Consider the following 576,716-nt stretch of genomic DNA (forward strand, 5'->3'; position numbering starts at 1 on the left):
AGTCATTCCACTCTTGGCATCTTCTCATTATGAGGAATTTCTAGGAATAGACTCCCCAGTATTTTCATTAGTTGTCTCTTTATTTTTTTCTGTATGCCACTGCTCAATCTTTCATTTCCTTCTAACACTGCACCTCCCTTATTTTTAATTTTTTTTTTTATTTTTAGTAGAGACGGGGTTTCACCATGTTGGCCAGGCTGGTCTCGAATTCAAGTGACCCACCTGCTTCGGCCTCCCAAAATGCTGGGATTACAGGCATAAGCTACCGCGCCCAGCCTCCCTTATTATTATTATTATTTTTTAATGTGAGGTACAGCTCATGAGCATTTCCATGCACAAAGATATCTATAAAAGTGAACTAAAATCTTAATTGACAGTTCCGTAATAACTATCGGTTTGTACAAAGGATAGTAAAGTTTCCTGAAGGCTGAAAGTGATCTGCAGACTATCCAGCTTATAACGCTCTGCAGGATTACCTTTGAATAATTCCCCTACCGCCCACCCCAGCAGCCCTAAATCATTACCCATCATGTTTTATAGAGCTCCAGAGAGGACTTTTGAGACAATTTTGCAATGTTAATGTTTAATATTCCATAAACTATTGTCAGGGTAAAATAAAATTCTCTTTTCTATTTAACTTACCTTTTTAGCCTATTTTGATATAAATTTTCCCTGAAGGTGGCTATTGCTCATTAAGTTCATTCACATTCTTTTGAAGGTTATTAATAAAAGGCATGAAGCTTATGTTTTTAATCTCAATGCTCAATTTTCGGTGGTCATTTACTTGATCACTCAGCAGCATTGGCACAAATGACCTGTTCCTTCCAAGTTGTCCTTTCTCCACTTGGCCTGTTGTACACTTCATTATTCTGGGTTTCTGTTTGTTTGTTTGTTTTGTTTGTTTGTTTTTCCTGCTACCTACGTCATTAGCCATTCCTTTTCAGTCTTATTTTCTGGATTATTCTCTACTTTTCCACCCACTAAATGTTGGAGTGCCCCAGGGCTCTGTCCTTAGACAGTGTTTCTTCTTTATCTACACTTTTTTTTTTTTTTTTTTGAGACAGGATCTCACTCTGTTGCCCAAGCTGGAGTGCACTGGTGCCATCTCGGCTCATTGCAACCTCCACTTCCTGGGTTCAAACGATTCTCGTGCCTCTGCCTCCCGAGTAGCTGGAATTAACAGGCAGGTGCCACCATGCCTTGCTAATTTTTTGTGTATTTTTAATAGAAAGGTAGTTTTGCCATGTTGGCAAGGCTGGTCTCACACTCCTGAGCTCGTGATCCACCCACCTTGGCCTCTCAAAGTACTGGGATTACAGGTGTGAGCCACCACACCTGGCCTATCTACACTTTTTCCATAGGTGATATCATTCATTGGCCTTAGATATTATCTACACACTGTTGGCTCCCAAATTTATATCTCCCTCATAGACCTGTTCCATGAGTTCCAGACTGATATATTGCACTGCCCCCTTGGCAGCTCAAACTTAACACACTCAGCATTGAGCTTCTGAATCTACCCTCTCCCTCCCAAACTGCTCTTTTCTCATTGTTTCCCATTGTAGTCAATGGAACCACCATTCGCCAGTTTTTCAGGCCAGAATCCTTGGAGTCATTAGTGACTATTTTCTCTCATAATCCTCAAACAGTGTATTAGGAACTCCTGTGGGCTCTACTTCCAAAATGTGCCCAAACTATCACCCCCTTTCACCACTACCAACACTACTACCTTTGTGTAATCTACTATCATTTCTCACTTGAATTATTGTAATAGATTTCTAGCTAGTTCTCCTGATTCCACTTTTGTCCCTTGATAGTATATAATCCACAGAATATTCATATTAAACTTTCTGCTATGGACTAAATTTGTCACCCCTCACAAATTCATATTTTAAAGGAGTAACCCCCAATGTGACAGTATTTGGAGATGTGACATTTGAAAAGTAATTATGTTTAGAAGAGTTCATGAGGGTGGGACCCTCATAATATTAGTGCCCTTATAAGAAGAGACACCAGAGAGCTCAAATCCTCTCTTTTAATCCACCTGCATGCACTGAGGAAATTCTATGCAAGGACACAGTAAGAAGGTGACTGTCTGCAACCTAAAAAGAGAGACCTCAGCAAACATTGACCGTGATGCTGCCTTAATCTTGGACTTTCAGAACTTTGAGAAATTTTCTTTGCTTAAAATACTCTGTCATATTTTGTTGTGGTAGCCTGAGCTAAGACACTTTATAGAAATATATGAATTAAATTATGTAATTTCTGAGACCAGCCTGGGCAACAAAGTGAGACCCCATCTTCTCAAAGATGCCTTTCAATATCTAAAATAGCCACATTTCTTTTTCTTTTTTTTTTAATAGCCACATTTCTACACCATTACTTTTTATCCTTTAACCCTGATGAGTCTTACTTTTTTTGTTATTTTTTTGCTATTGTTGTTATTGTTGTAGGTTTTAGGTACAGGATCTCTGTCACCAAGGCTGGAGCGCTGTGGAGAGATCATAGCTCACTACAGCCTCCACCTCCTGGGCTCAAGTGATCCTCCCACCTCTGTCTCCAAAGTAGCTAGGACTACAGGCATGGGACACCATGCCCAGCTAACTGATGAGTTTTTACACACTTCTCAGTAACTATTCTCTCTGTCTCTCCTTCTCTGTAATTTATTATATTTTACTCCTACTAGATGATAAGGTAAGTTTTATAGAGTTAGGAACTGTGTCTCTTTTCTTACTATTGTAGTCTTGTACATAGCAGGTGTTTAATAAATATTTGTCCAACGAATAAATGAATGAATTCGATGTTACAATCACTGCTCTCCACTTAGTTCTTTTCTTTAGCTCTGAAAGTTAAGGTAAGGAAAAGATAATCTGGAGTGACTTAGAAAGTAAAGCAAGAGAAACATTTAGGTTGGTGCAAAACTAATATATATATTAGGACCTCACTTTCAATATAATACTAACCTTTTTAAAATTTTATTTTATTTTAACTTCTGAGATACATGTGCAGGATGTGCAGGTTTGTTACAAAGGTAAACATGTGCCATGGTGGTTTGCTGCACCTATCAACCCATCACCTAGGTATTAAGCCCCACATGCATTAATACTAACCTTTTTAAAATGCAATGCTTTGCCACACAATTAACTGCCTTGCTTTTATATCCTGATAAACATATGCTTGTGGTTAGGTGGTCTTTATAGTTTAAGATGATGTAAACATCAGATGCCTGTGGAACTGAATTAGGATCCTTTTCAACTTTCCATTTAGGCAAATCGTGTCATGTATTTATTAAATAAAAATTGAATATTTGGAGTAGCACTTATGCTTGGAAACAAACTTCATAAGGCACAGTTAATTCCACTGAGGAACACACAGTTTTTTTCTTGCATTTAGTATTTAAATATTTTTTCTTCATTTTTTAAATTTTACTTTTCATTTTTGTGGGTACATGGTAGGTGTATACATTTATGGGTACATGACATATATTGATAGACATACCAGGTGTAATAATCACATTGGGATAAATGGCGTATCCATCACCTCAAGCATTTATTATTTCTTTGTCTTATAAACAATCCAATTATACTCTTTTACATGTACAACAAATTATTGTGTATATCAACTAATAGATCTTATTGTGCTATCAACTAATAGATCTTATTCATTCTAACTACATTTTTGTACACATTAACTATCCCCATTTCCAGCCCTCCACTACACTTTGCAGCCTCCGGTAACCATTATTCCACTCTGTATCTCCATGAGCTCAGTTGTTTTAATTTTTAGCTCCCACAAATAAGTGAGAACAAGTGAATTTTGTCTTTCTGGGCTGGGCTTATTTCACTTAACATAATGACCCCTAGGTCATCCATGTTGTTGCAAACGACAGGATCTTATCTTTATGGCTGAATAGTACTCCATTCTGTATATGTACCACATTTTCTTTGCCCATTCATGTGTTGATGGATGCATAGGTTGTTTTCAAATCTTAGCTACAGTGAATAGTGCTGCAATAATCATGGGAGTACAGATATCTCTTTGATGTACTGATTTCCTTTAAGTATATACCCAGCAGTGGCATTGCTGGATCATGTGGAAGTTCTACTGTAAGTTATCTTGAGTTACCTCCAAACTGTTCTCCATAGTGGTTGTACTAATTTACATTCCCACCAACAGTGTACAAGGGTTATGCTTTTTTTTTTTTCTATAGCCTCGGCAGCATTAGTTTTTGCCTCTCTTTTGGATAAAAGTAATTTTACCTGGGATAAAATTATATTTTATTGTAGATTTTATTTACATTTCTCTGATGATCAATGATGTTGAACACGTTTTCATATGCCTGGTTGCCATTTGTACATCTTTTGAGAAATGTCTATTCACATTTTTGTCCATTTTGTAATTGGGTAATTACATTTTTTCCCTGTAGAGTTGTTAGAGCTCCTTACATATTTTGGTTATTAATCCTTTGCCAGAAGTATAGTTTGCAAATATTTTCTCCCATTCTACGGGTTGTCTCTTGACTTTGTGGATTGTTTCCTTTGCTGAGCAGAAGCCTTTTAACTTAGCATGATCCATTTGTCTATTTTTGCTTTGGTTACCTGTGCTTGTGGGGTATTTATTACTCAAGAAATCTTTGCCTAGTCCAAAGTCCTGGTGAGTTTCCCCAATGCCTTCTTGCAGTAGTTTCATAGTTTGAGGACTTAGATTTAAGTCTTTAATCCATTTTGATTTAATTTTTGTATATGGTGAGAGATAGGGGTGTAGTTTTATTGTTTTGCATATGGATATCCAGTTTTCTTAGCCCCATTTATTGAAAAGACCGTCCTTTTTCCAGTACACGTTCTTGGCACCTTTGTTGAAAACGAGTTTACTGTACATATGTGGATTAGTTTTTCGGTTCTCTATTCTATTCCATTGGTCTATGTGTCTCTTTTTATGCCAGTCCCATGCTGTTTTGGTTACCATAGCTCTGTAGTATAATTTGAAGTCAGGTAATGTGATTTCTCCAGTTTTGTTATTTTTGTTCAGGACAGTTTTGGCTATTCTGGGTCTTTTGTGGTTCCATATAAATTTTATGATTGTCATTTTTTATTTCTGTGAAGAATGTCATTGGTATTCTGATGGAGATTGCATTGAATCTGTAGATTGCTGTGGGTAGTATGAACATTTAACAATATTGATTTTTCCAATCCACAAACATAGAATTTCTTTCCTTTTTTCTTGGTGTTCTCTTCAGTTTCTTATATCAGTGTTTTATAGTTTTCATTGTATAGATCTTTCACTTCTTTGATTAATTCCTAGGTATTTAATTTCATTTGTAACTGTTGTAAATGGGGTTACTTTCTTGATTTCTTTCTCAGATTGTTTGCTGTTGACATATAAATACTAATGATTTTCTATGTTGATTTTGTATCCTGCAACTTTACTGAATTTTTTAATCAGTTCTAATAGTTTTTTGGTGGAGTCTTTATGTTTTTCCAAATATAAGATCATATCATATGCAAACAAGGATAATTGGACATCTTCCTTCCCTTTTGTATGCCCTTTCTTTCTTTCTCTTGTCTGATTGCTGTGGGTCTGTCATATATACCTTTTTTGTGTTGAGCTATGCTCCTTTTATTCCCAGTTTTTTGAGAGTTTTTACTGTAAAGGCATGTTGAATTTTATCATATGCTCTTTTAGCATCAGTCAAAATGATCGTATGGTTGTCCTTCCTTCTGTTGATATGATGTATCACATTGATTGATCTGTGTATATTGAACCAGCCTTGCATCCCTGGATCAAATTACACTTGGTCATGGTGAATTACCTTTTTAATGTTTTGCTGAATTTGGTTTGCTAGCATTTTGTTGAGGACTTTTGCATCAATGTTCACCAGGGATATTGGCCTTTAATTTTCTTCTTTTGATGTGTCTTTGTTTCATTTTCGTATCAGAGTAATACAGGCCTCATAGAATGAGTTTGGAAGTATTTCCCAGGTCCTGGAATTTTCTTTGCTGGGAGAGTTTTTTTTTTTTTTTTTTTTTTTTGAGACAGGTTTTCACTTCTTTACCTAGACTGGAGTGCAGTGGCAAAATAATGGCTCACTGAGGCCTCGACCTCCCAGGTCCAAGTTAAACTCCTGCCTCAGCCTCCTGAGTTTGTTTTTTTCTTAGTCTGGCTAAAGTTTTGTCAATTTTGTTTACCTTTTCAAAAAAAAACAACTTTTTGTTTCATTTATCTTTTGTATTTTTTTATTTCAATTTCATTTATTTCTTCTCTGATCTTTATTATTCCCTTTCTTATACTAATTTTAGATTTGGCCTGCTCTTACTTTTCTAGTTATTTAAGATGTATCATTAGATTGTCTATTTGAAGTTTTTTACTTTTTTGATGTAGTTGCTTATTGCCATAAACTTTTGTATTAGTACTGCTTTCACTGCATCTCATAAGTTTTGTTATGTTGTGTTTCCATTATCACTTGTTTTAAGATATTTCTAAAATTTCTTCTTACTTTCATTGACTCACTGGTAATTCAGGAGCATATTGTTTAATTTTCATGTGTTTCTGTAGTTTCCAAAGTTCCTCTTGTTATTGATTTCCAGTTTATTCTATTATGGTCAGAAAAGATACTTCATATAATTTCTTTTTGGGGGGAATGTTTTAAGACTTGTTTTGTGGCCTAACATATGGTTTTATCCTTGAGAATGATCCATGTGCTGAGGAAAAAAATGTGCATTTGGCAGCCATTGAATGAAATGTTCTGTAAATATCTATTAGGTCTCTTTGGTCTATAGTGCAGATTAAATCCAATGTTTCTTTGTCAATTTTCTGCGTGAATGATCTGTACAATGTTGAAAGTAGGGTGTTGAAGTCTCCAGCTGTTATTGTAGTGGAGCCTGTTTCTTTCTTTAGCTCTAATAACATTCACTTTATCTATCTCGGTGTTCCAATGTTGGGTACATTTATATTTACAATTGTTATATCCTTTTGCTGATTTGACTTCTTTGTCATTATATAATGGCTTTCTTTGCCTCTTTCTATAGTTTTTGTCTTAAAATCTATTTTGTCTGATGTAAGTATAGTTACTCCTGCTTCTTTTTGGTTTCCATTGGCATGAAAAAGCTTTTTCCATTCTTTATTTATAATCTATTTGTGTCTCTACAGGTTAAGTGTGCTCTTTGTCATTAACAGATCATTGGGTCCTGTTTTTCTTTTAAATCCATTCAGCCCCTCTATGTTCTTTCTTTTCTGAGACAGCGTCTTGCTCTGCCACCCATGCTAGAGTGCAGTGGCACAAATACAGCTTACTGCAGCCTAACCTCCTGGGCTCAAGCAATCTTCCCACCTCAGCCTCCTGAGTAGCTGGGAAAACTCTATGTCTTTATAGAGTTTAGAACATTTATGTTCAGTGTCATTATTGATAAGTAAGGACATACTCTTGCCATTTTGTCATTTGTTTTCTTGTTGTTTTGCAGTTTTCTCTTCATTCTTTCTTTCCTGTTTTCCTTTTAGTGAAGGTGATTTTCTCTTGTGGTATGTTTTAATTTATTATTTTTTATTTTGTGTGTGTGTGTATCTGTTGTAGGTTCTTGATTTGAGGTTACCATGAGGCTTGCAAATAATATCTCATAACCCATTGTTTTAGACCGATGACAATTTAATAAAGATTGTATAAACAAACAAATTAACAAATAATCAAACAGGAAACTAATAAGAACTCCAACTTTGTTCCCCCAATTTTAAAATTCTTGTTGTTTCTATTTAGACCTTATTGTGTTTTCTATGTCTTGAAAAGTTGTTGTAGTTAATATTTTGGAGAGGTTTATCTTTTAGTCTTTCTACTCAAGACAAGGGTAGTTTCTACACTACAATTACAGTGTTGTAATACTCTGTGTTTTCCTGTGTACTTACTATTACCATGTTTTGTATCTTCTGATTTCTTATTGTTCATTAATATACTTTTCTTTCTGATTGAAGAACTCCTTTTAGTATTTCTTGTAGGACAGGTATGGTGCTGATGAAATCCCTTAACTTTTGTTTGTCTGGGAAAGTCTTTATTTCTCCTTCATGTTTGAAGTATATTATTGCTGGATAAACTATTCTAGGATAAAAGTGGTTTTTTTCAGTACTTTAAATATGCCACGCTCTTCTGACCCATAAGCTTTCCACTGAGAAGTTTGCTGCCATACATATAGGAGCGCCTTTGTATGTTATTTCTTTCTTTCTCTCTTGCTGTTTTTAGAATCCTTTCTTTATCCTTGACCTTTGGAAGTTTCATTATCAAATGTCTTGAAGTAATCTGATTTGGGTTAATTCTTCTTGGTGTTCTACAACATTTGTATATTTGAATATTGATATCTTTCTCTAGGTTTGGGAGGTTCTTTGTTATTATCCCTTTAAATAAACTTTCTATTTTTCTATCTCCTCCTTAAGGCCAATAGCTTTTAGATTTGCCCTTTTGAGGCTATTTTCTAGATCTTATAGGCATGCTTCATTGTTTTAATTCTTTTTCATTTTGTCTCCTCTGACTGTGTATTATCAAATAACCTGTCTTCAAACTCACTAATTCTTTCTTCTGCTTGATCATTTCTACTATTAAGAGACTCTGGTCCATTCTTTAGTATGTCAATTGTATTTTATAGCTTTAGAAGTTGGAACTCACAGACATAAAGGACAGGTAAATAATGAGATAATTTCAATATAATGTCATAAATGCTGGTGTGGAATTGAAGGTACAGTGTGGAAGCCTAAGGGAAAACAGTTCTACAGCTGCCTGGAAAAGTCAAAGAATGCTTCGCAGAGAAGGTAGAATTTTAACTGAGAGATGGAAAGTTGAATGAACATGATACCAGGCAAAACATGCTGATAAGATTTCTTGATGGATTTGGCACATAATGTGAGCCCTGGTAAAAGGTGTGATGGTGTAAAAGTGAATCTACAAAGGAGGAAATAGCATGAGAAAAGGCACAGTCACATGGTCTTTAAAAATACAGGATTGGTTTGAATGATCACAAGTAACATGAGTGTATTGAAAGATATGGAAGATTAGGCTAACAGCTAATTGAAGCTGTTTCTGTGATATCTAGAGGAGCTAACTAGGAAAACATACTGTTACATTTCCAGTCCCACAGTGCACAGCTGGTTATCAGTTAAGAAGAAAATTTAAAAAACCTAGCTAAACTACAGTATGCATAACTCACTTGTTATTGTTCGCAGAGATATTTAAATTTTATAAGAGGATGTCCAGAGAGAACAATGCATTAGATAGTAGAATTTTTGGCACAGGGACATAGATTAGAATTAAACTGAGGAGTTTCTAGAAAGTTTTCCTGCCCTTACAATGTCGTTTCTATCTGGCATGCTAACTCACTGCCCTAGCAGATTTTAAATTCTTCCTTCAGTATTTTGTTTAAAAGAGACAATACATTTAGTTTTTAGGAACACAAAATAATCATTCTTTTTTATTGGAATTCCAAATACCCCCAAGATATAAAAAGAAATAACGTGGTTTAGAAAATACTTGGTTAAAAAAGGAATTAAATCAGCCATTCTTTACCTGTCAAAGCAAAGAATAATACATAAAGAAAAAAAAAACTCCATCTGTTTTGAGTCATGAAGTCATCCTCCAGGCTCCACAGAGAGCTTATATCCAAGTGGGAGAGAAAGTGAATCTTACTATGAAACTCAATTCCAAAGAAGAGGATCTTTTCCTTGAGGCCTCCTGAGGGGATAGATCTTCTCCTCTCATCATTCTAGGTTACTAAGCTACAGATATGTGTAAAGGTTAAATTGCAATACCTCAACCAGAACATTTAAGGCCTGTTTATTGTTCATATCCTCAGCATCAAACTAAAAAACAGTGCTTTAAAAACAGAACTTGAAGAACAGCTATTAAATAAAACAAAGTAAAGTGAAAACGAGTTCAATGTAGAAACATGAAGCAAGTAAAACAATTTGAGCATTTAAATATGACTCTATAACCATTTAGAGAATAGAAAGTTTAATGCACCTGCATTTTCATGTCAAATTAGCTCTATCTTAAAACCAACTGAGGTTTCTATATATTTATTATTAATATTAACATACATATATTTACAGATATTTCAACAAAGTTTTTAAATAAATTATTGGATCTTGAGCACTGTGTTAAGTGATTGGTGATGATGAAAGGATTCTTTCTCTTTTGCTTAGAATCTAACTAAGGAAGCAAGTCATGTACTCGAAGATATGAAGTAATGTATGGAAGTCATTTGGTACACATGTATGTATTTGAGCTGCAGATATTTCAAGTAAGGGAATGGTTACTGAGTGACGGGGTTAGATTGGACAGTCTTTATAGAGAAGAACCTGGATCTTCAAAAGAAGGAAATTTTGGGTTTTCAATGGTGGAGACAGAAGAAAGAAAGCATTTTAGATATAGGGAGGAGGAATGAGTGAAATGGAGGCAGGAATGTGGTATGTGAGCGAAAGAAGGCCGGTTTGACAGAGTTGGAACCAGTGATCATGTTGGGGATTAGTGAGTGTTTAGGATGAATAGGTAAGGTGGAGACAGTTGATGGAAGAACTGGAATGCCAGGTTGATAAGTTTTGACTTGATCCTACAAGCAAATGGATGCCCTTGTAGGGGAGTGTCATGCTGAAAGAAGTGCCTTTTATTTTCTTCAATTCATTTGTTGACATTATCATAATTTATTTTAACTCTTCCTTTTTCTAATTCAGCATGCCACTCTGGGGGAGCTGGAAAGGAGACAACTTTCAGGGTATGTGTCACCCTCCAACCACCTAGTCCTCTGGTCCGTGGACATCCATACTCAGTGGTCAGGAGAGGTCTTTTTAAACAGCCTTATGATTAATTTGTCCATTCCCTGGGGAAGATGTGAATCATTCAGCCTGTAATTGTCAAAGGCACATAGGTCTGGCTTGGTGACTTGCTTTAGTCCTCAGCATGAGTGTAAACTGGGTTGCTTTTCATTTTCTTCAACACTACCTCTTCCCAGTATGACTTCATCTGAAATTATGCAAAGTCCTAATATCTCAGACATATCCCTATTGAAATGGAAATACAAACATGCATCAAAATGCCAAATAGGGATTAGTTGGGGATTATCCATTTTATTGTTCCCCCCAATTCAATTCAGGTTAGCTCAATAACTATTTATTGAACACCCCACCAGGAATTTATGGACTGCATAGAGACAAAATTTTATCCACATAAAATAAACATATAAGCACACAAAAATGAACAAACCACACAGTTAAATATCAATATGGAATGCATTTGATTAGGTGCCAGGATATGTGGCACAGACAATTGTAAGAATGGACTACAATAATCATTTATTTAGAAAGACATAGCCCTCCCCCACCAAGTGGTATTAATGTTATGGATGCTAAATCACTTACTGTATCACATCTTTGAATATCTCAAATCTGGTATCAGCACAGATGAAAATTCACAGCGAATGAACTCATTATCAAAAGAATGTTTCCAAATGGGCTTTTTCTTCTTGCTTTTGAGTTTTGCCTTTACAACATTCCTTCCGAGTAGAGCTGAATAGTCCTTTCATTGAGTGCCATTTTTTTCCTTACAAGTAATAGTCTCAATTTCTCACTAAATATATTATCTGGGTGCTTTTATGCAACAACCTCATTTTCATTTGAAGAGTAGACTTTAAGGTTATGAAGGAAGAGAATGGAGAGGTGGAATAAGATGGTTGAATAGAAGCCTCCACTGATCATCCCCTCCCTCTCCGCACAGGGACATCAAATTTGACAACTATCTACACCATAAAGCATCTTCATAAGAACCAAAAATCAGGTGAGCAATCACAATATCTGAATCACTGATGCAACCTCTCCCCCATCCTCTAGTGGTAACCCTGTCATGCAGAGACAGAATCAGTGCACCTAGAGGAGGGAGAATGCAGCAATTGTGGGACTGTTCGTTGAATGCACTGTTGCCCTGTCACAGCAGAAAGCAAAACTGGACTGAATTCATCCAACACCCACTGACGGAGGAAACATTTAGATGAGCCCTAGCCAGAGGGGAATCACTCATCCCAGTGGTCAGAACTTTAGTTTCTGCAAGCCTTGCCACCACAGGATGAAGTGATTTGGGGTCCTAAATAAACCTGAAGGGCAATTTAGGTCACAAAGACTGCAATTCCTAAGGCAAGTCCTAGTGCTAGGCTAGGCTCAGAGTCAGTGGACTTGGAAGGCACATGACCCAGTGAGACACCAGCTGGGGCAGCTAAGGGAGTGCTTGCACCACCCCCTCCCACAACCCCCAGCAGCATGGCTCATAGCAATGAAAGTGACTCCTTCCTTCTGCTTGAGGAGAGGAGAGGGAAGAGTAAAGAGGACTGTGTCTTAAAGCTCAGCCCCAATAGGATAAGGCACTGGGTAGAGTCATGAGGCCTCCTTTCCAGGGCCTAGCTCCAGAATGACATTTCTAGACCAGAAGGGAACCCACTGCCCTGAAGGAAAGGATTCATTCCTGGCAGTATTCATTAGCTGCTGATTAAAGAGCCCTTGGGCCCTGAATAACCAGCAGTGATACTCAGGTAGTATGCCATGAACCTTGGGGGAGATTCTGAAACATACTGGCTTCTGGTTAGACCTAGCACATTATCAGCTGTGGTGACTATGCAGAGAGAATCCTGCTTGAGAAAAGCAGAGGGAAAAGTAGAGGGGATTTTGTCTTAGATCTTAGGTACCAGCTCAGTGACAGTGGGGTGGAGCAACAAGCAGACTCTTGGGGTCCCTGTTTCTAGGACTTGGCACTTGGACAACATTTCTGGACCTGCCCTGGGCCAAAGGGGAGCCCACTTCCCTGAAGGGTGAGCCCCAGGCCTGTCAGCATTCACCATAAGCTGAAGAGCTCTTGAACCTTAAGTGAAAATTGGTGGTAGTCTGGCAGTATTCCTCAAGGGCCTGTGATGGTGGTGTCGGTGGGGAACATTTCAGTTGCCTGTGGAAAGGGAAGGAAAGAGTGGGAGAGACTTTGCATCATTGTTTAAGTGTCAGCTTAGCCACAGTAGAATACAGAACCAGGTAGATTTCTAAGGTTTCTCACTCCAGTGCCTGGCTCCTGGATGTCATCTCTGAGCATGGCATGGACCTGGAATAACTTGCTGCCCTGAAGAGAAGGATACAAGCAAGGATGGCTTTGTCACTTGCTGATTGTAGTGTCCTAGGGCCTTGAGAAAACATAGGCAATAGCCAGTAGTGGTTACAGCAGGCTTTGGGAGAGAGGCCCAGTACTGTGATAGTTGCAGATATGACCCAGCATAGTCCCAGTAGTGGTGGCCAAAGCGGTGCTTCTTTTCCCTGACCCACAGCTCCAGGTGGCTCAGCAAAGAGAGAGAGAAACTCTGTTTCTTATGGAGAAAGTAAGGAAAGAGAACAAGAGTTTCTGACTGGTAATCCAGATAATTATTCCAGATCTTATCCAAGAACATCAAGGTGTTTGTTACCTCTATGAATCTGCGAGAACCACAGCATTACTAGGATTAGATTGTCCCCTAATGCAGATAAAGCTTAGATTACAACACCCAAGTCCCTTCAAATACCTGGAAAACCTTTCCAAGAAGGACGGGTACAAACAAGCCCAGAATGCAAAGACTACATAAATAACTCTACAATGCTCAGACACTGACAAACATCGACAAGCATGAAAACCATTTAGGAAAACATGCCCTCACCAAATGAACTAAATAAAGCACAAAGGAACAATCCTGAAAGAAACAGAAATATGTGACCTTTTGAACAGAGAATTCAAAATAGCTGTTTTGAGGAAACTCAAAGAAATTCAAGAGAACACAAAGAAAGAATTCAGAATTCTATACAAATACATGGAATTTAAACGCTCTTGAATAACCATTGGGTCAATGAAGAAATGAAAAAAGAAATGGAAAAGTATCTTGAAATGAATGATAGTGGAAACACAACCTACCAAAACCTATGAGATACAGCCAAAGCAGTACTAAGAAGGAAACGTACAGCTGTAGGTGGAAAAGAACAACTTCAAATAAACAATCTAAGGATGAATCTTCAAGAGGTAGAAAAGTTCTTTAAAAGAAAGAGGATCTAAATAATTAAAATCAGGGGTGGACAAGGAGACATTACAGCTGATACTGCAAAAGTTCAAAGGACCATTAGTGGCTATTATGAGAAACTCTATGCCAATAAATGAGAAAATCTAGAAGAAATGGACAAATGCCTAGAGACATACAGCCTACCAAGATTGAACCATAAAGAAATCCAAAACCTGAACAGACAAATAACAAGTAATGAGATTGAAGGCATAATAAAAAGTCTCCCAATAAAGCAAAACCCGAGACACAATGGCTTTACTGCAGAATTCTACATAACATTTAAAGAATGACTAATACCAATCCTACTCAAACTATTTCAAAAATTAGAGTAGTGAATACTTTCAAATTCATTCTACAAGGCCAGTATTAATTACCCTGACAAAAACCAGATAAAGACACATAAAAACATTTTAAAAATAAAGTTAAAAAAACCCTACAGGGCAATATCTCTAATGAATATTGACACAAAAATTGTCAACCAAATACTAGAAAACTAAATTCAACAATACATTGAAAGGATTATTCATCATGGCCAAGTGAGCTTTATCCCTGGTATACAAGGATTGTCCAACATATGCAAATCAATTAATGTGATACATCATGTCAACAGAATGAAAGACAAAAACCATATGATCATTTGAATTGATGCTGAAAAAGCATCTGATAATATTCAACATCCCTCCAATATAAAAACCCTCAAAAAACTGGGGAACATACCTCAACATAATAAAAGCCATATATGTATGGCAGATTCACAGCTAGTATCACACTGAATGAGGAAAAACTGAAAGTCCTTACTCTAAGCTTTGGAACATGACAAGGATGCCCACTTTCACCACTGTTATTCAACATAGTGATGACAGTCCTGGCTAGAGCAGTCAGACAAGAGAAAGAAATAAAGGGCATCCACACTGAAAAGGAAGAAGTCAAATTATCTTTGTTTGCAGATGATAAGATCTCATATTTGGAAAAACCTAAAGACTCCACCAAAAAACATTTTGAACTGATGAACAAATCCAGTAAAGTTACAGAATACAAAATCAATATACAAAAATCAGTAGCATTTCTATATGCCGAAATGAACAAACGGAAAAAGAAATTGAAAAGTAGTCCTATTTACAAGAGCCACAAATACAATTAAATACCTAGGAATTAACTTAACCAAAGAAGTAAAACATCCCTATAATGAAAACAGTGAAGAAAGCAATTGAAGAGAACACCAAAAATGGAAAGATATTCCATGTTCATGGATTGGAAGAATCAATATTGTTAAAATGTCTATACTACCCAAAGCAATCTATAGATCAGTGCAACCTCTATCAAAATACCAATGACATTCTTCACAGAAAAAGAAAATCAATCCTGAAATTTATATGGAACCACAAAAGACCCAAAATAACCAAAGCTATCCTAAGAAAAAAAAAAAAAAACTGGAAGAATCACCTTACTTGACTTCAAATTATGCTACAGAGCTATAGCAATGAAAACAGCATGGTACTTGCATAAAAACAGACACATAGACTGTATTAGTCAGTCCTCACACTGCTGTAAAGAACTACCTGAGACTGGATATCCAAAATACAGGTAATAACTAATGCTGGCAAGAATGTAGAGAAAAGAGGACCTTTGTACACTGCTAGTGGGAATGTAAATTAATACAATCACTGTGGAGAACAGTTTGGAGGTTCTTCAAAACATTAAAAATAGAGTTAACATGTGATCCAGCAATTCCACTGCTGCATATATACCCAAAAGAAAGGAAATCAACATTGATCAAAGAGATATCTGCACTTCTGTGTTTGTTGCAGCACTGTTCACAATAGCCAAGATTTGTGTCCATCGACAGATGAATTGATGAAGAAAATGTGATACTTATACACAATGGAGTACCATTCAGCCATAAAAAAGAATGTGGTTCAGTCATTTGCAACAACATGAATGGAACTGGAGGTCATTATGTTAAGCGAAGTAAGCCAGGCACAGAAAGACAAACTTCACATGTTCTCACTTATTTGTGGCATCTAAAAATCAGAACAATTGAATCCATGGAGAAAGAGAGTTGAAGGATGGTTACCAGAGGCTAGGGAGGGTGATGGGGATTGGGATGAGGGAGAGATGGGGATGGTTAAGGGGTACAAAAAATAGAATGACTGAATAAAGCCTACTATTTGAATAAAGCCTACTATTTGATAGCACAGCAGGGTGACTATTGTTAATAATAATTTAATTGTACATTTAAAAATAACTAAAATTTGGGAGGCCGAGGCAGGCAGATCATGAGGTCAAGAGATTGAGACCATCCTAGACAACATGGTGAAACCCCATCTCTACTAAAAATACAAAAATTAGCTGGGCATGGTGGCATGTAGTCCCAGCTACTTGAGAGGCTGAGGCAGGAGAATTGCTTGAACCCGGGAGGCTTAGGCTGCAGTGAGCTGAGATCACGCCACTGCACTCCAGCCTGGCGACAGAGTGAGACTCCATCTCAAAATAAATAAATTAAATAAATAAATAAATAAATAAATAAATAAATAAATAAAAGAGTATAATTGGTTTGTTTGTAACATAAAGGATAAATGCCTGAGGGGATGGATACCCATTCTCCATGATGTGATTATTATGCATTGCATGCCTGTATCAAAGAATCTCATCTACCCCACAAATACATACACCTACTCTGTACCCACAAAAATTAAAAATTATAAAAAGAAGGAAATTAAAGAAAAAGAATGTGCTTGCTTCACCTGTAGATTGAGGCAACACTGGGATTTCTTATGGTGCTGCAGCTACAACTGGATATAAAATTTCTTTTTCGTGCCATTAAATATGTGCTTGTGCTCAGAGAAATATCTTGAGGTTGCTGAGTTTTTCTTGGCAGGTATGAGAATAGGTGGGATTAATTGGAGTGACTCTCTAAAGAAAACTGTTTTGGAATTATTTTGACAAGAAAGGATTTGCTAGAGTAGAAAGAGAAGCTGGTGTTTGAATAGTGTTAAAAGGCATTAGGTTCCTTGGCCTATCATCTCATAAGTACTCATCAATCATATCTCAATAAAGCCAAGAGATATAAACACAAGGAAAACAAAAATAAGCTCTGTGTGTTCTGTGGATGCTGCCTGGTTGTGAGCAAGGGCCTGAGGGAAAAAGATTTAGGGGATGATGAGAATTATAAGAGGAAAATGAGACAGACAGAAAGAGAGAGAGAGAGAGTGGGAAAGGGAGTTGCTTGTGCTGGAGTTTGCGGTATTGACAAGGCAATAGAGCAACATAGCATTTCTTGGAGTTTCAGAGGATTATTCAAAGGGGTAGGGTGTGAGAGTAGAGGACATGGATGATAGACAAAAAAACTTAGCTCATCTAGATAACTAAAATATTGCTTGATTCTCCAAAGTCCTTTTCTTTTTTTCCATGTCTGAAATATACAATGCATTCAAATCACATGAAAGGAGAACATTCTGGGTCTGCATTCACCCTGGCTGTTGCAATGTGAGGGTGGTTGGAGCTCTTCAAGGTATCAAAAAAGTATAATTGCAAAAGAGTGAAATACTTTTGAAAATTTATTGCTCAGTAACTACATTATATATGATGATGTAGGCAATCCCTATACTTTCTCTATAGCAAGATGCTTTTAAGGCTAACGAGGCAAGTTGGTGCATAAAATACATTCATATATAACCTAGTTACTAAGCAATTCTATTTTGAAAATATTTTATTTTTGAATAATATTGAATCTCCTTCCCCTAGTCTATCTTTTTTCCTAGTATTCTAAGGCAAGCCCCATTCCACACCCTAGCTATAAGCTCTCTTTATTCTTTCTCCAATCAAGCTCTTACATACCAAGAAGACATTAAAAATGCAGAGATGAATGTAGGGGGAGTGAGGAAGATGGGACAACACAACCCTGTCTGATTTTTCCTGGTCCCTGCTCCTAGGGAAAATCTTACTGGACAGGTCATGATTAATTTGTGTGGATTTCTAGAAACAACATAAAGTCAAGACATAATAGTCAATATTTTCCTTTTTGACATAAACAACTAATTATTTTACTAGTTTAGTCTAGCTAAAATATGACTGTAATTTAACTTCCAACAATTGGCTACATATCATTACATATCTTGGCTTATCTAATAGCATTCCTAGCTGTGGTATCATCCCAATATCACTAATTGAAAGTCTCAAATTAAAAATTTTTAGAGTTGCACCAATATGAAATGAGACCTAGAAGGCCATACAAGGCATCTGAGGGATATGCAAGGTTAGGTTGTTATGACTGAAAGACTTTCACTTGGATGAATATGGTAAAACTAGGAAATGTTCTAAGTCAGCATTAAAAATGCATGCTTTTTGGAGTTTGAAACACTGGAGAAGAGATTTCTTCTTGTATCTTCTTGATTTTCCTTGTCTTTATAGGTCTAGAAGGGTTGCCAGGATTCACACAGAACTCTGGAGCCTCCAGGGACTTTGGGGGCAACCCGACTTTTTATTTCTCTGCCTTCATAAGAAATCTACACGGAACTGAATGTAATGCTTTTTATTACTTCTAAGATGATTTTTTTCCCAAAAGTTTAATGAGACAGATGGGAGAAATAACTTTTTTCAGAGTAGCAGAGATAAGGGGTTATTTCCTATGTAACTGTCTCAACAAGACTCAAAAGGAAAGAAAAGTTCTGATTTAACTTCAGAAAGGAAAAGTAACTGTCACCTCTTGTTGATTGAATTTCATCATCTGTAATTCTGCCTTCTTTAGTTCTCACAGTCAAAGCAACATTTGTCAAGGAAGTGTAATGTAATAGTTGCTCCTTCTGTGGCCATGGATCAAATGTTAGCTTTCTGTTATGAAGAGAGCTCCAGTGTTCCCAGAATTTCAAAGGCATAAGTTTATCTCAGGTTCTGCAGGAAAGCTTTTTATTTATTTATCAAGGAATCTCTGTAGTAAAGGTTATGAAAATTCATAAAGTACTACGTGTAATATTCTGTCTGCCATGGTAAATAATCTCTTACAAATTTTCACTTGATGGAATAATCTTGAACTAGATTTGCTGTTAATGGAAATATTCTTTTTTTTTTTTTTTTTTTTTTTTTGAGATGGCGTCTTGCTCATCGCCCAGGAAAGGATCAGAAGAACTTTATTATTCACGACTCTTTGTAGAACTCATTAGGACATTGTTTTAACTCTTTATTTTTAATGTACCAGGGTACACTGGTGTGATGTACTGAATAATAGCTCAGTGACCTGGAAATATCATTGTAGTTTAAAATTGGATCTCTTCAGTCTTATAGGTGAGGTTGGCAAAGCTCATCTTTTTGTTTGTTTGTTTAGTTTTTTTGGGATGGAGTCTCGCACTGTCCTCCACGCTGAAGTGCAGTGACGCCATCTTGGCTCACTGCAACCTCTGCCTCTCAGGTTCAAGCAATTCTCCTGCCTCAGCCTCCCGAGTAGTTGGGATTACAGGTGTGCACTGCCACCCCCAGCTAATTTTTTTGTATTTTTAGTAGAGACGGGATTTCGCCATGTTGCCCAGGCTATTCTCAAACTCCTGACTTCAAGTGATTTGCCGGCCTTGGCCTCCCAAAGTGCTGGGATTACAGGCGTGTGCCACCATTCTTTGCCATCACTTTCAATGCTTTTTTTCATTGAAAACATGAACTGTATTTAATGTTGTATGTATTGAAAACATTTGTATGTAATACAAACACTGCATGTAATGTTTTATGTGTTTTCAATGCTTTTTCCCCACTGTAAATTCTTTATATTTAAAGTATGATTAGTTGTGGAATATTTTAAAAATCAATTTCAAGTGCACAGCTTGATAAATTTTGGTAAATTATACAATTTTGTAAACACCACCACAATCAATAAACAAAATGGTTCCATAATCCCACAGAGGTTTCTCATGTTCCTTTAGCTTGATCCCCTTTTCCCATTTCTGGACCCAGGTTTATCTGTTATGTGTCACTATAGCTTTACCCTTTCTAGAAATTTTTATAAATGGAATCATACTATATGAAATGTTTTATGTTTGACTTTTTTTTCCATTTAGCACCAGGTTTCCCAACCTTAACACTATTGACATTTGGGCTGGATAATTCTTTATTGTGAGGAGATGTCCTGTGCTTTATAGAATTTTGAGCAGCGTTTCTGACTTCTACCTACTGAATACCAGTAGTATCCCCTCCAAGTTGTGGCGACTAAAAATGTCTCCAGATATCACCAAGTGTTCCCTGGGGAGCAAAATCATTCCTGGTTGAGAACTACAGACTTACCATATTTTTTAGATGTATTGATGTTGTTGCATGTATCAATAGGTTACTCTTTGTTATTACTGACTAGTAATCCTATGTGGGCAAACATCTGGGTTATTTTCAGTTTGGGAAAATTACAAATAAAGCTTCTAAGAACATTCACATATGCATATTTGTGTGGGTTTATGTTTCCCTTTCTCTTGAGTAAATAGGAGTGGAATTGCTGGGTCATTTGGTGACTCTATGATTACCCGTTTCAGGAACCGCCAGACTGTGTTCCAAATGAGTATGCCATTTTCCATTCTCATCAGCAATGTTCCACATCCTCACTAACATTCGTTTTTCATCAGTTTGATTTGAGCTATCCTCTTGGTTACATAGCGGTATTGCACACAGTGGTATTGCATTGTGGTTTTGATTTGCATTTCTCTGATGACTAACAATGCTGAGCATTTTTTCTTACGTGCTTATTGGTTGTTTGTATATCTTCTTTGTCTTCGTATATTCTTGATACAAGAGCCCTTTGTCAGATGTATGTTTTGCAAACATTTACTCCCAAGCTGTGGCTTATCTTTTTGTTTTCATAGTTCTAGACAGCAAACTTTATTAATCTTGATAGAGTCCATTTCATAATTTTTCCCTTTTATACTTTGTATTATTGATGTCTGATTTAAATAATTTTACCTAACCCAATATCACAAAAATATTCTCATGTGTTTTCCTCTACAGTTTAATAGTTTTAGCTCTTATATTTAGATATATGATCCATTTTGAGTTAATCTTCGTGTATGATGTGCAGTAAGAGTCAAGGTTTATTTTTTCTATGCACCTATATACTTGTCCCAGTACCATTTGTCAAAAAGACTATTTTTCTCCATGAAATTACCCTGACTCATTTGGCAATATTAGTTAACTATATAAGTACAAAAAGTACCATATGCACTGAAAAAAATGTGTATTCTGCCATTTCCATGTGTATTATTTAAATATCAATTAAATTGAAGTGGTTGATAGTTTTGTTCAGATCTAAGGTTTTTGCTGATTTTTTTTTCTGCTTGTTCTATCAATTTCTGAGAACATAGTGTTAAAATCCCCAGTATGATTGAGGAATTACCTGTTTACCCTTTAATTTTGTCAGTTTTGCTTCATACATTTGGAAGCTTTGTTATTGGATGAATACACACTTATGATTGTTATGTCCCATTGAATTTACCTTTTAATTATGGTAATAATATTTTCATCTTTGGTAATGTATTTTGTTTTAAAATGTATTTGGTTGGATATTAGTATAGGTACTCTAGGCTTCTTGTGCTCACTGTTTGCATGGATCCACTTCAAGCTTACTCACATGGCTATTGGCTGAGTCTTCAGTTTCCTACCATGTGGGCCTCTCCATAGAGCTCTCATGACATGCCAGCTGGCTTCCCCCAGAGTGCGTGATCCAAGAGAGAAAGGGTATGAGTCATCAAGATAGATTTTTTTTAAAAAATTATCTTAGTAAGCATTTTTTTGTACTGAAAACTATGAATTTATTTATTTTTAGATTTTTAAATTTTTATTTGGGGGTACAAGTGCAGATTTTTTACATGCACATATTATGTAATGGTGAAGTCTGGGTTTTTAGTGTGCCCATCACCCAAATAGTGAACATTGTACCCAACAGATAAATTTTCAACCATCATCCCCATGATAAATTTTATAACTGAATCTCAGAAGTGCTGTAATTATTTTGACTATATTCTGTTGATCATCCAGACAAACCCTAGTACAATTAGGGACCATTTAAGAGTGCGAATACTAGAAGGTGGGGGTCACTGGGGCTAGCTTGGAGGCTGGATCCTAAAATGGTCTTTGAATACTCGCCTGGATAATGAATTTTATACTTAGAGGTCTTGATTCAAAGAATAATTTCTTTTCTGCCTAATGTTCCTCAGAAGCCCACAGTTGTATCACTCAGTCACTTGTAAGAAGATATTTAATAAACATATACTTACAAAAATTTACACTTTTGACATCCTCAGTATTGTGCTAGAGCCTATATTTGGGAGAAAGGTTTGTAAGAAATGTAAAATTTAACATAGTTTTAGCTATCAAATAAATCAACATTCAGTTGAGACAATATTAACATTTCTCTAATTACCATTAATCTAGTACAGACCCTCATTTTATTTCCCACTGCAGTGACATCTCCACTAATTTCCTTGGTTCCAGACAATGCCCCTTGAATCTCTCCTTTATTTTGCTGTCTGATTTATTTTTTCATAGGTCTGATTGTACAACTCTCTTATGTAAAATATTTGATGTTTCTTTATTTCCTATAGAAAAAAACCCAAATCTAATATCTTTGCAAAGTTATTAAAGATCCTTTAAAAAATCTGACACAAATATTTGTTTCTAGATACATAATTCACCACTTCTCCCACAATGCAAATTATATTGTAGTCTCATTTTTTCTGAAGTGTTTTCTGTAGAACCTTAGCTCTGATAAAGCTCTGTCATTAGCTCTGATAAAAAAAAGTTTCCATGGTCATATAAGTTTGGAAACTACTGCACACTATATTTCCTTCTTAGAAATGTATGCGAATCTGGCCGGGCGCGGTGGCTCACGCTTGTAATCCCAGCACTTTGGGAGGCCGAGGCGGGCGGATCACGAGGTCAGGAGATCGAGACCATCCTGGCTAACACGGTGAAACCCCGTCTCTACTAAAAATACAAAAAAATTAGCCGGGCGTGATGGCGGGCGCCTGTAGTCCCAGCTACTCGGGAGGCTGAGGCAGGAGAATGGCGTGAACCCGGGAGGCGGAGCTTGCAGTGAGCCGAGATTGCGCCACTGCACTCCCGCCTGGGCCACAGAGCGAGACTTCGTCTCAAAAAAAAAAAAAAAAAAAAAGAAATGTATGCGAATCTAATAGTATGTTAAACACTCTTAAAAAATCCTTCAGGCAAGAGGTCTATTTACCATTAATCAATTGTTTCAAAATTTATTTGATCACGAATGTATTTTTAATTTTTAATTTTCATGGGTACATAATAGGTGTGTATATTTATGGGGTACATGAGATATTTTGATACAGGCATACACTGTGTAATAATCACTTCAGGATGAATGGCATATCTATCACCTCAAATGTTTACCCTTTGTGTTACAACAATACAATTATACTCTTTTAGTTATATTAAAATGTACAGTTAAATTATTATTGACTACAGTCACCTTGTTGTGCTATCAAATCCTAGATCTTATTCATTCTTTCTATTTTATTTGTACCCATTAACCATCCTCAATTTTATCCCAGCCTCCAAGTAAATACCCAGCCTCTTAACCATCATTCTACTCTCTATCTCCATGAGTTCACTTGTTTTAATTTTTAGCTCCCACAAATAAGTAAGAATATATGAAGTTTGTCTTTCTGTGCCTGGCTTATTTCACTTCACATAATGACATCCAGTTCCATGCATCTTGTTGCAAATGACAAGATCTAATTATTTTTTATGGCTTAATAGTACTCCATAAGTACCACATTTTCTTTTTTTAAAAAAGTGGGGTACATGAGAAGTTTTGATACAGGCATGCAATGTGAAATAAGCACATCATGGGGAATGGGGGCATCCATCACCTCAAGCATTGTCGTTTGTATTACAAACAACCCAATTACACTCTTTAAGTTATTTTAACATGTGCAATTAAGTTATTATTGACTATAGTCATCCTATTGTGCTATCGAATAGTAGGTATTCATTCTGTGTGTGTGTGTTTCTCTTTTCCTTTTTAACATTTATTTTAAGTTCAGGGGTACATGTGCAGGATGTGCAGGTTTGTTACATAGGTAAATGTGTGTCTTGGAGGTTTGTTGTACGGATTATTTCATCACCCAGGTGTTAAGCCTTGCATCCATTAGTGATATTTTCTAATCCTCTCCCTCCTCCCACTCTCTGCCCTCCAGTAGGCCACAGTGTGCATTGTTCCTCTCTATGTGTCCATGTGCTCTCATGATTTACCTCCTACTTACATGAGAACATGTGGTATTTGTTTTTCTTTTCCTAAGTTAGTTTGCTAAGGATAATGGCCTTCAGCTTCATCCATGTTCCTACAAAAGACATGATCTCATTTTTTTAATGGCTGCATAGTATTCCATGGTGTCTATGTACCACATTTTCTTTATCCAGTCTATCATTGATGGGCATTTAGGTTGATTCTATGATTTTGCTATTGTGAATAGTGCTACAATGAACACACAGATGCATGTATCTTTGTAATAAAATGATTTCTATTCCTTTGGGTATATACCTAGTAATGGGATTGCTGGGTCAAATGGTATTTCTGTCTTTAGGTCTTTGAGAAATCCCCACACTGTTTTCCACAATGACTGAAACAATTTACACTCTTGCCAACAGTGTATAAGCATTTCTTTTTCTCCACTACCTCACCTGCATCTGTTATTAATATTTTTTGACTTTTTAATAATACCCATTCTGACTGGTATGAGATGGTGTCTCATTGTGGTTTTGATTTGCATTTCTCTAATAATCAGTGATGTTATGCATGTTTCATATGCTTTTCAGCTGCATGTATATCTTCTTTTGAAAAGTGTATGTTTATGTCCTTTGCCTACTTTTTATTGGGGTTGTTTGTTTTTTTCTTGTAAATGTGTTAAGTTCCTTATAGATACTGGATATTAGACCTTTGTCAGGTGCATAGATTGCAAAAATTTTCTCCCATTCTGTAGGTTGTCTGTTTACTCTGTTGATAGTTTCTTTTGCTGTGTAGACACTCTTTAGTTTAATTAAATCCCATTTGTCAAAGTTTGCTTTTGTTACATTTGCTTTTGGCAGCTTCATCATGAAATCTTTGCCTGAGCCTATGTTCTAAATGGTATTGCCTAGGTTTTCTTCTAGGGTTTTTATAGTTTGAGGCTTTACATTTAAGTCTTTATTCCATCTTGAGTTAATTTTTGTATATGGTGTAAGGAACGAGTCCAGTTTCAATCTTCTGCATAAAGCTAGCCTGTTCTCCCAGCACCATCTATGAAATAGAGAATCCTTTCCCAATTGCTTATTTTTGTCAGGCTTGTTGCAGATTAGATTGTTGCAGGTGTGTGGTCTTATTTCTGGGTTCTCTGTTCTGTTCCATTGGTCTACGTGTCTATTCTTGTACCAATACCATGCTGTTTTGGTTACTGTAGCTCTGTAGTATAATCAGGTAGAATGATGCCTCCAGCTTTGTTCTTTCTGCTTAGGATTGTTTTGGTTATTTGGGCTCTTTTTTGGTTCGACATGAGTTTTAAAATAGTTTTCTCTAGTTCTGTGAAGAGTGTCAATGGTAGTTTAATGGGAATAGCATTGAATTTATAAATTGCTTTGGGCAGTATATTATGGTCATTTTAACAATACTGATTCTTCCTAGCCATGAGCATGGAATGTTTTTCCATTTGTTTGTGTCACCTCTGATTTCCTCGAACAGTGGTTTGTAGATCTCCTTGTTGAGATCCTTCACTTCCCTTGTTAACTGTATTCATAGGTATTTTATTCTTTTTGTGGCAATTGTGAATGGCATTGCATTGCTGATTTAGCTCTTGGTTTGACTGTTGTGGGTGCATAGGAATGCTAGCAATTTTTACACATTAATTTTGTATCCTGAAACATTGCTGAAGTTGCTTATCAACTTAAGAAGCTTTTGACCTGAGACAATGGGGTTTTCTAGATATGGGATCATGTCATCTGCAAAAAAAGACAGTTTGACTTCCGCTCTTCCTATTTGAATACCTTTATTTCTTTCTCTTGCCTGATTGCCCTGGCCAGACTTCCAATACTATGTTGAATAGGAGTGGTGAGAGAGGGCATCCTTGTCTTGTACTGGTTTTCAAGGGAAATGTTTCCAGCTTTGCCCATCTAGTATGATATTGGCTGTGGGTTTGTCATATATGGCTCTTATTATTTTGTGGTATGTTCCTTCAATACCTAGTTTATTGAGAGGTTTTAACATGAAGGGATGTTGAATTTTATCAAAAGCCTTTTCTGCATCTATTATCATGTGATTTTTGTCTTTAGTTCTATTTACGTGATGAATAACGTTTATTGATTTGTGCATATTGAACCAACCTTGCATCCCAGGGATGAAGCCTACTTGATCATGATGGATTAGCTTTTTGATGTGCTGTTGGATTCGATTTGCAAGTATTCTGTTGAAGATTTTTGCATCGATGTTTATCAATGATATTGGCCTGAAGTTTCTTTTTTGTCATATTTCTGTCAGGTTTAAGCACATTTTCTTTACCCATTTATCTGTTTATGGATGCTCAGATTGCATCCAAATCTTGGCTATTGTGAACAGTGCTGCAACACACATTGGAAGACAGATATTTCCTTGATATAGTGATTTTCTTGCTTTTGGGTACATACCTAGTAGTGGAATTGCTGGATCCTATAGTAGGTCTATTTTTAGTGTTTTAAGGAACCTCCAAACTGTTCTCCATAGTTGTTGTACTAGTTTACATTCCCACCAACCATGTATAAGGATGCCCTTTTCTCCACATCCTCGCCAGCATTTGTTATTGTCTTTCTTTTGGATATAAACCATCTTAACTGGGGTGAGATAACTCACCGTAGTTTTGATTTGCATTTATCTACTGATCAATGATGTTCAGTACCTTTTCATATGCCTGTTTGCTACTTGTATGTCTTCTTTTGAAAAATGTCTATTCAGATCTTTCATCTATTTTTTGATTTAATTATTATATTTTTTTCTTACAGAGTTGTTTAAACTTCTTATATATTCTGGTTTTTAATCCTTTGTCACATGGGTTGTTTGCAAATGTTTTCTCCCATTCTGTGGGTTTTCTCTTCACTTTTTCTTTCTGTGCAGAAGAGTTTTAAATTAACATGATCCCATTTGTTCATTTTTGCTTTGGTTGTCTGTACTCGTGGGGTATTACTCAAGAAGTCTTTGCCCAGTCCAATGCCCTGGAGAGTTTTTCCAATACTTTTTTATAGTAGTTTTGTAGCTTAAGATCTTAGATTTAAGTCTTTAATCCATCTTGATTTGATTTTTGTATATGGCAAGAGATAGGTGTCTAGTTTAATTTGCCTGCATGTGGATATCCATTTTTCCCAGCATCATTTATTGAAGAGACTCTCTTTTCCCCTCTGTAGATTCTTGGCACCTCTGCCAAAAATGAGTTCACTGTAGGTGTGTGGATTTGTTCTTGGGTTCTCTATTCTGTCCCATTGGTCTATGCATCTGTTTTTATGCCAGTACCATGCTGTTTTAGTTACAATAACTCTGTAGTATAATTTGAAGTCAGTTAATATGGTTCCTTCAGTTTTGTTCATTTTTCTTATGATAGCTTTGGCTATTCTGAATCTTTTGTGATGCCACATAAATTTTAGGATTTTTTTTTATTTCTGTGAAGAATATCAATGGTATTTTGATAGAGATTACATTAAATGTGTAGATTGCTTTGGGTAATATGGACATTTTAACAATGTTGATTCTTCCAATTTAGGAACATGAAATATATTTTCATTTTTTGTTTCTCCTTCAATTTCTTTCATCAGTGTTTTATAGTTTTCATTGTATAGACCTTTCATTTCTTTAATTAGTCCCCAGGTAATTAATTTTCTTTTTGTTTACTGTAAATGAGATTAGTTTTTTTTAAAATTATACTTTAAGTTTTAGGGTACATGTGCACAACGTGCAGGCTTGTTACATATGTATACATGTGCCATGTTGGTGTGCTGGACCCATTAACTCTTCATTTAACATTAGGTATATCTCGTAATGCTATCCCTCCCCCCTCCCCCGACTCGAGATTAGTTTTTTAATTTATTTTTCTGATTCTTCCCTGTTGGCATATAGAAATGCTACCGGTTTTTGTATGTTGATTTTGTATTCTGTAACTTCACTGGATTTGTTCATCAGTTCGAATTGTTTTTTGGTGGAGTCTTTAGTTTTTTCCCAAATATAAGGTCTTGTCATCTGCAAACAAGGAAAATTTGACTTCCTTTTCAATTTGGATATACTTTATTTCTTTCTTTTGTCTGATTGCTCTAGCTAGGACTTCCTGTACTATGTTGAATAACAGTGGTGAAAGTGGGAATGCTCGTTGTGCTCGTTGTCTTCCAAATGTTAGAGAAAAGGAGTTTAGTTTTTGCCATTCAGTATGACACTAGCAGTGGGTCTGTCACATATGACTTTAATTATGCTCAGGTATTTTTCTTCTATACCAAGTTTTTCTTTAGGGTTTTTATTATGGAGAGATGTTGAATTTGATCACATGCTTTCTCAGAATCAATTTAAATGATCATAAGGAGCTGGGCATGGTGGCTCACAACTGTAATCCCAGCACTTTGGGAGGCTGAGGCAGGTGGATCACCTGAGGTCAGGAGTTCGAGACCAGCCTGGCCAACATGGCAAAACCCCGTCTCTACTAAAAATACAAAAATTAGCTGGGTGTGGTGGTGCATGCCTGTAATCCCAGCTACTCTGGAGGCTGAGGCAGGAGAATCACTTGAACCCGGGAGGTGGAGGTTGCAGTGAGCCGAGATTGCACCATTGCACTCCAGCCTGGGCAACAAGAGAGAAACTCTGTCTTACTAAAAAAAAGAAAGAAAGAAAGAAATGATCATAATGTTTTTATTCCTCATTCTGTTTATATGATACATCACATTGATTGATCTCTATATGTTGAATCGCCCTTGCATCCCAGGGATAAGTCCCATTTGGTCATGATGAATGATCTTTTTAATGTTTGTTTAATTTGGTATAGTGATATTTTGTTGAGGATTTTTGCATCAATATTTATCAGAGATACTTTAGTTTTTTTTTTATTTTGATGTGTCTTTTTCTTGTTTTGGTATCAGGATAATACTGGCCTTGTAGAATGAGTTTGGAAGTATTCTCTCTTCTATTTATTAGAATAGTTTGAGTAAGATTGGTATTGGTTGTTCTTTAAATGTTTGATAAAATTCAGCAGTGAAGCTATTGCATCCTGGGCTTTTCTTTACTGGGAGGCTTTTTATCATGGCTTTGATTTTATTACTTATTATTTATCCTTTTAGGTTTTAGATTTCTTCATCTTTCAATTTTGGTAGGTTCTATGTATCTAAAAATTTATCCATTTCCTCTAGATTTTTCAATTTATGACATATAGTTGCTCATAGTAGTCACTAATGATCCTTTGAATATCTGTGCTATGAGTTGTAATGGCTCCCTTTTCATTTCTGATTTTATTTATTTGGGTCTTCTCTCTTTTTTTCTTAGTCTGGCTAAATGTTTGCCAATTTTGTTTATCTTTTCAAAAAAAACTTTTCATTTCATTGATCTTTTATATTGTTTTCTTTGCTTTAATTTCATTTATTTTTTTCTCATCTTTATTTATTTTTATCTACCAATTTTGGGTTAGTTTGCTCTTCCTTTTGTAATTCTTTTAGGTGCATTGTTAGGTTATTTATCTGAAGGTTTACTACTTTTATAGTGTTGGAACTTATGGCTATAAACTTCTCTTTTAGTGGTTCTTTTGCTGTATCCTATAGACTTTGGTAAGTTGTGTTTCCATTATGATTTGTTTCAAGAAATTTTCAAATTTATTTTTAATTCCTTTATTGACTTACTGGTCATTCAGGAGCATATTGTTTAATTTCCATTTTTTTTTTTTTTTTTTTTTTTTTGAAACAGGGTCTCACTTTATCACTCATGCTGGAGTATGTTGGCATGATCTCAACTCACTGCAACTTCAACCTCCCAGGTTAAAGTGATACTTCTTCCTCAGCCCCCTAATTAGTTGGGACTACAGGTGTGCACCACCACGCCCTGCTTATGTTTGTATTTTTTGTAGACACGGGGTTTTGCCATTTTGCCCAGGCTGGTCTTGAATTACTGAGCTCAGGCAATTCTCCTGCCTTGGCCTCCCAAAGTGCTAGGATTACAGGTGTGGAGCCACCATGCCTGGCCTCCATGTGTTTGTTATTGACCTCTAGTCTTATCCTACTTTGGCCAGAGCAAATACTTGATTATTTATTTTTTTTGAATGACTTAAAACTTGTTTTGTTGCCTAGTGTATGGTCTATCCTTGACAATGATCCATGTGCCGAGGAGAAGTTTGCATATTCTGTAGCCATTGGATTAAATATGTTGTAAATATCTGTTAGTTCCATTTGGCTGATAGATTAAGTCAAATGTTAGTTGATTTCCTGTGTGGATTGTCTGTTCAATGCTGAAAGTGAGGTGTTGAAATCTCCAGCTATTATTGTATTAGGGTCTGTCTTTCTGTTTAGCTCTAATAATATTTGCCTTATATATCAGGGTGCTCCAGTGTCACCATATGTGTGTGTGTGTGTATATATATATATGTAGATATATATATACACAATTATTATATCCTCTTGCTGAAATGATGCCCTTATCATTATATAATTCTCTTCTTTGTCTCTTTATTTATTTATTTATTTTGAAATCTATGGTGTCTGATATAAGTATAGCTACTGCTGCTTTTCTTTTTTTGGTTTCCATGGAATATCTTTTTCTATTTCTTTATTTTCTGTCTATGTATGTCTTCATAAGTGAAGTGTGTTTCTTGTAGGCAACAGATCTTTGGGTCTTTATTTTTTATTCATTCAGCCACTCTGTCTATTTAGTCCATTTACATTCAGCATTATTATTGATAAGTAAGGACTTACTCCTGCCATTTTGTTATTCTTTGTTTTCTGGTTGTTTTGTTGTCTCCTCTACTTTCTTTCCTTCCTTCCTGTCTTCTTTTTAGTGAAAGTGATTTTCTCTTTAGTATGTTTTAATTTCTTTCTTTTTATTTTTTATGTGCCTGGTTTGGATTTTTTGATTTGAAGTTACCATGAGATTTGCAAATAACATCTTATAACACGTTATTTTAAACTAATGACAACTTAACACTAATTGCATAAACAAACAAACAAACAACCAAAGAGGAAATTAATAAAACCTCTACACCTTAATCCCCCCAATTTTAACTTATTGTTGTTTCCATTTATATCTTATTGTTCTATGTCTTTAAAAATTGTTGTAGTTCTTATTTTTGATAGGTTCATCTTTTAGTCCTTCTACAGAAGATATGAGTAGTTTCTATATCACAATTACAGTGCTATAATATTTTGTGATTTTCTTTGTATGTACTGTTACCAGTGAGTTTTGTATCTTCAGGTGATTACTTATTGCCCATTATCATTCTTTCTTTTTAGATTAAAAAACTCCCTTTAGCATTTCTTGCAGGACAGATCTGATGTTAGGGAAATCCCTTAGGTTTTGTTTGTCTGGAAAAGTCTTTATTTCTCCTTGATGCTGGAAGGATAATTTTGCTGGTTATACAATTCTAGGATGAAAGATTTGTCCTTCAGCACTTTAAATATGTCATATCACTGTCTCCTAGCCTGTAAACTTTCAACTGAGATGTCTGCTGCCAGATGTATTGGAGCTACATTGTATGTTGTTTGTTTCTTTTCTCTTGCTGCTTTTAGGATCCTTTTTTAATTCTTGACCTTTGGCAGTTTGATTATTAAATGTCTTGTGGTAGTCTTCCTTGGGTTAAATCTCCTTGGTGTTCTATAACTTTCTTGAACTTGAATATTGATATCTTTCTCTAGGTATGGGATGTTCTCTGTTATAATCCCTTTCAATAAAATGTTTACCCATATTTCTTTTTCTACCTACTTTTTAAGGCCAGTACATCAGATTTCCCCTTTTATGGCTATATTCTAAATCATGTAGGCATGCTTTATTATTTTTTTAAATTTTGCTTCCTCTGAGTGTTTATTCAAATAGGCTGTCCTTCAAGCTCACTAATTCTTTCTTCTGTTTGATCAATTCTATTATTAAGAGACTTTGACACATTCTTTAGTATGTCATTTGCATTTTTCAGCTGCAGAATTTCTCCTTGATTCTTTTTAATTATTTTAATCTCTTTGTTAAATTTATCTGATAATTTTCTGATTTTGACTGGGCATGGTGGCTCATGCTTAAAATCCCAGCATTTTGGGAGGCCAAGGTGGGCAGAGCACTTGAGGCCAGAAGATTGAGACCAGCCTGGCCAACATGGTGAAACCTCATCTCCACTAAAAATACAAAAATTAGCTGGCCATGGTGGTGCACACCTGTAATCTCAGCTACTCAGGAGGCTGAAGCAGGAGAATTGCTTGAGCCCGGGAGGTGGAGGTTGCAGCGAACAGAGATTGTGCCACTGCACTCCAGCCTGGGCAACAGAGAGAGACTCTGTCTCAAGATAAATAAATAAAATAAAATAAGTTTCTGAATTTCTTCTCTGTGTTACCTTGAATTATGTTGAATTTTCTCAACACAGCTATTTTGAGTTTTCTGTTGAAGATCACCTATCTCTGTTTTTACAGGATTGATCCTTGGTACCTTACTTAGTTAATTTAGTGAGGTCATGTTTTATTGGATCATCTTGATGCTTGTGGATGTTTGTAGGTATCTGGGCATTGAAGAGTTAAGTCTATATTGTAGTCTTTGCAGCCTGGACTTGTTTGTACCCATCCTTCTTGGGAAGGCTTCCCAGGTATTAGAAGGGACTGGAGTGTTTTAATCTAAGTTTTTGGTCTTTGCAGCTGTATTTGCATTAGGGGTAACAATAAGCTCAGTAATGCTGTGTCTGTTATAGACTTGTAGAGGTAACTCCTTGGTGGTCTTGAATAAGTCCCAGAAGAATTCTCTGGATTACCAGGTGGAGACTTTTGTTCTCTTTCTTTACATTTTCCTTAACAGAGCTTCTCTCTGTGTGCTGGGCTGCCTGGAACTGGTGGAGGGGTGACACAAGCAGCCCTGTAGCCACCACCACTTAGACTACAGTAGGTCAGACCTGAAGCCAGTATAGTAGTGGGTTTTTCACAAGACCTGCTGTAACTACTGCCTGGCTACCACCTATGTAAGCCCCACTGCTCTACAATCAGTGGGTCACAAAGCCACTCAGATTTGTGTCCTTCCCTTCAGGATAGTGAGTTCCCTGCAAACCCCAGGTGGATCTAGAGATGTTATCCGGGAGCCAGGGCCTGGAGATGGAAACCTTAAGAATCTACCTGGTGCTCTGTTCTATTGCCACTGAGCTGGCACCCAGGGCACAAAACAAAGTCCTCCCCCCATCTTCCCTTCTCTTTCCACAAGCAGAAGAGTCTCTTCCTTTAGTCACAATCACTTTAGGTCCACAGTGAGTACTGCCTGGCTACCGTTGATTTTCACTCAAGACCCAAAGGCTCTTCAGTCAGTTTGTGGTAAATGTTGCCAGGCCTGAGACTCATGCTTCAGGAAAGTGGGCTCTCCTCTGGCTCAGGAAATGTCCAGAAATGCCATGCAAGAGGCAAGGCCTAGAATCAGGGACCCCAGAGCCTACTTGATGTTCTACCTGACTGTAGCTGAGCTGGTACCTAAGCTGCAGGACCATATCTCCTTACTTTTCCCTTTCTTTTTTCTAAAGCATGAGTCTCTTCCCATAGCCACCACAGCTAAGAATGTGCTGGGTCACATTTGAATCCAGTACACCTCTGAGTCTCACTAAATGCCCAAGGTGGAGTACGGCCTGGGTATCCCTGCTGATTATTTAGGGCCTAAAGGTTTTTTAGTCAGCAGGTGATGAATTGTGCCAGGATTGGATCCTTCACTTCAAGGCAGTAGGTTCCCTTGTGGCTTAGGGAGTATCTAGAAATGTCTGGGATCTAGGTCTTAGAATGGAAGCCTCAGAACCCTGCCTTGTGCCCTATGCTACTGTTGCTGAGCTGGTACACAAGATGCAAGACAAAGTCCTCGTTACCTTTACCTCTCCTCTCCTCAAGCAGAGGGATGGAGTCTCTCCCAGAGTTGCAAGCTGGGCCCCTTGGGGTTGGGAGAGGGGTAGCACAAGCACTCCCTTGGCTACCCCAGCTGGTGTCTTACTAGATTGCATTCCCATCCAGTCCACTTGCTCCAAGCCCAGCAAAGCAATAGGAATTGCCCAAGGATTGCAGTGCTTGTGGCCTAGACTGCCTTTCAAGTTTATTTCAGACCCCAGAACCCTTTAGCCTGTGGTGGTGAGGCTTTCAGGAAATGAGGTTCTGACTGCTAGGATGGATGATTCCCCTCTGGCTAGGGCTAGTCGAAGTGCTCCTTCTATGGGTGTTGGCCGAGTTCTGCCCAGTGTTTCTTTCCTCTGTGACATGGCAGAACTGAGTTTCAATGCAAAGTCCCACAATCACTGAGCTCTCCCTCCACCAAGTGCACAGAATCTTTCTCCGTGACACATGACCATTGCTGGGTGATGAGGGAGGGGTGGTGTCCATAATTTAAAACTGTCTTTCTGATCCTCTTTAGTCTGATTTCAGTGATATGAAGTTAAAAACCAGGTACTGTGAGTGCTTACCTGATTTTTTGGTTCTTATGAAGGTGCTTTTTTGTGTGAACATTTTTTCAATTTCATGTTTCTATGGGGAGGACCATTGGTGAAAGCTTCTATCTTGCTCTGCCTCCTGCCATATGAAAACAATTTTTGAAGACAGTCTTTTAACCTCTTGCATAAGACTTTCTCATGGAACACAATTTGGAAAGTGCTGCTCTGTTGCACTGGACTACTTGCAAATTCCAGAATATTTGTGTTTTACAGATGTTTTTTGCACAAGGTAGAAGATGGGTGCATCTGGTAAGTCATACTTAGAAGTAGAAATCCTACAATACCTTTTCCCCTCTTACTAACTCAGAAAACTTACATATTCATGTAAGCCTAGCTGCTCATGTTTAATCTTCTATAATACCTCTGTCATGCCTTACATTTTTCTGTAAGGCAGAATTAACTGATTGTTCCTTTATGTTGTCACAGTACATTGCTTATAGCCCTTTAATATTACTTCTCACATTTTGAGTGTCTGCCTGCCTTCCCTGGGTAGACATTGTGGGCTTCTTGAGGAAAGGGGTCATATCTTGTGCACTTTTCTATCTTGAGTGCCTAGCACAGTGCCAGGCATTTCAGAGGCATAGTCAGTTAACATTCATTAAATATACATAAAATCATTATCCCAATGTAAGTCCTTATGTAAAAAGACTGAACTATATACTACACACTAAGTGCTACTAGAATTCAAAAAATGAACTCAATGAGGAATGGAATAATTAAGAAAAGTTTCATAGAAGAAGTGAGTCATGAACTAGAATTTGAAAGATGAATAGGATTTGAGCAAGATAAACCCTCTAAATGAAGACAGTGGCAGAGGCAGTGCCAATCCTGGTATTTTAGTGGCCTAATAAGAGAAAATAGTGTATGCTGAGGAGTAGAAAAAGTTAAGGTTGAGTAGTTAGAATGATAACATCATAAAAAGCTTTGAATGCCAAGTATAATAGTTTAATGGCTGTTGATTAAAGGATTAAGTCAGGATGAAAGCAGAATTTAGCAGAGATTAAACAAAAACATGTATTCATTTAAATTAAGGTCTCTGTTCATTATTAGAGTCACCTACCCTTGTGTTTGCTCATTGATCTCTGCAATTTACATATATAAAGTATTAAATGTCATTTTTGAATTCATAACAGAAAATTTGTGATTTATAGATGAAGTGTTATCTTGAAAGCAGAATCTTTCTCCTTTTCCAAAATATCTTTTTTTCTTATAACATGTTTCTCTGTGGAACTATAAACATAGTCCTCATAAACTCAAGCACTAGAGGTGACCCTTGTTCCTGGGCATTAATCCAAGTTCTCTGGTTTTTACACCTTGAAATTTAGATGGAGTTATTTCAACCCATTGGAGAAAATCATTCCTAAGCAAAGAAGCAAAATTATTTTTTTAATTAGCATTCATTTTTCTTTAGTTCTAACTCATTAAAATAGTGTGAAATTAGTTTGAAGGCCATCATATTGAGTTTTTAGTATACCTATTGTCAAAAGATTTTTTTCCTCTTAATGAGATTGTAAGTTTCAGGAGAATATTTTAAATCTAATAATTGAATTTTGGATTGACTTATTTCAGGAATATATTTTGTAAACTTTTCTGAGTTCTATTAAATGAAGTTCTGAAACATTTTCAATCTAAGTTCCACTTTGTTGGAACAGGTGAATCCAAACCTGCTTGCTTATTTCTAAATCAAACTTCTAGTTTTGATATATCTTTAAAGTATATTATTAAGAAATTTTTCAATACTATAAATGAACAAGAATGGTCACAGAAGAAAAATTTAATGTGTACTTTACGTAGTTTTAAATTATAATATATATTAGAAATATAAGATAAACCTGTAGTGGTAATGTTTTTTCTTCGGACTTGTGTCTTTGGTTTGTTTAAGAACTTAATGTTATGTAAGAATATTTTTCATATTTTGCAATATTTTTCACTAATTCTGTTCAATATTGGAGATTTAATTATACATGATGCTTAAGACAGCAAGTAAAAGATTATGTGTTCAGTAATGTGTCCTTAAAATATCATCTTTCTAAGTAATTATTTAAATTTACTATTTTGAACATCAATGAATAATAAATTACCAACTTCAAATAAGACCCTGCTACATTCACATATATATATTTATTTACATAGGCACAGGTTTCTCCTTTATTGTGATCTACATGCTATTAATAATAAAAATATATTACTGACTGTATCATAGCTCATAAGAAATGAATGGTAAGCACATTATAATCATTGTTGAATTTATGTTAATTGAATATTTTGTGAGAATAGTACAGCTCAGTAAATACATTTCCAAGAATAACATATTAAGAACTTATGAGCTCTCTTAAGACACAATGAAGGTGCCTTTGTATACAATGAACATATTCAATATTACAGTGCTGTTGAAACTTCATTTCTGGCTTAGGAAACAGCAATTCCTTCCCAGTAATTACAAACTTGGTATAAAATCGCTATTTCAAAACTTTCCAAGTAATGAATTTTTTGACTCAATGAACAAACTTGGAATTGAAATTTTTATAATCTGACAATTGATAATTTCAACAGAGGTCTTGATAAAGTGTCTCAAAGAAAGTATTCATATGCAAATGTTGCAATTTAGCTTATTTGGATATTCATTGCTCTATTAATTTTATATCTAAGAAAATAAACTTGCTACACTTACTAAACAAAAATTAAACTTTACTTTGTCAGGAAGATGGTTTGTTGCCAACAAGAAAGCCCCTTCTGGACTATCATATTGAAAACAATTACTTTAGAGAAAATAAGTTGGAAAGAATCCTAATCCACTTAACCTTGTCTCACAAAGAGGAATTTATTCTTTTTTTTTCTCTTTTCTTTTTTGCTAAACTGCATCTGGAAGTGCTGAAGTTTCTTATTCATATGAAATGGGCAATTAGGGTTTCTCATTCAGTCACAAAACTAAAGATCAGAGATCTTCACCAATGTCTTGCCTCAAGCAGAGAAGTTGGATCAGTAATTTTCAAGTTTCTATTTGTGTGATAATATTACCCTTTAAATCAAAATGGCAAAAGTAACCTTAATTTTTTTAGATAATCATTTTAATACAGTTTAATACCTACCACTTGGAAGAAACATTAAAAATAAGCTGTTTTAAATAGTCTCAGTTACATAGTTCTTAATTTAAGGTATAACATATAGATGTACAATTTAGCCAGAGAAAAACAGTATTTCAACAAAATTAGGAGAAAATGTCCCCCCTGCATTATTATAAAATATAATTAGTTTCAAAATTATTTAAACCAAACTGGACATTTAAAGTATATTTTAAAAACATAGCTTTTGGCAATTAGGTAAGAAAAAAGATATAAAAGGCTTACAGATTGGAAAGGAAGAAGTAAAATTATCCCCATTCAAGCATGACATAATCTTATATAGAGAGAATCATTAAAATTATCCCCCAACACACAAAGCACTATAGCATTAATAAATGAGTTCAGCAAAGTTTCAGAATCCAAGATCAATATGCAAAATGTGTTGTATTTCTATACATTAACAATGAACAACCCAAAAGTGAAATGAAGAAAACAATTCTATTTACAATAGCATCAAAAAGAATAAAATACTTAAAAATAAATTTAAACAAGGAGATGTGAGATGTGTACACTGACCATTACAAAACATTATTGAAAGGAATTAAAGAACAATATAAATGGAGAGACAACTAATGTTCATGGATCGAAAGAGTCAATATTGCTAAAATGGCAAAATTGATATACAGATTAAATAAAATCGCTCTTAAAAATTCTAATTGCTTCTTTTGCAGAAACAAATGGGCTGATCCTAAAATTCACATAGAAATGGCAGGACCCCTGAATAGCCAAAACAATCTTGAGAAAGAACAAAATTGGAGGACTCACAGCTACAGCACTAAATACTGTGGTATTGCTATAAGAATAGACATTTATTTATTTATTTATTTATTTTTGAGACAGAGTCTTGCTCTGTCACCTAGGCTGGAGTGCAGTGGCACAATCTCAGCTCACTGAAACCTCTGCCTTCCAGGTTCAAGTGATTCTTCTGCTTCAGCCTCCTGAGTAGAAGGGATTACAGGTGTGTGCCATGATGCCAGGCTGATTTTTGTGTTTTTAGTAAAGACAGTGTTTTGCCATGTTGGCAAGGCTGGTCTCAAACCCCTGACTTCAAGTGATCCACCCACCTCAGCCTCCTAAAGTGCTGAGATTACAGGTGTGAGCCACCATGCCTGGCCAAGAGTAGAGATTTAGATCATTGGAATGGAATTGAGAATTCAGAAATAAACCCATATACCTATGGTCAATTAGTATTTGACAAGGGTGCCAAGCTCCTTCAATGGGCAAAGAATAGGCTTTTCAACAAATGATTCTGGGAAAACTGCATATTCACATGCTAAAGAATAATGTTGGATCATTACCTCACAACATGTACAAAAATTAGCTCAAAATGGATTATAGACCTAAATAAAATGGCTAAAACTATAAAATCTTTAGAAAGAAATTATAGGTAAAAATATTTGTTACCTTGAATTAGGCAATGGTTTCTTAAATATGACCCCAAAAGCACAAACAACAGAAGAAAAAAAAGATATATTAGACTTAATAAAAATTACAGACATTTGTGTATCAAAGCAGACTATCAGGGAAATGAAAAGATAATTCACAAAATAGGAGAAAACATTTGCAAATCATATTTGAAAAGGGCCTAGCATCCAAAATATATTTTAAAAGTTTTACAACCTGATAACAAAACACAAATAAATCAAATAAAAAATGAACATAGAGGTAGAAGAGACATTTTGCTAAAAAAAGATTCATAAATGGCCAAAAAGCACATGAAAAGATACTCAATATCACTAGTCATTAGGAAAATGTAGGTCAAAACCACAATCAGGTACCATGTCACGCCTATTTGGTTGTCTGTAACTTAACAATTTAGAAAATTACAAGCGTTGGTAAGGATGTAGAAAAATTGGAATTCTTGTATATTGGTAATGTAAAATGATTCAGCTGCTATGGAAACCAGTTTAGCAGTTTCTCAAAATTTTAAACATATAGTGACCATATGACCCAGTAATCTCACTTTTGGCTAAGTACCCAAGAAAATTGAAAACATATGTTCAAATAAATATATGTGCACAAACTTTTTTGCATCATTATTTATAATAGCCCCAAAGTAGAAACAACCCAAATGTCCATCCACTAATGAGTTGATAAACAAAATATGGCATATCTACACAATGGAATACTATTCAGCCATAAAATGAAATGAAGCACTGATCAACATGCTACAACATAAGATAACTCTTCAAAACATTATGCTAAGTAAAATAAGCTAGACAAAAAAGACCATAGACTATGATTCCATTTATATAAAGTATTCAGACTGAGCAGAACCATGGAGATAGAAAGTTGTTAGTGTTTGCCAGGGGTTAGAGAGAGGAGAGAATTGGAATTGACTACTACCAGGTATAGGGTTTCTTTTTATGGTGATGAAAATGTTCTGTTATTAGATAGTGATAATGGTGGGACAATATTTTGAATGTATATAATGGTTGCACATTATTGTAAATATATTAAAAACACTGAATTGTACACTTTAAGTTATTTAAATGGTAAATTTGTGTTGTGGAAATTTTATCTTAATAAAAACACTTGAAAAAATATTTTCTGGCTTTTACTGGTATTATGGAAATTCATTGAACTTAATCTCTAAACTACGAGGAGGCAAAGTCTAGAAAATGTTCATTAAATGTGATTCAAACAAATGTTATAAGGCAATCAAGGAAACCTAACTTTTGGAATGGCAATGTGAAGAGCTCAAAAAATTCCATGAAACGACATCTATTAAAGTAAAAATTAGCAAATACAGTCACCCAAAGTCTCTGAAGATTGACCAGAAGGTTTAAAATAAACAAGCTTTATTCAACAAAATCTATGAAAATGCTAAGAACACTGGGAGAGCATGAAATTTTACTCAGGAACTACACCCATATTCTTATACCTCTGCATTGTGGAAAAGTTTTTTAAGTAGATTTAACAGCCAAGAGGTATTTACTGTCTCTCTGACCTTTGATACCAATGGTGTCACTGGAGACCAAATGAAGAGTTTGGACTTCTACCACAACCTGGCAGTAATTAGGTTTTCCTCCCACTCCCAGCTGTGGTGCTATCAGAGGAGGCCTGGTGGAGAGTCAGTACGTTCACCCTCACCCAGAAATAATAAAATCACCCCCAAAGTGGTGTCATCAAAGACCACGTGGGGAGTTAGAACTTGCATCCTTATCCAGCAGTAATGAGGACACCCTTCAAGGATCAACAGATGTTGACTGGAGAACATGGACTCCTACTTTAACCTGGTAGTAACAAGGCAACATCACATCTCCAGCCAGAACCACGTCAAAGAAAAACAGCTAAAGTAGAAGATTTAAATAACACCCAGTGTTTCATAACATAATACAAAAATATGCATGTTTCAATAAAAAATTAGTCATCATATCAAAACCAGAATGATCTCAAACTGAGTGAAATACAATCAATTCATATCAACCTCAAGATGTTGACAGGTTAAAATTATTTCACAAAAATTTTAAATAAGCTGTCATAAATATACTTCAATGAAAAATGTCAAACATGCTTGAAACAAAATAATGGAAAGCCTCAGGGAAAAAAAAAACAGATAGTCTTGGAAATAATTAGAACATATATAAAGGAATCAAATGGAGATTTTAGGGATGAAAGTTATCATGACTTAATTAAAAAGTTCAGTAGATGGCCTCAACAGCAGAAGAGAGGGAACAGAAGATAGCATTAGTAAATAGAAAAATAGAACAGCAGATATTACCTTATCTGAAGAACAAAGAGAAAATAAACTGAAAAAAACTAGAACAGATCTACATGAACCTGTGGGATCATTCCTAAATCATTCTATGTGGCCAGGATCACCCTAAGACCAACACCAGGAAAGGACATAACTAAAAAAGAAAACTATAGACCAATATCCCAACGTAAACGCAAAAACCCTTAACAAAATACTAGCTAACTGAATCCAACAACATATCAAAAAGAGAATCCACCATGATCAAGTGGGTTTCATAGCAGGGATTCAGGGATGGCTTAACATACACAAGGTAATAAATGTGATACATCACATAAACAAAATTAAAAACAAACATCACATGATCATCTCAATAGATGCAGAAAAAGCTTTCAACAAAATCCAGCATTCCATTATGATTAAAACTCTCATCAAAATCAGCATACAAGGGACATACCTCAATATAATAAAAGCCATGTATGACAAACCCACAGCCAACATAATACTGAATGGGAAAAAGTTGAAAGCATTCCCTCTGAGAACTGGAGCAAGATAAGGATGCCCACTCTCACCATTCCTCTTCAACATAGTACTGGAAGTCCTAGCCAGAGCAATCAGACAAGAGAAAGAAATAAAGGGCATCCAAATCGGTAAAGAGGAAATCAAACTGTCACTGTTTGCTGATGATATGATTGTATACCTAGAGAACCCTAAAGACTCCTCCAGAAGGCTCCTAGAACTGATAAAAAACAATTCAGCAAAGTTTCTGGATACAAAATTGATGTACACAAATCAGTAACTCTTCTATACCCCAACGGCAACCAAGCTGAGAATCAAATAAAGAACTCAACCCCTTTTACAATAGCTGCAAAAAAAAAAAAAAAGGAATTTACATAACAAAGGAGGCAAAAGACCTCTACAAGGAAAATTACAAAACACTGCTGAAAGAAATAATAGGCAACACAAACAAATGGAAACACATCCCATGCTCATGGATGGGTAGAATCAATAATGTGAAAATGAGCATACTGTGAAAAGCAATCTACACAATCAATGCAATTCCCATCAAAATATCACCATCATTCTTCGCAGAACCAGAGAAAACAATCATAAAGTTCATATGAAACCAAATAAGAGCCTGCATAGGTAAAGCAAGACTAAGCAAAAAGAAGAAAGCTGGAGGCATCACATGACCTGACTTCAAACTATACTATAAGGCCATAGTCACCAAAACAACATGGTACTTGTATTAGTTTATTTTCATGCTGCTGATAAAGACATACCTGAGACTGGGCAATTTACAAGAGAAAGATGTTTAATGGACTTACAGTTCCACATGGCTGGGGAGGCCTCACAATCATGGCAGAAGGCAAGGAGGAGCAAGTCACATCTTAAGTGGATGGTGGGAGGTAAAGAGAGAGAGCTTGTGTAGGGAAACTCCTCCTTATAAAACCATCAGATCTCATGAGACTTATTCCCTATCATGAGAACAGCATGGGAAAGTCCTGCCCTCATGATTCAATCACCTCCTACTGGGTCCCTCCCACAACACATGGGAATTCAAGATGAGATTTTGGTGGAGACACAGCCAAACCATATCATTCTGCCCCTGGCCTCTTCCAAATCTCATGTCCTCACATTTCAAAACAAATTATGTGTTCCCAACAGTCCCCCAAAGTCTTAAATCATTTCAGCATTAACTCAGAAGTCCTTAGTCCAAAGTCTTATCTGAGACAAGGCAAGTTCTTTCTGCCTGTGAGCCTGTAAAATCAAAACAAGTTAGTTACTTCCTAGATACAATGGGGCTACAGGCATTGGGTAAATACAGCCATTCCAGATGGGATAAATTGGCCAAAACAAATGGGTCTGTTTTCTCTTTTTTCTTCAGATAAGGTAATATCTACTTTCTTATCTTCCTGTTTACTAATGCTATCTTCTGCCCCTGCAATTCTGCTGTTGAGGCCATCTACTGAACTTTTTAATTAAGTTACGGTAACTTTCTACTTTTTAAAAATTTTTTATTTCCGTAAGTTATTGGGGAACAGGTGGTGTTTGGTTACATGAGTAAGATCTTTAGTGGTGATTTGTGAGGTTTTGGTACACCCATCCTCCGAGCAGTATTCACTGCACACAATTCATAGTCTTTTATCCCTCACCCTTTTCCCACCCTTTCCCACTGAGTCCCCAAAGTCCATTGTGTCATTCTTATGCCTTTGCATCCTCACAGCTTAGCTCTCACTTATGAGTGAGAACATACAATGTTTGGTTTTCATTCCTGAATTACTTCATTTAGAATAGTCTCCAATCTCACCCAGGTTGCTGTGAATGCCATTAATTAATTCCTTTTCATGGCTGAGTACTATTCCATCATATATATATATAAAGAGAGTATATATGTATATGTGTATATATATACACATATACATATATACATGTTGTATATATGTATATTTTTATATATACATGTTGTATATATGTATATTTTTATATATACATATATATTTATATGTAGATATACATGTACATATATGTATATATACATATAAATTTATACATATATGTATATGTATATATGTGTGTGTGTATATATGTATATAATCACAGTTTATTTTCTACAAGAAATGCTAATGGAAATATTTCAATCAGAAAGAATAGAATGTTAATGAGCAATAACTAATTACCTGAAGGTATAAAACTCACTGGTAAGTAAACAGAAAAATACAGAATATTATAATACTGTAACTGTGGCATGTAAACTACTCTTTTCTTTTTTTTTTTTTTTTGAGATGGCGTCTCACTCTGTTGCCCAGGCTGGAGTGCCGTGGTGCGAGCTCGGCTCACTGCACGCTCCGCCTCCCGGGTTCATGCCATTCTCCTGCCTCAGCCTCCTGAGTAGCTGGGACTACAGGCACCCGCCACCATGCCTGGCTAATTTTTTGTTTTTTTTTTTTTTTTAGTAGAGACAGGATTTCACCGTGTTAGCCAGGATGGTCTCGATCTCCTGACCTCGTGATCTACCCTCCTCGGCCTCCCAAAGTGCTGGGATTACAGGCGTAAGCCACCGTGCCTGGCCAACTACTCTTATCCTAACTGGAAAGAGTAAGTGATGAACCAATAAAAAAGAACAACTGCAACAAGTTTGCAAGACATAGACAATACAATAAAATATAAATGGAAACAACAAAAGGTTTAAAAGTGGGAGGACAAAGTTAAGTCTCAGAATTTTTATTTGTCTTATTTTTGTTTGTTTGTTTATACAAACAATGTTAAGTTCTTATCAGGTCAAAATACAGGGTTGTAAGATTGTATTTGCAAGCTTCACAGTAACCTCAAACCAAAAACACAATGGACACACAAAAAATAAAAAGCAAGAAACTAAATTATACTACCAGAGAAAATCACTTTCACTAAAGGAAGATAGGAAGGCAAGAAAGAGAAGAGAACACCACAAAACACCCAGAAAACAAATAAAATGGCAGGAGTAAGTCCTTACTTATCAGTAATAACACTGAATGTAAATAGACTAAAATCTCCAATCTGAAGATATGGAGTAGCTGAATGGGTTAAAAAACAAGACCCATTAATCAGTTGCCTTCAAGAAACACACTTCAGGTAAAGACACACATACACTGAAAATAAAGGGATGGAAAAAGATATTCCAAGCAAATGGAAACCAAAAAAAGAGCGGGAGTTGCTATACTTATATCAGACAAAATACATCTGAGATAAAGTTGAAGTATACACTACTAAGCTAGAAAATATTTGTAAAACAACAAAAATAAATTCTTATTTCTTCAGAAATTTCAAAGGAAATGGTAACAAGTGGGATCAAGATCCTGAAGCATTTCTTTACAGAATTGTAACAGGAGATGAAACAGGGCTTTACCAGCATGATCTTAAAGACAAAACACAATCAAAGCAATGATTATGAAGAGGCAGAAGTGGTGCAGTCAAAGCTAAAGTGGGCCTGTGTAATGCAAATGTCACAGCAACAGTTTTTGGGATGCTCAGGGGATATTGCTAGTCGACTTTCTGGAGGGCCAAAGAACAATAGCATCTGTTTATTATGAGAGTGTTTTGAGAAAGTTAGCCAAAGTTTTAGAAGAAAAATGCCCAGGAAAGCTTCACCAGAGAGTCATTCTCCACCACGTAAATGTTCCTGCTCATTTATCTCATCAAACAAAAGCAATTTTATGAAAGTTTTGGTGGGAAATCATTAGGTATCCACCTCAAATTTCTGATTTGTCTATTTCTTACTTATTTTTGTTTTCTAATCTGAAAAAAATCTTTAAAAAGCACCAATTTTTCTTCAGTTAATAATGGAGAAGAAACACTGTGTTGACACAGTTAAACTCCCAGGATCCTCAGTTATTTTTTTGTTTTTAACTTTTAAGTTCAAGGGTACATGTGCAGGTTTGTTATATAGGTAAACTCGTGTCACGAGGTTTGTTGTACAGTTTATTATGTCACCCAGGTATTAAGCCTAATACCCATTAGTTATTTTCCTAATCCTCTCTTTTCTCCCACTCTCCACTTTCCAGTAGGTGCTAGTGTCTGTTGTTTCCCTTTATGTGTCCATGTGTTCTCATCATTTAGCTCAACTTATAAGTGAGAACATGTGGTATTTTGTTTTCTGTTCCTACATTAGTTTGCTAAGGATAATGGCCTGCACCTTCATCCATGTTCCTGCAAAGGATATGATTTTGTTCCTTTTTATGACTGCATAGTATTCCATGGTGCATATGTACCACATTTTCTTTATCCAGTCTATCATTGATGGGCATTTAGCTTGATTCCAGGTCTTTGCTATTAGGAATAGTGCCGCAATGAACATACACGTGCATGTGCCTTTATGGAAGAATGACTTATATTCCTTTGGGTTTATACTCAGTAAAAGGATTGCCTGATCAAATGGTCATTCTGTTTTTAGCTCTTTGAGGAACTGTCACACTTCTTTCCACAATGGTTGAACTGATTTACACTCCCATCAACAGTGTATAAGTGTTCCCTCTTCTCCACAGCCTCACTAGCATCTGTTATTTTTGGACTTTTTAGTAGTAGCCATTCTGACAGGTAAGAGAGGGTATCTCATAGTGGTTTGGATTTGCATTTATCTAATGCTCAGTGGTGTGTTTTTTGTCATATGCTTCTTTGCTACACATATGTCTCCTTTCAGAAAGTGTCTGTTCATGTCCTTTGCCCACTTTTTCATGGAGTGGTTTGTTATTTTCTTGTAAATTTGTGTAAGCTCCTTATAGATACTGGATATTAGACATTTGTCAGATGCATAGTTCGCAAATATTTTCTCCCATTCTGTAAGTTGTCTGCTTACTCTGTTGATAGTTTCTTTTGTGGCACAGAAGCTCTTTAATTAGATCCCATTTGTTAGGTTTTACTTTTGTTGTGATTCCGTTTGTTGTCTTTGTCATAAAATCTTTGCTCATTTCTATGTCCAGAATGGTATTGCCTAGGCTGTCTTCTAGGGTTTTTATGGTTTTGGGTTTTACATTTAAGTCTTTAATCCATCTTGAGTTGATTTTTGTGTGTTTTCTAAGAAACAGGTGTAGCTTCAATTTTTTGTATATGGCTAGCCAATTATCCCAGCACCATTTATTGAATAGGGAGTTCGTTCCCCATTGTGTGTTTTTGTCAGGTTTGTTGAAGATCAGATGGTTGTAGCTGTGTACCTTATTTCTGGGTTCTGTATTTTGTACCATTGGCACATGTGTCTGGTTTTGTACCAGTACCATGCTGTTTTGATTACTGTAGTCTTGTGGTATAGTCAGGTAGAATAATGCCTTCAGCCTTGTTCCTTTTGCTTAGGATTTCCTTGGCTCTTCTGGCTGTTTTCTGGTTCCATTTGATTTTTAAAATAGTTTTTCTTTCTAGTTATGTGAAGAATGCTTTTAGTAGTTTGATAGGAATAGTATTGAATCTATAAATTGCTTTGGTCAGTATGGCCATTTGAATGATATTGATTTTTCCTATCCATGAACATGAAATGTTCTTCCATTTGTTTGTGTCATCTCTGATTTCTTTGAGCAGTGTTTTGTAATTCTCATTGTAGAGATTTTTCACCTCCCTGATTAGCTATATTTCTAGGGGTTTGTGTGTGTGTGTGTGTGTGTGTGTGTGTGTGGCAATTGTGAGTGGGACTGCATTCCTGATTTGGCTCTCAACTTGACTATTGTTGGCGTATAAGGTTGTTAGTGATTTTTGCATGTTAATTTTGTATCTTGACACTTTACTGAAGTTGTTTATCAACTGAAGAAGCTTTTGGAACTAAACTATGGAGTTTTCTAGCTATAGAATTATGTCTTCTGTAAACAAAGATAGATTGACTTCCTCTCTTCTTATTTGGATGTGATTTATTTCTTTCTCTTGCCTGATTGCTCTGGCCAGGATTTCCAATACTATATTGAATAGGAGTGGTGAGAGACGCATCCTTGTCTTATGCCAGTTTTAAAGGGGAATGCTTCCAGCTTTTTGCCTATTTAGTATGATGTTGGCTCTGGGTTTGTCATAGGTGGCTCTTATTATTTCAAGGTATGTTCCTTCAATACCTAGTTTATTTAGAGTTTTTAACATGGAGGGCATTTATTGAATGCCATTTCTGCATCCATTAAGATAATTATGTGGTTTTTGTTTTTAGTTCTGTTAATGTGATGAATCACATTTATGAATTTGCATATGTTCAACCAACCTTGCATCCCAGGGATAAAGCCTCCTTGATCACAGTGGATTAGCTTTTTAACATGCTGCTCGATTTATTTTGCTAGTATTTTCTTTAGGTCTTTTGCATCAACGTTCATCAAGGATATTGGCCTAAAGTTTTCTTTATTTGTTGTGTCTCTGGTAGTTTTTTGTATTAGGATGATGCTGGCCACATAGAATGAGTTGGGGTGGATTCCCTCCTCCTCAATCTTTTTGGAATAGTATCAGTGGGAACAGTGTCAGCTCTTCTTTGTACATCAGGTAGAATTCATGTGTGAATCTGACTTGTCCTGGGCTTATTTTGGTTGGTAGTCTATTTATTGCTGGCCCAATTTTGGAGCTCATTATTAGTCTTTTCAGGGATTCAATTTCTTCATGGTTCAGCATTGGGATGCTGTATGTGTCCCAGGATTTATCCATTTCTTCTAGATTTTCTAGTTTGTGTACATAGAGGTATTCATAATATTCTCTGATGATTGTTTGTATTTCTGTGGGATCAGTGGTAATATTTCTTTTGTTATTTCTAATTGTTTTTATTTGGATCATTTCTCTTTTCTTTATTAGTCTAGCTACTTGGCTATCTATTTTATTATTTTTTTCAAAAATCCAACTCCTGGATTTGTTGATCTTTTGAATTTTTTTATGTCTTTAGGGATGAACTTAAATGCCTGGCATCATCACAAGAGTGTCTTGAACTTAATGGAGCTTATGCTCAGAAATAAAGTTATTTTATTTTTATCTTGTAATTCAAATTTTAATGAACTTTTTGAGGTCTCTTTGTATGTTTTATTTATCAAAAATGTTTAAAATCTAGTAGGAAGAATAAGGCATCTCTACAAAATATCATAGTACTTTAATTAGAAAGTATAAGAGACATCAAAGCACATGCATGGAACTACAGAGGAAGAGGAATGCATACCTATTGGTCAGGAGATCTTTGTGATGATTTCATTGACCCTGGAAGTTGAAGGATACATAGTATTCAATCTGAAAAATGAGAGTGGGGTTTTTATGAATTTGACACATCATGAGCAAAGATATAAAGATGAAAAGGTGAGAATCCTTTTCTACTTTTCAATTTTTCGCTAACAGTCTGTGTAATAGTATATGGATCCAGTAACTAGAAGACAAATGTTTGGAGATGAAGAAGATCATGGCGGATGGGAGGCGGGACTAGATTGCAGCTCCTGACAGAGCAGCATGCGGGGGCTTGCCTTGTGAATTTTAGCTCCAGATCGACTGCAAGAACAAACCAGCAATCCTGAGAAGACCCACAGACCCTCTGAAAGAAGCAGACTGCTCCTGTAGGACCCAGGGGACACCCCAAATACCGTGAGTGCCCCAGCTGAGGAAGTGGGAAAAGGAGACCCTCCTCTCCTGAACACACACCCCCACTGGAGAAACTTACGGTCTGTTTGCAGGAGCAGTTTCTGACTTTATCTGAAGTTGAGTCAAGTTATAGAGCTGAGAGAAATACAGGGGTAGAGGATGCAGCAGAAAGGCCCTGGAATCTCACTAGGTTTCCAAGCAGCCCATTCCTGCCTGGCACCACAGGGATCCATCTGGAGGGTGGCCAGAGGAGCAGGGGATAAAACTCCGCAGGCAGAAGTAATTCTCTAGCTGAAATTTGTAACAATTTAAATGGGGCAAGAAGCCTGGCCAGAACTTGGGGGAAGGGCATTAATCAGGTGTGCAGACTTCACAGGCAGGGGAAGAACCAAAGTCCTTTTCTTTTGCAGCTGGGAGGCAGATAACCTCCAGGAAATTTTCAAGCCTGTCTCACTCTCTGCCTGGAAACAGACTCAGGGTTGTTGCAGGGGGCACAGTGGGAGTGAGACCAGCCCTTCGGTTTGTATGGAAGCTGGGTGAGGCCTTGACTGCTGTGTTTCCCCCACTTCCCTCCGACAACCTGCATGACTTAGCAGAGGCAGGCATAATCCTCGTAGGTACACAACTCCAGTGACCTGGGAATCTCACCTCCATCCCCCACACCAGCCACAGCAAGACCCACCCAAAGAGAGTCTGAGCTTAGACACAACTAGTCCCGCCCCTACCTGATGGTCCTTCCCTATCCAACTTGGTAGCAGAAAACAACGGGCATAAAATCTTGGGAGTTCTAGGGCCCCACCCACCACCAGTCCCTCTTCACACTACAGCTGATGCTTTCTGGAAAGGGCCACCTCCTGGCAGAAGGCCAACCAGCACAAAATAGAGCATTAAACCACCAAAGCTAAGGAACCTCATGGAGTCCATTGTAGCCCTCTGCCACCTCCACCAGAAAGGCAAGGTATCTATGGCTGACAGACCCATAGATGGTTCACATCACAGGACTCTATGCAGGCAGCCCCCAGTATCAGGTAGACTCGCTGGGTGGCTAGACCCAGAAGAGAGACAACAATCACTGCAGTTCAGCTCACAAGAAGCCACATCCATAGGAAAAGAGGGAGAGTACTACATCAAGGGAACACCCTGAGGGACAAAAGAATCACAACAACAGCCTTCAGCCCTAGACCTTCGCTCTGACAGAGCCTATTCAAATGAGAAGGAGCCAGAAAACCAACACTAATAATATGACAAAACGAAGCTCTTCAACACCCCCCAAAAATCACAGTAGTTCACCAGCAATGGATCCAAACCAAGAAGAAATCCGTGATTTACCTGAAAAAAAAAAAAAAAAAAAAAAGTCAGAAGGTTAGTTATTAAGCTAATCAGGGAGGCACCAGAGAAAGGTGAAGCCCAATGCAAGGAAATCTAAATAATGATACAAGAAGTGAAGGGAGAAATATTCAGGGAAACAGATAGCTTAAAGAAAAAACAATCAAACTCAGGAAACATTGGACACACTTTTAGAAATTGGAAATTATCTGGAAAGTCTCAGCAATAGAACTGAACAAGTAGAAGAAAGAAATTCAGAGCTTGAAGACAAGGTCTTCAAATTAGCCCAATCAAACAAAGACAAAGAAAAAAGAAAAAGAAAATATGAACAAAGCCTCCAAGAAGTCTGGGATTACCCAAACCTAAGAATAGTTGGTATTCCTGAGGAAGAAGAGAATTCTAAAAGCTTGGAAAACATATTTGGGGGAATAATTGAGGAAAACTTCTCCAGTCTTGCTAGAGACCTAGACATCCAAATACAAGAAGCACAAAGAACACCTGGGAAATTCATCACAAAAAGATCTTCACCTAGGCACGTTGTCATCAGGTTATCCAAAGTTAAGATGAGGGAAAGACTCTTAAAAGCTATGAGACAGAAGTACCAGGTAACCTATAAAGGAAGACCTATCAGATTAACAGCAGATTTCTCAGCAGAAATCAAACAAGCTAGAAGGGATTGGGACCCTATCTTCAGCCTCATCAAACAACACAATTGTCAGCCAAGAATATTGTATCCGGTGAAACTAAGCATCAGATATGAAGGAAAGATACAGTCTTTTTAAGACAAACAAATGCTGAGAGAATTTGCCATTACCAAGCCACCACTACAAGAACTGCTAGAAGGAGCTCTAAATCTTGAATGAAATCCTGGAAACACATCAAAATAGAACCTCTTTAATGCATATATCACACTATAAAACAAAAGTACAAGTTAAAAAACAAAAACAAAAAAACAAAATGAAAGTACACAGGCAACAAACAGCATGATGAATGCAAGAGTACCTCACATTTCAATACTAACATTGAATGTAAATGACCTAAATGTTCCACTTAAAAGATACAGAACCACAGAATGGATAAGAACTCACCAACCATCTGCTGCCTTCAGGGGACTCACGTAACACATAAGCACTCACATAAACTTAAAGTAAAGGGGTGGAAAAAGGCATTTCATGCAAATGGAAAGCAAAAGTGAGCAGGGATAGCTATTCTTATATCAGACAAAAAAACTGTAAAGCAACAGAGGTTAAAAGAGAAAAAAAAGGGACATTATATAATCATAAAAGGCTTTGTCCAACAGGAAAATATCACAATCCTAAACACATATGGACCTAACACTTGAGCTCCCAAATTTATAAATTAATTAGTAACAGACCTAAGAAATGAGATAGGCAGCAACACAATAATAGTGGGAGACTTCAATACTCCACTGACAGCACTTGACAGGTCATCAAGACAGAAAGAAAACAAAGAAACAATGGATTTAAAGTATACCTTGTAACAAGGGGACTTAACAGATACGTACAGAATATTTCATCCAACAGCCACAGAGTACACATTCTATTCAACAGAACATGGAACTTTCTCCACGATAGGCCATAAAACAAGCCTCAATAAATTTAAGAAAATTGAAATTTTATCAAGCACTCTCTCAGACCACAGTGGAATAAAAGTGAAATAAACTCCAAAAGGAACCTTTAAAACCATGCAAATACACAGAAATTAAGTAACATGCCCCTGAATGAGCATTGGGTCAAAAACAAAATCAAGATGGAAATTAAAAAATTATTTGAACTAAATGACAATAATGACACAACCTCTCAAAACCTCTGGGATACAGCAAAGGCGGTGCTAAGAGGAAAGTTCATAGCCCTAAATGACTACATCAAAAAGTCTGAAAGAGCACAAACAAGCAATCTAAGGTCACACCTCAAGGAACCAGAGAAACAAGAACAGACCAAACCCAAACCCAGCAGAAGAAAGGAAATAACAAAGATCAGAGCAGAACTAAATGAAATTGAAACAAAAAAAAACCATAAATGATAAATGAAACAAAAAGCTGGCTCTTTGAAAAGATAAATAAAATTTATAGACCACTGGCAAAATTAACCAAGAAAAGAAGACAGAAAATCCAAATAACTTCACTAAGAAACAAAACAGGAGATATTACAACTGACACCACTGAAATACAAAAGATCATTCAAGGCTACTGTGAACACCTTTATGCACATAAACTAGAAAACCTAGAAGAAATGGATAAATTCCTGGAAAAATACAAGCCTCCTAGCTTGTATCAGGAATAATTACATACCCTGAACAGTCCAATAACAAGCAGTGAGTTGGAAACGGTAATTTAAAAATTACCAACAAAAAAAATCCAGGACCAGACAGATTCACAGCAGAGTTCTACCAGACATTCAAAGAAGAATTGGAAGCAATCCTTTTGACACTATTCCACAAGACAGAGAAAGAAGGAACACTCCCTAACTCATTCTATGAAGCCAGCATCACCAAAACCAGTTAAGTACATAACCAAAAAACAAAACTATAGACTGATATCCTTAATGAATGTAGATGCTAAAATCCTTAACCAAATACTATCTAACTGAATCCAACATCATATCAAAAAGATAATCTACCATGATCAAGTGGGTTTCATACCAGGGATGCAGGGATGGTTTAACATGTACAAGTCAATAAATGTGATACACCACATAAAGAGAATTAAAAACAAAAATCACATGATAATGTCAATAGGTGTTGAAAAAGCATTCAACAAAATGGAGCATCCCTTTATGATCAAAACCCTCAGCAAAATCGGCATACAAGGGACATACCTCAATGTAATAAAAGCCATCTATGACAAACTCACAGCCAACATAATACTGAATGAGGAAAAGTTGAAAGCATTCCCTCTGAGAACTGGAACAAGACAGGATGCCCATTCTCAGCACTCCTCTTCAACATAGTAATGGAAGTCCTAGCAAGAGCAATCAGACAAGAGAAAAAAATGAAGGGCATCCAAATCGGTAAAGAAGAAGTGAAACTGTCACTGTGTGCTGATGATATGATCGTTTCCCTTGAAAACCCTAAGGACTCCTCCAGAAAGCTCCTAGAACTAATAAAAGAATTCACCAGTTTCCAGATACAAGATTAATGTACACAAATTAGTAACTCTTCTATACACCAACAGTGACCAAGTAGAGAATCAAATAAAGAACTCAACCCATTTTACGATAGCTGCAAAAAAAAAAAAAAAATACTTAGGAATATACCTAACAAAGGAGTTGAAGGACCTTTACGAGGAAAACTATAAAACACTGCTAAAAGAAATCATAGATGATGCAAACAAATGGAAACACATTCCATGCTCATGGATGGGTAGAATCAATATTGTGAAAATGACCATACTGCCAAAAGCAATCTACAAATTCAATGCAATCTCCATCAAAATACCACCATCATTCTTCACAGAATTAGAAAAAAAATTCTAAAATTCATATGAAACTAAAAAAGAGTCCACATAGCCAAAGTAAGACTAAGCAAAAAGAACAAATCTGGAGGCATCACACTATTTGATTTCAAATTATACTCTAAGGCCATAGTCACAAAAACAGCATAGTACTGGTATAAAAATAGTCACATAGAACAATGGAACAGAACCCAGAAGTAAACTCAAATACTTACAGCCAACCGAATTTCCACAAAGCAAACAAAAACATAAAGTGGGGAAAGGACACCCTATTCAAAAAATGGTGCTGGGATAATTGGCTAGCCACATGTATAAGAATGAAACTGGATCCTCATCTCTCACCTTATACAAAAATAAATTCAAGATGGATTAAGGACTTAAACCTAAGACCTGAAACTCTAAAAATTCTAGAAGACAACATTGGAAAAAACCCTTATAGACATTGGCTTAGGCAAGGATTTCATGACCAAGAACCCAAAAGCAAATACAATAAAAACAAAGAGAAATATTGGGACCTAATTAAACTAAAGAGCTTTTGCACAGTGAAAGGAACAGTCAGCAGAGTAAAGAGACAACTCACAGACGGGGAGAAAATCTTCACAATCTGTATATCTGACAAAGGACTAATATCCAGAATCTACAACGAACTGAAACACATCAGTAAGAAAAAAACAATCTCATCAAAAAGTGGGCTAAGGATATTAGTAGACAATTGTCAAATGAAGGTATACAAATGGCAAACAAACATTTGAAAAAATGCTCAACATCAGTAATGATCAGGGAAATGCAAATCAAAACCACAATGTGATACCACTTTACTCCTGCAAGAATTACCATAATCAAAAAATCAAAAAACAGTAGATGTTGGCATGGATGAGGTGAACAGGGACCACTTTTCCATTGCTGTTGGGAATTTAAGCTAGCAGAGCCACTATGGAAAACAGTGTGGAGATTCCTTAAAGAACTAAAAGTAGAACTACCATTTGATCCAGCAATGCTACTACTGGATATCTACCCAGAGGAAAAGAAGTCATTATTTGAAAAAGGTAACTTGCACATGCATGTTTATAACAGCACAATTCACAATTGCAAAATCGTGGAACCAACCCGAATGCCCATCAATCAATGAGAAGATAAAATGAATGTGGTATATATATATATATATGTATATGTATATATGTGTATATATGTGTATATATGTATATATATGTATATATGTATATATATATGTATATATATGTATATATGTATATATGTATATATATGTATATATATGTATATATGTATATATGTATATATATGTATATATATGTATATATGTATATATGTATATATATGTATATATATGTATATATGTATATATATGTGTATATATATATATATAGTGGAATACTATTCAGCCATAAAAATGAATTAATAGCATTTACAGTGACCTGGATGAGATTGAAGACTGTTATTCCAAGTGAAATAACTCAGGAATTGTAAACCAAATATTGTACGTTTCTCACTATATACAAAAATTAACTCAAAATGGACTAAAAACTGAAACTATAAATCTGCTAAAGGAAAAAATCGGGGAAATGTTTCTTGACGTTGGACTGAGCAATAATATTTTGGATAAGACCTTAAAAAGGTGACAAAAGCAAAAATAGGCAAATGAAAATACATCAAGTTAAAAAGCTTCTATACAGCAATGGAAAAAGTCAACAGAGTGAAGAAACAATATGCAGAATGAGAGAAAACATTTGCAAATTATGTGTCTAACAAGTGGTTAATACCAGAATATATAAGAAACTCAAACAACTTAATAGCAAAAATAAATTTGATTTAAAAATGGGCAAAAGACGTTTCTTAAAAGAAAACATGCAAAGCGGCAACAGATATATGAAAAAATGCTCAGTATCACTAACCATCAGGGAATTGCCAATCAAACCCACAGTGAGTTATCACCTCACCTCAATTAGAATGGTTATTATCAAAATGACAAAAGATAACAAATGCTAGTTAATGTGTAGAGAAAAGAGAAGACTTAATACACTGTTGGTGGGTATGTAAATTAGTGTAGCTATCAGGAAATCTGTATATGGGTTCCTCAAAATATTAAAAAGAGAACTACCATTTGATCCAACAATCATATATGCATATATGCAAAGGAAATGAAATCAGTATGTCAAAGAGATGTACGCAGCCAAGTTTGGTGGCTCACAACTGTAATCCCAGCACTTTGGGAGGCTGAGGCAGGTGGATCACCTGAGTTCAGGAGTTTGAAACCAGACTGGGCAACATGGTGAAACCCCACCTCTACAAAAAACATAGCCAGACATGGCGGTGTGCAACTGTAATGCTGGCTACTTGTGGGGCTAAGGTGGGGGGATTGCTTGGGCTGGGATGTCAAGGCTGCGGTGAGCCATGTTTGCACCTCTGCACTCCAGCCTGTGTGACGAAATGAGACCTTGTCTCAAAACAAAACAAAACAAAACAAAAGAGCTATCTGCACTCCCGTGTTTCTTGCAGCACTATTTATAATAGTCAAAATATGGAATCAACCTATGTGTCCATCAACAAATGAATGAATAAAGAAAATGTCACATACACACACAATGGAATACTACTCAGTCATAAAAAGAATGAAATATTGTCGTTCATGGCAACATGGATGGACTTTAAAGACATTATGTTAGGTGAAATAAGCCAGGCACAAAAAGCCAAATACTGCATGATCCTACTCATATGTGGAATCTAAGAAAATTGATTTCAATAATCAGAGAGTAGAAAAGTGACTATTGTAGACTGGGTAGTGGAGGGAGAAGGGGAATAGGGAAAGATTGGTGAACAGGTACAAAATTATAGTTAAAGAGGAGGAATAAGTTTTGGTGTTCTATCATGCAGTAGGGTTACTACAGTATACAATATTGTATTTTATATTTCAAAATAGCCAGAAGGGAGGATTATGAATGTTCTTACCACACAAAAATTATAAATGTTTGTAGCAGAGAGGGTGGAGTAAGATGGATGAAGAGAAGCATCCACCAATCATCCCCCTCACAGGAACACCAAATTTTCATCTCCTCCCAGGTAAAATGGCTTTTATTCTAAAGACAGGCAATAACAAATGCTGGCGAGGATGTTGATAAAAGGGAGCCCTTGTTCACTGTTGGTGGGAATGTAAATTAGTACAGCCACTGAGAGAACAGTTTGGAAGTTCCTCAAAAAACTAAAAATAGAGCTAACTTACAATGCAGCAATCCTACTGCTGGGTATATACCCAAAAGAAAGGAAATTAGTGTATCAAAGACATACCTGCACTCCCAAGTTTATTGCAGCACCATTCACAACAGCCAAGATTTGGAGGCAATGTAAGTGTCTATTAACAGATGAATGAAGAAAATGTGGTACTTATACACAATGGAGTACTATTCAGCCATAAAAAAGAGTGACATCTTGTCATTTGCAACAATATATATGGAACTGAAGGTCATTATTAAGTGAAATAAATGAAATAAGCCAGGCACAGGAAAACAAACATTGCATGTTGTCACTTATTTGTGGATCTAAAAGTTAAAATAACTGAACTCATGGAGATAGAGAGTAGAACAATATTTAGTAGAGCCTGGGGAGGGTAGTGGGGGGGGTAGAGGAAAGCGAAGATGATTAATGGGTACAAAAATTCATTAGAAAGAATAACATTTAATATTTGATTGCAAAACAGAGGGTCTATAGTCAATAATAATTTAATTGTACATTTTCAAACAACTAAAATAGTATAATGGGAATATTTGTAACACAAATGATAAATGCTTGAGGGGATGGATACTGCATTTACCATGATGTGATTATTATGCTTTCAATGCCTGTATCAAAACATCTCATGTACTCCATAAATATGTACACCTAGTATGTTTCCAAGAAAATTAAAAATTAAAATAAAAAAGTCCTCAGTGATGCATATGCTACATACTGTATTTTGTTGGTTACACAATGTATACCTGTATCAAAACATCACTTTGTATCCCATAAATATGTAAAATTAGTATGTCAATTAAAAATAAAACATTAAAAAATATGAAACAAGATTTAACTGATTCAAAAGACTACTCCAAATGTAAAATTTTAAACCATAACTTCTTTTCTCAAGTTTTCTACCTCTCCCTCTAAGCAACCGTTATCCTCACTGAGAATACTAATGCTTGCCTTTCTTTGTTCTACCTTATTCACCACTTTTTCTCAGCATTTCATTATTTTTGCCTTTGTTATTACTTTTAATTGATACATAACAATTGTACATATTTATGGGATACAGTGTGATATTTCTATACATGCATACAATGTATGATGATAAAATCTGTGTAATTAGCATATCAGTTACTTCAAACATTTATTATTTCTTTGTGTTGGAAACATTCCACATCTGCTCTTTCCTGCTATTTGAAAATAAACAATAAAATGTCATTAATTCCAGTCAGCTTGTGGTACTATAGACCAGTAGAATTTATTCCTCATGTCTAGATGTACTTTTATGTCCATTAACCAACCTTTTCAGCCACTTTAAATATCACATACTTCTCTGCCAAGTATGAATACTCCTATTGGCACTCAAACCCTGTGTCTTCTTATTTCCCTTACCTCTCCTACTCTCCTATGCATATGCATACCTAGGTCAGTCCAATCATCCTTTTTTTTTTTTTTTTTTGCCTCTCCTCTCAATTTGTCCGGTCCTTGAGTTGCTTGTGATGATTACATTGTAAAACAATCTGACATCACTAAATATGTATTGTTTCACCTTTCTTCAGCTGACAGTATTGGTTAGCAATCTTTTTCTTTTTCCTTTTTTTTTTTTAATCTAGAGAGAGAGAAAAATTTATTTTAAGAAATTGGGTTAGGTGTGGTGGCTCACGCCTATAATCTCAGCACTTTGGAAGGCTGGGGCAGGAGGATCACTTGAGCCCAGTTGTTTGAGACCAGCCTGGGCAACAAGGTGGGACCTTGTCTCTACAAATTTTTTTTTTAATTAGCTGGGCATGGTGCTATGCACCTGTAGTCTCAGCTACTCAGGAAGCTGAGGTGAGAGGATCGCTTGAGCACAGGAGCCTAAGGCTGCAGTGAGCCATGATAGCACGACTGCTCTCCAGCCTGGATAACAAAGACCCTGTCTCGAAAAAAAAAAAAAAAAGAAAAAGAAAAGAAAAGAAAGAAAGAAAGAAAAAGAAAAGAAAAGAAAAATAAATTAATAAATTGGATCACACAATTGTGGGGGCTGGCAAGTCTAAAATCCATAGGAGAAGCTGGAGATTTAGGTAAGAGTTGATGTGGTATTGAGTCTAAAGGTAATTGGGAAAGGATTGATTATTTAATAAATGGTGTGGGATGGCTGGCTAGTTAACATGTAGAAGAACGAAACTGCACCCCTACTTTTCACCATATACAAAAATTGACTTAAGATGAATTAAAGATTTAAATGTAAGTCTTTAAACTATAAGAATCCCATAAGAGGACTTAGGAAACACCATTCTGGACAGAGGCATATTTTTGAGACAGGCATATTTTGTGTTTCAGTCTGGAGTTAGTGTTCTTTCTTCAGTAAGCTTCAGTTTTTGCTCTTAAGATTTTCAACTGACTCAATGAGGACTGTGAACATTATTAAAGGTAGCCAACTTTACTCAAAGTCTACTGATATTAGAGGTTAATCACATATTAAAATACAATTACAGCAATATCTAGACTAGTGTTTGTTAAAACAACTGGACGCTGTAGTCTAACCAAGTTGACATATAAAATTAATTATCTTGGGGCTCACACAGGTATACTCTTCAGTGTCATCCTGGATAAAACACAAATGGTCAGAGAGGTCATAGTTCATTCTTGTGAAAAGGGCATGGGATTCAGCCTCAGCTGCCTGCCCTCTGAAGGTTGTCCCTACCTCCTTATCAATATATCTGTATTTGCTGAACTTTGGGAATGAATAAGGTTAACCCAACCAAGCAATATAAATGTTTCTGACTGATTTACATATTTTGACATTTCTCATGAAGCAGATTTTTTTTTGTTTTCTTGTAGTGCTTTTTGTTTTAGTTTATTATTTTTATTTTTAAAGTAATTTTAACTTTTATTTTAGATCCAGAGGGTACATGTGCAGGTTTGTTACATGGGTATATTGCATGATGCTGAGGATTGGGCTACAAATCATCCCATCACCCAGATAGTGAATGTAGTATCCAACAGTTAGTTTTTCAACCCTTTACCCGCTCCTTCATTCCCCCCCAATTAGTCCCCAGTATCTATTCTTGCAATATTTATGTCCATGAGTACACATTGTTTAACTCCAACTTATAAGTGAGAACATGCTGCATGTGGTTTTCTCTTCCTGTGTTAATTTGCTTGGGATAATGGCCTCCAACTGCGTCTATGTTCTTGCAAAAGACATCATCAGTGTATGTGCCTTTGGATATGAACCCAGTAATGCAATTGCTAGGTCAAAGAGTAGTTCTGTTTCCAGTTCGTTGAAACGCCTCCAGACTGCTTTCCACAGTGGCTGAACTAATTTACATTCCCACCAACAGTGTATAAGCATTCCCGTTTTTCAGCAGCCTCGCCAGCATCTGTTGTTTTTTTTGACTTTTTAATAATCATCATTCTGACTGGTGTGAGATGGTATTTCCCTTTGGTTTTGATTTGCATTTCTCTGCTGATTAGTGATGCTGAGCATTTTTTCGTATGTTTGATGGCCACTTGTATGTCTTCTTTTGAGAAGTGTCTGTTCCAGTTGTTTGCCCACTTTTTAATGCAGTTATTTGTTTTTTGCTCATTGAATTGTTCCTTATAGATTCTAGATATTAGACCTTTGTCAGAGGCAGAGTTTGTGACTATCCTCTTGCATTCTGTAGATTGTCTGTTTATTCTGTTGATAGTTTCTTTTGCTGTGCAGAAGCTCTTTAGTTTAATGAGGTCTCACTTGTCAATTTTTGTTTTCATTGCAATTGCTTTTGAGGACTTAGTCATAAATTTTTTGCCAAGGCCAATGTTCAGAATAGTGTTTCCTGGGTTCTCTTCTAGGATTCTTAGAGTTTAATTTCTTATATTTAAATCTTTAATTCATCTGGAGTTGATTTTTGTATACGGTGAAAGGTAGGGGTCCAGTTTCATTCTTCTGCATACAATTAGCAAGCCATCCCAGTACCATTTATTAAATTATGAGTCCTTTCCCCATTGCTTATTTTTGTCAAAAATCAGATGGTTGTAGGTGTGAGGCTTTACTTCTGGGTTCTCTATTTTGTTACATTGGTCTATGTGTCTGTTTTTGTACCAAGTACCATGCTGTTGTGTTTACTGTGGCCTTGTACAGTTTGAAGTCAGGTAATGTGATGCCTCTGGCTTTGTTCTTTTTGCTTAGAATTGCTTTGGCTATTCCCGCTCTTTTTTTCATTCCATATGAATCATAGAGTGTTTTTTTAATCATTCTGTGAAAAATGGCATTGGTTGTGTGCTAGGAATAACGTTGAATCTGTAGATTGCTTTTGGCAGTGTGGTCATTTTAATGATATTGATTCTTTCAATTCGAGCATGGAATGCTTCTCCATTTGTTTGTATCATCTATGATTTCTTTCAGCAATGTTTTGTAGTTCTCCTTGTAGAGCTCTTTCATCTCCATGGTTAGATGTAGTCTTAGGTATTTTATTTTTTGGTAGCTATTGTAAGTGAGATTTCATTCTTGATTTGGCTCTCAGAATGAATGTCATTGGAGAATAGAAATGCTACCGATTTTTATACATTGATTTTTTATCCTGAAACTTTACTGAAGTCATTTATCAGTTCCAGAAGACTTTGGCAGAGTCTTTAGTGTTTTCTAAGTACAGAATCATATACTCAGTGAAGAGAGGTAATTTTACTTCCTCTCTTCCTATTTTGATGCCTTTTATTTCTTTCTCTTGCCTGGTTTCTCTGGCAAGGACTTCTAATAGTATGTTAAATGGGAGTGGTGAAAGCGGGCATCCTTGTCTTGTTCCTTTTCTCAAGGGGAATGCTTCCAGCTTTTGCCCTTTCAGTATGATGTTGGCTGTGGATTTGTCCTAGATGGTGCTTATTTTGAGACAGATTCCTTTGATGCCTAGTTTGTTGAGGATTTTTATCACGAAGGAATGTTGGATTTTATCAAAGTTTCTTTTTGCATCTATTGAAATGATCATATGGTATGTTTTTAATTCTGTTTATATGATGAATCATATTTATTGATTTGGATATGTTAAACCAACCCTACATCCAAAGCCTACTTGATCATGTTGAATTAGCCTTTTGAAGTGTTTCTGCATTCGGTTTGCTAGTATTTTGTGGAGAATTTTTGCGTCTATGTTCATCAGGGATATTGGCCTGTAGTTTTATTTTTTCATTGCTTCTTTGCCAGATGTTGGAATCAGGGTGAGGCAGGTTTTGTGGAATGAGTTAATGAGTACCTCCTGTTCAATTTTTAGAAATAGTTCAGTAGACTAGGTAACAGCTCTTTGCATGTATGGTAGAATTCACCTCTGAATCTATCTCGTCTGGGGCTTTTTTCGTTCATGGGGTTTTTGTTACTGATACAATTTCAGAACTTGATATTCATCTGTTAAGGGTTTTAATTTCTTCCTGATTCAATCTTTTGAGGTTGTGTGTTTCCAGGAATGTTTCCATTTCCTCTAGATTTTCTGTTTGTGTGTATAAAGGTGTTTACAATAGTCTGTGAGGATGTTTTGTATTTTGGTAGGATCAATTGTAATGTCACATTTGTTGTTTCTGATTGTGTTTATTTGTATCTTCTCTCTTTTTTTGTTAATCTAGCTAGCAGTCTAATGATCTTATTTCAGAAAACAACTTTTGGTTTTGTTGATTCTTTATATGGATTCTTGGGTCTTAGTTTTGTTCAGTTCCACTTTGATTAAGTTATTTCTTTTCTTCTGCTTGCTTTTGGGTCACTTTGTTCTTGTTTTTCTAGTTTTCTAAGTGTGATGTTACATTGTGAACTTGAGATCTTTCTAACTTTTTTACGTAGGCATTTAGCTCTATTCACTTTCTCTTAGCCCTGCTTCTGCTGCATCCCAGGTATTTTGGTATGTCATATCTCTGTTTTCATTTATTTCAAAGAATTTTTTATTTCTGCCTTAATTTCATTATTTATGCAAAAGTCATTTAGGAGCAAGTTATTTAATTTCCATGTAATTTTGTGGTTTGGGGAGACATTCTTGGTATTGATTTCTATTTTTATTCTACTGTGATATGAGAGTATGTTTGGTATGATTTCAGTTTTTTGAATTTATTGAGACTTGCTTTCTGGCTAAGCATGTGGTCAGTCTTTGAATATGTTCCATGTAAAGATGAGAAAAATATATATTCTCTGATTGGTGGGTGGAATGTTCTGTAGATGTCTGTTAGGTCCAATTGACCAAATGTTGAATTTAAGTCCAGAATTTCTTTGTTGGTTTCTCATGTTGGAAATCTGTCTAACACTGTCAGTGGGGTTTTGAAGTCTGCAACTATTATGGTGTGGCTGTCTAAGTCTTTTTGTAGGTCAAGAAGTAGTTGTTTTATGAATCTGGGTGCTCCAGTGTTGGTGCATATATATTTAAGATAGTTAATTCTTCTTGTTGAAGTGAACTCGTTATCATTATGTAATGCCCTTCTTTGTCCATGTTTACTATCATTGGTTTAAAATCTGTTTTATCTTATATAAGAATAGCAACCCCTGGTCTTTTTTTATTTTCCATTTGCATGATAGATCTCTCTATAACCCTTTACTTTTAGCCTATGGGTGTCATTATATGAGAGATGGATCTCTTGAAGACAGCAGAAGGATGGGTCTTGTTTATATATCCGACTTGCAAATCTGTGCCTTTTAAATGGAGGCATTTAGACTATTTACATTCAGGGTTAATAATATGTGAAGCTTTGATCAAATCATGAAGTTGTTAGCTGCTTGCTTTTTAGATTCTATTGCGTGGTAGCTTTATAGAGTCTGTGGGCTATGTACTTAAGTGTGTTTTTGTGGTAGCAGCTATTCTTTTATTTTCATGTTTAGAATTCCCTTAAGGATCTTTCATAAGGCTGGTCTAGGGGTAACAAATTCCCTTAGCACTTGCATGTCTGTACAAGGTTTCATCTCCCCACTTATGAAGCTTAGTTTGACAGAATATCAAATTCTTTGTTGGAATTTCTTTTCTTTAAGAAAGCTGAAAATAGGTCCACAATCTCTCCAGGCTTGTAAGGTTGCTACTGAGAAGTCTGCTGTTAGCTTGACAGGGTTCCCTTTGTATGTGGTGTGACTTATTACCTTGCTGCCTTTAAGATTTTTTTCTTTATCATTGACCTTGGACAGTCTGGTGACTATATGCCTTGGTGATGTCATTTTACATAGTATATTGCAGGTGCTAGATTTCTTGTATCTGGATATTTACCTCTCTAGTAAGATTAGTGAAATTTTCTTTGATTATTCTCTCAAGTATGTTTTCTAGATTGTTTACTTTTTCTCTTTCTTTCTCAGGAATGCCAATAATTTGTAGGTTTAGTCACTCACTTTACATAATTTCATATTCCTCAAAGACTGTTTTTTTTTTTCTTTCTTTCTTTTTTTTTTTTTTTTTTGAGATGGAGTCTTGCACTGTTGCCCAGGCTGGAATGCAGTGGCGTGACCTTGGCTCACTGCAACCTCCACCTCCTGGGTTCAAGCGATTTCTCCCGCCTCAGCCTCCTTAGTAGCTGGGATTACAGGCGCCTGCCACCACGCCCAGCTAATTTTTGTATTTTTAGTAGAGACGGGGTTTCACCATGTTGGCCAGGCTGGTCTCGAACTCCTGACCTCAGGTGATCGACCCACCTTGGCCTCCCAAAGTTCTGGGATTACAGACGTGAGCCACTGCACCCGGCTGTATTTTGAAAATTTTTAAGGCAGCTCTTCAATTCAAGAAACTGATTTATTTCTATTTAAAGTGTTTATCTCTTCCTTCATTTTCTGGATTGACTTAGAAGTTTCTTTGTGTTGATTTCCAAACTTGTCTTGGATATTGTTGAGCTTCCTTACAATCCATGCTTTGAATTTTTTATCTGTCATTTTTGAGTTCCATTTTGGTTAGGGACTATTGCTAGAGAGCTAGTATGATCCTTTGGTGGTATCACTGTCTCTACAATCAGATTTTCCATGGTGCCAGAATTCTAGAAATTTTTTTTGTCCTTAGCGATCTTTCTTTTCAAGTCTTCAAGATTGCTGTTTCAAAACATCACTTTGTTCAGGACCTTATTTCCTCCCACCCCTATCATGTCAATATATTCAAATTATTTAAACTCTTGCACCATAGAAGACAAAGGACCTCAGTTATTTTCCCTCTCCTTTCTACAAATTTATGTACAGTTCTACCTACCTGATTCCTTTCCAAGGCTGATCTGTGCCCTTTATCCTATTTCCTCTGCACAACCCAGCCATCCCATCTCTTCACCAGGATCTCAATTTGTCAATTTTCAAATCTCTCTGCTGTACTCCTACCCTTCTTCCTCTACTTGTCGTTTCCTTTCAGCCAGCGAAGAAGTTCAAGTTGTTCACCTTCAGACCCCAATAAATAAAGCAAGCAAAGAAAATAGTAATCCTTTGTTTGACCCAGCTTCTCCCTTAGGCTGCAGCCTTCATTTCTCTAACACACTTCTTAAGGGAGCATTCTATATTTACTTCATTACTTTTGACTCATGCCATAACTTGCTGAAATTTTTTCACTTTGTCACATATTCTGAAAACATACTAGCTTGAGATTTATCTGAATTGACAAGTACAAATACTTCTGGGGAAGCTGGGGAAAGGAGAATGAGTATCATTATTTATTCCCATTGTTTTGTGACAATTTCAATTGGATTGAGTACTTATAATACTGTGCAGCTCTTTTGAGATCATGTCATTCTTTTATAAGTGGGCAGCAATAATTTTGGTAGTTAAGGCTCTTAGAAGAGTAAAAAAATCTAAGTGAAATTCCGCACTGGTGGTGATGAGGTATTTATTGGAGCACTTAGAGTGCATTATGAGGGTGGAGGTCCCTGTGTGATGACTTTAAAAAGGCTTATCACACAAAATGACAGAAAGGCAAATGAAAGGAGATGTGAAGGCCTTAAAGAAAAGTTGTTCTTATTTAGCAGCTTGCCTCAGTACAATTGCAACAAACAGTTAAACCAATGCAGTGCCACAGGGTCAAAGGTACTATGTTTTTGTGGATTTTGTAAAATAATTTTTCCTCATTTCTGGTGCAGTGGGCTTATCAGAGAGGTAAAAGTTGAGAGTTAAAAGGTGTTTGGAAATTATGAAATAATTGTCCTCATTCCGTACTTCTGCTCAGAGGTCATAAACATTAGATGTTTTTCCTCAGGTAAATTGTGAAACACTAGAAATGTGTAATCAAAAACATTTTGGGGACTCTAGGAAAGTCACCTAAAATAGGGATTGAACACACTTGACATTATTAAAACTTTGACATAGTAAACAGTAAGCTTTCCCTTCATCTCCTTTGGTTCAGTGTTTGAGGTGGGGCTGAGGATTAAATTAAACAAATACAGATTAATAGAAGAAAAGGTGCACAGTTTTTATTATTATTTACAGGGATGGGAGTTCACATAAAAGAAGTAAAAGTCAAACAAGCAGCTAGATTTGGGGACCTATATATCCTTAAAAAAAAAAAAGAAAGGTGGTTTGCTCTTTAAGGGATGACAAATCGTTGGGAAGTGACTAGGAAAAATATGGAGAAACTAATAGAAGGTAGTGCTCTTTTGGAAAGGTCTTTTAATGCAAACTCATCTTGGTATTAACTCCCTGTCTTTTTTCTTCTTTTTTTGGTAAAGGCGGAGACACCTTCATGAGGAGAAATTTAATGCCCTCCTTTTAGGTAGATAAGGGGAGAGAAGAGGCATCTTCTTGCATCTGTTGATTCTCAATTGCATTCAGCTCAAAATAATTCTTATGCCAATGTGGTGTATTATGGGGTGGCATATCCTGATCCTCTTCAATACCAAAGCTCATTATTTTTTGACAAATAGGTAACAATTTATTAGAGATTTAAAAATCCTAATATGTTTAATTCAGCATGAAAATGGAAAGATTAAAATAAGTTTAGCATATCATTTTGATATATTAAAGTCTAGGAAAAAGCTTGGGTTTCCCCAAGCTTTTTTTTCTTTTTTTTTATAAGATGAATGAAAGTGAGGGTGAGAGAGAAGGTAATAGATAAAATATAGAAATGGAGCCAGGTGTATAGAGATGCATTGAATGAACTCTTTGTGGTAGGTGAATGCCAGAGTGCCAGGCTGCTGGGCAGAGCTTGTGAGTATGGAAGCTCCTAGGATGTAAATCAAAGGAAAGACTTTTCTTGGGGGAGACAGCAATGAATTATTTCATCCCTTTTGAAATTTGTTTTGGAGTAAGCTCTTCATTTGAGAACCCAGAGTATTTCTATGAATATTGAAGAAGGCTTCCATTTCTTCTTTTGTTCATTCATCCTTTCTCTCTTCTTCTATCAATGTCTCCTCCTCCCCTTCTGTCCATTTAATATATTATGCTTCAGATGTAGGTGGCATAAATAATATAAAAATGCTCCCTTTGAAAAGCAAAGAGCCTTGGTGAGATGGCTTTTCCTGTCCTTCCTGCTATTTATGCATCTGTAAGAAATGCAAAATTCTTAGTTTGACTGTCAGAGTTTGGTTTAGACATCTTTGATGACTTCTTCATCATTTTGGTAAGGTAAAATACTGTAATTATTCTAAAAAGTGTGATTCTTTTAGTATATACATTGTCTCATATTATCTAGCATTGTTCCGGAAAAGGCACTGCTAAAGTGGCTCATCATCGATTGCCAATAGCTTAACTAACTTTACTATTTGACTTTACCCTCTGATCACAATAGTGTCAAGGCACTAAGCTGACTATTCACACTCTAAACACTTTGTTAACACAGCCAAGCCAATTTCCTTAGTTTTGCTCCTGCCCGCAAGATCAGTCAAGACTTGTGTTTCCAAACATGTGTAATGAATGTGTATGTCTTTTTTCATTGAATATAATTTGTCTTTTTTCATTGAATATAATTTGTCTTTTTCTTTCTTTTCACTATAACGACAACAACAGTAACAAAAGATCCACAGATGAAAGGGGTTTCTTATTTCTCTGAGATCTGTCAGGTTAAAGTCATAGTTAGGTCTATTCATGTGAATGTGTTTTATTCTTCCTCTTTAACCCAATCCATTCACAAGCCATTGTATTTAGGGATTGATTGGAGGTGGAACCGACGGCAAAAAGGCAGGTCACAACTCGTTCATGTTTCCCTTGCAGATGATAGTTGTCTGTAGATACAGCCTGAGTGGCTTTATTGTTTAAGATAAGGCAATGGAGCTGGGCGCAGTGGTTAATGCCTGTAGAACCAGCTACTCTGGAAGCTGAGGCAGGAGAATCACTTGAGGCCATGAGTTTCAGGCACTAGTATCATTCTTGTGAATAACCACTTCACTCCAGACTGGGCAGCATAGTGAGACCCTGGCTCTAATTAAATGAACAAATAAACAAAATGATAGGGCAGTAAATGTTCTTCAAATTCAGACATTTTTTAGATTTAAATTTAAACTTTGTATATGTGAAATATATATTGGATGGAGAAATGTTAAATTAAAGAGAAGCAATGTAAAATAGTATTTAGGAGTGTAGATCTGGGTTCATAACCCACTTTCCACTTGCCAACTCTGACAATGGGCTAACCTGTTTGTGTTTTAGTTTTCCATCTATTAATGGAAATAATAATTATGCCTATGTCATAAGGTTGTGAGATTTGATGAGAAACTATATAAAACATGTGGCACATTATTAATGATCAACAAATGTTTATTATTGTTTTTGTATCATTATTTTAAAAGCTCTTTCCCAGCTCATCGTTATATGTTTTCATCTAGTACTTTTATATTTTCAATTTAAAAAGTGTTTAATTTGTTAACTCAGTGATTGTCAGCCCTTTTGATGTCAGAACCCCTTTATACTCTTAACATTATTGAGGACTCCCCAAGAACTTTTGTTTACATAGGTTATGTCATATTTGAGATTGAAGTTGAGAAATTTGAAAAACTATCCATTTATTTAAAAATAATATTAAATCATATTTTTACATATATTACATATTAAAATACACATTTTATTAAAAGTATCTATCTTTTCCAAAACAAAGATAAATTTAGTGAGAAGAGGTCATTATTTTACACTTTTGCAAATCTCTACAATGTCTGGCTTAATAGAAGACACATCAGGTAGCCTCTGGAAAACTCCATGGTACACATGTGACAGAATAAAAATTAAAATGACAAATAATGCCTTAATATTTTTATGGCAATTGTCTTTATTTTGCAGACTTTCTGCAAGAGTCTCAATAACCTCCAGTTGTTCTCAGGCCACACATTGAGAACAACAGGTTTAACTCAATAAGCGTATGACATAGGATGTTCTTTTTCTAAATATCCTAGCTCCAGATATTGGAGTCCTAATCGTTAGGGCTCTTGCTCCACTCCAGATACGAAATGTTACCATTATTATTTGCTCAATGTAAGATAAAACATATACATGGTTTGTTTCTGAGCTTTCTGATCTCTTTTGTATTGGTTATCTTTTTGCATTAGAACTATCCTTTAACTACTTTAAGTTTATATAATTTTAATGTCAGCAGTATAAATTTCACTTCCAATTCTCTCTTCAAGTCATTGTAGTAGGATTCTTTTTATCTCCAAGACTCTACTGAAACAGCTCTTATCAGGGCCATCAATTATCTATATATTGCCAAAGCCAATGGCCAATTTTCTGTTATTATCTTAACCTTTCAAATGCATTTGCCATGACTGACCATTTCTTCCTTTTTGAAGCATTTTCTTCTCTTGGATTCCATGACACTACACTTACCTGGTTTCTTCCTACCACACTGATAGTACTTTTGGAGTCTGATTTGCTTGATCATACTCTCCTATATGACTTATAACTGTTAAATATTTAAGCTCTATTTTAGGCCTTCTTCTCTGTCATCATTGTCTCCTTGGGCATTGCAAGCAGTCACAGAACTTCCAATTCCATTTAAAGGCCAACGACTCTCAAATTCACATCTTTAAAGAATAGTCAAGATAATTATAAAGAAAAACAACAAAGCTGTAGAAATACAGTATCAGATATTAGGACTTTCATGCGCGTCCATGTGAAGAGACCACCAAACAGGCTTTGTGTGAGCAACAAGGCTGTTTATTTCACCTGGGTGCATGCAGGTGGGCTGAGTCCGAAAAGAGGGTCAGTGAAGGGAGATAAGGGTGGGGCCGTTTTATAGGATTTGGGTAGGTAAAGGAAAAAGGGGCGTTGTTCTCTGGCAGGCAGGGGTGGGGGTCACAAGGTACTGAGTGGGGGAGCTTTTTGAGCCAGGAAAAGGACTTTCACAAGGTAATGTCATCACTTAAGGCAAGAACCGGCCATTTTCACTTCTTTTGTGGTGGAATGTCATCAGTTAAGGCGGGGCAGGGCATTTTCACTTCTTTTGTGATTCTTCAGTTACTTCAGGCCATCTGGGCGTATATGTGCAAGTCACAGGGGATGCGATGGCTTGGCTTGGGCTCAGAGGCCTGACATTCCTGCCTTCTTATATTAATAAGAAAAATAAAACAAAACAGTGTTGAAGTGTTGGGGCGGCGAAAATTTTTGTGAGGTGGTATGGAGAGAGAATGGGTGATGTTTCTCAGGGCTGCTTCAAGCGGGATTAGGGGCGGCGTGGGAACCTAGAGTGGGAGGGATTAAGCTGAAGGGAGGTCTTGTGGTAAGGGGTGATATTGTGGGGTTGTTAGAAGAAACATTTGTCATTTAGAATTATTGGTGATGGCCTGGATATGGTTTTGTATGAATTGAAAAACTAAATGGAATAAGAGAAGGAGAAAAACAGGTATTAAAGGTCTAAGAATTGGGAGGACCCAGGACATCTAATTAGAGAGTGCCTAAGGAGATTCAGCATAGTCCTGCCAGCAAAGATTATTTATTTACTTTAAGAGTTAAGAGTGGCGGTTTGGGGATAGCACCAGGAGATATCAGCTGTGATGGCTTGGAGAAACAGTGTAAACCGGCAGTGTAAACAAGAGCAGGGCATGTATGAGTCGTTGAGAACGGTGAATAGGAGTATGACTAGACAGAAGATAGTAGGGATGACAAGTTTTTTGGGGCACAGTCCAACTTGGTTTGGTGTCTGGAATGAGACTGGGGCCTAATAAAAAGGAGCGTCCAAACAGGAGCTCAAACGGGCTGTACCCTGTGGCATTCCAAGGACAGGCCTGAATTCTGAGAAGGGAAAGTGGTAAAAGTATTGTCCAGTCCTTTTTAAGTTGGTGGCTGAGCTTGGTGAGGTGTGTTTTTTAAAGACCATTAGTCCGTTCTACCTTTCCTGAAGACTGAGGACCGTAAGGGATATAAAGGTTTAACTGAATACCAAGAGCCTGAAAAACTGCTTGGCTGATTTGACTAATAAAGGCTGGTCCGTTATCAGACTGTATAGAGGTGGGAAGGCCAAACTGAGGAATTATATCTGACAGAAGGGAAGAAATGACCGCAGTGGCCTTCTCAGATCCTGTAGGAAAGGCCTCTACCCATCCAGTGAAAGTGTCCACCCAGACTAAGAGGTATTTTAGTTTTCTGACTTGGGGCATATTGAGTAAAGCCAATTTGCCAGTCCTAGGCGGGGGCAAATCCCCGAGCTTGATGTGTAGGGAAGGGAGGGGGCCTGAATAATCCATGAAGAGTAGTAGAATAGCAGATGGAACACTGAGAAGTTATTTCCTTGAGGATAGATTTCCACGATGGAAAGGAAATGAGAGGTTCTAAGAGGCGGGCTAGTGGCTAGTACTATAGCATAGTCTGCCTTTGCTGGTGAGTGGTGATTAGGCCTGGTGGAACTGCCATCAATAAACCAAATGTGATGAGGGTGAGAAACAGGGAAGAAGGAAATGTGGGGAAATGGGGTGAACGTCAGGTGGATCAGAGAGATGCAGTCATGAGGGTCAGGTGTGGTATCTGGAATAATGTGGGAGACCGGATTGAAGTCCGGGCCGAGAACAATGGTAATTGTGGGACTCAACAAAGAGTGGGTACAACTGAAGGAGCCGGGGGAGCAGAAAGTATAAGTGTCAGGTGTGAGGAAGAAAATAGATTTTGGAAATTATGAGAACTGTAGAAAGTGAGTTGAGCATAGTTTGTGATTTTGAGGGCCTCTAAAAGTATTAGAGCAGTGGCAGCTGCTGCACGCAGACATGAGGGCTAGGCTAAAACAGTAAGGTCAAGTTGTTTGGACAGAAAGGCTACAGGGTGTGGTCCCGGCTCTTGTGTAAGAATTCTGACCACACTAACCATGCCTAGGAAGGAAAGGAGTTGTTGTTTTGTAAGGGATTGAGGTTTGGGAGATTAGTCAGACACAATCAGCAGGGAAAGCACGTGTGTTTTTGTGAGAATTATGCCGAGATAGGTAACAGATGAGGATGAAATTTGGGCTTGACTGAAGTAATGGGGGCTGTCTGTGAAGCCTTGCGGCAGTATAGCCCAGGTAATTTGCTGAGCCTAATGGGTGTCAGGGTCAGTCCAAGTGAAAGCAAAGAGAGGCTGGGATGAAGGGTGCAAAGGAATAGTAAAGAAAGCATGTTTGAGATCCAGAAAAGAATAATGGGTTGTAGAAGGAGGTATTGAGGATAGGAGAGTATATGGGTTTGGCACCACGGGGGTGGATAGGCAAAACAATTTGGTTGATAAGGCACAGATCCTGAACTAACCTATAAGACTTGTCTGGTTTTAGGACAGGTGAAATAGGGGAATGGTAAGGAGAGTATATAGGCTTTAAAAGGCCATGCTGTAGCAAGTGAGTGATAACAGGCTTTAATCCTTTTAAAGCGTGCTGTGGGATGGGATATTAACATTGAGCAGGGTAAGAGTGATTAGGCTTTAATGGGATGGTAATGGGCATGTGATCAGTTGCCAGGGAAGGAGTAGAGATGTCCCATACTTGTGGGTTAAGGTGGGGGGATATGAGAAGAAGATGCAAAGGAGGCTTTGGGTTGGGGAGAAGGGTGGCAATGAGATGCAGCTGTAGTCCGGGAATAGTCAGGGAAGCAGATAATTTAGTTAAAGTGTCTCAGCCTAACAAGGGAACTGGGCAGGTGGGGATAACTAAAAAGGAGTGCTTCAAAGAGTATTGTCTAAGTTGGCACCAGAGTTTGGGAGTTTTAAGAGGTTTAGAAGCCTGGCCGTCAATACCCACAACAGTTATGGAGGCAAGGGAAACAGGCCCTTGAAAAGAAGGTAATGTGGAGTGGGTAGCCTCCATATTGACTAAGAAGGAGATGGACTTACCCTCCACTGTGAGAGTTACTCAGAGTATTTGTGATGGTCCTGTAGGCTTCCGAGGCGATCGGGCAGCGTCAGTCTTCAGCTGCTAAGCCGAGAAGATCTGGGAAGGAGTCAGTCGGAGAGCCTTGGGCCAGAGTTCCAGGGGCTCTGGAAGTGGCTGCCAGGTGAGTTGAACAGTCCAATTTTCAGTGGGGTCCCGCACAGATGGGACATGGCTTAGGAGGAATCCCGGGCTGTGGGCATTCCTTGGCCCAGTGGTCAGATTTCCGGCACTTGTGGCAAGCTCCTGGGGGAGGAGGTTCAGGCGTTTGGAGTTCTTGTGTGCTGGAGATGTGGCTGGGGTTTGTCTCACAGTGGAGGCAAGGAATTGCAACTCAGAAATACATTGCTACTTGGCTGCCTCTACTTTATTATTGCACACCTTGAAGGCGGGGTTAATTAAGTCCTGTTGTGGGGTTTGAGGGCCGGAATTTAATTTTTGGAGCTTTATTTCATGTTGGGAGCAGATTGGGTAAAAAAAATAAAATGCATATTGAGAATAAGACGGCCTTCTGACCTTTCAGGGTCTAGGGCTGTAAAGCGTCTCAGGGTTGCTGCCAAATGAGCCATGAACTGGGCTGGGTTTTTCATATTTGATGAAAAAAAGCCTAAATGCTAACTGATTTTGGGAGAGGTCGGATAAAGAAAAAGGAGCGTTAACCTTGACTGTGCCTTTAGCTCCAGCCACCTTTTTAAGAGGAAATTGCTGGGCAGGTGGGGGAAGACTAGTCGAGGAACAAAACTGTAAGCTGGACCCGGTGTGAGGAATGGAGGTGATAAAAGGATTATAGGGTGGGGAGCAGAGGCTGAAGAAGAACTGGGACCTGGCTCGGCCTGGCGAGGAGGTCAGATGGGTCTGTAGAAAAGGAAGATTAGAAAGACTCAGCGACATTTGGAGTTGTGACTGAGGGGACAGGCAGGAGGGAAAGAAGGAGGATTTGGGACGAGTTGCCTTGGGAACAGAGACTAGGGAGGGACTGATGTGTAAAAGAATGCCTGGACGTCAGGCACCTCAGACCATTTGCCTATTTTACGACAAGAATTATTTAGATCTTGTAGGATGGAAAAATTGAAAGTGCCATTTTCTTGCTATTTGGAACCACTGTTGAGTTTGTATTTTGGTCAAGCAGCACTGCAGAAGAAAATAAGGCATTTAGGTTTTAGGTCAGGTGAGAGTTGAGAGGTTTTAAGTTCTTAAGAACACAGGCTAAGGGAGAAGAAGGAGGAATGGAGGGTGGAAGGTTGCCTATAGTGAAGGAGGCAAGTTTAAAGAAAAGGGAGAGTAAAGACATGGAGGGAAGGGGTTCAGGGGTTCTTACCTTCCAGAAAAGCAGGAAAGGGGTCGGGGCATGGAAATAAGGGGTTGGGGCACAGAGATAAGAAGTCGGGGTGCAGAAATAAGGGATCGGGGCACAGAGCGGGGTGTGGAAATAAAGGATCGGGGGGTTCTTGCCCCCAGAAAAGCAGAGAAGGGGTAGAGACACAGAGAGAAGGGGTTGGGGGGTTCTTGTCCCCCAGAACAGTGGAGAAGGGGTAGAGACATGGAGAGAAGGGGTTGGGGGGTTCTTGCCCCCCAGAAAAGCGGTACTTGCTGCTAAGGGTGAAGGACCAAGGCAGGCGTCCCCGCGTGGTCAGACACCTCTGAAACGTGGGTAATAATCAGGCAGTTGTCCCCGTGTGATTAAACACCAAGGGAAGACTGTCTTCCCAAGTCCGTGACCGGCGCCAGAGTTTTGGGTCCACGGATAAAACGTGTCTCCTGTCTCTACCAGAAAAGGAAAGGAATTGAAATTAAGAGAAGGGAGAGATTGAAGGGTGGCACCAAGATTGAAAGGAGAAAGTGGTTGAGGGAGAGTGAGAGAGGTTGGAGAAGAGAGTAAGAAGAGGCCGCTTACCCGATTTAAAATCGGTGAGATGTTCCTTGGGCTGGTGGGTCTGAGGACCCGAGGTCATAGATGGATCTTTTTCACGGAGCAAAGAGCCGGAGGACAGGGGATTGATCTCCCAAGGGAGGTCCTCCGATCCGAATCACGACACCAAATTTCATGTGCGTCCGTGTGAAGACACCACCAAACAGGCTTTGTGTGAGCAACAAGGCTGTTTATTTCACCTGGGTGCAGGTGGGCTGAGTCCGAAAAGAGGGTCAGTGAAGGGAGATAGGGGTGGGGCCGTTTTATAGGATTTGGGTAGGTAAAGGAAAAAGGGGCGTTGTTCTCTGGCAGGCAGAAGTGGGAGTCACAAGGTACTGAGTGGGGGAGCTTTTTGAGCCAGGATGAGCCAGGAAAAGGACTTTCACAAGGTAATGTCATCACTTAAGGCAAGGACCGGCCATTTTCATTTCTTTTGTGGTGGAATGTCATCAGTTAAGGCGGGGCAGGGCATTTTCACTTCTTTTGTGATTCTTCAGTTACTTCAGGCCATCTGGGCGTATATGTGCAAGTCACAGGGGATGCGATGACTTGGCTTGGGCTCAGAGGCCTGACAAGGACCTATTATAAAACTGTAGTTAAAAACTGTACTGATTAAACTAAGTATAAGAATGGATAAACTATCAAATGGAACAGAATTCAGTGAAAAACAACAACAATACTTTCCTTATATAAAGTCACCTGATTCATGACAAAATGAAACTGTAGTGCATTAGGGGTAAGATGCTCTTTTGAATAAATGGTGTTAGCTCAATCAGATATCCAAGTGGGAAAAACTGAATCTTGACTCTTACCTTACACCATACACAAAAATCAATTCCAGATGTATTATAGGTGAAATATAAATCAGTGAAAGATTTTAGAGGAAACCATGATAAAATATCTTTTTTATCTTGAAGTAGGCAAAGATTTCTTAAAGAAGCTAACCAGAAAAAAATGACAAATTGTACTACATTAAAATTTATAACTTTTATCAAAAAATCCATTCAGAGAATTAAGAATTAACTCACTAAATGGGAGATATTTGTGAGACAACGTAACTAACAAATGACTATTAATAAGAATATATAAATAACTCTCACAAATTAATAGAGTGCTAAAAATAGAAAAATGGGCAAAAGATTTAAACAGATATTTTACAATAGAGGATATCCGATGACCAATAAAAATAAGAAAAGTTACTCAACTTCATTAGTCACTAGAGAATGCAAATCAAAATCACAATACAATACCAAATAACCAGTAGAATGACCTAAAGTCAACAAGAACGACAACAACAACAACAGGAAAAAAAAAAAAAAAGGTCTGGTAAGAATATAGAGCACTAATGTTTTCTAACTACGCTAGCAAAGGTGTCAATTCCCATCTTAGTTTATTTTGTCCTCCTATAATAGAATACCACAGACTGGGTTATTTATAAAGAACAGAAATGTGTTTGCTCAGCCTTATCTATTTGGATGTGGTTAAAAAAATTTCAACCAAAGACAGGCACCTAAACCTGAAAGGGGTATGGGTGTCTTGAGTTTTACAGGTGCTATTGTTAGGACTCCTTCAATTACTGGCTATTCTTTCTATGCTGCTTATTTACAACCCAGTTATTGAATTCTTAGAGCTAAGTAAATCATTTTTTTTAGTTGAAAAATAACAAATATATTTGCTCCCAGTTGCGGAGGCTGAGAAGTCCAATATTAAGGACTGGTGCCTGGTGAAGGCTTTCTTGCTGTGTCATTTCATGGCAGAAGGGCAAAGAGGCAAAGGGGATGAGAGAGGGAGAGAGAGACAGAGCAAGAGAAGATTGAACTAATTCTTTTGTAAGGAACCTGCTCTCATGGTAACAAAATTAGTCCATTCATGAGGGCAGAGCTCTCATGGCCTAATCATCTGCCATTAGGCCCAGCCTCCCAGCACTGTTGCATTGGGGATTGTTTCTGTGGGGACACAGGCTTTCTGTGGGGACACATTCAAACCATAGCAATTGATATAATCACTTCGAAAAACTGTTTAATAGTACAGTGGTGGAATATGTTCTATGTTCTATGACCCCCAGTGGATGCCAGGTAACATGGATAGAACTGTATCCTATGTATACTATATATACTATGTTTTTTCCTATATGTACATGCCTATGACAAAGTTTAATTTATAAATTAAGCATAGTAAGAGATTAAAAGCAATAACTAATAATAAAATAGAACAGTTATAGCAATATACTGTAATAAAAGTTATGTGAATGTCGTCTCTCTCAAAATATCTTATTGTACTATACTCATCCTTTTATTTCTTGTGATGATGTGAGATGATAAAATGCCTACATTATTATCAGATGAAGTGGAGTGAATGATGTAGGTATTTTGACATAGCATTAGGCTACTATTGAATTTCTAACAATACATTACAAGAAGGTTTGACTGCTTTGGGTGATACTGAGTTATCGAACGATCATGGTGTTGATGGTTGGATGTCAGGAGCAGATGTCAATGGCTAACAGGCAGATAGCAACTATAGCTTGTATATGCTGGACAAAGGGATGATTCACATCCCAGGCATGACAGAGCAGGATGACGTGAGATTTCATCAAGCTACTCAAAACAGCGTACAATTTAAAACCTATTAATTGTTTATTTAAATAATTTTCCATTTAATGTTTCTGGACAAGGTTGACCATGGGTAAGTGGAACTAAAGAAAGCAAAATCACAAAAAAGAGGGGACTACTATACTAATACAACTGAATAAATCCATACTCATAACAGCAGTTCCACTCCTAGGTAGATACCAATGGAAATGCATACATATGTTCAAGAGAAAACATGTGCAAAAATGTCCATAGAAGACTAAAGTAGCCAAGACTGAAAATTACATGAACAGTAGAATAAATAAATAAATGGAGAAAAATTCACCAATACGACACAGTCATAAAAATGAATGACATTATTTATGCATCTCACAAATATAATGTTGACACAAAATACATTACAGTTTCATTAATAAAAGAGCAAAACCAGATAGAACTAACATTTGCCATTAGATATCAAGGTGGTAGTTACTCTGGGAATGAGAGGACTGTCCAGGAGGGGGTACAAGGAGTGCTTCTGTACTGCTGATCATGTTGTGCTTCTTGATCTTGGTGTTGACACCTACTTGCTTAAACCAAAACCTAGGAAACATTCTTGATTTCTGTCTTTCCTTCACAGCTCACATCCAATCTTTCAAGTCCTCTTGGATTTATCTGCAAATCATATCCTAATTATGACCACTTCTCACCATTTCTAATGTTAAAATATTACTCCAAAACACCATTATCTCTTACCTGGACTTTGCTGCAGCCCTCTAATTAGTTTTCCTGCCTTTATACCTGCCGTCCTTGAGCCCACAGTCCATCTTTCTAAAGCGTAAATCAGATCTTATCACTCTACTGCTTAACACCTCCTAATGAGTGTATTTTAGGGTTCTAAAATAACTGTAGTTTATGAGTGAAACTTCTCCTTTTCAGAAGAATTCCAGCCAAAAATGGGAAAGAAATGATAGATTATAAAATAACTATTGTGTAACATGTAATGAGATCATTGATTTAGGTAATTATCTTTGATGGATGGAAGTGTAGGGGCCAAGACTTGGCCCTCTGAAGGTTCACTAGAAAATCAACTCATGAAAGGCAGGTTAGTAGGAGAAAAGGCATACAAAGGAGTCTTCAGAATGAAGACCCAGAGATACAGAGGAAATTGTCCATTTTAATGCTTAGGTCAACAAAGTATGGACACCCATGTAGAAATATGGTTGGACAAAAAGGATATGATCAAATGCTTATAGACTGAGTGGGGAAACTCAGCAAGGCCTCTCTGTCTAGGTTCTTCTTGACCTCTCTGAGCAAGCATTCCTTCCTTCTGGGTGTGAAGCAGAACCCTCTCTGGAATAGGGGTCTTATGACCTACAGCCAAAGAAGATAGGTAGGATCATTTCTTTATGACCAGTTTTTACACAGAAAGTTGGAGGGAAAATTAAAGCAGTATTTTTAAGTTTTATGGCTGGGTGGAGAAAAGAGCTTCTGGTTTCTCTGACCCACCTTCGAGAAAAAGGATTCTAGTTTCTATGGCTAGCCTCAGGGGAGGATGGGACTGAGAGACACGAGAGCAAGAGAAGGTCAAAGAAAAACTTTTGCTTCTGAGGCTGCTTCTGAGGCCTTCATTTTGTGGGATTATTTTCTGAGCCACAACAGAAGCATTGAATGAAGGACTTACGGGGAACTTTACAATGGAGGGATCAGGCTGCTACCACATGAACCCACTGATCAATCACTAAAAATGACACCCAGAAACTAAGTGTTCCCTCAAGGTGGATTACACAGTACAGTCTATAAAGTAATTTTGTCTAAAAGTGGAACCTGAAACCAATTAAGAAGTAGTTTTCATTTAAAGAAATGTGGGAGTTAGTGGGACAAGTTAACAGCATCACAATTCATTGACTCCGTTATATTGGAGCATTCACCAAGAAAAGAGACTCGTATTCTTTTATAAGTCAGTAACAGGAACAAAAGGAGGGGGTTATTGCTTTAGGGTGGAAAATGAATAAAAACAAATGTAAAGAGTGGAACTTGTTTGGATCCTGCTTTAAATAAAGCAACAGTGAAAAGTGATTTGTGACCTAACTGAATAAATGTAATTATTGTTTAGTTATTAGATGACGATAAAGACATTGTTTTCTAAGTTAGGTGTGACAATGGCATTGTGGTTATGTCAGAAAATATTCATACTTTTCAGAGATGGATGCTAAATTATGTATATAGAAGTGAAATACCATGAAGTCTGGGATTTAATTTAAATGCTTAAGTAAAGCAAAGAAGACAGATGAAGTAAATATGACAAAATATTGATAATTATTAAATTTGGTTAATAGCTCTATGAGGATTATTATGTCATTCTCTCTTTTATAAGTATGTTTGGAATTTTTGATTAAAAACAAATCTCCAATGACTCCTCATATCCACTTATAATAAATTACAAATTCCTCATATACATCTTACAAGATTTACATAATTTGTCTATTTCTCTGACTCATCCCTCTCTACTCTTCCCCCAGTTCACTACCTTTCAGCCACTCTGCTGACCTTTTTATTCTTGAACACAACCAGCTCTTTCCTGTCTCAGAGTATTTGAATTTATTGTTTCTTCTTCTTAGAGTACTCTTCCCTCTCTGGTTACCTCCTCCTTATCATTGGCAGTTCAGCTTATACATCACCTCCTTGGAGGCTGTGCACAGTGCTTCATGCCTGATATCTCAGCATTTTTGGAGTCTGAGAAGGGAGAATTGCTTGAGCCTGGTGTATAGAGGCCAACCCAGGTAACATAGTGAGACCTCGTCTCTCCAAAAAATGAACAAAATTAGCCAGGCATGGTGGCACACACCTTTAGTCCCTACTACTGGGGAGGCTGAGGTGAGAGGATTGTTTCAGCCTGGGAGGTCAAGGCTGCAGTGAGCCAAAATGCACCACTGTACTCCAGCCTGGGCGACAGAGCAAGGCCCTGTTTCAAAAATCTCCTTGGAGAGTTTGTTCCTAACAATCCTAGCTAAATAAGTCTCCATATTCATATTCTACTACAATAGCCAATCGGGAAGATCAGATGATTGTTCAGCAAATACTCACTACCCACCTTTTGGAAGGTTTCCAATCCTATTCTATGTATTGCGAGGTAAGATAAAGAAACTTTGTCAGCGAAAGGGAAAGGTCAGATTTCTTGGCTTGTGGTAGCTTGCATTATGGACTTTAGCTGCCCTCTAAGAATGCTCCTAAATCCTTACTGTGGAGAAATGCACAGTCTCATTCAGCCAACAGTATTCTTGACACTGTGAGAAAATGGCTAGAGGAGAAAAAGTAATGTAGATATGGTATGGGTAGGTCTTTCCATGAGATAGTTATCTTATGATTTATTTGTATTTTCTACCGTAATGTAAATTTTTGTAGTCACAGAACAAATAGTAATGTGCCTCTTATTTTAAAATCCAGAAAGCTTTCATATACCTTTGACATAATTTTTTTCCTCTCTGATGTAAAGATATTATGTTGGGAAATAATAGGCCCCAAAGTGTCCTGTGCTTCTATTTCAGACCCTTAGGAAAGTTGTATTTAGGAATCAGGTAATTATTCCACATGTAAATGAATGATGGAAAATTTTCTGCATTTCCCATGAATTTCTTCCCATTCTGTCTTGTAAAAGTATCCCCCTAGGACAGAAAGAGAAGGATGTAGATAATGAAGCATTATTGATAGGCTTGAGTGCTTACTAACTCTCAGAAATGAGTGGAAAGGGCAAACAAAATTAATTTCTTGCATGTGCTAAAATCGCAATATCAGCTGATGTAACATACATTTACAGTTATGATTATTTTAAAATGTAATTCTTAAAGATCATGGTTTACTTTGAAAGTTACATTGCTGTAACATAGGATTGTGTACCATGGGCTAATTCAATTAATCACTAGTAATTGTTAGCCAAGCTATTTTAAGAACCTAAACGTCCACCAACAGGTAAATGGGTGAAGAAAATGTGTTATACAATACAATTGAACACTATTCAGCCTTTGAAAAGAAGGAAATTTGGCCATATATGTGACAACATGGATAAACCTTGCAGATATTAAGCTATGTGAAATAGGCCAGCCACAGAAAGATAAATTCTGCATGAGTTCACTGATATCAGATATCTAAAATAGTCAAATTCATATAATCAAAGAGTAGAATTGTGGTTACCAGAGGCTGAACAGAGGGGAAAATGAGGAATTACTAATCAATGAATGTAAAGTTTGAGTCAAGCTAGATGAATCTAGAGTGCTCTAGAGTGCTGTTGTATAACACTGTACTTGTAGTCAACAGTAATGTATTGAAAATGTAATGTAAAGAAATGTGGCACATATATACACCATGGAATACTATGCAGCCATAAAAAAGGATGAGTTCATGTCCTTTGCAGGGACATGGATGAAGCTGGAAACCATCATTCTCAGCAAACTAACAGAAGAACAGAAAACCAAACGCTGCATGTTCTCACTCATAAGTGGGAATTGAACAATGAGAACACATGGACACAGGGAGGGGAACATCACACACTGGGGCCTGTTGGGGAGTGGGGAGCTAGGGGAGGGGTAGCATTAGGAGAAATACCTAATGTAGATCATGGGTTGATGGGTGCAGTAAACCACTATTGCACATGTATACCTATGTAACAAACCTGCACGTTCTGCACATGTACCCCAGAACTTAAAGTATAATAAAAATAATAAAAATTTAAAAAGTAAAAAAGAAAAAGAAAACAAAATGCCATCTAAGAGAAATCCTCAATTCTTTTTATTTAATCTGATAGCTGTTCTGCTTATTTATGTGTTTTTTCTTACCATTTTTCTTCATTCCTCCCACCCATCCCCATACTTTCCCATTTGAATCATGCTGACTCCAAAATCCAGTGCATGTTCCAATCTAATGTCTCTTTATTTGTTTATAAATATTTATTGAATACCTGTTATGAATAAAGCATTGTGCTGGATACTGGATCTTAAGATAAAGCAAGAGTTTTAGTCTTCCATTCCTGGATGTTTTTCAATCTAGCTTTATGGTTAGCACTTTAATGCTTTTCTGGGCCAATAACCCACTGTGTTCTTTCAGTTACTAAAAGTTTCTTTTATGGGATTTTTTTTTCCTTGCTATTTGTACGGTATATCCCAACAATTAATCATTGACCCCATGGGTAAAGAATGGAAAATGTTTGAATGTTAGTAGGATGTAAATGCAGGTCTGAGTTGGGGGCTAGAAAGAGAAGAAGCACAGCATATGTTAGAATAATCTACAGAAGCTGGTGAGCATGTAGTTGTCTCCTGTGAACTCTACCACTGAGCTTGGATGTAGACCTATCCCAGAAACTGTTCCATAGTGTTTTGGCAGTGGTAAAGAAAAATCAGCCTTAAGCTGGCATCAAGGTTTTTGGAGTTTTGAAAAGCTTATAGTCACTGATAATGCTTGAGAGAAGAATGACAGTGCTTTTTAGGTTGCCAAAATTTTACTCTTCTCAATTTAACCTTCCTTATTAAAAACAAAACAAAAAATCCTGTAGATTAATTTTGTCAAGAGACAGGAATTTTATTTCTGACTCTGTCAATAACTAGTTGTCTCTTCTTTATCTATTTCTTCTGTAAAATGAGGAAAGATTTCTAATATTTCTTGCAATGATGATATTCTCCATTTCTATGGGCATATAGTGAGCCCTAGAAAGATACTAGCTTTTGTATAGATTTACATGACATGTACAATTAGAGCTAAAGAACACTGAAAATGGAAACCCATGACTCAAGACGTGGGACATCATAAAATGTCATAAATTTATTATTGTCCTTTGTAGTCACTTTAATAAATGTTTTATGTCTCTAACACATGCATATCTGTTTGTTTAAACAACTGGTCACTAATCTAGCAATAATGTCCTGAGGTAATTAGGGAGCACCCCTCCCCGTGCAAAATCATAAGATATAAGAATTGAGAGGGTTAATTATTGCCATGTGCCTCATGTGAAGAGACCACCAAACAGGCTTTGGGTGAGCAATAAAGCTTTTTAATCACCCGGGTGCAGGCAGGCTGAGTCTGAAAAAGGAGTCAGCAAAGGGAGATGCGGTGGGGCAGTTTTATAGGATTTGGGTAGGTAGTGGAAAATTACAGTTAAAGGGGGTAATTCTCTTGCGGGCAGGGGCAGGGGTCACAAGGTGCTTGGTGTTGTGGTTCTAGGACTCATTGTCTAGGAGAAGGAATGTCACAAGGTTAATCAGTTAGGGTGGAGCAGGAACAAACAGCAATGGTGGAATGCCATCGCTTAAGGCAGGAACTGGCTATTTTCACTTCTTTTGTGATTCTTCAGTTGCTTCAGGCCATCTGGATATACACGTGCAGGTCACAGGGGATATGATGGCTTAGCTTGGGCTCAGAGGCCTGACAATTATTTATAAAGTAATTGAAGAGTGGAATACACTGATCATTCTTTTTCAAATTGTATCTTATTTTCCTCTTGAAAAAATAGTGAGTAAGAGCTTTTATTATACATAGAAGAGAATGCATATTGAATTTTCAAAACACTCCAAAGGCTTTCATTATATGGGTTATATAACCTCAGAAATGACAGAGAAGGCTTGGTGACAAAGAAATGGAGAATGTGAATGCTCTAATTACTAAAAATATTTAGCCATAATGAAGCAGAGCTGATATAAAGTCTCAATGACCAAGCAAAGTGGTAGCTAGAATTGTCTCTTTCAACAAAGCATAAGTGAACCTTTTGTGCCAGTAGCTGAAACCTTGTCCTACTCCTTTTTCCCCATAAAAGCATTTGAGGGCTGGAAACATATTAGTGTTCTCTATGAGTGAAAGCCCTGCACTGACGTTCAGTTTACAGCAGAAAAAAATACACCTTTCAATGTAATTTTTGTGCTATCAAAAAGGCTTATAGCACAGAGCAGTTAAGCTCTTCCTACCTATCCTTTAAGGCTCAATTTAAATCCTGTCTGTATGGTGAAACCTTTTCTGATGAATTCTCCTTTCTTTCCTCTCTTTTTAAAAAAAATATTTATTGTATATATTGTAAAATAGGATCTTATTGTTTACTTTTGACATCATAGACTTTACTATATACTTACACATTTTTTATATACTTTATGAGTGTGTAAGTCTTCTCAGCTAGTTTTCAAGTGCTTCAATAACAGGATTTTCTTTGTCTACTTCCTATGATTTCCTACAACATCTAGCATGCTTCTGTGCACATAGAAGGTGCTTGATTAAATGATTGATTAATCAATGTGGCTCGATGAAAAATGATACAAAATGACATGGACTATGTGCAAATTTGAGAAAACAAATGTGACACTTGGATGCCTTGAAGGATGTGTTATTAGAATGTCTGATTAATGGAGAAACTTTAATTCATCATCTTCTCATCATTGACAAGCAGGCATACAACGTCAACATAAATGCTGCAGAAAATTTTATTTCAGGAATATAGCAGTGTCAGTTATATTATAAAATAAAAAATGGGATCAAACTTGATCAAACTGCATTTATTTTAATTGTTCAAACAGGTTCTATTCATTTTTATTTCTATAAAATGTCAAACATCTGGATATTCTTAGGTTCAATACTAGTTCATTAGTTCAGTTCATTTGGGCCACTTTAATTGTTGCTGTACAAATGTAACAGAGCTATCTCCTTATGGTTATTATCTCACAGAGTCTGGTAGGGTCTGGGATGGTTAATTTTATGTGTCGATCCTGACTAATACAGGGTCTCAGGTGTAGTTGGCCTTGTAAAGAACCACTCCTGCTTCACCCCAATCTTGCTTTGGGCTGGCTTAGCACAATGTCACATCAGAAGTAGGTAACTCTACTAGAGCTTAATGGGATTTAAATTCCATATGCCAGCTCTCATATGCTGGCTCTTCCTTGCTTTCCTGAGCCTGACTCAGGACTACTGCCTTTTTAGTTGTATAGATTTTTAACTGCATTGAAGCACCAGGATGAGTGGAGGAAATGGAGTCTGGCATGGGGATTTATTGCCTGGAGAAACAGGATTCTTAATAATTTGCACAAAGGCACTAGCAGTGGCACTGACCTGACTATTGTAGGGGCCAAGGAAAAACCTCCCCCTAGTTCTATGAAAATTCACTGAAAAATCAACTCACAAAAGGCAGACTAATAGGAGAGAGGGCATACAAATTTATTAACGTACACCAGAGAACCGTGGAGTGATTATCTCAAACCCCAGGTGGGGTACAGAAACTTATATGCCATCTTGAGGTTAGAGATAGAATGGGGGCTTAGAACATGGCCAAAACCAGGTTATGTTGGGAAATCAAGTTGTAATGGTAAGACAGGTTATGGGAGGGGAAGAAGAGGCCTGGCTAGCAAAGGTGGTCTTGTTATGTAGATGAAACCTCACAGGTAGCAGCCCTCAGAGAGAGTAGATGGCAAATGTTTCTTTCAGACTTTTAAAGTGACAGACTCTCAGTTAATCTTTCCTAGATCTGGACAAAAGAGAGCCTCAGAGAAAGCCTGGCTGTATCTATGCAGATTCTCTACATATGCAAATCTCCCTGACAAAGGATAGCTGTGCAGGGCTACTTAGGTTTGCAGGACCTGGAACAACCAAATCAAAATATACCAAAGAAGTATATTTTGGGGTGAAGTATTTTGATTTTCTTAACTATGACTCAGTTTTCATCTGTGGTTTAATTTTAGCCTTAATCACTATGTATTGCTTAAAATGTCCTATCCCCTTTCCTACTGGCATCTCTTAACTCTCTATACTTGGTTCACTTACTGTGCCCATTTAGATAATTCCCCTGAGTCCACCCTTTTTGCACACTATGATAACTGCCAGCACAGCAGGCTTATTTCCTCCCAAGTGAAGGAATTATTCTGATTGTTGGACTCTTGACTATTTGTTACTGTCATCTCATTTTGGGGAAGTGTCAGACACTTCGCATGCTAGAGGTCGATTTCAGTTGTAGATAAGGTTATGCCACTCTTCAAAAACACCTTATGATTTGGTTTCTTGCCACCAGTGATGTTAGTGTGCTGCAGTGAGTAATTTTCCTGAAACTAAAGATAATGGTTCTGTATATGAAGTCTTAAGCACAGACTTTTCATAGTCACAATATGTAAAAGGTAGATTTTTTGACCCCAAATAGTAACTCTCTGCAAACATTAAACAGATATTCAAAACCATAATACTTTAAAGTGAGCTGTTCTCAAAGGCAGTTAAATCCCAAGATAAAGGTAAATATCAGGGGAAAAAATAGCTTTTACAACTATTACTATCACAGATTATTCATCTGTACCAATTTAAACACAAAAAGAATGCATATTCCTTGAAACAAAATTCAAACAATACGTAAGTGTACAGAATAAAAGTTGAAACCCTTCTTATCTCACCCACCAAACTTGTTCTATTTTATTGGGATAACTACTGTAAAAAGGTTGGTGTGTTTTCTTCCAGACTTTTTCTGTGCACATTCAAATATATATATATACATATATATATAGAGAGATATAATATACATTTTGTAAATGGATATTTTCTTTTTCTTTCTTCTTTCTTCCTTTCTTTCTTTCATTCTTTCTCTCTTTCTCTTTTCCTTTCTTTTCTCTCTCTCTTTCTTTCTTTCTCCTTCCTTCCTTCCTTTCTTCCTTCCTTCCTTCTTTCCTTCCTTCCTTCCTTCTCTCCTTCCTTCCTTCTCCTCTCCCCTCCCCTCCCCTCCCCTCCCCTCTCCTCCCCTCTCCTCCCCTCTCCTCTCCTCTCCTCTCCTCTCCTCTCCTCTCCTCTCCTCTCCTTCCCTTTCCTTTTTTTTTGTTTTTAATCAGAGATAGGATCACATTATACTGCCAAGACTGGACTCAAACTTCTGGACTCAAGAGATCCTCCTGCCTCAGCCTCCTGAATAGCTGGAACTACAGGTGTGTGCCACCATACCCAGCTTGGATATTTGGATATTTTCTTTATTACAAAATATGGTATATGTTATCCATATTTTGGGGGGCAAAGTAAAATTTCCCTTCTGTCCCCCAAAGGTTGCTGGAAATGATCTGACAAAAGGTAGATTAATAGGAGAAAAAGGCATACAAAATATATTTAATGTGCATAGGGGGAAATTGTGGGAAATGTGATTACCCAATAACACAATGAGGTGTAGATGCTTATGTACATTTCTTCATAAGGAAAGGGAGATTGGGGGTGCCAGAGTCAATGATTCTCAGGGGAAATGAATGAGACCAAAGAACAATAGGATGGGACAAAGTTGCTCTGAGCTCTCGGGGAGGTGGTAGAAGGTAAGCAGTGGAACTTCCCTGTGAACAAAGGTTGTCTTATTTTGCAGATAAAGTTCCCCAAGTATTACCTTTGTTCACAGTGAAGTTCCACCCCTTGCCTTCCCACCACTTCCACTAGAGCTTCCTCAGAAGAATAGATGAAAAGTCTGTCTGGACTTGCTGATGACTCCCAGTCTCTTCTCTTCTCCAGAGGTTAATCTTTTCTGATTATTTGATGAAATTCCTAGGAAGGGGGTCTTAAGACACTTGCATTCTTTTAAAGAAGTTTTTTTAGTCAAATAAGGAAATTCCAGAGAGAATCCCTCCAGTGTCAAAGCACCATATTTTGTGGTATCATCTTCTAAGTAAGCCTCGACATGTTATTCTGTCAATGGCTCTTTTTTACATAACACACTACCAAGAACATATTAGTATGTATTATCACATATTAGTACTTCTATATTTTAGATGTAAAGAACTTTATAAAATGGCATCATGGTATTCCATAGTCCAAATATTTCCTAATTTATTTAACAAATTTAGTTTAGACATTAGAGTATTTCTTATATTTCACTGTTGCAAATAGTGTCCTTGACATTCTCATTGAAATACCTTGTATTAGTTTTCTACTGCTGCATAGTAAATCATAACAAACTTAGCAGCTTAAAACAAGAAGGATTTATTATCTCACAATTTTCATGTAGCCTTGACTAGGGGAGGATCTGCTTCCGTGCTTCTTCAGGATAATGATGGAATCATTATTTTGCAGTTCTATGACTGAGTTCCTTGCTTTCTTACTGGTTGTTGGCCAGGCACCATGCTCAGCTCCTAGAGGCCACTCTTAGGTTCCTGCTGCATAGTGCCTTCCATAGGTCCTCTCACACTCTGAAGCTCTTTGATTTCAGGAAAGGCTCAGTCTCTTTACAGGGTTCACCTAATAATGTCAGATCTATCTGTAGAATCTTCCTTTAGGTTAACTCTAAAGTCAGCTGATTAATAATATAAATATAGTAAAGGGAGTGATTCCCATTATATGCACAGGTCTTGCTCACATTCAAGGGAGAGAATTATGGAAGACATGTACACCAACAGGTGGGAACATTGGAGGTTATCTTATAATTCTACTTATTACATATCCTTAGATCCTGTGTGAGTTTATCTGCAAGATAGATTCACCGAAGTAGAGTTGCTAGGCCAAAAGGTATGGGTACTATAAATTTGGATCTATATCTAATTTCCAAAATATTTTATGTCTTTATACTCTCACCAAAGCCTAACAGATTCTTCTAACCCTAATCTTACATATTAGAAGGTAAGCTCTACAAAACAGGTATTTTTGTTTATTTTGTTCATAGAAGACATATCTCAAATGTCTAGAACAGTTCTTGGCATATGATAGGTACTGAATATTAATGGAATGAATGAATAAACATGCAGAATATATCTTGTTTAGAACCATAATCTTGGTAATTTACTTTGAAACTTAATGTGGCATCAAGGATTGCCAGTGACTTGTCCCTCAGCTGCCACCTTATAAACATTTATAATTTATCATTATCTAGTTTTAAGAATCCTGGTTAAGCACTTTTTATAACAATGTTTTGATACTTTATAGCAATTTCATTTTCCTATACAGTATCTGTCTCTGTTTTCCTGCTGTAAAAGCTGCTCCTCCATTTACCCTTTAGAGAAAGACTCCAAATATCTCTTTATTTCAGGAAGTATTAAAGTACTATTTGTTCTCGGGCTATGTTTATTTATTTTTTTGAGACAGGGTCTCACTCTGTCACCTAGGCTGGAGTGCAGTGGCACTATCATAGCTCACTATAATCTCAAACTTCTGGGTTCCTTGCCTGCCAAGTTCGGTGACCAATTAATACCTGCTTCTGTCATTGGAACAGGCGTGTAGGTGCTTCTGTATTCTCTCTGTATATTTTCTTAACCAAAATTTTGAATAATTTCATCTGCAGCCACAGATGTGTGGTTTTACTTTGGTGTTTTTATTTTAGTGTACAGTTTTATGAATTTTAACACATGTATGTATTTGTACAAGCACTACCACAATCAGTACAGAATTGTTCCATCATCTCAAAAACTCTCCTGTACTATCTCTTTATAGTCACATCTTCACTCCATCCATATCCTCTGGCACCCACTGATCTGTTTTCCTTCACTATAGCTTTATCTTTTCAAGAATGCCAAATGCATGGAATCACACAGTATGTAACCTTTTGACACTGTCTTGTCTTACTCAGCATAATGCCCTTGAGATTCATGCAAGTTGCTGTGTGTTTCATTCCTTTTTATTGCTGAATAATATTCCATGGTATGAATCTACTACAGTTTGGTTAAGTATTCATCCATTCAAAGACATCTGGGCTGTGTCTAGTTTTGGATTATTATGGAAAATTCTGCTATGAACATTTATGTACAAAGCTTTCCGTGGACATATTTTTTTTTTTTTTTTTTTTTGAGACGGAGTCTTGCTCTTTCGCCCAGGCTGGAGTGCAGTGGCACGGTCTCGGCTCACTGCAAGCTCTGCCTCCCGGGTTCACGCCATTCTCCTGCCTCAGCCTCCAGAGTAGCTGGGACTACAAGCACCCGCCCCTGCGCCCGGCTAATTTTTTGTAGTTTTAGTAGAGACGGGGTTTCACCTGTTTGCCAGGATGGTCTCGATCTCCTGACCTCATGATCCACCCGCCTCAGACTCCCAAAGTGCTGGGATTACAGCCGTGAGCCACCGTGCATGCCCCGTGGACATATGTTTTTATTTCTCTTGGCTATGTATCAAAGAGTGAAATTGCTTACTCATATGGTAACTCTATGTTTAACCTATTGAAGAACTTGCCAGACTGTTTTCCAAAGCAGCTGCATGATTTTATCTTCTCAACAGCAGTGTATATGAGGGATCCAATTTTTCCACATTCTTGTCAACACTTATTATTGTCTCTGTATTTTTTCTTTTTTCGAATTATAGCCATCCTAGTGGGTATGAAGTAGTATCTCATTATGGTCTTGATTTGCATTTCTATTTCCCTAATTGGTTGGTGGTGGTGAGTATCCTTTCATGTGCTTATTGGCCATTTGTATATCTTCTTTGGAGAAATAGCTATTAAATCATTTGTCCATTTTTAATTTGGGCTGTTTTATTGTTGAGTTATAATTGTTCTTTATGGACTCTAGATACTACCCTTACCAGGTATATGATTTGTAAACATTATCATCATTCCTGTTGTCTGAGAGTATAAGTGTTATATTGGGCACTGGGGATAAACAGATTAAAAAAAAAATCATAGTTCCTTCTTTCTAGGAACTGAAAGTACCTGAGCTGTAAAACTAGAGAAACCTTTCATATGGAAAGGGCAAGGGAAAAAGGAGTTAACATGTATAAGCCCGAGGAAGTTGAAGGCTTAATTGTTCACCTAACAGTGAAGGGTCAATAGGGAAAATAAGAAGACTTGGATTAGTAACATTTTAAGTACTTTTTCTACTTTGGTTGATTGAAGAATTGTCTTCCAAAGAGATTAATCTATAGATAAGTGTCTGTTTGGAATGCTGTGAAAATCTTCTGTGTAAGGATCATGCTTGGGCCAATCTATATAATATTTGCTGTAATTTTCTAGATCAGTAATTACTAAAGTAGGTATGGGGATAAGTGCTCCATTGGACACATAATCACCTAGTTCTTAAAAATATGCTTTTCAGATCCCATATTAGATTTACTAAAATGAAAACTTTGAAAATAATACTTAAGAATATGCATTTTTAAGTTCATTTCCTTGGTGATTTAGAGGTATGGCCAGATTTCGTGTTCACTCTACATGATGAACTACATACTATCAAGGTGGAAGGAATAGCTGCTGCCATGCAGACAGACTTGCTCTGCGATGTGCCCTCCCCAATGAAGAAGGACAGGCTGCTTCATTTATTTTCTTCACTAATTAAATATGTTTACATATTTATCAGTTCTATATTCAGAAGCTATATAGGAATCTATCAACTTACTGGTTGAGTGAATAACAAACATGGGAGGGCACACTTTAAGATCTATAATTTAGCTAGACTCATGTGCCCCTCAGGTGTAATTGATGCATATTACCTGTAGAATTGTATTAATGAGATCTTTTAGTGCACTTTCATTAATGGGGACAACACACATGGAGGCAAAGTAGGCCACTGCTTTTGTCATTTGATTTAGGTGTTAGAAGTGGAGAGTCCTGTTGTCTTCTGTAAATATTTCTGCTCTCTCACTGTTTGATCATTGAAATTCAACAGTAGGGCTGAAGGCTTTAATCCTTTTTAATAATATAAATGAAGGTGAGCCCCAATTTTCTGATAGTACAGGTTTCTGGAGACTGTAGTACAGCTGGCCACATCCAGAAGTTGCTTTCATTCCTAGTATTTTTTTATTCCCTAATTTGTAGCAAACAGCTTGGAAGGTATATGCCAGGCTTTTAAAATTTATTTAACTACTAATAAAAATACTGACACATTGGATGATTTTACTTAAAATTTTTCGTTGCAGATTAAAGCTTTATGTAATTATTTTCTCCCTCTCTGTCACTTATATTATTTGTTATGGTAAATCTAAAGCTGCTGTAACAAAGGGACTCCCCAATGTAGTGGCTTCCAGAATAAATAAATTTCTTGTATAGCAACAAATCCAGATACTAGTGGTTCAGATTGATCGCTGGCTACGCTGAAAGTAGTTATTCAGGTATTCTGAGGTCCTTTTCATCTTGTTGTTCTACCATCCTTTAGAGTAGGGATCAGCAAATTGTAGCCTGTGGGTTAAATCTGGCTCTCTGTCTGTTTTTGGTAAATAAAGGTTTATTAGCACGCAGCCTCACTCATTTGTGTATCTGTTGCCTATGGCTGCTTTTGTACTGCAATAGCAGTGTTAAACTGTTGTAATAAAGACCCTATGTGGCCCTTAAAGCCTAAAATATTTACTGTCTGGAACTTTACAGAAAAAGTTTGCCCACCTCTGCCCAAGAGAATTGTCTTGATTAGCATAGTCAAAAATGGGTCCCAGACACCTCACGTTTAAGTTTAAGAGACAGTGGAAGAGCCAGGGTTTGTTTTATACTAGAGATGACACAGAAGTTACACATATCACTTTAATTCACATCCTATTGACCAAAATTAGCCGTAAGCCTCAGATAAATGCAAGGGAAGTTTGAAAATACAGTATCTAGTTATTATTGTTCTTGCTTTCTGGAAAAATAGGATAGCTGGTTATGTTGGACAACCAGTAGACTGTCACATTTGTGTTTTTGTAGATGTTCTTAAGGACAAAATAATATATCTTGAATCACAATATCAATGGAAGTATATGCCATTTGTGAACTTGATCTGTTGAGTGATTTGCAATCAACAAATGATTTGAAAAATAAAAGGGTTGAAAAAAGTTAGTGTACTATATGCACTGTTTTGTTTTGTGTCTTTAGTTACACTGGCTCTTGTGTGGTGTGTGTTGATTTTGAACAGTAGTAGGGAGTGGGGAGGGGAAAAGAGCCAAAGAATAAACAAAGCTCTCAAGAAGTACAGGGTAGGTATACTGTAAATAGCAGGATAAAGGACAGAGAATTGGAAAATGGACCCAGAAATTAAAGAGACCACATCTCGATTATAGCTCTGCCAGTTGATAGCTGTGACAAGGTTTGGGTTTCAGTTTTGTCATCTGTAAAATGGGGATAATAATAGCACCCAGTCTGTATGGTTGTTGTAATGATTAAATTAGATAATGCAAATATAACTGTGCTTCACAGGGGGGCTGTCAAGAAGTTAACATTCTTTAAAAGTGTGAGTTAATATTATTAGCAGCTTTGACTTATAAGAGCAGTGGAAAACAAAGCTATAAAAAAGGGAAACTTGCTAATTATTAATCACCTACTTGGCATCAAGAATTGTGATAGGGAGTGTATGTGTGTTATCTCGTTGGAGTAGTACAGATGTGTACCACTTTAAAATTATTATTAGTCACTTATGCCTCTGTGTTAAGTATCAGAAAATATCTTAATGGGGCAGGTGTGGAAACTAGAGATCATAAAATAAAAGAGCAAGCATGGGGGAAGGGAAGGATAGAGATCACATTGGGGAAGGGTCAATTACATTATCTTGCCAAAGGCCAAAACTGATCTATTACTTTAAAAATATGAATGAACTCAGAAGCAAATTTGAAATCTATAATGCCAAATATTGAAGAAAGAGTTTACATCGAAATAAAAGTCAAATTTGAAAAATAGGTGCATTTTTTTTAAATTACATGACACCTTGGAAATAGGTGTGTTTTTAAATTTTGTCTTTTAAGAGAAGTATTGATTTTCTAGTTTGATTTTGGCTATTTATTTTCATGAACGTTTTCTGAATAAGGAATTTAATTTTTATATTATGATTAAAATTCTCTTTTGCAATTATTTTAATGTATTGTAGTTCATCAAATTTTTGGCATTAAGAATATTGACATTTCACATTCTACTTTCATCATTTTTAAAAAGGATTATGCTAATCAAACATCATCATTGATTTTTACTTTTGAAGTCTTAACCATATATTACTATCGGGTCGCATGCTCAGAAGAAGAAGCCTGCCTTCAGAGATTTATTTTTAGAATGTAATAAAGAATAATTAGAAGAAATAATTTTTCCATAGAGCCAAATATTACTCAGTGGAAGACGTAGAGGTATATTTAAAATACCTTTGCCAAAGTTTAATTTCTTGAAAGAAACATAATACTCTATGCAAAATTTTCCTGAAAGTTAAATATGATTTATTAAATAAGCTGGTGTCATGTATCATTAACAAAATTGATGACTCCTCAAATTTGTGTTAATGTTAACCCAAGTGTTCATTGTAGGTAGTGAGGGATAATTAGTTATGCCTGGGAAGTCTCATATGTTTGCATTAAAAATTTTGAAGAGGAGGAACATTCAATAAATATTGTTGATAGCCTCAAAAATGACCCCCAATGATGATCTATGTTTCCTGCTATTTACACCCTTGTATAGTCTCCCTGCAAATTGTATGAGGCTTAGAATTTGTGACCAATAGCATATGGTAGAAGTGATGTTATGTCATTTCAGAGATTAAGTTATACAAGACTGAGCCTTCTGTCTTTGGTGTTCTCTGTCTCTCTCTCTCTCTCTCTCTCTCTCTCTCTCTCTCTCTCTCTCTCTCTCAGAAGATATGCTGTTGGGGAAACCATGCCATGTGCAGCTCTATGGAAAAGCCTACATGGCAAGGAACTGAAACCTCCTGGCAACAGTCACATAAATGTGATTGTAAATGGATGCTTCAGCCCCTTTGGAGAGTGCCTCCCTGGTGGATAGCTTGACTACCACTTTATGGGAGACCCTGAATCAGAAACTCCTAGCTAAGCTGATCCCAGATTCCTGATTCTCAGAAAGTATGTGATATAATAATTGTTTGTAGTTTTAAGATATTAAGCTTTAGAGTAATTTGTTACACAGCAGTAAATGACTAATACAAATATGATGGCTTTAGGCATTTCAAAGAATTTCTCTATAACAGGAAGAAAACAATATTTCATATTTTGCTGGTACGCCAGACAAACCTTATACATTAGTGATTATTAAAATAATAATAATTTCATCTGTCATTCATTGAATCCTCACTATCTGTCAAATAGTATACCGAGCATTTGTTGACCAAAAAAAGCAAGCTCTGTAAAATTTTTAAAGAGGTTTATTCGAAGCCAATATGAGTGTCCATGGCCTGGGAAGTAGTCTCAGGAGGTCCTGAGAAAGTGTGCCTGAGGTGGTCCGGTTTGTTTTTATACATTTTTGGGAGACAGAAGTTACGGGCAAAGACATAAATCAGTACATGTAGGATATGCATTGGTTCAGCCCAGAAAGGCAGGGCATCTTGAAGTGGGGGGCTTACAGGTCATAGGTGGATTCAAAGATTTTCTGGTTGGCAATTAGTTGAAAGAGTTAAATTAAGACTTGACATTAGTAGGAAAAAATACTTGATTTAAAATAAGGGGTGCCGTAGAAGCCAAGGTTCTTGTTACGTAATCGTTACCAGCAGCAAATCCATATGGGGCTGCAGCAACCTTAATTCTTGTTTCTTCAGAAGAGAGAATTCAACAGAGGGGACATAAGACGAGTGAGAGACCGAGGCAAATTTTAGAGCAGGAGTGAAAGTTTATTAAGAAAGTTTCAGAGCAGAAACAAAAGGAAGTAAAGTACACTTGGAAGAGGGTCAAGTGGGCAACTTGAGAGTGGAGCTCACAGTTACATCTTTGACTTGGGGTTTTATATGTTGGCATGCTTTCAGGGTCTGCGTTACTTCTTCCCTGATTTTTCGCTTGGGGTGTGCTGCCCACACGCACAGTGGCCTGCCAGCACTCGGGAGGGGCTGCACTATGCAGTGTGCTTGCTGGAGTTGTACACATGCTCACTTGAGGTGTTCTTCCCTTACTTGTTGAATGCTCTTAGAAGGTCATAAACCAGTTAAACTCTGCCATTTTTCCTCTTAGTAAGCATGCTTGAACCCACTCGCCTAACTCCTGAGATCTTACTGGAAAGCTGCTGATTACCAGTTTCAAGTGTTTCTATCTATTGGGAGACGGCCTTTCCCTGGCACTGGCTATGACCAATGATTATTTTAGAGAGACAGTTTAATAACTACCTGACAGTCACCTGATGGTTGTCTGAGACTCCTGGTGGTAGTGGTGGGGTTGGGTGGGGGGGCTTCTCCTGCCCTGCTCATGTCTGACTAGCTACCTATTATAACACAATAAAGGCTCCAGGTAGCAGGCTTCAGAGAGAATAGGTGGTAAATGCCTTTTTTTGGACCTTAAAAGGTATCATACTCTTAATCTCTCTGAGATTCAGGAAAGGCCTAGTTACATTACTGGAGATTTTATACAGATGCAAAATTTCCCCCACAAAAGATAGCTTTGCAAGACTATTTCAAAATATGTCAAAGAAATATATTTTGGTGTAAAATATTTTGATTTCCTTCAAGGTCTACTATATGTCATATGATGCTATACCAGAGTCAGGTTGCAATTTGGTATCTTATTGCCAAAGATTGTTCTGTCAGTCTTATGATTTCTATTTTAATGTTAATGCTGGTCGGTTGTGCCTAAACTCCAAAAGGGAGGGGGTATAATTAGGTGGGTACAGCATCCCTTCCCATCATGGCTAGGAATTCAGTTTTTCAAGTTTTCCTTGGTCCAGAGGGGGTTTGTTCAGTCTGTTGAAGAGCTTAGGATTTTATTTTGGTTTACACATTTAACATATATTATCTCCTTTAATTATTTCAAAAATCTTATAACACATTATTATCTTCATTTTATAGATAAGGAAACCAAGGAAGGCTAAGAAAGTTTAAGCAGCTTGCTTATAATCATATACCTGAGAGGTACAGCTGGAACTAAAAATCCTAGTCTCTTTGACTCCAAATTTGGCTTCTAATAAATATGTCAAAAAAGGCCACTATGTCAGATGGCTACAGTGTTGTTGGGAAAGATCCTACTACACCCCGAATCCTCACCTAACCATTTATCTCGCTGTTTTCCAAAGTTGTTTTTACCAAGACTCCCAGAAAGATATGTATTAGCCCGTTTTCACACTGCTATAAAGAACTACCTGAGACTGGGTAATTTACAAAGAAAAGAGGTTTAATTGACTCACAGTTCTGCAGGCTGTACAGAAAGCATGGCTGAGAGGCCTCAGGAAACTTATAATCATGGCGGAAGGTGAAGGGGAAGCAAGCACTGTCTTCACATGGTGGCAGGAGATAAAGTTGGGGGAAGTGCTATACACTTTTAAACAACCAGATATTATGAGAACTCCGTCATGGGAACAGCAAGGGGGACGTCCACCCCCATAATTCTGTCACCTCCCACTAGGCCCCTTCTCCAACACATGAGGATTACAATTTGACGTGAGATTTGGGTGAGGACACAGAGCCAAACAATATCAAGATAGTTTGCATCATGTCTGGTGTACATGCTCATGCACACACACGCACACACACACAATTGAAATAAACACGACAAAATTTACTCTTATGTACTCTGACATTTTCTATTATAATCAATTTTAATCAGTTTGATTAAAACATTGCTGATCACAATTTCCCAAATATCCAACCCTCATTTTGAAAAGCTCATTCTAGGCTGATGCTTGAAACCTTTTTTCAATGATAAATTCTTAAATTTAAGGGCTGCTTTTTGTTAAAATGCAAATGTAACACTAGGCTACATAAAGGCTAGCCTTGCATTACAAGTCAAATCCATTCATTTGAAAAGTAAACACTGCAGCCTGCTGCCATTTCTTTAGCCCGTACAATTTTCAAAAGATGTTTTTGTAATGTAAATGTCTTTAGGTGGGGCCATTTTCTTTTGTTCATCACAGGCCCCACAAACCCTGTTGTTTCATATCCATCCATTGCTCAGTTTTCTATGATCTGTTAGGTTCCTTAGAGCACTTGACCTTGCATCCTCTGTTATTTACTTTTGAAGCAGCAGTTATCCAGTTGAATAGTACCATTTTTAGGGGATGTTTCAAAAATGGGGAGAGTGCTTTTTTTTTTGCTTGTCACAATGCTGGAGGTGGATGTCGCCCTGGCATTTAATGGGAAGAGGGAGCCAGGGATATTAGATACTCTGCAATATGTTTGGACAAGCCCACATGACAAAGATGTTTTTTCCCCTGTATCCCACATGACTTTCAACTGCTTCCTCCTGACATTCCCATAGGTAAAAACCTAAAATTATCTGGGTCTAGATTATAGATCCGTTTTTCATATAAATGCAAAATGTTTTGTATAGTTTTAATTTTCCAGAAATGCAACTGTCGTGCAGACCAAGGGAAGATTTTACTTTGTTTTGTTTAGAAATTATCTAGGGTTGTTTGCCATTTCTGAAAGTCATGACATTAGTGTGAGTGCCCATTTGTGATATTTGAGTTGTCAGTACAACTCTCCATATTCATCTGCATTTGTGGTTGTCACTTACATGGCAATTTTGTCACATTCATGGTAATTCTATGGTGTATTAGTTAATTTTTTGTTGCTGTTAAAGAATACCTTAGACTGGGTAATTTATAGAGAAAAGAGTTTTACTTAGTTTACAGTTCTGCAGGCTGAGAAGTTCAAGGACATGGCCCTGGCTTCATTCTGCATCAAAACATGATAGAGAAGTTCAAAGGGGAAGTGGACATGTGTGATGAGGAAAATTTGAGAGGCATCCTGGCTTTTTAACAACTTTCTCTCACAGGAACTAACCCATTCCTGTGAAAAATAATCCAGTTTCAAGAGAATGAGAACTCATTATCACAAGAACAGCACCAAGACATTCATGAGGGATCTGCTCCCATAGCCCAAAACCTTCCACTAGGCCCCACTTTCCAACACCTCCACACTGGGAATCAAATTTCAACATAAGCTTTGGTGAAGACAAACTATATACAAACCATAGCATATGGATATATTTTTATAGCCCTTATTTTGAAATGTCAAATATAAATAAAAATAGTAAAATATTCAATTCAATATTGTTTTACTTATTTATCTTAAATCCAATGTCTTTAAGTAGGTACAAGATCTAACTAATTCATTATGTCTTTTGCTATATTGATGCCTGTATTAGTATGTTTTCACACCACTATAAAGAACTACCTGACACTGGGTAATTTATAAAGATAAGAGTTTTAATTGATTCACAGTTCTGCAAGGCTGGGGAGGCCTCAGGAAACTTACAATCATGGTGGAAGGTGAAGGGGAAGCAAGGCACGTCTTACATGGTGGCAAGAGAGAGAGAAAGAAGGGGGAAGTGCCACACTTTTAAACGATCAAATCTCATGAGAACTCACTCACTATCATGAAAACAGCTTGGGGAAAACTGCCCACATGATCCCATCACCTCCCACCAGGCCCCTTCCTCAACACATGGGGATTACAATTTGAGATGAAATTTGGGTGGGGACACAGAGCCAAACCATATTATTCTACCTCTGGCTCCTCCCAAATCTCATGTCTTTCTCATATTTCAAAACACAATCATGCCTTCCCAACAGTCCTCCAAAGTCTTAACTCATTCCAGCATTAGCTCAAAAGTCCAAGTCCAAAGTTTCATCTGACACAAGGCAAGTCCCTTACACCTATGAGTCTGTAAAATCAAAAACAAGTTAGTTACTTCCAAGATAGATACAGTGGGGGGGTATGGGCATTGGGTAAATGCTCCCATTTCAAATGGGAGAAATTGGCCAAAATAAAGGGGCTACAGGCAGTCATTAAATCTTAAAGCTCTGAAATGAATTTCTTTTAATCCATGTCTCACATCCAGGGCACACTGATGCAAGGGGTGGGCTCCCACAGCCTTGGGGAGCACTGTCCCTGTGGCTCTGTAGGGTATAGCCCCCAGTGCTGCTTTTACGGGCTGGCATTGAGCACCTGAGGCTTTTCCAGGAGCACGGTGCAAGCTATCTACCATTCCAGGGTCTGGAGGATGGTGGCCCTCTTCTCACAACTCCACTAGGCAGTGCCCCAGAGGGGACTCTGTGTGGGGGCTCCAACCCCGCATTTCCCCTCTGCATTGCCCAAGTAGAGGTTCTCCATGAGGGTTCCACCCCTGCAACACACACCTGCTTGGATATTCAGGCATTTCCATACATCCTCTGAAATCTAGGTGGAGGTTCCCAAAGCTCAAATCTTGTCTTCTGTGCACCCATAGGCCCAACACCACATTGAAGGCACTAAGGATTGGGGCTTGCATTCTCTGAAGCCATGGCCCAAGCTGTATCTTGGCCCCTTTTAGCCATAACTGAAGCTGGAGCAGCTGGGACACAGGTTGCCCAGTCCCGAGGCTGCACAGAGCAACACTGGGGCCCTGGCTCAAGAAATCATTTTTCCCTCCTAGGCCTCTGGGCTTGTGAATGGAGGGGCTACCACAAAGATCTCTGTTATGCCCTGGAGACATTGTCCCCATTGTCTTGGCTATTAACATTCGGCTCCTTGTTACTTACGCATAGCATATGATCTTATTATGAAGCCCTTTCCTGGCATTTCTCTTTTGTGTTTTAATTAAACCGTTTTATTGATTTTCTGAAATTTCATGCTTAGATGGGCTATATTTCTATAATTTTGATTTTAGGATCATAAAGAGGGCATTACAAAATATTTGACAAAACAAGGAGGCATTGGTCTGATAGAGGCGAGGACCAATGCTATATAACTGTGCAACAGTGGTGCTTGAGCAACTATTTAAATACAGTCATGCATTGCATAGTAACTCTTCAGTAAATGCCGGGCTGCATATATTAATACAATGGTGATTCCATAAGGTTATAATACCATATTTTTACTGTACCTTTTAAATATTTATACCTTTTATAGATATGTTTAGATACACAAATACTTTCCATTGTGTTAATATTGTCTACAGTATTCAGTACAGTAACATGCTGTACAGGTTTGTAGCTTAGGAGCAACAGGCTATACCATATAGACTAGGTATGGTAAGCTATACTATTTAGGTTTGTGTATAACGTTCACACCATGACAAATTGCCTAACAATGCATTTTTCAGATCCTATCTCTTGTTAAATAACATATGACCGTATACAGATTTATAGGCCGAAACTAAGGCCTAATGAATTAGAACCTGTGAGGGCTGAGTTCCAAAGTCTATCTTTTAAATAAACTCCTGGGGTTTAGAAGTTTCTTACATATTTTGGAAATTAACCCCTTTTTAGGTATATGGCTTGCAAATATTTTCTCCCATTTCATAGGTTGCCTTTTTACTCTGTTGATTGCTTCCTTTGCTGTGCAGAAGCATCTTAGTTTGATGCAATCCCACTTGTCTATTTTTGCTCTTCTTGCCTGTGCTTTTGGTGTCATATTTAAAAACGTGTTGTCCAGGCGAATGTCAAGAAAGTTTTCCTCTATGTTTTTCTCTACTAATTTTACAATTAATAAACACAACACACAAATAAAAAACCCAAAGGAACACAAGAAAATATTTGGAGGTGATGGATATGTTTATTACCTGGATTGTGGTGACAGTAACATGTATGTATACATATGTCCAAATTCACCAAATTGTAAACATTAATTATATGAAATTTTTATATACAAGTTTTACTTCACTGAAGATGAAAAAAAGAAGCTCCTGGGATGATTCTGATGCAGTTCTTCTAGAATCAGTTCATGAACTGGAATTTGTATAGCATTCTTCTTTATCTCATCATCTACCTTTACGATCTTATAATCAGTCCTAACTTCATGTCATCTCTTTTTTTCTTTTTCTTTTTTTTTTTTTTTGTGAGATGGAGTCTCGCTCTGTCGCCCAGGCTGGAGTGCAGTGGCGTGATCTCGGCTCACTGCAAGCTCCGCCTCCCATGTTCACGCCATTCTCCAGCCTCAGCCTCCCGAGTAGCTGGGACTACAGGCACCCGCCACCACGCCCGGCTAATTTTTTTTATCTTTATTTTTTTAGTAGAGATGGGGTTTCACTGTGTTAGCCAGGATGGTCTCGATCTCCTGACCTTGTGATCCGCCCGCCTTGGCCTCCCAAAGTGCTGGGATTACAGGCATGAGCCACCATGCCTGGCCCTTCATCTCTTTTTTTCTTAAGAGATTGGGTCTCACTCTGCCACCCAGGCTAGAGTGCAGTGCAATGGCACGATCACAGCACTATCATGGCGTGATAATAGCTCGCTGAAACCCTGAACTCTTGGACTCAAGCAATCCTCCCTCCTCAGCCTCCGGAGTTGCTGAGACTACAGATGTGCACCACCACGCCTGGCTAATTTTAATTTTTTTTTTTTATAGAGACAAGGTCTCACTATGTTGTCCAGGCTGGTCTCAAACTCCTGGCCTCAAGCAGTACTTCTGCCTTGGCTTCTAAAAATTTCTGGGATTACACATATGAGCCACCATGCCTGTCCTTCATTTCTTCTTAGGAAAGAAAATAAATTACTTATTCCATCTTTTATTTTATTTCATTTTATTTTTTATTTTTTTAATATTTATGCTTTTTTATTATTTATTTATTTTTTACTATAAGTTTTAGGGTACATGTGCATAACGTGCAGGTTAGTTACATATGTATACATGTGCCATGTTGGTGTGCTGCACCCAGTAACTCGTCATTTAACATTAGGTATATCTCCAAATGCTATCCCTCCCCCCTTCCCCCACCCCACAACAGGCCCCAATGTGTGATGTTCCCCTTCCTGTGTCCATGTGTTCTCATTGTTCAATTCCCACCTATGAGTGAGAATATGCGGTGTTTGGTTTTTTGTCCTTGTGATAGTTTGCTGAGAATGATGGTTTCCAGCTTCATCCATGTCCCTACAAAGGACATGAACTCATCATTTTTTATGGCTGCATAGTATTCCATGGTGTATATGTGCCACATTTTCTTAATCCAGTCTCTCATTGTTGGACATTTGGGTTGGTTCCAAGTCTTTGCTATTGTGAATAGTGCCACAATAAACATACGTGTGCATGTGTCTTTATAGCAGCATGATTTATAATCCTTTGGGTATATGCCCAGTAATGGGATGGCTGGGTCAAATGGTATTTCTAGTTCTAGATCCCTGAGGAATCGCCACACTGACTTCCACAATGGTTGAACTAGTTCACAGTCCCACCAACAGTGTAAAAGTGTTCCTATTTCTCCACATCCTCTCCAACACGTGTTGTTTCCTGACTTTTTAATGATTGCCATTCTAACTGGTGTGAGATGGTATCTCATTGTGGTTTTGATTTGCATTTCTCTGATGGCCAGTGATGATGAGCATTTTTTTCATGTGTTTTTTGGCTGCATAAATGTCTTCTTTTGAGAGGTGTCTGTTCATATCCTTTGCTCACTTTTTGATGGGGTTGTTTGTTTTTTTCTTGTAAATTTGTTTGAGTTCATTGTAGATTCTGGATATTAGCGCTTTGTCAGATGAGTAGATTGCAAAAATTTTCTCCCATTGTGTAGGTTGCCTGTTCACTCTGATGGTAGTTTCTTTTGCTGTGCAGAAGCTCTTTAGTTTCATTAGATCCCATTTGTCAATTTTGGCTTTTGTTGCCATTGCTTTTGGTGTTTTAGACATGAAGTTCTTGCCCATGCCTATGTCCTGAATGGTATTGCCTAGGTTTTCTTCTAGGGTTTTTATGGTTTTAGGTCTAACATGTAAGTCTTTAATCCATCTTGAATTAATTTTTGTATAAGGTGTAAGGAAGGGATCCAGTTTCAGCTTTCTACGTATGGCTAGCCAGTTTTCCCAGCACCATTTATTAAATAGGGAATCCTTTCCCCATTGCTTGTTTTTCTCAGGTTTGTCAAAGATCAGATGGTTGTAGATATGTGGCATTATTTCTGAGGCCTCTGTTCTGTTCCATTGGTCTATATCTCTGTTTTGGTACCAGTACCATGCTGTTTTGGTTACTGTAGCCTTGTAGTATAGTTTGAAGTCAGGTAGCGTGATGCCTCCAGCTTTGTTCATTTGGCTTAGAATTGACTTGGCAATGTGGGCTCTTTTTTGGTTCCATATGAACTTTAAAGTAGTTTTTTTCCAATTCTGTGAGGAAAGTCATTGGTAGCTTGATGGGGATGACATTGAATCTATAAATTACCTTGGGCAGTATGGATATTGATTCTTCCAACCCATGAGCGTGGAATGTTCTTCCATTTGTTTGTATCCTCTTTTATTTCATTGAGCAGTGGTTTGTAGTTCTCCTTGAAGAGGTCCTTCACGTCCCTTGTAAGTTGGATTCCTAGGTATTTTATTCTCTTAGAAGCAATTGTGAATGGGAGTTCACTCATGATTTGGCTCTCTGTTTGTCTGTTATTGGTGTATAAGAATGCTTGTGATTTTTGTACATTGATTTTGTATCCTGAGACTTTGCTGAAGTTGCTTATCAGCTTAAGGAGATTTTGGGCTGAGACAATGGGGTTTTCTAGATATACAATCATGTCATCTGCAAACAGGGACAATTTGACTTCCTCTTTTCCTAATTGAATATTCCATCTTTTATTTTTAATACCTTTCCACTCGCTCATTTATATCTGCCTACAGTATGCTTAAAGGGTCAGTAGCTTAAAGAAGTCTTTATTTGACTTAATGTTCTTCCTAAAACTGTCCTTTATCATTCACATTTCCTCCCAAACGAAGGTCTTGAAAAAGTAGTGTATCATCTCTAACTCCACTAATATTTCTCTTTTCTCAGTGACTTGTGATATGTCTTCTGCCCTCACCACATTAATAGAGCTGCCCTTTCAAACCATTCTAACTGACAATACAGTGGCATCTTTTCAGTACTCATTCTGTTTAGATTCTTTGCAGCATTATTACTTTTAGAATAACTCCTCCTACTAGAATATTTTTTTCTTGGTTTCTAAAAGACTGAGCTCTCCTGATTCTCCTCTTACCTTTCTGATAAACTCTGATGAAGTTTCTTTCTGACTCATCTTTCATCTACTCATTATAAATCCCCTCAAAGATTCCATCCTAAGATCAATTTTCTGTATGTATGTATCACCCAAATTGTATCACCAACCATTTTTTGGGGGGGATTCAAGACTGTATTTTAATCTGCCTCCTGGTTATTTATTTATACCTAGTAAATCTTTAAGATATTTCAGTTTTATGTGTCTAAAGCTGAATCCCTCATTCCTCATAAAAAAGTTACAATTCCTTTTTCCTAGTTAGTTAATATCACTACCAAATTACTCAGACTTGAAACTGCGGTCAATGTAAACAACTCTTTCTCACTCTTCATATACAATCAGTTATCAAATCCTACTGATTCTTCTTTTGCAAAATTTCCTATAAATCATTCAAATTCCTACAACAACTATCATTATTTCAAGTACTATTTCTTCCACTTAGACTGTGGCCTCCTAACTGCTCTTCTTCTAAGCTCTCTTGTGGGAACTATAGCTTAGCAGTTAACTACTTGGCCTTCAGAGCCAGACTATCAATGTTTGACTTTACCACTTACTGCATGACCTTGTACAAATTACTTAGTCTCTCTCTATGCTTTAATTTCCCCACCTATAAAATAAGGCCATCAGGAGCATTGACCACATAAGATTGTTCTGATGATGAAAAAGGATGCTATATATACAGTGCTTCAAAAATTGTCTGATACAGGTTAAGCACTCAGTAATTGTCAATCATTATTAAATTACCAGCATTTTTATTCAGGTTTATGTTTTTCCATTCAAACTGTCCTAGTGTTCTCTGCTCTTAGAAGTCTTTATGATTGTAAGTAGCCTCAATTATTTAGGCCCATTTGATGTTTTGCATAAATTAAGCATGAAGAAATGAATTGCCTTTCACTTTGCTCCCTTTGTAGTTTTGTATAAACTATTTCATAATAATAATTACTCTGTCCAGGTTAGAATATGTTAAATATTACCATTTTATAGTATTATTTCTATTTATTAGATCACTTATAGTTCATCTGTGAAATCTGGCTGATGTGGCCTCACATTTCTGGGTAAAGAAGCGAACATTTCATGAAATCTATAACCATGTATTTGATGTATACCCTCTGTTATGCATTAGATGCTATAATTTTTGCTATCAGATAGTGTAGTTGCTTCTTATGAGGCAAAGGAAAAAATCTAATTTTAATTAAAAAATGTAACACTGACTTTGAGAATGATATTCCTTGAAATATTCCTATTTTCAGTAGACTAAGAAAATCTTTCTCTTTGGAGGTGAATATTTATATATGCACTTTACAGTGTGTTTCCCTTCTACCTTTCTTTGTTAATCATTTTGTGTGTACTTTATACCGTGTATGTTGAGTTTTCGAGGATAAGTCAATCTCTTCTCTCTGATTAGGTTTAACTTTTATAATCAGGGTAGATGGATTCCCACCTCAACCCTCACCACTCTTATCCTGGACAAACTATGTGGATTTTGAGTTCTTGGAAGTTAGACATAGGTTACACAGAGCTTATGCACAATATAGCTCACCCCATGATATATTCAATGCTCAAACTTAGAAAACGGCCATGGGTGAGAGAGGGGAATACAATGCATTTGCCTTATTGTCCTTCACAGTTTTCAGGGTGTTAAATGCAGAGTTGAGGAGAGAAGTGGAGGAGAAAAAGGATGGAGAAAGATCACCAGGTAGGGAAGAGGGAAAGGGTATGATGGAAAAGAAACTCCTCAGCCTCTTCATCTATCTCCTGGAAGACCTCCTGTAGTATTACCCATCTCCATATAAAGGAATTGATCAGACTTTTGGTATAGGCCCCTTCATCCACTGTAGGTAGCTCTGAAAAGCAACTAATTTATGAATCCAGTACAAAAGATCTTTAAAATCCTTATACTCTTAACTTTTCCAACTCCCCCAGTCACCCCATTCTTCCTCACACTTTCCAGTCTTCTCTCCTTGATTTTACCCTCGATCTTTTTCCGTAGATCCCTTCTTCCATCTTCTTAGCCCCCTCTCGATTCCTTCCTTTCTCGCTACTCCCTTCCCTGACTTGCTTCTATAGAAGCTGAGATTTCTGCTTATTAGCAGCTGTTAAAGCAGCAGGTGGTGAAACAGCGGGGTGAAGGCCTACCTATATAGTGCAGAGGTCAAAATATAAATTTGCATGGAGAAACGTGCCGATATATCAGTAAATGAGCATGATACTTATATATCAGTAAATAACTAAGTTGTCACTTAGTTATTAGAACTTTAAAAATAGGTACATCTTCAAATTCCCTATATACCATTTACTTTCCACAGCTTGTTTGACTCTTTTCTCATTCACTGCTCACTAACAATCTCTCACTAGGTTGGTTTCTTCCAGTCTACTGCTTCCCTTCCATAGTCTGCCTAGCTCTTTCCCTGAGTAGTCACAGAATGAAAAGTATACTTTTACATCGATGAAGCTAGTGAAAAAGCAGAATGGTTTCATTGTCTTTGATTGATGAGGCTGTCTTATCAGTTAAATCAAATCTGCAAACTGAAAGATGCTGCAGCATTTATTTAAGAAGAAACAAGGAAAATGTTGCATCCTATGGTGTACCTCACCCCTTGTATGCTTACAGTGACTACTGTAAAAACTGAAGACATGGCCTCTGCCTTTAAAAAGTTGATCATCTACTTGGTATGATTGAATATACACAATGAGAAACATTTAACAATCAAAATATCAACAAATGCCGAGGCTGGGCACAGTGGCTCACTCCTATAATCCCAACACTTTGGGAGGCCGTGGTGGGTCCATCACCTGAGGTCAGGAGTTCAGGACCAGCCTGGCCAACACGGGAAACCCCATCTGTACTAAAAATACAAAAATTAGCCAGGCGTGGTGGCACGCGCCTGTAGTCTCAGCCACTCGGGAGGCTGAAGCAGGAGAATTGCTTGAACCTGGGAGGTGGAGGTTGCAGCAAGCTGAGATAGCATCACTGCACTCTAGCCTGGGCAACAGAGCGAGACTTCCTCTCAAAAACCAAAACAAAAACATAAAAAGCAAATACAGGTTGATATTGTTCCAAGTTGGGCCCCTAGTAAAGGTGGGACCCTCCGGTGGGAGTAATGAAGGAAGGGGTCTGATAGAGGTGCTAGTTAGATTTTGAAGAGATATTTCATGGAATTATGTGAGTGAATGAATTTAGATGGCAAAAAGCCAGAGGGCTTAGGACTGAACTATAGGGCCTTCCAAAAGTCAACAGGTAAATTGACACTTGAATCCAAGTGATTACCCAGTGCTTTAGGCTTAGTGTTTTTACATATGTTAGCTCATATAATTAAATTCTAACAACTTTGTGATTTTACTAAAGCTCAGAATGTTTATGTAAGTAGACCCAAGGTCCCACAGCTGGAAATTGATCAGTTGGATTCTAATGATTGATTTCTGACCCTAAATCTAGTACCTTTTTGATTATACTCCATGTAAAAGAAGGGAAATCTAGGAAAGAGAGAAATCAAACCTCAAAGATAGAAATGGTAATGCAGCTAAGAATCAACCTGATAGAGGACCATTGGATTTAGCTAAGTAATTGCTTCATGTTGAGTGAAGGATCCACACAAAAACAAGGTAGCGGATAGGTGCTAACTCTTACATGGGGAGAGCGCTTTGTGGAAACTTCAGGAGCATTTCTACATTCTTTGCATTAAGAAGGATTAAATACAAATTATTCAGGCTACAATGTTTTCCTTGGTAAGTTATGATTAGTGTCTTTCTCCAATAATGATGTGTGCAAACTGAATTCACAGTAATGTGGTTTCTATTTGTACCGTACGTTGCCTTTACATTCTGACAACTTGAGGTCTGTCACCAGGAAAGAAAGAAAATAATTAGCAATCATCACTGAGGGTTTAATATTTTAATTCTCCAGCTGTTGTACAAAATGTTTTTGTGCATATAGATTCAATTAGTCATAAAGTAGAGAATCAGAATAATGCAGCTGCATTATATAGCTTTGGAACATGCGCTCCAGGTAGAAATTGATAGGTTCTTTAGTTTATTGCCACTTTTTAAAAAGGGGATGCAGACATTAAAAGTCTTTCAAACAAAAGACTATTAATGTTGACATGGGAACATTAAGAGAATAGAGATGGTAACAGTAGAATCATAGAATATGTAGAATTTATAGAATATACATTGAGAAAATTTAAAAGAAAATATTATAATTTGACTTTAACATAAAAATAAATACATATAATGGAAACATCTGTCCACCTAAGTGAATAATAAACAATATTTAATGGCATATGATAATCTGGGGTGAAAGTTTTACAAAAATATGGTAAAGGGCCAATGACCTTAATATGTAAAGAAAATTTGCAAATTAGTAACATTTAAAAAATACACATAAAATAATATGCCAATAAAAATTGGGCAAAGGCTATGAACCAAACATTTAAAAAAGAAGAAATATAAACACAAATAAATGTGCAAAAAGGTTTATCTTGATAAGTAAAAAAAATTGTAGGCAATAAAATGCACCATAAATTTAAGCCTTAATTTTATTTTTCCCCCATTTAAGACACATAAAAATAATAATAGAAAACAAAATTAGAAAGGCATGGTTATACTCAAAAAGATAAACCACTCAGCTGGGTGTGGTGACCCATGCCTGTAATCCCAGCAGTTTGGGAGGCCGAAGCAGGCGGATCATTTGATGTCAGGAGTTCGAGCAACAACATGGTGAAACAACATGGTGAAACCCCGTCTCTACTAAAAATACAAAAATTAGCCAGGCGTGATGGTGGACACCTGTAATCCCAGCTACTTGGGAGGCTGAGGCAGGAGAATTACTTGAACCTGGGAGGTGGAGGTTGCAGTGACCCAAGATAGTGCCACTGCACTCCAGCCTAGGCAACAGAGTGAGACTCCATTTCAAAAAAAAAAAAAAAAAAAGGATAAACCACTCAGTGGACCAGAAATAGAATGGAGACATCCTTGATGGTGAAGCCACAGTTTTAGATGCAGGCAGAAGTCCCTGAAAATTTGACTTCTGTGGATAAAAGGGGACCAGAGGCTTGCTTGAGTGGAGGGATGTGAATCAAAAGCAGGGATGGTGACCCGTGACCTTGGAAGGAAGATGAGAAATGTGGTGGGGTTAGGTGGCAAGAAGGGAAAAGAAAAAGGGAGGACCAGCCCTGCTGGGGGCTATGGCTTGTTTAAAGCTACATTACATATCAAGCCCACCTATTTCCTGGCTGCCAAATAGGAGTGAAGAAGAAGCTCTTGGGCTCTCTCTTTGCCCCGAGAAATATCTACGCACATCCCATCCATCAAGGAGTGAAGTGGAGACGCCAGCTCTAGAAGCTCTTGAGAAACCCCTTTTCAATCATTCCACACACACTCACAGTGAAAGGCAGGCCTATCCTAAAAATTTGCAGGGCCCAGAGCAAGCATGCCAACAAAAGCTCATGTACCATATTCATACATATTTAAAAGCTGCATATTGAAATAATTTGATCACTCAGGTAAGGCAAAGGATTCTCTTCTAGTCCAGAGATAAGTATCTGCAAAAAAAACCTAACAAAAATTACATTAAAATTTTAGAAAAAGGTTGCACATAAAGCTAAGTAAATGTTAAATGATAGTCTATCTCCTACCTTGATGAATATAACTTTATATTGATAAAATTGAAACGTGTAAAACTGTATTTTTCATATGCTGAATGTTAGTAAAATGCCCAAAACTACTAAATTTAATTATTAGTTTATGTATCTGGCCTTCTGTTTACAGTCTCATGGTGTTTGGATAAGTAATAACATAAATACATGTATAATTTATAGATTAGTATATGTTTGTACTATTAAATTTACTTTTCTTGCTTTCACTGCTGAAAGATCACTATTATGTTGTTATAATCAAGATTTTCACATAATCTGTGCTCAATTTGCAGTTCTGGTTTGAAGGATTACAAATGAAAATGTACTGAAAGTTTACAAAATTTAACATATTTTATATAAAATGTAAATTCGAATAAAAACTATTTTTAAAAAAGTTATTTTTCTTCCAAAATATTAAAATTAAGAAATTAAAAATCAAAATTAATACAACCCTTCAACCAAATTTATGTAGCATTTAAACATTTTGCTCAATTTAAAAAAATGTATAAATTTACCTCTTAAACATTTGTGTATTAGATTATCCACAAATATTTATTTTGACACACATTAGGGGCATCACAAAGAATTGGTGTTATGTTTCACCTATGTTATGTCTTGATGGATGTATATACAAGTTTAGGAATATTATGAATTGTTTAATCATGTAAAATGTTCCTCAGTCAACGTGTGCAATTGCTGGATTTGTGAGAATCACAAGAACCACAAATTGTAATAGGAAGAGAGCAAGCAAATGGATGCTGAGCACTGTTTCAAGATGAAACTGTGTCAAGTTATGCAAAAATCTACTGTATTTGTACCACATGAGGATTTGACTAGTTAATCTTTTCTACTACTGAAGTGATTCTGCTACTCAAATCCTTCCCACATTCTAAGGTAGTGTCCATCTCTGACTTAGCAGCAGCACAAACCACAAATCTTCATGGCATGTGTTAGTTTGGATCCTTCGAGAAGGAGATACCAAGACAGGGTTAGACATATAAGAACTTTATTGGGGAAATTCCCATGAAGGACAAAAGGAGGCCATCAGGATTAGGCTGTGAGAGTCTTCAGATAGTGGTGCAGGTCAGACCCCTGTAGAAGGAGAGTGCCGAAAGAGGGGATATGGGGAAGAGTATCAGATTGCAGTGCAGTTCTAAGAAAGCTTCAGCCAAGTCAGTGGGTATTTCTTGACCCAAGGTTGTCTATTAAAGAAGACCCATGTCCTGCAGGAATAAGCCTGCACTTGTTTCCCTTCCTTACTTACATTTTGGCTAGGAGCAGCATGGAGAGAGTGTAGCATTGACACAAATGTGATGGTGGACCCACAGCTGGGGCTGATGGTCAACTATGTTCCATGAAGCAGGAGATTCAGGCAGCCCATTTCTTGGTGGCCACAGTTCATGGGTAAGAGGACTCCAAATTGTTAATATGTCAGTTCTCCAAAAATTAACCTATGGATCCAAGTAAATGCTTATCAAAAGCCCAGGAGGCCTTTTTGGTAGAAATTGACAAACTGATTCTAAAATTCATAGGCAATGCAAAGGACCTAGAGCAGCCAAGACAACTTCCGAAGAGATGAACAAAAGTCGGAGGACTAACATCACCTGTTTTTAATGACTTATAAAACTATAGTAATAAGGGCAATGTTGTATTGATGTGAAGATACACAAATAGATCAATGGGGAAGAATAAGGAGTCCAGAAATAGACCCATACCTATATGTAAATGCTGAAATCTGAATGTTTGTGTCCCCTCAAAATTCATGTTTTTGTTTTATTCATTTTTGTTTTTACACTGACATATAAAAATTATACATCTTTATGGTATACAACATGTTTTGATATATGTATATATTGGCTAAATTGGCTAAATATGTATACAATGACTAAATTAAGCTAATTAACATATCCATTATCTCACTTATATATCATTTTTTGTGGTGAGAATGCTTAAAATCTATTCTTTTAGCAATTTTCAAGTGTACAATACATTGTTATTAACTATAGTTACCATGTTGTATAACAAATCTCAATTTATTCCTCCTATCTAACTAAAATTTTATATCCTTTAACCAACATCTCCCCCAAACCCCCACCACCTCTGGCAACCTCCAATTCTACTCTCTGCTTCTATAAGTTCAACTTTCTAAGATTCCACATATGAGTGAAATCACATAGTATTTGTCTTTCTGTTTCTGGCTTATTTCTCAAGATTCATATGTTGAAACTTAATCACCAATGTGATAGTATGAGGAGGTGGGTTATTTGGGAAGTAAGTAGATCATGAGATCAGAGCCTTCAAAAATGGAAGTAGTGGTTCCCTTATAAAAGAGGCCTGAAGAAAACCCCTTTTCCCTTCCACATGTGAGAATACAGCAAAAAGACACTGTCTATGAGCCAGAAAGTGGTCTCTCACTAGACACTGAATCTGTTAGCACCTTGATCTTGGACTTGCCAGCCACCAGAACTGTGAGAAAGAAATTGCTGTTGTTATAAGCCACCTAGTTTATGGTATTAAGACAGTAAAAGTGATTTTTTAAAATGGTGTAATGACCATTTAGTAGGCAAAGTAGAGTCTTTTCAACAAATGGGGCTGGAATATTTGGATATCCATATGCAAAGATAAACTTCAGTCCACACCTTATAATACATTTTAAATTTTACTCAAAATGGATCATAGACCTAAATGTAAAGATTTCTTAGATTAAGGGCTGGCGAACTACAATTTTTAGGCCACATCCAGCCCACTACCTATTTTTATACATACAGATGTACTGGAACACCTCCTTATCTATTCATTATGTATTTAGCCACAATTACTTTTGTGTCACAAATGCAGAGTTGAATAATTGTGACAGAGACCATGTGGTCCTCAAAGCTTAAGCTATTTACTCTTTGGTACTGTAGAGAATTAGTTTTCTGATCTCTGTATTAGATACAACAAAATCTCAATCCATAAAAGGAAAAAAATGATACATTGCACATATCAAAATTATAAATTTATCCATAATTCTTTATAAGACACTGTTAAGAGAATGAAAAGACAAGCCATAGACTAGGAGAAAAAATTGCAAATCATATATCTGACAAAGAACTTGTACCGAGAATACATAAGGAACTCTTACAACTCAACAATAAAAAGTACAGACAATCCAATAGTAAGATGGACAGAAGACTTGAACAAACACTTCACCAAAGAAGATATATGGGTTGAAAATAATCACATAAAAATGCTCAACATCATTAGCCATTAGGGAAATGCATATTAAAACCACAATGAGATACAGCTGCATACTTATTAGAATGGCTAAATTTAAAAACACTCACCATGCCACATATTGGCAAGGATGTGAAGGAACTGAAACTTTTTACACTGCTGCTGGAAATATAAAGTTGTACAGTCACTTGGGAAAACAATTTGCTACTTTCTTATAAGGTAAATGTCCACCTATCATATGATCCAGCCATTCTTCCCATAAGTATTTACACAATAGAAATAAAAATGTGCACTAGTACAATTGTTTGTATGTAAATATATAAAGCAGTTTTATTTGTAATTTTCATAACCTGTAAACAACTCAAAGATCCATCCACAGGTGAATGGATGAACAAACTGTGGTACATACACCATTGATGCATGCAACAACATGAATAAATCTCTAATTATGCCGAATGACTAAAGCCAAACAAAAAGAGTTCATACTGTATGATTCAATTTATATACAATCCTAGAAAATGAAAACCAATTTATATTGATGGAACACAGACCAGTCGTTGTTTGGAGGGAAGCTTTAGGAGGGGCAGGAGAAGAGTTACAAAAGGGCACAAGTAAACAGTTGAGGGAGGTGGATCTATTCATTAGCTTAATTGGAGTGATGGTTTCATTCTTGCGTAGATAAAATGTATCAAAATGTACAATTTGAACATGCGAAGTTTATTGTATGCCAATTATACTTCAATAAATCTTTGTTTTAAAGTTAAAAAAAGTGTTCACTGACTTTTCTGGTTTCATATGAATTTTAGAATTGTTTTTTTCTAATTCTGTGAAGAATGGTGGTGGTATTTTAATGGGAATTGCATTGAATTTGTAGATTACTTTTAGCAGTATGGCCATTTTCACAATATTGATTCTACTCATCCATGAGCATGGAATGTGTTTCCATTTGTTTTTGTTGTCTGTGATTTCCTTCAGCAGTGTTTTCTAGTTTTCCTTGTAGAGGTCTTTTGCCTATTTGGTTAGGTATATTCCCAAGTATTTTATTTTATTTTTTGCAGCTATTGTAAAAGGAGTTGAGTTCTTGATTTGATTCTCAGCTTGGCCGCTGTTGGAGTATAGAAGAGCTACTGATTTGTGTACATTAACTTTGTATCTGGAAACTGTTGAATTATTTTACCAGTTCTAGGAGCTTTCTGGGGGAGTCTTTAGGATTTTCTAGGTAAACAATCATATCATCAGCAAGTAGCGACAGTTTGACTTCTTTACCGATTTGGATGCCCTTTTTTTTTTTCTTTTGTCTGATTGCTCTGGCTATGATTTCCAGTACTATGTTGAAGAGGAGTGCTGAGAATGGACATCCTTGTCTTGTTCCAGTTCTCAGAGGGAAAGCTTTCAACTTTCCCTCATTCAGTATTATGTTGGCTGTGGGTTTGTCATAGATGGCTTTTATTATATTGAGGTATGTCCCTTGTATGCCGATTTCACTGAGAGTCTTAATCATAAAGGGATGCCAGATTTTGTAGAACGCTTTTTCTGCATCTATTGAGATGATCACGTGATTTTTCTTTTAAATTCTGTTTATGTGGTGTATCACATTTATTGACTTGCATATGTTAAACCGTCTCTGCATCACTGGTATGAAACCCACTTGATCATGGTGGATTATCTTTTTGATATGTTGTTGGATTCAGTTAGCTAGTATTCTGTTAAGGATTTTAACATCTATGTTCATCAGGGATATTGGACTTTAGTTTTCTTTATCGTTGTGTCCTGGCTTCACAGAATGACTTAGGGAGGGTCCCCTCTTTCTCTATCTTGAGTAATAGCGTCAATAGGATTGGTACCAATTCTTTGAATGTCTGGTAGAATCCTGCTGTGAATTTGCCTGGTCCTGGACTTTTCCCTGTTAATAATTTTAAAATTACTGTTTCAATCTCACTGCCTGTTATTGGTCTGGTCAGGGTATCTAACTCTTCCTGATTTAAGCTAGGAAGGTTGTATTTTTTACAGGAATTTATCCATCTCTTTTAGGTTTTCTAGCCTATGCGTGTTAAGGTGTTCATAGTAGCCTTGAATGATCTTTTGTATTTCAGTGGCGTCAGTTGTAGTATCTCTCGTTTTGCTTCTTATTGAGCTTATTTGGATTTTCCCTTTTCTTTTCTTGGTTAATTCTTCTAATGGTATATCAATTTTATTTATCTTTTCAAAGAAGCAGGTTTCTGTTTCATTTATCTTTGGTATTTTTTTTATTTCAATTTCTTTTAGTTCTGCTCTGATATTGGTTATTTTCCTTCTTCTGTTAGGTGTGGGTTCGGTTTGTTCTTGTTTCTCTAGTTCTTTGAGGTGTGACCTTAGATTGTCTGTCTGTGCTCTTTCAGAATTTTTGATGCAGTCATTTAGGGCTATGAACTTTCCTCTTAGCACCGCCTTTGCTGTATCCCAGAGGTTTTGACAGATTGTGTCATTACTGTCATTCAGTTTGAAGAATTTTTAAATTTCCATCTTGATTTTATTTTTGAGCCAATGATCATTTAGGGACTGGTTATTTAATTTCCATGTATTTGCATGGTTTTGGAGGTTCTTTTTGGAGTTAGTTTTCAGTTTTATTCCACTGTCATGTGAAAGAGTGCTTGATATAATTTCAGTTTTCTTAAATTTATTGAGGCTTGTTTTGTGGCCAATCCTATGGTCTATCTTGGAGAAAGTTCCATGCACTGTTGAATAGAATGTATATTCTTTGATTTTTGGATGGAATGTTCTGTATATATCTGTAAAGTCCATTTGTTCCAGGGTGTAGTTTAAATCCATTGTTTCTTTGTTGACACTCTGTCTTGATGACCTGTCTAGTGCTGTCAGTGGAGTATTGAAATCCCCTATGATTATTGTGTTGCTGTCAATCCCATTTCTTAGGTCTATTAGTAATTGTTTTATAAATTTTGGATCTCCAGTGTTAGGTGCATATATGTTTAGTATTGTGATATTTTCTTATTGAACAAGGCTATTTATCATTATATAATGTCCCTCCTTGTCTTTTTTAAATCCTGTTACTTTAAAGTTTGTTTTGTCTGATATAAGAATAGTTACTCCTGCTCGCTTTTAGCGTCCATTTGCATGAAATGTCTTTTTCTACCCCTTTACCTTAAGTTTGTGCGAGTCATTATGTGTTAGGTGAGTCTCTTGAAGGCAGTAAAGAGGTGGTTGGTGAATTCTTATCCATTATGCAATTCTGTGTCTTTTAAGTGCAGCATTTAGGCTATTTACATTCAATGTTGGTATTGAGATGTGAGGTGCCATTCCATTCATACCTTGCTTTTTTGTTTTTTGTTTGTTTGTTTTTTAAATTGTATTTTTTATAGGTCGTGTGAAATTTATGCTTTAAAGAAGTTCTGTTTTGATATGTTTGCAGGATTTGTTTCAAGATTTAGAGCATCTTTTAGCAGTTCTTGTAGTGGTGGCTTGGTAGTGGCAAATTCCCTCAGCCTTTGTTAGTCTGAAAAAGACTGCACCTTTCTTCCATATTTGAAGCTTAGTTTCACTGGATACGAAATTATTGGCTGATAATTGTTTTGTTTTAGGAGGCTGAAGATAGGGCCCCAATACCTTCTAGCTTGTAGTGTTTCTGCTGAGAAATCTGTTGTTAATCTGATAGGTTTTCCTTTGTAGGTTACCTGGTGCTTTTGTCTCATAGCTCTTAAGGTTATTTCCTACATTTTTAACTTTAGATAACCTGATGACAATGTGCCTAGGTGATTGTCTTCTTGTGATGAATATCCCAGGTGTTCTTCGTGCTTCTTGTATTTGGATGTGTAGGTCTCTAGCAAGGCTGGGGATGTTTTCCTTGATTATTCCCCCAAATATGTTTTCCAAACTTTTAGATTTCTCTTCTTCCTCAGAAACACCAATTATTCTCAGGTTTGGCCATTTAACATAATCCCAGACTTCTTGGAGGCTTTGTTCATATTTTCTTAGTCTTTGTTGAATGGATTAATGTGAAGACCTTGTCTTCAAGTTCTGAATTTCTTTCTTCTACTTGTTCAGTTCTATTCCTGAGGCTTTCCAGAGCATTTTGCATTTCTATAAATGTGTCCATTGTTTCCTGGAGTTCTGATTGTTTTTTATTTATGCCATTTATTTCCTTGAGTATTTCTCCCTTCACTTGTATCATTTTTTGGATTTCCGTACATTGGGCTTCGCCTTTCTCTGGTGCCTCCCTGATTAGCTTAATAACTAAGCTCCTGAATTCTTTTTCAGGTAAATCAGGGATTTTTTCTTGGTTTGGGTCTATTGCTGGTGAGCTAGTGTGATTTTTTTTGGATGTTAAACAACCTTGTGTTGCCATATTACCAGGGTTGGTTTTCTGGTTCCTTCTCATTGGGGTAGGCTCTATCAGAGGGAAGATCTAGGGCCGAAGGCTGTTTTTCAGATTCTTTTCTCCCACGGGATATTCCCTTGATGTAGTATTCGCCCCCTTTTCCTATGGATGTGGCTTCCCTGGATCCGAGCTGTAGTGATTGTTATCGCTCTTCTGGATCTAGCCACCCAGCATGTCTACCAGGCTCCAGGATGATATTGGGGGTTGCCTGCACAGAGTCCTGTGATTTGAACCGCCTATGGGTCTCTCAGCCGTGGATACCAGCACCTGTTCCGGTGGAAGTGGTAGAGGGGTGAAATGGACTCTGTGAGAGTTCCTAGCTTTGGTGGTTTAATGCACTATTTTTGTGCTAGTTGGCCTCCTGCCAGGAGGTGGCGTTTTCCAGCGAGCATTAGCTGTGATTCTATGGGGAAGAACAGATGGTGGGTGTGGCCCTAGAACTCTCAAGAGTACAAGCCCTTTGTCTTCAGTTACCAGGGTGCGTGCGGAAGGACCATTGGTTGGGGGCAGGGCTAGGCGTGTCTGAGCTCAGACTCTCTTTGGGTGGGTCTTGCTGTGGCTGCTGTAGAGGATGGAGGTGAGGTTCCCAGGTCAATGGAGTTATGTTCCTAGAAGGATTATGGCTGCCGCTGCTGTGTCATGCAGGTTGTCAGAGAAGTGGGGAAAAGCTAGCAGTCACAGGTCTCACCCAGCTCCCACACAATCCAAAGGGCCGATCTCAGTCCCATGGTGCCCCTTCCAACAGTATTGAGTCTGTTTTCAGGCAGTGGGCAAGCAGGGCTGAGAACTTGCTTCAGGCTACCCACCTCCCAGCTGTGAAAGCAAATATACCTTTCCTTCTTCCATGGCCTGTGAAGCATACAGACCGGATTCATGCCTTCCCCTGCGTTCTGGCCAGGAGGCTTCTTGATCAGTTCAAATTGTTACAAAGTTTAGCTGGAGATTTCCTTCTCCCTTTGGCCTTTTCCCAGCTCCTCTGGCTACCCTTCCAAAGGACCCCTGTGAGGCCCAGCAAAAAATGACTTCCTAGGAGACCCAGCAATCTCCCAGGGGTTTTCCCACTGCTTCTTCTACCCCTTATTTATTCTGGCTCTCTAAATTGACTCAGCTCCAGGTCAGGTCAAAATCTTCTCCCATAATCTAGGCCTTCATTTTCCCCAGTGAGGGTGTATGTTCAGGGTTGGATGATCTCCCTTTCCCACTTCCACAGTTTGGGGACTCACAGTATTTGGGGTGTCTCCTGGTTTCTGCAAGAGCAATCCACTTCCTTCTGGGGGTCTGTTGGTCCTCTCATGTTTCCTGATTTATTCCTGCAGTCATTATGGAGCAAAAATTCATGACGTGAGCCTCCACGCAGTGCTCTGTTCATCCAAGTTGGAGCTTTCTATCTCCCTAATTTCAATTGTTTTGATTTTTAAATCCCACAAATAAGTGAGAACATGTAATATTTGTCTTTTTGTGCCTGGCTTATTTCACTTAGCTCAATGACCTCCACTTCATTTATGTTGCTGCAAATGACTGGATCTCATTTTTTTATGGCTGAATAGTACTCCACTGTGTCTATATACTACATTTTCGTTTTTAAAATTTCCAACTTTTAAGTTCAGGGGTACATGTGCAGGATGTGCAGGTTTGTTACATAGGTAAACATGTGCCATGCTGGTTTGCTGCACAGATCATCCCATTACTCAGGTATTAAGCCCAGCATCTACTAGCTAATATTCCTGATCCTTTCCCTCTTCTCACACCAACACCATCCAACAGACTGTAGTGTGTGTTGTTCCCTACCATGTGTCTATGTGTTCTCATCATTCAGCTGAGAACATGCAATATTTGGTTTTCTGTTAATGCATTAGTTTGCTGAGGATAATGGCTTCTGGCTCCATTCACATCCCTGCAAAGGACGTGATCTTTTCCCTTTTTATGGCTGCATAGTATTCCGTGGTGTATATGTACCACATTTTCTCTATCCAGTCTATCATTGTTGGGCATTTAGGTTGATTCCATGTGTTTGCTATTGTGAATAGTGCTGCATTGAACATACATGTGCATGTGTCTTTATAATAGAACAATTTATATTCCTTTGGGTACATACCCAGTAATAGGATTGCTGGGTCAAATGGTATTTCTGCCGCTATGTTTTTGAGGAATCACCCCACTATCTTCCACAATGGTTGAACTAATTTACACTCTCACCAACAGTGTAATAGCATTCCTTTATCTCCACAAGCTCACCAAAATCAGTTATTTTTTGACTTTTAAATAGTAACCATTCTAACTGTTATGAGATAGTATCTCACTGCGGTTTTGATTTGCATTTCTCTAACGATGAGTGATGTTGAGCTTTTTTTTTTTCCATGTTTGTTGGCCATATGTATGTCTTCTTTTGAGAAATATCTGTTCATGTTTTTTGCCACTTTTTAATGGGGTTATTTGTTATTTCCTGTAAATTTGTTTAAGTTCCTTATAGATACTGGATAATAGACCTTTGTCAAATGCATAGAGTGCAGAAATTTTATCTCATTTTGCATGTTGTCTGTTTACTCTGTTGGTAGTTACTTTTGCTGTGCAGAAGCTCTTTAGTTTAATTAGATCCCATTTGTCAATTTTTGCTTTTGTTGCAATTGCTTTTGGTGTCTTTGTCATAAAATCTTTGCCTGTGCCTATGTCCTGAAAGGTATTGCCTAAGTTGTCTTCTAGGGTTTCTACAATTTGGGGTTTTACATTTAAGTCTTTAATCCATCTTGAGTTGATTTTTGTATATGGTGTAAGGAATGGGTGCAGTTTCAATCTTCTGCATATGGCTAGTCTGTTATCCCAGCACTCTTTGCTGAATAAAGAATTCCTTCCCCATTGCTTGTTTTTGTCAGGTTTGTAAAAAATCAGATGGTTGTAGGTGTGCAGTTTTATTTCTGGGCTCTCTATTCTGTTCCATTGCTCTACCAGTACAATGCTGTTTTGGTTACGGTAGTCTCATAGTATAGTTTGAAGTTGGATAGCGTGATGCCTCCAGCTTTGTTCTTTTTGCTTAGGATCCTCTTGTCTATTTGGGATCCTTTTGGGTTCCATATTAATTTTAAAATAGCTTTTTCTAATTCTGTGAAGAATGTCAATGGTAGTTTAATGGGAATAGCATCAATCTATAAATTGCTTTGGGCAGTATGGCCATTTTCACGATATTGATTCTTCCTATCCATGAGCATGGAATGTTTTTCCATTTGTGGGTGTCATCTCTGATTTCTTTGAGAAGTTGTTTGTAGTTCTCCTTGAAGAGGCCCTTTACTTCCCTTGCTAGCTATATTCCTAGGTATTTTATTCTTTTTTTTTTTTTGGCAATTGTGAATGGGAGTTCATTAGTGATTTGGCTCTCAGCTTGCCTGTTGTTTCCGTATAGGAATGCTAGTGATTCTTGTGCATTGATTTTGGGTCCTGAGATTTTGCTGAAGTTGCTTGTCAGATTAAGAAGCTTTTGGGCTGAGACAACAGGGTTTTCTACATATAGGACAATGTCATTTGCAAAAGAGATAGTTTGACTTCCTCTCTTCCTATTTGAATACCTTTTATTTCTTTCTTTTCCCTAATTGCCCTGGCCAGAACTTCCAATACTATGTTAAATAGGAGTGGTGAGAGATGGCATCTTTGTCTTGTGCCAGTTTTCAAGGGGAATACTTCCAGCTTTTGCCCATTCAGTATGATATTGGCTTATGCGACATTTCTTTTATCTATTTATTGGTTGATGAGCACTTTGGTTGATTCCATAACTTTGTAATTGTGAATTGCACTGCAATAAGAATTTAATGCAGTGGTCTTTTTGATATAAAGATCTCTATTCTTTGGGTATTCAGTAATGGGATTGCCAGATCCAATAGTAGATAGATCTTCTTTTAGTAATTTGAGAAATCTCCATACTGTTTCCCATAGAGTTTATACAAATTTACATTCCCACCAGCAGTGTATAAGCATTCTCTTTTCACCATATCCCAGTCAACATATATTGTCTTTTGACTTTTTAATAATGGCCATTCTAGCTTAAGTAAGGTGGTATCATTGTGGTTTTAATGTGCATATCCCGGCTGATTAGTAATGTCGAGGGGTTTTTTTTATATGTTTCTTGGCCATTTATATATCTTCATTTGAGAAATGTGTATTCATGTGAATTGCCCACTTTAGAGATTTTTTTTTCTTGCTGATTTGTTTGCGTTCCTTGTAGATTCTAGATATTAGTCCTTTGTCAGATGAATAGCTTGAAAATATTTTCTTCCATTCTGTATGTTGCCTGTTGACTCTGATGATTATATCTCTTGCTGTGCAGAAGCTTTTTAATTTAATTAGGTCCTATGTATTTATTTTTGTTTTTGTTGCATTTGCTTTTGGGATCTTAGTCATAAATTCTTTGCCTAGGCCAATGTCTGGAAGATTTTTTTTGTTTTCTTCTAGAATTTTTGTGGTCTCAGGTCTTAGATTTAAGTCTTTGATCCATCTTGAGTTAATTTTTATATATGGTGAAAATTAGGGATCAAGTTTCATTCTTCTACATGTGGCTATCCAATTTTCCTAGCACCATTTATTGAATAGGGTGTCCTTTTTGCAGTTTATGTTTCTGTATGCTTTGTCAAAGCTTAATTGGTTGTATTTGGCTTTACTTCTTGGTGATTCTGTTCCATTGATCTATGTATCTACTTTTATGCCATCGTCATGCTGTTTTGGTTACTATAACCTTTTAGTATAATTTGAAGCTGGGTAATGTGATGCTCCTAAATTTGTTCTTTTTTGCTTAGGATTGCTTTGGCTATTCATTGCCCACTTTTTAAATGGGCTATTTGTTTTTTGTTTGTTGAATTGTTGAAGTTCCTTATAGATTCAGGATATTATACCTTTATCAGATGCATAGTTTGCTAATATTTTTTCCCATTCTATAGGTTGTCTGTTTACCATGATGATAGTTTCTTTTGCTGTAGAGAAGCTCTTTATTAATTAAATCCCACTTGTCAATTTTTGGTTTTATCACAATTGTTTTTGAGGACTTAGGCATAAATTCTTTCTCAAAGCTGAGGTCTAGAATGGTGTTTCCTAGGGTTTCTTCTAGGATTCTTATAGTTTCAGGTCTTACATTTTAATCTTTAACCCATATTGAGTTAATTTTTGTATATGGTGAAAGGCAGTGATCCAGTTTCATTCTTCTGCATATGGCTAGCCAGCTATCCCAGCACCATTTATTAAATAGAGAGTATTTTCCCCATTCAAACTCTAAGTGCTGTTGACTATTGTATAGAGTAGTAGTAATATTTCTATACTTAGTCAGCAGATAGGGAAAAGTAGAAAATGTGCTTGGAAACAACCTGATCAACCTAGAAATATACTATTTAGATTTGCTAAAATGCCACCAAAGTCTTCAAGTTAGCCAACTGTGGATGTTTCCCTGTGCAACCTCTTCCATATTCTTTTTTCTTTTCATAAATCCTATTTCTCCTGTAGAATTTCTACAAAAAAGTGAGGAAACATGGATAAATACAATTTTATTCCACAGGCTGACCGTGCACCTTTTCATAAGCTAAGTGAAATAGATAAGAAGCTTATTATTATTATTTGAAAATAAGGTGTTTGTTACAGCAGTTTCCCACAGAAATAATGTGATTCGACTGGAGAAAATGCATTTTGATCAGTCAGTCTGTATCTTTTAACAGATCAGGACTGAGCCTCAGTAAGTATGTAAGAATTCTGTTTCCTGTAGACTGCTTTTTGTCCCCCAGAGACGTTGCTTATTATACATTTTCATTTTCCATTATCTGAATATTAATGGTCTCTTTTGCTTCCTTTTTATCATGCTGATAAAGAATTCAAATAGAAAGTTATTTATTGCATGCATGGAGGAAAATATAAATAAAGTGTCAGGATGTTTGCAACTTATACAAACACCACCTTGTAAAGAAAATCTTGTCCTTAAACCTCAATGGCTCAGTGATTTTTTATAAGAGTACTCTCTAGTTCCCTTCAGGTTAGGCATATTGAAAATGTTCCATTATTTTTGCTGGAATGTTCTTGATGGAATTCACCTTTTCTCTCATCTCTTCTTAAATTCTGTCTTCAGAATATAAACTTTTGCAAAAATGTGAATATTGTAGGCTGCTGTATATATTTTTACATATATATTTTTGTGTTTATTTTAGGTCTACTAGTTAGATAAATAAGCAAAGCCTTGTAGCTATATTTTCTTAAGCTAGGTTTCCACAGTCAGAGCTTTTGACATTGTAGCCATTTGAAAGCTCTATAAAGACCAATGAGAATATGGTAAATTTAGAGGATATTTTTATATAAATTAGAATAAAGGCAGTGTCTAATCAAATATACCAGGCTAGATAGTCACCAGGATCTAGCATCCAATGAGGCATCTTGTTCAAGGAAAATGAGGAATTTTAAAAGAGGAGACAACTAATGACATTATTCTTAATTTTTTGCTTTTTCTATGTTTATGACGTACATTAAAAGTCTAGATCACAGAAGCCACAGAAACTATCCGTTAAGAGAAAGTTAGTTCAGTAAGTGTGCTTTAACTAAGTTTACTTTTCTTAAAAACGTAGCCAAAAATACCACATAAATAAACTAAGAGTCAGCACCCTCAGGACCCTGGCTTGTGTTACCCTTCTGTTCCAAGCTCTGTAACTTATAAATTCTGTGATAGGAAAATTGCTTAATCTCTCTGAGCACCACTTTCCTCATTATTTGATGCGATGTTGTAGGTTCAGATAAGATATTGAATGGGAAAGAGCACTAGAGTTGTAAAACAGTGTGTAAGTATGGGAGTGAGGGTAAAGTAATGGTATTGAAAAATGATACAGCTGCTCAACTGGGGCCTGCTCTGTTGCCAGTAAGTCAGTTTCCTTAGTAGAAAGCAAGTCACATGAACGCATGTGTGGCCTAGAACCAGAGTTGAATGGAAAGGAAACAAATTATGAATCTTTGTCATGGTGAACTTGTAAAACATGTCTGTGCTCCCCCAAATCTGGGGGGGAGGGGTGGTAGCTGTCCAAAGATCGTACATCACATCAGATATACCAATTGGTTTAAGTGAGATGAAGTCTAGGTGAGTTCACAACCTTTGACATGACTGGCTCAGAGAAGTGTTAGTTAGCTGCACCAGCACAGTCAGTCAGCTGCCTAGGCTTTAGTTTTTGTTGTTTTCATGATTTCATGAGGTTTTTTTTTAATAGTCTGACTTAAGAAAAAATCAATGTTATTTATCCTTGTAATAAACTAAAACAACATATTAATTTATAAAGTTTTCTGAACCCATTTCCTCATCCCCAGATGTAGCTGCCATTAAATTTTTGGAGTATATTCTCCAGAGCTTTCTCTTTTCTTCCCCCACCTTTTGGCTTTTTAAATAGCCTTCTCGTTACCTGTGGAAAACACTGCTAATTACTTACTCATTATTCATTTTTTTTCTTTGTTAGCCACAGAATTCGTACGAAATTCAGGATGGTAAAGTCAAAACAGCTTGACTTCCCGGGTTCTTTTGCAGTTATGATTGGCGATGTGATCCAATTCTGGTCAAGGAGATATATACGACATTTTATTGGATGGGGCTTCCAACAAAACTTGGTTTCTTGATTAAAAGAGACGAAACTCAACTGGCATGTGCTTTTCCCCACTTTCTGTTTTCCTTCTTCCCGCAACTATCCTGTGAGCACAAAGAAGGAAGTCTGTACCCCTAATTATATCGTAAAGCTGCCACGACAGTCCTTAAAAGCTACCTCCAGAATTCTGGTTACATGAGAAAAGGAAATTTAAGTATTTAAGAATGTTATTTGGATTTTCTGTTACATAAGGCATAGAACTATTAACTGATATAGAACGTTTTCTCTTTGTGTGGTTTGCGAAGTCCTGAAAACTTCAGATGGAAATGACATGTATCTGATCCTCACAGGAAAGATTTCATAACTTCTGAATATTCTACACAAAGACAAATCTGTATAGCAAGGCAAGAAAGGGCTGATAGGGAGGCTTGTTGCTTTGAGATCTATGTGAATAATGGCAATTCCTGAAGTTTTATGGCTACATTGTTGGTCCTAAGCAAACCTGTGGAAGAGAGGAAGAATGTCCTTTGTGCCTCACTCACTCCATAGTAAAGTTAACCTTTAGGCTCTAGTACCAAGATAAAGAAATGTGATAACTAAATTCCTTCCAAGCTTCTAGTGATGGCTAAGTTTTCCTTTTCTTTTTTGTGAAAGGATAAAAAAATTTCTAAGAAATATATGACTTAATCTGTTGATATTAATTTCTCCTGATAAAAGTGTTGGAGTCTGCCGCACCAGGTGGATGATGCTCTTCTAGATCAGAGGGTTTTTCTGTGGCTGCTAAACTCATATAGCATTGGTGGTTCTTTAATCCACCCACACCTACTACTGTCTGGTAATGTGGAAGAAGAAAAAAGTCTTACTTCAGTTCTTGTTGGCCCGGTAGTCACATTTATACAATGTTAAGAATTAACTTATTGGCCAGTAAGTCTCCTTTTTATTTTTTATCTTTTTTTTTTTTTTTTTTTTTTTTTTTGAGACAGAGTCTTGCTCTGTTGCCCAGGCGGGAGTGCAGTGGCGTGATCTCGGCTCACTGCAACCTCCACCTCCTGGGTTCAAACGATTCTCCCACCTCAGCCTCCCGAGTAGCTGGGATTAGAGGCATGCACCACCACACCCAGCTAATTTTTGTATTTTTAGTAGAGATAGGGTTCTGCCATGTTGGCCAGGCTGGTCTCAAACTCCTGACCTCAGGTGATCTGCCTGCCTCGGCCTCCCAAAGTGCTGGAATTACAGGTGTGAGCCACCGTGTTCGGCAACTCTCCTTTTTAAATTTCAGCCTTCAAGAGTTTCCAGCCTTCATTTTTGGATAAAAACGTTTAACTCTTCTGCAGATTTATGGTTTCTAGATTCTGTTAGGCCTTCAACATTGCTTGGTGATCACTGGACTCATACCTAGTCAACCCAGTGATGCCCTATGTGGCTGTTTCAAACCTCTATGACTGTCTTCCACATTCCTATATCATGTATTCCTTCTTGCCTCCCAAAGGGGAGGCTATCTTTGGAAAGTCTCCAACTTCTCTTTATGATCTTACATTTATTTCCATACTTTCATGCATCTTAACTTTTTCCTTCCTGCTCAGAGCAAAGATTTCCTTCTTTCTCAAGGCTAATTTCTTTAGTACCACATTGCCTCCTGTGTTTTCAGGGATTTTTTTTTTTTTTCATTAAATTTGCCCCTCAGTCTGGTCAAAAGTGTTTCTTCCACAGAAGAATTAATGGGAATTCATGTCAGTTAATGACATCTCAATCAATGGCCTTTCAATTAATGGCAAATCCATTATTTCAGTTGCCTGGGCCAAAAACCTTGGGGTCATACTTATTTTCTCTCACCCCTCATCTAGTTTATCAGCAAATCCTCTTGGTAAAAAGTGGTTGTATGCAGCACAAATTTCAGAGGTAAAATGGATTGGATTTTCGGATGCACTGTATGGGAAATATGAGAGAAAGAGACAAGGAAAAGTTATTGCCAAGGATTTTGGTATGAGCAACTGAGAGAATGGTGGTCCCACATAGTAACATGAGAACCACTATAGGAGTTACAAATTGTGGATGTGGCTCAAATGTTCTGTTTTGCACCATTATATTTATATTCCTATTAGACAATCAACTGGATACATATGTTAAGCAGTTAGTTACGTCTGGTGTGCAGACGTAAGATTAGAGCTGGTGATACATGCTTGGCAGATACAACAAAAGCTATTCATTATCTACATAACCTTCCCTCTTTCCATTAAGGTACTTACTAGGCTGAGGTTGGTGTGTATCCTTTCTCTGAATTTTTGTTTGTTTTAAATTTTACAATATAGCCATATCAGTGTATGGTATTACTTTGTATACGTTCAAATTAAATGACATGTTGTAGAAAGAGTTTTTGCAATTTTCTCTTGTAACTTAGTTTTTGAGATGTATTTGGTTGATCCAAGTATCTATGGCTCATTAACTTTTACTATTCTCTAGTAATTTACTGTATGACTAAATAAGATTTTAATTATCTATTCCTTCTCTGAAAGAGTTAGTTTCTGATTTTTTTCTTCATGTAATCAGTGCTGCAATAAATATTCTTGTACATGGGATTTTCATGTGACCAAGTGCATACGTTTCTCTTGGGAATAAAACCAGAAACTAATTGCTGGATAAATTATTCACATATTTAGCTTTACAAGATGTTTTCAAGCTTATTTTTAAAGGTGTGTACCAACTTATATATCCTATGGCAGGACTTTAGAGTTCCCACTCTCCATATCTGAAAAAAGAATGTGTGATTAAGCACAATATTTACATTATGTTTTGGTAAATACATTTTCTATAGTTAAAAAAACTTCATCGATTTCTAATTTAGATGTACATTTTGTCAAGAATTGATGTTGAATTTAATCAGTTGCATTTCTGCATCTATTGAAATGATCATTTTTTGTTCCTTTAATCTGTTAATAAGATAATTTACATTAGTAGATTTTCTAATATTTATCATGCTTGTATTTTGGGATATATTATACTTGGTATCTATCTATATCTATGTATCTATGTGTCTATTTATAGCTAAGCACCCATCTATGTATCTAATCTATCTACTTAAATATTTCCAGAGGGATATCAAGGTTGCAATGCATAGATTTTTCTTCTTTTCTATTATCCGGAACACAGTGATTAATCTAGGGATTATCTATTAGTTTGGTGGACTTTCCTGAAAAATTGTATGGGCCTGTTACCTTTGTGTGTGTGTTGGGGGTGGGTGTAATAGATTTTCAATTTATTATTCAATTTTTTAAAATAATTACATATCTATTCAGGTTATCTATGGGTCTTTTTCTGTTTTGCAAGTAATGTTTATCTAATACATTGTCATTTTCATTTGTTTTCAAACATATTGGTATAAACTTGTTATTAGAATTTTTATATGGTTTATAAACTTTCTATGGTATATTCTAAAGTTCTTTTCATTTTTAATGAAATGCTTATTTTTGCTTTTCTTTTATTCTTAGTAATTCTTGCGGAAGTTTGTCTGCATTGATTTTCTTTTCTTTTTTATTTTTGAGACAGAATCTTGGTCTGTCGCCCAGGCTGGAGTACAGTGGCATGATCTCGGCTCTCTGCAACCTCTGCCTCCTGGGTTCAAGCGATTCTTGTGCCTCAGACTCCCGAGTAGCTGGGGTTACAGGTGTGCACCACCATACCTGGCTTGTTTTTGTATTTTTATTAGAGATGACGTTTCACCATGTTGGCCAGGCTGGTCTCAAACTTCTGAACTCAAGTGATCCGCCCACCTTGGCCTCCCAAAGTGCTGGTACACAAAGTACAGGTGTGAGTCACTGCATCTGGACTAATAATTTTTTAATGAAGCAACTTTTAGTTTTGTTGATCCTTTCGATGCTTTCTTTGCTTTTCTATTTCATTAATTTCAGCATTTGTTATTATTTATTTCTCTTATTATTTGTGTTTATTTTTCTTGTAAAAAATATCAAGTTGAATGGTTAGCTCACCAATATTATATTTTTGTTATATTGGATATATTTACATATACATATTCAAATATAGATTTTTGAAGAATACACATCATGTGTAAGAATATCTGAAATGCATAAGTAAATTGTGAATCCTCATAATAAACATCTGTGGATACACTATCCAAACAAATAAATAGAACATAACCATTAATGTTCAATAAAAGTCCTTTTTTTTTTTTTTTTTTTTTGAGACAGAGTCTCGTTCTGTCACCTAGGCTGGAGTGTAGTGATGTGATCTTGGCTCAGTGCAGCCTCTGCTTCCTGAGTTCAAATGATTCTTGTACCTCAGCCTCCCGAGTAGCTGGGGTTACAGGTGCACACCACCATGCCTAGCCTTTTTTTTTTTTTTTTTGTATTTTTAGTAGAGATGGGGTTTTGCCATGTTGGCAGGCTGGTCTTGAAATCCTGACCTCAAGTGATCTAACCGCCTCGGCCTTCCAAAGTGCTGTGATTACAGGTGTGAGCCACTGCTCTCGGCCTAAAGTTTTATTCTTTTAAAAAATGTACCTGGAATTTCGGTTTCACTAAGATATAGTGAAGCCAATAGATCAGGAGACAATTGCATTTAAACGAGAGTTAATTATTCACAGTTCCCAAGAGGAGGGGAAAATGCCATACCATGCAGAGCCACAATACAGAGAATACTCAGGTCAGTTGCAGGCAGGGTGAGCAAAACTTCTGGAGAGCCTTCATTGTGGTTTTCTCAAGAATGAATAGGTGAGGCAGTATAAGTGGATTGACCAAATTTAGGATTGGTTAGTTTCAACAATTTCAGTGTACTCCAGGATGTAGGGGCTGCCCCTAGTTATCTCATGTCTGGCCCTACAGCGATTAGGGCAGAAGGTTAGTGTCTCACGAATGTAAAAATTAGATAAAGCAGGTAGGTGGACGGCAAGGCTCTGGATTGGTTAGTTTGTATATGAAAAGCATACTCACTGGAGAGTTGCTTGATATCTCTAAGACTCTGCTAATTCTTGGAGGGGCAGTCCCTCTCTAGTTATCAAGGCCCTAATATGTCAAACATCGGATACAAAAACTAGAAAACATGGTTAGTACACATCCCTAGCAAATTCACTTGGTTTTTGTTTTTATTGTTATCTTTTTTACTACACACAGTAAGATACAATTTGTGTATGGCTGAAAACAAAACTAATCAATATATCATTTAAGTGCGTACACATATGCTACAAAACTAAAAAAGCTCATTAATTTTGTACAATTTTTTCTAATATGTAAATTTAAAGCTGTGTATTTCTTTGTAATTTCTGTCATAGATACATCCCCATTTTTCTACATTTTGTTTTTAATGAAATTCAGTGATAAATATTTTTATATTTTTATCATTTCTTCCTTGACACATGAATAATTTGGAATTTTTCCTTTATTTTGCTGAAGGTAATAGGTTGGTTTGGTTATATTTTTATTATTAATAATTTAAGGAACTTAATCTTTATTCCATAGATTCTTTGGTATTTATAAAAATTTTTTGGTGGCCTAATGTATGTTCAGGAATACATGATTTTATTACTGCATCCCACAGTCTTGTAAGTTCAATTATATTTTTTGCCAAAGTATATTTGTTAATAGCTCTTTCTGCAAGGATTTATATGTGATAAACTAAGTATTTGTTTTCAAATGACTTTGTTTCATTCTCACTTTTGAATGATAGCTTAGGTGGGTGTGACATTGTAGATTGACAGTTATTTACCCTCAGAATTCTGAAGATATAATTCTACTATCTTCTGGCCTCTATTATTGCTTCCAAAAGGTCTTCCATCATTCTAATAACTTCACAGATAATCTGTTCCTCTGCCCCTTTATATGGTTTGATTTTCCTTTTATTTCATTTACTGTTTTGAAATTTCACTAAATTTATTTAATAATAATAATAATTACTATTATTATTAATGTTATTGTTGCTCATTATTTAAATCCTGCTTGACATATGGCATACTTCAATTTAATAATTCTTTTTTAAAAATTATTTCTGGAAATTTCTAGCCATTGCCATTTCGAATATCAACTGGCACTCAAACCACATGATGCAGTTCTTCCCACCCTTCCCTCCCCTTTCCAAAGGCAAAGGAGCCTCACCCTGTAGCCATGGCCATCCTGGGCTACCAGTAGTACTGTCAGACTACTGCAGATATTTCCTTAAAGCCCAAGGTCTCTTTAAGTCAGCTTGTGGCAAATGCTGCCTGGCCTGGGACTCACCCTTCAGGGCAGTGGGCTCCCTTGTGGCCCAGGGCAGGTCCAGAAATGCTTTCCAAAGGTCAAGTCCTAGAATCAAGGACCCCAAGAGCCCACTTGGTACTCTACCCATTGTGGCCATTCTGTACCTAAGGTTCAAGACAAAGTCCTTTTTACTTTTCCCTCTGAAATGTTATACCGTATGTATACTGGTACAAATTGGTTTTGCTTAATATTATACTTTAGATTTTTATCTACATTGATATCTGTAGTTCTAATATATTTATTTTTACTGCTACCTAGCATTATGTTGTATGAATACGTCACTAATTATAGTTGACTGAAGTGTCCCTGGTTCTTTGTTGCTTTTAATATATCATGATATGTTTCAGTTTACCTGTGTCAAGTTAATTTATGAATAATATAATCTAATTTTAAAGAAATTTAACTTCACAAAATAGAAAAGTATCAACATTTCTGGAAAAAATATTAGATTTAAGACAATACTAATAATGCAAGCTTAAATTAATAAGCAGAACATGGTAGAGGTTACAATTCTACTCTTAGTACAAACTTATACAAAACAATCTAGCAAACTGTATGAAATATGTATATAAACAATATTAAGCTATAGAGACACTAATAACTAAATCAAATCAGAAAATAAGTCATCTAAAAACTTTTAGTACAATCACAAAGAATATCTGAAATATGGATTTGCATCTGTTGTTATAAACAACTTGACTTCAGCATATAATGTGCCTTGACATAGCAGCTTGTAATGACCAAGACAGCTAAAAACTAAGCATCTAGGCCTGGCACAGCGGATCATGCCTGTAATCCCAGCACTTTGGGAGGTCAAGGCAGGAGGATTGCTTGAGGCCAGGAGTTCAAGACCAGCCTGGGCAATATAGCAATAACCTGACTCTACAAAAAATAAAAAATATTAGCAGGGCATGGTGGCCCACACCTGTAGTCCCAGCTACTTGGGAGGTTAAGGTGGCAGGATCCCTTGAGTCCAGGAGTTCGAGGCTGCAGTGAGTCATGATTGTGTCACTGCATGCCAGCCTGAACAACAGGGTGAGACCCTTTCTTTAATCCCCCCACCCCCACCAAAATCCCCAAAAAACAAAAGACCCCAAAGCATCTAGAACATTTAAAATGGTAATAATGATTGTATTAATAACATCAACATTGATATCATTACATAATTTCATTTTTTCTCGTTCTTGTTAATTTCTATTTTATGAATTTTAATGTACATAATGTTTAGTAGAGTAGAACATATGAATAATTTGGAAATAAATAATATATACATGTTTATTGACGGTATATGTTCAAAATATTTTTCAGATGGTGTGATGGCTAATTTAATGTGTCAACCTGACTAAGTATTACTTAGATAGCTGATAAAACATTATTTCTCAATGTGTAGATGGGCATTATCCAATCTGTTAAGGGCCCAGATAAAACAAAAAGATGGAGGGAGGGAGAATTTGCTCTCTCTCTCTGGAACTGGGGCATCTATATTCTCCTGCCATCAGACATCAGAACTTCAGGTTCTCAGACCTTCAGACTCAGGGATTTACACCAGTGCCCCCAACTCCACCTTGCCCCCATTCTCAGGTCTTTGGCCTTGGACTGAGAGTTACACCATTGGTTCCCTTCAGACTGAATTACAATACTAGCTCTCCAGTTTCTCCAGCTTTCAGATGGCAGATTGTGGGACTCCTTGGCTTCCATAATTATGTAAGCCAATTCCCATTATAAATCCTGTCATATATATACATATATATGTATATATATGGATGGATTATATATATATAAATCCATTATAAATTCTGTCATATATAGAGAGACACATATATTTGTGTGTATATATGATATGTATATATATATCATATATATATCTCATATATATGAGATATATATATCTCATATATATATCTCATATATATGAGATATATATATCTCATATATATATCTCATATATATGAGATATATATATCTCATATATATAATGGATTCCCATTATAAATCCTGTCAGATATATATATATATATATATATATACACACACACATATATATATCTGACAGGATATATATACACATATATGTATCTGACAGGATTTATATATATCCTACTGGTTCTATTTCTCTGAAGAACCTTGACTAATAGAAGCCATAATAAAAAATTACATAGAGCCTTTTTTCTGGAGGATAAATATGAAACTCATTAGTATTAACAAAGTCTTCATTTTTAGTCCTTGACCTTATATGTTTATCTTGACTCATATCCTAACCCCTGTTCTCTTCCCTCCACCCTTGTCCCTGGGCATCTTAGACTCACTTTAATAACTATCTCTAAGTATACTGTATCTTTTCACAGATTTCTCTTTAATGCAACTTTTCATATTTTAGATGAACACTTACTTTTCCTTTAAGCCTTAGCTCAAATTCTACCTTCTCTTTGAAAGCTTTGACTTACTTAGAGTTAAGTTAGTATTAGTAGTATTGTTGTCATGTTGCAAGCACTTAATGGAAGACATTTAATGTATTCCTTTTTTGTTTCTACTACTGGTTTGGAATTTATATATTTGTAGTTTACTTCTTTTTACTAATTAACATTAAGCATGCATATTTCAGTCAACACGGTGAAATATTAACTAGTATTTCTTCTCTCTTGAACATTACAAGGTCCTTAGACTGCTTTAACTTAGATAAATTGTTTCACATATTTTGTATCATTGTCAATATTTTAGTTCCACTTTGCTTTTATATCCCCTCGAATTAGTCATTATTATTTTTCTTCCCTTTTAGGCTGACATTGTTTCTTTAGATTTATCTACATTTGCTTATTTCTTTACTCACTGTTTATTGTTTTCATTTGTCTGAATATGTCTTTTTTAACCCTTCATTCTTAAATATTGATTTAGCTAAATATAAAATTCTAGGTTAGTATTTATTTGCTCTTAGCACTATAAGACAGGTCATTATATTCCTGTCTTCTGGATTCTATTCTTGCTGCTCAAAAGTCTGCTATTAGTCCAATTGACATTCCTCTGAAGTTAATATGCCTTTTCTTATTAGTTGCTTTTAATATATCTTTGTCTCTAATTTTCTTTTGCTTTACTATGACCCCCCCCAATCTAAATTCTGATTGAAACCTGGCATTCACTTCAATCTGAAGATAAAATGTTTTTAACAAATTCTGTGAAGTTCTCTTTGTTATAGTTTATATGCCACATTCAGGTGTTTTGTAGAGGGACAGATTTAAAGTTACATAATCTGCTTTGTTGCCAGAAATGAAACTGGTTTATATTACTTATAATATTGTACTGAAAATTTTGTTTAAACCTTTCTTTTCTGCTAGAGAAGGAGATGATTGGATATTATATTCCTTTTTGTTTTCCTGGCACCTGCCATAGTACCAGGGACATAGTGAGATTCAATTATTGTTACTTGACATAATGCTTATTGGATAAATTTAAAGCAAACTACAGATGGCCCCTGACTGATAAAAGTTTGACTTACAATTTTTTGACTTTACAGTGGTATAAAAGTGATACACGTACAGTAGAAAGTTGTATGATACTCTATTGCAATACTGGGCAGTGACAGCAAGTCAAACTCCCAGTTGACCCTGGGAACACAAGAGTAAACAACCAATACTCTACAGCATACTGTGTTGCCAGATTATTTTTTCCAACTGTAGGTTAATGTAGGTGTTTTGAGGATGTTTAACATAGGCCAGGCTAAGCTATGATACTATGATGTTCAGTAGGCTAGGTTTATTCTGTGCTGTTTCAACTTAGGACATTTTCAACTTACAATGGGTTTATCAGGATGTAATGCCATTGTAAGTTGAGGAGCATCTGTAGTGCCTTTTCTGAATTGTCTGAACTGTTTTTAAATCAAAACAGGTTTCCTTTGTTGTCTGCTACTTGGGTCATTTAACTAAATATACATTTTATTTTGGCTATAAAGCATTTACTTGAATTTCTTCCCCCCCCCATTTTTACTTAAGTATAGCAAAGTTGTTACAAGATTATAAGTAGAATTGATAATTTCATCTCTTTTTGACGATGTATTTTAAGCTCATAGAGCAATAGAAATTTGTTATAAAACTCAGTTGGCACATGGTATCTTCGTTCATTTTAGAGAGCAAAAAGAACACAAGTTTATCTTTAAAATAAACAAAAGAAGATAGATTATAGAAGCTCTTTTTATACACCTTGGAAGTTATTATTGTGCACTAGCCTCTTCTTTAAAGCTGTTGTGCTCCATGCATATTCACAGATATTTTTGGTAACTAGAAAAACATATATTAGTAGTTATTAGAAACAATTACTCTCCATGCCAACGTGTTCAGAAGTCTCTTATATCGAGACATTTGTTGAAAATGCCGAATGAGCTCTGTTTATGATTCCACTACTTACTACTCAGTGGGAATTATTCATTGAAATGAAAATAAGAGAACAAAATTCATGCATGGTAGCAGCTGATTTAGTACTGCATCGAGGTTTTAGCACATTTACAAAATCTATAAAAGTATTTTAAATACCTATATTTTCCAGTGCTCTAATAGCAAATTAAATGATACATATCTCTGTTTCATCATGCCAGTTAAGGATACATTATTTTCCAGGTGCTTTTCTCTATTTTTATTCAAAAATGATATTGCATTTGAACTTCCATATGAGTTAACAATTAAGAAAGTGATATTTGAATAGGTCTATTTTTATTACCCCAAAGTTAAATCAGATTCCTCTCTTTTCTTCAGAGGAGGAATGAGAGAATATGTGTGTGAGAACAGACATCATTTGTGAAATTAGAAAAATCTGACTGGGTCTACATACTTGACAACAGCACTAATATCGAAACTTTGTAACTGTAATTTTGGTCAAATTAATCATCTGCCGCCTGTTTTCCAAAAAAACAAGAATGTCAGTGTCATAGCTGTAGGAGTTATACAATGTCAATAGAATACTAGTTCAATCCAATACTAGCTCAATGCATTTACTAAATTTCACTTGCGTCCGTGTGAAGAGACCACCAAACAGGCTTTGTATGAGCAACAAGGCTGTTTATTTCACCTGGGTGCAGGCGGGCTGAGTCCAAAAAGAGTCAGCAAAGGGAGATAGGGGTGGGGCCGTTTTATAAGATTTGGGTAGGTAAAGGAAAAAGGGGGGTTGTTCTCTGGTGGGCAGGGGTGGGGCCGTTTTATAAGATTTGGGTAGGTAAAGGAAAAAGGGGGGTTGTTCTCTGGTGGGCAGGGGTGGGGGTCACAAGGTGCTCAGTAGGAGAGCTTTTGAACTAAGATGAGCCAGGAGAAGGAATTTCATAAGATAATGTCATCGGTTAAGGCAGGAACAGGCCATTTTCACTTCTTTTGTGGTGGAATGTCATCAGTTAAGGCAGGAACCGGCCATCTGGATGTGTACGTGCAGGTCACAGGGGATATAATGGCTTAGCTTGGGCTCAGAGGCCTGACATTCCTGTCTTCTTATATTAATAAGAAAAATAAAATGAAATAGCGGTAAAGTGTTGGGATGGCAAAAATTTTTTGGGGTGGTATGGAGAGATAATGGGTGATGTTTCTCAGGGCTGCTTTGAGTGGGATTAGGGGCAGCGTGGGAACTTAGAGTGGGAGAGATTAAGCTGAAGGAAGATTTTGTGGTAAGGGGTGATATTGTGGGGTTGTTAGAAGAAATATTTGTCTTGTAGAATTATTGGTGATGGCCTGGATATGGTTTTGTATGAATTGAAAAACCAAACGGAATAAGAGAAGGAGAAAAACAGGTATTAAAGGACTAAGAATTGGGAGGACCTAGAACATCTAATTAGAGAGTGTCCAAGGGGGTTCAGCATAATTACTTGCTTGGTTGGCAAGTTTTTAGGCTCTCTCCTTGAGTTTTTTATGTTGTCATACACCAGGCCAGATTGATTTAGGTAAAAACAACGCTCTTCATTTAAGAATATACAGAGTCCTCCTTTTTCAGCAGTAAGTCAAGGCCTTGGCGATTTTGGAGGACAACTGCAGCTAAAGAGTCAACTTGGGACTGATAAAGTTTGTGATAGGTCTGTGATGCTAGCAGAGAAGTCATTAGAGAGGCTACGGAAGGTTGTGACAGAGGTTGAAATGCCTGCTATTCCAGTACCGAGAGCACTAGTGGAGGCAGAAAGTCTTAAACCAACAAGCAAGAGAATTAGTGGAATAACTCTTTTTTGTTGTGTCGGTGTCATGAGGGGAACAGGGAGCTCTTCGGTCCTATTTGCAAATTGAATTTTGGAAGTAAGGAAAACTAGTGTGCATGTGCCTGTCCAATTAGCAGGTAGATACATGTAGGTGGAGCATCCACAGAGGAAGAAGAGACCTTGCGCGAGGCAAAACTGGAGATGCAAAGTAAAAAGATGAGAAGGAGTGCTGAAAGGGGTGTCTTGTACCTAGACTCCTAGGGATGCAGCTAGGGCGGCAGCCGTCAGAGGTTGTAATGGGGACTGATGAGGTAACTGCGTAGAGGGGAAGGTTTGATTTTCATGGTGTAGCCTTTCACTGTTATTTATGGGGCTGGATATAAGTAAACAAGAAGAGGGCTTTGGAGATGAAGAGTAAAGGAACATCGAGAAGGTGAAAGGTTACCTAGGGGAATTCCAGTGGGTCTTTGCCGAGACGTACATAAAGGAGTGGCCACAGGAATAGTAGTTTGTGTTGTGAGAGGTCTAAATATGGGAGGAGTAGAGTTGATATAAGGAGAAAGTTTTTTTAAGTAAGTGCGGAGGAGGGTGGCAGCTTGCTGCTATGAAATGTCTGGGGAAGTCTTGCTGGACCTGTCTAGAAAGTAAATGAGTTCTTCAGGAGGGTAAAGATGAGGGCTGTTAAAGGAAGTTCGGAGGTGTAGGAGACAGGAGATGTTTCCTAGTCTGCATGTAACACGGAGACAGCTGTGTAGGCGCTGGAAGAAAGGGAAATGCAAAGCCAGTGGTTGTTCGCTAAGGACGGATTAGAAACGGCTAGGAGAGAATGAGTAAGGTTGATATTGTGGTGGAGATAGCTGGGGAGAGGTAGAGGGTGGCATAAGAATGGGAATGAGAATAAGAGTGAGTATAAAAGTAAAGAATAGAACTTCATCAGGGTGAAAGTATTGGAGGGTTCCCTGCCAGCAAAGATCATCTATCCACTCTAAGAGGGAATTAAGAGTTACCAGTCCTGGGTGGGGGGCAAATCCTCCAGCTTGATGTGTAGGGAAGGGAGGGGGCCTGAATAATCCCTGAGGAGTAGTAGAATAGCAGATGGAACACTGAGAAGTTATTTCTTTGAGGATAGATTTCCACGATGGAAAGGAAATGAGAGGTTCTAAGAGGCGGGCTAGTGGCTTGTACTATAGCATAGCCTGCCTTTGTTGGTGTGTGGCGATTAGGCCTGGTGGAACTACCATCAATAAACCAAGTGTGTTCAGGGTGAGGAACAGGAAAGGAGGAAATATGGGGAAATGGGGTGAATGTCAAGTGAATCAGAGAGATACAGTCATGGGGGTCAGGTGTGGTATCCGGAATACTGTGGGAGGACGGATTGAAGTCTGGGTCAGGAACAATGGTAATTGTGGGAGACTCAACAAAGAGTGAGTATAGCTGAAGGAGCCGGGGAGCAGAAAGTATATGCATCAGGTGGGAGAAAGAAAATAGATTTTGGAAGTTATGAGAAATGTAGAGAGTGAGTTGAGCATAGTTTGTGATTTTGAGGGCCTCTAAAAGTATTAGAGCAGTGGCAGCCGCTGCATGCAGACATGAGGGCTAGGCTAAAACAGTAAGGTCAAGTTGTTTGGACAGAAAGGCTACAGGGTGTGGTCCTGGCTCTTGTGTAAGAATTCTGACTGCACTAACCATGCCTAGGAAGGAAAGGAGTTGTTGTTTGGTAGAAGGGATTGGGGTTTGGGAGATTAGCCAGACACGATCACCAGGGAGAGCACGTGTGTTTTTATGAGAATTATGCCGAGATAGGTAACAGATGAGGAAGAAATTTGGGCTTGATTGAAGTAATGGGGGCTGTCTGTGAAGCTTTGCGGCCGTACAGCCCAGGTAATTTGCTGAGCCTGATGGGTGTCAGGGTCAGTCCAAGTGAAAGCGAAGAGAGGCTGGGATGAAGGGTGCAAAGGAATAGTAAAGAAAGCATGTTTGAGATCCAGAACAGAATAATGGGTTGTAGAGGGGGTATTGAGGATAGGGGAGTATATGGATTTGGCACCATGGGGTGGAGAGGCAAAACAATTTGGTTGATAAGGCGCAGATCCTGAACTAACCTGTAAGGCTTGTCTGGTTTTAGGACAGGTAAAATGGGGGAATTATAAGGAGAGTTTATAGGCTTTAAAAGGCCATGCTGTAGCAGGCGAGTGATAACAGGCTTTAATCCTTTTAAAGCATGCTGTGGGATGGGGTATTGGCGTTGAGCGGGGTAAGGGTGATTAGGTTTCAATGAGATGGTAAGGGGCGCATAATCGGTCACCAAGGAGGGAGTAGAGGTATCTTATACTTGTGGGCTAAGGTGGGGAGATACAAGGGGAGGATGTGAATGAGGCTTTGAAATGGGGGAAAAGGCGGCAGTGAGGTGTGGCTGTAGCTCAGGAATAGTCAGGGAAGCAGATAATTTAGTTAAAATATCTCGGCCTAACAAGGGAACTGGGCAGGTGGGGATAACTAAAAGGAGTGCTTAAAAAAGAGTATTGTCTAAGTTGGCACCAGAGTTGGGGAGTTTTAAGAGGTTTAGAAGCCTGGCCGTCAATACTCACAACAGTTATGGAGACGAGGGAAACAGGCCCTTAAAAAGAAGGTAATGTGGAGTGGGTAGCCTCCGTATTGATTGAGAAGGGGACAGATTTACCCTCCACTGTGAGAGTTACCTGAAGATCGGCATCCGTGATAGTCTAGGGGGCTTCCGAGGCGATCGGGCAGCATCAGTCTTCAGTCGCTAAGCCAAGAAGATCTGGGAAGGAGTCAGACAGAGAGCCTTGGGCCGGAATTCCAGGGGCTCTGGGAGTGACTGCCAGGTGAGTTGAACAGTCCGATTTTCAGTGGGGTCCTGCACAGATGGGACACAGCTTAGGAGGAATCCTGGGCTGCGGTCATTCCTTGGCCCAGTGGCCAGATTTCTGGCACTTGTAGCAAGCTCCTGGGGGAGGAGGTTCTGGAGGAACCCCTGGCAGCTGCGGTTCAGGCGTTTGGAGTTCTTGTGTGCTGGAGATATGGCTGGGGTTTGTCTCACAGTAGAGGCAAGGAATTGCAACTCAGAAATACATTGCTACTTGGCTGCCTCTACTTTATTAGTTAAGGCAGGAACAGGCCATTTTCACTTCTTTTGTGGTGGAATGTCATCAGTTAAGGCAGGAACCGGCCATCTGGATGTGTACGTGCAGGTCACAGGGGATGTGATGGCTTAGCTTGGGCTCAGAGGCCTGATACTAAACTCTTTCTGCATTTCCAGCATATCTTTGGCAGCATGGGGGGACTTCAGGTGGTAATTTCTCTCAAAGAGATTAAAGTATCATTACAGGGAGAGAAAAATGTTAAAATATGCCATATGCGTATCAACCTAAGAGGAGATGTTAATGATATTAGCTATGAAAGTTCAGTGGACAACTAGATCAAGGAGAGCTGGAACAGTTGAGAAAGGCTGCTTGGAGGTGGTAATAATGTTAAGATGGAGTGAGGTATATGGAGTGAGCATTAATTCCTCTCTCTGTCCCATCCTTTACTCCCCTTTTCAGTGTTTTCACCTTTCTTCCTCCCTCTTTCTTTTACTCTTCATTCTCTATTCTCTCCTACTGCTTGTTATTCACTCCTGCAATAATTTAGACATTTATCTTAACTCACATAGGTAAAGGTGAAGATGCATAATCACAAGAATACAATTCAAAGCATTGTTTCTCGAGAACAAAAGCATTATTGTAAGTTTATTGTGAATGGTGTGTCTGTGGCTGACCTCCAAGTCTTGCAACATAAAGAAAAACAATTCTTTGCCATTGTCCCAAAGTAGGGCCAGTTTAGTATTCATTATGGAAACAGATTGCTCAAAATCGGCTTTCATCTGCTTTTGCAAATTACCAAAACGTCAACTGAGTAATTCTTACTTCTGCCTTTTTACTAAATTATATGTTCTCTTTATTCTAGCCAGGTAGGCCACAGACACTAAGGCATTGGACTTAATTCTATTCTTCCAGCTTCTGAGAATAACATTGATTTTGTGAAACACCCCAATGGGTAAAAATGATATTAAGTAACATTTTTGCTTGATATGGTCTTTAGCTACTTTTTCCACCCCTAATTTGATAGAATGTAGCTATTATATTAAACAGCTGGTTTTCCTAGTGCTAAAAATTAAAATGATAAAGCTTTGGGAAATTTTGTTATGTGAGGGAAGGAATAAAGTAGGTGGCAAACGTTCCAGGAATATTCATCCAGAATAAAATGTATACAGCCAGATTTATGGAAATTCAGAAGTCGGTAGATAAAGATTCCTGCTGTGATTAGAATTTCTTTTTTACATTGTGTCTGAATGACAATGACAGTGATATTCTTCTCCAAAGCACTTCACAATACATCCTTTATCTGTACCAAAGTTATAAAGAGTTTTATAAAGGCTTAAAAGTGTTTCTGAAGTGGAAAGTGGAAAAGTCCCTTCTTATATCCTAAAATCTGAAATAAAAACTCACAGGGGTTTTTGTCTAAGTTATACGAAACTGAATTTACATGAATAGAAAGTAAGCAATGTTTTTCCCAAACCTCACTGATTCTGATATAGTTAGAAATCTTGAGTTCGTGTATCAGATAAGTACCCAGAAAACACCCTAATGTTCTTTGAATCAAAAAATAAATAGGCTACTCAGCCTTTTTCCTAACTTTGACATTTCTAGGAAAGTATTTACTCCTGTGCAGGAAGATAAAGGCAGCAACGTGCAGCACCTGCTTTCCTTGCTCTATCTCTCAGCTTTTCTCAATGCCTTTAAAGACCCATCTGAAAATGTTTCTCAGAGTATGTCCTGAAAAATTTTAGAGGGTTTAGCTGAAATAATCATTCTGCACAACATGTGTGGGGCTTTATGGAACATTAGATGTTAAATGAATTTCATTCTTAACTGTGTGAACTTTTCTCTTGAGCCCTTTTATCTTTGGGTTCCAAGGCACTGCAGAAACTGCTTAGAGGAAAAATATACACCCATGCTACCACTAATCATATGTAACAATGTTGCTTGATCACGAATCTGCCTCTTGGAGCAATCAACTCATAATTATGTATGCATAGTTATTGTTCATCAGGAATTCTTATTGGGTGAATGAACAGTAAGATTCATACAGGGCTGTTTCTGGGGAATAATGTAATTCGACCATTCATTCAGTTGTTCATTCAGCACCTCCCATGTGCTAAGCACTGTGCTAGGCATTAGGGATACAGCAATAAACAAGACATTTACAGTGTCTGACCTCATAGAGCTTGTAATTTATTGGTAGATACAATAAACAAACACATTTCAATAATATGAGCAGAATGCTAGAGGAATGACAGGATGCTAGGGGAGCACACAGCCAGAGGGCTTAGCCCAATGCAGAGTACATTAATGTATTCTTGAGAAAGGGATGCTTAAGGTGACACCTAAAGGATAAAAAGAAGCTAGCTAGATGAAGAAGGGTCAGAGAGAGCATTTCAGGTAGTATGAAGAATGTGTGTAGAGATCTCTACTCCAGAGGGAATATGATATGTTTTAGGAATTAAAAGGTGTCAGATTTGGCTTTAGTGTAGATTGTGATGTAAAAAAATGGCAAGAGAATGTCTATTATCAAAAAGACAAACAATAACACATGTTAGCAAGGGTGGAGAAAAGGGAACTCTTGTATACTGTTAGTGGCAATGTAGCTTGGTACAGCCACTATAGAAAACAGTATAGAGGTTCTTTAGAAAATGAAATAATAAAACAATCATCAGACCCAGCAATCCCTTTTCTGGGTATATAACCAAAATAAATTAAATTAGTACCTTGTAGAGATATCTGCATTCTCATATTATATTGCAGCATTATTTGCTATAGTTAAGATATGGAAACTACATAAATGTACTTCAATGGATAAGTAGGTAAAGAAATTATGTTTTATATATATATATATATATGAATATTATTCAGCCTTAAAAAAGGAGATTCTGCCATTTGTAACACCATAGATGAACCTGGAGGATATTATGGTAAGGGAAATAAGCCAGACACAGAAAGACAAATACTGCATAATCTCACTTATATGTGGATTAAAAAAATTGTATACATTAAAACAGAGAGTAAAACAGTAGTTACCGGGAGCTAGGGGTGATGGGGAGATGTAGGACAAAAAATACAAAGTTGCAGTTATTTAGAATGAATAAGTCTAGAGATCTAATGTACAACATGAGAAATGCAGTTAATAATACTGTATTTTATACTGGAAATTTGCTTTGACAGTAGGTTTTAGGTGCTCTTACTACATAAAGAAAGGTAACTATGTGAGATAGTGGTCACATTAATTGACTTTTCTCCTTTTCACTGTGTATATATATATATCAAAATACCACATTGTACACCTTAAATATATACAATTAAAAAAGAATGGCAAGAGGAAACAATAATGAGATACCACTACACACCTATGAGAATCTCCAAATCCAGAACATTGACAACATCTAATGGTGGCAAAGATGTAGAAAAACAGGAGCTTTCATTCATTGCTGGTGGAAATGCAAAATGGTACAGCCACTTTGAAAGATAGTTTGTTAAATCCTTACCAAACGAAATATGCTCTCATCCCACCATTCATCATTCATCCTCCTTGGTATTTACTCAAAAGAGTTGAAAACTCATATCCACCCAAAAACATGCACACAGATTTTTATATGGCTTTATCCACAATTGCCCAAAGTTAGAAGCAACCGTAATATCCCTCAGTAGGTGAATACATAAATTTACTGTGGTACATCCAGACAATGGAATGTTATTCATTGCTAAAAGGAAATGAACTATCAAGCCATGAAAAGTCATGGAGGAAACATAAATGTATATTACTAAGTGAAAAAATATCCAATTTGAAAAGGCTATATACCTTTGCCTTTTCCAGAATGTCAAATAGTTGATATAATTCCATTATGCCATTATATGACATTATGGAAAAGGCAAAGCTATGGAGACAGTTAAAAAAAAAATCATTTGTTGCCAGGGTAAGAGGGGTTGGAGGAGATGAATAGGCAGGGCATGGAGGACTTTTAGGGCAGTGAAAAATACTCTGTGGTACTATAATAGAAATACATGCCATAATAAATTTCTCCAAACTCATAGAAAGTACATCAAAAGTGAACCTTAATGTAAACTACTGATTTGGGTGATAGTGTGTCAATGTAGATTCATCAATTGTAACAAATGCACTACTCTGTTGGGGGATGTTAATGGGGGATGATATGCATATGCTGGGGCAAAGGGCCTGCTGGATATCTCTGTTTTCTTCTCAATTTTGCTGTTAGTCTAAAATTGCTCTAAAAATAAAGTCTTTAAAAAAGAGTGGCAAGAGGTAACTAGGGGCTAGATTATGCAGGAAATTGCCAACCGTGTTGGGAAGTTTTGTCTTCTTCCTACTGCTAGTTGATTTTGTTGTTGTCATCTTTCAGGCAAGAGCATGTATGCTTAATAACTTTTTTAAACTTTTATTTTAGGTTTCGGTGTACATGTGAAGGTTTGTTGCATAGGTAAACTCATGTTATGGGGATTTGTTGTACAGATTATTTCATCACCCAGGAATTAAGCCCAGTATCCAATAGTTATCTTTTCTGCTCCTCTCCCTCCTCCCACTCTCCCCTCTCAAACAGGCCACAGTGTCTGTTGTTTCCTGCTTTGTGTTCATGAGTTCTCATTATTTAGCTCCCAGTTATGAATAAGAACATGTGGTTGTGGTTTTCTGTTCCTGCATTAGCTTGTTAAGGATATTAGCTTCCAGCTCCATCCATGTTCCTGCAAAAGCCATGATATTGTTCTTTTTTATGGCTGCATAGTATTCCATGGTGTATATGTACCACATTTTCTTTATCTAATCTGTCATTGATGGGCATTTAAGTTGATTGCATGTCTTTGCTATTTAGTATAGTGTTGCAATGAATATTCACGTACATGTGTCTTTAAGGCAGAACGATTTATATTCCTCTGGATATACCCAGTAATAAAATTGCTGAGTCAAATGATAGTTCTGCTTTTAGCTCTTTGAGGAATCACCATACTGCTTTCCACAATGATTGAACTAATTTACACCCTCACCAACAGTGTATAAGTGTTTCCTTTTCTCTGCAACCTCACCAGCATCTGTTATTTTTTGACTTTTTTAATAGCCATTCTAACTGGTGTGAGATGGTATCTCGTGGTTTTGAGTTGCATTTCTCTAATGATCAGTGATATTGAGCTTTTTTTTCATATGCTTATTGGTGGCATGTATGTTTTCTTTTGAAAAGTGTCCGTTGATGTCCTTTGCCCACTTATTAATAGGGTTGTTTATTTCTTGTAAATTTAAGTTCTTTATAGATGTTGGATATTAGACCTTTAAAAAGATGCACAGTTTGCCAATATTTTCTCCCATTCTGTAGATGGTTTGTTTACACTATTGATAGTTACTTTTACTTTGCAGAATCTCTTCAGTTTCATTAGATCCCACTTGTCAATTTTTGCTTTTGTCGTGATTGCTTGTGGTGTCTTTGTCATGAAATTTTTGCCTATTCCTGTGTCCAGGATGGTATTGCCTAGGTTGTCTTTAAGGGTTTTTATGGTTTTGGGTTTTACATTTTAGTCTTTAATACATATTGGGATGATTTTTGTGTATGTTGTTAGGCAGGGATTCAGCTTCAATCTTCTGTATATGGCTAGCCAGTTGTCCCAGCACTGCTTATTGAATAGGGAGTCTTTTCTCCATTACTTGTTTTTGTCAGCTTTGTCAAAGATCAGATGGTCGTATGTGTGCAGCCTTATATCTGAGGTCTCTATTCTGATCCATTGGTCTATGCACCTGTTTTTGTACCAGTACTTTTGCTTACTGTAGCCCTTTAGTATAGTTTGAAGTTGGGTAATGTGATGCTTCCAGCTTTTTTCTTTTTGCTTAGGATTGCCTTGGCTATTCAGTCTGGTTTTTGGTTTTAGATGAATTTTAAAATAGTTTTTTTTCTAGTTCTTTGGAGAATGTTATTGGTATTTTGATAACAATAGCATTAAATCTGTAAATTGCTTTGGGAAATATGGCCATTTTAATGATATTTATTCTTCCTGTCCATGAGCATGGGATGTTTTTCCATTTGTTTGTGTCTTCTTTGATTTCTTTGATAAATATTTTGTAGTTCTCATTGTAGAGACCTTTCACCCTCTTGGCTAGCTGTATTCCTAGGTATTTTATTCTGTTCATGGCAATTGTGAACAGGCTTGTCTTTCTGATTTGGTTCTCAGCTTGGCTGTTGTTAGTGTATAGGAATGCTGGTGATTTTTGTACATTGATTTTGTATCCTGAAACTTTGCAAAAGTCGTTTTTCAGCTGAAGGATCATTTGGGCTAGGACTATGGGGTTTTCTAGCTATTGAATCATGTCATATCCAAACAGATAGTTTGACTTCCTCTCTTCCTATTTGAATGCGTTTATTTCTTTCTTTTACCTGATTGCTCTGGCTAGGACTTCCAATAGGAAGTTGAATAGGAATGGTGAGATAAGGCATTCTTGTCTTTTGCTGGTTTTCAAGGGAAATGCTTTCAACTTTTTCCCATTCAGTATAATGTTGGCTGTGGGATTGTCATAAATGGCTCTTATTATTTTGAGGTATGTTCCTTCAACCTCATACTTCAACCACCAGATACTTCTTGAAGGTTTTATTCATTCCTTTTTATTTATTTTCTTTATTTTTGCCTCACTTTCTTATTTCAGAGAGCTAATCTTCAAGTTCTGAGATTCTTTCCCCTGTTTGGTTTATTCTGCTGTTACTACTTGTGGTTGCATTGTGAAATTTTTGTATTATGTTATTCAGCTCTGTCAGATCTGTTAGGTTCTTTTCTATACTGGCTATTTTATCCTTCAGCCACTCGTATCACTTTATTGTGATTCTTAATTTCCATGGATTGGGCTTTGCCTTTCTCCTGAATCCCAATGAGCTTCTTTCCTATTCGTATCCTTAATTCTATTTCTGTCATTTCAGCCAGTTTAGCCTGGAATATTTCAGCCAGCTCAGCCTAAGAATATAAATCTTAATCTCTAATGACCTCTCAGCTGAAACCCTACAAGCCAGAAGAGATTGAAAGCCTATATTCAACATTTTAAAGAAAAAAATCTTCAACCAAGAATTTCCTATCCTGCCAAACTAAGGTTCCTAAACTAAGGAGAAATAAGATCCTTTTCAGATAAGCAAATGTTGAGAGTTCACTACCACCAGACCTGCCTTACAAAAGTTCTTAAGTATGGGATTACATAAAGAGGCCAAATCTACGAATCATTGTAATCCCTGAAAGGGATGGGGAGAAAGCAAACAACTTGGAAAACACATTTTCTATAAAAACTTCCTCAACCTGGCTAGAGAGGCCAACAATCAAATTCAGGAAATACAGAGAACTGCAAGATTTTACAAGGAAGATTATCCTCAAGATAAAAAAATCATCAGATCTTCCAAGGTTGAAATGAAGAATGATAAAGGCAGCTAGAGAGAAAAGGCAGGCCACCTACAAGAAGGAGGAGAAGTGATGTGGTCATTTGGGGGACATACAACGCTCTGGCCATTTGAATTACTCAAGCTCATGCATTGGCTCTTTTCCATCTCTGCCTGTGGGTGTTCGTTTTACTGCAATGTAGACTGAGGACAGTCAATAAACTTCTATTCTCAATGATTTCACCAGGCCAAGGTTTTGTGCAGGGTCTTTATTTGAAGCTGACTTCTTGTCTCTGGTTTCAGAGAGGGGTATGTTAGCGATGTATTTTTGGTGTTGAAGCTGTGAGGTGTGATCCAGTAGGTGGCACTTAGGTGTGTTGGTCAGTTGGTAGACTCTTGCTTGTTATATGGCTCCCCTATGTTTACTCATAGTTGAATCCATGTTCCCTTTCAATGCTCTGAAAGTGGCTCCTCTACCTCTGGAGTGCTGGGTGTAGATCATGGCTTGGCACTCCTGGACTGCCCACTGAAGCACTGTGGTGATCTCAGTGTTTATGTTTCTTTCCCAGCTTGGAGGCAGCCAAGGGTCTTTTGCTTGTCTCCTGGATGCTCCACCCCACAGAGATGCAGGTCAGCAATTACTAAGTGCAGTCAGCCCAGGATGGAGGGTCTGTGCTGTGGGCCCAAGCAAGGGATTCCCTGTCTGGTGATGAGCAGTAGAGGATTTGTGGGACCTGTAGGAAGTGAACTGGCCTCCTCTCCTTTGATTGACTGCAGCTTGTTGGAAGTATAGATAAGGCACTTAGGGTCTTTGCTGTTTCATTAGTCCAAGGGTATCAAGGGCAGTTCCACTGCAGAGGCAGTGGCAGAGAGGCTTTCAGTTGCCCCCGGAGGCTCTGTCCAGGGAGTTCCCAAGTTGCTACTGGCTCGATTGGTCTGCTGAGGGGTGGTTGGAGGCCCAGGCCTGGAGCACCTGCTCAGTAAGTAGATATAGGAATGGGCACCAATATAACAGTCTGGCCAATTTTACGTAGGGCTGCTGCAGTATACTGGAGGCTCACTCCAGTCCCTAGTTGCCTCAGATTTTCCAGTACCTGGAGATATCACCAGTGAAGGTTGTGAAACAGCAAAGATGGCAGCCTGCCCCTCCCTTCAGAAGCTCCATCCCAAGAAGGTATGGACCTGTTGCTGGCCCAAATGCACCTGTAGGAGGTGCCTGGAGACTCCAACTGGGCAGCCCCACCCAGTGAGGAAGAACAGGATCAAGGACTTGTTTAAAAAATCAATCTGGCCATGTTCTCGTAGAGCAGCTGTGGTGTGCTGGGGTTCACTTAGCCCTCCAATCGCTTCAGACACTCCAAAGCCTGAATTCTGGAATGGTTAAGTCACCCAAACAGCACAGATGGCAGCCCGCCCCTTCCTCTGGGAGCTCTGTCCCAGGGATCTATGAAATCACCTCTGTCAGCAGGAGAACTCTGGCAGGAGTAGCTTGAGACCCTGGTTGAGAAGTCTCACCCAGTGTAGAGAAATGGTATTAGGGACCCGCTTAACAAAGCAGTCAGGCCACATTTTTCAAAAGCAGTTGTGCAGTGCAGGGAGACCTCTCCTGTCCCCAGTTGCCTCAGACTCTCCAAAGCCTAAAGGGCAGAACATCTAAGTTGCCCAAACAGCAAAGATGGTGGCCCACCCCTCCCTCTGGAGCCTCTGTCCCAGGGAGGTTTGAAACTGCTTTGCCAAAGAACACAGTGATGGTGGCTGAAGACCCCAGTAAGGAAATCTTGGCAAGTGAGGATGAATGGGATTGGGGACCCACTTAAATCAGCAGCCTGGCCATGTTTGTGGGGCACCTGTGCTGTGCTGGATGATCCCTTCATACCCTGGTCGGCCTGGACTCTCCAAAGCCCAAAGGCTGGAATGGCTAAGTCACCCAAATAGCAAAGATGGCGGCCTGTCCCTCCCTCTGGGAGCTTCATCTCAGGGAGGTACAATGCTGTGACAGGTGGTTGGCTGGATTTCCAAGCCAGTGGGTTTTATTTTGCAATGTACTGTGGAAGCAGGGCCTGCAGACTGTCACTGCTCAGCCCCCTGCATTCAGCCTTTTTCCTAGGGATATGTACAGGGGTCTAATCTCCCACTTTGCCAGAGTTCAGCTACTTTAACCAGGAAGCCCAGAAAATCCAGGTATACAAGGCTCCCAGTCTCCACGTGTGCTTGAGTGGCTGCTCTGCCAAGACTCCACGTAGTTCTGTGCATCAGACTGAAGGCCCTGGTGGAGTGGGTTCTTGAGGGGATCTTCTGACCCAAGGGTTGCAAAGATCCATGGAAGGAAGGAGTGTGGGTTCTTGGGGTCACACATTCACCCATTGTTTCCCTGGGCAAAGGAGGTTCCCCTGGCTCCATGTTGCTCTTGAGTGGGCCATCATCCTGTTTTGCTTTTCTCCATTCTTCATGGGTTGAGTTGTTTCCTTGATTAGTCTCCCAATGTGCATACCAGGATATTTCAGTTTGATATGGCTTGACACTGTCCCCACCCAAATCTCACTGTGAATTGTAATCCCTGTAATCCCCACATGTCAAGAGCAGGACCAGGTGGAGGTAATTGGATCAGGGGGGTGGTTTCCCCCATGCTGTTCTCATGATAATGAGTGAGTCTCACAAGAGCTGATGGTTTTATAAGCATCTGGCATCTCCCTTGCTTGCACTCCCTCCATCCTGCCACCCTGCGAAGAAGGTGTCTGCTTCTCCTTGGCCTTCCACCATGATTGTAAGTTTTCTGAGGCCTCCCCAACAATGTGGACCTGTGAGTCAATTAACCCTCTTTCCTTTATAAATTACACAGTCTCAGGTATTTCTTCATAGTAGTGTGCGAACGGACTAATACACAGTTGAAGGTGTTGTATTTACTTGCCCCTTCCATTCTTCTCCACGAGAGAAACACACACTAGCTGTTTCTTAGTTGGCTATCTTGGCCACCTCCCCTTAATAACTTTTTGGCTGCTATTTGGGAGGGCTGTACAGGGGCTGTCACACAGTAGTCTGCCATAATGATTATCTTGTGTAATATTGGTTCCTTTTAAAAGAGAATTTCATAGCCAGGTTATTAGTTGCTACATATAATGTAAATTTCAAACCATGGAGATCTTTAGTAAAGTTTACTCATCTGTCTTCTAATTTTAAAATGAATATTCATGTTTGTATTAACATACTTTGCAAGAGTGGTTATTATATGCACACATACATAAAATCTTTTACTTCTGATATTTGCCTATAATTTGGCCATCTAATTATATGTAATGATAAAAATGCAAGTATTTTGTACAAGACAATCAATCACCAGCAGGGGAGACTACAATTATATCCTTTAGCCAAACATTGTCTTTGTAAATTGAAGACCAGCAACTGGTACATCAGTAGTCTTAAAAGTAAAGGAGTAAGCAAACTGCAAAAATCAGTTGTATTTCTATATGCTAGCGGCAGAGAATTTGAAAAGAAAATTAAGGAAACAATTCCCCTTGCAACAGCATTAAAAAGAATAAAATATTTGAAATTAAATTTAACCCAAGAGGAGCAAGATATGTACACTAAAAACTACAAAACATTGCTGAAGGAAATTAAAGAAGGACAAAACAAATGGGAAGGCACTCCATGCTCATGCATTGAAGGACTTAATATTGTTAATATGACAATACTACCCAAAGGTATTTACAGATTCAACTCAATCTCTAGGAAAACCAACAGCACATTTTTCAGAAATTGAACAAAAAATTTTAAAAGTCTTATAGAATTGTAAGCAATGCTGTATAGCCAAAACAGTCTTAAAAATAGTAAAGTTGGAAGACTCAGGCTTTCTGATTTCAAAACTACTACAAAGATACTGTAATTAAAAGTGTTGGACTGGCATATGGATAGCCTTATAGATGAATGGAAGAAAATTAATAGTATAAAAACAAGCCCATATATTATGGTCAATTGATTTTTGACAAGGGTAGGAGAAGAATACTGGCTTCAACGAATGATACTGTGACAACTGTATATCCATATTAACAAGAATAAACCTCAGCACAATATATTAAAAATAAGTCAAAATAAAACAAAAATATAAATGTAAGAGCTAAAACTATAAAACTCATGAAAGAAAACATACCGGTAAATTTTCCTGACATTGGATTTAGCAGTGGATTCTTAGACAAGACATTAGAAACACAAGCAAAAAGAGGAAAAACTAGATCAATTGGGTTTCATCAAAATTATAAATGTTTGTGCCTATCAAGAACATGAAAATAAAACTTCTAGAATAGGAGAAAATATTTGTAAATCATATATATGATACAGTTTGAACATCCAGAATATATAAAACCAACCCTTAAAACTCAACAATAAAAAGACAAAAAAACACTGTTAGAAAACGGGCAAAGAACTTGAATAGGCATTTGTTTGAAGAACATATACAAATGACCCACAGGCACGTGAAAAGTATATTAGTCATTATGAAAATGCAAATCAAAGCCACAATTACTTTATGCCCACTATGATGGCAATAATAATAATAATATGGAAAGAAACAAGCATTGGCAAGGATGTGGAAAAATGGAACTTTTGTACATTGCTTGTGAGAATGTGAAATGGTGCAGTCACTGTGGAAAACAATTTGACAGTTCCTCAAAAAGTTAAACAGAATTTCCATGTGACCCAGCCATGGCACTCCTAGTTATATACACTAAAAACTGAAAACAGGTAATTCAAACAGATATTTATACATTAATGTCCCTAGTCAGTTTTCACAATAGCCAAAAGGTGGAAATAGCACAAATGTCCATTACTTTATGAATGGGTAAATAAAATGTGGTATATCCATGCAATGGAATATTACTCAGCTATAAAAAGGATTGAGGTACTACTTCATGTGAAAACATGAATGAACCTTGGAAAAATGCTGAGTGAAAGAAGTCAGACACAAAATTTCACATATTGGTTTACTCTATTTCCATGAAATATGCAAAATAGGTAAACCCATAGAGAAAAAAACAAATTATTCATTGCCAAGGGTTGGGGGAGGGAGAAATGGGGAGTATCTGCTTGACAGGTCTCTTGCAGATCATGAAAAAGTGATGGAACTAGATGGAGGTAATGGTTGCATAACATTGTGAATGTACCAAATGCCACTGAATTCTACACCTTAAAATGGTGGATTTTTTGTTATGTATATTCCACCTTGATAAAAAAGTTTTTAAAATTTAAAAATTAAAAAAATAAAAACAAATGAAAGGCATAATGCCCTAGACTTTGCTAAGCCTAATGGAAACCCTGGTTTACCTTGGACTACAGCAATGTAAGGAATCTAAATTAATTTCCATCCACTCCCACATCCCAGTTATTTATTATTGGCATTTTGACTTATTTAAGAATTGTTCTTTATACTTTCAAAAAGTTTTATTCAGTGCTATTTAATTTTACAATAAATAATTAAATATCATTTATAGGAGATGTTTTTGTGTTAATATGCTTCTGGCCATTGTGTTTTGAAGAGTATGAAGGAAACCAGATATGGCATGAACTTAGTGAGTCCTTTCCTTTCAAACTCTAGGGGCCACATTGTTAGTTTGGTCATATGCATACATTTTTGTTGTTGTTGTTTAATATACTCATTAGTAGGTAGTTACCAAGACTGATTCTGGGCAAATGATGAAAAGGAACACTATTTTCAATGCCTGATGTTGGATACAGAGTGCGAGTAAAGGGGTTTCCACATCCCAGTCAACTAGAATTCTAAAATTCTTTTTCACCTTCTCACATACCCTAAATGACTTTTCTCAGACTTTCATTGGCACTAAAATACACATTTTAAAAAATCCCAGCACTTTGGGAGGCTGAGGCAGGCGGATCACGAGGTCAGGAGATTGAGACCATCCTGGCTGACAAGGTGAAATCCTGTCTCTACAAAAAATACAAAAATTAGCCGGGCATGGTGGCGGATGCCTTTAGTCCCAGCTACTGGGAAGGCTGAAGCAGGAGAATGGCATGAACCCAGGAGGCGAAGCTTGCAGTGAGCTGAGATCACGCCACTGCACTCCAGCCTGGGCAACAGAGCGAGACTCCGCCTCAAAAAAAAATGACTCTTAGACATGATGCCTTTCCTATAAATAATAATTTTTAATTCCTAAAAAAATCTGTTGAGCACCTACATGTGTCAGAAATTGCTCTAAATTTCAGGGAAACAAAGGGAAATAGTTCATGAAACTTTGACCTTAAGGTGCTTGTATTCTAGAAGGGGAAAACATTCAAAGAAAAAAATAGTGCAAAAGGGTTTTATGTTCTATAATAAGTGTAAGAGCAGAAAAATTGGGATAAAAATGAGTCAAGTTCTACCTGGACAATAGAGTTGAAAGGTAATAAAGCTATAAATGTGGTCAGGAAAGGCTTCAAAGAGGAGATGACCTTGTACATTACTCCTGAGATAAGTGAAGCCAAGTATAAGGTATAAAGGGGCATTCCAGAAAAAAAAAGTACAGAAATAAAATGCAAAGAGGTATAAAATAACATGATATATTTGCAAAACTAAAAGCATGCCACAAGTTTAAAAATGTCAGATGCTGAAGTGGCTATGGTAGGGTACTAAGCAAGAGAGAAGACCAGAAGAGCTGATAGGAGAAAGCCAAAAGCAGCAACAATTTGCTCTGATGTTAATGGCAGACTGTATGGGTTGAACTGTGCCTGCGCCCCCCCCAGCCCCAATTTATATGTTAAAATCCTAACCCCCATACCTCTGATTGTGACCTTATTTGGAAATAGGGTCATTGCAGACATAATTAATTAAGATAAAGTCATACAGAAGAAAGATGGGCACCTAATCCAATATGACTGGTGTTCTTATGTATTAAAATTAAAAAAAAAAAAAAACAAGTGAAAAAGACAGATACGCACAGAAGGAAGGCAGTGTGAAGAAACAGGGAGTACACCATCTACAAGCCAAAAGATTCCTAAAGCTACCAGAAGTAGAAGAAGGGCCTGAAACTGATGCTTTCTCACAGCCATCAGAAGAAACCAACCTTACTGACACCTTGATTTTAGACTGAGCCTCCAAAACTGTGAGACAATAAACTTCTCCTGTTTAAACCACAAAATTTGTGCACATTGTTATGCAGCCCTAGAAAATTAATACTGATGATATTTGGCCACAAGTCTTAGGAATATTTGATTCATGCCCTGCCAGTTGCATCCTCTCCAACCTTCACCTACCCACGTGAGGTTCCCAAAGAAGACATATGTATGAACAGCAGTATCACCTTAAGATTAAAGCTATGCCCAGGCCAGTTACCCCAGTTCTGAGATTTCTGTTAAATACGTGCTGAATTGTGTAACTTAGCAAAAGGTTAAGCAAAATAGCCACATATCTCCAATGCAGAATCCAAGCTGTTGCATCTTGCCATCTGTTGGCCAGGTGCATAGATAAAGAAGTTTTTTAAAAAGCTGAGAGAACCCAATAAGGGTAGATTTGAATTTCCTGGCCTCCAAAACTGTGAGAAAATTAATTTTTATTGTTTATAAATTACTCAGTCTCAGGTATTCTGTTATAGCAGCACAGAAAAATACAGAAAATGATACCAGGAGAGGGGCCTCAGGAGAAATCAATTCTGCTGGCACCTTCTTCCTGGCCTCCTAGCTTCCATAACAGTGAGAAGATAAATTTATATTGTTTAGGCCGCCCAACCTGTGGTATTTTGTTATGTCAGCCATAATAAACGAATATAAGCCCCTCTAATACATTTTTCATTGCTCTTATTATACTTTTAGATTCCAGAATTGCTGTCTTTTTAAAAAATAACATACATCTTAGTTGGCATTCTGTATTTAGTGAGCCATAATTTTCATACTTTGCCTTAGTTATTTATACACAATTTCCTTTAGCTCTTCGAGCATATAAACCTCATTTAAAGTTTTTGCCTAGTAAGTCCAACTTCTAGGCTTCCTCAGAAACAGTTTCTATTCGCTGTTTCCTCTCTTTCCCCATGTATAGAACATACTTCCTTGATGCTTCCATATCTCATAGTTACTTTTTACTGAAAACTGTGCATTTTAAATAAGGTAATGTGGCAATTCTGAATATATATGCCTACTGGCTTTGTTGTTATTGCAGTTTGTTGTTGTCATTATTATTGCTTTTCTGTTGTTTACAAACTTTTCTAGACTAATTTGGTAAAGTTAATATGTGTTCATCTTCGAGTGTGGCCACTGAAATTTCTCCTTGGTGCTTGGATAGTTTAATGGACTGTAATAACTGGACAGAGATTTCCTTAAGTCTTGGGAGCCAATAAGTCTACCAGTCTTTGCCTAGAGTCTATGTGTGTGTTGAAGGACACCTTCAACGCTCAGGCAGGCAGTTTACAGCTCCACCCTTTTCCTTTACTTCCTGATTGTTCATAGCTTCAAGGTCAGGTGTGAGAGTTTGGGGCCTTCTTAGGTTTTTCCTGAGCATACACACGGCCTTGCATACACACCTGGCCTTCTAGATTCCCAGGAATTTGTTTCAGCTTTTCAGTGTCTTTTCTTTTTTCTGGCCTAGCAAAAATCTTACCAGTGTCTTTATGAAGATTTCATTCTCCGTCTTTTCTTTTTAAGATTTTTTTATTAGCTCGTTGCCCGAACTGTTATCACCACCTTAGGCAGCTGCAAAACTAAACAATCACTAGGGAAATTTTGATTGCTTTTTATAAACACCCCCAGGGAAAAGCTATTCCCACAGAGTGACCTCTGGGGAAAATTAAATGAAGAAAAGCCTTGTGAGTGGGATTTTCATTTTCCAGGGAGCAGCCAGATAGGTCCATGTCATATGACTGGAAATTGAGCTTTGGTGGAAGTCCTATTACAATCCCTCCAGGGGCTTCTAGACTGCCGATTTTCACCATTATTTTAGGCTATTGGTTTTCAAGACTACCACAGGGCCGAGGAGAAGGGGATAGAATTTGGGCAAGTTAAAACAGCACAAGGATTACTTTACTTACTGAGTTTCAGCTGTTTCTCTTGAATAAACACTTCCAGAATTTTTGTAAGTTGTTAATTTCCAAAATTTTGAAAATGTTGATTTTGACAATTTTTGCCTGTGATCTTGTTGTTTTTATAAGGAGAGGTTTTCAGGGGTTCTTACTCTGCCATGTCTTCTGACGTCACTCCTATCTATTCATTTTTAATTTAATATGTTTGTGGTCATAGAAATTACTTTTTATGCTTTCAATCTTTCTAAAATTGTGGAGAATTAATTTATAGCTTATCATATGATCTATTTTGGTGAACATACTATAGATATTTAAAAAATTGAGCATTTTGCACTTGGATCTAATGCTCTATTGATGCCAATTAGATCATGTTTGTTAATATTGTTTTGTTTATTTTTATTTTATTTTATGTTGCAGGGTACATGTACAGGATGTGCAGGTTTGTTACCTAGGTAAATGTGTACCGTGGTGGTTTGCTGTACCTATCAACCCATCACCTAGGTATTAACCCTCACATGCATTAGTTATATATCCTGATGCTCTCCCCCCCTCTGCCCCCACGACAGGCTCCAGTCTGTGTTGGTCCCCTCCCTGTGTCCATGTGTTCTCATTGTTCAGCTCCTACTTAAAAGTGAGAACTTGCTGTGTTTGGTTTTCTGTTCCCGTGTTAGTTTGCTAAAGATAATGGCTTCCAGCTCCATCCATGTCTCTGCAAAGGATAGGATCTTGTTTCTTTTTATGCTGCATAGTATTCCATGGTGTATATGTATCACATTTTCTTTATCCAGTCTATCATTGTTGGACATTTGGGTTAATTCCATGTCTTTGCTATTGTGAACAGTGTTGCAATGAACATATGCGTGCACGTATCTTTATAATAGAATGATTTATATTCTTTTGGGTATATACCCAGTAATGTAGTTGCTGGGTCAAATGGTATCTCTGTCTCTAGGTCTTTGAGGAATCGCCACACTGTCTTCTACAATGGTTGAACTAATTTACATTTCCATCAGCCGTGTAAAAGTGTTTCTATTTCTCCACAGCCTTGCCAGCATCTGTTGTTTCTTGACTTTTTAATCACCATTCTGTCTGGCCTGAGATGGCATCTCATTGTAGTTTTGATTTTCATTTCTCTAATGATGAGTGATGTTGAGCTTTTTTTCATATGTTTGCTGGCCACATAAATGTCTTCTTTTGCAAAGTGTCTGTTCATGTTTTTTGCCTACTTTTTAATGGGGTCATTTTAATTTTTTCCTGTAAATTTGTTTAAGTTCCTTGTAATTTCTGGATAGTAGACCTTCATTAGATGAGTAGATTGCAAAATTTTTCTCCCATTTTGTAGATTGTCTGTTAACTCTGATGATAGTTTATTTTGCTGTGCAGAAGCTCTTTAATTTAATTAGATCCCATTTCTCAATTTTTGCTTTTGTTGCAATTGCTTTTGATGTTTTTGTCATGAAATCTTGCCCGTGCCTATGTCCTGAATGGTATTGCCTAGATTTTCTTCTAGAGTGTTTACAGTTTGGGGTTTTATATTTAAGTCTTTAATCCATCTTGAGTTAATTTTTGTATAAGGTGTAATGAAGGGATCCAGTTTCAATTTTCTGCATATGGCTAGCCAGTTTTCCCAGCACCATTTATTAAATGGGGAATCTTTTGCCTATTACTTGTTTTTGTCAGGTTTGTCAAAAATCAGATGGTTATAGATGTGCAGTCTTATTTCTGAGATCTCTGTTCTGTTCCATTGGTCTATATGTCTGTTTTTGTACCAGCACCATGCTGTTTTGGTTACTGTAACCTTGTAGTATAGTTTGAATTCTCCCTCTCTCTGAAGGTGTGATGCCTCCAGCTTTGTTCTTTTTGCTTAGGATTGTCTTGACTATATGGACTCTTTTTTGGTTTCATATGAATTTTAAAGTGGTTTTTTCTAATTCTGTGAAGAATGCCAATGACAGTATAATGAGAATAGCATTGAATCTATAAATTGCTTTGAGGAGTATGGCCATTTTCACGATATTGATTCTTCCTATCTATAAGCATGGAATGTTTTTCCATTTGTTTATGTCCTCTCTGATTTCCTTGAGCAGTGGTTTGTAGTTCTCCTTAAAGAGCTCCTTCACTTCCCTTGTTAGCTACACCTAGATATTTTATTCTCCTTGTAACAATTGTGAATGGGAGTTCCTACATGATTTTGCTCTCTGCTTGTCTATTGTTGGTGTAGAGGAATGCTTGTGATTTTTGCACATTGATTTTGTATCCTGAGAGTTTGCTCAACTTGATTATCAAATTAAGAAGATTTTGGGCTGAAACAATGGGGTTTTCTGGATAGAGGATCGAGTCATCTGCAAACAGACAGTTTGACTTCTTCTCTTCCTATATGGATACCCTTTATTTCTTTCTCTTGCCGGATTGCCCTGGCCAGAAGTTCCAATATTATGTTGAATAGGAGTGGTGAGAGAGGGCATCCTTTTCTTATGCTGGTTTTCAAGGGGAATGCTTCCAGCTTTTACCCATTCAGTATAATATTGGTTGTGGGTTTGTCATAAATGGCTCTTAATATTTTGAGTTATTTTCCATCGATACCTAGTTTATTGAGAGTTTTTAACATGAAGGGGTGTTGACTTTTATTGAAGGCCTTTTCTGTGTCTATTGAGATAATCATGTGGTTTTTGTCTTTGGACCTGTTTATGTGATGAATTACATTTACTGATTTGTGTATGTTGAGCCAGTCTTTCATCCTGGGGATGAAGCCAACTTGACTGTGGTGGATAAGCTTTTTGATGTGCTGCTGGATTCGGTTTGCCAGTATTTTATTGAGGATTTTTGCATTGATGTTTATTAAGGATATTTGCCTGAAGTTTTCTTTTTTGTTGTTGTACCTCTGCCAGGTTTTAGTATCAGGATGATGCTGTTCTCATAAAGTGATTTAGGGAGAAGTCCTTCTTTTTCAGTTGTTTGGAATAGTTTCAGAAAGAATGGTACCAGCTCCTCTTTGTACATCTGGTAGAATTCAGCTGTAAATCCATCTGGTCCTGGGCTTTTTTTGGTTGCTAGACCATTTATTACTGCCTCAGTTTCAAAACTTGTTATTGGTCTATTCAGGGATTCCACTTATTCTGGTTCAGTCGTGGGAGTGTAGATGTGTTCAGAAATTTATCTGTTTCTTCTAGATTTTCTAGTTTACTTGCATAGAGGTATTTATAATATTCTCTGATGGTTGTTTGTATTTCTGTGGGTTCAGTGATGAAATCCCCTTTATCATTTTTTATTGTGTCTATTTGATTCTTCTCTCTTTTCTTTTTTATTAGTCTAGCTATTGGCCTATTTTATTAATTTTTTCAAAAAAAAAAACCAGATCCTGGCTTCGTTGATTTTTTTTCAAAGGTTTTTTTGTGTTTCTGTCTCATTCAGTTCCACTCTGATCTTAGTTATTGCTTGTCTTCTGCTAGCTTTGGGCTTTGTTTGCTAGTTCTTTTAGTTGTAATGTTAGGGTGTTGAGTTGAGATCTTCTTAGCTTTTTGATGTGGGCATTTAGTTCTATAAATTTCTCTCTTAACACTTCTTTAGCTGCGTCCCAGAGATTCTGGTACATTGTCTCTTTGTTCTTATTGATTTCAAAGACTTCTTGATTTCAGTCTTAATTTCATTATTTACCCAGGAGTCATTCAGCAGCAGGTTGTCAAATTCCAGATAGTTGTGTAGTTTTGAGTGAGTTTCTTAATCTTGAGTTCTAATTTTATTGCACCGTGGTCTGAAAGACTGTTATGATTTCAGTTATTTTGCATTTGCTGAGGAGTGTTTTACTTCCAATTATGTTATTGATTTTACAGTAAGTGCCATGTGGCACTGAGAAGAATGTATATTCTGTTGTTTTTGCATGTAACATTCTGTAGATTTCTATCAGGTCCACTTGATCCAGAGGTGAGTTCAAGTCCTGTGTATCTTTGTTAATTTTCTATCTCAGTGATCTACCCAATGTTGATAATGGGGTGTTAAAATCTCCCACTATTATTGTGTGGGAGTCTATGTCTCTTCATAGGTCTCTAAGAACTTGTTTTATGAGCCTGGGCGCTCCTGTATTGGGTGCATATATATTTAGGATAGTTAGCTCTTCTTGTTGAGTTGACTCCTTACCATTATGTAATGCTTTTCTTTGTCTTTTTTTTATCTTTGTTTAAAGTTTGTTTTGTCAGAAAGTAAGATTGCAATCCATGCTTTTTACTGCTTTCCATTTGCTTGGTAAATATTCTTCCATCCCTTTATTTTGAGCCAATGTGTGCCTTTGCATGTGAGATGGGTCTCTTGAATACAGCACACTGATGGGTCTTGACTCTATCCAGCTTGCTATTCTGTGTCTTTTAATTGGAGCATTTCAACCATTTACATTTAAAGTTAATATTGTTCTGTGTCAGTTTAGTTCTGTCATCATGATGCTAGTTGGTTATTTTGCAGACCTGTTGTTGTAGTTGCTTCATAGTGTCATTGGTCTTTGTACTTCAATTTGTTTTGCAGTAGCTGGTAACAGTTTTTTTCTTTCCATATTTATTGCTTCTTTCAGGAGCTCTTGCAAGGCAGTCCTGGTAGTGACGAACTTCCTCAGCATTTGCTTTTCTGAAAATGATTTTATTTCTCCTTTGCTTATGAATCTTAGTTTGGCCAAATATGAAATTCTCAGTTGGACATTCTTTTCTTCAAGGATGTTGAATATTGGCCCTCAAAATCTTCTGGCTTGTTTGGTTTCTGCTGAGAGTCCAGTGTTAGTCTGATGGGCTTCCCTTTGTAGGTGACCTGGTCTTTCTCTCTGGCTGCCCTTAACATTTTTTTTTTTCAATTTCAACCTTGGAGAATCTGATGATTATGCGTCTTGAGGTTGATCTTTTCATCTTACTGAGATTTTCTGCATTTCCTGCATTTGAATGTTGCCTTGTCTTGTTAGGTTAGGGAAGTTCTCCTGGATGATATTCTAAAGTATGTTTAACAACTTGGTTCCATTCTCTTCATCTCTTTCAGATACCCCAATCAGTCATATGTTCTGTCTTGTTAGATAATCCCATAGTTCTCAGAGGTTTTGCTTGTTCCTTTTCCTTTTTTTTTTTTCTCTAATTATGTCTGCCTGTCTTATTTCAGCAAGATAGTCTTCAATCTCTGAAATTCTCTCTTCTGCTTGATCTAATTGTTTATTGATACTTGTGGTTGCATTGTGAAATTCCCGTGTTGTGTTTTTCAACTCCATCAGGTCATTTCTGTTCCTCTCTACACTCTTTATTCTGATTAACAGCTCCTGTGATGTTCTATCATGGCTTTTAGCTTCCTTGCATTGGGTTAGAACATGCTTCTTTAGCTCAGCGAAGTTTGTTATTACCCACCTTGTGAAACCTACTTCTGTCAATTCATCCATCTCAGCCTCCACCCAGTTCTGTGCTCTTGCTGGAGAGGTGTTGCAATCATTTGGAGAAAATAGGCATTCTGGCTTTTTGAGTTTTCAACATTTTTTCACTGATTCTCATCTCTGTGAGTTTATCTAGCTTTGATCTTTGAGGCTGCTGACCTTTGGATGGGGTTTATGTGGGGACATTTTTCTTGATGATGTTGTTGTTGTTGTTTTCCATTAGTTTTTCCTTTAATAGTCAGGCCCCTCTTCCATAGGGCTGCTTTGGTTTCACCTAGGTACCACCCTGCCCCTGCACCTGAAGGTGTCACCAATGGAGGCTGCAAAACAGCAAAGATAGCTGCCTGCTCCTTCCTCTGAGATCTCCGTTGCAGAGGGGCACTGCCCTGATAACGACAAAAATGCTCCTGTATAAAGTATCTAGCAACCCCTGTTGCGGGGGTTCTCGCCCAGTCAGGAGGCATGGGATCTGGGTCCCGCTTACTGAAACACTCTGGCTGCCCCTTGTTAGAGGGGTTGTGCTGCTCTGGGGGGAATCTCACTCATCTGGACTGCCCAGATTCCTCAGAGCCAGCAGGAGGAAAGACTAAGTCTGCTGATCTATGGAGATCGTGGCCACCCCTAACCCCCTGGCTGGAGTTGTTGAAATTCCTGCAGGGAAGCCTTGCTCAGTGAAGAGGGATGGGTCAGGGTTTGGCCTTAAGGGGCAGTCTGGCCACTGTCAGCCACAGCCACTGTGCTGCCCTTTGGGGAATTCCTCCTGGGTCCAAACCGTCCAGTCTCCCTGCCACCAGCAGGCAGCCACATTGATGACAGCTGCCCGCCACCCCTTCCCACCCTCCGAACTCAGTAGTGTTAGGCAGTTTCCAGCCGAGTGGTCACTGAGACTCTTCACAGCTTTGTTCTTGGGACCCAAGGCCCTGGTGGCATGGGCTCATGAGGGGGATCTTCTTATCTGTGGGTTGCACAGATCTGTGGTAAAAGTGTGGTTTATTGGGCAGGGTAGCATGATCACTCACTGCCTTCCTTGGCTGGGGGTAAGAGTTTCCCTTGTCCCATGTAGCTCCCAGGTGGGCCATTGCACCACCCTACTTTTCCTCACTCTACATGGGTTGTGTCAACCACCTAGTCAGTCCCAATGAGAGAACCTGGATTCCTCAGTTGCTGGTGCAGGATTCACTCGTCATTTTTATTCTTCTTGGTGGGCACCTCTGACCACAGCTGTTTCTAGTTGGCCATTTTCAATATTGTTATTTAAATCTTCTATATCATTACTATTATCTAATTAGTGTATCAGTTTACAAAAAAAGCCAAAATACTTATGATTGTGGATTTATCTAGTTTTTTCTTTAGTTTTGTACCTTTTTTGATATATATATATATACACACACACACACACACCCACACACACATTCTAAATTCTTATAGAGAGAGCTAATATATATGTTAATGTATGTTAGCTATATAATATATATACATTAGCCAATAAATCTATATCCATATCTATATTTATTTATCTATCTATAGAGAAAGAGAGATAGGGTCTCATTCTGCTGCCCAGGTTGGAGAGTGCAGTGATGTGATCATAGCTCACTGTACCCTCAAACTCTTAGGCTTAAGCAGTCCTTCCACTTCTGCCTCTCAAGTAACTAGGACTACAAGCATGTGCCACCATGCCTGGCTAACTTTTGAAACTTTTTTGTAGAATCAGGATATTGCTATGTTGTCCAGGCTGGTCTTGAACTCCTGACCTCAAGCAATCCTCTTGCCTTGGCCTCCCAAAACTCTGTAATTATAAGCATGAGCCACCACACCTAGCCTGCTTTTTATATTTTGAAGCCCTATTATTAGTTGTGCTCACAATTATAATTTTATATGTTCTTGATAATTTGACTTTTGTATCATTATAAAATCTTCCCTTTTATCAATGGCAAAGCTTTTCCTCTTGAAGTATACTTTGGTATTTACTTAAACACTAGCTTTCTTATGCTTAGTGATTTTATGCTGTGATGTTTTCCACTTTTTTGTTTTCATCCTGTCTTCATATTTTAAGGGTCTGTTTGTAAACTCTATGTAATTGGGATCTACTTTTTTTTTTTTTTTAATGGAATTTCACTTTTGTTGCCCAGGCCCAAGTGCAATGGCATGATCTCAGCTCACTGCAACCTCTGCCTCCTGGGTTCAGGTGATTCTCCTGCCTCAGCCTCCCAAGTAGCTGGGATTACAGGCATGCACCACCACACCGGCTAATTTTTGTATTTTTAGTAGAGAGGGGGTTTTGCCATGTTGGTCAGGTTGGTCTCGAACTCCTGACCTCAGGTAATCCATCTGCCTCAGCCTCTCAAAGTGCTGGGATTACAGGTATGAGCCACCTCACTCGACCAAGATCTACTTCTTTACTCAATCTGACAATCTCTGATTTTAATGACAGTGTTAATTCATTTATTCATAATCATGTGTTTATGTTTCACTTTACCACCTTGGTATTTATTTTTTATTTGACTCATCTGTTCTTTGTTCCTTTGTACTTTTTTTTAATTCCTTCTTTGGCATTTCTCAAGTGTTTAAATAATATTTCATTTTACCTCCTCTATTGGTTTAATTTTATTATCTTTATATTTTTAGTGGTTGCTAGAGAGATTCCAGTATGCATCTTTAACTTATTACAAGATATCTTCAAATAATTTTATACTATTCATATTGTAAGTACCTTACAATAGGATAATTCTACTTAGCTCCTCCTTCTGTTTTTGTCCTCAAAGTCTTGTATTTTACTAATTTATTTTATTCATAGATCTATTTTTATAAGCCCCAATACACAGTTACTTTTTTCCTTCTAATAAGTTAATAGTCTTTTAAAGAAATGTAATATACACATAAGTAATACAGAAAAAATTTTAAAATATCTTGTGTAATTACCCACATATTTACCCTTTCTATTTCTTTTCATTCCTTCCTACAGATGTGAATTTCCATCAGATTTAATTTCCATTTAGCCTGAAGTACATCTTTTAGCATTTCTTGTGTTGTATGTCTGGTAAAGATAAATTATCTCAGTTTTTGTCTGTCTAAAAATGTATTCATTTTGCTGGCCTTTTTTGGAGGACATTTTTTGCTGTTTATAAAATTCTTGGTTGGCAGCTTTTTTTTCTCCTGGGCATTTTACAAATATGTTGCTCCATTTTGTTTTTTGCTTCATCATTTCAATCAGGAAGTAAGCCAACATTCTTGTCATTGTATCCTTTTATGCAATGTGTCTTTTTCTCTACTCTGAAAATTATAAAGAATTTCTCCTTATGTTTGGTTTTAAGCAGTTTGACTATGTGTGCTTAAGTGTGGACCCTTTTCTTGTATTTATCCTTCATGGGCTTAATTTAGTTTTTAGTTCTGTGGCTTGATATCGTTCATCATTTAAAAAACCTTTGCAGCTGATTTCTCCAAATATTTCTTCTGCCACACTCTCTCTGTGCTTCCCTCAGGGACCCTTACACATATACTATATTATAATATTATCCCACAGATCTAATTTGCTTGGTTCCTTTTTGTTTGACTTTTATTGAAATTCATGATATTTTCCTCTGCTGTATCCAGCCTGCTGTTAAGCTCACCAAATTTCCTCTTCCTTTCTGATATTGTAGTTTTCACTATAGCATTTTCATTTGTATATATCTTCTTGTTTTATGTTGTTTCTATAATTTCCATTTACCTAATGAGATATCTCCTTTGTTAATGCATGTGTCTACCTTTTCCAGTAGACCCTTTAACATAATACTTATTTTAGAAGCATTTTGTGTTAGTTTCAACACCTTGGACACCTTTTAATATATTGCTCTGAGCTATTTACCCTCTTGTCCAAGAATCATTTTTTCTTGTTTCTTTGAGTGTCTTTTAATTTTTTATTAGTTAAACATTGTATGTTCAAGAAAAATAATAATTGAAGTAAATAATGTTTACATGCAGGAAAAAGGTATATTCATTTTCTGTTAGACTATGAGTTTGGGAGGCTGGTTTTGGCTTTGTTGCTGTTTTATTTAGATTCAGTTTGCCACTGGATTTAATTGTTTTCAGGGTGAGGTTATGTCTTTCTCCTCGAAATTGCTGGTAACAAGAGCACTGGTGTGACTCTGGAATTCTCTTTATGCTTTATAGCTTTGCTGGCAGTCTTTTGGGCTTATGGTAACTTCTCTTTGTTTCACAATCCTCTTCCTCACGTTCAGCTTTACGAGGGATCTTTATCTGACTGATGTGCTGCTAGCCTTCTGAGAGCCATTGTAACACTCAGTGAAGGTCAGAGTGCACTGGAGGGGTTTTCACCTCCCTGGGCTTGCCCTTGCCTGTGGCATACGTCCTTTGAATTATCAATGAAAGCCCATGGAAAAGAGTTGGTGGGTAGGTAGGGCATGATTGCAAGTTTTTCCCTGTGTTGTTTCTGCTTGCAAGAGATAATGATCTATCATATATGCTTGTATTTGGTCTTCAGAAGTTTTTTAAGTTCTAGGGTACATGTGCACAATGTGCAGGTTTGTTAAATAGGTATATATGTGTCATGTTGGTTTGCTGCACCCATTAACTCGTCATTTACATTAGGTATTTCTCCTGATGCTATCCTTCCCCCAGCCCCCCACCCCACAACAGGCCCCGGTGTGTGATGTTCCCCTTCCTGTGTCCAAGTGTTCTTATTGTTCAATTCCCATCTATGATTGAGAACATGCGGTGTTTGGTTTTCTGTCCTTTTGATACTTTGCTGAGAATGATGGTTTCTAGCTTCATCTATGTCCCTGCAAAGGACATGAACTCATCCTTTTATATGGCTGCATAGTATTCCATGGTGTATATGTGCCACAGTTTCTTAATATAGTCTATCATTGATGGACATTTGGGTTGGTTCCAAATCTTTGCTATTGTGAATAGTGCCACAATAAACATACGTATGCATGTGTCTTTATAGCAGCATGATTTATAGTCCTTTGGGTATATACCCAGTAATGGGATGGCTGGGTCAAATGGTATTTCTAGTTCTAGATCCTTGAGGAATTGCCACACTGTCTTCCACAATGGTTGAACTAGTTTACAGTCCCACTGACAGTGTAAAAGCATTCCTATTTCTCCACATCCTCTCCAGCATTTGTTGTTTCCTGACTTTTTAATGATCGCCATTCTAACTGGTGTGAGATGGTATCTCATTGTGGTTTTGATTTGCATTTCTCTGATGACCAGTGATGATGAGCATTTTTTCATGTGTCTGTTGGCTGCATAAATGTCTTCTTTTGAGAAATGTCTGTTCATATCCTTTGCCCACTTGTTGATGGGGTTGTTTGTTTTTTTCTTGTAAATCTGCTTAAGTTCTTTGTAGATTCTGGATATTAGCCCTTTGTCAAATGTGTAGATTGCAAAAATGTTCTCCCATTCTGTAGGTTGCCTGTTCACTCTGATGGTAGTTTCCTCGGCTGTGCATAAGTTCATTAGTTTAATTAGATCCCGTTTATCAATTTTGGCTTTTGTTGTCATTGCTTTTGGTGTTCTAGTCATGAAATCCTTGCCCATGCCTATGTGCTGAATGGTATTGCCTAGGTTTTCTTCTAGGGTTTTTATGGTTTTTGGTTTAACATTTAAGTCTTTAATCCATCTTGAATTAATTTTTGTATAAGGTGTAAGGAAGGGATCCAGTTTCAGCTTTCTACATATGGCTAGCCAGTTTTCCCAGCATCATTTATTAAATAGGGAATCCTTTCCCCATTTCTTGTTTTTGTCAGGTTTGTCAAAGATCATATGGTTGTAGATGTGTGGTGTTATTTCTGAGGCCTCTGTTCTGTTCCATTGGTCTATATATCTGTTTTGGTACAAGTACCATGCTGTTTTGGCTACTGTAGCCTTGTAGTATAGTTTGAAGTCAGGTAGCATGACACCTGCAGCTTTGTTCTTTTTGCTTAGGATTGACTTGGCAATGCAATCTATAAATTACCTTGGGCAGTATGGCCATTTCCACGATATTGATTTTTCCAATCCGTGAGCATGGAGTGTTCTTCCATTTGTTTGTTTCCTCCTTTATTTCATTGAGAAGTGGTTTGTAGTTCTCCTTGAAGAGGTCCTTCACATCCCTTGTAAGTTGGATTCCTAGGTATTTTATTATCTTTGTAGCAATTGTGAATGGGAGTTCACTCATGATTTGGCTCTCTGTTTGTCTGTTATTGGTGTATAGGAATGCTTGTGATTTTTGCACATTGATTTTGTATCCTGAGACTTTGCTGAAGTTGCTTATCAGCTTAAGGAGATTTTGGGCTGAGATGATGGGGTTTTCTGGATATTTAATCATGTCATCTGCAAACATGGACATTTTGACTTCCTCTTTTCCTAATTGTATACCCTTTATTTCTTTCTCCTGCCTGACTGCATTGGCCAGAACTTCCAACACTATGTTGAATAGGAGTGGTGAGAGAGGGCATCTCTGTCTTGTGCCCGTTTTCAAAGGGAATGCTTCCAGTTTTTGCCCATTCAGTATGATATTGGCTGTGGGTTTGTCATAAATAGCTCTTATTATTTTGAGATACGTTCCATCAATACCTAATTTATTGAGAGTTTTTAGCATGAAGGGCTGTTGAATTTTGTCAAAGGCCTTTTCTGCATCTATTGAGATAATCATGTGGTTTTTGTCTTTGGTTCTGTTTATGTGATGGATTACATTTATTGATTTGCATATGTTGAACCAGCCTTGCATCCCAGGGATGAAGCCAACTCAGTCGTGGTGGATAAGGTTTTTGATGTGCTGCTGAATTCGGTTTCCCAGTATTTTACTGAGGATTTTCGCATCGATGTTCATCAGGGATATTGGTCTAAATTTTTTTGTGTGTGTGTCTCTTCCAGGCTTTGATATTAGGATGATGCTGGCCTCATAAAATGAGTTAGGGAGGATTCCCTCTTTTTCTATTGATTGGAATAGTTTCAGAAGGAATGGTACCAACTCCTCTTTGTACCTCTGGTAGAATTCTGCTGTGAATCCGTCTGGTCCTGGACTTTTTTGGTTGGTAGGCTACTGATTATTGCCTCAATTTCAGAGCCTGTTATTGGTCTATTCAGAGATTCCACTTCTTCCTGGTTTAGTCTTGGGAGGGTGTATGTGTCCAGGAATTCATCTATTTCTTCTAGATTTTCCAGTTTTTTTGCATAGAGTTGTTTATAGTATTCTCTGATGGTAGTTTGTATTTCTGTGGGATCGGTGGTGATATCCCCTTTATCTTTTTTTATTGTGTCTATCTGATTCTTCTCTCTTTTCTTCTTTATTAGTCTTGCTAGCAGTCTATCAATTTTGTTGATCTTTTCAAAAAGCCCGCTCCTGGATTCACTGATTTTTTTGAAGGTTTTTTTGTGTTTCTATCTCCTTCAGTTATCCTCTGATTTTAGTTATTTCTTGCCTTCTGTTAGATTTTGAATGTGTTTACTCTTGCTTCTCTAGTTCTTTTAATTGTGATGTTAGGGTGTCAATTTTAGATCTTTCCTGCTTTCTCTTGTGGGCACTTAGTGCTGTAAATTTCCCTCTACACACTGCTTTAAATATGTCCCAGAGATTCTGGTACGTTGTGTCTTTGTTCTCATTGGTTTCAAAGAAAATCTTTATTTCTGCCTTCATTTCGTTATTTAACCAGTAGTCATTCAGGAGCAGGTTGTGCAATTTCCATGTAGTTGTGTGGTTTTGAGTGAGTTTCTTAATCCTGAGTTCTAATTTGATTGCACTGTGGTCTGAGAGACAGTTTGTTGTGATTTCTGTTCTTTTAGATTTGCTGAGGAGTGCTTTACTTCCAACTATGTGGTCAATTTTGGAATAAGTGCAATGTGGTGCTGAGAAGAGTGTATATTCTGTTGATTTGGGGTGGAGAGTTCTGTAGGTGTCCATTAGGTCTGCTTGGTGTAGAGCTGAGTTCAAGTCCTGGATATCCTTGTTAACCTTCTGTCTCGTTGGTCTGTCTAATATTGACAGTGGGGTGTTAAAATCTCCCATTATTATTGTGTGGGAGTCTACGTCTCTTTGTAGGTCTCTAAAGACTTGCTTTTTCAATCTCGGTGTTCCTGTATTTGGTGCATATATATTTAGGATAGTTAGCTCTTCTTGTTGAATTGATCCCTTTACCATTATGTAATGGCCTTCTTTGTCTCTTTTGATCTTTGTTGGTTTAAAGTCTGCCTTATCAGAGACTAGGATTACAACCCCTGCTTTTTTTTTTGCTTTCTCTTTGCTTGGTAGATCTTCCTCCCTCCCTTTATTTTGAGCCTATGTGTGTCTCTGCATATGAGATGGGTCTCCTGAACACAACACACTGGATGGGTCTTGACTCTTTATCCAATTTGCCAGTCTGTGTCTTCTAATTGGGGCATTTAGCCCATTTACTTTTAAGGTTAATATTGTTATGTGTGAATTTGATCCTGTCATTATGATGTTTACTGGTTATTTTGCCCGTTAGTTGATGCAGTTTATTCCTAGCATTGATGTTCTTTACAATTTGGCATGTTTTTGCAGCGGCTGGTATCAGTTGTTCCTTTCCATGTTTAGTGCTTCCTTCAGGAGCCCTTGTAAGGCAGGCCTGGTGGTGACAAAATCTCTCAGCATTTGCTTTTCTCCTTCACTTATGAAGCTTAGTTTGGCTGGATAGGAAATTCTGGGTTGAAAATTCTTTTCTTTAAGAATGTTGAATATTGGCCCCCACTCTCATCCGGCTTGTAGAGTTTCTGCTGAGAGATCCACTGTTAGTCTGATGGGCTTCCCTTTGTGGGTAACCCGGCCTTTCTCTCTGGCTGCCCTTAATATTTTTTCCTTCATTTCAACCTTGGTGAATCTGACAATTATGTGTCTTGGGTTGCTCTTTTTGAGGAGTATCTTTGTGATGTTCTCTGTATTTCCTGAATTTGAATGTTGGCCTGCCTTGCTAGCTTGGGGAAGTTCTCCTGGATAATATTCTGCAGAGTGTTTTCCAGCTTGGTTCCATTCTCCGCATCACTTTCAGGTACACCAATCAAATGTAGATTTGGTCTTTTCACATAGTCTCATATTTCTTGGAGGCTTTATTCATTTCTTTTTACTCTTTTTTCTCTAATCTTGTCTTCTCACTTTATTTCATTAATTTGATCTTCAATCACTGACACCCTTTCTTCCACTTGATTGATTTGGCTACTGAAGCTTGTGCATGCATCACGTAGTTCTTGTGCCATGGTTTTCAGCTTCAACAGGTCATTTAATGTCTTCTCTACACCGTTTATTCTAGTTAACCATTTGTCTAATCTTTTTTCAAGGTTTTCAGCTTCCTTGCGAAGGGTTTGAACATCCTCCTTTAGCTCGGAGAAGTTTGTCATTATCGACCTTCTGAAGCCTACTTCTGTCAACTCGTCAAAGTCATTGTCCGTCCAACTTTGTTTCGTTGCTGGTGAGGAGCTGCGATCCTTTGGAGGAGAAGAGGTGCTCTTGTTGTTAGAATTTTCAGCTTTTCTGCTCTGGTTTCTCCCCATCTTTGTGGTTTTATCTACCTTTGGTCTTTGATGTTGGTGACCTACAGATGGGGTTTTGGTATGGATGTCCTTTTTGTTGATATTGATGCTATCCCTTTCTGTTTGTTAGTTTTCCTTCTAACAGTCAGGTCCCTCAGCTGCAGGTCTGTTGGAGTTTGCTGGAAGTCCACTCCAGATCCTGTTTGCCTGGGTATCACCAGCAGAGGCTGCAGAACAGCAAATATTGCATAACAGCAAATATTGTTGCCTGATCCTTCCTCTGGAAGCTTCATCCCAGAGGGGCACCTGTCTGTATGAGGGGTCAGTCGGCCCATACTGGGAGGTGTCTCCCAGTCAGGCTACATGGGGGTCAGGGACCCACTTGAGGAGGCAGTCTGTCTGTTCTCAGAGCTCAAATGCCACACTGGGAGAACCACTGCTCTCTTCAGAGCTGTCAGACAGGGACATTTAAGACTGCAGAAGTTTTTGTTGCCTTTTGTTCAGCTATGCTCTGCCCCCAAAGGTGGAGTCAGCAGAGGCAACAGGCCTTGCTGAGCTGTGGTGGGCGCCACCCAGTTTGAGCTTCTCCGGCTGCTTTGTTTACCTACTCAAGGCTCAGCAATGGCAGATGCCCCTTCCCCTGCCAGGCTGCTGCCTTGCAGGTTGATCTCAGACTGCTACGCTAGCAGTGAGCAAGGCTCCATGGGCGTGGGATCCTCCGAGCCAGGTGCGGGATATAATCTCCTGGAGTGCCATTTGCTAAGACCATTGGAACAGCACAGTATTTAGGCGGGACTGTCCCATTTTTCCACGTATAGTCTGTCACGGCTTCCTTTGGCTAGGAAAAGGAAATACCCCAACCCCTCGTGCTACCCAGGTGAGGCGACACCCCACCCTGCTTTGGCTCACCCTCTGTGGGCTGTACCCACTCTCCAACCAGTCCCAATGAGATGAACCAGGTACCTCAGTTGGAAATGCAGAAATCACCTGTCTTCTGCGTCAATCACGCTGGGAGCTGCAGACCGGAGCTGTTCCTATTCGGCCATCTTGGCTATTTTCCGATCTTCAGAAGTTTTTTAAAAATCCTTTTTGGTTTCTTCTTTCCATAGTTTATGTCTCATTCTGCCTCCTCCTGACTGTTAAGGATAAAAATAGTTATATGTTAGTTAACAAAGTTAACATCTGTTTTTCTTCTTTCCTTAAAAGTACTTGTCACGTTCCAGAAATTATTCACTTTAGTTCCACTTGTGCCCTCAGCTTACTGATGAATTTTTAAATTTATGATTTCACAGTGTACTTGGATTATTCTCATTGTTAGTATAAGAGTAATGGCTTTTGCAACTTTCTACATTGTAAGTATAAATCTAATATATTTTAATAAAAGAATTAGACTTGCTTCTCTAAATTGTGACATCTATGGCATCTATTAAAACCATGTATGGAGTAAATCCAGAGATTACACTAAGGTAGACCTACTTTTGAGACCAGCTCTGTACATTGTAACTTATTTCTTAAATCCTGGATAAAGAAAGTGCAGTGTGCTAAGTGAATTATTCATAATCTTAGCATAGCTCCCAAATTATGATTAAATGTAATGAAAAGTTTTTGCTAAATTTCCAATTTTTTAATTTGGTGTCAGGACTTTGCCATTAAAATTAATTTTAAGATTCAGCTCATAATTACTCTCAAGAATTAAGTCACAGATACCAGCTGTGTCCTCTAAGGCCAGCATTTTGTGATGTGAGTTGAAGCACTTTTCTCACTAGGTGAAGCATCAAAATGTCAGGGCTTGAATTAGACAACCTTAAAAAGAGAAAAACAATGAAAAATATTGCTTTTGTTGGTGGTGGTGCCTCAAAGGACCCTTACCGCTATGAGAAGTGTCTGTGAAACAAATCTGTTCATCTTTTCAATTTAACATTTTAAAATGAGTACACACCTGTCTTTTGGTTTTAGTTCCATTTGATTCTTTGCAAGTTAGGAAATCACTAGTCCAGAGATGATATTGTCCACCGAACATACAGTGCTTATGTCTGCCTCTCTTCTTATGCAGGTCTTACCTGTCCCTCAGGATTCAGTTGACCCTAGTACACATGGATTTCTAAATCACTAGTGTGGTACTCAGATATGTATCACTGACTCTTTCATGTGGGCACATTTTCACTCAAAAAATATTTCTTTTTTGAAAGTGGAGACCTTGTCTTCTTTTGATCTGGCCCAGCCACACATCTTTCTACACATGTACACATGTGCATATGCATGTACATACACAAAAACACATAACTAAAATACTTACTCATTATACCTGTCAGAGTCACATATTTAGTGTATAAGAATTTATGGGAGTTCATGAATTTACGATGTATTCATTACAGTTATTAAAATATAAGATTCTTTAAATCTATCATTTGCATTAACTAGGCATAAACTTAATAGTAAAATATCAAGCCTAGGCTAAACATTTTATCTGTTTTCTCTATAAACTTTTCAAAGTTACAATTTTTATTGTTTAAATACCATCATATAGATTATCAGTAAAAATATTTAAAATTGGTTTGTCTTTTATTAACTTGAACATAAAAATAAGTTTCTGGGTTGCATTTTTAAGATTTTAAAGCAACAAAGACAAACAAAATATGTGGCTATAGTTTTCTTTTAGTCATTTTTAGAATTAATATTTGCTTTCTCAAGTCCTTTATATGTTTTTCTTATCTTGACATTATGATTTTATATGGCTTGTGTTTTTCTAGGTTGCTATGGAAACAGAATTTACTCAAATTCATGTTCATTTTTGCATTTGGTTTGATAGAAAAGGGCAGAAAGCAGATCTTTTGGGTATGTTAGGACAAAACACTGGTTTACACATTACTTTAATACAGTCACTCCCAGACAATGGTTGTGTGTCCATATATGCTGAATTAAGTAAATGGAAAGTATTCATGGTTACTGCTGCTAATAAAGGGGCTTTTGTTGCTGTAAGCAGAGAACAATGGGCAAGTAGTCACATAACAACTCAGATTCTGAAAATCAGACGATCAGTATTTTGCCCAAAGAGCTATAAGCTATTTTCCGAAACTGGTTTGAAGTATAAAGGAAAGGTACTTTGCATCAAACTGGCCAATATGGTAGTAGTTGTTTGGATTGCTTCCAGTACTCAGTTAGTAGTGGGTGGTTTTCAGTGGCCAATTGTTGGATGGAATTTATCTAGTTATATATAAGCTCAGTCTCAAGATGTATTTGGTTCCTGGTATCTATCTACAAGGCTTCTCCAGGGATGCTTTAGCTGAATACAGGCAGAATGACAGTTGACTGTTTCTTGATTTCTGGGACTTCTGTGGGTTAGTGGTTGAGGATAGGAATTAACTTTATCACTTGTAGAGAGAAACAATAACAATGCTGACTGCCACTACCGCAAAGAAAATTAGAATTAATTAGAAAAGACACCAACCCTAGCTAACTTCTTGTTTCCTTTTATTATAGAAGAAGCAATTTAAGAATATCAAAATGCTGGGAGAATGCTGGGAGAAGCCTTTTGAAGCCTTCTTTTAATGTAAAGTAGACCAATTGAATTAGATTTCAGATTCTCTCCCTTTTTTTTTTTTTTTTTTTTTTTTGAGATGGAGTCTCACTCTGTTTCCCAGGCTGGAGTGCAATGGCGCAATCTCAGCTTGGCGCAATCTCGGCTCTCCGCAACCGCTGCCTCCTAGGTTCAAGAGATTCTCCTGCCTCAGCCTCCTGAATAGCTGGGGTTACAGGCGCCCACCACCACCCCCGGCTAATTTTTTGTATTTTTAGTAGAGACGGGGTTTCACTATGTTGGCCAGGCTGGTCTCGAACTCCTGACCTCGTGATCCACCCACCTCAGCCTCCCCAGATTCTTTATTTTGGTATCCCATTGAGCCCCCTTTCATAAAGTCTTATAAACAAAGGTGTAGATACAATCTAGAAAATCTAGTGATTTTCTAGAATTAAACACATGGAAGAATTACATTATGAGACTATTTCTGGTTATGATTTCTGTACTACTTTTATTGGCTTATAATTTAGATGAGTGATAATTTGGCTGAATTTTAAAAGTTATCAATATTGGAAACTGGTTTTAGTGTACATATTTTCTCGTATGGTTTTAGAAAGATTCTAAAATTAAATAACTTTCCTGATCTTATTGATTTCTGTAGCTAAAGCTTTAATTCGCAAATTCCCAAAGTGGCCAGAAGCAGTGACTTTAGGTGTAGAGGTTCTGAGCCCTCCTAAAATGGTATCCTAAGGAAAGGGAACCATCTGAAATGGTTGCAAAGAACTCTGCTGAACAAGAAACAATTGCCCGTGGCTGTGAAAATGACCAAGATAGATCAACAAAGTTAGCAATATGAAACATATTTACCTGGAGGATGCAAAGGGATACTGCATTTTATGAAGATAACAGTGGGCAGAGACTCCAGCAGAATCAATATGTAGACCACTTAATTCTTGCAGCTGACTTGGTTGGCTTTGGCCTTGACAAACCTGCACCAATTCTGTGAAGATAAAGTAGCACTGGTGTCATCACGGTATAAGAACAGGTAACATAAAGGGTGGGGAGGATGGGACTTCCCTGAGGAAGTGTCCAGTGGTAAAATCTGAGTGAGAGTGGTAGACACATGGATGAGCATGCATAGTTTAAACAACTCAATTGTCTATGGTGGTTGAGGGGTCTCCTCCTGCTGAGATTCCAGAGGCCTTTTGTGAGAGTGGATTGCTCCTCACCAGTTCAACTCACCCATTCCTCCAGACTCGTCGGGGGTCAGGAACAAGTCCCAATGCATGGTAGCCCCATACAGCATTCCCAGCTTCCTCCTCCTTCAGCCAAGCTTCTGTGTTCTTCCCTCTTTCCACACTCAGTGCCTTCTTTCTGAAGATCTGTTAGGAGTGCACCAATCATCCTTGTCACTCAGTGGCAGCTGTTCTACCTGGCTGCATCTAGTCAGCCATCCTGCGTGGCTCCCTAGCAACCTTTTTCTGTAAAAGTCCAAATAGCTAATATTAAAATATTAATATTCTCAAGACATACAGCCCATGTCCCCACTACTCAAGTCTCCTGCTGTGGCATGGAAGCAGCCATAGACAATACATAAACAAATGGATGTGGTTGTGTTCCAGTTAAACTTTATTTACAAAAATGCTGCAGTGAGATTTGGCCCAGGCTGCAGCTAGCTGACTTCTACCATAAAATCAAAGGCCTGGGAATAACATGCTCTAAACAGGCAAGGGCAAATTTAGTATATAACCCAGTTTTGCCTTTTTACATGAGCAAATAAACCCTTCTTTAGTTAGCTCTCTCTTCTTCCTTCACTCCAGTTCTTGCTTCATAGTTTAAAGGCAGTTTTAGAAAGTTCCTTGTAGAGTGTTGAACTCTAGTGGGAATTCTACAGCTCTAAAAATATGGCATATTAGTCAGGGTTCTCTAAAGGGACAGGACTAATAGGAAAGATGTATATATGAAAGGAAGTTTATTAAGGAGTATTGACTCACACGATCACAAGGTGAAGTCCCACAGTACGCTGTCTGCAAGCTGAGGAACAAGGAAGCCAGTCCGCGTCTCAAAACCTCAAAAATAGGGGTCAGGCATGGTGTCTCATGCCTGTAATCCCAGCACTTTGGGAGGCCAAGGCGGGCAGATCACTTGAAGTCAGGAGTTCGAGACCAGCCCAGTTAACACGTTGAAACCCCGTCTCTGCTAAAAATATAAAAATTAGATGGGCATGGTGGTGCACGCCTGTAATCCCAACTAGTTGGGAGGTTGAGGCAGGAGAAATGCTTGAACTCGGGAGGCAGAGGTTGCAGTGAGCTGAGATACCATTGCATGCCAGCCAGCCTGGGTGACAAAGTGAGACTCCTTCTCAAAAAAGAAAAAAAAAAAAAAAAAAGGAAATCCGACAATGCAGCCTTCAGTCTGTGGCGGAAGGCCCTAGAGTCCCCGGCAAATCACTGGTGTAGGTTCAAGAGTCCAAAAGCTGAAGAATATGGAGTCCGATGTTCGAAGGCAGGAGGCATCAAGCACAGGAGAAAGATTGTATTAGCCTGTTTTCACGCTGCTGACAAAGACATACCTGAGACTGGGCAATTTACTAAAGAAAGAGGTTTAATGGATTTACAGTTCCACATGGCTGGGGAGGCCTCACAATTATGGCAGAAGGCAAGGAGGAGCAAGTCACATCTTACATGGATGGCAGCAGGCAAAGAGAGAGCTTGTGCAGGGAAACTCCTGTTTTTAAAACCATCAGATTTCATGAGACTCATACACTATTATGAGAACAATGCAGGAAATACCTGCCCCTGTAATTCAGTCACCTCCCACCGGGCTCCTTCTATGACACGTGGGAATTGTGGGAGTTACAATTCAAGATAATATTTGGGTGGTCACACAGCCAAACCATATCAAAGATGAAGGCTGGAAGACAGCCAGTCTAGTCCTTCCATGTTCCTCTGCCTGCTTTTATCCTAGCCACACTGGCAGCTGATTAGATAGTGCCCACCCAGATTGAGAGTGGGTCTGCCTCTCCTATTCCACTGACTCAAATGTTAATCTCCTTTGGCAACACCCTCATAGACACACCCAGGAACAATACTTTGCATCCTTCAATTCAATCAAGTTGACAATATTAGCCATCACAAATTGTGTCACCTTAAAGTCTTTTCTAGGGTAACCCAATTAAATAAACGATTAAGGATACACTAAGTGCCTGCTGGAAAAGCAAACTTAAGCCTACATAGGTGACTCAGAGTGGCATTCTACCCAACACCAACTGAGCTTCAGGGGGCCCTCATGAGGCTCTACAAGGATGTTGGTTGCAAAGAGACTTCTGAATGCTATTATTTCAACTTGACCTGTCCTGATTTTCCTACTCCAGGCTCAGCTGGCCTTGAAATGTGGTATAGCAAGAAAAACATGAGTATGCATTTCAGCTCTAAAATGTAGTAGATGTATGACTTGGTTACTTATCCTATCTGTGCCCCCAGTTCTGTCATCTGTAAAGTAGTAATGATCAAAGCCATTTCACGAGATTGTTGTGAGGATTAAATAATATAAAACATATGAAGTACATAGAGCTCAGTGTTTGGAAATTACACATATATAATTTATAATACCACATACATTTTATTATATTTTAGCTAGATATAGTATAGCTATGTATACTATATCTATGTATTATATATTTATTAAATTATATATTATATATTATTTCCAAGCATATATATGTATAACTCTAATATACAAATTAACTCAAAAGTCTGTTTTATTCAATTCTTACTTATCTCTGATTTCTGTAACCATGGCAATGACTTAACTAAACTGAAATACAGTTGACCCTTGAACAACATGGGTTTCAACTGGGCAGGACCACTTATATGCAAATTTTTAAAATAAAAGTTGCACCAAGTGTGCCTGTCTTTCTTGCCTCTCCTTCCACCTCCTCCATCTCTTCCATCTCTGCCACTCCTGAGACAGCAAGATTAGCCCCTTCTCTCCTCCTCCACCTCAGCTTATTCAACATGAAGATGATGAAGAGGCTGAAGTCCTTTATGATAATCCACTTCCACTTGATGAATAGTCAATATATTTTCTCTTCCTTATGATTTTATAAATAATATTTTCTTTTATGTAGCTTACTTTATTGTAAGAATATACAGTATATAATAAATATAACATATAAAATATATGTTAATCAACTGCTTTTATTATTGGGAAGGCTTCTGGTCAACAGTGGGCTATTAGTAGTTCAGTTTTTAGGGAGCCAAAAGTTATACACAGGTTTTTGACTGTATTGGGGTTGGTACCCAAATCCCTGTATTGTTTAAGGGTCAACTGTATTCACCAAGTTACTAGGTAATGATGTTATTCTATACTCCTGAATCAGTAGATCAAGATGAACTAGGTTGTCAGTATGTTTAAAATAAACATGAAGATTTAGAAAGTGCACTTGGTGCCTGTTTGGGATTCAGTTTATGCCTGGCCACATGGAAGGTATGTGCCTACATGAATAGCTTCCTTTAAGAACTTTGAATTATAAGACTCAAGTGACCTTTCCTGGTCAAGGATACCTCCCAATTATCCCTGAAGTTCACAGCTGGAGAGAAAAAAAGCATCCATGCAATCCTAACAGAGGGAAGATAAGAAAGTTTGTTTTTAACTTCTCTACCTTTTGCCTATGGATATCTTTTTCTTGATGTTCTTACACTGTATCCTTTGCTGTAGTAAATCTTAGCCATGAGTATAGCTTTATATGGAGCTGTGCGAAGTCCTTCTAGTAAATCACGACCTCATGGGTGGTCATGGAACCCTTTAGATGTGAGCGCTATCTATCTACCTAGTCTATCTAGTTATATTACATCTATCTATCAATCAACCAATTAATATATCCACCCATCTATACATTTATTTATCTGGTAATACATACTATGGAATGCCTTGTAGCCATCAAAAACAATGAAGTCTATCTATTTATTCATATATATATATATGTATATTTTTCCTTTTTTCAGCCAAGAAAGCCTATAATGTGGCAATGTAGTCACCAGTTTGCTTCCAGGACCTACATTGATTGAAAGTCCAGAGGGTGCTCAAACAACTATTACTCTGCTTTGCCTCGTGCATTAGAGTGATGATAATAATGGACTAGGAGCTTGGACACCTGGACTCTAATATTATGTAAATCATATATAGAAACCGGGTAAAAGGACCAAATTAACAAGTAAAAGAGATGTAGGTAATGTTCAGATACTGCCCTACACTCCATGAAAGTGCTTTTCAGAAAGGTTAGAGAAGATACAGGTATGATCTCATGTTCAGAAACTTTGAAAATATGATGGCTCAAAAGGAATAACAAATTCTGAAAATTGTAAATTATGCAAATACAAGAGGAAGAAGGAGAGAAAATAATGGTTGAGCTTAGATTAACAGAACATGAGAGAAACAGATGGCGTGAGGTTGTTGGTGATAACACATAATCAAGGATGGGTTCAATGAATGCATGGATTTTCCATGAGGATTAAAGTCTAGAATAAGCTCAAGCTTAAAGTGGCAAACACAAGAAAAGCAGCTGTTTCACCTATGTTCATAGATGTAAGATAAAAAGGGCAAGGCACTTCACAGGGCAGATGATATGATATTAGCAGTTAACAGAGAAGGGATCTCTGTTATGCCAGCTTTTGTTTTCACCTTCATTAAGGCAAATGTTCTTCAAACTTAAAGCACATAGCAGATATCAGAGACAGAGAGTGATTAATTGGTGAGGAAAAACTGATATAAGAGAATCTGGAGCTGGAATTGCTGGCAATATTAGCTATGCCAGGGAATACACATTAGGGAAATGTTGTCAACAGATTATATGTTGCTGTACAGAAAGCAATGACAAGGTGCCCCACTTGTCCTCAGCTGATGACTGGCTTGTCTTCAAGTAATACCTGCATCGCCCTCCTAACTCCAAACCTATATGTGGCCATCCTAACTTCCATTTCTTCTGTGTCAGATGACAAGATATTTTTCTTCTTAGTCTATTGATGATATATTCTTGATTTTCCCAAATACCTTGTTTTATTTACTTATTCATTCACTGATTCATTTAATAGATGTATTCTTCAGACATTGTTCTAGTTGCTGAGAACACAGTGGCAAACAAGACAAAGATATGTTTCTCATGGAACTTGTCTTCTAACGAAGGAAAAAGACAATGAATTAGAAAACAAATAAATATACAATATAATTTCAGATCTGGGAGGTATCATGAAGGACATAAAATAAGGAGATATACAAGAACATGATATGGTGCTGATAACCTATTTTAGATATGCTGGTCTCAAAAGGTCTGTCTGAGGAGATAACATTTGAGCTGAGACCCAAGGAGGCAAGTATATAAAGGGCTGAGAGAATTACAAATGCACCGATCGGGGTAGAAATGAGGTTGACATTAGAGGAACAGAAAGAAGACCAGTGCATTCAAGTCTAGTGAGCACTTGGAAGAGTGATGTAAGGTGAAGTTGAGAGGTCAATAGAGACCATATCAGATAGGGCCCTGTAGAATATAGAATATGGATTTTATTGTAATACTTTAGAAAGGCATTTGAGTTATAATATATTTTAAAGACACTTTTAGTTCCTACATGGAAAATGAATTATGGGAGAGTGCAAAAGTAAAAACAGGTAGAAAAATTAGAAGGTTTTTCCCGTCTAGGTCTGAGATGTAGGTAGCCTGGATGAGAGTGAATTACTACATAAAGTGATTGGTTTTGGATTTTACTTGGAGATGGAGTGACAGGACTTTTTAATGAATTGCATGTCTTCTAGATTTTTTGACTTGAGCAACTGGAGGGGTGATATTTTATGAGATGGGAAAGACAATAGCTTGAGAGTGATGTGAGGAAAGGAGGAAAGAAGAACAGGTTTGGAAGGATAAAATAAGTGTAAAGTCAGATGTCATTCATTTTTTTCTCTCTTTTGTACTTATAGCTTCTCTTCCTCTGATATCTCTTTTTACTAGTAGCCTGCAAACATGCTTATGTCTTTCCCACCCCAATTCTCCTGATATTACTTTAACTCTACTTATCTCTTGAGGTATTGCCCACTTATTTTCTTTCCTTTCAGCAATAAGTTTCTTGAAAGAGTAATTAATAGTCACTCTTACTAATTTTTCTCTCAACATTTTCTCATCTACCATTTGCAGTCTGAAGAGTAATACAAAAGGATAAATAATTGCTTTCTCTTTTTTTTTCTTTTTTACTAACATAATGATTACTATAGAACGCTATATGTAAGCACAAGATGCTGATAAGGCCAAGCTTACAGACTTGTGCTCCACTTAGTCAGCTTTTTCTTGTGCTACTGCTGTAGATAACACTGTAGATTCCAGCCACAGCTGCCTTGGAGACATCTGTGACTTTCTCACGGGAGGCTGAACATAATTGTATGGCTGGAACACCACAGACAAACTTTTTAAAAGACATCTACATGCTCAAAGAATTAAAAGTGACTATCAGCAGGGTTCATTGACCATTTGCGTCCCCCTCAACTCTCAGTAGTTCAGTCCTGTTAAACATTTTGGATGGATTAGCATTGCTTTTGCTCAAGGTCACTCTCTTCTGTTTTTTAAAAAATATTACATCTCACCCTACTTTCTAGGTACCAAGATCATTCTTAAGGATGACATTACAGTCACTTGCTGTTGGCTTTGCTCACAGTCAAGATGTGTGTCTATTCAAATGTAAAAATAAAGTTGATTAGAGATGTTTATCGTGGTGCAAGAAGTTTCATCAGGTAGAACTAAGAAAGCTAGGTTTTTAAAAAGTTAGAAGCTACACAGTTAAGTCAGTTCATCAAAAGTTGTACAAAAGTAGTAGAAGTAATAAATTGCTGCATTAAAATTGCCCATCTACAATTTTTAAGTGGTTTTTATACCTTTTTTATATAAACTATTAATGCTTCTTTGTTCAGTGGCAATATCACACTTCATGAAGTTTTTCTGAGTCACAATTATTGCTGATTGAAATTTTTAGAGTAATGATTTTTCCTGCATAATTTTAATTATTTATATAATTATGCATTTTGATTTAAGGATTTTAATGAATATTTGAAAAAGAGATGTGGCTGGGAGTTCATTTGCTGTCTAGTTTCAAGGTCCTGTTCAAGGGAGGCAGAGTCAGAACATATAGTTGAAAAAATATTGGTCTGGGGACAGGACATGTGGGCTTTATAACCTAGGATTTATTTTTCCTAGGCTTCCTCCATTCAATCTTTCTAGGCATCCATTTTTTCATCCAACAAATGGAGAAAATAATACCTGTTCTATATTCCTCATGGAATTGAATTTTCAGAGACAGTTACAATTTCAAATATTCGAACTCCTTGACAGGACATTTGTCTCAATTTCTGGCTCACAAAGCCCAGTTACATCAAGTGTATGTTTCATAACTAAGGTCGTAGAGAACTAGGAGCTACAATTCAGCCTGGCTTTTATGTCTCTCATTTTATGTGCAATTATCGTTCTCTTTGTCTTTATGGTTTTTATGCTCAGGATAAGAAGCTATACAGCAGGAGAATGGAAAGAGCAGCCATTCACATCCCCTAGTAACCTTCATTTTGTCATTCCTTTTGCAGTTTTTTTTTTCTTTTTGAGAACTATGACAGTTTTCAATTCTTACAGAGACTGAAGGGATGGTAGGAAAATCACAGACTTATGGATCGATTTTAGAGTTGGAAAGACCAATCCCTTGCTTTCAATCGAGTGAAACAACGTTCAGACACAATTCATTCACAGCCATCTATCCTGTATCTTTTGTGGAGGAGGAAGAGTAAGTAGAAGAAAATAGAGTACGGAATTATTGGAAGAGAGTTCCAAAGGATAGGACAAGTGGGCAGCTGGTCAGTGTTAGAGTCACAGGTGCAGTGAGAAAAACATAAAATTTGTGTCTCTCACAGATACATGAAGTCTGGAAGCAGAAACCAAGCAAAGAAACGGGTTCACATGAAAAAGTAGGGGGAACGTTGTCAAGGCCTGTTTGGAGAAGCAATAATGCCACTAAGACCTACTAATTTAAGAAGAAAGTTCCTATGAAATATCGTACAACAGGCTTGATTTCTAGGAATGCATTTCTGAAACAAAGCCTGACATCATGATAGTGCTTATCCCAATGAAATTTCCCATTTCAGTGACTGTAAAACTTCGTAGGCTTCTATAGCTGCAGGATAACAAATTGTTAGGTGAGAATAAAGTGAAGGAGGACAATAAAAAGTAGGAAATGTGTGACTTGAGTGAGGGCTGAGAGAACCATGTGAAGGGTCATTGAGAACCAGATTTAGCTGGTGCTATACGGAGGTTAAGTAGAAGTTTCTCATTTGAACAAAGATCCTCCTGAATAGGAAAAGTTCTTGGTGGTGATAAAAACACCATATATTGTTTTAATATTCTTCAGGATGCCTAGGGCAGATTTGGACATGGCAGAAGTCCACTAATGATTAGAGTTTTGTTTTTTAACAGCAGCACGATCATTTATTTATTCAACAAGCATATTGCATTTATTGAATTGTATGTTTGATATCACAGAAAAATAAAGATGAAAGTGACACAATTACTTGCCCTTGATCTTTTCAGATATAAGCATGCATAAAATTGTAATTCACTTCCAAAAACTTATCTTTTGAAACAGACAACACCAAAACGAGCAAACAAAAAAGATAACTAAGTTTAAAATAATCAGAAAGTTGTCTTTGACACCTTTTTCAGATAATTATCTCAGAAATTGTATATAGTGTACTTTCAAAACCATATTATTTTTCTCATATCTGTAGAAGATACAGTGCTTTATATGTTTTTCATACAAATTTAAAGCTTACTCTTGCCGTTTTGCTGCACGAATCTCTGAGGTACAAACACTTTGCTCTTTGTAATAATGCTTGTTTACCTTGCTGTAAGCAGGAGATCTGCTTGAATGTTTTTTCATTGATTTTTGTCTTTCCGCATACCTTCCATTTGTGATGAGAAATGAATTACAATGCTTATGTTGCACCGAAGTGGACAGCGTTGGCAATCTGATTTATATACACAAGACTGTTTCCATTGACAAAACAAATAGGGTAATATAACCAGAAGGCTAGAAGGAAATTCAGAATGTTATCAATTCACTCTAGCTACAGTCTATAACCATTCAAAAGATAGATGAATCTCTAACCATTTTAAGGTTATTCAATGAAGAATTTCCAATTCCCTTTTGTTATCTGTGCCTAATATTTGCTTCTGACTTCATCAATTATATAGCTAAGTAAAACAGTCAAACTCAAATATTATTTTCTCGTATTGCAACAATATGTGTTTATGTAAATGCAATAAAATAGACTACTAATAGACAGCAATTTCCCCTTGTTAAAGATGGTTTTAGAATTTGCAGCCCTAAAGAGAGCCAACTCTCCCCCTAACCAAGCTTGGGTGAATGTACTTTTTACTTTAATAATCATCAGTTAGCTTCAATTGATCATGATGAAATAACAGCTGCTTAAAATAAGATTATTCTATTGAGCCATGTATTAGGTTGTTGTTGTGTTGCTATAAAGAAATATCTGAGACTGGATAATTTATAAAGAAAAGCAGTGTAATTGGCGCATGGTTCTGTAGACTGTACAGGGAACATGGCACCAGCATCTGCTCAGCTTCTGGGGAGGCCTCAGGGAGATTTTACTCATGGTGGAAGGCGAAGCAAGAGCAGGTATGATGAAAGTGGGAGCAAGAGAGAGCAAGGGGAGAGGTGTTGCACACTTTTAAAAAACTTTTAAGTTCAAGGGTGCAAGTGCAGGTTTATTACATAGGTAAACTTGTGTCATGAGGGTTTGTTGTACAGATTATTTTATTACACAGCTATTAAGCTTAACACCCATTAGTAATTTTTCCTGATTTTCTCCCTCCTCCCATCCTCCATCCTCTGAAAGGCCCCAGTGTGTGTTGTTTCCCTCTGTGTGTCCATGTGTTATCAGTTAGCTCTCCGTTATAAGTGAGAACATGTTGTATTTGGTTTTCTGTTCCTGCGTTAGTTTGCTAAGGATAATGCCTTTAGCTCCATCAATGTCTCTGCAAAGAACATGATCTCAATCATTTTTATGATGTGTATATGCACCACATTTTCTTTATCCAGTCTATCATTGATGGGCATTTAGGTTGATTTCATGTCTTTGCTATTGTGAATAGTGCTGCGATGAACACATGTGTGCATGTATCTTTATAATGGAATGATTTATATTCCTTTGGGTATATACCCAATAATGGGATTTCTGTGTGGAATGGTATTTCTGCCTCTAGGTCTTTGAGGAATCACCACGCTGTCTTCCACATGGCTGAAGTAATTTATACTCCTCCCAACAGTGTAAAAGCCTCCCTTTTTCTTCACAACCTCACCAGCATCTGCTATTTTTTGACTTTTTAATAATAGCCATTCTGCCTGGTGTGAGATGGTATCTCATTGTGGTTTTGATTTGCATTTCTCTAATGATGAGTGATGTTGAGCATTTTTTTCTATGTTTGTTGGCCACATGCATGTCTTCTTTTGAAAAGTGTCTGTTTATGTCCTTTGCCCACTTTTTAAAGGGTTTTTTTTTTTGTAAATTTGTTTAAGTTCCTTATAGATGCTGGATATTAGACCTTTGTAGGATGCATAGTTTGCAAAGATTTTCTGCTGTTATACAGATTGTTTGTTTAGTCTTTTCATAGTTTCTTTTGCTTTGCAGAGCTATTTTGTTTAATTAGATCCCATTTGGCAATTTTTGCTTTTGTTGCAAATTATTTTGGTGTCTTTGTCATGAAATCTTTGCCCATGCCTATGTCCTGAATGGTATTGCCTAGGTTGTCTTCCAGTGTTTTTATAGTTTTGGGTTTTACATTTAAGTCTTTAATCTATCTCGAGTTAATTTTTGTATATGGTGCAAGGAAGGGGTCCAGTTTCAATCTGCATATGGCTAGCCAGTTATCCCAGCACCATTTATTGAATAAGAAATCCTTTCCCCATTGCTTGTTTTTGTCAGGTTTGTGGAAGATCAGATAGTTGTAGGTGTGCTGTCTTATTTCTGGGTTCGCACACATTTAAACAACCAGATCTCATGAGAATTCACTTACTATTGTGGGGACAGCACTAAACCATGAAGGATACACCCCCATGACCCAAACATCTGCCACCAGGCCCCACCTCCAACATTAGGGATTACATTTCAACATGAGATTTAGGTGGAACAAATATCCAAACCATATCAAGCCACTATGACGGAGACATTATTATCACACCATATGGTTCAGAATTAAGAACACGGAAATCATATCATAATGCAAAATTATGATCAGGAATTGGGTCAAAATACCAGGTTATTGGGAAGAGAAGTTAGAAATCAAGGAATAGTAAGCAGGATGTAGAGTATTGGAGGCACACCCCTAAATTGAAGTTAAGACAGGTAGGAATCCTAAACTGGAAAAAGAGAAAACTAGAGAAGCAAATCACCAACATAGAAAATAAGGTTTATGAAGGTGCTGATATTTATAGTGGTGGTTTTGATGGATGTGGCAGTAAGTTATTTCCTCTATCTTGACCTTGTATGTTAGATTAACCTCAGGATACTCAAGCATCTTTAACTAGCTTTTCTCCCTACAGAGTTCAGGCAGAGTCAGAGATGGCACAATCTCTGATTTTTGACTTATCAAAGAATGAGGAAGCTTATTCATGGGGCACATATGCATTTATTACCAACTCATTGTGGTGAAATATGAGGTCTAGTGCAACTGGGCACTGGTCTCTAAACCTAATCAATGCTAATTCTAAACTATGTCAAACAAAAAGAGAATAAGTATTTAAATGAATTAGTCTCTGGGAGTTCCTCTATCCAGATTTTTGGTATTCTGTATTCCAAACATATGAACTGTATCCTGAAGCCTATTATAACAAATACAATTTAGTACATGACAGTAATGACAATTTAAAGTATTTTCTATCAGCCATCAGAATGGTGATATTTAGGCCATTTCTAAATTGATATCAGAAATGTAAAATGGAAAATTCAGTTAATCAGTGAATTAAATACTCAAACCCAAAGGATACGTGACAAATGGATCTTAAAAATACAATTTTTTTTTGTTGACTTTTTCCTTTAAAAAATATTTTGGTGGATTAACTTCCAAAGCATGATTAAAATGCTCATGGCAGTTTTGTTCCTACTGTTTCTAAAGGTTTAAAATAAATTTCTCCTTTCTTCTTATCACAAGAATTTTATATATACAGAAATAACAGATAATGTATTTGTCTTCTATTGAGGGATAAACCAATATTTTATGAACATAACATTTGAGATACACATGAACCTTGTTTTTTACAAGTTGTGGAGAAGGTAGGTTAGATTTGAGCAGCTTGACATTATGTGAATTAGAGTCTTAATCTTCTTATTTATTCATCTGCAAAAGTGTCTTATCTAGTGAAACAGTTTAGTATACTCTAAAATAAAACTCTAAGTCAGATCATCTGTGTTTTGTTTTTATATGGCTTGCTTATTAAGTTTGTGACTCTGGATAAGTCAACTAATCATTCAGAGCTTTTAGTTTGCTCACTTGTTAAATGAGAATAATAATAATAAAATGTCTGTCAATTTGTGTGCCAAATGGAGATAATAATAGTAAGTGAAAGCTTTTTGCAAAATTTAAGTGGTAATATTATTGCTATTTCATTGTTATGTGTCATTCCTCCCTTATTTTTTACTAGTTGTGCTGTTAATTATGGCAACTGTTTCTTGGGAGAAGGGAATTAATTACTGGAGACTAGTACAAGATATCAGTTACTGTAAAATTCACATAATTCCATAGACAAATAAGTGAACCTAATATGGCAAACAATTAGTTGAACTACCTTGATAGCCTTTTGGATAGAATGGAGATATTGTAGTTAAATGAAAATATAAGTAGGTGGGTCTATAAATGCTTGAATGACTAGTCTTAAAAAATCATTGAAGAGTTGATATTAACCTAGTGAAAGAGATTTCTTTTTTCAAAATTGAATTTCAAAAATACCAATATTTTACATTTGTAATTGGGAAAATGAAACATTTCAGAAATTCTAGATAAAACTTTGAAAAGAAATATAGTACAATGCAAATAACAGTAAATGACAATATGTTATGTTAAAATATAAAGTTTCAAATTTCATATAAATGTTCTAAAGCAAATAAAAAATTATTTTCAATATTTCACTTTCCTCAGTTATATAAAAATTTATCATAATAAGAAGACAACATAAAATATACCTTATGACATTTTTAACTGTGCAGTACAGTATTGTTGACCATAGGTACAATGCTGAACAGCACATATCTAAAACTTACTCATCTTGCTTACTTGAAACTTTATGTCTGTGGATTACTAACTCCCTAGTTGCCTCTTCTTTAGCTGCTGGCAGCAATCATTACATTCTTTAATTTTATGAATTTGACCATTTTAGATAAACCATATAAGTGAAATCATGCAGTATATTTCTTTTTGTTACTGGCTTATTTCACTTAGCATAATGTTCTCAAAGCATATCCATGTTTTTACATATTACACACTTTCCTTCTTTTAAAGGGTGGAAGAGCTTTCAAGTATCTGTATATCCTACATTATCTATTCATCTGTTGATGGACATTTAGGTTGTCTCTACATTTTGGCTATTGTGAACAGTGCTGCAGTGAACATGAGAGTGCTAATATTTCTTCAATATCTTGATTTCTTTCTCAAAAATTTTTATTTTAAGTTCGGGGGTACATGTGTAGGATGTGCAGGTTTGTTACACAGGTAAATGTGTGTCATGGAAGGTTGTTGTACAGATTATTTCATCACCCAGGTATTAAGCCTAGTGTCCTCTAGTGATTTTTCCTGATCCTCTCTCTCCTCCCACCCTCCATCCTCTGGTAGGCCCCAGTATGTGTTGTTTCCCTGTGTGAGTCCATGTGTTCTTATCAGTTAGCTTCCACTTATAAGTGAGAACATGTGGTATTTGGTTTTCTATTCCTGTGTTAGTTTGCTAAGGATAATGGCCTTCAGCTCCATCCATGTCTCTGCAAAGGACATGATCTCATTCTTTTTTATGGCTGCATCGTATTTCACAGTGTATATGTACCACGTTTTCTTTATCCAATCTATGATTGTTGGGCATTTAGGTTGATTCCATGACATTGCTGTTGTGAATAGGGCTGCAGTGAACGTATGTGTTCATGTGACTTTATAATAGAATGATTTATATTCCTTTGGGTATACACCCAGTAATGGGATTGCTGGGTCAAACAATATTTCTGTCTCTAGGCATTTGAGGAATCTCCACACAGTCTTCCACAATGGCTGAAGTAATTTACACTTCTTCCAACAGTGTAAAAGCATTCCTTTTTCTCCACAACCTCACCAACATGTGTTATTGTTTGACTTTTCAGTAATAGCCATTCTGACTGGTGTTAGATGGTATCTCATGGTGGTTTTGATTTGCATTTCTGTAATGATCAGTGATGTTGAGCTTTATTTCATATGCTTATTGGCTGCATGTATGTCTTCTTTTGAGAAGTGCAAGATCTTGATTTCAATTCTTTTGGATAAGTACCCCAAAATGGAGTTGCCAGATCATATAGTAATTGTATTTTTAATTTTTGGGGGAAGATCTTAACACTGTTTTCCATAGGCATTGCACAATTTTGCATTTCCAGCAACAACATATCAGGGTTCTGATTTCTTCACATTCTCTCCATCATTTGCTGTCCTTTGCTTTTTTCTTTTGTTTTGTTTTTGATAATAGCCAGCTTGACATGTGTGAGGTGTTATCTCATTGTGGTTTTGATTTGTGGGGGATTTCTTTTAAGATTACTCTATTTTTGGTGCTGTCCAATGCAGTTTTTATCAATCATTTGGGTGAGGATATTAATGAGATGATAAGCAAATATGTGGAGAAATAGCTCAAATTCAGAGTCTCAAAAGATCATGAGAATCCAGAATGATGGGCTGAAACTATCAAAATGAAATTTAATGGAGATAAATGTAAAGATCTACAATTTATTTCTCAAACACAACCCTTCAAGTAAAAGTAGCAGTTATAAAAAAGTTCTGAGTATTTGAATTGACTATAGACACTGACTGATAGAGTAGTTAAGAGATGCCAATATGAAGAACTCAAGAATATCGGAGTTACTTGAAGCCCAGGAGCACATGGGGAAAGTGTCATAGGGTTACCATTTTGCTTTATAATATTACAAATGGATGTAGTTTAACTTTACTTCTTCCTGCTGGTCTTGCTGTCTCTGTATTTCCATATTAGAGTTGAGTGGGAAACTGGCATAAGAATCAGGAGAAGTGAGGGAACTGCACCCAAGCTCAAGAAGAGTGAGAAAATATGGTTACTTTTATTATGTAGGGAGTATATGCCATATATTAATAACATTTGTGTTCTTTGATTTGGACCTTAAATCTCATGATTATTAGAATGTGTAGCATTATGTAAACAAATGATGTTTGTTTTTATAATCAAGATTTTGACTTAGTCTGTGTTGTATTTGCAGTTCTTGTTTGAAGGATTAAAAATAAAAATGTACTAAAAGTTTACAAAATCTAACATATTTTATATAAAATGTAAATTTAAATAAAAATATTTTTGAAAAGTTATTTTTCTTCTAAAATATTAAAATTAACAAAACTAAAAAGCAAAATTAATGACACCATTTCAACCAAGATTATGTAACATTTAAATATGTTATATTCAGTTTTAGTACTTAATTTTTTATTTTTGTGGGTACATAGTAGATGTATATATTTATGGAGTACATGAGGTATTCTGATACAGGTATGCAATGTGAAATAAAGCACCTCATGGAGAATGGGGTACCCATTCTCTGCAGTATTTATTCTTTGTGTTACAAACACTCCAATTACACTTTTAGTTATTTTTAAAGAAGTTATTATTGACTATAGTCGCCTGTTGTGCTATCTAACAGTAGGTCTTACCCATTCTTTCTTACTTTTTTGTTCCCATTAACCACCTCCACTTCTCCCCCAGCCCCCTAGTACTATTCCAAGCTTCTGGTAACCATCCTTCTACTCTCTATGACCATGAGTTCAATTGTTTTGAGTTTTTTGTTTGTTTGTTTGTTTCAATCACTATTATCAAGATATATCTTTTAAAAATTTTCATTTTTTATTTCAATAGGTTTCTGGGGAAGAGGTGGTGTTTGGTTACATGAGTAAATTCTTTAGCAGTGATTTCTGAGATTTTGGTGCACCTAGCACCCGAGCAGTGTACACTGTACCCAATGTGTAGTTGTTTATCTCTCACCATACCCCACCCTTTCTCCCAAGTCCTCAAAGTCCAATGTATCATTCTTATGTCTTTATGTCCTCATAGCTTAGCTCCCACATATGAGTGAGAACATACAATGTTTGATTTTCCATTCCTGAGTTACTTCACTTAGAATAATGGTATACAATTCCATCCAGGGTGCTACAAATGCCTTTATTTTGTTCCTTTTTATGGCTGAGTAGTATTCCATGGTGTATACATATGTATTTGAGTTTATTTTTTTGTAGATTCTGGATATTAGTCCTTTGTCAGATGTATAGATTGTGAAGATTCTCTCACTCTGAGTTGTCTGTTAACTCTGCTGATTATTTATTTTGCTGTGCAGAAGCATTTTAGTTTAATTAAGTCCATCTATTTATCTTTGTTTTAATTGCATTTGCTTTTGGATTCTTGGTTATGAAGTCTTTGCCTAAGCCAACATCTAGAAGGGGTTTTCTGATGTTATCTTCTAGAATGTTTATGGTCTCAGGTCTTAGACTTAGGACTTTGATACAGCTTGAGTTAATTTTTGTGTAAGGTGAAAGATGAGAATTCAGTTTCATTCTTCTACACGTGGTTTGCCAATTATCCCAGCACCATTTGTTGAATAGAGTGTCCTTTCCCTACTTTATGTTTTTGTATGCTTTGTTGATGATCAGTTGGCTGTAAGTATTTGAGTTTATTTCTGGGTTCTTTATTCTGTTCCATTGGTCTATGTGCCTATTTTTATATGAGTCCCATGCTGTTTTGGTGACTATGGCTTTAGAGTATAGTTTGAAGTCAGAAAATGTGATGCCTCCAGATTTGTTCTTTTTGTTTAGTCTTCCTTTGGCTATATGGGCTGTTTTTTTGGTTCCATTGACTTGCTCCAGTGGAGGTAGCAGAGGAGTGAAGTGGACTCTGTGAGGGTCCTTGCTTGTGTTTTTGTTTAGTGGGCTGGTTTTGTGTTGATTTGGCCTCCAGCCAGGAGGCAGGCACTTTCAAGAGTGCATGAGCTGTGGTCCTATAGGGAGGAGGCAAACTTGCCCTAGGGACACCTGGTTAAGTATTCAAGTTTCTCAGGTGGTGGGAAGGGCAATAGAGCTCCCAAGAGAGTATGTCCTTTGTCTTTGCCTACTAGGGAGGGTAGAGAAAGACCACCAGGTAGGGGCAGGGATGGGCATGTCTGAGCTCAGCCTCTTCTTGGGCAGGGCTTGCTGCAGCTGCTGTGGGTGATGGGGGTGTCATTCCCAGTCCAATGCTGTTATATTCCCAGGAGGATTATGGCTGCCTCTGCTGAGTCATACAAGCTGCCAGAAAAGTGGGGGAGACCTGGCAGTCACCGGCCGTATCCTGCTCCCATGCAGCTCACAGTCCTAAAGGCCAGTCTCACTCCCACCATGCCCCACCCAACAGCACCAAGTCTATTTCCAGGCAGCCAGTGATCAGGGCTGAGAACTTGCCCCAGACCATGAGCCTCCCCACTGAAAGCAAATGAACCCACAGGTTTTCTGCATCTCAGGGAGCCTACAGCAGTGATCCAGTTCCTTCAAAGGGTCTGTGGATTCTCTTGGCTTTCCTCCTATGTTCCTGTGGTGGTTCTTGGAACTACAGTTTACAACGTGACTATCCCCATGCTGCTCTGTCCATCCGAGTGGAAGCTGCAAGCTAGTCCTGCCTTGAAATACATCTGGATTACCTGTTTTGAGTTTTAGATGCCACAAATAAGTGGCAATTTGTGATGTTTGTTTTTCTGTGCCTGGCTTATTTCACTTGGCATAATGATCTCCAGTTCCATCTATGTTTTTGCAAATTACAGGATCCCATTCTCTTTTGTGAATGAATAATACTCCATTGTGTAGAAATACTACATTTTCCTAACACGGTGAAACCCCATCTCTACTAAAAATACAAAAAATTAGCCAGGCATGGTGGCAGGCACCTGTAATCCCAGCTACTCGGGAGGCTGAGGCAGGAGAATCCCTTGAACCTGGAAGGCAGAGGTTGCAGTGAGCCGAGATCGTGCCACTGCACTCCAGCCTGGGTGACAGAGTGAGACTTCATCTCAAAAACAAAAATGAAAGACAAAAAAGAAATACCACATTTTCTGTATTCATTCACATGTTGGGTGGATGCTTAGGTTGATTCCAAATCTTAACTATTGTGAACAGTGCTGCAACAATCCTCTCTCTCTGTCTCTCTCTGACTTCCTTTCTTTTTGGTATATATTCAACAGTGGAATTGCTGGATCCTCTGGTAGCTCTATTTTTAGTTTTTGTTTTTTTCTAAGAAACCTCCAAACTGTACTTCATAGTGTTTGTACTGGCTTACATTTCCAACAGTGAACAAGAGTTCCCTGTTCTCAACGTCCTTGCCATCATTTGGTAATGCCTGTCTTTTGGATGTAAGCCATTTTAACTGGGGTGAGATGATATCTCATTGTAGTTTTGATTTGCATTTCTGTGATAGTCAACAATATTGAGCACATTTTCATATGCCTGTTTCCCATTTGTATGTTTTCTTTGAAAAATGCCTACTCAAATTTTTTGCCCATTTGTGGTTCAGATTATTAGATTTTGTCCAATAGAGTTCTTTGAGCTCCTTATATATTCTGCTTATTAATTCCTTGTCAGATGGGTAGTTTACAAATATTTTCTCCCATTCTGTGGGTTGTCTCTTGACTTTGTTGATCGTATCCTTTGCTGTGCAGAAACTTTTCAACTTGTTGTGATCTCATTTGTCCATTTGTGCTTTGGATGCAGGCACTTGTGGGGTATTGCTTGAGAAAGTCTGGTCAGACTAATGTCCTGGAGATTTTCCCCAATGTTTTCTTGTGCTAGTTTTATAGTTTGAGGTCTCAGATTTAAGTCTTTAATCCACTTTGATTTGACTTTTGTATATGGTGAGATATTGAGGTTTAGTTTTATTCCTCTGCATACTGATATACAGTTTTCCCAGTGCCATTTGTTGAAGAGACTGTCTTTTCCCCAGTGTTTGTTCATGGCCCCTTTGTGGAAAATGAGTTTGCAAGTGTGTTGATTTGTTTCTGGGTTCTCTATTCTGCTTCATTGATCTATATGTCTGTTTTTATGCAATTACAATGCTGTTTTGGTCACTATAGCTCTGTAGTATAATTTTAAGTCGGGTACTGTGATTTTTCCAGTTTTTTTTTTTTAATTTAGTATAGCTCTGGCTATTCTGGGTCTTTTGTGGTTTCATATAAATTTTAGGATTGTGATTTCTATTTCTGTGAAGAATATCCTTGGTATTTTGCTAAGGATTGTATTTAATCTGTAGATTGTTGTGGGCAATATGGACATTTAAATAATATTGATTCTTTTACTCCATTAACATGGAATATTTTTCCAATCTTGGTGTCCTCTTCAATTTCCTTCATCAGTGTTTTATAGCTTTCATTATAGAGGTCTTTCACTTCTTTGGTTAAGTTAATTCCTGGGTATTTCATATTCTTTGTGACTGTTGTAAATGGGATTATGTTTTCATTTCTTTTTCAGATTGTTTACTGTTGGCATATAGAAATGCTACTGATTTTTGTATGTTGATTTTGTATCCTACAGCTTTACTGATTTTGTTTATCAGTTCTAACCGTTTTTTGGTGGAGTCTTTAGGTTTTCCCAAATATATGATCAAATCATCTGTGAGAAAGAATAATTTGACTTCTTCCATTTCAGTTTGGATACATTTTATTTCTCTTGTCAGATTGCTCTAGCTAGTACCTCCAGTACTGTGCTAAATAACAGTCATGAAAGTGGGCATCCTTGTCATGTTTCAGATCTTACAAGAAAGGCTTTTAGTTTTTTCCCATTCAGTATGATACAAGCTGTAGATCTTTCATATTTGGCTTTTATTATCTTGAAGTATGTTCCTTTTATTCTCAGTTTCTTGAAAGATTTTTTTATCATGGAGGGATGTTGAATATTATCAAATGCTGTGTCACTCTCAGTTGAAATGATCATATGGTTTATGTTTAATGACCATATGGTTTATCCACTTTGTTGATATTATGTACCACACTGATTGATTTGTGTATGTAGAAACATCCTTGCATCCCAGGGATAAATCCCACTTGGTCATGATGAATGATCTGTCTAATGTATAGTTGAATTTGGTTTGCTAGAATTTTGTTGAGGATTTTTGCATCAATATTCATCAGAGATATTTGCCTGTAGTTTTTTTTTTTTTTTTTAATGTATCTGTGTCTGGTTTTGGTGTCTGGGTAATACCTGTTTGTAGAAACAGTGTGGAAGCATTCCTTCCTCCTCTGTTTTTTGTATAGTTTGAGTAGGATTGGTATTAGTTCTTCTTTAAATGTTTGGTAGAAACCCAGAAGTGAAGCCATCAGATCCTGGGCTTTTCTTTACTGGGAGACTTTTTATTACAGCTTCAATCTCTTTACTTGTTATTGGTCTATTCAGGTTTTGAATTTTTCCAGTTTGAAATTTGGTAGATTCTATGTATCTAGGAATTTGACCATTTCTTCTAGATTTTTTACTTATTTATTAGCATATAGTTGCCCACTAATGATCCTCTGAATTTCTGCAGTATCAGTTTTAATGTCTCCTTTTATCTCTAAAGTTATTTATTTGGTTTTTTTCTTTGTTAGTCTGGATAAAGATTTGTCAGTTTTGTTTGGCTTTTCAAAAAAACCAACGTTTGTTGTATTCATCTTTTCTATTATTTTATTTCAATTTTTCTTATTTCTGCTCTGAGCTTTATTATTTCTATTCTTCTACTAATTTTGGGTTTGGCTTGCTCTTGCTTTTCTAGTTCTTTAAGACACATGATTAGATTGTTTATTTGAGGCTTTTCCTCTTTTTTCTGTAGGCACTTATAGCTATAAACTTCCCTCTTAGTCCTCTACCTTCTCTTTAAGGTCAATAACTCATTTTATTTTACTTTAAGTTCTGGGAAACATGTGCAGAATGTGCAGATTTGTTACATATGTATACATGTGCCATGGTGGTTTGCTGCACCTATCAACCCATCATCTAGATTTTAAGCCCCACGTGCATTAGGTATTTGTCCTAATGCTATGCTCTCCCTCCCATTGCCCCCCACCTCCCAACAGGCCCCAGTGTGTGATGTTCCCCTCCTTGTGTCCATGTGTTCTCATTGTTCAGCTCGCACTTATGGGTGAGAACATGTGGTGTTTGGTTTTCTGTTCCTGTGTTAGTTTGTTAAGAATGATGGTTTCCAGCTTCATCCATGTCCCTGAAAAGGACATGAACTCATTCTTTTTTATGGTTGCATAATATTCCATGGTGTATATGTGCCACATTTTCTTTATTCAGTCTATCATTGATGCGTATTTGGGTTGGTTCCAAGTCTTTGCTATTGTAAATATTGCTGAAATAAACATACGCATGCATGCGTCTTTATAGTAGAATGATTTATAATCCTTTGGGTATATTCCCAGTAATGGGATTGCTGGGATATTTCTGGTTCTAGATCCTTGAGGAATTGCCACACTGTCTTCCACAATGGTTGAACTAACTTATATTTCCACCAACAGTGTAAAAAGGTTCCTATTTCTCCACAGCCTCGCCACCATCTGTTGTTTCCTGACTTTTTAATGATCAACATTCTAACTGGCATAAGATGGTGTCTCACTGTGGTTTTGATTTGCATTTCTCTTATGACCAGTGATGATGAGCTTTTATTCATATGTTTGTTGGCTGCATAAAATATCTTCTTTTGAGAAGTGTCTGTTCATATCCTTCATCCACTTTTTGATTGGGTTGTTTTTTTCTTGTAAATTTGTTTTAAGTTCCTTGCAGATTCTGGATATTAGACCTTTGTCAGATTGGTAGATTGCAAAAATTTTCTCCCATTCTATAGGTTGCCTGTTCACTCTGATGATAGTTTCTTTTGCTGTGCAGAAACTGTTTACTTTAATTAGATCCCATTTGTCAATTTTCGCTTCTGTTGCAATTGCTTTTGGTGTTTTAGTCATGAAGTATTTGCCCATGCCCATGTCCTGAATGGTATTGCCTAAGTTTTCTTCAAGGGTTTTTATGGTTTTGGGTTTTATATTAAGGTAATAACTCTTAGATTTTCCATCTTGAGGCTATTTTCTAGATTCTGTAGGCATGCTTGTTTTTCATTATGTTTTCTTTCATCTCCTCTGACTTTGTATTTTCAAGCAGCCTGTCTTCAAGCTCACTTATTCTTTCTTTTGGATGTTCAATTCTGCTATTAAAAGGCTCTGATGCATTTTTCAGTATGCCAATTGCATTTTTCAGCTCCAGAATTTCTGCTTGATTCTTAATTATTTCAACATATTTGTTAAATTTATTTGATGAAATTCTAAATTGTTTCTCTGTGTTTTCTTGAATTTCATTGAGTCAACTACAGCTAGTTTGAATTCTCTGTCTGAAAGGTCACATATGTCTTTTTTTCCTGGATTGGTCCCTGCTGTCTTATTTAGTTCACTGGGTGAGGTCATATTTATCTGGTTGGTGTTGATGCTAGTAGATATTCTTCAGTGTCTGGACATTGAAGAGCTAGGTATCTATTCCATTGTGGTCAGAGAAGAAGCTTCAAATTATTTCAATGTTTTAAGACTTGTTTTGTGCCCTAATATGTGGTCTATCCTTGAGAATGATACACGTGTTGATGACAGTAATGTGTATTCTGCCACCATAGGATGAAATGTTTTGTAAATGTCTATTGGGTCCATTTGGTTTATAGTGCAGATTAAGTCTAAAGTTTCTTCGTTGATTTTCTGTCTGGAAGATCTGTCCAAGGACTTGGGTGTTGTGATCTAAGCTGTGTCTGCTTTAGGAGGCACACCAAGCAAAGTAATGCTGTGGTCCTTCAGACTCATCAAGGTACTGCCTTGATGGTCTTGGATAAGTTCTGGGATAATTCTGTAGATTACCAGGTAGAAACACTTGTTCTCTTCCCTTACTTTCTCCCAAAGAAGCAAAGTCTCTCTCTCTGTTCTGAGCCACCTAAAGCTGGGCTGGTGTGACATAAGCACTCCTGTGGCCACCACCACTATGACTATGCTGGGTCATACCTGAAGCTAGTACAGTGCTGGATCTCACCCAAGGCCTGCCATAACCACTTCCTGGCAACTGTCTATTTTCCCTCAAGGCCCTGAGGCTCTACAATCAGAAAGTGGCAAAGTCAGCCAGGCTTGTGTTCTTCCCTTTAGAGTGGCATCTTCCCCGGTCCCCAGGTGGGCCCAGATGTGCTGTCCAGTAGTCAGGATCTAGAGTCCAAAACCTTAGAAGTCTACTTGGTGTTCTATCTTACTGTGGCTGAGCTCACACACCAAACACAAGAAGCAGTCTTTCCTACTCTTTCCTTCCCTTTGCAAAGGCACAGGAGCCTCATCCCATAGACACTGCCATCACAGAGCATGAGGAGTACTGCCAGACTACTGCCAATGTTCCTTTAAGGCCCAAAGGCTCTTAAATTATGTTGGGGTGAATGCTGCCTGACCTAGACCTTATCCTTCAGGGCAGTGGGCTTCCCTCCAGCTCAGGACAGGTCCAGAAAGGCCATCCAAAAGTCAAGGGATCCCAAGAGCCTGATTGGTGTTCTACTCCCCTGTGGCTGTGCTGGTAGCTAATGTTCAAGACAAAGTCTCCCTTACTTTTCTGTCTGCTTTTCTCAGGCAGAACGAGTTTTGCCCTATAGACACTACAACTGGGAATGTGTTGAGTCTCACCTGAAGCCAACAAGACTCAGAGGCTCACCCAAGGTCCTTGATGTGGTACCTGAGTATCGCTGCTCAATATTTTGGGTCCAATGGCTCTTCAGTTAGCAAGAGATGAATGGTGCCAGGACTGGGTGTTTTCCTTCAAAGCAACGGGTTCCCTCTGGCCCAGGGTGTGTCTAAAAATGTTATCTAGGAGCTAGGGCCTGGAACACGGGCCTCATGATTCTGACCAGTGCCCTATCCTGCTGTGGCTGAGCTGGTACCTAAGATGCAAGACAAAGTCCTCCCCGCTCTTCTCTCTCCTCTCCTCAAGCAGAAAGAAGGGATCACTTTTGGAGCTGTGAGCTGTGCCACCTGAGGATAGGAGAGGGGAGATGGCAACACTTTTTAGCTGCCCCAGCTGGTGTCTCAGTAAGTCATGTGATTCCCCCCCTTCACTGTCTTGGGCCTAGGTCAAGACTAGAACTCACCTAAGATTTGCAGTCCTTCTGGCCTAGGCTGCTTTTCAAGTTTACATAGAGACCCAGAACACTTTAGCTCTCAGTGGCAAGGCTTGTGGCAACTCAAGTTCTGACTGCTGGGATTAGTGATTCCTCTCTGGCTGGGGCTGTTTTAAATGCTCCCTCTGTGAGCAGGCATCAGCTGAGTTTGCTCCTGTTTTCATTTTTGCTCCAACAGAACAGCACTGAGTTTAATGCCTCATGATTACTGTGCTCTTCCTCTCTCAAGGCCCAGAGATGCTCTCCATACCACACTGCTGGGGCTGGCATGGGGTGAGAGGGTGGAAAGGTTGCTTGGGGATGGAGGGTTGGCATCAGTGATTCAAGACTGTTTTTTTTCTATCTCTTAAGTGCCTCTTTCAAGGATATGAAGTTAATACCAGGTACTATGAGCACTCACCTGATTTTTGGTTCTTATGAAGGTGCTTTTTCTGTATAGACAGTTCTTAACTTGGTGTCTTTGTAAAGAGGATGATTGGTGGAGCTTTCTATTCTGCCATCTTGCTGTGCCTCTGGTCTATTTTATTAAGGCCCTCAATTGATTGGATCCGGTCCACCCACATTATGGAAGGTAATCTGCTTTACTCAGAGTCCACTGATTTGAATGTTAATGCCATATGAAAAACACCTTCACAGAAACATCTAGAATTATGTTTGACCAAATATCTGGGTACCATGATCCAGCCAAGCTGTCATACAAAATTAACCATCACATCTACTTAGTTTTAAAGTTCTGAAATTCTTCATACTTAAATCTCTGAGTTTGCTACTTAAATAAGAGGCATCAAACTACTTGATATAATTAACTAGAATTAAAAATATAGCATAGAAGCATTAATGAAACTCCCTTTAAGACATGTTCTATAACCTCACATTAGAACAGCAATGTTTCAATTCATTCAACAAAATATTTTCAACCATCTAAAACCTGCCAATGCAACATCATGCTGTACATGGAAGATGATATGGAGAGCATAAACAAGCATGGCACCTGCCCTCATGGTATTATAGTTTGGTAAGCTGATGTAACCAGATATCAACTAAAGGTTCACATAAATAAATGTAAAGTTACAACTGGAATGAATGCTAAGATGTATACAGTACTTCGGAATCTTTTTATGAGACTTCTGTCTGAATGATTCGAAAGCAACATTTGAGCTGAGATATGATGGTTGATGAGACATTAACTAGGCAAAAGCTTTGAAGAAACTAGTGTGTGGTACCACCTGTATTGGGAGGAAACATGGTGAATATGAGTGTCTGAGAGAAGGCTAGTGTAGTTAGGAAAAAGCAAGACATGATTCAAATAATGTAGATGTATTTACGGACAGAACCATCAGAAGTCTTGATGAGCATATTAAGGAATCTTGCCTTAACCCTAAGCATTAAAGGAAAACACTAAAGATTTTTAAGCAAGAGGTAAACATCAGCAGATTTTCTTTCAAACACTTCATTCTGACTGTGGAGAACAGATGGAAGGGAGTGGAAAATGGATGGAAATTAAACCAATTAATAAGTTATTAATTTTTAAAGCAAAAGAAAATGAAAGCTTAGATTAAGGAGGTGATAGAGATGGAAAGAAGTAGATGTATTGGAGAGATGTTCAAGTTGGTTCAATGATACACTGTAATATGGAGTGAAGGAGAGAACATTTGAATATGTGGTCTTGAAGTTCAGGGGAGAGGTTTGTTCTGGAAATATGTAATTTTGAGTAACTTTCCTATAAGTGGAAAATATTTCAGCAGTTTTTGACCTCTTCATTTTCTTGATCAGAAAAATCAAGAAATAGGTGGATTGACTTTTCCAAAGTTATATAGCTTAAAGTAAACTGCCTACATTGAGACTCCAGGTATTTTTAATCCATAGATTGCAATTAAGCACAGACACACACACACAATCCATATGGTTTCACTTTAGGAATCTGGATCATACTGCAGGTGTGAATAAATTTAAAATAATTTTTTCACTAGGAGTGAATGATAACATTAAGAGTATAATGCTTATTTTTATAAGGTAACATACTAATTCTATACTGAGTTTACTGAGCTATATAGTAGACAGAAACCTCCTAATATAAAAACTGTATGGTCTTTTTAAATGCCACTCAAATAACCGTGTGACTAACTTTGGAATTAGGATGTTTAAATGAAAACACAAGTCATTTCACATATTCTGATGTAAATTAGTCCCAGGGGAAATCTCTTCAAATGGAATTTTTAAGGTTTCTTTGAACTGACTCCTATAATTTCCCAGGGGAGAAAAAATGAATAACAATCTACCTATGAAAGAGTTATTTAATTATACCCCCATATGCCCAATATCTTGATTTACATAATTTATTTTGAGATGCAAGGCCTGTTCTTTTCCTTAGCCTGAAAATATAATCACATTTTAAATTCCACTCTTTTAATATCCATAAATGTGTTGGCTATTTGCTCAGTACCAAGTATTGTGTTAGGTATTGTGGGTAATTACAACTACAAAACAAAACAAAAGCTTATGTCATGATTCTTGCACTTCATGTATATTCAAACTTATTGAGACTAGACTTTGATTAAAACTTAACAACAATATGTAAGTATTCTAAAATTTAATAAATGATATTGACTATCAATTATATTGAAATTCCCAGAAGGAAGATTAACCACTCTTGTCTAGTAATTTGGATAGCTTCATGAAGAAAGAGGGACTTGAGCTAGGTAGTAAAAGAGAGAGAATTGGAAATTTTTATCTCATTGTCTTCTTGCCCTTATATTTTGAACAGAACCTAGCTCATCCATAATCCCTGCCACCATATTTTGTTCTACATGTTTCCTATGCCCTTCACCATACCAGCTACGTGGTTGCCTATCTGACCCATGAACAATCAATCCAAGGACTGTTCAGTGACCCATATCGTAGGCTGACACAAAGAAATCAGCAGGGCCAACCAGATTCCTGGTTTCTAAATTTTCACTTAAGAATACTGACAGATTGAAATGTTAGCAGAGGAAATCTTGACATATATAGGATAGAGAGGCTATGATAACCATTTCCAAGCCTGTCTTATAAGGAAGTAGGAAATGTGAGGGGGCAGAAAATTTGAAGAAGCAGAAAAGTCTATTTGGTAGAGAGAAGAAAGAAAAGAAGAGTAAATGCACAGAGTGAGATTTAAAGTAGGAAATCAGAACTGGAAAGACCATTATGGCCCATAAGAGAAAAACAGAGGATAGCCAATTTTCAGAGCTTCCTCAGTTACTAGTGGCTTCCAAGTTAAAATTTTAGTTTTAGTACACATATTTCCTTACGATAAATTTCCTCACTACCTTATTGATATTACTTAGACTAGCTGCATTTATTGCAGTATAAAGAACCAAATTAAAATAGAAAATTTCTATTCAGATAAGTATAGAAGTTGGGTGTATTTCAAATAGGAGGGTATAATATAAACCAATGTATGCAGGAATAGGAATATAGTATGTTAGAGGGACTGGTAACATGATAACATTGGCAAAAGTTATAAGTGTGAGTTGAAGGAGTGATAACATAAGATTAGCTATATAGGATGGGCCCAAATTCTAGTATCCTTGCAAAATAAGTTGAATAATTTGGTTGAAATCTTGGATGTTGTGATAGTCAACATCCAAGTGATACAGTAAATGCAGTGTTGGAAGAAGGGTAATTTAAAAGATAAATTAATTGGAGCAATGGCACTAGCTTGGAAACTACTGCAGGAATTCAGGGATGAGGTAAGGCACGGGCCATAATGACAAACATACAGCAGGCATTCCACTATCCCTCATTCCTATGCCCATTCTGTGCATTGTTTTTTGCTTATGGCACTCTATCTAATCTGTTGAACATGGTTTAACTGTAATGTAAACTTAAGAGTAAAAAAAGTTTGATAATGCTGAAAAGAAAATAACATCTTTTTTATTACCTTTCCAAAAATACTATTGTCAATATAAGCCTTATAAAACCTCCAAATTTGTTTTTTACTAGAAATTCCATAAAGATATTAATTAATTAATTTTATGGAGAAATGCTTGGCTTAGTTGCTGCAGAATTCTTCCCAAATTTCAAGTTTATGTATTGCATAGTAACTGATTGTGGTAAACAAAGCTCAGACCAATTTTTTAGCATAGGGATGCTGCAAGTGTATTCCTAAGACAAGAGGCCTTAATTTTCTTGGCACTTGTTACTATGTAGTGAGCTTTTCAGAATAAAGTCTAGAGCTATGTGGACACTTTGGAGCTCTGATGAAACATAGATAGCGATAGCTTTACAAAATTCTTATTACATTCACCAGGGTGAGAATATTATGGAATTGTTGCACTCTGTAATATACTGCTCACTGTCTTTTGTCAATAAGAGAATCTTTAATCCAGGCACTCTTTAAAAATATCCTATATTTTCCCAAGAAGAGGTATGCAAATGAAATGTCACTAAATCTAAAGCATATTTTCCCACTTATTACTGCTTTCTTGCATCCCATATTTTTTTCTTTTTAATTTTTAAGTTGTATGGGTACATAATAACTGTATGTATGGAGTACATAATATATATTGATACAGGAATACAATGCATAATAATTACATCAGGGTAAATGGGCTTTCCATCACCTTAAGCATTTATCTTTTTGTTACAAACATACTAAATATACCCTTTTAGTTATATTGAAATGTACAATAAATTATTGATGACTATAATCACCCTGTTGTGCAATCAAATACTACATCTTATTCATTGTACGTAACAATATTTTTGTGCCCATTAACCATCTCCACTTCTTCCTATCCCACTACCCTTCTCAACAGCTGGTAATGATCATTCTACTCTGTATCTCCATGAGTTCAATTGTTTTAATTTGAAGCCCCCACAAATGAGTGAGAACATGCAAAGTTTGTCTCTCTGTGCTTGGCTTATTTCAGTTAACATAATGTCCTCCAGTTCCATTCATGTTGTTGTAAATGACAGAATTTCATTTTTATGAAGCATTTCATTTTTACGAGCTGAATAGTACTCCATTGTGTGTATGTTCCACATTTTCTTTGTTCATTCGTCTGTCGATGGACATTTACGTTGCTTTCAAATTTTGGCTATTGTGAATAGTGCTGCAATAAAGAAGGCAGAGCAGATATCTCCTCAATATACTGATTTCCTTTCTATTTTTTTTTTTTTTTTTTTTGAGACGGAGTCTCGCTCTGTCGCCCAGGGCAGAGTGCAGTGGCACGATCTCGGCTCACTGCAAGCTCCGCCTCCCGGGTTCATGCCATTCTCTTGCCTCAGCCTCCTGAGTAGCTGGGACTACAGGCGCCCGCCACCACTCCCAGCTAATTTTTTGTATTTTCAGTAGAGACGGGGTTTCACCGTGTTAGCCAGAATGGTCTCAATCTCCTGACCTCATGATCCGCCTGCCTTGGCCTCCCAAAGTGCTGGGATTACAGGCGTGAGCTGCCGCGCCTGGCCTGATTTCCTTTCTTTTGAGTCCATATCTAGCAGTGGGATTGCTAGATTATATGACAGTTCTATATTTAGTTTATTGTGAAACCTCAATAATGTTTTCCAAGTGGCTGTGCTAATTTGCATTCCCACAAACAGTGTACAAGGATTCCCTTTTCTTATTGCCTCATCAGCATTTGTTATTGCCTGTCTTTTGAATAAAAACCATTTTAATTGGGCTGAGATGATATCTCACTATAGTTTTGATTTGTATTTCTTTCATGATCAGTGATGTTGGGCAACTTCTCATATACCTGTTTGCTATTTTTATTTGTATACTTTTATTTCTTCATCTTATTTATATATTTATTTTCATTTTTAATTTTTGTGGTTATATAGTAGTGTGTATTTGTGGGGTACATGATACGTTTTGATACAGGCATGCAAAATGAAATAATCACATCATGAAGATATGGTGTATCCATGCCCTCAAGCATTTATCATTTCTATTCCAAACAATTCAATTACACTCTTTTAGTTATTTTTAAATGTACAATTAAGTTATAATTGACTACAGTCACCCTGTTGTGCAATCAAATAGTATGTCTTATTCTTTCTATTTTTTGTTCCTCTTAACCATCCTGACCTGCCCCTAGTCCCCCACTATCCATCCCAGCCTCTAGTAATAATCCTTCTATTCTCTATACCCATGATTGTTTTGATTTATCACATGATTTATCACATGATTATTTGATTTATCACAAATAAATGAGAACATGTGATGTTTGTCTTTCTGTGCCTAGCTTATTTCACTTAACGTAATGATCTCCAGTCCCATCCATGTTGTTGCAAATTACAATATCTCATTCTTTTTTATGGCTGACTAGTACTTTATTGTGTATATGTACCACATTTTTTTTACTCATTCGTCTGTTGATGGACGCTTAGATTGATTCCAAATCTTAGTTATTGTGAACGGTGCTGCAACAAACATGCAAGTGCAGATATGTCTTCAATATACTGATTTCTTTCTTTTGGGTGTATACCCAGCAGTAGGATTGCTGTATCGTAGGGTAGTTCAATTTTTAGTTTTTTGAGGATCATCCAAACCATTCTTCATAGTAGTTGTACTGATATACATTCCCACCAACAGTATATGAGGGTTTTCTTTTCTCCACAGTCTCACCAGCATTTGTTATTGTCTTTTGTATATAAGCCATTCCAACTTGGGTGAGATGATATGCCATTGTAGTTTTGATTTGCATTTATCTGATGATCAATGATGTTGCCATTTACATGTCTTCTTGTGAGAAATGTCTTTTCAAATCTTTTGCCCATTTTCGGATCTGATTATTAGATTTGATCTTATAGAGTTGTTTGAGCTCCTTATATATTCAGGTTAATAATCCCTTGTCAGATGGGTAGTTTGTAAATATTTTCTCCCATCCTGTGGGTTGTCTTTTCACTTTTTTTATTGTATCCTTTCTTTGCAGAAGCTTTTCAACTTCATGTGATCCTATTTGTCCATTGTTCCTTTGGTTGCCTGTGCTTGTATTGTTCAAGAAATTTGTGCCAAGACCAATATCCTGATGAGTTTCACTGATGTTTTCTTGTAGTAGATTCATAATTTGAGGACTTACATTTAAGTTTATAATCCATTTTGATTTGATTTTTGTATACGGTGAGAGATAGGGGTCAACTTTCATTCTGCTGCCTATTGATATCCAGTTTTCCCAGAACCATATATTGAAGTGGTTATCTTTTCCCCAGTGTTCTTGGCACCTTTGTCGAAAATAAGTTCACTGTAGGTGTGCAAATTTGTTTCTGAATTTTATGTTCTATTCCATTGGTCTACATGTTTGTTTTTATGCCATTGCCATGTTGTTTTGGCTACTATAGGTCTTAGTATAACTAGAAATCAGGTAATGTGATTCCTCCAGTTTTGTTCTATTTGCTTAAAATAGCTTTGGCTATTCTGGGTCTTGTGGTTCCATATAAATTTTAGGATTGTTTTTTCTATTTCTGTGAAGAATATCATTTGTATTTTGATAGGGGTTGCACTGAATCTGTAAAATGCTTTGGATAGTATAGACATTTTAACAATATTGATTATTTCAATCGATGAACATGGAATATCTTTCCACTTTTTGGTGTCATCATCAATTTCTTTCATCAGTGTTTTATAGTTTTTGTTGTAGAGATCACTTACTTCTTTGGTTAAGTTAATTTATGTTTGCAATACTATTTGTGGCCTTCAAAAATGAGATTATTTTTCTGATTTCTTTTTCAGATTGTTCACTGTTGGCATACAGAAATGCTACTGATTTTTGTTTTGTATCCTACAACTTTATTGAATTTCTTTATTGATTGTAATAGTGGTTTTTTTTTTTTTTTTTGGTGGAGTCTTTAGGTTTTTCCAAGTGTAAGATTATATCATCTGCAAACAAGGATAATTTGATCTTTTCCTTTCCAAATTGTGTGCCCTTTATTTTGTTCTCTTGTCTGATTGCTCTAGCTAGGACTTCCAGTACTATGTTGAAAAACAGTGGTGAACGTGGGCATCCTTGTCATGTTCTTAGAAGAAAGGTTTTCACTTTTTTTCCCATTCAGTATGATACTAGCTGTCATATATGACTTTTATTATGTTGGGGGTATGTTCCTTCTATGTACCCAGTTTTTTGAGGGTTTATATCATGATGTTGAATTTTATCAAATGCTTTTTCAGCATCAATAAAATGATCATACGGGTTTTTTCCCCTTCATTCTGTTGATACGATTTATTATTTATTACATTGATTGATCTGTGTGTGTTGATGCATCTTTACATCTCAGGGATAAATCCCACTTGGTCATGAGGAATGATCTTTTTAATGTATTGTTGAATTCTGTTTGATAGTATTTTGATGAGGACAGTTGCATCAATATTAACTTGTAGTTTTCTTTTTTTGATGTGTCTTCATCTGGTTTTTGCAGTAGGGTAATACTGGCCTCATACAATGTATTTGGAAGTATGTTTTTTCCTCTATTTTTTGTAATAATTTGAGTAGGATTGGTATTAGTTCTTCTTTAAGTGTTTGGTAGAATTCAGCAGTGAAGCCATTGGATCCTGGGCATTTTTTTTACTAGAAGACTTTTTATTATGACTTTGCTTTCATTACTTGTTATTGGTCTGTTCAGGTTTTAGATTTCTTCCAGGTTCAATCTTGGTAGATTATACATGTCTAGGAATTTGTCCATTTCTTCAAGATTTTTCAATTTATTGGCATATAGTTGCTCATAATAGCCCACTAATGATCCTTTGAATTTCTGCATTATCAGTTGTAATGTCAACTTTTTCATCTCTGATTTTTTTCATTTGGATTTTTTTCTTTGTTAGTCTGGTTAAAGATTTGTCAATTTTGTTTAACTTTTCAAAAAACCAACTTTGTGTTACACTAATCTTTTATATTGTTTTCTTCACCTCAATTTTGTTTATTTCTGTTCTGATCTTGATTATTTCTATTCTTCTCCTAATTTGGGGTTTGGTTTGTTCTTGATTTTCTAGTTCTTTAAGATGCATCATTAGATTGTTTATTTAAAGTTTTTCATCTTTTTAGATGTAGGCACTTACAGCTATAAACTTCCCTCTTACTACTGCTTTTGCTGAATCCCATAGGGCTTGGTATGTTTTGTTTTCATTATCATTTATTTCCAGAAAGTTCTCAATTTCTTTCTTCATTTTTTATGACCCACTGATTATTCAGAAGCATATTGTTTAATTTCCATGTGTTTCTATTGTTTCCCAAATTCCTCTTGTTATTGATCTGTAGTTTTATTCCATTGCAGTCAGAGAAGATGCTTGATATTATCTCAGTTTTTTGAACATTTTAAGACTTGTTTTGTGACTTAACATATGGTCTATTTTTGAGAATGATCTATGTGCTAAGGAAAAGAATGTGTATTCTGCAGCCATTGGATTAAGTGTTCTGTAAATATGTGTTAGGTCCATTTGGTCTATAGTGCAGATTAAGTCTGATGTCTCTGTTGATTTTATATCTGAAAGATGTATCCAATGCTGAAAGTGTGGTGTTAAAGTCTCCAGGTATTCTTACTTTGTGGTCTTCTCTTTGTTTTTTCTTTCTCTCTTGCCTTCCTTTTCATGGAGATAATTTTCTCTGTTGATATGGTTTAGTTTCTTGTTTTTCAATTTTTATGTATTCATTGTATGCTTTTTGGTTTTAGTTTACTGTAACATTGGCAAATACTATCTTATAACCCATTCGTTTAAGATGATAACAATTTAATATTGGTTGTGTAAACAAGCAAGAATAAAACTAATAGACTGTATTCCTTAACTTCATACACCTACTTTTTAAGATCTTATTATTTCTATTTATATCTCATTGTAATGTCTATATATCGAAAACTTGACCAGGTGTGGTGGTTCATGCCTGTAATCCCAGCACTTTGGGAGGCTGAGGTGGGTGGATCACCTAAGGTCAGGAGTTCAAGACCAGCCTGGCCAGCATGGTGAAACCCCATCTCTACAAAAAAATACAAAAATTAGCCAGGCATGGTGGTACCTGCCTGTAATCCCAGCTACTTGGGAGGCTGAGGCAGGAGAATCACTTGAACTCAGGAGGCAGAGGTTGCAGTGAGCCGAGATCGCACCACTGCACTCCAGTCCGGGTGACAGAGTGAGACTTCCTCTTAAAAAAAAAAAAAAAAAAGAAACCTTATTGTAATTTTATTTTGTGATTAGTTCACCACTTAGTCTTTCTACTAAGATAACAGTAGTTTACACACCACAGTTATAGTGTTATACTATTCTGTGTTTTTCTGTGTACTTACTATTACCAGTGTGTTTTGTTTCATCGCATAATTTCTTATTGCTCATTAACATCCTTTTCTTTCTCATTGAATTACTCCCTTTAGCATTTCTTATAGGACAGGTCTGGAGTTGATTAAATCCCTCAGCTTTGGTTTGTCTGGGAAAGGCTTTATTTCTCCTTCATGTTTGAAGTATATTTTCACCAGATATACTATTCTATGGTAAACTTTTTTTTTGTTTTGTTTTTGTTTGTTCTGTTTTTTTCATTCAACACATTAAATATGTCATGCTACTCTCTCCTGATCTATGAGGTTTCCACTGAAAAGTCTGCTACCAGACATATTGAAACTCTATTGTATGTTGTTTCTTTTCTCTTGCTGCTTTTAGAATCCTTTCTTTATTCTTGACCTTTGGGAGTTTTCTTATTAAATGTCTTGAGGTAGTCTACTCTGGCTTAAATATGCTTGGTGTTTTATATTAATAACTTTCTCGTACTTGAATATTAATATCTTTCTCCAGGTTTGGAAAGCTCTTTGTTACTATCCCTTTGAGTAAACTTTCTACCCACATCTCTTTCTCTACCTCCTCTTTAAGGCCAATAACTCATAGACTTGCCCTTTTTAGGCTATTTTCCAGATCCCGTAGGTGTACCTCATTATTATTAATTGTTTTTTATCTTGTCTTCTCTGACTGTATTTTAAAATAGCCTGTATTCAAGCTCATTAATTTCTTCTTCTGCATGATCAATTCTGCCATTAAAAGACTGATGCATTCTTTTTTTTTTCTTTTTTATTATACTTTAAGTTCTAGGGTACATGTGCACAACGTGCAGGTTTGTTACATATGTATACATGTGCCGTGTTGGTTTGCTGCACCCATTAACTCGTCATTTACGTTAGGTATTTCTCCTAATGCTATCCCTTCTTTACTATGTCAGTTGAATTTTTTAGCTCCAGAATTTCCACTTGATTCTTTCTAATTATTTTAATCTATTTGTTAAATTTATCTGAAAGAATTCAGAATTCTTTGTCTATGTTATGTTGAATTTTTTTTCTCAGTAAGGCTATTTTGAATTCTGTGCTTGAAAGGTCACTTATCTCTGTTTCTCCAAAATTGGTCCCCGGTACCTTATTTAGTTCTTTTGGTGAGGTCATGTTTTCCTGGATGCTGTTGATGCTTGTCAATGTCCTTTATTGTCTGGACATTGAAAAGTTAGGTATTTATTGTGGTCTTCTCAGTCTAGGCTTTTTTGTACCCATTATTCTTGGGAAAGCTTTCCAGATAGTCAAAAAGACCTGAGTGTCGTGATCTAAGCTGTATTTTCTTTAGGGGGCACCCAAGTCCAGTAACATTGTAGTTCTTGCCTACTCATAGAGGTATTCCCTTGATGATCTTGGACAAGATCTGAAAGAATTCTCTAGATTGCCAGGCAAAAGCTCTCATTATCTTCCCTTACTTTCTCCCAAAAAAATGAAATGTCTTTTCTTCTGTTATGAGCCACGTGGAGCTGGGTATGGTATGACACAAGCATCCCTGTGGCCATCAGCACTAGGACTGTGCTGGGTCAAACCTGATGCCTGCACAGTACTGGGTGTCACCCAAGGCCTGCTGAAACCTCTCCCTTGCTTTGACCTATGTTTGTTCAAGGCCCTGTGACTCTACAGTCAGTCAGTGGCAAATCCATCCAGGCCTGTGTGTTTCCTACAGGGCGGCAAGTTACCCCAGTTCCAGGTGTGTCCAGAGGTGCTCTCTGGAAGCCAGGGTCTAGAGTCAAAAACGGTAGAAGTGTACCTGGTGTTCTTTTGTACTGTTGCTGATCTGGCACTCAAATAACAAGACGCTTTCCTTTCCACTCTTTTCTTTCCTTACCAAAGGCAAATGAGCCTCACCCAATGGCTATAGCCACCACAGCCTCATGAGGAGGGCCAGACTACCACTGATGTTCCTTTAAGGCCCAAGGGCTTTTAAGGGAGCTTGTGGTGAATGCTGCCTGGCCAGGGCCTCACCCTTTAAGGCAGTAGGCTCTCCTCTGGCATGGGGCAGCTCCAGAAATGCCATTCAAGGCTCAAGTTCTAGAATCATGGACCCCAAGAGGCTGGTTGGCATTCTACCCTCCTGTGGCTGAACTGTTACCTAAGATGGACAAGTCCCCTTTGGTTTTTTTCTCCACTTCTTACAAGTGGAAGGAGTCTCGCCCCACAGACACCACAACTAGGAATGTGCTGAGTCTCACCTGAACCCGGCAAGTCTGAGGGTCTCACCCAAGACCCTCAATGTAGTACATGTAGTACCTGGGTATCACTGCTTTTCTTTCAGGGCCCAAGGGCTCTTCAATTAGCAGGTAATGAATGCTGACAGGACTGAATCAGCAAGTTCTCTTTTGGCCCAGGGTGTGTCTAGAAATGTCATAGGTGAAGTAGGTCTTGGAAAGGGGGCTTCATGACTCTGACATGTGCCCTAGTCTGCTGTGGCTGAGGTGGTATCCAAAAGGCCAGAAAACGTTTTCCCCAACTCTTCCCTCTCATCTCCTCTCCTCTCCTCTCCTCTCCTCAAGTAGTGGAAAATGGTCTCTTTTGGAGCCATGAGCTTTGCAGTGTGGGATTAGGGGAGGGATGATGCCAGTACTCCCTTATTCACTGCAGACAATCCCTCCCCCAGGACACTGTCTCTGGGTCAAGTTCAGCACAAGGGCTCACCTAAGATTTTCAGTCCTTGCTGCCTAGACTGCCTTTCAAGTATATTTAATGCCCCAGAGCAATTTAGTCTGTGGTGGCAGTCTTGCCTGAGCTCAATTTTGTATGTTTTTTGGTTTGAAGTCACCATGAGGTTGGCAAATACTATCTTATAACCTTTTATTTTATGCTGATAACAATTTACCACTGTTTGCAAAAACAAACAAGCAAACAAGCAAAGCAAAAATTTAAAAAAGACTGTACCTTAACTTCATCCGCCCTCTTTTTAACTTTTTGTTGTTTCTATTTATGTTTTATTGTACTGTCTAAGTCTTGAAAAGTTGTTGTAGTTATTAGTTTTGATTGGTTCATTATTTAGTCTTTCTACTTAAGATAACACTATTTTACATACCACAGTGTGCAAACTATTCCAGTGTTATACTATTCTGTGTTTTTCTCTGTACTTACTATTACCAGTGAGTTTTGTACCTTCAGATGATATCTTATTGATCACTAATGTCCTTTTCTTTCTGATTGAAGAACTTCCTTTAGCATTTTTCATAGAATAGGGTTGGTGTTAATGAAATCTCTCAGTTTTTATTTGTCCATTAAAGGTTTTAATTCTTCTTCATGTTTGAAGGGTATTTTCACTGGACAAACTGTTCTAGAACAAACATTTTTTCCTTCAGAACTTTAAATATGTCTTGCTGCTCTCTCATGGTCTCTAAGGTTTCCACTGACAAGTCTGCTGCCAGAGATATTAAGGACCCATTGCATGTTATTTGTTTCTTTTCTCTTGCTGCTTTTAGAATCCTTTCTTTATCTGTGACCTTTGGGAGTTTGCTTATTAAATGTCTAGAGGTAATCTTTGGCTTAAATCTGCTTGGTGTTCCATAACCTTCTTGTACTTAAATATTGATATCTTTCTCTAGGTTGGGGAATTTCTCTGTTATTATCCCGTGAGTAATCTTTCTACCCCATCTCTTTCTCTACCTCCTCTTTAAGACCAATAACTGTTAGATTCGTCATTTGCTTCCTGTCTGATTTTTTAAAGTTATTTTATCTCTTTGTTAAATTTTCTGATTAGATTTTGAATTCCTTCTCTGTGTTATCTTGAATTTCTTTGTTTCCTCAAAACAGCTATTTTGAATTATCTGTCTGAAAGGTTACATATATCTGTCACTCCACCCTTGGTCCCTGGTGGTTGATGTAGTTCACTTGATGAGGTCTTGTATTCCTGGATGATCTTGATGTTTGTGGATATTCGTCTGTGTCTGAGCACTGAAGAATTAGGAATTTACTGTAGTCTTCACAGTTTGGGCTAGTTGTACTCATCTTTCTTGGGAAGGCTTTTCAGGCATTCAAAAATAATTAAGTGTTGTGATCTAAGTCTTTGGTCACTGCATCTGTATGTGTATTGCATCTGTGTGGGTATTGGGGAGCTCCCCAAGGTCACTAAAGCTGTAACCCTTGCAGACTTGTAGAGGTAATGCCTTAATGTCTTCACTAAAACCCAAGAGTTTTCCTTGAATTAACAGGGAGATACTCTTGTTCTCTTTCCACACTTTTCCACAAACAAATGGAGTATCACCGTGCTGAGCTTCCTGGAGGTGCAGAGGGGTGCCACAAGCACTCTCGTGGCTATGAACACTGAGGATGCACTGGGCCAGATCTGAAGCCAGCAAAGAACTCGTTCTTGCCTAAGGCCTGCGACAACCACTGCCTGCCTGGCTACTACCAATGTTCAGTCAAGGCCCAAGGGCCCTTCAGTTGGCAAGTGGTGAGTCCAGCAAGGCTTGTGTCCTTTTCTTCAGGGTAGTGAGTTCCTCCTCAATTCCAGCCCAGGGCTGGTCCAGAAATGCCACCCAGAATCCAGGGCCTACAGATGGGAACCTGCTTGGTGCTCTATCCTACTGTGGCTGAGCTAGCACCCAAGCTGCAATACAAAGTTTGTCCCACTCTTCCGTCTCCTTTCCTCAAGCAGAAGAAGTCTATCCTCATGGCCATTACTTCCCCAGGCCCACAGAAATCACTTCCTGGCTACTGCCAATGTTTACTCAAGGCCCAAGACATCTTCAGTCAGCTCATGCTGAATGCTTCCAGGCCTGGGTCTCTTCAGGGCAGTGGACTCTCTTCTGTCCCAGGGAGGGTCCAGAGATGCCATCCAGGAGCCAAGGTCTAGAATCTGGGACCCCAGGAGCCTATTCAGTGCTCTATTTCACTGTAGAAGAACTGATAACCAAGTTGCAAGACAATGTCCCATTCATTTTCCTTCTCCTTTCCGCATGCAGGAGTCTCTCCCTGTAGCCACTGCAGTTGGGAATGCACTGCGTCACACCTGAAGCTAACACAGCACTGGATCTTACCCAGGGTCCATGGTGATTACTGCCTGGCTACAGCTACTTTTCTTAACTTTTATTTTAGGTTCAGGGCTACACGTACAGATTTGTTGTGTAGGGAAATTTATGTCATGGGAGTTTGGTGTACAGATTGTTTTGTCTCCCAGGTACTAAGCAAAGTACCCAATAGGTATTTTTCCTTTTCCTCTCCCTCTTCCTACACTACGCTCTGAAGGAGGCACCAGTGTATGTAGTTCCCCTCTTTGTGTTCATGTGTTCCCATTTATAAATGAGAACATGTGGTATTTGGTTTTCTGTTCCTGGGTTAGTTTGCTAAGAATAATGGCATCTAGCTCCATCAATGTTGCTACAAAGGATGTGATCTCATTTTCTTATATGGCTGCATAGTATTCCATGATGTATGTTTACCACATTTCTTTATCCAGTCTATCATTGATAGGCATTTAGGTTAATTCCATGTCTTTGTTATTGTGAATAGTGCTGCAGTGAACATATGCATGCATGTGTGTTTATAACAGAATGAATTCTATTCCTTTGAGTATATACCCAATAATGGTATTGCTGGATCAAATGGTATTTCTGCTGTTAGCTCTTTGAGGAATCGCCATATTGCCTTCCACAATGGTTGAACTAATTTACACTCTCACCAACAGTGTATAAACGTTCCTTTTCCCTGCAACCTTGCCAGTATCTGTTATTTTTTGACTTTTAATAATACCGATTCTGACTGGTGTGAAATGGTGTCTCATTGTAGTTTTGATTTACATTTCTCTAATAATTAGTGATGTTGAACATTTTTTCATATGTTTCTTGGCCACATGTATGTCTTCTTTTGAAAACTATCTGTCCTTTACCCACATTTTAATGGGGTTCTTTTTAATTTCTCATAAATTTGTTTAAGTTCCTTGTAGATTTTGGATATTAGACCTTTATTGGATGCAGCATGCAAATATTTTCTACCATCCTGTAGGTTGTTTGTTTATTCTGTTGATAGTTTATTTGTGCAGACGCTCTTTAATTAGATCCCATTTGTCAATTTTTGCTTTTGTTGCAATTGCTTTTGGTGTCTTCTTCATGAAAATTTTGCCCATGCCTATGTCCTGAATGGTGTTGCCTAGGTTATTTTCCAGGTATTTTATAGTTTTGGGTTTTATATTTAAGTCCTTAATCCATCTTGAGTTGTTTTTTGTATATGGTGTAAGGAAGGGGTTCCATTTCAGTCTTCTGCATATCCCAGGTATCCCAGCACCATTTATTAAAGAGGGCGTCCTTTTCCCATTGCTTGTTTTTGTCAGCTTTGTCAAAGATCAGATGGTTGTAGGTGTGCGACTTTATTTCTCAAATCCCCATTCTGTTCCATTATTCTATGTGTTCTGTTTTTGTACCAGTACCATGCTGTTTTGGTTACTCTAGCCTGTAGTATAGTTTGAAGACAGATAATGTGATGCCTACAGTGCTGTTCTTGTTGCTTAGGATTGCCTTGGCCATTTGGGCTGTTTTTTTGTTGTTGTTTATTCATATGAATTTTAGAATAGTTTTTTCAAGTCTGTGAAGAATGTCATTGGTGGTTTGACAGGAATAATATTAATTCTGTAAGTTGCTTTGGCCATTATGGCCATTTTAACAATATTGATTCTTCCTACTCATGAACCTAGAATGTTCTTCCATTGGTTGTGTCATTTCTGATTTCTTCGAGCAGTGTTTTGTAATTCTCACTGTAGAGATCTCTCACCTCCCTGGTTAGCTGTATTCCAAGGTATTTTATTCTTTTTGTGGCAATTATAAATGGGGTTGCATTCCTGATTTTGATTTCATCTTGGATGTTGCTGGTACATAGGAATGCTACTTTTTATACATTAATTTTATTCCCTGAAATTTTACTCAAGTTGTTTATCAGTTCAAGGAGCTTTTGGGCAGAGATGATGGGGTTTTCTAGTTATAGAATCATGTCATCTACATACAGAGATAGTTTGACTTCTTCTCTTCCTGTTTGGATGCTTTTTATTTCTTTTTGTTTCCTAATTGCTCTGGCCAGGACATTCCACAGTATGCTGAATAGGAGTGGTGAAAGAGGGTATCCTTATCTTGTACGATTTTTCAATTGGAATACTTCCAGCTTTTGCTCATTCAATATGATTTTGGCTGTGGGTTTGTCATAGGTAGCTCTTATTATTTTGAGGTATGTTCCTTCAATGCCTAGTTTATTGAGGGTTTTTGGCATGAAACAATGTTGAATTTTATCAAAAGTCTTTTCTGCATCTATTGAGATAATCATATGGCTTTTGTCTTTAGGATTCCTTACATGCTGAATCACATTTATTGATCTGCATATCTTGAACCAAACCTGCATCCCAGGGATAAGCCTACTTGATCAGGGCAAATTAGCTTTTTGATCTGCTTCTGGATTTGGTTTGCTAGTGTTTTGCTGAGAATTTTTACATCAATGTTCATCAATAATATTGGCCTGAAATTTTCTTTCTTTGTTGTGTCTCTGTCAGGTTTTGGTATTGGGATAATGCTGGCCTCATAGAATGAGTTGGGAAGAATTCCCTCTTTCTCAGTTTTTTGGAATAGTTTCAGTAGGAAATGTACTAGCTCTTCTTCATTCATTTGGTAGAATTCAGCTGTGAATGTATTTGGTCGGGGGCTCTTTTGGGTTAATATGCATTTTATTATTGATTCATTTTTGCAGCTCATTATTGCTCTATTCAGGGATTCAATTTCTTTCTGTTTCAGTTATGGGAGGTTGTGTGTGTTTAGCAATTCATCCATTTCTTCTAGATTTTCTAGTTTGTGTGCATAGCAGTGTTCATAGTAGTCTCTGATGGTGTTTCGTATTTCTGTGGGGTCATTGGTGATGTCCTCTTTGTCATTTCTGAATGTGTTTATTTGGATCATCTTTCTTTTTTATTAGTCTAGTTAGTGGTCTATCTTATTAATTTTTTTCAAACAGAAATATCCTGGATTTATTTATCTTTTGCATGGTTTTTATTATCTCAAGCTCCTTCAGTTTAGCTCTGATTTTGGTTGTTTTTTGTCTTCTACTAGATTTGGGGTTAGTTTGTCCTTGCTTCTGTAGTTCTTCTAGCTGTGATGTTGGGTTATTAATTTGAGATCTTTCTGAATTTTTGCATATGGGTTTAGTACTGTAAATTTCCCTCTTAACACTGCCTAAACTCTGTCCATAAAATTCTGGAATGTTGTATCTTCATTCTCTTTACTTTCAAAGAATTACTTGATTTCTGCTTTAATTTCATTATTTACTCAAAAGTCATTCAGAAGCAGATTATTTGATTTCCATGTAATTGTATGGTTCTGAGTGATTTTCTTACTATTAACTTCTATTATTGTTATGCTGTGGTCCAAGAGCGTGGTTGGTATGATTTCAGTTTTTTTTTTTTTTTTTTTGCATTTTCTAAGGATTATTTTATGTCCAATTATGTGGTTGATTTTAGAGTATGTACCACATGCAGATGAGAAGAATGCATATTCTGTGTTTTTGTGTAGAGAGTTCTATAGATGTCTATTATGTCTATTTGGTGAAGTATTGAGTTCAGGTTCAGGTCCTGAATATATTTGTTTAGTTTTCTGCCCTGATGATCTGTCTAATATTGTCAGTGGGATTTTGAAGTCTCCCACTATTATTGTGTGAAAATCTAAGTGTCTTCATAGGTCTCTAAGAAGTTGCTTTAACGAACCTTGGTACTCCTTTCTTGGGTGCACATGTATTTAGGATAGCTAGATCTTCTTGCTGAATCAAACCCTTTACCACTATATAATGCCCTTCTTTGTCTTTTCTGATCTTTGTTGGTTGAAAATATGTTTTGTCTGAAATTAGGATTGCAACCCCTGCTTTTCTCTGTTTTCTGTTTGCTTGATAGATTTTTCTCCATCCATTTATTTTGAACCTATAGATGCCATTGCATGTGAGATGGGTGGGTATCATGAAAATGGCATACCACTGGGTCTCGCTTCTTTATCCAGCTTGTCACTCTGTGCCTTGTAGTTGGGGCAATTAGCCCATTTACATTCGAGGTTAATATTGATATGCGTGGATTTGATCTTGTCATTATGTTCTTAGCTGGTAATTATGCAGACTTGTTTCTGTGGTTGCTTTATAGTGTCAATGGTCTACGTACTTAAGTTTTGTTTGTTCTTTTTTCTTGGTTTTTGTCTGACTTTTATTTCAGAGAACCAGCCTTTGAGCTCTGATATTCTTTTCTCAGTTTGGTCTAGTCTGCTATTAATACTTGTGGTTGCTTTATGAAATTCTTATAGTGTGTTTTTCAGCTCTATCAGATCAGTTTAGTTCTGTTTTATTTTGGAGATTTCATCTATCAGCTCTGGTATTATTTTATTGTGGTTCTTAGATTCCTTGGATTGGATTTGATGTTCTCCTGAATCTCTATGATCATCATTCCTATTCATATTCTGTATTTTATGTTTATCATTTCACTTATTTTAGCCTGGTTAAGAACCCTTGCTGGGCAACTGCTGCATTCATTTCAGTGAAAGAAGATACTCTGGCCTTTTTTGTTGCCAGCATTCTTGCACTGGTTCTTTCTTATCTGTTGATTTCTGTTTCTTTAACTGCAGTGTAAATTGAGTGTAGACAGTAGACTTATTTTCTGGATGTTTTCACAGGACCAAGGCTTTGTGCAGGGTCTTTATATGTAGTTGAATTCTTGTCCTTGGTTTTTCAGTGGGACATATTAGCAAAAATATTTTTGGTGTTGAAGTTTTGATGATCCAGTAGGTGGCACTTACGGGTAATGTCCAGTAGGTGGTCTCTTGCTCAGTCATGTGGCTCCTCTGTATTTCCTCACAATTGCAGCTATGCTACCTCTGAGTGCTCTGAAAATGTTGGCTCCTCTTTCACTCCAGTGCTGGTTGCAGATCTTGGCTTGGCACTCCCGGGCAATCTCAGGCTTTATGTTTCTTCCCAGTTTGGAGGCAGTAGAGGACGAGACCTTAGCAGTGGTTGTGGCAGAGAGTCTTTCAGTTGTTTCTTGGGGTTCCACCCTAGAGATATACAGAGCTACTATTAATCAGCGTGATCAGCCCAGGATGGGGCAGCTGTGCTCTGGGCCCAAGACAGAGGGGCCCTGCCTGGTGACAAATGGGGTGCAGGGTGAGTGGGACACTGGGGAGATGGACTGGCCTGCTCTCCTTAGGATGACTACAGCTTGTTGGAGGTGTGGGTAGAGCACTCATGGTTTTTGCTCATTCTCCAGTCTGAGATCAGCAAGGGTAGTACCATTGCAGTGGCAGTGGCAGAGGGGCTTTTGGTTGCCTCTGGGAGCTCCACCTTTGAGAAACATGGAGCCACTCCTACTGGGAATGTTCAGCCAGTGGGCGGGACAGCTGTACTGGTGGCCTGAGCTGGGGACTCCCCTAGTTGGGGAGTGGGGTTTCAAAGATTCACAGTGAAGAGAGACTGGTTCACTTCTGTATGGTGGCTGTGGTGTGCTATAAGCCTAGGTGAAGCCCTCAAGATCTTTGTTTCTTCCCCAGACCAGGGCAGCAGGGGTAGAACCACTGCTGTGGCAGTGGCAGAAGGGCTGTTGGTTCCCTCTGGGAGCCCCTCCCCAGGGAAATTCAGAGACACTACCAGTGGATATGCTCAGCCATTGGTGGGGTGGCTGATCTGCAGTCCTGAGCTAGGGGCCCTCCCTGGTGAAGAGTGGGGGTTGGGAACTCCCAGGGAAGAGAGACTGGACTCTTTTCCATATAGTGGCTGCCATGTCCTGGAGGTGCCAGCATAGCGGGTAGGTCCTTTGCTCCTTCCCTATTCTGTGGGCAGTTAGGGCAGTACCACTGTAGTTGCAATGGAGAAGGGGTTGTGGGTTGACTCTGGGATTTCCTCAGATAAATGCAGTGCTGCCTCTGACTGAAGTGTTCAGGTTGGGGCAGGGTAGTTGTGCTGGAGTCAGGAGGCGTCACTCAGTGAGGAAAAAATGTAAATGGGGACCGATTTAAAAAACAGTCTGGCAGCTTTTCTGTGGGATGGCTGCACTGTGCTGGGGTTCTGTACCATGCTCAGCCTCCTGGATTTGGTTCCTTTCCTGGGGACATGTGAGGGAGCATAACCACTCTCTTTGCCAGAGCTGCAGCCACTAATGCTAGGATGCCCAGGGATCCAAGGCTCCTGGGGCTCTGTGTGTGCTTGAGTGGTGGCTCTTCTCAGACTACATGTAGCTCTCCACATCAGTCTGAAAGTCCCACAAGGGGATCTCCTGAGCCCAAGATTGCAAAGATCCATAGAAAAAGTGTGGATCCCCAAGGTCTCTCACTCACTCAGTTTCCCTGTGGTGAGGAAGCCTCTCCTGGCTTCATGTGACTCCCGGGTGGGTGGTTGTCCTGTGTTGCTCCTCTCTGTTCTCCATGGGCCACGTTTTTTCCTTGATGAATCCCTGCATGATGTTTCAGTTGAAGATGTAGTATTTATTCACCAATTTTTCTCCTCTCTGTAAGAGTGGCATACACTAGCTGCTTCTAGTCGGTCATCTTGACAGTTTTCTTGATGTTTACTCAGTGTCCAAACATTCTTTAGTCAGCACTTGTTGAATTCTGCCAGGACTGGGTCCTTTCCTTCAAGGCAGTGGATTCCCGTGTCTAGAAATGTTGTCTGAGGGCTAGGGCATCAGGACTCTGCATGGTGCTCTGTTTTACTGTGACTGAGTTCATATCCAAGTTGCAAGACAAATTCCTCTTTGTTGTTTTTGTTGTTGTTGAGATGGATTCTCACTCTGCCGCCCAGACTGGAGTGCAGTGGCTTGATCTCAGCTCACTGCAACCTCCACCTCTCGGGTTCAAGTGATTCTCCTGCCTCTGCCTCCTGAGTAGCTGGGACTACAGGTGTGCACCACCATGCCCAGCTAACTTTTGTATTTTTAGTAGAGACAAGTTTTCACCATGTTGGCCACGCTGGTCTTGAACTCTTGACCTCAAGTGATTCACCCGCCTCAGCCTCCCAAAGTGCTGGGATTACAGGCGTGAGCCGCGGTGCCCGGCCAACAAAGTCCTCTTTACTCTTGTTTCTCCCCTCCTCAAGCATAAAGAAGGAGTCTGTCCTGGAGCTGTGAGCTGGGCTGCCTGGGTTTGGGGGACGGGTGATGCAAGCACTCCCGTGGCCACTCCCACTGGTACCTCACTATGTCACATACACACCAAGTCTGCTGGCTACAAGTCCAGCACAGCACCAGGACCTCCCTAGGAACTGCACTCCTTGCGTCCTAGACTACCTTTTGAGTTATTTTTGGACCCCAAAGCACTTTAGCCTGTGGTGGTGGGACTAGCCAGACCTCAGGTTCTGCCTGCTGTAATGGACAATTCCCCTCTGGCTAGGGCAAGTTGAAATGTTCCGCCGTAGGTGCCGGTTGAATTCTGCCCAGTGTTGCTTTCTGCTATGACAGGACAACACAGAGTTGCAATGCAGAGTTCCACAATCACTGTGCTTTTCTTCCCTCAAGCACACAGATTTTCTCTCTGCACCACCTGGCAGCTGCTGGGGGATGGGGAAGGGGTGGTACAGGCAATTCAGACTATCTTTCCTCCCTTGTTTAGTGTCTCTTTCCTTGATGTGATGTTAAAACCAAGTATTGTAATTACTCACTTGATTTTTGGTTCTTTTAAAGGCACTTTCTTGTGCAGATAGTTGTTCAATTTGGTGTTCCTACGGGGAGGAAGATCACTGGTGGTTTCTATTAAAACATGTTTTTCTGCCTCTTCCCCATATCCCGTAAGTTTTAGTATGTTATGTTTTTGGTTTTGTGTGTCTCAAGATATTTTCTAATTTCTCTTGTAATTTCTTCTTTGACCCATTGGTTATACAATAGTATGTTGTTTAATTTCCACATATTTGTGAGTTTCCAGTTTTTCAATGGCTGTTGATTTCTAGTTTAATTCTCTTGTGGTCAGAAAAGATACTTGGTAGGATTTCGATCTTTTACAATTTGTTAAGACTTCATTTGTAACCTAATGTGTGATCTTCCCTAGAGAATGTTCTGTGTGCACTTGAGAAGAATGTATATTCTGCTCCTGCTGGAAAGAGAGTTCTGTATATGTCTGCTAGGTACCATTGGTCTATAGAGTTGTTCGAGTCCTATGTTTCCTTATTGATCTTCTATCCACTTTTCTATCCATTTTTGAAAGTGATGTATTAAAGTCTCCTATTACTGTTTCACTGTTCATTTCTTCCTTCAATTCTGCCAATGTTTTCTTCAAGTACTTGGGTGGTCTTGTTTTAGATGCATATATATATGTATATGTATATATATTTGTTATATTTTCCTGGTGAGTAGGCACTTTATCATTATATAATGTCCTTTATCTCTTGTGATAATTTTTGACTTCAAGTCTATTTTGTCTGATATAAATGTGGTCACCCTTGCTTTCTTTTGGTTATCATTTTTATGGAATATATTTTCCCATCCTTTCACTTTCACCTTATGTCTGTCTTTACATCTAAGGTGATTCTGTTGCGGACAGCATATAGTTACATCTTGTTCGTATTTTTCTTTAATTCAGCCACTCCACTTCTTTTGATTGATAACTTATTCATTTATATTTACAGTAATCACTGATAGAGCAGGAGTTACTATTGCCACTTGGTTAACTGTTTTGTCTCTGTCTTGTAACAAGTTTGTCACTCTTTTTTTTTTTTCTCTTGCTGCCTTCCTTTGTGTTTTGGTGATATTTTTGTTTTGACATGCTTTGATTCTTTTCTCATTTTCTTCTGTGTATATTTTTTTGTGTGTGGTTACCATGGGGCTTACATATAGATCTCATAGTTACAACAATCTATTCAAAGCTGATAACTTTAATAACATACAAAACTCTACTTTTTAAATATCTCTCCATTCCCACTTTATGTTATTGACGTCACTGATTACATCTTTATATATTGCATATCCATTAACATAGTTTTATAGTTATAATTATTTTTCATGTTTTGTCTTTAAAATTATTTTTATTTTAATGATTATGGCTACATAAAAGTTATACATATTTCTAGTGTACGTGTGTTGTTTTGATAAAGGTATACAATGTATAATGATCAAATCAGGGTAACTGAAGTATCCATCATCTCAAGCATTTTATATTTCTTAATGTTAGGAGCATTCCAATTTCACTTTTTTAGTTATTTTAAAATATACAATAAATTATTGGTAATTATGGTTACCTTATTGTACTACCAAATATTAGATCCTATTTATTCTATCAAACTGTATTTTTGTACCCATTAACCATCCCTACTTTATCCCCCCATCCACTACCTTTTCCAGCCTCTGATAATCATCATTCTATGCTCCTATTTTTATGAATTCAATTTTTTTAGATCCTTCATGTAAGTGAGAACGTGTGGTATTTGTCTTTCTGACCCTGGCTTATTTCACTTTACATAATGTTGTCCAGTTTGATTCACATTGTTGCAAATGACAAGATCTCATTATTTTTAATATGAATACTTTCTGAATTATATTCCATTGTGAATAATATTCCATGTGTATATGTACCACATTTTTTTTTACCCATGAATCTGTTGATGGACACTTAGATGGATTCGAAATCTTGGTTATTGTATATAGTGCTGCAATAAACAGGGAGCACAGATGTATCTTCGTTATACTGATTTCCTTTCTTTTGGGTACAGTAGTAGATGTTAAAACCAAGCAGCAGTAAGATCGCTATGGTAGTTCTATTTTTAGTACTCTGATAAATCTCCATACTGTTTTCCACAGAGGTTGTACTAATATGCATTCCCACTAACATTGTACAAGTGTTTTCTTTTCTCTACACCCTTTCCAGCATTTGTTTTTGTTATTTTTGTCTTTCTGATAATAGCCACGCAAACTGGGATGAGATGATGTCTCATAGTGGTTTTTACTTGCAGATCTTGATGATTAGTGATGTTGAGCATTTTCTTTTATATATCTGTTTGTCATTTGTATTTCTTCTTTTGAGAAATGTCTATTTAGGTCTTCATTTCTTAACTGGATTTTGTGTGGTTTTTTAGCTATTGAGTTGTTTGAGCTCCTTATAAATTCTAGTTATTAATTTTTTGTCAGATAAGTAGTTCACCAACATTTTCTCCCGTCCTATGAGTTGTCTCTTCATTTTGTTGATTGTTTCCTTTGCTGTGCAGGTTTTTATCTCGATGTGATCCCATTTGCTCATTTTTGCTTTGGTTGCCTGTGCTTTTGTTGTCCTACTCCAGAAACATTTGGTTAGACCAGTGGAAAAATCAATATTGTTAACATGTTCATACTACCCAAAGCAATATACAGATCCAGTCCAATCCCTGTCAAAATATCAGTGATATTCTTCACAGAAATATAAAAAAATTACTAAAATTTACATGGAACCAAAGCTATCCTGAGCAAAAAGAACACATCTGGAGGAATCACATTACCTGACTTCAAATAATACTACAAAGTTATAAGCAAAATTGCATGATGCTGGCAGAAAAATAGATGCTAGACCAATGGAACAGTATAGAGTACCCAGAAATAAATTGATATATCTACGATGAACTGATTTTTCACAAAGGCATCAAGAACATACACAGTGGAAGAGACAGTCTCTTCAGTAAATGATGTAGGGAAAAGTGGATATCCATATGCAGAAGAATGAAACTAGACCCCTATCTCTCACCATATACAAAAATCAAATCAAAATGAACCAAAGACTTAAAATCTAAGACCTGAGATGTGAACATACTAGAAGAAAACATTGGAGAAACACTGTATGCTTTGTCTTTTAAATTCTACACTGAAATTAAAAGTGCTTTATATATCATGATTACAGTATTCTATTGAGACCACCATGGAATTTTTTTCAAAAAAGTATCTCTGAGAAAGGGTTATTATACAATCTTTAGTTCAGATTAAATGTGTTTCTTCATTTTGCCAAAGCCATCCCATGAAAAGTAAACATTTCAAACCATTATCAACTGGTTTCCTCTGATTACTAAAACTCCTCTGTTAGGCCATGTCAGACTTACCTATATCTTTTAAATTAGAACAGGTAACTAAGCTGTTCCCTCTCTGCTATTTACTCTACTCTTCTCATTACCTCCTACCATCAAGCTTTTTTCTCCACATGTCTCTTATAGCCCTTTCACTACTGTGTATCTCCTACAACACATATCTCTTTATGCTTCCTCAGTAGCTTCCAACGTAGCTGAAGAGAAAAAGAAAAACATAGTGAAGTTAAATTCTCTTTAGTCAGGCTTCCCAAGGCCAAATTTATTGTCCACCTCATTACTGCAACCATTCAAAGCCTAGTTCTGCCGCTCACTCCAGGCTAATGTGGGTGTCATAGTGTTCAGAAGGATCAAAGACACTGAAAACATTTGCCCTCTAAAAATTGATTAACTTCACTCAGATATCTATATGCTTCCAAATTTCCCTTTATGTCCAACTTGGAAAACTTAAGAAAGACTTAAAATTTCTGCATGCTTACTATATGCCAAGTTCTTTTTCCAAATATTGTACATGCAACATGGTATTTAATTTGTACAAAAACTTATAAGTTAAGTGTTTTTAGTGTTCCTTTTTTACTGATTAAAAAACTGAAATTAGGAGAGGTTGTTCTTTGCCAAAGGACACACTATTCCTATGGAACACAGTCAAAATTAGTAAAAAGAGGATTATCTATGGGCCAAGGAGCCAAAAATTCATTAGACATGAAGCAAGGATTGTGATTAATCTGATTCTGTGTATGTAAGGTTTAAAAATGCCTAACATCGGCCGTTTCTTCAAGGACTCCTGTTTGTTTTTAAGTATAGTACTAGAAACATATATGTGGGCAATAGGTGTAATTATTGCTACTGGGGTGCTATTGCTTCTAGGTCATCTCAGCTGATAAGAAATGCAAGTGTATATGTTAATCCCTGTGTATACACATATTTACAAGTATTTCTATTTGTAACTATCTGTACCTATATTAAGCTAAACACATGTTCGTGTTGATATCTCCTACTATAAAGCCTCCTACCCTTGTTTATTGTAAACTCCCACCCTAACAGTGAGAAACATGATTCCAACCACCGGCCATCCATTTACTTAATTTTTCAATTCTAGTACATGTGTATAGTAGTATTGATATAGTTAACCTATGCCTCCATGAGGGAAAAATCTCTATCAACTAAAGCTTATTGCTTATGAACACTTTCTTTTGCTTTTAATCTTATAGTCTCTATTTTCTTCCAAAGATTTTAGGTCAACACCTTTGTCCTTTACTCCCTTTAGTGAGATTGTTTCACGCACTTATAATACAGTTAGATTGATTTGTCACATTCTTCATTCCATGCCAGAATTCCTTTTCTCCTAGATAATGTTTTAAAATTTAGATACCTTATGTTTTACTCCTTGTTTTATATAAGCCTATGGGCTTTGATAAATGCATACTGTCATGTATTCACCATTACATTTCCGTACAGAATAGCTTCATCATCATCAAAACAAAACCAGTGCTTCATCTATTTCATTCGTCCTTTCTCTTCCTGAACCACTGGCAACCCCTGACTTTTTTTTTTTTACCATCACTATAGTTTTTCTTGTTTTAGAATGTCATGCCATTGTGATCATAAAGTATATAGCCTTTTCAGACTGACTTCTTTCACTTAGTAATATGCATTTAAGATTTAGTCGTGCCATTTCATGACTTAATATTTTATTTCTTTTATTGCTGAATAATAGTTCATTCTATCAACATACCACAATGTGTTTATCCTTTGATCTACTGAAGGACATCTTGGCTGCTTTCAATTTTTGTTAATTAGCAATTACAGTGCTATAAACATTTGCAGGCAGATTTTGTGTCGACCTAACTTTTCACATCAGTTAGATAAATACATAGGACTGAAGCATGGAAAAAGGAAAGTGAGCCTCAAGCATCTTGTCATACCAGAAAGTAAGGAAGTGCTCAAAAAATGAAACAAACCCCACAATAGTGGATGGTATGTCAAAGGGACACAGGAATTGAAAGTGCGCTAAATGGCAAAAGCTGGAATAATTTGAGTAATAAAATAAATAAATTAGCAATGTATTATAACCCAAAGTAAAAAATAAATATTCGTGAGTCCATGTTACCATAAGGATATGACTGGATAAATAAGTGAAGAAGAAGAATCAAATTTTTGTGCAGAAAAATTAGAAATAATTTATGTTGATACTACTTCCTCACTGAGGAGGAGCATAACTCTATGCTCCTTAAGTGGGACATGAAAATACTCATTTCTTTCCAAAGAGTACAGTATGGAAAGAGGGAAAAAGAATAGCTGTACAGTAAAGAAACCTGACAATTGCTACCTTGGCCAGGTCAACATCAACAGTGATAGTGATGTTTATATCATGTACCCTTGATATGATGTGATAAAAAAAGGCACTTTACCTCTGTGTTCTTCTTCCCATTCCCATAATTCCAGACTAATTATTTAAAAATTATCATATGTCTTCCAATTAAGGAGGATTCTACAAAATATCCAACTGGCAATTCTCAAAACTGTCTAGGTCATCAAAACAAGCAAAATTTGAGAAACCATTACAACCAGAGGAGCCCACAGAGTTATGATGACTAAATGTAATACCTTAGCATGGATGGGATTCTGAAACAGAAAAAGGACATGGGATAGAAACCAAGAAAATCCAAATAAAATATGGACTTTAGTTAATAATAATTTGTCAGCATTGTTTCCTTAATTGTAACAAATGTACCATACTAATGTAAGATGCTAATAAGGGAAACTAGGTGTGGGATACACAGGAATTATCTATAATATATTTACAATTGTTCTGTAAATCTAAAGCCGTTCTAAAGTTTTATTTGTTTGTTGTTCAGATGCCTCAGTTTGGAGTCACCATATACTGATCCTTGAAAGGAAGTGGTCAGGTCTCTCAGAAGGAGAGAAGAAAGTGACTGGATAGTTGACCTGGTATTTATATTACTGGGAGGCACTGACCCTATCTAATGTTGGATTTCTGGGCTTCCAGTATGCTGTTTTCCTTTTTCTCTCCTGTTCTCAATCAACATTTTAGCCCACTCTCCCCAGAAAAGGGCTTTTGGTGACTTGGAAATTAATGAGTTTCATTCCTCTTGGCTGAATTATAGATTTAACTGTAAAAGGGATAGTATCTTATTTTATTACCAGTACCCCCAAAGCATAACCCTAGTTTGGGGAGAGGTCTGATCTTTATGTGGTTTGAGTAGTAGAATAGAACCACTAATTTGTTTCTGGTATTGCTAAATGAACTAGACTTACACTTTTGTTGTTGTTATACTAAATATAATTGCTGTTTCGTTACTTTAAAAATTCAAATATTTGTAATTTTATCTGGTTTGACCAAATAATAATGCCAAGAATAAAAAAGAATAAACATTTATTTGAGCATCGTGTTAAGGGTTTCCATGGATTATGTGATTCAATACTAATAGTAATCCTATAAGATAGGTACGATTAATGTCTCTGTTTTATAGATTAGTCAAATAAGACCCAAAGTAGCTACCCAATGTCAGATATATTGAAGGAACACAGGATTCAGATTCACTTCTGATGTCTAAACTAGCTTTCTCTTCACAATAGCATACTAAAGGGTGAAAGCCATCTATATCTGTTACATATACATCTAAAAGTCTGTTACATTAAGGGGCTACCTGTTGGCAATAGATAGATATACTAGGCTTTTTTAAAAAAATTACTGGCTCTGGACTGGCCTATACGGGTATAGGAAATTATTGGTGTCGAAAGCCATGCTTTTACTTTATGGGCATTATCTGGGTGGAGACATGAACTACAGTTTTGTAAAAGCTTTTCATAGTGCTATATGAGGCACCCTATTTCTCTAATGGTACGGGGGTAACGAAAAGGGTGTTAAGCTAACAATTTCTTGCAACCTTTTATCTGGTCCATTGGCTTGAAGGTACATGAGAAGAATAGGTGAACATACTTTTAAGGGTGTTGAAAAAGTCTGAACTCCAAACTCCTATATGCAACTGCCTGCTTGGCGTCTTCATTAGAATGTTGAATAAGCATCTGAAACTTAACATGTCCAAATATAATTCCACCTCCTCATTCCCTTTCCCACCTCCTGCAAAATTGCCATCTCTTTCTCAATCTTCCCCATGAAACTGATTGGAATTAAATTTTCTCAAGTTAATTTATTTACTCAATTTAATATTCTTACTCTATTAAAAAAATCTTGATTTCTCTTTCTAGCTTATTCCTTATATCTAATCCATGAGCAACTCTTATCAGCTCTATTTTGAAAATGCTTTTCAAATACAACTATGTCTTACCAATTCCACAACTATCTATCCTACTTCTAGGCCTCAATAACCTCTCATCTGTATTTTCTTCTTACTGCTTTATTTGCTTTCACTGTTGTCCTCTTACAGCCTGTTCCTCACACAAAATGTAAACTAGTTTTCACTTTTTAGTGTGAATTAAATTATTACATTTCTTTGCTTAAAGTCTTCTAATGGTTTTCATTACAGTATAAAATCTAATCACTGTCTCCTGGTTTACAGGTCACTGTTAGATGTGTCTTCATCTTTATCAATCCCTTCCATATTCATTTAGTCCCCAGAGAGTGATCTTTTTGCTGGTCCTGAAACAGAGCGAGCCTGCCCTTCCTCAAAATATTTTCTTTTGTGTTCCCCTAGATCTTTATTTATCTGAATTCTTTTGCTTGTTTTAGCTCAAATGTTACTTCCTCAGTGAAGTTGGCCTTATTTGATGTCTTTCATCTCTCTCCTGCAATAGCTCTTTATGGCAGCATTCTGTTTCATTTTCTTCACAGAATTTGTTACTATCTAAAATTACAGTATTTATTTATAATGCTCCTAATGAGACTAGGAATTAGCAACAGTTGGTGCACAACACCTTTGAACTTCCCCTGAGAGCGAAATAGCATAATAAAAAAATTATATGATTTGAAATGAGACAGACAACTTTAAATCCCAGTTTTGTTGCCATCTGTCTGTATGACTTTGGGCCAGTTGGTTAATTTTCTGGCTTTTGGTTTTCTCATCTGTAAAACAGAAATAAAAATGAGACATCAAAAGGTCAGTGTGATGATTAAAGAAGATGAGGCTAGTGCCTCAGTGTAGTGAATGGTATGTAGTAGATGTTCAACTTTTCTTTCCCCAAGGTTCTGGTATCTTTCATCTAAAAACATCTGCCCTTTGTTCTCATCTTCTGGCCTAATCTCACTTCCTCATGCTCGGATCAAAGGCCACCGGAAAATTTTCCGGTGGTAGTGATGTCTCTTGAAATGCCCTCCAGATTCCTCTCTGTAAAATGAAGGCAATATTAGTTCTTACTTAATAGGGTGGTTTTGAAAATTAAATACAGTAATACATATTGAACTCATAAAATAGTGCCACCAGGAATTATTAGTGCCGTAAGACGTATTAGTGCAATAGGAAGCACTCAGCAAGTTTTAACTTTACTATTAAACACATTCCTTTCCAAAGTGGGGGTAGAGAGAAACTATGAGTTTTCTACATCACATGGGGGGTCTCATGTAGTGATTCTCAGACTTTAGCGCACAAAATTGATATGGGGGAGATTTGCGAATTGCAGACTCTGTGGCCTCACCTCTAGGCTATCTGATTTCTTAAGTATAAGATATGGTCTATTCACAAAGCATTTGAGTTGATTCTCCACAAATCACACTTAGAAAAAGTGATAAAAATGAACATACCTGATTTTAGTCGACATTAATAATTTACAAGATTTTAAGTGTTTTGTCACCAGTAAAGGATGAGAGAGAGGTATTTTAGATCTTTTTTACGTCCACAAGGTTATAGAATCTCTTTATTTTCTCCTCTGTGAATCTGAAACAGCCAGTGCTACTACCATCATGTATCACCAGTAAAGGAATAGCTACTGATGTAGAATTAAAAGGCAAAAAGGACATGTGAAAATAGGTAGTTATAAACTTTCCAGGATCAAACTGAGGCCTTTATATGAAAGAATTTCAGCAATGAGTGATGTCATGGATTTTCTGTGTATTGTGTGTGTGTGTGTGTGTATATATATATTTGATGTTTTCTTGGCAAATAAAAAGCAACAGTGGCCGGGCGCGGTGGCTCACGCCTGTAATCGCAGCACTTTGGGAGGCCGAGGAGGGCGGATCATGAGGTCAGGAGATCGAGACCATCCTCGTTAACACCGTGAAACCCCGTCTCTACTAAAAATGCAAAAAATTAGCCGGGCGCGGTGGCAGGCGCCTGTAGTCCCAGCTACTCGGGAGGCTGAGGCAGGAGAATGGCATGAACCCGGGAGGCGGAGCTTGCAGTGAGCCAAGATCGTGCCACTACACTCTGGCCTGGGCAAAAGAGCAAGACTCCATCTCAAAAAAAAAAAAAAAAAAAAAGCAACAGTGACTCCTAATGCATCATATACATTTTGAGTCTAATAATTGCTTTTGAGGTATCTCATTCAAACATTTAAAGGTAATAGCAGATGCTGGTTGAAAAGTTAAGCATTAGTCACATCGGTAAAAGGACAATGGTATTCTAAGTTGCCTTTTGATTTCTGTGGCTTTAAAATTTATTCATTCCACATTTTCCCTCTCAAACAGACCTGACAGATGAAAATACCACTTTCAGCTTTGTTGTATTTTTTTCTTACCACAGGCTCCCAAGCATATTATCTTATTGGCTCTCTGGTGGTCTGCCTTATTGACAAATATTGTCTATTTGAAAGCTGGCTTCCATGTTTGCTTAACTTGATTTTGCTTCTGCTGTTGTTGGGGAAGTTAATATTAAGTTAAGCAATAAGAAATAATTCTCTTGAATAGTCTTGTCCTCTAACAGCTCTCATCACTAAGAACATGTTAAGTAGATATCTCTATCATGATTTATAGCTATCTATTGTCTAACATCTATCTATCTGTCATCTATCATCAATATACATTTTGTGTATCTATATACACAAAAATGTGTAGTATTTTGTCAACTTTCTGTTCATCCACTAGGAAAGAAAATGAATAAGTGAATGGAAAAAGGAAGGAACTTACCATATATTTTCCTGTATATAGTGGTTAAGATTATGAATTTTCTCAAGTCTGGTAGACCCAGATTTAAATCTTGGATCTAAACACTGTATGACTTTGGGCAATTATACAAATTATTTTAGGCCCAGTTTCCCTCTGTCTGTTAGAAGGGACAATAATAAAACCTTTTATAAGCAACCTGGAGGGAGTGTGGGGCAAAGCTGGCTGCAGGGACCCGGTGACAGCATGAGAGCTCCAGATCGACTGTAAGAACAAACCAGCCATCCCAAGAGGACCCACAGACCCTCTGAAGGAAGCGGACTGCTCCTGTAGGACCCAGGAGACACCCCAAATACTGTGAGTGCCCCAACTGCGGAAGTGGGAAAGGGAGACCCTACTCTCCCTAACACATGCTCTCGGGAATCAGGCATGCAGACTTCACAGGTTGGGGAAGAACTAAGGCCCTTTTCTTTGGCAGTTGGGAGGTGGGTAGCCTCGGGCAAGTTTTCAAGCCCCTCTCAGCCTCCTCCTGGAAACAGACTTGGGGCTGTTGCAGGGGACATGATGGGAGTGAGACTAGCCCTTCGGTTTGCGTGGGTGTGGCCTGTGACTGCCGGATTTCCCCCACTTCTCTGACAACCTGCATGACTCAGCAGAAGTAGCCATAATCCTCCTAGGCACAAAACTCCAGTGACCTGGTAATCTCACCCCCATACCCCACAGTAGCTGCAGCAAGACCCGCCCAAGAAAAGTCTGAGCTCAGACATGATGAGTGCACCAAAATCTCACAAATCACCACTAAAGAACTTACTCATGTAACCAAACACCACCTGTTCCCCAATAACCTACTGAAATTTTTTTAAAAAAGAAAGTCAAGCACCTGATCAAATATAGGGCTTATTATATTTTTCTCTGTTAACTCACATATTTCAAAATGCGAAGGGAGTGTACAAAGGGTGATGGAGATAAATTTTGACTTCAGGAGCTCTTTCTGTAGTAGAATGACTTGAATAAAATCTTTAAAAGAAATGTGTGAGCAAAAAGAAACAGTGAGGCATTATGGGTAAAAGAGATTCTGAGTAAAACCACAAAGTTAGGAGAGTGAGTGGTATGTTTGGGTAACAGCTGCTTGTGTTGGGTGGCTGAGGTTGATGGCAGAGATCAGTATTAGATAAAACTGAGGCTGTTTACTGGGATTACTCTATAGAATAATAAGAAATATCAATTTTATATCATAAATGGTGAAGATCTTGTTAAGGGTTCCTGAGGAGAGACAGGATATGAGAAAGTTTATACTTTAGAAGGTAGTTGTGATGATATGTAGGGTGGGATTGACGACAGAAAGCAAGATAGGAGTCTAATGCAATAATCTAAGTGTGAGATGGCATAGGCTTGAACTTAAACTATGAGAGAAGAAAAATCAAGGTTAAGAAAATTTAAATGGAAGAGGTGTGTGGAGAAACCGATCCGGTGGTAAGAGTGTGGGCATATTGAGCAGCTGTGATCCAACTGGTAGGAATAAAACAAGAAGAGTGGATAATCACGAGAAGACAAAGATAGACAGAGTCTTGAAAATAAACGTGGCGGGCAATGTTAACAGGAGGACCAAGGCAGTACTATGAAATGTGGGGATTTGGAGTTCCAAAATGACTTTTGCAAGAGTTTCAAGAAGAGCTAGGGGCAATCAAAGTGAAATTCTAAAGACATCTATAAAAATGATTTGAAAACTGATTTGTATATCCCACTTCTTCTGTTAGTAAAGACTTCACGCTTACACAGATTCTTGTCAAACTGTTACAGAGAAATAATTGCAATGTAAATTACCTGCTTTCAAAAAGCATTTTAATTAGATATGATGAGACATTTATTGTGTTTTAATTAAACAATAGGTGATTTGAGGGAAGTATTGTTGAGGTACATTCAGTTTAGAAGAGTTAAATATTATTGCTTTTTAATTATGTCAAAATTACTGAAGCAGTGAATCAAAGTAGACAAAAAGCTCTGAGGAAAGTGTGAAGTGCTGAAGGGCATACTATCAACACTTGCAGTAACATCAGCACTAGCTAGAGGACTCTGTTGATTCTATTTCTGGGCAGAGCAACTGACAACAGTGTGTATAGCAGATGCACTGTATCTCCAGTGTTAAGTCAAAAGCTTTAATGGGCCCCTGTTTTCTTCCAACTCAGTCCTATATTGCTTTTACATCACTCTCTTACTCAGATGGCAGGACGATAAGGCAGTATGCAGTCTTGCCCATAAGCACACTAACACTACCTCTATTTCTGTATTGCTGCCATCTGCTGAGAATTTAGCCGCAGGTCCAAAAACACTCAAAAAAAGGGAACTGGCTGGGTGTGGTGGCTCACGCCTGTAATTCCAGCACTTTGGGAGGCCAAGGCAGACAGATCACCTGAGGTCAGGAGTTTAAGACCAGCCTGGTCAACATGGTGAAACCCCGTCTCTACTAAAAATACAAAAAATTAGCCAGGTGTGGTGGTGTGCACCTGTAGTTCCAGCTACTGGGGAGGCTGAGGCAGGAGAATTGCTTGAACCGGGAAGGCGGAGGTTGCCGTGAGCTGAGATCGCGCCATTATACTCCATCCTGGGCAACAAGAGAGAAACTCCGTCTCAAAAAAAAAAAAAAAAAAAGTGGAAGGGGGGGTGCGGGGAATTGTTAAGTACTTGGAGGATTGGATGTATTTTCAAACTGTTCCTAGGACTCCACATATTCAGGGAAATTGAGCTCTTGAGAATGATGATAAGACAAGAGGAATCTCAGGCTGTTGTTTAAGCACATGCTACCTGCTTAGTAATTGGTATGATAACTATTTCTTATAAAGAATATTTGTGAGTAAATTTTCTTATTATTCCTAGTATTAGTTTCCTATTATTTCCTAAAACTTTTCATTCCACTGGATGAAAAAAAAAAAGACTATATGTAGTTCTTTACCTGGTTCTGCTACAGACCTTAGAAAATGCTTTTGAGCTTTGGGGTGAAGGCTAAGGTATAGTTGTGATCCAATAACACGGCAGAGATAATTGATCCTTACAAAGATTTTTAACTCACAACTTTGCTATTATTAGCACCAGCTGAGCTCACACAATAATCGACAAATTCATTTCAGAATGGTAGCAAGGCATAAAATAATTTTGTCTACAGTCTATCCTTGATCTATCAAGAAAGCCAATGCCAACTTCTAGTTAAACATGGTAGAGTGAATATGCATTAATCTCTGCTCCCTTCTAAAACCCACTAATAGGATAAAACGACATAAATCCACAGGGAAATAGAGAGCAGCACAACAGACGACATGCTAACACAATTTTGGAAGTTGGAAAGCAGGTAAACAAATGGCAAGCCATGGGGCAGAAAGGAGAAAGGTGAAACCTAAGCTTGAGGGGGCAGGACAAAGATTGTGGTGGGACATAAAGTTAAGAAGTCAAAAAAAAAAAGCTAATAGGTACTTTAGAGTTTAGGAAAGAGGTAGAAACTGAGGTACCTTATAGCTCTGTAAGGCAAATGTTAACAGGGTCATGTTGAAGGTCTATTTAAGAAGGACAGCTGCCAAATCGTCTCCCAGACCATGTTCATCCACACCCACACATACTTCTGGGCAGAACACTAGAGATTTATTCTCCAAAGAAGTTTAAGTAGCAGGACCTGGACTTGGAGAAACCAGACAAAGCTGAGGGTAGTGGTCCTATACTGAAAACGGATTAAGAGGGAATCAACATACTACACAATGAGATCCCCAGACCTTTCTGTAATTTAACTCTGGGAAAACCAGCAGTCCAGTTTAAAGTTCTCATGCAGAAATTAGAAAGATTCCTCTTTAGAGAAATTTTCCAGGCTGATAATAAAGGTCTACAGAGAGTAACAATTTAGAGATCCCAATAAAACAGCTATGTACTTATTAAATCAGTGTACAGTGAAGTACATCATTTGATAGGCCCTGCTCAAACACATAAAGCTATTGATAAACATTTTTTGTCTCAATCTTAAATTAAAAATGAATAATCAAGGAATAACATTTGAGGAAAAGCTCCAACATGAAAAGCAGAAATCAAAACAGACAAGTAACTAAGAAATAGAGTGACACATGGAACAGAAAAAAAAAAAAACAAGCCTTAGTATTTTCATAAAATGTTTTAAAAGGGCTATTGAATAGCAGTATATCATAATGATTAATAAGATAAGGATATAGGCTTTTGAGTTAAACTCCTTAAGTTTGAATCCCAACTCTTAACATTTAGCTAGTTCCATGACCAGGGACATGTTACATAAACTCCCTCTTTCTCAGTTTCTTCACGTGTAGAGTGAATATAATAAAAGCACCTCATAGGATTATTGTAAGGATGTAATAAATTAATGAATATGAAGAAGTGTTTACATGAGTTCTTGGTACATAAAAACTTCTCAGTAATTATTCTTAGTTGTTAGGAGTAACAAAACGTGGAGGCCATCTGATTCCTCTCTTTGGAAGATTGTGATTTCATTAGAGAGGTAGTAATTATTAAACTGCATTCAAGAAACAAGAAATGGATTCTAGCAACATAGAAAAAGAGAGTTCAAGAAAGATAGGCTGAGTGTGGCGGCTCATGCCTGTAATCCCAGGACTCTGAGAGGCCGAGGCGGGTGGATCACTTGAGGCCAGGAGTTCAAGACTGGTCTGGCCAACATGGCGAAACCCCATCTTTACTAAAAAGACAAAAATTAGCCAGGCATGGTGGTGCGCACCTGTAATCCCGGTACTCAGGAGGCTTTGAGGCACTAGAATCACTTGAAACTGGGAAGCGGAGGTTGCAGTGAGCTGAGATGTTGCCACTGCACTCCAGCCTGGGCTACAGAGTGAGAAAAAGAAAAGAAAAGAAAGGAAAGGGAAAGGGAAAGGGAATGAAAGAAGAGGGAAGGGGAGGGGAGGGAAGGGAAGGGAAGGGAGAAAAGAGGAAAGAGAAAGCAAGCAAGCAAGCTAGCTAGCTAGCTCTTGGATGTTAACCAAAGCATGGCATAAACGTTTACAAAGTAGTTGGAAAATAAAGTTTAATAACATTTTGATCTGCATTAATTTCCAACCTAAAAGTCTACACTCAGATTGTTAAATATGTGCATTAGAATGAGGATATTTTCAGATATTTGATGTCTTAAGAATTTACCTCTCATGTATCCCTTTCTAGGAAACTCTGGATGATGTACTCCATCAAAATTAGTTGGGAAACCAAGTTAGAAAAGAATATGGGATCCAGGAAACACTGGATTCAACAGAATAGAAAAGAGAAGGGAATTCCCTTGATGTTGTGGGGGGAGCTTTGGGATGAGCACCTCATAGCAAGTCCAGACAGCTACAGTTCAGAACAGAGCAGGAGGGCAGAGAGCTCCCAAAAGAATGACAACCAGAATAAAGAAAGGAAGGAAGGAAGGAAGGAACAGTATGACTATTTGACATGGCTGAGAGGATTTTCATGTCTTTTATAGAGAACTTAGCACTAAATCAGTGAGTTATATTGATGATAAAGTGAATGGAATGGAAAACTAAAATCATGTTGAATTCCAGGTAAAACAAAAAATTGTGAAAAAAGGAGGTAATCACGGCACCCTGCATCCCTTGGCAGTGAATAGTAGTTATATAGCCCTAACAGTTTAAGTACTGAATACTAATTTAACCTAAATTGATTATATAAATCTATGGTGCAGATGGGTCAAGGGGAATGTGTGTGCGTGCGTGTGTGTGTGTGTGTGTGTGTGTGTTGTGTATAAGACAATGTGTAAAAGTGATGAGTTTTTATCTTCCACAGCAGGAAGATAGATGATGGAAAATATACAAAACTGGAAATTTAGGAAAAAACACTATAAGCATGTTATTAATATTTATAATCACAGAGGTAAAAACAAAAAGAAACAGCTCAAATAGATGAACATTTTCTATGGAGAGAAATCTAGGATGTGGTGGAGAGGGGCAGGGGACCTGTTTCCTGTTATAAGCCTTACGGAATGATTGGATTTTTAAACAATGCAAATATACTAATTTAATTAAAAACACCGTTTTTTAAAAAGCAAAAAACAAGATACAGAAAAAAATGAATGCCACATTTCTATTGTTTCTCTGATAGAGGGATAGAAAATAAATATTGGTCTATATTTTGCATCTTTGCATGTTTTTTCCCCTATACTGCAAGGAACTTTTCTTTGTGTGAAGGTGACTTTGAAATCAGTGGGAAATTCTTACTTAAATGTACTGCATGCGGGTGTTGCCCAACCTTCACAATCTGACTCATGAATGGAAAGCAATAAGATGTCAAATGTCCATGCTGTTTCTTCAGAAAACAAGCACTTTTTGAAGTTGCTGTGGTAAGTAATGGACCATTAGCCAGAAATTTCATTTATAGAACATCTTAATGTTCAACTGGTCATGTTAACAAATGCCTCTTGATCATGTTGATGGTGCTATTATATTTTTGTTATTGACATTAAGGACCCATCATAAACTTATTTTCTGGCATAAAGGAAGCCTGCTCCTTCCAAGGAAAACTATTTTCTGTGTCATTGTTTGGAAAAATTACAGTTGTTTATAACTAAATTCAAACCTATTTCTTAGGGAATTTATTAATTTATTATTTAGTGTGTGCTTCTACTTCCAAAACTTTACTGTTAATAAGGTTTTGAAGAATTGCTCTTATATATAAAATAAAAATTTTCTTTAAGATATTTGAATTATTTATGCCTGACATTTGTTTAGCCACTGTGTCCAATTGTATTTAAACTCAGAAAAATATTTTTTGTTATTTATATGAACATTATTAAATACACTCAGAGAAATATAGACTAAATCACAAATAGGATGAGTGTTATGAAATATTTATAACCTGTGTCCGTCTCATACCCGCAGAAAGTATACCGATTTTTAAACTGCATTTTTTGTTTTTAATTTGCAATAGATGTGAAAATCAAACTTTTCAAATTTTTGTGCATTGCTTTTAATTAGTTATTGAAAAATATTTATTTGGCTGCAATGCGTGGTACTCATAGTACTAAAATGGTGGAGATGTGATAAAAAAAATGAGAACTGTAGGATCCCTTCTTCATTCAAGTCAGGGAGAAAGAAAAAAAAGTAAGATGACAATATAAATAAAAGAATTGCAAATTGTATTCAGTGCAGTGAAGGAGACAAACAAGGAGCTAAGCTAAAAGAATAAGGAAAGAATACTTTTAGACCAAGTTTTTAGGAAAGTTCTTTTTGAAGAAGTGACATTTAAACTTAGACCTAAAAATTGAGGAGTTGGCCATGTGAAGATGTGTGTAGTGGTAGTGGAAAGATCATTTCTGACAGAGGAAGTAAAACCTATGAAGAACCTCAGGTGGGAAAATGCTTGGTGCTTTACAAGAAGAGAGTCGAGCCCTCATCTTTTATAAGAGAAAGTTGATAGATAATATCTAAAAGTCAATAATCAATGAACAGCAGTACAAGCGTGTTTATTTCTAAATATGTGGCTGAATACTAGAGCAAGTGTCACAAAAGTGGTTGGAATAGAGTGATCAAGGGGAGGACAGGAAATCAGATTGGAAAGTTGGCAGGGGCCACATACTGCAGGGAATTCTAAGCCCTAGTAAAGAGCTTGATTCTACTCTAAATGCGATGGGGAGCCACTGCTAGATTAAATCAAGGGAGTGACATGAATTGATTTACATTTTAGGAAGATCATTTTTGTTTCTGTGAGTAGAATGGATTGGGGAAAAAACAAGACTGGAAACAGGGAGACAGGTAGGGACATTGTGACACAGAAATGATAGTGACTTGCATGAGAGCAGTGTTAATGCAGATGGAGAGAAACTGATGGCTCAAGATATATTTTGATGGTAGAATAGCAGGTCTTCTTAATTGATTGGATGTAGAGGTGGGAGACAGGGTGGATTTGATGATAACTCTTAGGTTTCTAGTTTGGAGGAGGAATATGATGCCATTTACTTAGATGAAGAAGACAGGATAATAGGGAACAATCAAGAGATTTATATAAAGGATGTTAAGTTTTTGATGTCTGTGAACTATCCAAGTCGAAATGTCAAGGAGGCATTTTATTTTAAAAGACTAAGGCTGTTTCTGATGCTCTATTTCTGGGGAACAATGAACACACTTAACTTTTTAAATTTAGCTCCATACAAGGTAAATGAACTACAAATACCAGTTGCTAACCTTTCATACTTATTATTCAACCATCTATGTTAGGCACTGTAAGAATTGCCTATTTACTTGTCTATCATATCTATCTATCTATCTATGTATTTATATCTATGTATGTATGTATGTATCTATGTATCTATCTATCTCTATCTACTATCTATTCCATCATCTATCTCTAACTATCTTATGTCTATCTAGTTATCATTGAATATAGCTGTATATCCACCTGCTACTAAAATTAATTTGAAATGGCTTATGTTAAAAGACACAAATACAATAGAATTGTTAAACTAAATCATCAGGGTTCCATGGAAAAGTGGGGAAGAAGTTGACAGGGTAACAATTAAGTATGATCCCTGTAATGACTGTATTTTCGGAACTGAAAATCGTTACTTGACACATAATTTGACAAAGGCATTTTTTCTCCATAAATTTGCAAATGTATTTATAGAAAAAGTTTTGCAAAGGTGGAAAAAAGTATATGTGTATGTATATGCATACATGAATATATCTATATATGTATGAGTCAACAACTTGTTTTGAAAAACAAACTTACATGAAGTCAAGATTTCATATATTGTCTGTGAATCAGGTTTCATACTTTTTGGCCAAATAGGAAAAAAAGAATAGTGCTTTCTGAGATGGCTCTACCTAATATTTAGCTCCCTTTTCCTAGCTCATCAAGGTGACAAGTGGTATACCAACGAAACTTTCACTTACCTGAGGGAGAACTTGATGTTCTTTAGTTCACTCATTTCTTTATTCATTCATATATTTAGTCAACATTAATTGATCACTTATTATGTGCCCACTACTTGGCTAGAAAATGGAAATACAGAAATAAATTTATAGTTAAATTCTGTAAAGTTAACTTCAAGGACTTCACAGTGTACTAAAAATGTTATAAGTATAATGGTTGACATTTATTGAGCTCATAATTTGCACTAAGTACTTTCCATATATTGTATCATTTTACCTACATAACAACCCCATTAGACAGTAAATTTATTTTTTAAATGCCAGGAAATAAAGGCACAAGAAGGCCTGGTTTAAGGTCAGATAGTCAGTGATGGAGCTGGAATTCAAATCCAGGCAATGGGTTCCCAAAGCTATGGTCTTCATTACTGTGTTCTTCCTCTTGGATCACTAACCTCAGCTTGTGATATCTAGCTGCTCAGGAAAATGCCTGATAGGACCCAAAGAGCCTGAAGAAGGAGAAGGATGTTGACTAGATTTTGTTAAGAAACTCTTTAAACTATATTGTTTCCCCTTCTTTTGTTCTCTCCCATGTCCCCAGATCTTATCCCAAACTGAAAACTTGTACACACACACACATATACACACAAATCTACCAGTTTCAGGAAATAGAGTCTTATTGACAAAATTGCAACAGAGTAAACACTTGGGGCTTGGGTTGTAAATGCTTGTGGTCTCTTAAGGACAAAACCCAGGACACATTTATGTTGAAGTGATTTCAAACACTAAAATAATTATTATGTTCCTATAACATAAACAAATCTTGGATTATCACGGATTGGAAAAATAGCCTCTAATTAGTTGGAGTGTTCTTTTGTCTGGACAATTAGGAAGGTAACAGGAAAGCCTCACATCTTACTCCAAATCACTTTTCCCACCTTTTATCAAGTTGCCTGAGATTACATTTTCAGTCATCATTCCTTTGGAAAAAAGTATTGCCATTTCCAAACATTAAGCAAGTACTTTGTCAGCTTTTTGGAGTGTGTGAAACTATTGGATGACTATCTTTTCAGAGAACAAGGATCAGAGGGAACGGCTGCTGTTGTAGTGGCAGGTGTGGGGTAGTAAGGTATCTTCAGAGCTTGCATATTTTGCCTATTTTCAAATGCCTCCTAGGGTTGATTTATACTGCAAAACATAGAAGGGTCATCAAAAAATAGCCTAAATTTCTCTCATAAATGTATGTACAAGATTAACCATTGCAGCTTTATTTGTAATAATAGAAAAAGATGAAACCAATCCATATCCTCATCATAAAGGGATTGTTACATAAATTATGGCACATGTACACAGCAGCTGAAGAAAAGAATGAGGAATATATATACTCTATATAATATATAGAATGAGGAATATATATATATTCTATATACTGATACCGAAAGATCTCTAACATACCTTGTTACGTGAAAAAGGCAAGAGTCAGTACAGTGTTTATAATATTCCATCTATTTTTTTTGTAAGAAAGTGGTGAAATGAAACTATATATTCCTCTTTTCTTATATTTGTGTAAAGAAATACCGCAGTGATAAATCATCAATGGATAGGGGCAGCAACAGGAAACGAGTGAACTAGGGTAGGGGTGGGAGACAAACTTCTCCAATTTATTTTGAACCACATGAAAGAATTACCCATTCAAACTATAAAAATACCAAAACATTAATTGCACCATGAAATTTCTACCTAAGGAACGCTTTTACACTGTTGGTGGGAGTGTAAATTAGTTCAACCATGGTGGAAGACAGTGTGGCGATTCCTCAAGGATCTAGAGCAGGAAATACCATTTGACCCAGCAATCCCATTACTGGGTATATATCCAAAGGATTACAAACCATTCTACTGTAAAGACACATGCACACCTATATTTATTGCAGCACTATTTACAATAGCAAAGACTTGGAACCAACCCAAATGCCCGCCAATGATAGACTGGATAATGAAAATGTGGCACATATACACCATGGAATACTATGCAACCATAAAAAGGAATAAGTTCATGTCCTTTGCAGGGACATGGATGAAGCTGGAAACCATCATTCTCAGCAAACTAACCCAAACACCGCATGTTCTCACTCATAAGTGGGAGTTGAACAAGGAGAACACATGGACACAGGGAGAGCCTTAGGACAAATACCTAATGCATGCAGGGCTTAAAACCTAGATGACGGGTGGATACGTGCAGCAAACCACCATGGCACATGTATACCTATGTAACAAACCTGTACGTTCTGCACATGTATCCCAGAACTTAAAATAAAAAAAAAATTCTACCTAAGAAAATATATATATTTTAGATGAAGCAATGCAGTTTGGGGGTAAGAGTCCTGAACTTTGTATCAGAATATCTGTGAAGAGATGAATTAATTTTGAGAGAAGTTACTAAGAGGCACTGTCATGTAGTAATGTTTAGCATGGGCTATGGAGATGGACTGCCTGGGATGAAATTCTGGCTATCCAATTCTTAACTAGGGATTAAACGAGATAATGTATGGAAAGAATCACCTGGCATAGATTAATTGCTCATTATAAAATATAAGATGTCCATCTGTTTTAAAAAGAATAATTGGGGATACTTTAGACCTTAGGGTAGAGCATAAGAGTAATAATTTTGGAAAGAGTTGACTTAAGACCAGGCAATATAATTCGAATTTCAAGAAGCGATTCCCAAACTTGGGACTAATGCTGAGATCAGAAGCTACTTATAGCTGGCCTACAACCATCTTCTACCTGAGTTCCTACTATAATTCCAGTTGAATGTCTTTTACTACGACCGTACAGGTTGCCAAATTATCTGCAAACCAACAGGGAGAACCATTTCCATAGGATCATGTCTGTCTAACAAGTATAGTCCTACCTTGTTGCAGCCAGAATAAATCTGATGTCCCATGGTGACTAGAGTCTCCGTACCCTGTGTTGACAACAGCTAATGGGATGAGTGTGCATTTTTGATGCTGAGCAAAGATATGAGGGGTGCATGGAAGCTCTCTGTACTATTTTTGCAAAACATTTGTAAATCAAAAATTATTTCAGAATAAAAATTTAAAAATATATGTAGCTTCACAAAATCGGGATATACAAATGCTACAAAAACATAATAAAACATGCTCAAGCTCATGAATAAGCATGGAAATATATATTAAAACAAAAATGCTTATAAGAAATTTACTGGCATTTTTGAGATGGATACCATAGATACAATATTTCTAACCAACAAAATTACACTGAGACTTTGGTCTCACCCTGGTATTCTAAAGGGAGAAATGATAAAGCTGGGATATCAGTTTCTTGCTTCTCAGACAGTGAAGAAATCAGGAACTGTCTATTTTTCTTTTTTTAATTTTTTTTTGCAATGAGCACATATCTCCTTCAGTCCAACTAGAATGATTTTTGTCTGAAAGTGCTTTTGTTAATTTGACATACTTAAAAAATTTATTTTGCTTTATTTTCCAAAAAGGCAGTAACAATGTAATTGAGATCAGTTAATCAGTGGTAAGAAAGATAATTGCTATAGTTTTCCGATAATAGTCTCCCTATTGTAAGTAAAGTGTTATTTCAACTGTACCAGAACTAATGTAAATATTGCCATTTACATCAGTAGATATAGACAAAACCATGATTTAAACAAATGGAAATCACTGGTATGGAAAAGAAAACTTATTAAAGTAAAATAATATCTACCAATTGTATGAACTTTTCCATGTACTCTCAAAGAGTTTCTTTCAGAAGATATTTTCAAGTTAACAGCAGTCATAACAACAAAATAAAGCCACATTTGGCAGTAATGTGCCTGGGTTTAAGCTTAACATAAATGTAAACCTTGAACAGCTTTACCTCTCTGGACTCCAAGATATCATCATATGTAAAGGAACCTATTATTTCTTTGGAGGGAAAAAAGAGTTTGGATGAGGAGGCTATAGTGAGAAGGACCCACTAGTTCATGTTGTCTGCTTGATGTTAATCTGCTTTCTCTCAGGGATTCTCAACCAAGGTCCTCCTACTTCTGTATTACCCTTGCCCTTTAGGTAGCACCCCAGATACCTCACAGGTTTTAGGTTGATAAGTGGCACTTATGACATGGCCTGATACGTTTTATAATAAAAATTCCCTCTTTGGTGGCACTTTTAAGTGCTAGTTAGGGTTCAAATCCAATCAATAAATGTTGTAATAGAAATTCCCTCTTTGGTGGCATTTTTGAGTGCTAGTTAGGATTCAAATCCAATCAATTGACTGATGACTCATTAGAAATGTATTGTCTCTCTAATTAGCACATAAATACTTTCCTTCCATAATACTGCCACTTCTCTGATTACTCTTTCATTATCAACCTCTGGCTGGTGAAGCTCCTAGTCTTCTGGAAGTCTTAGAAGGTGAGTTATGTATTAATATTATTTCTACCCTTAATGTTTGGTGATGGTCATATCCTTATCACAGCCATCCAGTAACTTCCTGTGTGAGGAATCACAGGGGAGGCAGTGCTTTGGGGAAGTCTCTTTAGGGTCTATAAAACAAGAGTTCCCTTGTTTTCCTCCTAAGTTGAATAGCTCTCCTTTACCCTAGAAAGGTAATGGTAATTAATGGACTCTGGAGCAGACTGTTCCTGCCAGCCTGCCGGCCTTCGAATCCTGGATTTACCAATTAGAAGCATTCTATTAATGCTCTTGTGTGTTTTCCTTATCTACAAAATAAGGGTGCTGATATTAGAGTTTTGTGATGATTAAATGAGTTAATATGTGTTCAGGACTTAGAACAATGTCTGGCAGATAGTTAATACTATTCAAGTGGTGGTTGTCACTGTCATTGCAATTATCATCTACATTTAGGGCTTCCTTTTTAAACAATATTTGTGGAAAGAATTTCTCTGTTAAAGTCTTTGAAAATCCTTAGAGTAAGTGATGGCTCAAGGCTCTTCTTGGACTAACATTCTATTGCCTTAACTTACTTTAGGTCACATTTTTCTTTCATGGTGAGCTGGTAATTATATTAAGATGATGTGATTTGATGTGAGCAGCTTTCAAGCACAAGAGTGGTAATACGAAAGGATTAGTACTAAAGGTTTGTTGCCTTTTAATTAAATTATATAAACCAAATCAAAAACGGAATTGCCCCAATAGTGCATTTTAAACTACTTTCAATTGAAGAACATATTCTGCTTTAACTGCTCCTTCTCCATGACAGATTTTAGTCCAATGCAATGAAAGTTAGCTAAAGGATATCTGTAGCCTCCCAAATTAAGTTTGTATGATCCTTACTTAAATTTGTTACTTCAAAACACTCTTCATCATATTGAAGGCAAAGCGATACCAGAGCTAAAACGTTAATGAAAAACCTAATTAACTTGGCTAGGTAGCTTTCTGCTGTCAATTTTACTAGGGCAGATAACTTACAGAGCATCAGATAATGAAAATGTTGATTTGGACAGCAACAGACACTTAGCCAGAGGAGCATTAAGAAATATCATAAAATTGGTGCCTCAGAAATCCCCTCTAAAACTCATCTATGTCAGCCTCCTACTTCCCAGCTCTCTGAATGCCACTGCTGAGCATGACCTCTGCCTGCAATGTGCTTTCTTTAATTTTAATGCTAGAGATACAATTATAAAGAGTAAAAATAAAAAAAATCTATGTTTTAAAAAGTAAGTCTGTGGATACAAATGTAAACCTGTGTGTGTGTGTGTGTGTGCATGCATTTGGACATAAACGGAGGATTAGCTTAGAAAAATTACTGGCTGTGTCTTACTCAAAATCAACTTAGTAGATGATATGATATAACCAGACATTCAACTTTTTAAGGGTCTCATTGAGGATGATTCCTTCTGATCTTTATTGGATTATTTAGAAGCTGTACATGCTAGAAAGGCAAGAACATTTAGGTTGACGGCTCACCCACAAGGCCCTAATAAGTTGTCCTTATGTGAATGTAAAATGGTCATGGTCTGTATGGAAATTAAAATATTCAAATAATACCTTCTAACTGTTGCGATGAAAATGTATTGTCATACTCATATAATATTTTATGTGTGGGAAATCAATACACACAGTGGTTTGTATTCAAGAAACCTGTAGATATTAATATGTATCAAGTTGTTGCTGCTTACTTTACTTATTGAATCATTTAACCAATATTTATTGAATGCCTACCATGTGCCAGGCACTATGGTAGTGCTACAGATATCGTGGTGAGTAAAACGGTTATAATTCCTATTCTCGTAGAGATTACATTGTGGTGTAAGAAAGTAGCAAGAAACAAGGTGTAAGAAAGCAGCAAGAAAGTGCATATATAGATCAGTGTGCAGGTGCTATAAGAGTAATAGAAACACCTACTTTAGATACAGGGTCATGGCAGGTCATCCTGCAGAAGTGTGCTAAAACCAGATGAAGAATGGGTGGACAGAGTTTCAGGCAGAGACACAGTGTGTGCAGAGGCCTGAAAGGGGCAAAGGGCTTGGCCTATCCAAGGAACGAAGACAAGTGTGGCTGATGCCAAATAAGTGATGGAATAGAAGCCTGGGATGAGACTGGACTGCAGACAAAGGCTAGATCACTCAGAGGCTTGCAAATCCACATTAAAAAGTCTGGATTTTACTCAAAATGAATTAGAAGCAAGTAGAGTTTTACAAAGAGTTACATAATGTAATTTTATATTCAGGATCACTCTGGTTACTCTATGTATAATAGAAGAGATAGTCCAGAGAGGAAGTAGGGAGACCAGTTTGGAGGCTTTTGCTGCATTCCAAGTGGTGACAGTGTCAGTGGGAATGAAGAAGCAAGTTGAAGATATATTTTGGAAGTGGAATAAACTGCATTTGGTAGTGGAATGAGTGTGGGGTGGGAGGAGGAGAAAGAGGGAGGTGTCTCTGTCTTGAGCAACTGGGCAGATGGTGGTATTATTTACTGTGATGTGGAATATTTGCATAAGGACTGTGTTCAGGAGAAATGTTAAAGAATTTGCTTAGGACATGTTAAGTTTAAGATGCCTGTGAGACATCCAACCCACTTGAAATTCCTCCTGTCTGGACGAGACTTGATCACTAAAGCAATTATTCAAGTTAGGCCATAGTTGCAGTTCTGTAACAAAAATCCCTTCCCCAGAAGATGTGTTTCTCACAGCCATCTTTGGCAAATGGCAGTTTTATTAGTAACAGAAAAACTACACTTACATCACATGCTTGTTGTAAACATAAAGGGCTAAGTACTCCAAGCACTTACTATGTATATACTGTTAGGCACCTTAGAAACATTAGGCTGCAACTGAGCTTCAAACTGTATGGGGCTGGCAGTGCAATGTGATCCCAATTTGACAGATGATAAAGATGAGTTTCAAAGAAATAAGTAGTTTTCCTATGCTTATACATCTACTATGTGATAGTGATATGTTTGAAATGGATAAAAGTATTAAAGTATTATCATATACAGTCTGTCTGCCTTATTTTTTAGTTTTTTATTGTGGTATAATATACATAATATAAAATTCTAATCTTAACAATTATTAACTATTCAACTCAGTGCCATCAAACGCATTAACAATGTTGGAAAACCATCACCACTATCCATTTTCAGAACTTTTTCATCATCCCAAACAAAAACTCTATACTCATTAAGCAATAACTCCCATTCTCTCTTCTCCCTGTCCCAGGTAACCTCTAATCTACTTTCTGTCTTTATGAGTTTGCCTAATTTAGATATTTTATGTTAATGAATTTATGCAATTTCATATTAATGAATTTATTCTTCTGCGTCTTCTGACTTATTTCACCTAGCATAATGTTTTAAAACTTTATCCATGTTGTAGCATGTAGCTATTGTGAGTAGTGCTGCTGTGGACGTTGATGTACAAGTATCTGTTTGAGTTCATGCTTTCAATTATTTTGGATATGTTCCTAGGAGTGGCATTGCTGGATCACATGGTAATTCTATATTTAACTAACTTTTTGAGGAATCATCATAGTGTTTTCCACAGTGGCTGTGCCATTTTGCATTCCAACCAGCAATGGATAAGGGTTACAATTTCTCCACATCCTCGCCAACACTTGTTATTTTAGATTTTTTAAATAAAGCCATTCTCGTGGATGTGAAGTAGTATCTCATTATGGTTTTGATTTGCATTTCTGTAATGACTAATGGTGCTGGGCATTTTGTCATATGCTCCTTGTCTATTTGTATATCTTCTTTGGAGAAATATCTGTTCAATGTCTTCATTTTCATTGGAGAAATGCCTGCCCAATTTTGAATTGAATTATTTTTGTTGATGTGTAGGTGTTTGTTATATATATTCTGGATATTAACCTCTTGTTATGTATATACCTGCAGATATTTTCCCTAGGTCTTTACCTGTTTTCGAAATGGGAATCTGTGCTTTTATAGCCACTGGGCCTTTACTGTATGGATCTAAGAAATGGATGGAGAGGAGAATTGAAGAAGCCAAACAAAGGATAAATTGGCTTATGGAAAACTCAAAGAAATACAAGGAAAAAGTTAAATGATCCAGAAGGTGAAAGATGAGGTCAGGGATAGAGAAAGGAAGAGTGAAGGGAGAGAAAGGTGATTAGAGTAAATTATGTGAGGAGAGAGGGAAGAAAGATTGGGCATAGAACTTTGGTGTAGAGTATTTTTTGAAATATAACTTATTTATTGAAAAAGCCAAACTGTATAAATTATAAACCTTAAACAATTTTATTATTTCTCCCTGTTGAAGTTATGAGGTGACCTGAATTTTCCCCATCTGGATTTTGAATTTATTAAAATATTTATAGATACAAATAAGAAAAAAATAAATACATCATCTCTATAATTAGTAAAGCTGATATTCGATATCGTGGCTTGTATGTGTGGGCAAGAAGCCTTTCTTTTACAATACTCCAACATTAGAAAAATTTATCCTCCCAGCCACAGGAAGCATTGGAAAACCTTAGACTACCCCTTATGGGGGATCTGGCCATGCTTAAAGCTTATCGCATAAAGGAGTTGACCAGAATATGTACTTCATAGTGGGTGCAGGATCCCAAGTGAAAAAGGAGAGGCAGAGGCTGAGTGATACATGTCTGGTTCCTTATTCCAAATTCACCAATCACATAAGTCACAACTCTTATCCCCGAGAGTAGACTGAATGAGGAGGATGGAGAGAGCTCAGGGATGTTTCTTTAAATTGATCTCCTGCTACATAGAAGAAAACATTAGAGGGGAACAGAAGCATTCCTCTTTAAAATGCAGCACTGGCCCTCCAACTCCAATTTGTTGAGTAGTTCTTTCCTGCTCCTTTTATTACATTCTAGGGAGATATCACAGCTTTTCTGGTCATTCTTGCATAACAAAACTCCAGTACAGCTGATGGAATATTCTTATTTATCTTGGTATTTACCTGTGTGACTTTGGATATTAGGAATCCAGGAAACAACTTGGAGTTGAAGTAACTATGAATATACTAAAGGACCTATATCCCATTTATGATGTGAAGGAACCCAACACTAGCACAGACTAGCTCTCTGATATCACCTATATAATGTGAATAGGGGTTCAAGCCACCTATATAAGACCAGGCATTTCTACAGAAGCTCCTAAGTGAAAAAAAAGTACAAAATTATTAAGCAAGGGGGGAGGGTAAAGGGGAAAAGAGATAGAAATAGATGAGTACCCTAAGTACAATGAATCTATAAGTCACACATAGCATAAATAAAGCTAGGAATAGTAGCCCAAATATCCACAGTTGGAGGATACATTTGTTTTATTTAAAATAAAAATTTTAAAAAATTGGGAAAAGATTTAAATTAAGTGTATAGTTAGGATCCACAAAGACATAAATGAATATTCATAAACAGAATTGTAAAATATATATGAAAAATAGGGAGAATAAAATATAAACAGAATGAGATAAAAGGGACCCTATTAGAAATTTTAGAAATGAAAAAATATTATTATCGAACTGACAATTCAGTAGACAAACTCTAAACTGGACACAAACAAAGAGGGAATGCATGCAATCAAATATGTGGCCAAGGAATCTACTTAGAATGCAGCACATAAAAATATAAAAATGATGAAAGATAAGTTAATAAAAATAGAAGATAGATAGTTTAACAGATTCCACTATGAGTCTAATCAGATTTACAAAATAAGGGAAGAGAGAGAATAGCAGAGAAACAACATTCAAGGAGGTTTTGCAGACGACTTCCAGAATTGAAGAAAGGCATGGGTCCTCACTCAAAAGTTAACTGTAAATAGCAAAATAATTAAAACTAAATTTGTAAATATATACAAGTTAATGAAACTGCTGATGACCACTGCCGAATATTAAGGATAGAGGGAAATCATTTAAAACTAACATACATAGAAGTCAATGATCTACAAAAGAACAATAATTTAACAGCTGGATTTCTCATCAGTATGAAGAGATACCAGAAGTACATGGTATAATATATTCAGCCCAACAACTACCATCCAAATGCAAAGATAAAGACATTTTTAACAACAGAAAGAATAAGATGTATAGCCATAAAAAGACTCTTGTAGAAAGACACTCTAAAGGATGTCTTCCAACAAGAAAAAAGGTGAAAGTAAAGATGTGGAATGCAAAAAACAATTGCAAGCCATGAATGATGATATTTTAGTAAATTTAATTCATGACCGAATAGAAAATAGCATTTTGCAGGAAGGGGAACATCACACTCTGGGGACTGTTGTGGGGTGGGGGGAGGGGGGAGGGATAGCATTAGGAGATATACCTAATGCTAAATGACGAGTTAATGGGTGCAGCACACCAGCATGGCACATGTATACATATGTAACTAACCTGCATATTGTGCACATGTACCCTAAAACTTAATGTATAATAACCTGCACAATGTGCACATGTACCCTAAAACTTAAAGTATAATATAAATAAATAAATAAAAATTAAGCTTATTATTCTGATATAACTATAGATTAATTAACTATAATTAATAAGCAGTTATAAGAAATAATATAGAGAAAGGATTTTGAACGTTCACAATATGAAGAAATAAATGTTTGAGGTGATGGATATGCTAATTACTCTGATTTGATGATTACACATTGTATGTGTGTATTGAAATATCACTCTGGGCCGGGCACGGTGGCTCATGCCTGTAATCCCAGCACTTTGGGAGGCTGAGGTGGGTGGATCTCTTGAGGCCAGACATGGTGAAACCCTGTCTCTACTAAAAATACAAAAATTAGCTGGGCGTGGTGGCTGATGCCTGTAATCCCAGCTACTCGGGAGGCTGAGGCAGAAGAATCACTTGAACCCGGGAGGCAGAGGTTGCAATGAGCCAAGATTGCGCCACTGCACTTCAGCCTGGGAAACAGAGTGAGACTGTTTCCCAGTCTCAAACAAAAAAAAAAAAAAGAAAAGAAAAGTCTGTCTCAAAAAGAAAAAGTCTGTCTCTCAAAAAAAAAGTCTGTCTCAAAAAAAGTCTGTCTCAAAAAAAAGAAAAAAGAAAAGAAATATCACTCTGTATCCCATAAATATGTACAATTATTACATGCCAACTAAAAATAAAAGGAAAAAAAGAAAGAATTCAGAGAGATCCCGTTGTACCTTTTATTCAGTTTTCTCCAATAGTAACATCTTGTACAATATCATAACCAGGATACTGACATTTACTGATCTTATTCAAAATTCCCTATTTTACTTGTACGTGTGTGTGTATTTACTTCTATACAATTTATCATGTTAGGCTTGTGCGTCTATAACCACAGTCAAGATGCAGAACAATTCCATTGCCACAAGGATCCTTTGTGTTGCCCTTTTAAAAATCACAACCCTTTCTTCCTCACCCTCCTCCCACGTGCCCATCCATCTTCATGGCCTTCACTAATCTGTTTTCCACGTCTACATTTTGGCTTTTCAAAAATGTTCTATACATGGAATCATGCTGTTGAAGGACATCTGGGTTGTTTCCAGTTTTGGCTATTATGAATAAAGCTTTGTGTACAGGTTTTTATGTAAAAATCTATGTTTTCCTTTCTCTGGGACAAATACCTGAGTGTCATTACTGGGTTGTATGGTATTTGCATGCTTAATCTTGTAAGAAACTGCCAAATTGGTTACTAGAGTGTGAATCATAATTTTAAACACATTGTATTATAACTATTTCTCCAAATAATTAAATTATCTTAAAAAACAACAAAATAATAATAATAATAATAATAATAATAGAAAAAAAGAAAACAGCATTTTGCAATTAAATGAAAGATAAAACTAAAATGGTAGACAACAATAGCAACAATAGGGGATTGAGTGCATGCTCTTCAATATGTTTAGTGATTACTTAAAGGAAGCCAAGATTAGTATGTTTGTGTGTGTGTGTGTGTGTGCATGTGTGTGTGTGTTTATGGAAGAGGAAAGGTGTACCAAATAATGTTAGACACTATTGAAAACAGTTTTAGGTAAAGATATATGGAAAAATAAAGTCTATTCATAAAATAGAAATGTAATCCACATATTTATTTCATGATAGTTGAGGTAAGAGAAAAGCTTACAGAAAACTTTAAGAATAAAAAAATCAGTAAAGGGGGCAGATGAAATATAAAGAGAGGATAGTAAAAAGAAAACATTTTTAAAAAGTGGGTGAAATGTATAACAGATATGAAATTATAGCTAGATAAGAGGGATGATTTCTGGTTCTCTGCAGCACTGTAGACTGAGTACAGTCAACAATAATTTATTGTATACTTTCAAAAATTCGAGGATTTTGAATGTTTACAACACAAAGAAATGATAAATGTTTGAGGCAATGGATATGCTAGTTACCCTGATTTGATCATTATACGTTGTATACACTTATCAAAATATTGCTCTGTATCCCATAAATATGTGCAATCATTATGTGTCAACTAGAAACAAACAAAAAAAGAGAGGTAACTAAGAGTATCAGATTGGGGATGCAAAATTCAGTTATATTCTGCATAAAAGACAGACCCAAAACACAGTTTAACTTTGGGAAATGGAGATATTAGAAGAGGTATATAAAACTGTCATTACTTACACTTGATATGATTACCTACATTAAAAAACTGAAAAAAAACTACAGAATTAATTAATCTACAGAATTAATAGAATTAATAAGACAGTTTGGCAAGTTTGTTGGATATAAAAATCCATAAAGTACATTTATATTCTCCACAATATATAAAAAGATACTATGATTAGTAGGATAAAGTATTTTAAGATATTTTAAGATTACAAAAGTTTCTAAATTATATGTAAGGGCAAAGGCCAAGGACAGTCAAGACACTGCTAAAGAAAGAGGTCATGTTGGAATGCCTTGCCTTACCAGATGTCAATAATTATTATGAAACTATACTAATTAAGACTGTGGTATTTGTGGTATCTGCACAGGGATAGATAACCTGACTATAGGAACCAGATAGAGTGCCCAGAAAAAAAGTCATGCATATGTTGTAGTAAACAGTATTATTCCTCCCTCAAATTCCTTCTCTTGCTATAAGATTATATATTTCCACTCGTGGCCATATAACTTGCTGTGCCTCCCTGGGAGAGGAGTGAACTCCTCCCTACTCCCCCCATACCCTGCCATTGATGTTGGGCTTCGCCTACCTTGCTTTGGCCAATAAAATGCTAGCAGAGGTGACATCACACCTGACAGAAACTTTAATCATGGTGAGTATATAACTATAATGACAGAAATCTCATTGCGAGGTTTGACAATTCTTTTCCTTCTGCCAAAAAAAAATGTCATATGCCTAATAAGGACTGCTCTTTCAGTTTTAATCCTGAAATAAAGAAAAAAGAACTGTAGATGGAACCCAGTGCTGACATGCTGTCAGTATGTAGTGTGAGCAAGAAATAAGCTGCATAAGCCACCATGATTTGGGGATTGTTTGTTAGTGCAGCATAACTTAGTGAGAACTTCATGTGTGACAGAATCAGCATTCCAGTTCAATGGGGGAAAGGATGAACTTTGCAATAGAAAAATATGACATTATTACTCCTGTATCACTTTGTATATAAAAATAGATACTGGGTGTATGAAAGACTTCAGGCTAATATTACAAAAACTTTTAGGTGACAATCTAAGGGAAAAGAAGTAGATATAATAGAGAAAAAGTAGATGGACTACATCGAGATTAAAAGTTTCTGTTCAGCAAACAAGACAAAAACTGGAAGTTACGTGCAACACATATCACTCAGAAGGGACTCATATACAGGTCATAAGAAAAAGCAATCCACTTGAAAAATGAGCAAATGTCTTCAATAGTCATTGCACAGAAGAGGAAACCCAAGTGGCCAATAAACATACAAAATGATGTTCAGCCTCATTAAATTAAAATCACAATGAGATACCATTTCACATTCCTCATTTGGCAAAAATATAAAAGTTTGAAAGCTGTTTCATCCCTGGGTGTTTTCTCTGCAGGGGTTGGTACTTGGGTCATGGGCAAGTATGTCCTATGGCCTGTTTTGGTAAGGTTCTGCACACTAAGAATGATTTTTAAATTTTTAAAGGGCTGTAGAGAAAGAGAGAATATGTGACTGAGATCACATGTGGTCTAAAAAGCCTAAATTGTTTATTGTTAGGCCCTTTAAAGGAAAAGTTTGCCAACCCCTGAGAGGAACTCGTGTGTGTGTGTGTGTGTGTGTGTGTGTGTGTGTGTGTGTGTGTGTGTGTGTGGAGAGAGAGAGAGAGAGAAAGAGAGAGATTTATAAAAATATTCCTACAAGCACTATTTGTTAATGCCCCTAATCTAGAAACAATACAAATGTTTATCCATAGTAGAATAGACAAATTGTTGCATATTCATGCAAGTGGCTATATTCAGCAATGAAAATGAATGAACTGAGTTGCATACCAACATGAATGAATCTCCTAGTACTAATGTTGAGTGAGTCACAGAAGAAAGTTACACAAGAATATATACAATATAAGTTCACTTATCTAACATTAAAAATATAAAGGATTAAATAATATTTTAGGATTCAAATATAACTAAACAAGTTAAAACACAAAATTCAGGACTGAGGCTACTTACATGAGGAGAGGGGAGGGATGGGTAAGGCTTCTTTTGATAGAATTTAAAGCACAAAGCATTAACTGAAATAAGTGATATCACATAATAACAGGAAAAAGCCACCAATAAGATATAACTGGTATAAGCTTTTATGCACTGAAAAAACATAGCTTCAAACATATACATAGTATTAACAAATTTAAAGTAGAAATTGGTAAAATTGTATTACAGTGAAAGAGTTTCACACATATCTATCTGAAACCAGTAAATCGAGCAGGCAAAAAATTAGTAAGTATTTAGAAATCTAAAAAAAAGGCAATTAGCAAGCTTAATCTAACACATATATACATTTCTTCAGAGAAGAAATGCATAATATAATTTGTGAGCTTGATTTTCAAGCTTGCATATAAAATTTACAAAAATATATTATGTTTCAGATCCTGCAAAAAATCTAAACAAATTTTTAAAGAGCCAATATCATGCAGGCAGCTTTCTCTGAATGAATTTCAGTTAAAAGATAGAATATATATGTGTATATATATATATATGATTAAGAACCACGTGCTTGGAGATTAAAAATATGAATTATTAAATAACTTTAGGAATAAGAAATCAGAGGAAATCATACATATTTAATAGTAGATAACAATAAAAATAAAAATTCCAGCATGATATGCATAGGAAAGTACCATTTATGTAAATTAAAAATATAAAACATTAGCACATATTTTAGAGATGAATACTTATGTAGCCAATATATGAAAACAAATTAGAATTGTATTTATCATCCTTAGTATTGAAATGGGGGAATGGAAAATAATGGGATTTGAGAGATACACCCAAGAGGCTGCAATTCTGTGTTTTTTTAAAGGTACAAAAGACATGAAAGAGTTAAAATTTATTTAAGCTGGGTAGTGATTAAACATTCTATTATTATCTCTACCCTTCTGTATGTTTGAAATATTTCATGATAAAAAGAAACATAAAATAAGAGAAGGAAAATGCACTGTGCATAAAATAGTACATATTTTTTTTGTTTCTAGTGTGAATAAGAGATAATAAATGTAATTTTTTAGAACTTTTTCTCTCTGGGAACAAGAGATTGCCTTTGAAAACAAAAGGGACTTTAAACTGACGCATGCTGTAAGGAGATAGCAAATGTGATACATTTTATGTTTTCTTGAAGTGTTTGTTGCTTTTTATCTGGTGGATGTTTTATAATCCCTCTCTGGTGAACTAGGTTGGGCAGTCTACCTGGATATAGCTGAATATAGCAAATATAATGGAGATACCTATTTGGCTTAGTTTGTGGATAGCTTTGGGTTAAGCTTTGTTACACTAAAATCCTGGCCAGAGTGAGTCCTACTGGAAAGCGGGCAGTAAGCTGTGGACACCGAGAGAAAGCTCTATGTGGGTTCACTTTCTCATGCCTCCTCTTATTATTGGTAGTCAAATGACAAGGGTATGGTTTTAGGGGGATGGTGCCAAGGAACAGGGCACTTGACTTGCTTCTACCTCATTCCTGAGCCAAAGGTCAAAAGGAGTTTGTTTAGCTTCTACTGGTTCAGCCCAGCTCAGTGGATAGGTGGATCATTATGTGGTACTGGATAAGGTCTTAGTTAATAAAAAGTACGGATTTTCTTGGTTTCTTGGTACTTTGTAGCTTGTGAATATACTGTGGCAATAGACAGCTAGTTGAGAATTCAGGAATGTGGGATATGATCAGACATCTGTTTCATCTCAAAGCATGATGAAGGGAATCTACTATCCCTTTCTTGTTGAATTTTCTCTCCTGTCTTGGCTAGGGATCTACTTACCTTTTCAGAATGTCCTGCACTCTCACAGTTCCATTTCATTCTCTCCCTCTGATTCTTCATCTTCTAACCCCTCACTAAATATTTATGTCCTCTAGGGTTTTTCAGCCCTCTCCTCTCCTCTCTCCTCGCCCCTACCTACCCCCCGCCCTGCTCCTCGCTCCTCCCCTCCCCTCTCCCCTCCCCATCCCCTGTCCCCTCCCCTCTCCCCTCCCCTCTCCCCTCCTCTCTCCCCTCCCCTCTCCCCTCCCCTCTCCCTCTCCCATCCCCCTCCCCCTCCCGTCCCCCTCCCCCTCCCCTCTCCCCTCCCCCTCCCGTCCCCCCTCCCCTCTCCTCTCCCCTCCCCCTCCTATCTCCCCTCCCCTCCCCTTCCCCTCTCCCCTCCCGTCTCCCCTCCCTTCTCCCCTCCCTTCTCCCTTCCTCTCCCCCTCCCCTCCCATCCGCTCCCCTCCCTTCCCCTCCTCCTCTCTCTGTACTTTTTCTGTGGGTGGTTTCACGTCCCTTCCGCATTGAAGCCTAAATGCTCTATCTTTAGGCATAGCTTCAGACCTGCATACCCAGGAGGGTGTTGCACAAATTATCCCAAACTCAATTCATTACTGCTGCAAACCTGACTTCATACTTTTTAAATTTACATTCGTTTTGCTGATGAAAGATGTAGCTATCTATTAAGTAAATCAGGTTAGTAACCAAGGAGTTATAGTTGCTTGATTCCTTTCCTCACTCAATATGAAGTCATTCTCTGGGTTTTGTTTTTATTTCTTCAGATTCTTTCGTGTTGCTTATTTTCCATCTCTACTCCTTCTTCCCTAGTTCAGATTCCTAGCCTTTCCTACCAGCTTTCTAATTGGTCTCTACATCTCCACTGTTTTCTATAACAAATCCATTCCTTACATTTATGCCAAAGTAATCATTCTGAAACATGTCTTAGCACATAATTCATTTGATTAAACATTTTTAGGGCCTCTTTATTATCTACAATATAAACTCTTTCTTCCTTGCCTGGCATTGAAGACTGATCACTTGACCCTGGCCCGCCCTTGATTCCTGGCATTTAATTTGCCCCGTTTCCTTATCATGCAAACTCTGTTTCAGCTCTACTACACTAATTGCTGTTCTCTGAATCTGTAGTATACTTAGATATCCCTTGGCATTTGCTCATGCTATTTCATCTGCCTGAAATTCCCTTGTGATTCCACCCATTATACAATTTTGCCTTATGAAAACCTACTCATCCTTCAAGATTCTGCTCCAATGTTACTTTTTCTATGACACGGACCTGTTCTTGATCAACATGCTTGTATTTAATTGTTTATGGCATTTTTGGGTTTTGGAATTGGATTTGCTTTCTTTGGATGCACTGCCATGCTTAGCCCAACCTCCATAAAACCTGGTTTTATTTGAGTAAGATACTAATGCATCTTATTTCTAATTGCATCTTTTAGCTAGGAAAAATGTCTTTCTGGTTTTTTAAATGCACTTTTAGCACTCAAGAAAGTGTACACAAGATATTATATATCATTATTCTCATTTAATGAAGAAGAGAATTTGTGCTAAGTAAATATGTGTAAGCAGACTCTATAGCCTACTCTCAAAGTAGCTAAATAGCTCTAATTTTGTTAATTAAGAGCACTATCTGAATTCCAAACCAATTTTTAAAGCTGATCACTAAAATGTAGAAGTACATTAAGTATCCAAAAATCAAATTTAAAATATAGCACAATAAAGACTGAAAACATTAATCTTAGGCCCCATGTAAACAAAATAAATCTTTCTTTTGCCTTTAATCAATATTAGCTGAACAGAACTTCAAACTATGGTGACTAAAGGAATGTCACCATGCCCTGGTAAGGCAGAAAAGAAGAAAAAAAAGAAGAAAAGAAAAAGGAGCAACCAAAGAGAGTGCTTCAAAAATGGGAAACATAGATGAAAAATCTGAGAGAAGATTCAGAGATTCTTGTTCTACCAAATTCTCTGGATTCAATAGCTTTGAGTAGTCTGGTCCATATCTTGGTTACCCTGGAACTTCATTAAGCACGTCTAGGTGCTTGATGAAATTTCATCTTTTCTTTTCCTCATAGTTTATATGTTCTGTCTGAAGCCTCTGGAATTTAAGAGATTCAGATAGTCTAGTAAATAGCTTTCAAATTTTGGAGTTATTACCAATAATTAGAGCATCTATATATTTCTGTATCAACACAAAAGTCAGGTGTCTCCTTGGATTTTGTGTAGAACATCATAGCAATAACAATGAAGTAATTTCCTAATATATAATTTATTTTTAGAGATGGTGCTGTTTAATGAAATCTAAGCACATGGAAAAGTTTCAATAGGCTGACTTTATCCTACCTTGTTTGGAATATGCGTTTCTATCAAAATGTTAACTCTCCTGATTTCATTAATTTATACTAAAGAGATTTCCCATAATTTCCAGTTTGTACTTTGTTTGGCAGGACTTGGATTTTGTTAGGTAATATTCAGGCAATAATGTTTCAATATGCCATATTCTCACAAGAAAATAATCTAATAATTTTCACACATGCATAGAGTCTTAATCAAAATTTGAGAGAACAGGTCAAATAAATGTCTGGTGATATAAAGGGTGTTGTTTTAATATGATTTTCATGAGGTACTGTTAAATGGGAAATATAAAGCAAAAAGAATGTTTTAAAAAATTTTATAGTCAGATCATTCAGAAGTGGAGAAATCTGCAAATTTTCTGAAAGCAGAGTACTTAATATTCTTTTACTTTAGTAATTGCCAAAAATATTGGAGGTAACATTCTCCATTTATCCCAACATGAATATTCTGCTCCAGCTATTATCCCCTAAACACATATTAGTCATTTTCATCTCTGAACATTTTTCTCATTGTGTTATTAATTCACCTTGCCTTCCATGTCTAGTTGCCTGAATTTTCCCATACTCAAAGCTTTCTTATCCTCATTGGTCCACATCAACTTATTCATAAAACTTTTGTCACAACCTGGCCTGTTTCTCAAATACTGGATACGGTTTTTACCTGGTTATGGGACACCTAATTATGACATAGCTTCAAGAAAGGACTGGCACTGCTCAAATAGTGAGACTACTTTCATTATAATGAGATGAAGTGATGGAGTCTATGAATTGGTCTACTCTCCTCATTGCTTTCTGAAACAAATTCACCTTCCCTGACCTTCACTAAGCTTAGTCATAGTTTTGGATCTTGGTATTGGCGCACTAGCATAGAAATCTGGGTCTACTAAAAGTTCCCATCTCTAGCTCACTACAGTAATTTAGCAAGTCACAACTCCTCACCTGTCTGTTTCTCCTTGTCTCTGCCAAAAAATGGTGTAGTTGAGGCCACTACCCCGCTTTTTTAAAAAAAATTTCTTAAATTTTTGTGGGTACATAATAGGTGTATATATTTATCGGGTACATGAGATGTTCTGATACAGGCATGCAATGTGAAATAAGCATATCGTGAAGAATAGGTTATCCATTCCCTCAAGCATTTAACCCTTTGAGTGACAAAGAATTCAATTACACTCTTTACCTATGCTACCAGTTGAGTCTCCCAACTAGTCTATTTGCTTCCAAAGTTTCCCTCATCCAATCAACCCTTCATACTTTAGTCACAGTTATCGCTCTAAAATACACTTGATCATACCACAATTCTGCCCCTCTTAAAAGCCCTCTGTGGCTTCCTGTGGTCCTTAGAATAAAGCCTAGAGCTCTTTTTTTAAGAACATGTTAAGTTTATGAACTATTGGTTATTCTAGATCATCTTATGTACAGCCAGCTTTCTGGTTGGTTTCTATCATAACGCTTTAAAAAGCCAAACTTCTGTCATGGCACTAATCTGGTTAATCAATTGTAATTTTTTAAAATTTGACTGAATTCTTCAGAATGCAAGTTTCACTAGGGTGGGGTTCTCTCTGCCCTGTTCTCTGTTGTATTCCCAATGCCTAAATCAGTATCTTTAAGCTCCCATTGAATGAATATGTGAATTTATGTATATATGAATGTATACCTACTCTTCCAGCCTCCTCTTTAACCACTTCCCCCAAATACTTCCTTTGCTCCAGTCATAGGGAGAAAACTTACACTTCTCTGAAGAGTCATGATGTTTCCAGTTCTCTGCTTAAATAAATGCCATACCTTTACTTTGTCTTTTCTCCCTCTCCTCTATTTTTTCACGTAGTGACTCCTAATTGTCATTCATAACAGCTTCTCCCGAACCCTAGTTTTATATACTCTCTCACAACACTTTATGCTTATTTTAATTACATTGTATTTTTCTTTTTTCACATTTAATTGTTTATTTTCTTGTCTTTTTGCCTTACTAGACTGAGCAACTTGAGAGCAGGGACCATGTCTTACATGTTTTTGTCTCCTTGTTGCTTTGGAGAGACATGGTAAGTTCCCAATAAGTATGTGTTGTAGGAAGAGTTAGTCTTTCATGGTCTTATATGGTGCTTCATCCCATACTACCTTCTTGGTATTGATCAGCTAAATTATAGAATTCAGTACTTCTTTGACAGCATTTTCCTGAATTGTGATCTCACCTCATATTATTAATGTGCTCCCCAATCCAGTCTCCATCTGGTATATTTCCAGGTGGATGGTCTCCAGGTGGCCAGTAGGAGGAAGTTTTTCTCTTTTTCTGTTCCTAGTCCCTAAAAAAGAAGTTATAAATACAGTTTTTCACAGAATCTAGGCAAGTAACATAAATGAGTACAGCAGGCAATAAAATACAATAGGGAGTGGAGAGGATTGTGGTAAACTAGAGAGTATAGAGTTAATTGATTTAGATGAGGCAGTTGCTGCTTAGTTACACTTGATTTTTGTCATGCAGAAACGTAGGGGCCGGGGTGTCTAATTACTCCACTTTTTAAAAAAGAAAAATGCAAATCTGGATGTTTAGTAGAATGTCCTGATCTTTTAGCCTTTGTGTAGGCTAAACAAAGCACATCTGCTTGTTAAATGCAACCCAAGGGTCTGTCTGTTTGCAACTTCTGTAATTTAACCCCTTTGAAGCTCTATAAGTCCACAATAGCCAAACCAATTCACATCATATCTATAATTGAGCCCTTGTGTGCTAGACTTATTTGGTCAGCATTCTGGGACCCCCACAGTCTACAATGATGTCATCCATTTCTGAAATCCTGTGACAGTGATATGTGTGGGAGATGTAGTTGGGTGTAATATAATATTAAAGGACCATGGACTTTGAAGACAGACAGACATATATTTGAAGCCCTTCTCTGCAGGTTATTTAGTTACGTGATTTTTTTGAGAATTACTTAAAGTCTCTGAAGCTCAGTTTACTAATTCATAAAATGAAAACGATTAGACCATTATCATGGTTGTAGTAAAGGTTTTTTGTGACAATGGGTATAAAATGCCTGGCACAAATTGTGCTGCCTTGTTTGGTTGTTCACCAATCCTGGCGAGCTCAAAACTATTTCCCCCCTCAGATACTTATAATATTATGATTGTTCTGTACTCTGTGCATTTTGCATTTTCAAAAAGTAGAAAATCTCACAGAAAACAGTGAACACGTACTTCTTTTTCTGTTCCCAAAGATCATTTTTAAATTTCATCAAATCAAGATTTTTTTTAGTTTAAAGGAAATCCAATGAGAAATCTTAATATATCAAAGGATAAATGGGAAGCTACTCTGGTTTAAGCAGAGGTAGGGATGTCAGGCAAGCCATGTATAGTCAATCTTACTTCATAAGATATTGCCACAGGCCGTTTGCTGTGGCTCATGCCTCTAATTCCAGCACTTTGTGAGGCCAAGGTGGGTGGATCACTTGAGGCCAGGAGTTCGAGACTAGCCTGGCCAACATTGCAAAACCCAGTCTCTACTAAAATAAATAAATAAATAAGTATTGCCAAAGGATTCCAAGGTCACTAACTGGAATGTTAGCTTTCTATAGATCAGGGTTTGAGAAACCATGGGCTAGGGGATAATACTTTACAGTCAGGGCCTCAATAGAAGTCTATAATTTGACTCATCTGTTGACAAAGTGAGTTTCTCCAGAAATAGAGTATTGCATCTCCAGTAGCAGCTCTAAACTTCTGCGGTATGTGTACCCATATTTCTTCAGTGCAGTCATGCTGATGAAGGCTAAAGACATTTTGCTTCACAAAGTTATGTCTTGGAATAGCTGTGCACTGATGACTCACTGATGATATTTTAGTATTGTTTTGGTTAATTGTTAAATTTTAAAAGGAATATGCCCATGCCAAAATTGTATTCTGTACAGAAGTCAAATTAGTTTTGAAGCAAGAGTTTGGTCATAACTGAAGTATTGAAAAATTATATCTTCCCATTTGAAAGCTGTAACACCGATGAGGTGAAATAGCTGCTGTAACACAATGATTGCTTCAGTGGGCTGAGTCTCTGAAAACATTTAAAGAATATTTTAATGCATCTATCGGGGGACCTGCCCCGATAATCACGTAGGTTCTTTTCTATTTTCCTAAGCATCGGCTGGCTTGAGAAATAAAGGGACAGAGTACAAAAGAGAGAAATTTTAAAGCTGGACGTCTGGGGGAGACATCACACGTTGGTAGGATCTGTGATGCCCCACAAGCCACAAAAACCAGCAAGTTTTTATTAGGGAGTTTCAAAAGGGGAGGGAGTGTGCGAATAGGTGTGGGTGACAGACATCAAGAACTTAACAAGGTAATAGAATATCACAAGGCAGGTGGAGGCAGGGCGAGATCACAGGACCACAGGATGGAGGCGAAATTAAAATTGCTAATGAAGTTTCGGGCACCATTGTCATTGATAACATCTTATCAGGAGACAGGGTTTTGAGATCAACCCGTCTGACCAAAGTTTATTAGGCGGGAATTTCCTCCTCCTAATAGCCTGGGAGTGCTATGGGAGACTGGAGTTTATTTCACCTCTGCAATCTTGACCAGAAGAGACAGGTATGCCCCGGGGGGGCCAGTTCAGAGACCTACCCCTAGGTGTGCATTCTCTTTCTCAGGGACGTTCCATGCTGAGAAAAGGAATTCAACAATATTTCTCCCATTTGCTTTTGAAAGAAGAGAAATATGGCTCTGTTCTGCCCGGCTCACCTGCGGTCAGAGTTTAAGGTTATCTCTCTTATTCCCTGAACAATTGCTGTTGTCCTGTTCTTTTTTCAGGGTGCCCACATTTCATATTGCTCAAACACACATGCTGTACAATTTGTGTACTTAACGCAACTATTACAGGGTCCTGAGACGATATACATCCTTCTCGGCTGACAGGATTAAGAGATTAAAGCAAAGACAGGCATAGGAAATCACAAGGATATTGATTGGGGAAGTGATAAGTGTCCATGAAATCTTTACAATTTATGTTTAGAGACTGCAGTAAAGACAGGCATAAGAAATTACAAAAGTATTAATTTGGGGAACTAATAAATGTCCACAAAATCTTCACAATCCACATTATTCTGTCATGGCTTCAGCCGGTCCCTCCGTTTGGGGTCCCTGACTTCCCGCAACATGCACCATGTCAAGACTAGGGAAGCTTCATTCACATGGTGACAGCTCCTCCTTGTCTGCTGTGTATAAATTAATTGCTAAGTAAGAGAAAGTACTTAAGGCAAGTTCACTAAGACTGGCCAGAAAGGGCAAAGATTTTTTGTCTAAGAGCTCAAAAGCACAAGCAACCAAAACAAAAATAGACAAATGTGATTACATCAAGCTTAGAAGCTCTACACAGCAAAGGAAACAATTAACAAAGTGAAAAGACAACCTGCAGAATGGGAGAAAATATTTGCAAGCTGTCCGTCTGACAACGAACTAATAACCAGAATACATAAGGAGTTTAAACAACTCAATAGCAATAAAACAAATAATACAGTTAAAAATGGGCAAAAGATTTGAATAGACATTTCTCAAAATAAGATATACAAATGGCCAACAGGTATATGAAAAAATGCTCAACATCACTAATCATTAGATTCAAATTGAAACCACAATGAGATATCATCTCACACCAGTTAAAATGGCTACTGTAAAAAAAAAAAGCAGGAAATAATGGATGCTGGCAAGGATGTGGAGAAAGGAGAACTCTCAGAAATTTAAATTAGTACAGCCACAATAGAAAACTATATGGAGGTTCCTCAAAAAAAAAAAAAAACAAAAATAGAACTACCATATGATCCAGCAATTCCACTATTGGGTATATATCCAAAAGAAAGAAAAATCAACCTATCAAAGAGATACCTGCACTCCCATGTTTATTGTAGCACTACTCACAATACCCAAAGTATGGAATCAACCTAAATGTCCATCAGTGAATAAATGAATAAGGACAATGTGGTATATATACACAATGAAATACTATTCAGCTATAAAAGGAATGAAATTATGTCATTTGCAGCAGCATGGATGGAACTGGAGGTCATTATGTTGGGTGAAGTAAGGCAAGCACAGAAGGATAATTTTTGCATGTTCTCACTAATATGTGGGAGCTAACATAGTGGATCTCATGAAGATAAAGAATAGCTTGTTGTTATTAGAGGACAGGAAGGATAGCAGGGAGGAGGGATAAGGGGGGGTTGATTAATGGGTACAAATAACAGTGTGATAGAAAAAATAACACATAGTGTTTGACGGAACAATAGTGTGATTATCATTTACAATAATCTGTATTTTAAAATACCTAAAAGAGAATAATTTGAATGTTTCTAGCATGAAGAAAAGACAAGTATTTAAGATGGTGGATATCCTAAGTACACTGATTTGATCTTTACAAATTATATGAATATATTAAATTATCACATGTACCCCCCAAATACATGGTACATAATAGATGTGTATATCTATTATGTATCATTAAAAAATAAAACAAAAAGAATTGGCCAGCAAAAAGGAAGGCCTTCTAATAAAGGGAGGAGGTAACCGCCAGTGACTTTTCAGATCCTGGAAAGACTTCTGTTCCCCCCAAACACAACCTTGAACCATTGGTTGAAGCCTAGAGTCCCTTTAACAAGGGAAAAATCTTCTCAGTTTTTAGAGAGGATATTTCTCATCTCCCGTATAAGGAATTATAGAAATAGAAACTCAACTGCATCCCAAGAGGCAGTGTAATGTAGTTGCCAAGTACACGGTTTCTGGAGACAGGCACTATGGGTTTGAAACCCTGCTCTTCAGCTTAACTAGTTGTGTAGCCCTAGGCAGGTCACTTTGCCCATCTGCCTCAGTTTTCTCTTCTGTAAAATGGTGATGATAGTGTTATAGTTGGACCTCCATACCCGTGGGTCCCGGCTCTGTGGATTGAACTAACGGTGGATTAAAAATATAGTCACGTACCACATAGTCAATCAATCAGTGATGGACCATATATATGGCAGTGATCCCATAAGATTATAATACCGTATTTTATTGTACCTTTTCTATGTTTAGATACATAAATACTAACCATTGTGTTACAGTTGCCTACAGTATTCAGTGTAGTAACATGCTGTACAGGTTTGCAGCATAGAAGTGATAGGCTATACCACATAGCTAGGTGTGTAGTAGGCTATACCATCTAGGTTTGTGTAAGTACACTCTAGGATGTTTACAAAATGATGAAATCACCTAATGTTGCACTTCTTATAACGTATTCCCTTTGTTAAGCAACACATGAGTGTACTAAAAAAAACAGGTCAATACTAAAAAATAATACAGATAAAATACAGTATAACAACTATTTACATAGCATTTACATTGTATTATGTGTAATCTAGAGATGCTTTAAAGTATACAAGAGGCTGTGCATAGGTTATATGCGAATATTATGCCATTTTATATCAGTGACTTGAGCTTTCGCAGATTTTGATATACACCAGGGATCCTAGAACCAATCCCCAGGGAGACCAAGGGATGACTGCACTTATCTTAAACGCTCGATAAGGATTCATGTGTGATTGCTTAGATAAATATTATCTAATTTGCCCATATTTTTGAATACTTACTTTTGAATACTTGCCAAAAACTGCGTTGAGAATTTTGTGTGCATTTCCAAGTTTAATTCTCACTACAGTTCTGCATGGTGGCTACTATTAGTATCTCCTTTTGACAGATGAAAGAATTGAGGCACGTAAATGGTTATGAACTGTCTCTAGTAAGTGGGGAAGGCAGAATACAAAATCACATCTGTCTACTCCATGGCCCATGTCAGTGGCCACTATATTATACTCTCCCTCATCATATTTCATCTGGAAATGGCTTAGCAGTTGACACTTACTGAAGGAGATGCTACTTTTTCCAAAGCCCTGCATTATATGTTTATTTATTCACTTTTCATTATTAAAATTTCAAAATTCTGGGTAAGCTTTATGAGAGTATTTCAGAATAACAAGGGTATAATCCTCCTGCTTCAAGTAACTCCTGCCTATCTATGGTGATGAGGCTCGGGTGCACATAAAAATTAGGGAATAAACAAAAAAGGCTTACAATATGAGATAACCAGTAATTTCCCCTTTTTATTTTACTAAGCAGCAAGACATTAAAAAAAATTACCTAGACATAGTTGCAGCTTATATGTCTTTTCTCCCGATCCCCTCTTCCTCAAGCCTAAGGTCACAATATAGAGAAAATAAATTGTCAGTTACTTGTCCACAGTAACGTTTGAGTCAAGAAACACTGGTAAGAATTGGATAGCATATGTATGAATGCCTGTTCAACAAGGAGATTAGACTCAATCAGTAATAAGATTTTACTGGATGTACTTCAATGTTCATTTTCAGAAAGTCTGCTTTTCATGTCATATCTCCATGAGAGACAATGTAACATAAGGAAGCCTGAATTTAAACTGGCTGGATCCAAATCCTGGTCCTGCACTTGGTATCTGTATAACCCTGGACAAGTTATTTACACCCTCTGTACCTCAGTTTCTTAAGTCGTAAAACAGGGATGATAAAAAGAGTATTTGTGCCACAATATAATTGTGAGGATTAAAAAAACTGAAGCAATTAGGCTAGTGCCAAGACCATAACAACTTCCTTAACAACATTAATTACCTATGATGGTGGTAATGACAATGACAATGGCAATTATATTAATGAAAGATTTCATTTGCAAAAGCTTTTATGGCTGTGATTATTAATTTTAAGTGTCAATTTAGAGGACGTATTTGGATAAAATTCATACATGGATGTCCTATTCAACATCATATTGGAAATTCTGGCCAAAGCAATCTGGCAAGTGAAAGAAATAAAAGGTATCCCAATAGGAAAAGAGAAAGTGAAACTATCCCTGTTTGCAGATGACATGATTCTATATCTAGAAAACCCCATAGTCTTGTCTCAAAAGCTCTTTGATCTGATAGACAACTTCAGCAAAGTTTTGGAATCCAAAATCAAGGTAAAAAAATCAATACCATTCCTATACACTAACAGCATCCAAGCTGAGAGCCAAGTCAGGAACACAATTCCATTCACAATTGCCACAAAAAGAATAAAATACCTAGGACTACAGCTAACCAGGGAGGTGAAAGATCTCTACAATGAGAATTACAAAACACTGCTCAAAGAAATCAGAGATGATACAAACAAATGGAAGAACAATCCATGCTCTTGGATAAGAAGAATCAATATTGTTAAAATGGCCATACTGCCCTAAGCAATTTACAGATTCAATGTTATTCCTATCAAACTACCAATGGCATCTTCACAGAACTAGAAAAAAACTATTCTGAAGTTCATATGAAACCAAAAAAGAGCTCGAATAGCCATGGCAATTTTAAGTAAACAGAACACAGCTGGTGGAATCGCATTGCTGGGCTTCAAACTGTACTACAAGGCTACAGTAACCCAAACAGCATGGTACTGTATAAAAACAAACACATAGAACAATGAAACAGAATAGAGAGCCCAGAAATAAAGCCACATACCTACAACCATCTGATCTTTGACAAAGTCTACAAAAACAAGCAATAGGGAAAGGACTCCTTATTCAATAAATGATGGGATAACTGGCTAGCTATACGCAGAAGACTGAAACTGGACCGCTTTCTTACACCATGTACAAAAATCAACTAAAGATGGATTAAAGACTTAAATGTAAAACCTAAAACTGTAAAAACTCTGAAAGATAACCTAGGAAATACCATTTTGGACATAGGAACTGGCAAAGATTTCATGCCAAAATTCTAAAAGCAATTGCAACAAAGGCAAAAATGGACAAACTCGACCTAATTAAACTTAAGAGCTTCTGCACACTATTTTAACAGAGTAAACAGACAACCTATGGAATTGAAAAAAAAATTTGCAAACTACACATCTGACAAAGGTCTAATATCTAGAATCTACCAGGAACTTAAACATATAAGCAAAAAACAATCCCATCAAAAAGTGGACAAAAGACTTGAACAGAAACTTTTCAAAAGAAGACATACATGCAGCCAGCGAGCATATGAAAAAATGCTCAGTATCACTGATCATTAGAGATATGCAAATCAAAACCACAATGAGGTACCATCTCACACCAGTCAGAATGGCTACTATTAAGAAGTCAAAAAATAACAGATGCTGGTAAGGTTGTGGAGAAAAGGGAACACTTACACATTGCTGCTGGGAGTGTAAATTGGTTCAACCAGTGTGGAAAGCAGTGTGGCGATTCCTGAAATAACTAAAAACGGAATTACCATTCAACCCAGAAATCCCACTACCTGGATTTATATTCCCAAAGAAATATAAATCATTCTACCCTAAAGACACATGAACATATATATTAATCACAGCACTAGTCACAATAGCAAAGATATGGAATCAACCTAAATCTCCATCAGTACAAGATTGGATAAAGAAAATGTGGCACATATACACCATGGGATACTATGTAGCCAAAAAAAGAATGAGATCATGTTCTTTGCAGGGACATGGATGAAGCTGGAGGCCGTTATCTTTAGCAAACTAATGCAGAAACAGAAAAGCAAAAACTGCATGTTCTCACTTATAAGTGGGACTTAAATAATGAGAACACATGAACAGAGAGAAGGAGAACAGACACTGGGGCCTACCCATCTGTACACCAAATCCCCGAGTAATGAGTTTACCTATATAACAAACCTGCACATATACCCCTAAACCTAAAATAAAAGTTAAAATATTTTTAAATAAAAATAATAAATAAAAAGATATCTAATACACACACAGACAAAAGAAAATATCTATTACTGTAACTGTTTGCAGATATACAAGCAAAAATTATATGCCCAAGGTAAACACATTGGTCCATGGGAAAACTAGACACGGGAAATGAAATGGATGTTGGAACTGCTTACAGGTTTTAAAAAAGTTTTCCTTTTCTATGAAGAAGAAGCCGTACTCAAGAGATGTGCAGTCTTGCCTATAATCAAAGAAAATATATTGAAGTGCTATTTTTCACCTATTGAGTTGGCAAATTAAAAAATGATCACATCCATTGTATGTATCAAGAGTGATAAAATACCATTCCTTTTGAGCCAGGTACAACCACTCTAAGAAAACAATGGAAAATATAAAGAGCAAACACTGTGAAACATAAAAATACATAAATAAATATATTTACATTGGTGAACTTTGAGTAAGAGGATTGTCCTCCATAATGGGGGTGGGTTTCAATCAGTTGAAGGCCTGAACAGAACAAAAAGCCTGGCCTCCCCAAGCAAAAGGGACTTCTGCAGCATATTGCCTTAAGACATCATCTGAAGCATCAGGTACCCTGGATCTCCAGCCTGCTGGTTCACACTGTGCAGATTTTGACTGTCCAGCTTCCATAATCACATGAGCCAATTCCTTATAATAAAGCTCTTCATGTATATATACACATCCTATTGATTCTGTTTCTCTGGAAAACGCTGACTAATACAATGGCTAATATAAATGTTAAAGCCACCAGACTACATTTTTCCTAAGCAATCTTCCTATGTTTGCTACTCTATGAATATAATTAATTTTATTTTAAATCCTGAATGTACGTAAAGGGATACAATTTATGTTTACTATAGGTTAGCTTAAGGCAGATTTCTTGAGAAAAGAGGATTGCGAAGGAAATAGTGCATAGAAATTGGAGGAAAGGAGGAAGAAACGTTCTCCGGGTAAGAAAAAGCATGGAATTACGCATGGGAAAAAATATGTGAAATGCATGTATTTGTATGATGTGTAGTTGTAGAATTGGTCTGACTGAAGTCAATAACCTTGTTAAATTTTGTATATCTGTTATCTATCTACCTATCTATCCTGTTGGCCCTCTCTATTCATAGGTTCTGCATGTGTGGATTTAACCAATCATGGATCAAAAATATTTTTTTTCAATTGTGTTTGTACTGAACATGTATAGGCTTTTTTTGGCCATTATTCCCTAAACAGTACACTATAACAACTGCTTACATAGGACTTCCATTGCATTAGGTATTATAAGTAATCTAGGATTACTTAAACTATACAGAAGGATGTGCAAATACTGCATAATTTATATCAGGGGCTTGAGCATTTGCAGATTTTTGGCATCCATGAGAGGTCCTGAAGCTAATCCCACACAGATACAGAGGAACTACAGTATATACATGCACATGTATATTTAAATAGAACAGGTTCTTAGAAGAATTGTAGAGTCAAACTTATGCAATTTAAAAATTTTATAGATGTTGCCAAGTTGCCATCTCAATAAGCTATACAAATACATAGTCATCAATTGTATATGAAAGAACCCATAATATTCTATTAAATAACAGTATAATATTATACACCTTTTTCAGTGGTGCCAAACATGGGGTAAAATCTTATTTTTATTTTAATGTATATTTATTATATTATTTGTGAGGTTTAACATCTTATGCTTATTGATCCTTTGTTATACTTCTTTGAATTTCCTGTTCATATTTTTTGCCAAATTTTATATCTTTTCTTATTGATTTGTAGTGATTTTGTTTTGAATGATGATCCTTTGCTTATTATTTATGCAACAGGTATATTCTCCAAACTTATTTTTTCTTTACTTTTATTGTGTAAAATATTTTCATTTTATGCAGAAAAAAATCTGCCAGCCTTCACTTGTGAATCTTTGTTTTTCTGCCCTTTCCTCTTCCAAGATTTTTTTTTTCTAAAAATGCACAGTTTTGTAATGATATGTTTAACTCTTTCATCCATCTGGAGTTTTTTTCATATGGGATAAAATAAAGGCCTACATTATCTTTTTCTAAGTGGATATCTAATTGTACCATATTTATATGTTGAATACTGTGTTCTTGTGTCAGTAAGACAATATATTAAATACCATGTAGCTTTAAAGGGTTTTGAAGTTTAGTATGACAACTTTTGCCTCATTATTCTTGGTTTAACAAATGTTATTGACTATTTGGAAGGACTTTTCTCTTCCATATGAATTTATAGTTGTCTTACCATGCTGGTATTTTAAGATTAAATTCATAGGTTAATTGTTTTCCAAGTTTGTTTGCCATATAGTCAATGCAAAAGAGTGGTATTAGATACGTGTAACTAAATGCAGTTCCAACAGTTACCTGCAACAGCCAGATAGATTGACATTTTTTCTTTGGATTGACCAAATATTTGAATAAACTCATAGGCTAAGCCTTACGCATAGCAGTAGATGAGCCACATCAAGTAATATCAGGCATGCTGTCTGCAACCTAATACCTATACTGTCCAGTATGGTAGCTACTAGTCACGTGTGGCTATTAAGCACCTGAAATGAGTCTAGTGTGATTGAAAAACTGAATTTTTAAATGTCATTTTATTTTAATTCTTTAAAATTCAGATTTTATTACTGAAGCAGTATAAAATGTTTTCTATTAGATACAACTTTATTATTTTGGTAGGACAACATTTTATTTTACCATTGATTCACGTACAAGAAAGATACTATTCTTGCATTAGAGTTTTTATGTCATATTCGTGTGTCATTTTTAGTATTACACATAATTACATCATCAATCTAGTTAGTATCAAGACATTGATTCAGTTTAAATGATTTATTCTAAGCACTGACATAAGATAGTAATATGTTTATTTTCACATTTTTTGCAGACAGTTATGTTTTATAGTCATACTATATAAATTGTAATTGGTTATTAAAATACTTATTTTAAAAATACAATATAGTTAAATTATTTTTCTAGTTTAAAAAAAGCATGAGAAAATTTGAAATTTAAAATGAAGCATACTGTACATACAGAATTGAACGGAGATGCAGAAGCTAAAAGCACAACTGGAGCAATAAAAAAAAAAAAGAGTGGAAGAAAGTATGTTAAAAATTTCTCAATGAATGGTAATTGCAGTTTGCTGTGACAGAGCAAAATGAAAAAGGAAAAAAAAACTATTTGCAGTTTAAAACATAACAAAACAGAAAATATTCAGTGACATTTTTCTGCAAAAACATAATGAATTTGATGTTTCCTCTCAATGGTCAAGTGCAATCAATAAAACGTGTAGCCTGAAACAAGATGTCCAAAAATATATATAAATGTTATTAGTTTGGTGCAAAAGTAATTGTGTTTTTTTGCAGGTGAAAGTAATGGCAAAAACCGCAATTACTTTTGCACCAACATAATAATAGGGCCTGAGCTTGTGATTTTAGCCAGCTATAAAACCACTTGAATTTTTGCAAAGAAAGAAAACCATATTTAGGTAGAGAAGTGATAAGGTAAATTATTATTTCAACATTATGTATTTTGTTAGAAATTCATCAGGAAATGAATTTAAAAAGATATATGTATTTTAAAAGTTAAGATATTTAATTGAGATATCAAACCAATTCCCATAGACCACAAGACACTTCTAACTATATTATAGCTCACAATTTCAAAAATGAACTGAATGATGTCAGGAAGATGGCGGAATTGGTACACACTGATTCAACAACAAAACATGAGAAAATTCCCTTTGTGGGAAATTCAGAAACCAGTTGACAGGCTACTATACCCTGGGCAAGAGTGAAACCGGCCACATCAAAGCCAGTAGGGAAATTTGATACATTCGCTATACCTGCCCCTGTCACAATGCCGTACAATCAGGAGGAAACCTTTCAACTCCCATCTTCTCCCTAAGTAGGGAAAGAGTCAGACTACATGTTCAATACCCCAAGTTCTCTGAGGACTTTCTAGAAAACTGACTTCTGTCTTGCCTGTTTTGGAACAGTGATGGAACCTGATATACTTTAGCTGCCTGGGAACCAGTGAAATCAGAGATGGTGATTTGGGCTATTAGTCATTATGGCCCTTCCCCCCAGTTCAGCACAAAGAAAGTGGACAAAAACTCCAAGATCCTAGCTTCTCTTAAGGAAGGGAAGGAGTTGAACTGTCCATCCAAAGCCCCAACTTCTCTGGTGGTTGCACAAAGAACTGGCTTCTGTTCTGCTTGTCTTGGAGCACTGACAGAACCTGGCATACAAATGATTCCTGGAGGCCACTAAGAACAAATAAAGTGTTTGTTTCAATTTTTACCTTCCACAAATAAGTGAGAGCATGTGAGGTTTGTCTTTCTGTGCCTGGCTTATTTCACTTAACATAATGTCCTACAGTTCCGTCCATGTTGTTGCAAATGACAGGATATCATTCTTTTTTATGGCTGAATGGTACTCCATTGTGTATATGTACCTCATTTTGTTTATCCATTCATCCACTGATGGGCACTTAGATTGCTTCCAAATATTGTCTATTGTGAATAGTGCTGCAATAAACATGAGAGTGCAGATAGCTCTTCAATATTCTGATTTCCTTTCTTTGGAGTATATACCTAAAAATGGGATTGCTGGGTCATATGGTAAAACTCTATTTTTAGTATTTTTTAGGAACCAGAAAAGTGACTCACCACATGCAAAGAAACCTCCATAAAACTATCAGTGGATTTTTCAAGAAAAACTATGCAAGGCAGAAGTGAACAGGATCACATGTAGATTCAACGTGCTGAAAGAAAAAAACATTCAACCAGGATTATACTTAGCAAAAGTGTCCTTCAAAAATGAACAGATAAAGACTTTCCTAGACTAACAAAAGTTGAGAGTTCATCACGACCAGACCTGCTTTATAAGAAATAATAAAAGGAGTTCTTCAAGTTGAAATGGAATGATGCTAAAGAGTAAGAGTAACATAAAAGTACTTTGTCTTACACATGCACACGTATGTTTATTGTGGCAGTGTTCACAATAGCAAAGACTTGGAAACAACCCAAATGCCCATCAATGATAGACTGGATAAAGAAAATGTGGCACATATACACCATGGAATACTATCCAGCCACAAAAAAAGGATGAGTTCATGTCCTTTGCAGGGACATGGATGAAGCTGGAAACCATCATTCTCAGCAAACTAACACAAGAACAGAAAACCAAACACCGCATGTTCTCACTCATAAGTGGGAGTTGAACAATGAGAACACATGGACACAGGGAGGGGAACATCACACACCGGGGCCTGTCAGGGGGTGAGGGGCTAGGGGAGGGATAGCATTAGGAGAAATACCTAATGTAGATGATAGGTTGATTGGTGCAGCAAACCACCGTGGCACATCTATACCCATGTGACAAACCTGCACATTCTACACATGTCCAGAACTTAAAGTAAAATAAAATAAGTAAAAAGTACTTTGTCTTAGTCGGTTTGAGCTGCTATAATAGCTTATCACAGAATAATTCTCCTTGATTCCATACTCTTCCCTCCAGGCCCACTTGGGCAATGGTACCATGTTCCAGACCCATGAGCATGGGAGTCCTGCCCGCAGGGTTCTCCTGGGCAGGTTTTGAGCTCCCTTAGTTTTGGAAGGTCCTGCCCCCATAGCATTGAGTGGAGGTCATATGGTCTGTTGAAAGTGAGGTGGTTCCCCCACAATTTTGAAAGTGAGGAGGCAGCCCTGATATTCTCTGAATTGCTTTCAGGTTTGTTCTTCCCTTGTATTGAAAAACAGAACATGCTTACAGCAAAATACCTACAGGGTCTGTCTTATAAAACCCAAAAGGTCTGGCAACCTTCTTTAATTTAGTTTAAACTAGAGATTTTCCTGTCGAAGTAGGTGATTAAGTCAGTGTTTGACACCCATATTAATCTCCTCATCAAATGTTTGTTCAGCCGTACCCTTAGTGCTCTCTTCAGTACATGTTTTCTGATTTTTTTAGCAGCATGGAAAGCCTGAGAATTTTCCACACCTTTAAGTTCTACTTCCCTTTTGCTTAATAATTCTCTCTTTAAGTAACTTCTGTCTTTTCACATTTTACTATAAACACAGTCAGGAGGAAACACTTTGCTTATAATTCGCATCAGCTAAATATCCAATTTAATCATTCACAAGTTCTGTTTATTACAAAACAACAGAACATGAACACAAGTCAAATTCTTTCTTTGCCACTGTATAACAAGGATCACCTTTTCTCTATTGTCCAATAACATGTTCTTTATTTCCATCTGAGACCTCATCAGAATGGCCTTTCTTGTCCATATTTATACCAACATTTTGTAAATGATGATTTATGTATTCCCTATGCAGATGGAAGCTTTTCTTTCTGAGCTCTCACCAGAATCACATTTTAATGTCTTTCCACAATATTCTCAACTTTTAGCATACACTTCAAAACTCTTCTAGACTCTTACCATTCCCCAGTTCTTTAACCACTTCAACATTTTTAGTTTTTTGTTTTGTTTTGTTTTTACGGTAGCACCCACTTCTTAGTGCCAGTTTCTTAGTCAGCTCTGACTATTATAACAGCTTACCATAAACAGAGTGAGGTGAACAACATTTATTTCTCATAGTTTTGAAGGTTGAAAGTCCAAGATCAGAGTGCCAGCATGGATAGATTCTGGTGAAGTTCTTACTCTAGGTTGCAGGAAGCTGACTTCTCCTTGGATCTCCACATGGCAGAAATAGAGTGAGAGCTATCTGGGGTCTCATTTTTAAGGACACTAATCCCATTCATGAAGTCTCCACTCTTATGATGTTCCAAAGGCCCCACCTCCTATCATCATGTTGGGATTAGGATTTCAGCATATCAATTTTGAGGGTACAAAAGTATTTAGACCACAACATATGTGAAAATATAAAACCTACTGGAAAAATAAATATATAGACAAATAATGTACTACTGTAACAGTGTTTAGTAAATTATTTTTAATTCTAGTATAATAGTTAAAGAATATTAAAAATAGCAACAAATAAAACATGTTAATGGATACACAATATAAAAAGTTGTAAACAGTGATATCAATAACATAAAATGAGGAGGAAGTAGTAAAGAAAAAAATGTTGGTATGCAATTGAAGTTAAATAATAAAATACACTACTATAAGAAATTTTATGTAAGTCCAGTGATAAGCACAAACAAAATCCCTACAAAGACACACACACAAACACAGAGAAAGAAAAAGGAATCAAAGAATATAAATACAAAAAAATCAATAAAATGAAGAAAAGCAGCGAGAGGAAAAGAGGGACAAAATTTCAGGACAAAGAATAATAAATAAAATGGCAATAGTAAGACTTATGAATAATTATATTACATAAAAATGGGTTGAACTGGCAAATTAAAAGGTAAAGAGTGGCTAAATCAATTTTAAAAAAGTCTATATACTGTCTACAGAGATTCACTTTAGATTTAAGGACACACAGGGTGAAGTTGAAAGGATGGAAAAAACGGTATTTCATGCAAATGGTAAACAACGAGAGCAGTGGTGGTTAGATTTATGTCAGACAAAATAGACTTAAGTCAAAAACTTCCACAAGAGAAAAAGAAGGACATTATATAAGGACAAAATGGATAAAAAGGATAATTCACCCGGAAGATATATAAATTACAATTAGATATGAGCCCAACACTAGAGCATCTAAATATATAAAACCTTGTCACGGGTGAGGGGAAGAATAGATAGCAATACCACAGTAGTAGGACACTTCAATACTCCATCTCCAATAATGAATAGAACACTGAGACAGAAAATCAATAAGGAAATAGTGGGAGTGAAAAGTACTGTGTCTCAAATGAACTGAACAGACATATACAGAACATTCTTTCAAACAGCAGCAGAATATACATTTTTCTCAATGGAACATTCCTATGAATAGATAACATGTTGAGCCACAAATCAAGTCTTAACAAATTTAAGATGATTAAAATCATACTAAGTATCGTCTATGACCACAGTGGAATGAAACTAGAAATCAATAGCAGAAGGAAAACTAGAAAAATTACAACTATGTGAAAATTAAAGAACATGCTCCTGAATAATCAATGGGCCAAAGAAGAAATCAAAATTGAAATTAGAAAATATCTTTAGAAAACTGCAAATTAATACATAACATACCAAAAACTATGAGATACAGCAAAAGCAGTACTAACAGGGAAGTTTATAGTGATAAATGCTTACATTAAAAAATAAGAAAGATCTTTAAGCAACTGAACTTTACACTCAAGGAACTAGAAAAAAAGAATAAACTAAGCCCAAAGTTAGTAGAAGGAAGAAAATTATAAGGATTAGAGAAGAAATAATTAAAGTAGAGAATAGAAAAATAATAGAAAAAATGAGCATAACTAAGAATTGGATTTTTGAAAAGATAAACAGAATTGAAAAAATTTAGCTAGGCTAAATTTAAAAAGGGAGAACACTCAAGTAAAAATAGAAATTAAATAGGAGATGTTTTAACTGCTACAACAGAAACAAAAAGGATCATAAGTGACTACTATGAACAATTGTATAGCTCCATATTAGATAATCTAGAAGAAATGGATAAATTTCTAGAAACATACAGCCTACCAGACTGAATCAATGAGGAAATAAAATATCTGAACAGATAAAAAACAAGTAGATTTAATCGGTAATCATAAATCTCCCAAGAAGAAAAGTCCAGGAACAGATGGCTTCACTGGGGAATTCTACCGAGCATTTAAAGATGATTTAAAGATGAAGTAACACTACTCTTTCTCAAACTCCTTTAAAAAATTGAAGAGGAAGAAAAACTCACAAAGACTCTATGAGAAAAAAAAACACAGGCCAATATCACTGATTGATAAATATTGATGTTAAAATTCTGAACAAAATACTAACAAACCAAATCCAAGAGTACATTAAAACAACACACACTGGGGCCTATCAGAGGGTGGAAGGTGGGAGGAAGGAGAGGATCAGGAAAAATAACTAATGGATACTAAACTTAATATATCTGGGTGATTAAATCATCTGTACAACAAACCCATGATACATGTTTAACAAAGCTGCACATCCTGAACATGTATTCCTGAACTTAAAAGCTTCCAGTCATTTTTTTAAAAAAAGTATTATACACCATGATCAAGTGGGATTTATCCCTGGGTGGCAAGAATGGTTCAACATTAAAATCAGTTAAGGAGGCATACCACATCAACAGAATGAAGGATAAAAATCACATGATCATTTCAATAGATACAGAAAAACATTTGCAAAAATACAACACACTTTCATGATAAAAACTCTCAACAAACTAGGAGTAGAGGGAATTTCCTCACCATAATAAATGCCATTCATGAAAATCCTACAGCTTGCATCATACTCAATAGTAACAGAGAGAAAGATTTACCTTTAAGATCAGGAACAAGGCAAGGATGCCCATGCTTGCTACTTCTATTCACCACAGTACTGGAAGTCCTAGCCAGAGCAATTAGGTAAGAAAGAGAAATAAAAAACATGATAACTAGAAAAGAAGAAAAATTATTTGTTTGCATATGAAACGATCTTACCTGCAGAAAGCCTTAAAGACTCCAAAGAAAGAAAAAAAAAAACAGAACTAATAAACTAATTCAGCAAAGTTGCAGGATACAAAATCAACATGTAAAAATCAGTTGCATTGTGTTTGTATACATTATCTATGCATAATGTTTCTAAATATTAACAGTGAAGAATCTGGAAAGTAAGAAAAGTTCATTTGCATTAGTATCAAAAAGAATAAAATACTTGAAGATGAAAGACATACAATCAAAACTATTAAACACTGATAAAAAAATTAAAACACAAATAAATGGAAAGATATCCTGTGCTCATGGATAGGAAGAGTTGATAGTGTTAAAATGTCCATAGTATCCAAAGCTATCTATAAGTTCAATGCAGTTTCTATCAAAATTTTGATAGCATTTTTTTTACAGAAATAGAAAAAAGCAAATCTAAAATTCATATGGAACCACAGATGACTCAAATAGCCAAATCAGTCTTGAAAAAGAATAACAAAGCTGGAGATAACACATGTCCTGATTTCAAAATATACTATAAAGCTATAGTAATTAAAACAGTGTGGTACTGGCATAAATACAGATATATAGCTCAATGAAACAGAATAGAGCCCAGAAGCAAACCCATGTACATATGATTAAGTGATCTTTGCTAAGGGTGGTAAGAATACATAGTAGGAAAAATATTGTCTTTTTGACAAATGGTGCTGGGAAAACTGGATATGCACATGCAAAAGAATGAAATTGGAGACTTATGCCATACACAGACTCAACTAAAAATAGATTAAAGGCTTAAATGTAAGACCTAAAACTGTCAAACTCAGAAGAAAACATAGAAGAGCTTCATGACATTGGTCTCAGGAATGATTTCTTTGATATGGCACCCAAAGTAGAGGTAACAAAAGCAAAATAAACAAGGGGAACTACATTGAACTTAAAAGCTTCTGCAGAGTGAAGGAAACAACAGAGTGAAAAGGCAACCTATAAAATGGGAGAAAATATTTGCTAACCATACATCAGATAAATGGTTAATATTCAAAATATAGAAAGATCTTCTACAACACAACATGAAAAAAAGATTTAAAAATGGGCAAAGGGCTTGAATAAACATTTATTCAAATAATACATACATTTGCCCAAGTCATATGAAAAGATGTGCAAAATTGCTAATCATCAGGGAAATACAAATCAAAACCACAATGAGATATTATCTCACACCCGTTAAGATGGCTATTATAAAAACAAGCAAATAAACAAAAGATGACACATGCTGTTGGGGACGTGCAGAAAAGGGAACCCTTGCACAACCATAGGTACAAATGTAAAATGGTTCAACCACTATGAAAAAAACGTACGGAGGGTCCTCAAAAAATTAAAAATAGACCTCGCCATATGATCTAGCAATCCCACTTCTGGGAATATATATTCCAAAGAATTGAAATCCGGCTTTTGAAGAGATAATTACAATTTATGTTCACTGCAGTATTACAATAGCAAAGATGTAGAAAAAACCTAAATGCCCATTGATGATGAACAGATAATAAAATGAAGTATATACATAAAATATGAGAGGATGGCAAAAAAGTCATAAAAAATTGAATTAAAAGATGCAGGTATAAGCTTCATTATCCAACATAAGCTCCATCAAGTTTAACACACTTTTGTAATAATGATACCAGACATTTAGTCCATCCCTAAAGAACTTAGGGTCCTTGGAATTTAACCATATTATGCAGTCTTTTTTACATTATTAATTAAAGAAAAATGTGTGCCATTTAAATACTTTTTAAGATTAGGAAACAAAAAGAAGTAGAAAGAGCCAAATCAGGACTTCAAAATGGAGGATTAATAATTTCCCATCAAAACACTTGCAAAATTTCCCTTGTTTGATGACAAGAATGAGCAAAAGCATTGTCATGGTGGAGAAGGACTCTCTGGTGGAGCTTTCTTGGGTGTTTTTCTGCTAAACACTCTTACATTAAGCAGATGCCATCATTCATTGGCCCTCCAGAAAGTCAACAAGCAAAATGCCTTAAGCATCCCAAAAAACTATTACCATGACCTTTGCCCTTGACTGGTCTGCTTTTGCATTGACTGGACCACTTTCACCTCTTGGTAGACATTGCTTTAATTATGATTTGTCTTCAGAGTCATACTAGTAAAGCCATATTTCATCTCTTGTTCCAAATCTTTGAAGAAATGATTCAGGGTCTTAATCCCACTTGTGTAAAATTTCCATTGAAAGCTCTGCTCTTGTCTGCAGCTGATGTGGGTGCAATAGTTTTGGTATTTATTGAGTGGAAAGTTTGCTCAACTTTAATTTTTCAGTCAGAATTGTGTAAGCTCAAGCAAGTGAGATGTCTATGACGTTGGCTATTGTTTCTGCTGTTAATTGTTGGTCCTCTTCAAGTAAGAAAGGAACAATACTTTTTTTTCCCTTGCAAATGGATGCGGATGGTCTGCTGCTGTGGGCTTCATCTTTGTTGTCTCGTCCTTTTTTAACATGCATTATCTATTTGCAAACTGCTAATTTACTTGAAGCATTGCCCCATAAACTTTTTGTAAAGCATAAATGAATTCACCATTTTCCACCCAAGCTTCTACATAAATTTAATGTTTGTGCTTGCTTTAATTTTAGCAGAATTTATGTTGCTCTGAGAGGGGCACTTTTCAAACTAATGTCTTTTTTTTTTTTTTTTATGCTTTAAGTTTTAAGGTACATGTGCACATTGTGCAGGTTAGTTACATACGTATACATGTGCCATGCTGGTGTGCTGCACCCACTAACTCATCATCTAGCATTAGGTATATCTCCCAATGCTATCCCTCCCCCCTCCCCCCACCCCACAACAGTCCCCAGAGTGTGATGTTCCCCTTCCTGTGTCCATGTGATCTCATTGTTCAATTCCCACCTATGAGTGAGAATATGCGGTGTTTGGTTTTTTGTTCTTGCGATAGTTTACTGAGAATGATGGTTTCCAATTTCATCCATGTCCCTACAAAGGACATGAACTCATCCTTTTTTATGGCTGCATAGTATTCCATGGTGTATATGTGCCACATTTTCTTAATCCAGTCTATCATTGTTGGACATTTGGGTTGGTTCCAAGTCTTTGCTATTGTGAATAATGCCGCAAACACCAAAAGCAATGGCAACAAAAGCCAAAATTGACAAATGCGATCTAATTAAACTAAAGAGCTTCTGCACAGGAAAAGAAACTACCATCAGAGTGAACAGGCAACCTACAAAATGGGAGAAAATTTTCGCAACCTACTCATCTGACAAAGGGCTAATATCCAGAATCTATAATGAACTCAAACAAATTTACAAGAAAAAAACAAACAACCCCATCAAAAAGTGGGCGAAGGACATGAACAGACACTTCTCAAAAGAAGACATTTATGCAGCCAAAAAACACATGAAAAAATGCTCACCATCACTGGCCATCAGAGAAATGCAAATCAAAACCACAATGAGATACCATCTCACACCAGTTAGAATGGCAATCATTAAAAAGTCAGGAAACAACAGGTGCTGGAGAGGATGTGGAGAAATAGGAACACTTTTACACTGTTGGTGGGACTGTAAACTAGTTCAACCATTGTGGAAGTCAGTGTGGCGATTCCTCAGGAATCTAGAACTAGAAATACCATTTGACCCGGCCATCCCATTACTGGGTATAAACTAATGTCTTATGCTACTTAGTACCTCAAGCTAGATCCTGTTTAGATGTGTTGTAACAAGTTAATATGAATTTATTTAGGTGTAAAAAATGTTTCTAAATCCATGCATAATTGTTTCCATAAAATGTATTTTCCATGAACTTTTTGAAGACCCCTCAGCATCTTATTCAGCCTTAAAAAGAGAAGGAAATTCTACCATTTGCAACAACATGGATGAACCTTGAGAATATTATGCTAAGCAAAATTCGCCAATTATAGAAGGACAAATCCTGTATGATTCCACTAATATGAGGTGTCAAAAATTGCCAAACTCATAGAAGTAGAGAATAGAATGGTGGTCGCCAGGGCTGAGGAGACAGGGTAATCGAGAGTTGCTATTTAGCAAGTACAAGTTTCAGTTAGGCAAGATGAGTAAGTTCTGGAAATGTGCTGTAAAACATTGTGCCTATAATTAACAATTTTTAAGTATTATACACTTAAAAGTTTGTTAAAAGGATAGATCTCATGTTAAATATCTTACAACAATAAAAATAAAAGATTCATTTTTACTAAAACTTTTGAAAAATTACAAGTATTTTTCTTTAATTGTACATGTTATTCTATACCTATTAAAATATCTTTAAAAATGAAGGTAAAATGGAGACATTTTTAGGTACAAATCTGAAAGAATTAATCAGCAGCAGATCTGGACTATAACAAATGTTAATTGAAGGTTTTTTTGGCAGAAGGAAGATAGTAACAAATAGAAATATAAATCCACACGTCTCCCAGCGTAGTAAGGATTAAATGATATAAAACACGTAAGCTACTCAGACATTGCTTGGCACATTGGCAGTCCTTAATATTATCCATATTAATAATAGCAATTATTATTATTTAAGGGAATACAAACTAACCAGAGAGAAAGGCCAAGGAATAAAACTGGTCATGTAAGGAGGTGAAGTACTCCTAGTAAAAATCTCATGGATAGTGCTAATGGAAACTTACGAAGAAAGATAGTGGCAATAATCCAGTTCTCTTTCTGTTTGGTCCTAAGTTTGGGGAGGGACAATAGTGGGGAATTAGACATGATCCTAAAAAATGATTTGGTTATCTATAACAATGAAAAAGAGGCCCAATTCATATAGTGAAAAAATAGACATATTACAACTGGCACAGTGAAGCATAGAATTCTTATATTTATTATATAGCATATAAAGCCTATCTTATTTCACTGTATATTCAAATAGAAGGAAAGCATTTTAAGGAAAAGAACACTTCAAAATTATGGTACTTCAAAAGATATAATGTGTTATATTAATATTGGTTATTAAATGTTCCAAGTATATGTCCAAAATAAAATCATAGGCTGATTGTTTAATATTTCAATATATTAATACAAAGCATTTCAAACATTCAAAAATATCAAAAGACTTGTAGAGTGAACACTCATATTTCTACCACTCAGAATCTATAATTTACATTTTACTATCAGGTTTTATCACACATCTTTCCCTCTATTTATCCTTCTGCATACCCATACTTAATCTTATAATTTGAATCCTTTCAAGGTATGTGGCAGACATTGGTCCATTCTCCCCTAAACGCTTCAGTCTGCATATATTTAATTAGATTTCAATGCTTTACTTTTTGTTATTTTTTTTCCTTTTTAAGGTGAAGTGCTATTCTATAGCATGCATTGGCAAATGCATACAAGTATGTATTAAAATTTTGTTCTAGATACAGAGCATTACTATAATCCCTTAAATTTTCCTCTTGCACTTTTCCATTCTAACCATGCCCTGAACCCTACCAGAGGCAGTATTGTACTGACTTTTTTTGTTGTTCACTCTATATTTGATTTACCTTACTTCAGCTATCACTTAAATGAAATTATACATTTCAATTTTTTTGTATAGCTTCTTTCATTTAGCATAATGTTTTTGGAAATTAACTCTGTTTTTGCACACATTCATTTTTTGTCCCTTTTCATTGCTGAGCAGTATTTCTTTGTGCAGCTATACCGTACTGTGCTTATTCACTCTCATGTTGATAGCAACATGACTTACAATTGCGAATTGTTTAGGGAGCACTCTATAAAGTATTTTTCACCTCCATATTTTTTGTTTCCATCATATAGCAAAATTTGCCATGCAATGGTCAATTTAGATTTGCTGTTTTCTCACCATGATAGGGAAGGAAGCATGGGAGTTTTTGAGCTGCCCAGTTGAAATGTGTAGGATAGCCAACCTCTACAATGGCTTATCTAGCCAAAAATAAATTCTTTCAAGTTTTCCTGTCAGCAGAAAAATGTTTATGTTGTGGGAAAATGTCTCTATACAATTTGAATAGTAGTATTCTATTATTGAATTTATCATTACAAATGAAGTTTTTCTAGCTTAGTTGAACAAAAAATAGGACACCACTAAAACAGAATGAAGGAGAAAAAGCATATTTGAATATAAAGATAATGTATCAGAATTTAAGGGGTGTTATGTTTGAAATGTCTGTGGAATCTTAAAATAAGTCCTAAACATAGGTATGATATAGAATGATACTATTGTGCTTAGATCATTGGTGACATTAAGACATTGTTTTTTTGTAGAGTTTGGGGGTTCAGGAAGTGTGGACCACTTTCTGAAGACATTTGTGGTGATGAAACAAGGAGAGAAATAGTAGTAGCTTGACGGATACCTTAGGTTAAAAGAGAATTTTACAAAAATAAAATGGGGTCTTTGATCATGATTGTAGACTAAGGAGAAGAATCTCCTGGGGGCTACAAGGAATATAATCACGAGAACAATGTGAATATTTAGCCTCTGAAAGAAAGATGGACCTCTTTTTTTTTTTTTTTTTTTTGGAAAAAGGAAAGAATGTGGCCGTTTGCTTTTTACCTTATGTTTGTGTGAGATGATGATATTCGTTGTTGTTTATCAACCATTGACAATTGACAATTACCCTTCACCTTTGCTATTTTATGTAGACAAATCAGCCCTCTATAGTGTTCCATCAGATTAATTAAACTAGAAAAAAAATCAACACACACATACACACACAAATACAGAAGATGGAAGAGAAGGAGTAGAGTTAAAAGTGTATTTGTGAGGCTTCCTTTATCTTACTGGATCTAGAGCACTTATATTAAACAAAACTGTGTGCTAATATGCTAGGTGCTAAGGATATATTGATGAATCAAATATGGTACCACATAATAACTATTGTTATACGAGTGCCTAGGAAGATTTTTGGGATTGTATTAATCATGATTCTGCAGAGAAACAACTAGTAGGAGATCTATCTATCTATCTATCTATGCTCATAATCAGATGAGCCAATATCTTATAATAAGTATCTTTATATATATGCTATTTTAAAATAAAGATAGTTATTCTAAAGTATTTATATAGTATATCTTTATACATTTACTATACATATGAAAATAGTTATAACTATATATAAAGTTTGTATATATATAAAGAGTATATATAAAGTTCATAAACTATATATATATACTAACTATATAGATAGTTTATATATAAACTTTATATGTGCTATCTTTATATATGAAGATAGTCATAACTTTATATATACAGTATAAAGATAGTTATTATAAGGTATTGGCTCATCTGATTATGGAGTCTGAAATGTCCCCCAATCTGCAATCTGTTGTCTGCAAGCTGGAGACCCAGGAAAGCCAGTGGTGTAATTTGAAGGCCTGAGCGCTGGACTGCCAATGGTATAGATTCCAGCCCAGGTCTAAAGGCCTGAGAATCAGGAGCGCTGAGGGCAGAAAAGCTATGTTTCGCCTGCAGTCGTCAGGCAGAGTTAATTTAACCTTCCTCTGCCTTTTTGTTCAATTCTGGCCCTCAACAGATTGGATGAAGCCTACCCACACTGGGAAGGGCATTCTGCTTAACTCTGTCCACCAATTCAAATGCTGATCTCTCCCAGAAATATCCCCACAGCCACACCCCAAAATAATCTTTAATCAGCTATCTAGGCATTCCATGGCCCAGTCAAGTTGACACACAAAATTAACCATTACAAAGAGCATAGCTAATAAATACTGAATTATCTGAGGCAGGTCAGTAAGGGCTTTATAGGGAAGGTGAAGTGCTTCTCTGTGTGTTTTTGTTGTTGTTGTTGTTGTTTTGAGTCAGGTACACCCTGGCTTCCAATAAAGCAGCAAGATTTTGCTAAACTGAAAACATATGATTGCTTCCTAATCTCCACAAAGCTCATTATAAAAGTTTTCCATCTCTAATTGTTTATTGCTTTAAATGTACTTAATTTTTCCTCCTTTGACACAAGAAGTTAACATACATTTTCCCTAAGGTGTAAGAGATTGATAGTAACTCCTGAGCTATTATCACAGACATTGTTCTTTAAAACATTCTCTCAAATAATGAAATTTATGAGGTTTATGTCCTGTTACTTATTTTTATCAGTTCTCTAATGTTTGCGTCTTTCATTTCTATAGTCATACACATCAATTTAGTGTCATTGCAATGGAATCATTGAAAGAAGGCTTTTAGATTAAAGTAGACAATATGTTTAAGGTTGGCATTGGCTTCATAATAAACAATGTCTGTCATAAAACAAGAAAATTATTATGTCCTAGCTGTTGCTAACATAGTCAGATTTTAGTCATTTAAATGGCATGAATGTGCTTTGGAGGAATTATTGATGCCTCACTACATTGTGCAACATATTGTAGTCCATTGAAGGTTATGACATGCTCTTGAATTGAACAAGCACTTTATTATGTTTATTCAATCAAAAATATTCCAATTCTAGAGGATCAGTGCAACATAAAGACTTCTGGAAATTTTGTTTTTTTAACTTTTATTTTAAGTTCAGGGGTACAAGTGCAGGTTCATTACATAGGTAAATTTGTGACATAGGTTTGTGGCACGGATTATTTTATCACACAGGTATTAAGCCTAATACCCATTAGTTATTTTTCCTGATCCTGTCCCTCCTCCCCTCTCCACCCTCTGAAAGGTCCCAGTGAGTGTTGTTCCCCTCTATGTGTCCATGTGTTCTCATCAGTTAGCTCCCACTTATAAATGAGAACATGCATTATTTGGTTTTCTGTTCCTGTGTTAGTTTGCTAAGGATAATGGCCTATGGAGTAAAAGGAACACTTATACACTGTTGGTGGGCTTATAAATTAGTTCAGTCATTGTGGCAATTCCTCCAAAACCTAAAGATGGAAATTATTGAATCACAATTTGAAGATCAACTAGAAAAAGGTCAAGAGGAGAAAATAGGGAGGAAAAGTCAATAAAGATAGATAGTAACGGGGATGATATTGTTCTTTTAAAAATGTAAATCCCTATTCTTTTGATTTTTTTTTTTTTCAGTTTTGGGGAGAGGTCACGTAACCTGACATAGAACACCTAGGCTAAGACAGAAGAGGCCATATTGTCAAAAAAACTCTTGATACTTTCATGAAATACAAAAATTTACTTCTGGAAGTAGCTTGTTAGACACTTCCTTTTAACTTCTTTATAATATTTCAGAAATTTGCGAAGGTCAAAAAATATTGCTCTCTCCTGACCTCATATTTATACTCATCATCAACCATTATGATAAATATATAAGAAAAATGTCTTCCTTGTTCTTAAAGCCTCAAAGCCTCAAATTGTTTTCTGATTACATCAATGCTTTTGAAAAAATTAGCATTGGATCATGGAGAGAGAGGCTGCAGTTCTGGTCCCAATGCCCCATTCCCTGGGTTAACTATGGTGCATCCCTCTGTTTCATTCTTAGGTCTACCTGGGAGACCTAAGAATTGTTTGGGCAGGGACATTTATTACATGTAAGTGATTTTGCTGGCTGTATATTTTCAAATTTTATTCAGGGACTCTGAATCTAAACCATATGAATGTATCATATGGTTGTTCCTTGAATTGAGAAAAGACTGATTTTTCCTTCTCCATTCCTCAGAAGGAAAGCCCACTGGTTTTCAAAAAAGCCTGAGATTAACAGAAAATTCTTGTTCAAAAATTCACATTGGCTTTTCAGATCACAAGTGTCTAAGACAAAGAATATTTAAGAATTTGATTTTCTGCGAAGAAGGCATAGATGTGTTAAAAAAAAAGAATTCGACTTTCAATAACTCAATTAAAAGGATATATATAAAACCTTAACTAATCAAAATGATGGGGGAAAGTGGCTATAAAAATGTTTACTTGCTGGGTGCGGTGGCTCATGCTGAGGCCAAGTCAGGTAGATCACTTGAACTCAGGATGTTCGAGACAAGCCTGAGTAACATGGTGAAACCCCATTTCTACAAAAAATGCACAAATTAGCTGGGCATGGTGGCATGTGCCTGTAGTCCCAGCTACTTGGGGAGCTGACATGAGAGGATCACTGGAGCGGGGGATGTTGAGGTTGCAGTAAGCCGAGATCAGGCCACTGCATTCCAGCCTGGGTGATAGAGCCAGATCCTGTCTCAAATAAATAAACAAACAAACAAACAAACAAACAAACAAACCCACCCACCAGCAAAAACTGTTTACTTTTTTTGCCCCAGCATAAGTTATTCCTTAATTTTCCCTTAGTCTACAAGCTTTTTAGAAAATCTCCTGAAATGTATGAAATCAAGTTTTTTTCTTAATTTAAAGTTTCTAAAAGTTGATATTTAATAGTGGTACATATTTTGGAGGTACATGTTTTATTTTGATACATGTATACAATGTGTAATGATCAAATCAGGGTAATTGAAATATCCATTACCTCAAACATTTATCTTTCTTTTGTGTTGGGAACATGACAATACTTCTCTTCTAGTTATTTAAAAATATACAATAAATTATTGTTAGCTATAATTTTCCTACTGTACTATCAAATACTAGAATGTATTCCTTCTATCTAACTGTATTTTTGTACCCATTAACCAACTTCTCTTCATCCCTCTTTTTTCTTCCCTTTACAGCCTGTGTGGTAATTACCATTCTACTCTATACCTCCATGAGATCCATTGTTTTTTAGTTCCACCTATGAGTGAGCACATACAATATTTGTCTTTCTCTGCCTGGCTTATTTCCCTTAACATAATGACCTCCAGTTCCATCCATGTTGCTACAGATGACATAATTTCATTATTTTTATGGCCAAATAGAATTCCATTGTGTGTGTGTGTGTGTGTGTGTGTGTGTGTGTGTATACACACAGTACATTCTCTTTATGCATTTATTCATTGATGGCCACTTAGATTGATTATATATTTTGGCTATTGTGAACAGTGCTGCAATAAACGTGGGAGTGCAGATATCTCATTTTTATACCTATTTCCTTTCTTTTGGATATATACTCAATAGTGGAATTGCTGGATCACATAGTAGTTACATTTTCAGTTTTTGGAGGAATCTTTATATTGTTTTTCATCATGGCTGTACTAATTTACATTCCCACCAACAGTGCCTAAGAGTTCCCCTTTCTCCACATCCTTGCCAGCACTTGTTACCTTTTGTCTTTTTGATAATAGCTATTTTAGCTGAGGAGACTGATATTTCACACTTGATCTTAGCCAAAAGGCCGAGAAGCAATGAGACTGATATTTCAATGTTGCCTTGATATACATTGCCCTAATGATAAATGATGGTGAGCATTTTTTCATGTACTTCTTGGCCATTTGTATATTTTCTTTTGAAAAATAACTGTTTGGTTTTTTTTTTTTTTTTGCCCATGTTCTAATTGGCTTACTTGAGGGTTTTTATTTTGCTATTGAGTTGTTTGAATTCCTTATATATTATAGTTATTAATCTCTTACCAAATGGATAGTTTGCAAAATTTTTATCCCATTCTATAGGTCGTTTCTCTACCTTGTTGGTTGTTTCATTTGCTGTGCAGAAGCTTTTTAGCTTGATGTAATCCCATTTGTCTATTTTTGCTTTTATTGCATTTAGACTGCATTTCAGTCAGATATTATATTGTAAGTATAGGCTTTTGAGGTCTTGGCCAAAACATTTTTGCCCAGACCCACGTTACGTAGCATTTCCCAGATGTTTTCTTCTAATAGTTTTATAATTTTAGGCCTTACATTTAAGTCTTTAGTCCATTTTGAGTTGACTTTTATATACGGTAAAACATGGGGATCTAGCTTCATTCTTACGTATATGAATATCCATTTTTCCCAGCATCATGTATTAAAGGGACTCTTCTTTCCTCAATGTATGTTCTTGGCACCTTTGTAAAAAATGAGTTGGCTGTAACTGATTAGATTTATTTCTGGGTTCTCTATTCTGTTCCACAGGTCTGAAATCATTTTTCCTGGGATCAATATTATTTATTTGATTCTTGAGGATATTGTACCATTCTGATAGTCTATGGTTATTGACTAGGACAGAAAACTAGAAAAGTGGTAGGTGTAGGATATGCCTCATACATAGTCTTAAAAATGTGCTTTTTGTAAATGATCAATGCAATTTCAAATATGAAACTGTCTTTTGATCTATGACATCTGCCTAACTGTGGAGGCAGCAAAACAAAAGCTGATCAGTAAGTTTAACAGTCGTGGTACTGAACATCTTTTTCAAAATAATTACATGATTTCTCTTGCTTTCCACTCGACAAACATCTCAACATTATCATTGCAACATAACATTCTGTTTGACCACAAAGGGGGGAAATCTTAACTGTCAGAAAGAAAATAGAAATTAATTATGTACATAGGTCCCTGTTCAATTTATTCTGCCATAGATTAAAAGAAAAAAAAATCCATTAGAATAAAATACTAAACCCAAATACAAATTATGACACCTTCTGCCACCTATTTTATATCCACTTAATGGTCTCTATTCCTGGTTGATGGAGAAATTTGGTGTTCTAATGAAGTAAGGGTTGTTTATGAATACAATTAAACCATGGCGGAGACATGAGTGTGCATTTTATTATATATATCATGCTGGATGGCTTTACCATAATGTTACAGCTACCGAGAATTAATTCCAAGAGAAATAAAAGTTCTACAGTGCTCACTAGAGTCTGAACTTAAGTTTCTCCATTCATGTTGCTACCACATCTGCTTCCTGACATCACAGAGAATCATGACATTGAGCCACTCAGCTGAGTGGAGATGTCCTGGAAGGACTTTAAAAAGTTGATATCCCCAAGGTGTATTATATTGAGTGGTTTGTGACTCAGCTATGACATTAAGGAAATCTCATTGTTTTTGTTCCCTCATCTGTAAAATGAGGAGAGAATTGGCTGGCCTCAAAAACATTTTAGGGAAATTAATTCATTAACTAAGGTGACGGAAAAAAGAAGAATTACACAGAAGTTAAATTTAGCACTGAAAATGGTACATTAACAGTGGTCCATAACCAGGTCTACTGATATGAGTTACATGAAGAAAGAGGTGCTATAAGGTTTGATTATTTTCCTAATCACCAGAACATAGTGTGATTCTTGCTGACATTTTAGACTGCATTTCAGTCAGATATCATGTTGAAAGAGAGGTAGGAAGAAATAGGGAGACATACTGCTTTCTTCATATGTCCCAAGTAGATTGACTCTGCAAGCTTTCAAATGAGAAGATTCAGTGAAATAACGCATATCAAGTGCCAAGCATAGAGCCTGACATAGAGTAATTGCTTAATAACTGCAAATTCCTTTTCTGGATCACAAAAGCAGTATCTTCTCTTCTCTGACAGCACCATTCTAAAAGGATCGTACTCACCCAAACTGGCATATCTCCATTTATCACACCACCTCCACAAGCACACTGCATCTCTTAATGTATTAGTAAGCTAATTTTACTTGTCTTCTTCCACATCTACCTTTTACAGATGAAGAAACTGCAGCACAGAGAGGTTAAGTGACTTGTCCAAAGTCACACGAGCCAGTTAGGGTGTTCATTCCAGTCATCAACTATGTGCCAGGTAGTGTGCTAGAATGTGGGGATAAAATGGTAAGGAAAATTGATACAGCTTTTGCCTTTATGAAACTTACAATCTGGTAGTGGAGAGAAAGAGTAATCAATCATCAAACACACAAAGAAATGTAAAGTCAAATCTCTGGTAGGTGCTATGAAGTAAAAGGTACATGTGCTATGAGAATATATAAAAGAATATATAACTGGCATGGTCTGAGGGGTCAGAGAGGGCTTATGTGAGGAAATTATATTTGAGATAATAAAAATGCTAAAGAGTTAAGTTAAAAATAGGGGTGAAGGTGCCACAGAGGACTGATTTAGTCAGAAGAATATGGAAAAATCTTTATTGTAGGGATGTTAGCCTAGAAAATCCACACATACATACACACAAGGTTAGTGTGATTGGAGCACAGAAACTGCAGGGGAGCTTGGTGCAAAGATGATATTGCAGGTGTGGGCATGAAGGAGCCTAAGCTGTGCCTACAGGCTATATTAAGAAAATTTATTTTTGTGCTAGAGCAATGAGAAGTAAATGAAAGATGTTAAGTATGGCAGAGGCTGGGAAAGGGTAGAGGCATGACATTACATAATTTCTGTTTTTAAAGGCCAATCTTGTGGAAGTATAGAGAATAGATAGGAAGGGGGTGGAGGGGAGATCAGGAGGTAAACTTAGAGGCCATGGCACTAGTCTAGACAAGAGGTGGTGCTGGCTCAGACAAAGGTCATGGCAATGGAGATGCTGAGAAGTAAATTGTCTTAAGACACACAAAAGGGGTAAAATAAATAGAACATGATGACTGACGGAATATAGAAGTGAATAAAGGAGATGAGTGAACTTTGGCAGCAAATGAAAAAAAGTAATTCCTTAACAAAATGGTTTGCATTAATGCTATAAACTTTGCTGGCATAAAAATGAAATTTGTGAATTTCTTTTTCCCTTAGCTCCAACCCTTCCCTTGCCCCCTTCCTGCTATATGTAAGGTGATGCAATCAGCCTCTAGCTTCCAGCTACTGAACTCAAGGTTCTTGGCCAGAGTGTAGCTCTGCACTTGCTTAGAAATGAATGCCTCAGGATGAGAAGTTAGGTTAAACAAGCTTCTTGGCATAAAACCTGAAGATAACAGATGGAACACTGCACCCTACCCCAATATAGGGTTCCAGAATCTTAGACCAAAGTGGTCTGAAAAGGAAATGAATCTCTATTCAGAGCCTGCTAAAGATAAAAGATGCCAACACCTATGAAAGCAGTTAGACAACTCCAAATGTTGCCCAGATAAAAGCTTTTAAAATTTATCCATTTTTGCTTGATTAAGGCAAGAGCTCTCTGCCACTGTTTTAGAGGCATTGTTTTTTATCAAGATGATGTGAGCATGGAAGAAAACAGAATTCACTTGAAATAAAACGAATGGTATATTTATGTGATGAATCACATTTATTGATTTGTGTCTGTTTAACTAACCTTGCATCCTGGGGATGAAGCCTACTTTATAGTGGTGGTTTAGCTTTTTGATGTGCTGCTGGGTTTGGGTTGTAAGTATTTTGTTGAGGATTTTTTCATCAATGTTCATCAGGGATATTGGCCTGAAGATTTTTTTTTTCTGGTTGTGTCTCTGCCAGGTTTTGCTATAGGGATGATGCTGGACTCTTAGAATGAGTTAAGGAGTAGTCCCTCCTCCTCAATATTTTGTAATAGTTTCAGTAGGAATTGTAACAGCTCTTCTTTGTACATTTGCTAGAATTTGGCTGCGAATCCATCTTCTCCTGGACTTTTTTTTGTTGTTGGTAGGCTATTTATTACTGATGCAATTTTGGAGCGCATTATTGGTCTGTTCAGGGCATCCATTTTCTTCCTGGTTCAGTCTTAGGAGGGTATATGTGTCCTGGATTTGTTGATTGTTTGCATATTTTTGTGTGTGTGTCTCAGTTTCCTTCAGTTCAGCTCTGATTTTGGTTATTTCTTGTCTTCTGCTAGCTTTGGGGTTCATTTGTTCTTTATTTTTTCTTTTCTTTTTTTTAAATTATACTTTAAGTTTTAGGGTACATGTGCACATTGTGCAGGTTAGTTACATATGTATACATGTGCCATGCTGGTGCGCTGCACCCACTAACTCGTCATCTAGCATTAGGTATATCTCCCAATGCTATCCCTCCCCCCTCCCCCCACCCCACAACAGTCCCCAGAGTGTGATATTCCCCTTCCTGTGTCCATGTGATCTCATTGTTCAATTCCCACCTATGAGTGAGAATATGCGGTGTTTGGTTTTTTGTTCTTGCGATAGTTTACTGAGAATGATGATTTCCAATTTCATCCATGTCCCTACAAAGGACATGAACTCATCATTTTTTATGGCTGCATAGTATTCCATGGTGTATATGTGCCACATTTTCTTAATCCAGTCTATCATTGTTGGACATTTGGGTTGGTTCCAAGTCTTTGCTATTGTGAATAATGCCGCAATAAACATACATGTGCATGTGTCTTTATAGCAGCATGATTTATAGTCCTTTGGGTATATACCCAGTAATGGGATGCTGGGTCAAATGGTATTTCCAGTTCTAGATCCCTGAGGAATCGCCACACCAACTTCCACAATGGTTGAACTAGTTTACAGTCCCACCAACAGTGTAAAAGTGTTCCTATTTCTCCACATCCTCTCCAGCACCTGTTGTTTCCTGACTTTTTAATGATCGCCATTCTAACTGGTGTGAGATGGTATCTCATTGTGGTTTTGATTTGCATTTCTCTGATGGCCAGTGATGATGAGCATTTTTTCATGTGTTTTTTGGCTGCATAAATGTCTCCTTTTGAGAAGTGTCTGTTCATGTCCTTCGCCCACTTGTTGATGGGGTTGTTTGTTTTTTTCTTGTAAATTTATTGGAGTTCATTGTAGATTCTGGATATTAGCCCTTTGTCAGATGAGTAGGTTGCAAAAATTTTCTCCCATTTTGTAGGTTGCCTGTTCACTCTGATGGTAGTTTCTTTTGCTGTGCAGAAGCTCTTTAGTTTAATTAGATCCCATTTGTCAATTTTGTCTTTTGTTGCAATTGCTTTTGGTGTTTTGGACATGAAGTCCTTGCCCATGCCTATGTCCTGAATGGTGATACCTAGGTTTTCTTCTAGGGTTTTTATGGTTTTAGGTCTAACATTTAAGTCTTTAATCCATCTTGAATTGATTTTTGTATAAGGTGTAAGGAAGGGATCCAGTTTCAGCTTTCTACATATGGCTAGCCAGTTTTCCCAGCACCATTTATTAAATAGGAAATCCTTTCCCCATTGCTTGTTTTTCTCAGGTTTGTCAAAGATCAGATAGTTGTAGATATGCGGTGTTATTTCTGAGTGCTCTGTTCTGTTCCATTGATCTATATCTCTGTTTTGGTACCAGTACCATGCTGTTTTGGTTACTGTAGCCTTGTAGTATAGTTTGAAGTCAGGTAGTGTGATGCCTCCCGCTTTGTTCTTTTGGCTTAGGATTGACTTGGCGATGCGGGCTCTTTTTTGATTCCATATGAACTTTAAAGTAGTTTTTTCCAATTCTGTGAAGAAAGTCATTGGTAGCTTGATGGGGATGGCATTAAATCTGTAAATTACCTTGGGCAGTATGGCCATTTTCACGATATTGATTCTTCCTACCCATGAGCATGGAATGTTCTTCCATTTGTTTGTATCCTCTTTTATTTCCTTGAGCAGTGGTTTGTAGTTCTCCTTGAAGAGGTCCTTCACATCCCTTGTAAGTTGGATTCCTAGGTATTTTATTCTCTTTGAAGCAATTGTGAATGGGAGTTCACTCATGATTTGGCTCTCTGTTTGTCTGTTGTTGGTGTATAAGAATGCTTGTGATTTTTGTACATTGATTTTGTATCCTGAGACTTTGCTGAAGTTGCTTATCACCTTAAGGACATTTTGGGCTGAGACAATGGGGTTTTCTAGATATACAATCATGTCGTCTGCAAACAGGGACAATTTGACTTCCTCTTTTCCTAATTGAATACCCTTTATTTCCTTCTCCTGCCTAATTGCCCTGGCCAGAACTTCCAACACTATGTTGAATAGGAGTGGTGAGAGAGGGCATCCCTGTCTTGTGCCAGTTTTCAAAGGGAATGCTTCCAGTTTTTGCCCATTCGGTATGATATTGGCTGTGGGTTTGTCATAGATAGCTCTTATTATTTTGAAATACGTCCCATCAATACCTAATTTATTGAGCGTTTTTAGCATGAAGGGTTGTTGAATTTTGTCAAAGGCTTTTTCTGCATCTATTGAGATAATCATGTGGTTTTTGTCTTTGGTTCTGTTTATATGCTGGATTACATTTATTGATTTGCATATATTGAACCAGCCTTGCATCCCAGGGATGAAGCCCACTTGATCATGGTGGATAAGCTTTTTGATGTGCTGCTGGATTCGTTTTGCCAGTATTTTATTGAGTATTTTTGCATCAATGTTCATCAAGGATATTGGTCTAAAATTCTCTTTTTTGGCTGTGTCTCTGCCCGGCTTTGGTATCAGAATGATGCTGGCCTCATAAAATGAGTTAGGGAGGATTCCCCCTTTTTCTATTGATTGGAATAGTTTCAGAAGGAATGGTACCAGTTCCTCCTTGTACCTCTGATAGAATTCGGCTGTGAATCCATCTGGTCCTGGACTCTTTTTGGTTGGTAAACTATTGATTATTGCCACAATTTCAGCTCCTGTTATTGGTCTATTCAGAGATTCAACTTCTTCCTGGTTTAGTCTTGGGAGAGTGTATGTGTCGAGGAATTTATCCATTTCTTCTAGATTTTCTAGTTTATTTGCGTAGAGGTGTTTTTAGTATTCTCTGATGGTACTTTGTATTTCTGTGGGATCGGTGGTGATATCCCCTTTATCATTTTTTATTGTGTCTATTTGATTCTTCTTTTTTTCTTTATTAGTCTTGCTAGCGGTCTATCAATTTTGTTGATCCTTTCAAAAAACCAGCTCCTGGATTCATTGATTTTTTGAAGGGTTTTTTGTGTCTCTATTTCCTTCAGTTCTGCTCTGATTTTAGTTATTTCTTGCCTTCTGCTAGCTTTTGAATGTGTTTGCTCTTGCTTTTCTAGTTCTTTTAATTGTGATGTTAGGGTGTCAATTTTGGATCTTTCCTGCTTTCTCTTGTGGGCATTTAGTGCTATAAATTTCCCTCTACACACTGCTTTGAAAATGTCCCAGAGATTCTGGCACGTTGTGTCTTTGTTCTCATTGGTTTCAAAGAAAATCTTTATTTCTGCCTTCATTTCATTATGTATCCAGTAGTCATTCAGGAGCAGGTTGTTCAGTTTCCATGTAGTTGAGTGGTTTTGAGTGAGATTCTTAATCCTGAGTTCTAGTTTGATTGCACTGTGGTCTGAGAGATAGTTTGTTATAATTTCTGTTCTTTTACATTTGCTGAGGACAGCTTTACTTCCAACTATGTGGTCAATTTTGGAATAGGTATGGTGTGGTGCTGAAAAAAATGTATATTCTGTTGATTTGGGGTGGAGAGTTCTGTAGATGTCTATTAGGTCCAGTTGGTGCAGAGCTGAGTTCAATTCCTGGGTATCCTTGTTGACTTTCTGTCTCGTTGATCTGTCTAATGTTGACAGTGGGGTGTTAAAGTCTCCCATTATTATTGTGTGGGAGTCCAGGTCTCTTTGTAGGTCACTCAGGACTTGCTTTATGAATCTGGGTGCTCCTGTATTGGGTGCATATATATTTAGGATAGTTAGCTCTTCTTGTTGAATTGATCCCTTTACCATTATGTAATGGTCTTCTTTGTCTCTTTTGATCTTTGTTGGTTTAAAGTCTGTTTTATCAGAGACTAGGATTGCAACCCCTGCCTTTTTTTGTTTTCCATTTGCTTGGTAGATCTTCCTCCATCCTTTTATTTTGAGCCTATGTGTGTCTCTGCACGTGAGATGGGTTTCCTGAATACAGCACACTGATGGGTCTTGACTCTTTATCCAATTTGCCAGTCTGTGTCTTTTAATTGGAGCATTTAGTCCATTTACATTTACAGTTAATATTGTTATGTGTGAATTTGATCCTGTCATTATGATGTTAGCTGGTGATTTTGCTCGTTAGTTGATGCAGTTTCTTCCTAGTCTCGATGGTCTTTACATTTTGGCATGATTTTGCAGTGGCTGGTACTGGTTGTTCCTTTCCATGTTTAGTGCTTCCTTCAGGAGCTCTTTTAGGGCAGGCCTGGTGGTGACAAAACCTCTCAGCATTTGCTTGTCTGTAAAGTATTTTATTTCTCCTTCACTTATGAAGCTTAGTTTGGCTGGATATGAAATTCTGGGTTGAAAATTCTTTTCTTTAAGAATGTTGAATATTGGCCCCCACTCTCTTCTGGCTTGTAGGGTTTCTGCTGAGAGATCCACTGTTAGTCTTATGGGCTTCCCTTTGTGGGTAACCCAACCTTTCTCTCTGGCTGCCCTTAACATTTTTTCCTTCATTTCAACTTTGGTGAATCTGACAATTATGTGTCTTGGAGTTGCTCTTCTCAAGGAGTATCTTTGTGGCGTTCTCTGTATTTCCTGAATCTGAACGTTGGCCTGCCTTGCTAGATTGGGGAAGTTCTCCTGGATAATATCCTGCAGAGTGTTTTCCAACTTGGTTCCATTCTCCCCATCACTTTCAGGTACACCAATCAGACATAGATTTGGTCTTTTCACATAGTCCCATATTTCTTGGAGGCTTTGCTCATTTCTTTTTATTCTTTTTTCTCTAAACTTCCCTTCTCGCTTCATTTCATTCATTTCATCTTCCATCGCTGATACCCTTTCTTCCAGTTGATCGCATCGGCTCCTGAGGCTTCTGCATTCTTCACATAGTTCTCGAGCCTTGGTTTTCAGCTCCATCAGCTCCTTTAAGCACTTCTCTGTATTGGTTATTCTAGTTATACATTCTTCTAAATTTTTTTCAAAGTTTTCAACTTCTTTGCCTTTGGTTTGAATGTCCTCCCGTAGCTCAGAGTAATTTGATCGTCTGAAGCCTTCTTCTCTCAGCTCGTCAAAGTCATTCTCCATCCAGCTTTGTTCTGTTGCTGGTGAGGAACTGCGTTCCTTTGGAGGAGGAGAGGCGCTCTGCGTTGTAGAGTTTCCAGTTTTTCTGTTCTGTTTTTTCCCCATCTTTGTGGTTTTATCTACTTTTGGTCTTTGATGATGGTGATGTACAGATGGGTTTTTGGTGTGGATGTCCTTTCTGTTTGTTAGTTTTCCTTCTAACAGACAGGACCCTCAGCTGCAGGTCTGTTGGAATACCCTGCCGTGTGAGGTGTCATTGTGCCCCTGCTGGGGGGTGCCTCCCAGTTAGGCTGCTCGGGGGCCAGGGGTCAGGGGTCAGGGACCCACTTGAGGAGGCAGTCTGCCCGTTCTCAGATCTCCAGCTGCGTGCTGGGAGAACCACTGCTCTCTTCAAAGCTGTCAGACAGGGACATTTAAGTCTGCAGAGGTTACTGCTGTCTTTTTGTCTGTGCCCTGCCCCCAGAGGTGGAGCCTACAGAGGCAGGCAGGCCTCCTTGAGCTGTGGTGGGCTCCACCCAGTTCGAGTTTCCTGGCTGCTTTGTTTACCTAAGCAAGCCTGGGCAATGGCGGGCGCCCCTCCCCCAGCCTTGCTGCCGCCTTGCAGTTTGATCTCAGACTGCTGTGCTAGCAATCAGCGAGACTCCCTGGGCATAGGACCCTCCGAGCCAGGTGCGGGATATAATCTCGTGGTGCGCCGTTTTTTAAGCCGGTCGGAAAAGCGCAGTATTCGGGTGGGAGTGACCCGATTTTCCAGGTGCGTCCGTCACCCCTTTCTTTGACTCGGAAAGGGAACTCCCTGACCCCTTGCGCTTCCCAAGTGAGGCAATGCCTCGCCCTGCTTCGGCTCGCGCACGGTGTGCGCACCCACTGACCTGCGCCCACTGTCTGGCACTCCCTAGTGAGATGAACCCGGTACCTCAGACGGAAATGCAGAAATCACCCATCTTCTGCGTCGCTCACGCTGGGAGCTGTAGACCAGAGCTGTTCCTATTTGGCCATCTTGGCTCCTCCCCTCCCATTTGTTCTTGTTTCTGTAGTGTTTTCAGTTGTGATGTTAGGTTGTTAATTTGAGATCCAGCTTTTTGATGTAGATATTTAGTGCTATGAATTTCCCTCTTAACATTCCCTTAGCTGTGTCTCAGAAATTCTGGTATGTTGTATGTTTGTTCTCATTACTTTCAAAGCACTTCTTGACTTTTGTCTTAATTTCACTGTTTTCTCAAAAGTCATGTAGGAACATGTTTAATTTTCAGGTAATTATGTGGTTTTGAGTGATTTTCTTAGTCTTGACTTTTATTTTCTCAGTCTTTCTTCTATTACATTGTGGTTTGAGTGTGTGTTTGGTATGATTTTGGTTATTTTGTATTTGTTGAGGATTGTTGTATGCCCAATTGTGTGGCTGATTTTAGAGTACATGCCATGTGGGCATGAAAAGAATTATATTCTGCTGGTTTTGGATGGAGAGTTCTTGTAGAGGTCTATCAAATCCATTTGGTCCAATGTTGAGTTCAGGGTGTGAATATCATGTTAATTTTCTGCCTTGATAATCTGTCTAATACTGTCAGTGGAGTGTTGAAGTCTCCCACCATTTTTGTGTGGGAATCTATGTATCTTTTGTGGGTCTCTAAGAACTTGCTTTATGAATCTGGGTGCTCCTGTGTTGGGTGCATATGTATTTAGAATAGTTGGGTCTTTCTGTTGAACCAAACCATTTACCATTATGTAATCCTCTTTTTTGTCTGGTTTGATCTTTGCTGGTTTGGAGTCTGTTTTGTCTGAAATTAGGATTACAATGCCACTTTTTTCTGTTTTTCATTTGCTTGGTAGATTTTCCTCCATCCCTTTATTTTGAGCCTATGGGCGTCCTTACATGTAAGATGGGACTCTTGAAGTCAATGTACTATTGGGTCTTACTTCTTTATCCAGCTTGCCATTCTGTGCCTTTTAAGTGGGGCATTTAGCCCATTTACATTCAAGGTTAGTGTGGATATGTGTGGATTTCATCCTGTCATTGTCTTGCTAGCTGGTTATTATGCTGGCTTGTTTGTGTGGTTGCTTAATGGTGTCCCTGATCTGCATATTTAAGCATGTTTTTGTATTAGCTAGTAGTGGTCTTTCTTTTCTATATCTAGTGTTCTTTTCAATATCTCTTGTAAGGCAGGTCTGGTGGTAACAAAGTCCCTCAACATTTGTTTATCTGAAAAGGATATTATTTCTCCTTATCTTAGGAAGCTTAGCTTGGCTGGATATGAAATCCTTGGTCGAAGGTTTTTTCTTTAAGAATGTTGAATATAGGTCTCCAATCCCTCTGGCTTGCAGGGTTTCAACTGAGAGGTCCACTGTTAGCCTGATGGAGTTTTCATTGTATGTGACCTGCCCTTTCTCTCTACCTACCTTAACATTCTTTCTTTCATTTCTACCTTAGAAGATCTGACTATTTTGTGAAATTCTTGTATTGTGTTATTCAGCTCTGTTAGATCCATTAGGTTCTTCTTATACCATCTATTTTCTTCTTCAGCTCCTGTATCGTTTTATTGTGGTTCCTAGTTTCCTTGGATTGGGTTTTTTTATTCTCTTTAATCTCAATGAGCTTCACTCCTGTTCCTATTCTGAATTCTATTTATGTCATTTCAACCAGCTCAGCCTGGTTAAAACCTCTTGTTGGAGAATTGGTGTGGTAGTTTGGAGGATATATGATACTTTGGCCATTTGAGTTACTGGAGTTCTTGTGTTGGTTCTTTCTCATCTCTGTGTGTGGGCGTTCTTTTAACTGCAGTGTAGATTGTGTACAGTCAACAGACTTCTTTTCTGGATGTTTTCACCAGGTCGAGGCTTTGTGCAGGGTCATAATTTGAAGCTGACTCCTTGTCTTTGGTTTCAGAGGGGGGTACGTTAGTGAGGTGTTTTTGGTGTTGAAGCTTTGAGGTGCGATCCAGTAGGTGGCACTTAGGCATATTGGTCAGTTGGTAGACTCTTGCTTGGTTGTGTGGCTCCCCTGTGCTTTCTTACAGTTGCAGCTGTGTTCCCTCTCAATGTTCTGACAACGTGAGTTCTTCTCCCCCTTGAGTGCTGGGTGTAGGTCGTGACTTGGCACTCCTGGGCTGCCCACAGCAGTTATCAGGTGATCTCTGTGTTTATGTTTCTTCCTCAATCTGGAGGCAGCAGAGGAAAGGACCTTAGTAGTGGTTGTGGCCAAGGGTCTTTTGCTTGTCTTCTGGGGTCTCCAACCTGAAGAGATTCGGGTCAGCAATTGCTCAGTGCAAACAGCCTAGGATGGTGGGTCTGTGCTGTAGACCCAAATTGGGGGTTCCCTGTCTGGTGATGAGCAGGGGGTCATGGGTTGGACCCATGGCAGATGAACTGGCCTCCTCTTTTTGGGGTGACTGCAGCTTGTTGGAGGTGTAGATAAGGCACTTAGAGTCTTTGCTCCTGTTCTTGTAGGTATCAATAATGAAGGCTGCAAGAGAGCAAAGAGGGATCTGCCCCTCTCTCTGGGAGCTCTGTCTCAGGGAGGTTTTAAATCTCTATTGGCCAAAAAACACTGGTAGGGATGGCTGGACACCCCAGTAAGGAAATCCCACCCTGTGAGAAGGAATGGGATCATAGACCTATTTTCAAAAGCAATCTGACCACATTTTCATATAGCCGCTGTGCTTTGTTGGGGGACTGCTTCTGCCCCCAGTCAGCTTGAACTCTCCAAAGCCTGAAGGTTGGAACAGCTATGTTGCACAAACAGCAAAGATGGCAGCCCACCCCTCCCTCTGGGAGCTCCATCCCAGGTAGGTTCCAAATCTCCGTCTGTCAGAAAACATTGGTGGGGGTTGCTGGAGACCCTGTTTGGGAGGTACTGCCCAGTGAGTAGGAACAGGATCAGGGATCTGTTTAAAAAAGCAGCCTGGCCATGTTTTTGTAGCACAGCTGTGCTGTGCTGGGTGACCATTTCTGTCCCCAGTTGGCTTGGACTCTCCAAAGCCCGAAGGCTGGAACAGCTAAGTTGGCCAAACAGCAAAGATGGCAGCCTGCCTCTCCCTCTGGGAGCCCCTTCTTAGGGAGGTGCAATGCTGCTACCAGTGGCTGGCTGGAATTCTAAACCAGTGGGTCTTATCTTGTGAGGTGTCATGAAAATGGGGCCTGCACACAGTCAATGCTCAGGCCCCTGGATTCATCCACTTTCTTTTTTTTTTTTTTTTTTTTAAGAACCATGGAACTTTAATTATATAAATAACCACATTAAACCCTTTAGACCTACATTAATATGAATACAAATTAAGGTATCATTCAATAAAAACTAATAATATGAATAAATATATACATACATAATCAAATCAGCTTCACAAAGTAGAATGTATTTCAATCAGAAAGTCAGCAAATAGGTCAATATACTTAAAAATATGAACTACTGCTTTAAAAAAATTTCATTAACATGCTATAATCCTGAAGGCTACAGATGCCACTGGTCAGACTGCTCCACGTACCATCAAGTCTTTCCCCTTTGGATATAAAAATATCCATTGTCTGCTGACTCAATTAGGAAGGTAAGGTATCTGGTTCTCTTAACAGTGCTGGCCTTGGGATAGTGTTGAGTTTAGAAACATCTGCAGTCATTTGGCTCTACAGATTGAAGGATAGCAGTTTGACAGAGACTTGAATGCTGCCCACCAGTGTTTGAAGACAATAGTCAAGAAGCTGATTCAGTCACTTGCTAATTTTCCTTCAGATGCCCACATGGTAGCCTGTGCTTCCTTGAGACAGATCTTACAGAATCTCCCAGACATATGAGTGTTAAAGGCATCGGGAGTAAAACCACATCCACTTTCTTAGTGGTATGCATGGGGGTCTAACCTCCCGCTTTGCCAGAGTTGCAGCTACTTTTGCTGGGAAGCCTAGAAAGTGTGAGTATCTAAGGCTTGCAAATCTCCACGTGTGCCTGAGTGGCGGCTCTACCAAGACTCCACATAGCTGTGTGTTAGACTGAAGGCCCTAGTGGAGTGGGCTCATAAAGGGATCTCCTGATGTGAGGGTTGCAAAGATCCATGGGAAAAGTATGGGTTCCGGGGGTCACATATTCACTCCCTGCTTTCCTGGGTGTGGGAGGTACCTGTGGCTCTATGTTGCTCCTGGGTGGGCCATCATCCTGCCTTACTTTTCTTCATTCTCCATGGGTAGAATTGTTTCCTTTGTTAGCTCTAATGTAAGTACCTGCCATCTTTTTATTATGTATTTCTTTATTCAGGTTTTCCTCTACCAAAGTTGGGATAACTGAAATTTCCTTCTGTTTTACAGGTACATTAATCTCAAAGTAATGCTAAGCTATTGGTGAATTATTTTGTCTTTTGCAAGTGTTCCTTAATTCTTCCAGCATTTCAATGGCCCTATTGATGGTAATGAAAGTGAACATTTTTCTCATTTGCAAACCATGAAGTAATGGTCAAAAAAGAAATTGCCTATGGGATTTTCCAGCTTTCCAAATAGATTTTAATAACAGCTTTTAAGATTTCCTTACTAGTGACTTGGGTTGAGGATAATGTGGTAGGTGGAAGAAATAGCCAAATGGCACACTCTCTTCTAGCCACCTTTCCTATGGCATATTGTTTCTCCCTCTCTCTATTTTTTTATATTTTCAAATTATGGTGTTCTTGCTCTACTTTTTAATATTTTATCAAAATGCTACTGTAAAGAATATGTGTTAGATTTATGGCCATATTGATATTTACCATGTAGATAAACATAAAGTTCCAATCACGTAACTTTAAACAGAAATCTATGACTATATTTATTTATTTATTTTCTGTTCAGGAAAGATTGCCTTGATAATGAATGTACTCTTCCCTTACAACCAATCCGAATGGCTTTGGTGTTTAGTTAATTTATTTAGAATAGATTGCCTTTTGTGTACATGTGGCTTAATTTTATCTACAAAGCTAGCAACTTTTATCAACTCAAAATCCATTTTTATTGGTTCTTAAAATGCTACTCTACCTATAAAAATGACTAGCACACAAATTACGGTCTATGATAGCTTATTCTACAATTATTTTAATATAGAACATGCACATTGCTATACTCAGGACCATTACTTCTGTTTTGCACTTCTTTTGTTCTCATCTACCCATTTAGGAAAAGGAACTTGGGTCCATCTTACTGAGTCACTAGGACTAGGCTGATTATGTCTTAGAAATAAACAAAGATTAGAAGCTCAAAGAAAATCATTAAACCAAATGAATAATTACTATTTTGAAATCAGATTACTGAATTGGGGTTAAGTAGATGTAGATCAGGGTCGGACATAAAGCATCCGTCCATTTCTTGATCACTTATCATGTATTACATACTGTACTAAGCACTGGGGATACAAAGATAAATAGCACCTAACCTCAAGTAGTTCACAGTTTGATCAGGAAGTTTGGTTGTCAAGGCAAAGTCATAAAGGTTGGAGATTAGATGAGCTGTGTTTGAATATATTTTAATTAGGTATATCCTGTGTGCTCAGCACATAGTATATGTGCTAAGGACTGTAATGATGTTTGTGTTGAATGTATCTATGTATATAATGCACTGGATTCACTATTTATTTGGATATTTTCAAAACCTGGCCAGAGAGAAGAGAGGGGTTAGATACACCAAACTCCCCTGGACACTGCTGGCCTCTGTTAGATGAGCATGGCTTCAATTAAGCTACATGTACACAAAACTCAACTGGACAAGTTGAACTTAGAAAGGTTGTCATTTAAAGTGTGACTTTCTCACTGGGCATGGCAGTTCACGCATGTAATCCTAGCACATTGGGAGGCCGAGGCAGGTGGATCACCATAAGTCAGGAGTTTGAGACCATCCTGGCCAACATGGCAAAACCCCATCTCTACTGGAAAAAAAAACAAAAACAAAAATTAGCTGGGCGTGGTGGTAGATGTCTATAATCCCAGCTACTCTGGAAGCTGAGGCAGGAGAATTGTTTGAACCCGGGGCGGGGGGGTGAGTTGGGGAGGGGAGGTTGCAGTAAGCCCAGATGGCACCACTTCACTCCAGCCTGGGTGAAAGAGTGAAACTCCATCTCAAAATAAATAAATAAATAAAGCATGACATTCTCTATTAAGTAATCTCTGTATCCCATAAATACAGGAGTTTACTGAAACATTCACTAAATCCATGTTAAAAATCCATTTTACTAAAACATGTCTCCCTTTATATTAGCTGGTCATTCAGGTTTTGCTAACCCCTGTGTTTCCATGTGAGTAGTACAACATTCATTTGCTGTATGATGTAATTGAGCACTCACACTCATTTTCAAATAGAAACTGAATGATTTTTTTAGAGAAATCTGTGTTCGTGTCCCATAAAACCCAAATGCAACTTCTCTGTAGTCTCAGTAAATTAGCATGTAAACAATGTTGTTAAACTGTAATTCATGCTTTTTATAATCTACCAGATATGCTGCTTTTTTGTTGAAATTATTATTTTCATTTTGCAAATGTAGGGGTTTTTTTTTTGGTCTTGCAACTGAGCAGCTGTAAAAGGCTCTTTGTTTTAAGAATACACTGCCACACTTTATTTTTTTTTGTTTTGTTCCCAGGAAAATCATACACATAGATTGTATTGAAGACACCAGCAGGCTGTGTGAGATGACTTTTGTCCAGGTTCTGAATTCAGAATTCAGATGATTGTCAATCACTTGAAAACTGTCACCCACAGCCCAGTATATGAAAGAAGGAAAGTTCTTCACTATATGACTTGAAAATATTGAGTTCAACTGTTCATAAAAAATGCAAAAGTTTCGGTTTTACAGATATCAAAATCAAAATTCCAGTGTTCTTTTCTAAATTAGATATAATTTGCATTGTTCTTTCATAAACTTTCAAGTACTCAAAATATTTTTCCCTGAGATGCAGCTATCTTGTTTTTCTAAATGCAAGATGCCTTTAGAAATCCATGATTGAGCTTAATGAGAAATTTGTATGGTGAATCAGCCACAAAAAACAGCTGCAAAAATCCATATAGTATGAGGCTGATGGAGAGAATTAAAACATATTTTTAAAGCTGAAAAACAATTATATGAAGTAACTAAAGGCATTTAAAGTCTATAATGTATGCTATGATGTAAAACACTTGTCTCTAGTTGGTATTAGAAGATATCTAGGAATGGTAATTAGGTCAAGACACAGACAGGGCACCACTAATTAGAGTGCAGTTTTATATAAATAATCAAATCTAAGGTATTTTTCTAATGCTTTATTGATGGAGCCATTTGATAGGATCTCAACAGAAGAATGGGAGGAACTCTTGATATAGTTTTTGCTACTGAAACTTGTGGACTTAATACAATAGGAACAATAAAAATTTCTGAAGAGCTCTTTTCATCATCATGGTTGACAGAGATCATGCCTCAGGCAATTGGCCTTGATGTCTTTTTCTTTGCCAGGTGTAAATGTATTTGTGGTATGCTTCTTGAAAGATCATCCTGAATACTAGTTCAAGTATTTTCTGCCTAACCTCCATTTATGAGGTCTCAGTATTAGCTAATGTGTGATATAAGGACACAGGGAGTCAGTGGGGTCAAGTAGTCATAGTGCGGCCTAAGAATACTGCTAGGCTTTCTGGGTGGTTTATTGATTTTCTTCTGAGAAAACCAGAGATGACTTGGTGGTCAAGCCAGTGTCTACATAAGAGCAGAGTCATGAGGACAGATTCAGGAACTTAGATGCAGAGAAAAGTCAGATCACTGTGGGCTGCCATACCTGTTCATGGCAACAACCTCAGCACTACTTGTTCTGTGAGGCAAGGCTAAGCGTCCAATGACAGTGATGTAATTTTACTTATCACTTGTGTGCTTAGTTCATTCACAAGTGCAGTACTAAGTGCCGTATAATAATGATTGTGCATAGACTGAGTTTCTGTCTTCTGGTTGCTTTCAACTACACCCAGAAAGTGTTTCCTATTGGCTCAAGTACTCCAGTCTCTTAATCAAATTACTGTAATTCCCACAAATTACACGACTCACTGCTTTTTTCTTTTTTTGGGTATTCACTCTTGTGTAGTTCTGTCTCACAATAATATATTTGTCTAATGAGATTGTTATCTTCTTGAAAGTATGGATCTTATAGTTATTTTGTACCTTTCATAGTGCACAAAATAACAATGACCTGACTTAGATCCACTGTTCCAAGCATGTAGCACATTCAGTAATTGTCCCAAATTTTCATTTTCAATGAAATATCATCATTAATGATTGTATGAAAATTAGTAATGATGGGTTTGGTACCTCCACTTTGTATCTCCAGCTTCTACCATGACCTCATCAAGTAATGTGTGAGGTGCACTTACGATATGCAGAGTTCTCACTTTTTTTTTTTTAAAGACAGGATCTCGCTCTGTCCCCCAGGCTAGAGTGCAGTGGCACCATCACAGCTCACTGCCACCTCGATCCTCCAGGCTCAAGTGATCCTCCTACCTCAGCCTCCTGAGTAGCTAGGACTACAGGCACATGCCACCGTGCCTGGCTAAATTTTAAAAAATTTTTGTAGAAACAAGGTCTTTCTATGTTGCCCAGGCTGGTCGCAAACTCCTGGCCTCAAGCCATTCTCCCGCCTCAGCATCCAAAAATGCTGGGATTACAGGCATGAGCCACCATTCCCAGCCAGAGTTCTCGCTTTAATGTCTGGTTAAATTGGCAAGATGGCCAGGTAGAGACTAGCTCTTTGTTCATCCCAACCCTTTCCATATCCACCATAGCTGATGCCTCCCTTTCAAAAACAACACGCAAGGGCCCTCACTGGAAAAGCAAAATGTGCTCAGAAAGGAGCAGCTATGGACAGATAAATTGTTCCAGTCTTCAGTGGTGATGAGAGAAGAATTCACTGTTTCTTTTTCTACCAGCCATTTTAGGTAGCTGGGAGTTGCTCTGTGGCCAGGATCCCAAACTCAAAAGATGGATGGAGATGTCACATTGCCAGTCAGTGAGATGCATAGAAATAATAGCTTAGATGTATGTGAAATATTTACAGGAAATAAAAGCTGAATGGTCCTGCTATGGAGAATATAGAAAGAAGTCTGGTTATTCTTCCTACAATGAGTTTGTTAATTCCTGTATACTGAAAGCCTACAAATGATACAGAAGGGAAATGCTGGGTAGAGGAGGGCATGGTCCCTTTAAATGATATGGAAGTGGGGAAGGGAAGTGCTTGGTGGAGGAGGGCAGGGTCCCTGGTTAGGGCTCCACCCCACTGGGCCTGTGCCCATGTACCTGAGGACAGGCATTTTTGTTTTCCTGCCCAAATGTGGCATTTCCCAAGACTTCCCCTGGTCTGCCATAGCCCCATCCTGTGCCTATAAAAACCCCGAGACCCTAGCAGGCATACACACAAGCTGCTGGACCTCAAGAGGAGAAGATTGGCGGAAGAAGACACAGGTGGCTGGATGTCCAGAGGTGCACATCAGCGGAGGAACACACAGGTGGCTGGACGTGGAGAGGGGCACATTAGTAGGCCCTGACAGGCTGGCAGGCCACCGACAGGCAGAACAACGTGGAATCTGGCTGGGGCAGTCGGAGGAGAGCCCAGGCTACTGAGTGGCCTGACTCCGGGGGAAAACCATCCCCCTTCTGGCTCCCCCAACTGCTGAGAGCTCCCTCCAGTCAATAAAACCTTGCACTCATTTTCCAAGCCCACGTGTGATCTGATTCTTCCAGTACACCAAGGCCAGAACCTCGGGATACCGAAAGCCTTCTGTCATTGTGATAAGGAAGGGAGTCTAATTGAGCTAACACAAGCCACCTATGGGCGGCTAAACTAAAAGAACATCTGTAACACATGCCCACTGGGGCTTCAGGAGCTGTAAACACTCACCCCTAGACACTGTCGTGGAGTCGGAGCCCCACAGCCTGCACATCTGTATGCTCCCCTAGAGGTTTGAGCAGCGGGGCACTGAAGAAGCGAGCCACAACGCCATCTCACATCCTGCAAGGAGGACTAGAAAACTTTTCCCATTTCACAAAGATGTATACAATTTATCATTTGCAACACTTGTTATACATGGAAGAGGTATAAATTCTGCCCATTTTAGCAGCAGCCTTATGCATTCCAGAGGTATGTGGTATATGTTCTATTAACACCGAGGAAGGAAAGAATAATTGCACCAGGAATGGCAGGGCATTTCAATTTGAAAAAGACTTCACAGAGAGGATGCTGTTGATCCAATTCTTGAAGGACAAATATTAGTTTAACAAGTGGACTAGAGGGCTAGATACATGTAGATACGAAATAAAATGATGTGTTACGAGAATTGAGTTATTTCATCATCTTGCAGCATGGGATGTTTGTAGAAAACTTCAGGAGATGAGGCTTGAAAGGTCAAGCAGTGATTAAACAGCTATGTCAAATTCAGGAATTTGGCGCCATTTAAATACTTCATGCAAGGGAATAATATGATCATATTTTAGATAGATCTCTGGCAGCAGTATAGAAAATATATTAAAATGAGAGTCTGAAGGTATAGATTTCAATTAAAGGTTTGTACAATTCCAAGTAATGTTGAAGGCCTGAATTAGAATTGTAACAATAGGTACGGAGAGGAGTGAATAAATCTGAGAGATAGTTAGGAAGTAAAATCTACCAAAATAGATGACCTACTCATTTTAGGGTAAAGCAAAGAGAAAAATTAAAAATGACACTGAAGTTGATAGCCTGAATAATAGGGCAGGTGGTAAAGTTTTCAAGTGAAACACAGAGCTCAAACAAGGGAGCAGTTTAGGAGAGATATGGAGAAATTTTATGAAATTTGTTCCTGGGCCTTTGAGATTTAGGTGTCAGTGGGCCATCCAGCAGAGCTGTGTTGTCTGTCATTGAAAATGTCAGTTCAATGTACTAGAGGGTACCCTGGGAGGTGGCAGAATAAGAAGAGATGTGGACTACACATGGATTCCTGAGGACTACTAAAATTTAAGGGCATGGTGGAAGAGAAAATGTTATTATCATATTCTAAGAAGAAAAGAAATATATGATTCCTTCTTATTTCTCCTGATCTGCTGAAGTACGGGTGTTTCAGTGAGAGATAGTCTGGTTAGTGACCAGATAGTCCCTACATTTAGACAAAATTTAGCTATTTCTAGTACACACAATCTTCAATTAAGGCTTTTAATAGAAATTTCAAACTAAAAGAGAATTGAGCTTAATTTGAGCAAGCCATGGATAAATTATAAACATATTTACTAAGTAGATGTGAGTTTATCATTTCAACTCTTTATTTTCATAAAGGTGTTTTCTTAAATCACTATGGGAATTAGTTCTGTGGGTGAGGTTGACTACATAAGGATCATAGATCTATTCTTGTCTCATCTTCTGTCTTCATTTCCCTTTTCTTTATATACACATTTCTGTGTGTGTGTGTTTCAGTGGCTTTTAAATTTCCCTTGCAATTTAATCAATATCACTTTCTGTTATTAGCATTATTATATAATGACATATTATCTTATTAGCCTTTATGTAAAGCTTAATAAAGACAATTTTATTTTTTTCAACACTCTTGCACTGCCGTATATTTTTCTATCTCTTCTTTTTTAAAGAGATGGAGTTTTACTCTATCACCCAGGCTGGAGTGCAATGACGTGACCATAGCTCACTGCAGCCTTGAATTCCTGGGCTCAAGCAATCCTCCTGCCTCAGCCTCCCACATAGCTAGGATTACAGGCATGTACCAATATGCCTGGCTATTAAAAAATAAATCTAAATACTGGGTCTCGCTTTGTTGCCCATGCTGGAGTGCAGTGGTGGATCATAGCTCACTGTAACCTTGAATTCCTGGACTGAAGTGATCCTCCTGCTTCAACCTCCCAGGTAGCTGGAACTACAGGCACATACCACTATGCCTGGCCACTGACATATATTTCTGTGTATCTTTCCCTTTCAGCAGAACACAGTTATTGCTCTGCAGTAAAATCATGTTGTTTTTCATTTACCACAACCATCTGCCACTTTTCTTTGGTCTACACTTGCTAGTACCTCATCTCCTGTGCTGTTCCTGCTATACTCTGAGCTTACCCTATCCCTCTGTGCTTGGTCACCCTCATTTTGTGCTGCCAGTATCCTCACGAAATGCTACAGAGCAGTTCTACTCTCTGCGGTTTTTTCTTGAATAATTCTGCACTGCTTATTTGGACAAAGAACTGGCTTCTTTGTAGATAACCATAGAATGACCACTTTTCAAGTGAAAAATTCACATGCATACATATAAACATGCTACACATATGCACACACACATACATACACATAACAATTTATGGCACTTTATGATATCCTCACATACCCAACGTGCAAAAATATCATCTTGGTGCTTTTTAAGAGTTTATCTTTATACTGCCTCTTGTGAGTTGAATGAGCATTTTTTGGTGTGATACTGAGTATAAAAATAAATAAGGAAGGTTTAAAATTAGGAATATAAATCAAAATGCTTATAATTTTCAATATGTAATTAGAATAAATCTCACTTCATTAATCAGAATCATCAATGACATCTCATGCACTTAGAAATATGAACAAAGGAATGCTTTTAGAACAGGTACCAGAAGTCTTAAAATTAGAGCTATGAAAGAAGCATAAAAATGTAAATTTCCCTTTACTTTGTCAACATAGTGTGTCTTCTTTGCAAGAATTAATCATTCCTGTAATCCTATTTCAGTGCCCTGATATCCATGTGTCATTGAGTCTGAAAGGCTTTCATTTAGAAGGGCATATAAATTTTGGTACATAATGTTATATGGTATAAAGTTGTTACCAACTATATCTTTATATAATGCCAAACAAGTGGTCACTTTATTGGGAAATCAATCAATATGACTCTTTGAGTGTAGGTAAAAAATATCATTAATAACAATGGCTTACATATTTTATATGTAGCACTTCATTCTCTTTAAAGCCTTTTCAAAAATAATCTCTGATTTGCTTCTAATCAATCCTATGAAGGGGCAGGATAGGTAATACTATTATCAATTCAAAGATAAGAAAACAATTATGTCCATAGGTAACTTAACTGGATTTACACAAAGTTCAAAGTCAATGTTTTCTGACTTGTAACCTGATGATTATTATTTCAGATCCAGAGCCATAAACTGGGGCATGGAAGAATTCTGTTATATCACATTATTTTATAAATGAATTACATAAGGATATAGGTAAAGCTGAGAATTTTAACTAATAAAATTGCAGAATTGGAACCAAAGAAGGGTAAAATCTAAGAGGTTGATGTTTTCCCGGGAAAAAATGAAAGGTTTTATACTTGAAACCATAAAACGAAACAATATACAACTTTACCAGTATAGAACTTAAAAAAAAGCCAAAAAACCTTCCAATCATATTTACTAGTTTTAATGAAATGTAAGTTCCGTATGAGTCAAAAGAGGAATTAATGTGATCGGAAAACCTAATGTGATACAAAACTTCATCTGCAGAATTAAAAAACCTTAGGATGAGCAATATTATGTATTCATTCCATTCTGTCCTGATGGACACATATGGAAAACTCTTCATTTCTAGGCTCTATTCTTGAAGAGAAGGCACACCAGTATGTGTTCAGACAAAAAGCAAGGAGGATCTAAAATATTCATAGTATATTAAAGTAGTTGAAGTAACTAGAAAGTTCTTTACATATTTACAGATATGTAATGTGCAAGATGAATTAAAATGGTTCTGTTTTGCCCAGAGAATATAAATAGGTTCAATGATGGAAAAACTAAAATAGAAACGGATTTCAGCTCAACAAAGGAAACATTTTCAAAAAATTAAAGGTCTTCACAAATAGAATGAGTTGCATGTTGGAGTGTTCATGCCGAGGTACAGTGACCACTAGGCAGGAATACACAAGGGATATCAAACTATTTATTTGTGGGTTGGACTGGGAAAACTGATTTCTTCAATCTACAAAACATCATTCTCTCAGAGAATCTAAAGTATCTTACTTATTATTCTTAGAATGTGTCAAATTTTGTATCAAAGCAATCTCCAGTATAGGGCCCATTCATAAAAATCTATGCCAGCTCCTTGAGGTCAGCTCCCTGAGGTCATTAAATACTTTGTTAGATACCCTATGGCATGGGAAATTGTAAGTAATCCACAAATAATTTGGAGGTCTGTTATTCTAAGTGGAAAACAGTGATAGTGGAGCACCATTTCGCCCCACAAATCTAAATGAGACATCTCTCCCTGAGTTGAGTGTAATCAGCCCACTTTCTATCCTGACTAGGAGGCTGGGAGAATCGAGCTAATGGAGTAAATTTTTGTGTTGTGTTGTTTTTTACTTTTAATACATTTTTCTCTAGGGCCATGATTCATCATCAACACAAAAAACCAACAAGGAAGTCTTTGAATAGAGCTAAGTAATGATATTTAATTTTCACTTGCTCCGTTAAATATTCATATACTTTAAAACAATGGCTGAGAAAATAAAGATTTTTTTATTTTAATGATTTTTTAAAAACCCATTGGAGCAAGCCACTATATGACTATTATAGAGCACTTCCAGTGCTTTCAAAATATATTTCATTGTAATAATCTATTTACTTCTATTAGATTTAAATCAAGGTCGGTGAATCTTCTACAGATTGCTTCATGATTAAAGATCCTATGAGGATCAGTAATGATAATCTTTTACACTTCATTTATGTTCATTCAAAGAAATGATCTCATGCCAGAAAACGAAGTCATTGGCTCTGTGTTTTGGGCTAAAAAATGAATAGCCTGATTATACCATTAGTAGTATATATGCAATTTACATCAGACTGAATATTTCATGTAACATTTCAAAGCATTGAATATAGCCTTTAAAAATTGTTTATTTGATTTTACTAGCTTTTAATACTCATTTCCTTCATCAATATTTACTTGTATGTAAAATAATACATAAGATATTAGGAAACTTCTAAAACCCAGAGAAATACTGACAATTTCCATGCATACAAATTAGCTTCACAAAATTGGTTGAATTCCAAAAATCAAGTTAAAGCAACTTATTAATGTCAACCCACTAGTTATAAAAATTCTCTCTACCACTATACATATTCCTAAACATAGAAATGCAAATTTATGTAAATGTATATGCATATGCATGTGATATATATAACACAAAAATCCCTAAATCTGTTTCTTCAATTTTGTTGCTCATACTGCATGTAGACCATTGTGTGTCAGCTGTAGCTCAACTCCATGTACCATCTCATTCTGAAATCTAAGCTAAGGGAGATTACCCTGTGAGATATGCTGTTCTTGTAGCAGATTGCAAATGGTACAAGTCTTGATGCTTTTTTGTTCTAAAATGAACAGGTATGATTTTTGCAAACTGACAATGTAAACAAAGGGTTTTTTTTTTTTAAGAGAAGGCTAATTTTCTTTTTCCCAAGAGAACATGGCTAGAATGGAATGATGTAAAGATATTGTAATCTTAATGTGTGACAATCCAGGATTCAAATACAAGTAGGATTTGGAATGGAATCATTTATAAAAGGTGACAAAAGTGCCAAAATTAATCAGGGACCCTTTGGATATTCCAGTGAATATGGCACACTGACTAGCCCCCAGGATTGTTCCAGTCTCTTTTGCAAGAGTGTCAATATAGTGAGGAGAGGTTTCCATAGCTTGTCCAATTCTCCCATGTTAAAAAAAAACTAATAATATCTTGACTTTATATGGTATTTTTAGTAGACTTTTCATTCAAGTGTAATGTACAAGAAGAAAATTATACAAATTCTAAGTGTACAGCTTGTTGGATTATCACCAAATGAGCACACTTGTATAACCAATACCTTGTATAACCAATACTCAGATGAAAAAATAGAACATCACGAACATCTCAAAAGCTCCTTTTCTGCCACCTATCAAGAATTAACCATTTTCTTCTTCCCCAGAGGAAACTACAATCCACACTTTGCTGTCATAAATTAATTTTGTCTGTTTTTGAACCGTATAGAAATGAAATCATATAGTAAGTATTAACTTTCATCTGGATTCCATAGCTCAACATTATGGTTGTGAGATTCACTCATAGTTGTTTCATGTAGTAGTGATTTGTCTATTTTCATTGCTGTATAGTATTCTATTATATGGATATGCCACAATTTATCTGTTCTGCTATTGACAGATAGTGAATTGTTTCCAAATTTGGCTATCATGAATAACGCTATTATGATCATAGGCAAATATACCATGAAGATGATGAAGATTAAGCTTCAGGTCTCCTCACTTGTACACACCTCCTTAAGGGCTAGTGTTGCTACAATGCGTATGATATTCTGTATAGAAAGGAGAAGTCATAACCTATGAAATATGTCTATGAGAGCAGTTCTTTTTTGTGGCTACATAGGTGTATATATTTAGAGGGTACATGAACTATTTTAATACAGAAATGCAATGTGTAATAGTCATATTATGGGAAATGGTCTATCCAGCACTGCAAACATTTTATGCTTTATGTTACAAACAATTAAATTATACTCTTCTGGTTATTTAAAAATGTACAATCAAATTATTATTGACTGTAGTCACCCTGTTGTGGTATCAAATACTAAGTCTTATTCATTCCTTCTTTATTTTATTTTATTTTTATTTAAGTTCTGGGATACATGTGCAGAATGTGCAGGTTTGTTACATAGGTATATGTGTGCCATGGTGGTTTGCTGCACCTATTGTCCCATCCTCTAGGTTCCCTCCCCACGCACCTCACTCGTGAACAGGGCCTGGTGTGTGTTGTTCCCCTCCCTGTGTCCATGTGTTCTCACTGTTCAACTCCTACTTATGACTGACAACATGCGGTGTTTGGTTTTCTGTTCCTGTGTTAGTTTGCTGAGAATGATGGCTTCCAGCTTCATCCATGTCCCTGGAAAGGACATGATCTCATTCCTTTTTATGGTTGCATAGTATTCCATGTGTATATGTGCCACATTTTCTTTATCCAGTCTATCATTGATGGGCATTTGGGTTGGTTCCATGTTTTGCTATTGTAAGTAGTGCTGCAGTAAACATACGTGTGCATGTGTCTTTATAGTAGAATAATTTATATTCCTTTGGGTAAATACCCAATAAAGGGTCAAATGGTATTGCTGGTTCTAGATTCTTGAGGGGTTACCACACTGTCTTCCACAATGGTTGAAATAACTTACAATCCCACCAACAGTGTAAAAGCATTTCTATTTCTCCACAGCCTCCCTAGCATCTGTTGTTTCTTGACTTTTTAATAATCGCTATTCTGACTGTCATGCCATGGTATCTTATTGTGGTTTTGATTTGCATTTCTCTAACGATCAGTGATGTTGAGCTTTTTTTCATATGTTTGTTGTCCACATAAATGTCTTCTTTTGAGAAGTTTCTGTTCATATCCTTTGCCCACTTTTTAATGGAGTTGTTTGTTTTTTTCTTGTAAATTTGGTTAAGTCCCTTGTAGATTCCAAATATTATACCTTTGTCAGATGGGTAGATTGCAAAAATTTTCTCCCATTCTATAGGTTGTCTGTTCACTCTGATGATAGTTTCTTTTGCTGTGCAGAAGCTCTTTAGTTTAATTAGATCCCATTTGTCAATTTTGGCTTTTGTTGCAATTGCTTTTGGCGTTTTCGTCATGAAGTCTTTGCCCATGACTATGTCCTGAATGGTATTGCCTAGGTTTTCTTCTAGGGTTTTTATGGTTTTGGGTTTTACATTTAAGTCTTTAATTCATCTTGAGTTAATTTTTGTATAAGGTGTAAGGAAGGGGTCCAGTTTCCGTTTTCTGCATATGGCTAGCCAGTTTTCCCAGCACCATTTATTGAAAAGGAAACCCTATCCCTATCGCTTGTTTTTGTCAGGTTTGTCAGAGATCAGATGGTTGTAGATGTGTGGTGTTATTTATGAGGTCTCTGTTCTGTTTCATTGGTCTATATGTCTGTTTTGGTACCAGTACCATGCTGTTTTGGTTACTGTAGCTTTGCAGTATAGTCTGAAGTCAGGTAGTGTGATGCCTCCAGCTTTGTTCTTTTTGCTTAGGATTGTCTTAGCTATATATGTTCTTCTTTGGTTTCATATGAAATTTAAAGTAGTTTTTTCTAATTCTGTGAAGAATGTCAATGGTAGTTTGATGGGGATAGCATTGAATCTATAAATTACTTTGGGCAGTGTGGCCATTTTTACAATATTGATTCTTCCTATCCATGAGCATGGAATGTTTTTCCATTTGTTTGTCTCTTATTTCCTTTAGCAGAGGTTTGTAGTTCTCTTTGAAGAGGTCCTTCACATTCCTTGTTAGCTGTATTCCTAGGTATTTTATTCTCTTTGTAGCAATTTTGAATGGGAGTTCATTCATGATTTGGCTCTCTGCTTGTCTATTGTTGGTGTATAGGAATGCTTGTGATTTTTGCACATTGATTTTGTATCCTGAGATTTTGCTGAAGTTGCTTATCAGCTTAATGAGTTTGTGGGCTGAGATGGTGGGGTTTTCTAAATATATAATCATATCATCTGCAAACAGAGACAATTTGACTTCCTCTCTTCCTATTTAAAGTCCCTTTATTTCTTTTTCTTGCCTGATTGCCATGGGCAGAACTTTTAATACTATGTTGAATAGGAGTGGTGAGAGAGGGCATCCTTGCCTTGTGCCAGTTTTCAAAGGGAATGCTTCCTGCTTTTCCCCATTCAATATGATATTGGCTGTGGGTTTGTTATAAATAGCTCTTATAGAACTCTCCACCCCAAATCAACAGAATATACATTCTTCTCAGTGCCACATGGTACTTATTCTAAAATTGACCACATAATTGGAAGTAAAACACTCCTCAGCAAATGCAAAAGAACTGAAATCATAACAACAGTCTCACAGACCACAGTGCAATCAAATTAGAACTCAAGATTAAGAAACTCAGTCAAAAACCACAAAATTACATGGAAATTGAACAAACTGCTCCTGAATGACTCTTGGGTAAATAATGAAATTAAGGCAGAAATCAAGAAGTTCTTTGAAACCAATGAGAACAAAGAGAAAATGTACCACAATCTCTAGGACACAGCTAAAGCAGTGTTAAGAGGCAAATTTATAGCACTAAATGCCCACTACATATAAAGCTAGAAAGATCTCAGATTGACACCCTAATATCACAATTAAAAGAGCTAGAGAAGCAAGTGGAACAATTTCAAAAGCTAGCAGAAGACAAGAAATAACTAAGATCAGAGCAGAATTGAAGGAGATAGAGACAGAAAAAACCCTAATAGATATAAATATATCAATTAGGTCCATTTGGTCTATAGTGAAGATTAAGTCTGATCTTTGTTGATTTTCTGTGTGGAAGATGTGTCCAATGCTGAAAGTGGGGTGTTGAAATCTCCAGCTATTACTGTATTGGGGTCTATCTCTCACTGTAGCTCTAATAATATTTGCTTCATATATCTTTGTGCTCTAGTATTGGGTGCATATATATTTACAGTTGCTATATCCTCTTGCTGATGTGACCCTTTTATCATTATATAATGACCTTCTTTGTCTATTCTTACAGTTTTTGTCTTGAAATCTATTTTGTCTGATACAGAAATAGCTATTCTCACTCTTTTTTTTTTTTTTTTTTTTGGATTTCATTGGCATGGAATATCTTTTCCCATCCCTATATTTACAGTCTATGTGTATCTTTATAAGTAAAATGTTTTCCTTGCGGGCAACAGGTCATTGGGGCTTGCTTTTTTATCCATTCAGCCATCTACATCTTTTTATTGGAGAGTTTACTCCATTTATATGTACTGTTATTAGAAAAAGTAAGAACATACTTATGCCATTTTGTATTTGTTTTTCTTGTTGTTTTTTGGTCTTCTCTTCCCTCTTTCCTTATTTCTTGTCTTCCTTTTAGTAAAGGTGATTTTTATCTGGTGGTATTGTTAATTTCTTGCTTTTTATTTTTGTGTATTTGTTGTATGATTTTTGATTTGAGGTTACCATGAGGCTTACAAATACAATTTTATAGACCATCATTTTAAACTGATGACAACTTAACAATCAATGTATAACCACACAAACAAACAAGCAAAAAGAAAACTTATAAAACACTTGATATTTGTCACCCTGCTTTTTAACTTTTTATTGTTTCTCCTTATGTCTTACTATACTGTTTATGTCTTGAAAAGTTGTTGTAGTTTTTATTTTTGATGGCTTCATTGTTTGGTCTTACTACTTAAGATAAAAGTAGTTTATACACCATGCTTACAAAGTGATAATATTCTGTGTTTTTCTCTTTGCTATTACCAGTGAATTTTCTACCTTAATTTCTTATTGATCATTACGCTCATTAACATGTTTTTCTTTCAGATTGAAGAACTCCCTTTAGCATTTCTTGTAGGACAGGCCTTATGTTCATAAAATCCCTCAGATTTTGTTTGTCTGGGAAGACATGTTTCTCCTTCATGCTTGAAGGACATTTTTTCTGGATGTACTATTCTGGCATGAAAGTTTTTTTCCTTCAGCATTTGAAATACACCATGCCACTCTCTCCTGGCCCATAAGATTTCCACTGAAAAGTCGGCTGCTGGATGTATTGGAACTCTATTGTATGTTACGTGTTTCTTTTCTCTTGCTACTTTTAAGATCCTTTTCTTATCTGTGACCTCTGAGAGTTTGATTATTAAATGCCTTGAAGTAGTCTTCTTTGGGTTAAATCTGTTTGGTGTTCTATAACCTTCTTGTACTTGAATATTGATATCTTTCTCTAGGTTTGGGAAGTCCTCTGTTATTACTCCTTTGAATAAACTTTCTAATTCTCTTTCTCTCTACCTCCTCTTTAAGGCCAAAAATTCTTAAATTGCCCTTTTGAGGCTATTTCTAGATCTTGTAGGTGTGCTCCCTTATTTTTTCTCCTCTGACTGTGCAATTTCAAAAAGCTTTTTTTTCAAGCTCACTAATTCTTTCTTTTGCTTAATCAATTCTGCTGTTAATGGACTATGATGCATTCTTCAATATGCCAATTGCATTTTTCAGCTCCTGAATTTCTGCTTCTTTTCAATTATTTCATTCTCTTTGTTAAATTTATCTGAGGGAATTCTGAATACATTCCCTGTGTTCTCTTGAATTTCTTTTAGTTTCCTCAACACAGCTATTTTGAATTCTCTGTCTGAAAGGTCACATATCTCTCTTTCTCCAGGATTGGTCCCTGGTGCCTTATTTAGTTCATTTGGTAGTGTCATGTTTTCCTGAATGATTTTGATACTTTTAGATGTGTTTCAGTGTCTGGATATTGAAGAGTTAGATGTTTATTTCAGTCTTTGCAGTGTGGGCTTATTTGTGCCTACCCTTTCTGGGATGGCTTTCCAGGTATTCAAAGTTTGAATTTGGGCCCCAAACTCAATAAGACTTTGGTTATTGCAGGCTCATAGAGGTACTTCCATGTTGGTCTTGAATAAGATCTAGAAGAATTCTCTGGATTACCAGGAAGAGACTCTTGTTCTTCTCCCTTATCATCTCCCAAACAAATGGAGTCTCTGTCTCTGTCCCTAGCCATCTGCAACTGGAGATTCAGGGACACAAACACCTCTGTGACCACATAAACACCACTGAAACTGCCCCGATTTAGACCTGAAGCCAACACAGCACTGGGTCTTGTCCAAGGCCCATTGTAACTATTACCTGACTACCACTTATGTTCACTCATGGTCCTAGTGCTTTACAGTCAGCAGGTGGTGAAGCCAGCCAGTTTGAGTCCCTCTGTTAGAGGTGGTGACTTTTCCCAGGCCCTGGGTGTGTCCAGAGATGCTGTCTGGGAGCCAGGGATTGGAGTAAAAAAAACTATTAGAAATTTACTCTATGTCCTATTCTACTGTGACTAAGGTGGCACTCAAACAACAAGACAAAGTCCTTCCCGCACTTCCCTCCCCTTTCTGCCAGGACACAGCTGATGTTCTCTTAAGGCCGAAGGGCTCTTTAATCAGTTTTTGCTGCCAGGCCTGAGACTCACCTTTCAGGGCAGGGCCCCCACCCTCTGGCCTAAGGCAGTTTCATAGATTCTGACCAAGAGTGTAGACATAGACTCAGGGACTCCAAGAATCTGCTTGGTGCTCTACTCCATTGTTGCCAAGCTGGTACCTAAAGTGCAAGACAAAGTCCCCCTTACTTTTCCCCCTGATTTTCTCAAACAGAAGTAGTCTTTCACCATAGCCAACATAGGTGGGAATATGCTGGGTCACACCTGAAGCCAGCACATTTCAGAGCCCAAGGCCCATGGCATATTACCTGCATATAACTGTTGGTTATTTGGCACCCAAGAATTCCTTAGTCAGCACTGATACATGCTGCCAGGACTGGGTATTTCCCTTTTGGGCAGCAGGTTCCCTTTTGGCCAAGGCTGTGTCTAGAAATGTCATCCATGAGCTATGGCCTCAAGTGGGAGCCTGATTACTCCACCCAGTGCCCTATCCTACTGTGGCTGAGCTGGTAAGACAAAGTCCTCTTTACACTTTGCTCTCCTCTCTTCAAGCAGGTTAAGAGTCACTTTTGTTGCTTCCAGTTGCACTGACTAGGGTTGGAGCAGAGGTGATGCAAGCACTCCCTTAGCCATACCAACTGATGTCTCCCTAGATCATGTGCCACCCTAGTCCACTGGTACTAAGCCCAGCCCAGCACTAGGTATTGCTTAGGAATTGCAATCCCTGTGCCTTAGACTGCCCTTCAAGTTTACCTAGTACTGTGGAGCACTTTGGCTTGTCATGGCAAAGCCTGCTGACAAACTCAAGCTCTAAACACTGGGATAGGCAATTCCCCTCTGGCTAGCTCTGGTGCAGATTCTCTTCCATGTACGGGTACTGGCTGAGCCCAGCACAGCTTTTCTGTCTACTATAACAGGACAGCACTGAGTTCATTGTAAAGTCTTACAATTGCTGTGCTCTCCATCTCCCAAGCATACCGATTTCTCTGGTGCTCTTCTCCCAAGCATACAGATTTTTATGCACCATGTGGGTGCTGCCAGGGGAAGGGGAGAGGTGGCACAATCACTCCCTTAGCCACCACAGCTGATGTCTTAGTAGGTCACATGCCCCACTAGTCCACTGGATCTGAGCCCAACTCAGGATTAGGACTTGCCTAAGACTTGCTGTCCATGTGGCCTAGACTGTCCATCTAGTTCACTTAGTGCCCCATAGCACTTTAGCCCTTGGCGATGAGGCTTGCTGAAACTCAGACTCTGACTACCAGGATAGGCAATTCCCCTCTGGCTAGGGCCAGTCAAAGTGCCTCAGTGGGCAGGCATTATCTGGGTACAGTCCAATTCTGCTCTCTGCTGTGATAGGGCAGCACTGAGTTCAATGTAAAGTCTCCCTGTCAGTGCACTTTCCCTCCTGTGCATGGTGTACAGATTCTCTGCACCATGCAGCCACTTCAGGGGAATGGGGGAGGTGAGGTATCAGCAATTTAAGACTGTCTCTCCTACCCACTTAGAGTGCCACTTTCAGTGATATAAAGTTAACACTAGGTCGTGTGATTGCTCACCTAATTTTTTGGTTCTTGTGATGGTGCTTTTTGTGTGTAGTTAGTTGTTAACTTTTGCTGTTCCAACAGGGGGACTGAATAGGGTAGGCTTCTATTCAGCCATCTTGTTCTGCCCCAGGAATACATTTCTGGTCAAATGCCTAAAGAAGTTGCAGAAGAAACAGGCCTGAATCCCAAAGCCTCCTGCAATTTTGGTGATTTTAAAAAATTATCCTAGTTACATACTTATTATTTCTGTATCTAATCTTACATTCAAAATTTTGTGTTTTTTTTTTTAATCAGAGTCCACCACCCCCAAGTTATATAACCTTCCCATTCCATGTAGCATGTATTCACCTCTGAGTATGGGAATTTTTGTACATGGTTTTAATATATATTCTGTAGAGAATACACTTTAGGAGCATTGTAGCTGGATTATATGGTATACTCATTTCAGCTTTAGTAGATACTACCAAATAGAGTTCCAAATTGGTCGTACTCCTTTACAACCTCATGGGTCATGTTTGAGAGTTCTTTTTGCTTACATGCTGGCCAATAATTGGTATTTTGGTGAGCTTTAGTGTTATCACATCATGGTTTTAATTTCTATTTCCTTGATAAAGGAGTTGAGTTGAGCACTTTTTCAATATGCTTATTACCCATTTGGATATAATCCTTTGTGAAATGTCTGTGCATGTCTTTTATCCATTTTCATTGAGTTGTTTGTCTTTTTCTTATTGATTATTAGGAGTTCTTATATACTCTGGTTACAAGAACTGAATTGGTTACAAACATATTTTTCTACTTGGTGCCTTGCCTTTTTACATTTTTAATGGGCCCTTTATTTCATACAATTTTCTAATTTTAATGTAGTCTGATTTATCAATCTTTTCTTAATGTACTTCTTGTACATTAATTACTCTAAATAGTACTTCTTGTATTCCATTGAAGAAATCTTTGTCTGCCTTAAAGTTATGAGGATATTCTCTTATGTAATCATCAATGAGTTTTATTGCTTTATCCTTAACATTTAGATCTATAATCGAGATAAATTATTTTTTGTAAATGGCATAAATCAGAGGTCAAATTACAAATTTTTTTCCTAGGGGCCTTGCATATTTCTTGCTAGATTTATCACAAGGTATTTAATATTTTAAGTGACAATTTTATATTTTATAAATTGTGTTTTCTAAATTTTTACAGAATACAATTCATTTCTGCATACTGACTTTAATAGCAGCAACCTTGCTATATTCATTATTTATTCTAGCAATATTTCTGAGATGTCTTTTAATTTTCTACATTAAAAATAATTTGTATATGAATAAAAATACATTTCTTTTTTCCTAATATTTATAATTTTATTTATTTTTATATTGTTATAGTGACTAGGAACTCCAGTACAATGGTGCACAAAAGAGATAAGACGAGAATCATTGTCTGGCTTCCAATCTCAGGATTAAATCTTTTAGTGTTTTACCATTTTCATGACTCAAATGTCATCTTGTCTAAGATTACTTCCCTAATCACACTGGTCACTCTCCCACGCCTCTCTGTTAAATTTTTATTCATAGAAACTTTCATTCTCTGAAATTATATTCTAAATTGTTTATGTGTTTATTATCAGGTCTCACTAGAAAGTAAGCTCTGTTAAGATAGTGCATTTAGTGATATAGCCCTAGAATTTTTAATAGTGAGTGGAAAAAAGTAGATGCTAAATAAACATTTATTGAATAAATGAATGTACAGTCCAATTCTGTACATTCATCGTACAGAATGTACAGAATTGGACTGTACATTGTAATGCTCATGACAGTCCTGTGAGGTAAAAAAGAGTAGGACAGGTGATGACCTAATTATCCCCATCTCCTCATTTTATGAAGAAAGAAACTGAGGTTGGAATGAATAAGTGATTTGCTCAAAGTCAAGCAGCTTGTAAGTGACGGAGTTTTAGCAGAATCAAACCCTTTGGATTTTCTTTGTTTGCTCGTTTGTTTTTCTAATCCCTGTAGCAGCTGAACACAAAAGGAAGGCTTAGCCTTGCAGATAGGAGGAAAGGAGCAGCAAGATGAAGACAGTGATTTTAAAGGAGGCAAATTGAGGGAATTATTACTTATTTATTTATTTTTGTTTATTTATTTATTTTTTGAGGTGGAGTCTCTGTCGCCCAGGGCTGGAGTGCAGTGGTGCGATCTCGGCTCGGCTCACTGCAAGCTCCAAAATTGAGGGAATTCTTATCAAGGAGGAAGAGAATTTATGTGAGGAGCCTAGAAAGCAAAATAATGGGAATAATTTTGAAAGAATGAGAAAGGTGAACAATAGGACAAGGCACAGCTATAAAAACTAAAGCTGTTGAGGAGTTGTAATTTGAGTAGCTTAAATATATGTTGTTAAAAATGGAGAAATGACTACTCAATGAGGGAGGAACCATCTATGGTTTGGAGCATAGAGAGAATGATGGTCTTGCCATCGGAAGACAATTTCATGCATTTTAGCATGAAGTGAGGTGGTAGTAGTTCTAGAAACAGAAGTATAAGTAAAGAAATAATGCTAAAGATGAATAAGAAATTGGTGACTGATAGAATATCCAGAGGGAATGAATACCGGTTCTGAGCCTGGGGGTCCAAGAATCATAAATTGTTTATTCTTTGAAGGCAAGGAAGTTAAAAGTAGCTACTGAAAGGTGAAAGTTCCCTTATCCCCCTCACAGGACGTGTGACACAGGTGTGCCCCACTGCTCTAGTGGGAGCATGCAGATGGGCAGGTGCAGAGGTTGTGGGAAGTGCTTTTGGGCTCTAGCCCCAAGGCAGAGTCTAGGGGTGGGTGTCTACAGCTCCCGAAGCCCAAGTGGGCGTGTATTACAGTGTGCTGTTTCAGCTTTGTCATCTGCAGGCGGCTTGTGTTAATCAGCTCAATAGACCCTCTGCCTTATCGCAAGGGCAGCGGGCCAGTGTGACAGCCTGAGTTCTTGCCCAGTGTACTGGAATAATCAGATCGCACGAGGGCTGGAAGGAATGCAAGGTTTTATTGAGTGGTGAAGGTGGTTCTCAGTGAGATGGATGGGGGGCCAGAAGTGGGGGGTGGAAGGTGGTCTTTCCCTTTTCCTTTTCTGACCAGTCCTGCCTGAACTCCCCTCGGTTTCCAGACATCTTTCCTCATCTCTTTCTCTGCCATGCTGCCCCGCCGCTCTCTGCTACTCGCTGCAACTCTGTTCCTCTGCTCCTCTCATTGTGATGTTCAGCTGCTTGTGTCTGTGCCTGCTAAAGTCTTGGGTTTATATGGGGGCAGGATGGAAGGGCGTGGTGGGGCCAAAAGGCAACTTTTGGGTGCGAAAACAGAAATGCCTGTCTTCATTTAGGGCCACGGGTACAGGCCCAAGGGTGGAGACTTCACCAGGGACCCCGCACTTCTCTAACCAACACTTCCCTGCCCGCCTCCTGTATCACTACTATATAAATGCATTTATTATTTATTATACTTCTGGGAAAAGTAGTGTGCTGAATACTAAATGCAATCATTAGATAATATTCTTAATTTTATACCACATAAAATACAAACACTAAGTTGAAGAGCATTAGGTATGGATATACTTTTTGGACCATTACATCAGAATAATTTTGTGTCTTCACTTTGTTTAGAAGGAAGTGTTAGAGTTATAAATTTCAGTTCCGTTAACTCAACTTGATTCCTGACACAGTGAATTTCAAACAGAAAACAAGATAGCAATTCATACATCATATTCACTAATGAACTTAAATTCACCTAATTAAAAGATAACAAAATATTTGACAATGGGAAATTATCTTTCAAGCAAAGACTTTGATTATCTCTTTTTCTGAAAATAGTTAATAGCAAACAGACTCATACACACACAAATCCTGATAAAATTATATATATATTTTAGAACAATATAATAAGCTTCCAGAAAAAAATCATTTGCATTTATATAATTTAAAATGACTTATTGTGAATTTTTTTCCAAAGTAGTCTGCAAATGGAAGAGTTTATATGTTTGATATTGATATTAATAAATAAAAGAAAGGTGACTACACATTGTGTCTTGGGCTTATTTATACTTAACTGCTGGGTCTTATTATTTATAGCATTCATTACAGGAAGGAGAAGTGACATATTCTGGGAAAAGGAGGATAGTAACCAATATATTCAGTCAAAAATGCTTAAACCTATCAGGGATGTCGCATTTTGTTACAAACCAAAATGCAGGCAGGATTTTAAAATTTGCAAAAGACTGACCTAGAGCTAACAAGTGAGCAGCTATAGAAGAAAAGTGAGTCTTTTCTATATGCCAAGGCAGCTGAGCAAACTAAGTGGGAGGTGACTGTATATTTGGCACTAGATAGAACAAATAACTGGCTGAAAGCATTATTGGCATATGATATGGGAGTTGCAGATAAAATCTGAAGCAAGTGAGGTGTCTCTTCTTTCATCTTTATATTAGGGTCTAATCAACATACAGAATTGGAAATTTCACAAAATGGACACATCTGAGTAATCAGTACCCAGATCAACACATTGAACATTACCGGGACTACAGAAGCCCTCTTCATAATCCCTTCTCATCACAACCTCCATGCCCCTACAAATGGTAAACTCCACACTGACTTTTAAAAGCTCACACATTTTTGTACTTTATTTACATGGAATTATATATCATGAACTATTTTTCTAGATTCTTTCACTCAAATTGTTGTATATGAGATTCATACAGATTGTTATATGTAGTTGTAGATAGTTTATTCTCATTGCTGTATAGCATTCATCATCTCTCCATACAGCATTCATTGCATGACTATACAACATTCTACTGCTGATGGACGTTTAGGTTGTTTACAGTCTGGGGTTATTATGAGTAGAGTAACTATGAACATTTTAGTACATGTCTTTTGGTGAATATATGTGCTTTTTCTGTTGGGTGTATACCAGGAAGTGTAATTGCTACTTGGAGTATGCAGCATCATTCAACTTTAGGAATTACTGACAAAGAGTTTCCTAAAGTGGTTTTATCAGTTTTACTATTGCCAGCAGTATGAGCATCCTAAATACTTGGTGTTAACATTCTCTGTCAAGTTTATGATTCTGGTGAATGCCTATTGATAGTTCATTGACTACCATAGTTGAGTTTCTTGTTATATGTTTATCATTAACTTGCATGTCTTCTTGGGTAAATTGCCTATTCTAGTCTTTCTTCTCTTGGCTTGTCTGTCTTTTTTGTAATTGATATCTTACAAATATTATGGATGGTAGTCTTTTATTGGATATAAGTATTGTAAATATTTACCCTACTCTAAGAATTCTTTTTTACTCCTTTAAGGGTGATTTTTTAAATAGGACACCACACATATACAACCATTTAATCTTTGACAAACCTGACAAAAACAAGCAATGAGAAAAGGATTCCCTATTTAATAAATGGTGCTGGGAAAACTGGCTAGCCATATGCAGAAAACTGAAACTGGACCCCTTCCTTACACCTTATATAAAAACTAACCCAAGATGGATTAAAAACTTAAATGTAAGACCTAACAAACACCATAAAAACCCTAGAAGAAAACCTAGGCAATACCATTCAGGACATAGGCATGAGCAAAGACTTCATGACTAAAACACCAAAAGCAACGACAACAAAAGCCAAAATTCACAAATGAGATCTAATTAAACTAAAGAGCTTCTGCACAGCAAAAGAAACTCATCAGAGTGAACAGGCAACCTACAGAATGGGAGAAAATTTTTGCAATCTATCCATCTGACAAAGGGCTAATATCCAGAATCTACAAAAAACCTAAATAAATTTACAAGAAAAAAGCAAACAACCCCATCAACAAGTGGGCGAAGGATATGAACAGACACTTCTCAAAAGAAGACGTTTATGTGGCCAACAAACATGAAAAAAAGCTCATGATCACTGGTCATTAGAGAATTTCAAATCAAAACCACAATGAGATACCATCTCATGCCAGTTAGAATGGCGATTATTAAAAAGTCAGGAAACAATAGATGCTGGAGAGGATGTGGAGAAATAGGAATGCTTTTACACTGTTGGTGGAAGTGTAAATTAGTTCAACCATTGTGGAAGACAGTGTGGTGATTCCTCAAGGATTTATAACTAGAAATATCATTTGACCCAGCAATCCCATTACTGAGTATATACCCAAAGGATTATAAATCACTCTACTATAAAGACACATGCACACGTATGCTTATTGCAGCACTGTTCACAATAGCAAAGACTTGGAACCAACCCAAATGCCCATCAATGATAAACTCGATAAACAGAATGTGGCACATATATACCATGGAATACTATGCAGCCATGAAAAAGGAATGAGTTCATGTCCTTTGCAGGGACAAGGATGAAGCTGGAAACCATCATTCTCAGCAGACTAACACAAGAACATAAAACCAAACACCGCATGTTCTCAGTCATAAGTGGGAGTTGAACAATGAGAACACATGGGCACAGGGAGGGGAACATCACACAACTGGGGCCTGTCAGGGGTGGGGGCCTGGGGGAGGGATAGCATTAGGAGAAATACCTAATATAGATGACAGGTTGATGGGTGCAGCAAACCACCATGGCACGTGTATACCTATGTAACAAGCCTGCACATTCTGCACATGTATCCCAGAACTTAAAGTATAATAATAAAAAATAAATAAATAAATAGGTGCTCTTAAGTTTAATAGAATCTAAATTATTATTGTTTTATGATGAATGCTGTTTGGTTTCCTTTTCAAAAAGTGTTGGCTAATCTAAGTCCACTAAGATAGACTTATTTTATATTTCAAGTACAATATATTTGGAATTGATTTTTATGTTTAATATGAGGTAGGGATCAAAATATTTTTTCTTATATGAATATCCAATTGACCCAGTACTATTTATTGAAAAGTTCTTCATTTGCTCACTGTGTTCTAGTGGAATTTTTGCATAAATCAGATGACTATAGATGTGGGACTGTTGCTGTACTCTATTTTCCTTTTTTTTCTTTTTTTTTTTTTTTTTTTTTTTTTTTTGAGATGGAATTTCACTCTTGTTGCCCAGGTTGGAGTGCAGTGGCACGATCTCAGCTCACTGCAACTGCCGCCTCCCAGATTCAAGAGATTCTCCTGCCTCAGCCTCCCAGTAGCTGGGATTCCCCGCCACCGGCTAATTTTTTTGTATTTTTAGTAGAGACGGGGTTTCTCCATGTTGGTCAGGCTGGTCTCGAACTCCCAACCTCAGGTGATCCACCCGCCTTGGCCTCCCAAAGTGCTGGGGTTACAGGTGTGAGCCACCATGCCTGGACTTTATTTTATTCAATTGGTTAGCTTATATATTCTTTTGCCAGTATCACATTATCTTATAGCTTTATAATTGACCTTGAGATCTGAAAATGTAAGTCCTCCAACTTTGCTCTGGTTTTTTGTTTATGACCATCAACAGAGACTACAAGAGTGATCTTTACCTGTCAGACACATCATAACATGTCTTCTCCAAACTATTACTAATGTATATTCAAATACTGTGATGATTTTGACTAAAAACGCTCAAATTTGAAGGTTGGCTTTGAGCTATCAACTTCAAATAAAGTTTAATTTCTTTTTAATGCAGAGTAGAATGTACAGAATACTATTAGAAGAAATGAAAAATATTAGGCAACACCAAACAAATATACCTGTCAGACTTACTAAAAATATTTTGGGGAAAAAAAGTCTATTCTCCTTGAATGGTAATAGTTGGGCCAAAGGAGGAGGCTAGGGGTCCAGGATCCAAGACTAATACACTCAGATTCCATATAGTGTTTTTCCATTGGTTCAATCTTCTCCAATTCTTTTGCAGAAGGTGAGCAGTTTTTCTTAAGTGTGGACAATAGAGTACCTGCATCAGAATCATATACTGAATTAGAATTACTGGGTGTGGGCCTTGAGAATATACATTTGAACAGGCCTTTTAATTGATTCTTATGCACATTATACTTTGAAAAACATTCATGTAGAGCAGTGGTTCTCAACCACTGGTAATTTTGGCCCTGAAGGGATATTTGGTATTTTGATTGTTACACTGACATGGAAGACATGCTGCCAGCATCATGTTACAATTCACTGTACAGTCTTCTACAACAAAGAATTATCAATTTCAAAATTTCAATAGTGCCACTGTTGAGAAACCCTGATCTAGAGATAATGAGGGAACTAAAGGAACCTGGTTGAAACCAGCAAGCATTTTTATACTAGAAGAAATAGCTACACAAAATGACTTAAATCAGTGCCCAGCCTCCAAAAACAGCAGAAGCCTTCAGTCATTTTTCAGCATTAACTTTTGCCAAGACATGTCCTGGCTGCTATGACCATTAGTTCCAAGGAATTTTGCTGCCATTAAGCTTCAGCCTTCACTCCTTACAATGTAGATTCTTTAGGGCCTGCCTCAGTCATTCAGAGTAACAAGAAAAAAATTTAATTCAAGTGTTCACTCCATTGAAGGGAATTTTCAGGCATTTTTCATATGCGATTCCAAGTTATTTTCACAACAACATTGTGAAACAGACAGTATCATATATTTTTAAGTGTTAGGACATTTTAGATAAGTGAAATGGAGCTCAGAGGAAATAATTAATTTCCTTTGAATACAGGTTATGATTGAAACTTCTGTCATAAATAGCTCACAGTGCATTAGTAAGTAGTATTTGTATTAGCTTGTTTTCATGCTGCTGATAAAACATACCTGAGACTGGGCAATTTATAAAAGAAAGAGGTTTAATTGGACTTACAGTTCCATGTGGCTGGGGAAGCCTCATAATCATGGTGGAAGGCAAGGAGGAGCAAGTCACATCTTACATGGATGGCAGCAGGCAGAGAGAGAGAGAGCTTGTGCAGGGAAACTCCCCCTTATAAAACCAACAGATCTCATGAGACTTATTCACTATCATGAGAACAGCATGGGAAAGACCTGCCCTCATGATTCAATTACCTCCCACCAGGTCCTTCCCACAACACATGAGAATTCAAGATGAGATTTGTGTGGGGACATAGCCAAACCATATCAGTATTGTATATAATGTATGGAGTATAATGAAAGTAATTAATATTTATAAGCCTTGCACTTAACACACGTAATAATATTTTGTTACATCTTAATGTCATATCATATATAGAAAACAAAGGTCAGAGAGGTGAAATTAGTTGTACAAGGACACATAACTAGTAAGTGATGCTCTGTTAGATTCCTAAGTGCTGTAACTACTACACTGCTATATTAACTGATATATGCATGTTAATGTAACTTATAAACCAGGAAGAGATACAAATATTAAATGCTATTCCAAAAGTCAAACTGGATGCAATTTAAATAAATTATGTTCCTGGCATTGTAGATAACAGGAAGAGAAAAATATTTTAGTATTTAATATTTTGTTTCTTACAGGCAGAAACTATATAAACATCTGTGGGATTTGCTTTTTGATAATGTAAAGTTTTAAAAGCAATCCTCTAGTCTGAAGTTCTGAAATCTATTTGACCGAAAGCTTTCATTGTCATAATTACTTTTATTAGCTAATCAACTTGAATTGTGCAAAATTACTTCAAATAACATTTGAGTAATTTTTCCCAGTCATTTAACTTTATTTCTCAAAATAGAATCAGTAAGGAACAACCTGTCTTTGGAGATTAGAACTGTCAATATCTTCTCCAGGCTTGAACTGTTTAGAGCAACAACAGCTTTCAAGGGTGGATTACTTGCATTTGACAGTAATTGTTCCTGTTTGAGCTAAATTCTTTTGGAGATTTTTGGAAATTGCTTCTCTGATCTATAGGTAAGTCAAAATTTTCTTTTAGCAGTGTTTTTGAGATATACAAGTTCTGTGCATAATTTTACAAGGAAGAAAAATGTCAAATTTTACCAAGGTTTCAAGCACTACACTGTAAGAGGATTATCTATTGTAGAGTACAAAAATTATCATTCTTTGCATTTTAATATAGCATTGATTTATGCTGCATACTGAACACAGGACAACAGATTTTCATACTTGCTTTAAAAAGTATAATATTCCATATTACAAATACAAATCTTATTTATATATAAACATTTTACAGTATTTTTTCATATATATACAATGTGATTTTAAAGTCTAATTTACCCACTATAAACTTCATACATTGTAAATACTCTGTTCAATGATTTTGAAAAAATTTACAAAGTTGCTCAACACATCACTACAATTCATTTTAAAATATGTCTACCACCCCACTTAATAGTCAGTTCCCTCCGCCACTACCAGAAAAGCACTGATCTTGTTCCCGCCTCTCTATATTTATCCTTTCTGGACATTTCATACAAATAAAATCATGTAACATGTGGTATTTTGTGTCTGAATTATTGCACTTACATGTTTTTAAGGTTCATGTTGTAGCATGTATCATTACTTTGTCACTTTTTATTGATAGATAATATTCCATTGTACAGACATAGCACATTTTATTGATTCATCCTCAGTTGATGAACACTTAGATTTTTCCCCATGTTTTGGCTATAAATAATGATGCTATGAAAATTCATGTATAAGTCTTGATACAGATACATATTTTCATTCCTTTTGGGTAAATAACTAAAAGAAATGGAAGTGGTACCATTTGACCCAGCAATCCCATTACTGGGTATATACCCAAAGGATTATAAATCATTCTACTATAAAGACACATGCACGTGTATGTTTACTATAGCACTATTTATAATAGCAAAGACTTGGAACCAGCCTAAATGCCCATCAATGATAGACTGGATAAAGAAAATGTGGCACATATACACCATGGAATACTACGCAGCCTTTAAAAAGAATGAGTTCATGTCCTTTGCAGGGACATGGATGAAGCTGGAAACCATCATTCTCAGCAAACTAACACAGGAATAGAAAACCAAACACCACATGCTCTCACTCATAAGTGGGAGCTGAACAATGAGAACACGTGGACACAGGGTGGGGAACATCACCCCTCAGGGCCTATCAGGTGGTGGGGGGCAAGGGGAGGGAGAGCATTAGGACAAATACCTAATGCATGCGGGGCTTAAAACCTAGATGACGGGTTGATGGGTGCAGCAAACTACCTTGGCACATGTATACCTACGTAACAAACCTGCACATTCTACATATGTATCCCAGAGCTTAAAGTATAATTTTTAAAAATGCAAAAAAAAAAAAAAAAAAAGAAATGGAAGTGGAAGTGGAATGGCTAGGTCATATGGTAAATCAATGTTTAATATTTTGGGGGAACTGTCAGACTGTTTTTCAAGACACAGGCATCATTTTACATTTCACCAGTGATATGTGAGGGTTCTGGTTTCTTCACATTCTTACCAACACTTGTTATCATCGGACTTTAAAAATTATAGTCATCCTTATGGGCATTAAGTGGTATGTTATTGGTAGTTGGATTGCATTTCCCTAATGGCTAATGATGCTGGTTATCTTTTCATGTGCCACTTGTCTATAAACACATCATTTTTGGAGAAACGGCTATTCAGATAAGTTTTCCATTTTTTGAATTGAGTTGTTTGTATTCTTATTATTGAATTGTAAGGGATTTTTTATATATTCTTGATACATGTCCCTTATTAGATATAGGATTTGCAAATATTTTCTAACCTCAGATTGTGTGTAAAATGGGGAAATGGGTGACCTTTGCTCTGTGGGCTTGACCTGCCATTTTGTCATTAGCCATTTTGGATCCCTATGTCCACATCTGAAAAAGAAGTGTTCAAAATTCATGCTACATGGTGGTATCTTATGGGTACTTGTGGCAAAAGTTAAATATACCACATATTCTGGAGGCAGCCATTTTACTAAAACAATTCAGGCAGATAACATTCTATCAAAATAATATTTTGGTTTTACAAATTAGCATTGATCCTCACACCTTTCCCCTAAAAAATTTTTGCATTTATTTGTGTATGTGTATGTGTCTATCTATATGTGCTTTTAAGCATGCTTTGGTTGAACAGTTTATGAATCATTGGAAGTTCTTAATAACATTTGATGTTCTATGACATATAATAGGGATATGACAAATATCTCCTACTCTTTCACCCTCAAATATCTCTGACTTCTAAGCAAGCTCTGATGGAACCCCTTATATTCTGGCCTCTGCGATGTATAATACGTGTAAATATTTACAATATGTGTAAATATTGAACTGTATCAGAGGAGATCATGTTTAAGTTAACCCAGAAGTAAACTTTTGTTAACGTGAAAATTGTATGTAAACAATGTCTCCCTAATTTATCTCCTTTGTAAATTTAATTTGTATCTTGTTATGCTTTCTTAAAGCAGGATAAACTATCTTACATTTTTTGTTTTTAATTTTCTTGAAATCATGGAAACATTATGGTTAGAGAAACTCAGAATCAGATAGTCTGTATTATTCAAGGTCACTCAGCTAGTTAACAACTAATTCATAATAAAGAAAGTCCATATAGCTGGTTATTATTGATTGCTATATTCTTTTACATTATTGACAACTCAAGGCAGAGATAACATTACACTAGTATGAATAAGCCTGCTTGAAATTTATTTCCTATAAAGGACATTTAAATTTGATTTTATATAAAACATTGTACCCTAGATAAATCCTGAATTTTTATTTCCTTTCTGTAGAAACCTTTGGTAATTCATGGGGCACTTACAGTCTGAATATTATAAATTACAGTAGATCAGAATGTTTACCTTGAATACCTGAATTTGCATGCCATCTTTCAAAATCTAGTCCATTTTTTATTTCTTTGCCAAATATGTGTGATTTTGGAAAATTTATGAGTGAGAATAAAAGGTAAGAGCATATAAAGAAATATAAATGAAACTATAAATAAATATGTTTTTCTCCATTTGCTTATTGTTAGCAGAATGTTATGGCTTGAGTTTTTTTCACATTTGCAGATTATTTATAAACAAACTTCAATATGACTTTTTAAAAATATGCATAAAATTTTTTAATCCAGTATAATAAAATGGCTGAAATTGAAAAATAAATCTAACCATATGTAAAACTTAAAGAACACTTTACTTATAGCTAAACACATTAAATAATGCACTTTTCAATTCCATGAACAATTAATTCCTTCAAAAAAGTCCATCATTTGTAAGATAATATGGGAATATTGCTTTAAAATTCTCTGAAATTGAAAAATTAAACATGGTGTTCAAACGCCATACCTATCATTAAAGGGACGCTGGATTTTATGAAATGCTTTTTCTGCATCTATTAAGATGGTCAAATGGTTTTTGTTTTTAAGTTTGTTTATGTGATGAATCAAATTTATTGACTTGTATATGTTGAACCATCCCTGCATCCCTGGAATGAAACCCATTCGATCATGGTGAAATTTTTTGGATGTACTGATGGATTCAGTTTGCAAGTATTTTGTTGAGGGCTTTTGCATCTATATTCATCAAGGATATTGGTCTGTAGTTTTCTTTTTTTGTTACATCTTTTCCTGGCTTTGTTATTAGGGTGTTACTGGCTTTGTAGAATGAGTTAGAGAGGATTCCCTCCTTCTCAATATTTTGGAATAGTTTCAGTAAAATTGGTACTAATTCTCCTTTGAATGTTTGATAGAATTCAGCTGTGAAACCGACCTGTGCTTTTTTTGGCTGGAAGTTTTTGTATTACTAATCCAGTCTCACTGCTTGTTTTTCGTCTGCTCAGGATTTCTATTTTTCCCTCATTCAAGCTGTTGGGGGGGAGTGGTTGCATTTTTCCAAAAATTTATCCATTTCCTCTAGATTTCTAGTTTGTGTGCATAGAGGTATTCATAGTAGTCTCAAAAGATCTTTTGTATTTCTGTGGTGTCAGTTGTAATGGCTCCATTTGCATCTCTAATTGAGATTAATTGAATTGTCTCTCTTCTTTTCTTGGCTAGCAAGTGGTCTATCAATTTTGTTTATCTTTTCAAAAAAGTCTTCAACAAACTAGGCATAAAAGGAACATACCTCAAAATTTAAAAAGCTATATACAACAAACCCACAGCCAACATCATACTGAATGGGAAAAAGTTGAAAGCACTCCCCCTAAGAACTAGAACCAGACAAGGATGCCTACTTTCACCATTTCTACTCAACATAGAGCTGGAAGTCCTAGCCAGAGCAATCAGGCAAAAGAAAGAAATAAAGGGCATCCAAATCAGAAAAGAGAAAGTCAAACTATCTCTTTTTGCCAATAGTATAAGCTTACATCTAGAAAACCCTAACAACTCCTCCAAAAGACTCTTAGATCTGGCAAATGAATTCAGCAAAGTCTCAGGTTACAAAATCAATGTGCACAAATTAGTAGCACTGCTATACACCACAATGACCAAGCTGAGAATCAAATTAAGAACTCAGTCGCTTTTATAATAGCTACAAAATAACATACCTAGGAACATACTGAACCTATAAAGTGAAAAGTCTCTACAAGGAGAACTACAAAGCACTGCTGAATGAAGCCATAGATGACACGAACAAATGGAAATACATCCCATGTGCATGGACTGGAATAATCAATATTGTGAAAATGACCATACTCCCCAAAGCAATCTACAGATTCAATGCAATTTCCATCAAAATACCAACATCATGTTTTACAGAATTAAAGAGAAAATAATCTTAAAATTCATATGGAATTCAAAAAGAGCCTGAATAGCCAAAGCAATTCTAAAGAAAAATAATAAATTTGGAGGCATCATATTACCCCACTTCCAATTATACTGCAAGGCTATAGTTACCAAAACCACATGGAACTGCTATAAAAGTAGATACAAAGACCAATGGAAAAGAATAGAGAGCACAGAAATAAAGCCAAATACTTACAACCAACTGATTTTTGACAAAGCATACAAACACAAATTGGAGAAAGGCTACCCTATTTAATAAATGGTGCTGGGAAAACTGGATAGCCTCATGTAGAAGAATAAAACTGGATCCCAATCTTTCACCACATAGGAAAATTAACTCAAGATTGATTAAAGACTTAAAGACCTGAAGCCATACAGATTGTAGAAGAAAACATAGAAAAAACTCTTCTGCACGTTGGCCTATGCAAAGAATTTATGACTAAGACCCCAAAAGCAATTGCAACAAAAACAAATATAAATACATAGGACCTAATTAAACTAAAAAGCTTCTGCATAGCAAAAGACATAATCCAGAGTAAACAGGCAACCTATAAAATGGGAGAAAATACTTGCAAATTATACATCTAAAAAAGGACTAATTTCAAGAATCTACGAGGAACTCAAAAAAGTCAGCAAGAAAAAACATAATTCATTAAAAAGTGGGAAAAGAACATGAATCGACATTTCTCAAAAGAAGATATACAAATGGCCAACAAACATATTTAAAAATGCTTAACATCACTAATCATCAGGGAAATGCAAATTAAAACCACAATGAGTTACCACCTTATGCCAGCCAGAATGGCCATTATTAAAAAGTCAAAAACCAATACATGTTACTATGGATGTGGTAAAAATGTAATGCTTATACACTGCTGGTGGATATGTAAATTAATACAACCTCTATGGAAAACAGTATGGAGATGTCACAAAGAACTAAATTGCAGCACAATTTACAATTGCAAAGATTTGAAATCAACTTAAGTGTCATCAGCTGATGAGTAGATGAAGAAAATGTGGCACATATATAGCAGGGAATACTACTCAGCCATAAAAAATAATGAAATAATGTATTTTGCAGCAACTTGGATGGACCTGGAGGCAATTATTCTAAGTGAAGTAACTTAGGAATGGAAAACCAAATATCACCTGTCCTCACTTATAAGTGAGACCTAAACACAAAAGCATACGGAAGGGTATAGTGAAAATGGGAGACTCGGAAGAGGGGAGAGTGGAAGGTGGGTGAGGGATGAAAAACTACTTATTGGGTACCATACTACTTGAGTGATGAGTACAATAAAATCCTAGACTTCACCACTATACAATTCATCCATGTAACTAAAATCCACTTGTACTCTAAAGGTATTGAAATAAAAAAATCAAAAACAAAACAAAACAAAAAAAAACAGAAAAAAACAAATGCCATAACTAAAATTTGTAACTGTTTTAACATTCTTAAAAGTTTGCCAAAAATAAGGACAGATAAATCTATTGTATTTATTGTTGTTATTTTTTCCAACCAAGCAGCATCATGTTGAGGCTGAGATTGGTTCATTTAGTTTAGAAGACAGTGTTTGGAAAAAATCTACTGCATATTTACTAAATCAGTCATCAAAATTTCACAGATAGATGAGTTAATTAGCTGAAGAAAAGGACTGATTTCCCACTTTTTATGAGAATAAATGTTTACATTCCAGCAACTCATAAGTACAGTTGGGAATAGAGCATATCTCTTATTCAGTGGAAAAAAAAGTGTCCATTGAAGTTTGCTTATACTTTTTTGTAAATTTAAAAGGGTGAGTTTAGGTAATAAAATTAATTAATTTTATTCCCCAAAACATCATCATATAAAAATGAATTTTCTTACACAGAGAATGAGCAGCCTTTGGAAGTTTGTGATCCATGCTGTAGGCAGAAATGCTTAAATGAAAGAGCAATTAAATCATCTTATGGGATAAAAATGCAAGGAAAAATGAAGATGTCTTCTTTTTTAATGTTACTCTGGAAACTGTGGTACTTTTTTTGCTTCTTTCATTGTTTTCACAAAAAACTAGCTCAGATAATATTGTAATGACAAAGAGTGTATTTTTCATGTTTTATTGCAGGACAAAAATTTCTATATTCATTTTGTACAAAATAGCTTCATAGTTTGGCTCAAAGATGGCTAAGAATACAAGAGATCATGTAGAATACTGTTATGGCACTTTAATTCATGAACATACAATTACTTCTACATAATACATCATAGTCCAACTGTGTCTACTGAATAGTAATCATTCAAAACCTGTAAAAATGTTTAAATCAATGTTAAGGGTAGTATTTATGACCATAGTGAATTATTTATCTTTGACCAAGTAAACTAATTCCATCTTCCAGCTTTCCAACAGTTATCATAATATATCACTTATAATTAAATAACTAGAACCATTTTATAGTTTTCTCTCTCTTGCTCATCTTACTCTGAGGATGACTGGTGGAGCTAATGGAGAAAGGGAGGCTGCAGAGGAGTATTTGGGGAGACTGCTTGGATTAATATTCTAGCTCAATTTTTTTTATGTCATGGGCCTTGTGGCACTTCACCATCTTGATATTATCAGTTCCCCCGCCCATGAAGTGAGAGTAGCAATAGTATCTTTCTCATTTTTTTGAAAGAATGAAATGAAATAATCTATTTAAAGCACTTACACAGAGCCTAATACCTGGTAGGCACTCAGTAAATGTTTGTTAGCTGTGATCCTTTTTCCAGAATTTCCAAACCTATTTGTGAGGAAAGCCAAGGAGTGCTTACAGATAACCTATATCAATGGTCTCAAACCTTCGTGTGCATCAGAATATGCTGGAAGGCTGTCAACACAGATTGCCGGACTGCACTGCCAGAGCTGCTGATTCATTAGATCTGGGATGGGGCCCAAGAGTTTGCATTCCAAAGAAATTCCCTGGTGATGCTGAAACTTAGTTGGACGAAATCATGAATTATGTGTCCAACACAACAATTGCAAGCACATGTCTGATTCACAGGCCTCTTAATTTAGAAAAAAAAATGTGTGCTCTACTAATGTTTATATTTACATTATCATAAAACATAGCTTTATGTTCAATATTGAAACTTTACTGATAACTCAACAAAATATTAGATATTTTATTTTCAAAATAAAGACTTCTCTAAAGCTTTACTTGCCATTTGTCCATTGGTTAAAAAAAAAACCCTGAAGATTATTGGAATAATCCGATTTTCTATTTGAAGCATTTGATCACACTACACTGATATAAAACTGGTATATTTTGCTGTTTATGAAGTTTTTCTGCTAATGAAGCCTGTGTAATCACAACTACCAAGCCACTTTTTATACATACATAATAATAGAAAATTAAAGCAATCAATTTAAAAAAAACCAATCATTCGATCTAAATAAGTCATATTTTATAGAATGGTATGTGAATATACCTACTTCACCAGTGCATATTATATTATTGTCTTCTATAATAACCTATTTTTTAACTTTTAGGTTTCGGGCACATGTGCAGTTTTTTTAATAAATGTAAATTGAGTGTCATGGGGGTTTGGGTGTACAGATTATTTCATCACCCAAATAATAAGCACAGTACCCAATAGGTAGTTCTGCGATCTTCATCCTGCTCCCTCTCTCCACTCTCGATTAGGCCCCATTGTTTGTTCTTCCCTTCTTTGTATCCATGTGTACTCACTGTTTAGCTCCCACTTATAAGTGAGAACATGTGGTATTTGGTTTTCTGTTTCTGTTAATTCATTTAGGATAATGGCCTCAAGCTCCATTCGTGTTGCTGCAAAGGACATAGTTTTGTTTTGTTTTTTTTTTAATGGCTGCATAGTATTCCATGGTGTGTACATACTGCATTTTCTTCATCCAGTCTGTCATTGATGGGCATGCAGATTGGTTCCATGTCTTTGCTATTGTGAATAGTGCTGCAATGAACATACACGTGCATGTGTCTTTATAATAGAATAATTTATATTCCTTTGGGTGTATACCCAGTAATGGGATTGCTGGGCTGAATGGTATTTCTCTCTTTAGGTCCTTCAGGAATCACCAAACTGTCCTCCACAATGGTTGAATGAATGTATACTCCCACCAACAATATAAAAATGTTCTTTTTTCTCCACAACCTCGCCAGCATCTGTTATTTTTTGGCTTTTTAATAATTGCCATTCTGACTGATATGAGATGGTATCTCACTGTGGTTTTGAATTTCATTTCTCTAATGATGAGTGATGTTGAGATTTTTTTCATATGTTTGCTGGCCACATGAATGTCTTCTTTTGAGAAGTGTCTCTTCATGTTCTTTGCCACTTTTTAATGGAGTTGTTTTTTTCTGGTAAATTTGTTTAAGTTCCTTATAGATGCTGGATATTAGCCATTTGTTAGATGCATAGTTTGGAAAAATCTTCTCCCATTCTGTATGTTGTCTGTTTACTTTGTTGATAGTTTCTTTTGCTGTGCAGAAATGCTTAAGTTGGATTAGATCCAATTTGTCAATTTTTGCTTTTGTTGCAATCGCTTTTGGCATCTTTGTCATGAAATCTTTGTTCCTCCCTATGTCCAGAATGGTATTGCATAGGTTGTCTTTCAGGGTTTTTATAGTTTGGGGTTTTACATTTAAGTCTTTAGTCCACCTTGAATTGATATTTATATATGGTATAAGGAAGGAGTCCAATTTCAATTTTCTGCACATGGCTAGCCAGTTATCCCAACACCCTTTATTGACTAGAGAGTCCTTTCCCCATTGCTTGTTCTAGTCAACTTTGTCAAAGATCAGATGGTTGTAGGTGTGTGGCATTATTTCTAGGCTCTCTGTTCTGTTCCATTGATCTATATGCCTGTTTTTGTACCAGTACCATACTGTTATAGTTGCTGTAGCCTTGTATTATAGTTTGAAGTCAGGAAATGTGATGCCTCCAGCTTTGTTCTTTTTGCTTAGGATTGGCTTGGCTACTCGAGCACTTTTGTGGTTCCATATGAATTTCAAAATAGTTTTTTTTCTAGTTCTGTAAAGAATGTCATTGGTGGTTTGATAGGAATAGCTTTGAATCTGTAAATTGCTTTAGGCAGCACGGCCATTTGAATGATATCAAGTTTTACAATCCATGAGCATGGCATGCTTTTCCATTTGTTTGTGTCATCTCTGATTCCTTTGAACAGTGTTTTCTAAATCTCATTGTACAGATGTTTGCCTTCCTGGTTAGCTGTATTCCTAGGTATTTTATTCTTTTTGTGACTATTATCAGTAAAATGGCTTCCTTGACTTGGCTCTCAGCTTGGATGTTGTTGAAGTATAGAAATGCTACCGATTTTTGTACACTGATTTTGTATCCTGAAACTTTGCTGCAGCTGTTTATCAGATCAAGGAGCTTTTGGGCTGAGACTATGGGGTTTTCTAGATATAGAATCATGTTATCTTCAAACAGCGGTAGTTTGACTTCCTATTTGAATGCCTTTAATTTCTTTCTCTTGCCTCATTGCTCCAGTCAGGACTTCCAGTACTATGTTGAATAGGAGTGGTGAAAGAGGATATCTTGTCTTGTTTTGATTGTCAAGGGAAATACCTCCTGCTTTTGCCCATCCAGTATGTTGCTGGCTGTGGGTTTGTCATAGATGGCTCTTATTATTTTGAAGTTTGTTCCTTTAATGCCCAGTTTGTTGAGTGTTTTTAACATTAAGGGATGTTTAATTTTATTGAAAGCCTTTTCTGCATCTATTGCAATAATCTTGTGGGTTTTGTCTCTAGGTCTGTTTATGTGATGAATCACATTTATTGATTTGTGTATGTTTAACCAACCTTGCATCCCAGTGATAAAGCCTACTTGATTGTGAAGGATTCGCTTTTTGATGTGCTGCGGGATTTGGTTTGCAAGTATTTTGTTGGTGATTTTTGCATCTATGTTCATCAAAAATATTGGCCTGGAGTTTTCTTTTCTGGTTATGTCTCTGCAAGGTTTTGGTATCAAGATGACACTGGCCTCATAGAATGAGTTAGGGAGGAGTTCCTCCTCAATTCTTTGGAATAGTTTCAGTAGGAATGTTACCAGCTCTTCTTTATACATCTGTTAGAATTCAGCTGTAAATTCATCTGGTTCTGGGCTTTATCTGGTTAGTAGGCTTTTCATTACTGATGCAATTTTGGAACTTGTTATTGGTCTGTTCTGGGATTCAATTACTTCCTGGTTCAATCTTGGGAGATTGTATGCTTCTGGGAATTTATTCATTGCTTTTAGGCTTTCATGCTTGTGTGCATAAAGTTGTTCATAGTAGACTCTAAGGGCTTTTTGTGTTTCTGTGGGGTAAGCCTTGATGTCCCCTTTGCCATTTCTGATTGTGTTTATTTGGATCTTCTCTCTCTTTTTTTATTAGTCTAGTTAGTGGTCTGTCTTATTTATTCTTTCACAGAACCAACTACTAGACTCATTGATCTTTTTTGTGTGTGTTTTGGGTTTTTTTTTTTGTTTTTGTTTTTGTTTTGCATCTCAATTTCCTTCAGTTCAGCTCTGATTTTGGTTATTTCTTGTCTTCTGCTAGCTTTGGGGTTCATTTACTCTTATTTCTATAGTTTCTCTAGATGCGATGTTAGGTGGTTAATTTAAGATCTTTCTGGCTTTTTGATGTGGGCCTTTAGCGTTACAAACTTCTCTCTGAACACTGTTTTAGCTGTGTCCCTGAGATTCTGATATGTTGTATCTTTATCCTCATTCGTTTCAAAGAATTTCTTGGTTTTTGTTTTAATTTCATTGTTTACCTAAAGGTCATTCAGGAGAAGGTTGTTTAGTTTCCATGTCATTGTATAGTTTTGAGCGATTTTTTAGTATTGATTTCTGTTTTTATTGCATGGGTATGATTTCAGTTTTTCTGAATTTGCTCAGAATTGTTTTATGTCCGACTGTGTGGTCAATTTTAGAGGATGTGCCATGTGCATAAGAGAAGAGTGTATATTCTCTTGTTTGGGGGAGAAGAGTTCTGTGGATGTCTATTAGGGCCATCTGGTCACTTGTTGAGTTCAGGTCCTGAATATCTTTGTTCGTTTTCTGCTTCAGTGATTTGTCTAATACTCTCCGTGGGATGTTGAAGTTTCCCACTATTACTGTGTAGAAAATCTAAGTCCTTTATAGTTCCTTAAGATCTTCCTTTATGAATCTTCCCTTAGGAATCTTCCTTATGATCTTCCTTTATGCTCCTGTGTTGGGTGCATATATATTTAGGGTTTTTAGGTCTTCTTGTTGAATTGAACCATTTACCAATATGTAATGCCCATCCTTGTCTTCTTTGATCTGTATTGGTTTAAAATCTGTTTTGTCCGAAATTAGGATAGCAACTCCTGTTTTTTCCTGTTTTCCATTTGCTTGGTAGATTTTTTTCTCCATCTCTTTACTTTCAGCCTATGGGTGTCACTGCATGTGAGATGAGTCTCTTGAAGACAGTATACCATTGGGTGTTGCTTCTTCATCAAGCTTGCCACTCTGTACCTTTTATTTGGGGCATTTAGCCAATTCACATTCAAGGTTAATATTGATATGTATGGATTTGATCTTGTCATTTTGTTGTTAGCTAGTTATGCAGACTTGTGTGTATGGTTGCTTTACAGTGTCAATGGTCTATGTACTGGCCAGTAACAGTCTTTCCTTTTCATATTTAGCTCTCCTTCAGGACCTCTTGTAAGGCAGGTCCGGTGATAACAAATTCCCTCAGTATTTGCTTGTCCAAAAAACATCTTATTTCTCCTTTGCTGATGAAGTTTAGTTTGACTGGACATTAAATTCTGGGTTGGATTCTTTTCTTTAAGAATGCTGAATATAGGCCCCAATCCCTTCTGGCTTGTAGGGTTTCTGCTGAAAGGTCCGCTGTTAGCCTGATGGGGTTCCCTTTGTAGGTGACCTGTCCCTTCTCTCTAGCTGCCTTTAACATTTTTTCTTCCTTTTCAACCTTGGTAAATCTGAAGACTATGTGTCTTGGGGATGGTCTTCCTGTGTAGTAACTTGCAGAGGTTCTCGGCATTTCCTGAATTTGAATATTGGCCTCTCCAAAGAGGTTGGGGAAATTTTCATAGATAACATCCTGGAATATGTTTTCCAAGTTGCTTGCTTTCTCCCCCTCTTTCAGGGATACCAATGAGTCATAGATTTGGTCCCTTTGCATAATCCCATATTTCTCAGAGGCTTTGTTCATTCTTTTTCATTCTTTTTTTTTTTTCTGAATGAGTTAGTTGGGAGAACCCGCCTTCTACCTCTGAGATTCTTCCCCAGCTTGGTGTATTCTGCAGTTAATACTTGTGATTGCATTATGACATTCTTGTAGTGTGTTTTTCAGCTCTATCTGATCAGTTTGGTTCTTTCTTATAATGGCCATTTTATCTATCAGCTGCTGTACCATTTTATTATACTCCTTAGATTCGTTGGATTGGGTATTGACTTTTTCCTGAAAATCAATGTTCTTCACTCCTATCCCTATTCTAAATTCTGTTTGTTATTTCAGACATTTCAGCCTGGTTAACAACCCTTGCTGGGGAATTAGTGTCACCGTTTGGAGGAAAGAAGACACTCTGGCTTTTTGAGCTGCCAGAGTTCTTGCACTGGTTCTTTCTCATCTTTGTGGGCTGATTTTCCTTTAACTGTGGTTTAATTTGAATACAGTCAGTTGACTTATTTTCTGGATGTTTTCAGAAAAGACTGAGCCTTAGCTCAGGGCCTTTATTTTTAGCTGAGTTCTTGTCCTTGGTTTCACAGGGTGGGTATATTAGCGAAGTATTTTTGATGTTGAAATTTGGGCTATGATCCAGTAGATGGCACTTAAGTATAATGGCCAGTAGGTAGGCTCTTGCTCAGCCACGTAGCTCCTCTGTATTTCCTCACATTTGCACCTGTGCTCCCTCCCAGTGTTCAGAAGGTGTGGGCTCCTCTCCCACTTGAGTGCTGGCTGCAGATATTGGCTTAACACACCTCGGCTGCACACTGTAGCCCTGGAGTGAGCTCAGGCTTTATGCTCCTTCCCCAGGTTGGAGGCAACAGGGGAAAGGACCTTGGCAGTGGCTATGGCAGAGGGCCTTTCACTTGTCTTTTGAGGCTCCACCCCAGAGAAATGCAGAGTCACTTCCAATCAGTGTGATCGACCCAGAATGGGGTGGCTGTGTTGTGGGCCCAATCCAATAAGCCCTGTCTGGTGACGAGCAGGAGGTGCTGGAAACTCCTGGGGAAGACTGAGTGGTCTCTTCTCCTTAGAGCAGCTATGGTTTGCTAGAGGTGTGGTTAAAGCACTCAGGGTCTTTCCTCCTTCTTCATTTCAAGGACGGCAAGGGAAGTACCACCGTAGTGGCAGTGGAAGAGGGGTTTTCGGTTGCCTCTGGGAGCTAAAATGCAGAGTCGCTGGTACTGGGAATGTTCAGCCACGGAGTGGGATGGCTGCACTGCTGGCCCAAGCTGGGAGACCTTCCTGGTAAAGGGTGAAAACTTTTCTCTATATGTCGACTGTGGCATGCTGGAAGCACAAGTGAAGCCCTCAGGCTCTTTATTTCTTCTCCATTTTGAGGGCAGCAGGAACAGAACCTCTGACATAGTGGCAGAAGGGCTGTCGTTTGCCTCTGGGAGCCCCTTTTTGGGGAAGCACAGAGATGCTAGCAGTGGGAATGCTCAGCTGGGTATAGGACAGCTGTTCCGTGTTCCCAAGACAGGGGCCCTGCCTGGTGAAAAGTGGAGGGTGGGGACTCACAGGGAAGAAAGACTGGATCCTCTCCATATGGTGACTGTGATGTGCTAGAGGTTCCAGCCCTTTGTTCCTTCCCCATCCTGAGGGCAGTAAGGGCAATACCACTGCAGCTGCAATGGCAGAGGGGCTGTAGGCTGTTTCTGGGATTTCCTCCTCAGAGAATCACAGAGCCGCCACTGACTGAAGTGTTTGGGTGGGGACAGGCTGGTTGTGCTGGAGGCCCGGGTCTAGAGGCACTGCCCAGTGAAGAACAGCAGAGGTGGAGACCTGTGTGGAAAACAGTCCCGCCACTTATAAGTATGGCTGAGGCGCTGTTCGGCACGAGGAGGGGGTCGGGGGTTGGGGCGGTCCTGTGTCACTCCCCAGCCGCTACGCTCTCTCCTGAGGGCAACAGGAGTCAGGAGTCATGGCTTTAGAGCAGTAAAATGGCGGCCTGCCCCTCCCTCTGGGCGCTCTGCCTCAGGGAAGTGCAGAGCTGCTACTGCCCTGAGAACCTAGGAGAGGAGTGGCTGGGGTGCCAGGTCGGGAGGCGCTGCCCAGTGATGAGTAGTGGGGTTGGGGACACACGTGGAAAAACTGGCTGCTTTTCCTTGAGATAGCTACACTGCTGAGCATCTGCATTAGTTCCTAATCACTGCACACCCTCCAGATCCTGAGGGCAACAGGAGAGAAGGTTGTGGAATAGCAAAAATGGCAGCCTGCCTCTCTCCCTGGGAGTTCCATCCCAGGGAACTGCAGAGCTGCTCTCGGCCAGAACTCAGGCTGGGATAGGGGGGCCTCACTAGCATCCCAGGCCGGTGGGCCTTATCCTGAAAGAGGCAGTGGAGGCAAGGCCTGCAGTCCATCACTGTTCAGCCCCTGGATTTGGCACCTTTCCTGGGGGCATGCTAGCCTCCTCTGTTGCCAGAGCTGCAGCCACTGGTGCCGAGGTGCCAGGGGATCCAATGCTCCCAGGACTCTGCATGTTCCTGAGCAGCAGCTTTGCCCAAACTCCACGTAGCCCTCTGTGCGGGTCTGGAGACCTCAGTAGAGGGAGTTCACGAGGGATCTCCTGAGCCCAGAGATGTAAAGGTCCATGGCAGTAGTGTGGGTCCCAGGGGACTCTGACTCATTCACCATTTCCCCGTGTTAGGGGACCTCCCCTGGCTCTGTGCCATCCTCAGGTGGGCAGTTGTCCTGTGTGGATATTTGTTTTCCATGAGTCGCATTGTTTCCTTGATAAATCTCAATGTGTCCACCTGGATGTTCCAGTTTAAGAGGTAATATTTACTCGCTGCTCTTTCTCCTCTCCTTGAGAGAGGTGCACATTAGCTGCTTCTAGTCAGCCATATTGGCCGTATGATAATAATCTTAAAATAACTACTGACTTGTGTGATAGAGGCTGATGTTTCTTCAGCAGATATGTGTCTCCTGGTTAACATGTGGTCAGTTATATTACTACCACTCCACTAACATTTTATGTAAGTTACATATTCTTTGTCAATGTTCTTGAGAAACAGAAACTCAGTATTTAATTTGCCATTAAGCATACACTTTCTTTTAATCATTGATGCTGAAAAGACTCATTGAAAAATTAAATGTGTTAATAGTAAGAAGATTAGTAAGCAGTTGAAATTTTACACCATGACAAAAAAAAAAAAAACCATGTAGCAAGAGTGTCAGAACACACACTCATCAGTACTCTACAGCAGGACTGCTTAAGATTTTGTAGCCAGGTGGCAAGATGTGTTCACAAATTTAGAGAAGGCTACTCTTCTGTCTCTTCCTGTCCTCGCACTGCTCTGTCACCTTGAAGATTTGTGGGATTAAGAACACCCTTAGTATTGTTGCTGGCATTCCTGTGTCAGAAATCTATCAGAAATGACAGATGTAAAGCTTCATGTAGCAGTTTTATAAATAAAAATAGCAAACAGTTTTTGAGTGTTTATTGTTTCAGGTAAAGTATATACTTTCTTTGACACTGATCTGTTAACTGAAAATAATAAAAACAGTTTCCCTACCTATAGTTTTACTACTAATAATAATAATAGTAATAATAATAAGCATATATTGAGTATGCATCAGACATTTTATGTGCATTAGTTTATTTAATTTCCTTTATTATTTTCATTTCCCTCTCTTCCTTCAGTTTCTGTTCCAACAACAGTAAATTTCCTCTTCCCCTTATAAAAACTTTCCACTGTGTATACAACACAATAAGCAGTTTACCTCCCTTTGTTCTGAAACAGATGGCATCTTTTCCCTGCACAGCCCCATTTAAAGATTTGGAACCTGAGGCGTAGGAAGATTAAATTACTTGTTTATGTGATGTGGTTAGGGAAGAGTAAGGATTATTTTACCCCAAGAGACAGGCTTCAGAGCCCACATGCTCAATTACTTAGCTAGACTCGTTCCTGACCTTAAGTGTCAATAATTGGAAGTTCCAATCAATGAAAATTGGAGTAAATAGGATAGGAAAATCAGTGGTGACCAAAGCTTCAAGACTGATTTTAAGCCTCCTGTGAGAACCATTTTGTGGGTTTTCAAAAATAATTGGAGGATACTTTGAGGAAATGTTGTTTCCTGATTGAGAAATCCTTTGTAATTTGAATATGAGTGTAAAGGGAATTTCATTTGTATCTACAGGTTGGAGAGGCTTGGGTTGGGTTGTATGGAAATTAATGGGTTTGGATAAGATGATTCCTAAATTTCCCATGTGAGCTAATTACTATTCTGTTTCTAAGACCTCTTAACATGGTACCACAAACATTGCATTTTAGTATTTCTGTTTGATTGATGCAAATAAAAGAACAGGTGATGTCCTAAAACCTGTATTCTATTTTGTTTCTAGTAGAAAATGACTTTCTAAAAGGTGCTTCATTTTTGATGATTCTGTTTTTGCATTCTGCATCTCCAGGCTGAGAAGAAGAGAATGTGTCACACAATATCATGTGGTGCATATTTAAACATAAAGCCAGGCTGTGGAGAATATGCCATGTGTTCCTGCTAATATGGGAAATTAGGTTCATCAGGAAAAAATCAAACGCCCACTGGGCATTCAGCACACTAACCAGGTTGTAACCTTTTGTTCCAGTTGATCCAGACAGCTGTGCTGGGAACCAACCAGGAACATTGGAGAAAGTACTGTTAAGATGCATTATACTCCTAATGATACAGGGCAGAGCTTTGCTAACCTAAGGCAATTTTAGGAGTTTGAGCAGGCTTTAACACTCTAAGCATTATGGGACAAAGAAAAACTGAATCACAATTTTTTAATAAGATACTATAATATAGAGAAAATGCACTACATGCCTATCAAAACCCAGCCCCTCCAAATGTGTTTGTTTAAGATCCTTTATCTTCATTTCTCAAAGATTTTGCTTTTCAATGATGCCCTCCCTCTCTGTGGCATTATCAACCTCTCACTTACTACTGGCTCATTCACGTAAGTGCACTGACATGCTCTATCAACTTAACAAAATAAGTACATTTCTCTTGACCCCACTTCTTCCTTCAGCTGTCATTCTATTATTTATCTGCTTTCTTTAATGACAAAATTTAATGACAAAATGGTATGTGTGGTTTCCATTTTCTCAGAATCAGTTTGCCTTGTTTTTTTATTATGAAATATTTTAGGTGCACAGAAACCTATAGGGAATAATATAGCATACATAACTATGCATCCACTCTGCAGCTTATCAAAGCTTAATATTGGACATTTGCTCCTTTTTAAAAGAGATAAAACCTAAGAGATGGATTTGAAGTCTGTGTATTAGTCTCTGATTCTATTCCATCCTTCATTTTAAAAAATCAAACAAAAATCAACAATTACTGTGGTTTAGTATAAGTATGCCCATGTTTTCCCCCTTATTTTTAGTACACATATATGTAGACAATGTGTGTGTGGGGATAGGTATGTGTATACAAACACACACACACACACACACACACACAATAATTAACCATTCTTGCGTGGTAGGAAAAATCTCCATACCTTATTTCCTTGTTTAAAATCATTTTGACATTCTTTTATTATTATTATTATTACTATTATTGTTTTTTCTCTAGTCTTTCAGATAGATTTTAGAATCAGCTTGCAAAGTTTCATCAAAAATCAGTTGGGATTTAGATGGAAAATACACCGCAATTACTGATTTACTTGGCAATAATTAGCATCATTAGCAACTGGAGTGTTTCTATTCATGAACATGACAGATTTCTATACATATTTGCATATCAATTTATGTCTTTTACTGAAGTTTTATAATTTATGCCGCAAATATATTGAATCTTTTAAAGGTATTTATTCCTAAGTATATTATAGCGTTTGTTGCAATAGTCAATTGCTTCTTGTAAAAAACTACATTTTATAATAATATTGGGGCTCAGAACACAATACTCTAAAGTATAGCACCTTGGTATGCTGAAAACTTTGAACTGAAGGGGATTGGAAGGGCCTCAGAAGTAAGGTCTCTCTAACCTTCTCCTCTCTGATCTTCTTCTGCCCTCCTGTCTCCTGATCCTTGTTTTTCTCCAAAGCTAGTCATAGTTATCAAAATTCCTCATCCCATGGCAGGTCATAGAAACTAGACCTCCTCTTCGCTAAAGCAAGCCCTAAAACCTAGAAGGTTACTCTCTTCCTTCTCCCTTAAAGACTCTAGTTCCAGAGACAGGGTTCTTGCCCCATACCTAGGAGGAACAAATTGTACACAGAGAGGCCAAGAAGAATCTCAACAGAGAAGCCTTGCTGGATCCGTTGCTCCTCTGTCTGTTACCATTAGATCATACCCTTTGTCCAATCACATTTCTGCATGGCTGTCTATTATTCATTGAACCTAAGTATAAAAATAGACAGTATTCCCTGGGTTTTGGGGTCTTCAATTCTGAAGGCTCCTGCATCACATAAAACTTTGTTAAATAAATTTGTTATGCTTTTCTCTTATTATCCTGTCTTTTGTTACAGGAAGGTTGTCAGTGACCCTCGTGATGGGTAATAGAAAAGGCATTATACCTTTTTCACCCCTAAAATTGTTTCTTAATGTTATTTAGGAATTCACTGATTTTTATTTTTAACTAAACTTTATACTTTGAGAAGTTTTAGTTTTATAGAAAAGTTGTGACTATAATATGGAGTTCCCATATATCCCACACAGTTTTCCCAATGTTGACATCTTACATTAGAATGGTACATTTGTTATAACTTGTGAAACTACATTGATATATTATTATTCACTAAAGTTCATACTTTATTCAAATCTCATTTACCTAATACCATTTTTTTCCATTTGAGGATCCAATTCAAGATACCACATTATATTTAGTCATCATGTCTCCTTGGCCTCCACTTAGCTATGACAGCTTCTTATACTTTCCTTGTTTTTGGTGGCCTTGGTAGCTTTGAGAATTACTGGTCAGGTATTTTGTAGAATGTCTCTGAATTAGGAGACATTATGTGAAGTTTTTCTCATGATTAGAATAGTGTTATGGGTTCTAGAAAGGAAGATCATAAAGGTAAAATGCCATTTACATTAAATAATATCAAGGGTATATACTATCAACCTCACTTATCACTGATGATGATGATGATATTGAACACCTGGCCAAGGCAGTGTTAGGTTTCTGTACTCTAATATTACATCACCCCCTCCCCGTACTTTCCATATTCTATTCTTTGAAAGGACGTTTCTATATGCAGATCTTCACTTAAGAAAAGTTATATTCTACTTCCTTAAAGGTGGAGTAGAACATAAATTATTTGGAATTCTACATATTGTCTCCTCTCATTTATTTATCTAATTATTTACTTATATCAGTATGAACTCATAGACATTGATTTTATTATTCAGTATATAATGAACACCACTGTATTTTACTGTTCAAATTTTTCCAGTTTTAACCATTGGAAGCTTTCTCAGCTGGTTCTTGTGTTCATGGGATGTACCCCCAACATTTTGGAATTTTTTTTATCACTTCCTTACTTTCTGATACTACAAGGTGCTCTAAGCTCATATATTTCTTGAACCAGCACTTCCATGGAAAACAACTTCCACTCATTTTCAAAGTTACATAAGTCAATAGTTGTTGTGAGGTTGTTTAATACATTTGGAATACAATAAGATTGTTTTGTCACATTCTGCATTCTATCCTGGTATCTCCTAGACCTCATACATAATTTTCAACATTTGTATACATTGAGGTTGACTCTGTTCTATAAAGCTTAATAAGTTTTGATAAATGCATATTGTCATGTGTTGACCATAACAGTATCATGCAGAATAATTTTACTACCTTGAAAAATTCCCCATGCTCCTACTATACAACACCTTTCCACACCTTCCCTGAGCTGGCAACCACTGTTGTTTTTACTGTCTCTATAATTTTGCGTTTCCCAGTATGTCATATAATTGGAATCATCCAGTTAATATCTTTTTCAGCTGGTTTCTTTCATGTAGCAATATTCATTTAAGATTCATGTATGTCTTTTTATGGCTTGATGGCTCATCTCTTTTTATTAGTATGTAACATTTCGTTGTATAAATGTAAAACAGTATGTTTATCCATTCATCTACTGAAGGACAACTTGCTTGCTTCTAGTTTTGGCGATTATGGATAAATCTGCTATAAACACTGACATTTTTGTGTGGACATGTTTTCAACTCATGATCATATGGCAAGGGTATGTTTAATTTTATAAGAAAGTGATAAACGGTTTTCTAAAGTGACTGTACCAATTTGGATTCCCATCAGCAATGAATGAGAGTTGTTGCTTCATATCTTTGTCAGCATTTGGTGTTATCGATGTGTTGGATTGTAACCGTTCTTTCTTTTTAAATTGATTTTGTGCACAGGAATTCTGTTTAACTCTTTTAATATTTGTGATAGTTTGCATTCCAATTTTTCTTTATTTCCTATATAAATAATTATATAACTGTATATAGACTGACAGTGGATGATGTTAGTTTTCTTTTTCCTTTTGGTCCTTATAAGTTTAATTTTTCTTTTATTATTGAACTTTCTAGTACTTCCATTTCAGTGGTAAATAGAAGTAGTGATAGTAAACATATTTTAAACTAAGGGTGTTTTTTAATGTTTAACAATTAGATATCATGTTTGTTGTGAGATCCTTATTGATACACTTTATTGGGTTAAAAAGTTTCCTTAATCTGTGGTTTGGTGAGTTATTTTAATCATGAAAAGATGTTTAATTTAATCAATTATTTGAATCTATTGGAACTGTAATATAATATTCTCCTTTAATCTGTTGATGTAGTAATTACAGGTAGTTTATTTTCTAATGGTAAACTATTCTTGAATGTCCAGTAGAAATTCAGTTTAACCATAAACCACTTTTTAAATACACTGCTGATCAGCTAATATCTTATTTAGAACTATTATTGCATCTATGTTTATAAAAGTGCTTGGCCTTAAATGTGCTTTTCTCTTACTACCCTTGTTAGATTTTGATGTAAACGATATATTGTCCTTACAAAAGTTTATTTGATGCTTTGCTATTTTGTCTATACTTCAAACTTTTGTAGAAGATTGATACTTTCTCTTATTTAAATATATAACACACCTATTAATATGTCTGGTAATAGTGGAGAAATATTTCTGGGCAGATTTTTAATTTATTGATTCAGTTTCTCTAATGCTTACTTGAATAGTTGGAATTTGAAAAAAATTAAAACTATTTTTGAAATTTATATTTTCTAGGAAATGTCCATTCAATCTAAATTTTCAAATTTAGTAACATAAAGGTTTTCATAATTCTCTATTATATGTAATCTGAAATCTATATATGCCTGTTCTTTTTATGTCTAGTATTTGTACACTAAATTTTGACAACACTTTGTCTATTTTATTATCTTTTCAAAGGATTAGCTTTTAGTTTTGTTAATTCTGTCGTCTCTTTTGTTTAATATTTTAAAAGTACCTGCAATATTTATCTTTATCTTTACTTTTACCAACTTTAGTTTCACTCTGTTGTTCTTTCTCTAACTTCTTGAGTTAGACACTGTAACAGAGAAAGCTAACTTTCCACCAAATATTTGAACTCTCATAGTGTGGACTTGCTGACATGTCCAACTAAGGACAACATTAACCTGTGACTCATATGCATAGTTTCCTCCAGTGGAATGTCAGAAGAATCGATGAGTTTAACTTTTGGTCCAAGTAGGTTAATTATCAGATACAGGGTCCACTATACACTTTCCTTTTGTGTGCTTTCCAATAGCAATTTTCTGACACCAACTGGCTGTTCTACAATTCAATTTAATTTTGACACTCAATAACCAGAGTTAGTGCAGATCACCCATGTTAAGGGGAAAGTCTTTCAACTCTGACACTAGCTACCCAGAGTTAGTGTAGATCCCACACGTTAAGGGGTCCCACAAGACTGTTTCCACTTCAGACTCCAGGTGCACGTTCCAGGTTCCCAGGTTACCTGCACTTCTGTCTGACTTGGCTAAAAATTCATTAGGTCCTACAACTCCCTTTCATGTTGTTTGATAATTTGCTAGAATGACTCACAGAACTCAGGAAAGTGCTACGTTTACAATTACTGGCTTATTATAAAGAATACAAACAAATGACTCAGTGAAGAGATCATAGGATGAGATACAGAAGAGTCCAGAACATAGGAGCTTCTGTTTCTGTGGAGTCTAGGTGTGTGCCCTCCCATTACATTGATATGTTCGCCAACGAGAAAACTCTTTGTGCCTCATTATTCAGAGTTTTCCTAGTCCCTCTCCCATACTCAAAGGTTGAGGGTGGAGCTGAAAGTTTCAGCCTTTTAATATCACATGGTTTTTTTTCCTCTGGCAGTCAGCTGCCATCCTGATGCCATCTAGTGCTCCCCAGCATGAGTCAGCTCATTAGCATTAACTTAGGTATAATCAAAAGGAACTTCTATGAATAACAATAGACCCTCTTATCCTTCAGGAAATTCCAAGGATTTTAGGAGTTCTATGTGAGGGACCTAGGACAAAAATCAAATACATTTTTGGAATACCTTACTTTGTCTACAGGCTGAATGAACATTGAAATTACTATGTTAACATTTCAAGGTGATGAAACCACAGGGTGGAATTAGCTGAGATCCAGAGTCATCTCCTTGAGGACAACTGTCTAAATTGATTATATGGTCATGTGAGTGAGAAATAAAAACTTAATTTTGTCAAGGAATTTTGATGTGAGCACTGTGACAGCACATTATTTTTTCTGCCTTTTTTGTCTGTCTAAAAGGAAAAATTTTGACTAAATTGAAGAATCTAAAGACAGAATTTGGGGTAAACATGTAACCATAATAGGTTCATTGACTGATGCATGTGGCAAGTCAATACGCTGAGACACTGGGTTATAGCATAGAAAAAGATTTAACCATAGGGTCACAGAACAAGGAGATGGGAGGGAACCTCAAATCAATCTCCCCAAGGAGTTTGGGGCTAGGGCTCTTAAAGGTTTTGAAATGGGTGCAAATGTGGATATCGTTGATTGGTCAAGAGTGCAGGTGAAGTCACGGGACAGGGAGATGAAGAAACTATATTAATTATTCCAATTCTGTTCCTTTGTAAGAGTCTTCTAGCTGGTTGGCATCAGCTGTTTCACTGATATTTGGAATCTGAAAAATAATTTAAATTCTTAAACAAAAGTATTGTGATTCTAATGTCAGAAATCCTGTCTATAGGAACAATGTAGGTGCAAATATTCAGTATCTATCTAGTGACTTTTGGTTATAAGGAAGTAGATTAAAGTGCAGCCTGATTAATGCTTAATTGTAACTATACTTCTGTCCAGAATTATTGTTTACCCTGTGAGGATGGCTTCAAATGCAGCAAAAAGAAAGCAAGGAGGGAAACCCAAGAAAATGGAGAGCCACAGAGGAAAAGGCCTACAGTTTGCATAAAATAAGCATTATAAATGTGTATGTTTCTAAAAACAGCCTCCAAATATACAAGGCACAATTGACAAAATTATTAGTTGGTGTGTGGTGGCATGCACCTGTAGTCCCAGCTACTCAGGAGGCTGAGGCAGGAGGATCTCTTGAATCCAGGAATTTGAGGCTGTGGTGAGTCGATTGTGCCAGTGCACTGTGGCCCAGGCAACAGAGCAAGACCCTATCCCCAGAGAAAAAAAAAAAATGACAAAATTAAAGGAGACATAGACAAATCTTCAAACTTTGTTGGATATTTAAAAACCTCTCTTTAGTTGACATGAGTAGTCCAAAGGTGAATAAAGTCATGGAAGAACTAAAAACACTATAAACTATCTTGACCTAATTAATATTTATACATTACACTCTAAAACTGAAAGACACATTCTTTACAAGTATGTATGGCATGTTCCCCAATATAGACAATATGACTGGTGTCAGGCCTCCGAGCCCAAGCTAAGCCATCGCATCCCCGGTGACTTGCACGTATATGCCCAGATGGCCTGAAGTAACTGAAGAATCACAAAAGAAGTGAAAATGCCCTGCTCTGCCTTAACTGATGACATTCCACCACAAAAGAAGTGAAAATGGCCGGTCCTTGCCTTAACTGATGACATTGTCTTGTGAAATTCCTTCTCCTGGCTCATCCTGGCTCAAAAGCTCTCCTACTGAGCACCTTGTGACCCACCACTCCTGCCTGCCAGAGAACAACCTCCCTTTGACTGTAATTTTCCTTTACCTACCCAAATCTTATAAAACAGCCCCACCCCTATCTCCCTTCACTGACTCTCTTTTCGGACTCAGCCCGCCTGCACCCAGGTGAAATAAACAGCCACGTTGCTCACACAAAGCCTGTTTGGTGGTCTTTTCACATGGACGCGAGTGAAAACTGGCTATTAAGCAAGTTGTAATACATTTTTAAGGTTTGACACCATACAGAATGTAATGTAGTTTAACATGATGGAATTACATTAGAAATTTATAACAATATGAAATCCAGAAAATCTCAAATGTTTGAAAATTAACTGATATACCTCTAAGCATTTCATGGGTCAAAGAATTGTTGTATATGTTCTTTCCATTTTAATTCAGTTATAAAGATTTCTAATATCTATTATCACATATTTTTGGGTCCTGGAGATGTTTAGAAGTAGTTTCTAAAACTTCCAAATAGGCAAGCTTAATTTTTTAGGTATCTTTTTGCCCTTGCGATATGGTTTGGCTGTGTGTCCCCACTCAAGTCTCATCTCAAATTGTAATCACCATAATCCCCATGTGTCGAGGGCGGGACCTGGTGGGAGGTGATTGCAGCATGTGGGCTGTTGCCCCCATGCTGTTCTTGTGATAGTGAGTGAGTTCTCACTATCTCATCTGACGGTTTTTTAAGCCTCTGGCATTTCCTCTGCTCACACGTCTCTCTCCTGCTGCCATGTGAATAAGGTTCTTGCTTCCACTTTGCCTTCTGCATGATTGTAAGTTTCCTGAGGCTTCCCCAGCCATGCAGAACTGTGAGTCAATTAAACCTCTTTTCTTTATAAATTACCCAGTTTCAGGCAGTTATTTATAGCAGTGTGAGAAAGGACTAATACAGTTAATTGGTACAGAGTTAGTGGGGCACTGCTATAAAGATACTTGAAAATGTGGAAGCAACTTTGGAACTGTGTAACAAACAGTCAGAGGTTGAAACAGTTTGGAGAGCTCAGAAGAAGAGAGGAAGATGTGGGAAAGTTTGGAACTTCCCAGAAAGTTGTTGAATAGTTTTGACCAAAATGCTGATAGTAATGTGGACAATGAAGTCCAGGCTGAGGTGGTCTCACATGAAGATGAGGAACTTATTGGTAACTGGAGCAAAGGTCACACTTGCTATGCTTTAGCAAAGAGACTGGTGGCATTTTGCTCCTGCCCTAGAGATCTGTGGAACTTTGAACTTGAGAGAGATGATTTAGGATATCCGGTGGAAGAAGTTTCTAAGAAACAAAGCATTCAAAACCTGACCTGGATTATTCTGAAAACATTCAGTTTTATGCATTCACAAAGAGATGGTTTGAAATTGGAACTTACATTTAAAAGGGAAGTAGTGCATAAAACTGGAAAATTTGCAGCCTGACAATGCAATAGATAAGAAAAACCTGTTTTCTGGGGAGAAATTTAAGCCAGCTGCAGAAATTTGCATAAGTAACAAGGAGCCAAATGTTAATGGGGAAAATGTCTCCAGGGCACATCAAAAATCTTGATGGCAGCCCCTCCCATCACAGGCCCAGAGGCTTAGGAGGAAAAATGTTTTCCTGGGCCAGGCCCAGGGACCCTGCTGTTCTGTGCAGCCTCAGGACATGGCACTTGCATCTCAGCCACTTCAACACCAGTGGTGGCTAAAAGGGGCCAAGGTACAGCTCAGGCCATTGCTTCAGAGGGTGCAAGCCCCTAGCCTTGGTGGCTTCCATGTGGTGTTCAGCCTGCGGGTGCACAGAAGTCAAGAATTGAGGTTTGGGAATGTCTGCCTAGATTTCAAAGGATGTATGGACATGCCTGTATGTCCAGGCAGAAATCTTCTACAGGGGCAGAGTCCTCATGGAGAATCTCTGCTAGTGCAGTGCAAAAGGGAAATATGAGGTTGGGGCCCCCACACAGAGTCCCTACTGGGGCACTGCCTAGTGGAGCTGTGAGAGGAAGGCCACCATTCTCCAGACCATAGAATGGTAGATCCACCGACAGCTTGCACCCTTGCCTGGGAAAGCTGCAGGCACTGCCAGCCCATGAAGGAGCTTCTTAAGGCCATGGGAGCCCACCCCTTGTGTCAGTGTTCCCTGAATGTGAAACATGGAGTCAAAGGGAATCATTTCGGAGCTTTAAGATTTAATGACTTCCTTGTTGGATTTTGGACTTGCATGGGGCCTATAGCCCCTTTGTTTTGACCAGTTTCTCCCATTTGGAATAGAATATTTATCCAATGCCTCTACCTCCATTGTATCTTGGATATAACTAAGTAGCTTTTGATCTTACAGGCTTCTAGGTGAAAGAGACTTGCCTTGTCTCAGATGAGACTTTGGACTTGGACTTTGGGTTAATGCTGAAATGAGTTAAGACATTGGGGGGCTGTTGGGAAAGCATTATTGGTTTTGAAATGTATAAAGGACATGACATTTGGGAGGGACTGGGGCAGAGTGATATGCTTTGGCTCTCTGTCTCCATCAAAATCTCATCTCAAATTGTAATCACCATAATCCCCAAGTAAGTGTCAAGGGTGGGATGATTATATCATGGGGAAGGTTTCCCCCAGGCTGCTCTCATGACAGTGAATGAGTTCTCACAAGATTTGATGGTTTCATAAGGGTCTGGCATTTCCCCTGCTTGTACTTCTCTCACCTGCTGCCATGCAAAGAACGTTCTTGCTTCCCCTTCACCTTCTGCCATGATTGTAAGTTTCCTGAGGCCTCCCCAGCCATGCAGCACTGTGTCAATTGAACCTCTTTTCTTTATAAATTACCCAGTCTCCGGCACTTCTTTATAGAAGTGTGAGAATGGACTAATATACCTTGGTTTATAATTATATTCTATGGGGCACAGAGAGTATGGTCTGTATCATATACTACTTTATACTATATGGGATATGCTTTATACTATATTAGGATATGCTTTTGCATCCCACACATGTTGAATTTTCACAAGTGTCCCCTATGTGCTTGAAAGAATGTGTCTTCATAAATTAAATTTGCCAAATTCTATGTACGGACAAGGAAATATTTTATGTATGTTTTTCTAATATTCTATATGCTTACTAAATGTGTGTTAATGTTAACTTTTCTTTCAATGTGGTACATATATAAATTTCTCCTATCTTGTTAACTTTTGCTTCATATTTTGGACTATACTATTGGATATGTATGAACTCAATGTTACTGTAGCTTCTAAAACTTTTATCTTTAATAATTCATAGTGTTCCAAGAATACAAACACATAAATTAGGGAAAGGACACCCTCTTCAATAAATGGTGCTGAGAAAACTGGCAAGCCGCATATAGAAGAATGAAACTGGATCCTCATCTCTCACCTTATGCAACAATCAACTCAAGATGGATAAAAGGCTTGAATATAAGACCCGAAACCATAAAAATTATAGAAGTTAACATCAGAAAAGCTCTTCTGGACACTGGGACACTGGCTTAGGCAAAGAATTCATGACTAAGACCCCAACAGCAAATGTAACAAAACAAAAATAAATAAATGGAACCTAATTAAACTATTATAAAAAGCTTCTGCACAGCAAAAGGAAGAATCAGCAGAGTAAACAGACAACCCACAGAGTGGAAGGAAGTATTCACAAACTATGCATCTAACAAAAGACTGGTATCCAGTATCTACAAGGAACTCAAATCAGCAAGAAAAAGAACAATCCCATCAAAAAGTGGGCAAAGGACATGAATAGACAATTCTCTAAAGAAGATATCGAAACAGCCAACAAATTTATGAAAAAATGCTCAATATCACTAATCATCAGGAAAATGCAAATTAAAATCACAATAAAATATCATCTTACTCCTCCAAGAATGGCCATAATTAAAAAGTCAAAAAATAGATCTTGGCGTGGATGTGGTGAAAAGGGAACACTAGTAACTAAACTGGTAAACTAGTTTTACTAGTACAACCACTGGGTTGTACTAGTTACTTCCAAGATACAATGGAGGTACAGGCCTTGGATAAATACTCTATTCCAAATGGGAGAAACTGTCCAAAGCAAAGGGGCTACAGGCCCCATACAAGTCTGAAATCCAACAAGGAAGTCATTAAATATTAAAGCTCCAAAATGATTCCCTTTGACTCCATGTTTCACATTCAGGGAACACTGATGCAAGGGGTGGGCTCTCATGGCCATGCAAAGTGGTTGTAAACCAGTACAACCACTATGGAAATGCCTTAAATAACTAAAAGCAGATCTACCATTTGATCCAGCAATCTGACTACTTGGTATCTACACAAAGGAAAAGAAGTCATTATATGAAAAAGAAAGACATATGCACACACATGTTTATAGCAGCACAATTTACAATTGCAAAAACATGGAACCACCCTAAGTTAAGTGCCCACTGACCAATGAGTGGATAAAGAAAATGTGATATGTAGACACCATAGAATACTATTCAGCAATATAAAGGAATGAAATAATGTCTTTGGAGGAACTTGGATGGAGCTGGAGGCCATTATTCTAAATGAAGTAACTCAGGAATGGAAAGCCAAATATCATATGTCTTCACTTAAGTGGTGGCTAAACTCTGAGGATGCAAAGGCATAAGAGTGATATAATAGACTTTGGGAACTTGATGGGGGAAGCTAGTAGTGGGGTGAGGGAAAGACTACAAATTGGGTACAGTGTACACTGCTCGGGTGATGGGTACACTAAGATCTCAGAAGTCTCCACTAAAGAACTCATTCATGTAACCAAAAACCACCTGTATCCCCCAAAACTATTGAAATAAAATAATAACAATAAATAATAATTTACAGTATGCCTAATGTAAATTCTAATAATGCCACCTCCTCTAAGGTTTATTTATTTGGTCTGATATTAATACAGACACATCACTATATTATTTGTTTACTATTTACTGGGCTTATCTTTTACATTTCTTTCAATCTTGCTCTCACCTATGTTTCAGGGTGTCTCTTACGGACAGCATTAAGCTAGATTCTTTTTAGACCGATCTGCCAATCTGTTAACTGGTGAATTAGGTCCATTTATATATGACTTGATTACCGATAAATTTTTATTCAGTTCTATATCTTCCTATAGACCTCGTATTTTTTTTTTTTGCCTCTCTTTCCCTGCTCTCTCTTGTATTAATCATGTTCTTCCTCTTTCCTTGTGTTTCCTACTGATTTGGAAGTTATACATTCTGTTTCTGATAGTGATATCAAGGGCACTCAACTACCTCTAAGTTTCCTCCCCAAAATAAAATATATGACAATAATCTCTCTCTTCTTACACGTTATTCTTAAATACTTTTTTCTCTACCTTATTTAATACCTACATATTTGTATCTATTATTTTTCAAATTATTGTTTTATATAGGGAATACTTATTTAGACATGTTTATGTGTGAAGTTTCTTATATGTCTTCCTTATAAAAAGCTTATACACAGCAAAAGGAATAATCAGCAGAGTAAATGCACAACACACGGAGTGGGAGAAAGTGTTCACAAACTATGCATCCAACAAAGGAATAGTATCCAGAATCTACAAGGAACTCAAATCAGCAAGAAAAAAAAAACAAGTAATCCCATTAAAAAGTGGGCAAAGGACACTTTCTGCCTTTCTGAAGTATACATTTTAACAATTTTTTTTAGTAAGAAAGAAAGAAATTATTGGTGATAAACCCTTCCAGACTTTTACTGGGATTGCATTTAATTCTTACACTAGACTGATAATTTAAATGAGTCTAGAATTATATATTAATATTCATTTATCACCATCAGCCCCATTGCCTTAGTTTTTCAGGTCTCTGTTCAAATTTCACCTTATCAGTGAGAGCTTCCCTAACCACTTTATTTAAACAGCATGTTTCCACCACACCCCACAGTGTTTTCAGTCTCCTAAATTAGGCCTTATTACCACCAGCATCTTTTGTATTTCTTAATTCTTTACTGTCTATCTTTTTCCCACTAGCATGTAATATTCTTGCAGAACTGTACTTTGTTTTGTTGACTCCTACATTCCTAAAAACCAAGAATAGTGCTGGGCACATAGTAGGAAATCTATACACAGTTGTTGAATGAACGACTGAGTTCTGCTTGTGCTATTGAGAAGTATACTGTCAGTCCAACTTTCATTCTTTTTCTTTCTGGTTGCTTTTTAAATCTCTGTCTTTGGTGCTTTGCATTTTAGTTATGACTTGCCTCTAACATATAGCTTTCCTATAACTCTTTACTCTCCTATAACTAACTTTCTTTTCTCTCTCTCTCTCTCTCCCTTCCCTCCCCTCCCCTCCTCTTTCCTTCCCTTCCCTTCCTCTTCTTTATTTCTTGGACTTTTATGACCCCTGAATATGAGCATACCTATCTTATTGAATTCTGGAAATATCTCACTATTATTTCTTCTAAATATCATTTTTTCCCATTCTTCATTTCTTCTTGAAATCCTATAAGATGAACACCAGATCTAATAATTCATTTCTTGGTGTCACTTAATGCCTTTTTAATACATTCTATTAACTTATCTCTGTAGTGAATTTTGGCAATTACCTAAGAATGGAATGTTTTCCATTCCCTGAATTCTCTGTGTCTAATTTGTTGCTTGCACAATCTATCTTTATTTGTGCGCTGATCATTGTGTACTTTTTCATTTTAGAAAATTTAATTTATTTAAAGATGTCCCACTTTTACATAGTGGTGTCTTTTTTATTACATTTTTATTTATATTTTCTTAATTCTTTAAAGAATACTGTTTTGTAATTTCTATAATATTGTTCTTGAGAGTCTGATTCTGCTGTTTGTTATGTCACGTGACTCTTCATGATGGATGATTTTCTTAATCGTTATATACTTTTTCATTCTAATCTCATATCTAGTAGGTAGTTTTCTGTGCTAACCCTTTGTTAAATGAATTGAGAGTGTGATCCCAGAGTGTTTTTGTTTGTGTGTCTTACAAGTGTCCTATAGTTATCATGGGGCATAGGTTGTACTAATATTCCAACTTAGGAATTCTTGTGTCATGTATATAATATATATTTTGACCTCCAAACCACATATGTAGGCCCATGTTCTCAAACTCTCAAAGACCAACAAGATTCCTTGTTGTTTTCTTCTGATATTGAGTGGATTTTCCCTATTTCAGCCTTTCACTGAGGTTATGACCTTTGATATTTACAATCAGAACCTCCTAAACTTTTTACATCATGTTGCACTTACTTAGAAAACTAAAACATTTCTAAGGTACACTAAGGTAAGTCCCACTACACTCTGGTTAAGAAACTCTGTTCTCAGTTCATACAGAGGTCTCTGTTCTAATTTATTACTTTTGAATGAACAAACCCTGTTTTTTTGTCATATGATGCCATTAAAACCCTCAAACTCTGGCCAGGTGCCGTGGCTCATGCCTGTAATCCCATCACTTTGGGAGGCTGAGGCAGGTGGATCATGAGGTTGAGAGCTCGAGACCATCCTGGCCAACATGGTGAAACCCTGTCTCTACTAAAAATACAAAAATTAGCTGGGTGTGGTGGTGCACACCTGTAGTTCCAACTACTCAGGAGGCTGAGGTGGAAGAATCACTTGAACTCAGGAGGCGGAGGTTGCAGTGAGCCGAGATTGCACCACTGCACTCCAGCCTGGCGACAGAGCAAGACTCTGTCTCAAACAAAACAAAACAAAACAAAAAACCCCTTCAAACTCTATTGGTATTGTAACCCACATTCCTCCTCCTCCCCACCCTCACCATCCAAGGGTGGCTGCTGTGTTACTTATGTGCTTAGATTCTGATTATCAATTCATTTTGTTTTGGCATTGTTATTGTTGTTCCTTGGTCCTTTCTGTTTCCTTTAAGCCCAATCATGTATGTAAAATAAGAATTTATTTGGCATTTCCATGTACTTGCAATGTGAACGTTTTGGGTTAATCTTATTTAAAATTGATGCTACAATAAAGTATTCCTTCTTCTTCAACCTGTTCTAATCTTGTCCCATCAATATCATTCCATTATAACTGCTTTTACAAAGTGTAACAATTGGTTAGACTAGGTTATGCTGCAGTAACAAACAATTCTGAAATTTTAGGGCTTGCCTACAACAAACATGTTTTTCTTTTCTTTTTTTTTTTTTGCACATTACATGTTGGTTGCATGACAGCTGAGATTCTGCATCATGTCCTCTTCATTCCAAGAATTAAGCTAAGTGAAACACCTATCTGGAATATGGTTATTCCTGTGGTAGAAGAAAAGGAGGAGGTATATGCTTCTGCTCACACCTATGACGTGAGAATATTTAATTCCCCACGCTATAGGGAAGAGACATAGAAGGTACTGTAATGAAAAACAAACAGCTAATATTTGGAACAACTTAATATCCCACACTCTAAAACACTAGATTATAAATGATCTCTGTTGTTAGTTCCCATAGATACACTTTAGACCTCCTTTTTCTCAGTTTATCACCATTATTTGATACAGGGCATGGCTCCCTATGTCTCAAAGCAGTTTATATACATGGCTTTGCTCGGTACCTACTTTTCTGTTTTTACTCTAGTAATCAAAGTATATGTGATATAACTGGTAGAATCTAACACTTTAAAGATGACCACATTTAAAAATTATTTTATATTAAACAAAACATAAACTTATCTTCATCATTCTAAGAAAACACATACATACTCAATTCTCTCTTTTAATGTTTGATCAATGAATTGAAAATAAGCAGCTGTCATGTTAATAATATCATTCTCACTAATGCCTGACTTTTTAAAAATGTATTTATTTTAGATAAATTTGGAAATGTATGTATTTAGAGACATTTATTTTAAAATGTATTTATTTATTTACCATGGGAACTGAAACTTTTCAAAGTGCTTAGCCCTATGTTAAAAGTGGTGTGAATCATCTCAATTCATCTCATTTATCCTTTTAATTTAATAACAGGCCTTATATTAATAGCGTATTTGAAACCATCACTTAAAATGTTTGTTTGCTTCTGCTTCTCCAGTAAGCATAAGCTCAAGGTGAGATTAAACCATTTCATTATTGTAATAAATACAGCTTTGGAAAAGTTGAAAGCACCAGGTTATGTACCTTATTTGACCAGGTATACAACATAGTTCTTTCAAAATGCATTTGTGTAAACTCATGCATTCAGGGTTTACAAGACTTATAAAATAGTATAATTTGGCATAGTTTAATCACATTAATACAAGTTGCCTTAGTCCATTTTATATTGTTATAAAGGAATAGTTGAGGCTGGGTAACTAATAAAGAGGTTTATTTAGCTCACAGTTCTGTAGGCTGTACAAGAGGCATGGCACCCATGTCTGCTTGGCTTCTGGTGAGAGCCTTTTTGCTGCTCAAAACATGGCAGAAAAGGTCAAAGGAGAAGCAGGCACATGTGAAGAGGACCCAAACCCGGATGTTTCCTGGCTTTATAACAACCCACTCTCAAAAGAACTATTTCATTCCCATAAGAACCAACCCCATCTTGTGAGAGCAAAAACTCAGTTACTACCAAGAGAATGGCACCAAACCATTCATGTGGGATTCACTCCCATTACCCTAACACCTCCCACTTATCCCTGCTTCTCAACACCACCACACTGGGTACGAAATTTCAACATGAAATTTGGTGGGGACAAACACACCATATCCAAACCATAGCATAACCTTAATTTTTTTAAGTTATGTTTTGTTAAATGAATAATTGATTGTTGAAGATTCTGACATCTCAGAGAACTTCTCTGGAATATCAACAACCACATACTCGTTGATATTTTAAGACTGAAAACATTACTTCTCAGAAAGATATGGGCTAGATACCCTTGAAATCAAATTATCACCATTACCAATTAGAACAAGTTTTATTCTCTTTCTTCTCTGTGTTCCATATCCCCAAAATAAAGGAGTTCGATTAGATGATCTTCAAAGCCTTTTCCAGAAGCTTCTGCTTTTACTTGCTATAAATGTCCAATGACATTTATCATTACTTTTGGAAAGCTAAGTCATAGTTGGTTATGAATGGAGCCATTGTCCTTCCCAAATGATATGTCCCAGATTTCCTTTCTTTCAGTCACTCCCTGGTGGTCAAACTCCATGGGAACAGTATTATCATTGTGGTCTGAAAATGCTTTTCAATTGCCTAATTTACAACCAGTAACTGGGCTTTGGAGAAGGAAGCACTCTCTTCCTAAATATGCTAGTTTTATACATTTAAAAAACTTAACCCATAATGCATATGAAACATAGAAGAGTATCATCAGATGGGTACTAAACTGAATGTCAGGGAGCCTAGTTCTAGTTCTGCCACTGAACTATGTAACTCAACCAAGGCAATAACTGCCATTAAATTGGTGGGGTACCTTATTTCAGAAGTCTTTATTTAGTTCTAAAATTTTACATAAAATATGTCACAATTTGCTCTCATCTTTATGTTGGCAAAGTCAAGAAAAAAAGTCGGAAAGGTTAAATTTAACGAAAGGTTAAATTTAATGAAAGGTTTGGACACTTTTAGGCTTCTATGGCACTTACTTACATTTCCGGCCTTCTGGGATTTTTGAGACCCTACATTTCATACATGCTTAGTTCACTTAACCCCCTGGGACTTTCAAACAAACATTTTATATGTTCACTAGGAAAGACTTTTCATTTCATTTTAGAGTTTTTGGTTGATTTACATTGACTTAGATCTTCTTTTATTTTTGTTTAGACTTTATAATAAACTGTTCAGATTGCTTTTGATTAGTATAATCCATAAATTTTATCTGAATCTTGTAAGCAAGTTTAGACCAGCTGGAAACTGATTGATTAGATTTTAACATTCTGCTTCTCTCACAGCTGCCTGTGACAGGGGCACAGCATTAATTATGATTAGTGATGAGATGAAGGTAGAGAATTGTTAGGAAAATGTCAGACATTGTGAGGATGCCTGATAGAGATATTTCTTGTTGAAGCTTGAAAATAAGAAATGTCAAGAAATGTAGTGATGAACAAATTAAGATATTATATGTATGTATATATTACATATAATGGCACCTTTAAGACCTAGATCATACTAACCACTCACATTGGATGAGAAGTTGCATATTCATATAGCAATACCTCTACTTGGTGCAACTTCCAGGAAAGCTGTTTTTGAAATTGACTATAAACTTTAGGAAATGATTACTAGTGGACGTCATTATTCTTATTGGCAATGAAGTTGTTAATGTTGCCATTCCTGTCTATATTTAAATTCCAGGAGGTTAAAATTTAGCTGGTATTTGTTGAATTATTATTTTCTTATTTCCAACTATTCCTAAGCTATGCAAAGGTTCTCTTTCAGTATTTGTAATATGCTCATATAAAAAAAGCTACAGAGGTAGAGTATGTATTTATGTAAACAAATAGGCTTGGCTGTCTTGCTATAGGGAAGTTTGAATGTTCATAAGCATTTGAATGTTCATAAGCATTTCACTTTTTTTTCCTTTTTTTTTTTTTTGAGACGGAGTCTCGCCCTGTTACCAGGCTGGAGTGCAGTGGCGTGATCTCGGCTCACTGCAACCTCTGCCTCCCAGGTTCAAGCAATTCTCCTGCCTCAGCCTCCCGAGTTGCTGGGACTACAGGTGCCCGCCATCACACCTGGCTAATTTTTGTATTTTTAAGAGAGACGGGGTTTCACCATATTGGCCAGGTTGGTCTCGAACTCCTGACCTTGTGATCCACCTGCCTCAGCCTCCCAAAGTGCTGGGATTACAGGTGCAAGCCACCGCGCCCGGCCAAGCATTTCACTTCTTTTTTTTTTTGAAACGGAGTCTGGCTCTGTCGCCCAGGCTGGAGTGCAGTGGTGCCATCTTGGCTCACTGCAAGCTCCGCCTCCCGGGTTCACACCATTCTCCTGCCTCAGCCTCCCGAGTAGCTGGGACTACAGGCGCCCGCCACCGTGCCAGGCTAATTTTTTGTATTTTTAGTAGAGAAGGGGTTTACCATGGTCTGGATCTCCTGACCTCGTGATCCACCCACCTCAGCCTCCCAAAGTGCTGGGATTACAGGTGTGAGCCACTGCGCCCGGTGCGTTTCACTTCTTAATAAAATCAGGAAGCAGTAGTGTATAGTAATGACTAGCTCTGATGTTGAAGTGCTTAGGTTCTAATCTTACTTTTGTTATATACTGGCTATGTGACCTTCACAAATTGTCAATTTTTTTTTCCTGATATCAGTTTTCCATTCTGCAAAATGAACACTCTAATGCAAGATTTACCGATTAGGGTCATTGGAAATAAATGAGTAAATGAGGCAAGATGGCAGAATGGAAGTTTCCACCAATTGTCCCCCCACAGGGAAACCAATTCAACAGGTATCGATACATAAAGGCACCCTCATAAGAACAAAAATCCCACTCTAGAATCTGAGGGTGGGAATTAAGAGCTTGAAAATCATATAGTCCAAATATCCATATGACATTTGAGTCTGTTCTGTGACATAACTGTCAAGTAGATTTGCCTGTGCAAATCACTCTAGTGATTGGGAAGTCCCTATTGACCCAGTCTATTCAGAGGATTTAGAATCGTACTAAAGCCAGGTGAACACTCACAGTACCTGGTTTAAACTTCATATCACTAAAAGTGGCATGGAAGAGGTAGCAAAACAAAGTATTGAATCAAAGATGCCACCCCTCCCCTATATGCCCTGGCAGCAGTAGCGTGGTGCAGATGGTGTTTTTGTGTGTTGTGGAGAGGGAGATCACATCATTTTTGAGGCAATGAACTCAGTGCTGCCCTAGTATAACAGAAAACAAAACCAGATCAAACTCAGCTGATGCCTGCCCACAGAGGGAGCATTTAAACCAGACCTAGCCGGAGGTAAATCACTGATCCCAGCAGTTCAAACTTGAGTTTTCACAAGCCTTGCCACTGAGGACTAAAGGGCTCAGGGGCACAAAATACACTTGAAAGGCAGTCTAGACCACAAGGACTGCAGCTCCTAGGTAAGTTCTAGTGCTGAAATGGGTCCAGAGACAGTGGACTGGAGGGGAGGGGCACATTACCTACTGGGACACTAGCTCGGGTGGTGAAGGGAGTGCTGGCATGACTTCTCCTCTAACCCCAGGCTTCACAGCTCATGGCTAAAAAAGAGTTCCCTTCCCTCTACTTGAGGAGAGGGAGGAAAGAGTGGGAGGACTTTGCCTTGCATCTTGGATACTGCTCAGCCACAGCAAAATAGGGCACTAGTCAGAGTTATGAGGCCCTATTTCCAGGTCCTAGCTCCAAGATAACATTTCTAGACACCCTTAGGCCAGAAGGGAACCCATTGCCTTGAAGAAAAGAACCTAGTCCTAGCAATATTCATCACCTGCTAACTGAAGAGACCTTGGGCCATGAATAACCAGCAGCAATATCCAGGTGTTGAGGGCCTTGGGTGAGACTCTGAGACTTGCTGGCTTCAGGTGAGACTCAGCACATTCCCAGCTGTGATGGCTAGGGGGTGATACTCCTTCCATTTGAGAAAATTGGAGGGAAAAGCAAAAAAGGTTTTGTCTTGCATCTTAGGTACCAGCTTGGCCACAGAGGGGTAGGGCACCAAGCAGGCACAGAGGGGTAGAGCCCCAATTCCATGATTTGGACAGCATTTCTGGACCTTCCCTGGGCCAAAGGAAAGCCCACTGCCCTGAAGGATGGATCCCAGGCCAGGCAGCATTCACCACAAAATGACTGAAGAGCCCTTGGGCCTTAAAGGAATATCAGTGATGGTCTGGCAGTACTCTTCATGGACCTCTGGTAGTGGTGGCCATGGGGTGAGGCACCTCTGCCTCTGGAAAATGGAGAGAAGAGTAAGAAGTACTCTACATTTTTTGACTCAAGTGCCAGCTCAGCTGCAGTGCAAAAGAATACAAGGTAGACTTCTAAGGATTTTTTTACTATAGTCCATGGCTCTGGACAGCACCTCTGGACATGCCCAGGGCCTAGGAGAACTCACCACCCTGAAGGGAAGGACATAGGCCTGCCTGGCTGCTTTGCCACCTGCTGTTTATAGAGCCCCAGGATTTGAGCGAACGTCGGCCATAGCCAGGGAATGGTTACAGCAGGCCTTGGGAGACACTCAGTGCTACACTAGCTTCAGGTCTGACCCAGCGCATTCCTAGTGGTAGTGGCCACAGGGGTACTTGTGTCACACTACTTTCAGTCCAGGTGGCTCAGAACAGAGAGATAGAGAGACTCTGTTCATTTGAAAGAACGTGAGAAAAGAAAACAAGAGTTTCTGCCTGGTAATCCTGAGAATTCTTCTGGATCCTGTCTAAGACCATCAAGGCGGTACCACTATGAAACTGCAAGAATCACAGGATTACTGAGCTCAGGGTGCTCCCTAAAGCAGATAGCTCTTAGATTTTTTACACCCCAATTTTTTGAATATCTGGAAAATCTTCCCAAGAAGGATGAGTACCAACAAGCCCATACTGAAAAGGCTGCAATAAATACCTAACTCTTCAATGCTTAGACACCAACAAGGATTGACAACTGTAAAGACCATCAAGGAAAACATGACCACACCAAATGAAGAAATTAAAGCACCAGAGACTACTCATGGAGAAACAGAGATATGTGACCTTTCAGACAGAGAATTCAAAATAACCGTGTTGAGAAAGCTCAAAGAAATTAAAGAGAACACAGAAGGAATTCAGAATTCTATCAGATAAATTTAACAAAGAGATTGAAATAACTAAAAAAGAATCAAGGAGAAAATCCAGAGATGAAAAATGCAATTGACATATTGAAGAATGCATCAGAGTTCTTTAATAGCAGAATTGATCAAGAAGATGAAAAAATTAGTGAGGTTGAGGACAGGCTACTTGAAAATACACAGTCAGAGGAGACAAAAAAGAAAAAAGAATAAAAAACAATAAAGCATGCTTACAGGGTCTAGAAGATAGCTTCAAAAGGGCAAATCTAAGAGTTATTCGCCTTAAAGAAGAGGTAGAGAAAAAGATAGAGGTAGAAGATTTATTCAAAGGGATAATAACAGAGAACTGCCCAAAACTAGAGAAAGATATCAATATGCAAGTACAAGAAGGTTATTGAACACCACGCAAATTTAATCCAAAGAAGACTACCGAAAGGCATTTAATAATCCAACTCACAAAGGTCAAGGATACAGAGAGAATTCTAAAAGCAGCAAAAAAAAATAGAAACAAATATCACACAATGGAGTTCCAATATGTCTGGCAGCAGACTTTTCAGTGGAGAAATTACAGGCCAGGAGAGAGTAGCATGACATATTTAAAGTGTTGAAGGAAAAATCTTTTACCCTAGAATAGCATATTCAGTGAAAATATCCTTCAAACATGAAAGAGAAATAAAGACTTTCCCAGACAAACAAAAGCTGAGGAATTTCATTCATACCTGTCCTGTCATACAAGAAATGATAAAGGGAGTACATCAATCAGAAACAAAAGAATGTTAATGAGCAAGAAGAAATCATCAGAAGGAACAAATCTCACTGGGAAGTAAACAGAGAAATACAGAATGTTATAACACTGTAACCATGCTGTATACACTACTCTTAAGTAGAAAGACTAAATGATGGACCAATCAAAAATAATAACTACAACATTTCAAGACATAAACGATACTAAAAGATAGAAAAAGAAACAACAAAAAGCTAAAAAGCGATGGGATGAAGATAAGGCATAGGGTCTTTTGAATTTATTTGTGCTTGTTTATGCAAACAGTGGCAAGTTATTATCAACATAAAATAACAGGTTATAAGATAGGATTTTTAAGCCTCATGGTAACCTCAAACTAAAAAACGTACAACTGATACACAAGAAATAATAATAATAATAAAAACTAAATCATATCACCAGAGAAAATCACCTTCACTAAAAGGAAGACAGGCAGGAAAGAACAAAGAAATAGAAAACCATAAAACAACCAGAAAACAAATAAGAAAATGGAAAGAGTAAGTCCTTACTTATTAATAAAACGTTGAATGTAAATGGACTAAACTCTCCAAATAAAGGACATAGAGCAACTGAATGGATAGAAAAACAAGACCCAGTGATCTACAGAAGAAACACATTTCATCTATAAAGACACACATAGTCTCAGAGTAAAGGAATGGAAAAAGATATTTCTTGTCAATGACAACCAAAAAAAGAGTGGGATCAACTATACTTATATCAGACAAAATAGATTTCAAGATAAGAACTGTAAGAAGAGACAAAGAAGGTAACAATATAATGATAAAGGGGTCAATTCAGCAAGACAATATAACAATTGTAGATATATATGGACCCAATTCTGGAGCACACAGATATATAAATCAAATATCATCAGAGTTATATATATAGAGAGAGACAGACCCCAATAAAATAATAGCTGGAGACTTCAACACCCCACTTTCAGCATTGGACAGATCTTCCAGATAGAAAATCAACAAAGAAACATCAGACTTAATCTGCACTATAGATCAAAGAGATCTAATAGATATTTGCAGAACATCTAAGCACTGCAGAACACACATTATTTTCCTCAGCATATGGATCATTCTTAAAGATAGGCCAAATGTTAGGTCACAAAATTAACCTTGAAACATTCAAAAAATTGAAATAATATCAAGCGTCTTCTCTGACCACAATGGAATAAAACTAGAAATCAATAACAAGAGGAATTGTGCAAACGATACAAAGACATGAAAATTAAACAATATGCTCCTGAATGACCAGTAGGTCAATGAAGAAATTAAGAAGAAAATTTAAAAATTACTTGAAACAAATTATAATGGAAACACAACATACCAAAACCTGTGAGACACAGTGAAAGATATACGAAGGGGAAAGTTTATAGCAACAAGCATCTACATCAAAAAAGTAGAACAACTTCAAATAAACAACATAATGATACATTTTAAAGAACTAGAAAAGCAAGAGCCAATGAAACCCAAAATTAGTACAAGAAAAGCAATAATAATGATCACAGCATAAATAAATAAAACTGAAATGAAGAAAATAATAAAAAATATCAATGACACAAAAAGTTGGTTTTTTGAAAAGTTAAACATAATTGCCAAACCTCTAGCCAGACTAAGAAAAAAAGAGAGAAGATACAAATAAATAAAATCAGAAATGAAAAATAAGACATTACAATGGATACCACAGAAATTCAAAGGATAATAAATTAGTGGCTACTATGAGCAACTGCATTCCAGTAAATTGGAAAAACGAGAAGAAATGGATAAATTGCTGGACACAACCTACAAAGACACATAAATTGCTAGACACATACAACTTTGTAGGTTGTTTGCGTCTAGTTTTAATTTTCTAAAACTATAAAACACTGATGAAAGAAATTGAAGAGGTTACCAGAAAAAATAAAAAAATACTCTATGTTCATGAATTGGAAGAATCAATATTGTTAAAATGTCCATACTACCCAAAGCAATCTACAGATTCAATGCAATATGTATCAAAATACCAATGACATTATTCACAAAATAAAAAAAAATCCTAAAATATATATGGAACCACAGAAGACCAGGATAGTCAATACTATCCTAAGCAAAAAGAACAAAACTGGAGGAATCATATTACCTGACTTCCAATTATACTACAGAGCTATAATAACCATAAGGGCATGATAGTGGCACTAAAAACAGACACATAGGCCAATGGAACAGAATAGAGAACCTAGAAAAAAATTCATACATCCATAGTGAACTAATTTTCTACAAAAGTGCCAAGAACACACACTGGGGAAAAGACAGTCTCCTCAATAAATAATGCTTGGAAAACTGGATATCCACATGCAGAAGAATGAAACTAGACCCCTATCTCTTTCCATGTACAAAAATCAAATCAAAATGGATTAAAGACTAAAATTTAAGACCTCAAAACATGAAAGTACTGCAAGAAAACTTCAGGGAAACTCTCCAGGACATTGGTCTAAGTAAAGATTTCTTTAGCAATACCTCATAAGCATAGGCAACCAAGTTAAACATGGACAAATGGGATCATATCAAGTCAAAAAGCTGCACAGCAAAGGAAACAATCAACAAAGTGAAGAGACAACCCACAGAATGGAAGAAAATATTATAAACTTCCCATCTGACAAGGGATTCATAACCAGAAAAATATAAGGAGCTCAAACTCTATAGGAAAAATTCTAATAATCTGATCCAAAAAGGATGAAAGATTTGAATAGACATTGCTTCAAAAAATACATACAAGTGACAAACAGGAATGTGAAAATTTGCTCAACATCAGTGAGGTTGCTCAACATCATCGATTATTCATATGCAAATCAAAACTACAATGAGGTATCTATTCACCCCAGTTCAAATGGTTTGTATCCAAAAGACAGGCAATAACAAGTGCTGAAGAGGATGTGGAGAAAAGGGAACTCTTGTACACTGTTAAAGGAAACGGAAATTAATACAACCACTATACAGAACAGTTTGAAGGTTCCTCAAAAAACTAAAAATTGAGCCACCATATGATCCAGCAATCCCACTGTTGGGCATATACACAAAAGATAGAAAATCAGTATATTGAAGAGATTATCTGCACTCCCATGCTTGTTGCAGCACTATTCACAACAGCCAAGATTAGGAAGCAATGTAAGTGTCCATCAACATATGAATGGATAAAGAAAATGTGGTACTTATGCACAATGGAGTAGTATTCAGTCATGAAAATAATGAGATCCTGTCATTTGCAACAGCATGAATGGAACTGGAGGTCATTATGCTAAGTGAAATAAGGTAGACACAGAAAGATATACATCACATGTTCTCACTAATTTGTGGGATCTATAAATCAAAACAATGAAACTGATGGATATAGACAGTAGAAGGATCGTTGTCAGAAGCTGGGAGGTTTAGTGGGAATAGGGGGAGGATTGGGGATGGTTAATGGGTTAAAAGAAATAGAAAGAATGAGTAAGAGCAAGTATTCGATAGCCCAGCAGGGTACAATAGTCAATAATAATTTTGCATTTAAAAAGAACTATATTTGGATTGTTTGTAACAAACAATTGTTTGTAACACAATGGATAAATTCTTGAGAGAAGGGATACTCTATTTTCCATGAGTTCATTATTACGTATTGCATGCCTGTTTCAAAACATCTCTTGTACCCCATAAACAAATGCACCTACTATTTACCCACAAAATTAAAAAAGAAGGCACTGTAAAAATGACTTTTCAGAATCTATCCTATTTAGCTATATGAATGCAGTGTTATTTTCTGAGACTGAGAACCCTTGGAGAGATGGCTTTGAGCAGAAAGCTCATGATTCGGCTTGGGAGATATTTTTATTATGAGATGCCTTGGAGACATCCAAGTAGAAATGTCAAGTAGATAGTTAGTTAGATGTGTGTGTTGGAACCTAGAGCACAGAATGGGGCTGGCAGATTCAAATTTGTGAGTCATCTTTTTCTCTTCAGTGATGTAAGTTAAGTGTGTGGGTGAAATACCCTGGGGAAAGATATAGAGTGAGAAGAAGAAGACCCAAGAGGAAAACTGAAGATTCAACATCTATTCCAACCCCACTCTTGGGTTCCTGCTTGCCAAGCAACCTTCAGATTCTGGAGTGATATGACTACAGTGAGAGCACACATCCTGAAGATATCAGGTGTATCAGATGTCCTCGTTCCTGTGCCAACCCTTTTACAAAGTGGATTCAGAAGGTTTTTCTGATAATGATGTAAATTCACATGTACAGGTGCACATGAAGGGAGAGTATGCAGATCTTGTGAATGAGACAGTTACATTTAGTGTTTTAAATGAATAGATGATTGATATTCTGCCACTGTCTCACTTTCATGCATTTCAGATATGGAGAGTCAGTCTCTCAGAACCACACAGGAGAGTCTCTGAATCTTTTTCACTTTCTCAGGGTCACGTCCAGCCTGGCTCTCCCTCCTACTCACACCACTTTTAGCTTTCATATCCTTTAATTACTTTCATATCCCAACGTTCAATCTCCATGAAACCAAAAGCAAGGTCCTGCTATCAAGAGATTCTGGAGAGACTGTGACTTTGAAAATGATGGAAATGATCAGAACTAGGCATTATGTGGCATTCTAAGGAATCAATATGGTGATATGGTTTGGCTCTGTGTCCCCACCCAAATCTCATCTCAAATTGTGATACCCATAATCCCCAAGTGTCAAGGGCAGGACCTGGCAGGAGGTGATTGAATCATGAGGGCAGTTTCCCCCATGCTGTCCTCATGAGTGAGTTCTATTGAGATCTGTTGGTTTTATAAGTGTTTGACAGTTCCTCCTATGCACGCTTTCTTCTCTCTCCGGCTGTCTTGTGAAGAAGGTTCTTGCTTCCCCTTCACCTTCTACCACCAGTGTAAGTTTCCCGAGGCATCCCCAGCCATGTGGAACTGTGAGTCAATTAAACTTTACTTCATAAATTACCCAGTCTCAGGTAGTATCTTTATAGCAGTGTGAGAACGGACTAATACACATGGTATGAGTTAATAATTGCCTGGCAGTAAAGACACAATTTAAGGTAGAGATTCTGAATTTGTAGAAAACAGGGACGGCACTGTTACATGACTTTGTTCCTCAAAACCAGTCAAGCCTTAATGTCTTATGCTTTCTTGACACTCTTTTTTAGAGAAAAGCAGTTCAGAGTTTAACACTTAACAGTGATTGATGTTTACAGTAGGAAAGCATAAAGAAAAAAATCTATTATATTTTGGTTCATACTTTTATTATCAAAGCCATTTTGTTTAAAAAGCTTCTTCCTTAATTTCGGTTGCTAGTAAATGAACACATGCTCATGTCTCCATAATTATGTTCATATTTGACACATTTTGCTTTTCAACCCTTTTGTTTTGCTGTCATGTAACCAAATTATGTCTTACAAATAAAAGCATAAATAAAAGCAAAAAATAAATGAGTTAATGTTTTAAAAGAACTTAGATAATATTGTGCTATGATGGGGCTCGGGCCACAGGACTCCAAAATATGGCTGTAGTAGACCAGAATATACCATACCAAAATATACTTCTTTGGTATATTTCAAGCTGGCTATTTTGAGAAACTGCAGACACAGGAGTAGCTCTAAGCAGCTGCCCTTATGTTAAAAATTTACATCTATAAAAGACATTTTCATTAGTAAAAGATGTCTTTAGCAGGAACAGAGCTGCTCCAGACAACTTTTAACACCTGAGAAACACTTATCTACATAACAAAGCAAACTTTATTAACCATATGTTTTCTCCCCTCACCCTCCCATAATTTGTCTCTACCACCTTCCAGAAACCCTAAGTCCCTATTCCTTTTTGTAGCTCAGGATGCTATGTAAGCTTCAGTCATCTGGTTCTTTTTTGAGTCTCATATTTTTGGGGACTCTCATGTGTATGCATGTAATTAAAACGGTTTTACTTCTGTTAATCTGTCTTATGTCAATTTAATTTGTAGCCCAGCCAAAGAATGTAGGATGGTGGAGGGAAGCTCTTTTCCCCTCCCCTACAGTTACAACAGACTTGAACCCATTGTTACCATTCTTTTTAGAACAAAATATTTTACAAGGCAGTACTACTCTTCTGCTTATTGATACATTATTTAATGCCAAAAAAATTCTATTAAGCAAAATAATTGAGGCAGACGCTACAAACAATCACTCCAATAATATTGTTGGGGCTCATAAAATGATACCCCAAAGAATGGTTCTTTGACATGCTCAGTACTTTAAACTGAAGAAGCTGCCTCAAAACAAAGGTCTCTCTCTCTGACCTTGCCCCCACCATCTCATGCCCCTCTTGTTCTTCCAAATCAGTTAGAGGGGCTTTCTCTGAAGTTCCCTTATCGGACTCAGAAAAGTTCCTCCAGAAGGAACGCAATTGTTCTTCCAACCCATTCATCTCCCCTAGAAACTCCCTTATTCTTGCTTTAAAATTACATACATCCCCCACTTCCTTTTTTCCTATGAAGAGGACATTTAGGCTTCAGTCATCTTGCCCTTCTTTGAGTGACTCTGGTGCACGTGCATGTTAATTAATTTGTATGCTTTTTCTTCTGTTAATCTATTTTCTTTTTGTTTTATAGACTCAGATTATTGAACTTTAAGGGGGTGGAAGAAAACTTTCTTTCACTGCTACAATATCAAATAAATACTTCTTCCGTGACTCCAAATAAAAATACAAGGCTTTACTGCAGCCTTATTATCTTTTTGGATGGAAAGGTTTGACATTAGGTTACTTTTTAAAATTAGTAATAGATATCCTCCTTCTGGTTACAGGGTGAGAGCAGGTAGATTTGAAAGTTGAGCTCTGAATACAAAAGAGGTGAAGGGAGACCATGAAGTAATACTCAGAGTAGGAGCAGGTGAGGAAGGCTGAATAAGTATAAAGTGAAATATTTAGGAAAATAACAATTTGGATGTTAAAAATTACTAAGAGGAAATCTGTTCTTGAGTTTTTTCACAGTCCTTCAAAAAGCAGTCGTAATAGTATTCGGATTGTGGGAATTAAAGTTTTGTGGGTATACACCAAGCTAGTTAATATAAATTTTATTTAATCACCACAACTTAAAATTATTTTATAATACATGAGATAAATATGTCTGGTTTATATTGATTGGCAGAGAATCCTTTCACATGTGTGCATGTTCTAAAAGTGCCTAGGTTAAATATGTATTGTGCAAATGGCAGCTCTGGCAGATAGGAGCAAAGATTTGAAACTGTAGCATTAAAGTGACTATGGAAAAAATGTCTCCTCTTGGTTGTTTTCATTTTTAGTTTGTGGAGCAAATAGATGTAATATTACCCCTTGATAACATTAAACACAATGTTGTGCCATAGAATTCCTGAAGATATGTAGACTTCTAATAGCCCCAGAGAGAGTAGAGACAGAGTAACCTTATTCTGATTCAATTTACCTTTTCAAATGCTGACCATTTTAGAAGTTTGATGTTTCCAGATTTTAAAATCATAAACTCATATTGCTAGTGTAGTGTTTTAAAGAAAGTAAATTTATGTTACATGCATGCACATGAAACCACTAATTCTTGAAGTATACAAGTATGTGGAGAAGTAATAGATTGTGTGCATTTTGGAAAATGGATAGCTGATAACCTTGTAAATGCATTAATTTACTGCATGTATTTTGACAAACTGAATGGTAGTCCAGAATTTTTCTTGTCATTTATTTTTATGAAACAATAGTTGAAAATGGCTTTCCTCAGAGAACATGTCTACTAAATTAGATCATTAGTGAAGCCATACCACCATTTTTCTCCCTAGCCCCAACTATTCCCCAGTAGTTGGCCACTGGATTATTTGGATTACAACTTTTAGACATACTACCACATTCCATCTGCCACAAGGTGTTATTTGGGGAATGATTATTTCAAATGTGTACTGTGTGTCTCTTGGCTATATAATTTTTTCACGTTAGCAGGTTGACCATAATTTGCCATCAGTTCAGTCAATATATTTTTGTTGGACAATCTCTGTGCTTTAAAATGTACTGAGTTGCAGATTGTGGAAAAAAAAAGTAGGGAAAGGAAAATAAATATCTGGTTTCATCTTTGCTCTTAAACATCTCACAACCCGAAGATACATATATGTAATACTCAGTGTGGTAGAAAGAATTCTAAATTGGCCCTCATGAGTTACTCCCCCTGGTGTGACTCCCATGATTATGTAACATGGCATAAGAGATTTTGTAGATTTAAGTAAAGTTACTAATCAGCTGACTATAAAGTAATTATATTATTGAGGTGAGTCTAACATGAGTCCTAATAACACGAGTCCTTTAAAAGCAGAACATTTTCTCTGAATAGTAGCAGAAAGAAAAGTCAGAGATTTAAAGCACATTGGAAATAAAGGCACTACAGCTCACTTGCAGATGGAAAGAATCACATGGAGAAGACCTGAGAGCAGCCTCTGGTTGCTGATTAACAGCCAGAAAGAAAAGAGGCACTTTAGTCCTACAACCACAAGGAATTTAATTATGGCAACCACTTGAATGAGCTTGGAAGAGGACCTTGAGCCAAATATGAGAATGCAGCCCCCACTGACACTTAGATTTCTGCCATGTGGCACTCTGAGCTAATAATACTGCCAAAAATAAAGCCAGTGTAGCTACAGTATGGTGGGCAAGGACAGAAAACTGGACAGGACCATGCAGAGACAGGTAGACCATGGTAAATCAAAGAAGGTTGTTGGAGTTTTGTTGTTGTTTTTATTGTTTTTTAAAGCAACAGAGTGACATCATCAAATTTACATTGCGAAATGGTGACTGAGATTGCTGATTGGTTGTGAGGGATGGTGAGTTGAAAAAGAGAAATTACTTCGGAGCTATTGCAGCAGACCAGGCAGGTGTTGATAGTGGCTTAGACCAGGGTGATGATAATATTAGACACCCATGGAAATGGTAAGATAATAAATGTGTATTGTTTTAAGCAGCTAAGTAGTAAAATATGCCTAGTGAGAAAAGTGTAAATAATGACATGTGAGATATTGTATTGTTTTAAGGTTTTGAGAGACAGGCTTTATATAGAAAGTTGCATTTGAAGTGGGCCTGCAAGAATTTGGACTTGATTTTAACAGGTAGGCTTATGGGGAAATAATACCAGGTCAGTAGTTCTCAAATTTGGCAGCATATAGATTACAGGTGTGCTTTAGAAATACTCATGGAAGAGGTTTTTATTTAATTGGCCTGGGTGCTACCTAGACACTGAGATTTTAAAAAATTTCTAATTATTTTCATCGTGTAAGTAGGGTTGAGAATCATTGTTTGAGGCAGAAGGAACAGCATGAACAAAGGCATGGAATAGAATGAGTTTATTGAAGAGTGAGTAATTCCATCTGGTGAAAACAAAGCAAATATGAGAAACTAGCAGATATAAGATCGTAAAGCGGGGGTTTCAAATTAGCATCATACAGGCACATTGCAGCTCTAGGCATATTTTTGACAAGAAAAGTAGTTTTTTTTTAAATTATTACCCATTTGAGTTTTTTATTCATTTAATTTGAATACACTCAGGCAAGCCCTCACTGTTCAGTTTGTCACAGGTCTCACCACTCACTGTTTTATATGTGGCATGGTTTAATTCATGAGATGAAAGAAATTTTTGGTTATTGTTCACATAAAGTCCCTGGGAATGGGCTTGAAAGGCTTCAAGCAGCAACTGGTATACCACATTCAATCAGGTTCAAGAGCAAATATTTGTTAAACATCTATATGTGCCAGACGCTGCGCTAGACTCTAAAAAATAATCAATGGCAAAATGATTTTTAATTTCATTTCATCTTGTCCTGATGAAGCCTGGAGTCTAAAAACTTATATAATTATTTATGTGTATATATATATATATATATATATATATATATATATATATACACACACACACACACACACATATATATACATATATAATTAACAAATAGATAAAGATATGATTATAAAGTGAGATTTTAAAAACATATGATAAAAACCACAGGGTGATATGGGAGAAAATAATGGGGAAAATCTGATGTACAGAGATAAAAGAAATATCTCTGTAAAGAAATGACATTTGAGGCCTCATGAAAGAGTGAGCCACATGCAGAGTGGGGGAAGTAGTGTAGTAAGGAAAAGGAGAGAAAGCAGCTTGTACAATTACTCTGAGACAAAGAAGGTCTTACCTTATAAAAGGCTAACATTGGTGTGGAACAGTGGACAAGGAGGACAGTGGTGAGAGAAAACTGGGCAGGATCATCCAGGGAACATATTTATTAAAAATTGCATTCAGATTACATTGGTAAGCCAAATAAGGTTGTTTATTTATTCTTTTTTAAAAACCAGGTAGTGGCTGGAAGCGGTGGCTCATGCCTGTAATCTCAGCACTTTGGGAGGCCGAGGTGGGCAGATCACCTGAGGTCAGGAGTTCGAGACCAGCCTGGCCAACATGGTGAAACCCCATCTCTACTAAAAATACAAAAATTTGCCAGGCATGGTGGCATGCGCCTGTCCTCCCAGCTACCCAGGAGGCTGATGCCACGTGGATAGGCCACGTTTACTAGTCACTTGCCTTTAGGATTCTTACTAGTGAATCAAGTTCAAGTTCCTGTATTGCTGGAATTATAGAAGATACTTCTCTGAGTGGATATCTTGAAGCTCTCTTTCACTTGAAGAGAAAAATGCCTCAGCACTACAACTCTTTAAAAAAATCTTCTCAGCCAACTCCTTTAACTAATTAATTCTTAATCTTGTTTAATGTAGCCTTTTTATTTTTCTGAGACAGAGTCTTGCTCTGTTTATCTAGGCTAGAGTACAGTAGTGTGATCACAGTTCACTGCAGCCTCAACCTCCCATGCTCAAACAATTCTCTCACCTGAGCCTTTCAGGTAGGTGGGATCACAGGTGCACACCATCACGTGGCTGATTTTTAATTCCTTTGTAGAGACAGGGTCTTGCTCTATTGTCCAGGCTGGTCTTGAACTCATGGGCTCAAGCCATCCTCCCACCTTGGCCATAGCAGATTCCTAACTACGGTGGCCACGGGGAGAGACTCCTTCTGCTTGAGAAAAGGAGAGAGAAGAGTAAAGGGGGTTTTGTGTTGCAGCTTGGGTACCAGCTTGGCCATAGTGGGGTAGAGCAAGTGGGTATCTGGGGTTCCCAATTCCAGGCCTTGGCTCATGGACAGCATCTCTGGACCCTTCCTGAGAGAGAGGAGAACCCACTGCCTTGAAGGGAGAGACCCAGTTCTCGCAGCATTCACTGAAAGTTGACTGAACAGCACTTGGGCCTTGAGTGAATATCTGCAGTAGCCTGTCAGTACTCGCTGTGGGGCCGCAATGATAGCCATGGGAAGAGAGGAGACTCATTCAGCTTGAGGAAAGGAGAGAGAAGACTGGGAAGGACTCTGTCTTGAAGCTTGGGTGCCAGTTCAGCTGCTGTAGAATAGAACACCAAGTAGATTCCTAAGGTTCCTGGCCCTGGCTCTTGGACGGCATTTCTGAACCTGCCCTGGGCCAGGGTGGGAGCTTGCTACCCTGAAGGAAAGGACAAAAGCCTGCCTGGATTCACCACCTGCAGACTAAATTGCCCTTGGGCCTTGAATAAACATTAGTGGTAGCCAAGTAGTGGTTGCACACAGGCCTTGGGCAAGATTCAGTGCTGTGCTGGATTCAGGTCTGACCCAACACTGGCTCAGTGGTGGTAGCCACAGGGGTGCTTGTGTCATCCTTCCCCCACCTCCAGGCAGCTCAGCACAGAAAGATTCCATTTGTTTGGGAAAGTGTAAGGAGAGATGACAAGAGTCTGGGCCTGGCAACTCAGGGAGTTCCCAAGAACACCAAGGCATTACCCATACGAGTCTTCAAGAGTCATAGCATTGCCCATATGAGTCTTCAAGAATCACAGCGTTACTGGACTTGGGGTTCCCCCTAATGCAGATACAATTGCAGTGATCAAAGACTTAGATCACAAAATTCAATTCCCTTTGAATATATAGAAAGACTTCCCAAGAAAGATGGGTACAAACAAGACCAGATTGCAAAGACTACAATGAATACCTAACTTTTCAGTGTCCAAGCATCAAAACCATCCAGAAAAATATGACCTTACCAAACAAACTAAATCAGGTACCAGAGATCAATTTTGAAGTGACAGAGATATGTGACCTTACAGATAAATCAAAATAGCTATTTTGAGGAAGCTCAATGAAATTAAAGATAATACAGAGAAGAAATTCAGAATTAGATAGGTTTAACAAACAGATAAATAATTTTTTTAAGTATCATGCAGAAATTCTGGAGCTGGAAAGTTCAGTAGGCATACCAAAAAAATGCATTAGAGTTTCTTAACAGCAGAATTGATCAAGCAAAAGAAATAATTAGTGAGCTTGAAGGACAGGCTATTTGAAAATACAGTCAGAGGAGAAAAGAAAGAATAAAAAGGAATGGGACATTTCTACAAGATCTAGAAAATAGCCTCAAAAGGGCCAATCTAAGAGTTATTGGCCTTAAAGAGGAGGTAGAGAGAGCTATCAGGGTAGAAAATGTTTTCAAAGGGATAGTAGTACAGTACTTTCCAAACCTAGAGAAAGATTAATATTCAAGTACAGGACAGTTATAGAACACCAAGCAGATTTAACTTAAATAAGACTACCACGGGACACTTAATAATTAAACTCTCAGAGGTCAAGGATTAAGAGAGAATCCTAAAAGCAGCAAGAGAAAATAAACGAATAACACATAATGGACATCCAGTACATTTAGCAGCAGACTTATCAGTGGAAACTTTACAGACCGAGAGAGTAGTATGACATATTTAAAGTGCTGAAGGAAAAGTTTTTTGAAAACGTTTACCCTAGAGTAGTATATTCTGTGAAAATATCCTTCAAACATGAAAGAGAAATAAAGACTTTTCCAGACAAACAAAAGGTGAAAGATTTTATCAACAGCAGACCTACAAGAACTTATAAAGAAGAGTTCTTCAGTTTGAAAGAAAAGGATGTTAATAAGCAATAAGAAATCATCTGAGGCTGGGCACGGTGGCTCATGCCTGTAATCCCAGCACTTAGGGAGGCCGAGGCAGGTGGATCACAAGGTCAGGAGTTCGAGACCAGCCTGGCTAACATAGTGAAATGGTGTCTCTACTAAAAAAAAAAAAAAAAAAAAAAAATTAGCCAGGCATGGTGGCACGGGTCTGTAGTCCCACCTACTTGGGAAGCTGAGGCAAGAGAATCACTTGAACCTGGGAGGCGGAGGTTGTGGTGAGCCGAGATTGCATCACTGCACTCCAGCCTGGGCAACAGAGCAAGACTCCATCTCACAAAAAAAAATTATCTGAGATACAAAACTCACTAGTAATAGTAAGTACACACACAAACACAGGATATTATAACACTGTAACTGTGGTATGTAAGTTATTAATATTTTTTAGTAGAAAGAATAAAAGATGAACCTTCCAAAAATTATAACAACAACTTTGTAAGATGTAGACAGTGTAATAAGATATACATAGAAACAACAAAATATTAAAAGTTGGGAGCATGAAGTTAAAGTGTAGTGTTTTCACATGCACGAGTATGTTTATTGCGGCACTATTCACAATAGCAAAGACTTGGAACCAACCCAAATGTCCATCAATGATAGACTGGATTAAGAAAATGTGGCACATATACATCATGGAATACTATGCAGCCATAAAAAAGGATGAGTTCATGTCCTTTGTAGCGACATGGATGAAGCTGGAAACCATCATTCTGAGCAAACTATTGCAAGGACAGAAAACCAAACACTGCATGTTCTCACTCATAGGTGGGAATTGAACAATGAGAACACTTGGACACAGGGTGGGGAACATCACACACCAGCGCTTGTCATGGGGTAGGGGGGAAGGGGGAGGGATAGCATTAGGAGAAATACCTAATGTAAATGACGAGTTAATGGGTGCAGCACACCAACATGACACATGTATACATATGTAGCAAACCTGCACGTTGTGCACATGTACCCTAGAACTTAAAGTATAATTTTAAAAAATAAAAATAAATAAATATATAAATAAAGTGTAGTGTTTTCATTAGTTTTCTCTTTTCTTGTTTGTTTACTTTTGTGATTAATGTTAATATCATCAGTTAAAAAATAATAGGCTATAAGATGTTATTTGCAAGCCTCATAGTAACCTCAAATCAAAATCTTACAAGAGATATACAAAAAAATAAAAAGAAAGAAATTAAAACATACCACTAGATGAAATAATAAAACAGGAAAGAAGGAAAAGACTACAAAACACCTAGAAAATAAATAACAAAATGTAGTGAGTCCTTACCGATCAACAATAAGATTGAATATAAATGGACTAAACTCTCTTGCCAAAGACATAAAATGGCTGAATGGATGAAAAACCAAGATCCAATGATCCATTGGCTACAAGAAGCACACTTTACCTATAAAGACACACATAGACTGAAAATAAGAGGATGGAAAAAGATATTCCATACCAATGGAAACCAAAAAAGACCAATAATCACTACACTTAGACAAATTAGATTTGAAGATAAAAACTAGTAAAAGATACAAAGAAGGCCATTGTATAATGATAAAGGGGTTAATTCAGCAAGAGGATAAATCGATTGTAAATATATATGCACCTGACACTGAAGCACCCAGATATAAAGCAAATATTATTAGAGCTACAGCAAAAGATAGACCACAATATAATAATAGCTGGAAACTTCAACACTCTAGATCATCCAGAAAGAAAATTGAAAAGAAACATCAGACTTAATCTGCACTGTAGATCAAATTGACCTAATATGTATTTACAGAATACTTTATTGAGTGGCTGTGGAATACACATTCTTCTCTTCAACGCATGAATCATTCTCAAGAATAGACCACATGTTAGGCCAAAAAACAAGTCTAAAAATTTCAGAAAATTGAAATGGCATCAAGTATCTTCTCTGACTATCATGGAATAAAACTAGAAATCAATAAAAAGAGAAATTTTGTAAACTACACAAACATATGGATTTAAAAATATGCTCCTGAATGACCAGTGGGTCAATGAAAGAATTAAGAAGGAAAATGAAAAATTGTTTGTAACAACTGATAATGGAAACACAACATAACAAAACCTGTAGGATATACTGAAAGAAATACTAAAGGGAAAGTAGGTAACAAGTGCCTACATCAAAAAAGTAGAACAACTTCAAATAAACAACCTTATTATACATTTTAAAGAACTAGGAAAGCAAGAGCAAACGAAACCCAAAATTATCAGAAGAAAAGAAATGATGAGAGCAGAAATAAATGAAATTGAAACGAAGAAAAGCAATACAAATATCAGCAAAGCAAAAACTTAGCTCTTTGAAAACAAACAAAATTGGCAAACCTTTAGCTAGACTGGAAAAAAGAGAAAAGACTCAAATGAATAAAATCAGAGATGAAAAAGAGACATTACAACCGACACCACAGAAATTCAAAAGATCATTAGAGAGTACTAAGAGCAAATATATTCCAATAAATTGGAAAATCTAGAGGAAATAGGTAAATTCCTAAACACATACAACCTACTAAGATTGAACCAGGAAGTAATCCAAAAACCTGAATAGAGCAATGACAAGTAACGATATCAAAGCTATAACAAAAAGTCTCCCATCAAAGAAAAACCAGGACCTGATGACTTTACTGCTAAATTTTACCAAATATTTAAAGAAGAACTAATACCAATCCTACTCCATACATATTCTATGAGGTCAATACTACCCTGATACAAAAACCAGACAAAGGCACATCAAAAAAAAAAAAAAAAACTACAGGCCAATATTCCTCAGGATTATTGATACAAAAATCCTCAATAAAATACTAACAAACTGAATTCAACAACACATGAAAAATATTATTCATCATGACCAAGTGGGATTTATTCGTGGGATGCAAAGACGCTTTAACATATGAAGATCAATCAGTGTGATACCTCATATCAACAAAATGAAAGATAAAAACTGTATGATCATTTCAATTGATGCTGAAAAAGCATTTGATAAAATTCAACATCCCTTCATAATTAAAAAATCTTAAAAAACTGGAGATAGAAAAAATACACTGCAACATAATAAAAGTCATATGTGACAGACTCACAGCTGGTATCATACTGAATGGGGAAAAACGGAGAGCCTTTCCTCTAAGGTCTGGAACATGACAAGGATGCACACTGTCATCACTGTTATTCAAAACAGTCCTGGAGGTCCTACTTAGAGTAATCAGACAAGAGAAAGATATAAAGGGCATCCAAACTGGAAAAGAGGAAGTCCAGTTATCCTTACTGGCAGATAAGATCTTATACTTGGAAAAACCTAAAGACTCCACCAAAAAACTATCAGAAATCATAAACAAATTCAGCAAAGTTGCAGGATACATAATCAACATACAAAAATCAGTAGCATTTTTATATACCAACAGTGAACAATTTGTAAAAAATTTGTAAAAAAAGTAATCTCATTTACAATACCTACAAAGAAAATTAAATACATAAGAATTAACCAAAGAAGTAAAAAATCTCTATAATAAAAACTGTAAAACACTGATCAAAGAAATTGAAGAGGACACCAAAAAATGGAAAATATTCCATGCTCGCTCATGAATTGGAAGAATTAATATCATTAAAATGTCCATACTACCGAAAGCAATCTACAGATTCAATGCAATCCCTATGAAAATACCAATGACATCGTTCACAGAAATAGAAAAAACGATCCTAAAATTTATGTGAAACCACAGAAGTCCCAGAATAGCTAAAGCTATCCTAAGCAAAAAGAAAAAAAAACTGGAGGAGGAAGAATCACATTACCTGACTTCAAATCATAGTACAGAGCTATAGTAATCAAAACAGCATGATACTGGCATAAAAAGAGACACGTACATCAACGGAACAAAATAGAGAACTCAGAAGCAAATCCACACACCTACAGTGTGGACACCTACATTTTGACAAAGGTGCCAAGAATATACACTGGGGAAGGGACAGTCTCTTCAATAAATGGTGCTTGGAAAACTGAATATCCTTTGCAATGGAATGAAACTAGACCCTTTTCTCTAATCATATTCAAAAATCAAATCAAAATGGGTTAAATACTTAAATCTAAAACCCCAAACTATGAAACTACCACATAAAAACATTGGGGAGAATCTCCAGGATATTAGAGTTGGTAAAAATTTCTTAAGCAATACCCCACAAGCACAGAAAACCAAAGCAAACATGGACAAATGGGATTACATCAAGTTAAAAACTTCTGCATAGCAAAGGATACAATCAACAAAGGGAAGAGACAACTCACAGAATAGCAGAAAATATTTGAAAACTATCCATCTGACAAGGGATTAACAACTAGAATATGTAAGGAGCTCAAACAACTCTATAGGAAAAACATTTAATAATCTGATCAAAAAATGGGCAAAAGATTTGAATAGACATTGCCCAAAAGAGGACATACAAATGGGAAAAAGGCATATGAAAAGTTACTCAACATCATTGATCACAAGAAACATGCAAATAAAACTACAATGAGATATCATCTCACCCCAGTTAAAAATGGCTTATATCCAAAAGACAGGCAGCAACAAATGCTGGGTGAGGATGTAAAGAAAAATGAACCCTCTTATACTTTTGTTGGGAATGTAAATGAGTACAATCACTATAGAGAACAGTTTGGAGGCTCCTCAAAAATACTGAAATTAGAGCTAATATAGAATCCAGCAATCCCACTCCTAGGTATATACTGAAAAGAAAGGAAATCAGGATATTGAGATATCTTCACTCCCATGTTTATTGTAGCACTATTCACAACAGCTAAGAATTGTAAACAACATAAGTGTTCATCAACAGATGAATGGATAAAGAAAATGTGATACATATGCACTATAGAGCAATATTTACCCCCCACAAAAGAATGAAATCCCTTCATTTGCAACAATGTGGATGGAACGGGAGGACGTTATGTTAAGTGAAATAAGCCAGGCACAGAAAGACAAACTTCACATGTTCTCACTCATTTGTTGGAGCTAAAAATTAAAACAATTGAACTCATGGGGATAGAGAGTAGAATGATGGTTACCGGAGGCTAGGAAAGGTAGTGGGGGTGGGAGAAGTGGAGATGGTTAATGTATTTAAAAATGTAGCTAGAGAGAATGAATAAGAGCTACCATTTGATATCACAATAGGGTGATTACAGTCAACAATAATTTATTGTACAATTTTTAATAACTAAAAGGGTATAAATAGATTGTTTGTAACACATAGAAGTGATAAATGCTTCAGGTGGTGGATATTCCATTTACCCTGATGTGATTATTATGCATTGTATGCCTGTATCAAAACATCTCATGTGCCCCATAAATATATACACCTACAAAATATATGTGCCCACATAAATTAAAAATTTTAAAAATCACTAGTAAACCTCTAAGAACAATAATTTCAGTTCTCTTCTCATCTTTACATATTATTTTTAGAACATGTTTATGTACGTGCATGGTTTTTAACAGATACATTGAAAAATTTTTCTGTAGTAGGCTAAATAGTGGTGCCCAATGATATTCAGTTCATGATCGTTGGAATCTGCATATATTAACTTATATGGTTGACTCTTTGCAGGTAATTAAGTTAAGGACTTGGATGGGAAAATTATTATAAAGTATTTGAAAGGACCTTAAGTGCAATCATAAGTGTCCTTATAAAAAGGAAGCAGAAGGAGACTTGATTGATGGAAGAAGAAAAGAAGATATAACCACTGAGAAAGAGATTGGAGTGATGCTACCACAAGCCAAGAAATGCCAGCAGCTACCAGAATTTGAAAGAAGCAAATAATTAATTTTTCCCTAGAGCCTAAGGAGATTGCAGCCCTGCCAACATATGACTTTAAACCAATGAAAATGATTTCTGATTTCTAGGCTCCAGAACAGTAAGAGAATAAACTCGTGTTGTTTTAAACCACCTAGTTTGTCACAACTTGTACAGCAGCAATAGGAAAGAATAAAAATTCACATACTACTGAATGGATTTATTTACAACGTATATGATGTTTAGCACATTTGCAGAATTGTGCATTCATCACCACAACCAATATATACACATATAATTTTTAGAGCAGTTTTAGGTTCACAGCAAAATTGAGTGAAGGTACAGAGATTTCCCATATATTCCATCCCCGTACATACAGCCTCCCACCCTATCAAAATTCTATACCATAATAGTACATTCATTACCATTGATGAACCTACATCGATATATCATTATCACCCAAAGTTCATACTTTTTTGCGGTTATATATTCTATGAATTTGGACAAATTTATAATGACATATTCACCATTATAGTATCAGACAGAGTATTTTCCCTGCCCTAAAATTCCTCTGTGCTCAGCCTATTCACCCCTTCCTCTGCACTAATCCCTGGAAGCCACTGATCCTTTTTCTGTTTCCATAGTTTTGCCCTTTTCAGGATGTCATACAGTTGAAATCATACATAGGGTGCGTATCCTTTTCAGATTGGCTACTTTCATTAGTAATATGCATATAAGGCTTCTCTATATCTTTTTATTGCTTAATAGCTCATTCCTTTTTAGCACTGAATATTATTCCATTGTCTGAATCCACTTAAAAAAAGGACATCTTCCTTGCCTTGAAGTTTGGGCAACTATGAGTAAAGCTACAGTCAATGTCTATGGGTAGGTTTTGTGTGGATATAAGGTTTCAGTTCCTTTGAGTAGATACCAAGGAGCACAATTGCTAGAACAAATGTTAAGAGTATGTTTAGTTTTGTAAGAAACTGTCAAACTGTCTTGTAAAGTTGTACCATTTTATATTTCCACCAACAATGAATGAGATTTCCTGTTGCTCCACAAGCCCACCAGCATTTGGTGTTGTCAGTATTCTGGATTTTGGCCATTCTAATGGGTGTAGTGGTATCTCATTGTTAATTTGTGGTTCTCTAATAACATGTGAGCATCTTTTAATATGCTTATTTGCCTTCTGTATACCTTCTTTGATGAGGTGTCTGCTCATGTATTTGCCCATTTTTTAATCAGGTTGTTCATTTTCTTATTGTTGAGATTTAAGAATTTTTTGTATATTTTGGATAATCGTCCTTCACCTGTTATTTCTTTTGCATATAATATGTACCAATCTGTGACTTGTCTTCTTATTCTTTGGCAGTGTTATTCACAGAGCAAAAGTTTTTAATTTAATGAAGTCGAGTTTATCAATTTTTTCTAGTTTCACAATTTTATAAATTGTGACTTTGGGTTTACATCTAAAAAGTCATTGTCATACCCAAGGTTGTTTAGGTTTTCTCCATCTTTATCTTCTAGGAATTTTGTAGTATTATGTTTTACATGTAGGACAATGATCTATTTCGAGTTAATTTTTTGTGAAGGGTATAAAGTCTGTTTCTAGATTCACTTTTTTTGTATGTGGGCTTCAAGTTTAAAAATAGTAATCCTACTTCTTTGGATATATCTGAAGAAAATTGAGTTAATATATCAAAGAGCTACCTGCACTCCCATGTTCATTGCAGCATTATTCACAATAGCCAAGATATAGAAACAACTTATATGTCCATCAATGAATAAATGGGTAAAGATGATGTGAGATGTGTATATATGTGTGTGTGTGTATATATATATAAATATATATATAATATATATATTATATATATTATAAATATATATATTATCTCCTTTTAAATGGGTAAAGGCAATGTGTGATATATATACTATTATCGCCTTTTTACAGGAAAGGCAACAGGATTTAAGGAAGTTAAGAGACTTGCTTAAAGCAACTAATCTAGTAAGAAGCAGAGATCATATGCAAACTCAGGTGATTTACACCCACAAACTCATGCTTTCAATCAACATGCTGTACTGATACATGCAACGACTTGAATGGATCTCCACAAAATTATATTGAGTGAAAATTAAGTCAATCTCAAAAGTTTACAAACTGAATGATTCTATTCATATAACACTCTTGAAATCACAAAATTATCAACACAGAGAACAGATTAGTTGATGCTTGAGGTTAAGAATGGGGATTAGGGAGAGGTGAGTGTGGTTATAAAATGAAAACATATGGAATCATTGTGGTTATGAAACTGATCTTTGCCTTGACTTTGGTGTTAGAAACATTAACCAGCATATGTGATAAAATTGTATAGAAATACACACACACAAAGAGTATAAGTGAAACAGGATATCAGCATATGGCTGACAGATTATATAAATGAAAATATTCTGGTTGTGATATTATACTATAGATTTCCAAGCTATTACTGTGGAAAGGATATAAAGAATACATGGAATTTTTCTGTAAAATTTCATAAAACTACATGTGAAACTGCAATTATCTCTACAATAATTTAATTTGAAAATGTAAATAAAGAAATAGATGATATAAAAATAGCTGAATCAAACTTCTAGAGAAAAAAGAATCATGTCTGAGAGCAAAAATATATGGCAGACAATATATAACAAAATAAAAGATTAGTGAGTTTAAGACATACTAATAGAAAGTATGCCCCCAAAACTTCCAAAGATAAAGAGTATATAAACAAAATAATATGTGATTACAAACCCATAGATTCAAAACTTCACGAGACAGAAAATACATCTGATTGGATTCACTCAAAGAGGAGAATACATAAAAAGATTTGAAAAAATAATGACCAAAATTTTGAGGAATGGATAACTATTAACCTATAGATCCAAGCAGCTTAATGCATCTCAAGGAGAAGGGTCATGAAAAAAACTACACCAAGGCATAAAGCTACATTATAATCAAATTGTTTAAACCAGTGAATGATTAGAAAATCTTAAAAGCAGCACAAGAGGAAAACACACAGTATGTACAGAGGAACAAAGATGATGCCAAAGTCAGATTTATTTTCAGAAAATATTCTAGTGAGAAGACATAGACACAACATCGTAAAGGTCCTAAATGGAAAAACTGCCAACTAAGTAACCTATACCTGGCAAAAATATTATTCAAACATGAAGGGAAATAAAGACTTTTCAGAAATATGAAAGGTGAAAAATTCATAACTAACAAACCTTCACTAAAAGAAATGTTATAGTAACTCCTCCAGGCTACAGAAAAATGACATTAGGTGGAAATATGGACATACATAAAGGATTAAACCGTAATAGAAATGATAACTACATGAATGAACACATGATTTTTTATTGTTTATTACATTATTGACTATTTAAACAAACACAAAAAAAATGAACTGTGGAGAATCACTTGCAGAATAGTGGTGTGGGAATCTCTGTGAACCCTCTCCCCAGTGAAACAACTGTAATTCTTGAAAAAATGAAATGTAAAAAGAAAAAAAAACTGCTCTGGGAATTGTCCTAAGGGCATATAGCAAATGGAGAAACATTTATTAAAGGAAATCTACTAAACCTCAGTAAGAAGAGTAAGAATTTGTGATGCTTGAGCCATTCCCCTTGGAGCTCAGTGTGATGGAAACTCTACTATAGGCAGGTGTTAGTAAGAAGATCAAGCTCCCTCCCTTCTTCTTTCCAATCTAGCATGATGATTTATCCCCAGGAAAAGTAGGATACTGACATTTCTCATCTTCCCAGATCCATATAGCTGAAGCTCTATTTCAGGAAAGAATAGGCGAGAGATATGGGGCTCCCTTCCTCCCCACAACCCTCACACATAGGATAGAAACTCCATCCTATTGGCAGCAAGCTAAGAATACTGGACTTCAGTTACTTCTGCCAAAGATTGCTCATAGAACAAAGATTTTATTGTGGGAGAGGCTATATGAAAAGACCAAGAGCTACTACTCCCACACGTTTCCCTACTTGTAGAGTGAAAGAATAACTCACAGAGAAGTTGATCACTGTCCCTGACTCTGGCTTTGAGCACTGGCACAGAGATTTTGCCCATGGAAAAAGGTAGGCCTTAAGAGCAGACACCTCCATGGGTATTTCTAAGGAGACCGATTTTATTTGAAACAGAGCATGAGAAATTCAAGCCTACATTTCAGCAAAAGAAATGTTCATGGGAGGCAATTAAGAGGACTTCTGCAGCTCCATGATAGCCACAATTGAAATGGTAGTCTAGCTAGTAATGTATGAAACAGAACCAGTGCAAGAGTCATCTAAGAAGTGCTCTTGTGTGTTTGGATCAAGCCACAAAAACTGACATCAAAGACTGCCCCTGCAAAGAGACCTGATTTTATTTGGATCAGATTGTGAAGCCATGAATGACCCAGGGAATTGTTTTGAAAATAATAAAGCAATCAGCCAGCAATCAGTGGAGGCTAATACCTGAGTGTAATATAAATAGAGGTGGACTAGCCAGAAGATTAACAGGGAATTCAGGGAAACAGTAAAACAGAGACAGTTAAAACCAAGACTCTGTTCATACCCTAGACCTGTGTTCAGATGAGTGAAAACAGAAGTTATACACTGAGGGGGAAATAGACTTCATTGACATTGTCTATCTATGTTACTAAACAAATAAACAAGAAACAAGTGAAACCAAAAACTACAACAACAACAAAATAACAGGAAGCCTCATGTTGGTGGGGAAAGCAGCAACAAAAGATGGAGAATCAGATCCAGAGTTGCTAAAATATATTATCCAAATGTCCAGTTTTCAACAACCACAACAACAAATGAGACGTAAAAAGAAACAGGTGAGTATGACCTATATAGACTGGAGAAAAATAAAAGCAGGTAATAGAACATGCCTTTAAGGAACTCAGATGGTGAACTTTGCAGGCAAAGGCTTCAAGTCTGCTATTTATAAATATGTTCCAAGAACTAAATGAGGTTGTGCTTAAAAAATTAAGGTAAGACATTATGACAATGCTTTATCAACTAGCAAACTCCAATATAAAGATACCAGTTAGTAAAACAAGCCTAATGGACATTCTGGAGTTGAACACCTGGAGTTGAAAAATACAATAACTGAGATGAAAAATTCACCACATGGACTCAACAAAAGATTTGAGTTGTCAGAAGAAAAAAATAGTGAACTTAAGGGTAGCTCAATAGAGGTTATGCAATATGAGGAACAAAGAGAAAAAAATAAAAAATAAACAGACTCTCTGAGACATGCCAGACACTATTAAGGGCACCAACGCATGCATAATGGGAGTGTCTACAAGGGAGAAGAGAAAGTAGCAGAAAATATTCAAAGAAATAATTGCCGAAAATTTCCCAAATTTGACGGAAAACTTTAATCTACACATTCAAAGAGTGCAATAAAGCCAAGAAGGACTAATGGAAAGACATCTATATCAAGAGCTAACATAGTCAAAACGTTGAAGAAAAGCACAAAAGCAGCAAGAGAAAAATTATTTATCATATACAAGGGAATCCTAGTAGGATTAACAGCTGACTTCTTATTAACAAAACAAGTGAAGTCAGGGGCATGTGATGGTATATTAAAAGTGCAGAAATAAAAAAAAGTCAAACAAAAACATAGCTCACAAAACTATTTTTCAAAAATAACAGCAAATTAAAGACATTCCCAGGTAACAAAATGTAAAAGAATTTTATGAAAGCCGACCTACCTGACTAGAAATACTCTAGGAAGTTCTTTAGGCTGAGACTAATTGAAACAAGACAAAAATTAGAACCCACACACATAAAAAGACAAAGACTACCAATAACGTTAATTATTAGGTAAATATGAAAGATATTAATTACATATTTCTTCTCCTTTTATCTCAACTTATTTTAAAATAAATGCATACAACAATATGTGCATAATTGCATCTTGGGCTTATATATAGAAATATATTATGTTTGACAATGATGGCACAAAGAGAGAAACAGAAAATTCAAAAGGAACGGTTTGTATATCTCACTACCAAATTTATAATTATTACTATAACAACTAGGTAGAATACCAAAAAGAATAGATAAGACTTGCACAATGCTGCATACCAACTAGACTTAAAAACATCTATAGAACGTTCCACCCAACAAGAGCAGGATACTCATTCTTCTCAAGTGCACATGAAACATTCTCCAGACAAGACCATATGCTATGTAATAAATAAAGCACCTCAATGCATTTAAAAGAATTGAAATAACACAAAGTATATGTCTGATCACAGTATAATGAAATTAGAAATAGTAAGAGAAAATTTTTTTGACTACAAACATGAGGAACTTAAACAGCACACTCCTAAATAACCAATGTATCAAAGAAAAAATAACAAGGAAAATTAGAAAATACTTTGCGATGAATGAAAAAATATCCAAACTCTGGGATATTGCTAAAGCCATGTTTACAGGGAAATTTATAGCAATAAATGCCTATATTAAAGAAAAAAGAAGCACCTCAAATCAATAACCTCATCTTCCACCTTCAGAAACTAAAAAATGAGGAACAAACAAAACCTAAAGCAAGCAGAAAAAAAGACTAATGAAGAACAGATAAGAAATAAATGAAATAAAGAATACAAAAACAATAGAAAAAAATCAATAAAACTAAAGATTTTTTCCTTGTAAATATCAATGAAATGACAAAGGTTTAGGTAAACTCATTGAGAAAAGATAAGAGAAGACTCAAATTACTAAAATCAGGAATTTAAAAAAGGACATGACTATTGACTATCCCCCCACCCCAAAAAAATATAAAAAAAACTAAGCCAGCAAGTTAGATGAAATGGACAAAATCCATAGAAAGAAACAAACTGTCAAACTGACTTAAGAAGAAATAGAAAATCTGAATAGACTAATAAAGGAAAAAAAGAGAGATTGAATTAGTAATTTTAAAACTTTTCACTAATAAAATCCTATGCCTATATGGCTTTACTGGTGAACTCTATTTTTTTAAATTAATACTTACAAACCCTTCCAAAAATAGAAGAGAGGGGGAAAATTACAATTCATTTTATGAATCCAGTATTATTCACCAACCAAAACCAGACAAAGACACGACAACAACGGACTAATACCCCTTATGAATATAGATACAGTATTCTTCAACAAAAGACTAGCAAACCAAATTGGGCAGCATTACAAGAGTTATACTCAATGACTAAGTGGGATTTATTCTAGGAATATAAGGATGGTTCCATATGTGAAAATCAGTCAATGATTGATTAATATTCACCATAAAAATAAAGGATAAAAATCACACGATCATCTTAACAGATGCATAGAAAAGCATTTCACAAATACAACACTGCTTCATAATAAAAATCTCTCAATAAACTAGGAATAGAAGGGAACTTCCTCAATCTGATAAAGTGCATCTAGAAAAACCTACAACTAATACCATATCTACTGGTGAATAACTGAAATTTTTCCCCTAAGATCAGAAAGAAGATGAGATTTTCACTTGACATTTATTTCCAATATTGTTCTGGATATTCTAGTGAGTTCCATTAAACAAGAAAATGAAATGAAAGGGCTCCAGATAGAAAAAAAAAAAGTAAAGCTATCTGTATTTGCAGATCATATATTCTTGTATGTTAAAAATCCTAATTAATCATAATCCTAATTATTAGAACTAAAAAATGAGTTCAGAAAAATAATATGGAATATACAAATTTCAAATTTATTTCTATACACAAGAAATGAAAATTCAAAAATGAAATTAAGAAAACAATTTACAATAGCATCAAAAGAACAAAATACTTATGAATGAATTGTGCAAAATAAGTGCAAAATAAGTATTCTGCAAATTATAAGACATTGTTGAAAGAAATTAAAGAAGACATATGGGGGAGGGTGGAGGGATAGCATTAGGAGATATACCTAACGTAAATGATGAGTTAATGGGTGCAGTACACCAACACTGCACATGTATACATATGTAACAAACCTGCACGTTGTGCACATGTACCCTAGAACTTAAAGTATAATAATAAATAAATAAATAAATAAAAGAAGACATAAAAAATGGAAACACATCTAGTGGTCATGAATTAGAAGTCTTAACATTGTTAAAATGCATTATTTCCTGAATTGGTTTACAATGCCAATGCTACCTCTTTCAAACTCCTAGTTGCCATTTTTTCCCTTAAACTGACAATGCAACTGACCCAGAATAATAAAAAAAACCTGTTTTTTGAGTACTAAATTGGAGGATACTTCCTGATTTCAAAACTTACTACAAAGCTAAAATAACAAAGACATTGTGTTACTGGCATAAGAATCTGCATGTAGATTAATGGAACAGTATATGTGTGTAGAAATAAATTCATATTTATGGCCAATTTCTTTTCAACAAGAATGCCAAGACAATTCAATGGAAGAATGAATAGGGTTTTCAACAGATACTGTTGGACAATTGGATATCCAAATGCAAAATAATGAAGTTGGCACCACCGTAAACATCTTGCACAAAGGGTAACTCAAAACGGTTAATATATCCAAACGTATGAGCTAAAATTATAAAACTCTTAGAAGCAGAGTAGTACATCTTCTTGGCCTTGTTTATGCAAAGGCTTCCTAGATACAAAAACAAAAGCACAAGTGACAAAAGAAAAAAACAGATGTTTAGACTTCTTCAAAATTAAAATATTTTGTGTTGCTAACGATAATATCAAGAAAGTTTAAAATGATCCAGAAATAATGGGAGAAAATATTTGCAAATCATATATATGATATGGGACTTATATCCAGAAAAAAAAAAAAAGAGCTGTTACTAATCAACAAGTAAAAGAAAAAAAAAACAGGCCAGGCGCAGTAGCTCACCCCTGTAATCCCAGCACTTTGGGAGGCCAAGGCAAGCCAATAATGAGGTCAGGAAATTGAGAACATCCTGGCCAACATGGTGAAACCCAGTCTCTACTAAAAAAAAATACACAAAAAAAATTAGCTGGGTGTAGTGGCATGCGCCTGTAGTCCCAGCTATTTGGGAGGCTGAGGCATGAGAATCGCTTGAATCCAGGAGGAGGAGGTTGCAGTGGGTGGAAACTGCACCACTGCACTCCAGCCTGGCGACAGAGAGAGACTCTGTCTCCAAAAAAACAAACAACAACAACAAAAAAAAACAATGTTATAAATGGGCAAAGGGTCTCTATAAATATTTTTTCAATTTAAGGTATACTAATGGTCAATAAACACATTAAAAAATATTCAATTCCATAGGCATTAGGAAAATGCAAGCCAAACTCACAATGAAATACCACTTCACACTCACTAGGATGGCTAGAATTTTCTTTAAAATAGACAATAACAAGTTTTGTATACTATGTGGAGAAACTGAATCCCTCATGCACTGCTAGTGGGAATGCAAATGTTGTACTCCCTTTAAAAGCAGTATTCCCGGGGGAGGAGCCAAGGTAGCCGAATAGGAACAGCTCTGGTCTACAGCACCCAGCGTGAGCGACGCAGAAAACGGGTGATTTCTGCATTTCCATCTGAGCTTTGAAGAGAGCAGTGGTTCTCCCAGCACGCAGCTGGAGATCTGAGAGCGGGCAGACTCCCTCCTCAAGTGGGTCCCTGACCCCTGACACCCGAGCAGCCTAACTGGGAGGCATCCCCCAGCAGGGGCAGACTGACACCTCACAGGGCCAGGTACTCCAACAGACCTGCAGCTGAGGGTCCTGTCTGTTAGAAGGAAAACTAACAAACAGAAAGGACATCCACACCAAAAACCCATCTGTACGTCACCATCATCAAAGACCAAAAGTAGATAAAACCACAAAGATGGGGAAAAAACAGAGCAGAAAAACTGGAAACTCTAAAAAGCAGAGCGCCTCTCCTCCTCCAAAGGAACACAGTTCCTCACCAGCAATGGAACAAAGCTGGACGGAGAATGACTTTGACTAGCTGAGAGAAGAAGGCTTCAGACGATCAAATTACTCCGAGCTATGGGAGGCCATTCAAACCAAAGGCAAAGAAGTTGAAAACTTTGAAAAAAGTTTAGAAGAATGTATAACTAGAATAACCAATACGGAGAAGTGCTTAAAGGAGCTGATGGAGCTGAAAACCAAGGCTCGAGAACTACGTGAAGAATGCAGGAGCCTCAGGAGCCGATGTGATCAACTGGAAGAAAGGGTATCAGCCATGAAAGATGAAGTGAATGAAATGAAGCCAGAAGGGAAGTTTAGAGAAAAAAGAATAAAAAGAAACGAGCAAAGCCTCCAAGAAATATGGGACTATGTGAAAAGACCAAATCTACATCTGATTGGTGTACCTGAAACTGACGGGGAGAATGGAACCAAGTTGGAAAACACTCTGCAGGATATCATCCAGGAGAACTTCCTCAATCTAGCAAGGCAGGCCAACATTCAGATTCAGGAAATACAGAGAACGCCACAAAGATACTCCTTGAGAAGAGCAACTCCAAGACACATAATTGTCAGATTCACCAAAGTTGAAATGAAGGAAAAAATGTTAAGGGCAGCCAGAGAGAAAGGTCGGGTTACCAACCAAGAGAAGCCCATCAGACTAACAGCGGATCTCTTGGCAGAAACTCTACAAGCCAGAAGAGAGTGGGGGCCAATATTCAACATTCTTAAAGAAAAGAATTTTCAACCCAGAATTTCATATCCAGCCAAACTAAGCTTCATAAGTGAAGGAGAAATAAAATACTTTACAGACAAGCAAATGCTGAGAGGTTTTGTCACCACCAGGCCTGCCCTAAAAGAGCTCCTAAAGGAAGCGCTAACCATGGAAAGGAACAACTGATACCAGCCACTGCAAAATCATGCCAAAATGTAAAGACCATCGAGACTAGGAAGAAACTGCATGAACTAACAAGCAAAATACCCAGCTAACATCATAATGACAGGATCAAATTCACACATAACAATATTAACTGTAAATGTAAATGGACTAAATGCTCCAATTAAAAGACACAGACTGGCAAATTGGATAAAGAGTCAAGACCCATCAGTGTGCTGTATTCAGGAAACCCATCTCATGTGCAGAGACACACATAGACCCAAAATAAAAGGAGGGAGGAAGATCTACCAAGCAAATGGAAAACAAAAAAAGGCAGAGGTTGCAATCCTAGTCTCTGATAAAACAGACTTTAAACCAACAATGATCAAAAGAGACAAAGAAGGCCATTACATAATGGTAAAGGGATCAATTCAACAAGAAGAGCTAACTATCCTAAATATATATGCACCCAATACAGGAGCACCCAGATTCATAAAGCAGTCCTGAGCAACCTACAAAGAGACTTAGACTCCCACACATTAATAATGGGAGACTTTAACACCCCACTGTCAACATTAGACAGATCAACGAGACAGAAAGTCAACAAGGATACCCAGGAATTGAACTCACCTCTGCACCAGTGGACCTAATAGACATCTACAGAACTCTCCACCCCAAATCAACAGAATATATATTTTTTTCAGCACCACACCACACCTATTCCAAAATTGACCACATACTTGGAAGTAAAGCTCTCCTCAGCAAATGTAAAAGAACAGAAATTAAAACAAACTATCTCTCAGACCACGGTGCAATCAAACTAGAACTCAGGATTAAGAATCTCACTCAAAACCACTCAACTACATGGAAACTGAACAACCTGCTCCTGAATGACTACTGGGTACATAACGAAATGAAGGCAGAAATAAAGATGTTCTTTGAAACCAATGAGAACAAAGACACAACATACCAGAATCTCTGGGACACATTCAAAACAGTGTGTAGAGGGAAATTTATAGCACTAAATGCCCACAAGAGAAAGCAGGAAAGATCCAACATCGACACCCTAACATCACAATTAAAAGAACTAGAAAAGCAAGAGCAAACACATTCAAAAGCTAGCAGAAGGCAAGAAGTAACTAAAATAAGAGCAGAACTGAAGGAAATAGAGAACCAAAAACCCTTCAAAAAATCAATGAATCCAGGAGCTGGTTTTTTGAAAGGATCAACAAAATTGATAGACTGCTAGCAAGACAAATAAAGAAAAAAAGAGAGAAGAATCAAAGAGACGCAATAAAAAATGATAAAGGGGATATCACCACCGATCCCACAGAAATACAAAGTACCATCAGAGAATACTACAAACACCTCTACGCAAATAAACTAGAAAATCTAGAAGAAATGGATAAATTCCTCGACACATACACTCTCCCAAGACTAAACCAGGAAAAAGTTGAATCTCTGAATAGACCAATAACAGGCTCTGAAATTATGGCAATAATCAATAGCTTACCAACCAAAAAGAGTCCAGGACCAGATGGATTCACAGCCGAATTCTACCAGAGGTAAAAGGAGGAACTGGTACCATTCCTTCTGAAACTATTCCAATCAATAGAAAAAGAGGGCATCCTCCCTAACTCATTTTATGAGGCCAGCATCATCCTGATACCAAAGCCGGGCAGAGACACAACAGAAAAAGATAATTTTAGACCAATAACCTTGATGAACATTGATGCAAAAATCCTCAATAAAATACTGGCAAAACGAATCCAGCAGCACATCAAAAAGCTTATCCACCATGATCAAGTGGGCTTCATCCCTGGGATGCAAGGCTGTTTCAATATATGCAAATCAATAAATGTAATCCAGCATACAAAGAGAAGCAAAGACAAAAACCACGATTATCTCAATAGATGCAGAAAAGGCCTTTGACAAAATTCAACAGCCCTTCATGCTAAAAACTCTCAATAAATTAGGTATTGATGGGATGTATCGCAAAATAATAAGAGCTATCTATGACAAACCCACAGCCAATATCATACTGAATGGGCAAAAACTGGAAGCATTCCCTTTGAAAACTGGCACAAGACAGGGATGCCCTCTCTCACCACTCCTATTCAACATAGTGTTGGAAGTGCTGGCCAGCGCAATTAGGCAGGAGAAGGAAATAAAGGGTATTCAATTAGGAAACGAGGAAGTCAAATTGTCCCTGTTTGCAGATGACATGACTGTATATCTAGAAAACCCCATTGTCTCAGCCCAAAATGTCCTTAAGGTGATAAGCAACTTCAGCAAAGTCTCAGGATACAAAATCAATGTGCAAAAATCACAAGCATTCTTATACACCAACAACAGACAAACAGAGAGCCAAATCATGAGTGAACTCCCATTCACAATTGCTTCAAAGAGAATAAAATACCTAGGAATCCAGCTTACAAGGAATGTGAAGGACCTCTTCCAGGAGAACTACAAACCACTGCTCAAGGAAATAAAAGAGGATACAAACAAATGGAAGAACATTCCATGCTCATGGGTAGGAAGAATCAATATCGTGAAAATGGCCATACTGCCCAAGGTAATTTACAGATTCAACGCCATCCCCATCAAGCTACCAATGACTTTCTTCACAGAATTGGAAAAAACTACTTTAAAGTTCATATGGAACCAAAAAAGAGCCCGCATTGCCAAGTCAATCCTAAGCCAAAAGAACAAAGCTGGAGGCATCACACTACCTGACTTCAAACTATGCTACAAGGCTACAGTAACCAAAACAGCATGGTACTGGTACCAAAACAGAGATATAGATCAATGGAACAGAACAGAGCCCTCAGAAATAACGCCACATATCTACAACTATCTGATCTTTGACAAACCTGACAAAAACAAGAAATGGGGAAACGATTCCCTATTTAATAAATGGTGCTGGGAAAACTGGCTAGCCATATGTAGAAAGCTGAAACTGGATCCCTTCCTTACACCTTATACAAAAATCAATTCAAGATGGATTAAAGACTTAAATGTTAGACCTAAAACCATAAAAACCCTAGAAGAAAACCTAGGCATTACCATTCAGGACATAGGCACGGGCAAGGACTTCATGTCTAAAACACCAAAAGCAATGGCAACAAAAGCCAAAATTGACAAATGGGATCTAATTAAACTAAAGAGCTTCTGCACAGCAAAAGAAACTACCATCAGAGTGAACAGGCAACCTACCAAATGGGAGAAAATTTTCACAACCTACTCATCTGACAAAGGGCTAATATCCAGAATCTACAATGAACTCCAACAAATTTACAAGAAAAAAACAAACAACCCCATCAAAAAGTGGGCGAAGGACATGAAAAGACACTTCTCAAAAGAAGACATTTATGCAGCCAAAAAACACATGAAAAAATGCTCACCATCACTGGCCATCAGAGAAATGCAAATCAAAACCACAATGAGATACCATCTCACACCAGTTAGAATGGTGATCATTAAAAAGTCAGGAAACAACAGGTGCTGGAGAGGATGTGGAGAAATAGGAACACTTTTACACTGTTGGTGGGACTGTAAACTAGTTCAACTATTGTGGAAGACAGTGTGGCTATTCCTCAGGGATCTAGAACTAGAAATACCATTTGACCCAGCCATCCCATTACTGGGTATATACCCAAAGGACTATAAATCATGCTGCTATAAAGACACATGCACACATATGTTTATTGCGGCATTATTCACAATAGCAAAGACTTGGAACCAAGCCAAATGTCCAACAATGAGAGACTGGATTAAGAAAATGTGGCACATATACACCATGGAATACTATGCAGCCATAAAAAATGATGAGTTCACGTCCTTTGTAGGGACATGGATGAAATTGGAAATCATCATTCTCAGTAAACTATCGCAAGAACAAAAAACCAAACACCGCATATTCTCACTCATAGGTGGGAATTGAACAATGAGAACACATGGACACAGGAAGGGGAACATCACACTCTGGGGACTGTTGTGGGGTGGGGGGAGGGGGGAGGGATAGCATTGGGAGATATACCTAATGCTAGATGACGAGTTAGTGGGTGCAGCGCACCAGCATGGCACATGTGTACATATGTAACTAACCTGCACATTGTGCACATGTACCCTAAAACCTAAAGTATAATAATAATAAATTTTAAAAAAAATTTTAAAAAGTTTCCAAAAAATAAAAAATAAATAAATAAATAAAAGCAGTATTCCCAATCCTGAAAATGTTAAACACAGAGTTATCATATTCAACTCGCAGATACATACGACAGAAAATAAAAATATATGTTCACACAGTAAGTTGTAGACAAATGTTCATAGCAGCTTTATCACAATAGCCAAAAAGTGCAAACAAAAATGTTCATCAATAGATGAATAGATAAACAAAATGTGGAATATCCACACTGCAAAATAGTATGAAATATTGGTTTTTGTTACTGGTTTCTGACACAGAGCTCTTAAAGCTGTTTATATTTTTCTGGATTATAACAGCATGTTTTGTTCCAATGAGATGACTCTTGGTGGACTTCAGGATAGGGGCTGGTCACTAGAATGAACAAGCCATGATTAGAAATTGGTAACTTTCAGCTCCTTCCTCCATTCTCTGAGATGGGGAGGGGATCTGGTGATTGAGTTAGTAATCCACCATGCTTTTTTGATGAAACCTCCATAAAAAGGGTTTGGAGAGCTTCTAGGTTGGTGAACACATCCAAATGCTGGGAGGGGGCTCCTCCCATCTCCACAGAGACAGAAGCTCCTGTGCGTGGGACCCTTCCAGACCTTGCTCTGGGTACCTCTTCATCTGGCTGTTCATCTGCATCTTTTATCATATCTTTTGTGATAAACTGATAAATGTGTTTCCCTGAATTCTGTGAGCTATCACAGTGATATATCCAACCTGAAGAGATAGTCCTGAGAACACATGATTTGTAGTCAAGTTGGACAGAAGTGTGAATAACTTGGGGACCCACTACTGGTAATCGGCGTCTGAAGTTAGAGGGCAGTCTTGGGGGATTGAGCCCTTAACCTGTGGGGTCTGCACTAATTCCAGGTAGTTAGTGTCATAAGTGAATTGTAACATACTCACCTGGTGTTCACAAAGTTGAAAAATTTGTTGGTGTGAGAAAAAAATCCCCACATATTTGGTGTCAGAAGTGTTCAGTGCAGTAGAAAAAGAAAAAAAAAGTTTTTCATTTGGTGTCAGAAAAGTAGAATTTGTTAATTGCCCTGGCTTATGGAAAGAAGTGGTTTGAGAAGAGAAAGGATGAAAAGGTGGGAGATGAGAAAGCTTCGGTCCCTGGATTGCTACTTAGTCACCCATGGTATGAAACTACAGCTGTGCTGCCATTAGATACCAAAGGTAAATGTTACCAGTGGAATTTAGAAATGGTGGTATACCAAGCTCCTAAGGAGCTGGTTCATTGGATACAAAAGAAAATGCAAAATGAGAAGCCTGCTAAATATATGATCCCTTGGTTATAGACATCTGTAATAAGTAAAAGGGAAAAAACGTGCTAGGTTAGACCTTGATGCTAGATTAAGCTCATTTTGGACAGGTTGGAGATTTAGTACTAGCCTCAAAGCCACACTCAAAGGTAAAAATCATGCCAGGAAAACAGAGTGTATCTTTAAAGCTCTGATCACCAAGAAGCCAGTGAATATTGGGAGAGCACAAAAACTAAGAAACTACTGAAGCCAGGGGGTATAGTGTGAAGGAGTTGTCTCATTTTATAGACTGGTATCCTCAGCTCCCTGAAGAGTCTTTACTAAAAATGGATTGTGAGAGTGACTAATTTGGGGGCATTATCTTTGGCTTTGTATGCTGCAGAATAGAAAAGCATGTCTGGTATAATACAGGACCTGTAGCTCACTGTGAAAAAACAACCACAGATGGCTGTACATGATGAATAAAATGGTCATTGATGGGGTTAAAAGAAAGGTTTTAATATGAACCACCAAAGGTTGGGCAGGCCAAAGGGATCTCCTAGTGGTCCCCCAACATTAAAGGCTTACAAAGAAGTTCGCTCTATTTAGCCTAGTTTGAAGAAATGTTTAAAAGTCAGAGAGCACAGATTACAATAAGAAACCTGATCAGCTATTGCTTGGGCAGTGGTTAGGCAGATTAACCATGATAAGGACTGCAAAAGAGTCAGGTCTCTTGGCTTAATCCCGTGCTGGGGACCCAAAGCCATTGCATAAGAGTGAGTAAAATGGTCGTGGGGTGAAGAAGTTCATGGGACAACTTAATACCAGGAATCCTGTGCACTATGGTACCAGTGGTGAAGCACTGATGCAGGCTACAATTTTTATTTTATTTCAATAGTTGTTGGGAACAGGTGGTTTTGGGTTACATGGACAAGTTCTTCCGTGGTTATTTCTGAGATTTTGATGTACCCATCACCTGAGCAGTATATGCTGTCCCCAGTGTGTAGTGTTTTATCCCTTACCCTGCTCCCACCCTTCCCCTTTGAGTACCTAGAGTTCATTATATTATTCTTATGCCTTTGCATCCTCATAGCTTAGCTCCCACTTATAAGTGAGAACATACAATATTTGGTTTTCCAATTCTGAGTTACTTCACTTAGAATAATGGTCTCCAACTCCATCGGGTTGCTGCAAATATTATTGTTTCATTTTTTTTATGGCTGAGTACTATTCCATTATGTATATATATCACATTATTTTCATCCATTCATTGATTGATGGACATTTAGATTGGTTTTATGTTTTGGCAATTGTGAGTTGTGCTGCTATAAACATGTGTGTCCAAGTGTCTTTTTAACATAATGACTTCTTTTCCTTTGGGTAGATACCCAGTAGTAAGGTTGCTGGATAGAATGGTAGTTCTACTTTTACGTATTTAAAGAGTCTCCTTATTGTTTTCCGTAGTGGTTGTACTAGTTTACATTTCCAGCAGTGGTGTAAAAGTGTTCCCTTTTCACCACATTCATGCCAACATCTATTTTTTTTTATTTTTTAATTATGGCCATTCCTGTAGGAGTAAGGTGATATCTCATTGTGGTTTTAATTTACATTTCCCTGATCATTAGTGATGTCGAACATTTTTTCATGTTTATTGGCCATTTGTATATATCCTTTTGAAAATTGTCTATTTATGTCTTTTGTCCACTTTTTGACGGGATTATTCGTTTTTTTTTTCTTGCTGATTTGTTTGAGTTCTTTGTAGATTCTGGATGTTAGTCCTTTGTTGGATGCATAGTTTGCAGATAGTTTCTCCCACTCTGCGGGTTGTCTGTTTACTCTGCTGATTATTTCTTTTGCTGTGAAGAAGCTTTTTAGTTTAACTAGGTCCTATTTATTTATTTTTGTTTTTGTTGCATTTGATTTTGGGTTCTTGGTCATGAACTCTTTGCCTGAGAAAATGTCTGGGAGACTTTTTCTGATGTTATCTTCTAGAATTTTTGTGGTTTCAGGTCTTCAATTTAAGTCTTTGATCCATCTTGAGTTGATTTTTCTATAAGGTGAGAGATGAAGATATAGTTTCATTCTTCTACATGTGGCTTGGCAATTATCCTGGCATCATTTGTTGAATAGAGTGTTCTTTCCCCACTTTACATTTTTGTATGCTTTGTTGGCTGTAAGTATTTGGCTTTATTTCTGGGTTTTCTATTCTGTTCCATTGGTTTACATGAATATTTTTATACCAGTACCATGCTATTTTGGTAACTATAGCCTTGTAGTATAGTTTGAATTTGGGTAATGTGAAGCCTCCAGATTTGTTCTTTTTGCTTAGTATTGCTTTGGCTATGTGGGCTTTTATTTGGTTCCATATGAATTGTAGGATGTTTTTTCTTGTTCTGTGAAGCATGATGATGGTATTTTGATGAGAATTGTGTTAAATTTGTAGATTGCTTTTGTGGCAGTATGGTCATTTTCACAATATTGATTCTACCCATCCAAGAGCACAGGATGTGTTTTCATTTGTTTGTTCTATCTATGCTTTCTTTCAGCAGTGTTTTGTAGTTTTCCTTGTAGAGATCTTTCACCTCTTTGGTTAAGTATATTCCTAAGTATTTTATTTGTTTGCACAGGCTACAATTAAGTTGAGTTAATATAAAAATGTAAGGGGTGATAGGATTATGAAAGTTGGAATGCACAAATAGGCTTTATGTAAAGAAGTGTATGTCCTTTACCTAAACGTTTTATAGTAATGGATATTATGCCTGGCTTGAAACATTTCCCCCACCTAATATTGTAAAACCAAAACCTTCTAATGAAGTACTAATGAAGGCTACAGTTAAGAATGTAAGAGTTGATAAAATGAATGTGAAAGCTTGTAGGATAATTGGTATGTTTTAATTGGCTTTACATGAAGTAGTTCCATCTATTTTACCTAATTGTATTATGAGGATGGACTTGGGAGTGTTTCCCCTACATAGTATTGCAAAACAGAACATATGTAAATCTTCCCTTGAGGCAATGTTAATTAGACATACTAAATGGGAACCTGTAAGATTGCCAAGCCCACAGAATGTAGAATAGAAGCTGGAGTGCTGGTAGGGACAAATTCACTGTGTGACAGCCCCATGTGAAGTGTAGGCTGAGGCTTATGGCAAAAGCCTGAGAGTACCTCCCAACATTGACTACTGGGTCTTTGGGCTAAAAAAATTCCACTAGATGGGTAATTCTTAGCTTTCTATTGGATGTTAATTGAAACTGCCACTATGACTAAAGGACATAAAATAATCTTAAAACCTGAAATCCTCATGGTGTCTTGGGTGATGTCACTCTAATAAGAATGGCAGTGCCCAGAAGAGGTCCATAAGAAAATCGAAATGTTTTATACAGGATTATGCTACCTAAGGAATGTGAGAGGAGATACTCAAGAGCAGAGAGCCTCTTTTCCTCCAGGACTGACTCTCGAACTGTGTGAGGAACTACTAGATTATATCATCATTTACGCAGTGCCCTATAAACAGCTCTCAGTTGATCAACAAACAGCTGCTTGGTTTGTGGAGAGCAATTTTAAGGTGATCAGACAAAAATCCTTTTTAGAAGGCTGCTGTAATCAAAGAAAGTAAAAAAATATTTAGGTCAGTGGGCTGAATTACATGCTGTTTTTCTAGCAGTGATAAAAGAATTGAAAAGTGGTAAAAAGCCCCTTTGTTTGGGTTTTTACTAATTCATAGGCAGTGTCCAACAGCGTGGCCATATGGTCAGGCGTAAGGATAATGCAAATCTGGCCAGTTTACTAAAGAGATACCCACAAGGGACACAGCTCTATGGACACCTGAAGGATGCATTAAAGCAGAACATGTCGACACCCATCAGAACTCCTTTCCATGTTCATAAGGTGATTACAATCAACAAGCAAATTTCCTAAGTAATTGCTTAACATGGCCACCTAGGTCCATGAAAGTAGTGGACACGGGATACTACAGCAATGCAGAAATGGACTGAATCTAGGCATGCTCCTCTTGCACCTTCTGAGGCACAAAGTACCAACAAGAACTATTCTGTCTCCCTGCAACAGAGACAGAAACTGCGGATGGCTATCTGGCAGATTCTCTTGAGGGAAGGTCCTGAACATAACTGTCAAATGATATGAATGCTGGTATCCCTGGAGGGGGGCTACAAATGAGACTTGACAGGAATAGACACTGGGTGGTTGGCTTTGTCCTCATTGACTTGGAACCCAGAAATAACCAAGTCATGGTTATTTATCATGTCTACATGATAAAGTCTCCATAAAAATCCCTAAAGTATGGGGTTTGGAGAGCTTCTAGGTTGGCAAACACATCCACACACTGGGAGGGCGGCTCATTCCACTTCCACAGGGACATGCATTTATCATCTCACCTGAAAATTTGATTTCTAGATATTTGCCCAGAGAAATAAAAATGTATATGCTCACAAAGACTTGTTGACAAATATTTATAGAAGTATTATCTATGATAGCTAAAAGCTAGACTTAATTCAAATGTTCATCACTGGGTGAATGGCTAAATTACTATATCCATAAAATGGTATACAACTCATACATTTAAAAAACCAAGATACTAATACACATGACAACCTGTATGAATAGAAAAACATTATGCTGAATAAAAAAGCTATATATAAGATACTACTTACTTTGTAATTTTACTTATAAGAACTTCGAAAGCAGGCAAAACCAATACATAGTGATGAAAGGCAGATAAGTGGCTGTCTTTGGTTGAGCGTGTTGGGGAGGAGTGTGAGTGATACTTGTGGTGATAGGAATGTTTTGTATTTTAATTGTGATGGTGATTACATGGGTGTTATTTTTTGAAATTCCTTGAACTGTATACTTAAAATAGGCGTATTTACTTTTTGTATATTATTCCTTAATAAATTTTATTTAAAAAGTTAAAAAAATCATTATGACAAAGCTATAAATAAATGAAAATAAAAACAAAACAAAACAAAACAAAGAAAAGCCAGATGTAGTACTTAGCCATGGAGACTAATGATAATTTTATATATCATAAACTATGACAGTTACTATGTATAAAAACTGCTGTTAGCAAGCATCATCAATAAGACTGTAAAACAAGAAGACTGCTTTACCCTGGAGCTTTAAAGAAGACTTTGTCAGGAAGTGACATTTGTGACAAGATATGAATGATGAGCAGAGATTAACTATGTAAAGGGGGAATGATGAAGGGCAGGGGAAGAATATTCCCAACTGCAAGAAGAGCACGTGCTCTGTCGTGGTGGAAAGTGAAGTCAGCCCTGACTGGGGAACAAAAAAACTGGCTGGAATTTGGTTGAGATAAAGGTGAAGATGTAGCCAATAACTAGACCATGTAGAGCTTTATAGGATTTTAGTCTACTATCCTAAGGCTACTGAAGGATTTTAAGTTGGAAATGTTTATGTGTACCATGATCAGATTTGCATTTTTAAAATATTGTTCTGGCTTCTGGGTAGAGATTGATGAAATGGGGTTTTGGAGAATGGAAGCTGGGAAAATATTTATGTGTCTATTGCTATAATTCTGTAAGGAAATGCTGGACAGATAACAAGCTGTTGTGGTAGAAGTGGTGATGGAGAAAAGTGGACAAGTCTCAGAAATATTTGGGATCATAAAATCTGGTGTTATTTGAATAAAAAGGGGAAGGAGAGTATGCTGATGAGGTTACTTCCTACGTTTTCCTCTTGTGGAACAGGACACATAATGATGCCATTCATTGAGATAAGAAACACTGGGAAAAGATGCAATTTGGTGGAAGAAAAGTCATGAGTTTAGTTTTTGGTATATTATGGTATATTTTTTCGCCCATTTGTGCTGCCATAACAAAGTACCCAAACCAGAATGACTTGTAAACAACAAAAGTTTATTCCTCACAGTTCTGGAGGCTAGGAAGTCCAAGATCAAGGCATTTTCAGAGTCGATGACTGGTGAGGGCCAGTTTCCTGGTTCATGCATGGTGTCTTCTTGCTGTATCTTCAGATAGTGGGAGGGGCATTTCCCAAAGGCCCTGCCTCTTAATACCATCACATGAGTAATTAGTTTCCACATATGAATTTTGGGGAGAAACAAACATTCAGATCATAGCATTTCACCCCTTGCCCCCTCAAAATTCATATTTTATCACATGCAAAACACATTCATCCCATCCCAATAGTGCCCAAAATCTTAACTCATTTCAGCCTCAACTTTAACATCTAAGCCTAAAGTCTCATCTAAATATCACCTGTAAGGATGGTTAATGGGTACAAAAAAAAATAGAAAGAATGAATAAGACCTAGTATTTGATAGCAGAACAGGGCAATGGTTGTCAATAATAATTTACTTATACATTTTAAAGTAACTAAAATAGTATAATTAGATTGTTAGTAACACAAAGGATAAATGCCTGAGGAGTTGGATACCCCATCTTTTATGATGTGATTATTGCACATTGCATGCCTGTATCAAAACATCTCATGTACCCCATAAATATATATAACTACTATGTACTCACAAAAATTAAAAGTAAATAAATAAACATCATCTAAATTAGATATGGGTGAGACTCAAGGTGCATTTCATCCTGAAGCAAACTGCTCTCCAGCTGTGGACCAAATCAAACATGTTATGTGCTTCCAAAATACAATGATGTGACAGGCATAGGATAGACATTTCTATTCCAGAACAGAGAAATCAGAACAAAGAAAGGGATACAGGTCCCAAGTAAGTCTGAAATCTGACATGGTAAACAACATTAAATCTTACAGCTTGAGAGTATAATTTTCCTTTATGCTGTATCCCACATTCCAGACATACTGGGGTAATGGTTTTCCCCAAGGCTCTGGGAGGCTCCACACCCATGACTCCATTAGACATTGCCCTAGTGGGGACCCTGCAGTGGTCCCACTCTTGTGGCAGCCCTTTGCCAGGATCATACACCAAAGGCACCAGGCTGGACCATCCTTTAAAGTCTAGGTGGAGGTAGCCACACTTCCACAGCTGTGCACTCTGCACACTGGCAGTGACAGTAGTGCATAGACACTGTCAAGGTTTAGCACCTGCATCCTCCAAAGGGACAGCCACCATGATCTGCACTGTACCTGGGGCCACTGGAGCCACACCTGGGGCAGCTGAGGAGCACGGCACCAGAATACTGTCAGGCCCTTGCACACTTGGTCTGTGATGAGAGGGCAGCCATGATCTCCAAAATGTCCAGGGTCATTCTTTCATTATCTTGATGAATAACACCTGGCTTCCATTGAGTTGGCCAGTTCATATCAATGTCCTCATCAAACAGTGACTTGGCCACACCATTGTTCTCTTCCAAATAGCATTTTCTATTTTTTCCAATATGGATAGGCCAAGGATTTCCCAAATTTGTAAGTTCAGCTTCCCTCCTGATTAACAATCCTTTCTTTAAGTAATTTCTTTCTTCTTATGTCACATTTTCAACACTTAGCTTGGAAGTTTATTTAGCCAAATATTCAATTTCATTGCTCACAAGTTCTACCATCCACAAAACACTAGGACATTCAGTCATGTTTTTGTCACTTTATAACAAGGATCACCTTTCCTTCAGTTTCCAATAACATATTCCTCATTTCCATCTGAGACATTATCAGAATTTCCTTTTTCATCCATATTCCTTCCAACATTCTGATCAGAATTACTCAGGTATTCTCTAAGAAGACTGAGGCTTTCTCTACAGCTCTCCCCCCTTCCATCTGAGCCCTCACCAAAATTATACTTACCAATATATTTTTGGCAATGTGGGCTTTATTAAATATGGTTTAAATTCTTCCAGCCTCTACCCATTATTCAGTTTCAAAGCCACTTCCACATTTTTAGATATTTGTTATAGCACCCTTACTTCTCAGTACCAATGTTCTGTCTTCATCCAATTGAGCTGCTATAACAAAATACCATAAATTGAGCAGCTTATGAACAGCAGAAATTTATTTCTCACAGTTCTGAAAGCTGGGCAGCCCAAGATCAAAGTGCTGGCAAATTCGGTGTTTGGTGGGGGCCCTCTTCTTTATTCATAGATGGTTCCTTCTAGTTGTGTCCTCACATGGTAGAAGGTGCAGACTAAGTCTCTGGGGCCTTTTTCCTAAGGGCACTAATCCCATTCATGAAGGCTCCACCCTCATGACCTAATTACTTCCCAAAGGTCTCTACCCATTACTCAGTTTCAAAACCACTTTGGCATTTTTAGATATAATCCTCATACGATCGCATTGATCGTCAAGTTTCAATATATGAACTCTGGGAAGACACAAACATTCATACCCTCCCAGTGTCGCCGAGATGGCTAAATGGAGTTGTTAGGGTGCAGATATAAATTTGAAATTTGAACCAATTGTATTTCTCATCTTTACCCTTTTTCTCTAGTCCCTTTTCTGTCTTTAAAAGATTTTTCTCTTTGTTTGAAAACCCAGGGCATAATTGTTGTCTACCTAAAGTTAGATGATGAGCACAGTATATTACGTAAATTATCATGGAACATTTTGCAGAGTCAGTGCAGTGCTATGGGACTGATGTCAGTATGAAGGACTTTGAGGTCAGAAATCAGCCTGCACTAGAGATGTGTCAAGCAACATTTTTATTTGTAAAAGTTGAGGTGAAGCTTATTAGTAAGCTCAATAATTTATAGTCAACAAATATTTTCTGAGCAACTACCAAGTGCAAGCATAATCTAGATACTGCAAGACATATAAATAGTATGTTGTCTAATAATGGTTTTAAGAATGAAAAGTAAAAAAGAACCAAAGACATCATGTCCTCTTGGAAATTAGCCAAGTATACTGTCAAAGTGACATTTAATTTCACATAGTACTGGACTCAAAAACAGTAGTAGAATTCATTATTTCTGCTGTCTACCAAACGCCTCCTCACTCCAATTCAGGGACTATAACACTGAGATATACCCAGGATACCTAGGGTATATCCAGAAGCCATGTTTGAAAGCACAACTGTCTCACTGCTTAATCTTGAAACATTGAGCACATTTTGCATTCTGTTTCTCAATGTATTTATACTTGTTTATATGTGAAATATTTCCAATTACTTAAAATAAATAAAAATGATACTTCAGAAAGATGTGATGCTTGTCCTGTGGGATCATCTATTCTCTAACTTAATCCAAATACTCTAAATCTATGTATAATCTAGTTTGAAACATGTTACCATAGGTAAACCTCTGTTTAATAAATAGACATGTTCACAAAAAACTGTAAATTTTTTAAAAAAATTTACAACATGCTATTTCCAATTTATTTTTCATTATAGATTTTGAGATCTCTTTTTTGTTGTTGTTGTTGTTTTTGAGACAGAGTCGCGCTCTGTCGCCCAGGCTGGAGTGCAGTGGCGCGATCTCGGCCCAGTGCAAACTCGGCCTCCTGGGTTCACACCATTCTCCTGCCTCAGCCTCCCGAGTAGCTGGGACTACAGGCGCCCGCCACCACACCTGGCTAATTTTTGTATTTTTAGTAGAGATGGGGTTTCACCGTGTTAGCCAGGATGGTCTCGATCTCCTGACCTCGTGATCCACCTGCCTCGGCCTCCCAAAGTGCTAGGATTACAGGTGCGAGCCACCACGCCCAGCCGTTGAGATCTCTTTCTTTAGAATAATTATATGTATAATCGTGACATGTATGTTTACCAGCCGAATAACTGGAACAGAGAACAATGAGCATTTTCATTAGATAGACTACTGTTTATATTTATGTTTCGGTGATAGCTACTTAAGAAAGTTCTGTTGCTTTGACTAGAACTATGAACACATAAAAATGTTTGCTAATCGACTCCTGAGTATGATTTAAAACTACTGGCAAAAATTAAAATGTATATTTGAAATACAAGCATATTTTTATTATCATACATGATTGTAAGAGCAAGGTACTGTTTCTCTGCCAGTGACATCATGAAATAGTGAACTTTGACAGCTAAATCAATAAACCCCACACATACTTATATGTGAATATCTATCTGGTAGATTGTCATCATATTGTACATATCTGATTGAACAACAAGGAGGCTCCCCAAACCCCTATCAAAATAACCTGGAAGCATTTCCAACAATTTGAAACTTAAAAAAATTATTTTTTGGCCTGGCACAGTGGCTCATGCCTGTAATCCCTGCACTTTGGGAGGTCAAGGTGTGTGGATTACTTGAAGTCAGAAGTTCAAGACCAACCTGGCCAACATGGTGAAACACCGTCTCTACCACAAAAAACAAAAAAAAATTAGCTGGGCATGCTGGTACATGCCTGTAGTCCCAGGTACTCAGGAGGCTGAAGCAGGAGAATCGCTTGAACCTGGGAGGCAGAAGTTGGTGTGAGCTGAGATCATGCAGCTGCACTCCAGCCTGGGCAACAGAGCAAGACTCCCATCTCAAAAAAAAAAAAAAAAAAAAAACTTTATTTTTTAATTTTTAGTTTTTGTGGGTATATAGTAGGTGCATATATTTGTATATATTTAAGAAGTGCCTGGGATGTTTTGATACAGAAATGCAATGTGAGATAAACACATCATGGAGAATGGGGTATCCATCCCCTCAAGCATTAATCCTTTGTCTTATAAACAATCCAGTTAAACTCTTTTACTTATGTTCAAGTGTACAATTAAGTTATTATTGACTATAGACACCCTGTTGTAGTATCAAATAGTAAGTCTAATTCATTCTTCTCAATTATTATTTGTACACGTTAACCATCCCCCCACCAACTCCAGCCCCCCAACCCTTCTCAGACTCTGGTAACAATCCTTCTACCCTCTATCCCCATAAATTCAATTGTTTTGATTTTTAGATCCCACAAATAAGTGAGAACATGTGATGTTAGCCTTTCTGTACCTGGCTTATTTCATTTAACATAATGATCTTCAGTTCCATCTATGTTGTTGCAAATGACAGGATCTCATTTTTTTATGGCTGAATAGAACTCCATTGTGTATAAGTACTACACGCTCTATATTCATTCATCTGCTGATGGACACTTAGGTTGCTTCCAAATTTTAGCTATTGTGAACAGTGCTGCAACAAACATAGAAGTACAGATATCTCTTCAATATTCTGATTTCCTTTCTTTTGGGTATATACCCAGCAGTGGGATTGCTGAATCAAATGGTAGCTCTCTTTTTAATTTTTTGAGGAACCTCCAAACAGTTCTCCATAGTGGTTGTAGTAATTTGCAACCCCATCAACAGCGTACAAGGTTATTTTTTCTCCACATCCTTGCCAGCATGTGTTATTGTCCGTCTTTTGGATAAAAGTCATTTTAACTGGAATGAGATATCTCATTGTAGTTTTGATTTGTAATTCTCTGATGATCAAAGGTGAGCACCTTTCATTATGCCTGTTTGCCATTTGTACCTCTCTTTTTTTCAGAAATGTCTATTTTTCCTAGAGAGTTCTTTAAGCTACTTATATATTCTGATTATTAATCCCTTCTCATATAGGTATTTTGCAAATATTTTCTCCCATTCTGCGGATTGTCTCTTCACTTTGTTGATTGCAGCCTTTGCTGTGCAGAACAATACTCTGTAAGTACAGGTAACCCGAATGAACTTGGAAAAACGGGATCACATCAAGTTAAAAAGGTTCTGCATAGCAAAGGCTGCAATCAACAAAGTGAAGAGACAATCTTATTGTACTATGTCTTGAAAAATGGTTGTTTTTATTATTTTTGATTGGTTCATTGTTTAGATAGTTGTTAACTTGGTGTCCTTGCCAGGAGACAATTGGTAGAGACTTCTAGTCCACTATCTTCCTTCGCCTCCTCTCCCGAGATCCAGAATTTAAAACTTGAATATGGTTATAATATAGGCAACAGAAAAATAATCAACTTTATTATATACTGTTTTGAAAAAGACAGCAAGAGCAGCAGTCTTGACAGCAGTAAAAGCAGCACGCATCCCCCACCACTTGGGTAGAACTCGTCCTCACTTCACCTGTGCAGTTCCCATTGATAGAGCAGTAGCAAGAAGCGAGTCTCTCCATCCCAGTAGAGGAAGCAAGATAATGGGAAAAATGTTGCTATCACACTCTAAACATAAACCAAAGTTTTACACCAGAGGTATACTTAAACAAATGATTCAAAACCAAAGCAAATAAGCACACATGAGACCCAAACCAAGAAGCCTTTTGTGACTTTAACCAGGGTCTTCAAAGAGGGAACAAAAGCTGCAACCTTTCCAAAATCCAGACTACTTCCAATGACAGCTTAAAGAAAGGAATATCTTGCTAGCTGCAAATGGGGTACAACCCACAACTCTGTTTAGCTATATTTTCTATGGTCCCAACTTCTCAGGTGGCCATCTGCACCTATAGGTATGTGTGTCCCTATACAAAAAATGAAAAGAGACAAACAGTAGGTAAGACAAGAAATCAAAAGCTGTTTATGGGAACAGAAAGATACAAACAAATGGGTGCCCCAAAAGGTCAGGAGTCATACTAATGTAAATTAAAAGCAAGTATTTCAAACTATTTTTTAGAAACGTTTCTTTTTCCTCTTGACTTAAAGGATTTCCATTTTCAGAGAACTGGCTCCCTGACCTGTAATCAAAACTGGATCATGGCAATGAAAGTGTGAATGCTAGCCAGTACACTACAGGATGAAGTGCCCTGTGGCAAAACTTAAGGGAATCCAAAGCAGGCAGTTTGCACATTCAAAGGATTTTAACTTTTAAATCTGATTTCTGTTTTTTAAATCTTACCTAGGAAGTTGCTAAGGCTATATTTCTGTTGTATCTTTTCATAGGTACTAAAAACTCACTGTTTAAGACAACAGCTCTCTAAAACTTTTTTTTTTAATATAGCCCATTTATTTGTCTGTGAGCTAAAGCTATGAGGACTGGCTGCTGGGCTTCCCTGAAGCCTTGCACACATCTTGCTGTGAGCTTCTGTCTTTTGTTTTAAGCCTCTCAATCCTGGAGTCTGGACAGGTGGCTACGATGATGTCTGGGGTCATATGTGTCTGCAGTGCCTGGGCCACTAGCTACAAGGAGAGCTTAGCCCAGTATGGCTCCATCTTTCCTGGCCTAGCTCTGCTTCCTGGCCATGCTGGGAGGGGTTGGATCCTCTAGGCATCATCTTCACAGCTCTATCCTCTGTCCTTGGCTCTGTATCTGGTGTGTAAATCCAAAACCCAGATAGGCCTTGCCTTTCTTAGCTTCTCTGGGTGCCATGTGGGAACTTTGGACAAATGTGTTTGGGAAGAGAAAGGGGAGGGTACTTGTGTCCAGTATTTCAAAGACCTTGGTTAAGATAAGATTGGTTGATGCGGGGTTAGCCTAGTTTTGCTTTTTCAATAGAAAAAATAACTTAAATGGCTAGCTTTGTTTTCCATAAACAATTCAAATATAATTGTTAAGAATGAGTACATTAGGTACATGTAAATTAAATAAATGTTTATAAATAAAACTTGGTTTCAAAAATCTATTTGGTAATTTAAAACTTTAAAGGTCTGTTATGTTCAATTAAGTAATAGATAATCATGAAATGGCTGAGTCATTTTAAGTAAGCAAAAATACTGAAATATTAATTATTAAATGTAAGTTTAAGTTTAAACATATGTACTTTGACATTTTGTTTTTATATGGTACAGAAAAGTTAAATATATCTAGATCTGCTGGAAAACATTTTACAAATTGAGAAAAACATCTTTCTAGAAATTATAAAATGATTTTCATCCCTGAATACTGATATAAAACAATTCAAAAGTACTTGCTTCTTAGGTTTTCACTAGAAATTAAGGTTACTAAGAGTTATAATTGTAATTAATATATGTAATTAAAACTACTAAATATAAGAAACTAATAAATATACAAAATATAAAACTACTAAATATACATAGTATATAATGAAAATAAGATGTTATAAGGTATGAGGATGTGTTTTTTGTTGAGAAAAAATGATTTTTGTCTAGGTGGAAGTTATTTAAAAGTTGTTTCTGAAGAAAAATTAATGAGTAAAGGAATGAATGTTATAGATAAAAATAAATGGATATTAAAAGTTGAGAAAATATGAAAAAATGTAAGAGATTCAAGAAAGTTTATCGTAATCTTGTGTGGTGAAAGCTGACTGAGGTAGAATGGATTTGTTTACAAGGTTTTATTAAAATTGGCTTTAGTATTAATAGCACCCTGGTACAAAACTAAAATTTAGTGTTCTTTTTTATAAAATATTTTCATGTAATACTGATAAAAGACAATAGAGATTTTTGTTCACCTTTTGAGTAAACTGCAAAAAAAAAAAAGAGAGAGAGAGAGAGAAACATTCTGTGTGCCTCATACTGTCTTTTTTGGTCTTTTGGTTATTTCTGAAACTGAGTCTCCTCTCCATCAATGAGTAAAGGTTTTTGTTTTTTGAAATCTTTCAATTATCATTTTGGTTAAATAAATGACTATTATTACACAGGGAGTGTGATTCTATTTTTGATCAAGTGTTTTGAAACTTTCTTTTTGATAAACTTTCCAAATCAAATTCAAATTAAGTCTTTTTGACCTCAGACTAACTTTGAAATGTTTTAGAGGGTTCCAAAACATTTTAAATCTTTTTCAAATTGTATTTGTAAAAATATGTTATTATGTGTTCCAAATTGTATACGTTTTTTGAAATACTGGTATGTCTTTGTATATGTTATCAGCAAAAATTATAATTATTATGTTAAATTGTTGTAGGACACATAAAATAACCAGTTTTCCCTGTAAATTGTGTCTTTAAGCGTGACTATTTTAAGTCTTGTCCTCAGTCAATTGCCTTATTTTGGTATTCTTTATAAAAGCATTTTACAGTCAACTGAAGCCCAAAATTTGCTTCTTCGTCAATGAAGTTTATGGAAAGGACCCTGACAAGTACTCTTAGAAACAAGTTTCTTGATATTAGACCTTTGTCAGATGGGTAGATTGCAAATTTTCTCCCATCCTGTAGGTTGCCTGTTCACTCTGATGATAGTTTCTTTTGCTATGCAGAAACTCTTTAGTTTAATTAGATCCCATTTGTCAATTTTGGCTTTTGTTGCCATTGCTTTTGGTGTTTTAGTCATGAAGTCTTTGCCCATGCCTATGTCCGGAATGGTATTGCCTAGGTTTTCTGCTAGGGTTTTTATGGTTTTGGGTTTTACATTTAAGTCTTTAATCCATCTTGGGTTAATTTTTGTATAAGGTATAAGGAAGGGGTCCAGTTTCACTTTTCTGCATATGGCTAGCCAGTTTTCCCAGCACAATTTATTAACTAGGGAATCCTTTCCCTATTGCTTGTTTTTGTCAGGTTTGTCAAATATCAGATGGTTGCAGATGTGTGATGTTATTTCTGAGGTCTCTGTTCTGTTCCATTGTTCTATATCTCTGTTTTGGTACCAGTACTATGCTGTTTTGGTTACTGTAACCTTGTCTACAAGGAACTGAAACAAATTTACAAGAAAAAACAAACAACCCTATCAAAAAGTGGGTGAAGGATATGAATAGACATTTCTCAAAGGAAGACATTTATGCAGCTAACAAACATATGAAAAAAAGCTCATCATCACTGGTCATTAGAGAAATGCAAATCAAAACCACAATGAGATACCATCTCACTCCAGTTAGAATGGGAATTATTAAAAACTCAGGAAACAACAGATGCTGGGGAGGCTGTGGAGAAATAGGAATGCTTTTACACTGTTGGTGGGAGTGTAAATTAGTTCAACCATTGTGGAAGACAGTGTGGTGATCCTCAAGGGTCTAGAACCAGAAATACCATCTGACCCAGCCATCCCATTACTGGATATATACCCAAAGGATTATAAATCATTCTACTATAAAGGCACATGCACACCTATGTTTATTGAAGCACTATTTATAATAGCAAAGACTTTGAACCAACCCAAATGCCCATCAATGATAGACTGGATAAAGACAATGTAGCACATATACACCATGGAATACTATGCACCCATAAAAAAGAATGAATTCATGTCCTTTGTAGGGACATGGATGAAGCTGGAAGCCATCATTCTCAGCAAACTAACACAGGAACAGAAAACCAAACACTGCATGTTCTCACTCATAAGTGGGAGTTGAACAATGAGAACACATGGATACAGGGAGGGGAACATCACACACCGGGGCCTGTCGGGGGGTGGCGGGCAAGGGAGGGAGAGCATTAGGACAAATACCTAATGCATGTGGGGATTAAAACCTAGATGATGGGTTGATAAGTGCAGCAAACCACCATGGCACATGTATACCTATGTAACCTGCACGTTCTGCACATGTATCCCAGAACGTAAAGTAAAATTAAAAAAAAAAAAAGAAGTTTAATAAAAACAAAAAGTTTTTTTTTTATCACTTTAAGACCATATCATTGGACTGGGGAAAATGTCAGAAGTCTAAGAGAAATAGTGGACTGATAAAATTGCTAACCCAACATCAATCAAAACAAGAATTAATTTCATGGGTCTAAACTGATGGGCCAAAATGATGACTTTTTTGTATGAATTATTGCTCATTCTCTTTTTATGTTTTGTTTCCCAGAGTTAAGAAATCTTTCTTTCTTTCTCTTGGCTACCTATAGCTTTACAGTAATTTGATAAAGTATACTTTTGTGACCAAAATCAAAACATTTACCTTTCTCCTTACCTGGTCACCCTAGAACTTGAAAACTATCCATGAGTATTCTTACTTCATGGCAAAATATTTATTTGCATAAGTTCAATAAATTTTGTTTTCTTTTGCAACAGGATACAATTGGAGACTCTGATTATTTTACCAAGACATTGACTGAAATGTAATGTTTTCAGATATACCTGAATTGCTTTGAAGGAATGAGGTTGACTTTATATAGCCAATATGCTTGGAAAAATACTGGCCTGGTATCTTGTGTACACCGTTTCCTTACAAGGTTCCTGGCCTTGGGTAAGTAATAACTGTCATTTTCTGACAGACCCAGGAACCTCAGGGTATTTGAGGGACTTCCAAAAGAGAGAAATTCACCAAATCCATACATGTATTACAGACACAGTCTGATCATGAGTTCTTGGCTTGACTCTTAAACTTTTGATAGGCTTTTAAAAGTCTAATCTGACATTTCTTGTGAAAAGTTCCAGCAAATCCAATTTAAAAACAACCTATGTGAGATAAATCACTCTTCTTACTGTACTTTATGCAAATAGTCAGCCCAAGTTTATGAATCCAAATATATTTAACAAATAAATTAGTCTTGTAAATACATTTGGTAGAAATGGGGGACAGGAGAGAGAAAAATGATGTTTCTCAACAAAATCTATACTACACTCATTATTAGATTCCAGCTCATTGGTTTTTGATATTGTAACCACCCAGCAGGTTCACCTTGCCTGCTGCCTCGATAGAGCTGATTTATCAAGACAGGGAATTGCAGTAGAGAAAGAAGAATCCACACAGAACTGGCTGTGTCGCAGACAGGAGTTTTATTATTACTCAAATTAGTCTCCCTGAGCATTTAGGGGATCTTTTTAAAGATAATTTGGTGGGTAGGGGCTCGGGAAGTGGGGCATCCTGATTGGTCAGGTTGGAAATGGAATCATAGGGGGTCAAAGTAAGTTTCTCTTGCTGTCTTTTGTTCCTAGGTGGGATCGAAGAACTGGTTGAGCCAGATTACAGGTCTGGGTGTTGTCAGCTGGTGAATCAAGTCGGCAACATATCTCAATCACTGATCTTAGGTTTTACGATAGTGATGTTATTCCCAGGAGCAATTTGAGGAGGTTGAGATTCTTGCAGCTGGAGGCTGCATGGCATCTAAACCATAATTTTTAATCTTGTAGCTCATTTGTTAGTTCTACAAAGACATACTGGTCCTCAGGCAAGAAGGGGCTCTTTTTGGGAAAGGGCTACTATCAACTTTGTTTCAACATCAAACTATAAACTAAATTCCTTCCCAAGGTAAGTTTGGCCTACACTCAGGAATGAACGAGGGCAGCTTAAAGATTAGAAGCAAGATGGAGTTGGTCAGGTCTGATCTCTTTCACTGTCATAATTTCCTCAGTTAGAATTTTTGCAAAGGCAGTTTCAATATTTTGTTATTTACCGGCAATTTGAACTGCATCTGAATTTTTTATGGTTTCCTCCAATATCTGGCTGTGAGTTGCCAAATTAACATTTTCTTTTTTTTTCTCTCCAACCCTTCTGCATCACTAAAATTAAAACTGTGTTTTCCTTGAAGCCTTACAAACTGACAAATAGACTCCAGAGAAATCACAATGATGGCATGTGTATGGATAACTTTTATGCTTGAAAACTCTGTCAGATTACCACTGTCTTCCCTGCTACAAGTGAAGATGCTTCAAACCCATTCCAGAAGTCTTCTAAACTCACTGCCCTCTAGACTCTAGAAAAACTAGCCTATAGACTACTTCAAACATTAATCTTTGTTTTTCTTCTGTTTCCATAGAAATGCCTCTTATTAAAGATCTGTTTGCTGCATCATATATACAGGCTGAGCTTTCTCAGTCCAATTGCAATGCCATCTCCTGAAATGAAACACAAGTGTTTAACTGAACTAATCTATTCCCAGGACTAAGAAACTGATTCAAAACGGTATGAAACAGTATACTAAAATTTGTTCCTTTTTGCTTGTTCTTCCCTTTGCCAGTCTCTTATCTCATAACTTCTAACCCAAACTTTTCTATAGCTACCAATTCTACTTTAATATGTACAACTTTCTGAAAATAAAGATTCAAATGGGGAAATGAAACAAATATTTGACCCCAAAACATACTTCTGTAGCATATTTTAAGATGACTAATGAGAGGGGCTACAAATACAAAAGAATAGCTGAAAATCTGCATTTTGTGGAGGAGATTTGCATCTGTAGAGGAAATCTACATTAGTAAACTGAAGTAAACAACAGATGCAAACATGTTGCTCTGAGCACCTACCTACTCACCATCTTAGATATAGAAAAGATTATCTAACAGGAAAAGGAGACTAAAGGTCTGTCAGAGAAACTTGTACCACAGGCTACCATCTTTTCATTTTTGAGAGATGCCACCTGTGAGGTTTTGTCTGCATAACAAGAAGACCTTTGCTCTATACCTTTTCCCTTCTCTCCCTTCCATAACCTGTCTTGCCATGCTCTAAGCATCTATTTTTTCTGTAACCTCAGGAAGGTTATAAAAACTTCAGACATCTGATCCCTCCTTTGAGCCTCATACTCTGTGAATGACTCCTGTGCCCACATGCATGTTAATAAATTGGTATCCCTTTTTTTCCTGGTAGTCTGTCTATTATTAGTTTGTTTTATAAACTCAAATTATTGAAACTTCAGAAAACATTGAGAAGAAAACTATTTTTGTCTCTGCAAAGTCAACTGATTTTCTTTCTGGAAGCATTCATCTAATTACAATTCTAGCATTATGAGGTTGAAGGTATTCTGATATTTTATCAGACTTAACAACAATAATATTTCACACTGAATTAATGTTCTCTTGAAGTTATAAGAATTGACTACTCAGCACGTGGTGAATAACGTTCAGTTTTAATGTTCTTTGATGATGGAGCCGTCTCAGAATTCAAAAGCTGCTCACACGCCATTTAACATTGCAGTTAAATGGAATTACAATCAGCTTGAATAAAGCCCTACTGGAGAGAAGTTTTTAAATGAAGCAGTCATCATTCAACGCTATTGATTACATTCTCCTTGGGGATTGGCTCCAGCTCTCATTTGTGGTTTCTCTTTTTAATACTTTGTAAAGCATTCTGCAAAATGAAATACACAAGTAATAGAGGGCTTATTTTCTGGAATGTGTTAGCAGTTGTCACATTTTAGATTTATAAGTCACAGCACCATTCATTTTTCATATTACAGTTTTGAAATGGGCTCATTTCTTTGCAATTTTATGCCAGAGTTAAAATGTCAGCTACACATCAATTCCAAAAATTCAAATGGAATTTGGTGGGAGTCACGGGAATTCTAAAGATATTGGTTCTGCTCAAGTCATTCTTCCAAAATATATTCTTCCTTTACCTCCACTGAAAAAGCATCCTCTAAGAGGATGGGGATTTTGCAATTTTAGCCTGCCTGAAATTAATTTATTATTTAACCCTCATGGTTTATTCTCTCAAATCCTTGTTTTCTATTCTTATCTTCTTTTGATGTTTCTTCACATTATAGGGCATGTTAGTCACTTCCCAAGGCATAGTTTCTAGCAATGTATTAAAACACATATACATATGTAGCAGGACGAGCCACAGACAAAACCCCTCAGACACCGAGTTGTAGAAGGAAGGGCTTATCTGGGAGCATCGGCAAGCTACTGCCTTAAAATCCGAGCTCCCTGAGTGCACAATTTCTGTCCCTTTTAAGGGCTCACAACACTAAAGATTTTACATGAAAGGATCGTGACTGATTGAGCAATCTAGGGGATACGTAACAGGGGTTCATGCACTGGTAGTCAGAGAGAAACAGAAGAGGGCAGGGAGTTTCACAATGTTCTTCTATACAATGTCTGGAATCTATTAATAACATCGGTTTCTAAGTTATGAGTTGATTTTTAACTACTGGGTTTAGGCCAGGCAGGCCCAGGCCTAGTTTCGGGCCTGGTACCAGGCTGCCTGTCTTTGGTTTTACTTCCTTGTTGTTGTTGTTTTTTTCTTAAAAAAGGTACTGAGTATAAAACAATATAAAACAATATGAGAGGGTCTCTCTCTTCCCTCATATACAGAGTTAGAAAAGTGTCTCTTGTATTCTCATCCTACAACCATAATCTCTCCCCTTCAACTCTGCTGGACGATTCTGTTGAGGGCCTTTCAAGTTGACAAAATAAATATTGAAAGTTTGAGAAAGAGAGGGTGCACATTAGTTGCCACAAAATTTACATGTGTCATTGAGAATGATCTTTCTTCCTAGCTGGCAGCTCTTCCGAGTGTGTTTGTAAATAGTCATTTGTTGCTTAATGATGGAGATATGTATTGAGAAATGCATTGTTAGTTGATTTCATCATTGCACAAACATCATACACAAGCCTAGATGGTGTAGCATACTACACACCTAGAATATACGGTATAGACTATGACTGCTAAGCTTACAAATGTACAGAATGTTACTGTACTGAAAATTGTAGGCAATTATATCATAATGGTAACTATTTGTGTATCTAAACATATTTAAACATAGAAAAGATAGAGCAAAAATAAAGTATTATAATCTTATGGGACCACTATTATATGTAGTCCCTTGTTGACTGAAACATTGTTATATGGCACATGACTATATTTGCATGTGTATCCATACATTAATTCTTCACACACTGGATGTACACTCTATTCAGAGCACAGAGTTAGAAAGTTAGATGCTAAGGAGCAAAAATGATTCAGACAGAAATAATATTTTCAAGGTGGAATCTTCTTTTTAATACCTATTTGGTATGGGCAATAATTACTATAAGTGTAGATACATAGAATAATCTCAGATGGTAAGTAATAAAGAAAATTGATGGCATTGCATTGGACCTTAAAGGATGAGTAGATGTCGAAAAGATGGTATTTCAAAGATAAATAACTGTATGAGCAAACATGCAGGGAGAGGTGGAAGCACTATTGGCAGTAAAGACATATGTCTGATAACATTATGGGGTTCACTTTGAGGAGCAGGAACAAATAGAACTGGAAAGATAGACTGGAAACTGTAGATGTTTAAACACAAAGATGAGTCAGCCCTCATTAAGACAGGCTGTACCTTGAGAGTTTCATCTCCCGAACGAATGAGAAATGGAATTGATCTTGTAGCTTGAAATTCGGTATTTCTTATGTCTAGGAAAACTTGAACCACACTTGCCCACTTAGTAAGTTTTTAAAATCTTTATATCTAGGATACTGTCACGGTTTTCTGATTTAATCTACAATAGCTCTTGTTGTAATTAAAGTTCTGCTGTGAAGCATGGTCTGCTTGGCTGATCCCTTCCTTCTAGGGACTGCACCTAGGATTCTTTTTTTAATTTAGGACTTATGTTGACTTTTGGTTTAGTATTTTTATTTTTTTAATTTTTTGTGGGTACATAGTGGCTGTATATATTTATGGGGTACATGAGGTGTTTTGAGACAGGCATGCAATGTGAAATAAGCACATCATGAAGAATGAAGTTTCCATCCCATTAAGCATTTATCCTTTGAGTTACAAACAATCCAATTACACAGTCTAAATTATTTTAAATTGCACAACTAAGTTATTGTCAACTATAGTCACCCTTTTGTGCTATCAAATAGGTTTTATTCATTCTTTCTAACATTAATTTTTTGTACTTATTAACCATCTCCATCTCCAGCCCAGCCCACTCTACCCTTCCCAGCCTCTAGTAACCATCGTTCTACTCTCTACTTCCATGAGTTCAATTGTTTTGATTTTTAGATCCCACAAATTATTGAGAACATGCAATATTTGCCTTACTGTGCCTGGCTTATTTCAGTTAACATAATGATCCCCAGTTCCTTCTACATTGTTGCAAATGACAAGATCTCATTGTTTTTTATGGCTGAATAGTACTCTGTTGTATATTATGTACCATATTTTGTTCATTCACTCATCTGTTGACAGATATTTAGGTTGCTTCCAAATGTTAGCTATCGTAAACAGTGCTGCAGCTGTAGGAGTGCAGATATCTCTTTGATATACTGATTTCCTTTCTTTTGAGTATATAACCAGCAGTGGGATACTGTATCATATGGTAGCTCAATTTTTAGTATTTTGAGGAACCTCCAAACTGTTCTTCGTGGTGATTGTACTAATTTACATTCCCACCAACACTGTGCAAGTGTTCCCTTTTCTCCACATTCTCACTAGCATTTGTTATTGCCTGTCTTTTGGATATAAGGCATTGTAACTGGGTTGAGATGATATGTCATTGTAGTTTTGATTTGCATTTCTCTGATGATCTGTGCTGTTGAGCACCTTCTCATATGCCTGTTTTCCATTTGTATGTCTTGTATTGAGAAATGTCTATTCAATCTTCTGCCCATTTTTAGATAGGATTATTAGATTTTTTCCCATTGAATTGTTTGAGCTCCTTATATATTTGGGTTATCAATCCCTTGTCAGATGGATAGTTTGCAAATATTTTCTCCCATTCTGTAGGTTGTCTCTTCATTTTGTTGATTGTAACATTTGCTGTGTAGAAGCTTTTTAACTTGTGATCCCATTTGTCCACATTTGCTTTGGCTGCCTTTGCTTCTGGGGTATTGCTTGAAGACGTTTTGGTCCAGACAAAATGGAGATTTTCCTCAATGTTATCTTGTAGTATTTCCATAGTCTAAGGTCTTAGATTTAAGTCTTCAACCCATTTTGATTTGATTTTTGTATATGGCAAGAGATAGGGATCTAGTTTCATTTTTCTGCATATGGATATCAAGTTTTCCTAGCACAATTTATTGAAGAGAATGTCCCTTCCCCAGTTTATATTTTTGGCACCTTTGTCAAAAAGGAAGTCACTGTTGAAGTGTGGATTTGTTTCTGGGTTCTCTATTCTGTTCCTTTGGTCCATGTGTCTGTTTTTATGTCAATACCATGCTGTTTTGTTTACTATAGCTCTGTAGTAAAATTTGAAGTCAGGTAATGTGATTTCTCCTTTTTTTTTTTTTTTTTGCTTAGGATAGCTTTGGCTATTCTGGGCCTTTTGTGGTTCCATATAAGTTTTAGGTTTTTTTTTTTTCTATTTCTGTGAAGAACGTCATTGGTATTTTGATAGGGATTGCATTGAATCTGTAGATTGCTTTGGCCAATGTGTCCATTTTCACAATATTGATTTTTCCAATTTATGAGCATAGAATATTTTTCTATTTTTCAGTGTCCTCTTCAATTTCTTTCATAGTTTTTTTTATTATAAAGTTTTATAGTTTTCATTATAGAGATCTTTCACTTCTTTGGTTAATTCCCCAGTATTTAGTTTTCTTTTTAGGTATTGTAAACGGGATTATTTTCTTGATTTCTTTTTCAGATTGTTCATTGTTGGCATGTAGAAATGCCACTGATTTTGCATATTGATTTGGTATCCTGCAACTTTACTGGATTTATTTACAGGTTCTAATTGTTTTTTTTTTTTTCTTTTTCAGAGTCCTTAGGTTTTTCCAAATATAACACCATATTAGCTGCAAAAAAGGATAATTTTATTTCTTCCTTCCCAATTTGGGTGCCATTTATAGCTTTCTCTTGTCTGATTGCTCTAGTTAGAACTTCCAGTACTATGTTGACTAACAGTGGTGAAAATGGGCATCTTTGTTGTGTTCCAGATCTTGGAGGGAAGGGCTTCCATTTTTCCCCATTCAGTATGATATTAGGTCTGGGTCTGTAATATATGGCTATAATTATGTTGAGGTATGTTCATTCTACCCCCTGTTTTTTCAGGACTTTTATCATAATGGCATGTTGAATTATATCAAATGCTTTTCTAGTATTAGTTGACATAATCATACAATTTTTCTCCTTCATTCTGTTGATATGATGTATCACATTGATTGACTTGCCTATGTTGCACCATCATTGAATCCCATGGATAAATCCCACTTGGTCATGATGAATAATCTTTCTAATGTATTGTTGAATTTAGTTTGCTAGCATTCTGTTGAGGATTTTTGCATCAATATTCATCAGAGATATTGGCCTGTAGTTTTCTTTTTTTGATGTGTTTTTGTCTGGTTTTGGTAGAAGGGTAATACTGGCCTCATATAATGCATTTGAAAGTATTCCCACCATTATTTTTCAGAATATTTTGCGTGGGCGTTACTGGGAAACTTAAGTCTCGCAGTAAAGAAAAGCCTGGGACCTGAAGGTTTCACAGATGAATTGTACCAAAAATTTAAAGAAGAACCTCTCTCTTGCCGTATACAAAGACTTATGGCTTATTACAACTTTGACCTCATTACTGTTGTTGTTCAGGTTTTGGATTTCTTCATGGTTCAATCTTGGTAGGTTTTACGTATGTAATAATTTGTCCATTTCTTCTAGATTTTTCAATTTATTGGCATATAGTTGTTCATAGTAGCCACTAATGATCCTTTGAATTTCTACAGCATCAGTTGTAACGTCTTCTTTTTCTTGTCTGATTTTATTTATTTGGACCTTCTTTCTTTTTTTCTTAGTCTGGCTAAAGGTTTGTCAATGTTGTTTAACTTTTCAAAAAACCAACTTCTTGTTTCATTGATCTTTTATATTTTTTTATTTCAATTTTATTCATTTATCTTCTGATCTTCATAATTTCTTTTCCTCTACTAAATTTGGGGCCTGATTTGCTCTTGCTTTTTTAGTTCTTTAAGACACATTGTATTGCTTATTCTAAGTTTTTCCTCATTTTTGATGCAGCTACTTGTAACTATAAACTTCCATCTCAGTAGTGTTTTTGCTGTATCCCATATGTTTCGGTATGTTGTGTTTCTATTATCATTTCTTTCAAAGAATTTTTCAATTTTCTTCTTAATTTCTTCATTGACCTACTGGTCATTTGGGAGCATATGGTTTCATTTTCATATATTTGTATAGTTTCCAAAATTCCTATTGTTACTAATTTCTAGTTTCATTTCATTGTAGTCAGAGAAGATTCTTGATATTACTTCAAATTTTTGAATGATTTAAGACTTGTTTTGTGACTTAACGTATGTTTTATCCATGGGAATAATCCATGTGCTGGTGAAAAAAATGTATATTCTCCATCCATTGAATGAATGAAATCTTCTGTAAATATCTATTAGATCCATTTGCTCTATAGTGCAGATGAAGTCTGATGTTTCTTTGTTGATTTTCTGTCTGGAGGATCTCTCCAATGCTGAAAGTGGGGTGTTGAAGTCTCCAGCTATTACTGCACTGGAACTTATCTCTCTGTTAACTTCTAATAATATTTTCTTTATATATTTGGGTGCTCCAGTGTTGGGTGCATATATATTTAAAATTCTTATATACTTTTGCCTAATTGACCCCTTTGTCATTATATAGTGACCTTCTTTTTCTCTTTTGATTTTTGCCTTGAAATCCATTTTGTCTGATATAAGTATAGCAACTTCTGCTCTCTTTTGCTTTCCATTGGCATGGGACATCTTTTCCGGTCCCTTTATTTTTATCCTATGTGTGTCTTTATAGATGAAATGTGTTTCTTGTAGTCATCAGGTCAATGAGTCTTGTTTTTCTCATCCATTCAGCCAGTCTATATCTTTTGTTGGACAGTTTAGTTTATTCACATTCAATGTTATTATTGATAAGTAAGGGCTTACTCCCACCATTTTGGTATTTGTTTTGTGATTGTTTCGTGGTCTTCTCTTCCTTTTTTCTTTCATTCCTGTCTTCCTCTACTAAAGATGGTTTTCTCTGGTGATATGATTGAGTTTCTTGACTTCTTTGTGCGTGTATCTATTGTATGTTTTTTGGTTTGCGTTTATCATGAGGCTTGCATATACTGTCTTATTACCCATTATTTTAAGCTGATAAGAAGTTAACACTATCTGCTACAGTGCACAAAACAAACAAGCAAAACAAACATAAACAAACAAGCAAAAGAAAACTAATAAAAACTTGACTTTGAACTCGGGGGGGGCGGTTCCAAGATGGCCGAATAGGAACAGCTCCAGTCTATAGCTCCCAGTGTGAGCAACACAGAAGACAGGTGATTTCTGCATTTCCAACTGAGGTACTGGGTTCATCTCACTGGGGCTTGTCAGAGAGTGGGTGCAGGACAGTGGGTGCAGTGCATTGAGCATGAGCTGAAGCAGGGCGAGGCATCGCCTCACCCAGGAAGCACAAGAGGTCAGAGAATTCCCTTTCATAGCCAAGCAAACTGTGACAGACAGCACCTGGAAAATCGGGTCACTCCCACCCTAATACTGCACTTTTCCAATGGCCTTAGCAAACAGCACACCAGGAGATTATATCCTGTGCCTGGCTCAGAGGGTCCCACGCCTGTGGAGCCTCGCTCATTGCTAGCACAGCAGTCTGAGATCGAACTGCAAGGCAGCAGTGAAGCTGGGGGAGGAGCACCCGCCATTGCTGAGGCTTGAGTAGGTAAACAAAGTGGCCGGGAAGCTGGAACTGGGTGGAGCCCACCACAGCTAAAGGAGGCCTGCCTGCCACTGTAGACTCCACCTCTGGGGACAGGGCATAGCTGAACAAAAGGCAACAGAAACCTCTGCAGACTTAAATGTCCCTGTCTGACAGCTTTGAAGAGAGTAGTGGTTCTCCTAGCACAGAGTTCGAGATCGAAGAATGGACAGACTGCCTCCTCAAGTGGGTCCCTGACCCCCGAGTAGCCTATCTGGGAGGCACCCCCCAGTAGGGGCAGACTGACACCTCACACGGCCGGGTACTCCTCTGAGATGAAACCTCCAGAGGAACGATCAGACAGCAACATTTGCCATTCAGCAATATTCGGTGTTCTGCAGCCTCCGCTGCTGATACCCAGGCAAACAGGGTCTGGAATGGACCTCCAGCAAACTCCAACAGACCTGGAGCTGAGGGTCCTGACTGCTAAAAGGAAAACTAACAAACAGAAAGGACATCCACACCAAAACCCCATCTGCACATCACCACCATCAAAGACCAAAGGTAGATAAAACCACAAAGATGGGGAAAAAACAGAATAGAAAAACTGAAAATTCTAAAAATCAGAGCGCCTATCCTCCTCCAAAGGAACGCAGCTCCTCACCAGCAATGGAACAAAGCTGGATGGAGAATGACTTTGACAAGTTGAGAGAAGAAGGCTTCAGACAATCAAACTTCTCCAAGCTAAAGGAGGAAGTTCGAACCCATTGCAAAGAAGTTAAAAACCTTGAAAAAAGATTAGATGAATGGCTAACTAGAATAACCAATGCAGAGAAGTCCTTAAAGGACCTGATGGAGCTGAAAACCATGGCACGAGAACTGCGTGATGAATGCACAAGCTTCAGTAGCCGATTCGATCAACTGGAAGAAAGGGTATCAGTGATGGAAGATCAAATGAATGAAATGAAGCAAGAACAGAAGTTTAGAGAAAAAAGAGTAAAAAGAAACGAGCAAAGCCTCCAAGAAATAGGGGATTATGTGAAAAGACCAAATCTACGTCTGATTGATGTACCTGAAAGTGACAGGGAGAATGGAACCAAGTTAGAAAACACTCTGCATTACGTTATCCAGGAGAACTTCCCCAACCTAGCAAGGCAGGTCAACATTCAAATTCAGGAAATACAGAGAACGCCACAAAGATACTCCTCAAGAAGAGCAACTGCAAGACACATAATTGTCAGATTCACCAAAGTTGAAATGAGGGGAAAATGTTAAGGGCAGTCAGAGAGAAAGGTTGGGTTACCCACAAAGGGAAGCCCATCAGACTAACAGCAGATCTCTCGGCAGAAACTCTACAAGCCAGAAGAGAGTGGGGGCCAATATTCAACATTCTTAAAGAAAAGAATTTCCAACCCAGAATTTCCTATCCAGCCAAACTAAGCTTCAAAAGTGAAGGAGAAATAAAATCCTTTACAGACAAGCAACTGCTGAGAGATTTTGTCACCACCAGGCCTGCCCTACAAGAGATCCTGAAGGAAGCACTAAACATGGAAAGGAACAGCCGGTACCAACCACTGCAAAAACATGCCAAATTGTAAAGACCATCGATGCTAGGAAGAAACTGCATCAACTAACAAGCAAAGTAAAAAGCTAACATCATAATGACAGGATCAAATTCACACATAACAATATTAACCTTAAATGTAAATGGGCTAAATGCTCCAATTAAAAGACACAGACTGGCAAATTGGATAAAGAGTCAAGACCCATCAGTGTGCTGTATTCAGGAAACCCATCTCATGTGCAGAGACACACATAGGCTTAAAATAAAGGGATGAAGGAAGATCTACCAAGAAAATGGGAAACAAAAAAAGGCAGGGGTTGCAATCCTAGTCTCTGATAAAACACACTTTAAACCAACAAAGATCAAAAGAGACAAACAAGGCCATTACATAATGGTAAAGGGATCAATTCAACAAGAAGAGCTAACTATCCTAAATACATATGCACCCAATACAGGAGCACCCAGATTCATAAAGCAAGTCCTTAGAGACCTACAAAGAGATTAGACTCCCACATAATAATAATGGGAGACTTTAACACTCCATTGTCAATATTAGATAGATCAATGAGACGGAAAGTTAACAAGGGTATCCAGGAATTGAACTCAGCTCTGCACCAAGCAGACCTAATAGACATTCATAGAACTCTCCACCCCAAATCAACAGAATATACATTCTTCTCAGCACCACACCACCCCTATTCCAAAACTGACCACATAGATGGAAGTAAAGCACTCCTCATCAAATGTAAAAGAACAGAAATTATAACAAACTGTCTCTCAGACTGCAGTGCAAATCAAACTAGAACTCAGGATTAAGAAACTCACTCAAAACCACTCAACTACATGGAAACTAAACAACCTGCTCCTGAATGACTACTGGCTACATAACAAAATGAAGGCAGAAATAAAGATGTTCTTTGAAACCAACAAGAACATAGACGCAACATACCAGAATCTCTGGGACACATTCAAAGCAGTGTGTAGAGGGAAATTTATAGCACTAAAAGCCCACAAGAGAAAGCAGGAAAGATCTAAATTTGACACCCTAACATCACAATTAAAAGAACTAGAGAAGCAAGAGCAAAAGCTAGCAGAAGGCAAGAAATAACTAAGATCAGAGCAGAATTGAAGGAGATAGAGACAGAAAAAACCCTTCAAAAAATCAATGAACCCAGGAGATGGTTATTTGAAAATATCAACAAAATTGATAGACTGCTAGCAAGACTAATAAAGAAGAAAAAAGAGAAGAATCAAATAGATGCAATAAAAAATGATAAAGGGGATATCACCACCAATCCCACGGAAATACAAACTACCATCAGAGAATACTAAAAACACCTCTACACCAATAAACTAGAAAATCTGGAAGAAAAGGATAAATTCCTGGACACATACACTCTCCTAAGACGAAACCAGGAAGAAGTTGAATCTCTGAATAGACCAATAATAGGCTCTGAAATTGAGGCAATAATTAATAGCTTACCAACCAAAAAAGTCCAGGACAGATGGATTCACAGCCGAATTCTACCAGAGGTACAAGGAGGAGCTGGTACCATTCCTTCTGAAACTATTCCAATCAATAGAAAAAGAGGGAATCCTCCCTAACTCATTTTATAAGGCCAGCATCATCCTGATACCAAAGCCTGGCAGAGACACAACAGAAAAAGAGAATTTTAGACCAATATCCCTGATGAACATCAATGCAAAAATCCTCAATAAAATACTAGCAAACCAAATCCAGCAGCATATCAAAAAGCTTATCCACCATGATCAAGTGGCCTTCCTCCCTAGGATGCAAGGCCTGTTCAACATATGCAAATGAATAAACATACTCCAACATATAAAGAGAACCAAAGACAAAAACCACGATTATCTCAATAGATGCAGAAAAGGCCTTTGACACAATTCAACAGCCCTTCATGCTAAAAACTCTCAATAAATTAGGTATGGATGGGACCTATCTCAAAATAATAAGAACTATTTATGACAAACCCACAGCCAATATCATACTGAATGGGCAAAAACTGGAAGCATTCCCTTTGAAAATGGGCACAAGACAGGGATGCCTTCTCTCATCACTCCTATTCAACATAGTGTTGGAAGTTCTGGCCAGGGCAATCAGGCGAGAGAAAGAAATAAAGGGTATTCAATGAGGAAAAGAGGAAGTCAAATTGTTCCTGTTTGCAGATGACATGATTGTATATCTAGAAAACCCCATCGTCTCAGCCCAAAATCTCCTTAAGCTGATAAGCAACTTCAGCAAAGTCTCAGGATACAAAATCAATGTACAAAAATCACAAGCATTCTTATACACCAACAACAGACAAACAGAGAGCCAAATCATGAGTGAACTCCCATTCACAATTGCTTCAAAGAGAATAAGATACCTAGGAATCCAACTTACAAGGGATGTGAAGGACCTCTTCAAGGAGAACTACAAACCACTGCTCAAGGAAATAAAAGAGGATACAAACAAATGGAAGAACATTCCACGCTCATGGGTAGGAAGACTCAATATCGTGAAAATGGTCATACTGCCCAAGGTAATTTATAGATTCAATGCCATCCCCATCAAGCTACCAATGACTTTCTTCACAGAATTGGAAAAAACTACTTTAAAGTTCATATGGAATCAAAAAAGAGCCCCCATTGCCAAGTCAATCCTAAGTCAAAAGAACAAAGCCGGAGGCATCACACTACCTGACTTCAAACTATACTACAAGGCTACAGTAACCAAAACAGCATGGCACTGGTACCAAAACAGAGATATAGACCAATGGAACAGAACAGAGCCCTCAGAAATAATACCACATATCTACAACCATCTGATCTTTGACACACCTGACAAAAACAAGAAATGGGGAAAGGATTCCCTATTTAACAAATTGTGCTGGGAAAACTGGCTAGCCATATGTAGAAAGCTGAAACTGGATCCCTTCTTTACACCTTATACAAAAATTAATTCAAGATGGATTAAAGACTTACACGTTAGACCTAAAACCATAAAAACCCTAGAAGAAAACCTAGGCAATACCATTCAGGACATAGGCATGGGCAAGGACTTTATGACTAAAACACAAAAAGCAATGGCAACAAACGCCGAAATACACAAATGGGATCTAATTAAACTAAAGCACTTCTGCACAGCAAAAGAAACTACCATCAGAGTGAACAGGCAACCTACCAAATGGGAGAACATTTTTGCAATCTACTCATCTGACAAACGGCTAATATCCAGAATCTACAAAGAACTCAAACATATTTACAAAAGAAAAACAAACAACCCCATCAACAAGTGGGTGAAGGATATGAACAGACACTTCTCAAAAGAAGACATTTATGCAGCCAAAAGACACATGAAAAAATGCTCGTCATCACTGGCCATCAGAGAAATGCAAATCAAAACCACAGTGAGATATCATCTCACACCAGTTAGAATGGCAATCATTAAAAAGTCAGGAAACAACAGGTGCTGGAGAGGATGTGGAGAAATAGGAACATTTTTACACTGTTGGTGGGACTGTAAACTAGTTCAACCATTGTGGAAGACAGTGTGGCGATTCCTCAGGGATCTAGAACTAGAAATACCATTTGACCCAGCCATCCCATCACTGCGTATATACCCAAAGGATCATAAATCATGCTGCTATAAAGACACATGCACACATATGTTTATTGAGGCACTACTCACAATAGCAAAGAGTTGGAACCAACCCAAATGTCCAACAATGATAGACTGGATTAAGAAAATGTGGCACATACACACCATGGAATACTATGCAGCCATAAAAAATGATGAGTTCATGTCCTTTGTAGGGACATGGATGAAGCTGGAAACCATCATTCTCAGCAAACTATCACAAGGACAAAAATCCAAACACTGCATGTTCTCAATCATAGGTGGGAATTGAACAATGAGAACACTTGGACACAGGAAGGGGAACATCACACTCTGGGGCCTGTTGTGGGGTGGGGGAGGGGGGAGGGACAGCATTAGGAGATATACCTAATGTAAATGATGAGTTAATGGGTGCAGCACACCAACATGGCACATGTATACATATGTAACAAACCTGCACGTTGTGCACATGTACCCTAGAACTTAAAGTATAATAAAAAAATAAAATTTAAAAAAATGCAAAAAAAACCAACCTTATCTTTGTCACTCAGCTTTTTAACTTTCTGTTGTTTCTATTTATATCTTATTGTACTATGTCTTGAAAAGTTGTTGTCATGGTTAGTTTTGACTGGTTCATTATTTAGTCTTTCTACTTATGATAAGAGTAGTTTACACACCACAGTTGCAGTGTTATAATATTCTGTGTATTTCTCTGTACTTTCTATTACCAGTTGATTTTGTACCTTCAGATGATTATTTATTGCTCATTAATGTTCTTTTCTTTCTGACTGAATTACTCTCTTTAGCATTTGTTATGGGACAGCTCTGGTGTTGGTGAAATCCCTCCACTTTTACTTTTTTTGTCTTTTGTTTGTCTTGGAATGTCTTTATTTCTCTTTCATGTGTGAAGGATATTTTCACCAGATATACTATTCTAGGGTGAGAGGTTATTTATTAATTTATTTATTTTTCTGTTAGTACTTTAAATATATCAGGCCACTCTCTCCTGGCCTGTAAGGTTTCCACTGAAAAGTCTGCTGCCAGATGTATTGGAGCTGCTTGGGCCTCACAAGGGAGGGAGGGAGCTAGGGCCTGAACGAGGTCCTCAGGACCCTGATGGGTACCCTATCTTGCTGTGGCTGAGTTGGTATCCTAGGTGCAAGACAAAGTTCTCCCCATTCTTTCCTCTCCTCTCCTCAAGCAGAAGGAAGGGGTCTCTTATGCAGCTGAGAGCTGTGAAGCCTGGAATTAGCAGAGGGGTGATGACAGCACTCCCTTGGCTGTTCCAGCTGGTGTCTTAGTATGTCACACCCTGCCACCGCTGCCACCCCTCCACCCCCACCCCCAGTCCACTGTGCCTGGGCCTAATTCAGCAATTCAGCACTAGGACTCGCCTAAGAGTTGCAGTTTTTGTGGCCTAGACTGCCTTTCAAATTTACCTGGAGACAGAGAGCACCATAGCCCTTGGTGGCAAGGTTTGTGGGAACTCAAGTTCACACTACTGGGATCAGAGATTCCCCTCTGTCTGGGGCTGGTTTAAATGCTCCCTCCATGATCAGGCATCAGCTGAGTTTGTTCTGGTTTTCCTTTCTATTTTAACAGGACATGACTGAGTTCAGTGCTTCACAATTGTGTTCTCCTTCCCCCAGTACCCAAAGACTCTCTCTCTGCACCACCATGCCTTTGCTGCAGGGAGTCAGGGAGGGGTGGCATCAGTGATTCAAGACTATTTTTAAAACCAGGTACTATGAGTACTCAATTGATTTTTGGTTCTTATGAAGGTGTTCTTTCCGTGTAGATAGTTGTTAACTTGGTGTCCTTGCTGATGGGGGTAGTGGGGGGGCAGTGCGGGGACTGTCAGTGGAGCTTTCTTTTTCACCATTTTGCTCTGCCTCCCCTACAGTCTCTAATTCTTCATAGAAGCCATTTCTATAGTTACTTTGGTTCCTGCTTCTTCCTCTCTGCTACTAGTTTCCTGCTGTGGTACTCCCAATTGAAGTAACACAAGATTAAGCTCTCTGTCTTAGAATGGACTCAGATTTATAGACAACAGAACTAAAGTCATAGAATGCCAGAACTGTAAAGGACCTTACAGTTATTTCAGCAAGTCTAAGCCCTTCATTTACAGAGGAGGGAATCTAAGGCCCAGAGGATTTTAATTGACTTGCTCAATCACTAATTAGTAAAATAACCAGTTCCTATATTTTTTCTCTGTATTTTTAAAAACAGAAAACGGACAAATATGTTAGCAAAATATCCCTCTAATATCTCTAAAACCTGGAAGAAATTGTTTTTATTTCTCACAAAACTGTTTCACATTTTCACCATTGTTCTCAACTCTTTTCTCCACCATTACCCTTTTTCCTTTTCTGCTAATAACCAGGTCTCCTAGTTCATGAAGAAAACGTATGTGATGGAGTAAGTGCAAAGGTCTAATAAATGTTGGCTATAATTACTCTTTCCCTATTTTTCCCACTGTGCCTAGCCAGCTCTGGGGATCCCTTTCAGCTTTCTACTCCTTTCTCCACTGATCTACATCCAGACTTATCCTTAAAACTTCCCATTTTTTTCCTAAATAGAGTCTTATCTCATGGCTAATCCACCCACCTCTATTTTGGATTCCAGTCTTTCCCACTTTTTCAGGTACCTCCTCATTTGATACATTTTGATATTCACTAAGTTCCAATTCTCCCTTTCTATTCTGCTTTCTTTCATTAATTGCATGTGTACATTTTCAAGCTGTTCCCATTAAAAAAATCAAAATTATCTCTCAATTCTAATACTCTATTCATCTTTTTTTCCCTCGGAATGCTAGTTTCTAAAAAGTGTAGTGCACTTCATATAACTATTTTTCATCTTCCATTATTTTTTTCAATCCTTTAAATTTGGAATATATTATCCCTTTAATTCAACTGAAACTGCTCTTGCCAAGGTTTCTAGTGGTTCCTTTATTGCTAAATCTCATGGGCATTCTTCTCTATAATATTTGACATTGATAACTCTACTTCCTCCTTGAAATACTCTTCTCTCTTGACTTATTTGAAGCCAGACTTCCCACCCTTCTGGGTATTTCACTTTTTATTTATTTTCTCTGTGGGATTTTTTTTCTCCCTTATATACATCTTATAGGTTAGCTTTCCTATATGCCATGTCTGGAGGCAAATTTTCTTCTCTTACGCTACCCACTTTTTTTTGGGTAGTATCATACACCATCATGGCATCACCTGTCACAATAAGTGGATGACTCCCATGTATTTACTTTCAGTGTCAAAATTTCACCTGATCTCCAGAATTTATATCCAATTGCCTATCAGACACATCTACATGGCTGTACTACAAGCGTATTGAACTCAGTATCTTCCAGCTTTTCCTCCAAATCCTTTCTTCTCCCTGTGTTCCTTTTCTTGTTGTTACTTACTACCATTCACCCATCTGTCAAAGACAGAAATCTATCTAATTCTTCTCTTTTAAGCACACCTCCTATCCAATTAGTCACTGTTCTTGTCCATTGTGCATTGCTATAAAAGAATACCTGAGGCTGGGTAGTTTATAGAGAAAAGAGTTTTATTTGGCTCACAGTTCTGCAGGCTATATAAGAAGCATGGTGCCAGCATCTGCTTCTGGTGAGGGCTTCAGGTAGCTTCCACTCACAGCAGAAGGAAAAAGGGGAGCAAACAAGTAGAGATCACTGGCAAGAAGTGAGAGAGGGGAGGGAGGTGTCAGGCTCTTTTCAACAACCTACTCTGGGAGGGAGAGGTGGCTCTCATAGGAATTAATAGAGTGAGAACTCACTCATTACTGTGAGGACAGTACCAAGACATTCGTGAGGGATCCATCCCATGACCCAAACACCTTCCTTTAGGTCCCTCCTCCACCACTGGGGATATAATTTCAACATGAGATTTGGAGGGGAAAAATATCCAAACTATATCAGTCACCAAGTCCTGTTTCTTCTCCTAACTTAATATAGTTCCTTCTTTACCTACTGCTACTATCTTGGTTCAGTCCTGCATCATTCCTAGATTATGATTACATTATTCACTAAATGTTTACTGAGTGCCTACCATGTGCCAGCTACTGTTCTAAGTGCTGGTAATACAATAATGAGCAAAACAGAACAATCCCTATTCCCATGAAACTTGCTTTCTACTGGCAGGTCAATAAACAAATGAATAAATAATATAATTAATTTCAAACAATGACAAGTGTTATTTTTTAAAAAGTAAGATAAGAGAACCAGGATCAAGTGTGCATGTGTGTTGTGTGTTTTAAACAGGGAAGACCAGAAATGGCCTTTATAAAGAAATGTTATTTGAATAGAAATCTGAATGATGAGAGGTCAGCCAAATAAATGGAGGAAGAACATTCTAGAAAGAAATAGCCTATGTAGCTCAGAGAGAGAAATGAGCTTAATGATTTCATAAATAGCAAAAAGGTCACCATGACAGAAGCTTAATTGTGAAGAATGGAAGGACATGAAGTAAGAAAGGAGATCAGATCATGTAGGTCCTTTAAGTTTATGCTATTGAGATTAGATTTCTAGTAAAAGATTTCTAGATTGTATTTCTGGAAATACAAATGAAGGAAGGATTCTGATTTACGTTTTAGCTTCCGTGTAGAAAATAGACTATAAATGAGCAGGTATAGACATGAGATCAAGTAAAAAATTAATAAAGTCTGTGAGAGATTATTAGAATGATAGCTACTGCAATGGTAAGAAGTGGTTAGATATCAGCTATATCTCAGAGTTAGAGCTAATAGGACTTGCTAATGTAAGAGATAAGAAAAAGAAAGGAATCAAGGATACTTCTTAAAAAACTGACCTTTCTTTTTCTGGTTTTGGCCTCCTTTAAATCCATTCTCTAAAATAGTACCACTATTGTTTTTCTAAAAGAATATCCTGATAATGAAACTTTCTACCACAGTTGTTATCAACCAGGGTTAATTTTGCCCTTCAAGACAAGTTTGGCAATGTCTGAAGACATCTTTGGTTGTTGCAACTTGTGGGGAGAGGGCTTTCTACTGGCATCTAGTGGGTAGAGGCTAGGAATGCTTCTAAACATTCTACAAAGCACAGAACAGCTCACCACAAAAAGAAATTATTTGGCCTCAAATGTCAATAGTAACAAAGTTGAAAAATCCAGCTCCACTTAGTTTAAATGTCACCTTCTCTGGGAAACCTTTTCCAGTTTAACAATATAGCAATAATAGTTAACATTAGCTAAGACTTGTTATGCCTCTAGTGTTAAGAGGCATGCATGCATTTGTGAATTAAGAATTATCCTCATTTCACAGATAAGGAAACTGAGGCTAAAGTGATGAATAATTTGCCTAAAGATACAATGTTAGAGAAATAACAAAGCTGAGATTTGACCCCAGACGTATTTGACTAAAGGGTTCTTAATAACTACACAATACTGCCATTCCACTCTGAAGGTTGAAGTAGAAGTGCTCCTCCATGGTAAATGGTTTGATTTTAGAGCTAATTACATTGTCTTTTAACTGTTTATTTGGCTGTGCCTGCACTAAACAGTGAGCTCCTTGAAGGCAGGCAATGTGCCCTTTGTCTATGTATCTATAGCATCTAGAGAAGTGTCTGGCACACTACGAACCCTCAGTAAATGTTTACTGAATGCTTACATTGTAGAGATGTGTGCACAGATTATTATTTCTCCAGGGTAGCTATTTGGACTTCATTAAATTCACAAATTTATTTAACAAGTTTTACAGATGGGGATTAGTCTCTAAGGGAGATAGCAACGGGCAAAATTTACATTTGTAGTCACTGTATTGAGATTATGTTGGTGGTAGAGTGGTGGGAGTCGAGGATGAGATGAGCAATTGTCATGCATTTTATAAGCTTTCAAGTGTAATTTCAGAATGCCGATAGCTTCTTTTTGATAGAGAAATTTAGAAGCATTCTATATCCTGACAATTCTCTGAGAAAGATCTGAGTTTCTATCTCTGGCCCAACACTCACTTAATAAGAAAATATATGAAGAGGCAAATAAGATTAATTTAGTTCATGTTTTCAAAAGAATGCTAGTGACCTTGCAAAGATAGACACAGATTTAGAAAAACAGATATTGTTGGTAGAAAACTACCAAACTACAAATACACAAAAATAACAATTTTCTGGATTTATTTTAAAACTAAAATTGTTGAATATCACATGGCTGTGCTGATGTAATAAGCCCAGTTTGCTAATCTTTGCCTAACTCTGCTCTGGCATGTCCAAGATATTCTTGATTTTGAGAAAAAAAAAAAAAGGCATAAGACTAGTTTAACTCTCTTCCTGGGCCACTCTGGATCCAGAGCCTGGTACAAGTTGTAGCCTGGCTTGGCTACCTACCCAATGTTGAGAATTTAGATGATCAGGTCATCTAGTTAAATAATGCTGTGGACCCACACAGTAAATAATCAGTATTCTTTCTACCTAATAGAACGCTTCTGAATAACTAGTAATAATTAATGATAACTAGGGATTTATTAGGTAAGACAGCAGTGCTGACAGAGGAGGAGGGCATATCTAGGACACTTAGAAGAATGTTAGCAAGCGGCAGGCAATTATGATCACAATCATGGAGTTACAAAATTCCAGTCAATAAAGAAGAGGATAAAGCTAATGTTGGATAGATAAAAAAAAAAAAAAGTTGGCAGGGAACAAGGTTTTAAGACCGAGTGCACACAGGAAGACACTGTTCCTAGGGTAGTTGGCAAAAAAATGAAAATGGGGACCCAGGAATTGGAGGAAAAGACATGGGTTTTAGAATAAGTCAAGAGAACCAGTGTTGAAACTTAAGAGTGTTATCAATAGCTAGATTGATTTGATCTTGAATTCTTGAAAAATAGTGGTCTAAAACACCTTCTATTCATCTGGACCAGGAATAGGATTGGTTTGAAAACCTAGGAAAGAAAGGGTTTAATTTTCCAGAGCTATAAAATTTAAGGGACTTCAGTGAAAGAAAGCTCACCATATCATTTTGTATCCCCCTCCCTGGGGTTGAAAAACAGGGTGGATGACTGTTCCCTTCTTTCCATTGGTTGACTCACTCTGGGGGTGGAGAGGAACAAGAGGGTCTGGTGGCCTTCAGGTAGAAAGACTTTCCTTAGCCCAGTGCTCTATGTTCTGGTTGATGTCACTTAATGCATTTTTTTCTCTATGTGGAGATTCAGAGTTTTGTTCATTAACTACACAAATACTATAATGCTTTTCTTCTCTAAGATAACTTCTGATATGTTAAGCTCATCACATGTCTTCATTGAATGATGGTTGGTATTTCTGAGGTTGTCTTCCTCTACATACAGGTACCAATATCCTATATTCATTGACTGAGTCTACAGGATGCTGGTGAGCATCACTAGTCTCCCTTCCTGGAACACCATTTGTGGCTATCTTCCAGCACCTTTCCAGGAGAGCCAGTAGAAATGCTGTCATTTAACCCTCTCATGGCAACTAGGAAATCATGCAGTTTTTTTTCAGGGTATGACTCATTTCAATTCACTCAGTACTCCTTGACTTGGCCCAGATAATTAAATCTTAAGTCAAAGTAGAAGGTAGATCTATTGAACAGCCCCTAGTCTCCCATACACTCAAATGTAGGTTTCCTGTCATGTGACAGGGTGGAGTACATTATTACATCTTTGTAAATATCATATCAAATTATTTCGGGGATTTGATAACAGTACCCAAAATACCTCTTCAAGACATATGAACATATGACTTAGGAGGCCAGGTGCAGTGGCTCATGCCTATAATCCCAGCACTTTTGTAGGCCAAGGCGGGTGGATCGCTTGCGGTCAGGAGTTTGAGGCCAGCCTAGCCAACATGGTGAAACCCCATCTCTACTAAAAATACAAAAATTAGCCAAATGTGGGGGTGCATGCCTGTAATCCCAGCTACTCAGGAGGCTGAGGGAGGATAATCACTTGAACCCGGGAGGCGGAGGTTGCAGTGAGCCGAGATCATGCCACTGCACTCCAGCCTGGGTGGCAGAATGAGACTCCATCTAAAAAAAAAAAGAAAAAGAAAAAAAAAGACATATGACTTAGGAAACTCTGAAAAAGATTTCTGACTTACAGGAATAAGTCACTTTAAAACATCAGATATTTATTAAACTGACTTTGGTTTAGTGACAGAGTTCCAATTATTAGTCAGAAGAGTTTCCCACATACAATAGCCACAGCTTTGTATAGTAATCACTGATACTAAGAATGGCAACTTTGAGGCCCTTTATAAGTTTCAGTCTTAAATAAAATATTAATAAGCATGCTAAGTCACAGAAGGAGATTCAGTGAGTTCAACATGTGTATGGAATTCTCTTGATTAGAGAGATACAAAATGTTGTTAGGATGGTAGAAGAAGGAGCAATTATTTCCAATGGAAATTAGAGTTGGGGCAGTTGTGAAGACTTTATGGAAGAGGTGATAAGTAAGTTAGGCTTTAAAGAGTGAGTTATATTTTCATGGGTGGAGAAAGCAGAAAGAACATTTGAGATTGAAGGACCAGCATGAATAAAGTCACTGGAGGAGTAAAATTTCATGGTGAATAATTTGATTCAGCTAGAGTATAAAAATGTGTAAAGGGAAATAGTATTTAAAGGTAGATAGATTGGGGGCATATATATATACAAAGGGAAAACTCATTCTTGGCTCTCTGAAGGTTTGCTGAAAAATCAACTGACAAAAGGAAGATCAATAGGAGAAAAGGCATATACATTTATTTGATCATAGTTTTATGTGACAGAGGAGACTTCAGAAGGAAGACCCAAGATACAGGAAAGATTGTCTATTTTTATGCTTAGGTTCAACAAAGTATGGATACCCAAGTAGAAATATGATTGGACAAAAAGATCATGATCTAATGCTAATAGGCTGAGTGGGGAAACCCAGCAAGGCCTCTTGTCTAGATTCTTCTAGGCCTCTCTGAGCACGCATTCCTTCCTTCTGGATGTGGGGCAGGACCCTCTCTGGAATGAGGCTCTTACGGTCAAACAAGGTAGGTCAGATCATTTCTTTATGGCCAGCTTTTACACAGAAAGGTGGAGCTGGAAAAAAACGCAATATTTTATGGCTGGCTTTGGGGAAAAACAGCTCTGGTTTCTGTGACCTGCCTTGGGGAAGTGGGATTCTAGTTCGTATCTCTAGCCTTGCGGGAGAATGGGTCTGAGAGACAGGAGGGCAGGAGAAAGTCAGAGAGAAACTTGCTTCTGAGGCCTTCATTTTGGTGTATCATTTTCTGAGCCCCAATAGCCAGATCACAGAGAGCCTGCAATGCCCATGGAATAGCACAAAATTATGCCCAGAATGATTCAGATGTTTTAAAAATTGAAATTGCCTTGATTTTCTATTACTGAGCACATCTTGCTCTGAAGTACCCATACCAGCTGATATGGACTTGCCAGTTAAAGGTAATCCAAACTCTTCTAATTTATACAACAATCTATTTTAAGTAAATATCCTGTCATTTCTAGGTGAAATCTGCCTGTCAGGGTATATTTGCCCTTTCAAAGGGTATTCTTTCTTCTTTGCCTTCTCAGGATGATATCTGAATGGATAGGCAAGTGTATATCTCCTTATAGCATGGGAAAAGCCTCAATTCCACATGCTGTCCTCTGGGTCTTCTTTGGTCTCTGCCAAAATGCTCCTAATCTTGATTGGTCACTAGTAAGCCTTTGGTGGTGTCTGCTGAAGTGTTACTTGCCAATGCCACAATTTATGAAGTCTCTATATTATATAGCCTCCTCATCCAGACCCCAAGCCTCTAGCTCTTTCAGGAGTTCTGCCACCCTTCTCTAAGGTGTGTGGAGATTTCTGGATTTCTTGTATATTATGTTCCTGGCTGTGGGAAACTTCCAGCATTTTTCCTTTTTCTAATTATGCTGTGTCTCCACTTCTTCTCTACTGGGACTCTCTATGTTGATGCAATGTGCTCTCTTTCCAGCATTCCAAATGGGAACCATTCTGATTTTATCTTCCCCCAAAGCCAATTTGGGATGTCTCACATACCTTTATCCTTCCTGTGGTAGGTACTGAGGCATGAGTACACCATGCGTTTTCTCAGAAAATCAGACAACAGCTTAACCTTAGTCTCATAACCTATGAATAACTCTATTATCTGCTTATTATTTAAATTTTTATTTACCCTTCAGTCCCAGGAAAGCTGTTTTTTGTCCTCTCTGTTTTATGGCTTGCGGCAAAACATGAAATTCATAATTCTATGCTTTGCTCTTAATATTTAAAAAGAAGCATTTGGAATTCAGAAACACAGAGAGGCACACACACATACACATACAGACATAACTCTTTTTCAGAAAAACCTGGCTCCTCACTGGATTTTTCACTGTGGACTTCAAACATACAAACAAAACCATTTAACCTAAACTAATCAATGACCCTATTGTTCAATGCCATATCTGCTCTACCCACAAAGCTATGACAGCCACTGATTCAAGAAGTGAAAACAAAATAAAACTAGTAATATCAGAAATTGAAATAATTTGATGTCATATATCTAAAAATATTATTATTATCATTATTACTATTTTACCAAAGTATAAGGACCCAAAGGTATCTCTGGGGACAGACTAAAGGTGGCTTGGAGGCAATATCAGGACAATGTTGTAACAGTCCAGATGAGAGATGCCAATGCAGGAATGAAAAGGAAGAGATGGAGTTGAAAAAACTTCAGATATAGAATTACTAGGATCTGGTGACTAATTAAAATGGAGTGTGTGAGAGAGAAATTAAACATTAATGGGTTTTTAGCTAGAAGTGTGTTATAGATGGCAACTTTACACCTCTATTAACACAACTCTTCACCTGGAGCAAGAACTTCAAAATAGATACCAGAGTTATTTTAGTGATAGAACCAATAAGACTTGATGGCTGAGAAAGGAGTTGAAGTTGATTCTGAGGCTATTATACTTGAATAACTAGGTTAACGCTATTGCTATTATTATCTGAGTTAGGAAACAGTTGAGAAGCAGGTGAAAGAGTGGAGAAAAAAGATGCTGGATTGGACATATGGTTTTTTTAGCCAGTGGAAACACCATGTGGGAAAACAAAGCAATCACTTGAAAATTTACGTTGTGGAATTTGGTAGTAAGCTTGGGGCTGGAAATACATACTTGGGAGTCACCAATGCTAGGGTGGTATTGAATTGATAGAAGTAGATGATGTCATGAAAGAGAGCGTGGGCAAAGCAGAACAGAGAACCAAGCAATAACAGAATTTTGAAAGATGCTTAAATTTAAGGAATGCATGATAGGCAAAAAGATCCACCTGTATTAGTCTGTTCTCAAACTACTATAAAGAACTACCTGAGACTGGGTAATTTATGAAGAAAAGAAGTTTAATTGACTCACAGTTCCACAGGCTTAACAGGAAGTATGACTAGGAGGCCTCAGGAAACTTATAATCATGGCAGAAGGCAAAGGAAAAGCAAAGACCCTCTTCACATGGTGGCAGGAGAGAGAGAGAGTGAGGAGGGAAGAGCCACAAACTTTTAAGCCATCAGATCTCGTGAGAACTCACTCACTATCATGAGAACAATATGGGGAAAATCTGCCCCCATGATCCAATCACTTCCCACCTGGCCCCTCCTCCAATTTGACATAAGATTTGGGTAGGGACACAAAACCAAACCATATTACCATCTAAGGAGTCTGAGAAAAAGAAAATCAAAACAGATGGAAAATCAGAAGATAAGAGTGCCAAAAGCCTAAATAGGAGAGAGATACAAAGAGAATCCACAGAAGGCTATTAATAATTACTATCAATGATCTTTGAGAGAGTTGTTTTATTGTAGTGATGTCAAGATATCAGTGGAAGTTCTGAAGGGTAGCTAGTGAGAAAGAGATACTCTGGAAAGACGAGATAGGCAGAGGTTGCAGTGAGCTGAGATCGTGCCACTGCACTCCAGCCTGGCATCAGAGTGAGACTCCATCTCAAAAAAAGAAAAAAAAAAATAGAGATACTGTTTTTGTTTTTTTTTCTGACGAGCACAAGAGTTTAGGATCAGGAAGACATGAAGAAATTTTCAACCATGAAAGAGTCGTGACATCTCAAGTCTTAGCTATAATAATACACTTTTAAAACTTTCTAGATAATCAAAGAGTTGAAGTTTTCAGTTCATTATTGTAAATGGGGACACATATGACATGGAGTACTTGATATCTCTATTTAGGAAATTTACAGATACATTCTTGTTGGGAAATGCAGTCACGTGCATGCAGTCTTTTGAGCCCTGCATAGTTGCATAAGCATGTGTCTTGGGCCTGGATCATTTCCTTGCAAAGAGATAAAGAGCCCTTACAGTTTGTGTTGGGCATATCTTTTTGTTTTGGAATATTTTTCCCTCTTCCGGACTTGATTGGCACTTCTTTGTTCTGATTAATCATGCACATCATATGGCACCTGAACAACCCTACTACTGTATCTGTTCCCAGTTGGGAGGCAATGGGGTCCTTCACCTGTAGCACAGGAAGGACTCATCCAAACCCTCTCACTGCATTGGCTGAGGGGTGAGTTCTCCTGGTCATGGGGGACCAAAACTCTCTATTGAGGCTGATCTTGCTCTGTGTCTTCTCTATGTGAATATAGTGTTATTCCATCCGGTGCCTGAGTGAGCTGTATCTTTCTTGGCAACCCCAATACCTGCAAATTATGCAGTGAGTTGACATCCTCAAACTGCTGCTCCTGGTGGTAGACAACAAATGTTAATTGCTCAACAATTTCAGCCTGACCAGTCTTTCAAAAATAAAGCAAAAGACCAGGCTTTTGCTCTATATGATACTGATTCCCTGAGAGCCAGACTCATTTGGGGGCCTTGCTGCAGTTTGCTAGGTCCAGGCTCTCAACTGAAATTGCATTTTCCAAGATCAATTTCTTTTATGGCTTACTTCAGTGATATGTGACATCTCCGAAATAATAAAAATGAATCTTTCCCTTTGAAAAGAATAACGTTTGGCTTGCACCAAACCGTATGGTGTAAGGTACTGAATTGCAGTGATGAAGTTCTAAATCACATTGATTGAGCTTTACTCATGGTGAAAAATTATTTTTGCAGTCACTGAGTGATTGTATGTGTGGTGAGAGGAGGGCAAAGAGAAGGTGAGGAAGTACTACTATAATCAAGAGTTATGTGTGCCAAAAAATTATTTTCTAGACTTTGTGTTTTGTTTGATAAAACTAGCAATAGCTATCACTTCTAGACTATTCACTACATGCTATAAACTGGACTACGTAGATTTGCATATTGTCTTAGTCCATTCAGGCTGCTATAACAAAATACCATAAACTGGTTGGCTTATAAACAACAAACACTCATTTCTCATAGTTTTGGAGGCTGGGAAGTCCAAGAGCAAGGAGCCAGCCAGTTTGTTTGATGAGGGCCTGTTTTCTGGTCCATAGATGACACTTTCTCACTGTGTCTTCGCATGGTGGAAGAAGCTAGCTTTTCTCTTTACATATGTGTCCCCTTTACAATAATGAACTGAAAACTTCAAATCTTTGATTATCTAGAAAGCTTTAAAAGTGTATTAATGTCCTTATAAAAGAGATCTGGGATCCCTTCCATTCATGAGGACTCCACCCTCATTACCTAATAACTTCCCAAACACCCCACCTCATAATACCAACAACTTAGGGGTTAGAATTTCAACATATAAATTTTGGGAGAACACAAACATTCAGACCATAGCACATATATTAACTCATTGATTCCTCAAATAACACTGTAGGATAAGTATTATCCTTCTGAGATTTGCAGTGGTTAGGTAACTTGCTTAAGGCCATAGGCTGGTAAAGGGTAATCAAATTTTGAATACAAATCTATGTGGCTTTGAAGTTCATGCTCTTAACCAATATTGTATCTCATTTTTTCTAAGACCTTGTTAATCATCCTGATCACCTGGAGAGCCTTAGAAATAAAGATTCCCACATAAACCAAGTTTGAGAACAAGTGTTCCATACTAAGCAGGGAAGAAAGATGAACCATATACTACAGCACTAGACCACTAACACCCCCAACCACCCCACTCTACCATAAAATAGCAACACCAAACAAAGAAATTAATACAACTCTGTGGGTAATGATGGAAGTAAAGTGAAAAGTACAGTGATAACATTCTTGGACCTTGTGGTTTTAGTTGAATCCTAGCCAGGTTTCCATTGTAAAAGATTCCCTCTTCTACCCTATGTTGTTAGGAAAATAAAAGGAAATCCTTCTGCTACATATACATGTACTTCAGGAGCAAGCTCAAAAACAATTAGACAATGATGACCAATATTTTAATTAGGTTTAGACATCCTAGTCAATCAGATATAAGAAAGGATTTGAACGTGTCTTTGTGAAGACAGACTTTGGATGGTATTAGAGTGGTTGGTGTAACATGGCGTCCACAAATTCCTATAGCTTCAGCAAGTTAGTCTTATTCATTCTCTTAGAATAGTATTTTCTCTTGTTGCTCAACTGTCCTTGAAATTATTCTATAAAATATATACTACAATTTTCTATTCAAAAGTTAGTAATACTATCTTACCTCTGTTGAAAACCGATATTCATCCTAGCCAGTGCTCTGCAAGCTGCCATCCCTTTTTGTCCTCAATGTTTTCTGAAAACTATTCTACTTAGAAATCTTTCCTCTAAACTGTGGTTCTTCAAAAGATGTCTACTTTTCTGCATGGGACAATTTTAGCCATTACTAAATTGAAATCACAGACACACACAATGTCTATGATATATATGTTTTAACATGAACAGAAAATGTAAACATGAATAGAAATTAAATGGACATAGAAACTATGGCAATCTCACCAGATATTAACATATTAAAAATGAGAGTTAAAACCTTGGCTTGGTTTTTTTGTGGCTAGAAATAAAGGTCAACAGGACTTGGCAAGGCACCTGTAAGTGGATTAATTTCTTCTCATTCTTGCAAGGATCTGGATTATCACAAGCATTTTTTGTTTGATGAATCATCTAGAAACTGTTAGAGTATCACCTAAAACTTTCTAAGAAAATCTTTATTAAAAGAGCTTTTCTCACCCACAGAGAAACATAGCATGTCTCCGTCTATAATAGATAAGAGAAGGAAGTATTTTTAGACAAGATAGTTAGAAAAACATTTTTTGTTGTCCCTAATATTATACCAAAGAGTCATTCATTCAATATGTATTTATTGAATTACTACTATGTACCTAACACTGTAGCAGGGAGACTAGAGGTAAGGCTTTTAAATTACCCAATACCTACTTGCAATCCTTGCCATATTCTGCAATGGCATTTCCATTTTGTTGCTTTTGGAATTATTTTATCTGAGCCCATATTCGCAGATAATTCTGAGAGTCTGTTTTTCCCTTGGATCAAGCCTGAACCCAATTGCAGAGTACCTAGCAGGGAGAGTAAAGAATAATTTTAAACCTGGTCTTTATGCAGGCCATAGCTGGCATAGACTTCCAAAGATGGAAGGTGACCATGAGGAATCTTGTTGCCATATAAGATAAGAGAGAAGAAAGGACATCAGAACTTCGCTTAATCTGTTTCCAAGGAAAATGCTGCATTTTTGTGCTTCTATATATACCTTCACAATTTTCTGTATCTCTTTCCTGAAAAAGAAGAAGATTTATGTTTTGAGGATTTGTATAGATTTTTATTTTTTTGTGTATATATATATATATTTATGGGGTACATGAGATATTTTGATACAGGCATGCAATGTGAAATAAGCACATCATGAAGAATGGGGTATTCATCCCCTTGAACATTTATTCTTTGAGTTACAACAATCCAATTATACTCTTTGAAATATTTTAAACTGTACAACGAAGCTATTATTGACTATAGTTACACTGTTGTGTTATCAAACAGTAGGGGTCATTCATTCTTTCTGTTTTTTCTGTACCCATTAACCATCCCCATCTCACCTGCCCCAGTCCCCTGCTAACCTTCCCAGCCTCCGGTAACCATCCTTCTACTCTCTATATCCATAAATTACATTGTTTTGATTCTTAGATCATAAAGATAAGTGGAAACATGCAATGTTTGTCTTTCTGTGCAGGACTTATCTCACTTAACAAAATGATCTCCAGTTCCATCCATGTTGTTGCAAATGACAGGATCTCACTATGTTTTATGGCTAAATAATACTTCATTGTATATATATACCGCATTTTCTTTTTCCATTCATCTGTTGATGTACACTTAGGTCACTTCCAAACCTTCGCAATTTTAAACAGTACTCCAACAAATGTAGGAGTGCAGACATCTTCTCAATATACTGATTTCCTTTCTTTTGGGTATATACCCAGTAGTGAGATTGCTGGATCATATGGTAGCTCAACTTTTAGTTTTTTGAAGAACCTCCAAACTGTTCCCCATAGCGGTTGTACTAACTTACATTCCTACCAACAGTGTATGCAGGTTCCCTTTTTTCCACATCCTCACCAGCATTTGTTATTGCCTGTCTTTTGGATATAAGGCATTTAAACTGAGGTGAGATAGTATCTCATTGTTTTGATTTGCATTTCTGTGATGATCAATGATGTTGAACACCTTTTCATATGGCTGTTTGTCATTTGTATGTCTTCTTTTAAGAAATGTCTATTCAAATCTTTTGCCCATTTTTAAAATTGGATTATTAGATTTTTTTCCTTTAGAGTTTTTATGAGCTCCTTATATATTCTGATTATTAATCCCTTGTCAGATGGGTAGTTTGCAAATATTTTCTCCCATTCTATAGGTTGTCTCTTCACTTTGTTGATTGTATCATTTGCTGTGCACAAGCTTTTTAACTTAATATGATCCCATTTTTCCAACTTCACTTGAGTTACCTGTACTTATAGAGTATTGCTCAAGAATTTTTTGCCCAGACCAATATCCTAGAGTTTTTCCCCAATGTTTTCTTGTAGTATTTTCATAGTTTGAAGTCTTAGATTTAAGTAATTAATCACTTTGATTTGATTTTTGTATATGGCAAGAGATAGGGATCTAGTTTCATTCTTCCACATATGAATATCCAGTTTTCCCAGCACAATTTATCAAACAGACTGTCTCTTTCCCAGTGTATGTTTTTGGCACCTTTTTCAAAAATGAGTTCACTGTAGGAGCGGATTTCTTTCCAAGTTCTCTATTCTGTTCCATTGGTCTATGTGTCTGTTTTTATGCCAATACCTTAGTGTTTTGGTTATGATAGCTCTGTAGTATAATTTGAGGTCAGGTAATATGATTCTTCCAGTTTTTTTCTTTTTGCTGGGGGTAGCTTTAGCTGTTCTGGGCCTTTTGTGGTTCCATATACATTTTAAGATTTAAAAAAAAAATTTCTGCAAAGAATGCCTTTGGTTTTGCATTGAATTTATAGATTGCTTTGGGTAGTATGGACACTTTAACAATATTGATTTTTCTAATCCATGAACATGTAATATTTTTTCATCTTTTGGTGTCCTCTTCAATTTCTCTCATCAGTATTTCATAGTTTTCATCATAGAGATTTTTCATTTCTTTGGTTAATTCCTAGGTATTTAATTTTATGTGACTATTTTAAATGGGATTACTTTTTTAATATCTTCTTCACATTGTTCACTGTTGGCATATAAAAATGTGACTGATTTTTTATGTTGATTTATGTTCTCCAACTCTACTGAATTTGTTTATTAGTTCTAATAGTTTTCTTATGCAGTGTTTAGGTTTTCCCAATGTAAGATCATATTATGTGCAAACAAGTATAATTTGACTTCTTTCTTTTCAATTTAGATACCCTTTATAGGTTTTTCTTGTCTGATTGCTCTAGCCAGAATGTCCAGTACTATGTGGAATGACAGTGGTGAAAATGGGCATTCTTATCATGTTCCAGATCTTAGAAGAAAGGCTTTCAGGTTTTCCCCATTCAGTATGACACTAGTGGTGGGTCTATCATAATGGCTTTTATTGTATTGAGGTATGTTTTTCCTATCCCCAGTTTTTTGAGGGTGAAATTATGTTTTGACAGAGCAGTATTATATTGTTTCTGTACAAAATTGGAGACAAATATTATTTATTCATTTAATTTCTCATTTCAGGGAGCTAGATGCTTTGTTTGACAGCAATAGCCTTTTTGGGTTGAATTACGGTTCATTAGCAGATTATGTGTAAACTAAGTAAGAATAGATTGGGACATGTAAACCAACATCTTAGCAGGCACATTATTGTTTTATGTCTGCGTGGATCACTGTGAACAACAACAAAGAAAAAACTAAAATTGAGGCACTGGTGGAAGAAAGACTCCGAAAGTAATAGCTGAATATGGATGGTGGTTAAAATCATGGGACTAGGTGAGACTGTCTATGTAAAATGACTAGAGTAAAGGAGAAAAGCAGACTGAGTCTAACAAAACACTGGAGGAAACTAACATTTTATCGATGAACAGAGGAAAAGATTCTAAAGATATTTAAAAAGAGCAATCATGATAAGCATAAGAAGAAACAAAATATTGTGATGCTATGGATATCAAGGGATGCATTTCAAAACAGAGGCAAAATTGCATGCCTGTATCAAAATATGTCATGTATCCCATAAATATATACACCTACTATGTATCCACAAAAACTAAACAATCAAAATTTAAAAAGTAAAAAGAATACCTTCATTAAAAAAAAATACACAAAATAGAGGAAAAAAATTAACAAGATTAAAGGCTGTCGAGAAGTCAGCTAAAAGATGACTCAAAATGACAATTTAACTTGATCAATTGATAAATCTAAGGTAAAATGGTAGGAATATATGTCTTATTGAAATGGTATGAGTAGTCACAAAAAGGTGAGAAAATGCATATAATAGGATGAAAGAATATTTGTAAAATTAAGGATTAGAGTTGGTAGAGGGTTTTGATAATGGCAAATATTCGGAAAACTGCTAACAGGCACTGTTCTGGGGTCTGGGAACAAAGCAATGAAGTCCCTAGCCTCTTGAAACTGACATTACTGTTTTGGGGACAGGTGTGGAGGACAAATTTTTTTTAATTGTCAGGCAGTAAATAGTTCTATAAAGAAAAATCAAGGTAAGGGGATAGGAGGAATGGAATACTATTTTCTAAGGAGTGGACATGGAAGATCTTTCTAATAAAGTTGTATTTTAGCTAAAGTTTTGAATGAGATGAGGGATAATCTGTGAAGGTGGTGGTTGGGGGTGGGGGAGGAAATCATTTCAGGCACAGATTAGAGCAAGATTTCTAAGAGATATATGTGCTTGTCATGTTTGAAGAAAAGAAAGGAATCAGTGTGGTTGAAGCAGAGTGTATAAGAGCAAAGAAGTAACCTGTGGTCAAATTGTAAAATGCTTTATCAACTACTCTGAATGAGACACAAAGTCATTGGTGACATTTGAACCGGAGGAGTCCTGTGATCTCATTTGTTTTATAAAGGATGATTTTGTCTGATATGTAGAAAACAGACCACAAGAGAAAGGCTGGAATTCAGAAGATCATATCCGAAGTACTTGAAGTCATTAATACAAAAAATAATGGTGGCTTGTAGCACAATGGTACTAGTAGAGGCAAAGAGATATAAGTGGATTTTGAATATATTTGAAGCAAGCATTGTTAGGATATGATTAACAATTTGATGTGGTATATGAGAAAGAGAGAAGTCAAGAATGACTACTAGAAATGTCAGTCTGAGCAATTAGGAAAATGGAATTGCCATGTATTGAGACCAAGCAGCATGTGATAAGAGCAGACTGACAAAAGGTGGGAATCAAATTCAGTTTGAGATAGGAAATATCAAGTTGGCAATTGAATATATACATCTTGATTTTGAGTCAAGATATATGTATCTTGATATTTAGAGAGGTCAGGCTGGAAATATACATTTTAAGGTTGTCAACCTACAAGGTTTATTTATAATTGTGGAATACAATACGTCCTCTTGAGCAGTGATTTTGACTAGAAAAGAGAAGAATAGAAAAAAATTGAGCCTTAAAAATTGAGGTCTAGAAGGAGAAAAAATATCATCAAAGGAGAATAGGAAAGTATGGCCAATAAAGAAGGAGGGGTCTCAAGAGTGGATACCGAGAAAAGTGTTTTGAGAACAAAGGAGTGATAAACAAGTTAATGCTGCTAACAAGTCAAGTAAAATGAGGGTTCAGAACTGACCACTGAAATTGGAGACTTGGCTGTCTCTGGAGTTGTTCAGGGACAAGTAAATTAGATTAGATGCAATGTACAGTATCTGCCTGAAATTGGAAACCACACGGCTGAATTTTTTTTCCTCCAGTATCCCTTAATTACACGTGTGTAAGTGTGGAGGAGGCAAATTGTACTTTTCAAATTTCAACTTTCATTTTAGATATAGGAGATAAATGTGCAGGTTTGTTACATGGATATATTGCACCCAGGTAGTGAGCATAGTACCCCAATAGGTAGTTTTTCAACCCATGACTCATTCCCTCCCTCCCTCTTCTACTAGGCCACAATGTGTATTGTTCCCATCTTTACATCTATGCATGCTCAAAGTTTAGCTCCCGCTTGTAAATGAGAACATGCGGTAATTGGTTTTCTGTTCCTTCATTAGTTTGGTTAGGATTGTGGCCTCCAGCTCCATCCATGTTGCGGCAAGGGACATGATTTTATTATTTTTTATAGCTGTGTAGTATTTCTTGGTATATATGTACCACATTTTCTTTATCCAATCTATCATTGCTGGGCACCTAGGTTGATTCCACGTCTTTGCTATTTTGAAGAGGGTGGCAGTGGACATAAAAGTGCATGTGTCTTTTTGGTATACTGATCTATTTTCCTTTGGGCATATACCCAGAAATGGGATTGCTGGGTCGAATAGTAGCTCTGTTTTAAGTTCTTTGAGAAATCTCCAAACTGCTTTCCACTATGGCTGAACTAATTTACGTTCCCACCAACAGTGTATAAGCATTCTCTTTTCTTGGCAGCCTTGCCAGCAACTGTTTTTTTTTTTTTTTTGACTTTTTAATAACAGTCATTCTGACTAGTGTGAGATGGTATTTCATTTTGGTTTGTGTAGCTTTATTTCTGAGTTTTCTGTTCTGTTCCATTGCTCCAGGTGTCTGTTTTTTGTACCAGCACCGTGCTGTTAGGGTTACTATAGCCTTTTAGTACAGTTTGAAGTCTGGTAGTATGATGGAGAAGGCAAATTTTAAGATTTGTCTGGAATTGGTGGTTTTGTGGGGAAGAAGCATAAGAAAGCAAGAGAATTGAGGAAGCTGATGAGATACTAATTTATTAATTAATTTAATGCAATTGACAAACATGGTCTAGTTTGTACAGGAAAGAGTGAGGCCAAGAATGTTAATAGATTTGCATAAAATAGAGAGTTAAGATGCTTGTGATATCAATAAATTCAAAGAGTAACTCCTATGGGAATGGGATTGCTGGAAGAATAAGTCATTGTGGTTAGAAAGTGAGATAATGAAGTCAAAATAATTTCCAAAGGTGGAGTAGTTGCAAGTGAAGACAAAGTCTAGCAAATGGTAATGGATGTGGGTATCTAAAGTAAAATATAGGTCAGGGTCTCCAGGATTGAAGAGTGGGCAATAAACTATGTTGCTAAGATTTGAAATGCAACATCCCAAATGAATGTTACAATCACCCATAATTGTAACAACATTTGAGAAGCAAAGGATGATTACGCACTGAGTATCAAAGTCTCCAGTGAATGTCAGGGTTGTAACTGGGACCTTGGAAGTCTAATTGATCCTTAAACAATGTCTAAAATAATTTTTCTCCTTTGTGCCCTACAACTTCAAAAAAGTTACATCATAATTTTGTGTAATATCAATATGTGGCTATCATCATTTGAAAAGTGAGCTTTTTGCAATGTATAAACTCATATCTTTTAGCTCTTCAAAAGAACTGGAATACCTTTCTCAATAGTATATTCCATATTGCTTCCTCTTTCTTGTATTCTTTTGTTTTGGTGGAGTGTGTCCTTGATGATTTTCTGAGATAGGCTAAAAAGGAAGTCAATCTTTTAAGAACGTGCATATTTGAAACAAATTTCATTCTACATTAATATTTGAATGGTATATTTTCTGGGAATAGAATTATAAACGGGGCATCATCTTCCACTTGTGATGGCATTGCTCCAAAATCTTAGTTCCCACTGTGGTAGTTGAGTAGTCCAGTGCAATTCTGACTTCTGCTCCTTTGCATGTGACATATTTCTGGAAGTTTTTAAGATCCTACCTTTATTCATTGTATGCTAAAATTCAGTGAAGATGTGTCCTGATGTGGGCTTTTTTTTTTTTCATTCTTTTAATTGGAGAGTAGGGGAAGAGACATATGGTAAGCCCTTTTAATCACCAACTGTGTCCTTCAGTTATGGGAAATATTTTTGGAGTAATTGTTTGATACTTCTCTTCCTATTTTCTGTGTTTTCTTTCTTCACTTTGTCAGACTTCTTGGATTCATCTTGTATGTTTTGTACCACTTTCCTTTTATTTTTTTTCTTTTCTCTAAGGAGGGAGTGTAGTGGTTAGATAAGCATTTCCTCTGGAGCTAGAGGTTCTGGGTTCTAATGTGAGCTCCACCATTTACTAGGTTTTGACTTTGGACAAGTCACTTGTCTTCTTTGTTACTCAGTTTCCCTATATAGAAATTGAATAGTGTCTATCTTAGGGTTTGTTGTTAACAGAAAATGAATTAATGCATGCAAAGTGCTCAGAACAGTGCCTAGCACATTATAAGAGCTATATAGAATTTTTTATTATATTGTAATTATTACTTTATAGCTTTGATGTTCTACCTTCTGTACATGTCCTCAACTTTGCCTTTAACTTCTTTTGATGATTTTTTAGAAGTTTTGATATTATTTAATTTTCAAGATTTTTTCTTGAACAGCATGGTGACAGTAGTTAGTAATACTGTATTGTATACTTGAAATTTACTGAGAGAATAAATTTTAAATGTTCTCACCACACACACAAAAAGATATGTGAGGTGATGAATATGTTAATTGGCTTGATTGTAGCCATCATGAGACAATGAATACATATATAAAAATATCACATTATACACTGTAAATATTTATAATTTTTGTCAATTATACCTTAGTAAAGCTGGACAAAAAGAGACTTTTTTTATTTGGCAATCTATCATGATCCTATATCTTTTCTTTCTCCAAGTTGTTAGAGTTTTTCTCAAATCTTTCTTATGCTTTCTCACATTGTCTGTTTCTGTTTGTTTCCTTTTTCTATTTGTTCATTTCGGCCTATGTTTCACATTGAAAATTTTCATCAAATATCGGACATCCTTGGCTCTCTACTCACATTTAAGAGTGAAGAAAGAACTGACCATTTATATTTAAGAGTAAAACTAAAAAGCTATTTGAAAGGTCTTCGTTATTTTCTTAGTTAACTGGTGATATTCACTGTAAAGTGATTGTGTAGAGACACAGATACCTGGAAGGGGGACTGCCAATTTGTTTTTCCCCTTTGAGGAGGCACTGATTCTTCAAAAATAAATTCTCTCAGCTCTTTCCTGGTTGCTTGTGTTTGAGAAGAGTTTAGGCATTTCAATTCTTCCTATGAAATAATTCACTTAATCCCACTGTTTTTTGTTTGTTTCTTCCTTCCACCCGCCACTGTGCTTGAAATTTCAATCTGGAGCCTTTCTTAAATCTTTCCAAAGAATAGACATTTGATCACCTACTAGAGTGAAGAGCACCTGGAATTCTAGTATCTCCTTATATAGTTTTTAAATAATTCCTCTGTTTTCTGCCCTATACATTTTTCTTCCATCATCTTTCGAGATACTTGGTGTTTCAAACTCTTGAGCCTTTGCAGTTTCCATGGGCTGCGATAACTCGCTTCTTACCAGCATTTCCTTCTGTAAGCATTTCAATCTTGATTTAATTAGCTTTGTTCAGTCAACATGCTTCCATCTGTTTTCTATCTTTCAAATTTATGTTAATATTTCTCATCAATTTTTGTCTCTTCTTGGGGTTCCTTTATCCTCGTGGGTTTATGCCTTTCATTCCTCATAGTACTTGAGGGCACAGGTTCTAAAGCTGAACTCTTTGGGTTGGAATCCTTGCCGTGCCGTATTACCAGCTGAGAGAGCATAGGCCATTTACTTAAGTTGTCTGCATTTCTATTTTTTTCTTGTCCTTTATTTTCGTGTTGAAAAATAAAAATAAAAAAGCACTTGTATCATAGAAGTTAGTACATGCAAAGTACTTAGAACAGTGTCTGACACAAAGTACCTGTTCAATAATCGTCAACTGTTATTATTGTTATCACTATTAACATTGTATTATTATTTAGAAGTTTCAGATAGGAGTAGAGATAGACATGTGCATTTAATTATCTATGTTTAACCATTAATTTATTTTTTAAATGTAGATGGGACAAGTGAAGACTCTATTATTAATTGTCCTGGAGAACTGAGAAGAATAGGACAGAGTAATTGTGGTCAGCTTTTATACATGACATTACTTAAGAGCCTGGAATGAATAAAGTTTAAATAATTAGGTGCATGAGTCATTGCATTTCTCTGCTTTTCTGAACTCATTATCAGTTTCATCTTAATGCTGTTTTTTTAATAGTCACAAGATGGATATAGCAGTTACATATATCACATGCATATATGACAATGTCCAGATGCAGAAAAGGTGCAATGTTATCTATGTCTTCTTCTGAAGAATGAACAAATCTTTCTCAGAAGCCCCCAGCAGATCTTCATTCATGTCTCATTGGCTACAATCCATTAATTACCCTTAAATCAATCACTGGCAATAAAAATAGAACCACAAAAATTGGCCTAGATTGATTAAGGCTGATGTCTGGGGCTGAGACTAGAATCCTAAACCCTTGGGTCATATGGGGCAGGAGTGCACACATGAAATAAATTGTGTTGTTGTAAGAAAAAAGCCAGGCACGGTGGCTCATGCCTGTAATCCCAGCACTTTGGGAGGCCGAGGCGGGTGGATCACTTGAGGTCAGGAGTTCGAGACCAGCCTGGTCAACATGATGAAACCCTGTCTCTACTAAAAATACAAAAATTAGCCGGGCATGATGGTGTGTGCCTGTAATCCCAACTAATCAGGAGGCTGAGGCAAGAGAATCGCTTGAACCCTGGCAGCGGAGTTTGCAGTGAGCAGAGATCACGTCATTGCACTCCAGCCTGGGCAATAGAGCGTGACTCTGTCTTGGGGAAAAAGAAAAAAAAAAAGGAAGGGCAAGTAGATATTTAGTAGGCAAACAAGTGATGCCGAGAAAGGGATTCTCCAGGTTGTTCCATAAAGTCATAAATATTGAGTATACCTCAATAAAATTCAGACCTATAATTTTAATGAACATGTTGGGAAAGCAAAAGTTGATTTCCCTAATGAGTCTTTGCCTAGTAAGTATTCTGTAACGCCTAATACTAGGCTTATCGGTATTCAAATCAAATTGCTATTGTAACTTAAAGCTTGCTTACCACAGTGTTGCAAATAGCCAGCTTCATTGTTCAGATAAAAACAGATAAACTTTCCCAAAGTTAACTACTTCCTTCCTTTTTAGACATGCATAAGATAGACGAAAACTGGGTAAAATAAATATAAATGTATATACTGCATTCAGAAGTGAATGTCAGTGGAGTTTCTTGACTCTTACCTATGCCCAAAGAGTATCTGAGAAAAGTGAATGAATTGCTTACCTGACTTCCTGTCTTCCTGAGTCTTCAGAGAATGAATTACAATTCCCCATTTTGCCTTACACATTTTAGTGAGCTAATTACAACCCTTTTACAGTTCAGCCTCCTTAAAAATCAAATTGGAAGTTGTGATAAACCTACTGGCAATTAAGAGACAGCAAGATGGATTATCTCCAGATGCTCACGGGACTTCTTGAAGTTTGGAGTCACATCTGTTTCTGCTACACTTTGGTATTTTTTGTTGTTGTTGTTGATGATGGAAGCTTTCTGTGGTCCTGTTGAGTTGCAGTATGCAAATAAGCTTTATCCAAGCATGCTTACTTCCTGAGATGAAAAGTTTCCAGGCAGATACACAGCAAGAAGTCATGGTACATTCATTCTCAGAGCCTGAAAAATGTATGCTAGGTCTCATAAGTAAACTTCCAATTTTGGAGAGAGACAGTGGAAGCTTGTGATATTTTTCGGTGTGATTTGGATTGGAAAAGAGGTGAAACATTTTTCTACTTTGGAATGCACTGATAAGAATAAAAATAATGCCCCTAAATAAGTCCAATAAAGCCTGGAGTAGTCTTTCTTTCAGTTTCCTATTTCTTCTTCATTCAGGTTTCCTACAAAACTTCCATATAATTCTGCATTAGGAGCACATATGTAGAAAGTTATAAAATGAGGAGACATTTTTCTTTGGCACAGATACTTTAGTGACATTAAAGATTAAAGTTTTTTTTTATAACAGTTTTTTTTGGGGCTTCTTTTTTTTTTTTTTTTTTTTTTTTTGAGACAGAGTTTCACTCTTGTTGCCAAGGCTGGAGTGCAATGGTGCAATCTTGGCTCACTGCAACCTCCTGCCTCCCGGGTTCAAGTGATTCTCCTGCCTCAGCCTCCTGAGTAGCTGGGATTACAGGCGTGAACCACCATGCCTGGCTAATTTTTGTATTTTTAGTAGAGACGGGGTTTCGCCGTGTTTGTCAGGCTGGTCTCAAACTCCTGACCTCGTGATGCACCCACCTCGGCCTCCCAAAGTGCTGGGATTACAGGCGTGAGCCACCGCGCCCAGCCTGCATTTATAATAATGTTTATCATACAGTATATTTGGCATGCAACAACAAATAACATTTACAAAGTTACATGTCTAGTACAGGGTTAAATGTGATGATGCAAGATAGGTAAGAGTTAAAACACACAGTTTGTACCCCTAATTCTGATTAGGCTTCTTTGAGAGAAGTATAGTGTCTGGAATGAAATAGTTTCATTCTACTGTGTGATGGTGAGCCTATGCTATGGTCTAAATGTTTGTGTCCTCGTGCCTCCCAATTCATATGTTGAAACCTAGTCTCTAATGTGGTGGTATTAAGAGGAGGACAATTTAGGAGGGGATGAGGTCATGATGGCTCTATCCTCATGATTAGTATTAATGCCCTTATAAAAGGGGCCCCACGGAGCTTCTTCACCCCTTCCACCATGTAAAGATGCATCAACAAGGCACCATCTATGAAGCTAAGCGAGCTCTCACTAGACACCAAATCTGCTAATACCTTGATCTTGGACTTTCCAGTTTCCAGAACTGTGAAAAATAAATTTCTGTTGTTTATAAATTACCCAGTCTAAGGTATTTTGCTATAGCAACCCAAATGAACTAAGGCAGGCTATACCTTGAATAATATATTTATTTCTGGTTGTCACACTAAGAAAAGCCATCTAGAGGGTAGAACTGTGTATGTAGAATAAAAAGGACCTAAAGGGGTAAGAACTGTCATGGGCATATGTGAAAGAAGGATTGTACTTGTTTTGTGTGATAGAGGATATAACTAGGACCAAGGAATGGATGGGAATTATATGAAGAAAGAATTCATTATATTTTAAGAACTTTTTTTCTTATTGCCTCTCTGTTGAGGAAAATTGAGTTTATCACACTCCTCAGTTGATGGCACACTGATTATCATTGCTGCTTGCAAGGACCACACTTATTTGATTGTTTTTATCTATTTCTATTTCTCATACCTCCAGGCAATTATTCTAATCCTTTACTGTTTGTCTACTTGTAAAATATGTTTTGTTGTTTTGTACTTGCATATTTTTAGTTTACATAAGTGGTATTTTGATATAGATGTCATTCCATTTATTTCTGTTTTCACTCCACTTGTTTTCTAAGTTCTATTTAGTTTGTTGCATGTATATCTATTTTGTCATTTATAAATGCTACGTAATCTCCATAATGTACATCTACCACACTTTACCAATTAAATTGACTGATGACTCGATTATCTATCATTTCTGACTCATAACCCCAAATCCAGTGATGAGTATCCTGAGTGATCCAACTTCCTGCCACCATAAACAACGTTGCAATGAATAGCCTTACATGTCCCATTTTATACTTTTGTAAGCCTATGTATTCTGGGTCACACAGTGTATGTATAAATAGCTCCATATTGCTCTATAGAATGACTTCTTCCACCAACAGTGTATGAGGGATTCTAGAGCCTAGGGCTTCACAAACTTTTTCTGTAAAGAACCGGATTGTAAATATGTTAGGCTTTTCAGGCCACTCGGGATTGTCTTTGCCACTCCTCCTCTTCCTCCTCCTCCTCCTCCTTCTTCGTCCACTTCTTCATGAATCACCCGTCAAAAATGTTAAATTCCATTCCTATCTTATGAGCTGTACAAAAATGGGCCAAGAACCTCATTAAACTCTTGGGCTATCTAGATCTAGCCCTGCATTTCTGCCAACATGTGGCAGATAACTCATTTCTCTAATTTTGACCAGTGTAGTGAATATAAAGTGAGTGCTTACTATTTTAACTTCCACTTCTCTGATTATTAATTAGCTAGATCATCTTTTAAATTATTTGTTAATCTTTGGGTTTTCTCATCAGTAAACTTCCTATTGAAATAATTTACTCAGAAACTCACTATCTGTTGTGGTGGCTCATTCACTCTGTTTGTAGCTTAGGCTGGTAGAAAACTCTCAAAAAACATCAAAATTAAGTATTTCTGTTCAATAAAAGACACCATGGATAACGTTAGTGAGCAGATAACTGATTAGAAAAAGAGACTTAAAGTGCCTAAAACTGGCCATGAATTAGTATCCAATATATAAGAAACCACAAAAATCAACAGATAGTGAGTTTCTGAGCACTGAATTGTTTCTTGAAGGGCTGAATGGTCATTTGGCATCAATGTTATATTGTAGTGTTTCAAACATTAAGTGGGTGTGTGGAAAAGAGTATTATGGTCTCTTTCAACCCTGAGATTATTTGATATGCATGAAGCAGTTTGAGAGCAACATTTGGAAATCACAGGATTTGGGTAGTAAAAGGGATATTAGTGATTCATTTAATCCAGATTTCCCATTTTCCATGGTAAGAAACAGAGGCCAGAACAGGGGATGTACTTGCTCAAATTTCCCACAGCTAGTAAGTGGCAGAGGCTGGACCAGAATTTCTCACTTCACAGTCCACTGCGCTTTTCATTACCTCAAGATAAATTCTAAATTTAATGGCTCGGCAGTAAACACTCTAGCTGGTTCTAGTGGTGGGAGGATATCACTAAGGTAGAAAATGTATGCAGAAAGGGGCATCTACAAGTTCTCCTAGGATTGACTGGTTCATGGTAAATGCTAATGCTACTTTTATGACTATACATAATCTGTGTTGTTGCCATTTATGGAAACAATTATAAAGTCATTATCCACATTTTCCCTCACCCAAATTATTATGAAGCCTGAAGCTTTTCCAAGCACCCCAGGCACAAATTGTATTGTCTTTTTTCTCTAATGTCAGATACTAAAGACTACTGTGCCTTTTCAGCTGAGCTAGGACTGTGTAACAAACTAAAACATTACAGAATCCTTAACAGCATACATTTAAGAGAGCCACTAGCTGCCAATACTTGATATGTGCAAATCAGAAATTCAGTCCCCCCCCGCCACAGTGCTTGGCAACAAAGACTTTCAAGATCTGTGCACCATTATCCATTCTAGTGGAAAAACTTATGAGAGAATATGGAGTTGTTTAAAGCTGGTGCCACCCTAGGTAAAATCAGCTTATTTTAGACCCACCCTGGCACTGCTAAAAAAAATAGTTTCTCTAAACAAGTTTTTTTTTTCCTACCATAAGTCTCAGACTTTTAGTGTTTTACACCTTGTTAGATCACAAAATAAGACTGTGAGATCCTTTCCGTGAGGCTGTATCAACAATACCAAACAACTCTTACACTGTACTGATACTTATGTATGAATATCTAACATTAGAGATTTTTGTATTGGTGGAGGGTGAGGGACAAGGGGTCAGCAGGCAGGGAGAATGTCTTTGCAATATCATAGGACAGCCATACTTTCAGTGGGCTTTATAGGTACATGTAAATGACAGGAGTTTGGTTAAGATACTCCTGGTTTTGTTTTTGTTTTTGTTTTTCCCCTCAATAGGAATAATCCTTGAACTAGCTCGTTTCCTTTTCTAAGCAGCACAGTGGGAGATTTCACCGTTTTCTCCCAGGCCTTTTCCAAACTTGACAGCTAAGTGGAAGAGTACAAAGGCCACTTTCACAACCTTTGCTCAGCTGCAATTCTTCTCTCTTGCCTACCCCCTTCCACAATGTGTCTAATTGTCCTGTACAAGAGTGTCTGTTTGATGTATCTTGAGTACTCTGACTGTCCTGACAAGTGTTGGCAAAGTTCAGAGTGACTGGGAGCAATTCTTTATACCACACTTGTCCTCATTTTTCAGTGTTGTCTACTTTTGATGTGGACTAGCTGCTATGCTGAAGCTATTTCTATTTCCTTTCTCTAGGAATACTGAATACTATTCTTGGATTGAATAGTTTTCCCACCCGCCCCTTCCCCTAGCACTACACCTGCTTCCGTTATACTCTTTCTTTTTGCTGTGTAGCTTAAATATACAATTTAAACACCCTGCTTATTTTTACACAAGTCAAAACATATTCCCTGCTTGAATCAAGAAGAAATGAAAAAGGAAAGGAAGGAGAAGGAAGTCTGTCTTCATTGGCCCTTCTTGGGCAACAAATGGCCTATGTGAGAGTTCTAGCTAGAATGAAATGCAGTTCAGTGATTGAACAATGCTAACTCAGTTCCTTTTCCATTCTAAAAGCTGAAAGAGTAGATGGGAAACCAGCAGTCCCCCCTGTAGTATGGTGAAGCACACTCCCTTTTCTATGTACAAGCAAATGAACCCTTCAGAGTGTCTCAAATCACTCCCACTGCTGCTCATGATTGGACTAAAGTACCTAACTCTACTCTCCTTGAGGAAAGAGGATACCAACTTGCCACTGTCCCCATACTCTCTTTTAGGTTTCCAACTCCCTACTGTAGCTCATTACAAGTATGGGTGAAGCCTAGATAAATATGGATATGATGAATAGGGATATAGTAAACAAGTGCTTCAAGAAAGGCAGAATAGGGTACCAAAACATAATAGAATTGCCTGCTGGTACTATAATGAATTGAGGTAATATATTAATTGAGTAATAAAATCTTAATTGTACCAAACATGACTCCCGCAGGTTATAATTCAGGGTTCTTTCCTTCTATGTCCTTAAGAGAAAATTAGGGAGGAGAGATGAGAAGATGACACATTTTTTAAGATTCGGTGTGTGTGATGTCTAGACATCCTGAATAAAATAGAGGTAACCCCCTGTCATCTGTGATGAGATATTAAATTTGTATAATAAACTGTCAAAAGTATGGTCTCTCCCAATCACCCCTAGTAAGAATGCTATTGTTTTCATAATTCATGATTTTCTTTTCTTTTTTTTTTTTTTTTGAGATGAAGTTTTGCTCTTGTTGCCCAGGCTGGAGTGCAATGGCACGATCTCAGCTCATTGCAACCTCCGCCTCCCAGGTTTAAGCAAATTCTCCCGCCTCAGCCTCCTGAGTAACTGGGATTACAGGCATGCGCCACCGTGCCTGGCAAATTTTTGTATTTTTGGTAGAGACGGGGTTTCTTCATGTTGGTCAGACTGGTCTCAAACTCCCAACCTCAGGTGGTCTGCCCGCCTCGACCTCCCAAAGTACTGGGATCACAGGTGTGAGCCACTGCGCCCAGCTGATAATTCATGATTTCCTTATCAGTTTCCAACACAGGCAAAAATCTTGTGTCTCACTACTGAACTTCTGACCATGAGAACTACTGAGTACCTGGCTGCCCATATTGACATTGTTTTGCACATGCATTCATGAGTATGAGAGTAGGTCATTCCATGTCAAAAAGCTAAGTGTATCAGGTGCAGTATTAATTGACTATCAGGTATATTGACCCAACTCTCATTATTAGGAGTCTTCCATCACCTATGGGCCTTTTTCTCCCCCCAAAACATATTTATTTTTGGTTGTGAGGATAGTAAAGAGGTAAATGGTATGAAGAGTCATTGTTGTTTCTTCTCATGAAAACATTAAATAGAATCATGAACTATCAGAAAAAGTTCATCAAACCTTGCTCTACTGCCTTTCTCTATGAAGATAATGCAACCCCTAGATGAGGACTTGTCAGTGGTGAAAACTGGAGTTGCCAAGTATCCATTGGAAATTTCACGGTAAAGAGCATAAACATGATGATTTTCTTTCCTTTTACGAAATTCAAATAAAGCCTTAAAAATGTATTCTCTCTCTTTCTATTTCAGTGAGCTAATACTCTGCTTGAGATTCATTAAGTCAAAGACTGACATTTCCTCTGACCACAGACTCGACTTCAGTCTGCAGATATTATCCTGCAATTCAGCACACATTGCTATCTGCTCATCGTGGAGGAAAAGCAAATTGCAGATATTTTACTCTGCCAAATCATTATGTGCTTAGGATATTCAAGGTTAGAAAAAGCTAAGTGACATGTACTTTTAGATACTTGGCATTGTAATTACAATGTAGTGCAAATCAGCAAGTATTTATTGGGTACTTATGTGTCTAGCATTGTAATCATGGCTTTTCCTTACACAACACTTGACATAGCCAGATGGATACAAGAGATTTTCTGGGCAGAATTTCTTCTGAAATGTTCCCTCCACTGGCCCATTATTTTACTATTGGAGCCTTTTTTTTTGGATCTAAAAAAATGTTGGTTTTCAGATTGAGGGTAATCAAGATACCCTGGTTATGGCAATTAGAGCAAGCATTGTAGTTGTCATTGGCAGGAAACAAGAGTCAGAATTGGAATTGAGATGAATATCAGGAGTGAGAGAAAGTTGTAGTTTGAGAGAGAAGATGTATATTAAATGAGAAGGGAGAGAAGGTAGAGGTCATCTCTGACTAACCTTCTCTGCTTCTTAGTTTTGCTAATAATCTGTCTTTCGTGTGGAACAGGGAAGCTCTACATACCTAAATTAGTATGATGTTGTGTTAAGGAGTGTAAACTTACAAAAAGAAGCAGAGCCAGTTATGTCCAAGTTGAAGCAAAAAAGTACATTTCACTGTTACAGACTTCTTTGATTATCCAAGCCACTGCTTTTTTTCTTTTAAAATGGATAATGTTGAAAAGTTCAGAATCTAGCAAATTTGTGAAATGTCACTTTGGGTAACATGTGCCAAATAATTCAGAGGTACAATTAACAAAATATCTATATCACAGTGATTGAATGTTCTCAACTAGTTTGTCCCTTTTGCTTCTCTCTCCTTCTGGCAAGTCTTTTATAAGTTGGAACACTGAAATTGCATGCAGATTTTAAAGACATTGATGTATAATTCAATAGCAACTCATATTGTTTTTAAACATCAAGGTTTCACTACTGATTTTCTTCAGAGAGATTTCATTTCCACATTTGTCATTCATAGAGAAGACACAAGGCGACCTCTTTTGAGGTGATTTTCATGAGCAAATGATAGAAAACATGAAGGAAAAATATTATTTCTTGTGTTTTATTTGTAATACCCTATGTATCTGCCTGCACTCTAACAGTTGACGACACAAGAAAGGAAGTTTGATGAGAAAGATGTAAAATATCAAGATGATTTTTCATCATAATATGTAGTCAGAATCTTGAGAATTGGGAGGAAAGGTAGAGAAGGCCAGCAAGACAGCATGTTCATGAGTATGAAGGTGGGCTCAGAGTGAACCAGGTATTCAAGTATTTTATAATACCACGCCACCACCTTCTCGGATGATGTTATACGGATAGTGAGAGATTCATTACTATTTCTGAGTTGGAAAGTAGACCAGCAATCCTGTAGTATAACATTTCATTTCAAATCATTCAAAGTGGCTTGAAATTATACACTGGCTGATTTTAAAAGGTGGGTTAGAATCATAACTTATTTGTTTTAAAGAAAACTATGTCATCTGCTTGCATAATGATTTTTCACTTAATGTTTTATTCAGTCTTTCTATATAATTGAGCCTAATTGTTCTCTAATACTGAAAGGACTCAGCTTTATATGCAGCCATCCCTATTTTTGATATTTCTATGAAGGTGCTTTTGAATAATAATGAATACGCCTTTTAGATTTGTTGTAAGTGTTTTATATTCCAGGACTGCTACTTATACTTACTTGTATTCTTGGTTTATAACATGTAGTACTCAGGAGAATAAACCCTTGGGAATGCTATGCAATAAGGATTCTAAGAGACACTTATGTCCTATTTATTTTTATAGTTTCTGTAAGAAAGTGCTTATTGGGCAGAAACAACCAGGATAGCTTACAAATATGAATGCCTGGAAAGATCCCCAGGGTCTTCATTATTTATGTTGTTTGATAAGCACATTCTAATTGTTGATAGGTTAAGGCCAGTGTTCTTAGACTGATGTTCTCAAGGTTTTGTTTCTTCTACCTTAAGAGTTAAAACATTCAAGAGAATTAATAGCATGTATTGAGCAATTACTACACCAGAGATACAAAGGATGGGTAATTAGAGAGCAAGAAGAAGTATTTGAATTTGGAATAAACAGTACAAATAAGAGAGACAGAGTGCAGGATATGTTGTACATCAGTGTTTGCTTGAAATGGAGGAAGACTTTCCTGCAGGATGAAAAATGGAGAATGGCTAGAAAGGTTAGAGTTAGATTGTAAAAAAGCCTGAATGTTAAACTAAGCAATTTGTTTTACCTTATAGGCAGTGGGGAGACATGGAGTACCATCAGTAATTCACTTATTTTCAGAGTAGAAGCATTTTGGCATTCTATTATCTATTACTTAATATAGAATGCAGACATTTATTTGGAAATGCAATAGTCATTTAACTCTTAGCATGACAGCTCATGTGATATACAGTATTACATTTTCCCTATATTAAATACTATACGAAGAATAAAATCGATTTATATTTCAACTCTCTTTTTACTTGGAGATGGGGGTGAATGTTGTTGATCTTCATCTTTAGGCAGTAATACTGATCATTATCATTACCTTTATTAAATTCCAACAAAGTGCAAAGTGTAAAACATACAACTTGGCAAGGGAGTCCTTCTCATGGTTGAATAATTGGAGATATTTCAAGGTGAATTATCAAACTATTAACCTCTTTGGATTTTTCTTTTGGTCAGAATCATTAAAGGGACTGGTATTTGGGTGAGATTTGAACTCTGTGAGGTCAGAAACTATGACATACTTACTCTACTATTGACAATATCCAGCACATAATTATATGCCTGGCACATATTTAAGAGACTAAAAGGAACTTATTGAGTGAATGAGTGAATGAATGATATTCTGGACTTCTGTGATTTTTCCTAATGTGATTTCACCCCCCTTTCACTTAAGTCACCTATTGGCACTTGTACATTGTTATCACTAAAATTTATCCACTCTTAAGACCTGGTAATTAATGCAACACATGATCATGAATGGATCTCAGGCAAGAAGGAGCCATTAGGAGGAAAGTCTTAGCTAGGTGTGGTGGCACACAACTGTAGTCCCAGGTACTGGGGATGCTGAGGTGGGAGGATTGCTTGAGCCTAGAAAGTCAAGGATGCAGTGAGCCGTGATAGTGATATTCGAATAACATCTTTAGATAATAGAATTATATCAATGTTAATTTTGTGACATTGATCATTGTTCTTTGATTATGTAAGATGTTAACAGAATTTTTGCAGAATCTGGATAAAGGTTACACAATAATTATTTTATAATTTTTGCAATACTTGTGAAAGGCTGAAATTATTTCAAATAAACATTTTAAAAATTGAAGGCAAAAATTTTTTAAACCTTTTCACCCTCAAGATTATATTATTATTACATTGTAGTACTCATTTCATCCCCCCTGAGTTTCACTCCTACATATACCCTCATCATGATTTTTTTTGTTAGTCTGTTTTTTAAATGTATAATTCATATGCGATTGCACATATTTATGGGTACAATGTGATGTTTCAACTCATATATAAATATATAATTATCAAATCATGGTAATTGCCATTTACATTACTGTAAACATTGATAGTTTATTTGTAGTGATAACATTCAAATTATTCTCTTCTAGCTCTCTTGAAATATATGTTATATTGTTATTTGCTGTAGTCACCCTACCGTGTAATAGAACACCAGAATTTATTCTTCCTCTTCTTGAGGTTCAGAAAACAATATCCCAAAATGAAAGCCTCAGTGGCAGCCTCAGAAACAAAAGTTTTTCTCTGACCTTCTCCTGCCTCCCTAAGTTCCATTCTCCTGCCCACCCTAAAACCCTGGAAGTAGGCATAGAAACTAGAATCCCTCTTCTTCAAGGTGAGTCATAGAAACCAGAACCCCTTTTCTCCAAAGCTAGACATAAAATCTAAAAGTATTCTATGTAAAAACTGGTTATAAAGAAATGATCTGACCTACCTTGTTCGACTGTAGGTCATGAGACCCCCATTTCAGAGAGGGCCCTGCCCCACACCTAGAAGGAAGGAATACAGGCTCAGAGAGACCAAGAAAAGTCTAGACAGACAGGCCTTGCTGGGTTTTCCTACTCAGTCTATTAGCATTAGATCATACCCTTTTCTTCAATCATACTTCTAGACCATTATCCATATGTTATTAACCTCAGCTTTATAAAAGTTAATCATTTCCCTTGTATCTTTGAGGTCATCATTCTGAAGCCTCCTGTGTATACATGTTAAATAATTTGTATGCCTTTTCACCTATTAAGCAATCTGCCTCATGTCAGTGATTTTTTTCAGAAAATCTTGGCCTCTACACTTTCTTTTTTTTTGAGATGGAGTTTTGCTCTTGTTGCCCAGGCTGGAGTACAATGGCACCATCGTGGCTCACTGCAACCTCCACCTCCCAGGTTCAAGCGATTCTCCTGCCTCAGCCTCCCGAGTAGCTGGTATTACAGGAATGTGCCACCACACCTGGCTAATTTTGTATTTTTAGTAGAGAAGGGGTTTCTCCATGTTGGTCAGGCTGGTCTCGAACTCCCGATCTCAGGTGATCCACCTGCCTCGGTCTCCCAAAGTGCTAGGATTACAGGTGTGAGCCACTGCACCCGGCCGATTTCAGTCTGTTTTATGGCTGAATAATATTCCATTGCATATATGTACATTTTCTTTATCCATTCATTTGGAGACAGTAATTTGGGTTGACTCCATATCTTGTGCATTGTGAATAGTGTTACAATAATTATGGGAGTGCAGATATCTCTTTGATATACTGATTTAATTTCCCTTGGATATATACCCAGTAATGAATGGGATTGCTGGATCATATGGTAATTATAGTTTCAATTTTTTGAGGAACCTTCATACTGTTTTTCACAGTGGCTGTACTAATTTACATTTCCACCAACAGTGTTGGTTTTCTTTTGTCCCTATCCTCCCAACACTTGTTATCTTTCATTTTTTTTTTTGATAATAGTCATTTTGACTGGGGTAAAATGAAATCATTGTGGTTCCCATTTGCATTTCTGTGATGATTAGTGGCGTTGAACATTTTTTCATATATCTGTTGGCCATTTGTATGTCTTCTTTTGAAAAATGTCAGACTTCTGCTTCTGAGTCAAAGCCATGGTGGTGGCAAATTCAAGCCCTGAGCCCCCGTGGTGTTCTTTGATGTCAGCATTGTCAGTCAGGAAGTTGGCCACATGAAGATCCAGCTCTTTGTAGACATTGTGCCTAACACAGCTGAGAACTTTGGGCAGTTCTGCACTGGAGAATTCAGAGAAGATCGGGTTCCAATAGGATACAAAGGGAGCACCTTTCACAGGGTCATAAAGGATTTCATGATTCAGGGTGGAGATTTTGTTAATGGAGATGTTACTGGAGTCACCAGCATTTACCAGGGACCATTTGCAGATGAAAATTTTAAAATCAGATACCCAGCTCCGGTCCTGCTTTCCATGGTGAACAGCAGTCCCAGTACAAATGGCTGTCAGTTCTTTATCACCCGCTCTAAGTGCAATGGCCTGGATGGGAAGCATGTAGTGTTTGGAAAAATCACTGATGGACTTCTACTGATAAGAAAGATTGAAAATGTTCCCACAGGCACCAATAATAAGGCCAAGGTACATATGGTGATCTCACGGTGTGGGGAGATGTAGTTCAGACCAAGACTGAATCAGACTTTCACTTCCTCTTGGCAATGTTCTTGAGTAAGATAATCTGGACTGGCCCCTGTGTTTGCTTCCCTGCCTGCTGCTACGCCATTTGATCAACAGACTCTAGCAGTATCAGAGATTCAGGATCCAAGATTGTGTTTAGGTTTTCAACTGTAAATAAAGTTTTTTGTATGTTTAAAAAAATAAATAAAAATGTCTATTTAGACCTTTTGCTCATTTTTAATAGGATTATTTGGTTGCTTGCTATTGAGTTGAGTTGCTTACATATTTTATTAGTCTCTTCTCAGATGAAAAGTTTGCAAATATTTTCACCCACTCTATAGATTGTCTCTTCACTCCATTGATTATTTCCTTTGCTATGCAGTAGCTTTTAGTTTTATGTAATCTCATTTGTCTATTTTTACTCTTGTTGCCTGTGCCTTTGAGTTCTTATTAAAAAAATCCTTGCCCAGTCCAATTTTATGAAGCATTTATCTGTATTTTCTTTTAGTAATTTTATAGTTTGGGACTTACATATAAGTCTTTAATATATTTTGGGTTGATTTTTGTATATAGTGAGAGATAGGTGTCTTGTTTCCTCCTTCTGCATGTGGATATCCAGTTTTCCCAGCACTATTTATCAAAGAGACTGTCCTTTTTTCCCATGCATGTTCATGGTGCCTTTGTTGAAAATCAGTTGGCTATACATGCATGGATTTATTTCTGGGTTCTCTATTCTGTTTCATTGGTCTATGTGTCTGCTTTTATGCCAATACCATGTTGTTTTGGTTACAATAGATTTGTAGAATATTTTGAAGTCAGGTAGTATGATGCCTCTCACCATCTTTTGTTCTTTTTGCTCCAGATTGCTTTGGTTATCCAGCGTCTTTTACATTTCAATACCTCATTATGATCTTTGGTCCCTTGCTCTTACAGTATTTTCTAAGTCGATCACAACAGTTTTTAATATCATTGGCTTCCCTAACTAGCCTGTAGAAACAAAGTCTACAGTTTAGAAACTATTAAGTGCTTTAATTGATATCCTTGCATGGTCAGACTGAGTCAGACTTTTGGCCTTTACCATTTCCCCCATGTCATCCACAAACCTGGGCCACCAACTTCTCACCTGTTCTTAGAATCCTAAGAGCTACTAGGAAATTAACAAAATTGCATGATAATTTTCTACCACTTTCTTCCTTCAATGTTGGGTTCTAAATTTTTTACATTCCTTTTATTTATATCTTATTATCTTCCAACCATATTCTGCTTATTCTTTCCACAAATCTCAAACAACCTTAGTTCTACCACATAGACATAGTAACCACAGTTAACCTTAAGGAGTATATGCTGTTAATATGTAGAAAGAGGATAGCTCACTGCTGAAATTTTCAAAGTGAGTTTAGCCTCAAGTGCACATACTCTTTGTAACTTAATTTTCTCATTTGATAATATAACTTGAGAATTTCCAATGCCATGAAATATTATTGAGGACAGTAATTTTTGAATGTTACAATATATTTTATGTCACAATAATGTTGCAATGAGGATACACCAATTTCTGATCCTTTCTTAGCATAAATTTTTAGTAATGGAATAATAATAATAGAAACAAGAGAAATATGTATTTTTAAGACTTACTGATCCATATTGCCAAATTTTCTTTTAAAACTCTGAACAAATTTGCGTTCTTGCCAGCAATGTAAAAGCGTACTTATTACAGAGCAAATGCAGTGCTATAATTTTTCTTTTAATTTTTCTAATTTAAATAACACAAAACAACAATAATTACAATAATATCATAGATTCATTTTGCACTTCTTTGGTTGAAAATATTTTTAATATTAATTGGCTGTCTATTTTACTTTTCTTTCTTTTCAACCTTTGTTTCTTTACCTGCAATTGTATTTTATTTTGGGGGACTTAGGTATAGAATGAGATAGTTAATATATTTAATATATATTTAGTATTAATGATAATAACATTTAGCCTACCATATACAGAATAAATTTTTCTGTTTATTTTTCTTTAAAGTTGAGTTTTTATTTTTAGTATATACTTTTTTAATGTGAGCATAGCTTTTAATATTTTATTTTATGGTTTGCCTCTTTCATTTATACTTATATATGTATCTGAAATTAATACTTATGAATTGAAAATACAAAGCATACTTGTATTTTTATCATCATTTATTTTTGGTAAGCAAAGGTTTTTTTTTCTTTTTTTGCTTAATTTTCTTGTTTTTGTTTGTTTGTATAAATGTATTGGGTACATGAGAAATTTTGATACGTGTATGTAATGCATAGTGATCAAGTCAGGGTATTTAAGATGTCCATCGCCTAATACAATACATTTTTTGTTCATTATAGTAACCCTACTCTGCTATCAAGCATTTAATCTATTCCTTCTCTCCTACTGTATGTTTGTACCCTTTAACCCATTCTCTTTATTCTCTCCCCATCCCCCCACTCACCCTTCCCAGTCTCTGTTACCTATCTTTACACTCTCTGCCTCCATGTGATCAAATTTTTTAACTCCCACATACAAGTGAGAACTTGCAGTATTTATCTTTTTAACTTTTACAATCATTTACACAATTCCCAGCACCATTGACTAGATGAACAAGGTTTTTTTCTCCACTAACTTAAAATGCGACTGTTGCATGAACTAACTTTGATAAGTTTATGATGAACTTTTTTTTCTGTTTCATGGATTTCCCCACCAATCTCATGCCATTAGCAGACTATTGAAATTACTGTGGTTTCTACATACTTTTACTATCTCATAGGGCAAGTCTTTACTCAGTAATTTCTTCAATCTTTGACAAATCTTACACATGTAGTCCTCCACTGAAACATTTAGAATTATTTTGAAAAGTTAAAAAAATTATTTATATTTTTATGCTAATTTGGAAAAAAAGATCCAGATATACACTATAGGGTCATCTCCTTTGGAAAAATAGTGTCTTTCAGGCTGGGTGCAGTGGCTCACACCTGTAATCCCAGCACTTTGGGAGGCCGAGTCAGGCAGGGTCACCTGAGGTCAGGAGTTCTAGACCTGCCTGGCTAACACGACAAAACCCCGTCTTTACTAAAAATACAAAAATTAGCTAGGCATGGTGGTGCGTGCCTGTAATCCCAGCTACAAAGGAGGCTGAGGCAGGAGAATTGCTTGATCGTGGGAGGCAGAGATTGCAGTGAGCTAAGATCACACCATTGCACTCCAGCCTGGGCGACAGAGTGAGACTTCATCTCAAAAAAAAAAAAAAGAAAAGAAAAGAGAAAGGAAAGGAAAATAGTGTTTTTCCATTATATCTTGTGTAATTTTACATGACTCCAAGTTTTATAGTTTCTTCCATATAGGTTCTATTAGGTTTTATACTAAATATTTATTTTGTTTCTATTTTGAAAACTGTGTTAAGAATCTTTGAAAAGTTTTCTCAAATTCATCCTTTAAATGCTTTTATGAATGGAGATTAGATTTTCAGTTTTACCAATTGCCTTTCAGGTTTCCATCAAAATCATATGTGATGAATTACTTTAATAATTACCTCATATTAAACTTTCATGTTAAACTTTCCCAGCATGCCTGAAGTAAATTCTGTCTTTGTATAATAAAACAGGTCTTAGTATTGATTTTTTTTTCAGTTAGGTTTTTTGAGTTATAATTTACATACATAAAACTGTCATTTTTAGTGGTACAGCTCAAAGATTTTTAACAAATACATGCATCTATGTAATCACAACTGAAATAAAAATATAAAACTTGTTCATTACACCCAGTAGTTTCCTGTTATATTTTGGATTCAATCACCTTTATCCACTCCCAACCTCTGGCAACTATTGACTATATCCTTTAAAAACAGTTTTGCCTTTTCCAAAATAACATATAAATGGAACCATACAGTATGTAGCTTTTTCAGTCTGGTGTTTTTCACTTAGCATAATGCATGTGAGATTCAACTTTGTTGTTGTATGGCAATTTCCAAATGCTATTCATTGTATAGATGTACAACAATTTGTTTATCCATTAAAAAGTTGATGGACATTTGAATTACTTCTTGATACTTCTTGATTTTTACACTGTAAATAAAGCAACTATAATTACTTCTGTACAGATTTGTGTGGACTTACGCTTTTATTTCTCTTGGATAAATGCTTATAAGTGGGATTGCTGAATCACATAAGTGAATGTTTAACTTTATAAGAGATTGCAAAAATCCCAAAGTAGCTGTAATATTTTACATTTTCCACCACAGTGGATGAAAATTCCAGTTGCTTCACATCCTTACCAACACTTTGTAATGTCAGGATTTTTTTCTTTTAAGATATATTTATTCATTCAAATACATCTGTAGGCATATCTAATTTATTTTATTTTTATTTTATTTTATTTTATTTTTTGAGACAGAGTCTTGCTCTGTCACCCAGGCTAGATGGCAGTGGCGTGATCTCAGCTCACTGCAACCTCTGCCTCCTGGGTTCAAGTGATTCTCCTGCCTCAGCCTCCCTAGTAGCTGGGATTACAGGCATGTGCCACCAGGCCTGACTAATTTTTGTATTTTTAGTAGAGACGGGGTTTCACCATGTTGGCCAGGCTGGTCTTGAACTCCTGGTCTCAGGTGATCAGCCCACCTCGGTCTCCCAAAGTGTTGGGATTACAGGTGTGGGCCACCACACCCAGCCCTCATTTTATTTTTTAAGTTTTATTGAGATTTAATTTACATAGCATTCAATTCCCCCATTTAAGTGTATAATTCAAAGTTTTTTAGTATATTCACAGATATGGAGTCAATTTTAGAACATTTTCACCACCTCAAAAAGAAACCCCACACCCTTTACCTAAGGACTGCCTATCTCCCCACTGCCTACCCTCAACCTTAAGCAACTACATCTACTTTCTATCGCTATAGATTTCTGTGTTCTAGACTTTGACATGAATGAAATAATATAATGCATATTCTTTTGTGACTGACTTCTTCCACCTAGAATAATGTTTGTGAGATTTATCCATGTTTTAGCATCCATTAATGCTGCATTCCTTTTTACAGCCAAATAATATTCCGTTGTATAGATTCCACATTTTTTAATCCATTTTCCATTGATGGACATTTGTGTTGTTTCCACTTTTTGGCTTTTATGAGTAATGCTTCTATAAACATTCCTGTACTTTTTTTTTTTTTTTTTTTTTGAGATGGAGTCTAGGTCTGTTGTCCAGGCTGGAGTGCAGTGGCATGATCACGGCTCACTGCAACCTCTGCCTCCCAGGTTCAAGTGATTCTCCTGCCTCAGCCTCCCAAGTAACTGGGATTACTGGTGCTTGCCACCATGCCCAGCTAATTTTTGTGTTTTTAGTAGAGATGGGGTTTCACTGTGTTGGCCAGGCTGGTCTGGAACTTATGGCCATATGTTTTTATTTCTCTTAGGCTAAAATGTCTTTTAATAGACATTGTTTAGGTTCATAGCAAAACTGAACAGAAAGTACAGAGATTTCCCACATATCATCTGCCCACACACATACTCAGCTTCCATACCATCACATCTCACAGGTGAGTAGTATATTTGTTATAATTGATGAACTTACATTGATACATTGTTATCATGCAAAGTCCATAGCTTACGTTAGGGTTCACACTTGGTATCGTACAATCTATGGGTTTGGACAAATTCAAAATACATGTATCTACAACTATAGTATGATATAGAACAGTTTCACTGTCCTAAGAATCCTCTGTGTTCCACCTATTAATCACCAGTCCTCTAACACCTCAGCAACCACTGATCTTTCTACTGTCCTCATGGTTTCACCTTTCCAGAATGTTATGTAGTTGGAATCATCTCAGAATGTCTTATTTCACTTAGTAATATAAAGTTATGGTTTCTCCATGTTGTTTCATGCAGTCATCTATATTTATCTTCATATTTTCTATTTTTTGGTGCTTCTTATTTCCTTCTGTAGCTTTACGTTTCCATCTGGTATCATTTTTCCATCAGCACTTATAATTTCCTTTAGCATTTTTCACAGTTTATGCCTCCTTGTGAGAAAATCAGTTTTCATTTACCTGAAAATATCTTCATTTCTCCTTGTTTTTTTTTTTTCTTTTTTGAGATGGAGTCTCAATCTGTCGCCAGGGCTGGAGTGCAGTGGCGTGATCTCGGCTCACTGCGACCTCCACCTCCCAGTTCAAGCAATTCTCCTGCCTCAGCCTCCCGAGTAGCTGGGATTACAGGTGCCCACCACTACACCTGGCTAATTTTTTGTATTTTTAGTAGAGACAGGGTTTCACCATGTTGGCCAGCCTGCTCTCAAACTCCTGACCTTGTGATTCACCCGCCTCGGACTCCCAAAGTGCAGGGATTACAGGCGTGAGCCACCATGCCCGGCCTCTCCTTCATTTTTGAAAGATATTATCACTGGATATAAGATGCTGTTTCACAGACTGTTGTTCTAGTGTTGTTGTTTTAGTGTTCAGGTTTTTTACTTTGCTGCACAGAAGAATTTGAGAGTGAGTCCAAAGTAAGAGGAGGCAAGAAGTTTACTGCAAAGCAAAAGTACACTCTGATAGCTGGGTCAGAGCAGGCTCCTTGAGAATGAGACAGTGCCTACTGGCACTGAGGAAACTCCCTTTATGGGTGTCTTACGTGATTATTCATGAAGGGGAAGGAACGGTCATTGTTGTTAGTCATGTCCTGGGTGGTCTCCTGGCATCCACAGTCACTGTACACGCTAGCACATACATCGCATGTCTCATTAGCATTTAAAATTTCCACCCAGGGGTGTGTTTTTTACTATTATAATGATCAAAGTTCACCTTAGGGACATGGTTCTTTACTACTATGTATGCTCGGCCTTTGGGACTTTCCCTCCAACAGTTCCTACTTTGACAAAAAAGTTGCCAACTGCAGGTGACCACAGATATCTTTCCTGGCCCCTTTCTGGAGCATCATGCGTTACTGACTGGGGTCCTTGTGCTAACCTGTTTGGCCTCATTTGTATTGCTCTTACCCACCTGCAAGTAATCATGCTCATTCCTTCACTAATTGCCAGCCTTATTAGGACTTGAAGGATGTCATAGGTGTCATATTTTCACTGTACTCTACTGTATCTGTTGAGAATTCAGCTGTTCCTTTTCTTTTCTTCTTCTTCTTCTTTTTTTTTTTTTTTTTTTTTTGAGATAGAGTTTCGCTCTTGTTGCCAAGGCTGGAGTGCAATGGTGAGATCTCGGCTCACTGCAACCTCTGCCTCCCAGGTTCAAGCGATTCTCCTGCTTCAGCCTCCCGAGTAGCTGGGATTACAGGCATGCGCCATCACATCCGGCTAATTTTTTGTATTTTTAGTAGAGACAGGGTTTCTCCATGTTGGTCAGGCTGGTCTCAAACTCCTGACCTCAGGTGATCCGCCCGCCTCGGCCTCCCAAAGTGCCAGGATTACAGGTGTAAGCCACCGTGCCCGGCCTTATTTTTTTTCTTATTTATATAATGGATCCTTTTTCTCTAGATGCTTTTAAGATCTTCTATCTTTGTATTTCAACATTTTGAGTACAATCTTTTCTTTGCATCTTTATTGAGCTTATAAAACCTGTTACACTGACCTGTAAGTACAGAAGTAAAGATCTTATTTTTTTTTCTTTTCAAGTTTTGATCATGTTTTCTTCAAACATCTTATCTGTCTTTTTCTTTTTTCTTTCCTGCTGGGACTACAAAAACATATATTAGATTATTTAACCGTGTCCCAAAAGTCACTGAGGCTCTGATCTTTTATTCTTCAGACAGGTAATTTCTAATGACATATTTTCAAGTTCATTGGCTTTTTCTTTTGCTCTAACCTGCTGTTAAGATCATCCAGTAAATTCTTCATTTTAGTTATTCAATTCTAAAATTCGCATTGTGTTCATGTTTATGATTTTACTCTTTGCTGATATTGCTCATCTGTTTAGATATCATGACTATAATTTCCTTAAAGTTCTAGAACATATGTTAGCTATTTTAATCTATTTATTTACTAATCTCAACATCTTTGACATTTTGTGGTTGGCATTAGAGGCTTTTTTTTCTTATTACTATATTTCACATTTTTTCTCTTGTTGTATGTCTTATAATTAAAAATATATAATGGACAGAGTAGGTGATACATTGTACAAAACATGGATTCACCTATGTTCTACAAACAGTTATCTTGTCTGGACTTGAACTTTTAAGTCTGTCTCTCCTGTGGTAGCTACCAGATGAAATTACCATTCAATTTGTCTTCAAGACTTGTTTTGTGCAAGATTCTTGGAAGCTTCTCTGCACATATGTCCTTTGATGGTTATAATTTGAGCAGGGTTCACACGTTGATTTTGGGGCTCACCCCTCTGCATTTCTCTTTGTTTCAGGATTTTTAACCTTATTTTTCTAGCCATTGTGCCATCATTAAACTCTTCCTCTAACATGTCAAGACAGTAAGAGTGAGATTTTATGCTACAACATGATACATGGATCAGAAAGTGCCTTTTGGCAAAATGGAGTAAAGACTCAAAATTCACTAAGTGTAATTCCTGTCTTTCAATAGCTGACTTCTCTTCCATTTCTGCTGTTTTTAGTTGCTGTCCACTGTATTCAAATCACTAGATTAGAATGCAGATTTTTTGGTATTCTGGTAGGTTTTCTTGGTATTTTTTTCCAGATTTTATAATTTTTGTTTTCTGGAGGGTTGGTATGACTAAAGTGCTGTACCATTAATGGAAGCTGGAATTCTTATACATAAATTTCCTCTTTATGATTTTATTTCTAAGAAATGTAATTTGCATATTTTTCAAATCTGAAGCTTTTTTTTTTTCTTTTTTCTTTTGTTTTTGAGACAAGGTCTTGCTCTGTTGCCCTGGCTTGAGTGCAGTGGTGCAATCGCAGCTCACTGCAGACTCAAACTCCTGGGCTCCAGTGATCCTCCCACTTCAGTTTCCTGAGTAGCTGGGACTACAAGCATGCACCACAACAGCCAGCTAATTTTTTTGTATTTTTTTTGCAGAGATGGGGTTTCGCCGTGTTGCCCAGGCTGGTCTCAAACTCCTAGCCTCGAGCGATTTGCCCACCTTGGCCTCCCTAAGTGCTGGGATTAGAGGTTTGAGGCACCACGCCCAGCTGTAGCTCTTTTTTTATGGTCACTTGGGCTTTATTCATATTTTTTAAATTTATTTAAATATTTTAGATATATTTTGTTTTGATACTGATATTTAGCATCCTTCTGGGTCTGTATCTGATGTTTGTTTTATTAATGGTGCCGTGTTTCCTTGTGTGATTTATTACATTGATTGTAAACTTAAAATTTTTGGAAATTGTGGGACATTTTTGAAACCTGTGAAGAAGAGTGGAACCATCTTTTCTTTTGAACACCTATAGAGGTTTATTCCTCTGTTATTGAACTTATGGCATTTCACTGTAAGGTGTTTACATATCTCTTTCATTTAGAATTAAGATTGCCTGCACAGAAAACTCCAAGTTATGTATGGTAGCTTAAAGAAGATTGGATCTTATTTTTCACCACATAAAAGCACTTTAGAGAAAGATAGTTTAGGTCTGTTATGTTACTCCACTTCATCATAAATATGGCTTCATTTTTTATTGTTGTATACTCATGTCTGTATTTTCCTCTGCATTGCCTAAGATAGTTGCTTCAGCTCTAGCCATCACACATGCATTCCAGCAAATAGAGAGGAAGAAAGAAACGAGAGGGTATGTCCCCTCTATTTATATTCATGTCATGATCGCCCTCCAGACACTATGTACCATTGCTCAAAACTTATTTACATGGGCACACCTGCTTCGAAGGAGCTCAGAAATGCAATTTTAATTCGGGACGACCAGATGCCCAGCTAAAAATTGGGAATTTATTAGTAAATAAGATAGGCATAATCTATACTAGGAGGGAATTAATATTCCCTCCTACTTTGCCTCATCTATACTACTATATTATAATTGTATTGACTGAAATAATATCTTATCATTTTATAGCCCCATAGAAGGTAGTTTTTAATGTCTTCCATGTAATATGTACTCAACAATTTTTAGTTGAATACACAGCGGAAGATTTTTTTACAGCCTTTAAAGTCACAAGGTGTTTTGCCCTTCCTAGTATTTTGTGTGACTCAGCTTAAATTAGCTAGTTATGAGATATTATTATGTTATTAATGTTGTATTTTTAGGGATGTATGTTGACGATAGGAGATTTAAGTAGTTTGAATCAAAATTTTCTAAATGAGTGTATGAGTTATCTACTCAAGCTACAAGGATGTTTTTAGATATTTACTTGAATAAATTTAAATTTAAATTTGTTATTTTGTTATTTTATTTATATATTTTATCTATTTTATGTATATTTTATGTATTATATATACATAAAATAGAAGGCTATTTGTGTTGCAGCAGCAAACATGTTCACATGTATTTCTGGTACTAAGTTACCAATCAAGATAATGCTATGAATATTATAATAAGTAATAACCGGGTATTCTATGAATAGAAAATGAAAAACAGAGACTGTAGCTGTCTTAGCCAAGGTAACACATCAGCAGGAAATATTAAATAGGAATACATAAAGAATCAGTTTTAGAGTTCATCATCAACGTTAGACAGTTACGATTAGGACTTGCCAATAGCATTTAAAACACAGGAATTTTTGGTTCCTCACATAGGTTTAAGCAGATATATGCTTGCCTCTCATTAGCCTAATTGTGAAATTCCTTTGTCACCTTAATTATTCCTTTTTGATTGTTTTTTGCTGAGATCCTGAAATTCTCTCTACTTCCCCCAGTACCTTACGACCCCTCACATAAGAGACACAACACACCATGATGCTAAGCAGACCTCTGTAGTTCATGTATTTTCCTAAAACTATTAATGTATCAAAACGTAATTGTCTCTGGTCTGCAATTATCTTTAGCAGTCTACTCTCTGCTGGTGGTAGAAGTTGATGACAGGCTAAAACTTACAAATGAATCTTTCCTATATGAGAAATGTAAATCTCTAAGTGAGATTAAATACAAGTGTCTTTAAAAGATACTCTGATATGGCTGATTAAGGAGCATTCTTTCTAGCCAGGTGCAGTGGCTCACACCTGTAATCCCAACACTTTGGGAGGCTTAGGCAGGTGGATCACTTGAGGTCAGGAGTTTGAGACCAGCCTGGCCAACATGGTGAAAACCCATCTCTACTAAAAATACAAAAAAATTAGCCAGGTGTGATGATGTGTGCCTATATTCCCAGCTACTCCGGAGGCTGGGGCAGGAGAATCCCTTGAACCCAGGAGGCAGAAGTTGCAGCAAGCCAAGATCACGCCACTGCACTCCAGCCTGGGAAAGAAACATTCTTTCTTCTTCAAGCATATGGCAGTGAGAAAGAAAATCTAATAAGAAAAAGAAAAGGAAAACACAATATATAAGGTAATCATCTTTATGGACTAAAAATAGCATGGAAATATGCAAAGTGAAGAGCAGAACTCAACAGTCTTAACTGATAGTCTCCGGGTCCAAATGAAGGCAGAGGCAGCTGAGAGATCGTTTCCTATGTTAAATAGGCTAAAAGTCCTCCAGCCAGAGTATGAGTCCAGATCCAGACTCACTGCCAGAGACCAAAGCCTTGGGAAGGTTATCCCTATTCAGGGGTGGAGGTTGAATTAAGTTACTTCTGAACACTGCCTAGAGGTGGACACAGACATAAATTTATAAGTAGTAGCTTAGCCAAAGTGCCTGCTGAATTGGTCATTGGATCAGCAGTACTCCATGGATACTCTTCAGTTAGAAGCACCAGAAGCAGGCAACTCTAAGACCACTAGGCAGGAAGAGAGTAGGAGAGATGGTAAGAAATGAAAGAGAGTTATTAGTCAAGACTAGACTAAAAACTCAGACTTAACAAGAGGAAAATATCTAACACTGAGAAAGGCAGATTAAATAATCAGCAATCAAAAGATGATTTTGCTCCAGTTAAAACTAAAAAAGGAGATCCAAAGACTGTAAAATAAGTATGTTTACTATCCTCAGAGAAATAATTGATGAAAGAAAAACTAGAAAAATAAGAAAAATTATGGAAAAATCAAATGTTAAACAATAACAAGGACATATGAAATTATTTAATTAGATAATTCAGAAAGTAAATAGCTCTTTTTCTCTTAATATATTCTCTGTGTGTTTACGTGTGTGTATTTAGTTATTGAAATTGAAAAAAAAACTCAACAAATGAAGTAAGCCCTAGAATGAGTACATTAATACAAAAATAAATTCATGAGTTGAAAGTTAACAATGATGAATACAGCACAGAATACAGCTATATTACCCTGACTGTAGTACAAAGGTCTAAAAGATGAAAATAAGTAAATAAGTTAGATGAAAATAATGCTGATTAAGTGGTTCTAATTATGTCTATTATGAGTTCCTAAGGTAGAGAATAGTCAGAGAATGGGGGAGATGTATATTACAGGGGAAAAATAAGATATTTAAAGATTTGAAGAAGTATATAATTTAAAATAACTCCTAAATTTGAAGCAAATTTTAAATATAAATCCACAGGGAAAAATTTTAAAATATTGAAGAAAAAAAAAAAGCAAAAATGATACCAGAGAGAAAAGCAGGTTATCCGTGAAAGAAAAGCAGGCACTCTCACCACCAACTTTATATTTAGAACAATGGCTTAGTAATAATAGATGATGGCATAATAGTGTCAAAATGCTGATGGAAAATAACCCTGCACCTGAAATTAATTCAAGTGTGGGGTTTAAGATATATTTTCACACCAATCAGGACTAAGTTTACTAGCAACAGACCCTTACTGAAAGACATATAAAAGCAAAAAGTTGGCTGGGCGCGGTGGCTCACGCCTGTAAACCCAGCACTTTGGGAGGCCGAGGCAGGTGGATCATGAGGTCAGGAGATCGAGGCCATCCTGGCCAACATGGTGAAACCCTGTCTCTACTAAAAATACAAAAATTAGCTTGGTGTGGTGGTGCGTGCCTATAATCCCAGCTACTCGGGAGGCTGAGGCAGGAGAATTGCTTGAACAAGGATGTCAGATGTTGCAGTGAGCTGAGATAGCACCATTATACACCAGGCTGGTGACAGAGCAAGACTCCATCTAAAAAAAAAAAAAAAAAAAAAAAAAAAAAAAAAAAAAAACAGCAGAAAGTTAAATACTAAATAGTGAATAATACTAAATAAATAAAAAATAAATTGAACATAAAGTTAGGGAAATAAGAATGAGAATAAAATTAATTTTAAAATATAAGTATATTTAATCATTGATATTTAAAGATAAGTAAATTTTGTGTGTGTAAGTAGATTTATGCTTGTGCTTAATAATGAAAGGAAAATTCTAAAGACTAGACAGTGATAACATCAGATATGGGTGGGAGTATGGAGGAAATGTTTTAGAATGAGTTACTAAGGTTGCCTAAAATTTTGTCTTCTTTGGGAGGAAAGTAGAGATATGGAATTAATTCATACTTTCTTAGAGAAGTCTAAAAGTAAGGATGCATATTAAAATTTTATGGTAAAATTTTAAATAAAATTGTCTTAAAATTTAAAATAATCATAGCATTCAAATTTTAACTGAAAATATAACTGCAATAAACATTATCCATTCAACACAAGAGTATAAGCATGATAAACAAAACAAGTAAATAATGCGCAAAATAAAGATGATAGGAACAATTACAGATATCAGTAATCATAACAGAAACCAATAAACTCACCTATTAAAAGACAGAGTTTCAAACTGAATATACATACACATAAATATGTACACAAAGAAAGAGAAATGCCTAAAACGAGCTTATATGGACACTTTAAAAATGTTAACAGTAGAAAGCTGATAAAGCATTTTAATTTCACATAAAATAAAACGAGGGCAAAAAGGCAGTAATAATCGAGGGCAATATACAATGAAACAAGAAATAATCAACTAAGAATATAGAAAAACTAAAGTGTATGAAGAATATAGATTTTACATACATGAAGCAAAAATTGAGACATTATGAAAAGCAATTTATAAAACCATGAACTCAGTAAGTGATTCAACACAATGCTCTCAAAGACTATAATGTCACACAGGAAAAATTCTCAAGGTTTGAATAACAAAATTAACAAGATAGATTTGTAGATATATATAGAAATATCCAAGTAAAGGAAACGTGTTTGTTTCAAGGACATGGTAAATATTTAAAATTTGACCTTGTTTAAAATAATTTTAAACACTAAAAGTCCACAAACTGTTTTCTTTCAACACAAAAACTTTATTAAAAATTAACAATAAAGTATGTGTAAGAGATGGTGAAACTGGAAATGCACTATTGAAATAATGTATTTATAAAAAAGGAAATAAAAATTGAAGTTACAAAATGTTTTAACCAACTACCCTTGTCAAAACTAAGTTTTAAATTGTGATACAGCTAACTAAGTATTTAAGATAAAATTATAGCAACAAATTATCATATTAAAAGTGAGGAGAGATTGAACATGAATTGAGTTAAAGGTTAGGCTCAAAAAAAGCTAGGGAAAAAAATAACAGGGTAAACCTAAAGAATATAGAATTAATAAGACACTAGAGATAAGAACAGAAATTTTAAAAGCGGAAAACAGAGAAAAAAACTAAGAATCAGTTATTCGACAGGCCTAATAAAATAGATAAACCTCTGTCAGGGATGATTACGAAACCAGAGAAAAAGGCAAAAATAAATAATATTTGGATCAGGAAAGGTTTTGTCAAATAAGACAGAGATTTTACAAATAACAAAATATTCATTTCATAAAATTAAAAAATAAATGAACAAAAGTATACAAAATTTTTATTGTGGATATTAATAATCAGAAATAAAAAAAAATCTTAGTAAAATAACATCACAGATATTTAGCAACTAAATTACCATTTTCCCCAGACTTGCCCCTCAAAACAGCAGGCCCAAACTATTTCATGGGTGAATCTTACTACATTTTTAAGTTTTAGCATACCTTACCTTAACACAAATTGTCACAGAATAAAAATGGTAGATCTATTTATAAGGCTAATCTAACCTTGATAACAAAGAGACAAGGAATGTACAAGAAAAGTATAGACAAATCTTGTGAACATAAATGCAAAAGTCCCAAGTTAAAATATCTCTAAAACTAGTTCAATAGGCCGGGCACAGTGGCTCATGCCTGTAATCTCCCAGCACTTTGGAAGGCCAAGACGGGCGAATTGCTTGAGGTCAGGAGTTCAGTGCCAGCCTGGCCAACATGGTGAAACCCTGTCTCTACTAAAAATACAAAAAATTAGCTGGGCATGGTGGTACACACCTGTAGTCCTAGCTACTCAGGAGGCTGAGGCAGGGGAATCGCTTGAACCCGGGAGGTAGAGGTTGCAGTGAGCCAAAATTGCGCCACTGCACTCCGGCCTGGGCAACAGAGCGAGACTCCGTCTCAAATACAAACAAACAAAAAAAAACAAAAAACAAAACAAAACAAAACAAAAAATTAGTTCAGCAGTCTGCCAGAAAAAAAAAAAAGCATTGCAACTAGGTGGGCTCCCTCAGAAAACTCATCAAATAATTGATGACCGATTAAAGGAGAAGTATGCTCATTTCAGTGGCTCTTATAGGGGCCAAGTTCTTGGCCCTCTGAAGGTTCACTGAAAAATTACCTAGCAAAAGGTAGGTTAATTAGGAAAAAAAAAGGATACAAATGTATTTAATGTGTATACACAGGAGTCTTTAGAATGAAGACCCAGAGATACAGGAGAAATTGTCCATTTTAATGCTTATTTTCAACAAAGTACGGACAACCATGTAGAAATATGATTGGACAAAAAGGTAGGATCCAATGCTAATAGACTAAGAGGGGAAACCTAGCAAGGCCTTTCTGCCTTTCTGTCTAGAGTCTTCTTGGCCTCTCTGAGCACACTTTCCTTTCTTCTGGGTGTGGGGCAGGGCCCTCTCTGGAATGGGGATCTTATGACCCAAAGTCAAACAAGGTAGGTCAGATCTTTTCTTTATGGCCAGCTTTGATACAGAAAGGTGGAGGGATAGTTAGAGCAATATTTTGGGGTTTTATGGCTGGCTTTGGGGAAAAGGGGTTCTGCCTTCTATGACCCACCTTGGAGAAGAGGGATTCTAATTTGTATGGCTAACCTCAGGTGAGAATAAGATTGAGAGACAGGAGGGAAGGAGAAGATCAGAGAAAACTTTTGCTTCTGAGGCCTTCATTTTGAAGTATTGTTTCCTCAGCCCCAACAATCCAGAAAAATTATTAGATAAAAATCACTTCTCCTTGAGAACAGCTATTTACAAATAGCTATTTAGAAATAAAAAGAAATTTTCTTAAACTGATAAATGTTTTCTGCCAAAAACCTAGAGTAAACATCATGCTCAATCTAGAATAAACATTATTCTTAATGGTGTTAATGAAAAAAAAAAAAAAAAAAACTCTCCAAAATATTTAAAGAGGTTTATTCTGAGCCAGTATGAGTAGCTATGGCACAGGAAATGGTCTCAAGAAGTCCTGAGAAAGGGTGCCCAAGGTGGTTGGGTTATAGTTTGGTTTTATACATTTTGGGAAGACAGGAATTCTAAGGAAAATCATAAATCAATAAAGGTGTACATTGGTTCAGTCTAGATAGGTGGGATATCTTGAAGTGGGGTTTACAGGCAAGAGGTGGATTCAAAAATTTTCTGATTGGCAACTGGTTAAAAGAGTTACGCTTTGTCTGAGGGATTAAGTCAGTAGAAAGAAAGAAATGCTTGAGTTAAGATAAGGGAGGGTGTGAAGACCAAGATTTTTGTTATGTAGATGAAGCCTCATAGGTAGCAGCTTTCAGATGGCATAGAAGGTAAATGTCTCTTATCAAACCTTAAAGGTATCTGACTCTCATTTAACCTCACCTAGATGTGAGAAAGACCTAGAAAGGGAAGGCCTGGCTGCCTTAATGGAGATGGTCTATAGATGCAAATTTTCCCCACAAAAGAAGGCTTTGCAGGGCCATTTAAAAATATGTCAAAGAAATATATTTAAGGGGAAAATATTTTTACTTCCTTTAGGGTCTGCTATCTGTCACATGATGCTATACCAGAGTCAGGTTCTAATTTGGTGTCTTATTGCCACAAAGAGTTTGTTTTGTCTTATGGTCTCTATTTTAATGTTAATGCTGGTCACTTGTACCTGAATTCCAAAAGGAGGGGAGTATAAGGGAGCCTGTCTGACCTTCTGTCTTGTCATGGCCAAGAACTCAGTTTTTCAAGTTTCTCTGGGATCTGCTTGGCCAAGATGGAGTCCATTCAGTTGGCTGGGGGGCTTAGGATTTTATTTTTGGCCTACAATGGCAATACTAAAGAAGTATTATTTAGCAATCGTTATAACACAAAGATATCTACAATCACATATTATTTTCAACATTGTGCTAAAAATAAAAATAAAGTTTAAAAAAGAAAAAAAGCACATTGTCATTATTAATGTAGTTCAATAACTTTACTAGATGCAGTATCATACGCAAAGTGTATTTCTCTACACTGACAATAAAAATTATAAAATGGAATAAAAACATGATTTTAAAAGGCAACAAAAAGTGGAGGAAATCTAGAAATAATTTTTTTAAATGATGTGCAGCCAATTTGAAAGAAATTTGAAAGACAATATGAAAATGTAAATAAATGATGAAATCTATCATGTTCATAAGTGGGAAAATTCAGTATGATAGACATTAACTGTCACCAACATAGACTATAATCCAACACAATATCGTTTAAAATCTTAGAAGATATTTTCCCCATAGACCTTAAAAAAACGTTATTTTAAAATTCATATGGAAGACTACAAGTCTAAGAAATTTCAAAATTTGCACAATTAACAAAAAATAAGCAAAGTGGTTTTATTTTGTTATAGGTTGGTTATAAATCTATGGTAATTAACAAAGTGAGATATTAACCCATGGACAGAAAAATACATTAATGGAACAGAACAGATAACAAAGAAATAGACCCATGCATACACGAAGACTTTATGGTAAAGGAAATCAAAATATTTTACCCCAAAATGTACTTCCTTGACATATTTTGGCTCTTCAGAGAGCCAGCAAACAGAAGTAGTCCTACAAACCCATCATTTGTTGGGGAGATATACATCTGTAGAGAAAATCTGTAATGATGCAGCCAGGTTTTCTCTGAGGCCTTCCCTTGTCTGGATTTAGGAAAGATTAATAAGATCAACTTTACTAGTTAGGGCTCCTCTTCTTCCCTTCCCATAACCTGTTTGCCACTCTTACCTGATTTACCACCATAACCTGTTTTGTAAGGATCCAAGCTCTCATTCTTTCTGTAACTTCAAGGTTGTATATAAGCCTCTGAACTATATTGCAGGGTTGAGAGTAATCACTCTTTGGTTCTCCTCTGTGTGCACGTTAATAAATTTGTTTTCCTTTTCTCCAATTAATCTGACTTTTGTCAGTTAATTTTTTAGCAAAATTTCAGAGGGCAAAAGGGAAATTTTTTCTTGGCCCCTACGATGGGCAATACTAATCAGAAATGAAAAAGATGCATCAGTCAGTAAATGATGTTTTGAAAACTGCTTGTCCATATAGAAAACAATTATGTATCTCATTAACCTATATCATATATATATTATATATAAATAACCTATATCATATATATATAAATAAACCCAGACTAGTCAAAAACTCAAATTTTTGACAATTTTAGGGGAAGAGAATGTTATTAGGAGAATGTTATTATGACTTTAGCATCAAAAAAAGTTTCTTAAACACAATGTAAAATGTCTAAATCCTAATGGAAAAATATGGATAAAGTTGGCAAAATTTTAAAAAGCAAAATCCGACACTAGAAAAAGCCATAAACCAATTTAAAATTTAAGCCACAGATTGGGAGTCAATGTTCTCATGTGAATAATTATAAAAGACTTTGTATCTGAAATACGTAATTACTGCAAAACAATTACACAAAAACACTCAATTAAAAAACAAACAGGCGAGTGATGTGAAAAGCCAATTAACCAAAAGAAACTATAAATGGCTGAAAAACATATTAAATACTGTTTCATAGTCTTATTAAAATGTAAATTGAAAAACAAAGACATTCCATCCCTACCCCCACCCTCATTAGATTTAGCAAACATTTTTTAAGTTTAAAAACTTACAGACAAAGTGTCTGTAAGGTTTTGAGGAAGCAGGAACTCTATACATTGCAGATAAGATAAACGCATTGTTTCAAACACTTAGAAGAACATTTGGCAATATCCAACAAAGCTGAAGACATTTATGCCCTACAACCAATATTACCCTTTACCAGGTGTGTATCTTAAAGAGGTTCACATATCCAGGCAAGAAAACAGATGATAGTATTTTTGATCTATCGGAATAGTGAAAAAGAGTAAGAACACTCTAAATATACTTCAGTAGGAGAAAGGATAAATACATTGAAGCATGTTCATTCAATATAATACTATGCAGCAATTAAAATGGGTTAACTATAGTTACAAATACCAACATGAATAAATCTGTAAAATATAATGTTGAGTGTAGAAGATAAACAGAGTGCAAAGTTAATGGTTGGAGATTATATGCAGTGTGGCATGCTGCTGGCAAGAATTTTTAATAGGAGAAGTTAATTGTATTGTTTTTAAATAATAGTAATAATATTAAAAACTAACATTTGAATGTTTTTAGAGTCTTACAAGATTTTTCACGTATGTTATCTGTCGTCATTTTCACAAGACATTTGTGAGTTAAGTACTATTTTTATCTCCATTTTTTAAAAGGGCCAATTCAGTCTCAGAGAGTTTGTTTACACGGTGGAAAGGAGACTCAAGCCCAGGTCTTTAATATCAAATGTCATGCTTTGTCTACCAAGTAGTATTCATAAAATATCATCATTCTGGTCATCTATTTGATTTATGCCAAAGCATGGTATTGTGTATGTTCAACTCCTTTCCTCGACTTCATGATCCTCTCATTACTGTAGGTAGAGGCCTATTAAATTTCCCCCAGCTGTGTCAGCAATTCTAGTCATAGATTTATTCCCTCTTCAGTACTAACCACAGGTCTTTTATCACCAAGACCTGCCAGTTCCACTTTCAAAAATGTATCCCAAATCTCTTTATGTATGTGCACATGTTATGCTTTAACCCTAATCCCAACTACCATCATTGCTTGCCTACACTACTGCAGTAGCCTCCTAACCTATACTGACCTGTGTTCCTAGCATCTGCTTCTTCAAGTCCTTACTATTAAACACAAAATGCCTCCTATGGTTGATTAGAAATGTTTATTTAGGGACATGAACATACAGGGTTCTGACGGGAAGAAAAAATGTATAAGAAAATCTTCCACAGTGGTTGCCTTTGCATATTGCCTCTCCCATTCCTTTGTTCAGTTAATTAACTGTCAGCCAGCAAATACGTATGAAACAGTGGGCAGAAAAGATCTGAACATTCTGACTCAACCTGATTCAACTATGTCATGATTGATAAAAAGGCAATTCCAATAAAACTCTGTTTATTAATATAAGTATTTACTTTTTAACAAGAAAGCACAAATAAGACAATAAAATGTCTGCCCCCACTGACATAAAAGACAGTTTGTTTAAACTTCTAAAATTCAAAAAATTATAAAATGAAAAATGAATGCTTTTTATTCCTGCACTTCCTACCCACTAATCTTTCCCCTAATAGTTAATTCTATAAAGCATTTGTTATTCCTTCTTTAAGAAAAAGTATATTCCAGCATATGTATGTATCTGTGAATATATTTTTCTAAATTCAACAAATATACTATACATAATTCTGCATCTTTCTCTTTCACTTAATAATATATTTGTATACTTTTTCATATTAGCTCAAATGGATGTACTTTATTACCATTAATGACTATATAATATCCCATGAAATGGATGCATTTAACTATTCTGTTCAATCTCATCTTACCTGCTTTGTGTCTTTAAGGAATTTTCATGTTTTATGATGCACTGAAGTCTCTTCTTGTTTGCAACCCAATAATAACTTAGGTGTTTATTTTTAGACTATTTCTAGCATTTTAAATTACTTAGGATGTTAGAGGAAAGCTGCTATGTATATTACAGTTCACCAGCTTCAACTGGAACCAAAAGGAAATCTTAAGCCACGTGGCTAATAGAGTTTCATTCTATTCTGCTCTGGTTAGACTACATATTTAAATCTGGGTACTATATTAAGATGACAAACAATGAATTAAAGTGAGCCCCTGAAGGATTTTGAAGGTATATTAGAACTAATCAAGGTAAGTCAGCCTGAAGAAGTGAAGACTTGGGGTGTGGATATAAAATTTATTCTGATGTATTTGAAAAGCAATCAAGGATTAGAATAAGAATTTTGGTTCAAGCTTATAGGAGGATGTTTAGACAGAGAAAACCAGTGATTTTCAGATGAATAGATTTTGAGGTTGGTGAATACCTATAGGTGATAGGAGAATTTCAAAACAGGCCTGTGGAGCACAATATCTAGAGAATATTGAAATAGACAATTGTTGGCCGTATAGACAGGTAGTCCTATCAGTGTGATCCAATTTATCAAGTAAGAAGAACAGTGTGATAGCGAATCTGGGAACCAGAATTGTAGTATCACCATAAAGCCTCAGTTTTAGGAGGGACACACTTAAACAACCATCTGAACCCGGAATACCCTCTGGAACATCCACACAAAGGGGTCATTTAACGTAAGAATAAATGCATGTATTGTCCAGGTTCTCATCTCAAGGTACTGTATTTTATTTTGGGGAAGCCCTGTTTAAGAAAGCTATTTGTAATACTGAGTTTAAATTTATCTCTTTAGTAGCTCCACCAATTAATACTTCTCAAAGGTGCCTCCACACTTCTGCAACCAACCTTCCTTTTGCCCAGAATGCCTTATGCCCATCCCTTCTGCCCATGTGCCAAAGGTTTACTGAAGTCCTGTCTTCTTTTCAAAATGTCTATTGTTAGCCCCAGCCCATAGTACATTTCTGAACTATTATAGAATGTCCTGTATATGTCATCTATCAGACATATAGATACAGATATGGATGCAGATATAGATCTGTCTCAGGTATATATAACATTAGATGCCTTTTCCAGGACACCTTTCTTACATCCCCAACTTCACTGTAAATGTCAAGGCCAAGATTATATCTTGTACATCTCTGTATCCAAAGAACAGCTAGCACACTATTGAGCCTATTGAGTGCTTTCTAAAGAAAACTGCTTGCTGCTGGCCTTCTCTAGTTGAATACTTGCACTTCAAAGATGTGAATAACCTCTGTGTTGTGCAGATGAGCAAGGAAATGAGACTTGAAACTGGAAAGTAGGTGGAGTGTATCAGGACTACTTCTTAGCCAAATAGCTAAATAGATAAGTTTGTGTTCCAGTCTTTCCGTCATCATTTCATCAGCCCTTTGGGTTGTTTTAAAATTTCCACATGGTTAGTGCCCACAGGCAGTTGTTGGCTTCTTAGAATATAGCATTGTGACTTCGTACCAGTTGTGAAATTGCTCTTTGCTTCTGGCCCAGTCTGTTTGCTTAGAGTGTGCTCCACCCTGGATATAATGCTTGGAAATTTCCCCTTGTTAGTAAGTTACCAAAAAAACATCTTAAAGTTTGGTCTTCTTAAGATTGGTGCCTTTCAGTGAGTGGAAGAGCAGAAATTCCAATAGGCCTCATCAAAGGAGGGTTGGACACTATGCTTTTTATTAAACCTCTCCAATTACAACAATCCTTTCTGCTACTTCTTTCCTCGTGAATCCTAGAAAAAAATATTATTTTATTTTGCTATAAATGTGAATACAAATTCCTTAGATTTATTGGCATCAGGAGCAGTCTGATATTCTCAGAGAGAGACACTGAGAACAATTTCGAGTTTTTCTGTGTTAGCATATCTAAACATACAATGTCTACCTATGGCTGTTTTACCTTTTTATCTTAAAATAAAAGTATAGATGCACAGGAAGTTGCAAAGAAATGTACAGGAAACTGCTGTATACCTTTCCCCCTTTCCTGGACACTCCTAATGTTAGCATTAAGAAATTGATATTGGGATAATTCTCAAAGTTTATTCAGATTTTATCAATTATGCATACAGTAATGTGCGTGTATGTGTGTGTGTGTAGTTCCTTGAAATTTTATATATGTAGCTTCATGTAACTAGAACCAAAATCAAGATACATAACTACTATGTGGCACAATAAATCACCTCATTCTACCCTTTCATAATCAACTCCCTCATCCTTAACACCTTTCAACCACTAAATTGTTCTCAATCTCTAATTATGTTATTTCAAAAACGCTGTAAAATAGAATCATACACTATGTATTCTCCTGAGACTTTTCTTTCATTCAGAATAATTCACTTGAGATTCATCTAAGTTGTTGTTTGTATTAATAATTTGTTCTTTTTTATTGCTGAGTGACATTCTCGTGGTATTGATGTTTGTTTGTTTATCCTTTTACCAATAAAAGACATTTGAGTTGTTTCCAATTTGGGGGTATTATGAATAAAGTCAGATACAAGATTTACAACTAACAGTTCTTTTCTTTCAGAAAGTATGTCATTTCCTCCTGACCATCATGGTTTCATATGTGAAATCTACTGTTATTTGAATCAGTATTCCTCTATAGGTAATGTATCATTTTTCTCTGGTTGTTTTAAGACTTTGTATTTGTCTTTAGTTTTCAGAAGTTTACTTATGATGTTGTTACGGGTGGGTCTTTGTTCTTAGAGCTCCCAAGATGGCAGCGGGCAGCTCCCAAGATGGTGGTGGGCAGCTCCCAAGATGGCAGCGGGCAGCTCCCAAGATGGCGGTGGGCAGCTCCCAAGATGGCAGCAGGCAGCTCCCAAGATGGTGGTGGGCAGCTCCCAAGATGGCAGCGGGCAGCTCCCAAGATGGTGGCGGACACTCCCAAGATGGCAGCAAGCCTTTTGTTCTCTGATCTGGGGTTCTTGGCCTCACGGATTCCAAGGAATGGAACCGTGGGCCATCTGGTGAGTGTTATAGCTCTATTAGAAGCTGTGGGTCACAGAAGAGAACCGTGGAACCCAGCGACTAGTGTTCAGCTCGATTAGGACGAACCCAGGCACTTAGCCACTCAAGAACAATGGCGAGCCTCTAGCCCAAACGGGAGCAGCAATGGGCGCCTCACTGGATCAGAAATGCAGTGGACACCCTGCCGGATCCGGAGCGATGGAAGTCAACGGCAGGTCTGCGAGGGCAGCAAACGGCAGTGGTGGACAGTGAGCAAAAGCTCACCTCGAGCCGGAACAAACACGGACCAGAAGAGTATGCAGTTGCAAGATTTAATAGAGTGAAAACAGAGCTCCCATACAATGGGAGGGGACCCAAAGGGGGTTGCCCACTCCCGGCTCTAATGCCTGGGGTTTATATCCCAATCATTGTCCCTCCCCCATGCTCTCAGGCGATATATGATTTGATTATTTCTTTACCTCCTGCTTTTAGCCTAATTTGTATTTTAGTGAGCCCTCTTTACTACCTGATTGATCGGGTGTGAGCTGAGTTACAAGCCCCATGTTTAAAGGTGGGTGCAGTCACATTCCCCAGCTAGGCTTAGGAATTGTTAATTGGCCTAGGAAATCCAGCTAGTCCTGTCTCTCAGTGTGTCTGGGTATGAATTTTTCTGGGCTTATTTCGTTTATGTTTTCCTCAGCTTCTTGAATCTGTAAGTGAACTTCTTTCACCAAATTCGGGAAGTTTTCAGCCATTTTTTTCAAATAGTTTTGAACTTTATACTTTTTCCTCTTCTTCTATAACTCCAATGATACAAGTGTTAGATTTTATTTTATTATCTCATGTGTTCCTGAGGCTCTGTTAATTTTTTAAAGCCTATTTTCTTTCTGTGGCTCAGATTTAGTAAAGTCTATCAGTCATCCAGTTTACTGATTCTATCACTGTCATATCCATTGTATTATTGAGCCCATGTAGTAAGATTTTTTAAAATTTCAGCTTTTTTTTAATATTCTCTCATTTCCAATATTTTCACCTTTCTATATCTTTTTTGGATTTTCTATTTTTTTTACTTGTTTAAAGAGAATGTACAGTTATTGGTGAAAACCTGTTTATAATACCTGCTTTACATCCTTGTCAGACAATCTCAACATTTGTTTTATCTCAGTGTTTGTGTCAATTAATTGTATGTTCTCATTAAAGTAGTATTTTTCATCATATTGTATGACTAGTGATTTACAATTATATTCTGGACATGTTGTAAATTATGTTAGGAGACTTGTTTCTATTTAAATCTTTTATTTCATCAGCCAGTCACCCTACTTAGATTTTGCACGTGGGTCTTTGCCTACTTTTGTGAGCTGTAGTTACAATGTCAATTTAATTTTTAGAGCCTTGAGGGTCTATTCTGATTGGCTTTGTACTTCTGGCTCTGCTGGATTTCTACTCAATCCCTGCATGTGCTATTTAGACTGCCCAGTGTCACTGAGTGGGAGTGTCAGGATACTCTGGGCTTTGGTTGCTGCTCCTGGGTAGGATCAGTCTCATTGTTCTCCCAGGTATGTCACAGGAACCCTGCTGTGCTATTGCTGCTATGGCAGACTGGGCTGCCACTGATCTGGGTGTAGAGTGGTGAATGGATTCCTGATTGGCTCTACTAACACTCCTAATGTAGCTGCTGTTGCTCTCAGTATAGGACAGAGACTCAGTTATTGCTGCTACTGTGGTGGATTGGGTTCCTACTAGTTTGGATGTGTTGTGTGACATGAGTCCCTTACTGGGTCCTGTTGATTCTGTTGCTACCCTAGGCTTAGGCAGGGACCCCCCTGCAACTGTCACAGTGGTGGAACAGGCCACCTGCTTCAATGTGGGGTAGATTCGATTGCTGCAGCTGCTCCTGTGGTTGACTGAGACTGCCACTGCTCCAGGTGTGAAGTAATCAGTGTGTCCATGTTGGGTCCTCCTGCTTCTGTTGCCGCTGTTACAGGTCTGGCCTTTGCTGTCCTGGGTGTTGGTGCTGCTGCTATGGTACTTTGGGCTATGTGCTTCCCTTAGTATTACATAGGATGGATCTTTCTACTAGGACTCTGTTGGGTTGCCTTTTTTTGAGGGGTCCTTTGGCCAGTGAGATGAGAATATTTTTGTTTTCTTTTATTTATCTGTCTACACTCATTGGAGGTTCCTGATTACAGGCCTCTCCAGAACACAGTATGGGATATATGGAAAAACCTGGGCAACTCACTATGGTGTCATTATTCAAGTCCTAAAGTTTCTGGACAGTCTGACTTCTTTTCTCCATCCTTCAGGGTCCTTTTATGATTGTTTGTGAAATAATTTCCAAGGTATTTAGGCGTATTTAGAGGGGAAAAGCAGGGAAAAGTGAGTTTACCCCGTGTTTTTCTGGTACTCGAAAACCTATGCCTTTGGCCAGGTGCAGTGGCTCAGGCCTGTGATACCAGCACTTTGGGAGGCCAAGGCTGGCGGATCACCTGAGGTCAGGAGTTTGAGACCAGCCTGACCAACATGGAGAAACCTTGTCTCTACTAAAAATACAAAATTAGCCAGGCATGGTGGTGCATGCCTGTAATCCCAGCTACTCGGGAGGCTGAGGCAGGAGAATCACTTGAACCCGGGAGGTGGAGTTTGCAGTGAGCCGAGGTTGCACAATTGCACTCTAGCCTCGGTAACAAGAGTGAAACTCCATCTCAAAAAAAAAAAAAAAACAAAAAACTATGCCTTTTATGATGTTTTATAACAGGAGGGCTTAAGTATAAGAGTATATAAAACTAACCATGTTGGAGCAAGATATTAAAAGTAAATATCTGCACTCCTTTCTCCCTTCAAAAGTAATAGTGTAATTGTGAAGAGGATTAGAGATTTGTTTGACTTTTATTTCTTACTAATGGGGTATCAATTATTTGCAATGAAGATCCATACCCACTGGGTATATTAGCTTCCTTTCAAAGAGGAATGACACATCAGTTATCATTATTGTAACAAAATGGGGCATTTCTTTTCATTTTATGAGATTTTTCTCATTCATTTTTGCAGAGATGTTAATGTTTGCATTCTAGACTTTGATATTAAATTATACAGCAGGATAACAGATGATAATTTGGAGATCCTAGACAAATGTCAGTTAACACAGAGTGAACAATTATATCAATAGTCAGTGAGGTTTTGATCCACTAAGTTTCTAAGACATTTGCCTATGATTTTGATTAACATGAAAAGATACAGAATTTAATTAAACATAGTATTTTTAAAGGTCATTCTTTCAGTAAGCTTTCATCTTAGTCTTAGCCTTCCTTATCATTATCCCCATTGTTTCCATCAAGTAGATAGATATAGATCTAGAATTGCAGTTGATGAAATATAGTGCAATAGTAATTTAACTAGCTTTTAAATTACTTGGGCTATTTTGAATAGTATGTGGCCTATTTTAACCCAAAGACTACTTACTTATTTAAATAGACAGAGTCCACATTTTATTAAAAGTAATGGCAAAAACCACAATTACTTTTTGCACCAACCTAATATTAGAAACCTATATTCTGAAGAAAATATATTTTAGGCTATTTTGTAAAGAGACTTCTTGTAAGAAAAGGATATCTTATGTCTATCTGTGTTCCAGGCACTTAGCTCACTGCCTTACAACTACAAAGTATTCAATATATGTTTGCTCTTGATGATATTGATGAAATTGTCATTCCCACAAAGGATACCCTATACCCTTTGAAATGCAGCAAATACACCATCACCTTGAAATCTTTGCAGGAAAAATGCTTTTAAAGTGACAAGTACAAGTAGGAGCTCTCTGAGTGTTTGTTAACCTTTACCATGAAAGCAGATTAAAATTCTCCAGAGTGTAATAAGTCGACTGTTCCACTTGTTACAAATTTCCTTCATTTATCTCATTACCCAAAATGACATTTAACATCTTGCTCAGTTGGAATAATTTGATCTAATGCACATTATCTTTCTATGAATGATGATTGTTCTAGTAAAAGATGAAAGCCCAGTTATAACAAGATCATTTGGTCAAATGTGCACAACGCTGCTAAAAATTCAGATAATAATTTAAAGACGCTTTTTAAATCCAGTTTGAACTACCAGGTTATTTTTCTAAGGCTCTTTTCAGTCTATTACCTTCAGGCTATTTCCACATAATGAGTATCTTGACTCTCCTGTCATCCCTTTTTCTGACCTTGTTAACTTTCTTGACTTGATGCTATGCCGTATCTGACATCTGAGCTGATGAGGTCCAAGATCTGTTATAAAAGAGGCAACAACTTGAGGTCTACTGTGGGAATTTGTCCAGTCCTTATTGTATTACACTCTGGATGCTAAACTGTGTTTCTAACAGCCACATATTTGATTATTAGTTTTAATATTCTCTTTGAATTAATATCCAATTATCTACATTCCTGATTCTAGCTGGTTAACCACCGTATTTCTTGACTGGAACCCGGCTGTGCCAGTATACTGGGCATTTACATATCCTTTATAAAAATTGTTTAAAATTAGAAGTATACTGTCTTTCTAAAAATTGTTCGAGGAATACATGCTTTTCCTAGAAGAGCCAAACTCAGTTTCTTAGCTGCCTAGAGCTCTACTTTATGCTCTGGAGCTTCCTCAGTATTTTCAGTACTTGACTATCTCAGTTTTTACTAACCTCACAGCTTTTGTATATGGCCAAAGAATGTGAATACCTCTAAAACCAAATGCAAAAAAAAAAAAAAATCTATTAACACCCTAGATTTAGCCTAGAGAACATGGCATGCATCCTCTCCACATGAGGTTAATTTTATGTGTCAACCTGGCTAGGCCATGGTACCCAAATACTTGGTCACACATTAATCTAGATGTTTATGGGAAGGTATTCCAAAAACAGGATTAATATTTAAATTAAATTAGTGGACTTTGAGTAAAGCAGATTATCTTCTATAATGAAAGTAAGTCTCATCCAATCATTTGAAGGCCTTAACAGAAAAAGACTGATCTCTCCCAAAGAAGAGGAAATTCTGCCAGAAGACTGCCTTCAGACTGGAACTTCAACTCTTCTCTGGGTGTCCAGCCTGCCAGCCTACCCTGCAGATTTTGGATTTGCCAGCCTCATGATCACATGAGCCAATTCCTTAAAAGAAATCTCTCTCTCTCTCTCCACATATCCTATTAGTTCACTTTCTCTGGAGAACCGTGACTAATGTACTGTACAACCAGTGGGGATTAAACCTGCTGAGATAATTACCCCATTGTTGAGAAGGAAGAAGCCACATACTTCTCTTTCTATTCTGATATTTTCAATGATATTGCTGAAAATAAAACTAGCATTTTAAAAAACTTTGCTATGTGCCACCTTGCTTGTTTTTTTTGTTTGTTTGTTTTTGGTTTTTTTGTTGTTTTGTTTTGAGACAGAGTCTCTGTCGCCCAGACTGGAGTGCACTGGTGCAATCTCGGCTTACTGCAACCTCCCTCTGCCTCCCAGGCTCAAGCGATTCTCCTGCCTCAGCCTCCTGAGTAGCTGGGATTACAGGCACATGCCACCACTCCCTGCTAATTTTTTTTTTTTTTTTTTTTTTTGTATTTTTAGTAGAGACAGGGTTTCACCACATTGGTCAGGCTGGTCTCAAACTCTTGACCTCAGGATCCACCTGCCTCAGCCTCCCAAAGTGCTGGGATAACAGGTGTGAGCCACCACACCTGGCTGCCACTTTGCTTTTTTAGGCACCAACCTTCTGAGGTAAGCAGTACCATCCCACTTGACATTTGCAGAATCTAAAGCTTGAGGAGTTAAATTATTTTGCTCCATGTCACCCAGCTAGGGAGTGCTGGAGTCAGATTTCAAGTTCTGTTTTGTCTGGCCTTAAAGTTCATGTTGCTCCAATTTGACCCACAGATTTCACCCACAGATTTAACCTCTTCTGTTGTAAAAATGATTAATTCACTTGTTCCTTATACAGAAGTCTTGGATGATAGTGATGGAGAAATTATACCTAAAATCAGATTTTGGTCCAGATGCCGTAAGAATTTCATCCTTCAAGGAAGATTCAGTAATCACATATATATTTTGTGTCAAAATCATGAACTAGTACCAAACCACAGGAATTAGGCAAGCTGTGGCATAAGGTTTGCCTGAGATGCTCCCGTTTCTAGCACTGAAAGTGTGACGTCCTAGGAAACCTCTCAATCTCCAGCAAACCAGCAGAGTTGGTCACCATAGGTTAATGAAACTAACCCTACAGAAAGTAAAAAAGACAATAGAGAAGAGGCTTTTCTGCAACGAATTAACCAAATATTTATGTGTAATTTAAGGCAAGCCTATGGACAATGAAAATACTCTGTTCATTTTTCTTAATATTGGTCTATTGCTATTTTGATGCTATATTTGACTTCTTGGATTTCTACTGTTCTGAATTTTAAATTTGTAGAATTAAACATGTGTAATACTATTAATCTCAAGGAAAATCAACCTGCTTAATCTGTTATGACCTACGTTCTTTTTATTATTTATAAAAGTTAGACTTTGCAAATCCTTTTTAAAAACTTAGGGTCAAGGCCAGGCACGGTAGCTCACATCTGTAATCCCAGCACTTTGGGAGGCCTAGGCAGGTGGATCACTTGAGGTCAGGAGTTTGAGACCAGCCTGGCCAGCATGGTGAAACCCCATCTCTACTAAAAATGCAAAAATTAGCCGGGCGTGGTGGGGCATGCCTGTAGTCCCAGCTACCTGGGAGGCTGAGGCAGGAGAATGGCTTGAACCCAGGAGGTGGAGGTTGCAGTGAGTCGAGATCATGACATTGCACTCCAGCCTGGGCAGCAGTGAGACTCCGTCTCAAAAAAAAAAAAAAAAAATTAGAGTCAAATGATCTGTGAAATTTGACATTAAGCATTTTTTAAAAACCCAGTTTCATTTTTTATAATTGCACAGCATCTAGACTTCCTTCTCAGTCTTGTTAAATTTCAGGGAATGGGCTCCTTACAAGTAAAGTAATTTTGAGAGTCAACACTCCTTATAAGTAAAGTAATTTTGAGAGTCAACAATCACAAAATGTATGACCTTGATAGAGCATCAGTCTACCTGCACTGACAGGACATCAGAGCAGCTAGCTGAAAACAGAACGATTTAGTAAACAAAAAAGTTTGCTCAAATGTCAAAGAACCAATTTGTTGTGTTTAAACATTTTCCTTCCACTTAACACAGCAAGAATACATTTAAGGTAAACTTTTATCCCATATAATTTTCCTACTATCATAAACTGAATTTTCTTCAAAGTCCGGGTATTATCACTCGAAATAGTGTCAGTATTTTTGGAAGAACTTTGATCTAAAGAACAAGCAAAATTACAAAGACAAAACTTTTCTTACAATCTTTCTTCCCTTTAGGTCTTTTCATTACTGAAACTGGAAAGGTTCCCTTGTCCCCCTCGCAGGGCATGTGACAAGGGGAGTGGCTCGCTTCTTCAGTGCCCTGCTGCTCAAACCTCTAGGGGAGCATACAGAGGGGCAGGCTGTGGGGCGCCAACCCCACAGCAGCGCCTAGGGGTGAATGTTTACAACTTCTGAAGCCCCAGTGAGTGTGCGTTACAGGGTGCTCTTTTAGTTTAGCCATCCGTTGGTGGCTTGTGTTTATCAGCTCAATTAGACCCCCTGCCTTATCACGAGGACAGGGTGCTGTCTGTATGCTTGGGTTTCTTGCCTTGGTATACCGGAAAAACTGAATCACACCTTGGCTTGGAGAATGAGTGCAAGGTTTTTTTTTTATTGAGTGAAAGTAGCTCTCAGCAGATGAGGAAGCCAGAAGGGAGATGGAGTAGGAAGATTTTCCCCTGGAGTCGGGCGGCCCAGTAGCCAGACTCTTCTCTGACCACCTGGGCCAAACTCCGTGTCGTTTCGCCAGTGGATGGCCTCCTGGTGTGCTGGCGTCTGCTGGTGCCTGTCGGCATGCTCTTCAACTGCTGTGCTCCTCTCCACGTCCAGCCACTTGTTCTCCTTCTGCTGATGTGCATCTCTTGACGTCCAGCCGCTTGTTGTTGTCTGCCCGCTAGGATCTTGGGGTTTTATAGGCACAGGATGAGGCGTGTGGGCACAGAGTGGTCTTGGAAAATGCAACATTTGGGAGTGAAGGCAGGAGTGCCTGTCCTCACCTAGGTCCGTGGGCACAGGCCCGAGGGTGGAGCCCTAGCCAGGGACCCGCCTTTCTCTACCCAGCACTTTGCTGCTCCCCTCCCATATCATTAACACTTTGACTACCCTTACTTTATTGATTTATCCGTGGAGAAGACATGAAGAGGACCTCTAAATTTAAGGAAGGTTTTTTTTTTTTCTCGAATGACTCCTTTCATAGTGCTCTGCTGTCCACCCATGGTATCATTATATTCCATCCAATATACTTACATATAGCCCCATCAAACTTGAATCACTTCTAATCCCAAAGTGACTGTATTCAGTGCCATGCTATGTTCTCCATCCTCCTCAGACACAAACTTGTTAGATCCATGTATTACAGCAAATCATATCTTCTAAACTATTCTACAATATTTTGAGTTATCCTTCGGTATTTTTCTTTTTTTTCTTTTTTCTTTTCTTTTCTTTTTTTTTTTTTTTTTTTTTTTTAGACGGAGTCTCGCTGTCCTCCAGGCTGGAGTGCAGTGGCATGATCTCGGCTCACTGCAAGGTCCACCTCCCGGGTTCACATCATTCTCCTGCGTCAGCCTCCCTAGTATCTGGGACTACAGGCGCCAGCCACCATGCCGGGCTAATTTTTTTTTTTTTTTGTATTTTTAGTAGAGACGGTTTCACCATGTTAACCAGGATGGTCTCAATCTTCTGACCTCGTGATCTACCCGCCTCGGCCTCCCAAAGTGCTGGGATTACAGGCGTGAGCCACCGCACCCGGCCTGCCTTCCGGTATTTTTCTATTCCTTGTCTATGGATCATCACAGAGGAATAGGAAACCTGGAAGATTTAGAGTATTTGTCCAGACCAGGTAGGAGACAGAATTCTAAGCAATGGGAATGACACACATAAAGAAAGTAGGTAGAACAGAAAAGGTCACCATCACTGGGTTATAGATAGCAAGGTGACCAATGTCATAATAAGGCTAGAAGACTATGTAATTTACTTATTTCTTTGAAATTGTACATTTCAAGAAATGTCTAATTTAGTAGAGACATGAAGTCAGGAGTCTTTTATTCATGGTTTTTCTTTTGAGCTTATGAAAATAGACAGCTATATTGAAAACTTCAGATTCACAAAAGCGCTTTTGAAGACCCTTTCACTAAATAATACTTTCTTTGAAGGCATCTGGATTTCCTTATCCATAAGGGATATCACTGTATATCTTAAGGGCAAAAAAGCCTGGAGGATATTTTTGAGCTTGACTTCTTTGAAAATATCCAGGTGCTAGAGACAATGTGTGTTTGAAGGAAACCGCAAATGTAGAATTTTTTTTTTTTTTTTTACATATTTCAAACTTCATTTAGAATCTGGATGCTATTTGAGCTGGTGTCAACGATGCATGAAATTAAATTTAGAAAATCTCAGCTCTAAGAAATGCCAATATTTTTCCTGCATCAGGTAGTTAGATGCTAGGTAAGAATTAAAACTGGATGTTTTCCCATGGAAATGAATGACACCGGTGAGAATATTTTCACAATTTTGCACATCAATAATATACTGATAATTTAAGGGGCTGAGGGCAGACTCAAGGAATCTTATAAAAAGGAAAGGGGAAGATCTGTGGAATGGAAAAGGACCTTATGGGAGTTTGCTACTTTTTGACTAAAAAGCAAAAGTCAGATTTTTAAGAGCATCTGCAAAAGTCATTCTCATAGAAAGTATATTTTTAAAAGAATGATAAAACATTTTAAAAATAGTATTCGACTAAGTGTTTAAATTTAAAAGACTAGAAACCCATTTGGTATATTTTATGAATAACTTAGTGATTAAGTACTGAAGTTTTCAAATCAGAATATATTTTACTATTACATTTGAAAACACATTAGGCTGTTTTTCATACACATCATTTTTATTCACATGAATGATACTGATGTGAGATATTTAAGAGCTTTATTAAGCAAAAATTATTATTTCATTTTATACATGTTTTATGATATGAATTATAAAATTGAACAAACGTCACCTGTGTTTGTTATTACATTTTTTAAACATGAGGTTTGTATTAGTCTGTCTTCACGCTGCTGATAAAAACATACCCGAGAATAGGAAGAAAAAAAGCTTTAACAGACTTACAGCTCCACATGGCTGGGGAAGCCTCACAATAATGGTGGAAGGCACAGAGGAGCAAGTCATGTCTCACTTACATGGATGGCGGCAGGCAAAGAGAGCTTGTGCAGGGAAACTCCCTCTTACAGAACCATCATGTCTCATGAAACTTATTCACTATCACGAGAACGACACAGAAAAAACCTGCCCCCATGATTCAATTACCTCCCACTGGGTCACTCCTGCAACACATGGGAATTCAAGATGAGATCTGAGTGGGGACACAGCCAAACCATATCAAGGTTGTTTTGTGTAGTGAGGATTTTCTTCTGAAAGCAATAACATTTACTTTTCCCTATATTGCAAAGTTTTTAAATTCTAAATCAAACAGTTCTTTCATCACAGATTCTCTGCATGATAAAATTGTATATTGTGAAAGTGCTTGCCTGCTTACCGTTCTCTTTTGTCATTTGACCCTTTCAATAATTCTATTAAATATTTAGAAATGATATTGTTAATCACAAATGAGGGAACTAGAAATCAGAGAGATAAAACTTAACTAAGTTTTACATGGCTAATAGGTTGCAGAAGGAGAACTAGCACTTGGGATTCCTGGCTCCCAATCCAATGTTTTTTCCATCATGTTGTGTGGTCTGTTCTTAATCAGACCACTTAGTTCCACATAAATATTTTCCCTAAACCCAATAAAAATGATGCTTATTAATCATGCTACTGACTTGTATGCTTTGTATCTGAAAGAAAGGAACGGATGGATCATCTGAAATGTTCATGAAATAGTGAGAGCATTAGTGTGGCAACACTTTTCTACTTAACAACTTTAGTTTGATAAAGTTGGACAGACAGCAGGGTGTCTTTCATGATTCTTTCATGAATGGCTTAAATGAGAAACTACCACTTACTACTCACAGATTCACTGTGTTAGCCACAGTGAATAATACAGAGATGATCTTTGGCATTCATGGCATTTTCATTATAGGGAAAGAGGTAGACAAATAAACAAGCAATTAAAATAGAGATTAATGTTACAATAGAGGAAATAGGTGCTATGACAACATATAAAAGGGACATCAAACCCTAATTTAGGGACTCATGGAAGGCTTACTAAAGAAAGACATAAAAGATGAGTAAATAACTGGGTGATGAGTGTTCCAAAAAGAGGAAAGAGCATGGACTGAGACCCAAAGAACATAAAATGTTTGAAAAACTAAAATGAGTTCATTATGGCTGGCATAAAAATCACTAGAGGAGAAATGATGATCAAGGAAGTATTTTCATTATCTTAGAAGAGGCTGAATGGAAGGAAAGTCTGAGAGAAGGAACATGGAAGGAGGCAAACAAAGCACCAAAGACTATAACCCTGACCCATCTTATTCCAGGTTCCAGGTTTCTTATTGCTACCAGGAGATTGTCTCCCATCCTTCACAGTATTATTGTGGCCTTTAAGCAAAAAAAAGCTAGTGTTTATTAAATGCCTACTATATGCCAGGCCATTTTCAATGTGCTATCTCTGAAGCCTCATGGCCCTTGAGGCAGATACTGGTACCCTTATCTTACAGATGAGGAAACTAAAACTCAGAGAGGAGATGAAAATTGCCCAAGGTCGCATGATTAGTAAGTGACTGTGCAAAGACCTTAGTCCAGGTCTCTCTGCTTTCAAACCCAACACTATTTGACTGTATTCTATTGTCTCCTTAGATTTCAGTATGATAATTATGGTTCTTCTACATTATTACTGCTTGAATAGAACAACTTAACAGAAAATTATTTGGTTTATCTCAGTTAAAAATAACTTCTCCTAACACCATTAAGTCAGAGTATATTTCCTGAATGAATGGATTTGAGGGCTGACTAGTCATGCAGACATGACTAGGAGACTGACAAGGACTTTAATAAATTTTTTGTGTGTAAAATTCCATTCACTCTCAGACCCCAAAGAGAGACTCCCCTAAAGCTTTTACAATTTTGTAGAAATCTCGGGTTGAGACAACCACCCTAACAATAATAATTTTAAAAAAGGCACCTGTATCTGAGAAGATTCTGCCTTGATAGATTTTTTTGAATGCAGAGTAGGAGGTGGTAGGATGCAAAACTGATTGGGAGCTGTTCCAATTTAAGCAAGAACTTACATATGTGAAATCTAATATTGGAGAAACTGACTTGGCATACAACAGTCTGTTATAAAGGACATGCCCTTCCTATGTATTTTTGTAACAGCTCTGGTCTTGCATTAAAAATGGCATCTATTTTAAAATTGCTAAAAAAGTAGATTTTTAAATGTTCTTACCACAAAAAAAATGATAAGCATATGAAGTGATGGGTATGTTAATCAGCTTGATTTACTCATTTCATGAAGTACACATATATCAAAACATCACACTGGGCCAGGTGCAGTGGCTCACACCTGTAATCCCAGGACTTTGGGAGGCGAAGGCAGGTGGATCACGAGGTCAGGAGTTCAAGACCAGCTTGGCCAAGATGGTGAAGCCCCGTCTCTACTAAAATTACAAAAATTAGCTGGGTGTGGTGGCAGGTGCCTGTAATCCCAGCTACTCAGGAGGCTGAGGCAGGAGAATCACTTGAACCCAGGGGGCGGAGGTTACAGTGAGCCGAGATTTTGCCATTGTGCACCAGCCTGGGCAACAGAGTGAGACTCTGTCTTAAAAAAAAAAAAATCACACTGTACACCATAAATATATATAACGAAAAAAACCTGCATCTGGCTGGGCATGATGGGTCATACCCGTGATCCCAGCACTTTGGGAGGCCGAGGCAGGTGGATCACCTGAGGTTGAGAGTTTGAGACCAACCTGACCAACATGGACAAACCCTGTCTCTACTAAAAATACAAAATTAGCCGGGCGTGGTGGTACATGCCTGTAATCCCAGCTACTTGGGAGGCTGAGGCAGGAGAATTGCTTGAACCTGGGAGGCGGAGGTTGTGGTGAGCCAAGATCGTGCCATTGCACTCCAGCCTGGGCAACAAGAGTGAAACTCTGTCTCAAAAAAATAAATAAATAAATACAAATAAATAAATAAATAAAAAATTGAGGGCCATGAAAACTGTTCTTTTGGATATGAAATAAAAAATTCTCAGCTGGTCGCAGTGGCTTATGACTGTAATCCCAGCACTTTGGGAGGCTGAGGTGGGCAGATCACGAGGTCAGGAGTTCAAGACCAGCCTGGCCAACATAGTGAAACCCCACCTCTACTAAAAATACAAAAAATTAGCTGGGCATTGTGGTGGGCACCTGTAATTGCAGCCACTTGGGAGGCTGAAGCAGGAGAATCGCTTGAGCCCAGGAGGCAGAGGTTGCTGTGAGCAGAGATTGCGCCACTGGGAGCCAGGGCAAGAGTGTGAGACTCCATCTCAAAAAAAAAAAAAAAAGAATTCTCTCATGTTCAAAGTATTGGGAAATGGCACCTTGCATTACTTTTGGATTGACATTTTAAATATAATGCTTTTGTTAGATGTCTACATAATGATTGATTTTAATGTATGTGCAAATTGTATTTTTTAAAAGAAAATAATATTTCTTTTATACTTTAATATGGCTACCCATATTTTAATAAATTCTAAACACAAAGTTCTTTCAGTTTCTTTTTGGCAGTAAAATAAAGAACATTTACAATTCATTACTTAACATATCACGTATGATATTCATTATCTTCATGTTTTGTTTGAAATTGGTTAAAATTGATATAGCCTCTGCAATAGCAGAAATCAGTTGCTCTACTGAGTATAAATCCTATGATGAATACAAATTTGAACTTTTCATTCACAAGAAGGCACCAAATACTGTGTTACTATTCCATTTTTTTTTTTAACCAACTGTAACCCAAGGTTGTTACTGGTGCCTGCCCCTATGCACTTTGAGATACTTAAGTTGAGATTGTTTCAGGTTGGAACCTCTAAGTAATGTGTAATAAACTTTCCTACATTAACCTGATGTGAGAAATTATTTTTAAACAAAGGAACTTTCGTGAAGCAATGCTTTGCTTCTCCTTAAGATAATAAGAAAATAAGAGTGCTTTGCTTTTTTGAATAATTTTAATGGACTCTGGTTTGAGACTATCATTTATAAAATCGAATATCTGGTGAAAACACTGGGCTAACTTCCAGATAAAAGGAACTGAAGATACTGAGGACAGTGATAAATAAAAATAGAAGCAAATACATGGAATGTCTTGAGCTTTAAAAGACCGTCTTACTTCTTAATTCCTATATCTTAGGAACTGTGGCACAATAAAATAAGACATCAGTATAAGTGGCCAGAAGAATTTCTAGCTTAAAATAATGCCTGATTAACAGCCCATAATTCAGACTTTCCTAGCTTCCTGCTAAAATACCAAATAAAGGCATACATTAATGTTAAATCTCATGCCACTATTGAAAACAAGCACTGACCTAATGCTAGACTGTGGAAGAAATGTCTATTAACTATAAGAATCTGGAAGTGGATTAAAAAAAAGACTTCAGGTCTTGCTTGCTGAGCTTTCTATATTTCACTCCATGAAACAGCTTTTCTCTAAAAGTCAAGAAGAAACAAGAAGGCTGAGTACAGCTTCTCTTCTCATTAAAAACATTCAGAAACGGCTATAATCAAAATATAACAGGACAGGAACAAAGGGAGATGGTTCCTAGGGATAAAGTTTTTTGTGAGGAGAGGTCAGGGAGGAATGAGAAAGACACAGAGAGAAGTCTTGGAAGCAGTATACTCAATTTTTCTGAAAACCAGGCAAAGTGGTAGAAAATTATCCCACTTCAGAACATCAAAGTTGTACTGATTGTTGCTAAAAGTGGGCTTGGGATGAAAACTAAGTGCATCAACCTGCCCCCAAATATTGATTTTAGAAGTGAATTTATCTATAATTTAAGTAAATAAAAGGCAGCTCATAGGCTGTCAAATAAGTCCAAATAAAGCTTACTTCTTTCAAGAAAAAAACAGAAGAAAAACATAAACCACCACCACCACCACCGCCACCACCACCACCACAAGCACTGTGGGTTTATGGGAAATGTTCAAGAATAAAGAGTAGGAATATAAACTCACACTTTCAAAGGAAGCATATATATTTGAAAAATAAATGACCTCCTGAATAATTCTGAGGAAATTTCTAAAGATGTTGCATATCTTCAATAGACTGCAAGGAAGTATGGTATTTTCAAAAAAGGAACAGAAAATTATAAAAAGAAACAAGCTCAGATGTAAATGATAATGGCTGAAATAAGGAAGTATTGCAAGGATACTATACTATAATAATAGAATTAACAGCCACATTTGAACTGAGTAAAAGAAATAGTTAAGACTGTCAAAAATTATTTCAGCCCCATAAGTGAAAAGAGTAATAAACTGTGTCAGATAACAGAGAAAAATGGCAAAGACAAATAAATACTGTAAGATTACAGTGGAAAGGGAATAGAAATGCAATCTAAAACGTATAGGTGTTTCTGAGGAAAAAATAGGAAAAGTAGAGTCAAAAGAAATAATCATTTATCTTTTAAATCTGAAATAAAGAAAACTTGTGTTTACGGATCGAGGGTCTCACAATTTTCCTGGCAAAATAAATGAAAAAAATCCATATATATATACATCTCGGATTTCTTAAATAACAAAGGTATATAACTATCTGACAAACATCCAAGAAAATTTCATAGTTCTCTATAACCTGGGAAACCAGAAAATCTGAGACAGGTCTCAGTTAACTTAGAAAGTTTATTTTGCCAAGGTTGAGAATGCTCCCATGACAGCCTCAGGAAATCCTGACGACATGTGCCCAAGGTGGTCAGGGCACAGCGTGGTTTTATACATTTTAGGGAGACATGAGACATCAATCAATATATGTAAGCAGTACATTAGTTCGGCCGGGCACGGTGGCTCAGGCCTGTAATCCTAGCACTTTGGGAGGCTGAGGCGGGTGGATCATGAGGTCAGGAGTTTGAGACCAGCCTGACCAACATGGTGAAACCCTGTCTCTACTAAAAATACAAAAAAAAAAAAAAAAAATTAGTCAAGAGTGGTGGCGGGCGCCTGTAATCCCAGCTACTCAGGAGGCTGAGGCAGGAGAATTGCTTGAACCCAGGAGGTGGAGGTTGTGGTAAGCCGAGATCGCGCCACTGCACTCCAGCCGCGGTGACAAGAGTGAGACTCCAACTCAAAAAAAAAGAAAAAAAAAAAAAGAAGTATGTTAGTTCCATCCAGAAAGCCAGGGACAACTCAAAGAAGGGCCCCCCCTCTCCCTTCCGTCCCTGGGGCTTCCAGGTCACAGGTAGGAGAGAGACAAATGGTTGCATTCTTTTGCATTTCTGATAAGTGTTTCCAAACGAAAAAATTAGAATATGCATCTATCTCTGTGAGCAGAGGGATGACTTTGAATAGAATGGGAAGCAGATTTGCCCTGAGCAGTTCCCAGCTTGAAGGGGCCCAAGATATTTTCCTTTCACAAACCCTAATTAAAAAACAATTTTTTTAGCAAAGTTATTGTGTTTTCAGAGACATACCATATGGTCTATCTTTAGTGGATGCTAAAAAGAGTTGTAAAATTTAACATCCATTACCAATATAAAAAATTCTTAGGAATATCACAACATATTACTGACCAATATGAATTATAAATATAGATGCAAAAATTCTAAATAAAATATTAGATAATGGAGTCTAGCATTATATGGTAAAAGATTAATGCACCATAACCAATATGGTTTATTCCAGGAATTCAACAATGATTCTTTGTAAGGAAATCTATGAACAAAAATCATAACAAAAATAGATCAAATAACAGGTGTACACTGATCTATATAGTGCAGAAAAGGTAGTTGATATAAGGCAACACTTATTCCTGATAGCGACAACATTTTAGAAACCTAGAAATGAAAATCTTTCTTAATATCTTATTGAATATGTATTTCCAACTAATAGCTTCTGTGATATATACTGTTAAAACTGTAATCACATTGAAATAGGAATAAGGCAAATCCTCCTACAAACCTACTTATTTTTCATCCTTCTGGAAGTATTATTTAATACATTAGAACATGAATAAAAAGTAAAATTATAGCTTTGGGGATGGAGAAAATAAAATTATAATTATTTGGAAATGTGTTTTACTAGTAAACTCAGGGCAAAATAACTGAAAAATGAATAGATATTATAAGGTACATGACTACAAATTTAATATATGAAATCATTAGTTTTCCTATAAAACTCAATACCAGTGAGAACATATAATAATAAAAATCACATTCATCGTAACAACTGTGAAATACCTAGAAATAAACATAAAAGCAACTGTATAGTGTAAATCTATCTATCTCAATCTATCAGTATAACTTTACTGAATGATCCAATAAGTGAAGAGTAGTATATTTTTAGATAAAACGATGCTATACCAAAAAGATATCCATTCTCCCCCAGTTAATCTGCATACTTATTAAAATTACAATAAAAATTTCAATAAATTTTTTTTTTTGAGACAGAAAAAAACTGTCGCCCAGGCTGGAGTGCAGTGGCACAGCCACGGCTCAATGCAACCTCGGCTTCCTGGGTTCAAGTGATTCTCCTGCCTCAACCTCCTGATTAGTTGGGATTACAGGCACGTGCCACCATGCCTGGCTAATTTTTGTATTTTTAGTAGAGATGGGGTTTCACCATGCTGGTCAGGCTGGTCTCGAACTCCTGAACTCATGATCCACCCACCTTGGCCTCCCGAAGTGCTGGGATTACAGCGTGAGCCACCGTGCCCGGCCAAATTTCAATGGATTTTTTATATTGACAAAATTATTCTCAAGTATAATAAAAGAGTAGACGCATGAAAATAGACACTTTTTAAAGGTTAACATAGGGCTTCTTCAATCAAATCTGAACACAATAAAGCAAAACCAATGAAAATAATATGGTATTTTCACTAGAATTGAAAAGTAAATCAATGAAGTTTTTTGCATTTGTAATAAAAGTCAAACTCTTTATTGTGATTCAAAATGTCTGTGTGATCTAGCCCTTACCTTCTTCTCCTACCTCAGCTTGGGGTGCTCTACAGACACACATTATTTGTTGCCTCAGACCTTTGTACATTCTGCTTTCTCTGTCTAGAATACTCTTATCCTTTCTGTCTCCACGAGACTCCTGTCATCCTACAGTCTTCACGTTGAATTGTGTCTTCTTAGTAAGAGATGACCATGATGAGAATATATATTTTGAAATTATCTATATAGAGATGGTGATTAAAGACACAGGTTGGATGAGGATACTCAGAGTGTGTTGTAGACATAAAAGAATGTAAGAATCTAAGCTCCTTGAAGTCAAGGTTTGTTTATCTGTTTTAATCATTGCTTCTTCTCAGTTCCTATGACAGTGCTTAGCACATAGAGGTGCCTAATAAACATTTCCAACATGCAGAGAGGAGGGCCTAGGACAAAGTCTTACGGTTAAAAGCATTTGAAGAAAGAGAAGAACATGAACCTATAATAGCTACTAGAAAGTAGTGCCCAGACATATAGGAAGAAAAACCTTAAAATATGATGTCTAAGATAACAAGACTAAGAGTCCTTTTTAAAAGACCAAGATAACCCATGCTCAGTACTGATAAGGCACTGTCAAGATACAGACTAAAAAGCATCCCTTGGGTTTAGTGGCACACAGTTCATTGATGCCTTCAGTAAAAGAAGTTATGGTAGAATGATGGAGGCAGAAGCCAGACAGCAATGGATGTATAAACAGGGGGTGAGGAAATGGGTTGAATACAAACGGTTCTAAAAGAAAGGGAGTGTGGAGTGTTTTAAACAGTAAGTGCACTGAGGAGAGGATTTGTGTAAGATGAGAGAGGCTTATATATGTAAAAATGAGTAGAGTCAGAGAATGAGAGTTACTTGTAAGATTACAGAAACCTATAAAGGAATATACTGTAAAGTCTAATTGAGCAAATCAGTTAGAATTCTCTATTAAAGGGAATGTATTTTTCTAGATTTTAATGTCAGGAGAGACAGGACCATCTGAAGAAATATTAAAAAAAAAAAAAAAACTTTTTAAATGGAAGCAATATCTAACTGAGTGTCAGATGACCTGGATTTCAGTTCCAGGTAAGTAACATTGACTATCACTTTTGCCTGAGTCTCAGTTTTCTAATCTGAAAAATGACTATATTCTATTTAAGAAATATTTACAAATTTACAAGAAAAAAACAAACAACCCCATCAAAAAGTGGGCGAAGGACATGAACAGACACTTCTCAAAAGAAGACATTTATGCAGCCAAAAAACACATGAAAAAATGCTCACCATCACTGGCCATCAGAGAAATGCAAATCAAAACCACAATGAGATACCATCTCACACCAGTTAGAACGGCAATCATTAAAAAGTCAGGAAACAACAGGTGCTGGAGAGGATGTGGAGAAATAGGAACACTTTTACACTGTTGGTGGGACTGTAAACTAGTTCAACCATTGTGGAAGTCAGTGTGGTGATTCCTCAGGGATCTGGAACTAGAAATACCATTTGACCCAGCCATCCCATTACTAGGTATATACCCAAAGGACTATAAATCATGCTGCTATAAAGACACATGCACACGTATGTTTATTGCGGCATTATTCACAATAGCAAAGACTTGGAACCAAGCCAAATGTCCAACAATGATAGACTGGATTAAGAAAATGTGGCACATATACACCATGGAATACTATGCAGCCATAAAAAATGATGAGTTCATGTCCTTTGCAGGGACATGGATGAAATTGGAAATCATCATTCTCAGTAAACTATTGCAAGAACAAAAAACCAAACACCGCATATTCTCACTCATAGGTGGGAATTGAACAATGAGATCACATGGACACAGGAAGGGGAACATCACACTCTGGGGACTGTTGTGGGGTGGGGGGAGGGGGGAGGGATAGCATTGGGAGATATACCTAATGCTAGATGACGAGTTAGTGAGTGCAGCACACCAGCATGGCACATGTATACGTATGTAACTAACCTGCATAATGTGCACATGTACCCTAAAACTTAAAGTATAATAAAAAAAATTAAAAAAAAAAGAAATATTTAAGAAATAGTTTAATTCTAAAGGTCTTTGGAGCTCAGCGGAAGTATTTCCTGGTAAAGTTCATGGCTTGGTAATGTGGGTCACTGCTACAGAGACCTACATTTGAAACCAAAATGAAGGGCTCTGGGCCACATGAAGACAATAGTTATGAAGGAAAATAAGCATGGTTTTGTGCAGTAGGGGCGAGATGAAGAAACACTGACAATTGTTTCCTACTTTGTAATATTTTAGGGGGCAAGCAGTGATGTGCACTTGTTGTTGACATCTCCAACTTCTGTTTTGATCTCCAAGTACAACTCTCACAATGGGCGTGTTGAATGTTATTTTACTCAAATTACCAATAGAATAAAATAGGTTAATGAGGTCATGAAAGAAAATGCTTAATGTTTGCCAAAGAATCCCTGAAAAAAAAAACAAGACTGACTATAAATGAGTAGAACAAATTCCTATTAAATACATATTCATTAAAGTTTATATTCACTTGCAGAACATAGGTTCAGGTGTAAGAAACACTAGATAATACATAAGATCTTGTGTTTAATAATAATAGTTATATAATTAACTAATAAAGAGTTATTTTGAAGTAATTATAAATACAAATTACAAATTTCTGGCAGTTAGAATGCATGTCATTACTACAGAATCATTAATAAGGAGTACATTTAATGCTGAGGTTTCATGCATTTATAATTTTCTTAGAGTAAAAGAAATCAACAATTGCAATATGCACTTAAAATTATAAGATATATATACATGTATATTTTATGTTCACATTGAAATTGAGCAGAAGATACAGAGATTTTCTATGTAATCCTCTGTTCCCCAACTCATGCATAGGCTCCCCAATTGTCAACATCTCCTACCAGAGTGGTACATTTGTTACGATTGATGAACCTTACTGACACATCATTATCTCCCAAAGTCCACAGTTTACATTACGGTTCACTCTTGGTGGTATATATTCTATGGGTTGGGACCAATTTGTGATGGCATATATCCACCATTATAGTATCATACAGAAGAACAGATTTACTGCCCTAAAAATCCTCTGTGTTCCATCTATTCATCCCTCTGTCCCACCTAACCTCTGGAAAGCAATGATCTTTTTACTGCTTCCATAGTTTTGCCTTTTCTAGAATGTCACATATAGGCATACCTCAAATATACTATTAACTCAGTTCCAGATCACTGCAATAAAGCAATATTGCAATAAAGTGAATCACACAAAGTTTTTTGTTTCCCACTGCATAAAAAGTCATGTTTACACTATATTTTAGTCTATTAATTGTGCAATAGCATTACATGTAAAGAACAACATACATATCTTAATTTAAAAATACTTTATTGCTAAAAAATGCTAACAATCATCAGAGCCTTCATCTTTTCACTGGTAGAAGGCCTTGCCTCCATGTTAGTGGCATCACCTTTTTTCTGGTGGAGGGCCTTGCCTCTATGCTAATGGCTGCTGACTGATCAGGGTGTGGTTGCTGAAGGTTGGGTGGCTATGCCAATTTCTTAAGACAACAATCAAATTTTCCACATTGATTCTTCCTTTCACAAAAGAGTTCTCTATAGCATGCGATAGTGTTTGATAGCATTTTATCATAGCAGAGTTTCTTTCAAAATTGGAGTCAATCCTCTCAAACCCTGCCACTGCTTTATTAACTAAGTTTATGTAATATTCTAAATCCTTTGTTTTCATTTCATCGATGTTAACAGTATCTAACCAGGAGTAAATTCCATCTCAAGAAATTATTTTCTTTGCTAATCTATAAGAAACAACACCTTCCCCCATTTAAATTTTATCATGAGATTGCAGCAATTCAGTTACATCTTTAGTGATGGATTTTAGTTTTCTTGCTATTTCCATCACATCTGCATTTATTTCCCCCACTGAAGTATTGAACCCTTCAAAGTCATCCTTGTGAGTTGAAATCAACTTCCTCCAAACTCCTCTTAATGTTGACATTTTGACCGCTTCGCATGGATTACAAATGTTCTTTTTATTCTATTTTCCAGGGTACATGTACAGGTTTGTTACATAGGTAAATGTGTGCCATGGTGGTTTGCTGCACTTATCAACCCATCATCTAGGTATTAAGCCCATCATGCATTAGCTATTTTTCCTGATGCTCTTCCCTATCTGCCCTCCCCTGACAGGCCCCACTGTGTGTTGCTCCCCTCCCTGTGTCCATGTGTTCTCACTGTTCAGCTCCCACTTATGGGTGAGAACATGCAGTGTTTGTTTTTTTTGTGCCTGTGTTAGTTTGCTGAGGATAACGGCTTCCAGCTCCCTCCATGTCCCTGCAAAGGACAGGATCTCATCCCTTTTTATGGCTGCATAGTATTCCATGGTGTATATGTACCACATTTTCTTTATCCAGTCTATCATTGGCAGGCATTTTGGTTGATTCCATGTCTTTGCTATTCTGAATAGTGCTGCAATGAACATACATGTGCATGTATCTTTATAATAGAAAGATTTATATTCCTTTGGGTACATACCCAGCAATAGGATTGCTGTGTCAGATGGTATTTCTGGTTCTAGGTGTTTGAGGAATCACCACACTGTCTTCCACAACGGTTGAATTAATTTACATTCCCACCAACAGTTAAAAGCATTCCTGTTTCTCCACAACCTCACCAGCATCTGTTCTTTCTTGACTTTTTAATAATAGCCATTCTGACTGATGTGTGTGAGATGGTATCTCATGGTGCTTTTGATTTGCATTTCTGTAATGATGAGTGATGTTGAGCTTTTTTTCATATGTTTATTGGCCGCATGAATGTCTTCTTTTGAGAAGTGTCTGTTCATGTCCTTTGTCCACTTTTTAATGTGTTTTTTTTTTCTTGTAAATATGTTTAAGTTCTTTGTAGACTCTGGATATTGGACCTCTGTCAGATGAGTAGATAGAAAAAATTTTCTCCCATTCTGTAGGTTGTCTGTTCACTCTGATGATAGTTTCTTTTGCTTTGCAGAAGCTCTTTTGTTTAATTAGATCCCATTTCTCAATTTTCGCTTTTGTTGCAATTGCTTCATCATTGTCAGTGCCTATGTCCTGAATGGTATTGCCGAGATTATCTTCTGGGTTTTTTATAGTTTTGGGTTTTACATTTAAGTCTTTAATTAATCTTGAGTTAGTTTTAGTATATGGTGTAAGAAAGGGGTCCAGTTTTAATTTTCTGCATATGGCTAGCCAGTTCTACCAGCACCATTTATAAAATAGGAAACCCTTTCCCCATTGCTTTTGTCAGGTTTGTCAAAGATCAGATGGTTGCAGATGTAGTGTCTTATTTCTGAGTTCTCCATTTTGTTCCATTGGTCTATGTGTCTGTTTTTGTACCAGTACCATGCTGTTTTGGTTACTACAGCCTTGTAGTATCTTTTGAAGTCAGGTATCATAATGCCTCCAGCTTTGTTCTTTTTGTTTAGGATTATCTTGGCTATACAGGCCCATTTTTGGTTCCATGCAAATTTTAATAGTTTTTTCTAAATCTGTGAAGAATGTCAATGGTACTGTAATGGTAATAGCATTGAATCTATAAAGTACTTTGGGCAGTATGCCCATTTTCACAATATTGTTTCTTCCTATCTGTGAGCATGGAATGTTTTTTCATTTGTTTGTGTCCTCTCTGATTTCCTTGAGCAGTAGTTTGTAGTTCTCCTTGAAGAGGTCCTTTACTTCCCCTGTTAGCTGTATTCCTAGGTATTTTATTCCCTTTGTAGCAATTGTGAATGCCAGTTAATTCATAATTTGGCTCTCTGCTATACAAATGTTCTTAATGCTATCAAGAATGGTGAATGCTTTCCAGAAGGTTTATCAATAGACTTTTCCCAGATCTATCAGAGGAATAACTATTTATGGCAGCTATAGCCTTGCAAAAATGTATTTTTTTAAATAATAAGATATGAAAGTCAAAATTGATTCATGGGATGTAGAATTAATGTTGTATAGCCAAGCATGAAAACAACATTAATCTCTTTGTACATCCCCATCAGAGTTCTTGAGTATTAGGTACATTGTCAATGAACAGTAATATGTTAAACGAATTGTTTCTTTCTTTTTTCTCATCAGCGGGTCTCAACAGTGAACGTAACATATTCAGAAAACCATGTTGTAAACAGATGGGCTGTCATCCCCGCTTTGTTGCTCCATTTATAGAGCACAGGCAGAGTAGGTTTAATATAACTCATAAAGGCCCTAGGATTTTCGGAATGGTAAGTGGACATTGGCTTTATTGTAAAGTCGCCAGCTTTAGGCCCAACAAGAGAGTCAGCCTGCCCTTTGAAGCTTTGAAGTGAGGCATTGACTTCTCCCTTTCTAGCTCTGGAACTTCTGGATGGCATCTTCTTCCAATATGAGACTGTTTTGTCTACATTAAAAATCTGCTGTTTGGTACCACTTGCTACTTCTTCTTGCACTTTTACGTTATGGAGACAGCTTCTTTCCTTAAACCCCATGAACCAACTTCTAACAGCTTCAAACATTTCTTCCTCCGCTTCCTCACCTCTCTCAGCCTTCATAGAATTAAAGAGGGCCTTGCTCTGAATGAGGCTTTCACTTAAGGGAATATTATGGCTAGTTTGATCTTTTATCCACACCACTAAAACTTTCTCCATATCAGCAATATGGTTGTTTCTCTTTCTTATCGCTGGTGTGTTCACTGGAGTAGCACTTTTAATTTCCTTCAAAAACTTTTCTTTTGCATTAATAACTTGGCTATTTGGTGCAAGAAGCCTAGCTTTCAGCCTATTTTGGAATTCGACATGCCTTTCTCACTAAGCTTAATCATTTCTAGCTTTTGATTTATAATGAAAGATGTAAAATTATTCCTTTCACTTGAACACGTAGAGATCATTGTAGGGTTATTAATTGACCTAATTTCAATATTGTTGTGAGAACAGAAAGGCCCAAGGAGAGGGAGAGAAACAGGGGAGTGGTGGGTCCCTGGAGCAGTCAGAATACACACAGCATCTATGGATTAAGTTTGCTGTCTTATTGGGTGCAATTTGTGGTACCCCAAAACAATTACAATAACAACATTAAAGATCACTGATCACATGTCACCATAACAGATATAATAATAACGAAAAATTTTTATACATTGCTAGAATTATCAAAATGTCACACGGAGATATGAAATGAGCACATACTGTTGGAAAAATGGAGCGGATAAACTTTCTCAATGTAAGGCTACCACAAATCTTCAATTTGTAAAAAAACACAATATCTGTGAAGTTCAATATAGCAAAACACAATAAAACAAGATATGCCCGTAATTGCCAGCATAGAGAATGTAGCTTTTTCCGACTGCTTTGTTTTACTTAGTAATATGTATTTAAATTTCTTCCATGTTTTTTTCATGGCTTGATTGCTCATTTCGAGTGCTGAACAATATTCCATTTTCTGGAAGTATCACTGCTGATTTATCCATTCACCTATGATATCTTGGTTGCTTTCAAGTTTTGGCAATTGTGAATAAAGCTACAATACAGATGCAAGTTTTCAACTCCTCTGGGTAAATACCAAGGAGCACAACTGCTAGATTGTATGGTAAGAGTACGTTTAGTTGTGTTAAGAAACTGCCAAACTCTCTTCCAAAGTGTCTGTACCTTTTTGCATTCCCACCAACAATAAACGAGAGTTCCTGTTGCTCCACACCTTCGTCAGCATTTGGTGTTGTCAGTGCTTTGGATTCTGGCCATTCTAATAGATGTGTAGTGATATCTCACTGTTGGCTTAATTTGCATTTCCCTGATGACATATGATATAGAGAGATGTAATTAACCATTTTTAAGTGTATAGTTTAGAATTGCTATGTATAATCACAATGTAAAGTGTCTTTCATATGGTTGTGAAACAGAGCACCAGAGATTTTCATCTTGCAAATGTGAAATTCTACAACAATTAAACAATGATTCCTCTTTCTCCCTTCTGCAGCTCCTGGTAAGCACTGTTCTACTTTCTTTCTTTATAAATGTGACTTCTCTAGGTACCTCATATAAGTTTTGTCATGTACGTTATAAAAGTGTAAGTATTTATATGTAATATATGGATATATAATTTAGAAACATATAGGTATATGTGTGTGTAAGTGTATATAATAAGTGTATTAGTATAAATATATAAGTGTATAGGTACATAAGTCATATTAGTGTCTGTTTTTCAGCATTATAGAGTTATAATTAACAATTAAAAATTGTATATATTTAAGGTATGCAAACTGACGTTTTGATATACATATGCATTGTGAAATATGTATACATATAATTACCACTATCTAGCTAATTAACATATATCACTTCATGTAGTCACTTTTTTGTGGTGAGAACATTTATGGTCTACTCTTTTAGCAAATTTCAAGGATACAATACATTATTGTTAACTATGGCCACCATGCTGTACATTAGATCTCCAGAACTTATTCATTCTGCATAACTGAAATTTTGTATTATTCGACCATCTCCCCATTTCCCTGACCCTCAGCTCCTTCAAAATACAATTCTAATATCTGCTTCTATTAGTTCAACTTTTTCAGATTCCAAATATGAATGAGATAATGTGATATTTGTCTTTCTGTGCCTGGCATGTTTTACTTAACATAATGTCCTCCAAGTTCACCTATGTTGTCATAAACAAGATTTCTTTCTTTTTGAGGCTGAATGGTATTCCATTGCATATATATATATCCCACATTTTCTTTATTCATTTGTCCATTGATGGACACTTAGATTGATTCCATATCTTGGATATGGTGAACAATGATTCAAAGTACTTGGGGATGCAGCTATCTTTTCAACATGTTGATTTCATTATCACTGGATATATATGCAGAAGAAAAATTGCTTAGTTATATGATTGTTCTGTTTTTATTTTTTGAGAAACTTCCATACTGTTTCCCATAGTGGCTGTACAATTTACATTGCCACCAACTCTATAGCAAAGTTCCCTTTTCTCCGCATCCTCACCAACACTTGTTATCTTTCATCATTTTTATAACAGCCATTCTAACAGGTGTGAGGGTGTGAGGTAATATTTTGCTGTGGTTTTAATTTGCATTTATGTGGTGATTAGCAATGTTAAGCATTTTTCATATAGAAGTTATCCATTTGTGTGCCTTCTTTTGAGAAATGTCATCAGGTTTTTTGCCCATTTTTAAAATCAGGTTATTTATTTTCCTTCTATTGAGTTGTTTGGAGCTCCTTACATATTTTGGACATTAATCCCTTATCAGATGTATGGTTTGCAAATTTTTTGCCCATTCCATAGGTTGTCTCTCATTTTGTTGATTCTTTCTTTGGCTGTGCAGAAGCTTTTGAGTTTTATATAATCCTATTTGTCTAATTTTGTTTTTGTTGCCTGGGCTTTTGGGATCTTATCAAAAAAGCAATTGTCCAGACGAATATCATGAAGCTTTTTTCCTATGTTTTCTTCTAGTAGTTTTAGTTTCAGGTCTTACATTTAAGTCTTTAATCTATTTTGGGTTGATATTCATATACAGTATACGATGAAGGTCTTATTTCACTCTTGTGCATATGGATATTCAGTTTTCCCAGCACCATTTATTGGAGAGACTGCCCTTTCCTTATTGTGCATTCTTGGCATCTGTCACAAACCAATTCATTGTAAATGAATGCATTTATTTATAGGCTCTCTATTCTGTTGCCTTTGTCTGTGTGTTTGTTTTATGCTAGTACCATGCCATTTTGATTGCTATGGCTTTGTAGTATATTTTGAGATCAGGTAGTGTGATGCCTCTAGCTTTGTTCTTTTCACTTATGACTGCTTTGGCTATTCAGTGCTTTTTGTACTTCTTTTAAAATGAATGCACCAAGTCAAGTATGAAGCTGGTTTTTATAAATTCATACTAATATATGATTTTATTCTGAAGTTATTTAAAAATGAAAATTGAAGTTAAATATCTATGTTATAGTATACATGCATTTTATTCTGGAAATAAATTTGAGGAAGGTTGGGTAGCAGAAATAGGGATACATTTTAGGCAATATGAAATTTGTTACTGTGCTCAAGTTTGTTTAAAATTTAAAATTCTGGCCCTCTACATGATGGCTAGTCTTACATTTTTAAAGCTGTACCTAGATATCGTTGGTTTTAATATTTTCTCATTATTATTTCCAGCACATGCTTTTATTTTTGCAAGGAGGTTTATATCTATGAAATGTTACAAATAATTCAGTATCATTTTAAAACATGCAGTGTCTTTTAAAGAATTATCAATCTGTGTTTTACAAACCTCAGCAGATATGATTACAGTTTGTTTAGAGCTACAGTTGATGAGCTCTACTTCACTCCAAAGATGTGTAACTATCCTACAATCTTGATTAGTAGAATCTAACATTTAATGCTTGATGATTTGGAAAAGTACAAATGACATCAACCTTCAGAATATCCATTCACAGCTGGGCGCGGTGGCTCATGCCTGTAATCCCAGCACTTTGGGAGGCCAAGGCAGGTGGATAACAAGGTCAGGGATTCAAGACCAGCCTGGTCAATATGGTGAAACCCTGTCTCTACTAAAAATTAAAAAAAATAAAGAAAATAAAAAATTAGCCGGGGGTGGTGGTGGGTGCCTGTAGTCCCAGGTACTCAGGAGGGTGAGGCAAGAGAATCGCTTGAATCCAGGAGACAGAGGTTGCAGTGAGCCAAGATCACATCGCTGCACCCAGCCTGGGTGACAGAGCGAGACTCCGTCTCAAAATAAATCCAATAAATAAATAAAATGATAAAGAATATCCATTCACAGTATTAGTTGAAATTAAATATAGTGGTGCAAATTAGTTGTCACCTTGACTGGCTCTCACAGGCTAAGAATACTATGGTCACAGTCCAATCTTCATGCTGAGTGATCTGCTTTGCACAGTGTGAATGCTCACCTGTGGCTGCTGTTACATAAGTTTCAGTTATCCAGGAAAAAATGGAAAAAGATATAAATAGTTGGGTGAAGCTGAAGGTACATACTCTTAATAGAGAGTACATGAATAGTTGTTACCATTTTCTTTTAAAATTATATTCAGTAAAACCACCTCAAATTACTTTGGCTAATTTTTTAAAAATACAAAATGGATTTTTTTCCACAGTATGCTACAAGTGAATCAAATTAATCAGCTGTATTGAGAAGCTAAAGGTCAGATTGTATGTAGCAGAAAGACATCCGTTTGTGATTACTTGGTTACCTTATCAGGATATTGAGTCTATGACATACTTTGCTGACAAAAACTTGAATAGGTCTAGAAATTCATTAGCTGTCTTTGTTAAGTTGAAAATATTAGTGGTGATTTGTGAGACTTTGGTGCACCCATCACCCGAGCAGTGTACCCTGTACCCAATGTGTAGTATTTTCTTCCTTGCCACCCCCCTACCCTTACCCCTAAGTCCCCAAAGTCCAATGTATCATTCTTATGCCTTTGTGTCCTTATAGCCTAGCTCCCACATATGAGTTAGAACATACAATGTTTGGTTTTGCATTTCTGAGTAACTTTACTTAGAATAATAGTCTCCAATTCCATCCAGGTTGCTATGAATGCCATAATTTCATTCCTTTTTATGGCTGAGTAGTATTCCATGGTATATATACCACATTTTCTTTATCCACTCATTGACTGATGAGCATTTGGGCTGGTTCCATATTTTTGCAATTGCAAATTGTGTTGTTATAAACATGTGCGTGCAAGTATCTTTTTCGTATAATGACTTACTTTCCTCTGGGTAGATACCTAGTGGTGAGATTACTAGATCAAATGGCAGATCTACTTTTAGTTCTTTAAGGTATCTCCACACTGTTTCCATAGTGGTTGTACTAGTTTACATTCCCACCAACAATGTAAAAGTGTCCCGTTTTCACCAAAAACACACCAACATCTATCATTTTTTGATTTTTTGATTATGACCATTCTTGCAGGAGTGAGGTGGTATTGCATTGTGGCTCTGATTTGCTTTTCCCTGATAATTAGTGATGTTGAGCATTTCCCAATATGCTTGTTGGCCGTTTGTATATCTTCTTTTGAGAATTGTCTATTCATGTCCTTAGCCAACTTTTTGATGGGATTGTTTGTTTTTTTTTTTTTCTTGCTGATTTGTTTGTGTTTCTTATGGCTCAAAGGAAAAATATCAGTATATATTTCAAACCTACATGGTCATAGTATCCCCTTTTTTGTATCTTTAAATAACTTACCACCTATTTGTATGTTGAGCCAAAAGCCGAACATAGCTCACTCAAATCATCCTGTGTGTGTGTTACACCTATATACATATATATGAAAATATAAAAATAATAGAGAAACTTCTGGTTCAAGATGGCTGACAGAATATATATATATGTGTATGTATATGTGTATATATATGTGTGTATATATATATATATTTTTTCCTCTCCTCTTCTCCCCAAATCCCATTGAAATGACAACAAAAGTGTAAACATTTATTTATATGTGTATATATATACACATAACATCGTATATTTAAACGTATATATCATATATAGATGATGTCCAATGGCAATGAATTAGAAATGAAATCAAACAGAGCTGATAAACTTTTCCATATATGCAAAGAGCTGAGACCTCTAAAATATGGAGTTTCCCAAGATAGGCCACAGGAATACAGCTATACTGTTATCAGAGCCAGTGGAGGCTGGAAGAAGAAGGGTGACTTCGATATTTAAAGACAGATGGAACAGCTATGCTAGTCCCCTACGAGCCTGAAAGATTTAGGCACCTACCACCCATGTAAAGCATGCACAGAAAGCCAAAACAACAATAAGTATTGTGTGTTCACTCTTTACTAATTACTGTCCTGAGCACTTTTATATTTTAACTCATTTTACACTTATAACATTCACATGTAATTGGTCACATTAATCTCATTTAAAGAGTGAAGTATCTAAATTGTAGTAGTTATTTGCCCAAGGTCATATGAAGGGTAAAAATGTCTGAGCCAGGATTCAATGTCAAGCAGCAATATCCAGAGTCTATACTCTTATTCAATATACTGTGCTGCCTCATCTCTCATACAATCAAATATATCACCTATCATAATAACTAAGAAAAGCTTCCTATTAAAAGAAAGTGAATAACAAGTTCTACTTCCAACTATTATGGAATAAATGTTATCAGATTTGCCATACCCTGTAAACAGCTCTAAAACTGGACAAAATATATGAAGCAACTCTTTTAGGCATTATATACCAGGCAGAAGAGGACTACATTTTTTTTGAGAGAAGGGATTCTAATGAAATGAGCCCCAAGTTCAATTTGAATTTCTTATTGGGAGACCTTTTCTCATATGGCTTAAGTCAGTGGATTCCAATTGGAGCATTTGCCTTGAGGAATTGAAGAAACACGGAACAAAGTTAAACGCTGCTGAAAAAGTTGAAATTTGCTTGCAGAGTACTAAAAAAGAGGAAATTATGACATTCCAAAATGGTCACAACTTAGCAGTAAAGACCAGACCCTAAAATAAGAGCAATGCCCTAGGACTATGGATAAAACTAATAGTCTTGCCCAAATAAAGAATAAAACCTAGAATTACAGGATAAAAAGAGCAGAAGGTAATTTAATTTCCTGACAAAAACAAAAGTTAAAAGCCTTTAATGGACGATGATATCATCTAGACATCTTAAAAACTATCATTTACAATACAGTATTCCTTGATATCTCCTGGGAATTGATTCCAGGACCCCTGCAAATACCAAAACTCACAGATGCCCAAGTCCCTTTCATAAAATGACAGTACAGTCAGCGTCCCCATATCTGTGCATTCTACATCCACAGATTCAATCAACTGCAGATAAGTTTTGTTGGTTGAATCTGAAGATGTGGAACCTGCAGATACAGAGGGCTGACAGTGTTGAGATATTGAAAATTTTTAAGTCATAAGAAGTATGATAAGATGGACTGTAATTTTAAAAATGGACTGAAATAAGCCTGAGTTACCAGATAAAAGTTTGAGTAACTATTATAAATATATTCAAAGAATTAAAAGGAAATGGATATAATTGGTAGCAGATATGTAATCTCAGAAAAATAGTAGAAATTACATAAAAGAAACACGTAGGAATAATAGATATGGAAAGTATTATATCTTCAATGAAAAACTCACTGCATGGAATTAACAAGGACCATAGACAATGAGAAGCCTCTGGCACCAGTTTCTACTGCAAACATTAAACTTAGCCAAACTTCTAGATTTATTAACCTAAAATCTCACATCAAAGACTTTTATCTCAGTTTCGATTACATGAAATGTCAGGTCTGGCTTTGAAGAAAAAGGTCACAAGTCATTCTAAAAGGCAAGACAAAATACAATCTGAAGAAAGAAAGCAAACATCAGAATCAGATTCAGATATGATACATATTTCATTATTAACAGGCAATTCTAAATAATTATGATAAATATGTTAAGGGATCTAATAAAGTAAGTTGACAACAAACAAGAACAGATTGAGAATGGAAGCAGAAAGAAGGAACTCTAAGAAAGAATCAAAAGGAAATGCTAGGAATTAAGAGTGCCTCTGACAGGCTCATAAGTCAACTGAATACAACTGAGGGAATAATTAGAGAGCTAGAACATAAACAAATGACAGCATATCAGTATCAAATGTGAAGAGAAAAACACAAACAACACCACAGAATATTGAAGAACTCTGGGACAATTATGTCTTCTTTTGAGAAATATCTGTTCAGGTCTTTTACACATTTTTAAATTATGTTATTTGCTTTCTTACTATGTAGCTGTTTGAGATCCTTATATATTTTGGATATTAACCTCTTATCAATTTTATTATTTGCAAATATTTTCTCCTAATCCATAGGTTGTTTCTTCACTCTGTTGTTTGTTTCCTTGGCTGTCAAAAGATGCTAATATCCTCTGTGGAGTAGGCTCCTGGGGATAATAGTGGTTCTAGCCATATGACTGATATCAATAGTTTCCTCATTTCTTTGTTCCTAGGCAACTCCTGCAATCTCAGGAAGGCAGTCTCATCAGCAATCCTTTCTGGGTGGATAATCCCCATTGTTTTTTCTAGACTTTGTTGCTATAGATTCTTTAGTGGGGCTTCAAGCCTTCTCAGGGCTATTTCATTTTGTGAATAGCTCTATCTTGAGAGGTGGGAGGGTAGAGAATGAAGGCTCCTATCTTCTACTCTGTCGCCTTGGTGATGTCACTCCTCTTCCTAAGTTTTGAAGGACAATTCTGCCATGTATCTAATTCTAGTTGACTGTTCTTTCTTTCAGCATTTTAATATATCCCTCTTCCTTCTGGACTACAAGATTTATACTGAGAAATACACTGAAAATCTTATTAAGAATCCCTTTTATGTAATGAGTTGCTTTTCCCTTGCTCCTTTCAAGATGTTCTATGTCTTTGGCTTTTGACAATTTGATTAGAATGTATCTTGTGTGGGTCCCTTTGGCTTTATCCTACTTGGAGTTCATTGAGTTTCTTGTGTTTGTAGAGCCATATCTTTCATCAAATTTGGGGAGATTTTAAGACATTATTTCTTTAAATAATTTCTTCCCCTTTCTTTTTGTCTTCTTCTGAAACTCTCATAATGTATACATTGAGCTTCTCGATGACAACCCGTAACTTCCTTAAGTACTGTTTACTTTTCTTAACTCCTTTTCTCTTTTTGCTCCTCAGAACCAATAATTTTAAATTTCCTGTCTTCAATTACATTATTCTTTTTTCTTCTATCTATTTGATTCTGCTGTTGAATTCCTCTAGTGGATTTTTCAGCTCAGTTATTGTACTTTTTTGTTTGAGAATATCTGTTTAGTTCTTTTAAATAATTTATATGTCTTTGTCAATATTCTTATTTTGTTTATATATTATTTTACTGAATTCCCCTAGTTATTTTTACATTGTGCATTATCCCTTCAAGTATAATTAAGACAATTGTTTTAAAATCTTTGTCTAGTAAATCCAATGCCTATGTTTCTTTATGGACTATTTACACCACACTACTTTCTTTTGTTGAATGGGCTCTGTTTGCCTGTTTCTGTGCATGCCTTGTGATTTGTTATTGTTGTATTGAAAATTGTACGTTTGAAAAAAATTACCACCTCTAAGGTTTATTCTAGGATATTAGGTCATGTCTTGAGTCTTGGTACCAGGCTGGAGGGAAAGCCTAAGGTCTTTTCAGGTCTTTTCTGGTTATGCATCTTTTTTTTAATCCCTGTGTGGATTTTTCAATTTTCCTATATATATGAATGCTTTCAAATGTCTTAATTTCTCAGGAGTATCACTTCATCTTCTCCTTGGAGCCTAAAATGTTCTATTGTATTCCTCTACCTGTAATCTCTTGCCTCAGACATGTGGGTCTGTAGTACAGTTCACATAAGCTGTGGTTGCTGTTTTTATGACTTTCCTTGCCTGAGATCCAAGATATGCTGTTTTTTTTTCCCATCTGAGCTCTGAGTCTTGGCTCAGGAGAAAGACACATGAGGTCCTGAGGCAGTTCCCAGACAGAGCAGAATATTGCTAATGTGTCCTGTGACCTCTGGTTTGAGGGAGGGAATTTGGAACTGAATTGTTGCTTCCTTCTGACCAAACTGCCATGTGCCAGAAATGGCATGGAACAAGGGTAAGTAAAAATGCCAGCCAGGCAGGGTGGCTCATGCCTGCAATCCCGGCACTTTGGGAGGCCAAGATGGGGACACTGCTTGAGGCCAAGAGTTTGAAACAAGCCTGAGAAACATAGCAAGGCCCCCTTTAGACAAAAATAAGCAAAAAGTAGATGGGCATTGTGATGCATGCCTGTAGTCTGAGCTCCTCAGGAGGCAGAAACAGAGAATTACTTGAGCCCAGGAGTTTGAAGATGCAGTGAGCTATAATTGTGCCACTTCACTCCAGCCTAGGTGACAGAGTGAGTCCCCGTCTTTCTAAAAAACAAAAAGCCACAAAATGGTTCTGTTGTCTTGAATGTGGCTTTTTTATAATCAGGCATTTTTTTATTGCTGCTGATCTTTGACTATTTTCTAGAGCTTCAATAGAGATTTTAGTGAGTCTTTTTTTCGTTTGTTTTTTAATGTTTCAATGTGGGGGACTAAAGGCCTGGAGCTTCCTAGTCAGTTATCTTGCTGAAATCACACCCTTCTACCTAATTTTTTAAATACTTATTCTCAGATTTTATTTTAAATATAAATGTGTAGTTTACAGTTGATAAATTTAAAAGTATGAAGTATCAGTAAAGATAGATGATAAAATACTACAAATAGAAAGAAGACATGGCAATATGAATAAATAAAGTATAAAAAAGGTGAAAATTGTGTTCTCTAATTTGTAGTTTTTTGAAGGAAGAGCACCTGTGTGTGTGTGTGTGCGTGCGCATGTGCATGTGTGCTTAAGAGAAAGAGAGAGAGATTTAGAGTGTATTATTTAGAGAAAATGTGCTGTTTGATGCTCTGGATACATTTTTCCCAGAGGTCAGCCCCACTACAGATTTTACATTGTTTGTTCACATGAGTTAATAAATTCCACATTCTTGCTTAATGTAGCTGTGTTAGTCCCTTTTGTGTTGCTATAAAGGAATACCTGAGACGTGGTTATTTATAAAGAAAAGTAGTTTATTTTGGCTCATGGTTCTGCAGGTTGTACAAGCATGACGCCTGCATCTGCTTTGCTTCTGGTGGGGACTCAGGAAGCTTTTACTCATGGTGGAAGGTGAAGGAGGGGCCAGTGTATCACATAGTGAGAGAGGAAGTAAGAGAGAGAAGGAGGTGCCAGGCTCTTTTAAACAACCTCTCACATGGACTAATATAGAGGGAAATTGTTCATCACCAAGGGGATGGCACCAAGCCTTTCACAGAGGATCTGCTCCTATGACCCAAATATCTCCCCCCTAGGCCCCACCTCCAACATTGGGGACCACATCCAAACCATAACACTAACTTAAATTGGTATGCAACTAGAGTCCTGACTAAGTACACAAATTATAAACTGCCTAAGATAAATCTAACAACATTTGTGTAAGTTCTATATAAAGAAAACAGCTTTTCTTAAACACATGTAAGTGAGCTTGAATAATTGAGATACAAAATATGTTCCTGGATGGAAGATGCCAATTATTCCTAAATCTATCTATAAATTCAATGCAACACCTCTCAAAATACTAAAAGAAGTGTATTTTTATCATGTTTCACTAGAAAAAAGTAATTTGATATCTTAAAATATGTTGCAGTCTGTAGTTAATTGTGTTGTTTACCACATTTCTTATACATTTGAGATTTTAGAAAATGTTATGATAAAAATCATACATAACTCAACATCATTATATTTACCAAGTGACAGACCGCATAAGAATCTTTGAATTCATTTTGTAGTATGATTTCATTGACTCATACTTTTCTACCTATGAGTATATAGAAGACAGTGTCTTCAAAGTTTGTTTTTCTTGATAGTAAGCAATATCTATGTGTTTTTCACCTATTGCATTTTGTTTGAATTTCTATATGAACAGTGATTATTTTAATTTGTATATATTTGCATCTTTATTTTCATAGGGTACAATATTGTTACTGAGACTTAGGATATTCCAAACATGAATAGAAATTGGACCTTTATAATTTTGATCCAGCCAAAGAATACCCTATTCATGTTGTATTTTCCTTCTATTAGAAAAATTCAGTTGGATAGAAAATAGACCTGATCCTTACTTCATATCTGTGGCACTTCTCAGTATGGAATCCATCTGCCAGAGGACACAATTCATGGTCACCCTTTTGTATGAGAGCTGCTTGGTTGCTTCTGAGCAGCATGGTGTCCCTGGTAAGAACTTTATCAATCAAGGTTCTCAAGCTTCAGGGGTCCTTGCGTGGCTGAGTCTGTAATTCCAGACTTTCAAGAGGATATGTAGAGCTTATGATCAGAATCAACTTTTCCATCTTAGATAAATTACATAATATATTTGAAAGAACACCATGGGGAGTAAAGCAAAATAGCATTCCTTCTTGGCCTGCATCTGTTGTTATTTTTGGATCACTGGTGACAGTTTTATTGATTACGCATTTTTAAAATAGCCTGTGGAATTATAATGATAGAAAGAACTCCTTGAGAAGAGATCAACATATATTCTAAACCTGGGTTTCCAATTTGTTGGCTTTCCTGTTATACTAGTAGAAGTGGGATGACGAATATGTAGGTCTTTTTTGGGGGATTTTCTGTGAATGTAGTTAGGCCTCATCCTCATTTGCTTATAACGTGTAATAACGCTCATCCCAATTCTTTTGTTCTTTGTCTTCATGTCACTCCCCTCGTGTAAGGAAAATGTCTTACAGCTTCTCACCAGAAGCTTGTTATCATAATACCTGTTAAAGCATAGGATTCAGATAGAGTAGAGACCCAGGGATTAATATTACCGACAAGTTAGTGCTAAAATAAACACACAGATGCAGTCCACATATTATTTTATACAATCTTCTCTTGTTATTTTTATTTTTATTGTACCCGACCAATGTACCTAACCTTCTTTTACAATTATTTTTACCTATTCATTGTATAAATTGAGACAACTATCTTAGAATATGAAACTGTTAAGGATCAGGAGCAAACTGAGTTAAAAGCCTGGTAGGCTACTATGGAGCCTAGTATGTACTGTGGTATCATGCTAATTCTACAGCTTTTTACTTACTGATTTGTGTGTACCTAATTTTTTGTGCTATATCATGTAATAATAAATAATTGAATAATACTCCCTGGCATGTCTATACATTTTAGACAAGCATAGAATTGTTTTTCTTCAATTTTTTTTTTAGTTTAGTTGCACTTTCCATCCACATTTGGTTGTTTAGGAAACTGAATTTTGCTTTAGCACAATGCTTAGCTTGAAACTCTGCCAATTTCTTGCTCTTCCACAGTTTATGATGTATTCAAACTAGAGGTTAGGTATTCATCTATCACTTTTGTCAGACCAATCTGAGAATCTGCCTTTTTTTGATAAGACGGATTGCTAATTTAATGTTGATTACAGCCCCCGCAACCTCCAATCACAGTTCTATCTACTCCATTTCCAACACTGCTGTCAGAATTAGTCATACTGTAAAATAGCAGCATTTAGCTTTTGAAGTTTTTGAAGCAAAGTAATTAAATTGGACCGTTTACCTTTGCCCAGTCCGGATTTTTTTCCAGCAGTTTTGGATGTTTTTGATGCCATAGTTTTGCTGTTGCTCTAGATGTAGCGCTCTTTCTTTTGCAAGCTGACAACCAGACTCTTTGATGATATAGCACTTTCATAAAAACAAATTATTCAACCTGTGTTGCCTTATGCAATGCCTGCAGTCAATATTTACTTGAATGACTTTTAAGAGTTACTGTGTCTTCATGAAACTGATATTGCACAAAACCTGGCTTGATGGTGGAACAACTACTGAGATTGGTTACAGGCAAGCGTTGTTTCCGGCTCTAGCATTGTTCTCTACACAACTATCTAACTGCTGGGCTGAGTTGATTATCACCCTCAAAGATCAGCAAAAGTAACATTTTCTCTTCACAAGTACCAAAATACAGTGAATTACTCACAGCTGCAACAGGACAAAACATAGTAACAACAAAAGCATGCACATGTTATTTATTGATCTCTTCTTTTGCTTGGGCTCTTGCCTCAGCTCAGATGCTCAAGGATTTATCTATGTTCTTTTCTTATACCTGGTGCCAAGTACAGGGCTGTGTTGTGGATCATAAATATCAGTGAGTGGTGAAGAGTACAGTTAATCGTTGGAGATACATGTGTGAAAGCACAATACATATAGTGAAATGGGAAAAGTTCCCTTGTCCCCCTCCCAGGTCATGTGATGGGGGTGTGGAAGACTTCTTCAGTGCCCCACTGCTCAAACCTCTAGGGGAGCATACAGATGGGCAGGCTGTGGGTCTCTGACCCCAGGCAGTGTCTACGGGTGAATGTTTAAAGCTCTTGAAGCCCCAGTGGGCATTTGTTACAGGGGTGCTTCTTTAGCTTGTCATCTAAAGGCGGCTTGTGTTAGCTCAGTTAGACCCTCTACCTTGTTGTAAGGACAGAGGGCTTTTTGTATCCTGGGTTTCTTGCCTTGGTGTACCGGGAAGATTCGAAAACACGTGGGCTTGGAGAATGAGTGCAAGGTTTTATTGAGTGGAAGTAGCTTTCAGCAGATGGTGGAGCCAGAAGGGAGATGGATTTCCCCTGGAGTTGGGCCGCCTGGTGGCCCAGGCTCTTCTCCGACTGCCCCAGCCAAACTCCGCATCTTTCTGCTGGTCAGTGGCCTGCCAGCATGCTGGCTCCTGTCGGAGCGTTTGTCGTGGGAGCATTCCTCTCCACGTCCAGCCATCTGTGTGTTCCTCTGCTGATGTGCTCCTCTCCATGTTCAGTTGCCTCTATCTCCGCCTTGCTAAGGTCTCCGGTTTTTATAGGCACAGGATGGAGGTGTGGCAGGCCAGGGTGGTCTTGCGAAATGCAACAAAAATGCCTGTCCTCACCTAGGTCCGTGGGGGTGGAGCCCTAGCCAGGGACCACGCCCTCCTCTACCAGCACTCCCATATCAATAGCAGTAAGTCAGGTGTGTCTTTAGCCAATTATACTAATTATCTTGGGCTAAATCTAAAAGAAGTCAGGCAAGATTTGCAAAAAACATGAAGATTTCTTCCTTTTTTTGAGTTTTTTGAAAACTTTAAATTACAATTATTGTTTTCATTTCCTGGTATAGAAAATGAAGCTCAGGCAGTTTCAGAATTATATAATGTGTCTCTATTCAATTACTCCTGCATAGTCAACCATTCTAATTAATGTGTTTTTTTATTCTTACAAAATGCGCATTTTTTATGTGTACATGTATTTGAAGTTTAAGTATATGATATTGCATTATATATCTCATTTTTTCTTACTATTCCTACCCAGAATTATGTTTATGTGTACATCTAATCCTTTATTTCCACATAGTATACAATACTCCAGTGTGTTTTTCCACAATTTTACACTAGCTCTGATGACGTCCCTTATTTCTCCAGCTTTCTGCCATCAAAAACAATGTATGTCATCTTAAGGACATATGGCATAATTTCCTAGGAATAATACTCAGGAATAGAATTGATGGATCACTGGGACACATCATTTATGATTACTTAAGGCACAGACACAAATTATTCCTTAAAGGTTTTGTCAAAAATCTGCTTCTAGAAGAGTTTGTCTTTCTTTGATTGGATATGTGATAAAGGAAGTAGCATTTCCATTTAAAAATAATTGTTCATTTACATTTTCTATTTCTTTTGGAGTTGTTTTATTTATTTCCTTTCGCCAGCACATCAGGCTCCAATTTTCTCCTCCTTTTTGCCAACACAAGCAGCCTTTTTCATTTGGATGTGTTCTTACAAAATGATTAGTGTTGTTGTATACATATTTTCAATTTACCTATGTGGTTTTTTATCTCTTTTTAACATTTTTTTACTAAGCAGTGTGCATTTAATATTAATATCTGTTTATGTTGCTATGTATACATCTAATTTGTTGCTTCTAAATGCAGTATCATAGTTTATGGTGGGCATCCATCTCACTTTACCTATCTACCCACCCAATAATGGATACTTAGTTGCATCAGGCTTGCCACCACCACAAATAATATAGCAAATTATATACTAGTATATGTCCTTTTATAAATCTAGGTGAGAATTTCTTTGTGTTATATATACAGGAGTATAATTGCTGAATCATAGCATATACACATAGTGCTAGATTATTTTCTAGAATATTGTACCAGTGTACTCTCACACTAGCAGTAATTGAGCATTTCTGTATTACCACATTTCTGCAAATGTTTACATTTATCCAGCTTTCTACTTGTTTTCAATTTAATACATGTTAAGTGATACATCAGTTTTAATTGGGATTTCTCTGATTATTGATGTTAGAACATTACCTTGTACATTTGTTAGCTTTTTAAGTTTTCATCCTCCCCATGTTTATATTATTTGCATAGTTTTTCTACTTTTATTCCTGTCTTCTTATGATTGAACTGTAGGACAATCATGTATACTGTAGATATTAATCCCTTGTTAGCATTAGGCATTGCAAATAAATCCTCCTGTCATCTAACTATAAACTTTTTCCATAGTATCTTACACTAAACAGAAATCCTAAATTTTTGATGTCATCCAATTTATAAATTTAGCTTTATTGTATGTGCTTTGGATTTTTTTTTTTGTGAAAGATCTTCCCCAGATTTAGAATACAAAAATTGTATCCTACATTGTTTTATTAATTTTGCACTTTTTGATTTTATAGATAGACCTCCAGTGAATCTGGAGTCCATCACTTTAAGTGTAGTCTGAAGAGATACAGGATTTTCTATTTATAGTAAGATAGATTTTCTCACGTAATCTCAAATACCATTTTTTCTTTTGATTTTAGGTATCAATTTTGTCATATATTTTCTTATACACATGTGAATCTATTTGTCTCTGAGTTTCTCATTTGGTCCATTGGAGTATTTGTTAAATATGTGTTCTTGTACCAATACCACACTGTGTTTGTTACTATGATTATGTAGTCTGTTTTGTTTAAATATATCAGAAAGCAAGAATTCTGTTTTTCTTTTTTTTTGTGGAGACAGGGTCTCCTATGTCACCTCAGACTGGAGTGCAGTGGCTATTCATAGGTGCGAATGCAGTGCACTGCATCCTCAAACCCCTGGCCTCAAGTGACCCTCCTGCCTGCCTCAGCCTCCTGCGTAGCTGGGAATAAAGGCATGCACCACCATGCCCAGTTTATTTTCTCCTTTTTAATATTGACTTAGCTACTTATAAATCTTTATGTTTCCCTAAACATCTCAGAGTAACTTTATTGTTATTAAAACACAACTGCAATTTTTATTTAGACTCTACTTTATACATTTAGTGAGAATTGACTTCTTTTTAATATTGAACTATCTCCTCCAAGAGCATGTTTATGTTTTTCTCTCTATTTAGATTATCTTAGGGCTTGTATATTCTTGTCTAAGTCCTAGATTTTTTATAAATTTTACTACCAATGTGAATTATATGTCTGAATACATTTACTAATTCATTAGTGCTAAAATGCTATAAAATGTGATATTAAAAAATTTTTAATTATTTTTAAAATTTTTTGTGGGTACATAGTAGGTGTATATATTTATGGGGTACATGAGATGCTTTAATACAGGGAATAATGTGAAATAAGTACATCATGGAGAGTGATGTTTATATTTGTTTGTATGTTATATCATTTTCTAAGAAGCATACATTAAAATCTTCAACTACAATTGTTGCTATATCTATTTCTTGAAACTGCTGTTTCAAAGCCTCCTAACTTCTCAACCAATATACAAGTATAACTTGACTGTTGGTTCACCTCTGTTGGCACTAACAGAGTAATTCTCGAAATTTTGTAATGCTTTCCTGACAACATTTTTTTCTTATTTTTTTGAGACATGGTCCTGCTCTGTCACCCAGGCTTGAGTGCAGTGGTGTGATCTGGCTCACTGCAACATCTGCCCCCCAGGAGTCAAGCGATCCTCCCACCTCAGCCTCCCAAGTAGCTGGGACTAGAGGTGCACGCCACTATGCCAGGGTAATTTTTGTATTTTTTGTGGAGACGGACTTTCGCCATGTTGCCCAGGCTGGTCTCAAACTCCTGGACTCAAGCGATCCACCCGCCTTGGCCTCCCAAAGTGCGGGGATTACAGGCATGAACCATCGCACCCAGCCTAACAACGTCTTTTAATCTTTTATTTTGAACTTGTAAACTTACAGAAAAGTTGCAAAAATAATACAGCGCTCCTATATAACATTTTACCCAACTTCTCCCAATGTTATTGTTACATAATCTTAGTATAATTATCAAAATCAGGAAATTGACATTAGTAAAAGATTATTTACTAAATACAGACATTACTTCAAAATTCACAAGTTTTTCCATTAGTGCACTTTTTCTCTTTCATAATCTTGCTCAGGATCCTGCATTGAATTTACTTACTATTTCTGCTTTGTCTTTTCCAATCAGCGACAGTTTATCAATCATCTTTCCTTTTCTTTCATTACCTTGACACTTTTGAGAAGCATTGGTCAGTTATTCAGATAGAATGTCCCTCAATTTAAACATTTTCTGATATTTTCCCATAACTAGATTAAGATTATGGGGTTTTTCCCAAACATATCACAAGATGGTGTTGTGACCTCAGTGTGTCATATTAAGCAGCTCATGATGTCAATAGTCTTATTATTGTTGTTGAACTTGATCACTTGGTTAAGTTGGATTTTGCTGAGTTTCCCCGTTGTAAAGTTACTATTTTCTCCCTTGCAATTAATAAATGTCTGAGGGAGACACAATGAGACTATGCAAATATCCTATTTCTCCTCAGACTTTTCTCACACTGATTTTCACATCCATTTAGGGAACTTGCCTGCAGATGTTACTATTTCAGTGTTTGCCTAATGATGACTTTTTGTTGACCTTATTCCTTTTATGCTTGTTAATTGGAATTGTTTTGCAAGAAATAATTACCTTATTATTTATTTATTTATTCTGTTATTTACATTAGTATCAACTCCTGAATACTTATTTTATTCTATGGGCTGACATTTAACACAACCATTGTTTATTTTCTTGCTCAATTTTGTTTCAGCTTCCACCTTTAGGATTTCCTTCAATTTGGCCCTTGCGTCCTTTTGACAAATCCCCATTTTTTTTTTTTTTTTTTTTTTTTTTTGGTCACTTTCTTATTTTCTGGCACCATAGGATTTTCCAGGATCATCATGGTTTTCCTTGTCCCAGCTTTAGGTTTAATACATCTCCAAGGAGAAAATTTTGCTTATTTCTGGTATAAACAAAAAGTAATTTCTGAATTGCTAACCCAAACCCCTGTGTGAAACATATTTATTAACTAGATTACAGCATTTATGACATTCTTTATGTCCTTTTTTTTGGGATTCTGAAAAAACAGTATCTGGTCAGGATAGTTTTCCAGATTGGTTCTTACATTAGTTCCTTTCTCCCTCACCACTAGTGTGGTTAACTTATTTATTTTTGATAGAGGTAGGTTGGGGTTTTTTAAAACTGTCTATATTCCATTTTGGTTTATTTTCATACTTTGGTTTTAATTACTTGCTTATTAATATTTTAAGTTTATGTTACACATTAATATAATTCTGAGTCTGAGATATAAAACAGTTATAGTCAGAGAAATGTCACATCCTTCTCATCATTATTCCCCTGTATCCTTCCTCCTTTTATTACGATCTCTTCCTCTTTTTCACATAACCCCAGGCTGAGGCTGTAATCCATCTCTTTACTGTTCATTTTTAACCATTCCTGTGTTTCTTTTGCACCAATACTCAGGGATGTGCGTATCTTCTGATATGCAATTCTTTCTTACATGAAGGGTGGCATACTAAAGACTTTTTTTGTGCTTTGCTTTTTTCATTTACCACTGTTTATTGTTATGACTCATATACCTGGTTTTGATGCCATCCTATTTATTTTTATTTGTAATATATGGTTTTCATTATATTTGCTCTGCTCTTTCTCTATAAGATATGTACTGTATGTTTATGTGTGTGTACATTTCATATTGAGAAAGATTTGTTTTCTAGTGGCTGCCTTTATTCTTTTATCTTTGTATGTTTTCACTAATAAAATTTTTATTTTGGAAACATTGTGTATTTACAGAAAAGATGCAAATATAACATTGAAAATTCTAAAATCCTCACCCAATTTCACCTAATGCTAACATCTTACATGCTGACATTTCTAAAGATTTGTCAAAACTAAGAGACCAACATTGGTACATAATTGCCTAAACTCCAAACTTTATGAGAATTTCACTTTTTTTGTGTTTGTTTGTTTGGAGACAGTCTCGCTCTGTTGCGTAGGCTAGAGTGCAGTGGCACAATCTTGCCTCACCACAACCTCTGCCTCTGGGGTTCAAGCAATTCTCCTGCCTCAGCCTCCTGAGTAGCTGGGACTACAGGCAAGCACCAGCATGTCTGGCTACTTTTTGTATTTTTAGTAGAGATGGGGTTTCACTATGTTGGCCAGGCTAGTTTTGAACTCCTGACCTCATGATCCGCCCGCCTCGGCCTCCCAAAGTGCTGAGATTACAGGTGTGAGCCACCGTGCCTGGCTGAGAATTTCACCATTTTTTATACTAATGCCCTTTTGTTCTTTTAGGATCTAATCCAGCCAGGGGCCCACCTTGCATTTAGTCATCATGTCTCCTCAGTCTACTATATGCTGTAATAATGTCTCAGTTTTTTCTTGTTTTTTATGACCCTGACAGTTTTGGAGAGTACTATAAAATACCTTGTAGAATGTCCCTCAGTTTAAGTTTCTTTGCTGTTTTTTTCACTATGAGATGAGGACTATGGGTTCTTGAAAGGAATACCACAGAAGCAAAGTTAACTTCTCATCATATCATGTCAGGGAAAAATGATGTCAACATAACATTGTTGGTTATGTAATATAAACATAAATATTTTCGTATATAATATGTTACTTATTTCATTGTTCTAGTTTTGCTATTGAAAGTTCTTTCCGATTGACTCTTGTGTCTCTTTGGCATGCTCTCATCCTGTTTCTTGAGCACAATCATGCTTTCTGGTATAACAAGATGCTCCAAGCTCATTTTGCCTTTCACCTTCTCCAGTCTTAAAATCAGTCATTTTTCCATAGAGCTATGGTTTCTTTCACTAAAGAGAAAGAGCAGTCCTTAGAAACCAAAATCTCGCCACAGAGTGTGCTTTGCTACTGAGTTGTCATCGTGGCTAGGTCCTCTTAACAAACAGAACTAGGAAACATTTGTATGTATAGTAACCGATGCGTATATCTTCTAAAAAATATGCTTAGTCCCCTGTTTTTTAAACTAAGCTTTTATTTTTATTATCTGGTTTAGTATCTTTTGTGTGTTTTGTTTTGTTTTTCCTTAATGTTATTTGAAACCCATCTTTACAACTATCAGCATTTTCTATTTTTTCTTTTTTCTTCTCCCTTTTCTTTACTTTTTAAAGATGCATTATTTTTATTTTGTGGCAATATATAACATTTGTAAATTAGATTTCTACCTTCACCTCCACTTAGGTTTTAGTCTTTTTTTTGTTTTTGTTTTTGTTTTTACAGAGTCACTCTGTCACCCAGGCTGGAGTGCAGTGGCATGATCTTGGCTCACTGCACCCTCCACCTCCCGGGTTCGAGCGATTCTCAGCCTCCTGAGTAGCTGGGATTACAGATGTGTGCCACCACGCCCAGCTAATAGTTGTATTTTTAGTAGAGATGGGGTTTTACCATATTGGCCATGCTGGTCTTGAACTCCAGACCTCGTGATCCACTCGCCTTGGCCTCCCAAAGTGCTGGGATTACAGGTGTGAGCCACTGCGCCTGGCCGGTTTTAGTCTTATGTGTACATTTCTGTTTTGAAATGGTCAGCATTAGTCTTTTTGCAGAATTACCTCTGTCCTCACTTGTATACTATTCATCCTCCAGCAAATTCCTCAAGAAAGGATAATGGGTGATTATTTCATTAAGTTCTTTTATGTTAAAACTTTTATTTTAATACCATTGATATTTAAAGGACACCTTGGGTGGATATAATATTGGTTCATACTTTTTGTTCAATAGTCTAATATTTTAAGTCAACTTTCCATTTTATAGTAGTTTTAGATTTACAGCAAAATTGCAAAGATAGTAAAGTGTTCCTGTAGACCCCAAACCCAGTTTCCTTTGTTATTATATCTTTTAGTAGCCTGGCATATTTGTCATGTTAATACTCCCATACTGATGCATTATTGTTAATCCGCCTCCTGGGTTCAAGTAATTCTCCTGCCTCAGTCTACCAAGCAGCTGGGGCTGTAGGTGCATGCCACCATGCCTGGCTAGTTTTTATAGTTTTAGTAGAGATGGGGTTCCACCATGTTGGCCATGCTGGTCTTGAACTCCTGACCTCAAATGATCCGCCTGCCTCAGCCTCCCAAACTGCTGGGATTCCAGGCATAAGCCGCCATACCCAGCCAAAAGGCATTTTCTTAATAAGTGAAATAAAAATTGCATTTTCCGAGGCAGGGGTCCCTCCCTCTGACTCACTGGTTAAGTCAAGGAAAGGCAGAAATTCAAAGGAGGCCTCATTTATCCGGAGGACTAATCTGTTTGACAGCTTTACTAAGAAAAAAGGGTATTATGACCCTGTGATTAGGACTCCTTCGTAAATTTTGTCAAGAGTCATAATTTAGAGATTAAGAAGAAGTTCTTATTTTATTTAGATTTCTTTAGTTTATATTTAATACCCTTTCTGTGTTCCAGGATCACATCCAGGGTGTCATATTACATTTAGTTGTCATGTTTCCTTAGGCTCCTCTTGGTTGTGATAGTTTCTCAAACTTCCCTCATTTTTGAGGACTGTGACATCTGGTCTTTTGATGAGGACTACTGGTCAGGGATTTTGTAGAATGTCAGTTGCGATGTGTCTGATGTTTATCTCATGATTAGATGGAGGTTATTGGTTTTTGGTAGGAAGATCACAGAGATAAAATGCCATTCTCATCACATCATATTAATGGTATATACTAACAATATGACTTATAACTCTTGATATTAACCTCAGCCTCCTAGCTGTTAGTTTTTGTCATGTTTTTCTACTGTAATATTACTCTCTTTTTCCTTTTTAAAAAAAGGAAAAAAAGTTACTATGTGCTGCTCACACACAGGAGCAGGGAATTATGGTCCACATCCTTGAGGGTGAAATAGCTACATTAATTATTCAGAATTCTTTTGCACAGGATATTTATCTCTTATCTTACATTTATTTATCCAAACATTTATTTATATCAGTATGGACTCATGGATATTTACTTTGCACGTTGCATTATAATCTAATATGGCTTCATTTATGTTGTTGCTCAAGTTATTTTGGATTTAACCACATTGATCTTTTTCAGTTGGCTCCTGTGTCCATTTGCATATCCTCATCAATGTGTGAGGGTGTGTGTGTGTGTGTGTGTGTGTGTGCACATACATGTGTGTTTGCGCGATTCTTTACTTTCTGGCACCAAAAGATTCTGCAGGTTCATATTGTACATTTTATATCCCAGCCCTACAATAAAACATTTTTCCAAGGGCCCTGCTTTCTTTTACTGGAGAATGTTACTAGACACCAATTTCTGCGTGCTAGATATACTCACTGCTATTGGGTATCATTGCTTCTAGGCCCTCTTAGTGGACAGATCAAGAATATGTATATTTTTTATATTAATTCATGCATATATGTATACTTATAAAGATTTCTACATGTAATTGCCTGGATCTATATTAAGCTAGGTATGACTGCACAATGATGTCTCCAACTCTAATCCATTACCACATACATAATTCTAGCCTTCTCCCTTTGCTGATCTGTAACCAACAAAGAGAAATTTGGTTCCTACCATCTGCCATTTATTCACTGATGTTAAATTCCAGTGTACATGAATGTAGTTTCAGAATTGTTAACCTATTTCCCCATGAGACAACTTTATTAACTAGACTACAGTGCCTTTGTACAATTTCTTGTCTTCAGTTTTATTGACTCCACTCATTTGCAAAGTTACCTAGACTAGCACTCTACCCTGCTCCTTCAGTGAAGTTGTATCATACAGTTGTAATAAATTTAGATTATAGTCTCATAGTCTGCATTCCATCCTGGAATTCCCCAATCTTTTAAATAATTTTTAAAATTTTATACATTACAGTTTAATATTTGTGCTGTAAAGTTCTGAGTTTTGAAAAAGGCATACTATCATTCATCCACTATTAAAGTTCCATATATAATAGTTTAAATGCCTACAAAATGCCTGTGATTCACTTATTTAACCCTCCCCACACTGAACCCATGGCAAGCACTGGTTCGTTTACCACCTCTGGAATATAGCTTTTCCCCAAATGTCATATAAATGGAATTATATAGTATGTAACATTTTCACATTGTCTTCTTTTACTTCGCAATGTGCACTTAAGATTCATCCATGTTTCTGTGTATTGTGTACCTTGATAGATCCTTTCTTTTTATTGCTGAATAGTAGTTCATCATCTAGACATACCAAATCATTTACCAATTAACCTACTGAAGGATATCTTGGTTGACGCCAGTTTTTGGAGATTTTTAATATATTTGCTATAAGCATTTGTGTGAAGGTTTTTATGTAGACATATGTTTTCAAATAAGCTGGGTAAATATCTAGGAGCATGATTTGCTGGCTTGTATGGTAAAACTGTGTTTAGCTTTGTCAGAAATTTCTATACTGTTATTTAAAGCAGCTGTATCATTCAATTTTGCATTCCTAACAGCAAATAGTGAGATTTCCTTATTTGGTTTTGTTTTCTTGGGGGTTTTTTTTAGTTTAATTTTTTTTCACATCCTTAAGTACTTTAGTATATTAATTCTTTGGAGTGTAGACTTACAGTTTTATTCTGCTTCAAAGTTATTTTTCAGAGTTGGTCTTCAGTTGATATGAATAAAATGTAATTTTCTGATATCATAAGTGTTTTTCTATGAACATTACTTTCCTCCTGTTCATTTTTATGGCATTGGAGTAACTTATAGGAGTCCAAGTTTAATGGTGCCTTTACTGTCAATTTATCAAAGTCCAGGTTTTTTGGTGGTGTTTCATTTTATTGGGTTTGTTTCCTTTATTTTGGTTGTAAGGGAAGAGTTACAAATTTTTGACTTTATATTTAACTTTTATTTTGCAGGACTTTAAATTTTCTATTTTTTCTACTTTCTCCCTTCACTATCCAATTCCCATAGACTGCCTCCTCCTCCTTTCAGCCTTTATTCTCCTTCAGAAACTAAAGGCTTGTAAAATTGTCCCTTTAAATTTCATATAGCCCTATAAATTCTTTCTGGACCTTTAAATCAAGCTTATTTGGAAATTCCTTACCCGTAGTCCTGAAGCAGGAGATGTTAAACCAAATAAACAAGTTTTTTACTAGGGTAACTCACTCCAAGGTCCACCGATATACAGCAGAGCTCTGGCAGGGCTTTGATAACACTATCTGCAGAGCTGGTGCCCTCAAGAGATGGACTCCAGAGCCCCCTCCCTCCCATTTCAGCATAGGGATGAGAAAACAAGTTTTTCTCCTCTCCCAACTTCCCCCTCCCTTTTACCAATCCTCCCTTAGTAAAATTCATAATTATTCTGCAAGGTTTTGTACGTTCCTGTTTTTCCTTCTGTGCAGCAAGGTCACAAGATATGCTTAAGTTACGAAACCTGTCACTATTTGATTAACTGCCTTTGTTCTGCTTCTGTAAGCCTGCTTGTCCGGCCTCACAGGTTTCATGCCCTCAGTTTCGTGCCACACTATTCAAACCATCCAATCCCCTTTCAGATGTATGTATAAAAGTCAAGCCCTGTCTTTGTTTGGGGCTCAGCCTTTGGATGCTAATCTGCTGAGCTGGTGTGCACCTTAATAAATTCCTCCTGTTCTACCCATTGGTCTCTCTGGTCCCTTAATTCCTGCAACATTTCATACTCTGATCTGCCTGGACACTTTCCCACTATATTTAGATTTAGGGTTGGTTTAATCTTTTGGGTACACATTGCAAATCACCCTTGGTCCCCTTTGTTAGCCTCAGTCTTCTTCAGTTTTCCTCAGGTTGTAGTTGCTCATCACAAAACTCTGGAGCAGGGCAGAGGTTAGGGGCATGAATGTTAGAAATTCTGTGCTCTCAGTTATTTGCTCCAGCATTTGTTGTATTGAAATAATGCTGAGGTGTGGTTTTTGTGTAAAATGTTTATAGTTTTAAAATTATTTCACATAGTTTGGAAAGGAAATTTTGAGAATTGATAACTACACGTTCTTTTCAGCTATCCAGAAGTTCCAGCTTTCTTTCTTTAATATTCATTACAGAATACTGCATTTTTTCAGAGATAATTATAAGATAAAGGGAGTATTTTGGTAGTTGTGAGTACAAGCTTTGGATTCAAACCTGAGTTGTAGTTTTGGCTTTTCAACTTTTCTTGGGCAAATTGTTTAACCTGTTTCAATCTCAGTGTATTTGTCCAAATATGGATAGAGTAAAATGTTTTTTATAATGTTATTGTGAAGATTAAATTAGAAAACAATATGAGAAGTGCCAAATGTATCAAATCTCAATAGCAAAGCATCAGTATAACACAACGATTATAGTGGGTTTGCATTTCTTCTATTTTGGGATTGTTTCTGTATTAAAAAATTCACTCACAAGCTCCATTTGGTAAATTCAGTCATCAGTAAAATATGCTAGAGTCCAACCTGCATGTTGCATTGTAGACAGAAAACACTATAGACTTGTAGCCCATAAAAACTTGGCATTTAAATTTAATTTTATAGACTAAAAATACAAAATAATAGTAATAATCTTATATTGCCATGAGAAGTAAAATGTGGCAAAGTGAAACTTTTTCTAGTAGATGCTTAACTGGAAAAATATGAATAGATTATTGAGATAAACCATTTATTATTAATTTTCATTCTATGCCTTTGCAATTAACATTTACAGAAAAATTGATCAAGAGAAAATATTAGAACCTCTTATTTGATTAATGTTCTGGGAATGAAATGCTATAATTTTTACAAAGTGCTCATTAACTCATTTCCTGTGCATAGATACATTTATTCCTACATTTTTTTCCTCTAGATTACTTGAAATTATCATCATTTTGCTCAACTGCTTTTATTTATTCTTTTACTTATGTAGTAAGGAAATAAGGAAGAAATATTCTAGTTCTACAATTTTGCTTTTGATTCACTAGTATTTTATCCATTAAAATATTTGTCATCACAAATCCAATATTTTAATTAATATAGCAGAATTTTAAATTTATCTATTGTTGGTTTCATGAATATTTACTTTGGGCAAAATTGATAATGTAGGTCAGTTAGATTGTTTATAGATAGAAAACTAGATGAAGAAAAAATTTAAAACCAGCTTTTTTTTTTTTTTTTTTGGTGGAGTCTTGCTCTGTCACCCAGGCTGGAAATGCAGTGGCACATCTTGGCTCACTGCAACCTCTGCCTCCCAGGTTCACATGATTCTCCTGCCTCAGCCTCCTGAGTAGCTGGGATTACAGGTGCTCACGACCACACGACCACGCCCGGCTAAATTTTGTATTTTTAGTAGAGATGGGGTTTTGCCATGTTGGCCAGGCTGGTCTCGAACTCCTGATCTCAGGTGATCCACCTGCCTCGGCCTCCCAAACGGCTGGGAGCCACCGTGCCTGGCCTAAACAAGCTTTCAAACAGTCAACCTTTTTGTTAAATTTCCAAATATTTTGATCATTCTAAATAACATTTGAATTGAAATACCTATCTATTATCTATCTGTATCTGTATCTATATCTATCTATCTATCTATTCTGTTTCTCTAGAGAGCCCTAATACAGATATTATATAATGATAAAAGGGTCAATTCACAAGGTAGATATAATAATTATGTATCTACACTGAGTCCCAGGGCATCCATATATATGAAGCAAGGATTCACAGAATTGAAGGGAGAAATAGACACTGACACAGTAATGGTAGGATATTTTGACACCTTACTTTCAATAACAGATCAAAAAAACAGACAGAACATCAATAAGGAAACAGAGGATCTTAACACTATAGACCAGTTGGATCTAACAGACATAAAGAACACGCCATCCAACAGCAGCAGACAACACATTCTTCTCAAGTGCACACGGAACATTCCCAAGGATAAATCACAAATAAAGTCACAAAACAAATCTTAACAAACTTAACAAGATTAAAATCATACCAAGTATTTATTTCTGAATACATTGAAATGAAACTAAAAATCCATAGTAGTAGAAAAACTAAAAAATTTACCAATATGTGGAAATAACACTTTTTTTTTTTTTTTTTGAGACAGAGTCTTGCTCTGTCGCCCAGGCTGGAGTGCAGTGGCACAATCTCAGCTCACTGCAACTTCCGCCTCCCGGGTTCAAGCGATTCTCCTGCCTCAGCCTCCCCAGTAGCTGGAACTACAGGCACCTGCAACCATGTCCAGCTAATTTTTGTATTTTTTAGTAGAGACAGGGTTTCACCATGTTGACCAGGCTGGTCTTGAACTCCTGACTTCAGGTGATCCACCTGCCTCAGCCTCCCAAAATATGGAGATTACAGGCGTGAGCCACCACGCCCGGCCCAGTAACATATTCTTGAACAACCAATGGGTTAAACAAGAAATCACGGGGAACTTAGAAAATATCTTGAGACAAATGAAAACAAAAACACATATACAACAACTTATGTAATGCAGCAAAAACAGTACTAACAAGGAAGTTTATAGCAGTTAAATGCCTACTTTTGGGAAAAAAAGGGAGCTCTCAAATCAATCTAACTTTAAATCTCAAGGAACTAGGAAAATAAGAACAAATGAATCAAAGTTAGCAGAAGGAAGGAAATGATAAAGATTAGGGCAGAAATAAATGAAATAAAAAATAGAAAAACAATAATAACAATACTAAGAGTTGGTTTTTAGAAAAAAATCAACATAATGGACAAGTCCTTAGCTAAATTAACTATGAAAAAAGAAAGAAGACTCAAAGAAACAATTTCAGAAATGAAAGAAGAGACATTAAAACTGATGTCATAGAAATGAAAAGGATTATAAGAAACTACTATGAACAATTACACTCTGACACACAGGTAACCCAAAATAAATAGATAAATTCCTAGAAACATACAACCTATCAAGATTAAAACATGAAGAAGTAGAAAATTTAAACAGACCTATATGTAGTAAGGTTTAATCAATAATCAAAAACTTCCCAACAAAGAAAATATTTAAAGAACTGACATAATTCCTTCTCAAACTCTGCCAAATAGTGAAGAGGAGGGAACACTTCCATGCTCATTTTATGAGGTCAGCATTGGTCTGACACCAAAGCCAGAAACACAACCCTACAAGAAAAGAAAACTACAGGTCAGTATTCCTGATGAAGGTCGATGCAAAAATCCTTAACAAAATACTAGCAAACTGAATTTAATAGCACATTAAAGGGATTATACACCATGACTAAATAGGATTAATCACTGGAATGCAAGGATGAATCCACATTAAAAAAAAAAATCAATGCAACATGCTACATTAACAGAACAAAACGTAGTCACATGATCATCTCAACAGATACAAAAAAAAGCATTTGGCAAAATTTAACCCCTTTCCATGATAAAAAAAAAATTCAACAAACTAGGAATAGAAGGAAATTTCCAGCATAATAGTGACCATTTATGAAAAGCCTACAGCTAATATTACAGTCATAAAGACTGAAAACTTTTCATACAAGATCAGGGAAAACATAAAGATGCTCACTCTCACCACTCCTTATCAACATAGTACTGGAAGTTTTAGCCAAGCAACTAAGCCAGTGAAAGACATAAAAGACATCCAAATCAGTAAAAGAATAAGTGAAATTGTCTCTGTTTGCAGATGACGTGATCTTAGGTATAGACAACCCTAAAGACTATATAAACAAAAAATTATTAGAAAAAATATATGAATTCAGAAAAGTTGCAAGATACAAAATCAACACACAAAAATCAGTAGCATTTCTGTATGCTAACAATAAATGATCTGAAAAGAAAATTAAGAAAAAAATATATTTGCAGTCGTACCCAAAAGAACAATATATGTAGGAATAAACCAAGAAAGCAAAAAATCTATCCATAGAAAATTAAAAAATGTTGAATGAAATTAAAGAAGACACAGATAATGGAAAAACATCCTATGTTCCGGAATTAAAAGACTCAATACTATCAAAATGTCCAATGTACCCAAGTGATCTACAGACTCATGACAATCCCCATAAAAAACCCAATTGCATTTTTCTCAGAAATAGAACAAAAATCCCAAAATTAATATGTAATCTCAATGGACACTGAATAGCCAAAAAATTCTTGAAAAGGAAGAACAAAACTAGAGGACTTTCCTGATTTCAAAACACATTATAAAGTTACAGTAATCAAATCAATGTATTATTGACATAAAAACAGAAATGTAGACCAATGGAACAAAATAGAGAACAGAGAAATAAACCTTCATATATTTGGTCCACTAATCATCAACAAGGGCTCCAAGACTACACAATGGAGAAAAAATCATCTTTTCAACCAATAGTGCTTGGAAAATCTGGAAATCTACAGGAAAAAGCTGAAATTGAACCTTTATTGTATACAGACGTATAAATTAATTAAAAATGGATTAAAAGCCTGAAAATAAGACCTGAAACTATAAAATCCCTAAAGGAAAACCTTGAGGAAATTATTCCTGACATTGGACTGGGCAATTATTTATTTGGATAAGATGCCATAAACACAGTTAACAAAAGCAAAAATAGATAAACAGGACTGCATCAAACTTAAAATTATTTGCAGCACAGGAAACAATCCAGAGTGAAAAAGCAAACTACAGAACGAGAGAAAATATTATCTAATAAGGGGTTAAAATCCAAGACATACAAAGAACTCTTACAACTCAATAACAACAACAAAATGAAACCTAGTTAACAAACAGGCAAATAAACTGAATAAGAATATATGTTTCTCCAAAGAAGACATACAAATGGCTAACAGGTATATGAAAAAAGATGCTCAAGATAATTAATTATCAGAGAAATGCAAATAAAGACCACATGAGATATTACTTTACACCCATTAGGATAGACACTATCAAAAAATAGGAAATAACAAGTGTTAGTGAGGATGTAAAGAAACTAGAACCCTTGTGCATTGTTGGAATTATAAAATGGTGCAGCCACTATGAAAAATAGTTGTAGTTTCCTCAAAAAATTAAAAGTAGAACTACCATATGACCCAGCAATTCCACTAGTAGGTATATACTCAAAAAATTCAAAACAGGATCTCAAAGAGAGATATTTGTACACCCATGTTTATTGCGACATTGTTTACAATAGTCAAGATGTGAAAGCCACTTGAGTGTCCATCAACAGATGAATTATTAAAGAAGATGTGGTATATACACACAACCACATGTTATTCAGCCCTAGAAAAGAAGGAAATCCTGTCATATGCTATAGCATGGATGAACCATAAAGACATTAAAAGTGAAATAAACCAATCACAAAATAATACTGCAGGATTCCACTTGATACTGCATGAGTTATCGAAAGTAATCAAATTCTTAGAAGCAGGAAGTAGAATGGTGATTGCCAGGAGTTGGGAGAAAGGGGAAACAGAGTTGTTTTTCAATGGGTAAAGAGTTTCAGTCATGCAAGATGAAAAAATTCTAGAGAGATCTTGTACAACAATGTGCATGTAGTTAATAATACCATAACGTATGGTTTAAAATTGTTAAGGTAAATTTATGTTAATACTTTTTAATCACAACACAAAAACACAAGGCAAATATTCAAAATGTGTGACATAATTAACTTTACCCATTACCAGAAGTCTTTCTGTGATGACACTGGAATGCATGTATGTTGTTATGTTGTGGAATCAGGCACTGGTTGATATATTGCCCCCACTCCAGGATTGTTCAGTCAGTGCTCTGGGCTGGGAACATTCCCTTCTGTGGAGATTGGATGCCTGAGCTGTCCCAGGCTCCAGATTCTTCTTCTTTATTAGGAGAAATCTTCCCCTGTTCTGAGTACACAGTTAACTTCCTTGTACTGCTTAAGCATGTGCATCTTATGGCACCTGGCCAGCCTGACTAGTGTATCTGCCCTCAATAGGGAGAGAATGAGTCTTCACCTGTAGCAAGAGGAGGGGTGTGCTGTCCATCACTCTGTGTCACCTATTGGGAGGAACCTTCCACCCATGGGAGACTGACACACACTAAATACACTGATCTTTCTATACCTTTTTTCTTTTCTGGTGGTTGGCATGGTTATGATCTTTGCCATCTTCCATATGGTAGAAATCCTCACTAAAGATTGGTTGCTGGACCTTCCTATTCGATAATATCAATAACTAAAAAGAATGTATTGAGTTTGGATGTATAAAATTAAAAACTGAAGTGTGTATATGTATTTGAAAAGATTTATTTTGAATCTATGCTGAATCTCAACTAAGTTCTTAGGTCATCTTCTGAAGACTAGCTTCTGAAATACCGGTTTGTTAGAATGTATTTTTCCAAGTATTTTTAATATAAAGGGAAATTGGCGGGAGAACCAACACATGATATATGTTCTTTTCTGCTCTATGAGGTAGTAATATGTGAAGGAACATAATGCTTTGTGAGAAGATGCGTTTAAAGAGGTAAATGCACACTGTGTACTTGATTTACATTCCCTTATCTACTAGGGAGAACATGGATATTGTGAAATGCAGTCCTTAATGGCTTATGCATAAACAAAGTCTTTTCCCTTTATAAATCATAAAGATATGAAATTCAACAGTGAAATAATTCAGGATTATAATCAGCCAGGTCCTTCTGTACTCTTCCTCAGGCAGTCTTTACTTCTATGACTGATTCAGTTTATTGCAAAATTTAGTTTCTCATTTTTCATTGATGTGTAGTCTATTTATTTATATTTCACTTTATTTCAGATTTATTGATGTATATTTACAAATAAAATTGCATATATTTAAAGTGTATAACATGATGATTAGCTGCGGCAGTATACACTAAATGTTGTGTTGCTTTTCCACTTCCCGTTTTAACATAATGAGTTTGATGCAACTATCATCACAATTATTATTTCTATATTAAATGCTTTTGCAACTATCATTTCACAGTCATCACGTGGCCTCATTTTCTTTCCTTTTTGTAGAAACATTATTCTCCCACATACTCTTGCTTATTTATTTATATATTTAATTTTATTTCCTCTCTCTCCTTATGAATGTAATTCTCATGATAGCAAGTGCCTTATGTCTTGTTCAGTGTGTCATATACTATAGCTGTTGAATAAACATTTGTTGAATTAATTTTTTAAATTATTTGCTGCAAATTATTCATTGACTGAAAGTATTCATCCCCTTATTTGGCACTATTGTATGAAGCATTTTGTCAGCACCTTCAATTTTAAATTTGCGGTTACAGTGTGAACTAAGACACAGAGAGTTTATTTTCTGCTATGGAGTACTGAGAATTTAAAGGTGGAAACTAAAAAGAATGGATGCATGTGCAAGAATGAACTGAAGGAATTGACAGGTCTGAGTAGTTTAATAAGGGGTGAACAGGATAAATTAGTTTCCCATTCTTATCTGAGGGAGTTAGTATGTTAAGGGAAAAGTAAGAAGGAAACTAGGTAACTGAAGGACATTCATAGAAATGTTCAATAGGCAATTTACATCAGGGAACTTGAGCGCTGATGTTACGATAGGTTAAGCCTAAAAATCTAGAGAAGGTGATTGAAGGTATAAGATAGAATTCACCAGAGTAATAAGTTTAGAACAGTAATTCCAGGGTCAGGAAGTGAACCTTAGTAAATTCTTACATTTGAAAAAATTTGGAGGAAAGCTAAAAACAATAGAGACAAAGAAATGGTAATTAGAAAAGTAGAAGATGAAGCTGAATAATAAAATATCTTGGAAACCAAAAGAGTAAAAGTGCTCCAAGCCAGCCTTGAGAGACCAGTTAACAGTGTCAAATGCTACAGAAAAACTGAGATAGAATACCAAAAAATTGACTGGATTTTGTAGTTATGACATTAATTACCTTCAACAAAGCAGTTTTGGGGAATTGGGAGGCTAGAAAAAAAGACGATTTTATGAAATTAAAGAGTGAAAGAGCTGTGGCTTAATGAAGATAAGTAATATAATTAATTCCTATAAGAAATAGATATTCACCAAACCATTCATTCAACAAGTACCTGATCGTCCGCTATGTGCCATGCACAGTACTACATGCTGGGCACATGTGATGCCTACACTTAGATGGAGACACATATTTTAATCAAATATTTGTACATATAAACTAATGTGAATTATAAAACTCTGATAAGTGGTATGGGTGAGGAGTATTTGGTTCCAGAGAATGTCAGGTATGAAGATGCGAACTAGGCTTGGAATGATACTGTGAGAAAGTAGTAACAGTCTTCAGGGCAGTGTAGAGTATGAGGATGAAAGAGGAAACAGCAATGCCAAATGATTTTATTTAATTTTTAAATAAATATTGGAGAAAATTATGCATATTTAAAGGCAGAAGAAAAGGAGCTATGGTAATATAAGTGGAAGTGGGTATGTGGGTTGTGGGGGGTGGACAATTTTACTGTGTTTAGAAATGGCCTCAAAAAGTATCTGTATTCTGACAGGATTTTCACAATTTCAGAGTTATAGACTTATTTAGATCAATTTAGCAGATGAGATTTGACTCTTGGGTATTGCTAGCTATACTCTTAAGAGAGTGATTTTTAAAAAGCAAAAAACATCAATATATGTGTTAACACTAAGCAATAAAAGTGCCAAGTGGAACAGAAGCTTCCTATTGACTAACTTGCACGCCTGCCCAGTAGGGAAACCAAGTCAATATCAGAGAGTTGCTTGATGAGAGGTCAATGCAGTGATTTCAAGACAGCGTTGAAGTTAGAATTACCCATTGTGAAAATAAATCTCTAGAGGAGGTAGAAAGAATAAGAGAGGAAAAGGTTTTGTGGAAGAGTTTAAGAATGCTATCAATAGATTGGTTATACTACAGTATGATAAGCTGAAATTTGCCTTTATTTTCAGTGCTGAGTAAAAGCGAATATGAAATTGAGAAGACAGGCTCATTGAAAAAGATTTTCCCAGGGCAATAACTGAATATCAGTTTAGTAAATACCAAGGTATTTGTAACAAATTTAAATTTTTATAGTGCTGTTCAATTTGAAGTATTCACATGAAGTACACATTTATACAGATTTGTATACACTCACACACCCCTACACATTCATTCCCACAGAATGGCCATAGAAGAAAAATTATTAATCGTTTATCTGAATATCTTGAGATTGCTGTTCTTTGCAACTTTCATAAACTATTCAGCAGCCTCATGACCTACCTAGGACAGAATCAAGTAAACTTAAAATGTTAAGAAATGCTTGGAACCATTTTTCTATTTTCACATGGGATATCTCATCACTGTCCCCTATCCTGACTCTCTATTTTTAATCACATGTATACCATAAGTCAAATTAAATCTACTCATGGCTTTTTTTCCATCTGTTCAATTTCTGAAACATGTGTCCGACAGGAATCATGTTTATTCGGAATGCGAATTTCCCTAAACATACCATATAAGTAGCGGGTTACAATTGAAGGGTATGTTTTTCCAGTTAGATTTACTCTATCTTATATTTCCTAGTCAGTCAAAATTCTCTGAGCTTCTTTAGGCTTTCAGACCATATATAGCCCTCTTTTATTCTAGCAAAGATATGAAAACATGTCTTTCCTTATTACTCCAGCAAACACAATATTGAAAATGTTTTAAAAACAGAGAAAATCTGTACAAAATTTGATTTGATGATATTACAGAAGTCTCCGTGGTACACCTTAGGTAGAATAGAGTCTTTAGTTCTTTTCTCATCCTTTAACCTTGTCTAGGCTGTGTGCAAAACATAAATAATATAAATTGTCTGATGGAAATATGGGCAAACCCCACTAGGAAGGCTGGTGGGAGCCACAGATTCCCCCAGAAGCTGTTTACTCTTCATCTCTTCATGAGTAAACAGGTGAAGGATCTATATTAATTTTGCTCTGCAGATGACCTAATCCCTTACAAGTTCTGCTTCAGTCTCAGATCTTTCACTATTAAGCTGCAGAAGGCAGCTTTGAATCTGATTTAGAAAATCACCTCCACTCAGTTTCACATTGCCCTAATCTAATTTTTGGTGTACTAGCTTTTCCCCTTTTGTATGGGTCCAGTGTTATGTTAATGTGATCTCATCCACAGATCATTGTTTTTGACAATTCAAATAAAAATAGAGAGCAATGTGCCTCAAAATGTGCTCCACAGGCCCTGCAAGAGACACAATTGGCATTCTATTCAGATCATCTTAGATCTATCTCTTCTCCTCTGCTTGAATGTGGGTTTGTTTATAAGAACCTGCAGGAAAAAGTCTTCTTTGAGAGACTGACTAGGTTACTATAGCCACACACTCAGACATATACATGCAGAGCCAGAAGTACCTGGGAGTTAACAACTCAGCCTATGACTTACAGTTGAGGCAGGGTATAAAAACCTACCTCCTTTGACTCAAGTTGGGACTGACTGAATTTGAAATTTATGCCCTTAACCTCTCCAGAGGATCAGACCTGAGGCTGAGACTTTGCCCAAAATGTCACTCCTGTTTGGCTTCTTTGCATTTTCTCTACTCTGTTTCCTTTCCTTTATTATTTTCTCCTAGGAGCATTTTCTTAATAAATGAATCCTTATCTTAGGGTCCACTTTTGGGGACTACAATCTAAGATATACCTCTTTATCGGAGTCACCTGTGATGCCTGTTAGAGTTGTTGATACCTGGCCCAATCCCAAGGAGTGAAATCTGCATTTTTATTAAAAAAACTCGGAATAATGTTTATGCATAGCAAAATTTAAGAGCCAATGGTTTGAGTCACAATTATTAGCCAGTTATTGGTGATTCTAAACCTAGGTTTCTTTCTTAGTCTGTTTTGTGCTGCTATACAGAATGCCTGACACTGAGTAACTTATAAGAAACAGAAATGTATTTCTCGCAGTTCTGGAGACAAGGAAGTCCAAGATCAAGGCATCAGCATCTAGTGAGGGACTTACTGCATCTTCACATAGTGGAAAGCAGGAAGGTAAGAGGGACAAACTCCCTCTGTCAAGCCCTTTTACAAGGGGCATCTAATCCCATTCACCAGAGAGAAGCCCTCATGGCCTAATCAACTCTTAAAGACTCTAATACTATCTCATTGGCAACACCCGAATTTTGGAGAGGATACATTCAAACAACAGCAGTTTCTATCCAACCTACTTGCTTAGCCCCTCTAAATGATCAATACCATCCTCCCTTGATACCTGCCTTCTTCACATCACCTCCCTCCAATATCCAGAATGACAAAAAGTAAATAGACATTTTGTCATTTATTTTCTTTTACAAAATAAATTTTAAGCTTCAAATAATTTGTACATGGCAGAGGCTTCATAAATAAAATGTAGCCAGATGGGCACAGTGGCTCATGCCTGTAATCCCAGCACTTTGGGAGGCAAAGATGGGAACTCGCTTGAGCCCAGGAATTCAACACCAGCCTGGGCAACATGGTGAGATTCCATCTGTACAAAAAATGAAGAAAAATTAGCCAAGAATGGTAGCACACATCTGTTGTCCTAGCTACTCGGGCAGCTGAGGTGGGAGGATCACTTGAGCCCAGGAGGTCAAAGCTACAGCGAGCTATGATTGTACCACTGCACTCCAGCCTGGGTGACATAGGGAGACCCTGTCTTAAAAAAATAATAATAAAATATTCACTCTTTTGGGAATGGTCATAAAAGGAGTTAAAAATATTTACTCTTGAATTTTGGAGTTTATATAAAGTTATGAAAAATATTGACTATAAAACATGAGTAAGTCTAATTTTGATTTTGAATGTGTTTTCAGAATAAGCTGTAAATTCCTGAGCTTAAAATTCAAGTTCTTCTATAATCTAACATTAAACTACACTGACCTTGTTCATTAATCTAATTGTGTGTTACTTTGTATTTTTAGAGACAACTACTGGTCTCTAATGACATAAACTGTGTTTTTTATAAAATCTCTTCAACTATTATTTACATATAATAACATCACCACCCACAAATTTCTCCAATAAAGCCCCGGAATGTAGAAAGAACTTGTCTCAAATTTGAGAAGGCAGGATGATTCACAGGAACACACATTATGTTTATACCTGCTAGATTTAATTTTAGGTGAAGGTGGAGATGTATGTTGCTTTTTGTCTAAATGTGAATCTGTACATCATTTTGTAGGGTCACAAGGCACTTTAGTGGAAGAAATTGATTTGCTAGCTCTCTCCCCTTTTCAGTCATATAACCAATATTCTTTGACGGAACAGAACTCTCACATCCCATAAGGCTTGAAATTATATTTATAATCAACGCTTGTTATTGCACTGAGCCTATTCTATAGCCTTTGTATTTTTATCACAATGATTTTTCTTCTTCAACTTGTTCATGTTTTGGATTATATTGACTGATTTTCAAATGTTGAACTAGTCTTGCATATCCACAATAAATCTCACTTGGTCATGGTAGATAATTCTTTTTATACATTGTTGGATTTGATTTGTTAGTTTTTTGGTCAAGTATTTTTGTATGCATGTGTATGAGATATATTGGGGAGTAGTTTTCCTTTCTTGCAATGTTCTTATCTGGTTTTGGTATTAGGGTAAATCTGGCCTTATAGAATTAAATAGAAAAGGTTTTCTCTGCCTCTGTTTTCTGGAAAACATTGTGGAGAATGGGCATCATTTCTACCTTAAATGTTTGGTAGAATTCATCAGTGAAACCATCTGGGGATGGTGCTTTCTTTTTTGGAAAGTTATAAATTATTGCTTCAATTTCACTAATATATATGGGTCTATTCAGATTCACACAGGTTTCTGTTTGTGTGAGTTTTGATAGTTTCTGTTTCTTAGGGAATTGATCCATTTTATCTAAGTTATCAAACGTATGGACAGAATGGTTTGTACTGTCCCTTTATTAGCATTTTAATGTCTTCAGGATCAGTAGGGATAAGTCCTCTTTCAGTTCCAATATGGAAATATGTGAATTTTGTTTTCTTCTTGAGAAGCCTGGATAGAGATTTTTGTTTGTTTGTTTTTTTCAATTTTATGAAACTTTTTGAAGAACCAACTTTTGGTTTTGTTGATTTTCTCTGTTAATTTCCTGTTTTCACTTTCATTGATTCCTATTCTAGTTTTTATTTATTTTTTATTTATATATATATTTATTATACTTTAAGTTCTAAGGTACATGTGCACAATGTGCAAGTTTGTTACATATATATACTTGTGACATGTTGGTGTGCTGCACCCATTAACTCGTCATTTACATTAGGTATATCTCCTAATGCTATCCCTACCCCCTCCCGCCACCCCACAACAGGCCCCGGTGTGTGATGTTCCCCTTCCTGTGTCCAAGTGTTCTCATTGTTCAATTCCCACCTATGAGTGAGAACATGCGGTGTTTGGTTTTTTGTCCTTGCGATAGTTTGCTCAGAATGATGGTTTCCAGTTTCATCCATGTCCCTACAAAGGACATGAACTCATCCTTTTTTATGGCTGCATGGTATTCCATGGTGTATATGTGCCACATTTTCTTAATCCAGTCTATCATTGTTGGACATTTGGGTTGGTTCCAAGTCTTTGCTATTGTGAGTAGTGCTGCAATTATTTATTTTTTCTGCTTGCTTTACACTCAAATTGTTCTTGTTTTTTTTTTTTTTTGGTTCCCTAAAGTAGCTCAGATTATTGATTTTAGAAATTTCTTTATTTTAAATATATACATTTAGTGCTATAAATTTCCCTCTAACTCACACTTTTGCTGCATTCCACAAATTTTGATAAGTTGTATCTTCATTTCATTTACTTCAAAATATTATGAATTTCCTCTTGATACTTTTATGTGGCTTATGTGTTATTTATAAGCGTGTTGTTCAATCTACAGATATTTGCAGATTATTCAGGTCTTTCTGATATTCATTTCTAGTTTAGTTCCCTTATAATATAAGAACATAGTTTGTATTGTATCTATTTCTTTTAATTTGTTGAGGTGTGTTTTATGGCCCAGAAAATGATCAATGATGGTGAATGTTCCAGGAAGCTTAAGAAGAACATATATTCTGTTGGTATTGGATGGAGAAATCTATAAATATCAATTAGCCCTCTTTTATTGACAGTCCTGTTACGTCAACTATATGCTTGCTGATATTCCACATGCTTAATCTATTAATATTGAGAGAGGGGTACTGAAGTTTCCAACTATAATAGTGAATTCATCTATATCTTCTTGAAGTTCTGTCAGCTTTTTCTTCGTGTATTGTAATGCTCTGTTATTAGGTGCATACACATTAAATATTGTTATGTCTTGCTAGAGAATTGACCTCTTTATAACTATACAATTTCCCTCTTTATCCTTGATAACTTTCCTTGTTCTGAAGTCTGTTTTGTCTGAAATTCACATAGGAACTTTATCTTCTTTTCCTTAGTGTTATCATGCTATATTGATATAGCTGGATTAACATATACCATGTTTGTTATTTTCTATTTGTTACACTTGTACCTTGTTTCTTTTTTGCCACTCTTTTTCAATGTTCTCTGGTTTTGAATATTTTTATGACTCCATTTTATTATTAGTTTTACTTTTAAAATTTTGGTAATTGATGTTTACAATACATATTCACAACTAATTAAGCCCACTTTTAATAACACTATTCCACTTTACATGTGGTGCAGCTACTTTATAAAAGGGTATTAGGAATTTTTTCCCTCCTATTCCATATTTTATTGCTATCATTCCTTTCATTTATTTATATGCTATTATCATTCAATATACTGCTACTTTCAGTCTTTTAAACAAAGTTATGTTTTTGATCAATTAAGACTAAGAAAAACAAAAGATTTTATTTTACCTTCATTTCTTACTTCTCTAAGGCTTTTCCGTTGTTTATGTAGTTCCATATTTGTGACCTCTGTCATTTTCCTTCTGCTTATAGAAAATGTGTTAATTTTTTTGCAGGAAAACTCTGCTAGTGATAAATTCCCTTTTCAAAATAATAGATTTCATTTTTTAGAACAGTTTTAGTTCCACAGCAAAATTAAGAGAAAAATATAGGTAGTTCCTATACACTCCTATCCCCACAGGTACACAGCCTCTCCCACTATTAACATTCTGCACCAGGCCGGACACAGTGGCTCATGCCTGTAATCACAGCACTTTGGGAGGCCAAGGTGGGCAGATCACGAGGTCAGGAGCTTGCAACCAGCCTGGCCAGCATGGTGAAACCCCGTCTCTACTAAAAATATAAAAATTAGATGGGCATGGTGGCATGTGCCTGTAATCTCAGCTACTCAGGAGGCTGAGGCAGAAGAATCGCTTGAACCCAGGAGGCGGAGGTTGCAGTGAGCCGAGATCGTGCCACTGCACTCCAGCCTGGGTGACAGAGGGAGACTCCATCTCAAAAAAAAAAAAAAAAAAAAAAAAAAAAAAAAAATTCTGCACCAGAGTGGTACAATTGTTACAATTAATGAACCTATTTTGACACACCATTATTGCCCAAAGTCTATAGTTTACATTAGGGATCACTCTTGGTGTTGTACATTCTATGGGCTTTAACAAATCTATAATGGCATATATCCACTATTATGGTATCATGTTGAATAGTTTCACCACGCTAAAAATTCTCTGTACTCTGCCTATTAATTCCTTCTTCCCCGTAACCCCTGGCAACCACCGATCTTTTTACTTTTGCCATAGTTTCCCTTGTTCCAGGATGTTACATGATTAGAATCATACCATACGTAGCCTTTTCAGTTTGGCTGGCTGCTTTCACTTGATAGTATGCATTTAAGGTTCTCTATATCATTTCACGACTATATATATATTTTTAACCTATGTCATTTTCTTTCTGCCTATAGAAAAATGTGTTAATTTTTTTGTAGGAAAAGTCTGCTAGTGATAAATTCCGTATATATATATATGTAGGGCTGAATGCTATTCTATTGTCTGGATGTACCAGTTTATCAATTCACCTACTGAAGGACATCTTCATTGCTTCCAAGTTTTGGCAATTATGGATAAGCCTGCTATAAACATCTCTACAGGTTTTTGTGTGGATGTAGTTTTCAACTCATTTGGGTAAATACCAAGGAGTGTGATTGCTGGATCATATAGTATAAATATGTTTAGTTTTATAACAAACTGCCAAACTGTCTTTGAAAGTGGCTATATCATTTTGCATTCCCACCAGCAATATATGAGAATTTCTGTTGCACCATCTCCTCATCAGCATTTGGTGTTGCCAGTGTTTCAGATTTTTGTCAGCCTAGTAGATGTTTAGTGGTATGCCTCCACTTTTGAAGTATAATTTCACTGGATATAGAATTCTAGTTTGTGGGGGCTGGGCCCGGTGACTCACACCTGTAATCCCAGCACTTTGGGAGGCCGAGGCAGGCAGATCACCTGAGGTCAGGAGTTTGAGACCAGCCTGGCCAAAATGGCAAAACCGCTTCTCTACTAAAAATACAAAAATTAGCTGGATATGGTGGTAGGCGCCTGTAATCCCAGCTATTCAGGAGGCTGAGGCAGGAGAATCACCTGAACCCAGGAGGTGGAGGTTGCAGTGAGACAAGATTGTGCCACTGCACTCCAGCCTGGGCAACAAAGAGATACTTCATCTCACCAGAAAAAAAGGAAAAGAAAAAAGAAAAAAGAAGAAAAAAAAGAATTCTAGTATGTTGGGTTTTCTTTTTTTCTTTCAACACTTTAAATATTTCACTTCACTCCCTTCTGCTTTCATGGTCTTGGATCAGAAGTCTGCTGTAATTCTTATCATTTTTTTCTGTATAAGTAAGATGGCTTCCTTCATCCCCACTCCCCAGGCTTTATTCAAGTTTTTTTTAATCTTTGTATTTTTGCTGTTTGAATATGATATGCCTATCTGTAGTCCTTTTCGTATATATTCTGAATGGTGTTCTCTGTACTTTCTGTATCTGT

At 36.9% G+C, this 576,716-nt stretch overlaps 1 long non-coding RNA gene and 1 pseudogene across 1 annotated transcript, besides 8 other annotated features; both read left to right on the forward strand.

The window, feature by feature from the left end:
• The first annotated feature begins 4,574 nt into the window (after positions 1 to 4,574).
• LOC101928437 (uncharacterized) lies at positions 4,575 to 482,462 on the forward strand. The gene is made up of 4 exons (NR_110399.2): positions 4,575 to 4,653; positions 34,931 to 34,966; positions 73,798 to 73,913; positions 479,021 to 482,462. It is a non-coding gene; the product is annotated as an uncharacterized LOC101928437 (long non-coding RNA).
• Positions 49,643 to 50,143: an enhancer, noted in NCBI's record as "H3K27ac hESC enhancer chrX:112331023-112331523 (GRCh37/hg19 assembly coordinates)". NCBI's record gives its function as "activates a minimal SCP1, AML or CMV promoter by ChIP-STARR-seq in naive H9 embryonic stem cells {active_cell/tissue: H9 hESC(naive)}" and the evidence as "EXISTENCE:reporter gene assay evidence [ECO:0000049][PMID:30033119]".
• Positions 70,538 to 71,038: an enhancer, noted in NCBI's record as "NANOG-H3K27ac hESC enhancer chrX:112351918-112352418 (GRCh37/hg19 assembly coordinates)". NCBI's record gives its function as "activates a minimal SCP1, AML or CMV promoter by ChIP-STARR-seq in naive H9 embryonic stem cells {active_cell/tissue: H9 hESC(naive)}" and the evidence as "EXISTENCE:reporter gene assay evidence [ECO:0000049][PMID:30033119]".
• Positions 71,039 to 71,539: an enhancer, noted in NCBI's record as "NANOG-H3K27ac hESC enhancer chrX:112352419-112352919 (GRCh37/hg19 assembly coordinates)". NCBI's record gives its function as "activates a minimal SCP1, AML or CMV promoter by ChIP-STARR-seq in primed H9 embryonic stem cells {active_cell/tissue: H9 hESC(primed)}" and the evidence as "EXISTENCE:reporter gene assay evidence [ECO:0000049][PMID:30033119]".
• Positions 235,559 to 236,758: an enhancer, noted in NCBI's record as "MED14-independent group 3 enhancer chrX:112516938-112518137 (GRCh37/hg19 assembly coordinates)". NCBI's record gives its function as "activates an origin of replication core promoter dependent on BRD2, BRD4, P300/CBP and CDK7 cofactors, and independent of MED14, by STARR-seq in HCT116 cells {active_cell/tissue: HCT116}" and the evidence as "EXISTENCE:reporter gene assay evidence [ECO:0000049][PMID:35650434]".
• Positions 268,575 to 269,075: an enhancer, noted in NCBI's record as "H3K27ac hESC enhancer chrX:112549954-112550454 (GRCh37/hg19 assembly coordinates)". NCBI's record gives its function as "activates a minimal SCP1, AML or CMV promoter by ChIP-STARR-seq in naive H9 embryonic stem cells {active_cell/tissue: H9 hESC(naive)}" and the evidence as "EXISTENCE:reporter gene assay evidence [ECO:0000049][PMID:30033119]".
• Positions 362,974 to 363,775: an enhancer, noted in NCBI's record as "OCT4-NANOG-H3K27ac hESC enhancer chrX:112644353-112645154 (GRCh37/hg19 assembly coordinates)". NCBI's record gives its function as "activates a minimal SCP1, AML or CMV promoter by ChIP-STARR-seq in naive H9 embryonic stem cells {active_cell/tissue: H9 hESC(naive)}" and the evidence as "EXISTENCE:reporter gene assay evidence [ECO:0000049][PMID:30033119]".
• Positions 365,470 to 365,971: an enhancer, noted in NCBI's record as "H3K27ac hESC enhancer chrX:112646849-112647350 (GRCh37/hg19 assembly coordinates)". NCBI's record gives its function as "activates a minimal SCP1, AML or CMV promoter by ChIP-STARR-seq in primed H9 embryonic stem cells {active_cell/tissue: H9 hESC(primed)}" and the evidence as "EXISTENCE:reporter gene assay evidence [ECO:0000049][PMID:30033119]".
• PPIHP2 (peptidylprolyl isomerase H pseudogene 2) lies at positions 484,286 to 485,033 on the forward strand (annotated as a pseudogene).
• Positions 501,363 to 502,146: an enhancer, noted in NCBI's record as "OCT4-NANOG hESC enhancer chrX:112782802-112783585 (GRCh37/hg19 assembly coordinates)". NCBI's record gives its function as "activates a minimal SCP1, AML or CMV promoter by ChIP-STARR-seq in primed H9 embryonic stem cells {active_cell/tissue: H9 hESC(primed)}" and the evidence as "EXISTENCE:reporter gene assay evidence [ECO:0000049][PMID:30033119]".

Source organism: Homo sapiens, chromosome X (genome assembly GCF_000001405.40).
Source record: "Homo sapiens chromosome X, GRCh38.p14 Primary Assembly".
NCBI classification, from domain to species: domain Eukaryota; kingdom Metazoa; phylum Chordata; class Mammalia; order Primates; family Hominidae; genus Homo; species Homo sapiens.